This window comes from Saccoglossus kowalevskii, chromosome 14 (assembly GCF_978046115.1).
Source record: "Saccoglossus kowalevskii chromosome 14, keSacKowa6.1, whole genome shotgun sequence".
NCBI classification, from domain to species: Eukaryota; Metazoa; Hemichordata; class Enteropneusta; family Harrimaniidae; genus Saccoglossus; species Saccoglossus kowalevskii.
The window spans coordinates 8,088,399-8,618,686 of record NC_140654.1 but is presented as its reverse complement, the minus strand read 5'-3'; the positions used below and the strand labels follow the sequence as shown (position 1 = coordinate 8,618,686).

General features: G+C 35.0%; 13 protein-coding genes, 8 long non-coding RNA genes, 2 other non-coding genes and 1 pseudogene across 24 annotated transcripts; 8 read left to right on the top strand and 16 right to left on the bottom strand.

Moving 5' to 3' along the window:
• Positions 1-8,483: 8,483 nt before the first annotated feature.
• On the bottom strand, positions 8,484-8,556 carry Mir4822 (microRNA mir-4822). Its single transcript, NR_038779.1, has one exon. It is a non-coding gene; the product is annotated as a microRNA mir-4822 (primary transcript).
• A 5,761-nt stretch (positions 8,557-14,317) lies between these two features.
• On the bottom strand, positions 14,318-20,485 carry LOC146734438 (uncharacterized). Its single transcript, XR_014931598.1, has 2 exons — positions 20,373-20,485; positions 14,318-14,551 (listed from the first exon to the last, which is right to left on the bottom strand). It is a non-coding gene; the product is annotated as an uncharacterized LOC146734438 (long non-coding RNA).
• A 1,897-nt stretch (positions 20,486-22,382) lies between these two features.
• LOC144359166 (uncharacterized) lies at positions 22,383-25,363 on the top strand. Its single transcript, XR_013421951.2, has 2 exons — positions 22,383-22,737; positions 23,781-25,363. It is a non-coding gene; the product is annotated as an uncharacterized LOC144359166 (long non-coding RNA).
• A 12,793-nt stretch (positions 25,364-38,156) lies between these two features.
• LOC102802555 (uncharacterized) lies at positions 38,157-41,454 on the bottom strand. The gene is made up of 3 exons (XM_006820982.3): positions 41,339-41,454; positions 39,112-39,418; positions 38,157-38,508 (listed from the first exon to the last, which is right to left on the bottom strand). The coding sequence occupies exons 2-3, from the start codon at positions 39,403-39,405 to the stop codon at positions 38,212-38,214; spliced, it is 591 nt and encodes a 196-aa protein (XP_006821045.1). The 5' UTR covers positions 39,406-39,418; positions 41,339-41,454; the 3' UTR covers positions 38,157-38,211.
• Positions 41,455-116,011: 74,557 nt separating this feature from the next.
• Positions 116,012-127,187, bottom strand: LOC102802436 (uncharacterized). The gene is made up of 3 exons (XM_006820981.3): positions 127,008-127,187; positions 119,008-123,596; positions 116,012-116,731 (listed from the first exon to the last, which is right to left on the bottom strand). The coding sequence occupies exon 2, from the start codon at positions 123,548-123,550 to the stop codon at positions 119,009-119,011; it is 4,542 nt and encodes a 1,513-aa protein (XP_006821044.3). The 5' UTR covers positions 123,551-123,596; positions 127,008-127,187; the 3' UTR covers positions 116,012-116,731; position 119,008.
• Positions 127,188-131,695: 4,508 nt separating this feature from the next.
• Positions 131,696-133,619, bottom strand: LOC146734437 (uncharacterized). Its single transcript, XR_014931505.1, has 2 exons — positions 133,489-133,619; positions 131,696-131,744 (listed from the first exon to the last, which is right to left on the bottom strand). It is a non-coding gene; the product is annotated as an uncharacterized LOC146734437 (long non-coding RNA).
• A 1,110-nt stretch (positions 133,620-134,729) lies between these two features.
• TRNAL-CAA (transfer RNA leucine (anticodon CAA)) lies at positions 134,730-134,852 on the bottom strand. The gene is made up of 2 exons: positions 134,815-134,852; positions 134,730-134,775 (listed from the first exon to the last, which is right to left on the bottom strand). It is a non-coding gene; the product is annotated as a tRNA-Leu (tRNA).
• Positions 134,853-135,390: 538 nt separating this feature from the next.
• Positions 135,391-145,327, top strand: LOC100367537 (uncharacterized). The gene is made up of 3 exons (XM_006820980.3): positions 135,391-135,683; positions 140,424-144,493; positions 144,931-145,327. Exon 2 carries the CDS (start codon positions 140,500-140,502, stop codon positions 144,490-144,492), a length of 3,993 nt encoding a protein of 1,330 aa, XP_006821043.1. The 5' UTR covers positions 135,391-135,683; positions 140,424-140,499; the 3' UTR covers position 144,493; positions 144,931-145,327.
• Positions 145,328-150,740: 5,413 nt separating this feature from the next.
• LOC100367383 (sperm microtubule associated protein 2-like) lies at positions 150,741-178,360 on the bottom strand. Its single transcript, XM_002738375.4, has 6 exons — positions 178,282-178,360; positions 178,119-178,185; positions 171,051-171,103; positions 156,031-156,097; positions 155,072-155,628; positions 150,741-150,866 (listed from the first exon to the last, which is right to left on the bottom strand). The coding sequence occupies exons 1-6, from the start codon at positions 178,298-178,300 to the stop codon at positions 150,838-150,840; spliced, it is 792 nt and encodes a 263-aa protein (XP_002738421.2). The 5' UTR covers positions 178,301-178,360; the 3' UTR covers positions 150,741-150,837.
• Positions 178,361-180,490: 2,130 nt separating this feature from the next.
• Positions 180,491-188,218, top strand: LOC100367230 (uncharacterized). The gene is made up of 4 exons (XM_006820979.3): positions 180,491-180,561; positions 182,310-183,211; positions 184,104-184,231; positions 186,020-188,218. Exons 2-4 carry the CDS (start codon positions 182,466-182,468, stop codon positions 186,970-186,972), a joined length of 1,827 nt encoding a protein of 608 aa, XP_006821042.2. The 5' UTR covers positions 180,491-180,561; positions 182,310-182,465; the 3' UTR covers positions 186,973-188,218.
• Positions 188,219-188,962: 744 nt separating this feature from the next.
• On the bottom strand, positions 188,963-246,668 carry LOC100367082 (E3 ubiquitin-protein ligase UBR5-like). Its single transcript, XM_085507853.1, has 48 exons — positions 246,487-246,668; positions 245,266-245,310; positions 243,138-243,216; positions 239,252-239,325; positions 238,576-238,695; positions 238,201-238,447; positions 237,830-237,926; positions 235,191-235,334; positions 232,562-232,770; positions 230,048-230,167; positions 229,351-229,461; positions 228,997-229,154; positions 228,151-228,262; positions 227,160-227,430; positions 223,827-223,960; positions 223,297-223,413; positions 222,781-222,892; positions 222,266-222,420; positions 221,531-221,725; positions 220,398-220,479; positions 220,035-220,157; positions 218,178-218,391; positions 217,547-217,719; positions 216,569-216,773; positions 214,069-214,324; positions 211,424-211,515; positions 210,780-210,926; positions 209,992-210,101; positions 209,317-209,443; positions 208,967-209,066; positions 208,113-208,273; positions 206,121-206,295; positions 205,022-205,210; positions 204,645-204,792; positions 203,364-203,531; positions 202,210-202,449; positions 201,377-201,624; positions 199,614-201,088; positions 199,260-199,473; positions 197,058-197,304; positions 196,037-196,272; positions 195,576-195,706; positions 195,060-195,293; positions 194,212-194,296; positions 193,745-194,014; positions 192,661-192,805; positions 192,402-192,487; positions 188,963-191,445 (listed from the first exon to the last, which is right to left on the bottom strand). The coding sequence occupies exons 1-48, from the start codon at positions 246,546-246,548 to the stop codon at positions 191,233-191,235; spliced, it is 8,856 nt and encodes a 2,951-aa protein (XP_085363979.1). The 5' UTR covers positions 246,549-246,668; the 3' UTR covers positions 188,963-191,232.
• Positions 246,669-263,228: 16,560 nt separating this feature from the next.
• LOC146734436 (uncharacterized) lies at positions 263,229-264,462 on the bottom strand. The gene has a single exon (XM_085507633.1). It carries the CDS (start codon positions 264,404-264,406, stop codon positions 263,366-263,368), a length of 1,041 nt encoding a protein of 346 aa, XP_085363759.1. The 5' UTR covers positions 264,407-264,462; the 3' UTR covers positions 263,229-263,365.
• A 4,305-nt stretch (positions 264,463-268,767) lies between these two features.
• On the bottom strand, positions 268,768-272,409 carry LOC100368439 (small ribosomal subunit protein eS8-like). Its single transcript, XM_002738382.3, has 6 exons — positions 272,312-272,409; positions 271,837-271,943; positions 270,576-270,675; positions 270,003-270,178; positions 269,349-269,478; positions 268,768-268,936 (listed from the first exon to the last, which is right to left on the bottom strand). The coding sequence occupies exons 1-6, from the start codon at positions 272,313-272,315 to the stop codon at positions 268,827-268,829; spliced, it is 627 nt and encodes a 208-aa protein (XP_002738428.1). The 5' UTR covers positions 272,316-272,409; the 3' UTR covers positions 268,768-268,826.
• On the top strand, positions 272,352-330,239 carry LOC100366929 (gamma-tubulin complex component 5-like). Its single transcript, XM_002738373.4, has 21 exons — positions 272,352-272,512; positions 289,098-289,204; positions 291,058-291,169; positions 292,681-292,777; positions 294,003-294,079; positions 300,594-300,829; positions 302,861-302,950; positions 304,934-305,027; positions 305,523-305,733; positions 307,907-308,097; positions 317,564-317,679; positions 318,064-318,305; positions 318,834-319,035; positions 319,699-319,885; positions 320,336-320,490; positions 321,441-321,522; positions 321,831-321,951; positions 322,460-322,593; positions 325,887-326,101; positions 328,262-328,362; positions 329,753-330,239. Exons 1-21 carry the CDS (start codon positions 272,444-272,446, stop codon positions 329,815-329,817), a joined length of 2,904 nt encoding a protein of 967 aa, XP_002738419.1. The 5' UTR covers positions 272,352-272,443; the 3' UTR covers positions 329,818-330,239.
• LOC146734435 (uncharacterized) lies at positions 275,070-275,892 on the bottom strand. The gene is made up of 2 exons (XR_014931504.1): positions 275,658-275,892; positions 275,070-275,195 (listed from the first exon to the last, which is right to left on the bottom strand). It is a non-coding gene; the product is annotated as an uncharacterized LOC146734435 (long non-coding RNA).
• On the bottom strand, positions 278,725-279,547 carry LOC146734434 (uncharacterized). Its single transcript, XR_014931503.1, has 2 exons — positions 279,313-279,547; positions 278,725-278,850 (listed from the first exon to the last, which is right to left on the bottom strand). It is a non-coding gene; the product is annotated as an uncharacterized LOC146734434 (long non-coding RNA).
• Positions 282,380-283,202, bottom strand: LOC146734433 (uncharacterized). Its single transcript, XR_014931502.1, has 2 exons — positions 282,968-283,202; positions 282,380-282,505 (listed from the first exon to the last, which is right to left on the bottom strand). It is a non-coding gene; the product is annotated as an uncharacterized LOC146734433 (long non-coding RNA).
• Positions 286,035-286,857, bottom strand: LOC144361153 (uncharacterized). The gene is made up of 2 exons (XR_013422345.2): positions 286,623-286,857; positions 286,035-286,160 (listed from the first exon to the last, which is right to left on the bottom strand). It is a non-coding gene; the product is annotated as an uncharacterized LOC144361153 (long non-coding RNA).
• Positions 330,240-331,310: 1,071 nt separating the features above from the next.
• On the bottom strand, positions 331,311-339,136 carry LOC100367688 (dual specificity protein kinase CLK2-like). The gene is made up of 14 exons (XM_002738377.3): positions 339,014-339,136; positions 337,563-337,693; positions 337,142-337,364; positions 336,280-336,373; positions 335,376-335,442; positions 335,068-335,181; positions 334,591-334,681; positions 334,036-334,111; positions 333,828-333,922; positions 333,382-333,511; positions 332,943-333,025; positions 332,731-332,810; positions 332,136-332,226; positions 331,311-331,874 (listed from the first exon to the last, which is right to left on the bottom strand). Exons 2-14 carry the CDS (start codon positions 337,691-337,693, stop codon positions 331,707-331,709), a joined length of 1,443 nt encoding a protein of 480 aa, XP_002738423.1. The 5' UTR covers positions 339,014-339,136; the 3' UTR covers positions 331,311-331,706.
• A 723-nt stretch (positions 339,137-339,859) lies between these two features.
• On the top strand, positions 339,860-347,328 carry LOC100367842 (large ribosomal subunit protein mL53-like). Its single transcript, XM_002738378.3, has 3 exons — positions 339,860-340,019; positions 344,762-344,874; positions 346,649-347,328. The coding sequence occupies exons 1-3, from the start codon at positions 339,922-339,924 to the stop codon at positions 346,765-346,767; spliced, it is 330 nt and encodes a 109-aa protein (XP_002738424.1). The 5' UTR covers positions 339,860-339,921; the 3' UTR covers positions 346,768-347,328.
• Positions 347,329-358,063: 10,735 nt separating this feature from the next.
• On the top strand, positions 358,064-372,933 carry LOC102806539 (dipeptidase 1-like; annotated as a pseudogene).
• On the bottom strand, positions 371,882-372,747 carry LOC146734432 (uncharacterized). Its single transcript, XR_014931501.1, has 2 exons — positions 372,630-372,747; positions 371,882-371,984 (listed from the first exon to the last, which is right to left on the bottom strand). It is a non-coding gene; the product is annotated as an uncharacterized LOC146734432 (long non-coding RNA).
• Positions 372,934-384,173: 11,240 nt separating the features above from the next.
• LOC144362080 (uncharacterized) lies at positions 384,174-399,575 on the top strand. The gene is made up of 5 exons (XM_078013665.2): positions 384,174-384,381; positions 391,974-392,399; positions 397,188-397,325; positions 398,112-398,249; positions 399,127-399,575. Exons 1-5 carry the CDS (start codon positions 384,279-384,281, stop codon positions 399,309-399,311), a joined length of 990 nt encoding a protein of 329 aa, XP_077869791.1. The 5' UTR covers positions 384,174-384,278; the 3' UTR covers positions 399,312-399,575.
• A 28,437-nt stretch (positions 399,576-428,012) lies between these two features.
• LOC100369540 (uncharacterized) lies at positions 428,013-482,587 on the top strand. 2 transcript variants are annotated; one of them, XM_078013666.2, is made up of 6 exons: positions 428,013-428,410; positions 445,260-445,700; positions 453,190-453,333; positions 463,723-463,812; positions 474,629-474,751; positions 480,223-482,587. In XM_078013666.2, exons 1-6 carry the CDS (start codon positions 428,320-428,322, stop codon positions 480,486-480,488), a joined length of 1,155 nt encoding a protein of 384 aa, XP_077869792.1. In that variant the 5' UTR covers positions 428,013-428,319; the 3' UTR covers positions 480,489-482,587. The 2 variants fall into 2 exon arrangements, with proteins under 2 accessions (XP_077869792.1, XP_085363978.1); XM_085507852.1 differs by lacking the exon at positions 463,723-463,812.
• Positions 482,588-530,288: the final 47,701 nt, after the last annotated feature.

The following is a 530,288-nucleotide window of genomic DNA, read 5'->3' as shown; positions in this document are numbered from 1 at the left end:
ATTCCTTTGCCCATCCTTTCAATGGTGAGGCGACGGCCGAAGAAATGAACCTTGGCTGACGAATACGATATATTTATGGTAATTCGCAAACTCCCATGGGTTAATAAAATATGACAGTCATATCCAGAAGTAGATACGAATACGAAGCAGAAAACAGGATTGGAACACCAATACACACAGAGAGAGTAATCTTTGAGTTAACCTGGTGTAACAGTTTCGGAAACACGAATATTTAAATAATAATCAGTCACTTGATTTGTTTGACCTAACATGAATAAGTCATGTAGGTGAAACACAATCGAATTAGTTTTACAATGACTAGACAATGAACCACGAATCTCCGAAAGCTGAACTGGAAAGTTAAAATGATGACCCACTCCCAATAATATGTCATTACATTAATTATTATTCCTGTCAATCAGGTATTACTAACAAATCAATGCTAGTCAATTTTCGAGAAATGGGGGGGGGGGGGGTTTCAGTGTGACAAAATCTACTAAACAATCACGTGATGAATCACTTAATCATTAAATCAAGATGATGTATGAATCCCCAAAACCATAATTGATGGCCAGGAATCTAGAAAGCAGTGGAGCATCTCGCTCTAAATCAAGAAACACCAGAAAAATAATTAATATATTGCTTTGATCAGTTATGCAAGTACAGGGATTGTATTGAAACTCCAGCTAAACAGAATAGTTGGCACGCAGGTAACTTGTGGTTTGGTAGAATGATTTACAATGCAAATAATATAATCGTTTTCGCCAGTGTACATAGATCTTCATTATAATACCCACTTCACATTTACAATGTGTTCCATTGCAAATGACAATCTTGTTCTTCACAGGTCAACAATTGCAGTTACAATTGTTTCACACATTCTCACTAACAATATATAATATGGGAACCTGGATTAAATATTCTGCAACTCAAATCTGGTAGTACAAAACAGACAGTGGACAACATTTTCTCAATGAGTACAGTATTGAACGAATTAAAAGTTATTTTTCATGGTTATATTATGTAATCATGTAACCAAGGTTAATGCTGGTAAAGTAACAGACCCCCCCCCCCTCACTAGCATCAATGCATAGTCAGCTTTTTTTGTTTTGTTATTATGGCATTTGATACTTGCCCAACCTTGTTTGGCTAACTTGTAACACTCACTCCTTGTTTATTAGCAGGGTAGGCTAAGGTTTGCACTCACTGTTTGCTGCTCAATCTGGCCTTTGTTTTACAATCCTTGGCATTTCACACCTGCCCAACCTGGTCTGGCTAACTCCAAGCCACTAACATCACTTCACTATATAAGCAGGATATGCTAGGCTATCAACTCATTGTACCAACGCTGCTGCCTATGCCTGCTTCACCGTACACCTTTGTTATCACTATAGTTTCCAGCACAGACACTGGCCACAGTCAAAAAACCTTGCTTACTCAACAGCGCCAACCTCGCTCCAGGATACAACATCGATTTACTTCAAGCAAGCATAATTGCACCAATGTGACATCCACCAGACTGAGTTTCAATACCAATCATGGTACCCTTACGTAAATGAAACATTCGCAAACCAGCTTGCTTCACAGATGAAACTGCACTTACCGGCACTTACTTATCGGCAACATCAGTGGAAGAACAAAACTCCAACAGCCCAAACATATTCACGCTCAACATGAATGACCTCGAAGCTTTAATGCAATATATGCAGTGTGGCTGCAAACTATCAGTTACTGCAAGTCAATCCACCCCAGGGCCAAGACAGCATGGTTTGCGTCTTTCATGATTTGCTGCATCCACCAAACGTATATATATATATATACAGAAACACTGCCCCGTCAAAAGTAAAAAAATCACAGTGACACCAATATGTCCACCATTGATTTGGTTTCAGAACCAGCAAGCCCAATAACAAACCCCATCGCTGATGGCACAATCACTTCTGCTCTCATTTCATCCAGTAGACAACATGGCTGCGCCCTACATCACCACCATACAACAGCCAAATTCGACAAATCCACACATCACAAGGCATAGCATCACCCCTTTTATTCTGCCACCAAATGTACAGCTACCATACATCAACCAAGCAACATTGAATTCCCTTGCAGATTTAAGTAAGTTTGTCGATTTATCATATTTACACCCTGTTATGGTCTAGCAAAAAATATCTCTTGACCCCGAAAATCCATCAATTGCCACAGTCGATTCACAAACCAGTAGGAAATCATTCAACATCCTTGGTAGTTGGCTCTTAGCTTTCAGAACCTTTGCAGCCTATCACGCTTTCTACTTCCCACACGAGACAGTTCATCTATTTAACTGTATACGTTTCATTGATATGAAGTCTGATATGTACAAACCGAAGCATAGCTCACATATGACAACAGCTTTCGCCTAGATCAATCCTGGTTGCCTGATGTCGGATTTTGAAGCAGCCAAGACCCACGATACGACTACCAGTACTTTCAACGAAGCCTTCATATGCCACTTCCACTGTGCTAGAAATGCAACCAAGGTGGTTACACCAAATTCTTCAACATTCGACATGCCCTTACATCTCACAACACAATCGCAAAGAAGGTAGCTTCAAATCCTATCACCATGACTACATGAACCAACCAAATCTACATCACAGCAGTAACAATTAGAATCTCACGATATCCAAAAAACTTTAATTGTGGAATATGCCAGTCACCTTGCAACCACAATCGTGTTCACCTATGCAGCATCTGTCATAGCCAAGACCACCCAATGATTCAGCACAACAACAAGCCCTCAGCTACACCAACGCAGCTCTTTCTGAACAGAAGAAAGCAAATCAACAGCACGCCACACTCCTTTCCACTAAATGACCATACCGCCTGCATCAACTCCATCCATTTATCAACATTCACTCCATCTAGAAGAATTTGCAAAAGAACTCCATAACCATCTAGACAAACCATTTGTTGCTTCCATCCTGCACGATATATCATAGGGAGCAAACATTAGATTTTCTGGTAACCATTACACACGAAGCACACAAAGACTACACTGCAAAACCTTGAAGCTGTCAGCAAAGCAATACAGAAATAAATCAAAATTGGACACACTATTGGACACACCATAGGACGACCGACAAACTTTGGCACCAACCTCTTAGACCTTTGAGAACATATCAAACAGCATCAACGATCACATTCACAAAGAACAATACTCCCCTCACATATGCATGTATTGACGATGACATTGCTATGGCAACAAAATACGGTCCAAACACACTAATGGCCAAGACAACACGCCTTCCGGATATGCCCTGTCCGAAAAGCCAACTGGAGCCTGCCATTATTTCTTACATCGGGTACTTCCATTTGGCTTACAGTCTGTTTAACCATAAAGCTGAAACCATAGAATGGATAATCAAACAGCGTGCAAATATAGAATACCTAATTCACTATGTTGACAACTTGTTCACAGCTGGTCCACACAACACATCCCCCTGCCACAACAACATGCGAACAATGCTACAAACCTGTCATATTTTGGAGTACCAATTGGAGACAACAAATTGAAAGTCTATCTCTTGTCCTCATCTTTCTCAGTGTAGAACTAGACACAACCCAAATGGTCATTTGCCTCCCGAAGAACAAAATGGACCATCTCAACAAAGTACTATTATATGAATCCAGCCAACCGAATGCACTAAACAAGAACTACTATCCCACATCAGCACCTTAAGTTTTTCTTGCGAATGCATACCAGCAGGAATAATCTTTCTCAGACACATGATAGACCTAAGCACTACAACCCATCACATTAATGGTAGAATCACACTCACTAATGCCTTTCGACTGGATGTTGCTTGGTAGAATGAATTCCTTCCTACTTAGAATGGTACTGCATCCTTTATCCAACCAAAAAGAACCCCAGCATCAGCCATGAACCTGTACACAGACGCATCTACGCTTGGCTACGCAGCTTAGTACAATGGTCAGTGGTTATCATTCTCCTGGCCACTACCACACTCTAGCTCTCAGTTGATGGGAACTCTTTCCCATTTACGTAGCCTATTTAATTTGGAGAAAACATTATCACGGACAACACATCATGTCCCACTGTGATGACCAATCAACCGTAGACATATGGAAGCAAGGAACTTGCTGCCCAAATTAGTACCACAGGCTGCCGTCCACCCAGTCCCAGTAACAGATGTACTACAGCTCATTCCAGACAACGTCCACCACCATCTACATCGCTAAATCAACTGGAACAGCACAGCTGCATCCACAAGGAAGTAGGACAGACCAGGTACCTGGACTTCTGCCTTACTTACCAACTACCACCCGTGCCAGTCACAACTCACAACACCACAGTATTTGTCACACCTTGCTTTAGAGAAATTAGCCTACAAAACAATAAAGGTGTACCTAAACTCAGTGCTCCACCTCCATGCCGAAAATGGAACCTCTGAATTAACATTGACTTAATGCGCAAACTGAAAGCGGACTAAGGACCAAATCTAACATAGAGGCCCAAGATACTCTTATGCTCTGGGCTGCCTTCACACGAGCATTCTTTGGATTCCTGCACATCAGTGAATTTGCTTCACCAACTAGAACCACAATCAACAACAACCGCACTCTACTCTAGAATGATATCACATGCCAAGAACTACATATACTCACTGTCAGCATCAAAGGAGCCAAGAATGACCCGTACCGTCACGATCATACCTTAACCATTGCGCCATGAAAATCATCTGTCTGCGCAGTCAGTGCCTTCCAAAAAAATGCTAAAGCAACAACTGCCGCCAGAAACAGTCCTACAATCACCTTCAAGGACGATTCATACCTTATGCAACAAATGCTCACCAATACAATCCGTAGTCTCTTAAGCAATATAGGCAGGCAGCTACCTCTTGCACAGCTTCATATCCGGTACAGCCACCACAGCTGCAGCCACCACCACCACCAATGTCCCAGACTGACTGATTAAAACCATTGGCAGATGGCATAGCGATGCCTTCCAGGTTTACATGCAGACATCTACCAGCATTCTTCATTCAATACCAGCGCAACTGGCAATATCATAGAACATTATCAAACTCATTTACTTGCAGAGTTCAAGGCATGTTTGCTCAGAAAGTACCTAAGTGATTCATTCAAACTTTTTCCACAACCTATTTGTCTACATTTCCACTCGATCTAGTTTGCCTCTTGATCCAAGCATCAAGTCATTTCATTGTTCTATCGATTTGCCTTATCCGATTTCATGTACCATTCTGTCAGTCACAGGGTCCAGGCACCCTTCACTATAATTTGGGAGAATTGCCATGCAGAGCATGCATGATCTACTCAGGTACGACATGACCATCACCATGACCTGATTCAAGCCTGAATTGTCTCTCGCCATGGTGTGCATTGCCATAACAACCGCTTGTGGAAGAACTGTAGAGCAAGTACCACTCAGGCTACGCCTTCCATCTCATGATGCTACTCAAAGAAACAAGTTCGATCATTAGGTCGGACTGCGCCACAATGACCGCTTGTGGTATTTACTTTCCACACTTCACCCAATACCTTGCATCTGCGTCTTTACTTAGCATTAAAAACCCAGGTATACTATAAATACGCTTCTAAACAATAGGTAAACAGCTCCAGCCAAGCTCCGGTAAAGACACATTTTCTCGAACTTATGCCAAAAACGATGTATGTGACTATGAATATCACAGCAGTGATTATATATAGCATTTATGACAATAAATAGTGTACAAGTTCAGATTTTGTCGGATAAACATCAAAAATACGAAATGGAAAAGGGACGTGCTACTAACCTTGAATAATTAACTGCTGTCAATCAATGTCACATGATGTAGGGCAGCTAAAACAGGTTGGAGTCTAATTTCCAAAAAAACATTTACACACTTCCTAGTGCTTTTCTCATTATCACATAGCGGATTAAACCAAGGCAATGAAAATCGTGTTCGTAAATTTAAAAAAGTTGCCACAGAGAGCCAGAACTACCGGTACTCATAGTCAGATTTAAATGATATATTTTGTTACTTGGTGACAAAGAGCACATTCCGGAAATAGCACACCATATGACGGTAAAAAGAACAGGGATGAGACTCGGACCAGACAATCTTTAGAGTTGCCGATGACGTACCAATAATGTTACATGTGACTCAGTACGAATTAATTTACTGGCATCTTCTTGGCTTTTTTACAGTTGTACAGAAATTGGTAAATTCATGCTGTAATGTGTGCCCACACGCCGGCTCATAGATGATCATGACAATTTTTATTTTCCCTAAAATTAAATTTTTTAAAGTGACTGCTTAATCAAGCTTTTACAGTCACGCTAACAGTATGAGAACAAATGATTAAACATATGTATACATATATATATATTTATAAATAATTCTAAACATACGTGCATTGTGGTCATCGCAGTTCAACGATACAAGGGTGGCAAATAGATATATGTCATTCTGCATTTCAGATGAATGCCATTGTTGAAATAAATGTAATTCAAAGAAATGGTCAATGCCACATGACTTTGTAGCATGTTAGCTTGTCATTACAGAATGCCAATGCAGCTCAGGTCTGTGCTCTATGGAAGCAAGTAGACTGGCTATGCAAGTTATTAACAGGACTCATTAGCATAGCCACACCACCAATAAAATGAATTGGGCCATTTTAATATTGAATGTACTTGACGAATTAATTCCATCAACTTATACTCATTGTGTAGTAAAGTAGAAAAGTATGTTGTTTCTTGGAATGAAAAAGGTGATTATACCTTGAAGAAGAACAGTTTGCAATGCAAGCGTTATGTAGATTTATTTAATTTGAACACCAACCCGAACCTATATGATATGAATGCAGTATGAATTTGTATTAGAGGTTTTTAGCTATTTTAAATATCCTCTCATCTTTTCATACAATTTTCTGCACATAAAAGTTGAACAGGTACATGGAGAGAATGTATTCTTGACTCATTGGACAATATTTAATCATTGTTCAAATATCTATTTTGCATTGCCTTGAATGAAGTGAAAGAGGAGATGATGTATTTGAAATAATTATGTCCATGTTGTATTGATATCGCTGCTGTGGTTGCAAATAAGTGAAGACATTTTTATCCAACTACCTACTCATTCTAAAGTAAAATGTGCACTACTGTTCATTATAACTAGATGGAACACCACATTCCCCCAATCAAAACAAACTCTGAATGAAACCATGCGAAGAATATTAAAAATCTACTCTGCATGACATCTCTCCATCCTAACAACACACAAGCAAATGTAACAGTTACTGATAGGCATAGGGTGACATTCATAAATCCATAGACAAGGTGTGCTGGTACTAGTTTCATGGACTAATGCTAACCCATGCCTTGCTTATAAGCTCGGGGAGGCAAATACCAGAAGAGGATTTAGACAAGAAGGAGAGGTGCTAAGAGGTGCTGTTGGAGAGAGTGTAATATAGATTGGGACAGAAATCTGACGAGAAAGGTGGGGTTTGGGTCATAAGCCCAGTAGATAATGAGAAAATGGCTGGAAGGGACTCAGAGATGCTTCAGCAACTAGGAGGACAGATGATTGGGCAGGCAACTATCAGGAAAGGTATTGACTCATAAGCGAGAAAACAAGGTGGAGGTGCAGTGAGCAATAGGAAGTGACCAGGAGAGACCATAAGCCCAAGGGGAGCCATGTATACAAGAGAAAAGAGAGACCTTGGGGTTGATAAGTAAAACGAAGATGCTGCGAGGGGCTATAAGGATTATGAGTTTGCCATTAAACATCTGGGAAACCATCAGAAAAATTTAAAATTGTTGACAAGGATACTTGGTTAGTGAAAGGAAGAAGCCGGAAGAGATTGTAAGTGAGAGGTAAAGGCTGGTAGTAAATATAGGCAAGAGGAAAGGTCGCCATGGGCTGTAAACGAGGAAGAGAGGCAAGGAGGAGCTATAGACGATAATTTAATAATGTGGCTTTTTTACACAAATGTAAAGTTGGTGAACATAACATTCACATTACTACACCAGATGAACATCACTCAACACATTCAATTGCAATAAAAAATGGAGAACCTACCCTTGTAAACTCTTTTATGGTACCTTCTTGAATATAACTATAGATTATAAACAGAGTGCACAATGATAATCACACTGCTATATACGACGACACATACTGTATACTTGTACACATGAAATAAGATGAACAGTCATACAACTCACAACTGAAACTGGAAATGTTGCTTCATTGCTGTGAATAACAAGAAACCATTTCAGTGCAAACAATGTGAGAAATATCATTATTCACTTTCAATACGCAATGTTTACACTGATAAAGTTACTATAAAATGTTGGCCATCACTGTCATATTGTCATCTTCATTTTATATCATATCATATCATATCACTATGAGGGCTCTCTTCTCCCATTTCTCTATCCCTCATACCAGTATCTGTTTACTTGTTCTTCTCTGGTCTTAGTGAGAAAAACATACCATTGTCAGCAATGTGAGACTTATCAATTTACATTTTCACACTGAAAACAATGGTACAATCACTCACAATTATACACATTATATAGTAGTACCAATAGATCAGGGTGATGGATTCCACTCATTGTAGCAAGTTTTACAGAGCAGAGTTTTTTTCTAAACCGGGGAACAGGGGTGCAGCACCCTGATACTCTCTGCTGGCACCCTCTTACTGAATTGCCGATTGAACTTTCAAGTCATAAATATGTTTCTTGAGCCACACACGTCTGTGCTGCCGTACAACATAAAATCTTTCTCAAACATATTTTTCTCTGTGAAAACTTCCCAGCAACACCAACTGACAATGTGTCTGGACACCAAATACACAAAAATTACTTCAAAAATATTTCAATGGCGATAGATACACTCTTAAAGCGGCGCAGAAATCTTCCAATATAGCGTTTCCTGGTTGATTCGCCATGTTGTTTCTGTGCTACCTTGGTCGCTCCACTCCCTCGCCTGTGTGTGCTTCCTCTTGTTCATTCTTTGTAAAAAAAAACCTGTAGAGCTATATCAAACCTGGATATCTGCTGAGAAGTATGTGAACAATTTGGTAATGAGAGGAAATGGCTGGAAGGGACTCAGAAAGGCTTCAGCAACAAGGAAGAGAGATGATTGAGCAGGCAACTATCAGGCAAGATATTGACTCATAAGCGAGAAAACAAGGTGGATGGTGCAGTGAGCAATAGGAAGTGACCAGGAGAGACCATAAGCCCAAGGGGAGCCACGTATACAAGAGAAAAGAGAGGCAAGGAGTGAGGTAGATGAGAGTTGGGTGTCAAATTAGTAAACCATAGGGTAATTTCGAGAATTCGTTGTAACTGAGGGGGGTCGAGGGGGATGGTAATCAAAAAGAGAAGGTCAGGAATGGGTGTAGGCGAGAAGAATAGGCCAGGTGATGCTGTATTAGTAGGATGCCAAGTGTGGTGATAAATGATTGGGAAATGTCTGGATTTAGACGTAAGCGAGAGAGGAAGGCTAGAACGGGCTGTAGGCAAGAGGGAGATGTTGAGTGGGGCAGTAAATGACCAAGAAAGGTAATAAGGTGTAAGCAAGAGGGGTGGCCTGTAGAGGCACTAAGCAAGAATAAGAGACCAGGAGGGGCTGTAGGCGAGAAGGAGATGCAGGGCAGGGCAATATGTGCGAGTGGGATGTCGGTTGAGGTTATAAATTGTAATGAAAGTATGGATTGGGTTGCAGTAAGCCCTGTGTAGTAAGTGAAAAGAATGGCTGGGAAGGGCTGTGGTGAGAAGAGGAGATAAGGATGGGCTGTACAGGATATGAATATGTTGGGTGAAGCAGTAAATGATCGGGAAAGCTCAGGATTGGGTCAGGAAGATCTTAGGGTCGATAAGCAAAACGAAGATGCTGCGAGGGGCTATAAGGATTATGAGTTTGCCATTAAACATCTGGCAAACCATCAGAAAAATTTGAAATTGTGTTGTAGGCGAGAAAAGCTGACAAGGATACTTGGTTAGTGAAAGGAAGAAGCCGGAGGAGACTGTAAGTGAGAGGTAAAGGCTGGTAGTAAATATAGGCAAGAGGGAAGGTCGACATGGGCTGTAAGCGAAGAGGAGAGGCAAGGAGGAGTTATAGACGATAATTTAATAATGTGGTCTTTTTACACAAATGTAAAGTTGGTGAACATAATATTCACATTCCTACACCAGATGAACATCACGCAACACATTCAATTGCAATAAAAAATTGAGAACCTACCTTTGTAAACTCTTTTATGGTGCCTACTTAAATATAACTATAGAATATAAACAGAGTGCACAATGATAATCACACTGCTATATACGACGACACATACTGTATACTTGTACACATGAAATAAGATGAACAGTCATACAACTCCTAACTGAAACTGGAAATGTTGCTTCATTGCTGTGAATAACAAGAAACCATTTCAGTGCAAACAATGTGAGAAATATAATTATTCACTTTCAATACGCAATGTTCACACTGATACAGTTACTATAAAATGCTGGCCATCACTGTTATATTGTCATCTTCATTTTATATCATATCACAATGAGGGCTCCCTTCTCCCATTTCTCTATTCCTCATACCAGTATCTGTTTCCTTGTTCGTTCTCTGGTCTTAGTGAGAAAAACATACCATTGTGAGCAATGTGAGAATTATCAATTTACATGTTCACACTGAAAACAATGGTACAATCACTCACAATTACACATTATATAGTAGTACCAATAGATCAGGGTGATGGATTCCACTCATTGTAGCAAGTTTTATAGAGCAGAGTTTTTTTCTAAACTGGGGAACAGGGGTGCAGCACCCTGATACTCTCTGCTGGCGCCCTCTTACTGAATTGCTGATTGAACTTTCAAGTCATAAATACATTTCTTGAGCCATGCACTTCCGTACAACATGAAATCTTTCTCAAATATATTTTTTGGAAATGCCATATCGGAAGATTTCTGTGCTGCTTTAACGGTGTATCTATCGCCATTGAAATATTTTTGGAGTAATTTTAATGTATTTGGTGTCCAGACACATTGTCAGCTGGTGTTGCTGGGATGTTTTCACAGAGAAAAATATATATGAGGAAGATTTCATGTTGTACGGCAGCACAGAAGTGCGAAGCTCAAGAAATATATTTATGACTTGAAAGTTCAATCGTCAATTCAACAATAAGATGATCCAATTCAGAAAATTAGCACCACAGGCTGCCGTCCAACCAGTCCCAGTAACAGACGTACTACAGCTCATCCCAGACAACGTCCAGCATCATCTTCACCACTACATCAACTTGAACAGCAAGCTCACTTCTACCTACTCAACAGCACAGCGACATCCACAAGGAGAACCTATATCAGGTAGGACAGACAAAGTACCTGGACTTCTGCCTTACTTACCAACTACCTACCATGCCAATTACAACTTGCAACACCACCCTATTTGTCACACATGTTGCTTTAGAGAAATTAGCCTACAAAACTATCAAGGTGTTCCTCCATGTCTAAAATTGAACCTCTGAATTTACAGATGACCCCATATTATACAAAACCTTACAAGGAATCAAACAGGAAATTGGCAACCCCTACAAAACAACAACTTCCAATAACCATGGACAAACTGAAAAACGAACAAAGGACCAAACCTAACATAGAGGCCCAAGATACTCTTGTGCTCTGGGCTGCTTTCACACGAGCATTCTTTGGCTTCCTGCGCATCAGCGAATTTGCTTCACCAACTAGAACCACATTCAACAACAACCGCACCCTACTCTGGAACGATATTACATGCCAAGAACTCTCACTGCCCGCTTCAAAGGAGCCAAGAATGACCCCGACGTAACCATCGCGCCATCAGAATCATCTGTCTGCGCAGTCATTGTCTTCCACAAATGTGCTCAGGCAACAACAACTACCGCCAAAAACAGTCCTGCATTCACCTTCAATCCGTAGTCTACTGAGCAATACATGCATCCTACTAAACCTACCTTTGTAAACTCTTTTATGGTGCCTTCTTGAATATAAATATAGAATTTAAACAGAGAGCACAATGATAATCATACTGCTATATACGACGACACATATAGTATACTCGTACACATGAAAACAGTCATACAACTCGTAACTGAAACTGGAAATGTTGCTTCATTGCTGGGAATAACAAGAAACCATTTCAGTGCAAACAATGTGAGAAATATCATTATTCACTTTCAATACGCAATGTTCACACTGATAAAGTTACTATAAAATGCTGGCCATCACTGTTATATTGTCATCTTCAATTTATATCATATCACAATGAGGGCTCCCTTCTCCCATTTCTCTATTCCTCATACCAGTATCTGTTTACTTGTTCTCTGGTCTTAGTGAGAAAAAATACCATTGTCAGCAATGTGAGAATTATCAATTTACATGTTCACACTGAAAACAATGGTACAATCACTCACAATTATACACATTATATAGTAGTACCAATAGATCAGGGTGATGGATTCCACTCATTGTAGCAAGTTTTATAGAGCAGGTTTTTTATTCTAAACCGGGGAACAGGGGGTGCAGCACCCTGATACTCTCTGCTGGTGCCCTCTTACTGAATTGTCGGTTATACTTTCAAGTCATAAATACATTTCTTGAGCCACGCACTTCCGTGCTGCCGTACAACATGAAATCTTTTTCAAATATATTTTCTCTGTGAAAACTTCCCAGCAACACCAGCTGACAATGTGTCTGGACACCAAATACACTAAAATTACTCCAAAAATATTTCAATGGTGATAGATACACCGTTAAAACGGCGCAGAAACCTTCCGATATGATGTAAAGTGCTGTGGGGGATTTATAATTTTTGTTAGAAATTGCTATCAGAATAAATGAATTATTTAAATTTTGCTGCTTTTTTTTTAAATGAATGTACCTGTACACTGTCTTTTTTTCACCAGTAGATGTCCAGTTTTCATCTGGTCTGAATGAGAAATGATACCAAAGTGAGCAATGTGATATATATATAGAGGTTAAAGAGTCATAGTTGTCACGCCACGCATGCGTGAGATATATGGGTCTTGTATAAACAAAGATGAAGACTTTGACTGTTGCGCAGGTCAACAAGTACAAACTGAGACATTACAAAGCTTTATTTAGGTATTTTTTTATGTGATTGAAAGGTATCGAAGGAGTCACCAGAAGTAATTAGTGCAATTCGCACCCAGGTCAAACCTCATAATTGTGATTTCCATTAGAAGAGCGCATTGGATTGTGGGACAATCAAAGTTTATCAACACAAATGTCGCACATGCACAGCGCGACGACTGCCGTGCTTTAACTAATGAGTGAGCATTGATATCAGATTTATTTAACGAATTAATGTAATTAATGTAATAATGTAATAATTTCCATTATCGTCAAAATGCCAAAGACTTGGAACATATAAAAAGTATGACACAAGTTTAATAAATCTGATATCATCAGTCATGAATTTTGATATTCTATTTATACTATGTTTTCAATTCGCTATTACTAGTATTTCCCTCAATGGAAAGTAACATCACATTAACATTAGTTGTCTGTATGAGTCCTAATCTTATAAGCTCATCTGATCTCATTTGCATATCAGAGCGCCGCCACTTGAGCCCCATGCTTGAACACAGTTTTACCATCAATTTATTGTCTGCGATTAAAAAATAATTCATTTGTGGATTTGTTAATATATTTTTGGTTACAACAACATATATGGAAATTTTTAGTGAAATGTTGTGGTAATTCTATCAGTGGTATCACGCATTGCATGAGTGATTAGCAAATACTAGTAGTGCAGTCAGAGAAACAAATTATGTGTGTTCCCAGGAATGGGTTGAGAGAATAAGAAACCATAGAATAGGGGGGGGTTTGGTTTACAAATTTACAAATTTTACATCAAAGCATTAAGAGACTTCTGATGGCTGTCTGAAATTATCGGCTTATTGCAGAAACATTCAAAATTATTTAAAAACAGAATCCACTCATCTGAGCTCAATGTTCACAGGAAAAATCCAGAAACTTTAAAAATCGCCGATTGGATCACCTTTTATGATGCACCATTAGATTATAGCGTCCGTTATTTTATCTATTTAAAGTCAATATCATGATAGATGAAATAATCTTACTGAAAATACCAAAAAACAACTTAGCATTGCAGCACTGTACATAATAGGACAATGTTAGCAACAAACTCATCTGGCTAACTCAAAAATGTATTTATTTTGAACAATGTTTTTTTCCGCTGACACAAAGGTGTGATCACTTGGACAATATAGGCTCCATCAAGCAAAATATGTACATGACAAATTTATTTCATTTCTGTATTGCATACAATTTTTTTAAAACCAAGACATAAAACTTACACATCGTTTCACACTAAAATATTGAAGATTGGGTTATTTTGTTTTTCCTTTATATGGGAACACAAACGCACACACAACAGTGAAGGGTGAGCGCAATCATTCTTCGTCGGTGGTGGCGCTGTCAAATATTCATTACAACTCCAAGGTCCGCTGCTACAATGAACTGAAATTAAGGGTGGATAGTAATGAAATCAAAGTCAGTGTAAACAACAACCAAGGTCAAGATGGTGAACAAACTGATAGTGTTACACAGGCAATGGAATGTACTTGTGAAGGGGACAAGGTCACACAACAAACCATCACCAGCAGTGTGAATCAAGTAAGTGATGTGATCATGATGGATGGAGAAGGAGAGAATATACAACAAACTACAGACAAGCAAAATAAGACCACTAACAAAATAGGACAAGCCATTACAGAAAAACTTTATAATAACTTAGAGAAAAGACTACATGATACTGAAACATGCATTGAGGTCATTCAAGAGCAGTTTACAGAAATTATAAAAGGAAAGAATGTCATGACTGATCAGTTGAAGGAGATAGAAAATAACATTACCAGCATAAAACACAAATGTGATTGTAAGCAAGAAAACAGTGCTTTAAAATCAACCATAAATGCACTTGTTGAAAATAATGGAAAATTGAAGAGGGAAATGAAAGAAAAAATGGCAGCATTGGAAAATAAAGAGAAGACATTAATTACAGAGAGACAGGCTTGGGAGAAAAGATTAGATAAAGAAATCAAGTACAATGCTAGTCTGTTTGATAAAATGAGAGAAGAAAATACAAGTCTGAAAAATCTAGTGGAAAGTCTAACAGTGAAATGTGGTGCTCTAAGCACTCAATATGACCAATTATCATTAAATTTCAACAAGACATTGGAGTGTCAAATCAACAAACAACATCATTCAAATGAAACAAATCAACTGGACATGTACAAAGAAATGGAGTTGAGGAATGGGTATGAGGTACTAACATCACTCAATGATCAAGATGATACTGAGGAAATGGCTGATAAGATTCAGCAAGAACCAAATATAGAGAAGCAGACACCAATTCAAGATCAAGGTCTCCAGGAAGTTAATTATAATGCGTCAGTTACGCCAAAGATAGCTGCAAAACATATTTTGATTGGAGACTCAATCATAAAAGGTGTAAACATTGATAGGATGTATGGTCCAAATACATCAAATAAGTATATCACTTATACAGTAGATGAAGCATTGAATAAGTTGGAGGAAGTGTCAGCTGATGATACTCAGGTGATATCTGTGGTGTGTCATGTGGGCACCAATGATTTAGGCAATCATAATTGTGAATACATCATTTCACAAACCAAGAAAATAGTCAGCGCTGGAAAAAGAAGATTTCCCAAAGCAAGAATAGGAATATCAGCAATTCTACCAAGAAGAGGAAATGATGGTATCAATAATGATATCAAGCACATAAATGATGAAGTGAAAGATTACTGTCACAAAGAAGATTGTGTATTCATAGTCCATCATAAACTATCACTCAGCAAACATTTATTTGCTGACGATGGGATTCATATCAATACTGATGGTGTCAAACTATTAGTAGCAGATATGAAAAGGTCGATGAGGGGAAAGGATACCAAAAACAGATCACACTATCAACACAGAGACAGACATCCAGCCAGTCAGCCAGTCAGTCAGCTAATCTACAGAGGTAACAACATACACCATTATGTAAGAAACGAAAATACCACAAGAAAATATCAACCTGCAAACAAACAGCAAGAGAGAACCCAGCAGCCGCCAGTGTATAACAGTATACTCAATGACCCTAGACGGAGCAATGATGGACAGTTAGCGCATAAATTAATTGACTTTTTAAAGAGTTTTATATAATTGTGTAGAATGAGCTAAAAAATTGCCAATTACAAGTAGAGCTAAGCCAAATCTAAACACATAATGTGCATAACAAGCAATATTGCTAAAACTACAGAGAATGCATTGTCATTTATGACATGGAACATTCAAAGTATTAAACAAAAATTCCATCATAGTGATTTTCAGAACGCTATTAATCCCTATGATTTTGTAGCATTAGAAGAAACATGGTTAGATTCAGTAGACGATTTTTCTTTAGCAGAGTTTAGTTATATTCGTAGTGATAGAAATAGAAGTAAATTAGCGAGACGAAATTCAGGTGGTGTAGCACTGTTTTTCAAACATAAATATAAACAAGGTATAAATAAGTTAAAAACAACAATGAATGATGTGATATGGGTTAGGTTAGACAAAAATTATTTCCAATTTGAAAGGGATATTTTTATTTGTGTTGCGTATTTACCACCAGAAAACTCGTCTATATTCAGAGAAAAAACAAATAATACTTTTGAAGAATTGGAGAAAGAAATAATTTATCATTCACTAAATGGAGATGTGATTGTAATGGGAGATTTGAATGCACGAACAGGGAGACTAGATGACTATATTTCAGATGATTCTGTAGATCATATACCTCATCCTGATTACTATGAGGTTGATCATTTCAGGAAAAGACTAAATAGAGATGACAATATCAATTCATATGGTAAGAAATTGATTGACCTTTGTTTATCAACTGACTTGAAAATAGTCAATGGAAGAAAAATTGGTGACTTGTATGGAAATTTCACCTGCCATTCTTATAATGGTTCTAGTCTTGTTGACTACATATTGGTACAAACAAGACTCTTTGTAAAAATCCAATTTTTAAAAGTGCATTCAATATCCTACTTATCAGATCATTGTCCGCTAACATTTTCAATTAGTTTACAAAACAAAATTGAAAATGATAGCATAAATAAAGATTTGAATCAATTCCATATGAAATATTTGTGGGAGTCATCCTCAACTGAAAAGTATCAGGAAGCCATACAGAGTGCAGCAATGAGGTCCAAAATAACACAGTATTTGCATATGAGTTATGATACAGATGACGCTGTGAAAGGGTTGAATGATATTATACACAATGCTGCTGATATGTCCCTTAAAACTTGCTCAAATAGGTTAGTTAGTCATAAGCAAAGACCAAAGAAAAAAACAAATGAAAAATGGTTTGATAAACCTTGTTTTATAATGAAAAGAGAATTTCAGGGAATGAGTAAGTTGTTAGTTAAACACCCAAGGGACCCATATGTTAGAGCTAGGTATTTTCAGCTAAAAAAGGAGTATAAAAAATTAATTAAATTTAAAAGAAGATCATATAAAGAAGCACTTCTAAATGAGTTGAACCAGAGTGAAAAGAAAGATCCTGCAAAATTTTGGAAAACAATAACAGAATTAAAGACCTGTAGTTCATTACCAACTAACAATGGTATTAGTAATAGTATTAGTGTAGATGCATGGATCAAACATTTCTCAAATCTGAATAAGGAGTGTGAAAACGACTCATCTTTGGATGCAGATATAAGGAATCTAGAAAATATAGACATTAATGTAGAGTTAAATAAAGAAATTACATCAGATGAAATTACAAAGGCAATTAGACAGCTGAAAAAGAAAAAATCACCAGGCAAAGATAAAATATTAAATGAAATGATTATCTATGGACAAACAGTATTGAATACACCTATCAAAAAACTATTCAATATCATTTTAAATACAGGTAAATTTCCAGATAGTTGGCGAAGTAGCATAATCAAGCCAATCTACAAGTCAGGTGATAAGAATAATCCAAGTAATTATAGAGGAATAGCACTGTCAAGTTGTTTGTCAAAACTATTTACATCTGTGATTAATAGTAGACTTCATATACATGTTGAGCAAAATAACATTTTAAATCCATGTCAGGCTGGTTTCAGGCCAGGTTATAGAACAACAGATAACATGTTCATTCTTAAAACAATAATTGATAAATATATAAATAATAGGAGCAATACCAATCAAATAAACCAAACAAATGGTAAATTAAACAAAGTATTTGTTGGATTTGTGGATTTTAGAAAGGCTTTCGATAGCATATGGCGTAAAGGGCTCTATTACAAATTATTAAAAAATAAAATTAATGGAAAAATATATAATGTAATTAAAAACATGTATAATGATGTTAAGTATAGCATAAAATTAAACAATGGATTAACAAATGATTTCAAATCACTCAGAGGGGTGAGACAGGGATGTAACATCAGCCCAATGCTTTTTAACTTATTCTTAAATGATTTGCCAAGTGAGTTAGATGAGTCATGTAAACCTGTTAAGCTAAATGATATATCAATTGGTAGTTTATTATATGCAGATGACCTTGTGTTCATATCTGAAACAGATTCAGGTTTACAAAACTGTTTCAATAAATTATCTCAATACTGCAGTAAGTGGAACCTTGAGGTAAACACTACAAAAACAAAAATAATGGTATTCAATAAAAGTGGAAAATTATTGAACCATAAGTTTATCTTTCATTATAAAAATGAAGAATTAGATATAGTTAGAAATTATAAATATTTAGGCATAGAATTTAAACCTAGTGGAAATTTTGATTTAGCAAAAGAAAAATTATATAAAAAGGCATTGAAAACTTTTTTCTATATTAAGAAATTAATTACTACATCAACTAATATAAGTATACCAACTTGGATAAACATGTTTGACCATGTAATTCGACCCATTCTGACTTATGGATGTGAGATTTGGGGTTCAGAAAAATACACAGATAGAAGTTACCCAGAAATGCTCAACCTTAAAATGTCTAAAATGTTACTACAAGTTAATCAGGCGTCAACAAACTTAGCGGTGCGTGGTGAACTGGGCAGACAACCAATATCAGTCTTTATAAATAAAATGATGATTAGATATTGGCATAATATTTTCAATACCAAAAAACACATCCTAATAAATGATGCAATTACATGCAATATTAATAATCAGCTAAAATGGGCAAAATCAGTACAGGAAATAATAGGAAGTGAAATAAATGGATTTTGGAGTAGAGGTAACAAAAATATACAACAAATAAGTAGCCAAATAGAAAAGAATTATATTGAATTATGGAAAAAACAAATAACCTCAAAAAAATCATCATCAGGTGAAAATAATAAATTAAGAACTTATTGTAAATTCAAAAATGAATTCAAAATGGAACAGTATTTAACACAAATTAAAGACCCCCACTATAGAAAAAGTATCTGTAAATTCAGGATAAGTGACCATGGTCTAATGATAGAGAAGGGTAGGCATGTTAGACCAAAAATAAAGTTTGAAGAAAGGGTATGCAAAAAGTGTGATACGGATGCAGTGGAGGATGAATTCCATTTCCTGATTGATTGTCCAAGTCATAAAAATGCAAGATGTCAGCTGTTTGGAAAAATTGCTCATATACATCCATATTTTAATTTGATGAAACCAGATGACAAGTTCATATACATTATGAGCAATGTAGATAAGGAACTTGCGAACTATATTAGAAAATGTGGTGCATTTTAAATATATATATCAATATTTCATAATTTTAAATATGTATTTATTTAAACTACATATTAATTTCTTCCTTTTTTTTTTAATTTTAATTATTAGTTTAGCACTTGACTGTATGTTCTCTTCAAACAGAATGATGTCAATAAAGTAAAGTATATGCTAACGACAATTTTCTCTATTCAATACATGTCAAATCGGTGAAAAATATAGAGAAAATCTTTTGTTTGTATATTTATTACGTATATTATTCTAATAATTATTATTATTCTAATAATATCTAGCTACACGTGAAAAACCAGTGCGTGTAACTTATATATACATTTACATTAATATTTTTCCACAAATCTTTCGAAACAGATGGAATCACTAACCTGACACGTTTGCCTAACGCCCTTGCCCTACGAAGACGAAATTTGAACGTTTTTACAGCAGAGGGCGCAAGTTTTTAAAAACGATGGAACACGAGACTCCTTGGATATTAGAACTGGTCGATGCCACCGGCCCATATATAGCGAATTAGATATAATATAGTTGCAATTTGCAGGTACATAATCATACTTACAACAGAATTCCAGAAAGGGGTTTAAATCAGTGTGCTAGGATGTTAGTAGTAACGACACTAAGAATCGACACAGCAAACATGCAACAAAGGTTCGATTCTTTTTCAAGATGGCGGAAAATTGAAGTCGCAGCCGTAGATGGCGCTAAAACAAAATAACGGGTTCATTTGAAAAAACAACCTTCTCAGAAATGAAGCTTGATAAAAGAATACAAATGCAATAATGATTTAGAAGTGAGTTGGCCGGAATATTATTGAAACCGTGAAGTGATCAAAACCCCGAACTTTCTTGATAATCTGTTGTGGCATCGGATGGCAACAATATAGGTCACGTGATTTGCTGAATCGACACGTGGGTGCAAGATAGACACAATAGACGATATTTCAATGGATTCCAAGATGATTTTAGTATCTGTATATTCAAACGCGATTTTGTAATATATTATTTTTTATTTTTATGGTAGTTGCTTACGGACATATTGAACATTTCAACATTTTAAACCAATGAAAATAAACCAAACGTAACAGAAGTTTAGTGTTAAAAACACAACAAACGTTCAGACTTCAGTATATTGCTAAAACATAAAATCGTAAAGGACTTAATTCCATTATTTTTCCCAAACCCCCTCCCACTCCCACTGAAACTTAATTGACAAATATTGATCATGGCGCCAGACTACATTCACCATTAAATACAAATTGATAATCGGACAGTAGCAAGGCATAGCAGTTGGTTCTTGGCCTATGCCCTGAAATTGACCTCATTTGACGCACATATTTATACTCGGACCAAACCATTTTCTCGTTTTGGATGTGTGTTTTTTTTTTCATTTTTTGTTATTTTTGTCCATGATTGAATAAAAAAACGAACTACAAATACTCCATTTGTTTGACTTCATTGAGAAATAAAATCGATTTTGTAGGATGGAAACCCCCCACCCCCAAACTAAAGCAAAAAAGTTTTTTTATCCGACATCGATCTTTTGACTTCGTCCTTAAGCATAGTGAGGTTTATGAAGTTTTATCCTATCACTAGGGTAAACAAGGATTCTATTGTATCAGTAACTAGATGACAATACTTTGTAACAGTAATTTCACGACACGAACCACAAACCACGAACTTAGATCTTGTCTTTAAAATGGACATATACGTATCACAGTTTGCTTTATATAAAAATACCCAGCTTTTTGCAGTTATGATTTTAGCAGTAGCCATAAAAAGGAATAAATTAGTGTTATAAGTAGCAGTATTGCCCATTTAAATCAATCTGAATAAAATCTAATTACAATCTTTTTATTTTAAAATTGTATTTATCTTGTAATCTGTTTATGGGGTAAATAACAACAACACACTGTTCACTACTGCGCGATAACGGGACAAGGACGGGAAAGCGTGGAATAATAGACGCAGTCGAGCCCATTATATAGCATCCCAATTTTTAGCGACTTCAGTTTTTAGACAGTGACCATTTGATTTGAGTTGCCTCATAAACATATATGGCGGGTGTCACGTGGAGGCAGGGGCAGAATGACATCACTTCATGTAAAACCCGAGATCCACATTTTCTCTTATATTACTTATTTGGCTATGTTGTGTAATGTACTGGTCAGTTAATTGTTTTTGCTGGCAGACTTATTTTTAAACGATCTATGATTGGATGTTTGTTTTTTTTTGTACTTTTTAAATAGGCAGTTATGATTTTATGCAGTCATCATGGAAATATTTTTCTTATGACCCACAATAGTTTTTTTTTTTATTTTCACAAAATCATCCACTCTACCCAAAGTGTTCCTATATCGATACCTTAATACCACCAACATATACATTCGAGATCTGGTACACCTTGTTTTATTTAGATCGATATAAGAGATTAACGGCGTGAAATCAATGCTAGAGTACACACCCATTCACTAATGGTGTACTATTATTATCTATCTCTATGACTGCGACTATTCTTAGAATGGGAATTTCCGGTTATAACCACTGTTTTAGAAGTGACGCTATTTCAGGTCAGTTTCGATTGGACGGTGCAATAGCACAGAGTGGGTACAGTTAGTTAGTTATGCCTATCATCCCTCTTGGGACATAGACCACCAACAAGAATCCTCCAACCAGACCGGTCCCGTGCCAGTTTTTTCACTTCTTCCCAAGTATAGCTCAGCTACCGGACATCAGCCTCTAGGTCCCGTCGCCTGGTGCTTCTTGGACGGCCCTGTTTTCTTTTTCCCAGTGGGTTCCATTTCAGTGCTGCCCTTGTGATACTAGTCCAAAACATCACAAGGTGGGTACAGAATATACATATATTCGATGCTGAGTGTTACTGAAGAAAAGAGGAATACCTTAACATATAGAGATTGAAGGTGCTTGGTAAGTTTATTTGAATATTGAAGATAGCTGCATTGAATTCTCGTATAACCGCAGTGTATATTTCATTCAAAGTATTATTTGTAGTAGAATCCAAAGTAAACAGTAACAACTTCATGCGAGTTACCGAAAACGCAATGAGTCATGGCATTTGTTTTAATATTGGCGATCTCGTGGGATCGTTAGTTTTGAAGTTTAACATACACCGGCTCAGAGTTCTACTGGAGGACTGTCAGTATTTTGACCAAAACCAAAGATGGCTGCAACCTCCGTATCCCTAAAACTCGCATGTAAAAACGTTTCATGAATTGCCATAATTACTCTAATTAATTAATAAATAAATCTGACTCTTGAATAATTATGACCCTTTGAGAAAAGCCTTGTCGAATCTATAGACTGTACTAGATACTGGTACGGTGCCATGTAATCCCAACACAGGGGATGATCACATGACGTAATTTCGTTAACATAAGTGGTTCACATGCGGGACCCGACCATCGAGTATACATCTGGGTTAGAGGTCAAGTAAACATCAGTTATTCGCCTAGTTACAAACTGGGGTTGCAAACGTACTTTGCACCCGGGCTTCACGCGCATGCAGACGATAATGATGGCATACTGGGATGCAACTTCAATGATTTAATACATATGCAAATAAGCGCAGTAAAATTTGATCTGAACGACGCAAATATCGACAGAATTTCTGCCCATATGTTTTTTTGCACTAACATAGCTAACACTCTTAACAATTTTGTCTCACTTATGATATCAAGAAATTCATAACAATTTAAACCAGTTGGTTAATTATGCCCTGCAAAATCGTCTGAAACGTAACCATGACCTTTTGCTTTTTGTAATAAACGAACAAAATCCTGATTTAGACGGTGTATCACAAACAACGGAGCTATGCCAACCGAACGAGGTTGTTTGTTTATATGTCCATACCTCGGATTGAATACTGTAGATCAGATTGGTTTCAAAGTATGCATCATAAACAGTAAAGTGAGATCAGCATGATTGTTTACAATATGTTTTTCTTTCTGTAGAATTTTGACCAATGGCAGGGGCACCACAAGGCAATGCTGATGAGATCACCATTTGTCGCGAAGTACTAATTGAAATTTTTGATGATTTTGATGATGGGAACACCAAACGTATGTGCGCATACCTTGAAGGAATGGGTGTGAAAAAGAAACAGCTGAAAAACAACGACAGTGAAGATCTTGCCAATGTCTGTGTTCAAAATTTCCAACCACCATCGAAATGTAAAGAAATAGTCGCTTCTTTACTTGAGAAGATTAGAAGAAACGATCTTGTACAAAAACATAATACGTTCTTCGATAGCAGTACATAAGCAAACAGCCCATGACTGGCATAATTAAAGGGCGGTAGTCGTCGCGCCACGCATGCGCAAGATATAAGGGTCTCATATAAACAAAGATAGCGACTTTGACTTGCGCAGATCAACGAGTACAAACTGAGACGTTACCAAGCTTTAATTAGGTATTTTATTAGGTGTTTAGAAGGTATTGAAGGAATCACGATGGGTAATTAAAGCTAATTGCGTACAGCACGAACCTCATACTTGTGATTCCATTAGAAGAGCGCATTGGATTGTGGGTAAATCAATGTTTATCAGCAAAAATATCGCACATACGCACCGCGACGACTACTGCCTATTAATTTAAGTATAAATATGAAGTAACGATGTTGTCCTTGAGAAACATACATTTGTCATTAAACATATACTTGATTTATATACTGTATTTTACATTGAAATATTCCAGTTATCAGTTATGTTCAAGTTATCTGGGTACTGAAATCCGTTTATTACTCACACCAATTACACCAAATGGTCGTTTTATTTGAATAAATATGCATGGTTTGAATTAAATAATTGCAGAAAAATTCAACATTCCTTATTCGTAAATGTCCATCGAGATCTTGTAGGGAGCGAGACAACCACGTGACTTGTTGTTTCCCCAACGAGTTTTCCATTCTTCAATAATTTCATCGCGTTCAACGTCCCCATATAATAAGAGGAACATCGAAAACGTTTGAAATGATTTGTTGAGTGGCTATTTGTCAGGCAAGTGGTTTTGTAACAAAAGTGACATGTCCATCCACTAAAGAGGGGGAAGCGTCGGGAGGCAATGGAGTAATTACGTGTAACACGAACTTTAGTCAAGTGACTATTGACGTCACCACTAGGCATTTCACCTGCTTAAACCCCCTCCCCTCTATACATGATTGTCGTAGTGGAATGACACAGCAACCTATAAAAACAATATATGTGAATCCCACTGGGACAGAACGGGAGATATAGATACTAGTATATATATATAGACACAACAACTGAAACTAACAATCAATGTTGAATCTGCATGACCACCATTCTAGTACAGTGATTGAACCGGTAGTTGTATATTTGGAATAAGAAATGACCATATTCCGTTCATAATGGCATTTCCCCGAGTCAGCAAGGGAGGACGAATAAATCTCTCCAAATATTATGGCTTATCTATGGCATCAATGATCTTAACAGAGTAAGGTTATACCTATAAAACGTAGATGAACATGACCTGTGTGTATATTATAATGAATAAAATATATTTATTCATATTTAAAATTATTGTACGTCTTTATTCACTGTCATCACTACAGTATTTAATATACGCATAATGAAAGGTAGCTATGGCGATGCTGGTGTGAACTTCAGACAACACCCTCATAAATACAATAGTCCATGCTCTATGTTATATAGCCAACCAAATAAATCACAGCCATATAACTGTAGTGATAATCACAAAACACTGTAACTACTATGTAATATATTACATATTGTATACTCAAACTAGATATTAGTTTATCATTGATCTGCTTAGTCGTACTAAGGTCATTTGTAAACTTTGCACACCGTAAATAACTGTGATAAGGTGATATCAGACATTTGCCCCAGATTTCAACGAATTATAAATACAGAACTGAATAAAACATGCACTTAGATTCAAGATATAAAACAAAAAATTCAAATAGCTTTATGAAAGATTATTTATTAGGTTTGATGTACTGAGAAAATGAACACTAACTCCACATCCAATAAGGATGTAAACTTAGACCATAAAACTTATTTTATTTCATGGTTATTTTAAGTGAATATTCTTCTTTAGTAAAGACACAAAGCATGGGGTTTGTTGCCGCTTCATTGCGAACTTAGATGTTCTGACTTCCTGATCAACCTCAGAGATAACGTCCTTTAGAATTTCCATCACTGTCTGCTGTGTGTGATTTTTGTCAAGACGTTCCACTAACTTCTTTATGTAAATATTCTCTCTTGTCTCTGGGTGCCTCCATATCATCTGCCCACATGATGCAGCATACGAAAACAAGAAATCGGACCAGACATCAACATCTGGAGGAAATATTGGTGGAGATGATTCTGGGGTTGCTGTCAGGAAAAAAAGCTTTGGCTTACCATCTAACTGAGGACTCTTTGATGTCATTAAATATTCTGCCAACTCGGCGACAGTCAAAGGTTTTCCATCACACCCATATATTTTACCAGGTCCATAATGCGACAATACACAAACAATAATGCTGTCGTGATCAGAATGATCTTGATGACTAAGGTCCAGTAATACTTTATGTATTGCATCTGCGTTCAAATCAGTGTGAAGTTGAACCTTAAACTTCAACTTGACCAGTATACATCTCAAGTTTTCTGAAAAAAAAGTAGATATGTCACTTCATGACTTGAATTTATTTTGAAATCACTTCTGATTATGTGTTAGAATTAATTTGAAGATCAGGAACAATGTTGGGCACAAATCTGATGTCAGTATCTTCTAGAATGTATCACATTTACACTTTTGCTGAGTGAGGAATAACGATTGCGGCGGTGGCTCTGCTTTTAGAAAACATTAGACTGAAACTGTAACACGGACAGAAATTATCAAACAACTCCAAGAAATGAATCACTATATTGTATTCAATACCACACTTTCTAATGAGAAAATTATATCAGATTATTTGATTTAAAAGTTCAATTTAAACACACTCCACATGATATTTATATGTCATATAAAAGGTGATAATCAATACTCGTCACCTGCGCATGCCTCAGATGGCCATAGAGTGTCAATGTTTACCAACAAGTGTCTACCCACGAGCCTTTGCGTTTTTAGCGTGTGTTGTTATCATCGTTCGGGACTCGATTCCCGTGCGTGCACAGATGACGACCCTCCCGCTTTAAGTGTATGCTTATATTTTTTTTACGAATAAAAACAAGGTTACAAGACTCCGCCAATTGTAATATCTTCTGTTCTCTGCATGCACTCCCAGGGAAGTGTTTATAAAGTTCTGAACTTTTTACAATTTGACATTTGCCTATATTAACACATAAGGAATTCCGTACATTCCTGGCTTGTCTCAGTGTGGAGCATGTAGGTCATATGACAATTTTAGTTTACATAGCTTACTATCTTTAGAGCTAGATAAGCAAATTTACCCGAGAAACATATAATTACGAATACTGTAAATACATTAATTATTCACTGGGTTTTAATTTCACTATGAAATAAAATAAAAAATTCTCTAAATTCAATTTATGTGAGCAAAAAAATTTCATGTAAAACAATAAAACTCATTGTTTTGGTGGCTCGTTTATGAAATAAATTAAAATGCTCAAAAGGGTGAAATTAAATGCTAGTGAAAATAAATGTTTGTACACAGTATGACTTGTCTGTGAAGCAAATAATTGCAGCTCTATACAGAACACCTCTGAGGCATAGACCTCAGTTACCTGACATTTAATAAATTAGGAGACCAATCATGATGGATGTGACTAGCCGAGACGTCAGTGGTTCATGATGAGCAGTTCTCTAATTTTTTAACAGTGATCTGTCATGTGATCTTAGCACCCTTGTGTTGCTTTGTATGACATTAAACACTCCTAAAGCTACAAGGTGAAATATTGTATCTTATGACATCTAATTTGCATATTTAGGTGAGTACATGTTCATCAAATATCAGCCAGGTAAATTATTCACTAGATACAATGATTTGCAAACCCCTTGCAACTTTGTTCTCATTCAATCATTCATTGTTATACAAAAATGAAAATGTACATCACATCCCTCAGAATGAGATTATGTTAATCATGTATTGATGAATGATCTGAAGAGATGCGTGTTACCTAGCAACCCTGTAGTATGAAGCATCCCTGTTGCATGGGAATCATGTTGTGCAAAGTTACCCTTGGTATAAAGTGACTTGGAGGTATCTGCTATTCGTGGTAGTCAAGTAAGAACATGCCTATCAACATGTGATTTATCTCCTAAACTGTTTGAGTTCAGGAGTTTATAGCACAGCCATTAAAATCACCTGAAGATAAAGCTGTGCCAAAACACCAGTGATATTGTGACAAACTTATACAGAAGTAGTCATAACTTCCTAATAACAATATCTGAATCAACCTCACGAGCAATATCATAATGGGGCTTAACAAAAATATCAGAATAGGAGTTTGTAGCAATGTCTGAATGAGGCCTGATAGCAATATCTGAATGAACCTGGGGCCACTATATCCAAATTATTCTTGGTAGGAATATCTGAATGGACCTCAGTAGCAATACCTGAATCAACCTCGCAAGCAATATCAAAGGCTGTATGTACAAAGGATCCACCAACTTCAGAGCTTCTGAATCTTCCTTATGAAACTCGCGTACATGTTTATTGAGATACGCTCGTGTCGTACAAGGAATTTTACATAATGGGCAATTTAGCATGTTTGTGCAATCTATTTGCACAGTGTGTCTTCTTTGGATGCTTACGCCGACAGTGAAAATATAGAGCAACATTTGAAACAAGCTTTTCATCACAAACCTTGCAAACAAAATTTGTGTCGTTTCTGTTGGACATCATGTGTTGTTTCAATGTATGAATGCTATCAAAGGTTTCTTTCGAAACATTACATTAGTCAAACGCCCTAGTAGAGTTTTGTTTACTTCTATGTAATTTTCTTACATTTAATTTAAAGTCCAGTAAATTGTTGCATGGACACTTGCAAAATGGACAGTGGAACTCATTGACTCCATTATTTGCAACATCATTCAAATGATCCAACTCTTTCTCATCTAGTTCAGAAGATTACTAGCAAGCATAGCATTCACACTTGTACTATTTTCATCATCCAGGGCAGCTGAACTAGTTCCTGCCTCCTTATCTGTGACTGTGGTACTATTTTAATAATTCCTGTCACTTGAATGCTCTTCTTTTAAATAACCTTTCAGTTTACTCAGGTCAGCACAAGTTTCTTCACACAATGGGCAACTGAACATATCACTGAACTCTGAATCACTTTCTTCCTCACAATCATTGCTTGATTCTGACATTAGTTCATCATTACTGTATTCCAATGAATCTTCTTTTTGTCTTTCACACATTTTTTTTGGCTTCCTTGGTGGTTTGCTGATCATTTCAGGTTTCACTTCCCCATGTTTTGTCTGTCAGTGCCTATAGAGGTTTGAACTTGTACCGAATAACTGCCCAAATAGGTTACAAGAGTGCCGTTTTAGGCCAGTACCACTATACAGTGTTTTTAATTATTATTCTGTTTTGTTCTTCTGTGAGTGTACATGTAGTTGTATTTATCTTTACATCAAAATGTGTGTCTCATTTTTGACTTCTCGGGTGAGTCAATGTCATTCCTATTTAAAGATACATCACCATGATCATTTAAATGATTAACAACAGCACTGTATTGATTCAAAGCCTCAGAAAATGTTTCTTTTTGTGACTTTACAATTTCCTGGGAATCCTTTCCGTTTTTCTTAGAAGTCAGTTTTGCAGACACTATTTTCTGTGCGGTATTTTGAATTACCTCCAATGCAACAGTTTGTACAGACAAACTTCTAATTGAATCATTATCAATTTCTTTCTCATCAGATGTTATCATACTTCTACCAACCATTTCAGGGGTTGCTTTACCATGCTTACTGTGACAGTGTCTATAAAGGTTTGAACCAACAGTAAATTGGTCTCCACATACATTACATGTGAATGGTTTCTCATTAGTATGTATTCTCAAAAGACATGTGCTTTTTCAGACAGTCAGGAGAAAAACTTTTACTATTAAAGTTTTTTTGTCGTTTTACTGTTTGAGGAGACCAATCACAATCTTGACTATCATCACCATATGGTTTTCCATCTTTAACTTCACTGTCATCAGAATCCTTATTTATGTTAACTTCCTTTGCAGTTGAACACTTAGACTCAGATTCTGTGTTTCTTGTCTCAGTAGGACTAGACAGTTTGGTTACAGCAATTCCTTCATTGCCAATGGCTGAATCGCATCAACTCCACCTGCCTTCTTCAATACTTCCACAGTACATTTCTGTGGAGATGAAACCTTCTGTGAAGTATTTTCTGAGTTTGCTGCATTTGCAGGTACTTTTCTGGATCTCTTCATGAAAGTCATACATACAACACGCAGAGTTTCCACCTCAAACATTTCAGCAATGTTTACCAAATTATTGGCATTTTCATCATTTACTTTTATCGACCAGTATATACATACTCTACAAATTGTTCTAATGATTTAATAGCCATATTGTCAATTTGGAATGTACCTGCATTTGAGTTGGCCTCATCCATGTATAAAGTTCGCTTAGCAAATTCACTGACAGCAGTGAATACAACTCGATGACAGGAAACTTCTTGCTCCCCATTACTTAGTTGTAAATCAGTTCAAACATTGTTTTCCCTCATATAGTTCAGTTTGTCTAGAATGACGGAAAAATGATTAGAATTCTTCAAAACCTCAAAAGCTCTTCAGAACTCTTCACTGACAGTGCTTGTGACACTTATCATTATGTTCAATGGTAGAGTACAGACGACTCAAATCTGGAATGTAGGAGCAAATACAAATGTTCCATAAAAGCAAGCAAGTTTTATGCATCTTCTGGCCAGGTTCTACTGAACTGCAGTCGTGCAAAAGCCCTGACTACAAAAATATGCTCTATAAACAGTGTACACTGACAAAATATGTTTCCTATACATGTACACATAGAATGAATAATTAAAATACAACTAATACAGGATTTGTAAACCAGCCAGTGAGCACGTACCTCACTAAAACTAGTATGTTAGTTCTGATTGGTTTTTGATTCTACAAGACTTAAAAGGTGATTTGCGTAGCTTATAGGTAGTTGGTCAGATATGGTTAGTGGTGTGTACTCCAGGAGTTTGCCAGACATGAACTGAATGTGTTAATTAATTGCTAACTATTTGATCAATTTAAAACTAAAATAGGGACACACCCAGCAATATATTAGTACATTTATGTTGTATCTAATTAAATGGCAGACCATTATAAATTATGATAATTCAATAATTATATAAACTGCATCAGTCATTTAAATACACAAACATTTGAGAAAATAGTTATTAAGAAAAGCAAAACATGGAGGAAATGGTTAATTTATAAACAAATTAACTAATTAAAATTGTTATTATACAGCAAATAGGCTATCAAAGAAAGCTAAGAAAGAACTCCTTTGTGCTGAGAGTATTGGAGACACATTAAACGCGGTAGTCATTGCGCAGCGCGTGTTCGAATTTCATGTAAATAAACAATGTATTTTACACGCGTTGTATACATTGCTATGAGTCCAATATCGAACCGCCACTACCGCCCTTTAAATAATTGATTCAAAATTACTTGTACTTGAAATGTTGACGAAAAAGTTGAAAACTAATTGTGCAGATCAGTTAATATGAACAGATTTGAGTGTAAAAATAATTATAATATCTGTGCAATTCAACAGACCATCTATGTACCAATTTAACTGAAATGTGATTAGAACCATAATATCATGAATTATTATGCTAATTAGGGAAAAATATGAACAGGTTTTAACCCAAAACTAATCATGTTTTTACATTGTCCAAGAGCATCTATGTACCAAGTTTTATTGAAATGAAATAATTGGTACTTTAGATTTTTGAAAGCTTAAATTTGGTTTAATTATGCAAATTAGATTTTAACCAAAAATAATTAGGTCTGTCTATTCTCCTTGAGCATCTGTGTACCAAGTTTCATTGAAATGTGATGATTAGCACTTGAGATATCAGTGTGAAAGTTTAAAATTGGTTAATTATGCAAATTAGGTGATCAGTATTCATAAATATTTACCGAAAGCTAATTGGGTCTTTACATAGTCTTCGATTCATTGAAATGTGATGATTAGTATTTGATTAGGTGACTAATATGCCCGAATATTAGCTCAGGTCTGTGCTTGTCCTATGACATCTATGAAGCAAGTTTCATTGAAATGTGATAATTAGTACTTGAGAAAAGCCAGAAATTGAATAATCATTATGCAAATTAGGTGATTAATATTCATGGTTTTTACCCAAAAGTAATCAAATCTGCACATTAGTTCAGAGCATCTATGTACTAAGTTTCATCAAAATCCAATCAGTGATTCTTCAGATATCAGTGGAGCAGACGGACACATACACACACACATAAACATACATACAGACAGGCTAACTGCAATGACACCTATTGTGTGCTTGAGTCAAAAATAAATGGGGGATACAAACACTGTAATATGAACTCAAATAATATAATAGAATGATAGAATAGAATATAATAATTGGTACAGTAGCTCTCTTTTTGAAGTGTGTTTGGTTTGTGTTTCGCATAAATTTCACAGTCTTTCTGTTCTGTTATTACTCATGATGAATCCAATGTTGTAATACTGAAGTAATCCACATTTTTTTTATTGGAAGCCGGTAGCTGCTGAAACACCAAAGACACCATGGCAGAAATTGTGTTGCATACAATCAAAAGTATTCCACAACAAAAATAATGAATAATAAAGTGTGTCCTTGTCATTTTTTCACATACCCTAATAATTTTTACACCGTAAATTCGAATGGTATGTAAATAATATTGTAATAAAATGTGCATATTTTTTGTGAACATTTTTGTACATCGTAAAGTGAAAATCAATAACCACACATCTCATTTTGCAATTTAATTTTCCTTGAAAGACATAATATTCTCCCTAATCCGACATGTGCTAAACGAATATATTTTTGTTAGAGCAAAATGTGGTCCTTGAGTATACACACAACCTTTTACCTTCACCAGTTGTACATATTGAGGCCCCTGGGCTTATGACCAGGGATATATTGTTGTGGCCATATTTGAGAAAAACTCACAAAATTCTGCCAGACTTTAAAGAAGATTTAACAGAAATTCAAAACTTTGCAAAACATGATTTTGACACTGATATCTTCCTAATACGGAAGAAAAAATTAAACTGTATATTAAGTAAAAATATACTCAACAACAACATTTCTTTTATTTTGCCTTGGCTGTAAATCAGCAGACTAGACTATGATCTGGGTCCAAAGCCCATTACACTGTCTACACAATCTCGCTACTAAAATTGTATGATTTTGGAACAAAATAAATTCATTGATCCCAAAACATAGAAATTTTTATTTTTACGCCCAAAGAGGAGAAATAAAAATGAATGACGTGTTAATTTTATTGGAGGGTAAGTCTCATAATTTGTTTTTTCTAAATAAGCAGTGATAAAAGATTCAGAAAAATTTAATATAATAATTTTGTTAATGTACATAGGTCTTTTATTTGTACTATAAGGCCTAATATAATAATGAATGACAGACATTGTCATAAAAGGATGAGTTATTGGTTCTATGTGAGATAATATAATGTGTGCGTTGCAGGTATACACTATTAAACTTAGTGTGATATCGCCTGTTTTGACCCTTTTTTATGACTGGTGCAGTGACTGGCGTGTTGCCAGCAACATGAACCCAGGTATTGCCCAACCTTTGATAATGCACACAAAACAAAATTGAGAGAATAATAAAACACAGTTTAAAGTTAATACAGGCTTTATGTTTTTTTAAGTTTGCAATAATATGCTTTCATTTTTATGTCACAACACCTGACAATTTTTCATTACCGATTTTACCGTAGTGTCAAAATGTTATACAGTACTCAAATCTATCATGGCATGCACTAAAAGCTGTCCTCTGTTCTGCCCATAGTAAATTACACAAATATTTAATTTGAAAAAATGGCCTGCAAAATACAAAGTTGTATTTTTCGTGGGGTGGGCGCTTAGTAAGCACCTCCCATAAAAAATTGACAAAAGACAATTTTTGTTCACCACCATTTGTCTGATTAGTTGGAAAAGTATGTCATTGTTTGTGTAATTAAAATTGCAAAATAAGTTGCATTGTCATTTATTACAATATTAGTTATGTAACATCAGATTTTAAGGTGTGAAATTATTAGGGTCTGTGGGAAAATGAGCATTTATCTTTATTGAATACTTTTGATTATACTCAAAATCTCAAAGGAAAGCAATTTCTGTCAGGATGTTTCCTTGCATGATTTGACCCGCAACAATGCCCTTTGACCTAATGGGGGTTGTGTCTTTTATTAACCAATCAGAATGCAGTGTATCAACGCAATTCTACCAATCCAAAGGCATTATAGCAATGCATTGTGCAAGTGAAATATCGATGTCAAAGTACTATTTGTTAAAAGTGATTTCAGCAAAAAAACAGCACGATTTTTTTCTTAAAAAGTGATAATTAGCAATTTTTGTAAGATAAACTGAAAAACAGAGTACATATGTACCAAGATTCACTGAATTAGGATAAGTACTGTCACAGACCATCTGTATGTAAGAAGTTTCATCAAAATGTGATTAGAACCAAAAATTTATATGATACAATTTTAATCCAAAACTGAGCGGGTCTGTGCATTGTTCTGGAACATCAATGTGCCAGGTTTCATTGAAATGGGATAATTAGTACTTACGATATCAGTGTAAAAGCCAAAAACTAACTAATTATGCAAATTAGTTGATTAATACTTGATTTAATAGTTGATTTTTACTTAAAATTAATCAGGTCGTTGTCGTTGATTGTTCTAGAGCATCTATGTACCAAGTTTCATTGAAAAGTAATCATATAATAGTACTTGAAATATCAAAAGCTAAAAATTGATTAATTATACAAATTAGGTTATTAATATTTCACATATCTGTGCATCGTCCTATGTTTCTATGTAAGTTTTATTGAAATGTGATGATTACTACCTGAGAAATCAGTGGAAAAGCTGAAAATTGACTAATCATTATGCAAATTAGATTAATTATATGCATGAATTTTTACCCAAAACTAATCACATCTGTGCATTAGTCCATAGCATTGATGTACCAAGTTTCATCAAAATCTAATGAATGGCTCTTCAGATATCAGTGGAACAGTCAAGGAACAGGTAAAAATTAGCTAATTATCATGCAAATCAGGTAATTAATATGCATGGATTTCAACCAGAACCTAATCAATCTTATTGTACTTTATTACTAACATTTTATTGCTGTCAGCCACGGTAATAGAAACTATTTCTAAAAATGCAATAAATTCATTATTATTAATATGTATTAAATCGTTCAGTTTTCCAAACTAATTTGAATGATGGATGGCAGGAAGAGTATAATTACATCATATAATGATTTTTCATACACTAGTTAGGCCTGGGGGTCACTTAATGCAAATCATATTATGGGGATGTGTCGCCTTTTGGGGTCGAAATTTTTACCTGTATGGTCTAGAATGCGGTATATAGATTTGCTTGCCTTTAGGTCCAATATCAGGTTTTGCTGTCTAGGATGGGGCCGAGGGTAGGGTCTGTGTTTTTTAATTTCCATGTATTTATCCAAGGTTTAGTACTTTTATTGATGAATCCGTGTGATTTAAGAGATTCAACCTATAACTGAATAAATTCAGTGACAATTTGGTCTCTGATGGGATACATAAAATCACTATTTGGTCTATAATGGGGTATGGTTTTGGAGGTGAAAATGGTCTACGATGGGGTCTGGGGTTTTACTTCCCGGCTACACAGCACTACCAAACTGACAGGCCAGTGAGCCAGCCCAAGCCCCCCCCCCCCCCCGATTTCTCGGACATGACTTATTTCGGCCAGCTTAAATATTTAGGTTCGTGTTCACACATAAAATTTAGTCCGGTATATGAATATATTATCCTACATGTATCCCCCCGATAAAATGACTTGGATCAGAACGGATTCTCCCAAACCACATCAAGCCACATCGGCATGTAATGCTCATGATGGAATGAAGCCAGGGGACTGTGAATCAACCAAATTAGTGTCTATATTCATTGTATGAATACAGAGCTTCGACGTAGCAAACATACAAGTACTCGGCGTTAGTATAGCAATATCGTGTAATATGGTACACAGTTTCGGGCACAGTGACATGTGTACTTACATCTGAAACGTTCAGTCTTGATTACAATATTAGATTGGTTTGAAACTGATCTTGCTGCTGTTCTTCGACATATTCTGGTTATTACAGTTGATTGTTTAGATACTCACAACAACTGCAATAAGTGAAGAACCCAATCTGGCCGCCTTGTCGCTCGCTTGTGGGTCAAAGTTCACGAACAGGCGTTGAGAAGTGGAAACTAATTTAGGGATATCCAATTTGAAAACTGGGGCTGTAGAAATTTGAAGAAAAAGAAAGTTTTGAGCCAGAATTCTCCTTTGCTGTAATATAGGCTATCATCTAATGTGTATATTTTAGTAAGGTTTTTCTTATAATTTTGAAATTATTGAGATTTTTGAAATCCGGACACAGCCTAAACTGTTGATAATAGTATAGAGAAGATGTGGTTTGTGTAAATATATGTCTATTATGAGTAAACACTTTTAAATCCAAACAATTTTGATCTGAATTTATCATATATTGAGACAAAATAAAAAAAAATCCTGAAATATACGTACATTATAACTAAGGGGCGAACCATTTGATATCCTGCGGGCAAGGAAGATTTTGTGAAAAAACAATCTATATGCATGTAAAAATTAAAGACAAGGTCTGCTGAAAAAAAATCCATATCAGATAGGGGAAAAAAAGTAGTCTTCATTTCAAGCTTCCTGCCCCCCGGATACCAAATGGTCCGCAAAAATATACACTGTGTGTATATTCAAATACCATTCGTATAAAATACGAATCCGTGCGCTTGGGATTCGGTAATCATTAAAGCGCGGTGGTCGTCGCGCAGCGCGTGTTCGAATTTCATGTAAATCAAGAACGTATTTTCACTTAGGCGTCAACCATTTGAAAGAATAAAGACTTGAAATTAAAATTAAAATGATGCAGGCAAATGTCAGAAAAATAAAAATGCACAGTAAAACACCACGAAAAAAATTGCACACTCTCCCATCCATCCATGATCCCAAACGGTTGACCCCTAATGGTTGTAATTGATATGTACAACTTGTTAATGAAGGATGAAAGTTCATTCGATACTAATTTAATGCTCCTCTCCTGTATAGTTAAACATAGTCCCCGGTATACTTAAATATGTATGACATATATACAGATATATGTAAATAAAGGTATATATGTGTATTTTTTATTCATTTCCTGCATAATAAGAATTCTGAAAAATGACTAAATTGCACTTGACATAATTGGAGAATTATTTGTTTTATTCACAATTGAATAGATGAGTACATTGTTGTAACCATGGTACCTTCATGTTGTAACCATGGTACCTCTTTATATGTAATCAGTAAGAATAACCCTGAGGTTATTGGGTTAAAAATCACAATGATTAGAAACAATCATTAAACAAATAACATTTCTCTGTAATACTGTAATCAAGGAACACAAAATGCATATTTAGAGACACACTAAGACCATGAGCATGAATATAATCGTTACAACAAATATGACTAGAATAAGTGTTTATATGCCCAAATTGCAGTATATTTATCACGACCAAGAAATGAAAAAAACACGAAATAACCTACAGTAATCACTTTTTACTCTATCTTACTCTTTTGGGTTGAACGGGATTTATTTATTTATTAATATGTTTTAGAATAGGTTAAAAAGAAATATTGCTTAATTGCTGTGTTACTATGGGAACTATCAAGCATTTAAACGTAACATTTTTTTTACAATCTGTACGGAGTGTCGGATTCTCTGGTTGCGTAGCTACTATGTGCTTTAGAGGGAGGTCGTTCAATATGCAGTTTTATTTATTTTATATCTAGCAGCTTTAGTTTTGTACTGAACATATGAATTTTTTATTGTGGACATTGTGGACACGTTACAAATGTTTTAATTTTACAAATTACTCCTCAACATGGTTTCCGTTTCTAATTGGTGTCCGTGCGTACTTTTTATACGGTATCAGAGTTACAACATAGCTTGTTAAAGTTAGCAAATGGAAGATTTTAAAACCGACCCCTTCTGTAGCACACAGTAACGTGGCAAACCAGGGAACATTGCATTGAAACAAATATGGTTATTTTATGCTACTAGTAATTTGTTTACGCCGTTATTAAATGGGACACTCTTGGGTGTCTTGTTTATTAATGACTCATTCGAAATCAGCAAAAAAATCTTTGTTTCTTCCAACAATGTCGTTTCTTGGGATTTCCTGTAATATGCGCTTGAATTTCATTACACATTCCGATTCTGTCTTGAATGTCGCAAGCATTCGTTCAGCAAGGTCATCACTGTCAACGTTCTGTAGATTTTTCTTTTTAACGCCATGCTCCCCGAGCAGCGTCTTCAATCTTTTCGTGTCCCGGTCTTCTAGGTCGTCGAGCATATCGATCAACATTTTACGGACATTATAATTACTAGTATTTCCACCCGTCCCTTGTGTTGCCACCTAGCGAAAATAATACAGTGTTTTGTAAATATATTGACAGTGTCAACTGTGTCCAATGCAAGTGGGTTTTCTGGTCGTTTTCCCCCTTGATATTAACAGAGTTGACCATTCTAAAATGTGGAGGAGCAGAACATCTCTGTAAATTTGTATTATTCACCAGGAGGCGGAAAACGTGTAGGTCTTATGTGATAACGGAAATTAACGATAATGAGTATTTAAATATAAACATGAATATATGATATGCGAAAACAATTGAATAAATGATTATAAATATGAAGGCGGCCTTACTTTCGCCAATAACTGCTCCAACACATTGATGTTAGCAAATCTTTATCAAATCATTTAAATGTTTGCAATGTGGACGAGACACGTAATTGTCAGTATTGTTGTTTGATAATGTATATTGACAAATAGATTTTGTTATTAAAATATGATTTATCATAAACTGATCTAAGTATTCAACAATGAAACAATTAAATTGTCTGATACGCATTATTTTGAAACGTACATCCAACCATTATGATAAACCATAATCGAATTTGGTCTGCAGAATGGGGTATAGAATAGCAATATTAGCAAAGATATGCTTCTATCCATATTTACCTCTGACTTTACCTCTGGATTACCAAAGAAGTCTTTATATCTTTCTAGGAGATCTCTTCGTCCACTTCTCCCAAGTAAGTCTGCAACTCTCTCCTTGCATGTCTTGACAGGAGTGATTTTCTCTACCAAAATATTAGCCAGTCTGATTCTAGTAATGCCCTCAAGTTCACCTTTTCCTATATTCTCCTTGATACCACGCAACAACATACAGAATGTTTCCAGTTCGTTAATGTCCAAATCTTTGAACATGTCAAATAAAGTTTCACGACATTTATTGATCTCTTCATCAGCCATTCTTCAAAACGTCCTGAAAAATATCCACAGGCAATACAAAGGTTTTAAAGTGAACGAGTTTTCATTATTTTTCTCAGCTCATTGTGACAGGTGAATGAATATATAGTTGATCCATATCTTCTTTCCTCTATCTAGAATATTTTTCGTAGATCCTACCGTGCTGATTTTTTAACTAGCATTTTTTCAGGATCACCAAAGAAATGAAGTGTTTTCAATAAGAGATTTGTGGTACTTAAACACGGTAAATAACATTTTGATGGGATGGTGATTTATTGAGATGCCAATAAATACCTGAATGATAGATAACGTCTGACCTCTACAATATAACAGGTCAAGCTGTGGTAATTCATGGCTGACTTATTTTGGTTATTGTATTTAAATGAGACGTGTATCCGGTATCCGGTATACACGGACTGTAATTATACTTTATGATAGATATGAACTACAGTGAAAAACATGAAGCTGGGGACGTTATGAATGTTTTAGAGATCAAAATGGGTGACCAACCCAGAAATTGTATTGTAACATCACCGTTAGTTCAAATTAATAATTAATGAGTTAGTTCAAAATTATCCAATCAGCAAGCGCCTCATTTTGAATAAGTGGGCGGTCGCACTTGCTATTTCACAAGTGCGTGCATTATTCGCGTAGACAATTTCTTGATTTTTTACACATTTTTATAAGTACGTTTATTATACACAAGGGAACAGGTTTATGGCCTTTACTGTAGAGTATGGTAGATGTATTACATTAATATACCTATCTACGCTGTTACATGTAGCCTTGCTACATATATCGCGTTAAAAAGAACACAATCGTATAATTTGTGTATTTTGCAACAATAAAGTATTTGGTGAAATTGATAAATCAAACTGAAATTTCAGACAAAACAATTCAAAGCGAATACTGTTATATATAATGCCTTCTTGCTAACGAGTTGTGTTAATTACAGTTTAAGTTTTCTTTGAGACAGTTGGGAAACAAATTATTTGTAATATATATCTTTTATATTACTTTTATAATATTGAATATGGCTCGGTGAATGCATCATCTCAATTTACATGACATAAAAGTTATTATATTATATTATACTGAATTGATTAATGTAACATGCTAATAGTGTTGTTATTGCAGAGACTTGGTTGTGTCATGTATATTAGAACAGTTAAAAATAAAATAAAATAAAATAAAATAAAATAAAATAAAATAAAATAAAATAAAATAAAATAAAATAAAATAAAATAAAATAAAATAAAATAAAATGAAATGAAATGAAATGAAATGAAATAAAATAAAAATGCTTCGCAACATGACAAAATGTCCGCCATTATTGCATTTATAATAGCACAGTTTTCTCATAAAACAGTTTGTTGACCTGTGTCTCCCCGATAAGTTTGGCACACGGGGCGCAACATAATTAAAACAGGGCAAATTTTAGCGTATTTTTACTTTTGATAGAAGTCTTCATTTGCCCCAGTAAATATTACACACTTTAATGACGAAACCAAATGTTATATTTTTATACCATCGTCATAGTAACTAATAAAACTTTGATGAACGGACCTAGTACCACAATTATGCCATAATCGCCATTAAAATTTATCACACGATGGCCGTAGTAAAGTTCAATTTTCATATTAACTGTGTATAACAATTTCGTTGTTGTGTGTTGTACTCTGAATTCTCTTTATCATTTCACATTTTACTTGAATACGGTTTAGTTTATGTTGGAAAAGTGAAATATACCGAAAATGAAACTTTATTGTGCCATAGACTGCGACTCTAAGTGCCCGACAAATGCTTAAATTTGTAACACAAATGGCGTTGCACATTAAAAGGAAGATAAACGACATAGTTTTCCAGCCAATAAAATTTGATGAATCTCTAGAAAAAACGTGCCTTTCTATGTATGTATATTCTATGTAATACCTACTTGTTTGTTCGTAGAACTTTGATTACGTATGTTCTATAGCTGTAGATGTTCCGTCTTGTAGTTTCTCAGGTGGCTGCGTTGGCGTCTGCGAGTGGTGGAGTTGGCTGCAACGAGTGCTGAGACTTTGGTCTTTTTCGTGGAATTTGTAATCATAATTGTTACCCGGAAGAAACGTTTCAAACTTGAATACCTCAGCATTATTATACTATTTCAAGCCCTGACTTGTTCCACAAAATCATGTTTTGAACGTCTATTTATTTTGTCGTTAGGTTTAATTTTTAATAATTTGGCAAAACTTTTGAAAAGGGTGATAGCCAATTTTCAAAATGGCGCGCGTTCTGACCAAAAAAACAAATCAGTATGTTTGCACTAAAAAATAAATAATAAAACAATACGCTTAACTTTAGTTCTATTTCAAAAAATGTGATGAAATATATATTTACAGACAAACGTTAAGGAATACTATATAGAAATTAAACCACCGCCTCACGGCACTACAAATTACCCATACTTCATTACAATTTGTACTTGTACAGTGATTAGTATAGAATTTGGGGCCCTATTAAATTCTAAATAAATAGGCTAAAATAAATTTTCAGTACGTTTTGCAATATGTGGTATATTATGCGATAAATTAAAAATTTATTGAGATGCTTGTAATGCCGTATATTTTATCATTTGATTAATTCTCCACAGACAAAAAAACGATTTTTCACAGCAGCGCTCGATTACATAACAGTTTATTCATTTTATCTCCTGACTAAAATGTAACAGTGGACTCATAGACTACAAATGTATTTTATAATAGTCAGGTCTATTGAATACATTACAGCTCAATAGTTGGACAGAGTCGTAAATGGACAAGAGTCCTTATTACATAATATACCCATAGACATCAATGGATGGCAATTCAGGAATAAATAAATCTCCAATGGATAGGAGTCCTTATTACACAATATGCCCATATACATCAATGGATGGCAATTCAGGAATAAGTCAGTCTTTAATGGATAAGAGTTCTTATTACATAATATACCCATAGACATCAATGGATGGCAATTCAGGAATAAGTCAGTCTCTAATGGATAAGAGTTCTTATTACATAATAAACCTTACATAATTACATAATATACCCATAGACATCAAGGGATGGCAATTCAGGAATAAGTCAGTCTCTAATGGATAAGAGTCCTTATTACATAATATACCCATAGACATCAATGGATGGCAATTCAGGAATAAATAAATCTCCAATGGATAGGAGTCCTTATTACACAATATGCCCATATACATCAATGGATGGCAATTCAGGAATAAGTCAGTCTCTAATGGATAAGAGTTCTTATTACATAATATACCCATAGACATCAATGGATGGCAATTCAGGAATAAGTCAGTCTCTAATGGATAAGAGTTCTTATTACATAATATACCCATAGACATCAATGGATGGCAATTCAGGAATAAGTCAGTCTCTAATGGATAAGAGTTCTTATTACATAATATACCCATAGACATCAATGGATGGCAATTCAGGAATAAGTCAGTCTCTAATGGATAAGAGTTCTTATTACATAATATACCCATAACATCAAGCGATGGCAATTCAGGAATAAATGCAATCTCTAATGGATAGGAGTCCTTATTACATAATAAACCCATAGACATCAATGGATGGCAATTCAGGAATGAATAAATCTCCAATGGATAGGAGTCCTTATTACATAATAAACCCATAGACATCAATGGATGGCAATTCAGGGATAAGTCAGTCTCTAATGGATAAGAGTTCTTATTACATAATATACCCATAGACATCAATGGATGGCAATTCAGGAATAAGTCAGTCTCTAATGGATAAGAGTTCTTATTACATAATATACCCATAGACATCAATGGATGGCAATTCAGGAATAAGTCAGTCTCTAATGGATAAGAGCTCTTATTACATAATATACCCATAGACATCAATGGATGGCAATTCAGGAATAAGTCAGTCTCTAATGGATAAGAGTTCTTATTACATAATATACCCATAGACATCAATGGATGGCAATTCAGGGATAAGTCAGTCTCTAATGGATAAGAGTTCTTATTACATAATATACCCATAGACATCAATGGATGGCAATTCAGGAATAAGTCAGTCTCTAATGGATAAGAGTTCTTATTACATAATATACCCATAGACATCAATGGATGGCAATTCAGGAATAAGTCAGTCTCTAATGGATAAGAGCTCTTATTACATAATATACCCATAGACATCAATGGATGGCAATTCAGGAATAAGTCAGTCTCTAATGGATAAGAGTTCTTATTACATAATATACCCATATACATCAATGGATGGCAATTCAGGGATAAGTCAGTCTCTAATGGATAAGAGTTCTTATTACATAATATACCCATAGACATCACTGGATGGCAATTCAGGAATAAGTCAGTCTCTAATGGATAAGAGTTCTTATTACATAATATACCCATAGACATCAATGGATGGCAATTCAGGGATAAGTCAGTCTCTAATGGATAAGAGTTCTTATTACATAATATACCCATAACATCAAGCGATGGCAATTCAGGAATAAATGCAATCTCTAATGGATAGGAGTCCTTATTACATAATAAACCCATAGACATCAATGGATGGCAATTCAGGAATGAATAAATCTCCAATGGATAGGAGTCCTTATTACATAATAAACCCATAGACATCAATGGATGGCAATTCAGGAATAAATGCAATCTCTAATGGATAGGAGTTCTTATTACATAATAAACCCATAGACATCAATGGATGGCAATTCAGGAATAAATGCAATCTCTAATGGATAGGAGTTCTTATTACATAATAAACCCATAGACATCAATGGATGGCAATTCAGGAATAAATACAATCTCTAATGGATAGGAGTTCTTATTACATAATAAACCCATAGACATCAATGGATGGCAATTCAGGAATAAATGCAATCTCTAATGAATAGGAGTTCTTATTACATAATAAACCCTTATACATCAATGGATGGCAATTCAGGAATAAATGCAATCTCTAATGAATAGGAGTTCTTATTACATAATATACCTTACATAATTACATAATATACCCATAGACATCAATGGATGGCAATTCAGGGATATGTCAGTCTCTAATGGATAAGAGTTCTTATTACATAATATACCCATAGACATCAATGGATGGCAATTCAGGAATAAGTCAGTCTCTAATGGATAAGAGTTCTTATTACATAATATACCCATAGACATCAATGGATGGCAATTCAGGAATAAGTCAGTCTCTAATGGATAAGAGTTCTTATTACATAATATACCCATAGACATCAATGGATGGCAATTCAGGAATAAGTCAGTCTCTAATGGATAAGAGTTCTTATTACATAATATACCCATAGACATCAATGGATGGCAATTCAGGAATAAGTCAGTCTCTAATGGATAAGAGTTCTTATTACATAATATACCCATAGACATCAATGGATGGCAATTCAGGAATAAGTCAGTCTCTAATGGATAAGAGCTCTTATTACATAATATACCCATAGACATCAATGGATGGCAATTCAGGAATAAGTCAGTCTCTAATGGATAAGAGTTCTTATTACATAATATACCCATATACATCAATGGATGGCAATTCAGGGATAAGTCAGTCTCTAATGGATAAGAGTTCTTATTACATAATATACCCATAGACATCACTGGATGGCAATTCAGGAATAAGTCAGTCTCTAATGGATAAGAGTTCTTATTACATAATATACCCATAGACATCAATGGATGGCAATTCAGGGATAAGTCAGTCTCTAATGGATAAGAGTTCTTATTACATAATATACCCATAACATCAAGCGATGGCAATTCAGGAATAAATGCAATCTCTAATGGATAGGAGTCCTTATTACATAATAAACCCATAGACATCAATGGATGGCAATTCAGGAATGAATAAATCTCCAATGGATAGGAGTCCTTATTACATAATAAACCCATAGACATCAATGGATGGCAATTCAGGAATAAATGCAATCTCTAATGGATAGGAGTTCTTATTACATAATAAACCCATAGACATCAATGGATGGCAATTCAGGAATAAATGCAATCTCTAATGGATAGGAGTTCTTATTACATAATAAACCCATAGACATCAATGGATGGCAATTCAGGAATAAATGCAATCTCTAATGGATAGGAGTTCTTATTACATAATAAACCCTTATACATCAATGGATGGCAATTCAGGAATAAATGCAATCTCTAATGAATAGGAGTTCTTATTACATAATATACCTTACATAATTACATAATATACCCATAGACATCAATGGATGGCAATTCAGGGATAAGTCAGTCTCTAATGGATAAGAGTTCTTATTACATAATATACCCATAGACATCAATGGATGGCAATTCAGGAATAAGTCAGTCTCTAATGGATAAGAGTTCTTATTACATAATATACCCATAGACATCAATGGATGGCAATTCAGGAATAAGTCAGTCTCTAATGGATAAGAGTTCTTATTACATAATATACCCATAGACATCAATGGATGGCAATTCAGGAATAAGTCAGTCTCTAATGGATAAGAGTTCTTATTACATAATATACCCATAGACATCAATGGATGGCAATTCAGGAATAAGTCAGTCTCTAAAGGATAAGAGTTCTTATTACATAATATACCCATAGACATCAATGGATGGCAATTCAGGAATAAGTCAGTCTCTAATGGATAAGAGTTATTATTACATAATATACCCATAGACATCAATGGATGGCAATTCAGAAATAAGTCAGTCTCTAATGGATAAGAGTTCTTATTACATAATATACCCATAGACATCAATGGATGGCAATTCAAAAATAAGTCAGTCTCTAATGGATAAGAGTTCTTATTACATAATATACTCATAGACATCAATGGATGGCAATTCAGGAATAAGTCAGTCTCTAATGGATAAGAGTTCTTATTACATAAAATACCCATAGACATCAATGGATGGCAATTCAGGAATAAGTCAGTCTCTAATGGATAAGAGTTCTAATTACATAATATACCCATAGACATCAATGGATGGCAATTCAGGGATAAGTCAGTCTCTAATGGATAAGAGTTCTTATTACATAATATACCCATAGACATCAATGGATGGCAATTCAGGAATAAGTCAGTCTCTAATGGATAAGAGTTCTTATTACATAATATACCCATAGACATCAATGGATGGCAATTCAGGAATAAGTCAGTCTCTAATGGATAAGAGCTCTTATTACATAATATACCCATAGACATCAATGGATGGCAATTCAGGAATAAGTCAGTCTCTAATGGATAAGAGTTCTTATTACATAATATACCCATAGACATCAATGGATGGCAATTCAGGAATAAGTCAGTCTCTAATGGATAAGAGTTCTTATTACATAATATACCCATAGACATCAATGGATGGCAATTCAGTAATAAGTCAGTCTCTAATGGATAAGAGTTCTTATTACATAATATACCCATAAACATCAATGGATGGCAATTCAGGAATAAGTCAGTCTCTAATGGATAAGAGTTCTTATTACATAATATACCCATAGACATCAATGGATGGCACTTCAGGGATAAGTCAGTCTCTAATGGATAAGAGTTCTTATTACATAATATACCCATAGACATCAATGGATGGCAATTCAGGAATAAGTCAGTCTCTAATGGATAAGAGTTCTTATTACATAATATACCCATAGACATCAATGGATGGCAATTCAGGAATAAGTCAGTCTCTAATGGATAAGAGCTCTTATTACATAATATACCCATAGACATCAATGGATGGCAATTCAGGAATAAGTCAGTCTCTAATGGATAAGAGCTCTTATTACATAATATACCCATAGACATCAATGGATGGCAATTCAGGGATAAGTCAGTCTCTAATGGATAAGAGTTCTTATTACATAATATACCCATAGACATCACTGGATGGCAATTCAGGAATAAGTCAGTCTCTAATGGATAAGAGTTCTTATTACATAATATACCCATAGACATCAATGGATGGCAATTCAGGGATAAGTCAGTCTCTAATGGATAAGAGTTCTTATTACATAATATACCCATGGACATCAATGGATGGCAATTCAGGGATAAGTCAGTCTCTAATGGATAAGAGTTCTTATTACATAATATACCCATAGACATCAATGGATGGCAATTCAGGAATAAGCCAGTCTCTAATGGATAAGAGTTCTTATTACATAATATACCCATAGACATCAATGGATGGCAATTCAGGAATAAGTCAGTCTCTAATGGATAAGAGCTCTTATTACATAATATACCCATAGACATCAATGGATGGCAATTCAGGAATAAGTCAGTCTCTAATGGATAAGAGTTCTTATTACATAATATACTCATAGACATCAATGGATCGCAATTCAGGAATAAGTCAGTCTCTAATGGATAAGAGTTCTTATTACATAATATACCCATAGACATCAATGGATGGCAATTCAGGAATAAGTCAGTCTCTAATGGATAAGAGTTCTTATTACATAATATACCCATAACATCAAGCGATGGCAATTCAGGAATAAATGCAATCTCTAATGGATAGGAGTCCTTATTACATAATAAACCCATAGACATCAATGGATGGCAATTCAGGAATGAATAAATCTCCAATGGATAGGAGTCCTTATTACATAATAAACCCATAGACATCAATGGATGGCAATTCAGGGATAAGTCAGTCTCTAATGGATAAGAGTTCTTATTACATAATATACCCATAGACATCAATGGATGGCAATTCAGGAATAAGTCAGTCTCTAATGGATAAGAGTTCTTATTACATAATATACCCATAGACATCAATGGATGGCAATTCAGGAATAAGTCAGTCTCTAATGGATAAGAGCTCTTATTACATAATATACCCATAGACATCAATGGATGGCAATTCAGGAATAAGTCAGTCTCTAATGGATAAGAGTTCTTATTACATAATATACCCATAGACATCAATGGATGGCAATTCAGGGATAAGTCAGTCTCTAATGGATAAGAGTTCTTATTACATAATATACCCATAGACATCAATGGATGGCAATTCAGGAATAAGTCAGTCTCTAATGGATAAGAGTTCTTATTACATAATATACCCATAGACATCAATGGATGGCAATTCAGGAATAAGTCAGTCTCTAATGGATAAGAGCTCTTATTACATAATATACCCATAGACATCAATGGATGGCAATTCAGGAATAAGTCAGTCTCTAATGGATAAGAGTTCTTATTACATAATATACCCATATACATCAATGGATGGCAATTCAGGGATAAGTCAGTCTCTAATGGATAAGAGTTCTTATTACATAATATACCCATAGACATCACTGGATGGCAATTCAGGAATAAGTCAGTCTCTAATGGATAAGAGTTCTTATTACATAATATACCCATAGACATCAATGGATGGCAATTCAGGGATAAGTCAGTCTCTAATGGATAAGAGTTCTTATTACATAATATACCCATAACATCAAGCGATGGCAATTCAGGAATAAATGCAATCTCTAATGGATAGGAGTCCTTATTACATAATAAACCCATAGACATCAATGGATGGCAATTCAGGAATGAATAAATCTCCAATGGATAGGAGTCCTTATTACATAATAAACCCATAGACATCAATGGATGGCAATTCAGGAATAAATGCAATCTCTAATGGATAGGAGTTCTTATTACATAATAAACCCATAGACATCAATGGATGGCAATTCAGGAATAAATGCAATCTCTAATGGATAGGAGTTCTTATTACATAATAAACCCATAGACATCAATGGATGGCAATTCAGGAATAAATACAATCTCTAATGGATAGGAGTTCTTATTACATAATAAACCCATAGACATCAATGGATGGCAATTCAGGAATAAATGCAATCTCTAATGAATAGGAGTTCTTATTACATAATAAACCCTTATACATCAATGGATGGCAATTCAGGAATAAATGCAATCTCTAATGAATAGGAGTTCTTATTACATAATATACCTTACATAATTACATAATATACCCATAGACATCAATGGATGGCAATTCAGTGATAAGTCAGTCTCTAATGGATAAGAGTTCTTATTACATAATATACCCATAGACATCAATGGATGGCAATTCAGGAATAAGTCAGTCTCTAATGGATAAGAGTTCTTATTACATAATATACCCATAGACATCAATGGATGGCAATTCAGGAATAAGTCAGTCTCTAATGGATAAGAGTTCTTATTACATAATATACCCATAGACATCAATGGATGGCAATTCAGGAATAAGTCAGTCTCTAATGGATAAGAGTTCTTATTACATAATATACCCATAGACATCAATGGATGGCAATTCAGGAATAAGTCAGTCTCTAATGGATAAGAGTTCTTATTACATAATATACCCATATACATCAATGGATGGCAATTCAGGGATAAGTCAGTCTCTAATGGATAAGAGTTCTTATTACATAATATACCCATAGACATCACTGGATGGCAATTCAGGAATAAGTCAGTCTCTAATGGATAAGAGTTCTTATTACATAATATACCCATAGACATCAATGGATGGCAATTCAGGGATAAGTCAGTCTCTAATGGATAAGAGTTCTTATTACATAATATACCCATAACATCAAGCGATGGCAATTCAGGAATAAATGCAATCTCTAATGGATAGGAGTCCTTATTACATAATAAACCCATAGACATCAATGGATGGCAATTCAGGAATGAATAAATCTCCAATGGATAGGAGTCCTTATTACATAATAAACCCATAGACATCAATGGATGGCAATTCAGGAATAAATGCAATCTCTAATGGATAGGAGTTCTTATTACATAATAAACCCATAGACATCAATGGATGGCAATTCAGGAATAAATGCAATCTCTAATGGATAGGAGTTCTTATTACATAATAAACCCATAGACATCAATGGATGGCAATTCAGGAATAAATACAATGTCTAATGGATAGGAGTTCTTATTACATAATAAACCCATAGACATCAATGGATGGCAATTCAGGAATAAATGCAATCTCTAATGGATAGGAGTTCTTATTACATAATAAACCCTTATACATCAATGGATGGCAATTCAGGAATAAATGCAATCTCTAATGAATAGGAGTTCTTATTACATAATATACCTTACATAATTACATAATATACCCATAGACATCAATGGATGGCAATTCAGGGATAAGTCAGTCTCTAATGGAAAAGAGTTCTTATTACATAATATACCCATAGACATCAATGGATGGCAATTCAGGAATAAGTCAGTCTCTAATGGATAAGAGTTCTTATTACATAATATACCCATAGACATCAATGGATGGCAATTCAGGAATAAGTCAGTCTCTAATGGATAAGAGTTCTTATTACATAATATACCCATAGACATCAATGGATGGCAATTCAGGAATAAGTCAGTCTCTAATGGATAAGAGTTCTTATTACATAATATACCCATAGACATCAATGGATGGCAATTCAGGAATAAGTCAGTCTCTAATGGATAAGAGTTCTTATTACATAATATACCCATAGACATCAATGGATGGCAATTCAGGGATAAGTCAGTCTCTAATGGATAAGAGTTCTTATTACATAATATACCCATAGACATCAATGGATGGCAATTCAGGAATAAGTCAGTCTCTAATGGATAAGAGTTATTATTACATAATATACCCATAGACATCAATGGATGGCAATTCAGAAATAAGTCAGTCTCTAATGGATAAGAGTTCTTATTACATAATATACCCATAGACATCAATGGATGGCAATTCAAAAATAAGTCAGTCTCTAATGGATAAGAGTTCTTATTACATAATATACTCATAGACATCAATGGATGGCAATTCAGGAATAAGTCAGTCTCTAATGGATAAGAGTTCTTATTACATAAAATACCCATAGACATCAATGGATGGCAATTCAGGAATAAGTCAGTCTCTAATGGATAAGAGTTCTAATTACATAATATACCCATAGACATCAATGGATGGCAATTCAGGGATAAGTCAGTCTCTAATGGATAAGAGTTCTTATTACATAATATACCCATAGACATCAATGGATGGCAATTCAGGAATAAGTCAGTCTCTAATGGATAAGAGTTCTTATTACATAATATACCCATAGACATCAATGGATGGCAATTCAGGAATAAGTCAGTCTCTAATGGATAAGAGCTCTTATTACATAATATACCCATAGACATCAATGGATGGCAATTCAGGAATAAGTCAGTCTCTAATGGATAAGAGTTCTTATTACATAATATACCCATAGACATCAATGGATGGCAATTCAGGAATAAGTCAGTCTCTAATGGATAAGAGTTCTTATTACATAATATACCCATAGACATCAATGGATGGCAATTCAGTAATAAGTCAGTCTCTAATGGATAAGAGTTCTTATTACATAATATACCCATAAACATCAATGGATGGCAATTCAGGAATAAGTCAGTCTCTAATGGATAAGAGTTCTTATTACATAATATACCCATAGACATCAATGGATGGCACTTCAGGGATAAGTCAGTCTCTAATGGATAAGAGTTCTTATTACATAATATACCCATAGACATCAATGGATGGCAATTCAGGAATAAGTCAGTCTCTAATGGATAAGAGTTCTTATTACATAATATACCCATAGACATCAATGGATGGCAATTCAGGAATAAGTCAGTCTCTAATGGATATGAGCTCTTATTACATAATATACCCATAGACATCAATGGATGGCAATTCAGGAATAAGTCAGTCTCTAATGGATAAGAGCTCTTATTACATAATATACCCATAGACATCAATGGATGGCAATTCAGGGATAAGTCAGTCTCTAATGGATAAGAGTTCTTATTACATAATATACCCATAGACATCACTGGATGGCAATTCAGGAATAAGTCAGTCTCTAATGGATAAGAGTTCTTATTACATAATATACCCATAGACATCAATGGATGGCAATTCAGGGATAAGTCAGTCTCTAATGGATAAGAGTTCTTATTACATAATATACCCATGGACATCAATGGATGGCAATTCAGGGATAAGTCAGTCTCTAATGGATAAGAGTTCTTATTACATAATATACCCATAGACATCAATGGATGGCAATTCAGGAATAAGCCAGTCTCTAATGGATAAGAGTTCTTATTACATAATATACCCATAGACATCAATGGATGGCAATTCAGGAATAAGTCAGTCTCTAATGGATAAGAGCTCTTATTACATAATATACCCATAGACATCAATGGATGGCAATTCAGGAATAAGTCAGTCTCTAATGGATAAGAGTTCTTATTACATAATATACCCATAGACATCAATGGATGGCAATTCAGGGATAAGTCAGTCTCTAATGGATAAGAGTTCTTATTACATAATATACCCATAGACATCACTGGATGGCAATTCAGGAATAAGTCAGTCTCTAATGGATAAGAGTTCTTATTACATAATATACCCATAGACATCAATGGATGGCAATTCAGGGATAAGTCAGTCTCTAATGGATAAGAGTTCTTATTACATAATATACCCATAACATCAAGCGATGGCAATTCAGGAATAAATGCAATCTCTAATGGATAGGAGTCCTTATTACATAATAAACCCATAGACATCAATGGATGGCAATTCAGGAATGAATAAATCTCCAATGGATAGGAGTCCTTATTACATAATAAACCCATAGACATCAATGGATGGCAATTCAGGGATAAGTCAGTCTCTAATGGATAAGAGTTCTTATTACATAATATACCCATAGACATCAATGGATGGCAATTCCGGAATAAGTCAGTCTCTAATGGATAAGAGTTCTTATTACATAATATACCCATAGACATCAATGGATGGCAATTCAGGAATAAGTCAGTCTCTAATGGATAAGAGCTCTTATTACATAATATACCCATAGACATCAATGGATGGCAATTCAGGAATAAGTCAGTCTCTAATGGATAAGAGTTCTTATTACATAATATACCCATAGACATCAATGGATGGCAATTCAGGGATAAGTCAGTCTCTAATGGATAAGAGTTCTTATTACATAATATACCCATATACATCAATGGATGGCAATTCAGGAATAAGTCAGTCTCTAATGGATAAGAGTTCTTATTACATAATATACCCATAGACATCAATGGATGGCAATTCAGGAATAAGTCAGTCTCTAATGGATAAGAGCTCTTATTACATAATATACCCATAGACATCAATGGATGGCAATTCAGGAATAAGTCAGTCTCTAATGGATAAGAGTTCTTATTACATAATATACCCATAGACATCAATGGATGGCAATTCAGGAATAAGTCAGTCTCTAATGGATAAGAGTTCTTATTACATAATATACCCATAGACATCAATGGATGGCAATTCAGGAATAAGTCAGTCTCTAATGGATAAGAGCTCTTATTACATAATATACCCATAGACATCAATGGATGGCAATTCAGGGATAAGTCAGTCTCTAATGGATAAGAGTTCTTATTACATAATATACCCATGGACATCAATGGATGGCAATTCAGGGATAAGTCAGTCTCTAATGGATAAGAGTTCTTATTACATAATATACCCATAGACATCAATGGATGGCAATTCAGGAATGAATAAATCTCCAATGGATAGGAGTCCTTATTACATAATAAACCCATAGACATCAATGGATGGCAATTCAGGGATAAGTCAGTCTCTAATGGATAAGAGTTCTTATTACATAATATACCCATAGACATCAATGGATGGCAATTCCGGAATAAGTCAGTCTCTAATGGATAAGAGTTCTTATTACATAATATACCCATAGACATCAATGGATGGCAATTCAGGAATAAGTCAGTCTCTAATGGATAAGAGCTCTTATTACATAATATACCCATAGACATCAATGGATGGCAATTCAGGAATAAGTCAGTCTCTAATGGATAAGAGTTCTTATTACATAATATACCCATAGACATCAATGGATGGCAATTCAGGGATAAGTCAGTCTCTAATGGATAAGAGTTCTTATTACATAATATACCCATAGACATCAATGGATGGCAATTCAGGGATAAGTCAGTCTCTAATGGATAAGAGTTCTTATTACATAATATACCCATAACATCAAGCGATGGCAATTCAGGAATAAATGCAATCTCTAATGGATAGGAGTCCTTATTACATAATAAACCCATAGACATCAATGGATGGCAATTCAGGAATGAATAAATCTCCAATGGATAGGAGTCCTTATTACATAATAAACCCATAGACATCAATGGATGGCAATTCAGGGATAAGTCAGTCTCTAATGGATAAGAGTTCTTATTACATAATATACCCATAGACATCAATGGATGGCAATTCCGGAATAAGTCAGTCTCTAATGGATAAGAGTTCTTATTACATAATATACCCATAGACATCAATGGATGGCAATTCAGGAATAAGTCAGTCTCTAATGGATAAGAGCTCTTATTACATAATATACCCATAGACATCAATGGATGGCAATTCAGGAATAAGTCAGTCTCTAATGGATAAGAGTTCTTATTACATAATATACCCATAGACATCAATGGATGGCAATTCAAAAATAAGTCAGTCTCTAATGGATAAGAGTTCTTATTACATAATATACCCATAGACATCAATGGATGGCAATTCAGGAATAAGTCAGTCTCTAATGGATAAGAGCTCTTATTACATAATATACCCATAGACATCAATGGATGGCAATTCAGGAATAAGTCAGTCTCTAATGGATAAGAGTTCTTATTACATAATATACCCATAGACATCAATGGATGGCAATTCAGGGATAAGTCAGTCTCTAATGGATAAGAGTTCTTATTACATAATATACCCATAGACATCACTGGATGGCAATTCAGGAATAAGTCAGTCTCTAATGGATAAGAGTTCTTATTACATAATATACCCATAGACATCAATGGATGGCAATTCAGGAATAAATGCAATCTCTAATGGATAGGAGTCCTTATTACATAATAAACCCATAGACATCAATGGATGGCAATTCAGGAATGAATAAATCTCCAATGGATAGGAGTCCTTATTACATAATAAACCCATAGACATCAATGGATGGCAATTCAGGAATAAATGCAATCTCTAATGGATAGGAGTTCTTATTACATAATAAACCCATAGACATCAATGGATGGCAATTCAGGAATAAATGCAATCTCTAATGGATAGGAGTTCTTATTACATAATAAACCCATAGACATCAATGGATGGCAATTCAGGAATAAATACAATCTCTAATGGATAGGAGTTCTTATTACATAATAAACCCATAGACATCAATGGATGGCAATTCAGGAATAAATGCAATCTCTAATGAATAGGAGTTCTTATTACATAATAAACCCTTATACATCAATGGATGGCAATTCAGGAATAAATGCAATCTCTAATGAATAGGAGTTCTTATTACATAATATACCTTACATAATTACATAATATACCCATAGACATCAATGGATGGCAATTCAGGGATAAGTCAGTCTCTAATGGATAAGAGTTCTTATTACATAATATACCCATAGACATCAATGGATGGCAATTCAGGAATAAGTCAGTCTCTAATGGATAAGAGTTCTTATTACATAATATACCCATAGACATCAATGGATGGCAATTCAGGAATAAGTCAGTCTCTAATGGATAAGAGTTCTTATTACATAATATACCCATAGACATCAATGGATGGCAATTCAGGAATAAGTCAGTCTCTAATGGATAAGAGTTCTTATTACATAATATACCCATAGACATCAATGGATGGCAATTCAGGAATAAGTCAGTCTCTAATGGATAAGAGTTCTTATTACATAATATACCCATAGACATCAATGGATGGCAATTCAGGAATAAGTCAGTCTCTAATGGATAAGAGCTCTTATTACATAATATACCCATAGACATCAATGGATGGCAATTCAGGAATAAGTCAGTCTCTAATGGATAAGAGTTCTTATTACATAATATACCCATATACATCAATGGATGGCAATTCAGGGATAAGTCAGTCTCTAATGGATAAGAGTTCTTATTACATAATATACCCATAGACATCACTGGATGGCAATTCAGGAATAAGTCAGTCTCTAATGGATAAGAGTTCTTATTACATAATATACCCATAGACATCAATGGATGGCAATTCAGGGATAAGTCAGTCTCTAATGGATAAGAGTTCTTATTACATAATATACCCATAACATCAAGCGATGGCAATTCAGGAATAAATGCAATCTCTAATGGATAGGAGTCCTTATTACATAATAAACCCATAGACATCAATGGATGGCAATTCAGGAATGAATAAATCTCCAATGGATAGGAGTCCTTATTACATAATAAACCCATAGACATCAATGGATGGCAATTCAGGAATAAATGCAATCTCTAATGGATAGGAGTTCTTATTACATAATAAACCCATAGACATCAATGGATGGCAATTCAGGAATAAATGCAATCTCTAATGGATAGGAGTTCTTATTACATAATAAACCCATAGACATCAATGGATGGCAATTCAGGAATAAATGCAATCTCTAATGGATAGGAGTTCTTATTACATAATAAACCCTTATACATCAATGGATGGCAATTCAGGAATAAATGCAATCTCTAATGAATAGGAGTTCTTATTACATAATATACCTTACATAATTACATAATATACCCATAGACATCAATGGATGGCAATTCAGGGATAAGTCAGTCTCTAATGGATAAGAGTTCTTATTACATAATATACCCATAGACATCAATGGATGGCAATTCAGGAATAAGTCAGTCTCTAATGGATAAGAGTTCTTATTACATAATATACCCATAGACATCAATGGATGGCAATTCAGGAATAAGTCAGTCTCTAATGGATAAGAGTTCTTATTACATAATATACCCATAGACATCAATGGATGGCAATTCAGGAATAAGTCAGTCTCTAATGGATAAGAGTTCTTATTACATAATATGCCCATAGACATCAATGGATGGCAATTCAGGAATAAGTCAGTCTCTAATGGATAAGAGTTCTTATTACATAATATACCCATAGACATCAATGGATGGCAATTCAGGAATAAGTCAGTCTCTAAAGGATAAGAGTTCTTATTACATAATATACCCATAGACATCAATGGATGGCAATTCAGGAATAAGTCAGTCTCTAATGGATAAGAGTTATTATTACATAATATACCCATAGACATCAATGGATGGCAATTCAGAAATAAGTCAGTCTCTAATGGATAAGAGTTCTTATTACATAATATACCCATAGACATCAATGGATGGCAATTCAAAAATAAGTCAGTCTCTAATGGATAAGAGTTCTTATTACATAATATACTCATAGACATCAATGGATGGCAATTCAGGAATAAGTCAGTCTCTAATGGATAAGAGTTCTTATTACATAAAATACCCATAGACATCAATGGATGGCAATTCAGGAATAAGTCAGTCTCTAATGGATAAGAGTTCTAATTACATAATATACCCATAGACATCAATGGATGGCAATTCAGGGATAAGTCAGTCTCTAATGGATAAGAGTTCTTATTACATAATATACCCATAGACATCAATGGATGGCAATTCAGGAATAAGTCAGTCTCTAATGGATAAGAGTTCTTATTACATAATATACCCATAGACATCAATGGATGGCAATTCAGGAATAAGTCAGTCTCTAATGGATAAGAGCTCTTATTACATAATATACCCATAGACATCAATGGATGGCAATTCAGGAATAAGTCAGTCTCTAATGGATAAGAGTTCTTATTACATAATATACCCATAGACATCAATGGATGGCAATTCAGGAATAAGTCAGTCTCTAATGGATAAGAGTTCTTATTACATAATATACCCATAGACATCAATGGATGGCAATTCAGTAATAAGTCAGTCTCTAATGGATAAGAGTTCTTATTACATAATATACCCATAAACATCAATGGATGGCAATTCAGGAATAAGTCAGTCTCTAATGGATAAGAGTTCTTATTACATAATATACCCATAGACATCAATGGATGGCACTTCAGGGATAAGTCAGTCTCTAATGGATAAGAGTTCTTATTACATAATATACCCATAGACATCAATGGATGGCAATTCAGGAATAAGTCAGTCTCTAATGGATAAGAGTTCTTATTACATAATATACCCATAGACATCAATGGATGGCAATTCAGGAATAAGTCAGTCTCTAATGGATAAGAGCTCTTATTACATAATATACCCATAGACATCAATGGATGGCAATTCAGGAATAAGTCAGTCTCTAATGGATAAGAGCTCTTATTACATAATATACCCATAGACATCAATGGATGGCAATTCAGGGATAAGTCAGTCTCTAATGAATAAGAGTTCTTATTACATAATATACCCATAGACATCACTGGATGGCAATTCAGGAATAAGTCAGTCTCTAATGGATAAGAGTTCTTATTACATAATATACCCATAGACATCAATGGATGGCAATTCAGGGATAAGTCAGTCTCTAATGGATAAGAGTTCTTATTACATAATATACCCATGGACATCAATGGATGGCAATTCAGGGATAAGTCAGTCTCTAATGGATAAGAGTTCTTATTACATAATATACCCATAGACATCAATGGATGGCAATTCAGGAATAAGCCAGTCTCTAATGGATAAGAGTTCTTATTACATAATATACCCATAGACATCAATGGATGGCAATTCAGGAATAAGTCAGTCTCTAATGGATAAGAGCTCTTATTACATAATATACCCATAGACATCAATGGATGGCAATTCAGGAATAAGTCAGTCTCTAATGGATAAGAGTTCTTATTACATAATATACTCATAGACATCAATGGATCGCAATTCAGGAATAAGTCAGTCTCTAATGGATAAGAGTTCTTATTACATAATATACCCATAGACATCAATGGATGGCAATTCAGGTATAAGTCAGTCTCTAATGGATAAGAGTTCTTATTACATAATATACCCATAACATCAAGCGATGGCAATTCAGGAATAAATGCAATCTCTAATGGATAGGAGTCCTTATTACATAATAAACCCATAGACATCAATGGATGGCAATTCAGGAATGAATAAATCTCCAATGGATAGGAGTCCTTATTACATAATAAACCCATAGACATCAATGGATGGCAATTCAGGGATAAGTCAGTCTCTAATGGATAAGAGTTCTTATTACATAATATACCCATAGACATCAATGGATGGCAATTCAGGAATAAGTCAGTCTCTAATGGATAAGAGTTCTTATTACATAATATACCCATAGACATCAATGGATGGCAATTCAGGAATAAGTCAGTCTCTAATGGATAAGAGCTCTTATTACATAATATACCCATAGACATCAATGGATGGCAATTCAGGAATAAGTCAGTCTCTAATGGATAAGAGTTCTTATTACATAATATACCCATAGACATCAATGGATGGCAATTCAGGGATAAGTCAGTCTCTAATGGATAAGAGTTCTTATTACATAATATACCCATAGACATCAATGGATGGCAATTCAGGAATAAGTCAGTCTCTAATGGATAAGAGTTCTTATTACATAATATACCCATAGACATCAATGGATGGCAATTCAGGAATAAGTCAGTCTCTAATGGATAAGAGCTCTTATTACATAATATACCCATAGACATCAATGGATGGCAATTCAGGAATAAGTCAGTCTCTAATGGATAAGAGTTCTTATTACATAATATACCCATATACATCAATGGATGGCAATTCAGGGATAAGTCAGTCTCTAATGGATAAGAGTTCTTATTACATAATATACCCATAGACATCACTGGATGGCAATTCAGGAATAAGTCAGTCTCTAATGGATAAGAGTTCTTATTACATAATATACCCATAGACATCAATGGATGGCAATTCAGGGATAAGTCAGTCTCTAATGGATAAGAGTTCTTATTACATAATATACCCATAACATCAAGCGATGGCAATTCAGGAATAAATGCAATCTCTAATGGATAGGAGTCCTTATTACATAATAAACCCATAGACATCAATGGATGGCAATTCAGGAATGAATAAATCTCCAATGGATAGGAGTCCTTATTACATAATAAACCCATAGACATCAATGGATGGCAATTCAGGAATAAATGCAATCTCTAATGGATAGGAGTTCTTATTACATAATAAACCCATAGACATCAATGGATGGCAATTCAGGAATAAATGCAATCTCTAATGGATAAGAGTTCTTATTACATAATAAACCCATAGACATCAATGGATGGCAATTCAGGAATAAATACAATCTCTAATGGATAGGAGTTCTTATTACATAATAAACCCATAGACATCAATGGATGGCAATTCAGGAATAAATGCAATCTCTAATGAATAGGAGTTCTTATTACATAATAAACCCTTATACATCAATGGATGGCAATTCAGGAATAAATGCAATCTCTAATGAATAGGAGTTCTTATTACATAATATACCTTACATAATTACATAATATACCCATAGACATCAATGGATGGCAATTCAGGGATAAGTCAGTCTCTAATGGATAAGAGTTCTTATTACATAATATACCCATAGACATCAATGGATGGCAATTCAGGAATAAGTCAGTCTCTAATGGATAAGAGTTCTTATTACATAATATACCCATAGACATCAATGGATGGCAATTCAGGAATAAGTCAGTCTCTAATGGATAAGAGTTCTTATTACATAATATACCCATAGACATCAATGGATGGCAATTCAGGAATAAGTCAGTCTCTAATGGATAAGAGTTCTTATTACATAATATACCCATAGACATCAATGGATGGCAATTCAGGAATAAGTCAGTCTCTAATGGATAAGAGTTCTTATTACATAATATACCCATAGACATCAATGGATGGCAATTCAGGAATAAGTCAGTCTCTAATGGATAAGAGCTCTTATTACATAATATACCCATAGACATCAATGGATGGCAATTCAGGAATAAGTCAGTCTCTAATGGATAAGAGTTCTTATTACATAATATACCCATATACATCAATGGATGGCAATTCAGGGATAAGTCAGTCTCTAATGGATAAGAGTTCTTATTACATAATATACCCATAGACATCAATGGATGGCAATTCAGGAATAAGTCAGTCTCTAATGGATAAGAGCTCTTATTACATAATATACCCATAGACATCAATGGATGGCAATTCAGGAATAAGTCAGTCTCTAATGGATAAGAGTTCTTATTACATAATATACTCATAGACATCAATGGATCGCAATTCAGGAATAAGTCAGTCTCTAATGGATAAGAGTTCTTATTACATAATATACCCATAGACATCAATGGATGGCAATTCAGGAATAAGTCAGTCTCTAATGGATAAGAGTTCTTATTACATAATATACCCATAACATCAAGCGATGGCAATTCAGGAATAAATGCAATCTCTAATGGATAGGAGTCCTTATTACATAATAAACCCATAGACATCAATGGATGGCAATTCAGGAATGAATAAATCTCCAATGGATAGGAGTCCTTATTACATAATAAACCCATAGACATCAATGGATGGCAATTCAGGGATAAGTCAGTCTCTAATGGATAAGAGTTCTTATTACATAATATACCCATAGACATCAATGGATGGCAATTCAGGAATAAGTCAGTCTCTAATGGATAAGAGTTCTTATTACATAATATACCCATAGACATCAATGGATGGCAATTCAGGAATAAGTCAGTCTCTAATGGATAAGAGCTCTTATTACATAATATACCCATAGACATCAATGGATGGCAATTCAGGAATAAGTCAGTCTCTAATGGATAAGAGTTCTTATTACATAATATACCCATAGACATCAATGGATGGCAATTCAGGGATAAGTCAGTCTCTAATGGATAAGAGTTCTTATTACATAATATACCCATAGACATCAATGGATGGCAATTCAGGAATAAGTCAGTCTCTAATGGATAAGAGTTCTTATTACATAATATACCCATAGACATCAATGGATGGCAATTCAGGAATAAGTCAGTCTCTAATGGATAAGAGCTCTTATTACATAATATACCCATAGACATCAATGGATGGCAATTCAGGAATAAGTCAGTCTCTAATGGATAAGAGTTCTTATTACATAATATACCCATATACATCAATGGATGGCAATTCAGGGATAAGTCAGTCTCTAATGGATAAGAGTTCTTATTACATAATATACCCATAGACATCACTGGATGGCAATTCAGGAATAAGTCAGTCTCTAATGGATAAGAGTTCTTATTACATAATATACCCATAGACATCAATGGATGGCAATTCAGGGATAAGTCAGTCTCTAATGGATAAGAGTTCTTATTACATAATATACCCATAACATCAAGCGATGGCAATTCAGGAATAAATGCAATCTCTAATGGATAGGAGTCCTTATTACATAATAAACCCATAGACATCAATGGATGGCAATTCAGGAATGAATAAATCTCCAATGGATAGGAGTCCTTATTACATAATAAACCCATAGACATCAATGGATGGCAATTCAGGAATAAATGCAATCTCTAATGGATAGGAGTTCTTATTACATAATAAACCCATAGACATCAATGGATGGCAATTCAGGAATAAATGCAATCTCTAATGGATAGGAGTTCTTATTACATAATAAACCCATAGACATCAATGGATGGCAATTCAGGAATAAATACAATCTCTAATGGATAGGAGTTCTTATTACATAATAAACCCATAGACATCAATGGATGGCAATTCAGGAATAAATGCAATCTCTAATGAATAGGAGTTCTTATTACATAATAAACCCTTATACATCAATGGATGGCAATTCAGGAATAAATGCAATCTCTAATGAATAGGAGTTCTTATTACATAATATACCTTACATAATTACATAATATACCCATAGACATCAATGGATGGCAATTCAGGGATAAGTCAGTCTCTAATGGATAAGAGTTCTTATTACATAATATACCCATAGACATCAATGGATGGCAATTCAGGAATAAGTCAGTCTCTAATGGATAAGAGTTCTTATTACATAATATACCCATAGACATCAATGGATGGCAATTCAGGAATAAGTCAGTCTCTAATGGATAAGAGTTCTTATTACATAATATACCCATAGACATCAATGGATGGCAATTCAGGAATAAGTCAGTCTCTAATGGATAAGAGTTCTTATTACATAATATACCCATAGACATCAATGGATGGCAATTCAGGAATAAGTCAGTCTCTAATGGATAAGAGTTCTTATTACATAATATACCCATAGACATCAATGGATGGCAATTCAGGAATAAGTCAGTCTCTAATGGATAAGAGCTCTTATTACATAATATACCCATAGACATCAATGGATGGCAATTCAGGAATAAGTCAGTCTCTAATGGATAAGAGTTCTTATTACATAATATACCCATATACATCAATGGATGGCAATTCAGGGATAAGTCAGTCTCTAATGGATAAGAGTTCTTATTACATAATATACCCATAGACATCACTGGATGGCAATTCAGGAATAAGTCAGTCTCTAATGGATAAGAGTTCTTATTACATAATATACCCATAGACATCAATGGATGGCAATTCAGGGATAAGTCAGTCTCTAATGGATAAGAGTTCTTATTACATAATATACCCATAACATCAAGCGATGGCAATTCAGGAATAAATGCAATCTCTAATGGATAGGAGTCCTTATTACATAATAAACCCATAGACATCAATGGATGGCAATTCAGGAATGAATAAATCTCCAATGGATAGGAGTCCTTATTACATAATAAACCCATAGACATCAATGGATGGCAATTCAGGAATAAATGCAATCTCTAATGGATAGGAGTTCTTATTACATAATAAACCCATAGACATCAATGGATGGCAATTCAGGAATAAATGCAATCTCTAATGGATAGGAGTTCTTATTACATAATAAACCCATAGACATCAATGGATGGCAATTCAGGAATAAATACAATCTCTAATGGATAGGAGTTCTTATTACATAATAAACCCATAGACATCAATGGATGGCAATTCAGGAATAAATGCAATCTCTAATGGATAGGAGTTCTTATTACATAATAAACCCTTATACATCAATGGATGGCAATTCAGGAATAAATGCAATCTCTAATGAATAGGAGTTCTTATTACATAATATACCTTACATAATTACATAATATACCCATAGACATCAATGGATGGCAATTCAGGGATAAGTCAGTCTCTAATGGAAAAGAGTTCTTATTACATAATATACCCATAGACATCAATGGATGGCAATTCAGGAATAAGTCAGTCTCTAATGGATAAGAGTTCTTATTACATAATATACCCATAGACATCAATGGATGGCAATTCAGGAATAAGTCAGTCTCTAATGGATAAGAGTTCTTATTACATAATATACCCATAGACATCAATGGATGGCAATTCAGGAATAAGTCAGTCTCTAATGGATAAGAGTTCTTATTACATAATATACCCATAGACATCAATGGATGGCAATTCAGGAATAAGTCAGTCTCTAATGGATAAGAGTTCTTATTACATAATATACCCATAGACATCAATGGATGGCAATTCAGGGATAAGTCAGTCTCTAATGGATAAGAGTTCTTATTACATAATATACCCATAGACATCAATGGATGGCAATTCAGGAATAAGTCAGTCTCTAATGGATAAGAGTTATTATTACATAATATACCCATAGACATCAATGGATGGCAATTCAGGGATAAGTCAGTCTCTAATGGATAAGAGTTCTTATTACATAATATACCCATAGACATCACTGGATGGCAATTCAGGAATAAGTCAGTCTCTAATGGATAAGAGTTCTAATTACATAATATACCCATAGACATCAATGGATGGCAATTCAGGGATAAGTCAGTCTCTAATGGATAAGAGTTCTTATTACATAATATACCCATAGACATCAATGGATGGCAATTCAGGAATAAGTCAGTCTCTAATGGATAAGAGTTCTTATTACATAATATACCCATAGACATCAATGGATGGCAATTCAGGAATAAGTCAGTCTCTAATGGATAAGAGCTCTTATTACATAATATACCCATAGACATCAATGGATGGCAATTCAGGAATAAGTCAGTCTCTAATGGATAAGAGTTCTTATTACATAATATACCCATAGACATCAATGGATGGCAATTCAGGAATAAGTCAGTCTCTAATGGATAAGAGTTCTTATTACATAATATACCCATAGACATCAATGGATGGCAATTCAGTAATAAGTCAGTCTCTAATGGATAAGAGTTCTTATTACATAATATACCCATAAACATCAATGGATGGCAATTCAGGAATAAGTCAGTCTCTAATGGATAAGAGTTCTTATTACATAATATACCCATAGACATCAATGGATGGCACTTCAGGGATAAGTCAGTCTCTAATGGATAAGAGTTCTTATTACATAATATACCCATAGACATCAATGGATGGCAATTCAGGAATAAGTCAGTCTCTAATGGATAAGAGTTCTTATTACATAATATACCCATAGACATCAATGGATGGCAATTCAGGAATAAGTCAGTCTCTAATGGATAAGAGCTCTTATTACATAATATACCCATAGACATCAATGGATGGCAATTCAGGAATAAGTCAGTCTCTAATGGATAAGAGCTCTTATTACATAATATACCCATAGACATCAATGGATGGCAATTCAGGGATAAGTCAGTCTCTAATGGATAAGAGTTCTTATTACATAATATACCCATAGACATCACTGGATGGCAATTCAGGAATAAGTCAGTCTCTAATGGATAAGAGTTCTTATTACATAATATACCCATAGACATCAATGGATGGCAATTCAGGGATAAGTCAGTCTCTAATGGATAAGAGTTCTTATTACATAATATACCCATGGACATCAATGGATGGCAATTCAGGGATAAGTCAGTCTCTAATGGATAAGAGTTCTTATTACATAATATACCCATAGACATCAATGGATGGCAATTCAGGAATAAGCCAGTCTCTAATGGATAAGAGTTCTTATTACATAATATACCCATAGACATCACTGGATGGCAATTCAGGAATAAGTCAGTCTCTAATGGATAAGAGTTCTTATTACATAATATACCCATAGACATCAATGGATGGCAATTCAGGGATAAGTCAGTCTCTAATGGATAAGAGTTCTTATTACATAATATACCCATAACATCAAGCGATGGCAATTCAGGAATAAATGCAATCTCTAATGGATAGGAGTCCTTATTACATAATAAACCCATAGACATCAATGGATGGCAATTCAGGAATGAATAAATCTCCAATGGATAGGAGTCCTTATTACATAATAAACCCATAGACATCAATGGATGGCAATTCAGGGATAAGTCAGTCTCTAATGGATAAGAGTTCTTATTACATAATATACCCATAGACATCAATGGATGGCAATTCCGGAATAAGTCAGTCTCTAATGGATAAGAGTTCTTATTACATAATATACCCATAGACATCAATGGATGGCAATTCAGGAATAAGTCAGTCTCTAATGGATAAGAGCTCTTATTACATAATATACCCATAGACATCAATGGATGGCAATTCAGGAATAAGTCAGTCTCTAATGGATAAGAGTTCTTATTACATAATATACCCATAGACATCAATGGATGGCAATTCAGGGATAAGTCAGTCTCTAATGGATAAGAGTTCTTATTACATAATATACCCATAGACATCAATGGATGGCAATTCAGGAATAAGTCAGTCTCTAATGGATAAGAGTTCTTATTACATAATATACCCATAGACATCAATGGATGGCAATTCAGGAATAAGTCAGTCTCTAATGGATAAGAGCTCTTATTACATAATATACCCATAGACATCAATGGATGGCAATTCAGGAATAAGTCAGTCTCTAATGGATAAGAGTTCTTATTACATAATATACCCATAGACATCAATGGATGGCAATTCAGGAATAAGTCAGTCTCTAATGGATAAGAGTTCTTATTACATAATATACCCATAGACATCAATGGATGGCAATTCAGGAATAAGTCAGTCTCTAATGGATAAGAGCTCTTATTACATAATATACCCATAGACATCAATGGATGGCAATTCAGGGATAAGTCAGTCTCTAATGGATAAGAGTTCTTATTACATAATATACCCATGGACATCAATGGATGGCAATTCAGGGATAAGTCAGTCTCTAATGGATAAGAGTTCTTATTACATAATATACCCATAGACATCAATGGATGGCAATTCAGGAATGAATAAATCTCCAATGGATAGGAGTCCTTATTACATAATAAACCCATAGACATCAATGGATGGCAATTCAGGGATAAGTCAGTCTCTAATGGATAAGAGTTCTTATTACATAATATACCCATAGACATCAATGGATGGCAATTCCGGAATAAGTCAGTCTCTAATGGATAAGAGTTCTTATTACATAATATACCCATAGACATCAATGGATGGCAATTCAGGAATAAGTCAGTCTCTAATGGATAAGAGCTCTTATTACATAATATACCCATAGACATCAATGGATGGCAATTCAGGAATAAGTCAGTCTCTAATGGATAAGAGTTCTTATTACATAATATACCCATAGACATCAATGGATGGCAATTCAGGGATAAGTCAGTCTCTAATGGATAAGAGTTCTTATTACATAATATACCCATAGACATCAATGGATGGCAATTCAGGAATAAGTCAGTCTCTAATGGATAAGAGTTCTTATTACATAATATACCCATAGACATCAATGGATGGCAATTCAGGAATAAGTCAGTCTCTAATGGATAAGAGCTCTTATTACATAATATACCCATAGACATCAATGGATGGCAATTCAGGGATAAGTCAGTCTCTAATGGATAAGAGTTCTTATTACATAATATACCCATAGACATCACTGGATGGCAATTCAGGAATAAGTCAGTCTCTAATGGATAAGAGTTCTTATTACATAATATACCCATAGACATCAATGGATGGCAATTCAGGGATAAGTCAGTCTCTAATGGATAAGAGTTCTTATTACATAATATACCCATGGACATCAATGGATGGCAATTCAGGGATAAGTCAGTCTCTAATGGATAAGAGTTCTTATTACATAATATACCCATAGACATCAATGGATGGCAATTCAGGAATAAGCCAGTCTCTAATGGATAAGAGTTCTTATTACATAATATACCCATAGACATCAATGGATGGCAATTCAGGGATAAGTCAGTCTCTAATGGATAAGAGTTCTTATTACATAATATACCCATAGACATCACTGGATGGCAATTCAGGAATAAGTCAGTCTCTAATGGATAAGAGTTCTTATTACATAATATACCCATAGACATCAATGGATGGCAATTCAGGGATAAGTCAGTCTCTAATGGATAAGAGTTCTTATTACATAATATACCCATAACATCAAGCGATGGCAATTCAGGAATAAATGCAATCTCTAATGGATAGGAGTCCTTATTACATAATAAACCCATAGACATCAATGGATGGCAATTCAGGAATGAATAAATCTCCAATGGATAGGAGTCCTTATTACATAATAAACCCATAGACATCAATGGATGGCAATTCAGGGATAAGTCAGTCTCTAATGGATAAGAGTTCTTATTACATAATATACCCATAGACATCAATGGATGGCAATTCCGGAATAAGTCAGTCTCTAATGGATAAGAGTTCTTATTACATAATATACCCATAGACATCAATGGATGGCAATTCAGGAATAAGTCAGTCTCTAATGGATAAGAGCTCTTATTACATAATATACCCATAGACATCAATGGATGGCAATTCAGGAATAAGTCAGTCTCTAATGGATAAGAGTTCTTATTACATAATATACCCATAGACATCAATGGATGGCAATTCAAAAATAAGTCAGTCTCTAATGGATAAGAGTTCTTATTACATAATATACCCATAGACATCAATGGATGGCAATTCAGGAATAAGTCAGTCTCTAATGGATAAGAGCTCTTATTACATAATATACCCATAGACATCAATGGATGGCAATTCAGGAATAAGTCAGTCTCTAATGGATAAGAGTTCTTATTACATAATATACCCATAGACATCAATGGATGGCAATTCAGGGATAAGTCAGTCTCTAATGGATAAGAGTTCTTATTACATAATATACCCATAGACATCACTGGATGGCAATTCAGGAATAAGTCAGTCTCTAATGGATAAGAGTTCTTATTACATAATATACCCATAGACATCAATGGATGGCAATTCAGGGATAAGTCAGTCTCTAATGGATAAGAGTTCTTATTACATAATATACCCATAACATCAAGCGATGGCAATTCAGGAATAAATGCAATCTCTAATGGATAGGAGTCCTTATTACATAATAAACCCATAGACATCAATGGATGGCAATTCAGGAATGAATAAATCTCCAATGGATAGGAGTCCTTATTACATAATAAACCCATAGACATCAATGGATGGCAATTCAGGAATAAATGCAATCTCTAATGGATAGGAGTTCTTATTACATAATAAACCCATAGACATCAATGGATGGCAATTCAGGAATAAATGCAATCTCTAATGGATAGGAGTTCTTATTACATAATAAACCCATAGACATCAATGGATGGCAATTCAGGAATAAATACAATCTCTAATGGATAGGAGTTCTTATTACATAATAAACCCATAGACATCAATGGATGGCAATTCAGGAATAAATGCAATCTCTAATGGATAGGAGTTCTTATTACATAATAAACCCTTATACATCAATGGATGGCAATTCGGGAATAAATGCAATCTCTAATGAATAGGAGTTCTTATTACATAATATACCTTACATAATTACATAATATACCCATAGACATCAATGGATGGCAATTCAGGGATAAGTCAGTCTCTAATGGATAAGAGCTCTTATTACATAATATACCCATAGACATCAATGGATGGCAATTCAGGAATAAGTCAGTCTCTAATGGATAAGAGTTCTTATTACATAATATACCCATAGACATCAATGGATGGCAATTCAGGAATAAGTCAGTCTCTAATGGATAAGAGTTCTTATTACATAATATACCCATAGACATCAATGGATGGCAATTCAGGAATAAGTCAGTCTCTAATGGATAAGAGTTCTTATTACATAATATACCCATAGACATCAATGGATGGCAATTCAGGAATAAGTCAGTCTCTAATGGATAAGAGTTCTTATTACATAATATACCCATAGACATCAATGGATGGCAATTCAGGAATAAGTCAGTCTCTAATGGATAAGAGTTCTTATTACATAATATACCCATAGACATCAATGGATGGCAATTCAGGAATAAGTCAGTCTCTAATGGATAAGAGTTATTATTACATAATATACCCATAGACATCAATGGATGGCAATTCAGAAATAAGTCAGTCTCTAATGGATAAGAGTTCTTATTACATAATATACCCATAGACATCAATGGATGGCAATTCAAAAATAAGTCAGTCTCTAATGGATAAGAGTTCTTATTACATAATATACTCATAGACATCAATGGATGGCAATTCAGGAATAAGTCAGTCTCTAATGGATAAGAGTTCTTATTACATAAAATACCCATAGACATCAATGGATGGCAATTCAGGAATAAGTCAGTCTCTAATGGATAAGAGTTCTAATTACATAATATACCCATAGACATCAATGGATGGCAATTCAGGGATAAGTCAGTCTCTAATGGATAAGAGTTCTTATTACATAATATACCCATAGACATCAATGGATGGCAATTCAGGAATAAGTCAGTCTCTAATGGATAAGAGTTCTTATTACATAATATACCCATAGACATCAATGGATGGCAATTCAGGAATAAGTCAGTCTCTAATGGATAAGAGCTCTTATTACATAATATACCCATAGACATCAATGGATGGCAATTCAGGGATAAGTCAGTCTCTAATGGATAAGAGTTCTTATTACATAATATACCCATGGACATCAATGGATGGCAATTCAGGGATAAGTCAGTCTCTAATGGATAAGAGTTCTTATTACATAATATACCCATAGACATCAATGGATGGCAATTCAGGAATGAATAAATCTCCAATGGATAGGAGTCCTTATTACATAATAAACCCATAGACATCAATGGATGGCAATTCAGGGATAAGTCAGTCTCTAATGGATAAGAGTTCTTATTACATAATATACCCATAGACATCAATGGATGGCAATTCCGGAATAAGTCAGTCTCTAATGGATAAGAGTTCTTATTACATAATATACCCATAGACATCAATGGATGGCAATTCAGGAATAAGTCAGTCTCTAATGGATAAGAGCTCTTATTACATAATATACCCATAGACATCAATGGATGGCAATTCAGGAATAAGTCAGTCTCTAATGGATAAGAGTTCTTATTACATAATATACCCATAGACATCAATGGATGGCAATTCAGGGATAAGTCAGTCTCTAATGGATAAGAGTTCTTATTACATAATATACCCATAGACATCAATGGATGGCAATTCAGGAATAAGTCAGTCTCTAATGGATAAGAGTTCTTATTACATAATATACCCATAGACATCAATGGATGGCAATTCAGGAATAAGTCAGTCTCTAATGGATAAGAGCTCTTATTACATAATATACCCATAGACATCAATGGATGGCAATTCAGGGATAAGTCAGTCTCTAATGGATAAGAGTTCTTATTACATAATATACCCATAGACATCACTGGATGGCAATTCAGGAATAAGTCAGTCTCTAATGGATAAGAGTTCTTATTACATAATATACCCATAGACATCAATGGATGGCAATTCAGGGATAAGTCAGTCTCTAATGGATAAGAGTTCTTATTACATAATATACCCATGGACATCAATGGATGGCAATTCAGGGATAAGTCAGTCTCTAATGGATAAGAGTTCTTATTACATAATATACCCATAGACATCAATGGATGGCAATTCAGGAATAAGCCAGTCTCTAATGGATAAGAGTTCTTATTACATAATATACCCATAGACATCAATGGATGGCAATTCAGGGATAAGTCAGTCTCTAATGGATAAGAGTTCTTATTACATAATATACCCATAGACATCACTGGATGGCAATTCAGGAATAAGTCAGTCTCTAATGGATAAGAGTTCTTATTACATAATATACCCATAGACATCAATGGATGGCAATTCAGGGATAAGTCAGTCTCTAATGGATAAGAGTTCTTATTACATAATATACCCATAGACATCAATGGATGGCAATTCAGGAATGAATAAATCTCCAATGGATAGGAGTCCTTATTACATAATAAACCCATAGACATCAATGGATGGCAATTCAGGGATAAGTCAGTCTCTAATGGATAAGAGTTCTCTTTACATAATATACCCATAGACATCAATGGATGGCAATTCCGGAATAAGTCAGTCTCTAATGGATAAGAGTTCTTATTACATAATATACCCATAGACATCAATGGATGGCAATTCAGGAATAAGTCAGTCTCTAATGGATAAGAGCTCTTATTACATAATATACCCATAGACATCAATGGATGGCAATTCAGGAATAAGTCAGTCTCTAATGGATAAGAGTTCTTATTACATAATATACCCATAGACATCAATGGATGGCAATTCAGGGATAAGTCAGTCTCTAATGGATAAGAGTTCTTATTACATAATATACCCATAGACATCAATGGATGGCAATTCAGGAATAAGTCAGTCTCTAATGGATAAGAGTTCTTATTACATAATATACCCATAGACATCAATGGATGGCAATTCAGGAATAAGTCAGTCTCTAATGGATAAGAGCTCTTATTACATAATATACCCATAGACATCAATGGATGGCAATTCAGGGATAAGTCAGTCTCTAATGGATAAGAGTTCTTATTACATAATATACCCATAGACATCACTGGATGGCAATTCAGGAATAAGTCAGTCTCTAATGGATAAGAGTTCTTATTACATAATATACCCATAGACATCAATGGATGGCAATTCAGGGATAAGTCAGTCTCTAATGGATAAGAGTTCTTATTACATAATATACCCATGGACATCAATGGATGGCAATTCAGGGATAAGTCAGTCTCTAATGGATAAGAGTTCTTATTACATAATATACCCATAGACATCAATGGATGGCAATTCAGGAATAAGCCAGTCTCTAATGGATAGGAGTCCTTATTACATAATAAACCCATAGACATCAATGGATGGCAATTCAGGAATAAATGCAATCTCTAATGGATAGGAGTTCTTATTACATAATAAACCCATAGACATCAATGGATGGCAATTCAGGAATAAATGCAATCTCTAATGGATAGGAGTTCTTATTACATAATAAACCCATAGACATCAATGGATGGCAATTCAGGAATAAATACAATCTCTAATGGATAGGAGTTCTTATTACATAATAAACCCATAGACATCAATGGATGGCAATTCAGGAATAAATGCAATCTCTAATGGATAGGAGTTCTTATTACATAATAAACCCTTATACATCAATGGATGGCAATTCAGGAATAAATGCAATCTCTAATGAATAGGAGTTCTTATTACATAATATACCTTACATAATTACATAATATACCCATAGACATCAATGGATGGCAATTCAGGGATAAGTCAGTCTCTAATGGAAAAGAGTTCTTATTACATAATATACCCATAGACATCAATGGATGGCAATTCAGGAATAAGTCAGTCTCTAATGGATAAGAGTTCTTATTACATAATATACCCATAGACATCAATGGATGGCAATTCAGGAATAAGTCAGTCTCTAATGGATAAGAGTTCTTATTACATAATATACCCATAGACATCAATGGATGGCAATTCAGGAATAAGTCAGTCTCTAATGGATAAGAGTTCTTATTACATAATATACCCATAGACATCAATGGATGGCAATTCAGGAATAAGTCAGTCTCTAATGGATAAGAGTTCTTATTACATAATATACCCATAGACATCAATGGATGGCAATTCAGGGATAAGTCAGTCTCTAATGGATAAGAGTTCTTATTACATAATATACCCATAGACATCAATGGATGGCAATTCAGGAATAAGTCAGTCTCTAATGGATAAGAGTTATTATTACATAATATACCCATAGACATCAATGGATGGCAATTCAGAAATAAGTCAGTCTCTAATGGATAAGAGTTCTTATTACATAATATACCCATAGACATCAATGGATGGCAATTCAAAAATAAGTCAGTCTCTAATGGATAAGAGTTCTTATTACATAATATACTCATAGACATCAATGGATGGCAATTCAGGAATAAGTCAGTCTCTAATGGATAAGAGTTCTTATTACATAAAATACCCATAGACATCAATGGATGGCAATTCAGGAATAAGTCAGTCTCTAATGGATAAGAGTTCTAATTACATAATATACCCATAGACATCAATGGATGGCAATTCAGGGATAAGTCAGTCTCTAATGGATAAGAGTTCTTATTACATAATATACCCATAGACATCAATGGATGGCAATTCAGGAATAAGTCAGTCTCTAATGGATAAGAGTTCTTATTACATAATATACCCATAGACATCAATGGATGGCAATTCAGGAATAAGTCAGTCTCTAATGGATAAGAGCTCTTATTACATAATATACCCATAGACATCAATGGATGGCAATTCAGGAATAAGTCAGTCTCTAATGGATAAGAGTTCTTATTACATAATATACCCATAGACATCAATGGATGGCAATTCAGGAATAAGTCAGTCTCTAATGGATAAGAGTTCTTATTACATAATATACCCATAGACATCAATGGATGGCAATTCAGTAATAAGTCAGTCTCTAATGGATAAGAGTTCTTATTACATAATATACCCATAAACATCAATGGATGGCAATTCAGGAATAAGTCAGTCTCTAATGGATAAGAGTTCTTATTACATAATATACCCATAGACATCAATGGATGGCACTTCAGGGATAAGTCAGTCTCTAATGGATAAGAGTTCTTATTACATAATATACCCATAGACATCAATGGATGGCAATTCAGGAATAAGTCAGTCTCTAATGGATAAGAGTTCTTATTACATAATATACCCATAGACATCAATGGATGGCAATTCAGGAATAAGTCAGTCTCTAATGGATAAGAGCTCTTATTACATAATATACCCATAGACATCAATGGATGGCAATTCAGGAATAAGTCAGTCTCTAATGGATAAGAGCTCTTATTACATAATATACCCATAGACATCAATGGATGGCAATTCAGGGATAAGTCAGTCTCTAATGGATAAGAGTTCTTATTACATAATATACCCATAGACATCACTGGATGGCAATTCAGGAATAAGTCAGTCTCTAATGGATAAGAGTTCTTATTACATAATATACCCATAGACATCAATGGATGGCAATTCAGGGATAAGTCAGTCTCTAATGGATAAGAGTTCTTATTACATAATATACCCATGGACATCAATGGATGGCAATTCAGGGATAAGTCAGTCTCTAATGGATAAGAGTTCTTATTACATAATATACCCATAGACATCAATGGATGGCAATTCAGGAATAAGCCAGTCTCTAATGGATAAGAGTTCTTATTACATAATATACCCATAGACATCAATGGATGGCAATTCAGGAATAAGTCAGTCTCTAATGGATAAGAGCTCTTATTACATAATATACCCATAGACATCAATGGATGGCAATTCAGGAATAAGTCAGTCTCTAATGGATAAGAGTTCTTATTACATAATATACCCATAGACATCAATGGATGGCAATTCAGGGATAAGTCAGTCTCTAATGGATAAGAGTTCTTATTACATAATATACCCATAGACATCACTGGATGGCAATTCAGGAATAAGTCAGTCTCTAATGGATAAGAGTTCTTATTACATAATATACCCATAGACATCAATGGATGGCAATTCAGGGATAAGTCAGTCTCTAATGGATAAGAGTTCTTATTACATAATATACCCATAACATCAAGCGATGGCAATTCAGGAATAAATGCAATCTCTAATGGATAGGAGTCCTTATTACATAATAAACCCATAGACATCAATGGATGGCAATTCAGGAATGAATAAATCTCCAATGGATAGGAGTCCTTATTACATAATAAACCCATAGACATCAATGGATGGCAATTCAGGGATAAGTCAGTCTCTAATGGATAAGAGTTCTTATTACATAATATACCCATAGACATCAATGGATGGCAATTCCGGAATAAGTCAGTCTCTAATGGATAAGAGTTCTTATTACATAATATACCCATAGACATCAATGGATGGCAATTCAGGAATAAGTCAGTCTCTAATGGATAAGAGCTCTTATTACATAATATACCCATAGACATCAATGGATGGCAATTCAGGAATAAGTCAGTCTCTAATGGATAAGAGTTCTTATTACATAATATACCCATAGACATCAATGGATGGCAATTCAGGGATAAGTCAGTCTCTAATGGATAAGAGTTCTTATTACATAATATACCCATAGACATCAATGGATGGCAATTCAGGAATAAGTCAGTCTCTAATGGATAAGAGTTCTTATTACATAATATACCCATAGACATCAATGGATGGCAATTCAGGAATAAGTCAGTCTCTAATGGATAAGAGCTCTTATTACATAATATACCCATAGACATCAATGGATGGCAATTCAGGAATAAGTCAGTCTCTAATGGATAAGAGTTCTTATTACATAATATACCCATAGACATCAATGGATGGCAATTCAGGAATAAGTCAGTCTCTAATGGATAAGAGTTCTTATTACATAATATACCCATAGACATCAATGGATGGCAATTCAGGAATAAGTCAGTCTCTAATGGATAAGAGCTCTTATTACATAATATACCCATAGACATCAATGGATGGCAATTCAGGGATAAGTCAGTCTCTAATGGATAAGAGTTCTTATTACATAATATACCCATGGACATCAATGGATGGCAATTCAGGGATAAGTCAGTCTCTAATGGATAAGAGTTCTTATTACATAATATACCCATAGACATCAATGGATGGCAATTCAGGAATGAATAAATCTCCAATGGATAGGAGTCCTTATTACATAATAAACCCATAGACATCAATGGATGGCAATTCAGGGATAAGTCAGTCTCTAATGGATAAGAGTTCTTATTACATAATATACCCATAGACATCAATGGATGGCAATTCCGGAATAAGTCAGTCTCTAATGGATAAGAGTTCTTATTACATAATATACCCATAGACATCAATGGATGGCAATTCAGGAATAAGTCAGTCTCTAATGGATAAGAGCTCTTATTACATAATATACCCATAGACATCAATGGATGGCAATTCAGGAATAAGTCAGTCTCTAATGGATAAGAGTTCTTATTACATAATATACCCATAGACATCAATGGATGGCAATTCAGGGATAAGTCAGTCTCTAATGGATAAGAGTTCTTATTACATAATATACCCATAGACATCAATGGATGGCAATTCAGGAATAAGTCAGTCTCTAATGGATAAGAGTTCTTATTACATAATATACCCATAGACATCAATGGATGGCAATTCAGGAATAAGTCAGTCTCTAATGGATAAGAGCTCTTATTACATAATATACCCATAGACATCAATGGATGGCAATTCAGGGATAAGTCAGTCTCTAATGGATAAGAGTTCTTATTACATAATATACCCATAGACATCACTGGATGGCAATTCAGGAATAAGTCAGTCTCTAATGGATAAGAGTTCTTATTACATAATATACCCATAGACATCAATGGATGGCAATTCAGGGATAAGTCAGTCTCTAATGGATAAGAGTTCTTATTACATAATATACCCATGGACATCAATGGATGGCAATTCAGGGATAAGTCAGTCTCTAATGGATAAGAGTTCTTATTACATAATATACCCATAGACATCAATGGATGGCAATTCAGGAATAAGCCAGTCTCTAATGGATAAGAGTTCTTATTACATAATATACCCATAGACATCAATGGATGGCAATTCAGGGATAAGTCAGTCTCTAATGGATAAGAGTTCTTATTACATAATATACCCATAGACATCACTGGATGGCAATTCAGGAATAAGTCAGTCTCTAATGGATAAGAGTTCTTATTACATAATATACCCATAGACATCAATGGATGGCAATTCAGGGATAAGTCAGTCTCTAATGGATAAGAGTTCTTATTACATAATATACCCATAACATCAAGCGATGGCAATTCAGGAATAAATGCAGTCTCTAATGGATAAGAGTTCTTATTACATAATATACTCATAGACATCAATGGATGGCAATTCAGGAATAAGTCAGTCTCTAATGGATAAGAGTTCTTATTACATAAAATACCCATAGACATCAATGGATGGCAATTCAGGAATAAGTCAGTCTCTAATGGATAAGAGTTCTTATTACATAATATACCCATAGACATCAATGGATGGCAATTCAGGAATAAGTCAGTCTCTAATGGATAAGAGTTCTTATTACATAATATACCCATAGACATCAATGGATGGCAATTCAGGAATAAGTCAGTCTCTAATGGATAAGAGTTCTTATTACATAATATACCCATAGACATCAATGGATGGCAATTCAGGAATAAGTCAGTCTCTAATGGATAAGAGTTCTTATTACATAATATACCCATAGACATCAATGGATGGCAATTCAGGAATAAGTCAGTCTCTAATGGATAAGAGTTCTTATTACATAATATACCCATAGACATCAATGGATGGCAATTCAGGAATAAGTCAGTCTCTAATGGATAAGAGCTCTTATTACATAATATACCCATAGACATCAATGGATGGCAATTCAGGAATAAGTCAGTCTCTAATGGATAAGAGTTCTTATTACATAATATACCCATAGACATCAATGGATGGCAATTCAGGGATAAGTCAGTCTCTAATGGATAAGAGTTCTTATTACATAATATACCCATAGACATCACTGGATGGCAATTCAGGAATAAGTCAGTCTCTAATGGATAAGAGTTCTTATTACATAATATACCCATAGACATCAATGGATGGCAATTCAGGGATAAGTCAGTCTCTAATGGATAAGAGTTCTTATTACATAATATACCCATAACATCAAGCGATGGCAATTCAGGAATAAATGCAATCTCTAATGGATAGGAGTCCTTATTACATAATAAACCCATAGACATCAATGGATGGCAATTCAGGAATGAATAAATCTCCAATGGATAGGAGTCCTTATTACATAATAAACCCATAGACATCAATGGATGGCAATTCAGGAATAAATGCAATCTCTAATGGATAGGAGTTCTTATTACATAATAAACCCATAGACATCAATGGATGGCAATTCAGGAATAAATGCAATCTCTAATGGATAGGAGTTCTTATTACATAATAAACCCATAGACATCAATGGATGGCAAATCAGGAATAAATACAATCTCTAATGGATAGGAGTTCTTATTACATAATAAACCCATAGACATCAATGGATGGCAATTCAGGAATAAATGCAATCTCTAATGGATAGGAGTTCTTATTACATAATAAACCCTTATACATCAATGGATGGCAATTCGGGAATAAATGCAATCTCTAATGAATAGGAGTTCTTATTACATAATATACCTTACATAATTACATAATATACCCATAGACATCAATGGATGGCAATTCAGGGATAAGTCAGTCTCTAATGGATAAGAGCTCTTATTACATAATATACCCATAGACATCAATGGATGGCAATTCAGGAATAAGTCAGTCTCTAATGGATAAGAGTTCTTATTACATAATATACCCATAGACATCAATGGATGGCAATTCAGGAATAAGTCAGTCTCTAATGGATAAGAGTTCTTATTACATAATATACCCATAGACATCAATGGATGGCAATTCAGGAATAAGTCAGTCTCTAATGGATAAGAGTTCTTATTACATAATATACCCATAGACATCAATGGATGGCAATTCAGGAATAAGTCAGTCTCTAATGGATAAGAGTTCTTATTACATAATATACCCATAGACATCAATGGATGGCAATTCAGGAATAAGTCAGTCTCTAATGGATAAGAGTTCTTATTACATAATATACCCATAGACATCAATGGATGGCAATTCAGGAATAAGTCAGTCTCTAATGGATAAGAGTTATTATTACATAATATACCCATAGACATCAATGGATGGCAATTCAGAAATAAGTCAGTCTCTAATGGATAAGAGTTCTTATTACATAATATACCCATAGACATCAATGGATGGCAATTCAAAAATAAGTCAGTCTCTAATGGATAAGAGTTCTTATTACATAATATACTCATAGACATCAATGGATGGCAATTCAGGAATAAGTCAGTCTCTAATGGATAAGAGTTCTTATTACATAAAATACCCATAGACATCAATGGATGGCAATTCAGGAATAAGTCAGTCTCTAATGGATAAGAGTTCTAATTACATAATATACCCATAGACATCAATGGATGGCAATTCAGGGATAAGTCAGTCTCTAATGGATAAGAGTTCTTATTACATAATATACCCATAGACATCAATGGATGGCAATTCAGGAATAAGTCAGTCTCTAATGGATAAGAGTTCTTATTACATAATATACCCATAGACATCAATGGATGGTAATTCAGGAATAAGTCAGTCTCTAATGGATAAGAGCTCTTATTACATAATATACCCATAGACATCAATGGATGGCAATTCAGGGATAAGTCAGTCTCTAATGGATAAGAGTTCTTATTACATAATATACCCATGGACATCAATGGATGGCAATTCAGGGATAAGTCAGTCTCTAATGGATAAGAGTTCTTATTACATAATATACCCATAGACATCAATGGATGGCAATTCAGGAATGAATAAATCTCCAATGGATAGGAGTCCTTATTACATAATAAACCCATAGACATCAATGGATGGCAATTCAGGGATAAGTCAGTCTCTAATGGATAAGAGTTCTTATTACATAATATACCCATAGACATCAATGGATGGCAATTCCGGAATAAGTCAGTCTCTAATGGATAAGAGTTCTTATTACATAATATACCCATAGACATCAATGGATGGCAATTCAGGAATAAGTCAGTCTCTAATGGATAAGAGCTCTTATTACATAATATACCCATAGACATCAATGGATGGCAATTCAGGAATAAGTCAGTCTCTAATGGATAAGAGTTCTTATTACATAATATACCCATAGACATCAATGGATGGCAATTCAGGGATAAGTCAGTCTCTAATGGATAAGAGTTCTTATTACATAATATACCCATAGACATCAATGGATGGCAATTCAGGAATAAGTCAGTCTCTAATGGATAAGAGTTCTTATTACATAATATACCCATAGACATCAATGGATGGCAATTCAGGAATAAGTCAGTCTCTAATGGATAAGAGCTCTTATTACATAATATACCCATAGACATCAATGGATGGCAATTCAGGGATAAGTCAGTCTCTAATGGATAAGAGTTCTTATTACATAATATACCCATAGACATCACTGGATGGCAATTCAGGAATAAGTCAGTCTCTAATGGATAAGAGTTCTTATTACATAATATACCCATAGACATCAATGGATGGCAATTCAGGGATAAGTCAGTCTCTAATGGATAAGAGTTCTTATTACATAATATACCCATGGACATCAATGGATGGCAATTCAGGGATAAGTCAGTCTCTAATGGATAAGAGTTCTTATTACATAATATACCCATAGACATCAATGGATGGCAATTCAGGAATAAGCCAGTCTCTAATGGATAAGAGTTCTTATTACATAATATACCCATAGACATCAATGGATGGCAATTCAGGGATAAGTCAGTCTCTAATGGATAAGAGTTCTTATTACATAATATACCCATAGACATCACTGGATGGCAATTCAGGAATAAGTCAGTCTCTAATGGATAAGAGTTCTTATTACATAATATACCCATAGACATCAATGGATGGCAATTCAGGGATAAGTCAGTCTCTAATGGATAAGAGTTCTTATTACATAATATACCCATAACATCAAGCGATGGCAATTCAGGAATAAATGCAATCTCTAATGGATAGGAGTCCTTATTACATAATAAACCCATAGACATCAATGGATGGCAATTCAGGAATGAATAAATCTCCAATGGATAGGAGTCCTTATTACATAATAAACCCATAGACATCAATGGATGGCAATTCAGGGATAAGTCAGTCTCTAATGGATAAGAGTTCTTATTACATAATATACCCATAGACATCAATGGATGGCAATTCCGGAATAAGTCAGTCTCTAATGGATAAGAGTTCTTATTACATAATATACCCATAGACATCAATGGATGGCAATTCAGGAATAAGTCAGTCTCTAATGGATAAGAGCTCTTATTACATAATATACCCATAGACATCAATGGATGGCAATTCAGGAATAAGTCAGTCTCTAATGGATAAGAGTTCTTATTACATAATATACCCATAGACATCAATGGATGGCAATTCAAAAATAAGTCAGTCTCTAATGGATAAGAGTTCTTATTACATAATATACCCATAGACATCAATGGATGGCAATTCAGGAATAAGTCAGTCTCTAATGGATAAGAGCTCTTATTACATAATATACCCATAGACATCAATGGATGGCAATTCAGGAATAAGTCAGTCTCTAATGGATAAGAGTTCTTATTACATAATATACCCATAGACATCAATGGATGGCAATTCAGGGATAAGTCAGTCTCTAATGGATAAGAGTTCTTATTACATAATATACCCATAGACATCACTGGATGGCAATTCAGGAATAAGTCAGTCTCTAATGGATAAGAGTTCTTATTACATAATATACCCATAGACATCAATGGATGGCAATTCAGGGATAAGTCAGTCTCTAATGGATAAGAGTTCTTATTACATAATATACCCATAACATCAAGCGATGGCAATTCAGGAATAAATGCAATCTCTAATGGATAGGAGTCCTTATTACATAATAAACCCATAGACATCAATGGATGGCAATTCAGGAATGAATAAATCTCCAATGGATAGGAGTCCTTATTACATAATAAACCCATAGACATCAATGGATGGCAATTCAGGAATAAATGCAATCTCTAATGGATAGGAGTTCTTATTACATAATAAACCCATAGACATCAATGGATGGCAATTCAGGAATAAATGCAATCTCTAATGGATAGGAGTTCTTATTACATAATAAACCCATAGACATCAATGGATGGCAATTCAGGAATAAATACAATCTCTAATGGATAGGAGTTCTTATTACATAATAAACCCATAGACATCAATGGATGGCAATTCAGGAATAAATGCAATCTCTAATGGATAGGAGTTCTTATTACATAATAAACCCTTATACATCAATGGATGGCAATTCGGGAATAAATGCAATCTCTAATGAATAGGAGTTCTTATTACATAATATACCTTACATAATTACATAATATACCCATAGACATCAATGGATGGCAATTCAGGGATAAGTCAGTCTCTAATGGATAAGAGCTCTTATTACATAATATACCCATAGACATCAATGGATGGCAATTCAGGAATAAGTCAGTCTCTAATGGATAAGAGTTCTTATTACATAATATACCCATAGACATCAATGGATGGCAATTCAGGAATAAGTCAGTCTCTAATGGATAAGAGTTCTTATTACATAATATACCCATAGACATCAATGGATGGCAATTCAGGAATAAGTCAGTCTCTAATGGATAAGAGTTCTTATTACATAATATACCCATAGACATCAATGGATGGCAATTCAGGAATAAGTCAGTCTCTAATGGATAAGAGTTCTTATTACATAATATACCCATAGACATCAATGGATGGCAATTCAGGAATAAGTCAGTCTCTAATGGATAAGAGTTCTTATTACATAATATACCCATAGACATCAATGGATGGCAATTCAGGAATAAGTCAGTCTCTAATGGATAAGAGTTATTATTACATAATATACCCATAGACATCAATGGATGGCAATTCAGAAATAAGTCAGTCTCTAATGGATAAGAGTTCTTATTACATAATATACCCATAGACATCAATGGATGGCAATTCAAAAATAAGTCAGTCTCTAATGGATAAGAGTTCTTATTACATAATATACTCATAGACATCAATGGATGGCAATTCAGGAATAAGTCAGTCTCTAATGGATAAGAGTTCTTATTACATAAAATACCCATAGACATCAATGGATGGCAATTCAGGAATAAGTCAGTCTCTAATGGATAAGAGTTCTAATTACATAATATACCCATAGACATCAATGGATGGCAATTCAGGGATAAGTCAGTCTCTAATGGATAAGAGTTCTTATTACATAATATACCCATAGACATCAATGGATGGCAATTCAGGAATAAGTCAGTCTCTAATGGATAAGAGTTCTTATTACATAATATACCCATAGACATCAATGGATGGCAATTCAGGAATAAGTCAGTCTCTAATGGATAAGAGCTCTTATTACATAATATACCCATAGACATCAATGGATGGCAATTCAGGGATAAGTCAGTCTCTAATGGATAAGAGTTCTTATTACATAATATACCCATGGACATCAATGGATGGCAATTCAGGGATAAGTCAGTCTCTAATGGATAAGAGTTCTTATTACATAATATACCCATAGACATCAATGGATGGCAATTCAGGAATGAATAAATCTCCAATGGATAGGAGTCCTTATTACATAATAAACCCATAGACATCAATGGATGGCAATTCAGGGATAAGTCAGTCTCTAATGGATAAGAGTTCTTATTACATAATATACCCATAGACATCAATGGATGGCAATTCCGGAATAAGTCAGTCTCTAATGGATAAGAGTTCTTATTACATAATATACCCATAGACATCAATGGATGGCAATTCAGGAATAAGTCAGTCTCTAATGGATAAGAGCTCTTATTACATAATATACCCATAGACATCAATGGATGGCAATTCAGGAATAAGTCAGTCTCTAATGGATAAGAGTTCTTATTACATAATATACCCATAGACATCAATGGATGGCAATTCAGGGATAAGTCAGTCTCTAATGGATAAGAGTTCTTATTACATAATATACCCATAGACATCAATGGATGGCAATTCAGGAATAAGTCAGTCTCTAATGGATAAGAGTTCTTATTACATAATATACCCATAGACATCAATGGATGGCAATTCAGGAATAAGTCAGTCTCTAATGGATAAGAGCTCTTATTACATAATATACCCATAGACATCAATGGATGGCAATTCAGGGATAAGTCAGTCTCTAATGGATAAGAGTTCTTATTACATAATATACCCATAGACATCACTGGATGGCAATTCAGGAATAAGTCAGTCTCTAATGGATAAGAGTTCTTATTACATAATATACCCATAGACATCAATGGATGGCAATTCAGGGATAAGTCAGTCTCTAATGGATAAGAGTTCTTATTACATAATATACCCATGGACATCAATGGATGGCAATTCAGGGATAAGTCAGTCTCTAATGGATAAGAGTTCTTATTACATAATATACCCATAGACATCAATGGATGGCAATTCAGGAATAAGCCAGTCTCTAATGGATAAGAGTTCTTATTACATAATATACCCATAGACATCAATGGATGGCAATTCAGGGATAAGTCAGTCTCTAATGGATAAGAGTTCTTATTACATAATATACCCATAGACATCACTGGATGGCAATTCAGGAATAAGTCAGTCTCTAATGGATAAGAGTTCTTATTACATAATATACCCATAGACATCAATGGATGGCAATTCAGGGATAAGTCAGTCTCTAATGGATAAGAGTTCTTATTACATAATATACCCATAGACATCAATGGATGGCAATTCAGGAATGAATAAATCTCCAATGGATAGGAGTCCTTATTACATAATAAACCCATAGACATCAATGGATGGCAATTCAGGGATAAGTCAGTCTCTAATGGATAAGAGTTCTTATTACATAATATACCCATAGACATCAATGGATGGCAATTCCGGAATAAGTCAGTCTCTAATGGATAAGAGTTCTTATTACATAATATACCCATAGACATCAATGGATGGCAATTCAGGAATAAGTCAGTCTCTAATGGATAAGAGCTCTTATTACATAATATACCCATAGACATCAATGGATGGCAATTCAGGAATAAGTCAGTCTCTAATGGATAAGAGTTCTTATTACATAATATACCCATAGACATCAATGGATGGCAATTCAGGGATAAGTCAGTCTCTAATGGATAAGAGTTCTTATTACATAATATACCCATAGACATCAATGGATGGCAATTCAGGAATAAGTCAGTCTCTAATGGATAAGAGTTCTTATTACATAATATACCCATAGACATCAATGGATGGCAATTCAGGAATAAGTCAGTCTCTAATGGATAAGAGCTCTTATTACATAATATACCCATAGACATCAATGGATGGCAATTCAGGGATAAGTCAGTCTCTAATGGATAAGAGTTCTTATTACATAATATACCCATAGACATCACTGGATGGCAATTCAGGAATAAGTCAGTCTCTAATGGATAAGAGTTCTTATTACATAATATACCCATAGACATCAATGGATGGCAATTCAGGGATAAGTCAGTCTCTAATGGATAAGAGTTCTTATTACATAATATACCCATGGACATCAATGGATGGCAATTCAGGGATAAGTCAGTCTCTAATGGATAAGAGTTCTTATTACATAATATACCCATAGACATCAATGGATGGCAATTCAGGAATAAGCCAGTCTCTAATGGATAGGAGTCCTTATTACATAATAAACCCATAGACATCAATGGATGGCAATTCAGGAATAAATGCAATCTCTAATGGATAGGAGTTCTTATTACATAATAAACCCATAGACATCAATGGATGGCAATTCAGGAATAAATGCAATCTCTAATGGATAGGAGTTCTTATTACATAATAAACCCATAGACATCAATGGATGGCAATTCAGGAATAAATACAATCTCTAATGGATAGGAGTTCTTATTACATAATAAACCCATAGACATCAATGGATGGCAATTCAGGAATAAATGCAATCTCTAATGGATAGGAGTTCTTATTACATAATAAACCCTTATACATCAATGGATGGCAATTCAGGAATAAATGCAATCTCTAATGAATAGGAATTCTTATTACATAATATACCTTACATAATTACATAATATACCCATAGACATCAATGGATGGCAATTCAGGGATAAGTCAGTCTCTAATGGAAAAGAGTTCTTATTACATAATATACCCATAGACATCAATGGATGGCAATTCAGGAATAAGTCAGTCTCTAATGGATAAGAGTTCTTATTACATAATATACCCATAGACATCAATGGATGGCAATTCAGGAATAAGTCAGTCTCTAATGGATAAGAGTTCTTATTACATAATATACCCATAGACATCAATGGATGGCAATTCAGGAATAAGTCAGTCTCTAATGGATAAGAGTTCTTATTACATAATATACCCATAGACATCAATGGATGGCAATTCAGGAATAAGTCAGTCTCTAATGGATAAGAGTTCTTATTACATAATATACCCATAGACATCAATGGATGGCAATTCAGGGATAAGTCAGTCTCTAATGGATAAGAGTTCTTATTACATAATATACCCATAGACATCAATGGATGGCAATTCAGGAATAAGTCAGTCTCTAATGGATAAGAGTTATTATTACATAATATACCCATAGACATCAATGGATGGCAATTCAGAAATAAGTCAGTCTCTAATGGATAAGAGTTCTTATTACATAATATACCCATAGACATCAATGGATGGCAATTCAAAAATAAGTCAGTCTCTAATGGATAAGAGTTCTTATTACATAATATACTCATAGACATCAATGGATGGCAATTCAGGAATAAGTCAGTCTCTAATGGATAAGAGTTCTTATTACATAAAATACCCATAGACATCAATGGATGGCAATTCAGGAATAAGTCAGTCTCTAATGGATAAGAGTTCTAATTACATAATATACCCATAGACATCAATGGATGGCAATTCAGGGATAAGTCAGTCTCTAATGGATAAGAGTTCTTATTACATAATATACCCATAGACATCAATGGATGGCAATTCAGGAATAAGTCAGTCTCTAATGGATAAGAGTTCTTATTACATAATATACCCATAGACATCAATGGATGGCAATTCAGGAATAAGTCAGTCTCTAATGGATAAGAGCTCTTATTACATAATATACCCATAGACATCAATGGATGGCAATTCAGGAATAAGTCAGTCTCTAATGGATAAGAGTTCTTATTACATAATATACCCATAGACATCAATGGATGGCAATTCAGGAATAAGTCAGTCTCTAATGGATAAGAGTTCTTATTACATAATATACCCATAGACATCAATGGATGGCAATTCAGTAATAAGTCAGTCTCTAATGGATAAGAGTTCTTATTACATAATATACCCATAAACATCAATGGATGGCAATTCAGGAATAAGTCAGTCTCTAATGGATAAGAGTTCTTATTACATAATATACCCATAGACATCAATGGATGGCACTTCAGGGATAAGTCAGTCTCTAATGGATAAGAGTTCTTATTACATAATATACCCATAGACATCAATGGATGGCAATTCAGGAATAAGTCAGTCTCTAATGGATAAGAGTTCTTATTACATAATATACCCATAGACATCAATGGATGGCAATTCAGGAATAAGTCAGTCTCTAATGGATAAGAGCTCTTATTACATAATATACCCATAGACATCAATGGATGGCAATTCAGGAATAAGTCAGTCTCTAATGGATAAGAGCTCTTATTACATAATATACCCATAGACATCAATGGATGGCAATTCAGGGATAAGTCAGTCTCTAATGGATAAGAGTTCTTATTACATAATATACCCATAGACATCACTGGATGGCAATTCAGGAATAAGTCAGTCTCTAATGGATAAGAGTTCTTATTACATAATATACCCATAGACATCAATGGATGGCAATTCAGGGATAAGTCAGTCTCTAATGGATAAGAGTTCTTATTACATAATATACCCATGGACATCAATGGATGGCAATTCAGGGATAAGTCAGTCTCTAATGGATAAGAGTTCTTATTACATAATATACCCATAGACATCAATGGATGGCAATTCAGGAATAAGCCAGTCTCTAATGGATAAGAGTTCTTATTACATAATATACCCATAGACATCAATGGATGGCAATTCAGGAATAAGTCAGTCTCTAATGGATAAGAGCTCTTATTACATAATATACCCATAGACATCAATGGATGGCAATTCAGGAATAAGTCAGTCTCTAATGGATAAGAGTTCTTATTACATAATATACCCATAGACATCAATGGATGGCAATTCAGGGATAAGTCAGTCTCTAATGGATAAGAGTTCTTATTACATAATATACCCATAGACATCACTGGATGGCAATTCAGGAATAAGTCAGTCTCTAATGGATAAGAGTTCTTATTACATAATATACCCATAGACATCAATGGATGGCAATTCAGGGATAAGTCAGTCTCTAATGGATAAGAGTTCTTATTACATAATATACCCATAACATCAAGCGATGGCAATTCAGGAATAAATGCAATCTCTAATGGATAGGAGTCCTTATTACATAATAAACCCATAGACATCAATGGATGGCAATTCAGGAATGAATAAATCTCCAATGGATAGGAGTCCTTATTACATAATAAACCCATAGACATCAATGGATGGCAATTCAGGGATAAGTCAGTCTCTAATGGATAAGAGTTCTTATTACATAATATACCCATAGACATCAATGGATGGCAATTCCGGAATAAGTCAGTCTCTAATGGATAAGAGTTCTTATTACATAATATACCCATAGACATCAATGGATGGCAATTCAGGAATAAGTCAGTCTCTAATGGATAAGAGCTCTTATTACATAATATACCCATAGACATCAATGGATGGCAATTCAGGAATAAGTCAGTCTCTAATGGATAAGAGTTCTTATTACATAATATACCCATAGACATCAATGGATGGCAATTCAGGGATAAGTCAGTCTCTAATGGATAAGAGTTCTTATTACATAATATACCCATAGACATCAATGGATGGCAATTCAGGAATAAGTCAGTCTCTAATGGATAAGAGTTCTTATTACATAATATACCCATAGACATCAATGGATGGCAATTCAGGAATAAGTCAGTCTCTAATGGATAAGAGCTCTTATTACATAATATACCCATAGACATCAATGGATGGCAATTCAGGAATAAGTCAGTCTCTAATGGATAAGAGTTCTTATTACATAATATACCCATAGACATCAATGGATGGCAATTCAGGAATAAGTCAGTCTCTAATGGATAAGAGTTCTTATTACATAATATACCCATAGACATCAATGGATGGCAATTCAGGAATAAGTCAGTCTCTAATGGATAAGAGCTCTTATTACATAATATACCCATAGACATCAATGGATGGCAATTCAGGGATAAGTCAGTCTCTAATGGATAAGAGTTCTTATTACATAATATACCCATGGACATCAATGGATGGCAATTCAGGGATAAGTCAGTCTCTAATGGATAAGAGTTCTTATTACATAATATACCCATAGACATCAATGGATGGCAATTCAGGAATGAATAAATCTCCAATGGATAGGAGTCCTTATTACATAATAAACCCATAGACATCAATGGATGGCAATTCAGGGATAAGTCAGTCTCTAATGGATAAGAGTTCTTATTACATAATATACCCATAGACATCAATGGATGGCAATTCCGGAATAAGTCAGTCTCTAATGGATAAGAGTTCTTATTACATAATATACCCATAGACATCAATGGATGGCAATTCAGGAATAAGTCAGTCTCTAATGGATAAGAGCTCTTATTACATAATATACCCATAGACATCAATGGATGGCAATTCAGGAATAAGTCAGTCTCTAATGGATAAGAGTTCTTATTACATAATATACCCATAGACATCAATGGATGGCAATTCAGGGATAAGTCAGTCTCTAATGGATAAGAGTTCTTATTACATAATATACCCATAGACATCAATGGATGGCAATTCAGGAATAAGTCAGTCTCTAATGGATAAGAGTTCTTATTACATAATATACCCATAGACATCAATGGATGGCAATTCAGGAATAAGTCAGTCTCTAATGGATAAGAGCTCTTATTACATAATATACCCATAGACATCAATGGATGGCAATTCAGGGATAAGTCAGTCTCTAATGGATAAGAGTTCTTATTACATAATATACCCATAGACATCACTGGATGGCAATTCAGGAATAAGTCAGTCTCTAATGGATAAGAGTTCTTATTACATAATATACCCATAGACATCAATGGATGGCAATTCAGGGATAAGTCAGTCTCTAATGGATAAGAGTTCTTATTACATAATATACCCATGGACATCAATGGATGGCAATTCAGGGATAAGTCAGTCTCTAATGGATAAGAGTTCTTATTACATAATATACCCATAGACATCAATGGATGGCAATTCAGGAATAAGCCAGTCTCTAATGGATAAGAGTTCTTATTACATAATATACCCATAGACATCAATGGATGGCAATTCAGGGATAAGTCAGTCTCTAATGGATAAGAGTTCTTATTACATAATATACCCATAGACATCACTGGATGGCAATTCAGGAATAAGTCAGTCTCTAATGGATAAGAGTTCTTATTACATAATATACCCATAGACATCAATGGATGGCAATTCAGGGATAAGTCAGTCTCTAATGGATAAGAGTTCTTATTACATAATATACCCATAACATCAAGCGATGGCAATTCAGGAATAAATGCAATCTCTAATGGATAGGAGTCCTTATTACATAATAAACCCATAGACATCAATGGATGGCAATTCAGGAATGAATAAATCTCCAATGGATAGGAGTCCTTATTACATAATAAACCCATAGACATCAATGGATGGCAATTCAGGGATAAGTCAGTCTCTAATGGATAAGAGTTCTTATTACATAATATACCCATAGACATCAATGGATGGCAATTCCGGAATAAGTCAGTCTCTAATGGATAAGAGTTCTTATTACATAATATACCCATAGACATCAATGGATGGCAATTCAGGAATAAGTCAGTCTCTAATGGATAAGAGCTCTTATTACATAATATACCCATAGACATCAATGGATGGCAATTCAGGAATAAGTCAGTCTCTAATGGATAAGAGTTCTTATTACATAATATACCCATAGACATCAATGGATGGCAATTCAAAAATAAGTCAGTCTCTAATGGATAAGAGTTCTTATTACATAATATACCCATAGACATCAATGGATGGCAATTCAGGAATAAGTCAGTCTCTAATGGATAAGAGCTCTTATTACATAATATACCCATAGACATCAATGGATGGCAATTCAGGAATAAGTCAGTCTCTAATGGATAAGAGTTCTTATTACATAATATACCCATAGACATCAATGGATGGCAATTCAGGGATAAGTCAGTCTCTAATGGATAAGAGTTCTTATTACATAATATACCCATAGACATCACTGGATGGCAATTCAGGAATAAGTCAGTCTCTAATGGATAAGAGTTCTTATTACATAATATACCCATAGACATCAATGGATGGCAATTCAGGGATAAGTCAGTCTCTAATGGATAAGAGTTCTTATTACATAATATACCCATAACATCAAGCGATGGCAATTCAGGAATAAATGCAATCTCTAATGGATAGGAGTCCTTATTACATAATAAACCCATAGACATCAATGGATGGCAATTCAGGAATGAATAAATCTCCAATGGATAGGAGTCCTTATTACATAATAAACCCATAGACATCAATGGATGGCAATTCAGGAATAAATGCAATCTCTAATGGATAGGAGTTCTTATTACATAATAAACCCATAGACATCAATGGATGGCAATTCAGGAATAAATGCAATCTCTAATGGATAGGAGTTCTTATTACATAATAAACCCATAGACATCAATGGATGGCAAATCAGGAATAAATACAATCTCTAATGGATAGGAGTTCTTATTACATAATAAACCCATAGACATCAATGGATGGCAATTCAGGAATAAATGCAATCTCTAATGGATAGGAGTTCTTATTACATAATAAACCCTTATACATCAATGGATGGCAATTCGGGAATAAATGCAATCTCTAATGAATAGGAGTTCTTATTACATAATATACCTTACATAATTACATAATATACCCATAGACATCAATGGATGGCAATTCAGGGATAAGTCAGTCTCTAATGGATAAGAGCTCTTATTACATAATATACCCATAGACATCAATGGATGGCAATTCAGGAATAAGTCAGTCTCTAATGGATAAGAGTTCTTATTACATAATATACCCATAGACATCAATGGATGGCAATTCAGGAATAAGTCAGTCTCTAATGGATAAGAGTTCTTATTACATAATATACCCATAGACATCAATGGATGGCAATTCAGGAATAAGTCAGTCTCTAATGGATAAGAGTTCTTATTACATAATATACCCATAGACATCAATGGATGGCAATTCAGGAATAAGTCAGTCTCTAATGGATAAGAGTTCTTATTACATAATATACCCATAGACATCAATGGATGGCAATTCAGGAATAAGTCAGTCTCTAATGGATAAGAGTTCTTATTACATAATATACCCATAGACATCAATGGATGGCAATTCAGGAATAAGTCAGTCTCTAATGGATAAGAGTTATTATTACATAATATACCCATAGACATCAATGGATGGCAATTCAGAAATAAGTCAGTCTCTAATGGATAAGAGTTCTTATTACATAATATACCCATAGACATCAATGGATGGCAATTCAAAAATAAGTCAGTCTCTAATGGATAAGAGTTCTTATTACATAATATACTCATAGACATCAATGGATGGCAATTCAGGAATAAGTCAGTCTCTAATGGATAAGAGTTCTTATTACATAAAATACCCATAGACATCAATGGATGGCAATTCAGGAATAAGTCAGTCTCTAATGGATAAGAGTTCTAATTACATAATATACCCATAGACATCAATGGATGGCAATTCAGGGATAAGTCAGTCTCTAATGGATAAGAGTTCTTATTACATAATATACCCATAGACATCAATGGATGGCAATTCAGGAATAAGTCAGTCTCTAATGGATAAGAGTTCTTATTACATAATATACCCATAGACATCAATGGATGGCAATTCAGGAATAAGTCAGTCTCTAATGGATAAGAGCTCTTATTACATAATATACCCATAGACATCAATGGATGGCAATTCAGGGATAAGTCAGTCTCTAATGGATAAGAGTTCTTATTACATAATATACCCATGGACATCAATGGATGGCAATTCAGGGATAAGTCAGTCTCTAATGGATAAGAGTTCTTATTACATAATATACCCATAGACATCAATGGATGGCAATTCAGGAATGAATAAATCTCCAATGGATAGGAGTCCTTATTACATAATAAACCCATAGACATCAATGGATGGCAATTCAGGGATAAGTCAGTCTCTAATGGATAAGAGTTCTTATTACATAATATACCCATAGACATCAATGGATGGCAATTCCGGAATAAGTCAGTCTCTAATGGATAAGAGTTCTTATTACATAATATACCCATAGACATCAATGGATGGCAATTCAGGAATAAGTCAGTCTCTAATGGATAAGAGCTCTTATTACATAATATACCCATAGACATCAATGGATGGCAATTCAGGAATAAGTCAGTCTCTAATGGATAAGAGTTCTTATTACATAATATACCCATAGACATCAATGGATGGCAATTCAGGGATAAGTCAGTCTCTAATGGATAAGAGTTCTTATTACATAATATACCCATAGACATCAATGGATGGCAATTCAGGAATAAGTCAGTCTCTAATGGATAAGAGTTCTTATTACATAATATACCCATAGACATCAATGGATGGCAATTCAGGAATAAGTCAGTCTCTAATGGATAAGAGCTCTTATTACATAATATACCCATAGACATCAATGGATGGCAATTCAGGGATAAGTCAGTCTCTAATGGATAAGAGTTCTTATTACATAATATACCCATAGACATCACTGGATGGCAATTCAGGAATAAGTCAGTCTCTAATGGATAAGAGTTCTTATTACATAATATACCCATAGACATCAATGGATGGCAATTCAGGGATAAGTCAGTCTCTAATGGATAAGAGTTCTTATTACATAATATACCCATGGACATCAATGGATGGCAATTCAGGGATAAGTCAGTCTCTAATGGATAAGAGTTCTTATTACATAATATACCCATAGACATCAATGGATGGCAATTCAGGAATAAGCCAGTCTCTAATGGATAAGAGTTCTTATTACATAATATACCCATAGACATCAATGGATGGCAATTCAGGGATAAGTCAGTCTCTAATGGATAAGAGTTCTTATTACATAATATACCCATAGACATCACTGGATGGCAATTCAGGAATAAGTCAGTCTCTAATGGATAAGAGTTCTTATTACATAATATACCCATAGACATCAATGGATGGCAATTCAGGGATAAGTCAGTCTCTAATGGATAAGAGTTCTTATTACATAATATACCCATAACATCAAGCGATGGCAATTCAGGAATAAATGCAATCTCTAATGGATAGGAGTCCTTATTACATAATAAACCCATAGACATCAATGGATGGCAATTCAGGAATGAATAAATCTCCAATGGATAGGAGTCCTTATTACATAATAAACCCATAGACATCAATGGATGGCAATTCAGGGATAAGTCAGTCTCTAATGGATAAGAGTTCTTATTACATAATATACCCATAGACATCAATGGATGGCAATTCCGGAATAAGTCAGTCTCTAATGGATAAGAGTTCTTATTACATAATATACCCATAGACATCAATGGATGGCAATTCAGGAATAAGTCAGTCTCTAATGGATAAGAGCTCTTATTACATAATATACCCATAGACATCAATGGATGGCAATTCAGGAATAAGTCAGTCTCTAATGGATAAGAGTTCTTATTACATAATATACCCATAGACATCAATGGATGGCAATTCAAAAATAAGTCAGTCTCTAATGGATAAGAGTTCTTATTACATAATATACCCATAGACATCAATGGATGGCAATTCAGGAATAAGTCAGTCTCTAATGGATAAGAGCTCTTATTACATAATATACCCATAGACATCAATGGATGGCAATTCAGGAATAAGTCAGTCTCTAATGGATAAGAGTTCTTATTACATAATATACCCATAGACATCAATGGATGGCAATTCAGGGATAAGTCAGTCTCTAATGGATAAGAGTTCTTATTACATAATATACCCATAGACATCACTGGATGGCAATTCAGGAATAAGTCAGTCTCTAATGGATAAGAGTTCTTATTACATAATATACCCATAGACATCAATGGATGGCAATTCAGGGATAAGTCAGTCTCTAATGGATAAGAGTTCTTATTACATAATATACCCATAACATCAAGCGATGGCAATTCAGGAATAAATGCAATCTCTAATGGATAGGAGTCCTTATTACATAATAAACCCATAGACATCAATGGATGGCAATTCAGGAATGAATAAATCTCCAATGGATAGGAGTCCTTATTACATAATAAACCCATAGACATCAATGGATGGCAATTCAGGAATAAATGCAATCTCTAATGGATAGGAGTTCTTATTACATAATAAACCCATAGACATCAATGGATGGCAATTCAGGAATAAATGCAATCTCTAATGGATAGGAGTTCTTATTACATAATAAACCCATAGACATCAATGGATGGCAATTCAGGAATAAATACAATCTCTAATGGATAGGAGTTCTTATTACATAATAAACCCATAGACATCAATGGATGGCAATTCAGGAATAAATGCAATCTCTAATGGATAGGAGTTCTTATTACATAATAAACCCTTATACATCAATGGATGGCAATTCGGGAATAAATGCAATCTCTAATGAATAGGAGTTCTTATTACATAATATACCTTACATAATTACATAATATACCCATAGACATCAATGGATGGCAATTCAGGGATAAGTCAGTCTCTAATGGATAAGAGCTCTTATTACATAATATACCCATAGACATCAATGGATGGCAATTCAGGAATAAGTCAGTCTCTAATGGATAAGAGTTCTTATTACATAATATACCCATAGACATCAATGGATGGCAATTCAGGAATAAGTCAGTCTCTAATGGATAAGAGTTCTTATTACATAATATACCCATAGACATCAATGGATGGCAATTCAGGAATAAGTCAGTCTCTAATGGATAAGAGTTCTTATTACATAATATACCCATAGACATCAATGGATGGCAATTCAGGAATAAGTCAGTCTCTAATGGATAAGAGTTCTTATTACATAATATACCCATAGACATCAATGGATGGCAATTCAGGAATAAGTCAGTCTCTAATGGATAAGAGTTCTTATTACATAATATACCCATAGACATCAATGGATGGCAATTCAGGAATAAGTCAGTCTCTAATGGATAAGAGTTATTATTACATAATATACCCATAGACATCAATGGATGGCAATTCAGAAATAAGTCAGTCTCTAATGGATAAGAGTTCTTATTACATAATATACCCATAGACATCAATGGATGGCAATTCAAAAATAAGTCAGTCTCTAATGGATAAGAGTTCTTATTACATAATATACTCATAGACATCAATGGATGGCAATTCAGGAATAAGTCAGTCTCTAATGGATAAGAGTTCTTATTACATAAAATACCCATAGACATCAATGGATGGCAATTCAGGAATAAGTCAGTCTCTAATGGATAAGAGTTCTAATTACATAATATACCCATAGACATCAATGGATGGCAATTCAGGGATAAGTCAGTCTCTAATGGATAAGAGTTCTTATTACATAATATACCCATAGACATCAATGGATGGCAATTCAGGAATAAGTCAGTCTCTAATGGATAAGAGTTCTTATTACATAATATACCCATAGACATCAATGGATGGCAATTCAGGAATAAGTCAGTCTCTAATGGATAAGAGCTCTTATTACATAATATACCCATAGACATCAATGGATGGCAATTCAGGAATAAGTCAGTCTCTAATGGATAAGAGTTCTTATTACATAATATACCCATAGACATCAATGGATGGCAATTCAGGAATAAGTCAGTCTCTAATGGATAAGAGTTCTTATTACATAATATACCCATAGACATCAATGGATGGCAATTCAGTAATAAGTCAGTCTCTAATGGATAAGAGTTCTTATTACATAATATACCCATAAACATCAATGGATGGCAATTCAGGAATAAGTCAGTCTCTAATGGATAAGAGTTCTTATTACATAATATACCCATAGACATCAATGGATGGCACTTCAGGGATAAGTCAGTCTCTAATGGATAAGAGTTCTTATTACATAATATACCCATAGACATCAATGGATGGCAATTCAGGAATAAGTCAGTCTCTAATGGATAAGAGTTCTTATTACATAATATACCCATAGACATCAATGGATGGCAATTCAGGAATAAGTCAGTCTCTAATGGATAAGAGCTCTTATTACATAATATACCCATAGACATCAATGGATGGCAATTCAGGAATAAGTCAGTCTCTAATGGATAAGAGCTCTTATTACATAATATACCCATAGACATCAATGGATGGCAATTCAGGGATAAGTCAGTCTCTAATGGATAAGAGTTCTTATTACATAATATACCCATAGACATCACTGGATGGCAATTCAGGAATAAGTCAGTCTCTAATGGATAAGAGTTCTTATTACATAATATACCCATAGACATCAGTGGATGGCAATTCAGGGATAAGTCAGTCTCTAATGGATAAGAGTTCTTATTACATAATATACCCATGGACATCAATGGATGGCAATTCAGGGATAAGTCAGTCTCTAATGGATAAGAGTTCTTATTACATAATATACCCATAGACATCAATGGATGGCAATTCAGGAATAAGTCAGTCTCTAATGGATAAGAGCTCTTATTACATAATATACCCATAGACATCAATGGATGGCAATTCAGGAATAAGTCAGTCTCTAATGGATAAGAGTTCTTATTACATAATATACCCATATACATCAATGGATGGCAATTCAGGGATAAGTCAGTCTCTAATGGATAAGAGTTCTTATTACATAATATACCCATAGACATCACTGGATGGCAATTCAGGAATAAGTCAGTCTCTAATGGATAAGAGTTCTTATTACATAATATACCCATAGACATCAATGGATGGCAATTCAGGGATAAGTCAGTCTCTAATGGATAAGAGTTCTTATTACATAATATACCCATAACATCAAGCGATGGCAATTCAGGAATAAATGCAATCTCTAATGGATAGGAGTCCTTATTACATAATAAACCCATAGACATCAATGGATGGCAATTCAGGAATGAATAAATCTCCAATGGATAGGAGTCCTTATTACATAATAAACCCATAGACATCAATGGATGGCAATTCAGGAATAAATGCAATCTCTAATGGATAGGAGTTCTTATTACATAATAAACCCATAGACATCAATGGATGGCAATTCAGGAATAAATGCAATCTCTAATGGATAGGAGTTCTTATTACATAATAAACCCATAGACATCAATGGATGGCAATTCAGGAATAAATACAATCTCTAATGGATAGGAGTTCTTATTACATAATAAACCCATAGACATCAATGGATGGCAATTCAGGAATAAATGCAATCTCTAATGGATAGGAGTTCTTATTACATAATAAACCCTTATACATCAATGGATGGCAATTCAGGAATAAATGCAATCTCTAATGAATAGGAGTTCTTATTACATAATATACCTTACATAATTACATAATATACCCATAGACATCAATGGATGGCAATTCAGGGATAAGTCAGTCTCTAATGGATAAGAGTTCTTATTACATAATATACCCATAGACATCAATGGATGGCAATTCAGGAATAAGTCAGTCTCTAATGGATAAGAGTTCTTATTACATAATATACCCATAGACATCAATGGATGGCAATTCAGGAATAAGTCAGTCTCTAATGGATAAGAGTTCTTATTACATAATATACCCATAGACATCAATGGATGGCAATTCAGGAATAAGTCAGTCTCTAATGGATAAGAGTTCTTATTACATAATATACCCATAGACATCAATGGATGGCAATTCAGGAATAAGTCAGTCTCTAATGGATAAGAGTTCTTATTACATAATATACCCATAGACATCAATGGATGGCAATTCAGGAATAAGTCAGTCTCTAATGGATAAGAGCTCTTATTACATAATATACCCATAGACATCAATGGATGGCAATTCAGGAATAAGTCAGTCTCTAATGGATAAGAGTTCTTATTACATAATATACCCATATACATCAATGGATGGCAATTCAGGGATAAGTCAGTCTCTAATGGATAAGAGTTCTTATTACATAATATACCCATAGACATCACTGGATGGCAATTCAGGAATAAGTCAGTCTCTAATGGATAAGAGTTCTTATTACATAATATACCCATAGACATCAATGGATGGCAATTCAGGGATAAGTCAGTCTCTAATGGATAAGAGTTCTTATTACATAATATACCCATAACATCAAGCGATGGCAATTCAGGAATAAATGCAATCTCTAATGGATAGGAGTCCTTATTACATAATAAACCCATAGACATCAATGGATGGCAATTGAGGAATGAATAAATCTCCAATGGATAGGAGTCCTTATTACATAATAAACCCATAGACATCAATGGATGGCAATTCAGGAATAAATGCAATCTCTAATGGATAGGAGTTCTTATTACATAATAAACCCATAGACATCAATGGATGGCAATTCAGGAATAAATGCAATCTCTAATGTATAGGAGTTCTTATTACATAATAAACCCATAGACATCAATGGATGGCAATTCAGGAATAAATACAATCTCTAATGGATAGGAGTTCTTATTACATAATAAACCCATAGACATCAATGGATGGCAATTCAGGAATAAATGCAATCTCTAATGGATAGGAGTTCTTATTACATAATAAACCCTTATACATCAATGGATGGCAATTCAGGAATAAATGCAATCTCTAATGAATAGGAGTTCTTATTACATAATATACCTTACATAATTACATAATATACCCATAGACATCAATGGATGGCAATTCAGGGATAAGTCAGTCTCTAATGGATAAGAGTTCTTATTACATAATATACCCATAGACATCAATGGATGGCAATTCAGGAATAAGTCAGTCTCTAATGGATAAGAGTTCTTATTACATAATATACCCATAGACATCAATGGATGGCAATTCAGGAATAAGTCAGTCTCTAATGGATAAGAGTTCTTATTACATAATATACCCATAGACATCAATGGATGGCAATTCAGGAATAAGTCAGTCTCTAATGGATAAGAGTTCTTATTACATAATATACCCATAGACATCAATGGATGGCAATTCAGGAATAAGTCAGTCTCTAATGGATAAGAGTTCTTATTACATAATATACCCATAGACATCAATGGATGGCAATTCAGGAATAAGTCAGTCTCTAATGGATAAGAGTTCTTATTACATAATATACCCATAGACATCAATGGATGGCAATTCAGGAATAAGTCAGTCTCTAATGGATAAGAGTTATTATTACATAATATACCCATAGACATCAATGGATGGCAATTCAGAAATAAGTCAGTCTCTAATGGATAAGAGTTCTTATTACATAATATACCCATAGACATCAATGGATGGCAATTCAAAAATAAGTCAGTCTCTAATGGATAAGAGTTCTTATTACATAATATACTCATAGACATCAATGGATGGCAATTCAGGAATAAGTCAGTCTCTAATGGATAAGAGTTCTTATTACATAAAATACCCATAGACATCAATGGATGGCAATTCAGGAATAAGTCAGTCTCTAATGGATAAGAGTTCTAATTACATAATATACCCATAGACATCAATGGATGGCAATTCAGGGATAAGTCAGTCTCTAATGGATAAGAGTTCTTATTACATAATATACCCATAGACATCAATGGATGGCAATTCAGGAATAAGTCAGTCTCTAATGGATAAGAGTTCTTATTACATAATATACCCATAGACATCAATGGATGGCAATTCAGGAATAAGTCAGTCTCTAATGGATAAGAGCTCTTATTACATAATATACCCATAGACATCAATGGATGGCAATTCAGGAATAAGTCAGTCTCTAATGGATAAGAGTTCTTATTACATAATATACCCATAGACATCAATGGATGGCAATTCAGGAATAAGTCAGTCTCTAATGGATAAGAGTTCTTATTACATAATATACCCATAGACATCAATGGATGGCAATTCAGTAATAAGTCAGTCTCTAATGGATAAGAGTTCTTATTACATAATATACCCATAAACATCAATGGATGGCAATTCAGGAATAAGTCAGTCTCTAATGGATAAGAGTTCTTATTACATAATATACCCATAGACATCAATGGATGGCACTTCAGGGATAAGTCAGTCTCTAATGGATAAGAGTTCTTATTACATAATATACCCATAGACATCAATGGATGGCAATTCAGGAATAAGTCAGTCTCTAATGGATAAGAGTTCTTATTACATAATATACCCATAGACATCAATGGATGGCAATTCAGGAATAAGTCAGTCTCTAATGGATAAGAGCTCTTATTACATAATATACCCATAGACATCAATGGATGGCAATTCAGGAATAAGTCAGTCTCTAATGGATAAGAGCTCTTATTACATAATATACCCATAGACATCAATGGATGGCAATTCAGGGATAAGTCAGTCTCTAATGGATAAGAGTTCTTATTACATAATATACCCATAGACATCACTGGATGGCAATTCAGGAATAAGTCAGTCTCTAATGGATAAGAGTTCTTATTACATAATATACCCATAGACATCAATGGATGGCAATTCAGGGATAAGTCAGTCTCTAATGGATAAGAGTTCTTATTACATAATATACCCATGGACTTCAATGGATGGCAATTCAGGGATAAGTCAGTCTCTAATGGATAAGAGTTCTTATTACATAATATACCCATAGACATCAATGGATGGCAATTCAGGAATAAGCCAGTCTCTAATGAATAAGAGTTCTTATTACATAATATACCCATAGACATCAATGGATGGCAATTCAGGAATAAGTCAGTCTCTAATGGATAAGAGCTCTTATTACATAATATACCCATAGACATCAATGGATGGCAATTCAGGAATAAGTCAGTCTCTAATGGATAAGAGTTCTTATTACATAATATACCCATAGACATCAATGGATGGCAATTCAGGGATAAGTCAGTCTCTAATGGATAAGAGTTCTTATTACATAATATACCCATAGACATCACTGGATGGCAATTCAGGAATAAGTCAGTCTCTAATGGATAAGAGTTCTTATTACATAATATACCCATAGACATCAATGGATGGCAATTCAGGAATAAGTCAGTCTCTAATGGATAAGAGTTCTTATTACATAATATACCCATAGACATCAATGGATGGCAATTCAGGAATAAGTCAGTCTCTAATGGATAAGAGCTCTTATTACATAATATACCCATAGACATCAATGGATGGCAATTCAGGAATAAGTCAGTCTCTAATGGATAAGAGTTCTTATTACATAATATACCCATATACATCAATGGATGGCAATTCAGGGATAAGTCAGTCTCTAATGGATAAGAGTTCTTATTACATAATATACCCATAGACATCACTGGATGGCAATTCAGGAATAAGTCAGTCTCTAATGGATAAGAGTTCTTATTACATAATATACCCATAGACATCAATGGATGGCAATTCAGGGATAAGTCAGTCTCTAATGGATAAGAGTTCTTATTACATAATATACCCATAACATCAAGCGATGGCAATTCAGGAATAAATGCAATCTCTAATGGATAGGAGTCCTTATTACATAATAAACCCATAGACATCAATGGATGGCAATTGAGGAATGAATAAATCTCCAATGGATAGGAGTCCTTATTACATAATAAACCCATAGACATCAATGGATGGCAATTCAGGAATAAATGCAATCTCTAATGGATAGGAGTTCTTATTACATAATAAACCCATAGACATCAATGGATGGCAATTCAGGAATAAATGCAATCTCTAATGTATAGGAGTTCTTATTACATAATAAACCCATAGACATCAATGGATGGCAATTCAGGAATAAATACAATCTCTAATGGATAGGAGTTCTTATTACATAATAAACCCATAGACATCAATGGATGGCAATTCAGGAATAAATGCAATCTCTAATGGATAGGAGTTCTTATTACATAATAAACCCTTATACATCAATGGATGGCAATTCAGGAATAAATGCAATCTCTAATGAATAGGAGTTCTTATTACATAATATACCTTACATAATTACATAATATACCCATAGACATCAATGGATGGCAATTCAGGGATAAGTCAGTCTCTAATGGATAAGAGTTCTTATTACATAATATACCCATAGACATCAATGGATGGCAATTCAGGAATAAGTCAGTCTCTAATGGATAAGAGTTCTTATTACATAATATACCCATAGACATCAATGGATGGCAATTCAGGAATAAGTCAGTCTCTAATGGATAAGAGTTCTTATTACATAATATACCCATAGACATCAATGGATGGCAATTCAGGAATAAGTCAGTCTCTAATGGATAAGAGTTCTTATTACATAATATACCCATAGACATCAATGGATGGCAATTCAGGAATAAGTCAGTCTCTAATGGATAAGAGTTCTTATTACATAATATACCCATAGACATCAATGGATGGCAATTCAGGAATAAGTCAGTCTCTAATGGATAAGAGTTCTTATTACATAATATACCCATAGACATCAATGGATGGCAATTCAGGAATAAGTCAGTCTCTAATGGATAAGAGTTATTATTACATAATATACCCATAGACATCAATGGATGGCAATTCAGAAATAAGTCAGTCTCTAATGGATAAGAGTTCTTATTACATAATATACCCATAGACATCAATGGATGGCAATTCAAAAATAAGTCAGTCTCTAATGGATAAGAGTTCTTATTACATAATATACTCATAGACATCAATGGATGGCAATTCAGGAATAAGTCAGTCTCTAATGGATAAGAGTTCTTATTACATAAAATACCCATAGACATCAATGGATGGCAATTCAGGAATAAGTCAGTCTCTAATGGATAAGAGTTCTAATTACATAATATACCCATAGACATCAATGGATGGCAATTCAGGGATAAGTCAGTCTCTAATGGATAAGAGTTCTTATTACATAATATACCCATAGACATCAATGGATGGCAATTCAGGAATAAGTCAGTCTCTAATGGATAAGAGTTCTTATTACATAATATACCCATAGACATCAATGGATGGCAATTCAGGAATAAGTCAGTCTCTAATGGATAAGAGCTCTTATTACATAATATACCCATAGACATCAATGGATGGCAATTCAGGAATAAGTCAGTCTCTAATGGATAAGAGTTCTTATTACATAATATACCCATAGACATCAATGGATGGCAATTCAGGAATAAGTCAGTCTCTAATGGATAAGAGTTCTTATTACATAATATACCCATAGACATCAATGGATGGCAATTCAGTAATAAGTCAGTCTCTAATGGATAAGAGTTCTTATTACATAATATACCCATAAACATCAATGGATGGCAATTCAGGAATAAGTCAGTCTCTAATGGATAAGAGTTCTTATTACATAATATACCCATAGACATCAATGGATGGCACTTCAGGGATAAGTCAGTCTCTAATGGATAAGAGTTCTTATTACATAATATACCCATAGACATCAATGGATGGCAATTCAGGAATAAGTCAGTCTCTAATGGATAAGAGTTCTTATTACATAATATACCCATAGACATCAATGGATGGCAATTCAGGAATAAGTCAGTCTCTAATGGATAAGAGCTCTTATTACATAATATACCCATAGACATCAATGGATGGCAATTCAGGAATAAGTCAGTCTCTAATGGATAAGAGCTCTTATTACATAATATACCCATAGACATCAATGGATGGCAATTCAGGGATAAGTCAGTCTCTAATGGATAAGAGTTCTTATTACATAATATACCCATAGACATCACTGGATGGCAATTCAGGAATAAGTCAGTCTCTAATGGATAAGAGTTCTTATTACATAATATACCCATAGACATCAATGGATGGCAATTCAGGGATAAGTCAGTCTCTAATGGATAAGAGTTCTTATTACATAATATACCCATGGACTTCAATGGATGGCAATTCAGGGATAAGTCAGTCTCTAATGGATAAGAGTTCTTATTACATAATATACCCATAGACATCAATGGATGGCAATTCAGGAATAAGCCAGTCTCTAATGAATAAGAGTTCTTATTACATAATATACCCATAGACATCAATGGATGGCAATTCAGGAATAAGTCAGTCTCTAATGGATAAGAGCTCTTATTACATAATATACCCATAGACATCAATGGATGGCAATTCAGGAATAAGTCAGTCTCTAATGGATAAGAGTTCTTATTACATAATATACCCATAGACATCAATGGATGGCAATTCAGGGATAAGTCAGTCTCTAATGGATAAGAGTTCTTATTACATAATATACCCATAGACATCACTGGATGGCAATTCAGGAATAAGTCAGTCTCTAATGGATAAGAGTTCTTATTACATAATATACCCATAGACATCAATGGATGGCAATTCAGGGATAAGTCAGTCTCTAATGGATAAGAGTTCTTATTACATAATATACCCATAACATCAAGCGATGGCAATTCAGGAATAAATGCAATCTCTAATGGATAGGAGTCCTTATTACATAATAAACCCATAGACATCAATGGATGGCAATTCAGGAATGAATAAATCTCCAATGGATAGGGGTCCTTATTACATAATAAACCCATAGACATCAATGGATGGCAATTCAGGGATAAGTCAGTCTCTAATGGATAAGAGTTCTTATTACATAATATACCCATAGACATCAATGGATGGCAATTCAGGAATAAGTCAGTCTCTAATGGATAAGAGTTCTTATTACATAATATACCCATAGACATCAATGGATGGCAATTCAGGAATAAGTCAGTCTCTAATGGATAAGAGCTCTTATTACATAATATACCCATAGACATCAATGGATGGCAATTCAGGAATAAGTCAGTCTCTAATGGATAAGAGTTCTTATTACATAATATACCCATAGACATCAATGGATGGCAATTCAGGGATAAGTCAGTCTCTAATGGATAAGAGTTCTTATTACATAATATACCCATAGACATCAATGGATGGCAATTCAGGAATAAGTCAGTCTCTAATGGATAAGAGTTCTTATTACATAATATACCCATAGACATCAATGGATGGCAATTCAGGAATAAGTCAGTCTCTAATGGATAAGAGCTCTTATTACATAATATACCCATAGACATCAATGGATGGCAATTCAGGAATAAGTCAGTCTCTAATGGATAAGAGTTCTTATTACATAATATACCCATAGACATCAATGGATGGCAATTCAGGGATAAGTCAGTCTCTAATGGATAAGAGTTCTTATTACATAATATACCCATAGACATCACTGGATGGCAATTCAGGAATAAGTCAGTCTCTAATGGATAAGAGTTCTTATTACATAATATACCCATAGACATCAATGGATGGCAATTCAGGGATAAGTCAGTCTCTAATGGATAAGAGTTCTTATTACATAATATACCCATAACATCAAGCGATGGCAATTCAGGAATAAATGCAATCTCTAATGGATAGGAGTCCTTATTACATAATAAACCCATAGACATCAATGGATGGCAATTCAGGAATGAATAAATCTCCAATGGATAGGAGTCCTTATTACATAATAAACCCATAGACATCAATGGATGGCAATTCAGGAATAAATGCAATCTCTAATGGATAGGAGTTCTTATTACATAATAAACCCATAGACATCAATGGATGGCAATTCAGGAATAAATGCAATCTCTAATGGATAGGAGTTCTTATTACATAATAAACCCATAGACATCAATGGATGGCAATTCAGGAATAAATACAATCTCTAATGGATAGGAGTTCTTATTACATAATAAACCCATAGACATCAATGGATGGCAATTCAGGAATAAATGCAATCTCTAATGGATAGGAGTTCTTATTACATAATAAACCCTTATACATCAATGGATGGCAATTCAGGAATAAATGCAATCTCTAATGAATAGGAGTTCTTATTACATAATATACCTTACATAATTACATAATATACCCATAGACATCAATGGATGGCAATTCAGGGATAAGTCAGTCTCTAATGGATAAGAGTTCTTATTACATAATATACCCATAGACATCAATGGATGGCAATTCAGGAATAAGTCAGTCTCTAATGGATAAGAGTTCTTATTACATAATATACCCATAGACATCAATGGATGGCAATTCAGGAATAAGTCAGTCTCTAATGGATAAGAGTTCTTATTACATAATATACCCATAGACATCAATGGATGGCAATTCAGGAATAAGTCAGTCTCTAATGGATAAGAGTTCTTATTACATAATATACCCATAGACATCAATGGATGGCAATTCAGGAATAAGTCAGTCTCTAATGGATAAGAGTTCTTATTACATAATATACCCATAGACATCAATGGATGGCAATTCAGGAATAAGTCAGTCTCTAATGGATAAGAGTTCTTATTACATAATATACCCATAGACATCAATGGATGGCAATTCAGGAATAAGTCAGTCTCTAATGGATAAGAGTTATTATTACATAATATACCCATAGACATCAATGGATGGCAATTCAGAAATAAGTCAGTCTCTAATGGATAAGAGTTCTTATTACATAATATACCCATAGACATCAATGGATGGCAATTCAAAAATAAGTCAGTCTCTAATGGATAAGAGTTCTTATTACATAATATACTCATAGACATCAATGGATGGCAATTCAGGAATAAGTCAGTCTCTAATGGATAAGAGTTCTTATTACATAAAATACCCATAGACATCAATGGATGGCAATTCAGGAATAAGTCAGTCTCTAATGGATAAGAGTTCTAATTACATAATATACCCATAGACATCAATGGATGGCAATTCAGGGATAAGTCAGTCTCTAATGGATAAGAGTTCTTATTACATAATATACCCATAGACATCAATGGATGGCAATTCAGGAATAAGTCAGTCTCTAATGGATAAGAGTTCTTATTACATAATATACCCATAGACATCAATGGATGGCAATTCAGGAATAAGTCAGTCTCTAATGGATAAGAGCTCTTATTACATAATATACCCATAGACATCAATGGATGGCAATTCAGGAATAAGTCAGTCTCTAATGGATAAGAGTTCTTATTACATAATATACCCATAGACATCAATGGATGGCAATTCAGGAATAAGTCAGTCTCTAATGGATAAGAGTTCTTATTACATAATATACCCATAGACATCAATGGATGGCAATTCAGTAATAAGTCAGTCTCTAATGGATAAGAGTTCTTATTACATAATATACCCATAAACATCAATGGATGGCAATTCAGGAATAAGTCAGTCTCTAATGGATAAGAGTTCTTATTACATAATATACCCATAGACATCAATGGATGGCACTTCAGGGATAAGTCAGTCTCTAATGGATAAGAGTTCTTATTACATAATATACCCATAGACATCAATGGATGGCAATTCAGGAATAAGTCAGTCTCTAATGGATAAGAGTTCTTATTACATAATATACCCATAGACATCAATGGATGGCAATTCAGGAATAAGTCAGTCTCTAATGGATAAGAGCTCTTATTACATAATATACCCATAGACATCAATGGATGGCAATTCAGGAATAAGTCAGTCTCTAATGGATAAGAGCTCTTATTACATAATATACCCATAGACATCAATGGATGGCAATTCAGGGATAAGTCAGTCTCTAATGGATAAGAGTTCTTATTACATAATATACCCATAGACATCACTGGATGGCAATTCAGGAATAAGTCAGTCTCTAATGGATAAGAGTTCTTATTACATAATATACCCATAGATATCAATGGATGGCAATTCAGGGATAAGTCAGTCTCTAATGGATAAGAGTTCTTATTACATAATATACCCATGGACATCAATGGATGGCAATTCAGGGATAAGTCAGTCTCTAATGGATAAGAGTTCTTATTACATAATATACCCATAGACATCAATGGATGGCAATTCAGGAATAAGCCAGTCTCTAATGGATAAGAGTTCTTATTACATAATATACCCATAGACATCAATGGATGGCAATTCAGGAATAAGTCAGTCTCTAATGGATAAGAGCTCTTATTACATAATATACCCATAGACATCAATGGATGGCAATTCAGGAATAAGTCAGTCTCTAATGGATAAGAGTTCTTATTACATAATATACCCATAGACATCAATGGATGGCAATTCAGGGATAAGTCAGTCTCTAATGGATAAGAGTTCTTATTACATAATATACCCATAGACATCACTGGATGGCAATTCAGGAATAAGTCAGTCTCTAATGGATAAGAGTTCTTATTACATAATATACCCATAGACATCAATGGATGGCAATTCAGGGATAAGTCAGTCTCTAATGGATAAGAGTTCTTATTACATAATATACCCATAACATCAAGCGATGGCAATTCAGGAATAAATGCAATCTCTAATGGATAGGAGTCCTTATTACATAATAAACCCATAGACATCAATGGATGGCAATTCAGGAATGAATAAATCTCCAATGGATAGGAGTCCTTATTACATAATAAACCCATAGACATCAATGGATGGCAATTCAGGGATTAGTCAGTCTCTAATGGATAAGAGTTCTTATTACATAATATACCCATAGACATCAATGGATGGCAATTCAGGAATAAGTCAGTCTCTAATGGATAAGAGTTCTTATTACATAATATACCCATAGACATCAATGGATGGCAATTCAGGAATAAGTCAGTCTCTAATGGATAAGAGCTCTTATTACATAATATACCCATAGACATCAATGGATGGCAATTCAGGAATAAGTCAGTCTCTAATGGATAAGAGTTCTTATTACATAATATACCCATAGACATCAATGGATGGCAATTCAGGGATAAGTCAGTCTCTAATGGATAAGAGTTCTTATTACATAATATACCCATAGACATCAATGGATGGCAATTCAGGAATAAGTCAGTCTCTAATGGATAAGAGTTCTTATTACATAATATACCCATAGACATCAATGGATGGCAATTCAGGAATAAGTCAGTCTCTAATGGATAAGAGCTCTTATTACATAATATACCCATAGACATCAATGGATGGCAATTCAGGAATAAGTCAGTCTCTAATGGATAAGAGTTCTTATTACATAATATACCCATAGACATCAATGGATGGCAATTCAGGGATAAGTCAGTCTCTAATGGATAAGAGTTCTTATTACATAATATACCCATAGACATCACTGGATGGCAATTCAGGAATAAGTCAGTCTCTAATGGATAAGAGTTCTTATTACATAATATACCCATAGACATCAATGGATGGCAATTCAGGGATAAGTCAGTCTCTAATGGATAAGAGTTCTTATTACATAATATACCCATAACATCAAGCGATGGCAATTCAGGAATAAATGCAATCTCTAATGGATAGGAGTCCTTATTACATAATAAACCCATAGACATCAATGGATGGCAATTCAGGAATGAATGCAATCTCTAATGAATAGGAGTTCTTATTACATAATATACCTTACATAATTACATAATATACCCATAGACATCAATGGATGGCAATTCAGGGATAAGTCAGTCTCTAATGGATAAGAGTTCTTATTACATAATATACCCATAGACATCAATGGATGGCAATTCAGGAATAAGTCAGTCTCTAATGGATAAGAGTTCTTATTACATAATATACCCATAGACATCAATGGATGGCAATTCAGGAATAAGTCAGTCTCTAATGGATAAGAGTTCTTATTACATAATATACCCATAGACATCAATGGATGGCAATTCAGGAATAAGTCAGTCTCTAATGGATAAGAGTTCTTATTACATAATATACCCATAGACATCAATGGATGGCAATTCAGGAATAAGTCAGTCTCTAATGGATAAGAGTTATTATTACATAATATACCCATAGACATCAATGGATGGCAATTCAGAAATAAGTCAGTCTCTAATGGATAAGAGTTCTTATTACATAATATACCCATAGACATCAATGGATGGCAATTCAAAATAAGTCAGTCTCTAATGGATAAGAGTTCTTATTACATAATATACCCATAGACATCAATGGATGGCAATTCAGGGATAAGTCAGTCTCTAATGGATAAGAGTTCTTATTACATAATATACCCATAGACATCAAGGGATGGCAATTCAGGAATAAGTCAGTCTCTAATGGATAGGAGTCCTTATTACATAATAAACCCATAGACATCAATGGATGGCAATTCAGGAATGAATAAATCTCCAATGGATAGGAGACCTTATTACATAATACACCCATAGACATCAATGGATGGCAATTCAGGAATAAATGCAATCTCTAATGGATAGGAGTTCTTATTACATAATATACCCATAGACATCAATAGATGGCAATTCAGGAATAAATGCAATCTCTAATGGATAGGAGTTCTTATTACATAATAAACCCATAGACATCAATGGATGGCAATTCAGGAATAAATGCAATCTCTAATGGATAGGAGTCCTTATTACACAATATACCCATAGACATCAATGGATGGCAATTCAGGAATAAATGCAATCTCTAATGGATAGGAGTCGTTATTACATAATATATCCACAGACATCAATGGATGGCAATTCAGGAATAAATGCAATCTCTAATGGATAGTTCTTATTACATAATAAACCCATAGACATCAATGGATGGCAATTCAGAAATGGATAAATCTCTAATGGATAGGAGTCCTTATTACACAATATACCATAGACATCAATGGATGGCAATTCAGGAATAAATGCAATCTCTAATGGATAGGAGTCCATATTACATTATATACCCATAGACATCAATGGATGATAATTCAGGAACGAATACAATGATTAGGAGCCTTTATTACACAATTTTCCCATAGAAATCATTGTTGGGCTATTCTGAAATGAATGAGAAAAAATTGACATACTCTTTTGAGAAAAATTGATCCAGGCATGTCTGATAAATGAAGTTTGATAGAAGTCAAAACACGAGTTCCTGTTTAAAACTATGTCCAGAGAAGCCGAATTTATGCATGCTGTTTTGTTGCCATTTGATGATCAAATACACAGTAATTAGTTTAAATATGTTTCATTTAATTTAGTGTAATTATTAAATTTAAATTTTGTATTGATGTATTTATTTTTTTGTATCCTGCTCATTATTTAAAGTCAGAAAAATATTAATACTGTAAATAGCAAAAAATAAACATTTTCGTGATTCTCTCAAGGCGGCGAGAATTGGAAAATGTTGTGGCAGTGAAAATAATCCCTAGAGTCCTGGAGTGAGTCACAATGACATTTGTGAAATGTTTTCATCATGTCATTAACTCAACAAATTGAAAAAATTCCTAGGAGCGAAAAATAAATAGTTTATACAACGTACATCCACAACAAAAATATGCAAATTAAGAATTCCTGGTCAGAAAATTAATTTTGCCTACAACATTCCCAGGAACATTACAAGCTGTGTTTATGACTTTAATGAAAACTGTTGTAAAGTAATAATGTCAATGTAAATATGGAATAGACTTTACAAAATGATGATTACGTGACTAAGGACATAAAAGTATTTTTAATCAATTTTGTTGTAGTCTGCCAGTCAATCAAAAAAAACAGTGAAGCCCAACATTGTCTGAGAAGTAAAACAAGTCTTAGTTTGTATCCTCGGGCGGACATCGAGGCATTTTCACCTCCTGGCAACCATCACGTTGAAAACAAAGACCGTAAACTCCCAGAAAACTGTACTTTGGGCTAGTTGTTGAGACTCTTCTAAATAGTGTAACAAGATTACACTTATATGTGCAACATAGACATTTGGTTGCTCAGGATTACTTCATAGTTTGTGCTGTTTCCTCAACATTAGCTCGTGCAGTCCATAGAAATACATGGGACAGTGGTGTGCGCTTAGCAACCAAGAACGTTCTGTGACGTAGCTCTGCCCCGAGGATAGTCACAACATATCGCATGACAACCAAGGCAATAAGATGACCACCATTTTGGATTTGATAGACAAAAATGCATATGCAAGGATTTGATTGATTATGTGTGATGTTTGAATATGATCTGTTGAGGTATGTCAAAGATGCATTATTTTTTTAAAAAAATGTTGAATTTATGGTCCCATTATGTTCAACGTATGTACCAAGTTTGACAAATACCAGTTCTCGAATGGCATTTTAGGCATTAAAACTACTGCCATTCATCATTCTTGAATCCAATCATAAAACAAATGAATGTATACATGTCCAAAATAATTGTTTCAGGCATGTGCGAGATATGGCTGGATACGGACAGACTCATGCATGCATGACTTTGTGCACACTGAAGTCGGACAGCTAGGTCAATCATTCATCATCTAAGAATAAAAAGTATCAAAGTCAAAGCCAACAGCACTGGTATTTTTCAGTAGTTTGTGGCTGTCGACTTTATTTTAGATCCTGCTGTTAATTATACAGGTCTACCCATGATAAAGAACACCTGTTCAGACAGTTGATATAGGAAAGTGAAGGTGTAAGTTATTTTATAAACTCAGTATCACACACAGAATACCTGCGAATGTTACCCAGTGTCTTTTTGAAAACAAACTTTTTGTGAGGAATGACATGCATGCATTTCATACTGTTTTATTGAATGTAATACCAGAATAACAAAGCTTTTTTTTGTGACTGGAATCTTAGCAAAAGGCAAGCGATTTGAAAATGGTGGACTGTAACATTTGGAGGGAATACGTTCCCAATACTGCCAGTACCAGTGTGGTTGAATTTTCCTTATTTCCAGTACTTTCAACTCTAGTGATGAGTTGACTTTAAAATAGAAAAATCAATTCTTTTAATTTAGAAGTACAAACTCACTTGCTGTGAGAGTAAATAGCCCTGCTCCTGGCAGAGGTGAAAATAACATACAGTACAATTACCCATACTGAAAATCACTGTCAAAATAGATTACAAACATATGCACAGTGAAAAAATATTTGATATGCAACTAGAAAAAAATAAGTCTTATACATGTTATATGTAGTCTGTTGATAAACTTTTTTACAAACAATTTCAGATTTCAACTGCTAACGTTACAGTATTAATTATTTCTGTAGGTTAAAAGAAATTGGCTTAGTCAGCTCTGACATGTTCAAGTACTTTTTTTCCCCTTGCCTTTCTAATCACAATCACAGGAAATAATTTGACAACATTTCAAGAAATTCTTGCATCAAGAGAATTTCAGCATAATCCATTCTTAATGTTCTTCCTGCATGCAGCACCTCATGGTGTAAACTGGGAGGATAACTTCCTGCACAAGTACAACTCAGTTCTCTTGCCAGCACCTGTAAGAACTACAAATCAAATAATTCAATGTAAAAACAGGTGTATTTATGTGAATCTATATAATCTATATAATCACATAAACATTTTTAAAAATAATAGGTCATTGTTATTTAGAAGTTGTCGTTGAGAACAATTTGATTTAAAGGGCAGCAGTCGTCGCGCTGTGCATGTGCGACATTCCTGTTGATAAACATTGATTAATCCAATGCGCTCTTCTAATGGAAATCACAAGTATGAGGTTCCACCGAGGCGCGACTAATACTAATTACCGCTCATGACTCTTTCGATACCTTCTAAACACCTAATAAAATAAAAAGGTCTCAGTTTGTAGTCGTTGATCTGCGCAACAGTCAAAGTGGCCATCTTTGTTTATACGAGACCCATATATCTTGTGCATGCGTAGCGCGACGACTACCGCCCTTTGATTTTTGTTATTTTTAGTGCTGTATATTTACTTCTAATCTTTAATATATTCTTGAAATTCATTTCTTTAAAATTGAGGTATTTCTTATTTCACTTTTTTCCATGCATTTCCTATTTCCTATGCGGACATCGGAGTACCACACCAGCCTATCAGAAAGTAAGCCTGGCTTTGTGAGTACATAAGGAATGGTGCCTGCACTTAGTTGCTACAATTTACTGCTGTTTATATTTGCTTTTTTATGAAATAAAGAATTTCAGAGTGTTTTACGATACACCACTGATCATAGTCTTCTTTGGCTCAGAATATAGTCTCCAGGTCTTAACATCCAGTAATATTTTAGACCCAAGTGTGGAAAGCATATATCACTGATTCTCTCAGTATATAAATTCTCCCCACCCACGGAAGTATTTTAGTTAATTTTACATGCCGACAGATTTTCGTTATGCGATCTCCAAAACTTGAATAACCTAAAGTGACTGTCGTATAGCTTTGATTGGCAGAGTTATTAGTTCAATGATTATAACACGAATGAGAATTTCTATTTGTGCCAGTCGAAATTGTTGGGGTTCATGATCAGAAAAATGAAAAAAAAAAATGCTTTCTAAAATACAGCTTCCAGGAATGCCACAGAGTGAACTGTATTTAAATGCTATTGCATTGTCCCACAATGAGTTGTGTATTAGAGAATAATGCAGTAACTATACAGTATTTGTCAGACTAGAAGCGTGTATCCAAATAGCACATGTGAGCCCAAAATTGCAATTCATTACTAAATAAACCTTTATTTGACTATAAAACACCCATGACATTTATATAATCACATACGCTACTAACAGAGGAAATATGATATAAAATCTATGTTGTTGTAAACTCATAGAAGCTGTAACCTCCAGTTACAAATATAGTTTATAGGGCTGTAGTTTAGAAACCCTGCCCACTTCTACTAAACCATGCCTAAATTATAATTCGCTGGTCAGTTAACAGTTAAACAAGCAGCCTGATGGCTGAGATAGCTCTGCTGTTAGCAATGCACATTTCAATTAAAGAACTGAAGATATCATTAGAAAATGAACAATATGTATAGTATCAAAGCAATCGGACTCTCTGTTTTCAACAAAAATTTGAAAATATCATTTTTCACCAAAAATGACAAACATATCCACCAAAATTGGAGAATTGAAGATATCATCATGAAATGAACAAATCTGAGAGAGGTCCACATGTAGTACCTATATATGTAATATCAAAGCAATCAGACTTGCAGTTTTTAACAAGGAGTCGAAAACTTCACTATTTACCAAAAATAGAGAATTTGAGATTTTGACATGAAATGAACAAATCCGAGAAAGAACCATCCAAGGTACTTGCATATCAAATTTGAAAACATTCTGATTTGTGGTTTCGAAGAGGAAGTTGAAATTGTAAAGTTGACGACAACGGACAATCAGTAATATGAACAGCTCCGCTGTCGACAAAGTTCATGTTTAGATGGTAATCAACTAGCACATAAACATGTACTGTGTGTGCAACAGCACTAAACCAACCCGGTTATTACTTATTTTTTATAGGCGATGCATTCTCAGTGATCGAGTGAAAGATTCACCGTGACGTGTATAGCCAGTTAATTTGGTGTCGTATATCTACCTACATTCACTTTAACATAGTATATACGCTGCCACGCAAACAATTCACATTTAGTTATTTGCATATAATTATGACCTATCATATTACTCATCGTTGGCCAAACTAAGGTTATTGTTTCAGCAATTTGTTATTTTCATAGGGAATAGAAGTTTCCAAAAATGTAGCTTATGAAAATGGTTTAAAATGCCAGGTGATGTATCAACTTTACACAATTACCTTATAATGAAGTAGTCATCACTTCCTGAAGACTTGCCACTGCCTGAGCACAAATGTCAATACCCTCAGTAGCAATATCTGAATGAACCACAGTAGCAATACCTGGATGGTTCTCAGTAGTAATATCTGGATGGACCACAGTAGAAATACCTGAATGGGCCTCAGTAGCAATATCTGGATGGGCCTCAGTAGCAATATCTGGATGGACCACAGTAGCAATATCTGAATGGACCACAGTAGCAATATCTGAATGGACCACAGTAGCAATATCTGAATGGACCACAGTAGCAATATTTGAATGGGCCTCACTAGCAATATCTGGATGGGCCTCAGTAGCAATATCTGTCACTGGCTGAATGAATACCACTTGATGGACCTCTTCAGTAGCATTGTCTGCGTTGGGCAAAAATCTACAGAACTTTCGATGATTTTCAAGACTTTTCTTTCTATCAAAACTGTGATGACACTGGCTGCAAGCAAACCTTCGGGAATGGATCTTCAGATGAATGTGCAGGGAATCTTCTGTTTTGAAACCTTGTTTGCAATGGCCACAACGAAAAGGCAACTTGTGAGTAGCCTTGTGTTTTAGCAACTGATACTGTGCTTTGAAAGTCACTCTGCATATAGTACATACAAATGGTCTAGTTGTATTATGTGTTGATTCATGATTTCGCAGGTTTCTTTCAGTCTTGAACTTCTTACCGCAAGTAAGACATGTGTGAGGGCGATGATCTGAATGTGCAATCATGTGTTTTTTCATACACTTAACATTCAAAACGATTCCACAAGTTTCACAGGCAGCAGTAGGACCAGTTTTATGAACATGGTTTTGATGAGCAGTTAAGTTTCCTTTTTTTTTAAACAACTTCCCACAAAATTCGCATTCAAAGGGCTTTTCATCATTATGCAATTTTTTATGGGCATTCAAACTCTGAATGTAACCAAAAGATTTCCCACACAAATGACACAGGAATGGTTTCTCCTTTGTATGCGTCTTTAAATGATCTTTCAGTCCAGTTCTGAATGTCTTTCCACAAGTCGGACATGTGTGAGGACGATAATCAGAATGTGTAATCATGTGCTTCTTAAGGAAGTTGACATTCATAACTTTATTGCAGACTTGACATGCAGTGGTTGGACCAGCTCGATGAACACGTTTTTTATGATCAGTTAAGTTTCCTTTCGACTTGAACCCTTTACTACACAAATCACATTCATAGGGTTTCTCATAGCTGTGAATTTTTTTATGAGCATTAAAACTCTGTATGTATCTAAAGGATTTTCCACACAGATGACATAAGTATGATTTTTCTTTTGTATGCGACTTCATGTGATCTTTCAGTCCTGCCTCTCGGGCAAAGTCCTTACTGCACACAGTACATTTAAAGGGTCTCAGATTTTCATGAACAGTTTGGTTATGGAGCTTAAGAGTTTGTGGGTAGCCGAAAGACCTGCCACACTTCTCACAAACATATGGCCTTTCCCCTAAATGGACTGCACGCATGTGCAACTTAGCTTTATTTGCGGCTCTGAATTTTTTTCCACAAGAAGTACAAGCATATGACATTTTACCAGACTTTTTAATTTTATGCGAGAGACCTTCCAAAGGCTGCACATACAAAGGATCCACCAACTTCAGAGCTTCTGAATCTTCCATGTGGCACTCGCGTATATGTTTATCAAGTGCTACTCGTGTTGCATATGGAATTTTACATAATGGGCAATTTAATTGATTTGTGGAATTCATCTGCACAGACTTTCTTCTGAATTTTATCCCTGGATGTTTACTGCGACAGTGAAAATGCAGGGCAATATTTGAAACTAGCCTTTCATCACAAACCTTGCAAACAAAATTCTTGTCACTTCTGTGTGACATCATATGCTGTTTCAATGCATGAATACTATCTAATGTTTCGTTGCAGACATTACATTTATGAAGAGCCCTTGTAGTTTGTTGGTCAGAGTTTTGTGTACTTTGATGTAATTGTTTTACATGTAATTTGAAGTCAAGTAGGTTGTTGCATGGAAACTCACATAAAGGACAGTTGAATTCTGTACCTCCCTCTGTTGATTTTAATCCATCTTTTGTTACATCATCTGAATGATCCAACTCTTTCTCATCTTTCTCAGCACCCTGGGCAGCAATACTAGTTTCTGCCTCCTCATCTAGGACTGTGGTACTATTTTCATCATCCCCAGCCTCTTTATCTGTCATAGCAATACTATCATCATCCAGGGTAGCTGTACTAGTTCCAGTCTCCTTATCTACCTCAGTTGTGCTATGTTTATCATTAATTAGAACAGTGTTCCCTAAAGTATCATCATTTGTCAATCCCAGGTTGGATTCTTTTTCACAAGTCCCACCATATGTGACAATCATGTCATTGTTTTCATCAAAGGATAGCACTTTCTCTTGTTCTGCAGCTGCAACAATATTCATTGATGTCACTATGTCAGGATCAGGATCTACTGGAACCCCAATATCACGAACATCAGTTTCATCCTTTTGTGCAGTATCTTTAACAGAAATTGATATCCCATCCTTAGTTCTGTCATGCTCCTCTGCACCAAGATTATTATCCACAATAAATCTGCCAGGACTAATTTGTGTGATTGAGAGTCTTGTATCTTTCTGCTTATCCACAGGATTATTACTGCCATTTGAATGCTTTTCTTTCAAATGATTCTTCAGTTTACTCATGTCCCTACAAGTTTCATCACACAATGGGCAACTAAACATATCACCGAACTGTGAATCACCTTCTTCCTCACAATCATTACTTGATTCTGACATTAGTTCATCCTTACTGTGTTCCAATAAATCTTCTCCTTGCTTCCTTGGTGGTTTGCTGATCATTTCAGGATTCACTTCACCATGCTTTGTTCGACAGTGTTTATGCACATTGGAACTTGTAGTGAACTGACTCCCACAAACATTACAAGTGAAATACTTGTCTAAAGTAGCCGTTTTTTCGGAACATTTACCAATCATTTCCGGCTTTACTCCCCCATGTTTTGTCCGACAGTGCTTATAGAGATTTGAACTTGTAGTGAATAACTGGCCACAGAGGTTACACGAGTATGGTCGTTCACCAGTGTGTATTCGCATGTGTCTTTTCAGTCCAGTGCTACCATACAGTGTTTTATTACATATTTCACATTGTAGATTCTCATTCAGGTTTGTTCTGCTTCGGGTGTTTTTACTTGGACTTGAGAAACTGTTGGTGTTATTTACAGCACTACTCACACTATTGTTATTTTCAAATCGAGATGTGTGTCTCTTTTCTGACTTCTCGGGTGAGTCAATGTCATTCGTACTTAAAGATACATCACCAACATGATCATTTAAATTATTAACATCGGCACTATACTGATTTAAGGCTTCAGAAGTTGTTTCTTCTTGTGACATTACAAATTCCTGTAAATCCTCTCCTTTCCTCTCAAAAGTACGCTTTTCAGACCCTATTTTCTCTGCAATATTTTGACTTGTTTGTGAAGTTGAACTACTCATTGAATCTTCCTCAATTTCTTGCACAACAGATGTGTTCATATTTCTCCCAATCATTTCGGGGGTTGCTTTACCATGCTTACTGCGACAGTGTCTATAAAGGTTAGAACTAACAGTAAATTGGTCTCCACATACATTACAAATGTATGGCTTCTCACCAGTATGTATTCTCATGTGCTTTTTCAGGCGGTCAGCAGAAAAACTTTTATTGCAAAATGTGCATTGCTGATTCGGTACACTCAATGGTCTTCTGGGTTTTTTGGCAGATAGTTTATCGTGTCTTCGAGCACCAAAGCGTGAAGCCAAATTTGGAGTTTTTTTACATCTTCTAGACAAAGTTTCTTGTCGTTTTACTGTTTGAGGAGACCAATCACAATCTTGACTATCATCACCAGATGGTTTTCCATCTTCAACTTCACTGTCATCAGAATCCTTATTTATGTTAACTTCCTTTGCTGTTGAACAATTAGACTCAAATTCTTCTGTGTTTCTTGTCTCGGTAAGACTGACTTTTTTCTTTACTGATGACTGGACTGCATCACCTCCACCTGCCATCTTCAATACTTCTACAGTACATTTCTGAGGAGATGAAACCTTCTGTGAAGTATTTCCTGAATCTGCTGCATTTGCAGGTACTTTAGTGAATCTCTTCATGAAAGCGATACATTCAACACGCAGAGTTTCCACCTCAAACATTTCAGCAATGTTTACCAAATTATTGGCATTTTCATCATTTACTTTTATCTGACCAGTATATACATACTCTACAAATTGTTCTAATGATTTAATATCCATATTGTCAATTTGGAGTGTACCTGCATCAGAGTTGGGCTCATCTATGTATAAAGTTCTCTTAGCAAATTCACTGACAGCAGTGAATACAACTCGATGACAGGAAACTTCCTGCTCGCCATTACTTAGTCGTAAATCTGTCCCAATATTGTTTTCCCTCATAATGTTCAGTTTGTCTAAAATGATAGCAGAATGGTTGGAGCTCTTCAAAACCCACTCACTGGCAGTGTTTGAAGTGTTCATCTTGGAAAGTTCAATAACAGTGGAATATGTTACAAGGAATTTGAATCTGCAATATAAAAGAAAATGAAAATTATGCTACAGTATGTGTAAGAAACTACTGAACTACAGTGCTTCCATGTGATGCGAATTCAATATTCGTTGACCACTGTTGACTGCAAAATTAACGTACAACCATTTCTGTCTCAAGATTATGCAAGTTGATTTATAGGTTGATTCAAAACTAATGATACACTCAGATTTAATCCATTTGACCAAACTGTTGTTTGACGTTAAAGTTAAAGTTAGTAGTGACAGATTCAACTACACACACAGTATGAATGTGTAAAATTCAAAAGCATTTGAACAGTATACTATGACAATATATAATAAACAGACTGAGAAGCAAATTCATATGCAAATTAACTAATTAATATGCAAAAACAGGTATCAGATTTTCATCTGCACAAACAGCAAGCACATACAAAGTTTCATGTCATTGAAAGTTATGCAAATTAGCTAATTGAAATGCAGAGCAAAGGATTCTTGAGATATCAGGGGAACGGTCACACACATTCTTATCGTACCATCGTTGTGACAACACACATTGGATTAACTTTCAATATAGTCAAATAAACTATTATTGTTGCGATATGAACTAGATTAAAACGCATTCCTGTAGGATTGCGTTTTAATTGGAGTTTAATTAAACTCAATTACAATGCAATTCAACATAGAAATGCGTTTTAATTAAGTTTAATCAAATATAAGTTGAATATCCCGAGACTGAACATAGAAATGTTTGGGTAGCTTAGGTTTAGTAAAGAGGGTAGGTATGGTACAATTATATTAATATTAATATAAATTGAACCATACCTTCCCCCTTTACTAAATTAATTAATTAAATATTAATATAAATTATGAAAATAGTGAGGGTCGTCACAATGTAGGGCCTGTCATTACAAGTAAGTCATGTAAATTTAAATTGAAGTCATCACAACGTACCACACACACACATACACATACAGACATTTGCACATTGGAGTCCAAAATTGATTGTAAATCTATGGATTGTGGTCTGTAGAGTATCACAGATGACCTTTGTTCCAAGCTTCATTGAAGACCATTAGTATTAATTAAGTGGTTTTTAGTACATTAATTTATGCAAATTAAATAATTAATACCTACAACCCTAAAGTAATAAGATATGTTCATTATCTCAGAATATCTATGTACCAAGTTTCATTGAAATTTGATGAGTGATACTGGAGTGATCTATGGAACAATTAAAATTTGCTAATTTATGCAAATTAATTAGTACATACCAATTTAAACTCACAGGTAATAAAATAATGTTTGATATCAGTGAAAAAAGGTTAAATTAGTGCGATTATTATGCAAATTATGTAATTCAGATGCACACACACAAATTATCTAATATATATTTATTATATTTTTTTTATGAAATATACAAGAAATTGAAAACAAAATTATCATGACTATCATCTTGAATTGAAAAGCTCATGGTATGATATAGTTTACAGCATGCCATGTATATCATACTCATTTGACCAAGGGTACTTTTCTCAAAAGTCCTGTTTTTTAGGGGCAAGAGTTTAGTCAAGCACCCTACTCAAAAGCTGATCTAAAAGATAATTTTTGTTCACCAGGTGCCAAATTTGGGGAGTCTTTTGGGGGGGGGAAATGAAATTACAAATTGACTTGCGGCGTCATTGATTTTCACAACACATTTACAATGACAAAACAGAAATGATCACAAAAAATATGTACATTTAATTACAATATTATAGATCCCATACTTTTTTTCCTGTTTATTATTTCCTACATAATATGAGGTTATTACAAGGATACTACAAAGCATGAACGAAGAAAGTACAGCGGAAGCATCGACCGACGCGCAGCTGTGTGTACTGTCCGAGTGCATAACTTGTAGCATCCTCCCAATAACCCTATTATTATAATAATAATATTCTTTATTGAAGTCGTATCCTAAAAATGGACATAGATCAAAGTACAATAAAGCATGGTTGTCATTCCATGTCAAAAACAATCAGAAGAAAGAAAACATTTATTTTTATACCATCAGAACAATGCCCTCTGACGTAACAGGTCAAATTTGCAAAATATGTATTTTCTAGTGTCTTTGTTCAAATTAACCTCAAACAACATCCATGGCTAATCTGAAATGAAAATATGCCACGTTTAAAAAAAAATCTGGCATGTGTTAGTAACACATCAGATTTCAAAACAACAATTTCAATAATTGTGCCCATATCGACCCATGGGTAGAAAAGGTAGTGTATTCACATTAAAAGAATTGCAGTTCCCAAATGAGGCCATGGAACAAAGGTCCTGATGCAAACAAGCATGTCCACTGCGTGGTCAGAATGGGCGTTATTTATACTCATTGGGTGCTCACTCGCACCCTTATGAGTCCTGCTATAGAAAAATGAGATAGGCTTATCAAATTTATATGCACTGTTTTGGATCAACCACTGGGAGCCCAGGAACTATGAACAACTGTACACAGTCTCTATGAGCTGGGGGGGGGGGGGGTATCGGCTGGTATCTAGTGTAAGATATAGACAAGGGATGAAAGCTCCAGCCAGCTCACATTTTATAAACTCGAAAAATCAGTCAGAATGAAAAATGAAATCTATAAAAAATACTAGCTTGAACAATATTAGTTGAACAAAATGTTTAACCCTTAATGCATTAACACATCATTATTGTTATTACCTTTTTAACAATAGTTTATTCTACCTTTATTATTGCTGTTAGTGGGATTTACTACTATTCATGTTTTTATTTTTTATTTTTTTATTTTGATTATTACTATTTTTAATCATTACTTTATTCTTAATGTTTTGTATTATTAGTCTAGTTTTGTTTAGTGTAAATGTAACCATTTTAATTCCTCCTGGGGAATTTTACGTGTTTAATAAAGTATAAGTATAAGCACAGTCCCTGAGGGTGTTGAGGGACTGTGGTATAAGTATAAGTTTCTCTTTCAAACTGCATACAGTTGCTAATAGTTCCTGGGCTCCCTGTGGATCAACCAGATGAGCCAAACACAAACTAATAACTGTCAGAACTTATTATCTCAATTACACTGATTGAATTGAGTTTAAGATATTGCTCGTGGACATGCGCATTCAATGCATTGGATCCATGGCAGTGTTGAGCGGACAGCCAAATAAACGCCCACTCCGACAACGCCCTGATTTCAGCGCTCGTACACCTTTACACAAAGCTGAATAACGTCGTGTTTAGTGGTTTGATACGCCGCCCACGTAAACGACACTAACTGCGCCCGTGAAAGCCCATACCACTAAAACAGACTGGTCTTGAATAAAATCAAATATTCAGATGTCCTGAAATCGTTCATAGGAAACTGAATATGACCTCCAATTCAAAATGGCTGACAGAGGATTCGTGCAGCGCTGTAAAGTGCACTTACTTCTGAATAGTTTAGACCCGATTCATATTTACTAACAATTCTGGACTGGACTAGATTATACTTTCGTTTTTCGGTAGATCCTGGTTATGTTCTTCGCTGTGTATACTCGCCCATTTTTTAGATAATAACAACAGTTTTCGAATCTGGCCACGAGATCGACAGGTTAGAATGCTTAGCTCCTGATTCGTTTGCGGATTCGTATTCATTATCGGGCTTAGGTTTGAGTGATTAAAAAGTATTAATATACTTCATTGTATGTTTTTATAAATTCCATAAAATACGGATTTTAAAAGTAATACAAATCGGAAAAAAACACATAAATATCAACAACAACAAATCGAAACCACCATATCTGCAAATTTAAATGAATCGAATCCGAGGCCAACTTCAGCATCGTAACTGAAATTTATCACACTTTACATAGAGGGCGTTCGCTCCTAGCGTGCTTCACGCACAAGTATAATTTCATATGTTTGCACCATATTTTTTAGAAGCAATCCCAATGTGATACAACAGAGAGAAATGAAAAACAAATATTTGTCGTCATAGTTACAATACAAACAAATCAGAGAATGTCATTTTCAATTGGATAAACTCTCAAAAACAATGTACCGATACAGGGTTGATTACACACTTTTATTTTTAGCCCATGAATGGCTGCTCGTCACTAGTACATCACTCCTATCCTCGGGGGCGGACATCCGGGCATTTTCTACCGCCTGGCAACCCTGGCGGTGAAAACAAAGAGCAAAAACTCGCAGAAAACGGCACTTTGCGATTGTTGTTGAGAGTCCCCTGAACAGAGTAACAAGATTTGCCCTACGTGTGTAACATATATAAATTCGGTTGTTCAGGATTACTTCAAAGTTGAGTCATTGTGTTGTTTTCTCGAATTTTCACCGGCTCCACCGGCGTTCCACAGCAGCGCGCACAGAGCCCGTAGATATACGTTGTACGGTGGTGCGCGTCTTAGCAACGTAGAACCACGTCTGTGACGTAGCTTCGCCCCCGAGGATAGAACACACCCAAATGTAAGAATATTTACATACCTCGTGAGTACTAGTAACGTGACCCGTCATTAGATTTTGTAAGTTTGTTTATTTATATTTAATGTTGATGTCATTGCAAATGTTTCAAATTGTCAAACTTGTGTACTTTTGGGTCGATGACCTGTGGTGCAGTATCTTCCTATATCTCAAATATTATCGTGACTGGCATTACACTCTTTGTTATCCTATTTTCTCAGATTACCGTTGTTCCTAAGATACTGTTCTCAAAATACTATTTTTTGTATAATAATTTGCCAATTCCAACAACAAAAAAATGGAAAGTAGCACTATATCATGATGTCTGTCATGCATTTTTACCTGTTTTCGTCACGAGAATTAGTTTCATTAGTAACATTTTCCCTGAAAGAACTAATTTGGGAAATTTACCTTGATCAAGTGTTTTGTACATTCTATCCCAATTGGTGGGTTTGTAATGTATAAAAATATGTACTATAATGTCAGACTATATTCACTTGCTCCACTTCCACTCCAAGAATGATTGTTGATACTCTTCGTTTATTTACTCATTTGCATCACGTGATGAACTAATTGTCGGACCTTGTCATACACGGTGGTATTTCAGCTGATTTTTTTTTATATGTGTACAGTAAAGTATTTTCTAGCCCAGTAATTCACCACTCAACCATACCATCACATCTTTGGCGGACCAGTATTCCGTGACAAAGCGCATGGTATTTTAAATCCCAGACATATTCACATATATCATTGTCTCATGAATCATCGATGTAAATTCGAAACATGTGACACTAACTCGGTAGATTTTACGGGGAATAATGATGAATACTGAGAATAATGACACTCATTTTCAAAAGTTGAGAAACCACACAAAAAGTGTAGGAACTACTAACCCTGAATGATTTATTCAAACATTACAACAAAAGTACTTATAAAAGTTACAATTTATTGACCAGTGCTACTGCAGATCACAATAACCACACAGTCATTTCATACCAGAGGGTGCAAATTTGGGGAAAACCTTGTGCAGGGAACTTCGGCTCGCTTGGCTGATAACACCATGGAGCTATATCATCATAGTTCCACGCATTTAAACACGTAAGAGATACCACATTCGACCAAAAAAATATGCATTAGTTCATTGCAGATACTAGTAGTCCAGCTTTATTCATCAAAACGGCCAGTTCAGATTACGCCTCGCTTCTCGCTTTTTTTACGATATCTTACATAGTCCATGAAGCATACAGACTTGGCATAGAGGTGGATGGTAAAGGCATACTCAATTGGGTGTCTGGTATCAAAAATATTCTACACTATCTGGAAATCGATAAGTCATGGGAAAATAATGATCCAAATTATAACACCAATCTAATCAACACAATTTGCGTTAAACTTAAAAAACTATTCGAAAACAAGAGTCAAGAAAAAATGCATGATGATAAAAAAAAACAAAAGAATAAGCTGCGTACATATAGACTGCTAAAGAAGAATTGTCAGTATGAAAATTACCTAACAACAGTAACAAATGCAAAACATAGAGCAGCATTAATAAAATTGAGAATTAGCGCCCATAATTCAGAAACAGAGAAAGGACGATACAAACAAATTCCTTGATTGAAGACGAAATGCATTTCTTACTTGAATGCAAGCTGTATGAAAATGAGAGAACTGAAATGTTGAAGGAAATAAATTCAATACATTTCAACAACACAAATACTAATAAATTAATTACTATACTAACAAGCAATAATAGCCAAAAAAAAACAAAAAACAAAAAAAAACTAGCAAGCTACATCTATAATTGTTTCAGTGCCAGAGAAAATCATTTAAAAAAACTACCACATTATAACGAACCACCCCGACGATATACTACTAGCTCCTTAAAACTTACCACCCACCAGGTTCGGGGTACATTTATCTGTTAATCCCCACCATAGGTGTGAAAAAGGCGAGTTGGGTTGGGCAGTGAACAAATAATCACTGATAGCATTGTTCAGAGACAATCGTTAGACAAATATACCAAAATTAGCATATCAATAGGTAATTTACAAGGGGGTGCTATTTGACGAAAGGTGTTAAGATTTTTGGACCGAGTAGGATACCGTCGGCGAATAAGTAATAAACTGCCCCTAAATAAATAAACTGGTTTTTTTTTCTTTTCAATTTTAGCGCTTCCAATTTGTTACTTGTAAATGTAATCCAAATAAAGATACGATTATGCAATACAGATTCTTATTATTACTTTCCAATAAAACTCCAATACGTATCAGAGTAAACATTTATGTAAGAAAGATTTGTTTGTACAGATTTTCTCTAGTAATGATAAATTTATCTATACCAACTTAGCTAATTTTGTTTTTCAGATTATGAGATTATTTTAGTTTAGTTATTTAGTTAGTTGTTTTGTATTGTTATTTCTTTTTGTTTTGTTTTTTGGACTTTACTCAAGCTTTGTATTGTGTACGTTCCAAATAAAATATATTGTATCTTGTAAACAATGGCCGCAGCCGTTGGCACAATCACATGATTGCCAGGGATGTGTCCCAGAGGATGAAGCATTGCGAAATTGCCGCTATCACAAGTAGTAAACAACGTATTTATAACATTTTTTTGCATTAGGTGTTTATAATATGTATTTCGTTGATTAGTAATACTACATCGTCCCTATGATAACACAAGAGCCAATTACTGACTACTTACATATAAGCTAAAGTTTAAGGACATCTGATTAGACAATATATATAATGAAATATACACTTATCCAAAGGAAAAAAACATTATGCAAAAATATAGAAGTGTTCGTTTGTTCAATATTTCAAACACCGATTGACGTGTAGTATCCTAAGCAAATTCAGATTTTTTTTAATTAGCTATTGATTTATCTAACTTTAAAGCAGTGTTTTGAATTGTAAAATAAAATACTAGTATATTAAAAAAAAAAAATTCCCTTCTCGCTATTAAACGCCTCTGAATATCTTAAAGGGGCACTTCCAGTTAAGCCTAATCTCACAACAAATTTACTTTCTAGATTAAAATGACAATGGATAACAAAAGATAGATTAACTTTGTAAACAACATAAACTATAGTGTCCCATGATTCTTTGGTGCAATCCCTGGGCTTGGAAGTTACCCCTTTAAGTGAAGGATGTTTTTTTGGTGCTTTGCAGAAGACATTTGTTTATTGAATACTAAAGAAATCTTTGTTCTTTTCAACAATGTCCTTTCTTGGGATTCGCATTAACAAGCCTCTGAATATTTCCAAACATTTCGAAATGGGTTGGAATGTGCTGATTAGTATATCGGCTATGTCATCGCTATCCTTGCCCTGTAGAATTTTCTTCCCGATGTCGTGATCTCGTAGAAGCGTCGTCAGTCGTTTAGTCTCTTTGTCGTCCAGGTCGTCAAGCATATGGATCAACTTTCCACGGATATATTCAATCCCATTAAAAAAATATTCATTTTTTTTAATCAGATCTCGTCTGGGAATTTTTTCCAGTATTTCAATTGTTACCTCTTTACAATTCTCAAATGGCTGAAAATTAGCTATTAAGATATCAACCAAGTCGTCAGTGTCGTCAATTTGCAACCTTTTTTTACCAATACCATGATCTCGGAGGTACGTTTTAGCTCGTTTCGTCTCCTCATCATTCAGATCATCAAATATTTTTCTCAGTTGCTCGCGTCCTTCACTGTTAAATGCAGCCATTGTAACCTAGTGAAAATAATACAGGTTTTTGTTAAAAAGAAACAGTATCAACACACGATGAGTAAATGTATCGATAAATTCGTGAGAAATACAATGAGCTCACTGATATCTAGGGTATATAGGCCCGCCGATAAGCGCCGATTACAGCAGCATACTACAAAATGAATTATTGTGTATGTGATAGCGTACTATATCAGTGATTTATAAAGTTGGTGATACCATCAAATGGTATCTAAATAATTATAGCCGACTGACCCTACAAAGTGAAAGGTCAACTATATTATAAGATATTTTATCTCATAAAACTATTAATGTCTGGAATTGTATTAAAACTGTTATAAAACATTTTTTCCACATCACAAAAAAAAACATTGTTACCATGTCATAATGATCTGTTGAAATATGGGATTTAAAACAGAGATATTTAAATACTATTTTTCTAATATATAAAATAGACGAGTTTTGAAATCACACACTCTAGACGTCGGTGCCATCAGTTTGACGACAGATCGTTATAGGTACAATAATATATATCGGATGTATATTTGATAAGCTATCAATTAATAATTCGGTAAATCACCAAACAAAACAAAATTTTGCCCGCTGCTCATGCTGAATACTTTTACGACATACTCTATATGTCACCGTAACCATGGGGATATCATCACATGCATACTTGGGATATAGGAGGATGTCTACTGTGTGAATTGAAGTATCCAGAATTTATTCATTTTCTAATAAATTGTACCTACGATAATATAAGGATAAGTTGGGGTCACCACATTAATTTTCGAGTAAATGGTTGTTGTATTTTAGTTGAAAATGGTCATTTTGCCAGTATTATAGTGCTTTTACCATAGGTTCCCACAACAGAGACATTACGCCATATCTCAAATTGTAGGCTGGTGACATAGGCTGAAACAATTATATATTGTGAATGGTGGGATATTTTTACTGTATTGAACTGTGTTTTAAAATGTATCAAAAATGCAATTTTTCTTTAACATTGTGCTCTATGGAATTGTTCTAAAAAAAGCGATTTTTGAAAAATACTGGGACAAGTTTCCCAAAATACGTCACTGTAAAACACAAAATAATGCTGGTGTCATGAGACAATAGCTTCATGATTTCACATAATAAACCAATGAACATTAAAATGGTTCCAAAATTGTCAAAATGACCGCCACCTTTGTACATTCTTTTAAACACTAGTAGTTCCGCGATCCACAATGTCACGACAATAGAGTAACGAGTACATTTCGACAAATTCAGTGTTTCCCTTACCCTGTGAGTCGAACTTACTTTCGATCCAGAGTTATGCCTTTGTGGTTACAGACATGAAAAACAGTGTTATATCATCTTTACCCTAACTATTGATACTACCATAACGCCATATTTGTCAATATATGTACCACCTTATCCCTAGGTCTATGGTATCTCTTAATCAGAGTATTGAATATAAAGTACATTGTGTACGCTTTGTATAACAATGCCGCCTGTGTGAGCTTACTAGTATGTGTGAAATCCTCTCATCTTCTCGATGTATTGTTTAAATAAAAAGCAAATATAACCAAAAATGAAACATTTACACGTTCTTGAAGCGGAAATTGCAAGTCGCAGGAGTCACATTTAACAACTACTAAAACTCAGACAACCAACCCAAATTTTGGCTAGTCGTCTGAGTGTCATACAACTAACAGGAATAGCGTTGACGGCGATGAAGACGGGCGACGAAACTATGTATAAATACCTGTTTTGTTTTGTTCCTTCTTGATTCTTTCAGAGTACGTAAGCTGTTATAGTTCTAGTTGTCCCGTCTGGTGTTCTCTCTTAATGTCGTTTAATGCGATGGGTGGGGCTTGAGTGTTAATAATAATGCTGGACCTTATTCGTGGAATTTGTCGCTTCGCGGAAGCCAAAAGCCTAAATAAATTTAAATTGTTAAGTTGTTATGGATGGAAGACACGCTAAAGCTCACAGTGTATTGTGATTAAAACAATATTTATAGATTCTAACTATATCCAAAGTGAGAAGCTATTTTTTGACCTGCCGAAGCACAAAATGAGTGGAAATTTAAGACGAGTTAGCCGTCAGTACCACGACGTGTTTTTATTTGTTTATTTCTTTTCGCCCCAGCAAGCGGCAGGACGGTCTGCTTGAAGAACCGAGCAACACCTTAGTAACCGTTATTCCACAATAAAATCCTTTGTAATTTATATCACCCTTTTTATTGCGTTTACAAAAAAAATCATTATCAGCTATCGATAACATATTTTAAAACGTAGTGAAAGTCTTGTGGCTTCTCACAAAACAATCGGGGTTTGTAGTGGTACTTTCGCATTTAATTATATATAATTAAATCTAAGAGCAGAACAAGCTTGAACGTAATAAAATCACGCGTGAACTGATTGCTGAGTGAGAACATAATTTTTGGACCAGGTCAGCGAGCGTCAGTTCGAGTCACGCACGCTGTACATGTTTACTTTGATTTGCATATTATTTACCATGCCGTTTATTCGGTGTTATTTTGTTTGCAGGGTAAATGGGGATGTCGAAAATGATAGCAGAATGGCAATGAATTCTGAGAAGGTTGTCTGGCTGGAAGGGCACCTTTACAATGACGTCATTATCATGTTGCATTATGGGATATACGTGTATGAGTGACGAAAGTTTTAGTGGTGGGCGTCCCCAATCTCCCAGGCAGAGTTTTATTTCTACGATTTACTTTCGGTGATCTAACCGCAAGGAACTCTGGGAAAGAGAATGGGGGCCCCCTACTAAGTTCACCCATGTGTAAAAACATAATGTCGACAGAGCCGCATAGATGCGATGAAAAGTCAACGCAGGTGTACGGGTAACGACAAATTAATGTGGTATTTTTTGTTTAAATAATAAATAAGTGTATTTGTACGATGGCCAAACTAATAATATTCAACAGAAGCGGCAGTTTACAGTATACAACTATTATTCAACAAAAAAAAAAACAATTATTGTCAGAAGTGGGATTCGAACCCACGCCCACATACGTGGACCAGAATTCTCGGTGAACCCTGTAATCAGGGCAAGGTATCAAAGCCTTGAGTCTGGCGCCTTAGACCGCTCGGCCATCCTGACAGCTCATACCAATTCGCTCATCTATAGAATTGGAATAGTTGGTTAATATGTTTCCGTTTTTTCTGACCGCTATAATGTACTGAATGTAACAGTTTACAAAATGTAACTCATAATAATCAGTTCAGATTACACTAGGAAAGTAAAAACACACATATTTAATTTGTTTTTGCTTACACTTAGTTGTGGCTAATTTCATGGATCTCATGAGCTCGGTTGCAAGTGAACTCGGCACTAACACCGTAAAAAAGAAAATGAAAATATTCTACAAATATTCAGCACTAAAACAGTAAAAAAAATATTCTACAATATAATATTATTTTGAACAAACAAACAAATAGAATAAATATTTGATTCATGAAAGTGTTTCTAGCTACGAACAAACAACGTACTATGGGAATCATCGTAGGATTGTGATTCAGCGGAGTTCGTCTCTGCTAAAATAGAAGCCCTCGTATTTCGGGGACGCTTGAAACACAATGAACCAATCATCACACGTGTTACAAACCAACAGCGCAGAAAGGTTACCTCTGGTAGGCTGGTTTATTTCGTGTCTGCAGTTCACATTCAACGGAACTGTGAGGTTTAGCAGGATCCTGTGTAATCTTCTGTGGTCACATTGAATGCTTATTATCTATTTCCATCGAGACGTGTCACCGGAGTCTTACGAGAAGTAATCTCCGAGTGGAATCCGAAACTACAATTACAAAGCTGATTACGAATCCGAAGGTAGTTGAGATTGGTCGCCATTTTGAAGTTCTGTCTGCCAGTAGGTTTCGGACTGACACGCGTTTCCTTGGTAAAGCGCCAAGAACTGTTTAATTTTTGAACCCAGTAAGTGTGCTATCCTATGTAATGAAGCATATTTACCATATGTATATGTTTATTTAAAGAAAGTCATATATTCACGATTCTTGAAAACTAACCTAAATAAACATGTACATGTATGTACGACAATAGCAGTGCCATCAAATTTTCGGGAATGTGGTCTACCAATTTCATAAATTGAGATTTGTAAATTAAACATGCACACAGCTAATTCTCTGTTCAAACTAATCATTATCATCAACAATTATAAATGTTCCCACTGAATGCGTGTGTACCATATTCGTCTTTGATTGGTCGCGTGTTTAGTAATCGGGGGGGGGGGGGATTTAACTAGTACTACAATTGTTTTTCATTTTATGCCAATGGATATTCCCTCGTGGGAAAGTGCTCATTATACTACGAGTTTCATGAATCAATTAATGATAAGCCTCCAACGACTGCCTTGGATGTTATTAATACTATATGAGGTTATTACAAGTACTGCATATTATGCATTATCCTTATAATAACCTTATGAAACAATGTACATCTTTACTTCCAAGGATACATCATGGGATGCCGAAATACAAAAAGTTTAGAACAAATTGAGCAAACTTTCTTGTATGGGGTTTGGGTCAAACCCTGGGGGCTGCCATGTTTGTTTTTATTAGTAGGAGAAGCTTACGCACGTATAGCCCTGCGTACAGTGATGCATGCTGTGTGTACGGGGACGCGCTCGGTTGATAGATGTCCCCACCACAACCCTGCGTACCTCCATAGACAAAGTCCGCGACTTTGAAAAAAATAAATTTTTTAATGAAATAACATGCCCAGGTACCACAAATGATGATCCATCACCAGATATATCCAGAACTCCCAGTTCGGAGTCCGATTGTGGATGAAATTGTCTACTTTGCCCTAAAAACAAACACATTCTCTTGCGTGCATGAAATTAAAAATGGCGGCGTTTGGTGGATAATTCCTACGGTACCTACGCGTTTACATTTTGTCCGTCTTTACTAGTCGCTTTTTAAAGATATTTCAGTTTCTGATAACTTTGTAATGGTTGTTACGGATAACTATCATCATTTCAACCGATTTCGGCTGGGAAACTACTTATTTTCAACTTGCGCACCAATAGGTGATTTTCTGTACAATTGCAAGATCTCGCGAGATGCATGAAACACGCGCGTCGAACGTCTGCCGCAAAAATCGAACGATTTGATTTTGAACTAGAATTTCTTTATTTTGTAGCTTACATTGACCGGCCGATCTTCGACAGAGGAATATTGCTTCCGAATACCTTTACTTAATCGAAATTGCCTATCATCAAATGTGGACAGCACATTATTAAGCATGGAAATGTCCCTGAAATACTTTCGCGTTTGTCGAATCCCACGCGATGTTTGACGCGACTACGACGCTATGACCTTTGTTTGTCCTGTTTTTACGTTCGATTTCACGCATAACGCGTGATTCTGGCAGTGAACGGAAAATGGTCTATTACGGTGCACTCCCGGACTTTGTCTATGAAGGTACGCAGGACTGTGGTGGGGACATCTATCAACCGAACGCCGTACACACAGCACTGTATGCAGGGCTAACGCACGTACAGCCAAAACAAAGTCAGCTTGGACATTCAGTTGTGAGAAATAACAAAATAAACGGTGTCAGCGATAGATTTCGAGTATGAAAGAACAAAATAAGCGTAATCAAAGGCGCGATCATGCGCGTTAGAAATAAATAAAACGCGTTGCGACCAGAAACCTCATCTGCACTTTTCACTCACGCAAACGCACACAAGCATGCTATTTCTGTATATTGAATACGTTGACAACGAAAGGGACAAGTTTAAATCATCTTTGTATTAACACAACTTGAAAGCAACAGTCTCACACTGAATATATGTTTATAATTTATCAAACTAAACATTCAATGAAACGGACTGCGATGGTTAAGACGAAAAGATAAGGCTAAGACGAAAAACATTTGACAGTATGATTATGCTCGTCTACTACACGCCCGGGGACTACACGTTTTGTATCCAACTTCCCAATACAATACATGTTTAGTATCAGCAATAATTTCTTGTACTGGCTGGATAATTGCGTATTATTAGTTGACATCAGACATATCCCTGTACACGATTTTTTGAACAATGTCTCAAATTTCCGAAAGAGTATTCAAATAAGTTGGGATGAATATGAATTGAATGTCCATCTTTGGAAAAATCAGCTAAACAGTTCACCACCACGATTATGGTGAATTGGCGAGTTATCAACAAAGACGACCAGACGTCTCCGGTCATGAGCTGGCTGGTTCGAATTTATCCACTTTTATAGTGATGAACATTGCGTTCGAGTTGAGTAACTAGTAATTACAAGCCTGATTTACATTTTTCTTGTGGTGTTTTTCATCAATGTATTAAATATAAGTGCGTTGGGAAATAGCGTAATTATATTGCGTGAGTGAAAGAGGCTGGTGAGACTGTGTCACAACGTGTTCTATTTATTTCCTACGCGTAAAGTCGGTGCCTCTGATTGCATTTATTTTGTATTTTTTTTTTTTCAAAATGTATTACTAGCTGCGTTTTTTTTGTTATGTCTCACAACTGAACGTCGAAGCTGACCTTGTTTTGGCTGTAATCATTCCATATTTGGAATTCACATTTCCTAATATGGTAGTATGAAAATACGATTACCAACTACATTTACCAGGATATAAAATTGTGTTTCACCTGCAAAATTCCTTAGAAATAGTTTATGTAAATGTGAAAATGGATATGAAATTGTACCTCATCTGACAAATTCTTAGAAATAGTTTATGTAAATGTGAAAATGAATATGAAATTGTATCTCACCTGCAAAATTCCTTAGAAATAGTTCATGTAAATGTGAAAATGGATATGAAATTGTACCACACCTGACAAATTCTTAGAAATAGTTTATGTAAATGTGAAAATGAATATGAAATTGTATCTCACCTGCAAAATTCCTTAGAAATAGTTCATGTAAATGTGAAAATGGATATGAAATTGTACCACACCTGACAAATTCTTAGAAATAGTTTATGTAAATGTGAAAATGAATATGAAATTGTACCACACCTGACAAATTCTTAGAAATAGTTTATGTAAATGTGAAAATGAATATGAAATTGTACCACACCTGACAAATTCTTAGAAATAGTTTATGTAAATGTGAAAATGAATATGAAATTGTACCACACCTGACAAATTCTTAGAAATAGTTTATGTAAATGTGAAAATGAATATGAAATTGTACCACACCTGACAAATTCTTAGAAATAGTTTATGTAAATGTGAAAATGAATATGAAATTGTACCACACCTGACAAATTCTTAGAAATAGTTTATGTAAATGTGAAAAATGAATATGAAATTGTAACTAACTTGCCAAATGTGAAAATAGCAAGATCTGTTATTTTTATATTCATAATTGTTATTAGTGACATACTCGTACATGTCAGGTGAAATATCGGTGACCATTCTGGAAAATGCTGTTAAAGATACGATAGGACGAAAGCATACAATTATGCTTCAATATTGTTCATTACTCCATACTGTATACTAAATCAGATTATGATTTATCATAAATCAAAAATGTTGCGTTACAGGACACATTGTTATTGTACGTACCAAAAAAAACGCAGTGCATAATGACTTGCGTATTAGAGAATTTCATTGCTTCGTCAACAGAATACTCAACATTTTGGAGTAGCCTATGTAGCCCTGCATTAAAGAGTAGGGGTTCCCAACTGTTTAATTTTGGATAAACAATAAAACCAATTTAGCATTACAATGAATACAATATAATTCATTAACATATTCTATTATTATGCAAATTGTCCAATACTTTATGCAATGGGGGGAACCCTGGATAGATAGATCTTTATTTGAGTACTCAATAAATTCAGTAAGAAAAATCCATCATGGATGTTGAGCATATGTATATATATACCGGTACATGTGTATATATATATATATATATAAAACAGCTAATTAAAAAGCCACAAAATGAACATAATAGCAGAAACATCAACAAAAATAAAGAAACAACAGTAAAATATAAACACAAAACTGAAAGATTAATCAGTTGCTGATTTGAAGATTTAAAACAACAAATCTTTGCATATCTTTTTAAATGATAAAAGTATTGTACATGATTTAACTGGATTGTTAAACTCTTTTGTAAAAAATGGCTTGATGAACAGCAAGTGTTAAAGCAATGGCAGATGTAGGGGGGGGGGGGGTTCTTGGGGTCCCACCCCCACCCCCTGTTGAAAAATTTATTCAATTTGTTTTTGTATTATATAAAAAAATCAGTAACTTAGACTGGACCCCCCATAATTAAAATCCTGTATCCGCCCTTGTAAAGAATGTATATTTCAAATAATGGATTTCATAAAATGATTGGATTTATATATCAGAATAAGGCGATTGAGTTTAAAGTTAAGTGAGGGTAGAACATATGGTGTGAGTCGATGAGTCAGCATCAAGAATTAAATTCATCGCATTAATTGCCTCTGAAGACGTTCTAATGTCATAACAGAGCTTGTGAGTAATCGCTACAGATGGTTGAACAGTATGTTAAGTGTGTTAGGATAAAACAGTAGTACAGGCACATATAACAACAAATTCTGAGCCTCTCCTTGTCCTTTTGCCCAGTGTATTTAGTTGGCAGCATATTTTAACACATTGTGGTTACTGTGTGTATACTTATATTGTTCTTTGTTTTTCATTTTCAGATCCTCTGGTACACACACCACATAATAAAGTAATTCAGATTGATATTATCCTCTGCTATTATAATTGAATTCAACAATGAGTGAGACAACTGCTGCCAGTGAGTGGGTTTTGAAGAGCTCCAACCATTCTGCTATCATTTTAGACAAACTGAATATTATGAGGGAAAACAATATTGGGACGGATTTACGACTAAGTAATGGGGAGCAGGAAGTTTCCTGTCATCGAGTTGTATTCACTGCTGTCAGTGAATTTGCTAAGCGAACTTTATACATAGATGAGCCCAACTCTGATGCAGGTACACTCCAAATTGACAATATGGATATTAAATCATTAGAACAATTTGTAGAGTATGTATATACTGGTCAGATAAAAGTAAATGATGAAAATGCCAATAATTTGGTAAACATTGCTGAAATGTTTGAGGTGGAAACTCTGCGTGTTGGATGTATGGCTTTCATGAAGAGATCCAGAAAAGTACCTGCAAATGCAGCAGACTCAGAAAATACTTCACAGAAGGTTTCATCTCCTCAGAAATGTACTGTGGAAGTATTGAAGAAGGCAGGTGGAGGTGATGAGATTCAGCCATCGGCAATGAAAAAAATTGCTGTGACCAAACTATCTAGTCTTACTGAGACAAGAAACACAGATGAATCTAATTGTTCAACTGCAAAGGAAGATAACACAAATAAGGATTCTGATGACAGTGAAGTTGAAGATGGAATACCATATGGTGGCGATGAAGATGACGATGATGATGATTGGTCTCCTGGTAAAATGAAAAAAATTACAACAGGAAAGCGTAAACGATTTGGTAAGAGTTTAGTGGCAAACTTGACTTCAGGCCCAAGCAGAGGTACTCGAAGTAGCACTCAAGTTTCTGGGAAAAATAATATAAAAGAAACAAAGCAAGCAAGCGAACAGTGCACAATTTGTGAAAAGTATATTTCTACAGCTGATGGACTTGTACGTCACATGAGAGTACATACAGGTGAAAAACCATATTCTTGTAATGTTTGTGGACAGACGTTTACTGTTAGTTCAAACCTCTATAAGCACTGTCGAACAAAGCATGGGAAAGCAACTCCTGAAATGATTGGTAAAAGAGTACGTGATAAAAGAAAAGATGTACCAGCTTGCTCCTTGGCTTCAAATGATGTAATTGTAAGTAATGCTGATGACAGTGACCTATTTCCGAAGTCAGAAAAAATACATACCTCTCCAAATGAAGATGAAAATTATGCCAATGTTGCTGCTAGCAGGTCTTTGAGTCCCAATAAAAACACTCAAAGCAGAACAAAACAGAATGAGAGTCTACAGTGTGAAATTTGTGATAAAACACTGTATGGTAGCACTGGACTAAAACGACACATGCGAATACACACTGGTGAACGACCATACTCTTGTAACCTCTGTGGCCAGTTATTTACTACAAGTTCCAATGTCTATAAGCACTGTCGGACAAAACATGGGGAAGTAAAGCCAGAAATGATTGGTAAATGTTCTGGAAAATATGTCAAAAAAACTAAGTTGGAAAAGTATTTCACTTGTAATGTTTGTGGGAGTCAGTTCACTACAAGCTCCAATGTGCATAAACACTGTCGAACAAAACATGGTGAAGTTAAACCTGAAATGATTAGCAAACCACCAAGAAAGCCAAAGAAAATATGTGAGAGACAAGAAGACGATTCATTGGAATACAGTAATGATGAACTAATGTCAGAATCAAGCAATGATTGTGAGGAAGAAAGTGATTCAGAGTTCAGTGATATGTTTAGTTGCCCATTGTGTGAAGAAACTTGTGCCGACTTGAGTAAACTGAAAAATCATTTGAAAGAAGAGCATTCAAGCGAGAGTAATAACCCTATGGATAAGCAGAAAGATTTGAAACCCATAATCATACAAATTGGTTCTGGCAAATTTATTGTAGATGAAAAAAGTACCACGGTAACAGATGAGGCTGGAACTGGTACTGTTTCCCTTGATGATTGCAATAGCACCAAAGTCCCACATGAAGAAGCTGAAACTAGTATAGCTAACGTGGATAAAGAAAATAGTACCACAGACACGGGTAGGGCAGAAGGAACTCTTACATCTACCGTGGATAATGAAAATAATACTACAGTCCTAAATAAGGATGCAGCAACTTGTACAGCTGCCGTGGATGATGAAAATAATACCGCAGCCCCAGATATGGAGGCAGAAACTAGTATTGTTGTCCTTCATGATGAAAATAATACCGCAGTCCTAGATAAGGAGGCAGAAACTAGTATCACTGCCCTGGATGATGAAAATAATATTGCAGTCCCAGATAAGGAGGCAGAAACTAGTATTGCTGTCCTGGATGATGAAAATAATACCGCAGTCGCAGATAAGGAGGCAGAAACTAGTATCACTGCCCTGGATGATGAAAATAATACCGCAGCCCCAGATATGGAGGCAGAAACTAGTATTGCTGTCCTTCATGATGAAAATAATACCGCAGTCGCAGATAAGGAGGCAGAAACTAGTATCAACGCCCTGGATGATGAAAATAATACAAGCGTAAATGATAAGCTTACTGGTACTGATGTAACAAAAGATGGATTAAAATCAACAGAGGGAGGTACAGAGTTCAACTGTCCTTTATGCGAGTTTCCATGCAACAACTTACTTGACTTCAAATTACATGTAAAACAATTACATCAAAGTACACAAAACTCTGACCAACAAACTACAAGGGCTTTTCATAAATGTAATGTTTGCAACGAAGTATTTAAGACTAGACGTGCATTGAAACGGCACATGATGTCACACAGAAATGACAAGAAATTTATTTGCAAGGTTTGTGATGAAAGGCTTGTTTCAAATGTTGCTCTATATTTTCACTGTCGGCGTAAACATCCTAAGTTGAAAGTGAGAAGACAGACTGTACAAATAGATTGCACGAAGGTGCTGAATTGCCCATTATGCAAGATTCCATATACAACACGAGCAGGACTTAATAAACATGTACGCGAGTTTCATAAGGAAGATTCAGAAGCTCTGAAGTTGGTGGATTCTTTGTACATACAGCCTTTGGAAGGTCTCTCGCATAAAATTAAAAAGTCTGGTAAAATGTCATATGCTTGTTCATCTTGTGGGAAAGAATTCAGAGCTGCCAATACAGCTAAGTTGCATGTACGTGCAGTTCATTTGGGAGAGCGACCACATGTTTGTGGGAAGTGTGGCAAGTCCTTCGGCTACCCACAAACTCTTAAGCTCCATAACCAAACTGTTCATGAAAATCTGAGACCCTTCAAGTGTACTGTGTGCAGTAAAGCCTTTGTCCGGGAGACGGGACTGAAAGATCACATGAAGTCACATACAAAAGAAAAATCATACTTATGTCATCTGTGTGGAAAATCCTTTGGATACATACAGAGTTTTAATGCTCATAAAAAAATTCACAGTGATGAGAAACCCTACGAGTGTGATATGTGTGGTAAAAGGTTCAAATTGAAAGGAACTTTGACTGATCATCAAAACCATGTTCATAAAACTGGCCCCACCACCGAGTGTGAAGTCTGCAAAAAAGTTATGAATGTCAACTATCTGAAGAAGCACATGATCGCACATTCGGATTATCGTCCTCACGAATGTTTAACTTGCGGAAAGACCTTCAAGACTGAAAGAACCCTGCGAAATCACGAGTCAACACATAATACAACTAGACCATTTGTATGTACTATATGCAGAGTGACTTTCAAAGCACAGTATCAGTTGCTGAAACACAAGGCTACTCACAAGTTACCTTTTCGTTGTGGCCACTGTAAGCAAGGTTTTAAAACAGAAGAATCATTGCGTAAGCACCTGAAGACTCATGCCCGAAAGTTTTCTTGCAGCAAGTGTCAACGTACCTTTGATAGGCAACGAGGTCTCTTCAACCATCAAAAGTTTTGCAGATTTTTGCCAGATGCTGATGAAGTCCAGCCTGTTGTTGAAAATGCTACTGAAGTGGTGGATCAGATAATTTATATTCAGTCTGATATTGATCTTACTGCAGAGGCTGTGGCAAGTCTTCAAGAGGTGGTGACTACTACACACCCTTAAGGTAATATATTTGCTTCTTATTGCTTTTTGAAAGGGGTTTCAGTATATGTAGTTCTGTGTGTATGTTACCACCCTCCCCTCCCCTCCCCTACCCACCCATAATTATTTTCATGTGCTGACTAAAAATACTTTTGAAGTCTCCCAAGGAATTTTGTTATTTTTATTCAGATGATTAGTGTGTAATTGCTTATGGATAAGTATTAATTGTATCTACAGAATGATAAGCAGTTGAGTTTAATGTAATACATTCATCACTATGAGCAAAGGTTTAATCTGTAAATTGCAAAATTTTGTATTGACAATCAGATTCACTAAAATTGGCCTCCTCAGTTAAATTATCCAAATTATTAACAGCATTTTATTCTCTTGTCCATGTTGTTAACATATTATTTTTTTTAAATATCATCCTCACTAAATTTTGTTCTGAATGTCTTACAGGTGCTTGCAAAATTACCAGATTGCTGTGTTGTACTGGTGCAGCTTAACTCATGAAATTGAAAGAAGTTATTCAGTGTTCTGTAGAGTAGAACCAGTAAGAAACTCTATGCAAGTTAGACACATTTAAGTGTTACAGGATGGCTGACCCAAGTTTGACACATGACATGCATTGACATGTGTGATTGAATGTATGCACATTATTTGGACCATATTTACAGGATGGGACACTGGGAAAAATTTAATCTGAAATTTTCACTATTTTTGCTGAAGGAACCTTTTTTCACTATATTTTACATTCAACTTGCCAAAAATCAGTGAAAATAAATTCCACACAAAACGCTCAAAAAGTATTTTCAGCGCAAATTAATTCCAGCTAAAATAAAGTATTTTACAGTAAGTATTTTGTTTATTAAATTGAACTGTGCTTCTACTAAAGGTAAAATAGTTGCAGCCATGGTGGCTAATAAAAACAAAGGCAGAAAAAGAAGAAAAAAGTCTTCCAGCCTGCAGCATTACGCATGTCTCATTCCAATTAGAGGTCATCCAAGGTACTGAAAACAGCGTTTTCAATATTCGGAATAGTAAAAAAATGACAGTAGTAAAATTTCAGTCAGTTAATCCCGTAGGCAAACATTGGAATGGCATATGCACTACTGTATATGTGCTTATCTAGAAGGTATAGTTGCATCCATAGCAACTTCAAGAATTTATGATTCATAGATAAACTTTTAACTCGTTTTCCCCCCTGTTAAATATGACATGATAATCCCAGAATACTTTGTATTTAGTCATTGTTGTCATCATGACTATGTTTGATACATTCCTTGCATCCTAAATGGCAGCAAGAATATCAAAGTTGTCGCTGTTAACAGCTTGGCATTTATTTAACCACGTTGTGACATTAATGCAGTAATTTGTCGTTAGTTTTGCTTTTTATAGGCGTGGCGTGTTGTGTTGCAGTTGATATTTGAATTGGTTCCTAATATGGCATTGGTTGACTTAAGACTTAAGCTGCCCATGGACTTTGTTACATACATGTACCTATCTATCATGTAACAGTATGTTGAGTGTTTCAAGCTTTGTTTACAGTGCAGATGTATCACTGACTTAGTGTGTCCTGTGATTGAGTCATCTGTTTATTGAAGTCATCCAGTACCTGTTTTATTTGACAACTTGGGTTACCCGGTACATTGATTACAGAAAAAAAAATGAGAGAAATAAAGAAAATTGGGTATATGCCATTCTGTTTTCTTATCAACTAAGTCTTTGCCCTCAGTAAATAGAAATATTTCTGTTACCATAATAAGTGTAGATCTTGCATATAGAAGCCAATATATGGCTCATGTTGTCATGTTTCATAAGGTGAATACCCATAAATGAATAACAAATCTTGAGTTTTTTGTATTGTAGTTTAACACCTTGGTTGGTCATTGAAGCATTGTGAGTTTCTTTGTTTATTGTAATATAGACTATACGATTTATATTTTTGAGTGTGTCTGACCCTGTCTGAACCTTACAACCTAAGATAACTGTATGTGAGCAATCAATACACCTTTGCTATGAAGTGTGCCCTCTAGTGACACAAATGGGTGTAAGGGACACTGCTCATAATGCCAATATACAGTTTGTATATTAGTTGATCTGTCACTCTAGCTAGGTGCTAAATGATGGATGACTACACAACCGGAATGAGTTGTCCACTCGAACAAAATTGTTTATGCCCATCGACATCCTGTTGATGCTACAAGAGTGCTTCTTTGCTGGAAGGCATGGAAAATATATTATGGAGAAATTTGTTGTTGAACAATATTGAATCTCCCATATTGGATCAAGAGAAGGGTCTATGGCAAGATAATGAGCAAGTAGAAGCCTAACACATGTCTACACCCATGTCTGAATCATCCAATATGATGCTGTATGGGGGACACATTATTGTTATAAAACATCAAAATTAAAAAAAAAAAAAAATTCTAATAGTGGTTTTTAGTGCATGTGATGTTCCAATCACTTCTTGTGAACTTAATTGGTTCACAATGCACATTTTCAAAGGATTGCATATGCTCAGATTTGTACCAAGCATATTGTTTGGATTTTAGTGTACTACTGGTAGTATCATATTTAAGGAGGGTCAGGGTGAATTGAAGATTTTCTTCCTCCTTTCATTATTGTTGGTTAATGTCACTAGGATATCTTGAAACAAGAGTCTGAATTCCATGGAAAATGATCTAAATTTACATTTTTGTACTGGTTTCTATGGTGAAATTATTTTTTCACATTTCAAAATTGGGTTGAGAAAGTCGTAAATTAGACCAATTTCTACATAGAGCATTGGAAAGTAGGAGCCCAAAGTAGAACCTAATTTTGTATAAATAGAGCTAATTTAGCATAACAATGAATATATTTAATTTAGTGAGGTGTGGTAATATTTTTATGGAGTCCTACGAAACAGTGTGACCATAATGCCATATTGTCAAATCGCAGACAATTATGTTGGAATTTACTTTTCAGCATTTTATGGTGTCATCAAGTCACCAAATCATATGCAGGATTCTCTGAATATGAACTATATTTCGAAACCAATATTTGATGTGAAGCATTTTCTATTTCAATTAGTCTGTGATGCCTGTGATCCTATATCGACGATAATATCGTTATTAGGTCCCCTCTCTAATTTATTGGATGATTATTTGACATGTGTTAACATAACTTCCAAACAAACTTCAAATTGTGTAGCTGCAGCTGAATTCAAACAGCATTGCATAACAGAATTTGTAGTAGTGAAGACAATAAATAACTCAATAAATGGCACAATATGTCAGGTTTTGATCAGTATAAGTCGGAATTTTCTAATTTGATTTGATGTGATATGTATTTGGAAGCCTGAATTTGATGTCGACCAAAATAATATCTAACAAGTTTAATTTTGAGGCACAGCATGTATGGATTTACTAAACATTTTATGCAATAATTACTTCACACTTCAATAGTTTTTTTGGTTTTACTTATTTTGTAAATCGCATCTCTTAACCTTAAATTACGATATATAAAAAACTTGTTAGCAGCAAGTAAAAAAAAAAAAAAAAGTCATAATTAAACAAAAAAATATAGGTAAAAAAAAATAGGAGCCTATATACCAACATCGTTTTTTTTACTCAGATTGCCATATACCATAGGATCCATATGTTGCAAGGTGTGTGGCTGATAACATGGTGAAGAGTGTCTGGCTGTAGATGTGATATTATCAAGATGGTTTAAGTATTTCAATTTCTTATTTTAGTTTGTATTCTAATGTATAATACCATAACTATTCAAACAAGTACATGTGTACTGTGTTCTTGCATTGTTATAATAGTACAAATGTAGTTTATGAATTTATTATAACAGAATAAATTGTTTCTGTTTATTACTGATTACATGTTTCATATATAGCATTTGTGACTAAGCAACAATGTGAATGAACAAATTATACAGAGCTGTTGTTGTTGCGTAATGTAAAAATCATTTAACCAAACCCACAGCATAATTCTTTCCACATGTCTTTGCGAGGAGTCGTCACCTGTGCATGCGTCAGATGGCCATAGCGTGTCATTGTCTTTCCATAAGCCTGTGCGTTTTTAGCGCGTGTTGTCATCATCACTTGAGACTCAATTCTGATGTGTTCGCAGGTGACGACCCTCTTACTTTAAGATGAAATTTGGTCCAAGATTCACAAATAGATTATTGAATACATGTTTCTACACATTTACAAAATGTTGCTGAGAACAATTGGGCATTCAAAGCGTTTTAAACATTTCAGTTTATTCTGCCTTCTGGAAGTACTCTAGGTGGTTGACTTGGCAACATTGGTTATAGAGGACATTTCTTGTAACCATCTTTTAATAAACAACATACAACATTACCTCTTTGAACAGCTGATTTCATTTCCCTTGAAAAATGTATTTTATCGCCGTCAGAGGTTTGCTGGGACATTGAGGACTCTCAAGAAGGTAATGGAATAGTCGAGTATCAAAACTCGGAAAGCAAAAGTGGTTCCTTAGAAGGTCATAGTAACATCATTGATTTGATCAGGCTTCTTTCCAGCAAATGCAAGTAATTCTCAAATCTCCCAAAACATGATCAGTCTGGGGAAAATAATGCCATTGTTGTATTTATTTTTAAAACGGTTCAAAAGTTCTGTTTTCTTGATTATACTTGTAGAAGACATATCATATGAATGGTGGTAGCCTAGAATTTATGCCTACTGTTTTGTCGTGTACAGTTCTAGCCTTAAATTCCGGTAGGGGTAGCCTAGAATCTATGCCTACTGTTTTGTCGTGTACAGTTCTAGCCTTAAATGGGGGTAGCCTAGAATCTATACCTACTATTTTGTCGTGTACAGTTCTAGCCTTAAATTCCGGTAGGGGTAGCCTAGAATCTATACCTACTATTTTGTCGTGTACAGTTCTAGCCTTAAATACCGGTAGGGGTAGCCTAGAATCTATGCCTACTATTTTGTCGTGTACAGTTCTAGCCTTAAATACCGGTAGGGGTAGCCTAGAATCTATACCTACTATTTTGTCATGTACAGTTCTAGCCTTAAAATACCGGTAGGGGTAGCCTAGAATCTATGCCTACTGTTTTGTCATGTACAGTTCTAGCCTTAAATACCGGTAGGGGTAGCCTAGAATCTATGCCTACTGTTTTGTCATGTACAGTCCTAGACTTGAATTGTGGTGGCTTACAATGAATCTATGCCTGCTATGTTACCGTGTACAGTTCGAGCCTTGAATAGGGGTAGTCTAGAATCTATGTTGTCCTGTACAATTCTGGGCTTGGTAGCCTTGAACCTATGTCTGGTATGTTGTCATGTACTAGGCTTGAAGAGTGGTTGCCTAGAGTATACCAGTATGTATTTCCATTGTCTATCAGCTCAATTATAACTGCTTAGAATCGGGGCATGGTTTTCTTATCTAATTATTCACAAGGAAATATATATTCAAACAATCATAACAAAGGTAAGTATTTACACATTATACATTGAATCTGGGCTACAATATTGGAATGCATTCAAACACATGTTCAAATTGTGTTCAACTTGAGCATACTGCACATAGACGCATACTGCACATATACGCAATGCATTATGGGAGACTATTTCATTGTACATCATGTGAAAACTATTATACTGGAAACTCACAAAATTATATGACAATTCTTTTTAAATCTTTTTATGAAATTATGATTTATGTTATATTTTTATCTCATATCAATGAGCAAAATTGAGATATATCTCTCCATAGCAATTGTCTGGTGACCTTGATTTTTTTTTATTTATATTTTCACTATTATAGAATGAACCCATAACAATGTACCGGTAAGTACATTTATGATGAACTGGGCATATAACCTCAAATTCAGCTAAAACCTTGTTAATTTGTAATCAAACAATGCATTATAATTATTCACTGGATTACATTTTCACTTATTTCGCTGATACCTATTTGTGCTAAATTAAAACCAATAATCTTAAAATTGAACAAAAGAATGTTTCTTTCATGAACCCGTGAATTTAAAACTTGTATATGCAACCTTGTACATCCTTAAAAATAACATGCAGTGAATATTTGTTTTTCTGATGTAACTCTTTAATAGACCACCAAGCAAAATTACAGTATTTATATCCTGTTATCAAATTATATCTCGTGCAAAAATAGTAAGAATAACAACCTGTTAGGAAAGTGCGCCACCAAGTGTCAGAACAAGGCAAGAACCCAGTGATCATTTTATAAATTCAGGTATCACTTAGTAAACATCCAAAATGTAGAATTAATTTTGTTGCCACATTTCAAGAGTGAGTAAATTTATCGTCAAAATGTGTCCTAAATAGTTTGAATTGGGTTGAAGTTTTGAAAACCCAAGTTTTTCACTTTACTTGTACTTGAACCTCTGCATGCGTCCTGTAAGATAAAACAAATAAAATATTAATTCATCAAAAATTTACAAAATACATTTTTTTCATATTTTAATGAAAAAAAGGAAAAGGTGTCACAGGTCAAATGTACCAAGGTACAAGGAATATTGAAGTTAAATGCATGAATGAACTGATCATGATATAGCAGGTCAAAGGTTGTAGTCTGTCTGCATACCTTAATGTTGGATTTCTTCAAGGTGGGTTCCATGCATGCAGAGGTCAACGATTCTTGCACAAGTCACACTTCAATACTGGATTTGGGATGAAATTCCTTCAAGGCAAAGGTATAACCATGCATGGTTTGTTTTAGTCATAACAGATGTTCATGCTTCAGGTAGGACTCTGGATTTGTGGTGCAACATACTTGAAGTGTGTGCCAATGTATTAATGATGTTAACTTATGTGTAAATCTTACAATGGAATTTGATACTCCCCCCTAGACTAGGGTAATATGGAAAATGAAATAAATAAATATTGCGGTGAAAGACAATAGTTTATAATCACATCCTTGAAGTCAATTTTATGTTGAAATATTTCAAAATATTCGAAATCAGAAATAACATTGACATTTTACGTTAGTATTATATGTATTGTACTTTATTACTAACGTTTTATTGCTGTCAACCTATGGGAACTATTTCTAAGGATGCAATACATTCATTAATATTATGTTGATTATTTATTTCTTTTTTGGAAATGATATGAAATTTTCAATCAAAGGTGGATGGGTTTGATGAAATTTTGCCTTTCAAATGATTTTTATTTTACTAAATGTCTAAAATTACACATGCAGGCTACTGACTGAAAGTCCGTTCGAGACATAAGATGCACCATGGGTCCAGCACTTCCATGCTATAGGGTTTCATTAATAAATTAGCGATGGCTTGAATTCTACATAAAATATGTCATCTATTTACTTGCCACACTAACATGAGCTAACATCATTGAAATGATAACTTTTCCCTCAAGTTGACAATGCTGCTTAATAAATAGTCACACTATTAGTCACTTAATAAATTATTAGTCACTTAATAGTCACACAAATAGTCACATGCATCTCTCATTGGTGGAGAATGGGAATGGGTATAGGTACAGGGGTCAAGGGTCAAGAACACACAAGGAAAGATTTATGAAAAAAAAATACACTTCATTTATTTGACACTTGATACAGGTGGACCGTGTCGGTGTTTGGTGAATCATTACACAAATTCTGTCATCACTGATTGAAAAATATGACTAATCCTGAATATTTGTTTGAATTAGTTTTGAATTTTTGTGCCCTAAAATTATCACTAAATAACAGTGACTTATTAAAATGCATGAACGGCATATTAATAGTAAATATCATTTTTTTCAAAGCAATATTCAAGTTTAGTCATTTTATTACTCTGATTTTTATCCAGGTCGTATTCTTTGAAAACATGGCACTGGTGTAAAGTATGGGTCACATAAATCATCTCAATTTTAACAAAATTACAATCGGTGATTCATTCACAACAGTTTCTTGAGTAATTCAAAATGGCGTCCCAATAGTAAGGTAACTACCTCTATATCTTTATTCTACACCAATGCTGAATATGACCCAGAATGTATTTGCCAGAATTGGTGTGACAGGTGAGAAGTGTCCACACTTGTAATATGTAATTTATTTTTAGCTCATACACCCATATTGAAAACATAATACTGAAAACCACTTCTTAAAATTAAAAAAAACACAGTAATAACTAACACATTGTATTAGAAGAAAACAACTTGTGGCACAACAACACTTACAAATAAAAGAAGCCCACATTACCAATTATTTTCATTTTGAACATTGAACAAACTTGTTTTACATTGGAACTATTTTATTTTAATATTTATACAAGTTTTGTTCATCGGAAAGTAAACTCCAATTACCTGAAGACTTTGTACTATTATTACAACTGCCGATTGTAATATGATTACACATTATTTGATACAGTTACAGACTAGTGCAGGCTACAACTGCTAACGGATTCAGCTTGTAGTATAGGTACAAATACAATCTTTTATGTTTTCAAAATTGAAATACAAATTATTCATAAATTTTGAAATGATAATTTGGCGGGAACTATGAAGTAACTATCTGCAATTTATGCATGTCTATTTTTTTTGCATGTGATGACAAAAATGCCTGATATAATGTCTGGAAAGAATATGAAGGTTTGTGGAAAGTGGATTAATATATTGTAAAACCATTTATTTTCACTATTTTGTTTTGAGTGATTTCATCCGCTTTTAAAGTTTACAAACTTGAGTTCTATGGATTTAATTTAGCGAATTTCACTTAGGTTGTAGTATAGATGTATATCATTTCCTATTTCTGTGCAATGCAACATTCCACTTAAGAAATAAATTTTACTTTGATTTGATCAAAATAGTCTCAAATATCGATGACGGCCAAACACTAACGAATTGCCTTCTTTCAGGGGGGATTAATTTGCTTTTTGGTGACATTCCATGGAATATGAATTGTGAGTTGGGGACATTGTTTTTAAAGAGGTACGAACATTTCTTAAACATCTTTGTAAACACAGAAATGAAAGTAGTATAAATTCACCATGAGATCTATTGTCAATTTTACTTTATTTTTATTCAGTTTCAGATATGTATGTTTTTTTCGTTTCTTCTTCTATTTTGTTGCCGTTTTAAATATTTAAATATTATTATTATTATTAGAGGGCGCTCTTTATTGTAATATCAAAGTGAGGTTTGGGGTATAGAACTACCAAATTGCAGAGTTTGTCAAGAACCCTGGCTATTAGTTTTTCTATTATAATTCCGGTAATTTTGATTTTTTTCAGCAATGTATGATGTGTTGCAATTATGATGGGCAGTGTAAAATCTATCGGTGCATTAGTGGCAACTTGAACAAAACAACATAAAAAGCTTATCTTTCATATTTTTGTTTTTTGCTCAGTTTATACAATTCTATTTAAAGATTACGACCCTCAAAGCGTCATTTGACATATATGGACGGAAATCTTGCAGAAACAGATTCAAGTTTGTCAAGTTGACACCAAGGGTCACAAAGCTAATTTTGGCATAGTAATATTAGTTTTAATACCAGTAAATAAAAAACACTTTCAATTGGTAAATGTACACACAAATAAAACTGTTGGCTATTATATTATCTACTGTAAATAAATTTATTGAAACACCTTCTCAACTATGCACCAAAATGAAATATTTTTTTTATTTCAAAACTAAATCACATGATCCTTGACCCTTAAAATGTATGTTACTGATTGAGTAATTTGGCTTGTTTTCAACCTGTATTTGGCTAATACGGTTAACATTTTGGCACCGAAAGAAGTAAATTTTAGTATTTCAAAAGACTGAATAATACCAGTGTGTTACTATGTACTATAAAGGTAATCTATTACAACTGATTTTTATTTAGTATTAATAATTGTAATTGTAAACATATTCATTCATCAAGTTTCAAAGCAATATAAGTTTGTTTTGGACGGATATTTGATATTTTGAAGCAATATAAATGGAAGTATTTCCAACTAATGGAGAACATTTAAATTTTCAAAATCTGACCTAGGTAGTTACTTCCTGCATATTTTGATGCATATTCAAATTCTGGATGACGAAGAATGTTATAACATCTTGCTTTATAGACAGGTGCAATGCAGATGTGATTAAGTTTTAATTTGATAAATTAGTCTTTGCAGAGATAGTGATTAACATTTTAGCTTACCAAATATTTGTGTGTAATTATTTGAGAAAGTAATATCGATAAGCAAACTTATTTCATTGTTTTAAGGTTATAATTAATTTGGTGGAACGTTCCTTGGACGGAATATCTATTCAGCTTACAGCAAAAGTTTCTGGCACCTGTTGAATTATTAAATTAGGTGCCAAAATCTTTAATGGTAAATGCTGGTTTTGTTAATTTGACATAAAAACAAACAAAAATTAACACTTCACATCGCTGCTCACTCAAAAAACAATATTGCAAATACACAAACAGCGGTAATGGCATAAATATGTTCACTGGATGAAAATATACGTTACAGACTTGTTTATTGAACTTTGGCAGTTAATTTGTGAGTTATCACAACAAAGATAAAGTCCTCTGTAGTTTAGTTATGTTTAGCCATTAACCCCTCTGTGTATTCCAGTATAAGCTGTCATATACGTATTATGTTGCTGCCGGACCTGTTACAATTTTCTTTGTTCTTATTTTCCTTGGAATTGGGTTTGCTAATTCGGCAATTCTTGGAGTCGCTCTTGCGCTTCTGGCCGAGGGCGTAACCTTGTAGGGATCATAGTTGTCAACCTTTCCACGACTTTTAGGACGAGCTAGCTGCTGGAGTCGTAATGTTGCCAATGCCTTCATTGCATTCTCTGAGACTGGCCACTGTACGTACTTCTCTGGCTGGTACGACAAATGTGCATTCTTCGGCTCAGCGAGCTGTTCCACTCGCTCACTACATCGGGCATTTTTCGCACTGCTGCTTATTTCTGGGTCCCACTCAACATAGTCCCATTCACGACTGGCTCGTATTTTCAATTCTGCATACACTTTGGGTTCTGCTAATTTTTGTAATCTCCCAGATGCTTGTGCACTTTTTGCTGAATCGCTCACTCTGGTTTCTACCGCCCTCTCTGGTTTATAATCTGGATGCTTTTGTTTAGGGCTGGCCAGTGTTTCAACTCTTTCAGATGCTGACGCTTTCTGTGCAGATCTACTTACAGGCCAAATTGGAGTTGGCCTATTGGAAAAAAACAGAATAGTTTAATTATTATGTACATCTATTATGTATACAAATGCATGCAGTAATCACACATATGGCTCTCAGTCACAGCAGTGTGTATGGAATTTTATTGACGCAATCTGCTACTAGCATATGATAACAGTTACGTTCCAGACCAGATATTAGTCAAGGATTTTACTTTTCTTTGACAGATTTTGTAATAAAATATTGTGAGGAGCAAAGGAATAGTGTCTCTCCTCTTAATACATTGTACTCATTCCACACTCTACACACAACTTTTTGTACATGCTTCTGTGCCCTCAATGTGTGGTGTGTGACAAAATTGAAAAAAAAAAATGAATTAAGATTTAATTAAATTTTCATTGAAAAACATAAAATGTTGGCAGATTGCAAACTAACCTGTCTCCTTGCCATCCGTTATCAACATGTTTAGAATTGGCCAAGAACTGCTGCCTTGGGGTTAATGCTGAAAAGCAAGAAAAAAAATCAAGTTTGATCATAAATAAATACATAAATAAAACTGAATAGTTACTGGGTAACTTATAATATTTTACTTGTCAATTCACTACATTTTCAGTGTGTGACATAAATTCAGTGGACATTGGATTCTGTGATATCAGATTAATGAAGACTCTGTAGGCCAGACCAGATAATTTACTTGTATTTAGCACATGTACTCAGTTACTACTGTTCAACCAAGAACCAGTCCATTGCATCATATACTGATTTCTCTACATTATGTGTGACACGTTGCCATTTAATATCACAGAAAGTGATTTCAAACTGTTCCTATACACCTAGGAAGTAATATATCAATATGATTTGAGTTGTATATACAATTTTTTTTTATTAGATACAAGTATGTATTTACAATGTCCCTCATTATACTATTACACTGAAAGGTGTTGAGAAATTAGTTGTTAGAGTGCACCATGTTTCCAAATTGTTTGTGCTTGATATTTGCCTGTATCAATATACTGTGGAATACTTTATTTTCGCTGGAATTAATTTTCACTGAAAAGGTTTTTTGGGCGTTTTGTTTGGAATTTATTTTCACTGATTTTTGATAAGTGTAATGTGAAATATAGGAAAAAAAGTATATTCGCTGGATTTTATTTTCACCAAAACATCCCTTCAGCGAAAATAGGGAAAATAAATTCCAATCGAAAATAAAATATTCTACAGTATATCATTCATGAAATGTTCATCCTTGTGTACAAATCATAATTTTAAACCATTCTGTATTAGGATCAGAAAAACAGTTTTGAAGTGAAGACGAAAAAACATCTTTCTTTCCATATACATGTACTTTTAAATCAGGTCAAAATATAGATGATGCTATACTTAACTCTGAGGGTGCTAATTATATTATTTTTTATTTGAAAATATTTAAGGTCTCTAGTGGAATAATTATGGCCATATTTGAAATATACAAGTTGCTTTAACCAACTAAGAACTTTAACTCCTACAAATATTGAATAAGCTACTGATTTGACATGTCCAGGAAACATTTTTCACGAGTATCTTTCCAAAGATTTCCTATCCTATTCTATCTTTTAGACTGACATAGTAACTGAAAAATGGTTTAAATTTTGAAAAAACCAAATCAATTTCAACACTCATCCAGTAATAATTAAAATCTCTTGATTACAAGTTGATCCTCAATTAACAGTTCTGTTTTCTCATTGAATTTTAAGTTCTGAAAGTCTATTTCTTCCGTATTTAACCTGGGAAAATGCACATCTCTGTCGTTCGCATGAAAATAGATAACACGTTTGTGACTGTTTAAGCTCTCATTTTCTGGCTACTATTTACAGGGGCAACCATCTCCTACTAAAATAGCCAACCAATAGTTAGTGTTGCAGTGATTTTCGTACAAAGCTTCACTTTCAAATGTTCTCTTAACATAATAGTAGATATCAGACTGCAAAGGTTTAGAAAGAAAGCTATTGTTTAACCATTGAAAAGTGAAATAATAGACAGACAGTGGGGAAACTCAAAATGGGTTGGGTTTACATGTGCATTACTGTAAATAATCCAAAAATTGGTCACCTATCATTCCATATTGTTGTACACATGAAAAGCTTTACAAACAAGGTTACCACTGGTCATCTGACAATGGACTGAAGTTCCAAATTGATGTGTTGGTACACTTAGTTGGATGTGATCAAAAAGAGCATTGTGAATCATCAATGTCAAGTGGAATCTATTTGAGATGAGATTTTGTAAAGCCTTAATGACCTGGAATTATTGACAGTGATCATCTTGCAGCACGGCTTCATTTGTTTCTTTTTTTGTTTGCCTTTAGAAACTGACAAATGTTTTATTTAAAAAAAAAACTTTTCAACTAGTGCGTTTGAATACAAAATGAATAAAATTAAAAGGAATGCTTCTTAGAGTGCCTAATTTCATTGAGAAATCTGAGCATGTTACTGGGAAGATTTCATGAAAATAATTCACAAAAGGGGACATTAATAATTACCTTGGGTTCATGTTTGATCACCAAATAAAATTTATAAATGCTGTAATTGTGCATGCTTGACAGAGCAAAACTAAGGGGTTGGGCTTATAATAGAGCAAATATGGTATAGCTACCGTGAAAACTCTAAAATTTCAGCCACTTTTAAATAATTTTCTTTTGAAAATGAACAGGTTTTTAGAATACAAAATAACGATAAATTTTTCGACCAGTCAAATTTTTTAGAGTAAAAATTCAACAAATATAAAAGTTGGGTTATATACAGTTAAAGAAATAGAATAGTTATAGAAAGTCATGTCTCTAAACAAATTTGAGTAAAAATATGTGAGCAAAATTTTGGAGGTCAATAAATTACAAAAATTCAACAAATAATTAGGTGGTTGAATTTTTAGAGCAGGTGAAATTTTAGAGTTTTTGCGGTATTACTAAAATTTTGCATTTGATCCATGAGGTTATTTGTGTTGCTTACTTGATCCCAACAGTGCAAACATTTGTTCAAAGCAAGTGTACCACAGAAGTTTTTCTACAAATGAATTGTTTGAATACTGCTGTGTGTACAAGGCAAATAAAAATTTGGCAGTGTCACTCGGTATAGAACACAATAAAGTAAAAACTTTATTTCAGGCTGATCCTTAAAATTCAAATTTTGGCAGGAATTATTTCTAGTTTCATGTACAATATAAATGAACAGCGAAAAATCAACATTTTATCTGGACCAGGCAAAGGTTCTTAGCTTACATGCATCAAGTTACATGTAAAGAGCTTGGTGATGAAAACATTTCAGTTGTGAATGGCAATTTGTTATCCAAAACCACCAGGTGAAATGAATACTTTTTGTATCTTTTTAAATCGGCGGCAACCAAATGTTTGTTTTGATTTTCAAGTTCCATCTCAGCAGTCACAGGTGGCTTTCAACAACCACACTTCTCAATAGAAACATCTACCCTTTGAGACACCGGAGTAGAAATGTTGAGGAAGGAAGCTAAAAACACTCATAATTTTTATTAACAGACTTGTTGCTTAGCAACATGGTCATTGTTGACTTATACATTATTTAGGAAGTAAATGTATTTCTTTGAAATATAAAATCCAGAACAGTAAATGCATGATTATTATATTCGTCTTATAAATATTTTATAATTCACTACGTAATGTTTACAGTTAATGACTTTGCAACACCTCTCTATCTTTTATGTGTGGAAGCTGATAACCCAAATTGAATGATGATTTGAACTTGACAGTACTATCTGTAACAATGCAGCCAACTCAGGAGCCAATCAGCTATAGCCTTGTAGTTAAAATGGGGAGCCAATCAGCTATGACCTTACAATGACAATTTCAGTTTTAAATACCCCAAGAATGTTCCTTGTGTAATTAGGTGTTCATATGCAAGAGATTTTTCTACGCAAAAAATGACAAATTCTGTCAAAATTTGTTAGAGGTTGGCTCAATGTTGCCCAGACTAATCGTTTGGCTATGAAAGTTTAGTTTTTTTTCCTAATTTGTAGGAATCTGAAAAAACAATTCCTCAACCTGTCTCTTTAGTTTCATGCTATATTCAAGATGGTGGTCACCATATAATAGTAATAAATATTGGTAAATTAGTCACATTTATTTTATTATCACTTGTACGCCAGCTGACTGTGGGGTTGCAGATATGGAGACTAAATAAGAACTCTGTTCTCAGTGGAACAAGTCACTTCATTATCACTTTAAGCCGCGTTGAATGAAAGGTGGCCATTATAAGAGTCTCGGCAACCTATGAAATCGCAAAAGGTGGTTGTAATGTATGTTATTCAAATTATTATTTAGCACCATGCTAAAAACTGTAGCATATGTTACTAAAAGGTGTGTAACTATGACATCCAAATTTGTGGCCTGCTTAGAGCAATAATGGTATGCGACTGAGATGTACAAGATTCACTAATCATATTAGATATGTACACGCATTTATTTTAAATCCTACCTTTAACTGAACTCAGAAAGTTTATGAGCGAGTTAATCCCGCATACACAATAGTTCTGAACCACCGACTGAGATTTTCGATCAGTCACTTATAAATGCTACTTTGGGAAAACAGTAAGGTTGGCATGCAGTTGTGATTGTTGATGGGTGAGGTTGGTGCCGAGTCGCGCATTAATTTGCCATTATATACCTACACCACAATATACAGACGGGAACAATTCAGTGAACACTAACAATTAAACTGACAGTTGCCCTATGATTATCTGTTATGCATCTGATACTGATTAGTTTTTTACACAAACCTTGCTAGCTTGATGTTAATTGTATTCTCATTTCTCAGTACTTCGTATATCGTCAATAAAAGTTAATATTTATCTCACATACCTACTACAGTGTATAGACTATCACGGATGGCTTCCTGTCACCTGGACAGTCTAAGTAGTATGTATTAAATACTGGAGTGCTGCTATGGATACACTTGTTGTTGTTCAGACGCAAACTTTTACTAACTCCCACTTTAAGGAGGGGAGATATCATTGAGAATATTGTCAATGATACCGTGTAAACATTGTCAATGTGTGTGTTTTCACTGTGAGAAATTTTGATATGTGCCTTTCAAAGTATAAAATAATTTTATTGAATTTTAGTCACCAAAAACTTATTCCCGCCAAAAGAATCGTAATGCAATTTTTATTTTTACAAAATTCAAGGTTTTACTTGATTCATAAAAATTTTAATTAAATTTGAGATTAGATATAAACTCCATTTTAGATTTTCCTTAAATAATGGGAGTTAGAAAATGTTTGATACCAATCATCCATGCATTGTCAACATTTCCTGATGAACACACTGAAATTCTAATTCAATTCTTTCTTTCAAAAAAAAAAAAACAGTTTTGTGATGCATTTTTAAAGATGTACATGTACATTATTATTATATTTACATAAATAGACTACTGTGAAATACTTTATTTTAGCTGGAATTAATTTTCGCTGAAAAGGCATTTTGGGTGTTTTGTATGGAATTTATTTTCACTGATTTTTGACGAGTTGAATGTGAAATATAGGGAAAAAAAGTATATTCGCTGGATTTTATTTTCACGGAATCAACCTTTCAGCGAAAATAGCGGAAATAAATTCCAAGCGAAAATAAAGTATTCTACAGTATAGACTTGATTGTCAAGTTGTATTTATAGTTTGAGACCAGTAGCTGTTGCTCTTGATTGTTATCTAAACTTAGCTATCACAAAGTTTGATCCAAATATTGACAGTTGCTGTCAAAGCTGTATTTATTGATAAAACCCTGATAAGATTATCAACTTATAACAACAATGGCTCTAATAAAAACCTATATCAAACATATTATTAATGGCTGTCTAGTATATTGGACTCCCTGTTTTGGGGCGGAATTGAGAGAGGCTTAATTTTATTTTTGTTTGAAATACGATACATTTGTGTCAGGTGACAGTTTCCAACATTCAATGACTTTGTTGTCTCTTCTAGTTTTTTGTGTGTGCAATAATAACACAATAATCGAGTACAGTTAACCTTTGACCTTTTCACCACCAGTTCCTCTTTTTATCACAAGTTCACAATATAGTTCTGTTTAAAGTCTGCACTTTTTTTTCAGAAGATTGGGACAAAAATACGAACAGCCAAAGTTTTTGAGTAAAAAATGAAAATTTACAAAAATTTTGTCTGTTGGCTCCAAAAATTAGGGTTCATTTCTAGAAATATTGAAGAATATAAGAAAAAAAGTGCAGACAAATCTGGGCGAGAAAGTCTGGTGGTGAAAAGGATAAGCGCCAAAATCAAGTTTTATCACCATGATGCATTCACACAATGAAACCCACATAATTTATTTCAGAGGTGTTAAAATTTTATGAATAAAAAAACTGTAGCTAACAGAAAATGATGTTTATTTTTTCCAAAATTATAAAAAAAAATGATAAAAATAGGGAAAAATTTTGGCATGAAAAAATATGGCATATATGCTTGTTTGTGTTGTGGACAGCATTGTGTTAAAATTTACTCAACAAATACATGATAGCAAATGATACAAGTTTTGAGACCCCAGGGGGTTCCCTTTTAACCTAATATCATGAGTTGCAGAAGCTATTTATCAACTCAACAATACTGTGTTAATATCGGTAGTTGTTTGATTTTAGATTGAATGACCAGAAAGCGTAGTCAGCAACCACATCTAGAGGTCAATACCTAAGCCTACAGGTGGTTGTCTTGTCAATCATATATAACTATTGATTTAACTTAAAAAATGAACTTTGAAATGTAATACGCAGTTAAACCTGCATATAGTAACAACCCAAGGTAGTTAAAGAAATTGTGGTGGTCTTTATATGGACTTTGATTATTTAATTCATGATAAAATTATGATTATAATTTTTCAGATTAAGGGGTAATTTTTAAACAGATAATTGAAAATAAAAAATATTAAAATACATATATGCTTGTTAAATTTAAAATGTTAGTGTAGTGAAAAACGCTTATCATTCAATCGTTTACCCTAATTTTGACCTCTGTACACAGGTTTGACAAAACTGTTGCCAAAATGGTAGTCACTGGTCACATTAGACAAGCAATCTTTATAAACATATCACTTTACATGTAAATTGCATTGGGACTGCTCAAAGGTGGTCACTACACAGATCTGACTTCATATTATATTATTCTTTCCATTATTTGTACATTTACTCAACTTATTCATGTATCTAATAAATTATCTGAAACATTTTAGTTTGTTGTGCTGATTCAAAATACAGCAATGTAACAGCATTCTTTTCCTTCCACATTTAAGTTTCTCAAAATTAATTTTTTTGAAACCATCTACTGTGGGATACTTTATTTTCGCTGGAATTAATTTTCACTGAAAAAGCTTTTTGGCTGTTTTGTATGGAATTTGTTTTCACTGATTTTTGATGAGTTTAATGTGAAATATAAGAAAAAAAGTATATTCGCTGGATTTTATTTTCACGGAATCATCCCTTCAGTGAAAATAGCGAAAATAAATTCCAAGCGAAAATAAAGTACTGTAAAATCTGTATTAGAAGCCGCGGCTTCTATTAGAATGGTACAATGCAACAGAGGGGATGCGGCTTTTATTAGAGCACCTACACATATGAGAAATGATGAATTTTTGCCTCTCAATTGTTCAAAAAGAATGGGTGCGACTTCTATTAGGGATGCGGCTTCTAATACAGATTTTACGGTATTCTACAGTATTAGAAAGAATGATTTTAGGAGTAGAGATAATCCAGTGCAAATAAATCTGACTGAGGTACAAACAACAAAATCAAAAGTTGTTATGAATCCAACAAACACAGTGTACCCTGGTACAAACTGTTCCAATGGAGCTAGGTAAGTATGTCTGCCTTTATTAACTTTATAGTCACCGTGAATGGAGGTTGTGTGTTCATTATTTTGAACATCAATCACTTGATCTGTTAACCAACCATTGTAATACAATAATGAATATTGTAGGGTTTTAAAAATGCCCCTCCCTCTCTCATAGTTCTTTTTTTTATTTGTGGTGAGCCTTGTGTTTATATCTACTGCGTTTCTATCAGCTTTGTAACAATTTTTATTCCCTCTGGGAATCAGTAGTATATAATGAATATAAATCTTTCCCAAAGTGCAAGTATTATGAATGTTGTCATTCAGCTTTTACACAATTCCTTTTAAATTATCTTCACAGAAATGACATAAAGAAAAGATTTTGTTCTTATTATATTTATAATCATTAAGTACAGGAAAAATGAATGTAGATTGCCATAAACTGTTTCTGTGTTTGCAATGTATGGTTACTATAGTGACTGATGCAGGGGAACAGTATAATGGGTCGTGAGAGGAAATTGTATTTATTGAGTGTGCCACAGAAAAATCATCAACTGTAGTTGCATGGCTTACACAATACTACTCAGCAATTAGGATTAAATGAGTTGAACACATTCTCCTATCTATTGGTATAAACAACAAAGCTTACCACGTCATCAACATGGCTAGAGACATGTACACACAATCAGTAACAATATACTTCATAATGTGTGGATTAAGCGCAGACATCGTTTGAAGTCAAGTCAAGCAAAAGAGTTGGAGTTAATGTCCTCAGGGTACAGTTTTCATCCCAGTCACCTTGTGTTTAGACATGTTAAACCCGAGCTGGCACAAGACCAAGTATTAAAACACAAATACAACAATACAACTGTTTTTATTTTAAATCTAAGTTGAGTGAATCTGTAATTAAGTTTGTCAGTTTCTGAAAAGGTGAGGTTTCTTGTTAATCTTATCACGATTCTTTGTCACTTATCATAAACAGACTGAGCCAAAATATGTCAACTTGTTTTTTTGTGTGTGATATTTTCAAAATTTTAACATTCTGGTATGGAATGGAATCATTAGAACTAAGAATTTGCATCAAATTTAGAAAAACAGTTCTGATCATAAATGATTTCATCTACTGTAAAATACTTTATTTTTGCTTGTAATTAATTTTTGCTATTTTCGCTGAAGTGAAGGGGAGGGGGGTCAGTGAAAATAAAATCCAGCGAATATACCTCTTTTCAATATTTTACTTTCATCTCATCAAAAATCAGTGAAAGTAAATTCCACCTAAAATAAAGTATTTTACAGTAGTTAATGAAATATTAGGCTGAAAACAGAAATGGTACTGTGATGCACAATTTTTTTTTGCTGTTTGTTTTTTTAAATATAAAATACATGTTATTGTAGCCCTTGCAACACTCTATCCAAAAATGATGATAACACTGATCAACGTTAATTATATCATGTGACTGCTGAATAAACAAAATCTATTGTGTTGCTATTTGCTACTGCTACTAGAAAACGAAAACAGTTAGCCAACAATATTGTAAAATATAGTTTCTGAATATTTATACCAAAAAAATTAAAACAACGTTATTATTTTTTAATCTCATATAAAACAGGAAGCGAAACCTTTTCTTGTCATTACAGTCAATAGAAACTTTTCTCTCAATAATGCAATAATGCTTAAATTATAACCACAGTACGCCAATATTGACAAGGCTGTAAAAATCTCATGGAATATGTCTTGATATATGGGGTAAGTCTGTGCCTTGTATGCTGTGTAATTGTGACAGTCAAGTACTTAATGGCTAAATAATAAACACCACACCTTACTTCATTAACATATTTAAACAACTCAAACTTAACTGTTGCTAGGATAGCCCATTTTATTTGAGGAACTTAAACTTTGACATTGCATACAAGTAAGCAAATAACACCGAATAAACGGCATACAAGCCTGGCAGCACGAGTTAATGATATTACTGTTAATTTGATTGTTTACATAGTATGGGACCCACATCGAGGACATATTATGGGACCCACATCAAGGACATAGTATGGGACCCACATCAAGGACATAGTATGAGACTCACTCTGAGAACATACCATGGGACCCGCATCAAGGACATAGTATGGGACTCACATCAAGGACATAGTATGGGACCCACATCAAGGACTTATTATGGAACTCACAGAGGAAATAGTATGGAATTCAAATCAAGTACATATTATGGAACTCACATCGAGAACATAGTATGGAACTCACATTGAGAACATAGTATGGGACCCACATCAAGGACATAATATGGAACGCACATCGAGAACATAGTATTGGACCCACATCAAGGACATAGTATGGGACTCACATTGAGAACATAGCATGGGTCCAACAGCAAGGACATAGTATGGCACTCACATTGAAAACATAGCATGGTCCCACATCAAGGACATAGTATGGAACTCACATCGAGAACATATGGACCCACATCAAGGACATAGTATGGGACTCACATTGAGAACATAGCATGGAACTCAAATTGAGAACATAGTATGGAACCCACATCAAGGACATAGTATGAAACCAACACCAAGGACATAGTATGAGACTTATATTGAGAACATAGTATAGAGACCCACATCAAGGACATAGTATGAGACCCACATCAAAGAATAGTATATGAGACCCACATCAAGGACATAGTATGAGACCCACAGTGAGAACATATATGCATTAGAGAATACATTCAAATCTATTGCTGTATTCACCATGAATACAAACAAATATAGAGAATGTATTTTCTCTGTATAAATAGTGCATATACATGTCAATACAGTGTGTATTTTAGTATATTCACCATAAATACATGGCTGTATCTTCCTGAATGTTGTTGTATTTACAGCAAATACAAGCACAAATACAAGAGTATATAATCAGTATTCAACACTTTTCGCGCAGTGATAGTATGGTACCCACATCAAGGACATAGTATGAGACCCGCATCGAGGACATAGTATGAGACCCACAGTGAGAACATAGTATGAGACTCACATCAAGGGCATAGTATGGAACTCTAATTGAGAACATAGCATGGGTCCCACATCAATGACATAGTATGAGACCCACATCAATGACATAGTATGAGACCCACATCAATGACATAGTATGAGACCCACATCGAAGGTATTGTATGAGACTCACATCAAGGACATAGTATGAAACCCACAGTGAGAACATAGTATGAGACCCACAGTGAGAACATAGTATAAGACCCACATCAATGACATAGTATGAGACCCACATCAAGGGCATAGTATGAGACCCACATCAAGGGCATAGTATGAGACTCACATCAAGGACATAGTATGAGACTCACATCAAGGGCATAGTATGAGACCCACATCAAGGGCATAGTATGAGACTCACATCAAGGACATAGTATGAGACTCACATCAATGACATAGTATGAGACTCACATCAAGGGCATAGTATGAGACTCGCATCAAGGGCATAGTATGAGACTCACATCAAAGGCATAGTATGAGACCCACATCAATGACATAGTATGAGACTCACATCAAGGACATAGTATGAGACCCACATCAAGGGAATAGTATGAGACTCGCATCAAGGGCATAGTATGAGACTCACATCAAAGGCATAGTATGAGACCCACATCAATGACATAGTATGAGACTCACATCAAGGACATAGTATGAGACTCACATCAAGGGCATAGTATGAGACTCGCATCAAGGGCATAGTATGAGACTCACATCAAAGGCATAGTATGAGACCCACATCAATGACATAGTATGAGACTCACATCAAGGACATAGTATGAGACCCACATCAAGGGCATAGTATGAGACTCACATCAAGGGCATAGTATGAGACTCACATCAATGGCATAGTATGAGACCCACATCAAGGACATAGTATGAGACTCACATCAATGACATAGTATGAGACTCACATCAAGGGCATAGTATGAGACTCGCATCAAGGGCATAGTATGAGACTCACATCAAAGGCATAGTATGAGACCCACATCAATGACATAGTATGAGACTCACATCAATGACATAGTATGAGACCCACATCAAGGGCATAGTATGAGACCCACATCAAGGGCATAGTATGAGACCCACATCAAGGGCATAGTATGAGACCCACATCAATGACATAGTATGAGACCCACATCAAGGGAATAGTATGAGACCCACATCAAGGGCATAGTATGAGACTCACATCAATGGCATAGTATGAGACCCACATCAAGGGCATAGTATGAGACTCGCATCAAGGGCATAGTATGAGACTCACATCAAAGGCATAGTATGAGACCCACATCAATGACATAGTATGAGACTCACATCAATGACATAGTATGAGACCCACATCAAGGGCATAGTATGAGACTCACATCAATGGCATAGTATGAGACCCACATCAAGGGCATAGTATGAGACTCACATCAAGGACATAGTATGAGACCCACATCGAGGGCATAGTATGAGACTCACATCAAGGGAATAGTATGAGACCCACATCAAGGGCATAGTATGAGACTCACATCAATGGCATAGTATGAGACCCACATCAAGGGCATAGTATGAGACCCACATCAAGGGCATAGTATGAGACTCACATCAAGGGCATAGTATGAGACTCACATCAAGGGCATAGTATGAGACTCACATCAAGGGAATAGTATGAGACCCACATCAAGGGCATAGTATGAGACTCACATCAATGGCATAGTATGAGACTCACATCAAGGGAATAGTATGAGACCCACATCAAGGGCATAGTATGAGACCCACATCAAGGGCATAGTATGAGACTCACATCAAGGACATAGTATGAGACTCACATCAAGGGCATAGTATGAGACCCACATCAAGGGCATAGTATGAGACTCACATCAAGGGCATAGTATGAGACCCACATCAAGGGCATAGTATGAGACTCACATCAAGGGCATAGTATGAGACTCACATCAAGGGCATAGTATGAGACTCACATCAAGGGAATAGTATGAGACCCACATCAAGGGCATAGTATGAGACTCACATCAATGGCATAGTATGAGACTCACATCAAGGGAATAGTATGAGACCCACATCAAGGGCATAGTATGAGACCCACATCAAGGGCATAGTATGAGACTCACATCAAGGACATAGTATGAGACTCACATCAAGGGCATAGTATGAGACCCACATCAAGGGCATAGTATGAGACTCACATCAAGGACATAGTATGAGACTCACATCAAGGGCATAGTATGAGACTCACATCAAAGGCATAGTATAAGACTCACATCAAAGGCATAGTATGAGACTCACATCAAGGACATAGTATGAGACTCACATCAAGGGCATAGTATGAGACTCACATCAAAGGCATAGTATGAGACCCACATCAATGACATAGTATGAGACCCACATCAAGGGCATAGTATGAGACTCGCATCAAGGACATAGTATGAGACTCACATCAAGGGCATAGTATGAGACTCACATCAAAGGCATAGTATGAGACCCACATCAATGACATAGTATGAGACTCACATCAAGGACATAGTATAAGACTCACATCAAAGGCATAGTATGAGACTCACATCAAGGGCATAGTATGAGACTCACATCAAGGGCATAGTATATGAGACTCACATCAAGGACATAGTATGAGACTCGCATCAAGGACATAGTATGAGACTCACATCAAGGGCATAGTATGAGACTCACATCAAGGACATAGTATGAGACTCACATCAAGGGCATAGTATGAGACTCACATCAAGGACATAGTATGAGACTCACATCAAGGGCATAGTATGAGACCCACATCAAGGACATGGTATGAGACCCACAGTGAGAACATAGTAAAAGACCCACATCAAGGACATAGTATGAGACTCACATCAAGGACATAGTATGAGACCCACATCAAGGGCATAGTATAAGACCCACAGTGAGAACATAGTATAAGACCCACATCAAGGACATAGTATGAGACTCACATCAAGGACATAGTATGAGACCCACATCAAGGGCATAGTATGAGACTCACATCAAGAGCATAGTATATGAGACTCACATCAAGGGCATAGTATAAGACCCACAGTGAGAACATAGTATAAGACCCACATCAAGAACATAGTATGAGACTCACATCAAGAACATAGTATGAGACCCACATCAAGGGCATAGTATAAGACCCACATCAAGGACATAGTATGAGACCCACATCAAGGGCATAGTATAAGACCCACATCAAGGACATAGTATGAGACCCACATCAAGGACATAGTATGAGACCCACACCAAGGACATAGTATGAGACCCACAGTGAGAACATAGTATAAGACCCACATCAAGGACATAGTATGAGACTCACATCAAGGACATAGTATGAGACCCACATCAAGGACATAGTATGAGACCCACATCAAGGGCATAGTATAAGACCCACAGTGAGAACATACTGTAAAGGGGGTAATTATTCACTGGGTTTTAATTTAGCTTATTTCGCTGACTGGAAAAATGCGCTAAATTAAAACACAGTGAATATGTAAAATTTAGCATAGAACACATTATCTAAATGACGAAACCGTGAATTTAAAACCCACTGAATATGCCTGAAATGGTAAATCAGTGAAATTTAAACCCAGTGAATATTAGTCATTTTACAGTAGTATAAGACCCACATCAAGGACATAGTATGAGACTCACATCAAGGACATAGTATGAGACCCACATCAAGGGCATAGTATGAGACTCACATCAAGAGCATAGTATATGAGACTCACATCAAGGGCATAGTATAAAACCCACAGTGAGAACATAGTATAAGACCCACATCAAGAACATAGTATGAGACTCACATCAAGGACATAGTATGAGACCCACATCAAGGGCATAGTATAAGACCCACATCAAGGACATAGTATGAGACCCACATCAAGGGCATAGTATAAGACCCACATCAAGGACATAGTATGAGACCCACATCAAGGACATAGTATGAGACCCACACCAAGGACATAGTATGGGACTCACATTGAGAATGTTGTATGGGGTCCACAATATCAAATGTGGGAGACAATGATTATCATTCTTTTTGTATAATTTTTGGACTTAATGGACTGGAATATTATAGAAATATATATATATATATATCCGGTAGTATTGAACACAAATTTAAAATTATGAACAGGTAAATAGTACAGTAAGGGACGACGTCAAAAGATCAATGTAGGATAAAAAACTTAATTCCTAATGGCATAGCAGTTGGTTGTCGGGTGGGTGTAAAAAGACTTTACAAATGCACCTCATTTGACACACATATTTAAACTCGGACCAAACCATTTTCTCGTCTTGGATGTGTGTTTTTTTTCATTTTCTGTTATTTCTGTCCATGATTGGATAGAAAAAAAATGAACTACAAATACTCCAAGATTTTTTTGACTTCATTAAAAAATAAAATCGTTTTTGTAGGATGGAAACTTTTTGAGCTCAAAACCCATCACCCCCCCACCCCCAAACTGAAGCAAATAAGTTTTTTTATCCGACATCGACATCGATCTTTTGACATCGTCCCTAAGATAAACAGCATTGAATTAACTTACTTAATGAATTGCAGCTGTTACTTGCATGTCTGTCAAGCCAATATACTGAACGTCTGAAAAATAAAAAAGTAATTCTTTTATAGTTGAGCTGTATAAAATTGTATGATCTAAGTTTGTGTTGTTGCTATATACTGTATTCGCCCTTATTAGTAGTTTGACAGATATGTCTATATTGTGATTACCCAGCATGCATTAGTTCATATGTGCTTCTAATAGAGAAAATGCGGTATGCAAAAGTTTATGTGTACACATTGGATCTTTGTAAATATAATGAGGGCAATTCAAATTTCTCTCTACTTTCATCATGTACATCACCTGAATTGCATGGCTCAAAAGTTGTATAAAATATTGTTAGAAGTATTTTCTGTGTTTAGTTTTATCAATTTTGATGTTGCAGAGATTATTTTGTTAAAATTTAATAATCTCTGGGATTTATATTAACACATTTACCCATCAGCAAAATATGCAAAAATAAAACCCAGCGAATAATTAATCTTTTTCCAGTAAATAGATCTCATTGCTTGAAAAGATCCATGAATGAGTGCAATATTTTGGCTACTACGGTATAACTGCAGATGTTTGACTACAGCCCCAACACATACAAATAAATGTAAATATATATGTAGAATACATGTTATTTGAAAACGCACTGGAATGACTGGCATTTTATTTGGGTAATGGACTACACAAATAATGACCTCTATGGTGTAACAATGTTGAAGACCTTATGGTGAAGTTTGACCCCCAAGCTGGACTCCATTATAACAACTGCCATGTAAGGATTGTTAAAGGGCGGCAGTCGTCACGCCGTGTCCTGTTCGATATGGGACTCATAGCGACGTATACAACGCGTGTAAAATACATTGTTTATTTACATGAAATTCGAACACGCGCCGCGCAACGACCACCACGCTTTAACATTGCTTAGTATTTGATGAACAAGATTTTTTAGTGTTGCTTTATGGCAAAATTTTCAACATTTAAATAATTAAAACAATTATTCACATTATAAAAAAAAATGTCTTGTTTGTATAGCTTTTAAATACGAGAACCATTTTGATGTACACTTGTTTATTTCAACCTCTGTTATTAGGTTTGCTAACTAAGTTATTCAAGTACGAAATCATACACTGTTGATCAATTTTATTAACCAAATTATTCACTCTCGGAATAGTAAGAAAGTAGACATATTGTTTGCAGTTGTCAAGGAAACGCATGTTGATTGAGTAATTAAATCCATACATGAGACAAATGAAAGGAAATAGAATAGAATGACCACAGGTAATATATTACTTGTAACAGAGAGGTCATTAAAATTTAATGCAATGAACATAAAACGGTTATAATGAAAATGGCTAGAGGTCAACCAATGGGAATATTCAGGGGTCAACCAGTTGAAAAGTTTGGTTTTGCAGGGGAGGTTAAAAAAATAATAGAAAAATGAACATGCATGCTGAAAACAGTTTTCACTTGTTTCATATTTTTAACAACTAATAAACTTGAATCAAGGTTGGATTGAATAGTTGTATCTGATCTCCCTAGCTTTAATAAACTCGTATCTTGGTTATTATCTTGTGTCTTTCACGCAACAGTTACTTATCCATAGATAATTCAAACACTGCAAGAAGCAATTTTCTAAATTGGATGCTGATCATCTAGCAATGACTTATGAGTAACCAGGGAACACTAAATTTAATTTAATAGTCTAATGTGAAGAAAAATTAGGTCTATGACCTCACATATCTTTTTTTTTTCTTTCTTCATTATATTTCTGCTATACAAAATATAAATGTATAACCTTTGAGGCATTATTACACAATTTATTTCCTATGATGTAGAGTTATTCAGGTAGTCTAAATGTGCATTTTACTGAAAATTGAAATGATTGCTGTAGGTGACTGGTTTTTAAAAATAAACAGTTTATTTACATGTAGGAAATAGCTTCCTTTTAAAAAATAGATTAGGGTACTGTGTTTATTAGTCCCTGTTCGGACGCAGTCCGAAAACGGGGACTTATGTTTTGCCCTGTGTGCGTCCGTGCGTCCGTGCGTCCGTGATCACCTGTATCTCGAACATGCATGGACCGATTAAGTTCAAACTTCACTCATACATCACACATTATATGGGACATATGCACATGCATTTTTTTCATGATCCGATTAACGATAGCCGAATAGCGGCCATTTTAAGGCCGAAAATGCATCAAAATCGCACATTTTCACCATTCCGGACCCAGATCTCAGTTATGCATGGACGGATTTTGTTCAAATTTGGTACATACATTAAACATAATAGGACCTTGATGCACGTCATTTTTTTTTTTGGATCGGGTTCGAAATGGCCGACTGGCGGCCATTTTGTTTTAAAGAATTCAGTTCTGGATCCGTATCTGAGACATGCTTGGATTGATCGAGTTCAAACTTCACACACACAAGGTACATCATGTCACAAATATGTATGTGCATTTGTTTCATGATCTCATTAACGATAGCCAAATGGCGGCCACTTTAAGGCCGAAAATGCATTGAAATCGCACATTTTCACGATTCCGGACCCGGATTTCAGTTATGCATGGACGGATTTCATTCAAATGTGGTACATACATTAAACATAATAGGACCTTGATGCACGTCATTTTTTTTTTCGGATCAAGTTCGAAATAGCCGACTGGCGGCCATTTTGTTTTAAAGAATTCAGTTCTGGATCCGTATCCGAGACATGTCTGGATTGATCAAGTTCAAACTTCACACACACAAGGTACATCATGTCACAAATATGTATGTGCATTTGTTTCATGATCTCATTAACGATAGCCAAATGGGGGCCGCTTTAAGGCCGAAAATGCATTGAAATCGCACATTTTCACCATTCCGGACCCGTATCTCAGTTATGCATGGATGGATTTTGTTCAAATTTGGTACATACATTAAACATAATAGGACCTTGATGCACGTCTTTTTTTTTCGGATCAAGTTCGAAATGGCCGACTGGCGGCCATTTTGTTAAAGAATTCAGTTCTGGATCCGTATCCAAGACATGTCTGGATTGATCAAGTTCAAACTTCACACACACATGGTACATCATGTCACAAATAGATATGTGCATTTGTTTCATGATCTGCTTAACAATAGCGGAATGATGGCCATTTTAAGGCCGAAAATGCATCAAAATCACGTATTTTCACAATTCCAGAACCGGATCTCAGTCATGCATGGATGGATTTTGTTCAGATTTAGCACAATGTGTTGTACATATGCAGGTGCATTTCGGTCATGATCTGCTTTGAATGTATATGTCACTCAAATATGAACGGAACGGGGACGTGTCATTGACAATGACTTGTTTCATATGTTCCAGCTATACATTCATAAATACATGCGTAGTTTGAAGCAATTGTTTAGAGGTTTCATTTTAAAAATGAATTTAAAAGAATTTTGTGGGGAAAGAATCTCTATGAATAAAATAAAAATAAAAATTTGCATGACCGTCGTAAGACGTAAAAGAGTTCAATACAAACAAATTGGCGTCTGTCATAACTTAAATTTGTTTATTAAAAAGAAAACGCTTAAAATTCCCCTGGGGATATTAAAATGGTTACAGTTAGCATAAAGATAAATACAGAACGAAATACAAGCACATCATTAAAAAAAAACTATTGCTACAGTATGGTGAAATACAACATTACAGAAATGCAAATAAAAATTGAAATTCTGTTTGCGGTATTTGACCAATGCAATTACTTATTGCAATGTTTTTATTACTCGAACCCATTGTCAAATTTGTGAAATCATTCATTTTTTTTGTGGCTTTTTTATATACCTAATTCACGATCATTACTTGCCAAAATTTTAACTCTGTCTGGCGCCTAATTGGGATGTAAATACAACGTTTTCCTGGCACTGGCGTTTAGTTGAAGGTGGCGCTTCACTGAAGACAGATACTGTAAAATTTTTCTCTGATCGCTGTAAAGGGCATAAGGAAATGAAATATTCACAAAATAATATCCCTTCCCCAATTTAAAATAAATGACCCCCTGTATCAAAATAACCCCCAACAAAATAGTGGCATTTTATCTTTGCTTCTTTTTTATTTTTAATCTGTTTTGTGACTTGCATGTGAAAAACCATGATCCATGTACCTACGATTTCACTGGAAATTGATTTTAGTTATTTACATTGCAATTCTATAACATAAAAAAGCTGGATTCCCCACAAAATATATTCTACATTGATGACCGCACTGGAAATAAACCACTTGGTATAATAGAATACAAATTTGTGTGTGTGTATAAGAGTGTACCATTTCAAATGGCAGGGGCGAAATGTTTAGCATAATGTCAGTAGTTATTACGCATTAAAAAAGAAAACAAACTACCTATCACTATAACATTGTAGTGTACTTTCATTGTAACTATTTTTTTAGGGAGGGGCAACTTTTTCCTGGCTAACACCCATATTTCAAATTAACTACCAACCCTTTACTAATACTAAGCGATGCTAATGGTTTTAGCCAATTCACCACCATTTTTGTATGCCAATTTTGGATTCTATTATATTAATCAAATCATGAGTGAACACTGTGATGGTAAAATTGTTTAGGTAAGCCATATGTTTACATCTTTACATGTAAATTTAAATATCGCACAGATTTAAGTCAATATTAGAAATTAATATTATTACTGTAAAATATTTGCGCTTGGAATTAATTTTCGCTATTTTCGCTGAAGGAATGATTCAGTGAAAATTAAAATCCAGTGAAGATACTTTTTTCCTATATTTTACATTCAACCTGTCAAAAATCAGTGAAAATAAATTCTATACAAAACACCCAAAAACTCTAAAATAAAGTATTTTACAGTACCGGTATTAGAACTCAATTTGTACAGATTTACATACCAATTTCCTGTATTTACAAAAAATCACAAGGGGGGGGGGGGTTCAGTGACCGCAATTATCATATCACTTTATTCTGTTTTTATCACTTTTTTTAAAACGGAGGTAAACATGACCATGCAAGTATGATCACATAGAAGTGTAAAATATCTAGACTAAACTGTCTGGGAGTATTGACATGATTCCTGCAAAGGCCTTTTCTTTTTTTTTTTTTACAAATTGTCAATAGAAGCTCACATAAACCAAAAATTACATTTATTTTAAGCTGAATTATTAAATATATGATAAATTGTGTGCATATGGACGAATAATACGTATCAATAGCAAAGGAAATAAATTAATTAACCTGGTGATTTCTACTAAATGTAAACACAGAGAAAATTGTAATTTCATTGCAATACTCAGAGAGTGTGGATAATCCCTGTATTGTGCGCAATACAAATTGAATAAAAGATTTTAACAAGATTACTTATTGTACAGACGGATTAATCTATTTCCAATTTGTAATTTTGTAAAGAAACCCAGCAAGACATTTATTTGGATATTTTAAATGCACTTAGTTGGTGCATGGAAGGTATCGGTAATATTGATAGAATTAACTTCATTTTGTTTTCATATTGATGTTATTTTAACCTATAAGTAAGTAGATAATTTGCTTGTTATGATGTTAATAATTCAGCATGACACTAAAAGCAATTTCACCAATTAATAATAACCGACAGTATCGGAATAAAATACGTTGTTGTATTTTGTTACACACGGATGATAAGCTATTAATATAAATCATCTAAATTTGTATAATTATTAATATATAACTTGCAAAAAAGATCATCTACCAATACTGTAAAAGCATTTATTTTCAGTAGCATTTTATTTCATTATTTTGATGCTTTGTGCAGTGTTTTAAGTTCTTGAGTTCTATCGTTGTTTTACATGTCCACATAGAATTAATTTAGCGGATTTTACTTATGAACTAAAATAGTGAAATTAAAAATCAGCGAATAATTAATGGTTTTACAGTATTTATTTCTTGCACCTCCCTAAATTCTGTTTAGAATTGTTAACATATTTTTTGGAACATTTTTAAGATAAAACATTTGGAAAATATAGTGATATTTTCAATCCAGTTTAATAATGTAATGTACTTGTTAACAGTTGAGTAATTTTTCTTGGTGGAAAGATAAACTAGAAAATATAAAATCCACTGGATATTCCTATACTTTAGACAAAAAATGTATCAATGATTTACAGATGCTATACCAAGTTATTTTTTCTGACAAAATTAAATTCTTTATAAAATAAGGTATTCTACAGTAACTAAGAAACGTGCACACATACACTCACTAGAGAGCAGGTGCATCCTTGTCTGTTTCCGATGCTCAGACAATTGCTACGTCAACAACAATGCATTATGTATATCTATGCTCGCAGCAAGTCTTATTTATTCCATAATGTTGTAATCGTCAGTTATTAAAAACTGGATTAACTCAAAAGAGATGGCAGATTTTAAAAACAGCATGTCTTTAAATAAAGAAAAAAAAGTACTCCATTTTATGTAATAATGGAATCTATTTTAGTTTTAAATGGCATGACATCTTTGTTATGGATTTACGGAAAAATGTCTTTTAAGGTCTATGGTTTATTTAGTCTTAGAGTCCATTAAAACGTCAATACATAGCTTTCACAAACAAATAGAGGGGTGGGTGCTTCCTGTCAGTAGGTAGTAAATTTTTTTTTTCTCAAAAAATTTAGTAAAAGTTTTATGATGAATCTATGGATGAATTACGTTACGAAGTTGATAGAGAAAATGGCTTCCATTTCTCGTTATTCATTCTCAGTTTTCATAGGGTAATAAAAATGGATCTTTTGAAATATAATTGCTGCTCGATATTCAATACGTTGTTGTAAATTATTGTGACTAGTGGGATATTTTCTGCAGAATTGTTTCGCAGGCTACTAGCATTTTATTTATGTATGTATATATTGAAAAAAAAGCGCGAATTTTTGTCAACTTCTAATTCAAGCATTGCTTTTCGATCTGCGTTTTATATTTGGATTTTACGATTAGTAGCGCTTGAAGACGGACACGCTATCATGACCGCGTGTTTGTTTGGGACCAGCATACCCTACCGGTGCACACAGTGTCAATACACGAAACATGTATTTGAAAACTTACCGGTCTTCGCGGAAAGTAGGTGGAAGCTGTTTCGGTCTGGCAAGAACGTCGATCCGTTTCACGTTGGCTGTGAACGACAAGAAAATGGTAGATAATTAGAAAATATATAGTATATCCCTTGAAATAAAGTAACTATGAGTTATGTCGACACGTAAAGACTTACACTGTGTAGCGGCGGCCATGGCGGAATAAAGTACTAATTCATTATCGAACCGCTTTTGTTTGACTTCGACTTTGTTGCCAAGGAGGTTGCTACGTACTAACAAAAATTCGCTTCCGCATTCCATTGTGAACCTCATGAATATTCATAAGCTTACGTGTAAAGCGCGTAATTTGTATTTGTTGTTCTTTATGTTTCTTGGTTTTTTTTACATTTCATCTTCTGTTAATGTCGACTTTTAGACCTGTACGATTATAGAATGTAGTACATTTTCAGTAAACTGGGACTTGTCACATGATTACTCAAACAAGTGTTTGTATAGGACGCTGTCGGCGCCGTCCTAACTTCTTCACCAATCAAAACGTCTGATCCTAAATTTGGTAGCCATGCTAAACGTTAACGCGTGGGGGCGGCACGCATGTTACCTGCATTCCTTCGCATTCCCTAGAACTTCACAACTTGCGATTCTAATCCGGTTTCTATGATCTTGTTTCATTCATGTTTCATTAGCATTGTGCTAATGTTTCATTATCATTGTGTCGGTAAGTTAAACAAGTTCAAAGTCTTGTGTTTTTGCTACACCATCATTGGCAATGTAAAATGTAGCAACACGCTTTTGGTGTACCTTATGTCCCCGGGCAATCCGGAAGTCAGGTCGTCGGTGAGCTTCAGCTGTGGTAGATTTTACAGATTGAGGGTTGTTCCAAGGAACAACCTCCGCTTATCAATTATTGTTCCTAGATTAACTTCGTCAACAACCAATCAGCGCACCCCTTCCAATATTAAAATATCTCTTGATACACGTATTATAAAATCGTACCACAAACAACGTGTTTTGAAGTTGTCCCATGAACAACATGTATCAGAAAGCTGTCCAAGGAACATCATATATTATAAAGTTGTCCGAGGAACAACATTGTATTAGTAAGTATAGAGATGCTGAATTGTTCGAATTACGGACATCAAGTTACGAAAACATCAAATTACAAAAGTTACCGTAATTTAGAAACCACGCCCAAATTCTATTTTATATAGACTCCATGTTCAGTTAATAATGAACCGAACTACGAACAAAAAAGTTATGCTTATTTTATTTAATCCAAAATAGCTAAAATCATTACTACTAAATTTGTTCAATGTCTTTATATTTTGTACAGTGACAAAATCGCACATTTTCACACTCATTGTAAACTTGTGCCCAATTAGAGCCGGGGGGGGGGGGGGCTACTTCCATAGAAGTGCAATACGGGTATGTGCCGCCCGACTGGGGTGTCATTTCACGTTATTTTGTTTAGAAGTGGGTAGCCATTTATCAATGGTTTGGTTTAGAAATGTGTAGCATTGATTTACTTTTTCACAGATTCTTATATTCAAAGCCAAATACTGGAAAGGCTGAATAAAATGCATTGCCCGGATGCGCTCACTGGTTGCGAAAGTTGTGAGCTGGGTGTTTTTTTTTTCGCTGAAAACACTTGTGTTTAGAAGTGGGTATATAAATAGAAAAAAAAAATGGTTTAGAAGTGAGTATGGTTTTCGAGAGGTGGGCTTCACACCCTTACCCACTTAATGTGGAAGTTACCCCCCCCCCCTCCCCGGGAATTAGAGTTGGTGTTAGCACATTGCAATGGACATAAAACAAGCAGGTAATTGCTGAACCGGAGCAGCTAGGATATAGTGGTGAAGCAATGATGTAATTTCGGGTATTGAAAATGTCCCTCTTGATTATGCTACATTTGAACACAGTCCCTCTATAGAGGGACTGTGATTTGAATTAAGGACCAATATTCACCCCCAATATTTAATGGTTTATGCTTTACGTACGATCAGGTGTTTTCCATACTTTATAATAACCTCTTGGCATATGATACTGTAAAACCATCTCTCGTTGACGATCACGATTTCTGGATCTCAAGTACGCTGACCAACGCATCATAGCTCTGCTAGAGTATCAAAAAAAGACGAGATTATAATATGATAACAATTTTGAATGAAAAACTATATGTCATATAATTTCCAGATAAATGAAAAACACATGCTGTAATATATCAACATGTGTAATATTTGTCTCCACAAAAACCATTATATTGTCATGCATGATTGATGTTGTGTTTTGCATTTTGATTTGTGGCTGGCACCAGCTGACATGCCAGCGTATTTAGGTTTGTTTAAAAATATTTGTTTATTTTAACAGACTGTTAAATTGAAAATAAGGTTCTGGAGGTATGGTTAATCTTGTTCCATGTGGTCATGTTTTGGGTGCGGTGCGATCAGTCAAATATTTAGGTATGAATATTTATTCTTTGTGTGTTACCATATTATTTTGTCAGCCTGAGTGTGAATCAATATTTAAAGTCTGTGTAGATGGAAATTTAAAATAGACTATCATACTCATCTTTTTATTACTTTCAGCCCAAAATGAATTTGCAATTTCATTATGGTATAATGAAACTTTTTAAAAAAAATATTTTTGTGCCAGGCGACAGTTTTGGACATTGAGTGCCACTGTTGTCTCTCCTGACTTTTTTTTTGTAAGTGCAAATTGCAATGAAACTTTATTATTATTGTCATTATTACAATAAGTCAGTAGAATTTGCAGAAACAAATATTAAGTGTATACTTTTAGGAAAATTCAACTAATGACCCAACTAAGCTGCCACTTGAAATGTACATTAACCTTTTCACCACCAGGTCCCTCTTTTCATCATAAATCCACAAAATAGTTCTGTTTATAGTCTGCATTTTCTTTTGGAAGATTGGAACAAAAATAACCAAACTTTTTTCAGTTAAATCTGAAAATTAACTCAAATTTTGTTCTGTTGGCTAAAAAATTGGGGTTCAATTCCAGAAATATTGAAGAATGTAAGCAAAAAGTGACAACAAATTTGTGAGAAAAAGTCTGGTGGTGAAAAGGTTAAATTGTGCCATGATATATCATCATTTCAAACTGAATGCATCTTGGGAATTTGTTTTAAAGAGGAGAATACTTGATAAATCTGTACTTACCTCCCAATGGCAGATACCACTGAATTACTTAGAAATAAATAAACTGAAAAGTCTTGAGAAACTTTATATAGAAGAACGCACTGATTGCAAACTGGCATTGACTCATTTTAGTAGAATAAACCAAGCACTTGTAAACATTGTTGTCATGGTAACATCAAGAGAGATGATGAGACACACCTGTAAAGTTTACTGTTTCTTCATCCTCCAGTTGAAGTCAATTAGGAATATTCCATTTGTTTGTAGGGGTTGAGGGTCAGATGGGAAAGATTTAAATTGACTGTATACATAAATCAACAGGTGGCTTTAGCTAGTTTTGTTATTACTACGACAAATGACAATCTACCCGACAGATTTGAACCAATTTAGCATTGCATCTTAACATGTATAAAAAAGGCATAATCTCTGTTCATTTCTATACAATTTCACATGTTGACATTTCTGTTTTCATGGTACAAAAGTAATTTGTTACTACCAGTATACTGCACTGACCTCATTCCACCATTGATATTGATAAATTGTTTATTGTTATTATATAAAAATGTCTATTCTTATTAATGAATGTATAATATATGCAATATTATAAATTATGTTGTCAGAAAAACAGCCAAACCAAATGATTTTTGTTTTTTCACGAGGTATCACATTTAAAATAATCTTACATTGCAGACATTTCATTTCAGCATTTTGTTCTTTCCTAAAAAAATTGTGTTCCAAGATTTAATTTAATTTAATTTAATATCCTTTTTCTCCCTAACAGGAGTAATATAACTGAAAACCAGTTATAGCTCTGATTGCGAGGAATGCAGTTGTTTTGTAATTTCATCTTGAGCAAAAACAAAACAGTCTCTTACATACCAGCTCCTTGAATGGAATTTTTTTTAGTAAAATTGAAAATAATAATAGTATTTATTTGTTCCATACCTGTGAAATAAGTGAACATTATGTACATGCGAAGAGTGTTTAAATGAATCTGATAATATACTCTTATGAATACCTCTTTTATTCCCTGATTCATATTTTCTTTACAGATTAATCATCAGAATGTTTGCCTACCAGCTGTGTTGAAATAATACAGCAGCTTTAGTGAATCTGTTACACCGATGAAAACAATAATTGGAATAGACAGATGATACACAACGGTACACTGTGACAGAATACGGCAAAGCAGAAATATCTTCAGTAGGATGGAGGAGTCCAACAGTGTTCACAATTCAGTGGTAAAGCAGTTCCAGGACTGGGCCAAGCAACAGGATTCTAGTGATCTAATTTCAGAAAATTCTGCGTTACCTACGGTTGACGACGCGGGTAACATGCTTGCCCATGGATATCGCGAGCCTACCGTTGCCCAGTTAGCACTCTGTCTCGTATGGTTGTCGGCTATATTTATTTGGTTCCTGAGAAAAGTTTACCAGAGGAAATTTAAACCGTATGATGTTGATAATGATTTGGAATCAATACCAAATGGTTATTTGAATAATTCAATTAATGATTCTACGGAAAACGCTGAAACTCAAAAATTCAAAGCTTTGGATGCCCATGTTCTGGATAAAATTGAAAAAGCTATTGATGATGCCGGGAAAGACCAAAATCTGAATGAGGAATTGGATTCAAATGAGCCGAAAGAACCTCTACTGAAAAATGATAAAACAAATGATCAAATCAAGGTGGAAAACACTGAAAAAAATGGTAAAAATGGAGAGAAATCAAGTTTCTCCAAAATTAAACCACCTCCAAGCTTTGATGACTTTTTGTTTTATGTAATTGTCTTTGGAGGTATTATGTTATACTTCTATCTGTGTGACTATCAACATATTTTCAAATCAGGAGAGCGGACCTATTCCAGGGATCTCTTCATGTTCTTAGTTCTTCTTCTGTTTTTGGTAACTGCGAGTTTCACGATTCGAAAAACACCGGATAGGCTTATTAATAGGTAGGAGATCAACCATAATCTACTATGAATTACTTTATATTATCGTTAGATGTAATTTAATTTCACTGATTTGGCAAAAAAGTGATGTAAGCCATATTAAAAAATGATTTGGGACAAAGTCCAAAATGAGGACTTGTGGTTTAACCGTTGGTCTGTATCTGCATCTCGTACATGTCTGAACGGATTCTATTCAAATTTTACGCACATAGCTAGAACCTTATGTTGCATATGTGTAAAGTGCATCGATTTCGTGGTCTGATCTAAGATTGTCGCCTGCCAGACATCTTTTATCTAAAAATGCACTAATATTTTTAATATTTATTCGTTATACAGTACATTATGTGGAATAACGTGTGGTTCAAAGGTCAAATATAGTATATTATTATACATCTCTCACCGCAATGCCATAAGTTACAGCGTGCCGTAATTTTGCGGTAATGCACTGGGTATTTTCATCCTACCATATTAGGAAATGCAAATTCCAAATATGGAACGACTCCATGCATGAGCGTCCTTAAATATGGCAGCCTCAGAGTTTGACCAGACCCCATACAAATAAGTTAGCTAAATTTGTTTTAAACTTTTTGTATTTCGGCATTCCCATGATGTATCCTTGTGAGGAAAAGATGTATAATAGTAAGATTATTACAAGGATACCGAAAAGTATGCACTCAGACAGTACATGGTCGCATCAACCTTTGTTGCGCGTCAGTTGTTACTGCCACTGTACTGTCTCTTTGGATACTTTTCCGTATCCTCGTAATAATCACATAATATATATTCCTGTGACCAATAATGAAAAAGAAACAAACTTTGTGATTTAAAATTTGCTCGCAAGCATTTATATCAGTGTTTTTATTGATAATTTACCAAATCTTTGTGGTTTCTATAGAGACCAGACAGAAGAATGGCGTGGCTGGATGCAAGTGATGTTTGTTTGGTATCACTATTTTGCTGCCAAGGAAACCTATAATTATATACGCATATTTATAGCTTGTTATGTTTGGATGACAGGATTTGGTAAGTGTTTACTCCAGTAATAGTTAAAAAATAACACACGTATATGTGAGGGCAATATCATGATTTGTTGCTTGTTCACAAAAGATAGTATTCATAACTATAATATTGATGATGCCAAAGCCGAAAGTAGGGACATCATTATTATTATGGTCATGACTAACAGCCCAAGGGCAGAAAACAAATCGTGATATTGCTCAAATGACCATGTGTTATTAATTTAATCACATCAAACAGGTATTCACCATGCAACTACATTTCATCTCTCACACATGCTCTCCAACAAAATAAAAACACTTATATTTTATTTCATGTATTATACTAAGTGACACATGATTAAATAACGTGTTTTTGTGCATACACTGTTTGCTGACAAAAAAAAAATTTGAAATGTACATTAAATGTTACTTTCAGAAGTGTGAATCATTAATTGGTATATCAATTTATCAAATATCGCATAAAATTATTGGAGTGAATTGAGAACATTTAAATGAAAGTTATTTTGCCACTCGACAGATGAAAATGTTAGCAATACCAGGGTTGTTTTACTCCAGTATTATAGTCTCCTTTTTACTCCTTGTTATCAAATCCAGCAATGCTAAGTTGGGAAAAAAAAATAGGCTTTTGACCACAATCCGTGCATCTTTATTCAACTGAGAATATGTTGAACATTACTAAACACTATTATGTTCACTTATAATGTGTAATATCTTCTCGATTTCATAATCTGGACATTTAGTGAATTTTGTTGCTGATACTTCCAATTCAAAAAAACCATACTGTCAATATGATGACATAAATAAAGTCGTGACAGCTGTACCATTATGGTGACTAAGCCGATGATAAATGTACGTTAATATGAATGTAATCGTAACAGCTGTAACCTAGTACATATCTAGTATTCATTATAACCACCGATAAAATGACCATCAGCTGGTGGTGTCAAAGGTCATTGTTTCTGTATTGTACGTGGACATACTATGTATGGTGTGACAAACATGCACCAAGCAATCTGTCAGAACAGTTCTGATTGGTTCCTCATTCCAGTCTCTATAATCCTGACTGATTGGTCAACGAAACCAAACTAAAAATAAATTCTGTATCTCCATTCTAATTGGTAGAAATTCTCTTGAAAACCTTACATAGGATTTACTAGCACCACATGACGTTTTCAAACACCAATTAGCATTAAAATTTGCGAGTCAGTCAGCAATGTTACCTTTAGACAAGCATTTGCTACTTTGTGGCTCATACTGACAAAGTTGGGTACAAAGTAACTTTTATAATGGACCAATCCATTCTATTCCATTATCTATTCAAATATCATGAATTATTGGTTACAACCAAATGACGAAAATAAACATCCTAAGCATTTTGATATATTTTAAATAGCCAATCTCTCACAAAATTGTCTGTCTCCTGGCTCACTGTTGTAGCTCATGGACCAGGTTTTGATTCATATATAATTCACATGACACTTTGGTGTAATCTCACAATCCACAACAGAAGCATAATTTGCTTATCTGCTTCCACACCCAGTTAATCTCCAATTTGACCTTATTTTTTTTTAATTAATTCCTGCATATGTTATTAACTGTGTTCATGATAAAGTAACCATACATACCAACATTATTCACACAATGAAATGTTTTGTATTATTAAGACCTGCGGTGGTTATTTAGTGTAAATGGCATTTAATTTTTGGAATAATTTCCCATCGGAATATAAATATACATATACAGTGGGTATTTTAAAATGACTCAATACATTTAATCTGTTCTTTCGTTTTAGGTAATTTTTCCTTTTTCTGGATCCGTAAAGACTTCACATTTTGGAGAATGCTAAAGATGCAATGGAGACTAAATTTCTTGGTCACAGTAGTGTGCATTGTAACTGATAATGATTACATGTTGTATTACATATGTGCCATGCATACTTACTGGTTTCTCACAGTCTGGATTTTTATGAGAGTCCTCAATTCATGGAATACCGATCGCAAGAAAATGGCTGCTAAATTTTTTGCTTATTTTGTATTTAATGCTATTATTTTTGATATACCAGGTGTTGGAAATGTGGTGTTTCAACCGTTTTATTATATTTTACGATATCAAGACTCCATGCACGAGTGGTTGTTCAGGAGCGGCCTGGATCACTACGCTACATTCTTAGGCATGCTGTGTGCATACAATTATCCACATTACGAAAAATTTTTGAAATACTTGGAACGAAAAGACGACCTCAACCACTATAAATTGGGAATTGTTATAAAAGCTATTATCGGGATAGTAATTGGAATTATTATTTTGATTTGGCATAGTACTATAATGTATCGAGATAAATACGAATATAATCTCTATCATCCATACACCTCATTCATCCCAATATTGGCTTTTATTTATTTCCGAAACCTTTTCCCAATTTTGCGTTCACACTATCTTCATCTCTTTGCCTGGCTGGGTAAAATCACCTTGGAGACGTACATTTCACAGTTACACGTTTATATGCAGGCTCAAGCCAAAGAATTGATTGTTTACTTTCCTGGTTATCCGTTAATTACCTTTGCCATGGCAACCGCCGTGTATTTGTTTATAGCATATTGGTTGTTTCAGTTGACAACGGAATTCAGTGCCTATTTATTGCCAGCAGACATGAAAAAAGTTGGCATTAACTTTGTTGTAGCTGTGATTGTATGCAGTGCATATGCCGGGCTAGCATTTACTTTAAAAAACACTGGAATAATTTGATTACTGGGTTTTTTAAACGGAATTAGTGTAGGAAACACCACAAGACAGCAAAGTGTTATGAGGGTGTGATGCATTTATATTCTTGATCACATGCACTTCTAATAGAGACTACTATATAGTTTATATAGATTTTAAGAGTGCATGACCACTTTTGCGATCAAGATTCACATGAGCTATGACAAGAAAAGAACAATTAATTTCGCTAGATTTTATTTCCACTGAGTCGTCCCTACAGCGATTATAAATTCCAAGTTCCTTAATAATCATGTCATGGCTCAAAAAATCTGTGACCATAATATACAGAGGTCTGTATTATCTTTGTCGTTGACACTGACAACTTTGGCTGGTTCCAAGCTAACATTTGATTATATATATTCACATATATCAAGTTTGTAACTCATGCACAGTACTATTTTATGTGCAATTTACAGTAAATATTTGTATTTGAAAGATAGTGGTTTTCACTTGTAGGGATGAATGCAATTTCCATGTTAATACTGTAATTAACTCTAAACAATTAATAGGTCTATTGTTTTCAAATATCTAGCAGGCATTCACATTTCACAAAATTCAATCAAGACGTATAGCTACCAGGCTAATAAAAATGTCCATAATTACGATTTAGTACAAAAATATGTTGGAACAAATAGATAGCATTGAAAGGGTTAAAAATAACTTTTATTTGAGACATTTGAATTTATTTTATTTGCAACAATATGTGAATAAAAAATACTCACAATAGGTTTTTATAACAAGCAGCCTCTTGGCTGAGATGGCTCCGCTGTTGATGGCTGCACTACATTTCAAGTAAAGAACGAACAAATCTGAGAGTTGTACATGTATAGTATTAAAGCAATCAGACTTGTGGTTTTCAACAAGAAGTCGAAAATATCATTTTACCAAAAATGACAAAAATATTCTTCAAAATTAGGAAATTAAAGATATCACCACGAAATGAACAAATCTAAAAGTGGTCTGCCCAAGATACAAAGTATCAAAGCAATACGAATTGTAGTTTTCAAGAAGTCGAAAAAGTAAACAGTTGACACGGATGTCGTCGGACAATTACTCATAAGCTCTGACGATGAAAAACAAATCATCTTTATTCTTTACCGGTATTAAATCTGATATATTTATAAACCACTTAATATATTCTGCTCACTAATTTTATGAATATTACTGTAATATATTTTAGTGATGGTGTGTGGCTTTGTATAAGAAATAAATATTTTTGAAAAGTATACAAGTTTTAACTCAATTTATTTCTAATATGAATTAAGTTTCACTAGAATATGCAGAAATGTAAAATGGTGCATATCACTGCCCCCCCCCCCCCCGGAATACTTTCCAGCTTGTCCTTATTTGGTTACCATGGCAACTGATTCAATAAATTGTGTCCCTCTCAACAGATTGACCTCGATTATAACCATTGGAGTGCTCTGCAGCTGCTCTAACATTTTAGACAGGGGTCATGAGGCAAGCGCCCTTGACTAGCATAACATTACAAATTATTTTAAAACTACTTGTGGATACGTGAACATATGGCATTGCAGTGTACAAGTTAAATAGGCTGATTATGTGCACTTCTGAAAGCATAGTTTGAAGTACATAAAGGCCACCAGATCTGATTACCTTACATTTACAGCATATACTATGACACCATTTATTTTCACTATTTTAATGTTTTGAGCAATTTCACTGTTTTAATTTCACGAATTTGTCAAGTAAAAAAATGAGCTTATTTTACATATTCACATACATTTAATTGACTTACCAGCAAAATTAAAACCCAGTGAAAAACTAATACATTCACAGACCTGCCAAACCCATTTATACATGCACTACTAATCAAGTAAATACAGCAGTCGAAGACTTTTTTTTTACTACAACATTGGGTAATTTAAGCCTATGTGAATTTAGTATTGCTCCCGTCCAGCGTAGAATATATTAGTAATTCAATCTTTGCTATTTATCAATAGAAAAGAAACCATTTTTGTTTTTGCAAATTGTATTTTATTTCCAAAGAATACAAGAGAGCACAAGCCATAGCTTATCTTGGCAAAAATTGCACATTTGTATGAAAAAAAAAAAGTACTTTGCTTCTTGAAGGATACAAGTTAACTACACTTGGCGTGAATGTAGTATTCTCTTTCGGCATTCAATATTGTGCTTCTTTTTTAATGCATTCCACAAAGTAAGTTTTGAATTAAATAAAATACTGACTGGCCACCCTAAGTACCACAGTTTTTCAAAAAGCAATACAAACATATCGCAGATAGCCACCAGATTAGAAAATATACATCATAATAAAACATCAGAATAAAAAAAAAAATTCCAATCAAAGTTCATTTCTGTGGTGCAACACTCTCCCTTTGCCAACGATAATTGGATACTTTTATTTGTAGACTAGCCTGCTCACCCAATATTTAAAGCGAGAGAGTCGTCACCTGTGCATGCGTCAGATGACCATAGCGTGTCATTGTTTATAAACAAGTGTTTACCCATGAAACTTTGCGTTTTTAGCATGTGTTGTTATCGTCGCTTGGGACGCAATTCTCGCGTGTGCGCAGGTGACGACCCTCCCGCTTTAACCCTACACTGCACTTTGTTACTTTCCACAAAATTTGCTCTTTGACATGAAGATCTATAAGGATACAAACTATCATATTTTGTTCTCAGAATCCTCAAGTACAAAAATTCTGGTGGGTAAAACAACCCGATACAGTAGAATTTACATACAAAATGAGTTAAATTAAATAGGGGTAGTCCTTGCATCACTCCTGAATGCATGTAAGGACTCTGAGGAGTCAGACGGTATTTAATGCATATTGCTGTTTATCAACACAAATCTTGCATATAAATGATGTGATTTAAGTGTGTGCACTTCCCATATTTTATGGCCAATCATGCAATTTTCTTATCAACAATGTAAAAAAAAATCTCACTAATTTCACTACAACTGCATCTCGCCCTAAAAATTACTAGGTACCATGGAGACTGGTATATAGCAAGTATAACAGCATGCAGATTCAAGGCTACTCACAGCATAACCAAGAAAATCGTTCTGCTGAGAGTTGGTTTTATAGAGGTAAGGTGATGAATGGACCTTCAACAACATCGAATTAGTAAGACTTGTGACCATATACAGAGATTTTCTGTCTGTTAATTGGAATGTTATGAAACATTTCAATGAGAATTCGGGAATGATACTATAAGTACACTATGCTCAAACATAGATTAGTTGAGAAAAAGCAAGGGGATAGTAACATAAGCTGTATAAAGAGATTAAAATAATTTTGTGATCAGTAAGCTCAAACGAATAAATAATTGAGAATTCTTAAACAAATTCCCACTATAAAGGATCATAAAAGAATTACTGGGCCATTGCCAAAAATAACAAATCACTGATGATCAATTCAGCATAACTAGCTGAAGAATACAGATATCACACAGACCTGAAGTGCATATATAAAAATCAAATGCGGCCGACGATGTCACAATCAATACCAAAGAGCAAAACGATGTTTTCAATGTCAGTAAAGAACAATGTTGGTTAGTGCTTGTTTTTTTTTTAGACTAGTGATATGCACAAAATACAACAGATGTGAAGAGTTATCGTTAAAACCAAGTATCTAAAATCTAAATAATGCTGTCTTTGCTCGTCCCAGATCCCATGGCTGTAATCTCATTGAATCTTGCATAATTTGCTCAGTGTTGACAATTTTAACTTGACTCATCTGTAAATATGGCAGGGTAGAGTATAAACTGATCAGATTTGAGGGTTTGAACAAATTCCAATAATTGCGTACACATTGACCCATGGCTGACGGAGAACATACTTCAAACCATGTAATCAAGCACCAGTTGCATACCTGATAGAGAGAGCAAGGTGCATTGACAATCAACACGAATATTTTTTTTTCAATTTGGTGACACACCTGATAAATGAACCAACAAAGAGATTGAAATGTGAGCTTGCACACAATTTCAATAGTTGATTTTATCGGCATAACTCATTTTACTCTCTCCTATTTTGCTTCATTTTACCCCCTCCACCTAACCCAACACACTGTGAAATGACACAGAATGTTCCCTTGGAGGAGAGGGTGACAGCATTTAAAATAATAGTTGCTTGAAATAAAAAATATCAAATTAGAAATGTAAAGAATCATCACTTCTTCACAGACCTCTTGTATCCTTCATTAAATATGTTGCTCACTCTTCCTGATGACTGAAACAAACCCAAATTGTCTCAGTGTTTTAAACAAACCCAAATGTTTTAGTTTTGATGGCAGTGGTCAGCTTAGTCTTGAGTATCACCTTAGATGAGTATAGTGGGATATAGAGTCTAGAAATGCAAGTATTGGCCGTGGGTAGATGGTCATCATCTGCTGGTCTCACTGTGATTGTTGGCATGGGTTGGAAACCTTCCTCACTGGCAGGTACATTGGGACTTGATGTCCAGAAATATACCTGAAAAAAATTGCACAATGTGTTTATTGACAATTGGTCAGTCATTTTACATCATGATCATGTACAGAGAGATTGGGCCTTTTCAGCATAGTAACAGTAAAATCTTCAGTTTGCTATAATTTGATTTATAGAGGTCTTGTTTAAGGTGAAACCTATCCTAAAAAATATGTTTGGTTTTGACTGGTTTCCACAAGGATGACTGGCACAGGTTTGAGTTTATTATTCCTGTGTTTTACAAAAAAATACCTGCAAGCTGAATACTAAAAACCAAATATACAACTTGTGGTTATATGACCCATTATACCAGTCGTACAGTTATTCTTGTAAATCGACACATCTTCGTCTTTATGCCAATTGTAAACAACTACAGTTGTATTCATATGCAGAGTGTGAATTGCTACAGTAAACTGTGCATAACTTGTAAATCATCCTTAACACCTTAGTCAAAGTGTAACGTTTAACAAGGAGATACAGAGTTCTCCAATAACTATAGAAAAAGTTGGCCAAGGTTGGAGGTTCGAACCTTTAACATCAAGAAGAACAGCAGGAAGAGCTGTCAAAACTAAGTTATTGTAAATTATAATGGAGATTCTTGGCAAATACAGGCATTGGAATGGTCATTTCAATGTCACATGTTATTCTTTGAATTATTCATGAGCAAATGACTAAGCCAACAATAGATCTCTGGTATTCACGTAAGTTAACCTCTGTTCAGTGCTGTGCACAGGGGCAATTCAACCACTAGCAGAGTATTCCAGTTTTATCATTTTCATTGTGAAATCATTGTAGTCATTGGTTTACAGGATAAACTTTGCTTATTGGGTTAGAATCTTGTAAATAAAACTCAACTTTGTAATATATAATAGATTGCAAAAACTGGAAAACAGCTTCCAACTCAGTTTAAACCTGATATACATGTAAAAGATTTTGATTTTAAAGAACATTCGTCAACTTACCAGATCTTGTCTTTCTTGGTTGTTCATTTTTTCAACAATGGACCAAAACCAACGTTTGAACTTTTGTAATTTCTCAGATGAATCACCTGCAATAAAGAATAAAGCATATATTCAAATCAGATTTCAAAAACTGCATACATACACCCATACCATAAGCAGTCCCAACAACACAATAGATGAAGTCTACTGATTGGCTAAGAAGTAGCTGTATAATACATTTGAGGGTTTATAAACCAATCAGGGCATTTTATACACTCACCACTCTCATCATTGAATGCAGTATAACTTATCAGCTGTTGCAGGTTTACTTGTCCCACACCGTTTAATAAGAGTCTGAAATCCTCAGCAGTTAAACCATCTACAGCATTACGTGGTAACACATCAAATACTCCACTACGCAGAGACTGCAAACAAAAATATACAATGTCATCAGTTTACGAAGGATACAAATTACAGATTCAGAAGTGTATTTCTACAATTGACTACTAGTTTGTTCACCTTAAAGGATCTCGGCAAGTGCGGAGATTTTTAATCTTTATGTTTGGATTACAACAGTTGGGCTCACGTTTATCGGGACCCACATCAGGATCCACTTGTGTCAATCCCAACTCTCTATTGGGACCAAGATAGTTTGTCGGCATGTGCCAAATCAGTCTTGACCGCTCACTGACCGTTCACACACACGTTTTGCCATGTGCCTACTCTGTTCTGACTCGGCATGTTCCAAGATCTGTAACGTGAACGCCATTTACATTTTCCCATTTCATGTATACACAATATTTCATTAACGTCTTGAACAATAGGTGATTACTGAGGATCTAATAGCCACTCAGTGTCAACCAGGAAACACATGAGCAAATACCATAATGTACATTCATGAGAACAAACATCTAGATTACTAATCTAATCAGATCTGAAGCGGAAAAAAAATTCACAGCTAATTTCTGTGTTTCTCTGTTGATAGATACTCCTGTGCAACTTCAAACACACTAAAGATGTAATCAAACCACATATCATGGTCACCAGACACAAACAAATTGCAGTATATAGAACATTTTCAGCTTACTGTGAGATCCCAACGTAAAAACTGGACAAATGTAGTGAGATTTGACAAACATAAAAATATTTCCAGGTATTTCCATACTTTATAATCATTTGATGATGGTGAATTTTGATAAAGTAAGGGTATCCTAATGCATTATTTTAATATTCAAAGATCACCATTGAGCTATAAAAAATTCAAATGATTCAAGTTTTGCTGCAGGTGTTTGGTCCACGCCTTTCACACAATGCACAAGATCCGTCAGTGAACAGGAAATCATTAATTACATGATTACACTCACCTGAATAACTTTCTCTGCTACTTTCATCATCCTATATTCAGCATACTTTCTGACGTAATCAAAAACATTAGTTGCATTGACTGGTGCAAAAGCTCCTCCTGGTATAAGATCCACGGTGCACCCACCTTCTTCTTTACTTAGTTCTATACTATAATTTAAGTCTAAGGCAGAGAAGACGCTATCGGTTCCGTCTTTCTGAGAATCAACTATCAATTGGCGTAAACTTTCATACATGATTGGGTCAAAAAATGCCAAGTCATGCCAAGCAACCTAGAATAGAGAACATAATAATAAGACTTGGTTGTCTACATCATACTACAGTACAGTGTTTGTTGAATAGTTTGTGTACGGTAGTGTTCGAAGATTTTTCACTAAGCATATTGAAAAACTGATTTATTTTATTAAAATCATGAATTAATATTAACAATAAAGGTTATCATACAATTGAATGATAAAATAGTACTTACCTTTTTACCTAATATTTGTTTTATAACATGTCTGTTCAATTGTAATGGACACAATTCATTTTGCAATAAACACAAGCCAATTATTCTGTGAATAAAAAAGAATATCTCGTCATGAATTGTTTCTAGAGAGGTGTTTTATGGTTTTACTATGACAGATACAATTAAATGAAATATTACATGAAAAGTTGTTATGTTGAGGGTATTCGGTGTTGGTAGAGTGTGCAATTCATAGACATATAATGAGCATTAGACTGGCCCAGCCATGGCAAATATATATATTTTTTCCCCTTAAATTATGGTCCAACGTGAAATTACCACGACTTGCCTATTCTGAGGCGCATTCATTGCTATTAATTATTCATGATATGCAGTGAAGTTTTAGAACCCAAAAGTAGAACAGTTCCAAAAGAGGAAAGTAGAAGAGATTCTAAACATCAGGTCATGTGTGCGTTACAGTCAGATCAAAAGCTTTCTTTCTTATTGGTTGGCAGCTTACAATTCATGCTACTCAATAGCATATTTATCACCTCAAAAACATGGTGACAACCATAGAGGGCGAGGCAGATCAGACTAGTCATGGAATTCGCATCAACACGAGAGATTCTACAAACTCAATCTTTGAGGAATTATAATATAAAATAATAAAATTGGGGCAGTCTAAATGAGCATGTCAAAACAAAGATACATGTTTATTATAATTCAAAGTTATCTACATTGATTTTTATATAAAATATAGAAATCTGTCTATAAACATCTTAGAACCAAAAAACAATTCAGAATGTGTTAAACGATGCAATCAAAACCAGACACGTTTATTTTCAAGGAACAATAAGCTAAGTTAATCTTACCTGCCAACATTTCTGAAAACGTTTAATCTCTCTGATGTGTTTTTTCCAGGGATTGGAGAATAAAATCCTCTTTTGCCGGGCTGATAGAACAATGGCACATTGTCATCAGTGTCATCTTCACTGTCCCCATCCAACTGATGAGGTTCTGTTTTTTTCAATGTTTTTTCAGGTTTATCTAAACTTCTATCAATCGAAAATATATCTGCATCTAGGATACTGTCGGCATTCACTTCCCTGTTAACATAAATATACAAGTATAACATATTTCAATATTAGAAGCAGACATGCTTAGATTTCAAAACCAGTGTGTTGGATACAAAGTTGGATGCAAGGGACTTCCACTTTTGGTAATGAGACCCATTGTTCTGGATACAATTAATTCCTGTAAATCCACACATGTCTAATATGCTAATTGGAAATCAGCCATACTTCTGGATTATCTTTGAAAGCTATCGCTAAATATCACAGTTTGTAGTATTAAAAACAAACCACTAAATATTACTTGATTGTACATACCTCCCATGTGACAGGATAATATCTGCGGCTTCATCAACTTTAGCTCTCAATGAATCTTCACTGGCCAACAAAAATAACAGTTGTGCTGGTGATAGTTCTAGTAACATACCAGTAATCTTACTTGCAAGAGACTGTAAAACAAACTTGATTATAATTTGCATAAACTACCTGATTGGTCAAGCAAATTAACCAATCAGCAAGAATCTTATAAATAATGGCCCAATAGTATTAAGTAAAGCACATATTCATTGTCATTTCTAGCCCAAGTTATTTTGGGTCAGATTTGTTCTGACCAAAAATGTTAGTGAAAAGTTTTATGATTTTTGTGTGGGTGAATTTGACAAAATTAAACACTGGTAATTCACAATAAAATTTAAAATGCAGCATCTTTAGAACTGGATTACTTTTCAAGGTGAAAGTGATAAAAATCAGCAATTACACAAAACAATAAATTTACTTACAGGCTGAAGTGCTTGTACCCGGGGAAACAATCTTTCACCAAAAGACTGTTTCTGTGGCGATAATGGCTCAAAGTCTCTATCTTCACTAGGGCGTTCAGAACTATGTACACTATAGAAAGGTCTAGCATCGTACGATAACTGACGCGATTCGCGACTTAGGCGGCGACCACGACGCTCCGCTTGACGTTGAAGTCTCTCACGTTCCCTCTCTCTGTTTCGAAGACGTTGTATGAGACCTAAGGATAAACAATAACTGTTGTAGTTGGGTTGTTTTATTCGTATTTGACAAGTTCACAAAAAATTTGCATTCGTGGAACTTCACCTTATGTGTAGTTTTAATAACAATATTTTGTCTAAGCTAGCACTGAAATAAAAAGTCAAGAGAAGGATTTTCTTATAACAATTTGGTGCAGCCTTATGACAATTTCAGTTTTCATTGAAAATTGTAATGAAAGTTCAAATTTAGAATAAAAATAAAAAGCAGCCCATGGCTCAATTTTAGATAAACAAACTTACCAGAAACATTTTTCTTTTTTTCTTTGGACGTAATATTACATTGTATATTTAGAGGTTGTTACAGGTCAATTATTTTACAGTTTGATCAAAGCTACTGCACATTCTAGGCATGACACTGTACTACATGTACTTTTTTAAAAACAAAATGTTTGAGCGATTTTAAAAGCCACTGTTCTCTCCCCACAAAATGAAAGAGTTGAATGTACATGCAGTGAATTTTATCACAGAAACCATATTTCAGAATTTTCGGATCACATGTCAGGCCTGTGTGCCATAATCTTTATGTGATACTGTAAAATGACTAATTTTCAATTTCAGACATATTCAGTGGGTTTTAAATTCACGGTTTTATCATTTAGGTAATGTGTTCTATGCTAAATTTTACATATTCACTGGGTTTTAATTTAGCGCATTTTCCAGTCAGCGAAATAAGCAAAATTAAAACCCAGTGAATAATTAACCCCTTTACAGTACCTCAGTATCAAAAAGTAAACATTAAACTTACTGTACTGCAATCCTTTGCCAGCTCCCTGTAGATCCTCTAAGTTTGGCAGCTTATCTGGAGACATCAAAGCCTCTGCAATGGCGGTATAAAAGCTTCTTGCCACACCACTGCCTTCCCCAGGTTCGTCTTTGAAGGTCACCTTGACACGATGTACTGCCATAGGTTGCATAGCTGCACTTCTCCTTCCAAAATGAGAGTTTAGTTGACGTAGTGTCTGTTGGATCAATGCAGTTCTCTCTCTTTCAACCTAGTATTTAAAAAAATAGAATGATACACCAAAAATTAAAGATGATACCAAAGATTTATGAGATGAGATTATGCAAATGATGTGATATACCGAACTTGTCCGACTGAGCGTCCATGCTCTGCTAATCGCCACTCCCTCCCACTTTTGAGACATTTTGATTTTCGGGTTCCTGTTCGACTATGCACACACACCCCTCTAAAATGCTCCAAATTTAAATGTCCAAGTCATAAAACCTGGTCTTTGATCATTGTTTGACTTTTCCAAACACCGGTAATCAAATATATATAATACAGCGTGGATATCAACTGCCATGAATATGTTGTGAATGCTTACACCATGGTAACCATGAGTGAACTACGCTTCACCAATGACCTGTGAAACGCAGTAAAGTAAATGAGTTTATAAAAGAAATTCATGCTGTTTTTTTGCCAAAATCAATTCCAACAGACCATACTTTGATATTGATAATTCACTTCCGCATTGCGTTACCAGAATGTCTTTGAGAATTCTCGAAGAATTGCATTGGTACAACATAGCATTCGGATTGGTTAATAACAAACTTGACCTATATGCTCAAAGAACGTTTTTATAGGTCAAATCATGCAAGAAAAAATAACATGGTCGAAAATACTTTGCATCAACAATGTTGAAGATTTTGACTTTGACTGTGTTACAACAGCCTAATAATTTTAACCTTGTAAATTCTGGTGTTATGTAATTAATATTGTAATGAAATCTGCTAATTTTTTGTGACTATTTATGTTTTTTCATTGTAAAAGTGTTGAAATCAATGATGATGCAACTAAATTTCCCATTTTATTTCCCCCAAAAGAGTTAATAATATATTATCCTCAATCTCTCACAAATTGTCATTTGAACACTTTTTCGAGGGGGATGCTCAGGTAAGCATACTCCCCACTAAACCATACGATTTTTGGAGTTGAATACCCTAGGCAGACAAGTACGATATATTTGATGAAGATCTCAAGTAAACTGATGAAGAATAATGCAAATAGCAAGATAATCACACAATAAATATGTATTTCTCAAAACCCAAATGGGCGAGTCAGTGAAAAACTGGTTATTGTTCCGCTAGTGTCCTCACTTATTCGCAAAGTGTGCATCAATTTATGCATAATCATTTATGTTGAACCTTTCCAAGTAACTACTATGTTCTTTCATGCTATTAATTAATGCATTCAAGTGAAACAGAATTATTGAGAATTATTCTATTTTTGTAGAAGGGTGCTTAACTCGTACTACATCTGGAAAAAGTAAGAAATAAACCAGGTCTAGTAAGTTTCACAACGTGATACATGTTGAATATTGCCAATTGAGCACAGCGAAATTGTACAGCGCCCTCAAGCATGATTAGTCACCAAATTGGTTTTATATATAAAATACCAGAACATACAAAGTAGGTTTTGAAACTTTAAACAAGCAGCCTCTCGGCTGAGATAGCTCCGCTGTTAGCAATGCACATTTCAATTAAAGAACAGAATTCAAAAATATCATTTTTTACCATAAATGATTGTGGTTTTTAACAAGAAAATATCACTTTTACCAAAAATGACAAAAATATTCACCAAAATTAGATAATTAAAGATATCATTAGAAAATGAACAAATCTGAGAGAGGTCCACATGTAGTACCTATATATGTAATATCAAAGCAATTGGACTTGCATTTTTCAACAAGAAGTCGAAAATATCACTTTTTACCAAAAATGACAAAAATATTCACCAAAATTAGAGAATTGAAGATATGATCATGAAATGAACAAATCTGAGAGAGGTCTACCCAAGGTACATATACACCAAGTATCAAAGCATTCAGGCTTGTAGTTTTCAAGAAGAAGTCGAAAAAGTAAAACATTGACTCGGACGACGACGGACAATCACTCATATGATAAGCTCCGCTCGACAAAGTCGACAGCGGAGCTAAAAACAACTTACATCTAAGGAGAGATCTCTGTTTTGGTTGTTTCTTAATTTTTCCATCTCTCGTCTAAATCTTGCTTCTTTTACTTCAAATCCACCAAGTTCACTAAGTACGGATGAAGGTTCAGCACCAACATCTTCCAGAAAGACTCGACCAAATAACTCTAAACACAGACGCCATCTACCTAGCAGTACATCATGAGGAACTAGAGGTCCCATTAAGCCTTGCCTGTCAAAATGAAAAAAACATTCAGTATTAAAAGAGTTGTATAGCATTGAAGTAAGATCTTAATTTTACAATGTAAGAATCGTACTTTATAATCAGAAGATGTTACAGACTTGGCCTCACACAAATTGTATCAGACTCACCTGGCAAATGGATAAGCAGGTCCTAAAGGTTGTATATTAGCAGAATCCATAGCAACTGTAGGATGGTTAGTATTTGCAGATGTAGTTACATCAATAGATGCTGGACCTTCAGCAGAAACAGGTGGTAAAGCTTCATCAGCTACGGAGGGTGTTACAACGGCGGCGGGTGCCGAGACATCACTCATTGGCTGTAATATCTCACTTTTAAGAGTATCACTCTCTTTGTCTTTGTCAGCTGCTTGCTCTTGAGTGGATTTCGTTTCAGCAGCACCAGTTGATCGGATGACAGAAACACTTTGACTAGGAGTCACCTGTTCCTTAATTGGACCTGCACTGTCTGGTATGACAGGCACCATTACAATATCGTTGTCAGAGGTGGGAGTATGTGCAGCATCAGTCGTTTGTGACTGCCTCTGGGTAGACAAATCGCTTGCATGAGCCGATATGTTACTCCCATTCAACAAGCTTGCTTGGAATTGAACAGTCGAAGCACTGGCAAAGTTTAAACTGCTATTATCACTTGGAATCTGAGATGACGTGGCATCTAAAGAAAGAGGTGGCACAATCTGCTCGGCTGGTCCAAAAGCTGGTAAGACTGGAGGTTGTACAGTGGGTTGTCTCGGAGATAAACCCATGCGAGTTGGGATAACTTCTAAGTAGCTATGATCAACTGTGATATCCTGGGGTTGGATGGGTGTAAAAACTTGATCAGATTTTGAGGGAATAACTGGCTGATGCGGATTACCAAACAATTCCTCTCGTCGTGCATTAGGTTGCAGAAGATGCGGCTGTTCAGCCAAAGGCAGTGATTCGGCTAGTGAAGTTTCAAACGGATCAGGCGGGGCACAACCGAGGAAAGTTGTGGAGTCTGATCTTTGGAAAAATGGATGCTTTCTCCCACTATTGGTGGAAGGTAGACTATGATCATCATCAATGCTGTCGGTATCCATAGCAACAGATTGATTGACATCATCATCGGCATGGTCATCAGCCTCGTTGTCATCATCAGGGTCCCAGACTAAGGAATCATGGATGTTCTCTGCACTATCAGGAGGCTCCTGCTCACCACCACTTCGCATGTAGTAGATTAACGCATCTAAAACATACGCAACATGTTTTAATGCAGATACGTCAATCATTGGTAATGAATCAGAGTGTTCGTCATTATGCGATCTCATCAAGGATAAGATGTAACTTAAGAAGTCATGACGTGCCGAGTTAGCAGGATCCACGCTTGGTACAAGACGACCTCGTCGCTCTAAGGTACGCAAAATATTAAACTCATCATGTGAGGATGCCATTTCCCGGGCTCTTTCACGCAAGTTGCGCATATGAGCCGAATGCATTGGATGGGATGGATGTGATGGATCAGTTGTTGAACTTAACGCTTGTCCAAATCTCAGCTGAGCTTCTGTGCTGTCCATAATGGCAACTAACCAATCACGGGTTGGTTTTAAATGATATTCCATGTACATCTAAGACAAATAAAAAAGTGCTAAAATATCAGGCAGATTGTATTTACACACATCAACTTATTAACAAAAACATACAGACAGGGTAACTGCAAAGATTTCCATTGTGTGCTTTCCACGCAGGAGAAAAATTTAACAAATTAAACTAATCAGAAACAAACAAGCAATCAATGATCACACTTTTTTTAACCAATAAGAATCACCTTCACAGCTGAATCAATTATAGTCAGGTGAAAACAAATATTGTGAGATTTGTTTATTTCAATAACAGACCATTGATGTAAGACATACCTGTAAATCTATGGCTGCCTGGTATGAGATATCCAGTGAGAGTGGCAATGGAGCAACAGCTGGGTAATCTGGCAGTACAGCCAGAAGATCTGACACTTGACGAACAACTATAGCATATGCACGGGCTAACTGACTGGCAGTTGTAGACATGGCATTGCCTTGGTGATCAGGTGTGGCAGCAGCACCACTGGGTACACCAGGTGCACTGCGACGTAAAGTTGATGGGTCAATGTAAATTAAACCAGTACCTGAGGAATGAAATTTTGTTTAAAAATATTTAAGATTTACCAATACACAATGCAGGATGCCAACAAGGAATGGCATAAGAAATCTGTCATCTGGCATTGCTCTACCCCCTTAAAATAATTCAAATTTTGCATTACTGAACATGTTATTGACCATATATGCTATGCATTATGGGAGATAATCTCCTATTGTATATGATTGAAAACTAGTATCACTCTGGAAACCAAATTGTATGTCTATTTTTGAAATTATTTCACAATGTTAAATTATCACCGGGCAAAATTTTGAGTTATGAATAACTGATCTCACAATAGGAATCAGTGTAAAAATTACAATTTGGACCATTTTCCATGATAATTTGGATGCTAGTATCTCGAAAAATCATCCATTTTTTTTTTCATTTTCAGTATTTTGATGGTATGAACTCATAGTGAAAGTATGACTATATATCTATCTATATATAGATATATAATCTATTATAAGACATATAATCTTCAATTCGGCTCAAGTTTTTTTGCATCTGCTGACATTTTCGAATTTATAAATATAACTAAGATGCGGCAAAGCATCTGACAAGTAACACTTACTGGTTGTGGCTGTGGTCGTTGTTGGATTTGGAGCTCGAGAATTTCTCATCGCCCACTGAAGCGAATGAGGAGCTTGAGTGGTTCTGTTACCATGGCTAATGTTGCTAGGGCGCTCCAGCTGTTCATCAATGAACTCAGTTTCATCATTATCATCGTCTTCATCCATTTCCTCTAACTCACTCTCTCCTTGGTTTGAAGAGGAATCTTCTTCTGAAAAGAACGCTGTCACAGATCCTGCACCTATAATGGACATAGCAAAGTTTTACACTTTGGGTTTTGATGCAAACTGCACAAAATAAATACTGGATGATTCTGAAAATATGTTGCAACTGATCTAAATACTGTAAATGATAATGTAAATGAATTGTGTTCAATAAGGTGCTTCATTCTATCGTAAAATAAGAGTTCTTGCTATTCATTATAAATGTACAAAGTATATTACCATGTTCAGATGTCACATACAAAATGATTTTATTGTATACAAGATATATTATTTATATTTTTAACTTTCAAAAAAAATATATAGATACAATGCTTGACAAAGAAATAACTCGTTATGGTGATGATGCAGTTATGACTGATAATTTATATAAAGATTAACTTTATATAACTACAAAGATCTATTCTATGAATGGTAAAATGGCGGGTTTGACATCTATGCAGACCATAAGAGTCAATACTAGTAATTTACAGACAGATGCCTTGGTAAGCATCATTGGTATTCTAGATAGCTGTATCCAGTAACATTTCTACAATTGGTGACAATTGTATTTTAATGTGAATATATCACTGTATTTATTGTAAACCACTTTTCACAAGAACTGGTTTTCAAAAACTTTGCAAGTCAAAGGAAATCACAAAATATTACAGCAGGTACCATTTCATTAGGGTTTTTAACACAAGGAACTTTCACAACTGTCCTTATACTATCAAATTGTCAGTGGTTTACTGTCTTCACGATAGACAAGTAGAATAACGCACTATGTGAAAATCACAAGATCAGTGACATTTTCTGAGAAAAGCGATTCTTCACTGGTAAAACAGGTTACAAGTTCATGGCAGATGTCAAACCCAGAATCACACATTACAAAAACAAACCATGTCTTAGGGGTCTTAGTTTGGAATGGTAATGTTGTGAGTCAAGAGAAACACACCTGCTTCGGATCCTGCAGTTGCCGCAGTAACAGCACTACGACGACCACTGGCATTATCTTGACTAACGTTATCATGATCTTGGTCATGATCTTGATTGCTATGGTTACTTTCGCTGTCACTTTCACTCTCTGCTAATAAATCTAAGTCCATGTCACTGTCATTGCCACCTACAAAGACCAGTCAACAATTTCAGTATTCATTCTGCTACATGTGGCATTAAAATGTCACACCTGTACAAACACTACAATACTTGTACTACATACATATTACAGTAGCAGCTATTTATTGTACTACTACGTTATCATTGGAATTAAAGCAATATTGTCGCTGCGCACCACCCATTCAAAATTTGTGCATTATAAACAAACAATCCATTTTATGACATGAGAATACGACTGCGGTAAAGTGAAATAGGTGAAAGTTGCTTGGACTGATAAATATAATACAGTGACCTAAGACACAATTTCGGTGGGTAGTTGGATGGCTCCCAAAAATTCTATTCAATCACGAGGCCCCTTGGTAAGATCCCGATAAGTCACGGTTTTTGCTTGGACCGGACTTCCGCAACATAGCAAGGGGCCACTGTATAATAAAAGTTGTAGTTGGTAAATGTAGTCCTTTGTAATTATTCAAAATAACCAGACGTTTTGGGCAAATCACCTATTTAGGACCATTTAGGTTTCTTTCAATAACTGAAAAAGATCACGATAAATAACTACCACATAAATCACAATAGTGATACTGTAATACTATATTGTATGTACTAATGATGCTATCACTACTCAGACAGGGTCAAAGGTCAGCAATACATGACATAACTACTTTAAAGTAACACAGTTTCAGTTTTATAAATATCATACTTTCTGGTTAGCACAAAGTGTGTTTAATTATAAGAATCTCAAAGACAAAACGTCAGTTCTATTTGGCAGTAATCACATAACTTTTAAACTCTTGGAGTTGACACATTTGGTGTTCTGTTATCTGTACTGCTTCTTGTTTTGATGGAAAGGGTTCAGAAAGAAGATTAACCATAGTACAAGCAGAGTTATGTCCATGATTGTGTATTTGCTCTATTAGAAGCGCATCTTAAATATAGAAGCTCACACATGCCAAAAATTGCTTTTATTTATTGAATCATTACAATTTCTGACTTATTTTGACGATAGACTCTTGTCCGTTAATTACATAAGCTAATACAGCAAATACTGTATTGTGTTTCAACTAATGAAATATAGCACGAGTATTTCCACAAGTTATATTAAAAACACAAATTTAATTACCTTCTTCATGTTCCTGTTCATCATGGTGACTTTCACGATCTTGGTCATCACCCTGGCCATCACTATGACGATCATGATCATCTTGGTTGTCATGGTCACCCTCATCATGTTGTTCCATTTCACCAACAACTCCCTCAACTACTTCAACCTAGAGGAGACAACAAAACGAATATAATAATGCTGGCCAAATCGATGTTTGATGTGATTTTTTTAAAGACGAGACACAACTACGTGATATTGTAATCAATAACCCAATGATCTATGTATCAATCTCAACTGCATTCAAAAACCAATTTTATCAACAATTATTCCCCAACCAAAAGACTGACTAAAATCTACAGTTCATTCAATTTAAATTATTATTTAAATCTGGTTACCTCTTCAACATCAGCAGACACTATATCATCTTCATCTCTGTCTCTCCTATCAACCACATTAACACTATGTCTATTCTGTGAAGGACCAGCAGCTGAATGTGGTAGGTAGTGACGGTTGCTACGTGTCACCTGCACTGATCCAGATTCTCGAAGTGGTAAAGGCTCGGCAGAAAATAATTCTTCGCTTCCCTATCGATGAAATACAAACAAATGATTCACGTCAGTATTATCCACACCTTTCGAGGTACTGTAAAATACATTATTTTAGCTGGAATTAATTTTTGCTGAAAAGGCATTTTTAGTGCTTTGTATGGAATTTATTTTCACTGATTTTTGACAAGTTCAATGTAAAATATAGGAAAAAAGGTATATTCGCTAAATTTTATTTTCACTGAATAATTCTTTCAGCGAACATAACGAAAATTAATTCCAAGTGAAAATAAAGTATTCTACAGTACATAACAATATGATGAGATTATTGCAAGAATTAGCATATAATGCATTAAAATTTGTTGGTAATTAAATAAACCCATCCTCCCTTATTAGGATTGGCAAATACCAAATAAGGAATGATTAACAATATTTTCAAGATGGCGGTAAATTTAAATTTAATTTAAATTAGTAGTGAGAAAATAAGCTGACTGATCGCAAAAATGAAACTTCCTACTGCAAACTGTCAGCCAACATGTGCACCAACACAACTGATTTTAATTGGTTGATGCCCTGCAGGCGAAGTACAGCACAATGATTTTCATCACAATGTCTAGACCTGGGCTTCACACACTAAATGGTTAGATTGGGAAGATGTATCGTAAGAATGTTACAAGGATGTACCATGCATGTTCACACTAAATTTTTCAGTAACACTGACCTCTGTTATGCACCAATCAATGCTCCCATGGCACAGTTTGAGGTATATTCATAATAACCTCCTAGCATGCTGAGGTGACCATGGCATTATTATCTGATAGCATACTTAGCAGTTTTCTCGTAGAAATATTATACATTTTCAGTCAAAATTCTCAAGACATGAAGTGTCAGAGCAATTGAAATTTGTTGTGGGTTGCGACATGTACAGAGATTACTGGTTAATACTTACATGAACAGCATCTACATGAGAATTGACTAGTGAGAAAGGTGCTGTGGGTCTAGCCACACCCATTCTAACTGGCAATATCATTGAGTCGGCTATTTCACACAATTCTTCCACAGCTAAGTTGATAAGTGCTTGGAAAACTCTCTTACATCTGACCAATGGTTGAGAAATACTAGTACTGTAAAACAAATAATTATCATTTCAATTCACTGTTTCTAGTATATTTGATAATACATGATTTACAGATTTTAACAAATGAGCATTTAATTGTTAGTATTGCGTAAATGTTACGTTGATAGTCAAAAGTGGGAGGCGTTCTACATATAATACAAAGTAACAGTGTTCTCCCCAGGATGTAAACAGCGTGGCGGTCCCGCCACAGTGCTTCGATTTGCCACCACACCGGTCTCACACCGCTGCGGTGATTAGCAAGACCGCCAAAGTGCTTTTTTCATTGGGTATCTCATCACGCTGGTCGGCTCGACCAGCACTCAAAATTAGCAACCACCACGGAAACGCTGCGTGTCGTAGATAATAATTTGTAAACAATAGACATAGTCGCACGATGTGGTAGCGCCTTATAAACAATACAAGTCAATTTTGTAAAATTAGTACCGCTTTGTTAGTAAGTAAACACTTTCAAGATCGACGCAGTATTTAGATTGAAAGCTAAAATTCTTTCAAAATTAATTCCACTCCGATGTAACATGGGCAAAACAGAGTTCACGATCAGTTTACGCTACTCAAGTAAAAATGTGTTTATTGCGTGATTGGGCAAAATACATTTGAACTGTTATCATCGTGAATCATGTAAAAACTCTGCTTTCAAGACTTCTTTTACCTGTTAAAAATTGCTAATCACCTCTTTCGAAAACCTTCATGCAGTTTTAATCTGAAATCCATACCAACACATCGTGCAACAACATCGCTTTACTTCCGCAATGCAATTTTTATGATCACTACCATTTGGAAAACTTCGGGTTCTACCGGCATTACCATGGAGCATTCTTATTGGTTAATGGCGTTTTTGATAGTCACAACTATCATGGCGGGTCTGTGTTTTCACCGCAGTGATCAAAAATAATTGCTCCCGATAAAACTAATTCAAATTTTACGTTTTTTTTCATAAAAAAAAAAAAGTCAAATTTTTTGCATGGCATCATGACTGATTAAGAGGAATTATTGGTATTACCGGTGTATAACATCGCGAAGTAAGTTATGTCACGTCGTAACTTTGATGATCGCTTGGAAGTGTTATTTGTTCGTTCATTACTGTAAATGTAAACGGTGTAGAAGCTGATGGTCGGAATAATAACCAGCAATCCGCAAAATAATTACGTGGACGATTTTTTGAAGGAGAATTTTGTAGTAAATAAGATCATGAAAGTTATGAACATAGTCCTGGCTGAAATGTTTCAGATGAGTTTCATTTAACCTTTTCAATTTTTTTTTAGTCTGCAGCATTTGCATTTCGAGAATGTTTCATTTTTAAATTCAAACTCTTCTAAATTGTGAAACATAATATTTTGACTCCAATAAAAAAATATTTGCACCGTGACCGAGCTCATTAATACAAATGTATTACAAAAGTGCCCAAAATAAAAGTGTTTATAACACTGTGTGAAGCAAATAAATATCTGCCACTTTGTTTTTGAAAATATATGTTGTTCATTGTGGGGGTGTGTAGGCAGTAACTCAAATTCATTGAATATGAGTTTATCACCTCATATCACTTGTTTGAAGAGCTAATTGATTTAAGTGACGTCATGGGCTAGTACATTATCCCTGAACCAATGGTGAGTGGATAATACAGCCCATGTCGACATGAGTACCAAGCAGTTCCACCAACAAGTGATATCAGGGGATAACTGTTTTATCACATCTGACTCAAAGTGTTGAAAAGACAGACAAATCTTAATTTAATGGAACTGCGCTTACGAATCAAATGCTAATTTGGTTTGTGAATAATACTAGCAGACTTCATTCAGTACTTACATTTTTTTCTTGCCTGGTGTCATTTCAATACTAAGCACCACAAATACTCTGGCAACAGAACGTATAAATCTCCTACTAACAATAATAGCTTCTGCCTTCCTACCAACTACAGTGGTGTTTTGAATCTCATGAATAAGAGTAGTCAGCAATGTGTCCAACATCTGTGAATCATAGTCAGCGTGTTAGTTACATGCAAGAATACTGTGGTATGGTATTTGTTGTATTTTAGTTTAACTCCAATAAAAAGCAAACATAATTACATTATTAATGATTATAACCATCATCAATTATTGGCTTTTCAAGAACTCTATGCTGAGAAGTTTTAGGAGCATGAGATACTGTAGAATTCTTTATTTTCGCTGGAATTGATTTTCACTGGGTATTTTGTATGGAATTTATTTACACTGATTTTTGACTAGTTCAAAATAAAATGTAGGAAAAACAGTATATTCGCTGGATTTTATTTTCACTGAATTATTCCTTCAGTGAAAATAGCAAAAATTAATTCCAAGCAAAAATAAAGTATTTGACAGTAGAGGAAAGACTAGTCAAAACAAGAAGCATGTCTGCTATTCCAGCTTTGCACTTTGAGATGCACAATGTGAATGCACAGTATTGACTATAAAGTATTCAAGACCATCTGTCTGAAATCTGTTGAGCACTTCTTGAGATATTAGTAGAAAAAATGAAAACTGGATAATTAATGTTCAAATTAAGTAATTAATATGCAAGAATTTCAACCAAGAGCACATAGTAGTCAAAATTATGCGCAACTATTTCAACCTCACCCATGGTATGATTAGCTATTAAAACACAGTAAAATATCTCGTATAGATGGTAATAGATATACTAACCTCAATGTTACATTTGACAATCATACAGTGTGTAAAGCAGTCCAATCTAGATGTACCACTTTGTTGATGTAAATAAGCAAACTCTTCCTGTCCAGCAACTCTGAAAACACAAAAATATCACAATATTGAAATATACAATGATTTTTAAATGTTACTGATTACCCGGTAAGTTAGCACAGCAACTCTGTGGTTGGACTGAATTTTTATCATCCATTAGTGTTTCTGGATTCTCTTTATATTAGTACACGTTGTGTACATGTTTTTTTTTTTTTTTTTGTGTGAGCAATTGACTATGTTGTCAGTTTAGCAGCTACATACACACAAGAATACAATTTGACAGCTGACATTACCTGGTATCAGTTGCTTTGAAACCGCTATTGATCATAGCTTTCACAGCCTTCCAGTCTTGTAAAACCCTTTCTAATGCCCTTCTAGAGAAACGTGGTGGTTCTAAATTATGCTCTGGCATCTCTTGTTCTAGGCAACAAAATAAAACACTATTTATGTACAACATGTATAACATGCATGCAGATTATACCACCTATGTATCAAGTTTTATTAGTGATTCTTGAAATATCCTGAGATATCAGTTGAAAAGCAGCGCATTTCCACAGCAATTATGAACCAACTTTCACTCAAAACAGAGGAGTGATTTTTCCTATGCACAATACTGCAGTGTTTTCCCCGAGGATTTTCGTGCAGGATTGCGGCTAATTTGCATATAATTTACATAATATTCATGATATTTGTACATACTGTGAATTAATTATTTTGCTGGTTTTTAATTTTGTAGATAAGTGAAATTTGATAAATCCATGTAAACTTATTAAAACACAGTGAAATTGCTCAAAGCACCAATATAGTGAAGTTAAATACCAGTGGAAATAAATGCTTTTACAGTATTAAACGACAGCTCCTTATGTAACAATGCTCAGAGGACATCACCCAATGGGGTAGTAGCTGTAGTGATTGTCCCAAGGACAATATCTGATGATATAGTAGTTTTTAATCTTGCAAACACTAACCTGCATCAGCTGTTTTCCTAGGACCTCTATTCCTGGTAGGATGATACTGTCGTTGTTCTACCATCTGTCTAGCAACTGTCTGTACTAAAAACAGCAGAATGTTTTCTCCCCTGTAAACAGATTGTAAATCTAGTGTAAACAATACATTGACATGTATAATGACAGAAGACCAAATGAGGTCCGAGTACTGTGGAATAGTTTATTTTCGCTGGAATTAATTTTCGCTGAAAAGGCATTTTTAGCGTTTTGTATTGAATTTATTTTCACTGACTTTTGATGAGTTTAATGTGAAATATATGAAAAAAAGTATATTCGCTGCATTTTATTTTCACAGAAACCTCCCATCAGCGAAAATAAATTCCAAGCGAAAATAAAGTATTCTACAGTATTTTGCTGAAGCTTTCCTTTCAAGTGAAAGAACAAGAAAGTCATCAGAGATGACAGATGCACTGGTTTCACTCCTAATTCATGAGGAGTGGTAGAGGTCATCACAGATGTAAAACCATCATGCATTCAAACATTCAAGACTATGAGTGTTGAATTTAAATTCAAAGAAGAGAAGTTTTCACTTCATTCTAATATATGCAAATATCTAAATAAGCAAGCAATTCACATCTTGTTTCCAGCACAAATGTATGACCATTACACACCCTGAGTTTGAGTATGATGAGTTTTGAATTTCTGAAGTTATGACTGTGTATGGACGTTATACATATACAGACATACACTGGTAACCGTTGTATCCCCCACATGCACTGCATGGCAGAGGATAATGAATATTCGCGTACCTGCTGTTTGGTAACGTCACAAGATGAGTTTCAGATATTAATTTATTAAGTAATTCATATCGTGTTGTCTGATTGCCAGCAATCAATGCCTTGCAATCACATTTCTCCCAACAATCACAATACGCTGTAGGGGATGTCTTCTTTAACCTGCAAATAAAATACACATATAAATAAACAATATGAAAATGAATTCACGAGAAAAATAAGAATTGAAAAAATATGCTTGGAAAATCAAGAACCAAATCTTTCGCAGTGAACGATTCAAAATATGGTTACATTTAATAGATCAGCTTTGTTGATATACCCTGCTTTATTCATATACTGTAAAAGGATTAATTATTCACTGGGTTTTAATTCAGCTTATTTCACTGACTGGAAAATGCGCTAAATTAAAACCCAGTGAATATGTAAAATTTAGTATAGAACACATTATCTAAATGATAAAACCGTGAATTTAAAACCACTGAATATCCCTGAAATGGTAAATCAGCAAAATTTAAACCCAGTGAATATTAGTCATTTTACAGTATGCTAAAACAATTTTATCTACTTTGTTGTTGAAACTGGGTGTCCTCTCAACTCAGAAATACAATTTTAACTGGCCTGGTTATCAAGTGTCATACATAAATAGACTGTCAACTTACTTGCAGTCATGTCCTTTATGACATACTCTAGCACATTCAGTACAACAGCATAGAGTACCAATCAATCCACATGTACGGCATTCAAAGATATCCTGCAAGACATAATGTTTTTTTCATTCACAGTCAATTATTCTATAACTTGAAAAGCACAGTAGTTGCAACTTCTGTTAAAGTTGTACAATTAGATTTATTGGTGTTTCGGGACTAGTGTTATGTAAATTTTGTACAAGTTTAATAGACATCCAAGGCAGTTGTCTTTCAGAGTTGTCTCTCATTGTACATACAAATACCAAAATGTCACAAACTATTTTTGAAATAGCACATGCCATATTTGCTCCATTTCAAATGCATCTCCAATGGAAGGAAACACGGGCGTAAAATTACATGTATCATTACAACACAGTGCATGTACTCACTTGATTGATATGCTCAGTTCCTGTCCAAGTAAAACTACATGTATCATTACAACACAGTGCATGTACTCACTTGATTGATATGCTCAGTTCCTGTCCAAGTAAAACTACATGTATCATTACAACACAGTGCATGTACTCACTTGATTGATATGCTCAGTTCCTGTCCAAGTAAAACTACATGTATCATTACAACACAGTGCATGTACTCACTTGATTGATATGCTCAGTTCCTGTCCAAGTAAAACTACATGTATCATTACAACCAGTGTTCTCCCCACATAGAACAAAGCATGGCGGCACCGCCATGCTTGGCGACCCGGCCGCCACGCTTGGGCTCGGACCGCCATGCTTACAACTTCACCGCCATGCTAATAGGATGCATTGTTTACGTCTATTTGACCCGCTCACACGTAGCACTGCATAAATTATCACCGTCTACGCCACGGCGGTTTGAACTTGCCGGGACAAATTAAACAGTCCCATTGTTAAACACGTGTGAAGTACAGACGCTGTCAATGGGGAACAAATTGTCACTCAAGTTGCAAACACCGAGATGCTATATGACAAAACATGTAAAGGAAAAAAAGGTGATGTCGCCCGGCTAAAACGTACAATCACCGCTACCACAGCACAGAAACGGAAGCGTGTAGAAACACAGAAACGACGTGAGGCTGGTTTTGATGAGTCGTGGAAAAAGACATTTCCCTGGTTAAGGTCAATTGTTCAGGTAAGATTTCGTAATTTTAGAAATAAAATGCCAGTGTGTGTATGTTTTGCCGATCGTAAGAACACCAAACATGGTAGTTCTACACCGATTTCAATCAACATCTTAGACACGAGGCTGGTATAGACACGACATAAAAAAAAAACATCACTCGTTACTGTCAACTTTTTTTAGATTATTTATGGATATCTTCATAGATTAATGGGTACGCGTATGTTATAATTTGTCCAAGCAAAAAAAAAAATCGAATTTTGTAATCTTCCGGTCACATGTTGATCTGTGTAAGTATTTCCAAGATGGCAACCTGTCAACGTCTTGCGAACAACAGCTGCTATCATCACGCGCTATGATCGATGGAATCCCGATTTGTATACATAATTCTATCGTTACGTTTTAATTTTAATTGAATAGTGACCTCATGTTTTTTTTCCTCGAAATTCCCGAGTCTCCTTGTCGTTGACCTGACAAAACCAACATGTAAACATGTTTTGCAGACGAAATGCTATCCATACGGCACTGGGTTCCCGATCGTGGCACAATTCAATCGTTATGTTTACATTTATTTGAACCTCAATCCTCATTGTTTTTTTTTTATTATTTTTCATTTTCTCCCACTAGGAATGTTGTGCAGTTAATGCTCAAATCACAACATGATTGCAAAGAGTGGATCTTCTTTATGGAACAAAGTCCCGTGCAAGTCTATGACGAGTTTAACTACAGTAAGGCAGCCAATGTTTGGAGCACAACAAAGTCAGAAGGATTAGTTTAGACTAAGTTTTATGGAACAGTTCACATTAAATGACGATCTTGTCAAAATATGGTATATTATGTAAAGTATTATATAATTTAAATAAAGTCTCTCATACATTTTAATACTGTCTTGTATGTTTGTTTTTGTGAGAGTGAATCCTGAAAAATATGCAAATTAGTATGCAAATTAGCATGCAAATTAGACCGCCATGCTTGCCTCTGAGCCTGGGGAGAACACTGATTACAACACAGTGCATGTACTCACTTGATTGATATGTTCAGTTCCTGTCCAAGTAAAACTACATGTATCATTACAACACAGTGCATGTACTCACTTGATTGATATGCTCAGTTCCTGTCCAAGTATAATTACATGTATCATTACAACACAGTGCATGTACTCACTTGATTGATATGCTCAGTTCCTGTCCAAGTAAAACTACATGTATCATTACAACACAGTGCATGTACTCACTTGATTGATATGCTCAGTTCCTGTCCAAGTAAAACTACATGTATCATTACAACACAGTGCATGTACTCACTTGATTGATATGCTCAGTTCCTGTCCAAGTAAAACTACATGTATCATTACAACACAGTGCATGTACTCACTTGATTGATATGCTCAGTTCCAGTCCAAGTAAAACTACATGTATCATTACAACACAGTGCATGTACTCACTTGATTGATATGCTCAGTTCCTGTCCAAGTAAAACTACATGTATCATTACAACACAGTGCATGTACTCACTTGATTGATATGCTCAGTTCCTGTCCAAGTAAAACTACATGTATCATTACAACACAGTACATGTAACGGTGAATTATTCCAATTACTTCCTGCAGGGTATACCATTCTCATCTTAATTTCACTCTCTACTTCACTGTCTTTGCCATCACACTTTGTGTTCTTGGCTACTTGTTGTATAGTTTCCAGTAGAACCATAGCAGCTGCATAGGCCCTACCATTGACAGCAGCCATGAATGGTGTATTACCTTCGGCATCTCTGAGAAAGAAAGAAATTTGCAAATAGATGAGTAATTGAAATGGACGTGGGTTTACATATCATAAACTTGACTTGTATTACCAGTAATATGTGTTTTTGCGAGTTGAACCGAATTGAACCTGCGTGGTGAGTTACAGTTCAACCCCACAACATAATGATGCTGTTGTGGAGACCACTCGGCAGCAGTGGCGTGAAAGGCTGAGATAATGATGATGTGTTTTTGATTGTGGCACTGTGATTGATATTCAATTCAAATCAATTTGTAAGGTTCAGTCAGCTCAATTTAATTAAATTTTGAGAGACAATGCAGCTGTTTGACTTCCATGTGCGAAGCACAAAATGGGAGTCTTTGCAGTTAGTGTGTCTGTATGTGTATGTGTGTGTGTGCGTGTGTGTGTGTGTGTGTGTGTGTGTATGTGTGTATGTGTGTCCGACTGTTCCACTGCTATCTCAAGAACCATACATCGGTTTTTGATGAAACTTGGTGCATAGATGCTCTGGGCCAATGCGCAAATTTGATTAGGTTTTGGTAAAAATCCATGCTCGTTAATTACCTAATTTGCATGATAATTAGCTAATTTTTAGCTGTTCCATGACTGTTCCACTGATATCTAAACAACCACTCATTGGATTTTGATGAAACTTGGTACATAGATGCTCTGAACTAATGCTAGGTTTTTTATTAGTTTTTGGTAATAATCCGTGGATACTAATTACCTAATTTGCATAATGATTAGTCAATTTTCGGTTTTTCCAGTGATATCTCAAGTACTAATCATCACATTTCAATGAAACTTGGTACATAGATGTCATATGACACTGCACAGACCTGATAGTTTTTATGGTAATATCAGTACATATAATTACCTAATTTGCATAATTAATTAATTTTCAGCTTTTGATATAAGTAGTGAGCATTACATTTCAATGAAACTTGGTACTTACATACTCAAGGACTATGCAGAGATTGATTGTTTCGAAAAAATATTTGTGCATATTAATCACCTAATTTGCATAATTAGTTAATTTTCAGCTTTTCCACGGGTATCTCTAGTACTAATCATCGCATTTCAATGAAACTTGGTACATAGATCCTTTAGGACTATGCAGAGACCTGATTAGTTTCAGGGTAAATAATTGTGCATATTAATTACCTAATTTGCATAATTAATTTTCAGCTTTTCTACTGATATCTAAAGTACTAATCATCACATTTCAATGAATCTAGAATTATGCAGAGACCCAATTAGTTTTTGGTAAATATTTGTGCATATTAATCACCTAATTTGCATAATTAACCAATTTTCAACTTTCACACTGATATCTCAGGTACTAATCATCACATATCAATGAATGTTTATACATGGATGCTGTAGGACAATAGACAGATCTGGATAATTGTGGGTTAAAATCTGTACATATTAATTACCCAATTTGCATAATTAACCAATTTTAAGCTTTCACACTGATATCTAAAGTACTAATTTCCATTTTAATGAAACTTAGTACAAAGATGCTCTAGGAAAGCGTACAAACCTAATTAGTTTGGGGTAAAACTCTGTTCATATTATTTCCCTAATAAGCATAATAATTCATAATTTTTTGGTTCTAATCACATTTCAATTAAACTTGGTACATAGAGTTTGTGTTACATTGCGCAGACCTCATTAGTTTTACAATCAATTCTGTTCATGTTAATTTTCTGATTTGCATAATTAGTTTTCAGCTAAGTAATTTCAAATTATATTTAATGTGTCTCTAATACTCTCAGCACATGGGAGTTCTTTCTAAGCTTTCTTTGATTTTAATTTCATTCACTGGTGACATGGCCTCTAACTACATCTGACGAACTATCTATGCGAGTCCTGTTCAGATTTTGCATTAACAGCAACCAATCAAAACTCTTGTAAAGTCGCCTTTCTAGTGAGACATGCTTTCATTGTTTGTGTTCGAATGTGATGTCAATAATAATGTGATGTCCCAAATAAGTGACAAATGCTGATAACACTTTTTACAGAACAGCAAATTCTATCATTTTTGATGCCACATTTAGATGTATATATAGGGTATATATATAAAGGGTATTTCTATCATCACTTTGTTTTACATGTATTTTCACTTTCATGAAATGATATATTCACTGTTTCCTGTGTTAGACATATAAAAAAACACATTTCACATTTCATAAATCAATGACTCAACTGAACAATGTGCAAATATACCACTATAATATTGTTGACTTACTTTGATGACAGTAATTCCAGTAGATGTGGTTGTAAAACTGAAGATTCTGAGAGAAACTTCAGAATGAGGAAAGCATTGGCTTTTCTGTCCTCTACGGTGAGATTAATAGGCGCTGTCTGACCTACAAATGAACCAGGCGATGAGAAAGAGCTGGCAGACCCTGCCGTCGCTGCAGTTGTCAAACTCATACTATCTTCCTCATGATCTGAATAAAAACGTGAATGCAATTCTTTAATATCATGCAGTCTTTAAAAGTTATGTTCTATTAGTTGTGGATGCACACATGTAAATGAAGGTTCCGGTATGTCAATAGTCAAAATACTGTTAAATACTTAATTTTAGCTGGAATTAATATTCAATGAAAATACTTTTTGGTTGTTTTGCATCAATTTTATTTTTACTGATTTTTGAAAAATTAAATGTAAAATATAGGAAAAAAGGTGTATTCGCTGTATTTTGTTTTCACTGAATCAATCCTTCTGTGAAATTAGCGAAAATTAATTCCAAGCGAAAATAAAGTATTTTACAATAAGTTGTTATTTGAATACGGTTTATATGCACTTCTGTTAGAGATGAGCTTCTAATAGAGCAAATACAGTACTACCTTCTAGATTACCATTTATTTAGACAATATGACAATGAATGAAAATTATTCTTTGTTTCATTGTTATTTTACAATTTTTCACTTTTTCTGCGAATGCAACTTGATGTCAAAAGTACATGGCTAACAACATTGTTACTTAATTTGTTGAATTAAATTTAGTAAAACAAGGTGTTTACTGCGGGCATCAATATCAGGTATTCAGAGATGTTGTGTCAATACACAATATATAAGGACTGACATCACACACCAAAGAATACAACTGCACTGCTAGTATCTATACTTCAACCTCAATAAATATATAATTATATGCAATGACATGTATTTTATTTTCACCATGAATAATTATAACATTCAGGAGGAGTATGTATACCTACCAGAGTACAATGGTGGATCTGGTGGCCAATTAAGTGTTGGTAATGGGGGAGGTGGCGGATCTTGTGAGCCAGGATCTCTGCTTTCTTCCTGACCAATACCAAGACCACTACTACCACTAGCACCGGATCTACCAGCTGCAGTTGCTCTTCTCATCATCTCGCGCAGACTTATACTAGACCAATATATACAAAATACGCAGATTAACACATGTTTCAAGACATTGAACTTAAATTTTTTCGTTATTTTGAAACCAAATGAACGTACTCTCCCAATACCGACAGGGATTCTACTTTAAAAAAAAATAATTTTGTAAAAGTTGACTATAAAAATCGGATTTTGGTATGAGCAGTGACGTGTTAAACGCTGTGGACATATGTTACCTCTCATAAGAGACAATTTTAACATTCCAAAAGTGAGCGCAAATATTGTTTAAATACACCGTTTTAGTGCCAAATGTATAACGAAGTACATTTCCTTAAAAAACCTAAAGGCACATTTGGCAAATTTATATCAGCATTTTTGAAAATAGATATTACAGGGCAACCTCTTCCACATACAGGAAGAGATAAACTCCAGCTGACCAACAAACCAAGCCCAAGATATAAACTCATCATGATCATTGATACTCACCTTCTAGATGAACTTGACCCACTACCACTGGCATTATTAGCAGCTATTACATTAGCTATTGCATCCATGGCATTAGTGACAGCACTGATGTGACTACTAACATGGTCCAAAGCTGAACTAAGACTACTAATACCACTACTAGAACTACTACCAGCGGCTGCAGCAGATGCAGTAGTGGTAGATGTAGTAACAGGTGTCACATTCGATGAATTATCTGTTAACAGAAAACATAACAAATATGTTATTGCAATAAAATATGCAAAGTATTTCCTTTTAATGGTGTCAGTATTGGTGGTGGGATAACACATAGCTACACATGTGTGAATATTTACCTTTAATGGTGTCAGTATTGGTGGTGGGATAACACATAGCGACACATGTGTGAATATTTACCTTTAATGGTGTCAGTATTGGTGGTGGGATAACACATAGCTACACATGTGTGAATATTTACCTTTAATGGTGTCAGTATTGGTGGTGGGATAACACACAGCTACACATGTGTGAATATTTACCTTTAATGGTGTCAGTATTGGTGGTGGGATAACACATAGCGACACATGTGTGAATATTTACCTTTAATGGTGTCAGTATTGGTGGTGGGATAACACATAGCGACACATGTGTGAATATTTACCTTTAATGGTGTCAGTATTGGTGGTGGGATAACACATAGCTACACATGTGTGAATATTTACCTTTAATGGTGTCAGTATTGGTGGTGGGATAACACATAGCGACACATGTGTGAATATTTACCTTTAATGGTGTCAGTATTGGTGGTGGGATAACACATAGCTACACATGTGTGAATATTTACCTTTAATGGTGTCAGTATTGGTGGTGGGATAACACATAGCGACACATGTGTGAATATTTACCTTTAATGGTGTCAGTATTGGTGGTGGGATAACACACAGCTACACATGTGTGAATATTTACCTTTAATGGTGTCAGTATTGGTGGTGGGATAACACATAGCGACACATGTGTGAATATTTACCTTTAATGGTGTCAGTATTGGTGGTGGGATAACACACAGCTACACATGTGTGAATATTTACCTTTAATGGTGTCAGTATTGGTGGTGGGATAACACATAGCTACACATGTGTGAATATTTACCTTTAATGGTGTCAGTATTGGTGGTGGGATAACACATAGCGACACATGTGTGAATATTTACCTTTAATGGTGTCAGTATTGGTGGTGGGATAACACATAGCGACACATGTGTGAATATTTACCTTTAATGGTGTCAGTATTGGTGGTGGGATAACACATAGCTACACATGTGTGAATATTTACCTTTAATGGTGTCAGTATTGGTGGTGGGATAACACATAGCTACACATGTGTGAATATTTACCTTTAATGGTGTCAGTATTGGTGGTGGGATAACACATAGCTACACATGTGTGAATATTTACCTTTAATGGTGTCAGTATTGGTGGTGGGATAACACATAGCTACACATGTGTGAATATTTACCTTTAATGGTGTCAGTATTGGTGGTGGGATAACACATAGCTACACATGTGTGAATATTTACCTTTAATGGTGTCAGTATTGGTGGTGGGATAACACATAGCGACACATGTGTGAATATTTACCTTTAATGGTGTCAGTATTGGTGGTGGGATAACACATAGCGACACATGTGTGAATATTTACCTTTAATGGTGTCAGTATTGGTGGTGGGATAACACATAGCGACACATGTGTGAATATTTACCTTTAATGGTGTCAGTATTGGTGGTGGGATAACACATAGCGACACATGTGTGAATATTTACCTTTAATGGTGTCAGTATTGGTGGTGGGATAACACATAGCGACACATGTGTGAATATTTACCTTTAATGGTGTCAGTATTGGTGGTGGGATAACACATAGCGACACATGTGTGAATAATATTTCTATTTCCATCCGAGCATTCTTTTATTAATTGTTGTATTTTGGTTTCCTTGGATGCAGGATCTGAAATATAAACATAAATAATGTAACACTAAGTCGGATGACATGACTAGCTTTGTAGTTAACATTGTACCGCAAAAAATCTATAAGATGATTACTTTACATTGTTGCATATACAGAAACCATGTGATTGGTTGTCAGGGCAAACATTGTTTAATGCGTTAAACTTGTAGAGCAGTATCCCTAACAGCAGATTAGTGATTGGAAGATTGACAGTTAGATTTGAGATGATATTTAACTTACTTATCTCTTGATCTAAAGTTTGTAAATATAACCTAACAGCCTCGTAATCACACTTCAGAATGAAAGGAATCAACGATTGGATCTAGAGGAGAAAGCAGAAACATTTTGTACATTTATAACAATGTAATGTAGTCTACCCGATAAGACGACTTATCAAGAAGTTGGCAAAGCAAAAGTAGAAATATGCACATTTGCTTATGTTACAAGCTTTACATTTATTTAATAGTGCTTGGTTAAGACAGGTTTTACTGCTAAGGAATGGCCAAATGATGGCATTGTAAGGTTTCACTGGAAAAGATGTAGATGTGCAAGGGATTCAGAAAGCTGGTCAGTATTTATAAAAAAAAACACGATTCAATATACAAAGAGAAAATAATGGATTGTGTTTAAATGTTGGGAGAGTATTCAGCGTGGTAACATGCTTATACCCACTGATCAAAGACAACTTTCTTGAACAAAATCAGTCAAGGCATGTCTGAAAAATAGTAACAAGTCATGTGTATACTATTATTTTTGTCTTTGTCTCAAATTTTAAAAGATTTGGTTGAAGACACTGGTGAGGTTGAGACCACATGGTCAAAATAGCTCTGCTTGTATTTTAGAGCGCCTTTTCTCTGAGACCAGCATACCAAGTGTCAAAGCAATCAAGATGGTAATTTTCAAGAAGACAATAATAATGTTATTTTTTTTACCCAAAATGACAATTATAATGCCTAAAAATTGAAAATGTCATGAAATAAACAAGTTTGACAAAGGCCTACAAATTGGTACCTACATACGAAATATTAAAGCAATTGAGCTAGTAGTTTTCAAGAAGAAGTCAAAAATAACAAGAAAAAAACAACAATCATCCTGTGAAAAATTCACAACTGTTTGTAGATACCTTTATTTTGTAATCAAACACAGGAATAATATTGTTATAATTCCATCTGCCACAATTCTCTCAAATTTAATTATATCACATGTTTGATGGTCTATATTCATACTAAGCGAGTAGTCAGCTTAGGAAATAACTCCCACAACTCGATTGATGATGGGTAGATACAATAACCACTTGTACTATACCAGGCTAAGAGTGCACATAATAGATATAGAAGATGAAAATTAAATTGTGAAAAAAGTCTCAATTTTACCTGTAATGCCATAACAATAATGGCAGCTCTATTTTTGAGTATTCCACTAATGGTGTTAATCATATGGTAAGTACCAACTCCCATACACTGTACTGGTGGCATATCTAACCATATTGGATCACGTACACCACCTACGGCATCCTTAGCTAGCGGATATATAGCACCGTTACCGTCTTGTAATACACTACATGTGTCCTGTGAATAGAAAACACCAGTAATCAGAGTAGCCAGACAACATTTGAGAATATAAGCTAGAAATATCGTAAGTATTTGTTATGCAACATGCATAGACCTGAAATTCAAAAGAGCTCATATATAGAAATGCATTTAAATTCGAAAATTGTGATATTAGTTATTGTATTAGACACACATACCTGCATATACACATTTTCTATTAATCAAGCTCTCTCGTGACAAAGCACTTCTATGATGTTAATGTCTGATACAAAACCATTCAAAATGTCAATATCGTTTTGAACTGTATTTAGTTCATCAATAAAGACTATGATTGATTTTAATATATCGTAGATGAATAGCGACCACACAATCGCAGAGTGGTCAATTTAATTTACATTGCCTTCACTCGTGTACATCATTTTGAAGGTACAGAGGTGCATATGCCAGTAGAAGACTCCATTTATAGGAATGGTATACTCAACTGAGATCTGATTTTTCAAAAATTTAAATTATGAGAGAATAAGCATTTGAAGACAAAGAAATATTGGACTATCTCACCTGACCAGCTGTGTGGAGAGATACATTTTTGTCATTCTGTCCAAGAAATCCATTTATCTCGGTCGGAAATAAACTTTCACTTTCTATCTTGCCAGAACCAACTTCGCACACTACCAGCTTGAGGCTTGAACCCACTTTTAACACCACATGTACTCCTGAAAACAAGATGTATTCATTGAGATTAGCATGTCAACCTCACATAAGATTACAATGATTGCACTCCAGTCCAACAGTATGCAAATATGACATGGTACTCATGAGAAGAGCTGCTTGTCAAGATTGTGTTACATGTATTTACTTTTTGATGCTGCGGAATCCTACTTCAAATCTGAACAAAATGAAAAATAGAAGCAAAAAGGCCGAACTTGTTGAGGATTTTGCTCCATTAGCAGTGCATTTTCAATAGTAATTCACCAAAAATGCTGTATTCTGTAAATCATAAGATATTACTTATTTTGAGCATCTCAGATATTACACATTGAAATGAACTGAAATTACACACAGTCACTACTAACCCCTTGCATCAACAGCTACAGCTAGGATATGGGCATTCTCTGGTAATATTATCTTTTTTGGTGTACGCTGGAAACACTCTGGTATCTTGGGAGAAGTGCCTGATTTTACAACCTGGGTAAAAGAACAATAGATATTATAGTGAAATGTGAACCTGTACATGTGATAATGATAATTACAGTCAATAATCATATGATATTGTCATCGTAGTTTAAAGCTGGTAGTGTTATAAATTACTAAAATATTTCTACAAATATCCATGAGATTATGTAAATGGTTTAATTGTGTGCTAACATGGTTGGCTATAGTGTTCAATCACAAGTAAACAAGACATGAGCAGATACAGTATGTGCCAGATTAGTACAAAGGACAGAACCGTGAGAGTAGATAGGAATACTTTGATGGTTGAATGATACAGTACTGTAGTAAGTGATAGAGTAAACCAGTAACATAAAAATCAAGGTCAAGCTAATGTGTGTTGCTCTATCAAGGTTTACTTTAGAGATGGTTAATATTACCTGTAGTTGGTCTAATCTTAATAATCTACAATCTTGTAATAACGATAATGGATCTTCAGAGCCGCTAGCTTGACTATCTCGGGTTGGAAAACGAACAGCTGCGTATTCACCATCAACCTACAATAAGAAAATGTGACATATTAAATATATTTTAAAGGAAGTGCTTGGTGCATAAAATTGTAATCATGATTCAAAGCACTATAAGGTACTACATGCTTAGATTGGAGAAACAAGACAATGCAGGTCTTGAAAAACTTTGAGTCAAACGTAATATAGGTACAGTTTGGTACTAGCAAGGAGTGCAAAGCAAAGCAATACTAGTTACTCACAGCAAAGCAGATGGTCATGGTTGAAAGTGTGGTGTGTACATAATAGATACTGTCATTAGCTTAAACCAGTCTACATATTAAAAGCATAGGTAGTCCTACAACTGAAGTGAACACCAAGTTCTACACTGAATTAATCATCTCACGGCTATTTCACTACAGAAAGATTGCAGGGTAGTCATAGATGCAAGATGACATGTTTACCTTCAGAACTTTTCCAACGGGTGCATTTTTCACATCTTCAACAAAAACCACATCTTTCAATGGCCAGTTTTCTTCATCTGACTTGTCATTGACTTCTTTAATTGGTGACGGTGCAGATCTCTTACTACCCCTTCCTGGAAACACAATTGAAAGTTGTTAGGTAACAGAAAAACTTATCTAAACTTAATCCTGTTTATTTAAGAAATATGTCTAAACTGTTTACCATCCCTTCTATATGAACTTATATGCTTTTAAGGTAGCGGAATAGTTTTTTGGGCACTTTTCACATTTTTTTTTGAAAATCACAAGCATAGCTCCATAAGGCATGCCACATACATTAGTGTATTTATTTTATTGAAAAAATAATATCTTGTACAAGTAAACTGGTTTTTTCCTTGTGTGCAAACAAATACCCAAGTTTTTTGTTTATCCAGTGTACACCCCATGAGTGCTTCTCATTAATATTCATGGTTAACAAACATAACTGAACTGGGGCTAAGCTATTTACAAACAACTGATAAGATATCTGTTCGTAGTTTACACACAGCTGATAAGATGTGTGCACTGCTTCGTTTCAAGAGGAGGAAGCTGTACAGCAAAAACAAAAACAAAAAACACTTTCGAAACACAACAAATTTTGTATAAACAAAATAGTACATGAGTGTATCACATGTTACCGGATTTTGCCATAAATTCGCCCGGGCCGTTTAACGGCAGTTTGGTATTTTTTAAGATTTTTTTAAAAATATTTTGGGAAGACAAATTTATGTTCTAAATGTTATTTTAATAAATCTGTTGTCAAAATAAAAGTACAATGTCACAGTTGGAGATTTTTTTTTTTTTTTTATTTCTGTTTGATACATTATATGCTTTTTAGGATCAGATCGGGGGGCCTTGACCCTTACCGAGTTCCGTGTTGATTGACATTCAACGAGATCCGAATTTTTAATTTGATGGCTGGTTTGAATATATCCACTTTTACAGTGATCAATATAAGCGTTTGGAAATAGCATAATTATATTGCGTGAGTGAAAGAAGCCAGTGAAACAGCGTGTTCTATTTATTTCTAACGCGCGTGGTCGGCGTCTTTGATTGCGATTGTTTTGTATTTTTGTCTTCGAAATGTATCACTCGCTGCGTTTTTTTTTTTGGGTCACGTCTCGCAACTGAAAGTCCAAGCTGACTTTGTTTTGGCTGTAAAACTAAAAGCCCCCAACGTCGGATTCGTCAGCGTCATTCACAAATACTTGAAGGGCATCTGTGATATCTTCACCTTCAATCTGTCTTCGTCTAAAAAGTCAAATTCGTCATCTTCTTCTCCACAGTTAGCTTCCCCAGCTAACACCTCTTGAAGTTTGCTGTTCAGTAATTTACTTTCATTGACTCCACCGTCAGTCACAGCAGTTTTCGTTTCCTCAACGTCGGTACTCACAATGGTAAAGGATGTTTTCCAAGATAGTACGACGTATTCAATGCGTAAGTGTGAATTATAAACAGACCAGAAAAGTCCGGTTAAAGCAACAAAAAGACGACAAAAAGACACTTTGAAGCCCCGTCATAGCCATAACAAGAAACCACGTGGGGTTGTTTAGTGTCTGTCAATATTTTAGAACACTGCATTTTCATTGGTCGAATTACGTTGAAAGAGTCGTCAATTGAAACAAATATTACAGTCTGTTGACAGTGATTGATCACTGTTATCATCATGAGAAAAAAGAGTTATCCGCAATATACTTGCTGTTGGGGAGCCACACTACGGTAGCTTCCTTTGCCGAGATCGCCAGAATCTTCACGATAAAGTGGCAAGTTTAAAACTTGATGCAGCACAATTATTTGCGAACATAATGGACTTGAATTTAGCTGATGGTGGTTGTTACTATCTTAAAATAAAATAAAACCAAAGTCCGACGTACCTGCAAAAAGAGTGCATGTAAATGTGCTGTAAGACGAACACTTTGGTAAGGAGGGGCAGTGTTTCCTTCGAATTTGTCTGAAAATCGCTTTAGGCTTATTCAGGTAAAATGAAAACTCAACTTGTACGAACACTACAAAAGGTCCCTCCCGAAAATAACAAGTCCAACAAAAACGGCCTCGTCGGATGATGATTTACAATATTTTCGTGTTTAAATTTACTCTGCATTTCTTCCAATTCCACACATAAAAAAACTTACCCCACAGCCGTCATTCCATTTTCTTATTCTACCGTAATCTGCGCAATTTGCTCGCGGGAGTCTGATAATTATTGTCGGAAAGTGTTCTTGTGTCTCTAAAAGACTTTGAAACTTGTGGAATACTCAAGAAAATAAGTTTGCAAATAAAACGACCCAAACATAAATACGCTATGTTGACAAACACTTCAACTGCCCAGTGTAGTATTTGTGTTGTTTGCTACCTGCAAACAGAACCGCCCACTTTGCATAATCCCAGCTGTAATGAATGACGTCACCGTTCGTTATCAGCACAGACAGTGTCAAAACTCCATAGCGTGAAAGAAAACGGTAAAAATACAGTTTTTTCACAGACATAAATGTCGAATCATGATTTTTTCTGAAAACAACCTTCAAGGTAATTTATTTACTGCCAATCTATATAATTGTTGCTGCTAAAACGGGAGTTAACCTTGATTGAAGTTTAAAATCATAAAAGTGCCGATTTCTCGGTGTTCGATTTCTGGCAATTGCCGTTGACCTAATTTTAAATGGCGTTTCAATGAGTAGCGCTACGATGTCGCCGTTTGGCTTTCCGTACTCTCGAATATGTTGGCTTCGTATCCGTATTTACATTTTTGCGAAATTCTATCGCGTATTTTCACAAACCTCGCGCAAACCACCGGTATACACTAACTTCAACACCAAAAAACGTGCTTGAAATTTTCCATTTTCGGAGAGGAAAAAAAAACTTAATTTAAAAAATAGAAATACGGATTTAAACTTCATGACCTTTGCTTCAAAACAGTGTAAAGTTTTTGGCCGCATGCATGACCGTAGAGCTGACATTTAAAAATGTATTCACGTTAGTTAATTATCAGCCGCGCCGATTTTCAGAATCACGTGACGCTAAAACAAACACAGTGTTCACAAAATATTAATAATAGAAAAGTACAAGTCAAGGGCTTTCCAAACATATATAGATTGTATAGGTTCTTGTAAAATTTACTCCGATTATAGATGTTTACATTTTCCATGCCAAAAAACTATCTCGCTACCTTAAAACAATTCTTTAAGTCCTCTCTTCTGTAGATTTCAAAGCACTATGAAAGTAGGTAGACTATATGAAAAAGAATTCACACTACATGTCATAGTTTCTAATGATTAATATGACCCTTGTACTTACTAAGAGATGATGCACTGGATACAATTGATACATCACTACAAGTAGAAGCCGGGGAAGGAGGTGGTCCCATTTCAGTTTTAATCTCATTTTTATTCTCCGGTTTACTTTCAGTCTTCTTCTCCTCTGGCTTATCATTAAACCTGATTTTGAATCGACAAATTTCAGACAGGTTCCAAGCGGATTCCTGGAGCTCCCCAACTTTAGGCATGCCACCAACGACTGTGAAAGCCAGTGCACCAGAATGAAATAAAGGCTTACTGATGAGGCAAACCTGAAAAAAGAATTGTTATTACTGTGAAAAGAGATTGCAGTGATGATATAGGAAATATTTGGGGAGGGTATAGTACTAAGGACATATCCCCTTCATAATTGTAAAGATTGCCATATGATGCAACTTTTCAGATTTATTTTACGAGCAGAAGTAACATTTCTGAACTGAAATATCAAAGTAACTTTGCAGACATACTTCTTAAACATGTTATTTCTACGACAGAGCAAGTAAATCAAACACTAAAGCAAATCGAAGGATTATAATCATGATATCTCAATAATCAGTAATTGTTAGTTGCTACAGTATTCTCCTCAGCTAACAGCCAAAGAAAAGTATTCAGCAAGTATGTTATTTTTGTGGCCAAGCATGGTAAAACAGCCAAGCTTAAAAGAATTGGGAAGAAAACTGTGTTACACTTATAACTTGATAGTAACATTATGCTAGAGTAAACTATTTTTTTTTTAAAACAGCAGTCTAAAGTTTCCAGTGCCAAAGTCAACATTAGACACTATCCACAAAACAGTTTTCTTTATATCGGTAGTCTCATTTTTTGACCAAATACTAGAAGTACCGGTAATGTCACATTTTGTTTCTTTGGTCCAAAATTAAGATAGAATTAAGTGAAAATCACAGAAAATGTGAACAAATCTAACCCATTATGAGCAAAAAAAATTTGGTGTTCAAGGGGTCAGTTAAAGTGATCTACTTGATGGCACTTACCTGAGTTCCTACTACTATGTTTGATTTACTACTGCTACTGACTCGTGGTTTCTTGGACTTGGTACGAGTTTTCTCTAAAATTTTCTTCCTCTGAGTGAACGGTAGTACCCCCCTAAAAAAATAACTAAACATAATTAATGCAAAGTCTTGCCAATATATTAAGTGAAAAGGATTACTGAACCACAGTCAGGAACCTAACAAATCACACATATTTGCATTATCCCTCACTCTAAAAAAATAGGTATCACATTTTGGCATGTATTTGCCATCTCTTACTCAGCTCATCAATGAGACTTGGATTCTAAAACAGAACACAACTATGGCTGTGTCACAGTTTCCTCCAAATAAATACAAATGCAAGGTGATATTTTAGCTACAACAGTTAATGTATTGACATGAGACTAGCCCACAGACCAACAACCAAATGTTTTAGTATTGATGGTACAGCTATCATGGCTGGGCCTAAATTATATGATTTTACTGGCATAATTGCTGGTGAAAACACTTCTGACACAGGAAGTTATTCACTTAGATTCTTGAAAGTAAAAAAAAAAAATAATAACCAAACTAATTTTTGTCCAGAGTTGTACATATAGGTATTTGATTTATTTTCTAATCAAAAAGATCATCAGAGTTGGGCTTAACGCTATGGGAAAATTACCAAGGTCACTATTTCATAGAAACAGTTTTGGATTTTTATTTATTTTTTTATTTAGCAAATTATTGAAAAATTTCTAGTGCTTTTAAAGTTTTTTGAATTTTTACCTAGTAAGTCATGATTGAATGCAGAGTCATTTCTATGATATGCACATACAGATTTTATTAATCCATAGAGATGCTACTCACCACCAATATAAAGTGCCTGACTCTGTCTTAGCACACGTATACAAAGAACAGTTATACAAAGCTACTACTTTATCAGACTGGAACTCTGTGAATAGCTGAGCTGGTTGTTCTAACTTGGAGGCTATTGGAGATAAAGATTCATCTACCCAGGTAGCAAGCTGTGCAGGAAATAAAACGCAGGTTAATATTACAGCCTTTTCAAATTGAACAACACATATTACGATGCACTCCATTACAATTCGCTTGAAAAAGAATGATCATGGTTTTTATGGAGAATTTTGGTAAAACAACAAACTTTTATATAAAACAGTTAGCTTTTCCTCTTTTTCAGTGTCAAGATCAAGATCAACTTACCTTGCCAGATTCGGTCCATACAGTGGCTCTGACATTACATGATGATATCAATGTTATTTTCTCATTCATAAGATTTAAAGCAACAGTTTTTGGGTGGTGCAGATTACAGTTCTAGAAATCAAAAAAATTGGCAATATTAGATACATTGCATCTAAGAAAGAACGAAAGTTCAATAACAAATGCATGTCAGTCAAGTAAAAATACAGTCAAAAAATACAGATGAAAATAACAGCCATGCAACAAGAAGGTTTGTCAGTGTACTACAACCTGAAACAAATCTATTTATTTACGATTATTTGGTGCATGTTTCGCCACTTTCCATGTTACTGGTGATTACGAGCAAACCAAGCAATATGACAATTACCGTAAAATCTGTATTAGAAGCTGCATCCCTAATAGAAGCCGCACCCATTCTTTTTGAACAATTGAGACCTAAAAAATCACGGTTTCTCATATGTGTAGATGCTCTAATAGAAGCCGCATCCCCTCTGTTGCATTGTACCATTTTATTAGAAGCCGCAGCTTTTAATACAGATTTTACAGTACTTAGATTGCCTAAAAAAATATAAGTTTCATTGTTCCAGCAATGCAGCTTTGTTCATACTGATTGGGTTCAGGGATAACTGTCACAGTTATGTGTCACAAGCAACAATGCTGAACAGAATCAACTCTCTGTATCTATTAAAAGCATCTATACCTCATTGTTTTTGTAGACTTCTTGTTCGTTCCATTTCCATTGATATAGATGACCGCCTACCGTCACTGCAGCAAGCTCACTATGTAGAGATGCTATTTGCGTAAAACGTAAATTTTCACCCTGTTGGAAAAAATAGTTACAAATTGTAATATTATGGTCAGAGGTAAGGGTTACTGCAGCATCCAGACAGATTCAAACATATAAACAAAGGATTCCACTTCATTCCTTTGGGCGTACCACCTTTTACATGGGTACCGTAAAAACTCAATCAATTCGGCCATGTAAAAATAAATATTTTTGGGTGTGGGCCAATTGATTGAATAAATATAGAAAATATGTTTCCGAAGTGGTCGATTTGTTTGAATAATTTTTCAACGTTTTAAAACTGGGTTCGAAGTATGTATCACCGATAACTCAATAAATATATCGTTTTCCCGAGATTGGAGTAAAGGTGTAGTACTAGTCTGAGACTTGACCCAATTTTAAAACAAACTACGAGCGCGTTCAAGAAATCTGACGCAACCAGGCCACCTGCTGTTTTGTTGCCGTGGAGACGACAGTTTTATGTCACGCTCCCCGTAAATGTAAACAAACATGGTAACGTGAAAAACTGAATAAATATATCTTTTGCGGGATTGGAGTAAAAGTGTAAAGGTGTTGTCCGGTACATAGAAGCAGGTACAGCTGGGACCTCAGCAGTTGCCTTAGTAAAAAATGAATCGATTCGAGACATGGCTAGCGAGCGACAAAATAAGTACTAATAGCTTGTGGGAAAACTAAAAGTGAGTGTCTTTCCCCAGAGAAATCGCCACTTTTATAGCATGATACTCTGACCAGCCACAACATTATCGCATATTCTTTTGAAATTACCGTAAAGGATGTACATCAGTCAGTACTCAGTCTGACGTACAATGTCGAAATGATAGGCCCAGGATTCACACCTCACGTCGTCTCGTCTGCCACTTTACCGCACCGCTACTGAAACCGCTTCTATGAGAGCGCAGTTTTCACTTCACGGTCATGTTTTTTTACCCACAGTTAAAACAAAACAAAAAAATCCACCCGACTTTTAAACGAACAACGTTGCAAGAGGAAGTTTAGAACATAACTGGGACGACTGTGTCGAAACAATCCAGCCGGTGATTTTATTTGGGTCAACCAAAAAAAAAGAAGATATTTTGACGCGCTGCGTGACTGTGTAAACAAAACCATGTCCAATAAAAATGACGCTTTCACGCAACACGTTGGCGACTTTGTATCGACTTACTGGAAATGCCGAAGACAATACAATTTGCAAGTCGGCATTAATTAATTTTTTACCCCGTTAATATTAATAATCTACTTGACTTTTAAACAAACAACTCTGCAGGACAATGTTTCGAACATTACTGAAACGACTGTGCTGAAACAATCCAGCAGATAATTTTATTTGGGTCAACCGAAAAAAAGAAGATATTTTGACGTGCTGCGTGACTGTGTAAACAAAACTACGTCCAATAATAATGACGCTTTCATGTAACACATTTGCGACTTTGTATGACTTGCTTGAAATTCCAAAGACGTGAGTCAAGTGTCGGCCTGAATTTTGTTGTCCCTAAACCATGGAGCTTCGTTTCGTCAGTGATTGCTAGCAATGACTTAAAGTATTTGTTCGTTGTCGATATTTTTGGCGTCGTGATGAGAATTTTCTTAGCGATTATTTACAACTGATGTACTGGGTAATTTGTAATGACAATCAACAGAGTATATTTCACCATGGACGTACTAGAGATTTCACACGTCTTTTGTACAACCACGGTTGACACCATGACTGCACATCTGGCGGATATCCAGATTGCTTATACCATGGATGTAAATGCTTATACATGTACATTGTATTTACGTGATAGATGTGTGAAAATATACCTTTGTTGAGAGAGTGACGTAAAAATCGGGCGGTGTCATCACCGGGCGAACTAATTGAATACAAACAATAGACTGACTGGACAGATGACCGAACTAAACGGATACATTTTAAAATTAACCATGACGCAAAAATTAGGTGGCCGAACTATTTGAGTGGCCGAATTGATTGAGCTTTTACGGTAGTTGCTATTACACTAGTTAGATTCAAGGTCACATGTCAAAACAGTCCTTCTAGCTATGATATATACTGTAGAATACTTTATTTTCACTTGGAATTAATTTTCGCTGAAGGAATGTTTCAATGAAAATAAAATTCAGCGAATATACCTTTTTTCCTATAATTTACATTCAACTTGTCAAAAACCAGTGAAAATAAATTTCATACAAAACACCAAAAATGTCTTTTCAGCGAAAATTAATTCCAGCTGAAATAAAGTATTTTACAGTACTACTCTGCATCCAAATGAGCTGACCTACTACTGGTAAGTCCTCTAAGCAATCACAGCGGTATTTGCATATGACCTCCTGACTTGGTTTAAGCATGGTTCACAATTAGTTGTGACCTTGTGATATTTACGACTGATCATCACAGCATGCATAAAACTGTACCTTATCTGGCCACCACTCAACATCTTCCCCAAGCTGTAATGGATTTGGTGTTGGTTGATGAGGTTTCTTTGCATCTGAAGGTGGTAAATCAGATGTTGGTAATTTGCTTCCACCTGCTGCACTATCTCGCAATCCTGTATCCAACCACCGCCTGTCTCGAACACGAAATACTGGATCACGTTCCCGGTCACTGCCATCTCGATCTCTCTCTGTCGACAAAAGCAGAATTGGCACTGCTGAAGAGCAGTTCCATGATTTCATGAGAAGGAATTTGCAATAAAGCCCAACACATCAAAGGCTTTCTTTAAAGTGACCAACATTTCCATTTGTTTATTTGATATATTCATAAACAAACAAAAATGTTTTTTACATACTTACTCATATTAGAAGAAAGCCATGAGACATGGCAAATCCCTCGTCATCTTTTTTATGATTGATTCAAGCAGTTTGCGTCAATGGATGGGAGGAGCGTGCATGGTATTGAAAGTGGGTTATAGTAGTGAAATGCAGAATCAGGAATATAGTGACAACATTTTGGGGTTTTAAGTTTCTTTAGTTATGACTATGCACAATTGTATAAAATATATCATGGCAGAAATTACTAAATAAAGTTATGCACTAGCACTATATTCCATTAGTGTTCCAGATATGCTATTTATGCATTCTTAATGAGGTGACATGAATTGTTCTCAATAAAGCACTGAATGAATGTCTATCTGCAATAGTGCTCCAGATATAATAGTTCTGCATTTTTAATGAGGTCATATGACCATATACGGTCATTAAATATGTTGATTAGATCCTGTGCCAATGTCTTCAATAAAGCACTGGACAAATGTCTACCACACCTGATAGCCTTGATAGTGGCGGTGGAGATGAAAACCCTTGATGGAAGTCATAGAGGCAAATGCCTAGAATGCCCACCTGGATGCCTTAATACCTTTCAAAATAGTAAAATATTTCCTTCATAACATAAATAGGTCTAAACATTTTTATAAATTATGCTGTTGATATTTGATGCCTCTAAAAGTTCAAGCAAATAATTACCTTCAAATATTTGGCTGTTCTGGGCAGTCTCGAAGAACAGTCAGGATGACTTTACCGAAACCATCGGCTTTCAAGACCTGTTTACCTGATGCTTTGAGCTTAGCAGACAGAAAACATGGCGAGAACTATAGTGATAATTATATTGACCGACAATTTGATGATAAAATCACTAATTTTTGCTGAGTTTTAATTTCATTGTTTTAAATTTCCCAATCTGCCAGTGAAACAATGAGATCTATCATAATTTTGCATGGTCAGATGCATGGTTAGAAGTGCACATAAAACAAGTCATTGAAAATGACACAGTCCCTGTTAAATTTTTGAAAGTTCTCGTTGTGCTCGTCATATTAAAGCGGAGGGGTTGTCGCGAGCGTGTCCTTGAAACTTGAGTTCCAAGTGGCGTATACAACAGATTGTTTATTTACATCAAAACACGTGTTCCATGTAGTAGTAATATGGCCAAAAATAAAAACAGCCGTTATTCGGCCATCTTTGATCTGATTATGAAACACACTGATATGTATGATGTATGTGCCAAATTTGAATGAAAACTGACAGAGCATGTCCAAGATACCGCATAAAAAAACAAAAACAAGATGCCTGGCAGTCGACCATCTTTGATCCAATTGCGAAATAAATTGTCATGGACATGTACCCTGACATGTATAATCTATGTACCAAGTTTGAATGACAACAAAGCATGTCCAAAATACAACATTTTCAAAAAACAAGATGGCTGCCAATTGGCAATTCTGAATCAAATCGCTAAACCACTGCATGTGCATATGTCCCACATAAGGTGATAAGCACATGCAAAGAATGAACGGAATCAGTCCACAGAATTTTGAAATATGACTCTGGACATACTGACGCACAGACGAACAGACTCAGGAACTCACGAACGGTTGGGGACATGTATCCTAACATGTATGATCTATGTACTAAATTTGAATGAAAACTGACAAAGCATGTCCAAAATACGACATTTTCAAAAAACAAGATGGCTGCCAGTTGGCCATTTTGAATCGAATCGCTAAACCACTGCATGTGCATATGTCCCACATAAAGTACTAGGCACATGCAAAGAATGAACAGAATTGGTCCAAGGGATTCTGAGATACGACTCCGGACGGACGCACGGATGGAGACCGAATTATAAGTCCGTGTTTTCGGATTTCGTCCGAACGGGGACTGAAAAGAATTGCAATCCCTGTATGCTGTATTATTAAAATATTACTCATTATTATACATCTGTCACCATAATGCCATAAGTTACAGCGTGCCGTAATTTTGCGGTATTTTACGGGGTATTTTCATCCTACCATATTAGAAAATGCAAATTCCAAATATAGAATGATTACGCGCTTAAGCGTCCTCTAATGATAAAAACAAACATGGCTGCCACCATGGTCTGACCGAACTCCACACAAAGAAGTTCACTGATTCTGTTCTTAACATTTTGGATTTCGGCATTCCAATGATGTATCCTTGGAAGGAAAATATGTATAATAATAAGGTTATTACGAGAATACCTAAAAATATGCACTCAGACAGTACGTATTAGTAATAATATGCATCTCACCAGATCGTCCCAAGGAACCCCGGCTACTTGGTCTACCTCTGGATCCATACACAAACATATCTTCTGAAAACATAGCATCCGGATCAATAATAACGCTAGGATGGTCACTATGAATACCAGCATCCAATAAAGACATTAGATCATCTGCAGAGAAAGTAATGTACATTAACAGATCAAATATATTATGTGTTACTGGTACAATATGTAACTCCTCCTAACATATAAATATCATTTAACTCGCCTCCTCCTGACATGTAACTATCATTTGACCTGATCCCTCTGACATGTAAATATCATTCAACTCACCTTCTCCTGACATGTAACTATCATTTAACTCACCTCCTCTGACATATAACTATCATTTAACTCGCCTCCTTCTGACATGCAACTATCATTTGACCTGATCCCTCTGACATGTAAATATCATTTAACTCGCTTCCTCCTGACATGCAACTATCATTTGACCTGATCCCTCTGACACGTAAATATCATTTAACTCACCTCCTTCTGACATGTAACTATCATTTAACTCGCCTCCTCCTGACATGTAACTATCATTTGACCTGATCCCTCTGACATGTAACTATCATTTAACTCGCCTCCTCCTGACATGCAACTATCATTTGACCTGATCCCTCTGACATGTAAATATCATTTAACTCACCTCCTCTGACATATAACTATCATTTAACTCACCTCCTCCTGACATGCAACTATCATTTGACCTGATCCCTCTGACATGTAAATATCATTCAACTCACCTTCTCCTGACATGCAACTATCATTTAAATCACCTCCTTCTGACATGTAAACTATAAGTTATAACTCACCTCCTCCTGACATGTAACTATCATTTAACTCACCTCCTCCTGACATGTAACAATCATTTAACTCACCTCCTCCTGACATGTAACTATAAGTTATAACTCACCTCCTCCTGACATGTAACTATCATTTAACTCACCTCCTTCTGACATGTAACTATCATTTAACTCACCTCCTCCTGACATGTAACTATCATTTAACTCACCTCCTCCTGACATGCAATTATCATTTGACCTGATCACTCTGACATGTAAATATCATTTAACTCGCCTCCTCCTGACATGCAACTATCATTTGACCTGATCCCTCTCACATGCAACTATCATTTGACCTGATCCCTCTGACATGCAACTATCATTTAACTCACCTCCTTCTGACATGCAACTATCATTTGACCTGATCCCTCTGACATGTAAATATCATTTAACTCACCACCTCCTGACATGTAACTATCATTTAACTCACCTCCTGCTGACATGTAACTATCATTTAACTCACCTCCTCCTGACATGTAACTATAAGTTATAACTCACCTCCTTCTGACATGTAACTATCTAACTCACCTCCTCCTGACATGTAACTATCATTTAACTCACCTCCTGCTGACACGTAACTATCATTTAACTCACCTCCTCCTGACATGTAACTATCATTTAACTCACCTCCTGCTGACATGTAACTATCATTTAACTCACCTCCTCTTGACATGTAACTATCATTTAACTCATCTCCTCCTGACATGTAACTATCATTTAACTCACCTCCTCTGACATATAACTATCATTTAACTCACCTCCTCTGACATATAACTATCATTTAACTCACCTCCTCCTGACATGCAACTATCATTTGACCTGATCCCTCTGACATGTAAATATCATTTAACTCACCTCCTCCTGACATGTAACTATCATTTAACTCACCTTCTCCTGATATGTAACTATCATTTAACTCACCTCCTCTAGACATGTAACTATCATTTAACTCACCTCCTCCTGACATGCAACTATCATTTGACCTGATCCCTCTGACATGTAAATATCATTTAACTCGCCTCCTCCTGACATGCAACTATCATTTGACCTGATCCCTCTGACATGTAAATATCATTTTACTTGCCTCCTCCTGACATGTAACTATCATTTAAATCACCTCCTCCTGACATGTAACTATAAGTTATAACTCACCTCCTGCTGACATGTAACTATCATTTAACTCACCTCCTGCTGACATGTAACTATCATTTAACTCATCTCCTCCTGACATGTAACTATCATTTAACTCACCTCCTCCTGACATGTAACTATCATTTAACTCACCTCCTCCTGACATGTAACTATCATTTAACTCACCTTCTCCTGATATGTAACTATCATTTAACTCACCTCCTCTAGACATGTAACTATCATTTAACTCACCTCCTCCTGACATGCAACTATCATTTGACCTGATCCCACTGACATGTAAATATCATTTAACTCGCCTCCTCCTGACATGCAACTATCATTTGACCTGATCCCTCTGACATGTAAATATCATTCAACTCACCTTCTCCTGACATGCAACTATCATTTAAATCACCTCCTTCTGACATGTAACTATAAGTTATAACTCACCTCCTCCTGACATGTAACTATCATTTAACTCATCTCCTCCTGATATGTAACTATCATTTAACTCACCTCCTCCTGACATGTAACTATCATTTAACTCACCTCCTCCTGACATGTAACTATCATTTAACTCACCTCCTCCTGACACGTAACTATCATTTAACTCACCTCCTCCTGACATGCAACTATCATTTAACTCACCTCCTCCTGACATGTAACTATCATTTTCATCGTCATTTTCACCATCTTCATCATCACGATTCAATAAATTATTCACTGCCATGTTTACATCCAAATTCTGTAAAATTATACATTCATATCAAAATAGCACAGCACGTACTCCTAATATATGAAACCACTGTTCATTGTTGGTGTGACCATCTATATTCAGTGATGCAATTCCATGTAACTTTCCAGTTTTAACAGATTCAAAGAGATTAAAATTATATTAGCAATGAGTGACATCAATACAAGATGACAGAAAACATGACCAATAGAATAACATGTTCTGCTGACATATGGTTCAGTTAGACATGTTTTCCTACAATGTATATTATTCTAAATATACTTACAGTCCTTTGTAATTCTCTGATGATAGCAGCTCTACTTTTACCCTGTAAAACACTTTGTGCTTGAGCTACCAACTCCTCAGGTACAACAGAGGCAGGTACTACAGGCCGGGACCCAACAATCACTCCCTGTGCACCTCGTCCTCTTGTCTGCACGGCACGTACCACACGTCCTCTGTTGCGTGCTGGTGCTCTTGAGCTACTGACATTGGTGCGTGACGTGCAAGCACCGCTTCCAGAACCCCAGCGACTAAAATACAAATTAGGATTCTTATGTTGCTTCCTTTTGTAACGTCTGATTGTTATTTTAAGAGCATAAACACTATGGTAGTAATCTTGACAAAAGTTATGGAATGTGCTAATGAAAAGAAAACTTACCCCAGAGAAGCGCCAACTCCACCACTTCCTTCAGAACCAAGAAGTAACCATGGACTGTCCCCACTGCGTGAACTTGACCTCCATAACACACGTCCGGTTGTACTTGTCTTTGCTTTAGAACTACAATTATAAAAATTGTGAATAGTTAATAGTCTATTTAATTTTTCACAATAAGTTCTGAAATATTAAAACACAGGTCATTAATGACATAGTCCGTGTTTGTATTATATGACCTCATATGTAATGTATGTGTGTTCAAACTTGACTAGTTTAGACATGTCGGCCATTTTAGATTTGATGGTGGCAAAAAAGCATGTGCATTGTCCAATATATCTGATGAATGTGTGAAATCTGATTGGTCTAGGCATGCCCTTTCATAGACAAAATATCCGGACATATGTTCACAAACAAGACCAGTCCCCATCCAGTTTTCAGCAACTGTCAACATTAGTGTTGAATAATTATTTACACTTGTGACAGACAACCAGTATATTTGTGCCTATGATATTCATAATACATTTCTCGCAGGCAAATGATGAACAGCCATCTTGAATCAAACTCTGAAGCGACAGACAATCATTCATACGATAAGCTCTGCAAAGTCGACAGCGGAGCTAATAAAACAGAATTGAATAGTATAGTAGTTAAAGACAATAGAAAAGTATTAATATTTTACCTTCTGCTGACATCTTTTGTTAAGTCTAGTTTATCTATATTAATAGCATAGCTGACTCTACATACACGACCATCCTGAAATAAACAATACAACTTGTCAGCACTCAGTGGTGCACTTTCACCCACAATTCAACACATTTCACATGCTGCTTGCATATTTCATTATCCACATATTTCTTTTTGATGAATTTGCAACAGTATGATCGGATTGAAAGCTAACAATCAGCAGTGTTCCAAAATAGCTGGTAGGCAGCCTAATTTGCATGCATTTGCATATTAATTTGGATATCATTTGCGTACAATATTTTGTCATTTATGTACAGTTTTTCACAGTTCTTATTTTTTTTAATTGAAACATGTTTACCAATTACAATCTTTAGAAATAAAAACAAATGAATATAATAATTTGCAGTTGTTGAAATCAAATCCATATTTTACGCAATGCTCAGTTTAAAGTTGGTGATTTTATATGTTCTCAAAATAAACTGCGGCATGAAATGCAATGTGTTCGATTCACAAAGTCAAGTACAAATAATATTTGCATTATATTGTAGAAAATATACAAGGTCAGCTATGATATGTTGCATGGAATAAAAAAAAATAATAGCAATATGTCTCACTGTTTAGGGATGACGTCAAACGATCGATGTCGGATAAAAAACTTATTTGCTTTAGTTTGGGGATGGGGGGGTGATGGGTTTTGAGCTCAAAAAGTTTCCATCCTACAAAAACAATTTTATTTTTTAATGAAGTCAAAACAATCTTGGAGTATTTGTAGTTCGTTTTTTTTCTATCCAATCATGGACAGAAATAACCGAAAGGGAAAAAAAAACAAAACATCCAAGACGAGAAAATGGTTTTGTTCGAGAGTAAATATGTGCGTCAAATGCATTTGTAAAGTTGTTTTACACCCACCCGACAACCAACTGCTACGCAATACTACTGTCCGATTATCAATTTGTATTTAATGGTGAATGTAGTCTGACGCCATGACCAATATTTATCAATTAAGTTGCAGTGGGGGTGTGTGGAAAAAAACTAAAGGAATTAAGTTTTTTATCCGACATCGATCTTTTGACGTCGTCCCTTACTTTTTGACTATTGCCATGAATATACTTGATAACAACTTGCAGATTTCCAGTGGTCATTGTTTATATCTTGACTCAAAAGCAATACTTGAAACAATAGCAAGGTTTGGCCACTACTCTTTGCTATGGTTTAAAAACAATTCCACCTGATGTACGTTGGTGAGCAAGTGCTGACAGTAACTATGCGGTCACTTTATAAGCGAGCATTACTTGGAGAGCACTGATCAATGTTCTGAGATGGGAGGAAATTGAAAGAAAAAGTCAAGCCGAACAACACAATGACCCCTCAAGAAAAAGCTCCACAAATGTAGGAGAATGCAATTTACAGTTTTTCGCTTTTCATTCTCTAGATATTCAACTTTTTATCAGTATTAAGTAGTCGGCCATCTTGATTCTCAAGCAAGGAATTATGGGTACATAAATTGATGAAAAGCTGAATTTCTAAAGAATGAAAAGTGATATAAAAAAACTGTAAATTGCATGTTCTTACATTTGCCCAGCTCTTTTATCTGGGAGTATTGTGTTCTTAGCCTTGACTTTTTCTTTAAAGTCATTGGTCTTGCGTGTTTTAGTGGGTAAAATACAACAAAGGTGTTTTGTATATATTGCAGGGAACATCTCAACAAAGCTGTCAAAACTGATTTAGAAACATTGAATAAGTATCTGAATATTGATTAATTCTTTACAGTTTAATTAATATGTCTTTGTAAAACATAATAAATTCCAGCCACCAAGATTTCAAACTTAGTAGCCAATGGATAAAGACAAGACATAAATGTTATAGTCCTTGTCTATACTGTATTTGAAAGTTGAGAAGAGATACCTATGACCCTTTGTTTTTGAGCATACTTAATTCATTTTATCATGCAGCGGCCATTGCTGGCTAATTTGCATTCCAAGCCCCGCTTTTAACCTCACTGCAAGACTTGCTATCAATAAGTTCTGTAATTGTCAAACCAAGGCTTGAATGCAAATAGACAGCAATGGCCATGGCATGATAAAATCTAATTTAATTAAAATTACCATTTAAAAAAAAAAAAAAATTAAAAATAATAATTTCGTTGCTTATTTTAGTTTTTAGATGCTTTAAAAAAACAGGAACAATGGCATTTTGCTGCATTAATAAATTAATTTCCAGTGTTCTCCCCAGACTCCATGCCAAGCGTTGCAGGTAATTTGCATAACAATGCATCTAATTTGCATAATTCATTTGCATAATAATTTGTTTATCCAACAAACATTGTGATACATTAACTACAATAAAGAAGAGATATTTGTTATAGCTCATATATTTTATATCATTTTATATCACTTCATTGTATTTTGTGTGTGCATCAAGTCAAAAGTTTGAAATAGAATAGCAAAAAATGTATTGTCATGAATATATTGTTATCCATGGAGGTAACTGGTTCATCATTATTTTGTGTACAACAAGTACAGTCAGTTTTAATGCCCATGTCACTGTCAGTTCATATGACGCGGGGAAAAACATTTTTTGGTTAAATTTGTAAAGTCTGCCAGATTGCGGGTTATCGAAGTGTGACTTAGAAATTAATAAATCAATAATGAAATTTATTTTCTACAACGGCATTTCAAAACTCATGTCAGCGATTTTCCATTCATCTATCTATACCACGGTTACTAACCATGATCTATACCTTATGCGTAACACTACGATCACCATGGGTATTTTCTGCTGCTGTTGCGATCATCTGTCCCTGACTTTTTGGTTTAAAAATACACAAATTTAGAATGTTTTGTTAATTAAAACAATTCATTGACGATTATCTTAGAAATTACATCAAAATCGCCAACGAGATGTTGTTTTTAAACATCGTGGAAAAACATGCACTTAGCGCCGCCATCTTTGTTACCTCGATCGGAATCCCCTTTGTAACCCAGCATGCATTGGTCTCGGTGTCACACCATGCGTTACGTCGCTTCAGTGGCGTTCCTAGGTAATGAGGCACTCGATGAATGAGGTATTTCTAGAGGTCAGGGTTCGTTTTTTCTTTGGCCCTCTCGTCTGCAGTTGAATAATTTTTGCTTCCATTTATTTACGATTTTTTCCCAATTCGACTTAATTTTACTTTTTTTTTTTTTAATTCTTGGTAATTTTGTCATCGGCGATGGAGTAGTAAAAACCGCAATTATCTGCAGTGCAGCAAATCGGGGTAGATCTTCCCGACGCAATGGGCAAATTACTACTTTGCAGGCCCTGATCCCCTTGACATACTTCCTGTAGACTTCCGTTTTATCACTGTTTTTGTAAGGCTAACAAAGGCAGGATTACCCTTCGATCAATACATGTTATTGTTTTAAAGATGTGCAAGACGAGGCTGACACTTGTAAACAATACAACAACTTAAGCATCGCGAAAAGGATTTCAAGAATCGCGGGCGAAACGAAAGCGACGCGACTATTTGTGTAAGTGACGCGGGCCCGCGGTGCTTGAAAGGCCTGGGGAGAACACTGAATTTCTCATTTAATATGGGCAATAACACCTTACATCCAATTTACATATTTTGGATTTAGTTTCAGAAAAAAAAAAAATCAATACAAGACACATCCCCTCTTTGTGGTATGAAATAAATGATAGAATTTCCCTTTTTTTAATTAGGCAGCGGCCTTAATTAGACATTTTATGGTATTCTTATCAACATGTCGAGTTTCACTGATACCTACTGCAGACATCTGCATTTCTGACAAACATCAGGAAGGATGAAGGGCAAAATAGTACTTCCATGCAGCCTGAACTGAGACTAAAAGACCAGTGCAATAAAGGTGCTAAATACTCACCTCTAATAAAAAAGCAACATGGTTAGGTCCAAGTGCTATGTCTCTGATCACTTGATTTTTCAATGCTGGAATAGTTGAACTACAAAAACAGAACAGTCAGGAAATTAGATTTCAATTCTGCTTAGTTTCTAACACTGGAATACATTAACACATTAACACATCATCTGCTTACGCCATTCTTTCCCATGCAATTTTACTGCTTTCCATGGAAGCTTTCAGCAGGCGGTTTGATAATGTTCTGCTAATCAACACATTGTCATACATAAATAATGTAAATGTATACAACGCAATTGCTCCCAGGGATCTCGCCACACTGGTCAGCGGCGGTCGACCCCGACCGGCACTCGGAATTAGCGACCACCGCGGAAACGCTTCCGACCAGGACTATTGTCCGATTGTTATTATAACTAGTACTTGCGAACCGACACACATCCTGCCAGTCATGAACTATAATTTGTAAACAATAGACCTAGTTGTATGATGTGATAGCGGCTAGTCAATTTTGTGAAATTAGCACCTCTTTGTTTGTAAGTGAATACTTTCTGACGATAGACGCTGTCTTTAAATTGAAAGCTTCAAAATCAATTGAAGTGACATTTGGCATCACTACGGAGTAGAAGAATTATTGGTATAACCGCTGTATAACATCGCACAAGTAAGTTATGTCACGTCGTAACTTTGATAATCATTTGCAAGTTTTATGTGTTCGTCCATTACTGTGAATGAAAATGTTGAGAAGTTGATGGTATGAATAATAAATTAGAACAATACGCCACATAATTACATGGTCGATTTTTTGAAGGAGAATGTTTTTGGAGTAAATAAAATCATGAAAGTCGTGAACATATTCCTGTCTGAAACTTTTCAAATGCGTTTCATTCAACCTATTACAATAGACATTAATATTGCAACAATAATTTATTTGTTTCTGTTTTTAGTTTGCAGCATTTGCATTTCGAATACATTTCATTTTTAAATTCAAACTCTTCTAAATTGTGAAACATATTGTTTTAACTCCAATAAAAAAAAATATTCGCACTGTGACCGAGCTCATTAATATTCATATACTCATTGATATTCATGACCAACCGGCACTCCCGTTTCAAAAAATAAACCACCATAATTTAATTTTCTCTACACTTTTTCAAAAATGTTGAGCAAGATCTGTAACCAAAGGTAATTTATGCCAAGTGGTCCAATATTAACAAAGAAATTAAAGAAAAATACATGAAATATGCAAAATTTAGCAGGCAAAATTAAAACATTTAATTTCAGGGGAAGTTTTATGAATTGGGCTAGTTAAAAACAATTGTCAAATTTAGATTAGTAAACTTTTCACTGTGGTTCATCAAAGACGTCACAATGACTTTACAGATGCCTTCAAATTATTATCAACTTTCAAAGAGCAACAAAATATCATTACATAGATAATTTTTTGGTTCACTGCGAGAACTTGCATAGTTGCGTGAAAGGCCAAGACCGAATGTCTGTCACAAATAATGAATGATTTGATTTCGAACTTGAATTTCTTATTTTATAAGATGTGGAACTTTCAGAGGCGAGTATGGTATTCAGATATACACAGTATATAGCACATTCGTAAGTGCGAAAATACACGAAAACTACTTTCACGTTCGTCGAATAATACATGATGGTTTGACGCTATGACCTTTGTTTGTCCTGATTTTTATGTTCGATTTTACACGTGCCGCTGGGAAAATGGTCTATTGTCACAATAACTGTTAGAGCAAAAATAGTAGCCCAGTAACTGTGCAGTGTTCCACCATTCCTATAAGACAGGCAAGGCAGTCCTACTTGCACATTGTAGTCATTTCTCATTACTATTCACATTTATGTAAATGTCATACAGTATGAAATATCCTTAGGATCTATATTCACAGAGTACCATAGTTTAAATGCTATGTGCAACATTTTAATCATCTCAAATGTTTATGTCAACACCAGTTTCATTGATCCATGATCATACCATGAATCAACGAATCAAACCTGTGATTAACACAGTAACGTATTATGAGTTCTGACAGTGGCATATAGCAAGTGGAATACAGAACATTCCTGGCTACAAAAATAAGATAACTGTACAAAAATTGCAAAATATCTGGACTACCTTGTTGATCCCTGTCTATTGATCTTCTCTGCCACCTCTCTCAATCTGAAAATAAAAACATCAACATAGTTTGAATTTCATTGTGTCACCTCTTAGTTTAAGAAGTAATTAATTCATTTAATTCTTGATGCCAGTTATAAACAGCATGATGACATCAGGCTTTATTATACTAGTGTCATGTGATTACCGGTAATAATATAGGTACATGTACAAACTTATCTCAATATCCTTGCGTAATATATTCATTAGTTAAAATAAAATACAAGTTTTGGACATTTTGCAAAACATTACTATTCATCTGGGCAGCTCATATAAAAATTAAATTTAAAATCTATTTTATAGGTTTTCATTAAACATTTAACTTTAAATCTTTCATCCACTGACTAAAGTGAGACATTTCTTGGGTCACATCCAACACAGAAACGAAACAGACTGAACAGTCTCTAATGTGTTTTCCCCTTCCTGGAAGCAAATGGCCTTGTTATAAAATATATTAAGTCAGAACAAGATGATGCCTAATTGAATGTCACTTTCAACTTTACAATCGCAAATTTAGGATCACAAACTTTACATTTTAAAATTCAGTCTTTATTTTAGACATGGTAATGCAAAACTTCACATTGCAACTAGTAATTAATTAATTTTATAGTAAACACGAATACAAAAACGTAGTCGTACCGTGTATATATAAATTCACAATCTACATTCATCCAAGCACTAACTAACTATTAGAAAGTCACGCGACCAAACATGTCTACTGCCTATGACGGCACGTGTATTGATTTCTAAAACACCCGAATATATTACAGGAAGAAGACATTTTAAGTATTTGACCTATTTTGTACTGAATATAGTGGCTTAGCAGTGTTTAAGGAAAGCAGTTTTGATTCAAATTGTTCTCTTGATAGCGTGGTATCGACATCAAATCAAATACTTTACCGGCGAATATAAATATATATTACAACAATGAAAGTCGCCATGTTGGGAAAACAAACGAAAATTCGGATTGCACTGGGAAAAACGCATATTCGGTCAAAAGAAGGGCACTATTTCCAACCAAACTCAATAAACACTGATCATCTGGGTTTCAGGGTAAAATATATGCGTGAATCTCGAATATTCGAAGCTCCCAAGACCTGGTGAGTAAATATTACGACAAACGGTTTTGGTGAACAGCTGATCCACCAGCAAAACTCGGTTCTGTAACGACACGAAACGTACCTGTCATTTAGTTGGTCTTCTGTTCCAGGAAGTGGGTGCACGACAAAGTGAACGGACGTCATAATGAACTGAGAATGTAAAATATATATTTTCAACACGGAGTGAGAATACCATAGATCGAAATACCGGTTAAAATCAAAGAGATTTCATAGCAAGCTTGACGGTGACGCCATTTTGGATTCCCCTCATGGTGATATACAACGAACCCACTGATTGGTTCAAGGGACAACTGCTAACTATCATTACTCAACTTGACCATTATTGGTCAAGAGTTATGAAGTTGAACTACACGAAATAAGCCGAAGTGCCTTACTTGTGTAATATTATCGATTAATCTCCAAATAACAGATTACTTCATTCATTTATGATATCCAATTTTATTTGTCACTGCTGACACTATTACAAGTACATTTCAAAATTAATATGCAAACGCAACTGCGTTTCTGTGTTTACATATTAAATGGTGTTTACATTTCACTTAATTAAGTGACCACCACCCTTAGTCAAAAGATAGGGACCAATCAATAAAAACTAGGGGTGGTAGATTATGAGAAAAAAAAATACTTTGCACAGAGGAAATGTTGGAAACATATTGAACATGGAAAATTAGAAAACAAAATAAACTACTAGTATATTTTAATTGTTGAAACATACAAATTATACACAAAGAAAGAAAAAAACATTTTCTCTTCCAGATTTTCTAATGATCAACCTCCTGACCCGTGAAGTGATCACTAGTGTACAATTGGTCATTTTGCCAGACTTCTTTCCGACGGTACAACATTACGTATAAAATCTAAAAATAATAATAATTATACACTCTTTAATACGAAAGAGGTTTGACGGTGTGTTATTCCCAGCGACATATTGTCACTGCGTGTCAATTTCAATATCATCGCCCTGTATCATAAGTATAAATACATTCTGTGGAGACACAGACATCGTATGTAGTAATTATATCAATTTCACAAACTTATAAATAGGTAATACGCTGTTAACAAAAATTAGCTTAGAAGACGCACATACAGCCATGACAACTTTTCCTGCAAATAAAACACCTGGTAATGATGGACTTCATCATTAAAATCATCTTGAAAAAGGTAACTGCCAAAAAAAGGAGTTATAACTCTTTCAAAAAAGAAAAGGAAAGTCCGCCAGTTAATTACAAAAATATCACATATGAAGGCCCGATTAGCGTCTGGCTAGAAGAAAAGAATGAATGCTGCCCGACATAATTCACTAGAACCAATCGTTATTTGTCGCGAATAGATTCACTGGCGATGTAGTGGGATTAGTATACAACATATTCTGGAATAATCATAGGAACCAAATATTCCGGTCAAACATTTGACTATTGGTTTTAAAAGAGCTTTCGAATCAGTAGAATGGCTTTATACTTGCAAGACGTATACTTTCCGTCTCAATTATAAACAGTGGATGAAAGTTATTTACCAAGTATGAAATTCATGCTGACCATGGTCTCGCTGATACACTAATTGGAGCAATGAGATCGTGGTCAGTCAGACTTTCATGAACTTGATAACAAATAATTCCGAAAGTTGAAGTGTTATTATATATGCACTCATGATATGTATATTTTTGAATTTGGAAAATTTGTTTAGCGCGAAATTTCACGGAGCCCATAGATGTACGTGTTGCACAGTTGGGTGGGACGGGCGAGTCACTAAATGTACTATATATTACCGCTACTACCTCAACAGCCACGTGTATCGTCTCGCCTCTGTGGTTTGTACAGTGTATCACCTTGCAGTATATTTCAAACAATGACATTTCAGAGAAATGTAAACTTGGAATGTTAGCTTCGAATGTAAGCTTCTCTAATAAAACTCCAATTAATAAATACATAACAATTAGGTCTTACACGATCAACAGTTTCCAATCAGTTGCAAGCAATACAGTGAAAAAAATAATGTCACATAAAACGATTTATTTTCATTTTATTTTATTTAATATGAAGACAAAATCAGACTACATTCTGCGACAATTAGCTATCAACTCTTTAGTATTCAACGTTGTAGTTGACGCGACCAATATTGATTGCACCCCTTGCCAAAGTCAGATCACAAAAAGAATCATACTATACACACTGCCAAAATAGCTAACCCAATCAAACCTTCTAAACTTAAAGGGTGGTAGTCGTTGTGCCACGCATGCGCGAGATATATGGGTCTCGTGTAAACAAAAATGGCGACTTTGACTGTTGCGCAGATCAACGAGTACAAACTGAGACGTTACCAAGTTTTAATGGGGTGTTTTTAGGTGATTGGAGTTATCGAAAGAGTCAACGGCGGTGCAGGTCGCGCCCAGGTCAAACCTCATACTTTTCATTAAAAGAGCGCATTGGATTGTGGAAAAATCAATGTTTATCAACACAAATGTCGCACATGCGCAGCGCGACGACCACCTCCCTTTAAGTATCAATCGGAATTTAATTTGTTTTTGGGCCACATCATGCTCGTTTACGAGGCGTGTTTAAAATTTAAAAAAACATTTACTTTTAACATTCCCACAGCAGCAACAGGAGGAATACGTGCTATTGAAATTATTTCTCAAGTGTTAAAGTTAAAACTGAAACCGAAAGTATGATTTATGTAATTATAAATCCAAAATAACATTCAAAATCAGTAGTTAATTTTTGACATCAATGAGGCTAAAAACTAAAAAAAAAAAAAAAGGAAGTCATCTACATATATTAGATTGGTACTGACCAACAAAAATATACCTCACTGAGAAAATATCGAACTGACCACAAGAGTAAAATCATTCAACGGCCATACTAGGTGCTTCGCAATGTATGGCTATCATGGTCACGTGATATTCGTGTTTTTTCCATATTTTAATGCTATAAACATTGAGGGTTTAAGTGGACATTTACATTACATAATTTGTACATTCTCATATTATAATAATTCACACATAATAACACTAATTTGTGACACTAGTTGCGTCCGCGCTCAGCTCCTTTGCACTGGCTAAAACGTAGGGGTAACCCCATGCTACGAAAACGTGAGAGAACGGTTAGCACGGGCCAAGAAACGCTGAATACGGGTTGAATCTGATCCGTTTTTAAGACACGGCCCAAATCCTTAGCACGGGCTAACGAAGAGTGCATGAACGCTGAGCTCGGGCTAAGCGCCCAAAACGCCATTGTACTATGTATGTTTATTTGGAAGATTTACTATTATATTCGTAACTATTTGGTATTCAAATAAATAGAACTAACATGTATACCTTCTATAGTTGAAAAGATTGTATATTTGATTGGGCATTTGTTGGCCTGTGATAACCGCCCTCCCCCGTGGGTGAACGCAATTGGATATAGCCGATATGCAAACAAATGAGAATATTAACCCATACTTGGTGTAGCCTGAACACGACTACTGTACTGTATATATAGTTATGTAAATCACACTATAAACCAATCAGATTGAAACAATATCATTACATTATAATTAATAGACAATAATTATATTTATTTATTTATTTATTTATTTATTTTTAGAAGTTTTTTATGTCTGACTACTGCTCCCAACGAACGACCCCAAACAAAAATCTTAAGCTATATTACAGTAGTATAAAGCACAGTTGTATAAAGCACACTGTAAGATAGTGTACAGTTGTGTAATGCATACTGTAATGTACTGTACAGTAGTATAACACACAGTGTTGTTGCGCACATTGAAACGTACTGTACAGTAGTATAAAGCACACTGTGATGTACTAGTATTGTACAGTTGTGTAAAGCACAATTGTAGAATGCATACCGTAAAGCATTGTACAGTATTATAAAGCATAGTGTTGTTGAGCACATTATAACGTACTCCAGGGTAGTATAAAGCACAGTTGTGTAAAGCACACTGTGATGTATTGTACAGTTGTGTAAAGCACAATTGTTTAATCAATACAGTAATTATTGTACAGTAATGTAAAGCACAGCTGTGTAAAGCACACTGTAATGTATTGTACAGTAATGCAATTCACAGTTGTGTAAAGCACAGTTGTGTAATGCATACTGTAATGTATTGTACAGTAGTATAAATCACAGTTGTGTAATGCATACTGTAACGTATTGTACAATAGTATAAAGCACAGTTGTGTAATGCATACTGTAATGTACTGTACAGTTGTGTAAAGCACAGTTATGTAATACGTACTGTAATGTACTGTACAGTTGTGTAAAGCACAGTTATGTAATGCGTACTGTAATGTACTGTACAGTTGTGTAAAGCACAGTTATGTAATGCGTACTGTAATGTACTGTACAGTTGTGTAAAGCACAGTTATGTAATGCGTACTGTAATGTACTGTACAGTTGTGTAAAGCACAGTTATGTAATGCGTACTGTAATGTACTGTACAGTTGTGTAAAGCACAGTTATGTAATGCATACTGTAATGTATTGTACAGTTGTGTAAAACACAGTTGTGTAATGCACACTGTAATGTATTGTACAATAGTATAAAGCACAATTATGTAATGCGTACTGTAATGTACTGTACAGTTGTGTAAAACACAGTTATGTAATGCATACTGTAATGTATTGTACAGTCGTATAAAGCACAGTTCTGTTTAGCATACTGTATTGTATTGTACAATAGTATAAAGCACAGTTATGTAATGCGTACTGTAATGTACTGTACAGTTGTGTAAAGCACAGTTATGTAATGCGTACTGTAATGTACTGTACAGTTGTGTAAAGCACAGTTATGTAATGCATACTGTAATGTATTGTACAGTTGTGTAAAACACAGTTGTGTAATGCACACTGTAATGTATTGTACAATAGTATAAAGCACAATTATGTAATGCGTACTGTAATGTACTGTACAGTTGTGTAAAACACAGTTATGTAATGCATACTGTAATGTATTGTACAGTAGCATAAAGCAGAGTTATATAATGCATACTGTAATGTATTGTACAGTAGTATAAGGGACAGTGCTGTTTAGCATACTGTAATGTATTGTACAGTAGTATAAAGCACAGTTGTGTAATGCATACTGTAATGTATTGTACAGTAGTATAAGCACAGTTGTGTAATGCGTACTATAATGTGTTGTACAGTTGTGTAAAGCACAGTTGTGTAATGCATACTGTATTGTGTTGTACAGTAGTATAAAGCACAGTTATGTAATGCATACTGTAATGTATTGTACAGTAGTATAAAGCACAGTTCTGTTTAGCATACTGTAATGTATTGTACAGTAGTATAAAGCACAGTTGTGTAATGCATACTGTAATGTATTGTACAGTAGTATAAAGCACAGTTATGTAATGCATACTGTGACGTACTGTACAGTAGTATAAAGTACAGTTATGTAATGCATACTGTAATGTATTGTACAGTAGTATAAAGCACAGTTATGTAATGCATACCGTAACGTACTGTACAGTAGTATAAAGCACAGTTATGTAATGCATAGTGTAACATACTGTACAGTAGTGTAAAGCACAGTTATGTAATGCATAATGTAACATACTGTACAGTAGTGTAAAGCACAGTTATGTAATGCATAGTGTAACATGCTGTACAGTAGTGTAAAGCACAGTTATGTAATGCATAGTGTAACATACTGTACAGTAGTGTAAAGCACAGTTATGTAATGCATAGTGTAACGCACTGTACAGTAGTATAAAGCACAGTTATGTAATGCATAGTGTAACGTACTGTACAGTAGTGTAAAGCACAGTTATGTAATGCATAATGCAACGTACTGTACAGTAGTGTAAAGCACACTTGTGTGAATATACTGTAACGCACTGTACAGTAGTATAAAGCACAGTTATGTAATGCATAGTGTAACGTACTGTACAGTAGTGTAAAGCACAGTTATGTAATGCATAGTGTAACGTACTGTACAGTAGTATAAAGCACAGTTATGTAATGCATACTGTAACGTGATGTACAGTAGTATAAAGCACAGTTATGTAATGCATAGTGTAATGTACTGTACAGCAGTATAAAGCACAGTTATGTAATGCATACTGTAACGCACTGTACAGTAGTGTAAAGCACAGTTATGTAATGCATAGTGTAACATACTGTACAGTAGTATAAATCACAGTTACGTAATGCATACTGTAACGTGCTGTACAGTAGTGTAAAGCACAGTTATGTAATGCATAGTGTAACGTACTGTACAGTAGTGTAAAGCACAGTTATGTAATGCATAGTGTAACGTACTGTACAGTAGTATAAAGCACAGTTATGTAATGCATAGTGTAATATACTGTACAGTAGTGTAAAGCACAGTTATGTAATGCATAGTGTAATGTACTGTACAGTAGTATAAAGCACAGTTATGTAATGCATACTGTAACGCACTATACAGTAGTGTAAAGCACAGTTATGTAATGCATAGTGTAATGTATTGTACAGTAGTGTAAAGCACAGTTATGTAATGCATAGTGTAACATACTGTACAGTAGTATAAATCACAGTTACGTAATGCATACTGTAACGTGCTGTACAGTAGTGTAAAGCACAGTTATGTAATGCATAGTGTAACGTACTGTACAGTAGTGTAAAGCACAGTTATGTAATGCATAGTGTAACGTACTGTACAGTAGTATAAAGCACAGTTATGTAATGCATAGTGTAATATACTGTACAGTAGTGTAAAGCACAGTTATGTAATGCATAGTGTAACGTACTGTACAGTAGTGTAAAGCACAGTTATGTAATGCATAGTGTAACGTACTGTACAGTAGTATAAAGCACAGTTATGTAATGCATACTGTAACGTGATGTACAGTAGTATAAAGCACAGTTATGTAATGCATAGTGTAATGTACTGTACAGCAGTATAAAGCACAGTTATGTAATGCATACTGTAACGCACTGTACAGTAGTGTAAAGCACAGTTATGTAATGCATAGTGTAACATACTGTACAGTAGTATAAATCACAGTTACGTAATGCATACTGTAACGTGCTGTACAGTAGTGTAAAGCACAGTTATGTAATGCATAGTGTAACGTACTGTACAGTAGTGTAAAGCACAGTTATGTAATGCATAGTGTAACGTACTGTACAGTAGTATAAAGCACAGTTATGTAATGCATAGTGTAATATACTGTACAGTAGTGTAAAGCACAGTTATGTAATGCATAGTGTAATGTACTGTACAGTAGTATAAAGCACAGTTATGTAATGCATACTGTAACGCACTATACAGTAGTGTAAAGCACAGTTATGTAATGCATAGTGTAATGTATTGTACAGTAGTGTAAAGCACAGTTATGTAATGCATAGTGTAACATACTGTACAGTAGTATAAATCACAGTTACGTAATGCATACTGTAACGTGCTGTACAGTAGTGTAAAGCACAGTTATGTAATGCATAGTGTAACGTACTGTACAGTAGTGTAAAGCACAGTTATGTAATGCATAGTGTAACGTACTGTACAGTAGTATAAAGCACAGTTATGTAATGCATAGTGTAATATACTGTACAGTAGTGTAAAGCACAGTTATGTAATGCATAGTGTAATGTACTGTACAGTAGTATAAAGCACAGTTATGTAATGCATACTGTAACGCACTATACAGTAGTGTAAAGCACAGTTATGTAATGCATAGTGTAACGTACTGTACAGTAGTATAAAGCACGGTTATGTAATGCATAGTGTAACGTGCTGTACAGTAGTGTAAAGCACAGTTATGTAATGCATAGTGTAACGTACTGCACAGTAGTATAAAGCACAGTTATGTAATGCATAGTGTAACGTACTGTACAGTAGTGTAAAGCACAGTTATGTAATGCATAGTGTAACGTACTGTACAGTAGTATAAAGCACAGTTATGTAATGCATAGTGTAATATACTGTACAGTAGTGTAAAGCACAGTTATGTAATGCATAGTGTAATGTACTGTACAGTAGTATAAAGCACAGTTATGTAATGCATACTGTAACGCACTATACAGTAGTGTAAAGCACAGTTATGTAATGCATAGTGTAACGTACTGTACAGTAGTATAAAGCACAGTTATGTAATACATAGTGTAACGTGCTGTACAGTAGTGTAAAGCACAGTTATGTAATGCATAGTGTAACGTACTGCACAGTAGTATAAAGCACAGTTATGTAATGCATGGTGTAACGTACTGTACAGTAGTATAAAGCACAGTTATGTAATGCATAGTGTAACATACTGTACAGTAGTGTAAAGCACAGTTATGTAATGCATAGTGTAACATACTGTACAGTAGTGTAAAGCACAGTTATATAATGCATAGTGTAACGTACTGTACAGTAGTGTAAAGCACAGTTATGTAATGCATACTGTAACGTACTGTACAGTAGTGTAAAGCACAGTTATGTAATGCATAGTGTAACGTACTGTACAGTAGTGTAAAGCACAGTTGTGTAATGCATAGTGTAACGTACTGTACAGTAGTGTAAAGCACAGTTATGTAATGCATAGTGTAACATACTGTACAGTAGTGTAAAGCACAGTTATGTAATGCATAGTGTAACGTAACGTAAAGTACATCATATACAAAGTATTGTGACCTGTGACCTACATTTGCTGATGTATTATAGTGATACAACGTTTGCTAATATTTGGGTCTGAAAATTTGAAAATATGTGTGGAATGTGATTTATAAATGGATCGTTATGTGGAGGACCCAAAAATGCAATTACTTCTCAGGTCAAAACCAAATTTCCTTGTAGGATAAGTGTTTATTATTGTAGTTTTTAATTGACCAAAAGTAGGTGAAAGTTCAGAATTGGAAATTATCATATTTCGAGAACTGCATTGTACTTTTAGTTGATATTTGTTGATCGTATTTTCCCTAAAATAAGCAAATCGGTTTGGACTGTAAACCAAAAACCGATTGATCTGCTTTTGGTAAATGTGTTTGTGGTGATGAATGGCATTTTGTAACTTAAATTATGACATCATCATAAAGTGTGGTGTGATTATTTGACCCAGAAATTTTGGAAAGATGCTGAAAATGCACTAATAACTCGACATTCTTGTGGACAACTACTAGCCTGAATGATTCGATACTTGATATGTTGATACCTATATCAGATTTCCATTTATTTTTTTATTTTCTGCAATTCTCACATCTTCTTCAATAACGGCCTAAAATCATTTTCCGTATATTAAAATAATTTGGGGTCATTTTTTCTTCTTAATTTAAGGGGTCTTTAAAAAACACCATAACCTTTTATCTAAATGACAGATTTTGTTCATATTTGCTGTGTCCTATTATTTTGTCTTATTCGTTTATTTGGGAATTAGGGGATGGTCACATGACCTCATTAGTATGCATACAAGCTAGAAAACCGGTCAATTTTAGAAACAGGTAAGCTACCAGATGTCTAAGGTCAGCATCACAGGAACGAGGTGAGCGTGACCCTAGCAACTAAGCCATCGCTCATAGCAACCAAATTAGCATTTTGATGAACATAAACATCTAGTTCAAATTAATATGTATAGTTAATCGCATGGGGTAAATGAGCTATTCTGTAATATGACAAAAACTGTGACTGATTACAAATGTACATAGAGAAAGATCAAGCGTGCAGTTAGAGAAACGAACACATGGCCAGAACAATTTTGTCACATGACCAAGGGTGGTATTACATTTAAAGGTTTGTTGGTAGGTATGTTCTTAGCAGCCGCTGACATATTCGTGGTAACGTCGATTCAATAGCTTATTGGCAAAAGCCGATCATTGTTGCTTGTAGCTTTATGTATTTTTGAATTTGAAACAAATTAACGTTATTTGCCACTGATCTGTCAAAGAAGACAAAAGTTGACTTTGGCGTTTAAATGTGTCTGAATGCCTTACATACTAGTTCACACGAAATGCATTTATTATACACAGGCGTATCAGGTGTACGTAACTGGAAATTCCGATCATTCAATTATGTGATTGCTTTACCAGTTTCATTCTGCGTTCAACATCGTGTTATTTCTCTAGCCTAGTCGAAACAGACGAGGAACGGTGCAAGTATATGTCATCTGTTGCTGCCTTTGATGCAGTGTTGAACTTGTCATTTTAGAAAAAAAAAATCTTCTTATAAGATTCTTGTAATAATCTTAATAGATTTCTATAAATTTATAAGAATTTCGCATGGTTTCTTAGGATAATCACAGTCACATGTTGAGGAACTGTGGCTTAATCAAACAAGCACGTCCAAAAAAGATCTCATGACCGCATTTTCATATAGCAAATCTGATTCTTAGCGGAATGTATACGAATTTGATAGTTAGATTTCTATGTATATTTGGCAAAAAGTATTAAAGTTAAAAGGTGGCAATAAAGGATTAGATAGCACCCTCTGAATTTTGGAAGCATGCTTCTAATAGGTGATTTTCCGTACAATTGCGAGATCTCGCGAGATGCATGAAAGACGCGCGTCGAACGTCTGCCGCAAAAATCGAACGATTTGATTTTGAACTCGAATTTCTTTATTTCGTAGCTCACATCGACCGGCCGATCTTCGACAGAGGAATATTGCTTCCGAATACCCTTACTTAATCGAAATTGCCTATCATCAAATGTGGACAGCACATTATTAAGCATGGAAATGTCCCCAAAATACTTTCGCGTTTGGCGAATCCCACGCGATGTTTGACGCCACTACGACGCTATGACCTTTGTTTGTCCTGTTTTTACGTTCGATTTCACGCATAACGCGTGATTCTCGCAGTGTACGGAAAATGGTCTATTTAGTTCACGACATGTTATGTATTCTTTATTATAACAAAGTCTTTGAGCTCGGGATTTTTCCGGAAGAGTGTTGCACACGTATTAATCCGGTTTTTAAGAAAGAAGATGTTGATAATCCGGCCATTTATCGCGGCATTATGCTGTTTAACGCAATAACAAAATTTATACTAATATTTTAGTTGACCGTCTTAGCTGGTTCAATCAATACAATAGTATTGTTAACAAAGTGGGTTCTAAAAAAAGAATAGGCATCTGATTGGGTGCAGCAATTTACGTTATTTTATATTTTATCAAAAACCGGGGTACGGGGTGAACTGTTCAACTTAACTTTATCAGCATGTGAAAGCAGCCACGGAAACACAAACTGGGGTAACTAAATTCTTCAATTGGTTTACACCGAGTTCTGTAATCTTTCCACTTCTGTTTGCTTCTATATCAATGACCCCAAAACAGCATTAAACAGGGCCAGGCACCAGTAATATATGTTTGTATATTAAGGCCATTTCATTTAATGTATGCAGGTGATTCTATGATCAGTAACCTAATTGATCTGCAAAAAAAAAATACTTTAACAAGTGAAGACTTAAAGTGAACCTGAACAAAAATAACATTATTGTGTTCTATAAAGCGGGTCGCCTGAAAAATCGTGACAAATGGTTTTGCAATGATAAACAAATAGAAATTGTATCTATATTCAATTATCTTTGTGTAGATTTTTCATCTTCTGGTAATGCGCGTTCTTAAGTCCTGTCTTCTAAATATACATTTTTTACTATTTTCTTCTATCGATAAAGAGCCACTGCTCAAAACGTTTAGCTAATTTAAATAGACAGTGATTACAATGTAACGTGCAGATAGACACACATAGAGACACGCATGTATGTCATTCACTGCGTTCTTTTATTCCAAGTTCATACTATGGTTAAGATAACATAAAACAAAAACAAAACAAAACAAAAAAAGAAACCCTGACTAGAACAACTTTAAATTGAGTGAGATACAGTGCTCTCCTCAGCTTCAGGTTGCCATTCACACAGCTCGAGCTCAGAAAATCATGAAATGGTTTTCAAACTTCTAGAGACTGATAAAGATTGAAACTGGGTGAAATTGCAGACAGCAAACGAAAAGTGTTTGCAAACAGAAGTTTACAAGATGGAGTCTGTCATGTCACATGACCTCGGCAAAAGAAGTGTTTTCTCAAAATTACAAAATACATTGAAATAATACATTACATATCCTCTACAGAAATTAATAATAAAAATAAAGAATTTACAATACATCTCAAAGGTAGAAATATGAATATTTAAAGAAAATATAAATAACACTCAAGGATGAACAGCGCCCTCACACACTCAAGAAGGGTAAACAGCACTCTCACACACTTCCCTGCTTGAAGGTTGGTGCCCTCAACAACCAAACAATGAATAGAAATTACAGAACAGAAGTTTTGTAATAATCAAAAAGATTCATGATGACATCATGACCAGTTAACAACTAAACCAACATGAACTGGAACCACAAAGACGCGCTAAGAATACGACGCGCATCAAATAGAACAAATACAGTGGCTCCAAATGCAGGTTGCGTTACGCTGTTGTGAAAGGGTCATTATCATATTAACACTTAAACGTGTTCATTGAACACAAAGAAGAAATTACAAAGTACAAAGTTCAAATAGCAAATAACCCAATACAAATTACATTTGCGTTACATTACTGTGAAAGTTAAACATGGTTTATCCCAGATAACATCTGCATCATCAGCATATTGGACTGGGCCAAATTAGCATGGCTTTGAACCATATTTGCTAACATTTTAGGATCATATTTTATACACACAGAAGTTTCTTCGATGACTGATTTTGGTAAATTATGTGGGTTGGAATGTTGTCCAGCTGTAACACGAGTTGATCTTCGAGGTTCACTTATTACGTTTTCTGAACTAGTCAACTTTTCCGCTGATCTATCATGAGGAGTTTTATTAGCAATGGTTTCTGTTTTAAGGCAAATACTTGGTTGTTCAACCACTTTATCAGGAGGTATTAGAGGCTTTGTAGGTATGCTTGGATTAGACCTTTCATTGTTATCCACATTAACTTCAGCAGAAGGAGGAATAGTACGCAATTCACACCTGGTCTCACTATCAATACGAAAGTCACACTCTTCATCTTCAGAGTCACTGTCAGATATTTTTTCAGACTTAACATCTTCTTCTGTGGCACTGCCAACTTCCATGTCTTTGACAAGACTTCTGGAATCTAGCAGCTCAGTTCGATGTACAGTCTTGCGCGGTAGCCCACCAGTGACAGGTTCCACTACATAAGTATTTCCACCAGTGTCAAGTCTTTCAATGACCATATATGGTTCAGGATTCCATTTATCTTGGATCTTATTGCGCCCTATCACTCTATTCTTTAAGAACACACGAGCACCAAGCTCCAAATCAGTTTTGTCAGCTTTACTATCATTCCTGACTCTTCTTCTTAGAGCTTCTTTCTCAGTCTTCCGTGAGGAAATTTCAAATGCATTTGTTAATCTTCTGTGATGATCGGCTATCCATCCATCTACCGAGCAATCATCCTTGCACACATCAATGCCAAGTAGATGATCGACAGGAAGTACAGGTTCTCTGCCAAAAAACAAATAGTGAGGAGAGTAGCCAGTAGATGAGTGTGGAGTACAGTTGTATGCATACACTAGCTCGGGTAAGTGCTCAGACCACTTTGATTTCTTCTTCGGAGGGAGTGTGCGCAATCGATCATGGAGAGTGCGATTAAATCGCTCACACTGTCCGTTGCCCTCTGGATGGTATGGAGTTGTGCGACTCTTTGTGATATTGTAGATGTTACAAAGTTCTCGAATAATTTTGCTTTCAAAATTACGGCCTTGATCGCTATGAATTCTACGAGGTACTCCAAATCGAACAAACCAGTCACGAACTAAGACACGAGCTACTGTTGTCGCTTTCTGATCTCTGGTTGGTATTGCTTGAGTGAACTTGGTGAACACATCTGTGAGCACAAGAACATTCTCAACACCATTCGAGCTGGGTTCTAGTACAGTGTAGTCCATAGCAAGTATCTCCAATGGCTTTGAAGCAGTCAGGGATCCCATGGTGGGATGGAGCCTCTTCCCTGCTTTGGCCAAAGTACAACGTTGACATCTATTACAGTACTCGGCAATCTCTCCAACCATTCCTGGCCAGTAACATCTTTCTCTCACCAATGCTGTTGTCTTCTCAGCTGCCTGATGCCCAACCTGATCATGCACTGCATTCAACACTTGGTTCTTGATCTGTTCTGGGAGCACTAGTTGTTTCACTTCTCTACCAGTGTCATGGACAATTCGATACAGCACACCTTCATCTTCCATGATCCGTTTCCAACACCGGAGCAACTTACGTGCTTGTTTGGTTTCCCTCATTAGCTGACGCTTAGTAGGAGGGTGCCTAGTTTTCCAGTAGAACCAAAGTCTGCTGATATTTTCATCTAGCATCTGCATACGTGATAAGTCGGTCTTAGAGATAGACGGCAAAGTAGAAATTGTCTTTGGCTCTGTGTTTTGAGTTCTAACGCGAACTTCTCTAAGCAACACTTCAGTAGACATCCTTTCAGAACATGCACGAATGGAGTCTTCAAGAACAGTGGAAACAGGAGTATCAAGAGCGTTTTCAGCAAAATGTTCACTTCTGATTTCCTCCAATGTAACAGATAAACAATCATCCCCATGACTAGTTTTTCTACTAAGAGCATCTGCATTTCCATTGCTCTTGCCGGACCTATATTTTACTGTGAAATTGAACTGTGCAAGGTCAGCTGCCCATCTAGTTTCGGTGGCACCTAGTTTCGCTGTTGTCAGGAAATAGCTTAATGGATTGTTATCAGTATAGACTACAAATTCAGCTCCAATAAGAAGATCTCTGTATTTTTCAGTGATTGCCCACTTTAATGCAAGCAACTCTAATTTCATACTGGAGTAGTTCTGCATATTGCGTTCATTAGGTTTTAAACTTCTACTAGAATACCCAAGTACAACAGTTTTATCACCTTGTTTCTGTGACAAAACAGCGCCCAACCCTAAAAAACTAGCATCAGTTTCTAAGATAAAGGGCTGTTTGAAATTAGGATAGCCCAAGACTGGAGGGGATGTCAGTGCATTTTTCAGTGCCATAAATGATTCTTCACAAGACTGGTTCCAACATTCATTGACATCACATGACCACCCCTTATTGGTAGTAACTCTTTTCTTCCTCCCTTTCGTTGACTTCCCTATGACATCATCAGGCTTCTTTAGTAAGCTGTGGAGTGGGGCAGCCACTTTAGCATATTCTGGAATAAACCTCCTGTAATACCCAGACAATCCAAGAAACCCACGTAGTTCACGTTCTGATTTTGGCCGAGGCCACTCTTGAACTGCACGCACTTTCTCCGGATCTGGGGAAACACCATTACCAGACACCACATGACCCAGATAGCGTACTTTAGTGTGAAATAAATGACACTTTTCAGGCTTTACCTTGAGATTGAGCTTAGTCAAACGAGAAAGTACTATATCGAGTCTCGATAGAGTTTCTTCAAAAGTAGAACCAAAAACTAAAATGTCATCAAGATACACAAGAAGAGTCTGAAAATTGATATCACCAAATACTTTGTCCATCAACCTCATAAAGGTGGCAGGAGCATTACATAGACCAAATGGCATTTTGGTATACTCAAAAAGACCTCCTGTACCTGTACGGAATGCAGTCTTCTCAATGTCCTCCTCAGCAACCGGAAGTTGATTAAAACCATGTGCCAAATCCAGGCTACAGAAATATTTGGCGCCTCCAAGTACTTCTAAAGCTTCCTCTATCCTAGGTAAAGGATATGCATCTTTGTGAGTCTTCATATTCAAGGAGCGATAATCCACGCATAACCTCAGCTTACCATCCTTCTTTTTTACTAAAACTATTGGTGATGCATAAGGGCTAGACGACTCTCTAATAACACCTCTCTCTAAAGATTTCTGTAAGTACTCCCTCACCTCATCCCAGTGATGTGGTGGGACTCTACGATGTGGTACTTTAACAGGCTTATCATCAGTGGTAATTATTCGATGCTGTACTAAATCACAAAATCCAATATCATCCTCATCCTTACTAAATGTGTTCTGATATTTATCAATCAGCATATTTAACTTGTTCTTCTGGACTTGACTAACATCACCAACATTCATTCTTGAGATAAGGTCTTGTACTTCAGGAGCTGTGACATCACTGCCTGGTGCTTCTGTCACTTGTACTTCATTTACATTCACAGCATGAAACCTAATAGTTGGCTCTAAAGAAACAGACTTAGCCACTCCCACTGGGGTGCGAGGGGTTAAATAAACATCACGATCACTGAAATTTACAATTTGCATAGGCACCCTACCAGTATCAGTCACAGTCACATATGTTGCACCAATGGCCACTCCACTCTGCAACTCTGCAACATGAACTTCATTTCGCTCCAACAACACATTGTATGTCTGTCCAATGGGAGCAGGTCTGAGAGATCCATCAATTACACGTATAGAACGAGCAGGAATCAATACAGGTTTCTTCCCAGCAATTCTCACAGGTCTGTTCTCCACTGAAATTGCAAACACTTCTTCATTGTTTACAAACGTTGGCTTGTAAGCTTCTAGTATATAAAGAAAGTTAATCTCATTCACACTAAGCCCAGTTTGTATTTTCTCTCTAAAGTTATCACCATACTGCCCTACCAATTCATTTCTTATATCCCTAAAAACATTGGACCCTATAACACCAGGTACTCTTTTCTTTCGTGACTCAACAGGAGTATTGGTTGGGTCACGCACAACTAAGAAACCCAAATTATTAAATGTATGATTACAAATAGTAATAGACAGCTCCACATAACCAAGGTAGGGTATATCAAGGCCCTGAGAACCAGTTAACTTAATAAATGATGCAACATCTATTAACTCTGCTTTAACAAGATATTCTCTAAAAAACTGCTCCGTTACTGTTGAGACCTGGGCACCGGTGTCAAGTACACACACACCATCTGTACCTCCCAACTTTAGAACAGCTTCTGGACAATCTCCCACCACGCTATGTATAAATGAGCCTCCATCAATCCTAGTCTCACCTACCACACGGCTCTCTGCAGCAGGCTGGTTTAGTTTAAATCTTGGGGTTTAGGCTTTGGTTTGGACTTTCTCTTAGGGCAGTCTCGGTTTAGATGATCTGGTGAGTTACATGTCCAACATCGAGGTTTATTGTCAGTTGACACAGGTGAACGATTCTCAGGTTTCACAAATTTCTGTACCATTGATGTGAGGGTATCAACTTGTTTTGAAAGCATAGACACCTGTTGAGCCAGTGCTGCAACTTCTCCATCACTTTTAGATTGGTCGCTTAATACCTCACGAACAGCAGCTTCACGTTTTGCTTTCAAAGATTTGCCCCTTTGACCCATCAATTTGATAACCTGGTCACGAGCATCGAAAAAACTAAGTTCTGGCTGATCTGCATTCAGTCTTCGTAACTCCATTCGCAAACTGTCATCTCGAACAGCTTCAGCTAAACGACTTTTTAACTGACTTTCTCTACCTGGTTTGAATGACGAATCTAGTTGTACGATTCTGTCATACAAACAAACTAACTGCAAGGAACATGCAATGATGTCTTCTTCATCAGACTGTGTATACGCAAAGAACTGTTGCTGTAGCTGGGGTAAACTATCACCGTCACCAAACACTCTTATAAGTATTGCAAATATCTTACTTGGATCACTTTTGACGGCATCTCCACGACCAAGTATCTCACGTCTGGCCTTACCAACAAGATGTTCAATGAGAAATGCAGCCTGTTCACTCACATCTAGTCTTCTGGAGGATATAACTGCTTGAGCATCTTCAATCCAGTCCTCTACTGACAGATCACTGGCTTTTTCAGGCTTGTCATGAAACCTGTCAAGTTTCCTACTCGGAGACATGTACACCACCTTTCCCATACCAGTACCAGAGTCTGCACTGACCTTAGATGTCTCTCGTTCCAAAGCAATCAGACGCTTTACCTCCATACTAGATGCTTCAGCATCTGCCCATGCTGCAGCCACTTCCTCATCTTTTTGTGTAACAGCCAACTCCAATGCTTTAATTCTCTGCAACATCCCTTGGACATCAGCCTCAGTAGCAGCTTGCTCTGTATCAGACATGATAGTAGGATATACAGCAAAAAGAAATTGTGAACCAGCAGTACACAAATAGCATTAAACTAAAATAATCTACACTCAAGTACTAAATACATACAGTGTGACCTTAATAACAGATTATCACACAGTAAGGGATCCTATACTACTACATTCACACAATAACAGCTTCAAGTAAAATTTTACAGTGCACCACGTGTAAAAACATACACTGCAGCGATCTACTAAAAACAAACACTGTGAAAATTCTGTGAAATACACAAGTACAAAATAAACATTCAAACAATTATTGTCAAACAAACTTCAATAAAAGAGTCTATTTGAAAGAGTTAACACAAACTTGTCTTTTCATCCTTGATGATGTGTCATCAGCCCAGGTTGAACATCAGTGTCTTCTATGAGAACACAGTAGCACAGTTCAGGTGAAATGTAGCACACCACCCAGGAAACACACTTTCAACTTGGCCTTAATTCTCTCTTCAAGTCAGGGTTTAAACCATGTAGAAGTCGCACTTGGATCCTGCCGACTACGCCAAAATGTAACGTGCAGATAGACACACATAGAGACACGCATGTATGTCATTCACTGCGTTCTTTTATTCCAAGTTCATACTATGGTTAAGATAACATAAAACAAAAACAAAACAAAACAAAAAAAGAAACCCTGACTAGAACAACTTTAAATTGAGTGAGATACAGTGCTCTCCTCAGCTTCAGGTTGCCATTCACACAGCTCGAGCTCAGAAAATCATGAAATGGTTTTCAAACTTCTAGAGACTGATAAAGATTGAAACTGGGTGAAATTGCAGACAGCAAACGAAAAGTGTTTGCAAACAGAAGTTTACAAGATGGAGTCTGTCATGTCACATGACCTCGGCAAAAGAAGTGTTTTCTCAAAATTACAAAATACATTGAAATAATACATTACATATCCTCTACAGAAATTAATAATAAAAATAAAGAATTTACAATACATCTCAAAGGTAGAAATATGAATATTTAAAGAAAATATAAATAACACTCAAGGATGAACAGCGCCCTCACACACTCAAGAAGGGTAAACAGCACTCTCACAACAAAATATTATCTACTATATATCATAGTTATGGGTTCGAACAGTGTTTATTTATTTTCTACTGCAACCAGATATTTCTATACGCATTTATGATGGGAAAATCCTTCATGACAGTGCAGTTTGGGTTGTTACTGGTAACATAACTGATGTGAAGGGTGTGGGTTTCACAGCTGTCGTTGTTGTTAGGGGGAACTGGGACGATTTGCTTTAAGGATATATATTAACAGCGGAAATTTTGGCTGAAATTAATTCTAGATAAAAACCCGACCATTTTGCTCGAATATTTACAAGTATTAATTTGAGTTGGCAGAAAAAGGCAATGATTGTTGGAGGCTATTTGTAAATAATTTACTACTAAGATATAGTTTTGGTCATGTCTGGGTTGCACAACTGTCAATATCAAAAGGGATTTTCTCGTAATGTTTAAACAAAGGTGAAAAATATTTTCCATGCAAGACTGATAAGATACATAATAGTGGCAAACTTGAAATTTTAAAACAAGATTTAGTTTTTGAACACTATCAAAAATTGTAATTTTGTTATGAGTGTGTTTTGTATTGCTTCACCAGGACTGATAATATTATCAGGGGGAAATTCTTCTCCTATGGGGTCTCCACACGTGTCAGGGGGGAATCTCGTCTCTGTCTCTATATCTCGTCCCCTTGAGGTACGGGGTCGGGAAAGTCGCTTAAGCTTTACAGTCAAATAGACGCACACAACAAAATACGTTTCAGCTTTCGTCTTTAGTCGGTCAGTCGAGTACTCTATAAGACACAGCGCCCTGGGGAAAAGTCTCCAAGACTATCGCAAGGCTGGCCCAAGACTAGACTCTAGACTGCGTCTCTCCTCGTGTACTCGCCAAGACCAACTAAAACTCTCTTTATTCACTTTCAAAACCTTAACCAATTACAAAGCAGTATAAAGACTCTAGGGCGTAACCTTCAACCATACAGCCAATCACACTAAGTACTGAACACGTCATATCTTTTGATTAATTGTTCACTATATTAATAATTGCGAATACCAACTGTCAAAAATAGTAGTCCGAATAGCGACGGTTACTTGTATATCATAATTAGTTCCAAATCACTGAACCAAGTTCCGTCCAGAACCTCGCATGGGCCTAAACGATGACAGATATAACACAGCCATTCGCTAGTAATCAGCTAATCACGGTTACTAAATCTGTTTTAGTAACCGTGAGCTAATTAAGTCGATTAACAGATACGTGCAAATAATAATCATCATCATAATATACCCATCAGCCCATGTTTGGAAAGGGTAGATCCACAGGACTGTGATAGATAGAATGACATCAGGTGAGACGAGAGAGTATGCAAATTATGTTCTATGTTTTGAACTGTCCAGAGTATTGGGTTTTGAGATCAACCATTATATGAATACTGCTATACTCTGCCTACTAACAGATAAAATTATTCTGACTTACCCCAGTCTCAAGCAACACACGAGTTCGGGCTTTCTTAATATTTCCCGTTATATACACTTATTAATCCAACAAACTAGAAATAATCTCACAAGATTTTTATAAATTGTTATCTCTAATTTTTTTCTTATAAATTTCTAAAATGGTTATATTTCTTATAAAATGTCTATAAACAATTTGTTATCTTACGAGTACAGTTGAGCACGGCCATTTTATTGCAATGAACATAACAAAATGCAAACAAATAATACAGGGATAAGACTATACACATTAGTGATTCTTTAGTTTCCAATATATTAATTTCCGCAACAAACATATTCTGGCAAAATACAACACAGCTACAGGAGTTGATTGGCAGCGGGAATTTGTATTTTCATAATGAGAGCTGATGAAAGCAAATGACCAATCAGAACAAGGGCACTGATCATCTGCTTCTACAAGTAGATTGATTGGTTCCCTGCAATGGAAGTACAGCATGCTGATTGGTGCTTTTTTAAAGCTATTGTGTACTATAATGTAGGAGTATTTTACCACAGCTTGCTTGTAGTAATTTGGATGGTATAAAACAAACACACATTAGTATTCAGTCATATACATATCAAGTTTTAACCTGTCTTTATGTGGGAAGCAGGAGTGTGAAAGTCAAAAACGAAAAAAGTTTATCCAGTTCAGTGAACACATTGCCAAAACAAACTCAATCAACAGGCAAAATGCAATCGATACAAGTGATCTATTTGAACACGTTTGTCCTTTATAGGTATAAATAGAATTAATTTTGTAACATGTATTATAACTCGTTGCTCAGATTTTTCCATCTTATCCAACATCACCATAACCTTGTCGAAAAGTCAATGTGCTCCAGCATACACAAAGCTCACACCACCAAAATAAAGTAACCACATTATACCAGTAAATTGTAGCCATTCAGTCAAAAATCAACACTGCACAGGTGATAAGTCCCCTTAAATACATGTAATACTTACATTCAAAAGTTTGATGGTAGTAAAACAATGCTTGCAATTACTAATTCAGAATTTGTTTGTATTGACTTGCACACAGACCCATCAAAATGAGCTGTCCTTTAATTCTGCACAGTGTGTGAATAGTCAATGATAACACTGTAGTGAAGGATTGTTTTCAGGATAACTGAACAGGCGCAATTCATTTAGTAATACAAGCAGGTTTGACATTCGGATTAGTAAACTCTTTCAGAATTGGCCATGCTTTAGATTTCTGCGGGAGTTTCACCCCTTTTAAAAAAAATTTGGTATGCAGGTTGAATGACAAGACGATACCCATAACACCTACAAATAAGATGGAGAACTTTACATGTTTTAGTACCCTTTTGGCATATTCAAAATGTCATCACAGTAGCAAGAGTTCTACGATTGTTTAATCCCAACCAAGACCTAGTCTGTACAGTAACAAGTTGAATTTCCACAATATAGTGTAGTGTAGTAAGCTCATAGACCACTGCTTTTTAATTCTTAGCTTTCTTCTTTTAACATTCTCAAGCCCTTGCACACCAGGTCAGTAAATGCTTGTATTAGAACACCCGTTTTCCTCAAAAGTTTCATATCAAATTGGCCAGAGTAGACTAATTAAAAATGAAACCAAAGGCCAGCTTGGGCTTACTGTGGCCATGAATTTCTTTTGTAAACCTAACCAGTGATATTCTAGTAGTTTATCAATTGGCTGACAGTACAGCTGTCTTACACGCAATGTTGCCCCCAAATCTGCCAACATCTACTTGCTAGTGTTGCTAGTGACATAATGGAGGTTTTCAAGAATTTTTTTCCACAGCTACCCAGTATTCCAATGAGCAACAAATCACAAGAGACGAATACATTTCAGTCAGATCACTTTAATACAATAAGCTCTATATTTGAAAGTGAAAAAACCAAGATTTATTTGCCCTTCTTTGCTTTGATCTTCCTTAAATAGAACTCCAATTCTTTGCCTTCAAGTATGTACCCATCAGCACGGCCACACTGACCCGGCCTTGATGAAATGCATGCTGTAGAGAGAAAACAAGTTTACTTTCACTTTGACAATATATAAAGTTTGCAATTGCCTAGTTTAGAGCAAGACATTGCACAGACAGCTACCATTCTAAAGGCATTATTCAGACAGGGAAAAAAACTGACAAAAATAGGATGAAAACAATCACTGAATGTGTAAGTAATGGGCAGTCAGTGTAACTATGACTAAGTACGTCTTCCTTGGTAAAGCATTATGCCAGAACGGCAACAGCAATATACCTAAAGAGTGAAATCAAACAAGTTTTCATCATACTGCCCAAAGTTGGATGAAGTGTCCATGCATCTTTCCAGCATATTAAACTACATACTGCTGGTTCATCTTACTTGACTACTTTTGCCTATCATTGTTGCATGAGAAAGTTGAACAAGTTTAAAGTTATTACTCACCCAATAAACGTCCAGTAGCAAACTGATCTGTCAGTATCTGGCTAACAGCACTATTCTTTTTTCTTTCATCATATTTTTTCTGAGTTTTCTTAGAATGTTTTTTGTGGAGAACTTCTTCCTCTTGTTCAGTCTGTTAAATAAAACGTATGCTAATTTGATTGTTTGCCAGCAAAAGCAAGTTCCAGAGGGAGCGCAGACACAAGTTAATGTGCCGTAGCTAAGTGACAATGGTTTTAAACTAATTGATTTACTACTAATCAGATGTTATTGACAAAATTTTCAAATTATAGAATATATATACCAGGTATCTAGTTTTATTTAAATATCATCTAAACTAATTTTCTTGTGATAGCTATAAAACGTAGGCTTCCACTAAAGTAGCAATGTTTTTCTTAGCCAATTTCAAATTCGCAAATGGGGAGGAATAAAGAATCATAAATTTGTCAGATGTTTTCCTTACGTTTAATTTACATTTCTGTGCATAATGACTCTTTTAAATAACAATTTTATTTTTGTGTGTGGCAGAAGTGACAATCTAAATGAAATTTGTCATTGGCACTGATGAAGGGTTAGCAGAAACCCAGCATGTAGAGCTTCCCAACAGACTAGAACAGTAATGCACAATTTCCGATCACACAGACATGTAGATCTTACCAGTTTGGCTCCCTTTTTCCTTGCCAAGGGTGTAGTATAATGGGCTTCATACCACTGTCTGAAGGGTGTGGAATCTATTTGTACAATACAATTTTTAACAACTGTCTTGGTTCTCACTAACTCATTGTTACTGGCGTTGTACACAACATCAATAATACGCGTCTTGCGGGTCGTTGCTAAGAAAAAGGAAAATATCATATTTAATTAATTTCAGGCACCGAAACAGCAACATTACCAGCTAAGTTGCCGATTGGTTTGCTATGTGCATCTTAAGATTGATGCAAGATTAAAACTGATTAGATCAAACACTAAGGGTACTCTCAGATGGTTGCCCTACAATTTATACAATTGGATAAAATTAATTGAAAGAGAATTGCAATCTTTTATTGATATTCAACATGTCCCTCAGTATTAGATCAACCACAGTTTGAATGCATCGCACACTGACCACCGACTTAACACGAAAGAGGAGGTCATTAATGGCGAAGGAACTAAAAATAAGTACTTTTTTTCAACACATTTTAGACGTACGGCAAACAAATTCAAAAATTAATAAATTCGTGAGCAACTTACATTCTGATCCCCATGAAAAGTTGCCTTGATCCACACGCAGAGCTCGATATTTCATGTTGCCACCGCGGGCTCTCACCAAATGTATACGCCTAGGACCAAGCTAGGGGTTAAAATAACGACGTTATTACATCTTCATACAATGCATGTTAGACAGTTTACAGAGAACTGATAGAAACTGATGGGCAGTCAGTGTAACTATGACCAAGTACGTCTTCCTTGGTAAAGCATTATGCCAGAACGGCAATAGCAATATACCTAAAGAGTCAAATCAAATAAGTTTTCATCATACTGCCCAAATTCATAATTTTTGTGCATGAAAATGAGAATGTTGTGTGGTTAATTCTTGGTGGCAACACATGTTGAGCAGGTCCAACGAAAAACAAATAGACAATCCAGTAATACTAAATAAAACAAAATACAGTGAAGTTAACAAAGCCATGTACGAGGGGGGGGGGGGAAGGGGGTAGCTGGTACAGTTTTACGGGAAATAAAAATTTACAATTTAAGAGGGAAAAAAAGACATTTTTTTTTTACAGTGAAAATTGAATTTTGCAGTGAATTGTTTTACAGTTTTGAAAATATAATTTCCCAGGATTATTCTTTACGACTTTTTATTTGGATGTAAATTCTTGTACGTACCGAGAAAAACGACACATTTTTACTGTGCACGAAAAAAATATTTGATTGATTACGTTGTACATCTAACCTGTGATTATAGAATTACGCAATTTATTTTTTCAATTTACGTTGCACGAACAAAAAAATATTGCAATTACGTTGAACGAAAATAACCCTTGCCCCCCCTCATGTACGTATTTCAGTATGAATATGGGTGTATTGACGCCACTGTATCCTGCATATTTTCTAAAAATGAGCAGAATTCAGGCAATCTCAAGTTTACAAGTCAGTCTCCTGAAATGTGCCAACTAGCCACAGACTTCTGTAACACTTGTTAAAGCCTTTACACCCTTCAAAATATAGTGGAACTTTTAATTTGCATGTTTCCAATGGAGGAATGCAAAGTCATAACAAACGCCCCCATAAACGCTCTAAAAGGAAGAGATAGCAGTTTTCATGATCAGTTTATTTCGTTTAAACTTTTGCACATATGGAATTTGCTGTATGACTGAGCAGCACATCTCCAATATAGAAACAAACTATAAACAAATTACATTATTGTAGGCTGAACGATAATAGAGCAAATACGGTATACACTCGTACATCATGGCATAACATTTAGTTTTTTGGTAGAAAATGTTACCTTGGTGTTTGCTGCTGGTCGTCCAAGTTCAAACTTTCTCTTCTTTCTGATGGCCTTCTGCTTGCCACCAGTTTTTCTTCGCTTATGCCAGTGATCACGTGAAATACCTGCATAGAAAACAATCTATCAGTGGAATCAAATTGCGTACATGATCATCAAAAAATACAAAGAACAGTGAATTACGTTTGTGCCTGCACGTGTCGTGCGACGAAGAAGTAAATGCACAAGAGTTAACAACTACACAGATCCCCACGAAACCAAAAACACACAAATCACAAGTACAGACAACATGAACATGTCTTATCAAAAGCGACGAAGTTTTTATCTTTTTCTTGAATATTATGAGAAAAATCTTATTCGAAGCGATACACAATGTATTCAACAATTGTTTAATAAAGATCTAAGAGAGTGATGGTAATAATATCTAGTAGATTGAGACGGATATTTTATTTCATTACTACACAACCCAACTCACCCATGATGGCGGTGACGGGAAAGAGAGCGATGAACTGCCTTGTGGGTAGAAGTGGAGTAAATGTATTCCAAACACATGAATGAGGATATGGGAGTTTGCGGGTCAAAGGTTAAAATATAAAATAGAAACAAAATGGCCTATTTTGACAAGAGAGCTGAAAAAGATTTGAAGAAGTTGATCAAATGCTTGACTGGATTTCAGGTACAGTTCTTGATCATTAAATTTATGCAGTTCAATTTCTTATTTTCACTTTCAAAAACGAGGTATGTGATATTGTCATCGTTCATGTTAGTTCACGTTAGTCGCGGCGGGAAGTTTCAAAGTTTGTATTTTACTATTTTGCTCCACTTTATTCTCTAACCCAACTGCTCAATTTTGTTGACATTGACGACACCCAAAATATGTAATTTGAATTTTCTGCTTCAACATATTCGAATGAAATAAATGGTGTGTTTATAATTCTGTTTATTATGGTAAGGGTTGGACCATTTGATTTTTGAGGGGGGGGGGTCAGAAACAAAAAAAAACAAAATTGCAAAGTGAAGGGTTCTTCAAAAAAAAAAAAAAAAAATTTCTGCTTCACCAGTGTAAAAAAAAATATTTGTCACTATATGACTTCGGGAAAAAAATGTTTCCATCAGCTGTTGTCGTGTCATCTCTAAACACGGTAGATTCACTTAAATTACTGCGTCATAAAAATATGGCAATTCTTCCTGCCAAGATAAGGGGGCACATAGTACAAGAAGAAACTAGGTCATATATAAATGGATGTCAATAATTCTGGTTTGTGGATTAAATAATAGCAGAGGGAAAATTAACATCTGCATTTCAATATTAATTTCAAAAACAATTTCACTCTGGTTGCATTTAGATTGTATACCATACATGCTCTATTAGAAGAGCATCTCCAATAGAAGCACATGTACGGCAATAATTGCATTGATTGTATACTGATTTATTAAAATATGATGTATTTTGACCATAGAAACTAATAGAGCAAATGCGGTATTGCATGCAACATCTCTGACAATTTAGCTGTTTTAGTTTAAATACATTTACAGACTAAAACAGAAACATTGTTAGAAAAGTTGCTTGCAATATTGCTGACTACTGTAAAATACTTTATTTTCTCAGGAATTTATTTTCGCTGAAAACAGCTTTCTGGCATTGTGTGGATCTAATTTTCACTATGTTGTATTAAGACTCAATGCAACGTTTAGAGAAAGCTGCATTTTCACTGGAATTTATTTTGCAGGAAATTGACTACAGGCAAAACAGGGAAAATAAAATGCCAGTGCAAATAAAGCATTTCACAGTATATTATGTGACCACAATAATAGACAAGATACATTCATGATTGCATGGAACCATGTCATATTAAACAAGTACAAATAAAATAAATATCAAAGGAAGCTTAGAAAGAACTCTTGGGTGCTGAGAGTATTGGAGACGCATTAAAATTAATTCAAAATTTAAGATTTGCTTTTCAAACAAGAAACTTGGCAACTAATTTTTGTCTGCTATTTGAGATGCATATCATGAAAAAATGTGATTCAAATTATCACAATTTATAATACATACAGAAAATACATTTGATTTTTCATCCATGGTTTTTATTCTAATTAGTTCCAGAGCACTTCTGCGATGAATTCAATTTAAATCTGATTTTTGTTTAATATCAGAAATGGGCTAATCATAGGTAATCAATATGCATTAAACTAATCATGTCTGTGGATTACCTCAATGAACCAAATGAATTATTATACAAATTGAGAAATTATTATGTATAGATTTAGGTCTGTATATTGTTCCAGGGTGCACATGTACAAAGTTTCATTATAATGTGATGTTTAATCATAACTAAATTAATTGAAAGCTGAAAAGTAAATTATTATAAATTTATATTATTTTGGATATTATATAATTATTGTAGATGTATATAAACCTAAAACTAACTTGATCATCACATTGTGTTAGAGTATATATGTACCCAGATTCATTAAATTAAGATAAGTACTGTCACAGACCATCTATGTACAAAGTTTCATTGAAATGTGATTATAATCAAAAATTATGATTTATTATGCAAATTAAGTAATTAATATGATCTTAAACCAAAACTAATCAGGTCTATGTATTGTCCTAGAACATCTATGTACCAAGATTCATTGAAAAGAAATGAAGTCATAGTACTTGAAATATCAAAAGCTAAAAATTGAGTAATTACGCAAATTAGGTAATTAGTATATTTGTCTGTGCATCGTCCTATGTATCTATGCAAGTTTCATTGAAATGTGATGATTAGTACCTGAGATATCAGTGGAAAAGCGAAAATTGACTAATGAAAACCTAATCAAATCTGCGTATTAGCCCAGAGCATCTATTCACCCAATCTGATTAAAATCTGATGTAGTGTACGGGCTTTAATTATTTTGGCTATAAACTTATTTTAATTTTATTTTTTATTATATTTGTTATTGATGCCCTTTTATTTTATTATTTTACTTTGATTATGAGATTTTTTTTTTTTAATTCCGCCCTACCTACATCTGATCCGACGCCTATGTAAGTCCCGTTCAAATCTTGCGTAAGTAACAGCCAATCACAGCCCCCCTTTTATACAGGCTGTTGGTTGCTTACTTTTCAGTGTATACCGGCAATCTTTCTGTACATTATATTTTGCCCACTTGAATAAACCATTAATAGAAAATTGTTAGTATATTTTTATTTGCAAAAGAAATTCCACAGCATTTTACAATTTTTGTCATTACATTGAATATTTTTTTCACTTCCAACAAATGTGTACACTTCCAGATACATCTTCGCCAGCCAAGATTCGTTCATTCAGTCATCGCTACAATTTTACATCACTGAGCATAATTATCTAGAATGGAAGCAAAAAAATAAGTAAATCGTAATGATTAGAACACTGTAAACAGCTATAGTAAACAATGCAAACTGATTTTAAATTGTATAACGGTCACCGGCTCACAGCATCGACGCAGAAAATTGGAGCAAACAAATATTTCCTGATCAATTGCAATGTGTTCCAAATAAAAAATATTTTATTCCAGTCCAAATCAGCTCAATTATTTTAATAAAGAGTTATTGTATAATGTACAAAATGTTGATACAATTTGATGAATATTTACAGCTTCGTCAACAAAACATCACCCGTCTCCAGGGCAGGCGACTGGAAAAAGACACTGGTGTTTGGTCAAACCGGTGGAAACAAAATCAACACTCCCAGAATAACTATGTGGAATAACGATCTAAAGTCGAACCATTCGAGTCACAATATTAACATAAAAATGACTTTCGTTGCATTTGACAATGATAAACTTACCGAAAAGCCGTGTTATTCACGGTCGCTAACGTCGGTATAATCCGCCATTTTATTTGAGTGTGTTTGCCACCCGGTGACGTCATCATGTGCGCTATAGAAGGAGGTATGTGATTCGTTGACTAAAATCGTCGATAGTGGGTCTCGTTGAAATCTCGTTACATAGGCGTCGGATCAGATGTAGGTAGGGCGGAATTAAAAAAAATCACAAAATCAAAATCAAAGTAAAATAATGAGATAAAAGGGCATTAATAACAAAAGTAATACAAAATAAAATTAAAATAAGTTTATAGCCAAAATAATTAAAGCCCGTATACTACATCAGATTTTAATCAGATTGCTATTCACCAAGTTTCATTAAAAACCAACAAACTGTTCTTGAGATATCAGATCACACATACAGACAGAGTAACTGCAAAGACTCCCAAATTTGTGTGCTTCGCACACGGGAGTCAAAAATAAATAAAATGTAATAAAATAAATATTAAAATAAATGGGAAAATTTTTTGTCAGCAAATGTTTTACATCAGACTCTTACAAAGCAATCTCGTTCTGACCTACAATCCGACTCTCATCACCCATCTTATTCTCACCACCCACCTCACTTTCACCACTCACCTCACTCACACCTACTATCTCATTCTCACCACCCAACCCACATTCACCAACCATTCCACTCTCACCACCCTCCTCACTTTCACCAACCATTCCACAATCACCACCCACCTCACTCACACCTACCATCTCATTCTCACCACCCACCTCACTCATACCTATCATCTCATTCCCACCACCCAACCCACATTCACCAACCATTCCACTCTCACCACCCACCTCACTTGCAGCAACCATTCCACTCTCACCACCCACCTCACTTGCACCAACCATTCCACCGTCATAAGCCACTTTAGTACATGTAGCAGTCACCTGCATTTTAGCCCTTTTGGTTACAATGTCAGTGATCTTTTGTTGCTTTGTAACAGGATGTGGGGACGATGCACACTTTCTCTTCTTATTTTTCGGACTACCGATGAACCTTTTTAGTCCCAGTTCGGACGAAGTCCGAAAACGGTTCTGTCCGTCCTTCTGGATCCATTTATCAGACAGCCTTTGACCGATCTCGTTCAAACTTGGTATACAGACAATCTATAATGACCTACATATGCCAATTTTCGTTACGATTCAATTAAATATGGCTGACTGGCAGCCATTTTGTCCCTCAAATTTGCTAAATTCCGATATTTAAACGTGAACAGGGCGATTTCAATCAAACTTTGTATGGTGATCATGCATATTGGGTTATTGGTGCACGTCACTTTTTTTTCAAGATTCGGTCCAAAATGGCCGACTCACAGCCATTTCATTTATTTTTTATTTTTGTGCTGATTCCTCTGAAAGATATCGCCTGATTTACTTGAATGTTTGTACATAGGTACTATACTTCAAGACAATACAACACCATGTTTTGTTTTTGGATTTGATCAAATTTGTCGAAATGGCGGCCATTTTATTTAATATCATAAATTCACAGTCTGTAACGTGTCTGGAACTGTTTCCCGAAGCTGAATAGGGTGATTTCAATCAAACTTTATATGATGATCATGTATATTGGGTTACACGTACATATTTTTTTTCAAAATTTGGACCAAAATGGCCGACTGTTTTGTCTTGAGATTTGATCAAATTTGTCGAAATGGAGGCCACTTTGTCAAAAAAATGTAAAATAGCAGTAAAATAGCAAGTCTTTTCTACCACCGTTGAAGATAATGAAAAAAAAATGTTGGATATGATGAACTCCTGAAAAAAAAATTTGCAAGCAAACCTACGTCTGCTATTTGAGATGCATATCATGAAAAAATGTGATTCAAATTATCACAATTTATAATACATACAGAAAATACATTTGATTTTTCATCCATGGTTTTTATTCTAATTAGTTCCAGAGCACTTCTGCGATGAATTCAATTTAAATCTGATTTTTGTTTAATATCAGAAATGGGCTAATCATAGGTAATCAATATGCATTAAACTAATCATGTCTGTGGATTACCTCAATGAACCAAATGAATTATTATACAAATTGAGAAATTATTATGTATAGATTTAGGTCTGTATATTGTTCCAGGGTGCACATGTACAAAGTTTCATTATAATGTGATGTTTAATCATAACTAAATTAATTGAAAGCTGAAAAGTAAATTATTATAAATTTATATTATTTTGGATATTATATAATTATTGTAGATGTATATAAACCTAAAACTAACTTGATCATCACATTGTGTTAGAGTATATATGTACCCAGATTCATTAAATTAAGATAAGTACTGTCACAGACCATCTATGTACAAAGTTTCATTGAAATGTGATTATAATCAAAAATTATGATTTATTATGCAAATTAAGTAATTAATATGATCTTAAACCAAAACTAATCAGGTCTATGTATTGTCCTAGAACATCTATGTACCAAGATTCATTGAAAAGAAATGAAGTCATAGTACTTGAAATATCAAAAGCTAAAAATTGAGTAATTACGCAAATTAGGTAATTAGTATATTTGTCTGTGCATCGTCCTATGTATCTATGCAAGTTTCATTGAAATGTGATGATTAGTACCTGAGATATCAGTGGAAAAGCGAAAATTGACTAATGAAAACCTAATCAAATCTGCGTATTAGCCCAGAGCATCTATTCACCCAATCTGATTAAAATCTGATGTAGTGTACGGGCTTTAATTATTTTGGCTATAAACTTATTTTAATTTTATTTTTTATTATATTTGTTATTGATGCCCTTTTATTTTATTATTTTACTTTGATTATGAGATTTTTTTTTTTTTAATTCCGCCCTACCTACATCTGATCCGACGCCTATGTAAGTCCCGTTCAAATCTTGCGTAAGTAACAGCCAATCACAGCCCCCCTTTTATACAGGCTGTTGGTTGCTTACTTTTCAGTGTATACCGGCAATCTTTCTGTACATTATATTTTGCCCACTTGAATAAACCATTAATAGAAAATTGTTAGTATATTTTTATTTGCAAAAGAAATTCCACAGCATTTTACAATTTTTGTCATTACATTGAATATTTTTTTCACTTCCAACAAATGTGTACACTTCCAGATACATCTTCGCCAGCCAAGATTCGTTCATTCAGTCATCGCTACAATTTTACATCACTGAGCATAATTATCTAGAATGGAAGCAAAAAAATAAGTAAATCGTAATGATTAGAACACTGTAAACAGCTATAGTAAACAATGCAAACTGATTTTAAATTGTATAACGGTCACCGGCTCACAGCATCGACGCAGAAAATTGGAGCAAACAAATATTTCCTGATCAATTGCAATGTGTTCCAAATAAAAAATATTTTATTCCAGTCCAAATCAGCTCAATTATTTTAATAAAGAGTTATTGTATAATGTACAAAATGTTGATACAATTTGATGAATATTTACAGCTTCGTCAACAAAACATCACCCGTCTCCAGGGCAGGCGACTGGAAAAAGACACTGGTGTTTGGTCAAACCGGTGGAAACAAAATCAACACTCCCAGAATAACTATGTGGAATAACGATCTAAAGTCGAACCATTCGAGTCACAATATTAACATAAAAATGACTTTCGTTGCATTTGACAATGATAAACTTACCGAAAAGCCGTGTTATTCACGGTCGCTAACGTCGGTATAATCCGCCATTTTATTTGAGTGTGTTTGCCACCCGGTGACGTCATCATGTGCGCTATAGAAGGAGGTATGTGATTCGTTGACTAAAATCGTCGATAGTGGGTCTCGTTGAAATCTCGTTACATAGGCGTCGGATCAGATGTAGGTAGGGCGGAATTAAAAAAAATCACAAAATCAAAATCAAAGTAAAATAATGAGATAAAAGGGCATTAATAACAAAAGTAATACAAAATAAAATTAAAATAAGTTTATAGCCAAAATAATTAAAGCCCGTATACTACATCAGATTTTAATCAGATTGCTATTCACCAAGTTTCATTAAAAACCAACAAACTGTTCTTGAGATATCAGATCACACATACAGACAGAGTAACTGCAAAGACTCCCAAATTTGTGTGCTTCGCACACGGGAGTCAAAAATAAATAAAATGTAATAAAATAAATATTAAAATAAATGGGAAAATTTTTTGTCAGCAAATGTTTTACATCAGACTCTTACAAAGCAATCTCGTTCTGACCTACAATCCGACTCTCATCACCCATCTTATTCTCACCACCCACCTCACTTTCACCACTCACCTCACTCACACCTACTATCTCATTCTCACCACCCAACCCACATTCACCAACCATTCCACTCTCACCACCCTCCTCACTTTCACCAACCATTCCACAATCACCACCCACCTCACTCACACCTACCATCTCATTCTCACCACCCACCTCACTCATACCTATCATCTCATTCTCACCACCCAACCCACATTCACCAACCATTCCACTCTCACCACCCACCTCACTTGCAGCAACCATTCCACTCTCACCACCCACCTCACTTGCACCAACCATTCCACCGTCATAAGCCACTTTAGTACATGTAGCAGTCACCTGCATTTTAGCCCTTTTGGTTACAATGTCAGTGATCTTTTGTTGCTTTGTAACAGGATGTGGGGACGATGCACACTTTCTCTTCTTATTTTTCGGACTACCGATGAACCTTTTTAGTCCCAGTTCGGACGAAGTCCGAAAACGGTTCTGTCCGTCCTTCTGGATCCATTTATCAGACAGCCTTTGACCGATCTCGTTCAAACTTGGTATACAGACAATCTATAATGACCTACATATGCCAATTTTCGTTACGATTCAATTAAATATGGCTGACTGGCAGCCATTTTGTCCCTCAAATTTGCTAAATTCCGATATTTAAACGTGAACAGGGCGATTTCAATCAAACTTTGTATGGTGATCATGCATATTGGGTTATTGGTGCACGTCACTTTTTTTTCAAGATTCGGTCCAAAATGGCCGACTCACAGCCATTTCATTTATTTTTTATTTTTGTGCTGATTCCTCTGAAAGATATCGCCTGATTTACTTGAATGTTTGTACATAGGTACTATACTTCAAGACAATACAACACCATGTTTTGTTTTTGGATTTGATCAAATTTGTCGAAATGGCGGCCATTTTATTTAATATCATAAATTCACAGTCTGTAACGTGTCTGGAACTGTTTCCCGAAGCTGAATAGGGTGATTTCAATCAAACTTTATATGATGATCATGTATATTGGGTTACACGTACATATTTTTTTTCAAAATTTGGACCAAAATGGCCGACTGTTTTGTCTTGAGATTTGATCAAATTTGTCGAAATGGAGGCCACTTTGTCAAAAAAATGTAAAATAGCAGTAAAATAGCAAGTCTTTTCTACCACCGTTGAAGATAATGAAAAAAAAATGTTGGATATGATGAACTCCTGAAAAAAAAATTTGCAAGCAAACCTACGTCTGCTATTTGAGATGCATATCATGAAAAAATGTGATTCAAATTATCACAATTTATAATACATACAGAAAATACATTTGATTTTTCATCCATGGTTTTTATTCTAATTAGTTCCAGAGCACTTCTGCGATGAATTCAATTTAAATCTGATTTTTGTTTAATATCAGAAATGGGCTAATCATAGGTAATCAATATGCATTAAACTAATCATGTCTGTGGATTACCTCAATGAACCAAATGAATTATTATACAAATTGAGAAATTATTATGTATAGATTTAGGTCTGTATATTGTTCCAGGGTGCACATGTACAAAGTTTCATTATAATGTGATGTTTAATCATAACTAAATTAATTGAAAGCTGAAAAGTAAATTATTATAAATTTATATTATTTTGGATATTATATAATTATTGTAGATGTATATAAACCTAAAACTAACTTGATCATCACATTGTGTTAGAGTATATATGTACCCAGATTCATTAAATTAAGATAAGTACTGTCACAGACCATCTATGTACAAAGTTTCATTGAAATGTGATTATAATCAAAAATTATGATTTATTATGCAAATTAAGTAATTAATATGATCTTAAACCAAAACTAATCAGGTCTATGTATTGTCCTAGAACATCTATGTACCAAGATTCATTGAAAAGAAATGAAGTCATAGTACTTGAAATATCAAAAGCTAAAAATTGAGTAATTACGCAAATTAGGTAATTAGTATATTTGTCTGTGCATCGTCCTATGTATCTATGCAAGTTTCATTGAAATGTGATGATTAGTACCTGAGATATCAGTGGAAAAGCGAAAATTGACTAATGAAAACCTAATCAAATCTGCGTATTAGCCCAGAGCATCTATTCACCCAATCTGATTAAAATCTGATGTAGTGTACGGGCTTTAATTATTTTGGCTATAAACTTATTTTAATTTTATTTTTTATTATATTTGTTATTGATGCCCTTTTATTTTATTATTTTACTTTGATTATGAGATTTTTTTTTTTTTAATTCCGCCCTACCTACATCTGATCCGACGCCTATGTAAGTCCCGTTCAAATCTTGCGTAAGTAACAGCCAATCACAGCCCCCCTTTTATACAGGCTGTTGGTTGCTTACTTTTCAGTGTATACCGGCAATCTTTCTGTACATTATATTTTGCCCACTTGAATAAACCATTAATAGAAAATTGTTAGTATATTTTTATTTGCAAAAGAAATTCCACAGCATTTTACAATTTTTGTCATTACATTGAATATTTTTTTCACTTCCAACAAATGTGTACACTTCCAGATACATCTTCGCCAGCCAAGATTCGTTCATTCAGTCATCGCTACAATTTTACATCACTGAGCATAATTATCTAGAATGGAAGCAAAAAAATAAGTAAATCGTAATGATTAGAACACTGTAAACAGCTATAGTAAACAATGCAAACTGATTTTAAATTGTATAACGGTCACCGGCTCACAGCATCGACGCAGAAAATTGGAGCAAACAAATATTTCCTGATCAATTGCAATGTGTTCCAAATAAAAAATATTTTATTCCAGTCCAAATCAGCTCAATTATTTTAATAAAGAGTTATTGTATAATGTACAAAATGTTGATACAATTTGATGAATATTTACAGCTTCGTCAACAAAACATCACCCGTCTCCAGGGCAGGCGACTGGAAAAAGACACTGGTGTTTGGTCAAACCGGTGGAAACAAAATCAACACTCCCAGAATAACTATGTGGAATAACGATCTAAAGTCGAACCATTCGAGTCACAATATTAACATAAAAATGACTTTCGTTGCATTTGACAATGATAAACTTACCGAAAAGCCGTGTTATTCACGGTCGCTAACGTCGGTATAATCCGCCATTTTATTTGAGTGTGTTTGCCACCCGGTGACGTCATCATGTGCGCTATAGAAGGAGGTATGTGATTCGTTGACTAAAATCGTCGATAGTGGGTCTCGTTGAAATCTCGTTACATAGGCGTCGGATCAGATGTAGGTAGGGCGGAATTAAAAAAAATCACAAAATCAAAATCAAAGTAAAATAATGAGATAAAAGGGCATTAATAACAAAAGTAATACAAAATAAAATTAAAATAAGTTTATAGCCAAAATAATTAAAGCCCGTATACTACATCAGATTTTAATCAGATTGCTATTCACCAAGTTTCATTAAAAACCAACAAACTGTTCTTGAGATATCAGATCACACATACAGACAGAGTAACTGCAAAGACTCCCAAATTTGTGTGCTTCGCACACGGGAGTCAAAAATAAATAAAATGTAATAAAATAAATATTAAAATAAATGGGAAAATTTTTTGTCAGCAAATGTTTTACATCAGACTCTTACAAAGCAATCTCGTTCTGACCTACAATCCGACTCTCATCACCCATCTTATTCTCACCACCCACCTCACTTTCACCACTCACCTCACTCACACCTACTATCTCATTCTCACCACCCAACCCACATTCACCAACCATTCCACTCTCACCACCCTCCTCACTTTCACCAACCATTCCACAATCACCACCCACCTCACTCACACCTACCATCTCATTCTCACCACCCACCTCACTCATACCTATCATCTCATTCTCACCACCCAACCCACATTCACCAACCATTCCACTCTCACCACCCACCTCACTTGCAGCAACCATTCCACTCTCACCACCCACCTCACTTGCACCAACCATTCCACCGTCATAAGCCACTTTAGTACATGTAGCAGTCACCTGCATTTTAGCCCTTTTGGTTACAATGTCAGTGATCTTTTGTTGCTTTGTAACAGGATGTGGGGACGATGCACACTTTCTCTTCTTATTTTTCGGACTACCGATGAACCTTTTTAGTCCCAGTTCGGACGAAGTCCGAAAACGGTTCTGTCCGTCCTTCTGGATCCATTTATCAGACAGCCTTTGACCGATCTCGTTCAAACTTGGTATACAGACAATCTATAATGACCTACATATGCCAATTTTCGTTACGATTCAATTAAATATGGCTGACTGGCAGCCATTTTGTCCCTCAAATTTGCTAAATTCCGATATTTAAACGTGAACAGGGCGATTTCAATCAAACTTTGTATGGTGATCATGCATATTGGGTTATTGGTGCACGTCACTTTTTTTTCAAGATTCGGTCCAAAATGGCCGACTCACAGCCATTTCATTTATTTTTTATTTTTGTGCTGATTCCTCTGAAAGATATCGCCTGATTTACTTGAATGTTTGTACATAGGTACTATACTTCAAGACAATACAACACCATGTTTTGTTTTTGGATTTGATCAAATTTGTCGAAATGGCGGCCATTTTATTTAATATCATAAATTCACAGTCTGTAACGTGTCTGGAACTGTTTCCCGAAGCTGAATAGGGTGATTTCAATCAAACTTTATATGATGATCATGTATATTGGGTTACACGTACATATTTTTTTTCAAAATTTGGACCAAAATGGCCGACTGTTTTGTCTTGAGATTTGATCAAATTTGTCGAAATGGAGGCCACTTTGTCAAAAAAATGTAAAATAGCAGTAAAATAGCAAGTCTTTTCTACCACCGTTGAAGATAATGAAAAAAAAATGTTGGATATGATGAACTCCTGAAAAAAAAATTTGCAAGCAAACCTACGTCTGCTATTTGAGATGCATATCATGAAAAAATGTGATTCAAATTATCACAATTTATAATACATACAGAAAATACATTTGATTTTTCATCCATGGTTTTTATTCTAATTAGTTCCAGAGCACTTCTGCGATGAATTCAATTTAAATCTGATTTTTGTTTAATATCAGAAATGGGCTAATCATAGGTAATCAATATGCATTAAACTAATCATGTCTGTGGATTACCTCAATGAACCAAATGAATTATTATACAAATTGAGAAATTATTATGTATAGATTTAGGTCTGTATATTGTTCCAGGGTGCACATGTACAAAGTTTCATTATAATGTGATGTTTAATCATAACTAAATTAATTGAAAGCTGAAAAGTAAATTATTATAAATTTATATTATTTTGGATATTATATAATTATTGTAGATGTATATAAACCTAAAACTAACTTGATCATCACATTGTGTTAGAGTATATATGTACCCAGATTCATTAAATTAAGATAAGTACTGTCACAGACCATCTATGTACAAAGTTTCATTGAAATGTGATTATAATCAAAAATTATGATTTATTATGCAAATTAAGTAATTAATATGATCTTAAACCAAAACTAATCAGGTCTATGTATTGTCCTAGAACATCTATGTACCAAGATTCATTGAAAAGAAATGAAGTCATAGTACTTGAAATATCAAAAGCTAAAAATTGAGTAATTACGCAAATTAGGTAATTAGTATATTTGTCTGTGCATCGTCCTATGTATCTATGCAAGTTTCATTGAAATGTGATGATTAGTACCTGAGATATCAGTGGAAAAGCGAAAATTGACTAATGAAAACCTAATCAAATCTGCGTATTAGCCCAGAGCATCTATTCACCCAATCTGATTAAAATCTGATGTAGTGTACGGGCTTTAATTATTTTGGCTATAAACTTATTTTAATTTTATTTTTTATTATATTTGTTATTGATGCCCTTTTATTTTATTATTTTACTTTGATTATGAGATTTTTTTTTTTTTAATTCCGCCCTACCTACATCTGATCCGACGCCTATGTAAGTCCCGTTCAAATCTTGCGTAAGTAACAGCCAATCACAGCCCCCCTTTTATACAGGCTGTTGGTTGCTTACTTTTCAGTGTATACCGGCAATCTTTCTGTACATTATATTTTGCCCACTTGAATAAACCATTAATAGAAAATTGTTAGTATATTTTTATTTGCAAAAGAAATTCCACAGCATTTTACAATTTTTGTCATTACATTGAATATTTTTTTCACTTCCAACAAATGTGTACACTTCCAGATACATCTTCGCCAGCCAAGATTCGTTCATTCAGTCATCGCTACAATTTTACATCACTGAGCATAATTATCTAGAATGGAAGCAAAAAAATAAGTAAATCGTAATGATTAGAACACTGTAAACAGCTATAGTAAACAATGCAAACTGATTTTAAATTGTATAACGGTCACCGGCTCACAGCATCGACGCAGAAAATTGGAGCAAACAAATATTTCCTGATCAATTGCAATGTGTTCCAAATAAAAAATATTTTATTCCAGTCCAAATCAGCTCAATTATTTTAATAAAGAGTTATTGTATAATGTACAAAATGTTGATACAATTTGATGAATATTTACAGCTTCGTCAACAAAACATCACCCGTCTCCAGGGCAGGCGACTGGAAAAAGACACTGGTGTTTGGTCAAACCGGTGGAAACAAAATCAACACTCCCAGAATAACTATGTGGAATAACGATCTAAAGTCGAACCATTCGAGTCACAATATTAACATAAAAATGACTTTCGTTGCATTTGACAATGATAAACTTACCGAAAAGCCGTGTTATTCACGGTCGCTAACGTCGGTATAATCCGCCATTTTATTTGAGTGTGTTTGCCACCCGGTGACGTCATCATGTGCGCTATAGAAGGAGGTATGTGATTCGTTGACTAAAATCGTCGATAGTGGGTCTCGTTGAAATCTCGTTACATAGGCGTCGGATCAGATGTAGGTAGGGCGGAATTAAAAAAAATCACAAAATCAAAATCAAAGTAAAATAATGAGATAAAAGGGCATTAATAACAAAAGTAATACAAAATAAAATTAAAATAAGTTTATAGCCAAAATAATTAAAGCCCGTATACTACATCAGATTTTAATCAGATTGCTATTCACCAAGTTTCATTAAAAACCAACAAACTGTTCTTGAGATATCAGATCACACATACAGACAGAGTAACTGCAAAGACTCCCAAATTTGTGTGCTTCGCACACGGGAGTCAAAAATAAATAAAATGTAATAAAATAAATATTAAAATAAATGGGAAAATTTTTTGTCAGCAAATGTTTTACATCAGACTCTTACAAAGCAATCTCGTTCTGACCTACAATCCGACTCTCATCACCCATCTTATTCTCACCACCCACCTCACTTTCACCACTCACCTCACTCACACCTACTATCTCATTCTCACCACCCAACCCACATTCACCAACCATTCCACTCTCACCACCCTCCTCACTTTCACCAACCATTCCACAATCACCACCCACCTCACTCACACCTACCATCTCATTCTCACCACCCACCTCACTCATACCTATCATCTCATTCTCACCACCCAACCCACATTCACCAACCATTCCACTCTCACCACCCACCTCACTTGCAGCAACCATTCCACTCTCACCACCCACCTCACTTGCACCAACCATTCCACCGTCATAAGCCACTTTAGTACATGTAGCAGTCACCTGCATTTTAGCCCTTTTGGTTACAATGTCAGTGATCTTTTGTTGCTTTGTAACAGGATGTGGGGACGATGCACACTTTCTCTTCTTATTTTTCGGACTACCGATGAACCTTTTTAGTCCCAGTTCGGACGAAGTCCGAAAACGGTTCTGTCCGTCCTTCTGGATCCATTTATCAGACAGCCTTTGACCGATCTCGTTCAAACTTGGTATACAGACAATCTATAATGACCTACATATGCCAATTTTCGTTACGATTCAATTAAATATGGCTGACTGGCAGCCATTTTGTCCCTCAAATTTGCTAAATTCCGATATTTAAACGTGAACAGGGCGATTTCAATCAAACTTTGTATGGTGATCATGCATATTGGGTTATTGGTGCACGTCACTTTTTTTTCAAGATTCGGTCCAAAATGGCCGACTCACAGCCATTTCATTTATTTTTTATTTTTGTGCTGATTCCTCTGAAAGATATCGCCTGATTTACTTGAATGTTTGTACATAGGTACTATACTTCAAGACAATACAACACCATGTTTTGTTTTTGGATTTGATCAAATTTGTCGAAATGGCGGCCATTTTATTTAATATCATAAATTCACAGTCTGTAACGTGTCTGGAACTGTTTCCCGAAGCTGAATAGGGTGATTTCAATCAAACTTTATATGATGATCATGTATATTGGGTTACACGTACATATTTTTTTTCAAAATTTGGACCAAAATGGCCGACTGTTTTGTCTTGAGATTTGATCAAATTTGTCGAAATGGAGGCCACTTTGTCAAAAAAATGTAAAATAGCAGTAAAATAGCAAGTCTTTTCTACCACCGTTGAAGATAATGAAAAAAAAATGTTGGATATGATGAACTCCTGAAAAAAAAATTTGCAAGCAAACCTACGGATAAAAAAAAAATTTCCAAACACATAAAAAAAAAAAAAAATTTGCTTTTCACTGAGCCGACACCCCCCCAAAAATCAAATGGTCCAACTCTAACTTCACAGGGAGTCCAGGAACTATAATCAACTGTAGTACGCAGTCTCTATGAGCGGGGGGAGGGGGGGCATCGGCAGGTATCAAGTGTAAAAAATAGACAAGGGATGAAGGCTCCAGCCAGCTCAAATTTTTTAAACTCGAAAAAACAGACGAAAAGAATGAAAAATAAAATCTAAAAAAAATACCAGGTTGATGAATATTAGTTGCTCTTTCACATTTCGCCAAAGCCTAACCTACATTTTACCGATATCTGGGCTCCCTGTGGTAACATTGAAAACAAAAATAGGCAACACAAATTTCATGGAAAAACCAATTTCCTCCAGCCTCAATTTTTCTATCAGATAACCCCTAACTAACTGGCTTGAATGTGATACAGTATAAATTTAATACACGCTATTTTTTTTTTTTTTACTTTTTTTTCGGAGTCTCTCCAGTATTGGTACACTCACAGGTCAACATCATTGTGACACTGTCTTCCTCTTTCAACATTTACTGGTATCATACTGTTTTTAAAGTATGCTCACCAACTAAGACGCTTTTTTTTTTATACTTTACAGGAGGGAAGTGATAACTTCACTTTATCTCATGAATTTGCATTATCTAATTTTCGATTTCATCGATACCTTGCAGTTGATAGTCATAAAGTCACAAGACAGTTACATGGGTAAGTTGTTTACCTTGTCTCTCTCATCGTAAATGAAGGGAAAGATATATGACAGGAAAAGGTCTGTTTTTGTTGACAATCTTGCTGTTAAATAACTCACACAGTTTTTTTCTAATCTCTTTAAAATTTGGATATTTTATTAGCTAGTGTTGGATCTTGGCCAAGATCAATTTTGGTATGTGTTCTATGTAAATTTTACTTAGAATTGTTTTCTTCTTGTGGTTACAATTCTCAAAGACGAACTGGAGCAGGAAGTCAGTAGAAGACAAAGGACTTTTTCGTTAGCGTGGAGGAAAGTTAGTTAGTTAGTGTGGGTGTGGGGGAAAACTAATCTGAAAATTCATTGTCTATTCTTGTTTGTGATTGGTGCTGGCAATGTTTGTGAGATCGTGACGTAGCTCCGTTTTTGAGAATACCTCAAACAACTTTTATCTGATCATTTTCAAACTTTGAAATCGAATTTCACAATAAAATGTCAACCAAGTTCAATCTTGTAGGCCTTGAAAATGGTTGGTGAGTGAAAAGTAGCTCCCCTTAAAATCACAGAGCTATAGGTGTGATTTCAATGCGTTGAGAAATAATGTAAGATTAAAAAAAGTTCTGGATTAATTAAACTAGTGCACAGAATGAAGACATTTGTACTGCTGATAATAAAAAACAAATGTCATGTATTATGCACTCTAAGATCTGTCGATTAGGTAGTGTAGTAACTCGATATGTTATTTTCATTATGTACCGTAAAATCTGTATTAGAAGCTGCATCCCCAATAAAAGTTGCACCCATTCTTTCTGAACAATTGAGAACCAAAAATTCACCATTACTCATATGTGTAGATGCTCTAATAGAAGCCACATCCTCTCTGTTGATTGTACTATTTTAATAGAAGCCGCAGCTTCTCTGTTGATTGTACTATTTTAATAGAAGCCGCGGTTTCTAATACAGATTTTACAGTAGTACTTTTCCTGCCTGTATTCTTGTCAAATTATGCTTAGATATATTTTTTTTTTCATAACTAACTTGTTAATCTTACTTGTTTTGGATCAAAATTGTTCCCAGAAAAATTATAGCCATTAGTTTCTGTGCAAAATTTAGTTTATATTATTGCATTGTTTTAAGCCTTTAATTCTCACTTTTGCCATGCAAAGAAAAGATGTTACCAGCTATATGGTATATTTATGGTATTCATTCTAGTCTGTATGTAGGAATATTATCACTACATTTTGACAGTCTACATCTATATAGTATCTTGCATTGAAATTGACATACAGATGATGCATGGAGTTATTCGGTAGATGTGTATCTACATGTGACTTGTACTGAACATTCAGACTAACTGACAATAGCAGAGCCTGTATCACACATTACCGGTATACATGTATTTCCAGTTTTAATAGTTGTGTTTAGCACACACCCTAAGCAGGATTTTATACAGCAATGCATGCCATAATTGTAGTGAAGACAACAACATGTTCTGTTTAGAATCAGAATAACTCACCAGTGCCAAAACTTTCAGATTTAATTTGAAAAATCTCTTCAAAATAGTGTTAATTGGAAGAGTGTTGATTTTTGAGTCTTGATTTGGATGAGTGCTAAGCGAGTCTGGAGAGTAGCCGTTGTTGCACCTGCAAGTGGTTGATAAAAGTATGTGTATTGTTGATAGGAACTAAATTCATGCAGCAAGGTATTGAAGAATAAATTTCTATAACTAGCTAATAAAGTATTACTCTACTGATATTTCCAAAGTGAATATTCTTAGGATATACCATGTCTTTTCACACATAACAATCATAGCTGTATGCAGTAAGGTGTCAATACAATTGTTTATGTTCAAATGTTATTGTTTTTATTTCAGAGTTTGTGAGAAGTTTGCTATCCATTCTCAGCCACATAAACATGAGGTGTTCAAGAGATTGACAGATAAGTTTCTAAACTCACCATTGTTGATTGATCAGGATTTAATGAAGGTATGTGTGATATATGTATTTGAACTTGATATCTTGATGTATATACCCTATAGAATCTATGGATGTTGTCGTAATCTTAGACATCTGCTCACTCCTTGTAATGCTGCTATAAATAAATAAATAAACAAACAAACAAACAAACAAATAAATAAATAAATAAAGCAATTTTAAAAAGTACATGTAGTGTGAATAAACGTTTTTCTTGTTCTTGTCTCTAGATAGATTGCATATACATAAATTCATTAAAAATCAGTACTGTAAAATACTTTATTTGAGCTGGAATTAATTTCTGCTGAAAAGACTTTTTTGGTGTTTTGTATGGAGTTTATTTTCACTGATTTTTGATGAGTTGAATGAAAAATATAGAAAAAAAGTATATTCACTGGATTTTATTTTCACTGAACCATTCCTTCAACAAAAATAATGAAAATAAATTCAGATCAAAAATAAAATATTTTATAGTGAACAAACAAATCTACCTTTGTCTAACACTAGTTTTACTTTTTTAGTCCCCGTTCGAACGCAGTCCGAAAATGGGGACTTATGTTGGTCGTGCGTGCGTCTGTGCGTCCGAACCTGTATCTTAGACATTCCTGGATCAATCACAATCAAACTTCACACATACAACATACATGATATTATACATATGCACATCAATTTGTTTCACGATCTGATTCAAGATGGCCGAATGGCGACCATTTTTGTACTAAAAAATCATTAAAATCAAGCATTTCTCTGCTGTTTACAGATGGGTTTTGTTCAAACTTGGTATATACATTGAATGTTATAGGATCTTGATGTACATCATTTTCTTTTCAGATAATATTCAAAATGGCCGACTGGCGGCCATTTAGTTTTAATGAATGTGTTTCTAATGTCATATTATCTCTGACTTGCTTTGACTGATTATGTTCAAATTTTAAATATTTATTATACATCATGTCATAGATATACAGATATATTGGTTTGACGATTCTATTGAAAATGGCCAAATGGTGGCCATTTTTGTGCTAAAAAATCATCAAATATCAAGCATTTCTGGAAGGATTTTGTTCAACCTTGGTACATACATTAGACATTACAGGTTCCTGATGCACGTTATTTTATTTTTCAGATCGGATTTAAAATGACTGACTGGCGGCCATTTTGTTTTAATGAATGGGTTTCTAGAGCCATATCTCTTACATGCTTTGACTGATTATGTTCAAATTTTGTATATTCCTTATAGTACATAATGTTATAGATATATACATGTATGCAAAATGGCTGATTTTGTTTTAATTAAATATCTCTCAATATGGACAAGTACTTGTTTGATGATCAGATACAAATGTCAATCATTTAAATGTTAAACAATCATCATATTCCTGACATGTTTATATTCCAACTATATTACTATAAACAAAACTATATATCTTAAATTCGATAACTAACTGGGACTGTGCCATGCATGGCTTGTAATTCATGTTTTTCTGTTTATTATTTCTCCTCCTGTAATAACTTCTTATCAGTCTGATGCTCATTATGGAATATTATCAATATTGATGTTATTATCTGAGTCTCCAGTCAGTCACCACTATAAGGAACAAGTATCAAAACCTAAAACAGGTAGGAGTCATACAAGTACTGTACACATATTGATTCTTGCCTTAGTGTTATTCTCCAACTATTATGTCTCCTTGGTTGCCTTAAAATACACATCAAAATCTCTATGTTGTCTGTTTTCGTATTTTTTTGGAATGTTATTGTGAGGTATAAAAATATAAATTACCAGTAATAGCGATAAAACTGAATGATGTAAAAACATTGAGAGTTACCACAGTATGTTGATTTCAGCTAATGTAATCAGTAAGTAAGGGTCAACAAGTTATCTAAAAAAATGCAGACTTGACATGATGACGGTCGCCAAGATGAAGCATTGATTGTTGCATTGACTGACCATGTTGTCAGAATCACTAATTTGTTCTTATTATTGGGATTGAAATTTAAACAACAAATTTGATGGTGAGCTGAAACCTTTAGGCATGTGGTCCAAGGTTCTGGAAACAGTAAAAAAAAAAACGAAAAAAAAACCTAATATATTTCATCTATGTCCATTGTAATAATTCCATAATTAGCCATTACCTTTCAATACCGGTATCACCCGGTCATGGTTACTTGCAGTGGGGAATTTTTCAAAAGACCTGCATTACTCATCATACAAAAAGTTCAAAATATTGGAGTACATGTAGCCACTAAATACTGGGACGGTGGTCAAACAGTTAAATGATATGAACACACTACTGCAGTCTCTTGAAAAAGGAAGATAAATCAGCCAATGCCCCATGGACTTGATGAACAGCCATTAGTGTTTGTAAAAGTTCTGAAAATACAGACCCAATCAGTAACTATACTTGAAATAAAATAAAGGTTGAGATGTTAGCGACTGTTAGCACATCCATAACATAGTTTAATACCATCCTGTTATTTCATACAGTCATAATAATCCATACTGAGACCTGGTACAATGGGTGCCCATCCTCTTCCAATGGAATACTCTCGAACGATTCTGATTTTTAAACGTTACACAATAACTACAAAATAGATTTGATTTTAGATTTTCTTTTTAAATGAATGAATTGCATTTAGTTTAAATTGGTTACAGGTGCACATTCTGTGAAGTGAAAATGAATGCAATTATGACAAACACTACCATATGGCACATGTTAGTTTAAAAATGCAATAGGCCAGAAAATATTATTTCAGAGTATTAGTTTGGCCCATCAGTGAGTTTTTATTATGGTAATATTCAAATAAGACCCTGACATAATATTTTTACCATATTCATTTTCAGAGGAAAAGGACAATTTTGATTGGACATCATATCTTTTGGAAGGAATTGAGATTCCAAGTTTTCTTTCATCAGATGAGGTATGTGTGTGTCCATAAAATGCATCATACAAGTTGAAATCTGAACAATCACCTCTCCACATGAATAGCCACCACTACACGAAAACTTACCACCCCACATGAACATTTACCAGTTATTTCTTCATATGAACAGTCACCTCTCCATAAGAAGTCTCCCCTCCACATGAACAGTCTCCACCCCACATGAACAGTCTCTTCTCCACATGAGTAGTCGCCTCTCCATATGAACAGTCACTTCCCCATATGAAAAGTCACTTCCCCACATGAACAGTCACCACTCCACATGAACAGTCACTTCCCCATATGAACAGTCACTTCCCATATGAACAGTCACTTCCCCATATAAACAGTCACCACTCCGTATGAACAATCACTTTCCCATATGAACAGTCACTTCCCCATGTGAACAGTCACTTCCCCGTATGAACAGTCACCACCCCATATGAACAGTCACCACCCCATATGAATAGTCACCATGCCATATGAACAGTCACCACCCTGTATGAACAGTCACCACCCCACATGAACAGTCACCACCCCATATGAACAGTCACCACTCCATATGAACAGTCACTTCCCCATATGAACAGTCTCCACCCCATATGAACAGTCTCCACCCTATATGAACAGTCACCACCCCATATGAACAGTCACCACCCCATATGAACAGTCACCACCCCATATGAACAGTCACCACCCCATATGAACAGTCACTTCCCCATATGAACAGTCACCACCCCATATGAACAGTTACTTCCCCATATGAACAGTCACCACCCCATATGAACAGTCACTTCCCCATATACCGTATTTATCCGGGTATAAGCCCAGGATCCTGAACATGGAAAATTGCCAAAAAGAAGGGGTGGGCGTTTGCCAGGAGATCCCCGGCAAAAAAAACAAAAATTCGCGAAAATTGACAACACGCAGATCGAACTGCAGCAGGGAATAGAACGGCAAATGAAAACATGCAACGGAAATAAATGAACAATATGCAACACTAGAAGTAAAACAAAAATAATGTATTGTTTATAATGTGACAAATAAACCAGAAATAATAAAAATCGACAGTGAGGAATCATTTGAATTAGGATTTTCCCGCCGACAAACACGCCCAATACGCGTGAACTCAAAATGAATTAAAATGTCAGGGGTTAAACTGCGTAAAATGATTTCCGGTCTCGACAAATTAAGAATCAACCGTCATACGAGATCAATAATAACTTACAAATTTACACAGTAAAAATTATAAAAATTCGTAGCTGTTTGAAAAAAGTTCTCAGATCTTTATTTGTACGTTCATTGCCATCTTCGTCAAACTCAAAACCCTCAAATGTCCAAGTCGGCGTCACTGTAGCCGTCGAACAAAATCCCTACAACTTATTCCTGGAGTTCGTCTATATCGTCCCACACAATTTGGACTTTTAATCCACGGATTTCGCAGTCTGTCAGCTTGGCACATTTCATTCATGATGATGTCTAATCATATTAAAGAGACAAGAAAAATGGGGTCGCTCTGCTGCGATGGCACAGGATGCTTTTGTTTACAGTCTAGCAATCATCTTTGACCTTTATGCATCTGCTTTACTGATTGGCTTAGAACGACATCACTACTAGTATTTCATCATAAAGGTCAAATCGTGACATTGCTTTCTTATCAGACTCGACGCTTATTAATCACGGTGAAAGTTATCATTCAGCAAGTTTCAGCGGTTGGAATGTCTCACTATAAGGATATCGCGGTGGACTTGAAACAGGAAGTTTTTTTTTTATCCAACGACAGAAGAATAGTTTTCATGACAGAAATGCAATAGCGGTGATAAAAGATGGTAAAAAAGTTGGCAGTCTTCGGCGTGACATTGCAAAATTGCTGGCCCCAGTTATGGATTCGCAAGCTGCTACAAAATATTTATAAAGCCAAAATAACGTGATTTCAACCATTCTCCCAGGTATGATTTGCTACAATATTGCAACATTGTTTTCATTGTCGACGACGCTAAAGCCGAACTAGTGTGACACTCGGGCTTGCTTAGCGGCTCTCCTTATACGATTTGCTTGAATCGTTTCTAAGGAAGCACAAACCAAACGGCCGGCCCATTTTAGGGCCACGACATATTCAAAAAGAGAACTACCGTTTGTGCTTTAATATTTATTACCAAACGCTTCAGCGTGGTATTAAGAGTTTGTTTTCAGGGGTGGGTGATACCAAGGTGGAAAATGGATGCACATAAGGGGTTAATTCCTTGAATTGCAATATAGAGGGTTCAGGCTGAAATACAATATATAGTGTTTTCATGTTTCGTCTGATATTTCTGTGGTATTCTGCTGCTGTAAGTAATGCACGATTTGTTCCGAAATTCAGTATATTGTGTGTATTCCAGGGTTATTCGTTTTTTGCTGAAAACACCCCTACTTTTTAGTGGCAGAGTTTGAATAGTCTCACTCCCACTGGGAAATCTGCATTGTTGCTTGAATGTGAGTTAATTAAACACATTTTCCAGACCGGCGAAAGAGTATGCAACAGCCAATTTTAACAGCCTGTCACGTGATTTTAGTCTGAATGTCAACAGGAAAAGAGGCTAGTCCATTTTACGCAGGAGTAATTGGGAGTAGAATATGTGAGGGATAGTATCAACAGAGATGTGTATAGTGAAAAGTAATATCTATCCTTCATTTACATCTCTGAGCATTTCTGTTTTAGTATATTGGTTTGAAAATGTTGAACTTGCATGATTTGCAATGTGTTTTTTTAATGGGACTCCCCTATTGATCGAATCCCGGGTTTGAACGACACGGCACATCACGTGATTCGTTTGAATACAATGCTGATGGCAAACATGCCGTGTTACTGCGGTACTCCACTGACGGGATGACTTACTAGTACTGCATGCTACAACTTCGCTTGTGATGTTGCTTGTTAGCCATGGATTACATGAATCTTGATTACCAGTCAAATGTTGCTCATTTGACGTTGGTAATCTTTATTTGGAACTGAGTAACTTCCTGGTACTTCGTACTATGATAAAACTCAGTCAACATACACCAAGTTCTCTCAATCGTAGTATTCCATGTGATGTACACCTAATATGCCAAAAATTTTGCTGAACGATTTGAACTGAATAAAAATAGCAGACGAAAATTTGTTTACAAAATAAAAATACTTCGGTTGCCAATGAAAACCGGTAAAAAACAAGCAATATGTTTTCGGCTGTTATCATGGAAGGGACATGAACGTGAAGCTAACGTCTGTTTATAACTAAAACCGGGCACCTTATACGAGGTTTGCAAAATAACATGGCAGTCATTAGAAGTCACTTTATTTTATTGTTAGGACGTATTCAGCCGTTAAATGTATTATTTCCAATCGTTTTGCGATAGTATTTTCTAGATTGGAAGCAGCATTTACATTTTATTCAAAGTTCAAAGCTGCGTTGGGATTCCGTTGACAGTGGTAACAATGTCGGCGCCGGTGATCTCTTACCAGTGCGCAACGTAGCCAAAATAAAAGGCATGATCATTTGGGCACTGCTATTACAAGACTTTGGCTGTTGCCATGGTAGCGGTGGGTCAGGATTGTTTTTCCAATTAGTGATGGTACGACCTGCCTGTCAAGTATGAACCGTGACAAAATCAGCCAAGCCAAAAAAAATCACAGAAGAGTTAAAAAGCCATTCCTGCTGAACAGTTACTCTAACTTCGGGGTCAACTTTCTCATTAATGAAAAAAGATATCAAAAATTCAAATAGTAACTTTTTGCCCACACTCCAGCCGAGTACAATGAGCTATGTCTGAGGTGTTGTATCACAGGGAGTTGGACAAACTATGTATTTTAATAAATTATTGAATAATAAAATGTTATATAACTTTTCTTTTACCCCCCTCCCCTTCCTGGTATCTATTTCAAGTATTTTTGTCAGGTTCAAATCGTTCACCAGCATTTTTGGCATGTTAGATGTACATCACATAGAATACTAGGATTGGGAGAACTTAATGTTTGTTGACCACCTGGAATCTGAGTTTTATAAATCTTGAAGGGCTCTCGGAAGATCCACCCGCTGCCTGGACCCGCAGTAAAATCTCCGATTAATATGGAGCCGCAACCATCAACATCGATATACCACGAGGTTTCTGCTGGCGACGTTGCGGCGTTACTCAGTTCCAAATAAAGATTACCAACGCCAAATTAGCAAAATTTAACCGGTAACCAAGACTCAGTCTATCCACGACAAGCAAGCAACATCACAAACGAGGTTGTAGTGTGCAGCTCACGAGTCAGCGACGACCGATTTCAAAGAAAGTCATTCCGTCAGTGGAGTACCGCAGTTGCACGGCATGTTTGCCAATGCACAGATCTGTGGAGGAACTTTTAACTTCAACATCAACCGTGTATCGTAGTCGCCCAGTTTAAGTTCTGGTTCTGTCGTGGTCCCAACTAAAGGGCGACAGTCGTCGTGTCGCGTCCTGTTCGATATGGGACTCATAGCGACGTATACAACGCGTGTAAAATACATTGTTTATTTACATGAAATTCGAACACGCGCTGTGCTACGACCACCGCGCTTAAACATCCACGAGTTATTTATTCGGACAAAGACTTAAATTAGACGTCTGATTATTTTATTTTCACACGTACAGCGACACGCGTTCTACACTGACAAGCGTTGCTAGGTCGCAGCACTGTCTTGGAGCATATTAATGGGCAATTGGTTCCCCGATCTAAATTTCTATCCCGGTTTGTTGCACGTTCTTTTTTTAATATGAAATAATCAAATATGGGACATGTGTATAATAACAGAACCCCACACCCTCCCCGTGGCTTCGCTCGTGAAAGTACGGCAGCAGGATACACCGCATCACTCGTGAAAATAACTTCCATACGCAATGAAAGCCACGGGGAGGGTATCTGTCATAATACTTCATTATCACTGAAAACATTTTTCCCCTGAAATAAATTCCAATGAATATGTCATTTCCCTCATACTATATTGAGACACAGCGCAGTGAAAATTAGATTCACATGTAATGCTTGAAAACATGTCAGCAAAAATAAATTAAGTGAAATTCTACTGACTTCATAATAGTTGGAAATGAACACATTACACCCGACCCTACCACTCCATATACAATGTAAACTACACCCCAAAACATCCTTTCACCCACAGTTACTACCGTGTTTCACCAGTGTATTCTATTTGACGTCAGGAGAAATTGAAATAAACAAAGTAATTATAATTTCAGCCTCTAGTTGACCACTGATTAAATAAACTACCTCGTCTTTATATCAACTTGCAGTTATTCGTTGCCTACATCAGTGACTTCAAAATATATGTTTCAATCCCAGGAATTTCACTCGCTGTTAATTGCATGGGAGTGGCAGTCTTTAATGAATTTCTATTGTCATGTCAACTTCTTGCGATTACTCGAACATTAAGCTGTAACCACATACCGCCTAGGTGCTGTAATTAAATCCTGGTGTAAGCACCATATGAACTATGAACAATGCATGTGAAGCCAGCTGTGGGGTATATTCAATCCTATAGATTTCTCATTGTTTGGTAACTATTTGCTGCAAATGCAACAAAAATCAATATAAAAAATATTACTCACACAGTATTCTACAGGTTACTTGTTCTTATAGACTTGCTGACTGTTATGATTCTGAAAATAATCAGCGGTGAATGAGCTGCCCTGAAGGCAGAAAGCTGTCACAGCTATTTTGCGTTCACCCCTTGTTTTACGCAATTAACAATTTTCATAAGTATCACGACAGACTTCAAGAAAGTCAACTGTTAATACAACCACAGTCAACGAATAGAAAATAGTTTTTTTTGTTTTGTGTAGAAAAAGACCCCCTGGGCGTGTGCCCGGATATGACCTCAACTTCTTTATTGTGTCAAAAGTGGGGGCTGGGCGTTTGTCCAGGCATGGGCTCTTACCCGGATAAGTACGGTAATCAGTCACCACTCCATATGAACAGTCACTTCCCCATAGAAAGTCACCACACAACATGAAGAGTCACTTCCCCACTTGAACAGTCACCACCCCGAACGAACAGTCACTCCCCCACACGAACACTCTTCCTCACATGTACAGTCACCACTCCACACAAACAATCACATCTCCACAGGAACATACTCCTCTCCACATGATTAGTCTCCAATCATAGTTGCCCATATGTATGTGAAATGTTAACATAGCAACTAAGTTAAAAGAAGAGAGCCCCTAAAAGTACATTTAAAGGGAAATCAAATTGGTCCAACAAATTATTATGTGTACCGGGTAGTTTATCATACATTTAATTAAAGGCTTTTTATAAAAATAATTTCTTAGATGCAGCCATAGTATGTACTCACCACTTGCTGCTACGTAGTACATGTACAGAAAAATGTGCACAGTTTTGTTGACAGTGTCCCTTTAACCATTCGAATGTCACAATTTTTCTTGTCAAAATTTTGGTGGTGCAAATTTTAGTGAACATAAACTATTGTTACAAAGTGTGTACGTTTTGTTTCAGGAGTGGTCCAATGATGAGGCAGCCTCGGAGCCAGAAGATGAAGTACAGGACTCTGGTATCCATGTCAACGAAAGTGATGATACTCTTGTAACAACAACCCTAGAACATAGCGAACATGTTGAACAGCATGCTGGGAAGGATTGGATATCTAATAATGTGGTGGTACAATATTGGCATGGTGATGTGGAAAAACATGTGTTTGGTGGTCATCCCACAAGTTCACTCGCTAAACAGTGGTATGTTGATTATAAAGTTTATAGGGATTGGCTAACTTAGAATCTTGTCAGATGATTTAGTTGATACACTGCATTACGCAATTTAATTCTAAATCATCAAACTAAAATTTTGTAAATTTTCTATTGACATATTATCATATGCTGCATTTCATACGTTTGCAGAAAGACTTACCAAACTATCTAGCATGTGTAGTAACGGATGCGAGGCAATTAGGTGTCGTACACGAGTGCCGGTTCGAGTCACGCATGCAGTACGTGTTTACTTTGATTTGACGTTGTATTTACCTTGCTGTTTATTCGGTGGCATTTGCTTACTTTACTTTCTATGTCTACAGCAACTATGAGTTTACAATTATTTCTCAGTACTTATCTAGCACCACCTACGTACTGTCAGAGCTTTTGTTGTCAAACCACAAAATGTTGTCAAATAATATACTGTATTAAAAAGTATTTTTAATATTTTCGCTTGTATTTTATTTTTGCTATTTTCGCTGAAGGAATGATTCAGTGAGAATAAAATCCAGCGAATATATCTTTTTCCCTGTATTTCCCAAATACATACAACATAATCAGACTAACATCTCGGAAGCATAAATTTGTGTTTAATGCTACCCTGATAAAAGACAATTGTGATTAAAAGTACAATTTCTACAACTCAACATCATATGCACCTTTAATTATCCATTTTGATAGGGAAATTTTGTAGACCATTTACTAAAAATATTTCTTTCAGATCTGGTTATATTTTGGCGAAATTGTTTTGTTCAGTGATATAATATAATAAAACATTATCTACTTTTATTTGTATATTTCTGATATCTAATTTTATATATGTTTTGTCCAAAGAAGAGAGCTGACATTCTTCCTTATTAGTCCCCGTCGGTCTTCGTCCGTGCGTCCGTCCATGCGTCCGTCGGTCTGCAGTCATATTTCAGAATCCTTTGGACTGATTCCGTTCATTCTTTGCATGTTCCTAGTATGTGGGACATATGCACATGCAGTGGTTTAGCGTTTCGATTCAAAATGGCCGACTGGCAGCCATCTTGTTTTTTGAAAATGTTGTATTTTGGACATGTCAGTTTTCATTCAAATTTGGTACATAGATTATACATGTTAAGATACATGTCCTCTGACTGTCTGTGCATCCGTCTGTCCAGCCGCGCGTCGTTCGTCTGCGCGTCCGTCCGTCGTTCGTCTGCGCATCCGTCCGTCTGTCCGTCCGGAGTCATTATTCTGAATCCTTTCACCCGATTCTGTTCATTCTTTGCATGTGTCTAGTACTTTATGTTAGACATATGCACATGCAGTGGTTTAGCGATTCGATTCAAAATGACCGACTGGCAGCCATCTTGTTTTTTGAAAATGTTGTATTTTAGACATGCTTTGTCAGTTTTCATTCAAATTTGGTACATAGATTATACATGTTAGAATACATGTCCGCTGACCGTCTGTGCATCCGTCCGTCTGTCTGCGCATCCGTTTTTTTTTTAAATGTGGTATCTTGGACATGCTTTGTCAGTTTTCATTCAAATTTGACATGTCCACGACAATTTGTTTCAAAATCGGATCAAGGATGGCCAATTGACAGCCATCTGACTTTTTGGCCTTACTACTATATTTCCAAGATATATGTACACATCATACATGTCACTTTGTTTCATAATCAGATCAAAGATGGCCAAATGTTTTTATCTCTGTCACCCATGTATCATTTTCATTGATATTTAGCATGTCATAAATGGATACATGTACATGTCGTTTCAATTTGCAATTTGATCAAATATTGTTTGTTTAAAATGTGAAAACTTGGATATGCTTTCACTTCTGATCTATGTTTTTCTTTGCTATGTCTTAAACCGGAGGAGTTGTCACACAACACATGTTTGAACTTGATGTAAATAAACAATCTGTTGTATACACTCGCGACAACTCTTCCACTTTAATATGACAAGCACAAAGAGAACTTTCAAAAATTTAACAGGGACTGTTTCATTTTCAATGACTTGTTTTTTCTTATATTTCTTTTTAAAGGGATTTGTATCTTTATGAAAAGCAGCCATTTCATCAGTTTGGAAGTAAATTTACAATGACGGAAACACAGGTTGTGAGAGAGACGATATGGTAAGTAGAATAGAATAGAATAGAAATGCATATACCGTTCTATTAGTAGTGCATATGCTTACGTAAATACAGTGGTGTTTCTATAATCAAAATAAGTAATCAATTGTTGGTTTATATGCCCTTCTATTAGAGATGTGTTTCTACCGTACTTATCCGGGTAAGAGCCCATGCCTGGACAAACGCCCACCCCCCACTTTTGACACAATAAAGAAGTTGAGGTCATATCCGGGCACACGCCCAGGGGGTCTTTTTCTACACAAAACAAAAAACTATTTTCCATTTGTTGACTGTGGTTGTATTAACAGTTGACTTTCTTGAAGTCTGTCTTGATACTTATAAAAAAAATTAATTGCGTAAAACAAGGGTTGAACGCAAAATAGCTGTGACAGCTTTCTGCCTTCAGGGCAGTGCGTTCACCACTGATTTTTTTCAGAATCATAACAGTCAGCAAGTCTATAAAAATAAATATTAAAGCAGAAACAGTAGTTCTCTTTTTGAAATATGTCGTGGCCCTAAAAAGGGCCGGTCGTTTGGTTTGTGCTTCCTTGGAAACGATTCAAGCAAATCGTATAAGGAGAGCCGCTAAGCAAGTGTCGCACTCGTTCGGCTTTAGCGTCGTCGACAATGAAAACAAACTTGCAATATTGTAGCAACCCGTACCTGGGAGAATGGTTGAAATTACGTTATTTTGGCTTTATAAATATTTTGTAGCAGCTTGCGAATCCATAACTGGGGCCAGCAATTTTGCAATGTCACGCCGAAGACTGCCAACTTTTTTACCATTTTTTATCACCGCTATTGCATTTCGGTCATGAAAACTATTCTTCTGTCGTTGGATAAAAAAAAAACTTCCTATTTCAAGTCCACCGCGATATCCATATAGTGAGACATTCCAACCGCCGGAACTTGCTGAATGATAACTTTCACCGTGATTAATAAGCGTCGAGTCTGATATGAAAGCAATGTCACGATTTGATTGGTAATCAGTAAAGCAGATGCATAAAGGTCAAAGATGATTGCTAGACTAAACAAAAGCATCGTGTGCCATCGCAGCAGAGCGACCCTATTTTTCTCGTCTCTTTATTATGATTAGACATGAATGAAAAGTGCCAAGCTGACAGACTGCGAAATCCGTGGATTAAAAGTGCCAAGTCCAAATTGTGTGGGACGATATCGACGAACTTCAGGAATAAGTTGTAGGGATTTTGTTCGACGGCTACAGTGACGCCGACTTGGACATTTGAGGGTTTTGAGTTTGACGAAGATGGCAATGAACGTACAAATAAAGATCTGAGAAGTTTTTTTCAAACAGCTACGAATTTTTATAATTTTTACTGTGTAAATTTGTAAATTATTATTGATCTTGTATGACAGTTGATTCGTAATTTGTCGAGACCGGAAATCATTTTACGCAGTTTAACCCCTGATATTTTAATTCATATTGAGTTCACGCGTATTGGGCGTGTTTGTCGGCGGGAAAATCCTAATTCAAATGATTCCTCACTGTCGATTTTTATTATTTCTGGTTTATTTGTCACATTATAAGCAATACATTATTTTTGTTTTACTTCTAGTGTTACACGTTTTCATTTGCCGTTCTATTCCCTGCCGCAGTTCGATCTGCCTGTTGTCAATTTTCGCGAATTTTCGTTTTTTTTGCCGGGGATCTCCTGGCAAACGCCCACCCCTTCTTTTTGGCAATTTTCCATGTTCAAGACCCTGGGCTTATACCCAGATAAATACGGTAATAGAGCAATAAGGTAATTGAACAGAATATAATATCACAGAATAGAATTGTATTCATAATAGCATATAATAAAATAGAATAAGATAGAATAGATTTGAATTGATAATAATATCTTATAATTGAATGGGATAGAATAAAATAGCTTATGCTTATAATTTAATAGCATAGAATATATCTAATAGAATAGAATCATTTTCCAACTTGTTTTACATGTTTGTATATTGTATATTTTACAGGTTATTATTTGGTATGTCTGATATGTTTGTATATAAGTATACTGACAACAAATGTACATGTAATGCAGATATTCAAGTCTCACATCTCACACCGGTAAGTCTCTTTATTATAAACTTGCATTACATGTGACCAAAGCTAAGCCTTGATTACATGTACATAAAATGGATACAGATATTGGAGTGGTTGCTAATGTCACTTGTGTTTTTCAATGTGATGGAAATAAACATAATCATGTGTTTTAAAATTTGAGCGTTGAACAAGGTGATGATTTAATGTACCTTGCTTCATTCTTAGGTTGACAGAGAGATTTGCAACACAGCTTGATTAAACAATCAAGTATTGCCACCATTCTATAGCACTGATAGAATTTTATAAGCCATCACTCCTCTTGCATGCCTGACAGATCTGATGTCAGTTGATTGTTCAAGTATCTGTCATTCTCTGTCATTTCTGTTCTGTTTAAAAATATTTACATGATATTTCATCTGCCGTCCACATACTCACAACATCATCTGTAACAAACTTTGAAAGATTGTTTTACTTTTATCTATATTATGCTAATTGGTGTATTTCATGGTATATTTTCAGAATGCACTGTATAGTTTGCTGTATTATTTTGCAAGATATGGTCAGATGGTATACCATTTACATCAGTTTATTGAAGAGATTATTACCCATAGTGGAAATATTGATTACAAAGTATCACAAACATTCCAGGCATTCGCGTCATCACTCTCCTGTTTTCTACAACAATTTAAATCAGAACTTTGTATTATAGAAAAGGATATAATGAAGCAAGGTAGGGTGGTACATGTAGTTACTATATATATCGTACACTAAATAAAAAAATGTTACATTATGATATTTGCAAAATGATTGATAGTGAATTTGTACCATCAGAAAGTACCAGGATGTGTGACCTTTTAACCTTTTCAACATCAGATTTCTCGCCAAAATTTGTCAGCACTTTTTTTCTTATATTCTTCAATATTTCTGGAAATGAAACCGAATTTTGGAGCCAGCAGACAAAATTTGAGTCATTGAGGGAAACTGGTTGGTGAAAAGGTTATAGCATTACAGTTGAGCCAAACTAAAAGTTGTCAGAATTGAATGTTTTTATCAATATCACCTCAAATAAGCACCATACTTGATAACTGTGGAATAGGAAATATTTACTGGGTTTGATTTTAGAACATTTGATGTTGCAGAGAACTGGGTTTCAAATTGGTTTGTGAAAGAAACAAAACATGTTATCGTTAAATTGGAATATATCCTGGGTTTTAATTTAGTGCATCTAGCTGCCAGCAAAATAAGTGAAAATAAAACTCTATAAATAAATAAGCCCTGTACAGTAGTGTAACAAAGTGGTTCATATATTGTATTTAATACATGTATAGTATAAAGTTTGATACACTATAATATTCATCACTTTTATTAGCTCTGCTGTCATTGCAGATGACCCAGCGGAGCTGTTGGTATGGGGGTCTCTCCGGCGGCGTCCAGTGTCCAGCGTAAAGTTTTCCTTTAAATGACTTCTTCTTCAAAAGTACCAATTACATTCATATTTGTACCAAAGATACTTGGGGTGGTCCTCTGTCAGATTTGTTAAATTCGTCTCAAAATATGGAAATTTGGATTTTTAGTGAATATTTTTGGTAAAAAATGTTATTTTCGACAACTAGTCCTGAACCGTAAGTCTAATTGCTTTCATATTTGTAGCTAGGATACCTGGGGTGGTCCTCTGTCAGATTTGTTAAATTCGTCTCAAAATATGCAAATTTGGCTTTCAGTGAATATTTTTGTCATTTTTGGTAAAACATGTTATTTTCGACAACTAGTCTGAAACCATAAGTCCAAATGCTTTCATATTTCCAGCAATGATACTTGGGATGGTTCTCTGTCAGATTTGTTAAATTGGTGTCAAAATATTCAAATTTGGATTTTTAGTGAACAATTTTTTCATGTCTTATGTAAAACTGGAGTAATTGACTCTCTTATATCTGATCATAAGATTATTACTGCACAGATTTATTGAACAATTACGTATATGTATAATGTTATTAGGAAGGATAACATTTCAAAAAATTGACCACAATTTTCAAACAAAACATTTTTTTTTTAATTTTCTCGACTATTTCTCAGGTTTTTGCACACACACGATTTCTTAAGTTTAGCCTCAATGATGTTTGTCCAATGAAATGCACTATCCTTATGAACACTATAAAAGTTCATAATTGTATTAACTCAAGTGCAATGTTCTCTAAATGACTGACTATGAATATTACCACTACAATGCCACTTTACTGATTCTTGTTCCATGATAATGAAGACAGCAGAGCTATTTCAACCGTCAGGTCGCTTGTTAAATATGATTCCAGAATAATTTAGTTTCAAGAGTGGAATTTGAGTAAAAACAATTGGTTTTCAAATGGCCTATCAACATTTTTAAATTTGGGGTACAGGACTCATTGGCTGTATTTACAAAATTGTCCTGATTTGTAGTGGTTTATACAAACCCAATGAACCCTCTGTATCGATCTCTGGACAGCCACCTACTATCACTGAAAATATCTTTTTTTTTGTGTCTTTGATTTTTTTTTGGACAAACAATGAAATAAATTTCCTATTCCAGTCTGATTTATAGTTTTCATTAAAAATATCTTGCTGTCAACAACAACAGTATTTTGTTACAAGTTGTTTCTGATACAGCCGCTCTATACTTCTTCACAATAATGTTGATGATTTTCTTGGTACCGTAAAATCTGTATTAGAAGCCGCATCCCTAATAGAAGTCGCACCCATTCCTTTTGAATAATTGAGAACCAAAAATTCATCATTTCTCATATGTGTAGATGCTCTATTAGAAGCCGCATCCCCTCTGTTGCATTGTACCATTTTAATAGAAGCCGCGGTTTCTAATACAGATTTTACAGTATTACATGTCTTTGATATCTTGTCTTTTATCACTATAGATAAGAATGTAAGTTTGAGTGAACTGAAGGAAAGAATTCAACCACAGTTAGAAGTTGTGGCTACGTTATATGATATATACAATATTGGAGTTAATAACAGTAATGGCAATAGTGCTGTATTATTAACGGCATTCTATAACACACTGTTAGAGTTACAAAGCAATACAGTGGAAAATACAGATAGACTTAAGGTATGTTCATATGTCTTTATGTACTTCAAAGTTGTATTACTGAATGCTGCCGTAAATTCGCCCTTGGCCATTAAACGGCAGTTTGGGCGATTTTTCTGCAGTTTTTAAAAGTTGTTTTTTAAATATTTTGGCATAATTTTTCGGACATTTCAACCTTTCCTGATGCCTAATAGAGTCTATTTAAGTTTTTATTCAAGAGTATGTTTATTGTGACTACTCAGACTGGCGTGAATGGGTAAGCTTCATTTCAACAATCAGCTGTTAACACTGTAAACAATGTTAAATTATTCATCTAATGCTCAGTTTATCTTTTGACAAATTTTATGATTTGAAAAAAAAATCATGCCGTTTTTCCATCAAAATCCAAGCCAAAAGATCGTACTACAACATCAGCGAATCTATTCCGCGTTGCGTTCAATAACATTAACATATTTAAATGAGCTATGGTAATTTGAACACGTTGGCATCATCCAGCATTTTGATTGGTTAATTAGCAATTTGACCTACTAGTATTAGGCCAACTCATGCAAGAGAAAGAACATGCAGATACCCAACATCATCAAGCGTTTATATGTGACTGGAATCATTTGCTTACGATGAAACTAAGTTGAACTTTAGTTGCATTTCAGAACAATTCAACAAATTTACTTTTTGTATGTTATTATAATCATTACTGAGTAATAATCAACAATTGTGAAACGCAGCATTGCAGAATTGCGCAACCGTGATCATTTCCTGCTATGCAATGTTCGTTTTTATTTGAAACTTTGTTTAGAATATACTTTCGTTACCATTAAAATAAAAAAAAAATGTATTTGACGTACCATGTTCGTTAATGTGATTTTTTGGAGAAAAATGACACTGGGTGACATCGTAATGTAATTTTAGGCGGTCTACTTTTTAATTCAGCAAGAAAAAAATGTATCAAATTTTAGATTAGCTTCTTCAATAGTGTCTTTCGTCTTGGGTGGCCCAACTGTCCGCGTAGTTGGATTTTTTAATGAAAATAGAAGTCCCCAAACAATATTTGATGATCTTTTTTTGAAATTTTGAACCTTGAATAAGCGCCCACCAGTCGTGAAATCGCCCAGGACAATTTTTCGGATGGGTGAATTTACAGCAGAATCTAGTACCTTGCATAGTTTGTTGAGCCCTTAAACATATGATGTATTTAACAGAGCATACATGTGTTTATGTAGATAATTGAGTTATGTCCTTGGTTGAAATAAGTCATATTCTAATGATTCGTCATGTACAAAATGCAATTTTTGGTCCACATGTGCTTCTAATTGAGCAAATAGAGTATATACGAGATTCTACATTTATACGTTCTCGCATAAAATTTTTTGCACTTTTCTATTATATTCTTCAATATTTATGGAAATGAACCCTAATTTTGGTGTCAACAGACAAAATTTGAGTCAATTTTCAGTTTTTACTCAAAAAAATTGGCTATCTTGTTGCAATCTTCTGATGGAAAGTGCAGACTATAAACAGGACTATTTTGTGAATTTGTGATGAAAAGAGGGAAATAGTGGTAAAGGTTAATAAAATCAAATAGTGAGGTGCCTAATGCTGTACAAGAAAGAGATCAAAATCAAAATGGGAAATGCTTGACTCTGAAGTTTGTTTTTGTATTAAGGTCATTTTCAGAATTGACACTTATTGACATCCTAGAATGCTGAGAACAAAAATTAGGAGAAACAAGGAGAACAGGAGCGCATCACCCTCATACCATGGTCATGCACCCCCTTACTTTCTGGCAACCATAAAATTCTGATTGACCAGGGATCCCATGTTGCCACAGTCTTCAACTGTGACCTGTCTGATAGTAATTTTGGCCCCAAGCAAACCATAGAATGCTCCATTTTAACTTTAGAATTATCAAAAACTCCACACCCTGATAGGGAGAACCCTATCTCCCCCACTTGGTGGCGCCGCTGAATTGCAGTGCTCCCTCTTGCAGTTCTTTTCTAGAAAAACCCCTGCCGAAAATATGATCACAAAAGTATCTGCAGAATTTTTAGTATGCCGATGAAAATGTATTGTTTTTCTTGGTTCTAAACATTCCAGTACTATTACTATTATTTGTACTGGTACTACAGTCAAAAGCTATTTTCGCTGAGATTCCTTGAAAATAAAATCCAGCGAATATATTTTTTTCCCTATATTTCACATTAAACTCATCAAAAATCAGTGAAAATAAATTTAATACACAACACCTAAAAAGCCTTTTCAGCGAAAATTAATTCCAGCGAAAATAAAGTATTCCACAGTACCTTTATATAAAGACCACTTCCCCATAGTGTGACCACCTTTGAGCTGACCCAATGCAATTTACATGTAAAGTCACCTGTACTTTAAAGACTACCGGTACCTATATAATGTAACAAGTGACCAATCTTTTGTACCAGTTTGGTCTAATGAACCTCACATGAAGTGTTCCGTTTTTGCTCCTAGTAATTGGTCATTTTACTTTCACTATGAGATCTTGCATAATGTGTGAAAGACGTGAATCAAACGTCAGCTGCAAAAATTAAATGATTTGATTTTGAACTTGAGATTTTTTTTTCATAGTTCAATGTTTAAAATCTTTCAGAGGTGGAGTATGGCATTGACATATCCTTACTCATGAAAATTGTTTCGTGTTTGTCAAATCCCATATGATTTTTAAGTGCAATTTCACGCATAATGTGTGATCTGACAGTGGATGAAAAATTGTCTATAGTTACCTAATGGCATTCATAAAAACAAAAGTTACTGTGACCTACTCAGTGTCCCTTTAAAATAACATTTTCACTGCTACGAAATTTCATGATTGTCCTTGACTCATGAATTTTTTAAAAATTTCCTCCCGCTGAATTTGATTGGTTTACATACAGTATGTACATGCCAAAGATGCTATTCTCTACATTGATATTTTTAATTTAATCAAAGCAAACATAATTCTTAACAAATTGCCTCTTAATCTGAGAAATTATAGTCATATTTTATACATGAAATAATCAACATTCTTAGAAGGACTATCTGTCTATATATTATAATTTCTTTTATTGAAGTATTTTGGGTGGTCATTATAGATTAAACTGTATTTAAATTTCATTACAACTGTTATCAGTAGCATCATATGAAACCTTTGACAGCTAATCAGATCAGGTGTGCAAGGTCTATTAATTCAGGTCCTGATGAAGTCTAGCATTCTGGGGACACCCAATTTCAATACCAACATTTCTTAAAACGGCTGAAATTGTGAAATAAATGTTTGTCTATTTTGCATAAGGACATTCAGGTGGGGCATCCAGGCCCTCGCCTTCAGGGCCTCTATGAATGTAAGAAGAGATTGACAAACTGCTGTTTCACAGCATAACTTAAAGCAGGGGAGTCGTCACCTGCACATGCTTAGATGATCATAGCTTGTCATTGTTTACAAGCAAGCATCTACCCATGAGCCTTTGCGTTTTAAGCATGTGTCGATTGGGACTCAATTTCTGCGTGTACGCATGTGACAACCCTACTACTTTAAAACAAATATTAAAAGTCATATAGCCAAAAGGATTATGGCAATGAGTGGAATATACTGGGGGAAGTGTGCCCTCTAAGCTACTATGATGTACTATTGTGGCAAAGAGATTTGCTGAGATGGAAATTCACTGGTACATCATGAACGCAACAGAAAAATGTACATTGATAAAGTGATCTTGAAAAACACTTTACCAGTACTACCAGTTTCACTGGTACTATAGTTACAGAATTTGTATATTTCTGAAATGAAATTATTTTTTTGAAACAGCATAAGTGTCAAAACGAAGTAAAAACCAGGGCCACAACAATTTTTTGTTTATGTCCCAAATCATACCTACATTCATATAAATTTTGTTGTTGTTTTTGAAAATCTCTTTCCCCAGCAGTATATAAAACAAGCTGTCTAAATTTTATTTTGGGAGATTGATATTGCCCCAACTTTGATCTGCAGAAGTACTCTATGGCAAACAGTAGTTACACAAACCACACTGTTGTATTTGTCTATGGAGACAGTGGAGTTTCTATACCTACTGGCCTCTCTTTCAGTTCTTCTGAAACAGGAAGTGTTTGAGGGCGCTCGACTTATAAAAGGCGTCTATAAAATATAACAGTGTATCACAATCCCAGGTCTGGAAATGGCTATTGTCTAAGGTGTGAATTACCCGCTGTGCTTAGACTGCGCTGGGTATGGCTTTCCGCGAAGCATAGTCTCTTGATATCAGAGCATTCTATTGAAACGAACAATTCATTGTTCCCTTCATGTTCTAGTTTTTACAACCGAAAAAAACATATATTTTGATAATTTATATAGATTTAGAAGCTCAACACAAGTCTTTAGCTGGCAAGTCTTTCTATAGTGGCATATTGACATTATTATTCGTGAATATCGCATTTAAATTTCAGGGACTCAGTCAGGGATCGGGAACTTGGAACATGTCTAACAACCTTGACCGGGTGGGCCCTTCTATTCGTCATGTGTTTTAGAAAGATCAATGTTTTTTAGTTTATTGGATAGTTTAAACCCAGTGTAGTTGTTGGATCGGTTCATTGTGCTAGTTTTATTATATTATACTGTAGAATACTTTATTTTCGCTTGGAATTTATTTTCGCTATTTTCGCTGAAGGGATGATTCCGTGAAAATAAAATCCAACGAATATACTTTTTTTCCTATATTCCACATTAATCTCATCAAAAATCAGTGAAAATAAATTCCAAGCAAAACGCCGAAAAAGCCTTTTCAGCGAAAATAAATTCCAGCGAAAATAAAGTATTCAACAGTATACAGTATACGTATCATATTTAGGCATCACTTTTTCCGTTCAAAATAAAGATGGCCTCTCGCCGATTCATTGCCATTCGAATTTTCGTGTCATTATTTTTGTTTCCAAGCATATATTTGGAATGTAGTTTACAATGCTGGTGACATCATGTCTCTAAGAATAACATCCTGCAGTATCAATTCTTTAGCACTGCCAGAAATTGAGTAGGCAGACCTTTTTTTTCGCCCTAATGAGAATTTATTTACGAGCGTCATTTTGTTTTTAATTTACTAACTTGCTCGACGCGAGTCAGCGGGTTGGCCCATTTTATAGTATGAAAACTATGTTCAACCATAATATTTTTTTTCAATGTGAATAAGATATTATTTAGGTCAACTTGAATATGAAAGGTATGAATCACTGCTTGACATTTATAAGGATTATGTCGAATGTAAATCAGGCTATACAACTGGAATAATAGGTGAAGATTACAAGAGCTTTGTAATTTGAACTATTTTTTGTCTACTGGCAGAAATACAATGCCATGTCATTTCCCAGACTTAAGTCTTATCCTGCCAGCACCATGTTTGTTCGCATTGGTTGTTACATTGATTTCAATGGAAAACAAAAGAGAAATCCAGTCAAGTGATCACAACACTGATAATATAAATTACCTCAGACCGTTATCTCAGTTATAAGCCTAATCATATATCTGAGAATAAGAAAGTCTCTGGTATGACTCTGGTAACAGATGCCTCCCCCCAAGGTTGGGGAGCGCATCTATTGGACGAACAAGCCCAAGGATATGGCCCCCGCATTAGTTTCGGGACTACCATATCAACCGGCTCAAACTGAAAGCAGTGTACTTAGCACTACCATGCTTTCTACTCGTAGTTCGAGACCACAGAGTCCTGCTCCGCACAGGCAGCGCAGCGGTGGTCACCTTCAAGGAGGGAGGGGGGGCGTTCCCCATCGTTGTCAGTCCTAGCGGAGCGAATCCTCCTTTGGTGCCTGGAATACAATGTGGAGCTAACCGCACACCACCTTCCAGGGGTGAGGAACAGTCTGGCAGACGCCCTTTCAGGGCGGCTCTGTCTCCAGAACACTGAGTGGCTGATACCCCAGTGGGTACCCTCCAGGCTATTTCGGCTGTGGGATGGTCCAAGGTTAGACCAGTTTGCGGCACCCCGTACGTAACACTCCTGCCGACTCCAGGAGCCTGGGCCAGGGTCGCTTTGCTAATCCTGTGGACCCACTTAGTTGTGTACGCCTTTCCTCCCTTCCCACTAGTTCACCAGGCACCGGAGAAAACTTCGACAGGTGCACACCTGCATATTATCATTGGTCGCACCCAATTGGCCAAGCAAGGCCTAGTTTCCACTTCTGTCGGAAATGCTAGTCGAAACACCAGTAGTGCTTTCGGACTTACCGGACCTGCCGTCCCAACCAGACGGCGCACTACCAACAAGCCCAGCGGGTATCACTTACACGCATAGAGGCTCTCAGACCCGCACATACGAAAGCCTTATCTGAGCAGGCTGCCAATGTCCTGGCCAGGGCGAACAGGGATTCCACCAACGTGGCCTACATTTCTAGGCTGTGAGCATACACTGATCGGTGTAGCAGAAGGGAGATTGATCCATACCATCCCTCTATTGGCCAGGTAGCAGGCTCCTTCGTCCACCTGTTTGACGAAGTGGGTTTGCCCCACGCAGCGATCGTTGGCTACAGGTCGGCCTTGTCCCCGCCATTGAGAACGTACAGGAACAAGACTAGCCGATTGTCCTATTATTAGGAGACTATTTACTGCTTTCCTGACGTGAGACCCCATACAAGGGAACCGCCCAACTGGGACTTGTCAGCTGTGTTGTCTGCTCTAAGCAGACCACCCTTTGAGCCTCTCCGATCAACACCACTCAAATTTTTGACGTGGAAAATAGTCTTCCTACTGGCCCTCACCTCAGGTAGGCATCGGCCAGAGCTGGAATCGGGTTTCTCAGCAAGAACCAAATCCCAGGACACGATCCTCACCCGATCGTCATCCCCCGGCTGTCAAATTTTGTCGGCCCGGAGGGTAAGGAGGAATTGCCTCTCCACCCGGTTTGAGCATGGAGTTGCTACCAAACCGTACTAAGGATTCAGGACGGGTGCCAGGCACATGTCTTTGTGTTACGGCCCAGGCAGACAGGATAGGCCGGCCTCCCCAACTTCCATAACCAGGTGGTTTACTGCGACTGTATTAGAGGTCTATAATACTTCAACTGCCTCGACACAGAGCTTGCAGAGACACCAAGTATGAGCAGATGAGGTCTGTGCAATTGCTTTAAACTCACTAGCATCAGCCCCCCCTCCACACACACGAAGGGCAGGCTTCTGTAGAACGCAGAAAGTCTTTATCAACTACCACCTAAAAGACACTGAATCTATTGAGGAAGGTCTCTTTAGGTTGGGTCCCGTCAAAGCGGGTCAGTCTTGCTTTGCTGACCCAGCCCGAACGACCACAAGGGTCCCTGCGCATAGGCAATAAGTCAGTCTCGACATTTTTTGCGTACAGATTTCTCTACCATCAGCACTCCCCTGGAAGTTCCCAGGTCCCGTTTTGCGGCCTATGCCCTCATGCAGAACTGTTTCGATCTTTACTTCGAAAGCTTACTACCCCCAGAATTGGGTTGGGGTAAAAGTAGGGGTAGGTTGGTAGAAGCATTTTGGCTTCTTGCTCCAGGGACAGCACAGGCAAGGTAAGACACCACCCTTTTTGGGTCTTAACTAAGGTGTTGAGTGATTACTGTAGAGTGTTTCATCCCGGACTGGGAAAAGACTTTCATCATTTTCTGTTTGCTCTGAAAACCCGCCACCTATCGGCGTCTGACTCTGCCTACAGTTCAAAATTGTCATTTTGACTGACCGGAGTCTATGGTGGGTAATTGAATGTAGTGAATTTAGGCAGAGGGTTCTCCGAACCCATCTATTCACATAGTTCATACCCACCATAGACTCCGGGTCCCCCCAACGACCCCACTTTTTCCGTAGCGTTGGTCTAAGTCCTCGAGGTGGAGAGAAATGCACGCTGTCCAATAAGGTCAAATCTTGGTTTACAGACAATGGTGTTCTAGCACATCAAGGAAGGTTAAACAAAATCATCAATTTTCATTGTTTTTGCTTCTTTCTGCTTATATCTGAAATGCATGCTGTCCAATTAGGTCAAAACTTGGTTTACAGACAATTGTGTTTTAGCATGTCAACAACAGTTGATTTGTGTCATGATACAATTCAAGTTGGTTGACTGGAAGCCATAGACTATATCACAATTCAAAATCATGTATTTCGGGATTGTTATGACCGAATCAAACACAACTCCACCAATCATAAAACATGTCTGCTCCTGCAATTTGACTTAACTATCCCACATTGCACTATAATTAGTTTTACATTTTGCCAACATAGACATTGGAGACTTAAACATGTTAAATTTTCTGGCATATCAATCATCAAGAAAGGAGTACATATTGTTGAGATTTCATTTGTGACGTTTCTCAATGTCTTCAATAGTTTACATTTTACCCACTTTTTAGACCAAACAAAAACAGTTAGGAGACACATAACACGCACTGAAATGACTTCAGCATAGTACCGATCTACTCTTAATAGTGGTTCGTGATCAGATATGCTAGATACATATCTCATTTCTCAGTTGAAACCTGTCTGAAGGGATTTTATCAAGTAACTATAGAAGATACAGGAAAAGGTTTTATTCTAAATTTAGTAATAAAAACAGGTCAAGGTATTTATAGGTATTTATTTATAGGTAGCTCTGGCTCTCTACTGTTATATTTTTAGCTATGCTGTCGACTTTGTCGACCGGAACTTATCATATGAGTGATTGTCCGCCGTCGTCCGTGTAAACTTTTTACTTTTTCGACTTCTTCTTGAAAAGTACAATTCTTATTGCTTTGATACTTGGTGTATATATACTTTGGGCAGACCTTTCTCAGATTTGTTCATTTTGTGATGATATCTTTAATTCTCTAATTATGGTGAATATTTTTGTAATTTTTGGTAAAAAGTGATATTTTTGACTTCTTGTTAAAATTAACAGTCAATATTACAGAAACAACAATAATTGTTAAAGAAATTTGAAATATAAGTTTTTTATGGCAATTCCATTGAAATCATCCCATAACTTCTGGTACTTGGGATTATCCTGGTTCCAATGCAAGAAACAATACCAAACCAAGATAAAAACTAGTAAGTGTAATTAGCATCAGATTTGTGAAACTTCATTTAAAAAAATCTGTCATGGATAACAAATTTCGTCTACCATTTTAAATCGTGCAATGCAAAACTATTGTCTGTACCTTGTGGCTATAGATAGAGTGGGTGAAACCAGTAGTCGGCGCTAGTAAATTAGAAAAGTAAACTGCTTTATAGTCAAAACAATCTGTCTGCTTGATGCCCCAATACTTTCAACTTTTGCTGTATTAGTAAATCATTTTATGAGATACAATTTATATAACTATGTATTTGAGCACATGTTAAGGACAACAACATTCCTTGTCTACCTTTCATGGATTGATAATTTGTTTTACGTTCTAAACTTAAAATTTTTTCACACACATTTATTTCCTGGTAAGAACAATGTTTAAATCTAACATGTTCTAAAAAATGTTATATTTTGTGTATGTAGGTGTGTACTGTATTATCAATATGGTTAACATCCACCCAGCCCTTTATAAATATCATAGATGAGTGGATCAGTAATGGTAAATTAGTAGATCCAGCTAAAGAATTTATTATATCAAGGTAAATATCATTGGAACACTTACACTAGTCACAAAAATATATGCATCTACTTGCTTACTCTACTCTACTAATGCCTAGCTATGATGCTAGTAATATCTCATTACACATTCAAATTTATGCAAATGTCAGACTATAGGGTGAAATACTCATTGGCCACTTTATATTCAGTTTTCTTCACAGCACAGTACATTAAGAATGTATTAAATATGGGACTGTTAGCCACCCCACCTCACACACTCACCTCACAGGTACTCTGCATCCACACTTGAAATGCAATAATCCCACACTGACTTTAATTGGTCATATTGTTGGAAAATACTAGTACTATGAGTATTTGATTGCCAACCAAACTCGACTTCATACAGCTTATTTCACTGTATTTAGAAATGAAGAAATCCAGACTAATAGTAATGAATATTGGGAGAAGGGCTACACCATATATGGCGTCTCAGCACAGCAATCTAAACTACAGCAACAGCAGTTCACTAAAGATACACCATCAGAATCAGTTGGAATTCCAGGATTTTTAGAACCAATCTTATACAGTGTTATATCTGCTGGAAAATCCATGGATCTAGTGGCAAGTCTTGGTAGACTAACAGAGAAGAAATTAAATTTGTCAGAGGGTAAGTATCTTGTCAAATTTAATAGATAAATAATTTATTAATATGTTTCTGTATTTCACTTTGTAATGAACCAATTGAATGGAAAAGTTGACTTTTGTAACCAATCGCTAGTGGGAAACTATGTACCTTTGGTTCAAAATAATATGTTCAGGTAAATTAAAGCATGTGAACCACAATATTTGATAGCTGATCAAATAAAAAAAAAATCAGATTTAGTTGAACGCTGACGTGTGGTTAGTATGATCGGACATAATCTGATTGCAAAATCTGATCTGATATTTGAAACTTCAGATATGTTTATTTTCACCAGATTAATAAATCTGATCCTATAAACACATATTTTTCAATCAGATGTGTTTTGTACAATAATCATTCGTATAAACATCTGTTTTTCCATCAGATAAATCAGATGCAGTTTGGTTCAATAATCAATTGTTTAAACACCTATTTTTCCATCAGATAAATCAGATCCAGTTTTGCCTGATAAATCTGATCATATGAATTGGAATGCATTTCATTTTTTCTCAGGTGACAGGATTTCCCTTTTTGAGAGTTTTACCAAATCTCTGTACGGTGTATGGGATATAGATGAGAGTGAAGACATTGATGAGTCAAGTGATAGTGATGATGTTGTCATTGATATCTCACAGCAACAGTTAACAGAAGTGAATCTCTTGTTACAACATGATGCCAAACTGCAGAGTAAACAATACACTCTTAGCTCAAAGAAGTAAGTGTTCACCTTTGTTGACCTCTACTATTTTATAACCTCCTTCCATATTAGTTTATAGTTTAACTTTTCCACTAATTAAACCATCAACAAATAATTTTTGTTGAAGCCTGCTGAAATAGTAAGAACAAATATTTTTTATTAACTAGTTTTGAGTGATTTTATTATTAGTCCCTGTTTGAATGAAGTTTGAAACAGGGACCTATAATTCGGTCTCGGCCCGCCCAGAGTCATATTTCAAAACCCTGTCTGTTCATTCTTTGCATGTGCCTAGTACTTTATCTTGGACATATGCACACGCAGTGGTTTTATACTGATTCAATCCAAGATGGCTGACTGGCAGCCATTTTGTTTTTTGAAAATGTAATATCTTATGCATGCTCTGTCAGTTTTTGTTCAAATTAGGTACATACATTGTACATGTTAGGATATATGTCTAACCCATGAATGCCACACTTGTTCCCATCAAAATGTTGGTGCATTATTTTATTGTATTTTTCTATAATTTCTTTGTTAATTTTTGACCATATGGACATAATTTTGCGTAAATCAAATTTTCAGAAAGTTGAATTATGCCATGTTTTGTCACATGACATCATAGTGCTTGCTTTGTTAATCAATATGTGTATCTGTGTCACTGACTTTTGCATTTTCTATTTTTAGATCATTCTCAAGTGGTTTACCTCATGAACTAATGGATGTGTTTACAGATAGACCACTGGACATCCAGTTAGTGATGCATCGATGTCTATATCCGCATATCATTAAGAAGTGTAACAGAGCATCCAGTCACTTAGTAAAGTTGTTAAAAACTGAATATCATTTGTTAGATTACCTTGCAGCCATGAGAGTAAGTATCTCCTCTGTTCACCTCTGCATGGTTGGTGCCTGGATAGCACAATTAAGATAGTAGTTATACATTCCTGTCATGTATTCCTTAACATGGATTCTGTGCCAAATTGTTCTGTATGAACCTTCTAATCTTTCTAAATTATGCCACTATATTATATTCTTCTCAATCAAATAACTGTCTAAAAATACTGTAAAATACTTTATTTTAGCTAGATTTAATTTTTGCTGAAAAGACTTTTTGTTTGTTTTTCATGGAATTTAATTTCACTGATTTTTGACGAGTTGGATGTAAAATATAGGAAAGCAGGTATATTCGCTGGATTTTATTTTCACTGAACCACTCCTTCAGCGAAAATAGCCAAAATTAATTCCAAGCGAAAGTAAAGCACTCTACAGTAGTACTGAATTGTGTATTAAAGGTAATGATCCTTGTGTTTGTTTATCTCAGTATTTCTACCTAATGGAAGCTGGTGATGCCATGTATGATTTTTATACGGATGTATTTGAGAGGTTAAGACTACAAGAATATTGGCAAGATGTGACTTATCTAACTAATGCACTCCAAGAGGCTGTACACATGCATCATTCTAAACATATGAGCAGGTATGGCAATATTTACTTAATATTGCAGATGTCATTAAGTATTGCTCTCACTAAGTATGAAAAATGCCTAACTTCAATGTGTTTAGTACTGTTATAAGTACTTAAAAATGTGCGAAATGAAGGGTTGAATGCTAATACATGTATTGTTCTATTAACACTTTGAATCAATCATTTTTTCCATCAAATGTTGGAGCAGCTTTTTGCTCTCTCTAGATATTTTGTAATTTCATTAATTTTAGATCAAATGACATAATTTCTCAATAGTTACAGTCTTTTACAAAATGTTTGAAAAAAAATATATTCATGCAGGTTTATTTTGTGCAAGGTAACAAAATTTGGTATTAAAAAGAGTTGCACCACTTTGCTTCCATTAAAACAGATGACCTTAACTTGAAAGTATTGCACACAGAAGTGGCTGAAACATTCATGAAAATGGTAAATTCTGAGTATGTATTATTGGCTTCTTTATAATAAAACACCTGGAGTGCATTCATGAAGCTGCCTCGGGGTGTCCCAAGTGACGTGGCAGTAGTGACCTGTGGCAACGAAAAGGTTCCCTGAGGAAGAAGTTTACACAAATGTAATCCAGGGGAAGTGATCGTATTGCCCCGTTGCTATACAAGCGAAACTTGTGTAAAAAGTATACAATTTATTTTAAAATCACGCCCAGTTGCATTGATTTCGTCATTCGCTATCTTTTTTCCCAAACTTCCCCGGCTCTGCAAGCAACGGCCGTAAAAACTGCCTTGAGTCGCCCTAGCTGTGATGTCACATAGCAGCCGAATGAAAACAGGGCACATGAGGCTCACCACGTCACCCGAGGCGACGACGCGAACGCACTCCTGCTGACATTGGTTTTCCAATTCATTTTGGCTATCTAAGAAAGCTTTCAGCTGGCGATAAGTATTGTCTTTATGGTCAACAATCAGTGGATTTGTTTTATTGTATAGGCTAACAGTTAGTGTGGAACCAGTATCCAAAACGAAACGTCTTCCCATCAATGCTTTGGACGTGTTAACACTGCACTACAAGGTAAGAACAGCTCAAATGACAACAATAATGGTTAGAACGCCACCAGGTGCAAACAAATACTTAAGTGTGCGAACACTTGCTTTGATGTGCTCCCACTGAGCCATCGATGTAGAACAATATTGAAATTTGTTTCATTTCAAACTGTGTATGCTGTTACTTCTTCTTACAAATAAATGAGAGAATGAATGTGAGAATGAATTTTCAGCACTAAAAAATAACTCTAATGGTACAAACTGAAATTTACTTTAATCATATTTATAATAACAATATATTTATTATTATTGAAATTGTGCCTTGCTTTATTTCAGGTACCATGGCCAGTAAATGTTGTCCTCAATCCAGAATGTCAGCAGATATACAATGCTGTGTTCCGTTTGTTATTACAAATCAAGAGAGCTAAATACTGTTTAGAACAACTCAGATTCAGTGGTAAGATCTAGATAGAAATAAACATGCAACAACTCTTTTAAAGCCCTGCTTGAACACATTCTGAGGACAGGGATCTGTGTGTTCATGTATGTGTCGACCCATATCCATGCTTGGACTAATCTAGTTCAAACTTCACACATACATCAGACATTATATTGATCATATGCACATGCATTTGTTTCATGATCAAATTCAAGATGGCCGAATGGCAGCCATTTTAACCTTTTCACCACCAGACTTTCTCACCCAAATTTTTCTAAAATTTTTCCTCATATTCTTCATTATTTCTGGAAAAAAATTTGGCCATTTTTGTCTCAAACTTCTGAAGGAAAGTGCAGACAATAAAAGGGACTATTTTGTGAATTTGTGATGAAGGAGAACTGGTAATGAAAAGGTTAAGACCACAAATACATAAAAATGACACATTTTCACCATTGAGATTTTGTTATACTGTCTCGGCATGCTTTAGTTGTGTTTATGTTTTTTAATTATTGCTTCCTCTTTACAGATCTTACAAATGTGGTATCCCCAAGTCCAAAGAATTGTGAGAGTGAAAACCAACATTTAGTGCATCGTATTTATCTCATAAGAGTCCAGTTGTTACATTTCGTGGATTGTTTACATAATTATATAATGACACGGGTAAGACTGACTTGGGCAAAGCTGGCACTTGCACAAGTTTTGGCAACGATTTTGGGGCACAAACTGGGAGATTCTCGCACTGTTCACGAACTGGCACGACGAGTTCACGCATAGTTTGGCGCACACTGCCACACACTGGCACGCATCCTCCTGCATCGTCCCAACGAGTTCACGACCAGGTCGCTAAATTTTGTCGTGACCAAAATTTATAACATTCAAAATTCTCGTCCCGACATGGCACGCAGTCACGACAGGTTTACGCACACTTCACCCAAGTTTACGACTAGTTTGCGCACTGGCATGACTCGTGCTAGTGTCAGCCTTGCTTTATGCTTTTTGACTCCCGTGTGCGAAGCACAAAAAGGGAGTCTTTGCAGTTAGTGTGTCTGTATGTGTGTATGTGTATGTGTGTGTGTGTGTGTGTGTGTATGTGTGTCCGTCTGTTCCACTGATATCTCAAGAACCATACATCAGTTTTTGATGAAACTTGGTGCATAGATGCTCTGGGCCAATGCGCAGATTTGATTAGGTTTTGGTAACAATCCATGCATATTAATTACCTAATTTGCATGATAATCAGCTGATTTTTAGCTGTTCCATGACTGTTCCACTGATATCTAGAGAACCACTCATTGGATTTTGATGAAACTTGGCACACAGATGCTCCAAACTAATGTGCAGATTTGATTAGTTTTGGGTAAAAATCTGTGCAATATTAATTACCTAATTTGCATAATGATTAATCAATTTTCGGCTTTTCCACTGATATCTCAAGTACTAATCACTAGTACTAATATTCAGCTTTTGATATTTCAAGTAGTAATCATCACATTTCAATGACACTTGGTACATAGATGTCATAGGACACTGCACAGACCTGATAGTTTTTTGGGGAATACGAGTACATATTAATTACCTAATTAGCATAATTAATTAATTTTCAGCTTTTAATATTTCAAGTAGTAATCATCACATTTCAATGAAATTTGGTACATAGATGTTATAGGACACTGCACAGACCTGATAGTTTTTACGGTAATATCAGTATATATTAATTAGCTAATTTGCATAATTAATTAATTTTCAACTTTTGATATTTCAAGTAGTAATCATCACATTTCAATGACACTTGGTACATAGATGTCATAGAACACTGCACAGACCTGATAGTTTTTAGGGTAATATGAGTACATATTAATTACCTAATTTGCATAATTAATTAATTTTCAGCTTTTGATATTTCAAGTAGTAATCATTACATTTCAATGAAATTTGGTACATAGATGTCATAGGACACTGCACAGACCTGATAGTTTTTAGGGTAATATCAGTATATATTAATTAGCTAATTTGCATAATTAATTAATTTTCAACTGTTGGTATTTCAAGTAGTAATCATCACATTTCAATGACACTTGGTACATAGATGTCATAGGACACTGCACAGACCTGATAGTTTTTTGGGTAATACGAGTACATATTAATTACCTAATTAGCATAATTAATTAATTTTCAGCTTTTGATATTTCAAGTAGTAATCATCACATTTCAATGAAATTTGGTACATAGATGTTATAGGACACTGCACAGACCTGATAGTTTTTACGGTAATATCAGTATATATTAATTAGCTAATTTGCATAATTAATTAATTTTCAACTTTTGATATTTCAAGTAGTAATCATCACATTTCAATGACACTTGGTACATAGATGTCATAGAACACTGCACAGACCTGATAGTTTTTAGGGTAATATGAGTACATATTAATTACCTAATTTGCATAATTAATTAATTTTCAGCTTTTGATATTTCAAGTAGTAATCATTACATTTCAATGAAATTTGGTACATAGATGTCATAGGACACTGCACAGACCTGATAGTTTTTAGGGTAATATCAGTATATATTAATTAGCTAATTTGCATAATTAATTAATTTTCAGCCTTTGATATTTCAAGTAGTAATCATCACATTTCAATGACACTTGGTACATAGATGTCATAGGACACTGCACAGACCTGATAGTTTTTAGGGTAATATGAGTACATATTAATTACCTAATTTGCATAATTAATTAATTTTCAACTTTTGATATATCAAGTAGTAATCATCATATGAGACTTGCTACATAGATCTTCTAGGATTATGCAGAGACCTGATTAATTTTAATTGGATATTAATTACCTAATTTGAATAATGTTCCACTGATATATAAACCACCACAAATTGGATTTTAATGAAACTTTTAAAGAGAACTATGCAGAAACCCAATTAGTTTTTGGTAAATATTTATACTTATTAATCTCCTAATTAACATAATTAATTAACACTGATATCTCAATTACTGATCATCACATTTGAATAAAATTTGGTACATAAATGCTCTAGAACAATAGACAGGTCTGATTAATTTTGGGTTAAAATTTGTTCATATTAATTCTCTAATTGGCATAATAATTAATAATTTTTTTGTTCTGTTCTGTTCATATTAGTTACCTGATTTACATAATTAGTTTTCAGCTTTTCCATCAATATCTCATGTACAAGTAATTTTGAATTAATTTTTAATGTGTCTTCAATACTCTCAGCACACGGGAGTTCTTTCTAAGTTTTCTTTGATTTTGCATTTTATGCTGCTGTTCACAAAACTCAGATAAAAAACTGAATTACTGTTCTTGTAAAAACAATAAACCATTGCATTTGTCCAATTATTATTAAATTTTAGTCACTATTTAAAAGGTATAATGCTTGTGAATGACTTCAATAATCTATTCCATGTGATGCAGACATGGTATTTATGTCAACTGTGAATCATTATAACATACTATCATGTTTTTATCTGAAATTCAACATTGGACAATTTTAAGATGTGTACAGTACTGTGGAATACTTTATTTTCGCTGGAATTAATTTTCGCTGAAAAGGCTTTTTGGGCGTTTTGCTTGGAATTTATTTTCACTGATTTTTCATGAGTTTAATGTGAAATATAGGGAAAAAAGTATATTCGCTGGATTTTATTTTCACGGAATCATCCCTTCAGCGAAAATAGCGAAAATAAATTCCAAGCGAAAATAAAGTATTCTACAGTACTTCTATGCCATGGTCTGTTGAAATCCTTGTATCTCGCATTTAAATAAAACAGTCTGTCATTACTGTCATTTCCATTTTGTCACGAACATGATACATAAGTTGTTGACTGATTTGCTATGCATGTCTTGCAATTTGAATGTACGAAGATGACTGCATCAACTGTCGCTAATGTAAACTGTATATTTTTTAATTATTTTTAGATTCTCCACACTACTGGATGGGAATTCCAACAACAATTGGATACAGCAGTTGATTTGAATCAGCTCTTAGATGTCCATACCCATTATGTTAAGACTATTTATGAACGGTGCCTGCTCAACAAAAAGATGGGTTATGTACGGGAAGCTATCATCAAAGTATTAAATCTGGCACTGAACTTCCAGAAACGCTGGGATGGCGGTTTACATACTATTACGTAAGTAAAATAAGTTCTGAATTTTGTTTTGAAATATTTTGTATGGAATTTTTTTTTATCTAATTTCCATATAATGTATTTGCTCTGTTAGAAGCACATGTAAACCAACAGTTGCATTTATTGTATACGAACATTCAAAATTTGTGGTACAGGTTACAAGAAATAAAAAAATATCATTTTACGTTTTTACAGATAAAGCAAATTCCTAATTACATTTTTATTATATTTTTGATAATTTGTGTTTGAGAATCAAAATTGGAAATTGAAAATGCTTTATAATGCTTACAAAAAATAAGATTGTTGTATAAATCACGGACAAATAAAATAGCTGATTACATTTTTTAATTTGCCCAAGTCTACGAATTTTTATTTATTTAAATTACATTACTATGAAAATAAAACCAATTGATTACAGCTTACGAAAATACCCCTTGCTGACCCTCATAGATTTTTAGTCCCCGTTCGGACGGAGTCCGAAAACGGGGACTTATGTTTTGCCCTGTGTGCGTCCGTCCGTGCGTCCGTGCGTCCGTGCGTCCGTGATCACCTGTATCTCGAACATGCATGGACCGATTATGTTCAAACTTCACTCATACATCACACATTATATGGGACATATGCACATGCATTTTTTTCATGATCCAATTAACGATAGCCGAATAGCGGCCATTTTAAGGCCGAAAATGCATCAAAATGGCACATTTTCACCATTCCGGACCCGGATCTCAGTTATGCATGGACGGATTTCGTTCAAATTTGGTACATACATTAAACATAATAGGACCTTGATGCACGTCATTTTTTTTTTCGGATCAAGTTCGAAATGGCCGACTGGCGGCCATTTTGTTTTAAAGAATTCAGTTCTGGATCCGTATCCAAGACATGTCTGGATTGATCAAGTTCAAACTTCACACACACAAGGTACATCATGTCACAAATATGTATGTGCATTTGTTTCATGATCCCATTAACGATAGCCAAATGGCGGCCGCTTTAAGGCCGAAAATGCATTGAAATCGCACATTTTCACCATTCCGGACCCAGATCTCAGTTATGCATGGACGGATTTCATTCAAATTTGGTACATACATTAAACATAATAGGACCTTGATGCACGTCATTTTTTTTTTCAGATCAAGTTCGAAATGGCCGACTGGCGGCCATTTTGTTTTAAAGAATTCAGTTCTGGATCCGTATCCGAGACATGTCTGGATTGATCAAGTTCAAACTTCACACATACAAGGTACATCATGTCACAAATATGTATGTGCATTTGTTTCGTGATCCCATTAACGATAGCCAAATGGCGGCCGCTTTAAGGCCGAAAATGCATTGAAATCGCACATTTTCACCATTCTGAACCCGGATCTCAGTTATGCATGGACATATTTTGTTGAAATTCGGTACTTACATTAAACATAATAGGACCTTGATGCACGTCATTTTTTTTTCGGATCAAGTTCGAAATGGCCGACTGGCGGCCATTTTCTTAAAGAATTCAGTTCTGGATCCGTATCCAAGACATGTCTGGATTGATCAAGTTCAAACTTCACACACACATGGTGCATCATGTCACAAATAGATATGTGCATTTGTTTCATGATCCGCTTAACAATAGCTGAATGATGGCCATTTTAAGACCGAAAATGCATTAAAATCACGTATTTTCACAATTCCGGAACCAGATCTCAGTCATGCATGGATGGATTTTGTTCAGATTTAGTACAATGTGTTGTACATATGCAGGTGCATTTCGGTCATGATCTGCTTTGAATGTATATGTCACTCAAATATGAACGGAACGGGGACGTGTCATTGACAATGACTTGTCTTTTCATGGATTTGTTGTAAATTATAAGTGGAACACAAACAAAATTCTACAAAAAATAAATACAAGCATTTTGTCAATAATATAAGATATACAGAACAAATCTTGTATGAATGTCTTGGTTGTCAGTAAGATATGTTTAAAATACACCATAGAATAAAATAATACTAATTCTCCATTATCGCCTTGTCCCATGGCATTTAATGATTACTATAAGAAAGTTTGGAGTAAAGTGAAAAATATACTGCACATCATCTGTTGTCATACCAACCACAGTGATGAAGTAAATTTTAATGATGGGTATTTATGATGTACAAATATTTTGATTTCAGTGAGCCAATATTAGATAAAATGGAGGAAGAATTTAAAAAATGTCATTACTTCTTGTCCAAGTTGTTTGCGAATACAGTTAAACGAGGTGTATTTCCACACTGTAAGTACACACTTTTCATGATGATTATCATACCGTGGCTACTTGTATTCTATAAGTAGACATTAAAACATGTGCACAGGAAGTGTAATCTCTTTTAAGGTGCGGTGGTGGTTGAGGGTGTTGGTTAGAGGATGATAAAAAATGCAATGTTGTGTTTGTTACATTTATTTTGCAATTTACAATAGAATATGCATGAGTTCATATAATATATGATAAAGTCACATCATCATAATATTTTTCAATAGTATGTTTCATGTAATCAGCGAACTATAGTCAGTCACAGTGGTAACTGTTACATTGTTGCCATGGCAGCGCTACAGCACTGCTGGCCTAATATATTTTATATGTGATCACTCTCCCCTTGCTGACATGTCTTGTTACATGTACCCAGCAGTGTATACATAGCACAGCATCTAATCCCTCAAGTATATTTTCTCGTGATCGAACAACCCTCACTAAAGTGTTCTTGACAAGAACTTAGTGATGTTTTCATGGTAACATGAGGAAACTGATACATCATAGTAAAAAGCCGTGCTCACATCATTGCTCTCAACCCTGCTTTTATATACAATTACGAAATAATAAGTAACGGTACATACTGTTCTGTTGTTATATTCCTCACAACAAACATCCCTGTTATTAGGATCTCAGATAAGCATGTTGAAAGTGTCACACATCCTTCGGGTTTCGGGTATTTTTCCAGTCAGTGCATGTCTTCCCTTCATTCTATGTATGCCAAATCAGTGACATGTTCCAAGTGGATTCCATTTCAATCTGTTTATATTTATTCATGTCGCAAGCAAGTCAACTGTACATGGTTTCCCCCTTGTAATTAATGCCCGGAATTTCAAAAGACCTGTTCTTTTTCGCTTAGTACATTGTTAACAGTCGCCCAATTAATAAATGCGTTTAACATGGCTTTGTTCAATTAAGGGTAAAATTACAGCTCTATGCCCACAAGAGATGATTAATTCACCACCTTGAAATATTTATTGTGAGATGCAAATTTATTCCTGTATTCCCAACTTCGTGTTTTTGTGAGAAATTGCATCTCTCTTGATATGAACATTAGCATTTCTCAAGAAAAAAAACTCACATACACTGGCAATCCTTGAAGACCTTCAACTTGAACCGATTCACAAAATGGTATCAGACTGATGTGTTAAGAGTGACATGTCTTTTCTAACAATTTGCCATCATGAGGACTTTTTAAAATATTTCTGCAAATTTGTGTTTAGTACCAAATTTATTTTATCATTAAACTCAGTTGCAAAAACAGTACATTTAATATGGCATTAGTATAGTTACTAAATGTTATTCACACTATTAAGATTAATGGTTATGTGCAAAGATGTACACTGTGATATATGCTATCTTTCTTTCATTTCAGTGGAACTCCTTGCCCAGTCTCTGCAAACTTCTTACATGAATGCAACAGCTCACACCAAGAAGTAACTTAAAAATTTACTGACCTATCGTATGCATGTACATCTATTAGTGTACACAACATTTGGGTATAAATTTGATTGAAAGTGCATTGTCAATCATCTTGGGGCATCACATGACTATGGAATTACCTGCATGCTGGCCAATGAGTATCTTACTTCCCATGGTTCAGATTTGACCAGCTTATACCAGGTGTCATTTGAATCCATTTGTTTAGCTTATAAACCAAACTGACTGATCATCCATTTTTATTGTGGTAGTCACTATTTTGACTAACTTCACAAACTCAGGAGTATGTATCAATATTTTAATAAATGTATATACATAATGATTTGTTAGTGATAATTTATTTTACAATGAGTGAATACATTTGTTCTATGTTTTCCTGCTTCAATAAATGATACTTTTGGATTATGTGCAATGAGTAAAAATGTTATATTAGTGATTGTTCGTTGATTTGTTCTAGTACTTTTTTATGCTACATCATTGAAGAAATTCTGAGGAAGTTTAGCTGCACTATGGCTGGGTTCAAACTCAAAACTCACGACCATTTTATGTTTAGAGTTAGATCATGAATATTCATTATGCTGCTAGTGACTTAAAAATACAAAATTTTTGTGAAGTTTAGAACACAAATAGCCCTTTTCACATCGCTGCAATATTAAGGTCATGTGTGATCCTGATAATTGAAATTATAATTTCGCTATAAATGAAACAAAAGTTCTATGCATTTAATCCCAATTTCAATAAATGTTGGCATCCTATAGTTTGAATTGCATTCTTGCTATTTAAGAATTTTCAACTCTGTGCAATTTTAAGCACAATTGGTAATAAAATAAGCAGCCTTTCTGCTGTTAGCAATGCACATTTCAATTAGAGAATTGAAGATATCACAAAATAAACAAATCTGTGAAAGGCCGACATTTAGAAACATACTTGGTATCAAAGCAATGAGACTCAATTTTCGAGAAGTCAAAAAAGTTTATACAAACACAATCACTTGTATAAGCTCTCTACAAAATCAATAGAGATAAAAAGTGGCCTAGTTTGATAACAGTTTACACCATTATAGTTGCTGAGGCCATGGGGTCCAATAGAACAACCAAACTGTCAACTTTTTAGAGCAGTGAGCTAAAGACTATGAACAAGCAGCCTGTCGGCTGAGATAGCAATGCACATTTCAATCAAAGAACTGAAGATATTGGAAAATGAATATGTATAGTATCAAAGCAATCAGACTTGCTGTTTTTATTTTAACAAGAATTCGAATATATCACTTTTTACAAAAAAAGAAGAGAATTTAAAATTAGAGAATTGAAGATATCACGAAATGAACAAATCTATGAGAGGTCTACCCAAGGTACATATACACCAATATCAAAGCTTTCAGTTTTCAAGAAGAAGTCGAAAAAGTAAGAGGTTGACACAGATAGACAATCACTCATATGATAAGCTCTGCTTGACAAAGTCAACAGAGGAGCTAAAAAAGGCAATATAGACAATTTCAATAAAACCATACATTTATTGCAACTGACAAGATAGTTTATAATGAACACTTAATCTTTTGAGGACAGTGGCAGTCTTTGACTACACAGAAACAACATCTCTATACAACATAAATTCTTTATATCTACAGGCAATTACAGTCACTATGTTTTTTGAGTGAAGTCAGAAATTATGCTGCTGGATTGTCAGTTATTCGGATAAAATTTTGTAGTGATGGAATCTACACCACTTTGAATAGGCTCACAAAGTCAATTAATATACACGAAATTTACAGTTCCGTCAACTAAGGATCCCTTCATACATTATATCATACTGAAATTGGCGACAGACGTACTATAAATAATGTATCAACATAAAAGGTAGATTTAAGCTGACTACGATTTTAGTTAGCATCATCTACTAGTGCTTTCCCTCATGTCTCTTTTACAGTGTAGTTTGTCAAAGAATGGGTGAGTCACTGCATCTTTAAGTGAAATACGTCTGTCAGGCTCATACTGCAGCATAGATTGTATTAGATCAAACATAAGAACATGGTCTTCATCATTTGATGTCATATATTTCTGAAAAACAAGAACATTAAAAGTCATAAGTAGTTCTGGTAAAAATCACAAATTTGATATGCACGAGACAGTATGTTGAATTACTGCAAAAGTGGTTGGTAAGTTGATCTATTCATCACTGCACATTTTTAAAGCCTGAAATTACTGCATCATCATATTTTGAATTTGTTAAATCATATTCTGTATATTCAAATTAAAACATTACATTGGATCCATGCAAGTTGGATAGAAATGAGGTAAGGAAAAATGCACATCACTCACCTTCAATGATTTACAATTTTCTCTGACATAACGACCAGCAGAACTTTTCTCATCCCAGTCTAATTTACCATGATAAAAATATTTAGTCTTCCTAGAATTACAAACCAAAGCGCAGAAAATTAAAATGCATTGCCTGTATGATATTGAAACTGCTCCTGCTACATTGTTATGCAGTGAAACCAAAGGAAGAAAGAAGTGTATGTGTGAGGTGTGATGAGGTGAGGGTCCTTTTATATATTGGTTGACAGAAAAGCAGAATTTGAAATTAATGTAATCTATGTTGGTTACTTTATCAGAGTATGAAGAATTACTTTTTAATAGAAACCTTCAACAGGTATTGTATTTTATTGTACTGTACTCATGTGACAAACTGTCTCTTCATATGCTTATTACAAATAAATTATTAAACCAGTCTAACAATTGCATTTCTTTGAAGATTAATGAATTGATCACACATTTCTGCTTTACAAGAAACAGACCGTAATTGTGGAAGTCTGAAACACTATGCCTACTTGTGCATTTTACTACATGTATATATATGGCACATTGTATTTTTATTGGTATCACATAAATAATGCTAAATAAATGAACTTACCTAGATTTTCTAATAAGTTTTGAGGGTATTGGTCCTAGAATAGTTTCCATCATGGCAAGATGTTCCCTGTTGTCATGAGTCTAATAAAAAGGAAAAATATCAATTGGCAGATTAGTTCCATACAGTGAAAAGCATTCAGCAGATACTGATTATTAACCATTCTAGTGTCAATTTATAAAACAAAGTACTAAAGTAAGCTATAACTACTTTACCTGAAAGAGTGTAATGCCTAAATAAAGTTCAAACATAATGCAGCCAATGCTCCATATGTCACACCTTTGATTCCATCCTAGTTCTGAAATGAAAAATATTAATGGCTTTAGACAGATTATAAGTAACAAATTACGAAACAATCATGTACATTAGTATTTCACTATGACCGATGTCAAAAAGTTTTAATGAAATCGATCAAGACATTCTGAAAAATGGTCAGCAGTCAATCAAAAACAAATGGATGCATTCTGTCATGACTTGTCTTTGTATCAACTTTTAACAAACTCCAACTACATCCAAAGTGCAAACAGATCAGATGACATCTTACAGGACTAAAAAGATTGGTTTCAACCAGAATAATACAAGATTGATATCCTGACATAAATTTTTAACTGAAAAGAACACCTTAGGACGAGATACAGTGGGTACACAACTTACCAAGGATCACTTCTGGAGCTCTGTAATGCCTTGTTGATACTATTGTACTATGGTGTTCCCAATCAAAAGTTGCTGAACCAAAGTCAATCAACCTCACGTCTGTACACTTAATTGTCCTTTCATCTTGTCTCTGAAAACATATCAACAATGTTAGACTATAAATATAATTTCAATTTGCAAGGACTAGTCGTTTTGGAATGTGACAAAGGTAGTGTTAGCGTTTATAGACACAAGTCATACATTTTAAGAATGTTGTATACTTGCATGGGATCCACATTGTGTTTTAACAACTGACTAAGGTTAAACATTTATAACACTTGATACTATAACAAAATGAACTAAGTTTCACATCCTGCAATCAAGAATCTGATAGTTTTTCATTTTCTTAAGTAGAGAACCATATGAAATAAACATCTCACTATGAATGCTACAAAAGTTGTACTTACTTTTTCTGGGTTGTATTTGATACTATAATCAGAATTTACAAATAAAACATTTTCTGGTTTTAAATCTGTGTGTGTCAACTTCTGGTCATGTAGAACTGGAAAAAATTAGAGAAAATTGCCATAAATAATGGTTGAATATTGTGGAGCAAAATGAACTGCATTACAAATTTACATAAATTGTACACTGGAATAATAATTGAATACTTACAAAGTACAGAATCACACATTTGATATGCCATATGCCTGACTTCATCTAGACTATATGGGATGTAATTGTTCTCTTTCTGTGAATAAAATAGAAATATTTACTAAATACAACTAGAATCAAGTGAGATACTTTAACTCTTGCTGATAACGAACTATATAAGTATGCATATTATAACATTGCACACTTGAAAATATATACTATGGTAGAAATTTCTGCTGTTGATATGCAAATGAGCAAAAAAACAACAACCCAGTATGGTTAGTATTCCTTCATATGCACGTTTAAAATGCATTTATTAAGAATATTTTATCAAAAAAAAAAAATTGATTTTAGAAAAGTGAATCTAAGTTATCTATTTGTGACGTTATTGTTCAGCATTTTTTATCGCAAACATCGAGCGTGTGCGCATCTGTAAATATTTGTATATTATTGAAATAGAATATTAGGTTAACCAATCACTTCACTTATGAAAATATGGATGCAGGATACACTGCATCATTTGTGAAAACAACTTTCATACCCCACACATCAAGGGTTCTGTTTAGTATTACTTACAAGAAAGTCGAAGACACTAAGGCCCAATATTTCAAAAGAAACGCACATATGTCCATGGTAGTCAAACCAATCAAACATCTTTACACACAAACTGCAAGTTAAAAAAAAGATGCACTTATATGAGCTGTATTAAGGACAGGACAGGATTAGACAAACCACAGTATTATTTCATAGTTGACTCAAACTATAAGCCATCACAGTGTTCTATCATTTGTTTTACATGTTTGCCAACAAGCATGCAAATATCTGATAACTTAAACAAAATTAGCTCACGATCAGCTGTGACAAGGTTTATTTAAAACAGGAGCAGCGAACATCTACATTATTTTATCTTGGGTGCAAACAACCGCTTCTTGCCAACCAGTCACAGTGCACATGCACAAACCGTAAACATGTGCAGGCACTATAAGCTGCATTTAACGCATTTACATATAAAAAAAGTAACCACAAAATCATTTCAATGATCATCATACTTACTGTTCTCCACTTGGATCCCTTTCATTAATCTTTCGAAGAACATTTATTTCTAATTTGGCAGCTTCTCTATATTTTTCTTTGTTTTTTATTATCTTCAATGCAACACTTTGACCTCTATAAAGGGAAAACCACATATTCTCTGAGTGCTGATGTTTCACACCCAATTGTGCTATTAATAAACATGAATTGCCTTAGCTAATTTGGTTACAGCCATGTTAATAAAAGCCCAAACCTGCACATTGAAAGTTTTCTCTCGACAACATTTCTTTTGTCAAAAAACACATATGATTGATTCAAGTTCATCTTACGTTTGATGGTCTTTACACTTGACTACTTTTCCAAAGGTGCCTTCACCAAGAGTGCCTACTACTTCATCTGAAATTAAAGGTATAAAAGTATAAGTGGGAGAGCAGCAACATGTTTCACTAACATGCATACCACTTTTAAAGCTGCAAGACAAAGAGAAAAACTTATCCAACATACAATATCAACACATTCTTACGGTAAAGTTAATTCAATATCAGAGCTCATACAAGAACAAAACTATACGATTTGGTTTTAATTTGATGCTTTAATAATGGGTTTTCCTTAGTCTAAACAATACAACCCTAATTTTGTTGAACTTGTGTATAACTTGATATCTAAAGTTCATGGCAAAATAGAAATTTATATCAGGTGTTATGAGCTCTCAGATGAATTTATTCCATTCACCAACCAATTTCCTGTTTGAATTATTCAAAAACACATTTGATCACAGATCCTATCAACAAATGTGTTATTTATACATGTATATTAAATTGAGTCATTGACAAACATTCTGAAACTGCCAAATATTACTCAGACTATCTTCAAGAATGACAGACCCAACTTTCATAGAAATAAACAGGAACTTGGTTCAATTCAATATTAACACATTGAATCCCATAAGAGTCGAATGCTTCCCGTAATGTATGAAGTAAAATATGTGAGGCGATCAATGTGTTAAACACTCAAATCAATCAAGCGACTCTCGTATTTGATGTGATGTGATCTACTATGATTTGACACGAAACTCCCCAAAAACCAAAATGGAAGAACTTGAAAGAAAAAATCAAATCAATATCCTTGTGCAACGGGAGCAATTATACTAAAACGTAGAAATGTTTGCATTTGAAAACATTCACTCCTACTAATTTCAGTGAACTTAACACAAAAGTTACAAAAATTGTGTACATCTAGCTTGCAGCCAATCGCCTTGGTGATAGATGAGATGTCCGTCTTCGTCATCTTCCACACTTGGAGAACGTTGTTGATCTTTGTTACTCCTCTGTTTTCATCAAGCCACATTCACAAACCAGCCAGTCAGTACAGACAACAACATCAATAATAGCACCATTAGTTTCATTGATGTGGGTGGTGGTAGTCATGGTGGTGGTAGGTAGTGGAAAGTTGATTGTTGAATTGATTGATGAATTTGACAGACCGGTATCATAAATCGAATTGACGTGTGTGCAGCATATTCAGATTCGCATATCAACGTGCACATCATTTCATTGCCACGGCATATTTCAGGTCATCAGGATCGCACACATATAAGAGTAACAAGATAGGGGAATGCAAGTTGCACATCAAAAACAGAACTCATTTCAATATAACATTCTAATAATATGTTAATGAAAAGAAACCAAAAATACATTACCCCAAATAAGAGAATAATGATATGTTTTGATTTTTTTTAAAATTTTTCATGTTTGTGGGATGCTAAAGTACTAGTGGAAGGAGGACATACACATGTAAATGTTACTTACTCAAATGCAGTAATAGTTCACACCACCAACCCACTCATTTATATTCTTCCACAAAAATAAATTTGGTTCAAATACCCTCATAGAATAACCACTGTACAATGAAGGGTAGTCCATGACCGGGAAGAGACTTTTTTTATTCTAATGATTCTGTTTATAAACTCAATCCAACAATATAGGGACAACTAGCCACACTACTTACCCAGCTAAATTCCACCAGTAGGTTTCTGCATCAAATTGACACTACAAAGCATTATTACAAAATAATAAAATACACAAAATACACTTACCGTTGAACTACAGCTATGTGAGTGGTGCTTACGTCGTTTGTGTTTATGTTTCCGATAACTACTCTGATAATTTTCATCTTTTGACTTGTATTTGTCCTTTTCTTCATGATAATAATGTCTGCTATAATTCTCATAGTATCCACTCTCACTTCTATCATTGTAATGATTGTCTCTAAAAATTTGTCTTTCTGGGGAAAGGGACCTCTCTCTTCTATAGTCACTTCTGAATAGGATGAATCCATGTACAAGAAAATTACAAAGTAATTCATTTGCTTGTTACCAGCACATGCAACTTGAACAAGTTGGGGAAAGTTGAGTCAGGCAATAAACCCAATCATACAAATTACAATAGTTAATGTAAACAAAGCATAATTTTAAGTCATTATTTTGGCAATTATTAAAAAAATATTTTGTCGCCTACCCTGGTGATTCATAATATTTATCTTCATAACGGCGACCAGAACTGGAAGACCTTCGTCGCCTCTTGTGTCTGTGATGGCTAGAACGCAGTGATCGACTCCTCGACTTGTATCTGTGATATGAACGCGGCATCTGGAAAAATAAAACAAATATAATGACTGAATATACCAAAGGTTCTAAGAACACGAATTCTATAGTATAGCATGACAACAGGAATCTAAAGACACTGACATGACCCATCTCAATGCCCCCACCTGAATGCCTTTAATGTCCTTCAATTTAGATAAACCAGTGTAAGGAATTTATAGAAATTTTTGTCTTGAAGCCTGAGGGCAATGCATGTTGATTTAAGGCCAGTTTCATTGCTATCACAAAAATATGCAAGTGAAACATTAGACATTATCAAAACTGTCAAAAAATTAATTTGGATATATAATTGCATCATAGAGACTATGAAATTGAAGTGGATTCAAATTTCATAGTGAAATTAGAAGCAAGAAAATTCTGCTTCAACACTGGAATTATCGATAGATGTATTATTTTGATATGATTGCATACACTTGTGGTTCTCAAAATTATGTGTGTGGAAGCAGACTGCCAACAGATTGCTGTGGCTCCCAACTGACACACTGACTTGACTTGGCTCTCACTAATTTGATGTTTTCCTGGTCACATTTTGTATATACCAGTCAAAGTAAAGTAACCAAACAGACCGGGACATAGTCAACATAGGATGCCAGAATCCTAAGTCTGCCCTGAAGGTAGAATTCACATGTGATATAAACAAAATTACCTACAGTGATTTTGGATTAGTTAAAAATGATCCCGAATGGTGTGGCACTATACCTAATTGGGGATGGGAAATGGAAAACTAGTTATAAAACTAAAAGGTCAATAAACCAAATATTTTTGCGAATACAACTGATGTATCTGCTTGCAAAATAAAAGACTGTAGTGAAAAAGAAACCTAATTTTACATACAACAGCAATTAGAACAAGTATGCCAACATTACAACTCGATCGATTTGGTAAAAACTGCTGCCTTCAGCCAAGAAAAGGACAAAATGTGGATAAGTGGAACTTAGGTACGTGCGTCATACGTCAGTAATATTCGCACCATACGGCAGAAAACAATCATCATCGCAGGAAATCGCTGCTGATTAACAATAAAAATGTCACACAGGTCGAACAACAAAGTGACGTGATCATGTTGGTACTTTTCCATACCGTATGGTAGGATCAAGGTTCTTAAAATAACTACAATCAGATTAAAAAAAAATACTACGCGGCAGTCATTTTTTTATTTAACGAAAATGGAGATACGATACAAATAACGACCTTGTCGTTTAGCGCGTGAAAGAAACCATGAATTGATTTTCCAAAAAAAACTGTCTATTAGTGCTGAAGTAATCAAGTCATGAAATGTATAATCCAGAAGTCAAGAATACTTACACTGCCGTTGAAAAATTCAAAGAGTTTGTAAGCAAAATACTCCGTCTTGGCCCTTTTTCGGTGAGAAAAAGAACAATAGCATACAACGTTGTGAAATGGAAAATTCTAGCTTGTTGGCCAGTGGACGATGAAGAAAAATGTAGTGAAGCATTTTGATCACAGTTTCGAATACATTGCTTTTTTGTTTATGACCTATTAAAATGTATAGTTTGTAATAATTATTAACTAAATCGGTACTCTTGGCTTTGCTCTGTTTTTTAATGAATATTTCCCCAAATAACTGACTTAATTTAATGTATTTGACGTTACTATATTTAACGAAACAGGGTCTACAAATAATTTCAGCACATTGTACTGTCTTTGGACTTATAAAATACAATCAATCTGATTGGTCAGTTTTGTTCCACTTATCTGGGGAAAGCTGCGATACATTCTGAAATATGCATTGTTTATTTCAAAACTGTTAGAAACAGATATACAAGTTGTATCATCTGTACACATTTACCATTTATTTATTTTACCCATAATAACTCCATTGCGCTGTGCTGTTAAAAAAATACGTGAAAGTGAAAGAAAGTGCTTCAAAGTACCAGCCAATCACCAAGCACGGTACACTCTATTCAGTGATGGGCTGTTTAATATGATGGATAACTTATATTCAAAGAGGGATTAGAAGAAACTAACTGTACTTGAAGTCCATTTTAAAAAAAACACTGTATTTCGCATTGTTATAGTATATTAAAAATACACTCGCACGTTAAGTTTTATACATGCAATCAAAATAGCGACGACAATACATAACTGGAATTTACATTTGTAACGGGAGAAATGACATATACCAGAACAGCGTAAAGACACGCTCCCTCCAGCTGATCGGTCTTGCTCCTCTTCACCAATATTGAAACATCATGCCACGAGTTGCTGTAATTCGGGGAGTGACATTAAAAGTCGTCTCAGCAATAAACGTACAGTTCTGTCCATTCGAAGAAAGGGTTAGAGGAACAAGGTTTGTGATTATTGTCGTGTGATTGATAAAACATCGGTAAGACCCCCCCCCCCTCCTAACCTACAACCACAGGGAGCCCAGGAACTATAATTTCTTACACAAGATACCAAGATGTTTTATTTCATCTGAACAGTAAAAAGTGTTAAGATATAAAAAAGTTTAAAAAGAAAATAGTCAGAAGCTCATTAGCTCACTCTATTTTAATAGAAACATTGTTATACATTTGTATAAATATTCTCCAATTTGTCTACCCATGTTGTGTTCAGTTGTACTCATTTGGTAAATAGATTTCTGCTTTTTTTTATTTTTTTTACTTTTTGGAAATTCAACACTTGTATCTGTTTCAGTGTTTGCTATTTTCATTGTAGAAGTTTGACCTCCAGATTCCAATATATGTTATTTTACAGCAAGTCCCAGAAGTATTGGGGCAGCCAATTTGCAAACTCGCTAGCGAATTGGCTAACTGCTTGGGTTTTGACTAAACGGTTGGCTTTCGAATCTCGCTGGCGCCGTCTTGTGGTCACGCCCACTTAAGACGAATCTATGCAACAGTAGGGGACGATCCTCATACTTTATGAGCTAATCAGCGATGGTCTTTACAGTTGGATGGCGATTTCGCTTTGAAATATACCAGGGAAGGTCTTCTATGCTCTTCGTGACCACACAAAAACGACGAATGAGGTCGATTTTTTCAGCGGTTGGCTTAATGTTACCCCAACGGATCGTTCGAGTGTGAAAGATTGTTATTTTATCCTTGATTTATAGGAAACTGTTTCTCAACTTGTCTATTTAGTGTCAAGCAGTGTTCAAGAAGGTTAACCTCATGTAATAAATATCGATAGATTAATTGCATTTATAATATTATCACGCCAGCTGACTGTGGCCATTTTCGGACTCAAATCATTCAGGGGAATCCAGACATGTACCAGCCTGAGGATGCGTAAAAACATTCTATGTCCCCGAATACAATATAGACTCGCCAAGAGTGGACGCGATCACAAACCGGCACCAGCGAGATTCGAAAGCCAACGGTTTATGTAAATGGTCAACCCTTGAACAAATGGACTCATCTTTTGGAATGTGAGTGTACTGCAATTCAGTAGGTTATTTACTAACAGGTAAATTACGAAGTGCCAAACTCAAATTTCGGGGTGGGGTGGGAGTTGAACAAGGTCAAAGCAAAAACTACATTATAATGACTTGCTGGAATGTATATGATCAAATGTTTCTTTGCTGCGCGAAACAGTCTCCATTAAGCTTCATTATGAAAACTGCAAAGGAACGGTCATGAAAGTGTTCTATGTTCTTCGTGTAGTCAAATTTTATTAGTGGTTGGCTTAATGTTACCATGTTACCCCAATGGATTATAAAAAAAATGGAGAAAGCAGACTTTTTTGTAAATTATTCGTACTTGGCTACCAATTTGGTAAATGTTACAGTCGTTCTGAGAATTATTCGGACAGTCAGTTAGCAAAATGACTTGCAACTTTGCAAAACACTTTGGTCTTTGCCCAATCTAGACTTGTCGGCGCCACTTGAGTGACGACGCATGGTTTGGGGTTGTCGGCTTGGTGAATTGCAAGTATTATCTAGCGTGCGTTTACAGCAACCATTCTTTATTTTTTATAATTATATTGTAATTTGGGTGTTGCTTAAATTTTTCGAAAAATGTCAACCCCTCGCTCAGTTTAGTCAGTTGTATCTGTTACAAAAATGGACTAGACATAATAACGGTCGTTATACCCCGTCATTTTCAAACTTCAGTTGAAAAGGGGATTCGCTCAAGGGAAGGCACTTTTGAATTGACAGAGTAACCCTGACATACTCTCCCACCTTGGTATAAAATCTAAATTTGATACATAATGCACCAGTAATGTAAAAACAACTTTTCGTTTGGCCCAAAACTGTCGCGAAACTTCAGCGCGTCCCGCTAGGAAACTTTACTTTGAACCTTTCCGCCAACACTCAGGAGTCGTTTTGTAAATTGCGCTATGTCAGGTGGACTCAGATGGTTATAACCATTTAAAATACACTTTGAATGCATATACAACATATAACCTGTTAATATATGGTAACCAACGTGTGTCGTTTTGAAAACAGCGTTTTACCCGCATCTTGCAAGATAATGAAATGATTCCAATCGTGGGCATGCCAATACAACGGCGCCATCAAGTCTAGATTGGAAAAGACTTAAGTGTTTTGCAAAGTTCCAAGATATATTGCTAACTGATTGTCCGAATAATTCTCAGAACGGCTGTAACTACTTTTACATTATCACGTCTCGCATAATACAGCAAATCACCTTTGAAATGGGGAATCCCAGACATGTGCCAGGCTACGTAAAAGCATTATACGTCCCCTACTGCAATATGGACTCACCTGGAGTGGACGCGTCCACAAGTCGAGGTCAGCAAGCTTCAAAAACTAACTGTTCAGTCAAATTCCAAGCAGTTAGCCAATTTGCTGGCAAGTTTTTAAAATTGGCTGCCCCAATACTTCTAGAACTTGCTGGAATAATGTGAGTGATAAATTTTAAATCTGTATCAAAAGAATTCATTGAAAAATGTGGAACATTTTCTCTAATCATTTTTTCACTCATGATAAATTGAAATCATTTTGTTCATAAAATGCCCGTTTTTGTGTTCTGGAAGTTTTTTTATAGCCGAAACCAATATTTTCACAAGAATTTCTTTAATATGTGCCAGTAATGGGTATTTGTCAAGTTCTGATCGAGTGAAATTTTCTTTACCTCTGTGGTAACCAAGTCTTCGCCTAACCACTACTGTAATGATCTACACAGGAAAACGCTAATATACATTTTGTACATGTTAAACTCAGGTTTGCAGTTCCAAGGTTTATTTGTGGAACTGCATAACTACAGCTTGGCAAGCATTGTCGCCATTACAAACTTAAACCAGGTCATGTGACCACTAACAAAAGAACATCAAGCATACTAAATATAGATACCAAGTTATCACAACCTCTGATAATTTTTTACATGAAAACATTTAATATGTAATTAGTCAACTGGTGTTTTATCCCATTTCATGTTGTCCATATTATCAACACCCCATATTGAATAGATGTAGATATATCTTGCCGTCTGTTTCTTTGGGTAACGCTGTTTGTAGGTCAAACCAAAGACACTAGTGTCTTTGGTCAAACATACTCCTGGCAGGTTTATTTGCTAGAAAAGTTCTATCCTCATTGAATTTACCAGTATCGTTTACTTGTAAAACTACACCAAGATAATAGTATATATTGACACAATTAAATGTCGAGTTTGGTAATACAGGGATTGAAATAGAATTTTTTCCCTGCATGCATAGTGTGCATGTTGAATTTGAAATTTACCTGCACAAACTTGTTGTGAAATGCACTACTTTTAAAGCTTAAATAAAATTTATGGGTTCACGATTGATGCGATCACGAAAAAATTGTTTTTTTTTTTTTTTTAGTTGTTTCACAATGTTGGTTGAACTTAATTTAGGCTTAGTGAATATAATGAGAAAATGTTGTTTCTACATGCACAGCGTGCACATTATATTTTGAGTTTACTTGCACTAGCTAATAATCTATGTGCATAGTGCAGTGTGCACCAGGGTATTTCAACCCCTGTAATAACATTGATGTCTTGTTTACATATACCCCGGTACCCCTTAGATTTACCTCAAGCTTCCATTTATGGCAGTATTCCTGTAATTAGTTTATTGAAATCAAGATGGTGTTTCAGAAGCCAGTAGCAAATCATCTGCATATAATAATGAACTAATTTTAGTATTATTTAACAATATAAGATCAAAATTACTACTTTCTAATGTATTGTGCAAGTCATTTAGATATAGATTAAATAGCATTGAGCTGATCACACAACCCTGTCTTTGTTGTATTAAATATTAATTGTTTAATTTTGTTTTCAAAGTGTATTGATGATTTTGTATACATTTCTATTTCTGTTTTGCAAATCGGATTTAAAATGGCCGACTGGTGGCCATTTTGTTTTAATGAATGTGGTTCTAGTGCCATATCTGATACTCCAGTTTTATATTTTATATACAGATGTATTGGTTTGATGATCCCATTAAAAATGGCCAATAAATGCTGTTCAGAGCAATTATACTTTCTCATCAGACAACAAAATCAATGACAATGAATTCAATTATTCATAAATCGGCTTCTAAAATTAGCAAATCTAGAAAATATTGAACTTGATACAAATGAATTTCAAAGAAAATTGGAACAAAGCTACAGCTTGATTCATGGTTCTATTTAAATCAGAAAATAACAAGTGGAGATTGTATAACCAAATTAAATCAACATTTAATTTTGAACCATACCTAGAACTAGTTATAGAACAGCAGCCTATGCATTGCCCATTGATACTTTGTATACTATGTCACAACCAGGGTGTTGGCACTGAAACACATTCTTACATTGTAAAGAAAATACCAGGGCACTGGTAAAATTATTTCAAGAAATTACAGTTTACAATGACACTGCACTGTTGGTTGTTTCATTGCCAATAGTTAGGAAAGTTCATTCATAAAATTACACTATAATTGAACTACTGTTGTATAAAAAAAATTACAAAGAAAAACTAATTTTTAGTACAATGTTTGTTATACATTGATGTTTTGTGAGTTTCTTGAATACCTGCGAGTCATATGTCATATGTAGCCCTACCTCGATGATACCATTTTCATCAATAAGTGATGGGCTTACTGTTTTTTTTTGCATTTCAGGCAATTTCTAAGTTACATGGGAAATGAGAATATGAGAGCTACAAACCCCAAATGCAAGATGACAACAACAATTAAAAATGATCGTTCTGATCCAATTATTGATGTCACTTTTAGTAAGTAAAAAGATTTACCGAACTGTACATTGAACAATCAAGCCCATATCTTAGTTTTTACAAATTTTAAGAGAGTTGTTCCAATAAGGATTGGCTTATAAAAGTCCTTTATTGGAACAGAACTTGTTCTACATTCACCAAAAAAACAATGTTTCTAGGCACACAACAAACTCCAAAAAAAAATTGTCTGATGTGAACTACCTGCATCCTTGAAAATAAAAACTTATCACCCTTACGTTTCAGAGCGAAGAAAACGTTGAGACCAAAAGCAACAGTTTTTCGCCCAATTTTCTATGAATTTTTGATAATATCATTAATTGGGTCTAGCGGTTAGTTAGATTATTTGTTAGAGATATCCGGGTAACCACAATTTGGGTTGTAAATCACTTCAGCGATAAAAAATCTGCGATTACAGCCAAGGGGTTGAGGGACTGCATTTTTAAAAACATTGTGTATACAGTATATATTACAAGTTATTGTCATTGCACCATGCAAGATATTGTAGTTATCCATTCAGAAATTGTCATAGTGTCGTGATAAATATGGTACCATCACATGATTAGGGATCCAAGCTTTTATCATTGTGATTTTCTACATCTTCCGCCTTTCTTTGCACATGACTTTCAGAATTTTGATTGGTCAATTAGTTTGGCAGCCATACTGGATTGAAATTAAACAGGAAGTGGCTATTTGACAACTTTCTGAGGGTCTAGGCGATCATATTTTTTTATGGCATGGCATGTGTAACAGATATCAGCAATAAAGATTTTAGCGGTCATATGACTTCTTCCGGCATGTGGAAAATCGGGGAAAAAACTCTTGAAAATCTTCTTCTTTAGGACCACCAAATACATTGATTCCAAAAATGGTTTTCAGCATCTATGTGAAGCACATCTAATTTTGAATATTTGTTATGGCTGGTCACATGGTTTGACCGCCATTTTGGATTCTTCTTAATAGAAAGTTTTATATTTATGCCACAGTTATGTGACTATATTCACATTTGGTACGTTGCATCTCTATATTGAACTCTTTCGAACAGCTGAAAAGAATTCAGATCACATGGTCTGGTCATTTTTGACAAAAGTGACCAAAATTGTGGCCACTTGTTTCTCATGAATGCTTCAACCAATCAACTTGATATTTGTATATAACATGTATATGGCCATAGCTTCTTACGAGGGAAATAATATAATTTTGATCAGTCATATGGTTTGGTTGCCATCTTGGATTTCTGGCAAAAATGCCAACATGTTGAGGCATTTTTTCCTTATTAATGCTTCAACTGATCAAATCGAAATGTTGCATGTATCTTAGTATGCCAAGGCTGGGAAAAATGGTTTCACATATTGGTTTCACCATTTTGGAATTTCAGCAGAAATTCCTAAAATGTATAGTGTTTGCTTAAATTTAACAACTTTTACAATAACTGCATGCAATGATGGCTTACGGATGGCACTGCACAGCAGATAACTACCTGTCACTAGACATCAAATGCATACCATCTACACAGACCTAATCAGGTCCTACAATAACTCACTTGTACCTCATTGATGTTGCTTGTGGTTTTCATTTGTTTTATATTCTCATACTGTGCAACCACACACAGACCAATGACCTTTATCATGAATATCACCACATTTTAATGTTAAATATCAGTTTGATATACTTCATGCTAAACGTCACTACTGTATGCATGTGATATTATATCTGATTATACTACATATTGCTAGTAGTGCAAGGAATATATTGTGTGTTTTCTTTCTACTCACAGGTGATGGTAGTCAACTGGTTTTTAAAAGCAAGAATCTCACTAACTCAGAAATACTGAACAGATTTTCCAAACATATCAAAGAAAAATTTCCAGAAGATTACAAAGAAGCTCTTCTTTGATGAACTTTTTCATACTGTGACAAAGGAAACACTGTCATTATTGATGTGCAGTGCTACATTCATAGGAGCCTATAGTCACAGTTCTTGTCTCGCACGTTTTTTACCTTTTGTATATTCAACAGAACAAACAGTTATTGTTCTATTTGAAGCGAATATTTAACCCTTATCTGGTCAAGGGTTCATGGAAGCATGCATAAACACAGAATTGCATTCATTCTATACTGGATTATTAAACTTATTTTTATCATTTGTACTGTGACTACCATACATAATTCTTGTTGCCACCCACAAACACTGAAACTTATTGTAACCATTGTTCAATATTGTTTGCAGACATTTTTTTAAAATTTACACAAGTACTATCAACACATACGAGTTGTTATTGTTGATTTATCGTAAAGCTTTTTCTTAAGGTTAGACCAGCGTTTTTGAAGCCCTTGGTGCTCAGATTTTGACAGGTGAGGAGGAGAGAAAATCAAAAAAAAATTGTCTGATTTGTGATTCTCAAATAAAATGGGAATGACAAAGGAAGAAATAAAAATAATTATTTATTTGAAAAAATGTATTTCTTGTCTTTATTCCAAAAAAATACAAAACAGACCCGACTACAAAAATGATCAAAACAAAAGCAGATACTGAAGGGCTAGAAAAATAGACTATTATTCTGTCCTTGTTATTCTGTTGTATTATTCGTTTGAAAAACTGTTTTACGAGTTGAACTTTTATCGGTACTTTTAAGGGCCACCAAATCCTCCAAACGTGAATGCTGGATATTTGACATGCACGATGAGTTATTGATACACAAGATTTTTTTTTTTTAATTCTTGGCAAGACGATTTATTTATTTTTTGTTTGCATGCATCACTGTGTCCATTATTCTTGCACTGTCTTGGCACTTTTACATACTATGCATATAAATAGTACCACACTGTACTGTCAACATTTGAATAGTTTCTTATGGAGAACACAATGATTATGATGGCAAATGTAGGTGGTCCTTGAATCGTCAATATCAGTGCATGATGGGAATTCCCATCCAGTCATTCCTCCAAGGTTTTTGACTCCCATGTGCGAAGCACAAAATGGGAGTCTTTGCAGTTAGTGTGTGTGTGTGTGTGTGTGTGTGTGTGTGTATGTGTGTGTATGTGTGTGTATGTGTCAGACTGTTCCACTGCTATCTCAAGAACCATACATCGGTTTTTGATGAAACTTGGTGCATAGATGCTCTGGGCCAATGCGCAGATTTGATTAGGTTTTGGTAAAAATCCATGCTTGTTAATTACCTAATTTGCATGATAATTAGCTAACTTTTAGCTGTTCCATGACTGTTCCACTGATATCTAAACAACCACTCATTGGATTTTGATGAAACTTGGTACATAGATGCTCTGAACTAATGCTAGGTTTTGATTAGTTTTTGGTAATAATCCGTGGATACTAATTACCTAATTTGCATAATGATTAGTCAATTTTCGGTTTTTCCACTGATATCTCAAGTACTAATCATCACATTTCAATGGTACATAGATGTCATATGACACTGCACAGACCTGATAGTTTTTATGGTAATATCTGTACATATAATTACCTAATTTGCATAATTAATTAATTTTCAGCTTTTGATATAAGTAGTGAGCATTACATTTCAATGAAACTTGGTACTTACATACTCAAGGACTATGCAGAGATTGATTGTTTCGGATAAATATTTGTGCATATTAATCACCTAATTTGCATAATTAGTTAATTTTCAGCTTTTCCACGGGTATCTCAAGTATTAATCATCGCATTTCAATGAAACTTGGTACATAGACCCTTTAGGACTATGCAGAGACCTGATTAATTTCAGGGTAAATAATTGTGCATATTAATTACCTAATTTGCATAATTAATTTTCATCTTTACTACTGATATCTAAAGTACTAATCATCACATTTCAATGAATCTAGAATTATGCAAAGACCCAATTTGTTTTCGGTAAATATTTGTGCATATTAATCACCTAATTTGCATAATTAACCAATTTCCAACTTTCACACTGATATCTCGGATACTAATTATCACATATCAATGAATGTTTGTACATGGAAGCTGTAGGACAATAGACAGACCTGGATAATTGTGGGTTAAAATCTGTACATATTAATTACCTAATTTGCATAATTAACCAATTTTAAGCTTTCACACTGATATCTAAAGTACTAATTATTCCATTTCAATGGTACAAAGATGCTCTAGAACAATGTACAAACCTAATTAGTTTGGGGTAAAAATCAGTTCATATTAATTCCCTAATTAGCATAATAATTCATATTTTTTTGGTTCTAATCACATTTCAATTAAACTTGGTACATAGATTATTTGTTACATTGCGCAGACCTCATTAGTTTTACACTCAAATCTGTTCATAATAATTTTCTGATTTGCATAATTAGTTTTCAGCTAAGTAATTTAAAATTATATTTAATGTGTCTCCAATACTCTCAGCACATGGGAGTTCTTTCTAAGCTTTCTTTGATTTCTATCAGTGGATCTATGCAATACTGTCTAAAAAAGCTGGCCGTACAATAACTACAACAGTTTTTGACTCCTGTGTGCGAAGCACACAATGGGAGTCTTTGCAGTTACCCTGTCTGTCTGTCTGTCTGTTTGTCTGTATGTATGTATGTGTGTGTCTGTGTCTGTCTGTGCGTGTGTGTCTGTCCGTTCCACTGATATCTCAAGAACCGTATGTTGGTTTTTAATGAAACTTTGTGTATAGATGATCTGGGCCAATGCGCAGATTTCATTGAGTTTTGATTGAAATCCATGCATATTAATTACCTGATTTGCATGATACTTAGCTAATGTTTAGCTGTTACTTGACTGTTCCAATGATATCTAAAGAGCCATTCATTAGATTCTGATGAAACTTGGTACATAGATGCTCTGGACTAATGCACAGATGTGACTAGTTTTGGGTAAAAATACATGCATATAATTACCTAATCATCACATTTCAATGAAATTTGCATAGATACATATGATGATGTAGAGACAAATAATAATTACCTAATTTGCATAATTAATCAATTTTCAGCTTTTGATATTTCAAGTACTATTACATGATTATTTTTCAATGAAACTTGGTACATAGATGCTCGAGAACAAACCAAAGACCTGATCAAGTTTAAGTAAAATGTGTGCATATTAATCAACTAATTTGCATAATTAGTTAGTTTTTGGCTTTTACTCTGGTATTGCAAGTACTAATTATTCCATTTCAATGAATCTTGGTACATAGATGATCTAGGATAATGCACAGATCTGATTTGTTTTGGGTTAAAATCAGTGCATATTAATTAACTAATTTGCACAATTAGCCAATTTTCTGCTTTTACGCTGATATCACATGTACTAATTATTCCATTTCAATGAAACTTGGTACATTGATCAAAAAACAATTCACAGGCCCACTCAGTTTTGAATTAAAATCAGATCATATTAATTACCTAATTTGCGTAATAAATCATAATTTTTGGTTTTAAACAAATTTGAAACTTTGTACATAGATGGTCTGTGACAGTACTTGGTATATCTAGGTACATATGTACTCTAACACAATGTGATGATCAAATTAGTTTTAGGTTTATATACATCTATAATAATTACCTAATTTGCATAATAATTTACTTTTCAGCTTTCAACTAATTTAGTTAGTATTAATCATCACATTATAATGAAAATTTGCACTCTGAAACAATATACAGACCTATGCATAATAATTTCTTAATTTGTATAATAATTCATTTGGTTCATTGTGGTAATCCACAGACATGTTGATAAACTTGCATATTGATTATGTATTATTAGCTCGTTCCTGATATCTAAAAATGAAAAATCAAATGTATTTTCTGTATGTATTATAAATTTTGATAATGTGAATCACATTTTTTTCATGTTATGCATCTCAAATAGCAGACAAAAATTAGTTGCCAAGCTTTTCGTTTGAGAGACAAATTCTAATTAATTTTAATGTGTCTCAAATATTCTCAGCACACAGGAGTTCTTTCTAAGCTTTTTTGGATTACCGTATTTCTGTCAAACTTTGATATTACATTAACCAGTTTGGGATCTTGACCAAGTTAGATTTTGTTATGTGTTTTATGCATGTTTTTCAAGATATTGGTTAACTTCAATTGTCTTATTCTTGAGATCACATTAAAATCTGATATCTGATCATCGGCGAATGTGGACCAATCTTACCAATCACTAGGAAATGTCAAAAACATTCAATTTCAAGGATATGAGATAAACTCAATGAGCTTACCTTCTGAGTTGAGCCTTGGTTTGAAAAATTAGCACAGGTGCTGATAAACTTGGTCACATATGGAGCACTGTGTCTCCTATCTCCAGTTCTATTTTCTATGGTGAGCAAGCTAGCTAGAAATTAGAGCCATCTGAAATAGTACCTTTTAGGAGTTTCTGAATTCATGATGTCAAAGACCAGAATGCTTCCCATCCACCACAGATAAAATCATATTTTTCTTCTGATCATAATTTTGCTGGAAAGTAGTTATCTCGAAAGTTTGATATTACTACACTTTGAGCAGTAGTTGTTAATAATAAACCATTGATAATTTTATACCATCTTTACCATTTTGTGAAGGCTGTTTTATGTTGAACACCATACAGGTCATTGACCTGGTCACCTACTAGTTTAGAATACAGAGAAAATTATGAGCGACAAATGGATTTCAAGTCACAGCATCGATTGGCTGCTCAAACTGGTTCCAACTGAGTCTGTTACACTGCACATATAGAACAACTACTACTGTATTACTGAAAATAAACCAGAAGGTGGTTTCCTTGAACTATATGACATGTTGTTTCTAACTGGCAGGCCACATGCCATAAAACAATTAAAGAATTTGCCAATCGTCAGGTGCCTTTTTTCACAGCCCTCGTTTCTTGAAAGCCAATTTAATGCAGAACGTTATAGATCAGTGCACCACTTTCGTTTTGCCAAAGCAGGATGTGTTATTAAGAGCTGTATCCATGGGAAGAGGACGTTCACTGAACAAGAACATACTAACCTGAGATCTTGTGATTGGATGGGAACAAGTTTGTGAACCACTTCTACCAAAGTACCGAGGCAGCAGTCAACCATTATGTTCGCCAGAATTAGGGATACCAGGCACATGAGAGCCAGTACAATGTTCTAAATATGGTAACTTGAAGGCAGCCTGACATGTAGGTGTGAGTAGGCCCTCACCGGCCGTACGGCATCAGACCTCACTAACGGCCGACAAAATAATGTATGTCTCGTTTGCAAGATCAATACTGCGAATTTGCAAAGATTACGTCATTTTGCAATGAGTTCAATGAAAATTGTTGGTACCAACAAAAAATCGTCGGGGGGAAGTGAAAAACTACACTACACTGTCAGGTGTTGGGTTTGGAGCACCGCGGAGGGTGCAACTCACGTGACCTCGTCAGACTAACCTGAAGGCTGCTAGATATGAACCACAGTCATCACCATCACGGAGTCTGGGTGACCAGCATCAACAATCTGGTTGATCTTATTAACCACAGGCATGGACATGACCATGAATGTGGATGTGCCCCCTGCATCGGGTGATGATACATCATCTAAAAAATTTCGGGAGGCGTTGATACACCAATATGGGTAGTTCCCTGCACCTCACTTTCTGTTGCAGCACGTCCCTTGGCATTCCTTTGCAATTGGTCAATTATCACTAGCCGAGCAAGGATACAAGATCAAGTTTGCCAGAGAGCTGCCCTTGACTAAATTACCAGTTTCAGTGGTTCTGCTTAAAAATCCTGTAAGGATAGGTGTTAATACTTCAGGAAGTGAAAGACTTGTTGGTGAATGGCACGGTCATAGTGGTGTCTGACATCCTTTGTGTGATGTTTTTGATGATGAGATATGCCAGATCATAGACTTAAACCAGCTGTATAAGTACATACAGATTCCTGTGTACATCAAAAGAATTACGTACAGTAGCTTCACTTGATCTGAAGGATGCATATCAGCACGTACCAATTCACCCCCAAAAGCAGTTGATACCTCCGCTTCTCAAGGAATAATATATGGTTCAATGGTTGCCCCTTTGGGATAAATGTAGAACCACACATTCTCACAATAATACTGGCCAGTTAGATAAACGTGTATCCATATCAAGATAACTAGTTGATAATAGATCAGCTGGAGAAGGTGATTTTTAGCACCTGTTCACCAAACAATCAAGATTTAACATTTTTTGGTTTCAGTCCTAAGAAGTTGTTTTAATCCCTTCCCAGAAATTAGTGTTTGTGGGATGGACATGCCCATGCCTAGTCAAGCCAGGGCAAGAGCTGTGTTTCAAGATTAGAGAACTGACTGGAACTACGCTCCAGCCCATCCACATGGCCCAGAAAGTGGATGAGCTTTGTGGAAATGACTTCATCCATGCAAGGCATTGTGTCTCAAGCGGCTCTCACATTATGCCCAATTAAGTTGTTAGTACTCCAAGCCAGAGATGCAGATTCCTGCTGTGGTCACAATTAACATGAAACCTGCAGAGTGTGACTGCGTACGAGTGGGTGGGACCAACATAAGATGGTAGACAGCAATGCTCCTCAGAAACATATTGGAGATGTTGTACTAGCTTGCCTTCTGGAAATTGTGCAGAACAATAAAGTAATTCCATTGCGACATGTAAACTATGGTGGCTTCCAGCTGGTGGAGACAATATTTCTGTGGTACAATGAGAAGGAAATAGAGCTAGAAGCCTGTCATCTGTTTGGGAGTGAGAAAAAGTGCAGCTGACTCGTTGTACAGCAGATGTGCACACTCTACCAGATCACACTCGCAGATGCGTATACTCTAGCAGTTCAAACTTATTGCTCTATGGGGAATGACACTGATCGAATTTTTTGCCTCAGCCAGAAGTTTCACACTCAAGCAGTATTTGTCACGCCGATTCTTTCTAATATGGTAGGAAACGCTCATTCCACCATAGGCGAATGTGGACGTTTATGCGTTTCCACAATTCCCGTTGTACTGGAATGAGTACTGTCGCGCTATTCGTTACTCCTAATCCAAAACCACATGAGACTTTCTCCGATAATTGACATCTAAGAGAGCATTTTTGGTATTTTCTACTAAAATCAGCAATGCGCAGCCATTTTACATTTGTTCCCATGTCGTAGATGGAGCAAGATTGCTGCCCTACTGTTTTTCAAAGGCAGGATTTGATGCGACTCCCATCATTATCCCCCCAGTTTCGTGGTAGAGAGGACCATGAGTAATTACTGCTTTGTGCAGTCAGAGCCCTGGTTGTGTGCAAATAGAAGAGGCACTAAACAGATGTTTATCTGTTTGTGGCCAACGCTCATGACTGTCATTATTATTCCCCAGCTTACCCTAGTTACTCTCAGTTGAAGTGTTAGAAATCTGTTTCTAATTTTTATTACATTACTGTAACTGGGAAAGTCAACAAGTCTAGGTCAACAAGTGAATTTCATTTCTTTCATGGCTTTTCGGGGTTAGCAAGTTTAGTTAAATATGGGGGGTTGCGCCCATTCCCATATTTACTTTGGGGTTTCAGAACAGCCACTTTAAAATGTACATAGTGAGGTCTTATTTTTAGTACCCCACCTGTCTCCAATCAGTACAATCTCCCGTAAATTCATCAGTGGTGAATACATAGAACTTAGTGGGTGCTGGGCCCCTCAGGTGATGTATAATTTAAACTGATAGGCATTACCAACCAATAGAAGAAAGCCCCCCTCCAGGGTAATGAATTTTGGATTATGAGTTCCACACACTGACCTCTTTCAACAAGGACAGCCAAGAAATAGCCAAGAAGTGTCGACCTAAATAAGTTTATTGCTGATACCTGTACACCATTCAAATTGTAAAATAGACTACCCCTATTAGCCAATATTGAAGACAATTGTTTTGAACAATTTTGTCGATTTCTGCATACCAATAATTTACATGGCTTTGTGTGCGCCCTAGGACGATACTAAGTTGGAAATCAACGCCCAAAGAGCCGTGGTGTTGTAATTGTTGCCAATAAGCTTGTTGAAAGAACGACTACTACAAGATATCTGTGCCAAGTATAAGAAAAGGTTTAACTCTACATTAGATTTATTTTCAACTCGCTTGGTAAATGACATAACCGTACGTTCTTCAAGGGGACACATGCACCGACCCATTAACTTGTTGATTAAAGCCATGTTAGGTGTTGTATCAAATATGTTCACACTAACTGTGATCTAAACCATACAAATGCTGCTAATGTTTTTAGGAACCATCATGTTTATCTAAGTAACATTCACTCTTTAAAACAATAACATCTTTTGTAAAGAACAAACAATGGTAGTGGTGCTCTTCTTGTTCCATGGCTGTCATGAATTCTTTCACTTTAGAATTCTGTTGTTATACAGCAAATGACAAGATTTAAATTCACATACCATACTATATACTGCAGCTAAAACACCAGCCAATTTACAATAATCATGTTACAAATTAGATAAATCATGATTACATGATGTTAACAGCATACGCCCACTCGCTTCAACTCTATATATTTGGCGCGAAGGTATTTAAAAAAAACAGTTTTTTGGCTGTTGTCATGGAAATGATGGGCCAAAATTTCAGATTTTCAGATTCTACAATCTAACTAGAGTGAAGGTGCGACTTGCCTGCCAAGTTTGAACCAAATCGGCCCAGCCACAAAATCACAGAAGAGTTAAAAAGCCATTCCTGGTGAACAGTTACCCCAACTTTGGGGTAAAATTTCTCGGTAATGAAAAAAAGATCAAATAGTAACTATGTGCCCACACTCAAGGTGAGTAAAATGGACTATGGCTGAGGTGTTGTATCCTATCCTATGGCAACGGTGGAACAAAATGTTTTTCCAGATTTTTCCTAATAACTAAGGTGATGGTGTGACCTACCTGCCAAGTTTGAGCGAAATCGCCCAAGCCAAAAAAATCACAGAAGAATTAATACGTGAAAACACTGGAAATCACACACAGACACACAACTGATTTTAAGGGCAATCCTAGCGGAGCGGATCGCCAACAAAAGTGATTATAAGGGCAATCCTAGCGGAGCGGATCGCCAACAAAAGTGATTATAAGGGCAATCTTAGCGGAGCGGATCGCCAACAAAAGTGATTATAAGGGCAATCCTAGAGGAGCGGATCGCCAACAAACACATAAAATTGATTTTAAGGGCTATCCTAGTGGAGCGGATCGCCAATAAAACGTAGCTTTAAGTTTGTACATATAAGTTTGCAGTTGCGGCACACCATTTAAAACTCATTGCTAAAAAGGTGATTGCAATACACGTACCAACATCAAAATGTAAAGTATGACTTATGGTGCACTCATATTGATTATATACATGGTTCAAAATGTCAATACTTTGGCATGGGTCAGATCTATACATATTTTGAATATTTGAATCAGATGTAGCACAAATAATTGATGTACCTGCATATACATGCTACGGGTAAATAAATCAGAAACTACCAACCTTTGAAGAGAAAGATAGGATAACTTGATGGCACATAGATACCGTGAACACAGATACCACAGTGGCGGCGGCACCGGGGGAGGGCAGGGGGCGCCCCTGAAAAAATGTTGGGAAGGGGACGTCCTCCCCTAATCAAGCTGAAACACTCCTCAAAATGCAGGATTTTTTTCCGCGGAATATACATAACACTGTTTTATTGTTTATATACTTGTATATGTTATAATATTACAAAACCGTTTTTGTCTAACCGAGCACCCATGCTCGGCTAAGCGCAACTCCTACTATTCTTGGAGTTAAGTTCGGCTTAGCAACCACCCTCTCCAAAATGCCCAAACGTAACTCTCAAACTATATAACATGGTTATTGGACATCGTTTCACTTTTTCGAATAATCAAAATACAGCATCCATTGTAGCTATTCCGCAACGAACCGCTGCGAAAGATGCTAAATATTTCTTCACACTCCATTCGCCTTAAGTTTCAAAAATTGATATTCACCATTAAAAACAAATCAAGGCGTTCCTGTTCGCCAAAATTAATGCCAACAGATGGGACTTCAACATTGGTAGTTTGTCGAACACCAGTTTGCTAGTTACTTAGCAAATTATGTGCACATATTTTCAATTTAGAGAACGACTTTTTGTTGTGTTGTATGTAAGCCCCATTCCCCCAACCTCGACCGTTAATGATATTATTTTTAATAATTTTTGTAAAAGTTAGGGTATTAGTGATGTTAATGGCCGCACAGCAAATGACGCTGATTAATGGAAATATGACGATTTTCAACTGAGGATTCTGACCCTGATTAAAAAAAATATTTGGACTATGTTGACAAACGTGATAGTCAACTTCTTTCTCTCTGCAAAACAGCCGGTTTACAAATTCTTAACGTACTAACTAATGGATATTTTAGTCGTTGTGCTTGTTATAGTAACTGATGTACTAGCTTATACGGATATTTTAAATCACACTGAATTTCGTTCATGTACCCGATCCTTTCAGTACATTATACTGGATTTATAAGACACTCTATATTGAGAACAATTTATCTGCATGTATAACTATATTCGTATGGTCAGCAGATGATGACGGAAGATAAACTTGTACATTACAAAGCAAACTAATAGTATTACTAACTAATTGATGACGTTCAGTCAGTGAACTGTCACTCTGATGTAGTTGATTGTATAATAGATTTCATCAATGATACTGCACATGTAGCAGGTATCAAATATTCAAATTCTCATAGTAATTATTTTAGAGAAAAAGAAGTTCCCCTATTAAAAAGACATTTATTGGTTTGATAATGATCGCGAAATTCATTTACCACAAAGTGTCTTGTCAAATAAATAAAAACATATAAATTCATGTTGCGTTGTGGCACGTGACCATTTAATACAAAGATTGTTATTCCTAAGTATTCGATTTACCTGATACACATGCGCATTTTAGTCTATATAACGCTAGGAAGTAACCATTACGGGTATAACGGACAGCATATTATACACAACCATACTTCCGAACGTGTGCGTGCAGCGACGCAAGGGCAATGTAAAGGGGGTGGTGTCTAGTCAAATCCAAGTTCACAGTTACCTGGTAACGATGTATGCTTGTAAAAATGTCATCTTTTTTTTATATTTGAGTTGTTTACTTGATTGCCATCCATATAATTCTTTACTTATCTGTCAGTTGTAAACCTTGTTTTATCTTGTCTTGTGACAAACGAATTGCATTACCGAGGTCATCATTATCTACACGTGACGTGATACGGGAACCAAGATGGGAAAGACGTATTTCACTAAACAGACTCGAAATATCCTCCTGGTGGTAATAGGAGTTGTCATATCAGTAATACTAGTTGCCGTAGTGATAGCCGTGTCACTTTCTTCCAGAAGAAAGCAAAATTGAAGATACGTTGGAATATGCCAAGGAGATTATGAGAAGAGTTCCGCTTGTTGATGGGTAAGTTGGCAATTTCAACGAAATGAAGGTCAGGGTGGAGGAACAGTACAGTTGGGAGTTTGTTTGTTTGTTTGTTTGACCATAATTAATCAGGATTTTTTATTCATTTCATTTTCCATAAAGCCGAAGGTAAGTTTCAGACATGTCACTGTAGTCCGCTACTCGTTGTGACACAGATGTTGTAATATCTTTTACGACATCGTGCACTGATGACAGAAACACATGGGACCGACAGTTATTACGTCATATCCGACTAGACGCCTTATTTGATTTGGTTGAATATTTAGACGTGCAGATTTTTTCCTGCTAATGATCCCTGCAGGATTTTTCCCAAGATGCATGCCGGCCGGCCCCGTTAAAATTTCAATTCTGCCATGGCCCCTAGATGTTGTAGTGGTCAACGGCTAATTGAGTTAAATAGACGGATTTTTTACGGATTATCCAAATTTTCAAGAGGAATTCTTTGATGACCTGCTCCTAGATCCACTACTATTTCGATGAACCCTTTCACATCAACAAATATATATAGAATGTAGCTCAGTTATGAGTCATTTAATATAATGTGCAAACACTTCGAGAGTCTGCAATGAGTTTTGTATAGTATAGTATGATATGGAAAGTTTTGCGGCTCTATATAAACGTATGTGTATCGAGCGTCAGCCGCTTTCTGGTAGATGTAGCATTAGAAGTACTCGTACTTCATTCTTATGCTGGGTTATAGGTATAATGGCGGATTTTATAACACCTCCGAATTGAATCGCTGACAAATACTGGTTGTTTATCTCTATTATTTGTCGTTGCTATCCAAAATTCATCATGATGAATTGATAAAAGAATGGACATAGTTATTTTTTTATTACCGAGAGTTGGTGATAATAGCGTTTATGGCACATAGACACACTTGTTGTCGGGTTACGAAGTTTGATGCGCGCGGTCAGGTTGGTAATAAAATATGTTATCTTCAGATAGTACTGTTTTACTATTACGATGTCGGTATGTTGTTTGCGATGCTATTGGTATGATGACAAGGGTCAGTCAACGATAGTTCATCATCACACACTCATCCTGATAACACAAAGAAGCCGTTTTACGATTGTAATGTCTTATAACTATTTATCAATGACAGATTTACAAGGGGTGCAAGGCGCCCATAACATTGTCCTATCCACAGATAAACACACAATTTGTGTATACCCGTTCTATTCAGCTCTGTTACATTATGCAGTAAGCGGGGAAATTTGCTTTGTTTTCTTTTCATCAACAACAATTTGTTACCCAAAATCCAGTAGCGAATTCAGAAGGACAACCCCCTAAAACATCGTTACTCATACACGTACATCCCATAATGCACTGTGACAATGACGTCATTGTAAGTGCGCGTTACGTCATGCATCAATTACACATAGATATTTGGTTAACATGAAATTGACAAAATCGTCTTTTTCTCTAAATTGCGAATAATTAAATAATAATAATATAACATTTAACAAACAGTGATGTAGTGGTGTGTCGTTTGCCATACGTCAAATAGATGGACCGGAACTCCCTAAACGTATAGTTATCTACATACGTTCAAGTAATTACCATACTTTATATATTTATTTTCTACTTACATTTATATCACCTTGAATTTAGACATAACGATTTACCACTTCAAATTCGATCTCATTGGAGGAACCAGTTTACCGACTTCAGCTTGTATGATGACCTTCCCACACATACCGATATACCTAGACTTTTGGAAGGATTGGTAGGTGGACAGGTAAGACACCTCACTTCAAACTTTCTGACAATGTTTTATATATCTATAATAACACCACACATTGTACTGGATATAAGTTGGTAGATTATTTGCAGTTAATCGCATTTGATAAGCGATTGGAATTCTACAGTTGTATTTACTATTCCTCATTAATTCGACTGAACCCTTAGTAGGTTTCTGATTTACGCATACTCGGTCCGGCTACGCCATCTAATTTAGGCTCGTCCTAAGTTGGTTCATGACACGTAAGGTCAACGTCTTGTGCATACAAATGATCCAAACAAATTCAGCTTTTCCGAGGAGTACTCGTTGATTTAAATTAACCATGCAGTGGTTAGATAAATGCACATTCGAAGAACGATGTAAGGCACTATTGCGAGAGGAAAAAATATTTGGCGTACTGGGACAGTAGCACAATATGGTTCAGTTTTTTTTTCAAACCAGGCTCGGTTTTATAGCTAGTTGACTTATTACTGTATAACGTTCAATGTTGTTAATATCAAAATGAATATTGTAATTGTTGCGCATGCGTTCTTAGTTATCAGTGTTTTGTGTAACACAATATGTTCGAGAACATGCACGTTTTATACTTGATTTGATGAATGCATAATATTCGCATTTATCAATAAAAATGTTGCATTGCACACAAAATAGTATCCATTTTATAAAGAATCAAAAACTTTAACGTACATGCGTGCCGATGTCAAACCTATCGGCGTAATCCATAATGCATTTTTAAAACAATTACTCACTCACAAACAATAATAGTACTTCATTATATCAATTTTCTATATTGTAAAATGTCAGAATTAATTTTTGTCGGGCCGATTGCGAATATATTGTTTATTTGGAAGTAACAACATTACAAACGATATCTCAAAATGAAATTTTCATCAGTGAAATCAGTAATGGAAAGAGAAAGAGCATGCGCACATCCTGCTTCACATGTGACACCCGCCATATATCATTCTGAGTTATAATTAAATAGTTTCTGCTAGAAACGCAATGACTGCACCAGACAAGTTACATCAGAGGCGGCAGCACGATATTTTTTATGGGGGTGCGGGGGCATGCTCCCCCTTAACAATTTTGAAATCTAGACCCACTGAAACGTTATTTCCTGCATTTTGAGGGACAAATTTTGCATACACAAAGGGGTTTAGCTTGATTTTGGAGGGGCGACGACCTCCCAACATTTTGTTTCGAGGGGCGACAGCCCCCTTTGCCCCCTGTGCTTGTGTGTCATTTAACATCATCTGTGTAGCAGTGCTATCGTATTTCAACAACATTTACATCTAGTTTAATAGCTTGAAGGAAATAAGACAACTTCTTTCTAAAAATCTGAAATATATGTTATCATCGTTCATATTTCTGTAGTTCTGGTCGGCATATGTTCCATGTGGTGCCCAGTATAATGACGCTGTACGACAAACACAAGATCAAATTGACGTCATTAGAAGATTTTCTAAACACTACCCCGAGTTTGAATTTGTCACTACAGCACAAGGTTTGTAACTTATGCTTTTGACCAATTTGTATATTGTATATGAGTTGTGTCACCTAGAATCTGTAGAATGTCAGCAATGTGACTTAGATGATTGTCACTGTGACTTAGATGATCGTTACTGTGACCTAGACAGTCAGCAATGTGACCTAGAAAGTCAGCAATGTGACTTAGATGATTGTCACTGTGACTTAGATGATCGTCACTGTGACCTAGAAAGTCAACAATTTTACGTACCGAAAAAACAATAATGTGACCTGGATGGTCATTAGTGTGTCTTAGAAGGAGATATATGCTGTCTATATGCAACTATGTTGCCTAGTTGGATATTTATGTTGCCTGTTTATTTCCTAGACAGACACATATGTTACCTAATACGATCATATATGTAACTAAAATGATAATATATTGACTATATTGACTTTTATATTGTCTAGATGGATATATATGTTACCTAGATGCACATATATGTTGCCTAGATTATATACATATAATTATATATATTACACAGAGAGACACATGTGTTGCCCGGATGGTCATATATATTGCTTATATTTACGTATGTTGTCTATAGATGCACATATATATATTGCCTAGATGCATTTATATATTGCCAAGAGAGAGAGATATGTTGCCTATATCGTCATATATGTTGCGCATCTTTACATATCTTGACTAGATGGAGATATATGTTGCCTAGATCGGAATATATTTTACATATATGTACATATGAATATTCATGTGGTTAAATAAATATATATGTTACATGTAGTCTGTATATTTTATCCTAAAATGACTTATTTCTGAATGGAAACAACAAATATATAATTGAATGTATTACTAATTGCAGGTATTCTGGATGCTCACTCTGCTGGTAAGATTGGAAGTATGATAGGAATGGAAGGAGGTCATAGCATTGACAGTAGTTTAGCATCTCTAAGATTGATGTATGACGCTGGGGCTCGATACATGACTTTGACACATAGTTGTAACACACCATGGTGGGTTAGATGCATATCGCATCATATTCACATTATGACGTGTATGAATAGGAGATTTTAAGTTTTTGATGAGCAATTACTGGCAGATCTTTCATATCAATAGAGAATATTTAGCGTCTTTTTAACTTCCTGTTATATTTCGAACTGTTTCGAACGTGCATAACTTCGTGTGCTAAGACACGTTTTATTTATTAGTAATTAAACCTGTACAGTATCTGCAAGAGTATCATACCGTAATCAAATAATGACATTAAAATAACAAGAAAAAATTGCAGTCGTGGCTTATCATTTGTAACTTAATATTATTGCTGAAAGGTTTATCACTTAGCGATAAATTTATTACTTTATAGAACGACCATTAACACAACGATTTACCGAATCTTGCGACAACTGCGCATGGTGCTGAAATTGTCTTTTGAATAATGCCTGTGGATCATATGATTAATTTTATTATTCTAATATATCCTTTCCATAATGTTTCATTTCGGATGAAGAATAGAACGTTTTAATTTACGGATATTTATTCTCATTTTGTGACGTAATTTGAAATTGTTATATATTATATTTGTATACTAATTATCATTTTAAATGGGCATTCTAGGGCTGATAATAGTGGTAATTCTGGTGACTCATTGGAGTTTGATGGTCTAACTGAATGGGGCAAGGTTAGTTACCATGTTTGATTTAAAGTTGAATTGTGTTCAATGAACTAGTATGTATGGCTGTCATGTTTGATTTAAAGTTGAATTGTGTTCAATGAACTAGTATGTATGGCTGCCATGTTTGATTTAAAGTTGAATTGTGTTCAATGAACTAGTATGTATGGCTGCCATGTTTGATTTAAAGTTGAATTGTGTTCAATGAACTAGTATGTATGGCTGCCATGTTTGATTTCAAGTTGAACTGTGTTCAATGAACTAGTATGTATGGCTGCCATGTTTGATTTAAAGTTGAATTGTGTTCAATGAACTAGTATGTATGGCTGCCATGTTTGATTTAAAGTTGAATTGTGTTCAATGAACTAGTATGTATGGCTGCCATGTTTGATTTAAAGTTGAATTGTGTTCAATGAACTAGTATGTATGGCTGCCATGTTTGATTTAAAGTTGAATTGTGTTCAATGAACTAGTATGTATGGCTGCCATGTTTGATTTCAAGTTGAACTGTGTTCAATGAACTAGTATGTATGGCTGCCATGTTTGATTTAAAGTTGAATTGTGTTCAATGAACTAGTTTATATGGCTGCCATGTTTGATTTAAAGTTGAATTGTGTTCAATGAACTAGTATGTATGGCTGCCATGTTTGATTTAAAGTTGAATTGTGTTCAATGAACTAGTATGTATGGCTACCATGTTTGATTTAAAGTTGAATTGTGTTCAATGAACTAGTTTATATGGCTGCCATGTTTGATTTAAAGTTGAATTATGTTCAATGAACTAGTATGTATGGCTGCCATATTTGATTTAAAGTTAAATTGTGTTTAATGAACTAGTATGTATGGCTGCCATGTTTGATTTAAAGTTGAATTGTGTTCAATGAACTAGTATGTATGGCTGCCATGTTTGATTTAAAGTTGAATTGTGTTCAATGAACTAGTTTATATGGCTGCCATGTTTGATTTAAAGTAGAATTGTGTTCAATGAACTAGTATGTATGGCTGTCATGTTTGATTTAAAGTTGAATTGTGTTCAATGAACTAGTATATATGGCTGCCATGTTTGAATTAAAGTTGAATTGTGTTCAATGAACTAGTATGTATGGCTGCCATGTTTGATTAAAAGTTGAATTGTGTTAAATGAACTAGTATGTATGGCTGCCATGTTTGATTTAAAGTTGAATTGTGTTCAATGAACTAGTATGTATGGCTGCCATGTTTGATTTAAAGTTGAATTGTGTTCAATGAACTAGTATGTATGGCTGCCATGTTTGATTTAAAGTTGAATTGTGTTCAATGAACTAGTATGTATGGCTGCCATGTTTGATTTAAAGTTGAATTGTGTTTAATGAACTAGTATGTATGGCTGCCATGTTTGATTTAAAGTTGAATTGTGTTTAATGAACTAGTATGTATGGCTGCCATGTTTGATTTAAAGTTGAATTGTGTTCAATGAACTAGTATGTATGGCTGCCATGTTTGATTTAAAGTTGAATTGTGTTCAATGAACTAGTATGTATGGCTGCCATGTTTGATTTAAAGTTGAATTGTGTTTAATGAACTAGTATGTATGGCTGCCATGTTTGATTTAAAGTTGAATTGTGTTTAATGAACTAGTATGTATGGCTGCCATGTTTGATTTAAAGTTGAATTGTGTTTAATGAACTAGTATGTATGGCTGCCATGTTTGATTTAAAGTTGAATTGTGTTTAATGAACTAGTATGTATGGCTGCCATATTTGATTTAAAGTTGAATTGTGTTTAATGAACTAGTATGTATGGCTGCCATGTTTGATTTAAAGTTGAATTGTGTTCAATGAACTAGTATGTATGGCTGCCATGTTTGATTTAAAGTTGAATTGCGTTCAATGAACTAGTTTATATGGCTGCCATGTTTGATTTAAAGTTGAATTGCGTTCAATGAACTAGTTTATATGGCTGCCATGTTTGATTTAAAGTTGAATTGTGTTCAATGAACTAGTTTATATGGCTGCCATATTTGATTTAGAGTTGAATTGTGTTCAATGAACTAGTATGTATGGCTGCTATGTTTGATTTAAAGTTGAATTGTGTTCAATGAACTAGTATGTATGGCTACCATGTTTGATTTAAAGTTGAATTGTGTTCAATGAACTAGTTTATATGGCTGCCATGTTTGATTTAAAGTTGAATTGTGTTCAATGAACTAGTATGTATGGCTGCCATATTTGATTTAAAGTTGAATTGTGTTTAATGAACTAGTATGTATGGCTGCCATGTTTGATTTAAAGTTGAATTGTGTTCAATGAACTAGTATGTATGGCTGCCATGTTTGATTTAAAGTTGAATTGTGTTCAATGAACTAGTTTATATGGCTGCCATGTTTGATTTAAAGTTGAATTGTGTTCAATGAACTAGTTTATATGGCTGCCATGTTTGATTTAAAGTTGAATTGTGTTTAATGAACTAGTATGTATGGCTACCATGTTTGATTTAAAGTTGAATTGTGTTCAATGAACTAGTTTATATGGCTGCCATGTTTGATTTAAAGTTGAATTGTGTTTAATGAACTAGTATGTATGGCTGCCATGTTTGATTTAAAGTTGAATTGTGTTCAATGAACTAGTATGTATGGCTGCCATGTTTGATTTAAAGTTGAATTGTGTTTAATGAACTAGTATGTATGGCTGCCATGTTTGATTTAAAGTTGAATTGTGTTTAATGAACTAGTATGTATGGCTGCCATATTTGATTTAAAGTTGAATTGTGTTTAATGAACTAGTATGTATGGCTGCCATGTTTGATTTAAAGTTGAATTGTGTTCAATGAACTAGTATGTATGGCTGCCATGTTTGATTTAAAGTTGAATTGCGTTCAATGAACTAGTTTATATGGCTGCCATGTTTGATTTAAAGTTGAATTGCGTTCAATGAACTAGTTTATATGGCTGCCATGTTTGATTTAAAGTTGAATTGTGTTCAATGAACTAGTTTATATGGCTGCCATATTTGATTTAGAGTTGAATTGTGTTCAATGAACTAGTATGTATGGCTGCTATGTTTGATTTAAAGTTGAATGAATTGTGTTCAATGAACTAGTATGTATGGCTACCATGTTTGATTTAAAGTTGAATTGTGTTCAATGAACTAGTTTATATGGCTGCCATGTTTGATTTAAAGTTGAATTGTGTTCAATGAACTAGTATGTATGGCTGCCATATTTGATTTAAAGTTGAATTGTGTTTAATGAACTAGTATGTATGGCTGCCATGTTTGATTTAAAGTTGAATTGTGTTCAATGAACTTGTATGTATGGCTGCCATGTTTGATTTAAAGTTGAATTGTGTTCAATGAACTAGTTTATATGGCTGCCATGTTTGATTTAAAGTTGAATTGTGTTCAATGAACTAGTTTATATGGCTGCCATGTTTGATTTAAAGTTGAATTGTGTTTAATGAACTAGTATGTATGGCTACCATGTTTGATTTAAAGTTGAATTGTGTTCAATGAACTAGTTTATATGGCTGCCATGTTTGATTTAAAGTTGAATTGTGTTTAATGAACTAGTATGTATGGCTGCCATGTTTGATTTAAAGTTGAATTGTGTTCAATGAACTAGTATGTATGGCTACCATGTTTGATTTAAAGTTGAATTGTGTTCAATGAACTAGTTTATATGGCTGCCATGTTTGATTTAAAGTTGAATTGTGTTTAATGAACTAGTATGTATGGCTGCCATATTTGATTTAAAGTTGAATTGTGTTTAATGAACTAGTATGTATGGCTGCCATGTTTGATTTAAAGTTGAATTGTGTTCAATGAACTAGTATGTATGGCTGCCATGTTTGATTTAAAGTTGAATTGTGTTCAATGAACTAGTATGTATGGCTGCCATGTTTGATTTAAAGTTGAATTGTGTTTAATGAACTAGTATGTATGGCTGCCATGTTTGATTTAAAGTTGAATTGTGTTTAATGAACTAGTATGTATGGCTGCCATGTTTGATTTAAAGTTGAATTGTGTTCAATGAACTAGTATGTATGGCTGCCATGTTTGATTTAAAGTTGAATTGTGTTTAATGAACTAGTATGTATGGCTGCCATGTTTGATTTAAAGTTGAATTGTGTTCAATGAACTAGTATGTATGGCTGCCATGTTTGATTTAAAGTTGAATTGTGTTCAATGAACTAGTTTATATGGCTGCCATGTTTGATTTAAAGTTGAATTGCGTTCAATGAACTAGTTTATATGGCTGCCATGTTTGATTTAAAGTTGAATTGTGTTCAATGAACTAGTTTATATGCCTGCCATATTTGATTTAGAGTTGAATTGTGTTCAATGAACTAGTATGTATGGCTGCCATGTTTGATTTAAAGTTGAATTGTGTTCAATGAACTAGTATGTATGGCTGCTATGTTTGATTTAAAGTTGAATTGTGTTCAATGAACTAGTATGTATGGCTACCATGTTTGATTTAAAGTTGAATTGTGTTCAATGAACTAGTTTATATGGCTGCCATGTTTGATTTAAAGTTGAATTGTGTTCAATGAACTAGTATGTATGGCTGCCATATTTGATTTAAAGTTGAATTGTGTTCAATGAACTAGTATGTATGGCTACCATGTTTGATTTAAAGTTGAATTGTGTTCAATGAACTAGTTTATATGGCTGCCATGTTTGATTTAAAGTTGAATTGTGTTTAATGAACTAGTATGTATGGCTGCCATGTTTGATTTAAAGTTGAATTGTGTTCAATGAACTAGTATGTATGGCTGCCATGTTTGATTTAAAGTTGAATTGTGTTCAATGAACTAGTTTATATGGCTGCCATGTTTGATTTAAAGTTGAATTGTGTTCAATGAACTAGTTTATATGGCTGCCATGTTTGATTTAAAGTTGAATTGCGTTCAATGAACTAGTTTATATGGCTGCCATGTTTGATTTAAAGTTGAATTGTGTTTAATGAACTAGTATGTATGGCTGCCATGTTTGATTTAAAGTTGAATTGTGTTCAATGAACTAGTATGTATGGCTGCCATGTTTGATTTAAAGTTGAATTGTGTTCAATGAACTAGTTTATATGGCTGCCATGTTTGATTTAAAGTTGAATTGTGTTCAATGAACTAGTTTATATGGCTGCCATGTTTGATTTAAAGTTGAATTGCGTTCAATGAACTAGTTTATATGGCTGCCATGTTTGATTTAAAGTTGAATTGTGTTCAATGAACTAGTTTATATGGCTGCCATATTTGATTTAAAGTTGAATTGTGTTCAATGAACTGGTTTATTATGCAGCCATGTTTGATTTAAAGTTGAATTGTGTTCAGTCAACTAGTATGTATGGCTGCCATGTTAGATTCATAGTTGAAATGAGTTCAATGAACTCGTATATATGGCTGCCAATGGATGCAGTTGTCAATTTCTTGCATTAATGAGAAACAAGAGATGGTGTTACTGACCGTAAATCCCCGCTGAAAACTTTTAAGCACATGTTCCCGATATGATTTACAAGACCTGGTCGCATAGAGACAGAAGGTCAAAGGTCACCGTGAAAGCTTGTGTGTAGCTAATTTTTTTCAGTAGACTTTTAGTGGGAATAGCAAATTATGTTTTGTAAATATATGAAACCCGTATGGTTCACAAGATCAGGTTAGATTTTGAGGACAAAAGAGTACGCAACCACGGACGCAACCATGGGACCCAAATTATGATCTGAGGGTCACTATGGAGATAGATGAAATCAGTCGCAATATGCATCTCCTTCGGGTGCTATCTAGTTTAAAATATTTGTAAAACTTTTGTTATAATATAATAAATGGAGAATTGATATTTTTTGTTGCAGGATTTGGTTCGTGAAATGAACCGCCTTGGAATGTTGGTAGACCTGTCTCATGTGAGTGATGCAACCATGCACGATGCATTGGATGTATCACAAGCACCTGTAATCTTCAGTCATTCTGCTGCGAGGGCACTGTGTAATCACTCCAGAAATGTCCCGGATGATATTCTTCTACGAGTGGTGAGTTAACAAACAAACAAACAGTGTTGTGTATCATGTATCTCGTGCATCCAAAAGTATTATTAGCTTTCCAATTACTGTATGATTTTTAAGAGATTTGACAAAACGTATTTATCGTTCTCAATATCTGTAAAAGAGCATATATGAATGCAAGTCTTAGAGAGGCAATGGTTAAGAATGACGACTTTTTGATCAATGCTTATCGACATCTAATAAATGTTTAACGTTTTTGTATTTGTGTGAAAACATACTTGTTTGTCAAAATTCGTATAATGTTAAACGACAAACACATAAACATGAAACACCATATTCAACACTCACATCTCAGCAAATGCATCTTGACACAATAAGCACACGCCACGTCGTATTGCCTCCGCAAAACGACAGCTTGATGTAGTGTGTAGTGAATGCACTTTTACGATGACTAGTTATACGTGCGCAATTCGACTCTTGGATGTCACAAACAACGTGTGTGTATAGTTGTACATTTTACCTTTTAGCTAATTTCCAGGCATTCAGCTACATGTCACAAACAGACCAGTTTCGGTATTTTTTTATAATATATAAAACTCATTCCGTCGAACATGAAATGACCAATGACGCCGTACATTATTGTAAGTTTTCAATTGCCTAAGTCACTTGGAAATGTATGTGAATCAAGGACATATCACAACAGGGCAAATACTTTGTTAAACATATTAAATAAATACTACGTGATTTTTACCTAATCAATAAGGAATGAGGAATGTCTTAAACACAGCTTACTACTTTACTAGACATTAACAAATGAGATATGCCAATTTTTGCACAAGGAGAGTGATTATGCAAATAAGTCTGTTTATCTTTGAAATTCGAAATAGCTTCAATACCCCATGTCTGACCGTTTGTCAAATACACGTCACTTTTTTGTTTCTTTGCTGACATTTTCTGGCTAATTTATGATTTTGACTAAAAATATAGTTTTAGGCAAAATAAAGCCCATTTGACGATTCAAAAAAAGCGACCATATTTTTGATAAGCTGCGATATCTGGCTATCTGAATAGATACAACGTGACATGTCTTAAATGTCATCTTCATTATCTATTATCTCATTTAAAACATATAAACTGAGCTTATTAAGCAAGTAAACCATACAATCCTGTTATGCTGGCCCAATCCATACAGCCAGGCAACTGAAATAAAACGCAATGCTATTGGTTGACACATAAAGGTCACGCACCTAAATTGACCTTCCATACATATGTTATTGCATAATTAATTAAATGCCAGCAATGAAACATACAACATATTTCTGACTTCTGGTGATTCACTATAAAATCGATGCTCAAAGATGTTAATTTCACCTTCAAATCAGATTGGCCAGTTATGAACAGACTAACTGATGACCAATGACCAATGACAAAATTTCAACTTCATCCCTCTGTGTATTTTGACCGGCAAAGAAAAAATAAAAGTTATTGCAACCCCGGAAATGCAGAGAACATTGACCCTACATTCGCCCAGTGCTTTATTAAAACGCGTAAGGACACATAATTATTATCAGGCGTGACATCTGTATTATCAATCATAATTCGATAAATCAACTCGTGTATTTTACTCAGAACACCTTTAGTGACACACAAGTTTCCTTAAACATTTCGGGAGGAGTATGCAATTTGCTTATATTTAGTTAGACAATGTCAGTTTAAAACCTCGTCCTGTTATTGTTCCGGGTAGGAATTTTTCTAGGGCTTTTCCTTCCTATTTGTTCCCAGTTCAGCCAACTCCCGGGATCTAATGGTCGACCTCCTACACTATTTTCAACGATTATGTGTACCAGTGACGTGCGCCACATACGGCGGAATGTTTGTTTTCTGTTGTAGATCCAAAATCAAATTCAATGCATGTGAATATTGAACTTCGAACATTACTCTTGTTGTTGTGATCCCATTGTTTTGTTTTGGTTTTATAAATATTTATTTTTATTCCTGTAAGGCTGAGAATAGAGGAATTGTAATGGTTGTGTTCTCTCCTACATATCTTAACTGTGAACCTGACAAACGTGATGTATGCGACATCCGTCAAGTTGCTGGTAGGTAACAATGATGACGGACTTCATTCTAAGTATGTATATGAATTTGATCTACCGGAAATTAAATACTGTAGATGAAAATCAACAATACGAATATCACTGTTATTGTAACCATGACTACCATATCTCTCGTAATATGACAACTCAAAACTATCGATATAATGAGAATTTTTTGGAGGGAATAAATTTGTATGAATGAAAAAATAAACGTACCGTCCAGTATATACGAAAGTATTAATGTCGAATAGTTAGATAACCTTACCACTGTGCCTATGAAGACTTACCATCAATTCTGAATGTTCATTTATATCGTCAGATCATATTGACCACCTCGCTGCAGTATGTGGACACGATTGCGTTGGAATAGGATCCGATTTTGATGGTCTTGTAATGTAATGTCTATTTCTTTTTCTGCTTTGTTCTGCTCTGCTCTGCTCTGCTCTGCTCTGTTCTGTTCTGTTCTGTTCTGTTCTGTTCTGTTCTGCTCTGCTCTGCTCTGCTCTGCTCTGCTCTGCTCTGCTCTGCTCTGCTCTGTTCTGTTCTGTTCTGCTCTGCTCTGCTCTGCTCTGCTCTGTTCTGTTCTGTTCTGTTCTGTTCTGTTCTGTTCTGTTCTGTTCTGTTCTGTTCTGTCTGTTCTGTTCTGTTCTGTTCTGTTCTGTTCTGTTCTGTTCTGTTCTGTTCTGTTCTGTTCTGTTCTGTTCTGTTCTGTTCTGATCTGTTCTTACAAATAACCTATAAAACATTGATGAACACTGTCATTTCTTCAATTTATTTTCTAAAACCAAAGTTAAAAAATCATATACAGTTGAGCACTAAATACAAATTAAAATGTACCCCATTGCTTCATAATGTATTATAAAAACATGTTAAGTTTCATTTTCGTTTGACAGGACATTACTTATTTGTTATTTCCAGGTTGCCAGTAGGTCTAGAAGACGTTTCCAAGTATCCGTATCTAGTTGAAGAAATGGTGAAGCGAGGCTGGAGTGATAAGAATATTGAAAAATTAATTGGATTGAATTTAGTGAGAGTATTTCAAGAAATAGAAGAGGTAAAGTTTTCGTTTTAAAGGGCGGTGGTCGACACGTCGCGTCCTGTTCGATATGGGGCTCATAGCGACGTACACAACGCGTGTAAAATACATTGTTTATTTACATGAAAATTCGAACACGCTGTGAGACGACCACCGCCCTTTAAATTCCAATATTAAGATGACGGGAGAGAATGGAATATATCTCGTGCACGTGGTACCCACGCTTTCAACAGGGTCTCCGTGACCACATACTGCTAAGGTATATTGAAAACTAAAAACGACGGTACATTCCTTTCAGGTTCGTGACTCAATGAAAGACATACTACCCTATGAAGAATGGCTACCTGAAGACGACAGCGAATCCGAGGCAAATAATGAATGCAGGACCAGTAGTCCGTTTTGGCCCTCTTATCCACCTGAAACCGAGACAGAAACGGATGATATTCATTCCAAAATGGCTGATTTCAACTGTTAAATTTCGATGAAATTACACTACACGTTGATGAACAATTACACTGTACATATTTAATTTGCATTTAATTATATATCGCTAGTCTGGGCAATATCCTGCTTAGAACACTTAAGGTAGCGAGAAGGTTTTGTGACGTTTTTAAATAAAACATTCTCTGTCTGTTGTCTCGTTCAGAACAGTAATTTAGGTTATATATATCAAAAGACTAAGTATAGAGGTGCAAGTTCGAACAAACTGGACAGTCATTTTTTACATAATTATCATGTGACATCAAAAATCGCAAATGAGTTATATTACAACACTATTGTTTTAAAGTAAAACATTTATATATATATATATATATATATATATATATATATATATATATATATATATATATATATATATATATATATATATATATATATATATATATATATATATATATATATATATATAGCATTTCTATCACAAAAATGGATAAAATACTAGAGGGAAATACAATATCTATTTGCTCACATTCACAGAATCTTTTGACGTACGATTAAAAACTCTTATTTTTCTGTCAGATATATATTATTAGATAGAGATGTACTGGAGGATACAACATAAAAGCCATCGATATAATATTGTTGTGGTATGTGATGCATCAAATACAGATAATCTAAATCTAATTTTTATAATTGGTCTAAAACTCACAAATGAAACTGACCACAATCTTCTTGTATCTTTTTCTGGACTAAAGGATTTGAACGAGCTTCCATCTAAAATACATATGCTTCTTACCTTGTAAGCCTACTTCCCGTTACAGAGTCTTACTTATTTGGCCTACCACATGAACAGCATAACGATGCGATATGTTGCAAATTGATCGCATTCTGTAAATAAGGGTGGCCGGATAGGCAGTTACTATCAGGCAGGGTTGTGACCAGTAGTATTATATATAGACATTCAAATGAAGAGATTGAATGGCAGCTCTTTAAAGGATCGCCACCTGGCAGTAATTTCGTATTGGCCAACCACAATAATAAGCTACATTGAACTATGACAGGTCACATCGTGTTAGGAATATGCCTGAAATTAAACCAGAAGCAAGAGTTCTGGTTGAGCACATGTACTTTCATAGTAGTGTACGAAATACATCGAGATACATGAAATATCTATGCCCACAGGAAGATTTGTGGAAGTATTTACCTCCATGTGGTCATGTGTAAATGAAAAATATGAATGAAATGAAAACATGTGTTCAAGGTTCACCACTTACCATGTTGACAAACACATATACCCCAGCTTAATATCTACTGCACAAGAATATAACTTCTAATCTAATCTCCGGGTAATGGACTAGATCAGTCAGAGTGGTTAAACCTCTTCTGAGATTGGCTTTGTATTTCCTTTGTCTTGCAATTACTGTATACCATTGAGTTGTCAATCTATGTATGTTTGCATCATTTGTGCATATGTATGTACTTTATTGGAAGTTTGACTCGTAAGGGAAGATGTTAGCTTAGTGTTAGCTATTTATAGCCTCGGGTTGCTTCGGCTTATCTCGGGCGCGCTAAGATGTTCTACTTGTATGATGGTGTAACGTTGCTTGTAGGCAGATGTTAAAATCGGGGTTACTTGATAACACTACATTTATGATCTAGCAAGAATATAACTGTCAGCTTCAGAGCAAAAAAGATATATTATATGGGACATGTTGATAGTTGAAGCAATTCCCTCTCACTTTCGACACCTTTGATCATTGTATTTTTAATTGAATTCACGCAGGGTCGGTGGCATTTAGTGGTTGTATGTATGGGTTTGGGTTAGATGCAATTGTGTGGTGCAGGGATTACACTTAATCATCAATATTACACGAGAAATGTTGGTATAAACAAAAGCTGCATTAAAATACGCATGTTCATGCCGTCGGCTAAGAAAAGGCATGTGACGTCATAGGCTCAGCCTTAACTCAAGCAGTGATCAACTGCTCATTTTCGCTGGTTCCCGGCGTCCCTTGCGAATGGCAATTAGAACGCAGGTAACTCGTAATAGCCTTATTGTTCCACTGGGCCTGGATTCCGACTTGAAAGCACGTGACTAAGTGACGCAATTTGAAAACATTCTAATATTCACTTTCCGTAAACAAGTCTTTATTTCTGTAATAACGCCATGCCCATACAGTCTGCCTGCTTAGACTTAATATTTGAGATGGATTTGGCATTTCTCGCTGTTTTTGTGCAAATTGGTAACATAAGAAACAGTTTTTTATTCGCCCAACTGCTAGATAAATTTTAATCATCTGCATATAATAAATGAAATAGCCTTACTAAATATTATATCAATATATATACAACTGGTGCCTGGCCTTGTAAAAATGTAGTTGTTTAAAGAAACATACAGAAATATGCTGCATGCCATCTGACATTGGTGCTTTATTACTTTTTAACTTTAATACGTTTTGGCAAATATAAATCTGATTATCAAATTCTTACCAATGAAGCTCAGAATCAGACTTAACATACGGTCATTCGTGAACTGAGTCAAAGAATGTTTCTTATACATTTCTTGCTCATTTGCATACAATATTCTTATACAATTTGTTTATTAGATTCTTATAAGAATAGTTCGTAAGGACGCAACCTCTAATTTAAAATGTTCTGGAATCACAGACAGCCATTCTCATTACACAATAGATGTTTTAAACACTGGTTATTTTGGTCGGTATTTTTTTTAGAGATGTAGTCTTTGTCATTTGTTTTGAGAATGACATGTTCAGCATTTCATCAAATGTATTGACAGCATCAGACGAGATATACTTGCATCATTCCTTATCTGCTGGTCTAGAGAAATACTAGTTTATACACTGTATCCACCTGGATACATAGACACTCACTGCGAATCGTGTACAGTTTAACAATTTCAGTTAAAACTGAATAGTCGGCCAATTTTAACGAGCAATTGACTTTGTTGGGTTGTCAAAAATTGGAACTCTCTTATTTTTATATACTAGTATTATTATCGGTTCTGTATTTCACTTTTTTGTGAAATTTATTTGTTTTTCCATTTTTTTTCTTTCTCATTCTATACGTATCGTCACCCACCCACAGAAATAGTGACTCACCCCTTATACTTTGTTTCTAGGTATGTGACTCTATGGCAGGAACGTCACCATATAAAGAATGGTTGCTAAAGCCGACAGTGATGTCGACTCGAGAAATGAGTTCCGAACAAGTCGTTCAGGATGTCCACCCTATTCCAGTAGTTTTCTACAACGCAGCTGGATTTAATCTAGACTGTTAAAGTTTTTCTTAGTCGCTGTTATCACGATTTTCAAATCAATTATTTTAATAATTTACATTTTTGTTCTACAGATACATTCCATGTATAAATATAATGGAATATAACACGTAGACAGACAAGAAGTTAATTCAATTATATCTGACATATTACTATTACTTTTGTAAATCGGAACCACAAAAGACATTTTGGCTCATTATTATATTGAGTAAATATTAGTAAAAATTGTCAAAAACACAGCATGATATATTTATGAAATATCCTTTCCATGTAAAGACTCTTTGATTGACCATTTCTTATCAGTGTGGTAACCTTACATATTTGTAATGCCACAACTATTATTTCATTACAGAGTTATATAAATTACTTCTGTAATTTAAACGAAACATTTTAAAAAATATACCGGAAGCGATGTCATACCCGTACCAACAAGAAACACGATCAGGTCAATTTTGAAATAAATACTGTAAAACATGTCTTTTTAGCTAGCATGTTATTTTAGCTAATTTAGCTAATTTCGCCAAATTAAGATGTCGCTAATTAGAATAGAGTACATTCTCACAGTAAGATTATTGGTACTTTAGCTAAATTAAGATTCAGTTAATTCATGCATTGAGTCAAATTCGCTAAAATGGCATGTAGCTATTTCAAAGTGTTTTTCCAGTAGTTCATTCTAGATTTAACGACTTTCTTGTGATAATGTTTACCACATTTATCTGTGGTGAAAATGACGTACTGTTAACAAATAACGTAAATGTATTTTAAAGAAGCTCGTCGCGCAAGTCATTATACTAAAGAAATTCGCGCTCACTGATTGAATACAAAACGAAATGGATGAATTAATCATATAGAGGGCGCGCTGACAGATGCATATGAGCGATGTACTAGTATGTGATTTTAAAAAAACTGGTATCATTGCATTATCATTTCATAAAACGAGTTGCTATCTTGGCTATTTTGAAAAAAATCCTTTGTCTCTTGGGCAATCTACATCGTATTATTAACTGGAATATAAGCTCTACTTAAAGTAGCTGACATGGTATATTTTTTATAATTTTGAACACGAAGTTACTTGATTTTATTCGCTTACAAATAATTTTTCATCTAGCTGGCTTATGTTTGTCATCCATTGGCAAACAACGAAACAGACAAATATGATTTTAGAAGGTTGTTCCTTTCGTGACTGCAGTAAACCTATTGGTAACATACAGGGACGCCCCAAGTGTTTGTCGAAATCAACATTAACATTATAGCCAGTGTGCCTTTAGTGAGGTATCCGTCAACCTGGGCAGATTCAACCTTACAATGCTTCCAAGAACAGTAATGAACCCTATATCATGTGCATTCCATCTCATAGTCCTTATTGTTATATATAACCATGGTATCAACACAGTAGACGCACTGAAGTGAGATAATGTAGCACTATTTGAGAGCAAAACCAAGTCTCGTGAAATTCTCGCGCTCAACGAGATCTTGTCGGCCTTTTGCATCTAAGGTCTATTATTCAATGTACAGGAATCTGCGTTAAAGTATTGCCCGTGATTCCGAGCCACGCCAGGCCTCACCACACACACACGCACACCAATTCATAGAGTGATTGAATTCTTCTTGCTAGAGCTGTAGCCATATACTTTTTCGAGTAGCATTTCTCTTGATTTGATAAAAAACTTCGAGATGCGAAATAACAACAAAACAACGAGCTACAATCTAGGGTAATGTACACGTCAAACACTCAGTGCTAATTCTGCACCTGAATAAAATATGGTCACAAAACTGAATTCATATATCGCAAATAAATAAGATCGGCACATTCACTAACCGCTCGTTTCGAGCAACTTGAACTCGAATCGAAATCTGAGCGCAACGGAGCTCAAATGTGAGGTGAAATGTACGCAATCACACAGAATCTAGACGACATTATAGGACCTGCTAGCCGAAAACAAAGCGGTAAATTCTAAGTTTAACAAGTTCGAACTTTGGCAAGAACACTACGAACGCAACAGTCTGATATAATTCCATAATATAAGACACGATTCCAAAGAAACATGAAAGCAATATAAATCAAATCAATGCGCATTTGTATCTATAGAACTTAACATTGACGGGATTTAATATCTAACTTAAAAATCTCGAACGCCTTTGACCCAAAATTTACGAAATATAACGAGGAAGACGTGTCGTTGGTGTAGGAAAAACATTGAAAGATATGGATAATGATATATCTGAAGATATCTCGATGTTGGGTGCGTAGAAAAAGAAAACTTTTGAAGTTGAAATAAGGTAAAATGGTTTTACTTCGATATGATAAGCTGATAGTCGGGATTTCAAATATATATGAGGAAGTATCAGAAAATATGAAATAATACAGATTGAATATTGCGATGAACCATAGCAAACACACCTTAATTTTATAATATATACCACACATTCAATTTATGTAACGTAAACACTGTACCAAGTTTGTGTATTAGAGTATCTCAAGATCCAGACTCATGAGAATTCAGCATTGTTAAAGGAAGGCCATTAATGATTTCCGTGAAGCAGGTCACTCTGAATAAGCTCATCGCCTTAAAATTACATTTACAACCGCAGTTTAGAACTAAATCCAAATTTTCACGTCTAGATTATTACAAAATTATGTTTACAAGTTATAAATGAAAAGAAAGTTGTGAAGATAAATTTCTGTAATTTAATTATACATTGCGATTCAAAAATATTTTCGTCAATGTTAAAATCAGTAAAATCTGGTGACACGAGTAATATTTCTGAAGAAAAAATGGTTTGTTAAATTTTCAAAGTTATTTATTGATGAAGGAGGCATTGTTAACACGTAGTTAATGGTTGGTTTAGTGAATGGGCGATACACTATGATCGGATTACGATAAGCTGGCATTATTAAATAAATTAGTAGGGAAGACACAGTCATGTTTAGTTTACCTGATACAGGACGACGGATATTGATCGGATCTCCCAAATAATCTTAGAGCTTTAATTGTCCCGTATAATTCTATTCCAGAAAAGGGCAAAAAAAAGTGTGAACAATTATATAGGAATTACTATTTCCCGATTCATTAATATAATGTTTTGTGACATAATATGTCATAGGTTAAAATAATTAGCCCAATAGTTGAAGAACAAGCTGTATTTTGTATAAAGTATTCTACTATTGATAATGTCGTCATAATAGAAAAACTGTCATAACACGATACGTTTGAAAGGGAACCTCCTATCAAATATGTGTTCTCTTTGACACAACCAATCACTATGTCACCTCAGCAATATAGAGGTACAACAGGGTAGTATGTTCTCATATGATTATTCACACATTTGTTAAATGAATTGGATCAGTGTATTGAACATTAGCATGCTGTGTTTATATAACAACTTTTAAAATTGCATTTCTTGTTATTTGCCGATGGCGTAATTCTTTCAATACCCCAGTGATTGGTCTACAAAACATTTTCAAAAAGATAATGTTATATGCTAAGCGCCAAGTTTCTTATAATATTTCCATTGTCCGGCGAAATACTGTTGGTTACCAATATGCCTAGATGCAACTGTACTGGGTTGCCATGAGTGGAGCAGTAGCCATCTTATAGTCAATGAGTGAGCAGGCTGTACCGGAAGTACTGTGCCGGAACTATAATGAAAATATTTGAATTGTGTGTCGTTTATAGAGCTACGCGTTTAGTGTTCTTAAAACGGGGAGTCGTCACCTGCGCATGCGTCAGATGGCCATAGCGTGTCATTGTTTACAAACAAGCGTCTACCCATGAGCCTTTGCGTAATAAAAGGGAAGATTGGTCAATATTTTACCGACCAGGTCCTGCAAAAACTAGATTTTTCGATAATTTGCACTAAGAATACAATGTAAAGTGGCATGTGATTTTGTAAACAAGGAAAGATCAAATTTGCCTGTAAAGTGAACGATTTGATAAAACTGGAATTCAAAGATGAGTTCTTGCCAAACTTGGCCTTTCTTTGGGTAACATTCAATGTGATCGGCCAACCCAAAGGTTGACAGATTCGACCAGTAAACGAAACTTTGAGTTTCTCCTAGCGGCCTTTGACACTGTGTTGACACACATTATATTTAATAAGTATGTTGCTTGCTGTTCTTGACGAAAATGCCTTTCCCCTATGCGGCAAACACACACTAGTTAATATCGAGAATCCAAGGACCACGAGAGAGTCGTTTTAGAAAACCGGACTCGTTATACTCCTAGAAGGCAATATCCACAGCAGAATTGAATTGCCTTACATGTGTGTTGTCGCTCGCTTGTTTCTTGGTTTGAAATACATCACCCGCTGAGTAGAACAGCAATTTGCAGCCTCAGGTCTAAACCGCTAAAACTATATAACCTGGACATAATTGCTGCCGATATCTCGTTGAAAGTTAGTGAGCCCCACGACTTGTTTGTACTCCTCAAATAATGCCCCAATTTCTGCCATCATTGCTGTTTTTTAAAATTTTGATTCATTGATTTATTTTCAGTTCAGTGAGTAAATATATTAAGTTCAAAGTTGAATTTATTGAGGCACACATTTTATTCCATTGCAAAAAATATAGCATGTACAAATTAAAATGCATCAATTTAGATTTAACAAAGTGTACACTGATTCAACTTTGATTCACTTGAATGCATAAACATCATGTAAGAATTCGAATCAATAAATTTCAATTCAGTGTGTGAAAATATAGTACAATTTTGAATTCATCTATTGACGCACACATTTTATTCTATTGCACAACAAATAATCTTACTAAAATAAGTCACGTAGATTACGATTTCAAACACTATGCAAGTAGACTTGTAGAGTAACAACATACCCGAATGATATGCACATGCATACATTGTGACCTGCTCTTCAAACCGTATCACATTGAGAATATATAAGATAAAATAAGATTTTGGGTTTGAATTTTTAATTTGTTATAAATAATAACTAGAAAGTTAGCACTACACTTAAGCAATTCTGTGATGTAATAACGGACTTCCGTTAGAAAAGATTGAAGCGTACCATGTAATAAGTAAATTGTCGGCAATACAATTCACACATTGCTTGCTTTAAGTGGTTGGAAACCATTAATTTTAAAGGGAACCTCAATCCATACAACATAATGACCCTAAAGAAAAAGCTCCACAAATGTAGGAGAATGCAATTTACAGTTTTGTTGTATCACTTTTCATTCTCTAGATATTCCACTTTTCATCAGTATTACGTAGTCAGCCATCTTGATTTTCAAGCAAAGGATTTTGGGTAAAGTATGACATCACAGAATCTGTTGTCAGAAGTTGAGAAAATGATTTCATCTATAACTTCAAAAGTTGAACTTCAAATTGGCTGAAAGTTTAGTAATTGGTAGCATACATGTACTGGTGCCATCCATGCTTATAAAATAGTTGTCATGGAAACAGAACTGAAGATATTTATTTTTAGGTTTTTCTACCAAATGCTAAAATTTCCTTATATTGTATACAATTTACCAATGCAAGTAGGTTATATAGGTGATATATCACATGTTGAGCACAAAAATGGAACCAAAAAGTGACATTCTATATTTCACAACTAAAATATTGATTTAACGTTTTTAACGTTTTTAACATAATCTTCACTTTATGTGTATTTGTAAATCTCCAATTTCCATTACTATAATTATATACATGAGTAATATGCACAACGAAAATTTGAACTAATTCGCATCAGTATTTCTCATGTTATAGATGAAATAATTTTCTCAATTTCTGACAACAGATTCTATGATGTCATACTTTACCAATAATCCTTTGCTCGAGAATCAAGATGGCTGACTACATAATACCGATGAAAAGTTGAATATCTAGAGAATGAAAACTGATATAAAAAAGTGTAAATTGCATTCTCCTACATTTGTGGAGCTTTTTCTTTAGGGGTCATTATGTTGTTTGGATTGAGGTTCCCTTTAATTTCAAAATAAGTAGTGCCAGTTTATAATTCATTATATTGTATGTTTGAAAAAATTCCATTGCGAACAGTTATGAAAATATATTTTATACTATTTCAATTGTACTTAAAGCTCTATTGCGACAGGTTATATCAGGTAACAGATCCAGGTTCCTATCGTATTAATAGAGAGTGTATAGTAAGTAGAATGGTCGTTCATGGTGGTGAAGCAATTTTGTTTGTATCCTTAAAGGGCGTCGTCGTGCCGCGTCCTGTTCGACATGGGACTCATAGCGACGTATACAACGCGTGTAAAATACATTGTTTATTTACATGAAATTCGAACACGCGCTGCGCGACGAACGCCGCGCTTTAAAAATCTACTGCCCAAAAGATATTTATTGAAAATGGCATGGCCTCTTTAAGTTTGTGTATTTAAAAATACACCCCCGTTTTCACCGACGCCCCCAGATAGAAGAAAATGATCAGTACCTAATAGGCTATGTGGGTAATACTATGCCCTACGTCTAGTTATACAATAAATAAAAGGTCGCCGAATATCCCGGGATGGGTCAATCTCGAATAAAATTAAATTAAAAAGTCCAGGATCTATAAATATTAAACCCATTAACCCACGATATATCTGGTATATTTTGTCCCCCATTGTACTTTTATGTCAAAGGTTGAATCGATAGAGAGATTCTCTGAGAGGACAGGCATCTTTGGCGGTTATATTCTTCTCAACATATGTTATCTATGTCCGGGGGGGGGGGGGGGTTGAACCTCTGTCGCGTTTCCGATACAAACACTTTTTATTTCAGATAGCTTAAGAGTGCAGACGAACTGTCAACCATTTAGATCATTGAGCATAGAACATGTCATGCATGATGGATGGATTGTATGGTTAAAATAAATAAATAAATGAAATCATAATACACACAAAGAGAAATGCGTATTCTCAATTACGTGTGTGTATGGGGTTACCATGTTTACAAAGGTTTTAACCCAGCTCCCATCACGGCTATATTGACCCACCCTATAATACCAATTGTACATCCCTAGTGTGATATTGACATGTATCCATCAGGGCGTGATGGGATGAAGGACATGCTCTGTGGAGAATTCGAAATGCAAACGTCAGGTGTGTGCGATTACCCTTGGATTGACATGATGATCTGAATCCCGTATAAATCACGGCAGTACGCGCTGTGCTCAGGGGACTCATGCAGTCAGAGGCTTTGAGAAGTGCTAATAAAAGTATTCTGTGTACACACCACAGATACGGTTTTTATTTCACGTGCACTGTTCAAACTTAAGTGAAAGTAGGGCACAGAAATCTATTTTCAAATAGGTGGGAATATTCGATGTTTAGGATTAGCATCTATTCGAGAAAGGTTACATCCCTGGAAAAGGGTGATAGGGGATGTGCTGTTAGCTTTTCTGAAATCCACCGTATTCAAGACAGTTTGAAACATATTTACATCATTTCCGGCGTTTTTTATGTCCTCGTGATTTGACAAAAAATCGGAATTTTGAAATATTCTGAAATATAGTCTCGGCCAGCTGCGGATCTGAAGAAACGTCCTCGACATGAAAGCAGACGATGCGTAGAATTGACAGGTTGGTGTATGACGTCAGCGCGCCCAATTGTCATGCGAAGACAGTACGCAGAAGGTCATACCGATTACTCCACGCAGTCCACGAGGAGTACGCAAAACCAATACTGCATTTCAACGGTCCCCGTCTGCTTTTCGTAACTTTCTAAAATTATACTGTCAATATTAGTATTGAGAATATAAGCAGATGAACTCGAAATATAAATCACTCGCGTAGGTTTGTTTTTATTTGGAACAGTGTGTGTTCTCTTATGCGTTATTTAGCTTTAACCCACCTACTGTGCGCAGCGTAACAATTCTAAAATGCGTAATAACAGAGATTGTGTATTCGTATTTTAATGTTGATATAAATTATATATAAATGCAAGGTGTTTGTGAAACTGCGCGGACAACATGTAATTATTAGATTAAATATGAACGGATTGGCTCTCCGTAATTAATTTAATTTAATCATTTAACATTTCATTCTAAAAAAGAAATGTTGAACAATGTTGATAATTCAATCGATCTTCACAAACTGCCTGACAACGTAAAACGGCGAGTTCTACCGAGGCGGTATGATTGCAGTGCATGATGGGATAGCTACGGTTCAATTATCCATGTTCGCGGGCCCGACAAGCAGGGAAATCTGAAACACCGTTTTAACGACGTCCGTTGTACACGAACTGAGGTAACCATTTCGCTTCGATTTCTTATCAGTGTAATACCGCTAAAAGATGTATGGGAACAGCCTAATCATAGTGGGCCTTTACTGCGTGGTGTCTACGTTGGCGTATAAAAAGCCGCATCCCCTGAAAATAGAAAAGCTATACACCGAAGGTAAGTTTAAGACTTATTTTTCATTCGAAAAACCAGTGAAGGTAATTAGATACGTCACATTCTGAACGTCACGTTCATTCAGAAACTTGGAAATCGAAGTATTTAGTTAGACAGAGATATTTAGAGAAGTCGGTGAGGTTGAGATTTTTCGATCTACGGTATGTCAATACCTGATCTGATATAATTTCCCCTGTTGGTTCATCGCATTATGCTTCACAATTAGATTCGAACTGATTATTTCATTGTTTCGATAAAAAAAATGGTCCTAATAAAAAAAAATTTAAGCTTGATTATTCACCGAAATTGTGATCTGGAGGAATAACATACAGTAATGGAGACCGTTTGTAGAAAACTGGAGCAGTGACAGAAAAAAAGCGCTATAAGAGACAGTTGTTTGAAGGGTACGGTAGAGAACATTTAGAGTGAAAGTCACTAAGGGATTCCAATGAAGCCATTTCTCTAGAGATGTTGCGTACATCCAAGATAATCCCGCCACAGTTCATTACGATGTAAGGTAATTTGAAGTAAACATTTTAACATGATGGATTTGTCTGATACAAATCCACCCGTCAGGTTTTAGCACTCGCAGACATATGCCGTTTTAATTCCGAGCAAGGAATGACGGTATCGCATTATTTGGAGAAAATTATATTGCCATTGGTGTCTTGAGAAACATCGGTCAATGTATCTTAAGTTAACGCAGATATGATAATAAAATATAGAAATTGAGTGATTTTATTCTCCAGGTGTGTGTGTAAAATAGTAAAAACTCCCTCTTTTAATAATTTTGCAGAATTGATGATATGATATGTTTGCGTTCAAGGTCATGTTGAATGTCGACTTCTCTTTTTGTGAATTTGACGTGATTTTACCTAACATTTTCATCAAAACGTTAACTTCCACACTTGTCGAATTAAACCCCCATTTTGGTAAAATGTAGAACTTTCATTAAAAACCACCAGAGAGCTTACCCATACATTTTTATACCCCCCGCCCCATCCGTCTACCAGGAACAAAACATTGTAGTAGGTTGCCGTCGTCACATTCGCTTGTAGCATGTCCAGTATTGTACATTTTTAAAATGATAAATCAGTGTTTTCAATTTATTGGTCATTCTTTGGTTGCCAGCCTTTCATTTATAATCACTGGTGTCCAAAATGGAATTAGCAGCCTCTGTGTGCGAATACTATAATTGTTCAATTTGTCGCAAGTTCACTGATAACTAAGTTAGTGTAAACTGAGCAAAACAAACAGATTTACCTATCCCATAATTCAACAGCGACATTTACTTTTCTTACATACATGTATATTAGTGTCAACACGAAAACTGTCTAAAGAATGTGCTTAGTAATACTTTCGAATTTACAGTGACAATTTTACAACCCATCGAAATTAAGTATGTGTACTTTTTTCGAATCTTAATTTGAATACTTAAAGGGCGGTAGTCGTCGCGCCGCGCATGTGCGATATTTGTGTTGATAAACATTGACGTTCCCACAATCCAATGCGCTCTTCTAATGGAAATCACAAGTATAAGATTTGACCTGGGCGCGACTTTCACTAATTACCGCCAGTCACTCCTTCGATACCTTCTAAACATCTAATAAATACCTAATTAAAGCTTCGTAACGTCTCAGTTTGTACTCATTGATCTGCGCAACAGCCAAAGTCGCCATCTTCGTTTATATAAATATACCCATATATCTCGCCCATGCGTGGTGCGACGACTACCGCCCTTTAATACAATTTACTAAAATCATGATAAGAAGAAATAATTATGCAAATGTGCCGAACTTAGTCACGTTTCTTACTAAAAAACGCCAATAACATAACAGTCGAATATGGCTTCTAAATATAGAAAAATTGATCTTGTGACTTACATCCCCGGGCATATCGACCCAAAAAAGAGTGTTCGTCTGCATTTTTATGCAGCTTATGATACTATTGGGTATAACGTACGTGTGAGTGTCAGTTATCTGCAGTGGTTACAAACTGCGTCTTAATGTAGTGGCATATACTCCGACAGATCAAATAAACGCAAATCTGTACTATATAATAGCAGATGGGATCACTCAGCAAAGCAAATAAACCGACATGATATTCGTCTTTTATAAACAGCAAACTATTTATAAATAGTTTACTCACAAAGTTTACATAGTAACACACATAAGATCAGAATGTTCACAGAGTTAGTATGTTTACGACCATTTTTCTGTAGTAGTTGATACACCAATGAAATCAGGCAATCGTTGTTAGTTTCAATCTTTCCGACATATTACCAGAAATCCTAAAGTTTAATAAAATGATTTTACATGATAGTCAGAGCGTCTTCCGGGACATCGTGGGGGCAATACGTGGCGTGATATTAAAACAAAATATGACATGTTTTTTTCGAACTCGGTCACAGAGGTTATTAAATAAATGACAATAACCAATTAAAAACAAGTATTAAAATATATCTCAAAAATAATAGTAGGTGGATAAATATGTTAATGAGTTTAACGAATATAATCGATATTGTAAAATGTTTAATCAAAACTAACAAATTAAATTATCTGGCGACCATAGCCAGGCATTATCAGTAATAAAGCACTTTGCATAGAACCCCGCTTGAGATATTTAAGACATTCCAATGTATTGTGTTCACGTGTGTTATTTTATCTTGTCATAATGTAGCAAATGATGCGATGGCGTGCAAATAATTGACAGATGAGTCATCAACAGCCAATCAAGTCTCACTGATGATGTTCAAAACTACACTTATACACTCTATAATTGATTCATACATTTCCCTAAATCACATTCGACTTATCGAGGTGGGAAACATTGGAGATTTTTTCCCCTATGAGACAAAATGGACAAAATTAACACATCAGTAAAATGGAAAGTATGTACATTGAGATTTAACGTACGACAGTGAATCTACGCTTCGTTGGACAATGTCGTCTTTATGACGTCATGCTTACTCTTTTCAGTCATAATTATTCATTTAAAGCAAGAAATATAATTTTTAAGAAAAACAACTTGATAATACATATATTTTTAATATATACAAATACTGGAATCAATTGGAATATTACGTAAATATCAGACAGGGCAGACAGCTGGCGGACTTTGAGGGAAAGGGGATTTCTTATTTTTAGATACAGATTGTTTAGATTCATTTTCTATATTTGAGCATTACATCCGTACATTTTACTATGCAATTCATGTTTACCATGTAATTTTTGAATATAGCGGTAACATATGTGTTTCGTGTTATAAATAAATAAATTAAATAAATAAATAAATAAATAAATAAATAAATAAATAAATAAATAAATAAATAAATAAATAAATAAATAAATAAATAAATAAATAAATAAATAAATAAATAAATAAATAAATAAATAAATAAATAAATAAATAAATAAATAAATAAATAAATAAATAAATAAATAAACTTTGCTTTCAAAAACAACATTGTCAGCAATATCAACGACAATAATTACCCAACGTGGCCTTCATTTTCCAAGGATATGCACACTCAGGTATTACACATCTATTTAATACAGAAATCATTCAAAATTCATGACTTTTCGTTTTATTTTTACTTCAACGACTTCGGAAACGATTCTGTTTAACAGTTTGTTGTATGTGATTTGTAACGCATGAACGGAGATGACCAAATGCACCTGTCCAGTCAGTGAGTCAGTTACCAATCTGACAACGTTTAAAATATAGATGTGCGAATTTATTTCAAAATGGCCTCCAATGTGTGCATTATTACGTAACTTGTAGATATACTAGTAGTTCATTATCGTTTATTTCACTGATATTATTTATTTATGTTATTAATTTGACATACCTATATATAATCTCATTCACGCATTGTATACATTTTGTTTTCATGTAATTGTTGGTATACATTTGTATGTGTAATTTAACACATAAATGAAACAAATATTAAATAAAGTACAATAACAGAAAAAAATGACGTAATAACAAACGATACGGTGCAAAACGTCTATCCATTAATGTTAGATAACAAAAAGAATTATTTCATTTTCAGGTAAGGACTTTTTTTTCGTGCAAAGGAAGATAATTCAGCTGCAGTGCTTTGGTTAATTATTGTAAAGGGACGTGGTAATTTGCAAAACAACACACATTGGGACTAAACTAACCATCATATAATTAGATATGTAATCCTTGTTACGGTTATGTTGATATCATTCTATATGACAATACGAGGTTGCATGTGTACATGCGAATCGAACCATTCAGACAATAATAGGTATCTTTGGCTAGAATCGAAGTTGTTTCAGCTGTTCCCACTTGTGCTTATGAGTATCTAGTTCGAAACCGCGTTTTTAGATTCGGACTGAAGCCTAGTGTGGTTTCGAATCTGGATTAACTAATCTGGATTAACGAACGTGGTATGCTGTTTTAATGGGGACAGCAAGATGAATTCTACCCGAATGGAATCCAATACGACCCCGGGACTTCATTACGCCGTGCTCTGCGCGCGGGGGAGTATTATGCGTTCGCATTAGTGCTTCGGTGCGTATATTGAACGTCAAGCTATGGGCTATATACGACGTTAACTTCACAAACGCTGTGACTCTGTTATCAGCTTCATCGTGACAGACACGGATTTAAAGTGGTCGGGGGGGGGGGTGAAACACTGTAATTAATAATAGAGATATAAACCGATGAAAATGCGTAGATTGAATTAGATAGAATCCACAAAGCAAAACCTCACTTGCAAGTCTGGAAGATGGTAATTTGGGGGAAGATAATCTACGCATGGGATAATGTTGGAAACGAATTACAGAATTGAATATAATTATACAACATTAGATAGCAGAAACACATATTGACAGATGATAACCATATGTACAGGAACCGCAACATGCAAGGTTTGATGCCATCTCTCCGTCCATAGTTTGTAATGGTCCTCCCCGGGGTCAACCCCTTTTTGTCGGATGGCAAAGAAAGAATTATCTTTTAGCAGTGCAATGATTAGGTACATACAAATAAAAGTATATACAGTTGTAATGTTTTGCCATACTGTTTACTTGGCGGTTTAAAGCGCGGTGGTCGTCGCGCAGCGCGTGTTCGAATTTCTACGTAAATAAACAATGTATTTTACACGCGTTGTATACGTCGCTATGAGTCCCACATCGAACAGGACGCGGCACGACGACCACCGCCCTTTAAGAATTTAGTATTTAGTAGTAGAGTACAACGGTTCATTGCTTTTGCATAGGAAATTTCAGAAAATATCTAAGCAACGAATTGAGGTCCCGGGGAATTTTTCTCAATTTTAAGTTAAAAGGTGCAAAAACGTGCTCTTCTGATTTTAGTGATTCATTCGTTTTTGCATTTTTTGCTGTTCTACAAAGACAGAAGCATTTCGAGCGCAGTGTGATAGTTCATGGTCACATCAACGATCAACTTTATTCCAAGTTGATACGATGAAGTGTTCAAGGTTTCTTCAAACAAACAGTGCTATGAAATATATCCATCAATTTTTTCCTGATTAAAAAAAATCACGTGATATTTGTGTCCGAGTACGTCATACAAGGCCGTCCTCCATGTATCACGTGATTGCATCATAGCACGTAAATGTTGTATTTGAAACACTACTGACATGCAGTTTGTTGGCGTACTGGGATAGAAAATGGTTATTAAAGATCTAGATTTACTTTGTCAAACAAATACATATAATTCCGTTTATTTTATAATGTGGTACAATATATAATAAAAAAAACATTAGTGTCTCAAAATATCATTTAATAATTCTACAAAATATGGAAACGTAAGTAATTTTTACTGAATACACGGACTATATTTAAGTAACCTTGACATTTGAAATAGATACAATGTCATATATATATTGTGACTATACGAGTTATACACGTTCTAGTATTCTGTGCATAAACCGCTTTACAAATCTTACCACCAAGCGCCAGCCATTAAAAATGAATGATGTCCTTACGGTTGAGTTAGGGCTCAGCCATCAAAGTCCTGCTAGTTTCCTGATTAGAATTGAAAAGCACTTCAGTAGTTATCAAAACAGACGGCGTGCCGTGCGGGACAGTGAAAAAAAGCATCGGTGTGGAAATCCGTGATTCAATATCGATTTCTGAACTATTAGAATTTAATTATTAAAAACTATTCTTAAAGTGGTGGTTTGTAATTAATTGTTAGGATGTTACAAGCAAATCATTTGGCTGGGTGTGCATGGCTTAGAGACATACATTACGTCATTACTATGTGTTATTAGTCCAATATATGGCATTATTAATGGAATTGGTCCTGGCGAATGTGGAATAATAATAGGGATAAAATAATGATCTTAATGATCTTTTTCTAACACATTGTAATAATGTAAAAACAACATTATATCTACTTATCTTACTTATTGCCGCTGTTTCCGCAAATAATTGAAATTCGTAACACTTTGCTTTGTTTTACACGCTTCGATGTTACCATGCCAACAACTGAAAACTACATCTTTGTACGTAGTTCGGGTGTTATTTGTGCATGCTGAAGCGTGTACATAAAACAGTAATGAACCTTGCGGTGTTAAGAAGAAGGTCACATAGTTCCTTTGCTAAACCGCACAAAGTGATTGAATATTTCTGTGTCTATACGGGGTACAGGAATAATGTATACGAAATATATGTCACTTTATCATCCACGCTCGGAGTAATCTCGCGTTTGGTTATACAGAGCCATATTTGGAATCACATATGATTACGGACCAATTTTTTGTTAATAATTATTTTCTTATTAACGAAAATAATTAAACACAGGACGCCATCTATATAGTGTGCCATTTTCAAACCAAATGAACAAAAGTCTCGGAGCGTTTAATGTTTTATACTTTCTCACCAACTGAAGAAACAAAAAGGAGACCCACTCATGTTTAAAACATAAACACCAAACATACCTAGACAAAATACACCAACGTGGCCTATGTTTAAAAACAGTAATTTAAATAGGTATAAGCACATCACGAAAGCAAATACTCAACCCGAACTTCTGAATATTATGAGGTTATTACGACGATACATCAAAGTATGCACGAAGACAGTAAAGCTACAGTATCGACCGACGCGATGCGACGGCGTACTGTCTGAGTGCATACTTTGAGGTATCCTCGTAATAACCCTATTATTATACATCTTTCCCTTCCAAGGATACATCATGGGAACAGAACAGAACAGAATCAGCTAACTTGTGTGGAGTTCAGTCAAACCCTGGTGGCAGCCATGTTTGTTTTTATTATTTGGAATTCGCATTTCCTAATATGGTAGGATGAAAATACCCCGTAAAATACCGCAAAATGACGACACGTTGTAACTTATGGCGTTACGGTGACAGATTTATAATAATACGTATTCTATACGCAGCTTTCATACGGTAAACTTTAGGTGCCACAAAAAGACCGGGGTTTTACGATGATGAGCGTTCCATGGCTAAAAGTCAAAGTCGCATCTACACAAGAAGTCATTCTTGAAATCAACAAAGAAAAAATAATATCTTAGTAAATATAAACTATAATTATACTAATTAATGTCATTAATGTGTCATTTTTCTTACAGTAAACGTAACGGAATGTAGACCCGAATCATTCAAAGAGATGGAAACTATCGCCCTCACAGGATCACTCATGTTCTACATCGACAGATATGATATAATTAACAAAGCCGACTGCACGTTCAGGATCACATTGCCGAAAGGAAACAGGGTGGCATTGTGGGTAGAGGAGTTACAACTTCCAGTACAAAATGAAGACATCTCATGCAGTAAAGGTGAGGTTATGATCGTCGATAGCCTCAGTGGAACCATATTAAATCCATCAACACGACTTTGTGGTTCGATAGAAGAAGAGGTTAGTACCGCCTACTTGACAGATGGAAGGTCGGCTGACGTCAATATTGTTATCCCCTACGCGAGTAATCTATTGGGAGATATCGCCATCGAAGTGAATTTTGTGGCTTTCAAGACCGTTACAAACACATCTAAAGGTAACTATCTTTCCTACTGTTCTCACTCACACACCAGGTCATTTTTTTATTGGGGGGGGGGCATAGGAGAGGACTTTATAAGTTAATGGTTTTGTTTTGATGTCAGAATGGGCAGGACGAAATTCCCCGACATTTAATTTATACATATACTATGTTTGGATTCGTGCAATTTTAGCCTAGTCTGTTTAGAGCATAACACTTTTAATAAGGGTGCGGTAAGCAACAAATAAACCGTGAGAAAATATATACAACCACAGATCGAATGTCTCAAAGCGCTAAGAGCACTGGTGAAACTCACGGCAAGCTCGACTAAAAATTACGTGAAAACGGTACAAAATCCTAGTTTCTCGTCAATAAGATTGTGGAATAGTGAGAGCAAGCATGACAAACTGTCTGTTTCATGAATTATTTATTGCCTTGTTGTCGTGTTCTCCTGACAAGTTATTGTGACGTAAATGTAATGCGCGAATCTGATTGGCTGTCATGATCATGAGGTACGATAAATGATTTATTCATTCCATGTTTGTTGTACAACGCCATTCGGATTATTGCCTTTTATACAGAAAAAAATGTTTCATTCGAACCTAACGTCCCCAGACGTACGCGTTGAATGGTCTCGTCTAATTATGCATACACACGCATTTCACTGTACTGCACGGATTCGCTTATTATGATGTTGTCTTGTTTTAATACGAATTTTAAAAGTCGCAAAAAATCAATACTATACAAGCCTTCACGGCGACGACCAGCTTTTGCTATAATCTCTGTGTCGATATATTACAAATAATGACACCCATATAATTTTTCATCATCAAACTGAAGATCTTTATTGAATTACGAGCCAGTCTTGACCAAGGTCTTTGTTAATAATTACCATACAAAGCATAAATGTACGTACAACATAAGTGAACAAACATCGGAGTCCGTGATGAGACCATCGCCTAGCAACACCGCCTCATCGCGACGTCATTTAGAGTAGTATTGGCCGAGAAAGATGATTTGACGAAATTAATTCCCTTTCTTACTAATATTTTAACGCGTAGATTTGGAACGAGCACTGGCTTAGGTGGCACTGTGGGTATGGGTGTTTGGGGAGAAATTTCTGCAAAATAGGTAGTGTGTTTGAATACAATTTTAGGTATTGCTTTATCCCCGTGTGTTCAACACATGTAGAGATGCTTACATTGAAACGTTATTATAACGTTGTGAATTCAATCAAAATAGTACGTGTCCCGAGGATCGTGTCTTCAAACACAGCTCATTCTGCTGTTTATATATATATGTTCAATAACACTTACAAAAGGAATGTTACGAAGAATATTTATTTATATAACCATGCTGTATTAGGAGTTGCGCAGGGAGATGGCAGACATACGAGGCGCGGAATGTAAATTTATTATTTTGTGTATACTAGAAAACGTACGTACTAATAATTCAAAATTACGTACGTATTGGAGGTCGTGGCGTGTGTGTTTTAAAATGATGTGTGCATTTTAAAAACGGCGTGACTGTGCGTTTTAATGGTGTATTTCAAAATGACTGATGTGTGTATATGTTCATTAAATGTAAGTGCATTAAAAAATGATGTGTGTATTTTAAATGGCGTGTGTATTAAAGTGACGTGTGTATTTAAAAAAATATGTGTGTTTAAAAAATGACGTTTTAAAAATTATGTATGTTTAAAAAATGACGTGTGTGTATTAAAAACGATGTGTGATTTTATCACGTGTGTTTAAAAACGACGTGTGTGTTTTAAAAATTATATGTACATTAAAATGACGTGTGTGTATTAAAAACGATGTGTGTATTAAAATGATGTGTTTAAAACGACGTGTGTGTTTCAAAATGAAGTGTGTGTTTTAAAAATTATGTGTATATTAAAATGACGCGTGTGTTTTAAAAATTATATGTATATTAAAATGACGTGTGTTTTAAAATAATGTGTGTTTAGAACTGACGTGTGTTTTTTTTAAAAATGACGTGTTTGAGGTTGAATGAAAATTTGTGTGTGTAAAAAGAAAAAAAACGCGTGCATTAACTTTTTTACGCCTGTAGGAGGCGTTATTTTCGAATGATTATTTTTTCGTGTGTGTGACAAAAAAAAAAAACGCGTGCATTAACCTTTTACGCCTGTGGAGGGCGCTATCTTTGAATGATTTTTTTCATGTGTGTGTGTTAAAAATCGCGTGCATTAACCTATTCACGCCTGTGGAGGCGTCGTCTAAAGTGGTAGTCGTTTTCGTTTGTGTATTTCTATAACGTCAATTAGTTATGTACAAAGGAACTTGTCCAGCACGAACGTTTTATTTATTCGGCCCTATAAATTGACCAACATTGTCAGAGACCTGTCGATGTATTCGTGTGAATGGTTGCAGAAGACAATACGTGGACGTCTAGACCCATGGGGCCGAATACTGGTCTATCCGTAATAAATCGACAGGCCTCTGACAGTGTCGGTAAATTTATAAGGCCGAATGAATGAATAACATGTTCGCGCTGGACACGTTTCTTCCTACGTACCTCATTGATGTTATAGAAATCTACAAACGAAAATTTCTACCACTTGAGACGACGCCTCCACAGGCGTGAATAGGTTAATGCACACGATTTTTTTTTTACACACGCACGAAAAAAAATCGATGAAATCATTCAAAGATAGCGCCCTCAACAGGCGTAAAAAGGTTAATGTACGCGTTTTTTTGCACACACACGAAAAAAAATCATTCAAAAATAGCGCCCCCTACAGGCGTAAAAATGTTAATGCACGCGTTTTTTTTTACACACGAAATTTCTATTCGACCTCACACACGTCATTTTAAAAACACACACGTCATTTTAAACACACACGCCATTTTAATATACACATCATTTAAAACACACACGTCATTTTTAAACACACACGTCGTTTTTAAACACACGTCATTTTTAAAACATACACGTCATTTTGTAAACACACATTATTTTTAAATGCACATGTCATTTTTAAACACACACATCATTTTTAATACACACACGTCGTTTTTAAAAACACATAATTTTTAATACACACGCGTCTTTTTAAAACTAACACGTCATTTTAAACACACACGTCGTTTTTAAACACACGTCATTTTTAAAACATACACGTCATTTTTTAAACACACGTCATTTTTAAAACATACACGTCATTTTGTAAACCCACATTATTTTTAAATGCACATGTCATTTTTAAACACACACATCATTTTTAATACACACACGTCGTTTTTAAAAACACATGATTTTTAATACACACGCGTCTTTTTATAACTAACACGTCATTTTTAAACACACACGTCGTTTTTAAACACACGTCATTTTTAAAACACATACATCGTTTTTAAACACACACATTATTTTAATACATACATCATTTTTAATACACACACGTCATTTTTTAAACACACATAATTTTTAAAGCACACACGCTATTTAAAATACACACATCATTTTTTAATACAATACATTTAATGCACATACCATTAAAAAGCACAATCACACCGTTTTTAAAATGCATACACCAATTTAAATCACACACGCCACGGCCTCCAATACGCACGTAATTTAGAATTATTAGTCAGTTTTATTCTAGTATACACAAAATAATAAATTTACATTCTGCGCCTCGTACAGACAACATGTGCAAAATAGTGTCTCCTCTGTTCATTATACGTTTTTGGGCTTTATTTAGTCTTTTTGTGTTACCATGTAAGACCATGTCATTTTTTTATATGTGCATTTATATGTATGTTTTTTTCAAATCTGACATTTTCTCTCAGTGTTCTCTTATTTGTTTATAATTTCTCTAGTATGTCAAATATACAAAAAACGTATAGTATAACTTTTTTTTATAAAATGACAAAATGATCATTTATAATATTAGGGTTATAGTACCTACATGCTGCCGTGTTCATATACCAATCATGCGTATTGCAGAGAGATAATTTTGAGAATTCACCCCAGACACAATAGTGAAATAACATATAAAAACGTAATGGTGTATAGATTCGATGTTCAGTCTCTCGTGCGTATCCTGATTTGCCATTCCTGTTTGTTATACTGCCCTCAACAGTATGTGTTTGTTATACGTCGAGCGCCCTCGGCTGTGTCACAGTAGTACAGCGGCGAGAGACTGAAACCACAGTCACTCTCCTAGTAGAGTGACTATGCTGGAACCGAGTCTACGTAAGTGCTGTAGCGATACAAGATAATAGCTATACTCAATTATTAATGTTGTTATATTGAAAATAATGATAACATTATGTTTTACCGGGGTACATAACATAACTTACAAAGTATTTACAGACAATGTGTGGTATATTTACAGACAATGCGTGTTATATTTACAGACAATGCGTGGTATATTTACAGACAATGCGTGGTATATTTACAGACAATGCGTGGTATATTTACAGACAACAGACAATGTGTGTTATATTTACGAACAATGTTATATATATACATATACAAACAATGCGTGGTATATTTACAGACAATGCGTGGTATATTCACAGACAACAGACAATGTGTGGTATATTTACAAACAATGCGTGTTATATTTACTGTCAATGCTTGTTATATTTACAGACAATGCGTGGCATATTCACAGACAACAGACATTATATGGTATATTTACATACATTGCGTGTTATATTTACATACAGTGCGTGGTATATTTACATACAGTGCGTGGTATATTTACAGACAAGTCGTGGTATATTTACATACAGTGCGTGTTATATTTACATACAGTGCGTGGTATATTTACAGACAAATCGTGTTATATTTGCCGAAAGAAGAATGGAAATCAGGAAAATTTGTTATGTATCGACAATCGATTGAAATGCGATAGTGTACAGAACTGTGTCGGGGAGTATGAGAACGAGGAAGACTTTGCTGTGACGCGAGGTAAGACCATTTTAATCTTATTGTGATCCAATAAAAATATTGGCACAGTATTGTCGAGATAAAAACAATACCATATTTTCTTTCTGAATTATTTTCTCTTCTAACCATTTTTTTATATTTCAAACAACAGGGCTTAGCATATAACCGCGGATGTTTTAGTAAAGTGATAGGTCGTCTAAATGTTTCATTCAGTATGACAGCATTTGTTTTCAGCAATTTACGTTCACTATCGTTTAAAAATTATTTTGAGCAGGACAGTTATTTACAGTGTTTAGCATAGACTTGCTTGCAGTTTGTTGCGATTCCGATGAAAAATTCTTGAAAAATAAATCTAAATTGCGTGAACGATGGCTGAACGCGAAAGTCGTGTGACAGCGAAATCCCATTGGGATTGCCCTCCCCTCATTTGACTAGGTTTAAACCCTGCAAATAAACCCTTAAGGTGGTTCTTACCAAAACGAAGATTGCGTCATATGCATACCATGGCAGTGACGTAACCAAGTTCCATGTTTCATGTTTCACAAATAAAATAGTGTTTCAGACAGCGGTGTGTGCCACACGTGGAGCAGAATGTACTCATCCTTTTCGGAACACCTGACATCGCACCTTTGAATGTACATGCAATTAGGTTATAACTTATTTTCATGTATTTTTTTCTTATGCGACTTTAATTTAATAATTTACGATTTCTTTTTTACGTTTTTTTTTCATAATTTTAATCACATCACACACATATAAACATAATACCAGTTCGTGTACGTAAAACAGTTTTGCTTTCTTCTCCAGATGAAACATGTACATTCGTATGTAATTCAACTGACCCTGTTAACAACGATACCGTAATCCTAGATGGCGTCGACGTGTGTAATGTGTTTGAAGACTGTCCGAACGGAGAAGATGAAGACGCCGTTTTATGTGCAAGAGGTAAGTAGGAATTTCAGCGCTCATTGCCACGTGTTGGAACCAATCTATTCAAAATCTAATGCCGGCATGCGCAAGACTCCGCTCGATTCAATTAAGATCAAAGGAATACATCATCACTAACCCACATGTGAATTACATTGTGTTCGGGCGTGCTTCGTAAAGCGATCGGTGAAGATATCGCCGCGGACGCCAATTCAGGATTTCTGGCAGCGTTTTTACTACCCAAGGACTTTTGTCACCGTTGTCATCTACACCATGGAGATAAAACGAAATCTAATTTTAACTCTTTGGCGACACCGACTCCAGTTTGGTGGCTAAGAAACTGTTTTTAGTTCAATAAATAGATTAAATATGACGTTGTTGTTATTATATAACCACGTTCATTTTAACCACTTTTCAAATTTGCACATAACACCACACCTGTAATCGAATCGAGTAATTGTTTGAGATTAAAGTGGTCAGAGGCATTTCAACCACAGGAAGCAAAAATGTATTATTAAATAAATAAATATTATTAAAATGTTTTTATCTATTCCCTCCTGTATAATGGGCTGTTCGTCTTGTCATTTGTATTCACTGCTTATTGAATGAAACAGAATGGAATGCCCCGCTTGTCAATGACCTTTTTTTGATAATGATATTTTTTTTATACTATATTTTTCCTACTCCCTGTGATTAGACCATACAAAGCAGGATAGTTTTTACATATAACAAATGGAAGACAAAACAACTAAGAATGAATTACAATATTCGACAGAGTATTCGAACCATCGCACGGCAAGATGCATTTTGCTGTTTGCTATTAAATTATATTATTTGTTGTGTTACTGATACTATTTTTGGCGAATAGATATACATTTGAGTTTTTTTTTCACAGATGAGATATTTGGACCCTTTGGTCTTGCTGGTGGCATTATAATTATTCTCTGCATCATCTTGCTTGTCGTGGTTATTACGCTTGGATTGTACAGTCGCAGAAAAGTGTTGACGAAAAAAACGAAAAGGAAAGACGTCACGAAATATTCGAAAGGAGAGTCGCCCTCTCGCGGCGACGCAGTGTAGCATGTCAACGTCACGTAAACAGTTTAGCTGTACCCAAATATGGTTCGAATGACCTTGGTTGGGTGCTACTATATGAGCTGTACAGTGAAATTATTTCCAACAATTTTCCTGTTTTGAGGACATTTGTATTATTTTATTCCATGATGAGCTGGCATAGTAAATTGAAATCAACATTCAACAACAAAATAACCAGCGATCATCTATTTTATTGTATTATATGATTGAATGGATTGAAAGTGCAACTAGCCAGGCAGCGACCACATTGCAGCTGTTAATTTTTGCATTAATGACAAACAAGCCATTTTGTGTTACTCGGACCATAATTCTCCACTGCAAACTTTAAATGCAGCTGGCTAGAAAGTTTCAGTGTATTAGTAGCTAATATCAAGGGATGCCGGGAAGTTGCTTCAGGCTAGGCTTCGCAACACCGATCTTTCCCGTGGTGTTTCCTACACTTAACGTTTTAACTTAAAGTGATATTCAAATGATATGCATCATTTGCATATACGTAGCATTCTGGCTGTAATACAGCAGAAAGATGTATATTTGAATATTTAAAGCGGGAGGGTCGTCACCTGCGCACGCGCGGGAATTGAGTCCCAAGCGACGATAACAACACACGCTAGAAACGCAAAGGTTCGTGGGTTTGTAAACAATGACACGCTATGGCCATCTGACGCATGCGCAGGTGACGACCCCCCGCTTTAAATTGAAATGAAATTATTGTAATTTTAATAATATTGTTGTGTTCATGGATATACACACACCCAGTGATAGTTGAGAATCACGGTGTGGCTTAGTTGTAAAAATGTTTATAGAAAATATGACGAAATTCTTTCCCTGTGTTTTTATTGGTTGAGAACACAATCTGTGCCGTGTAGTTAAATGTTAATAGAACTTTGTTTGGTATTAACACACAATTATTCAACACATTTAAAACAAAAGAACAAAGAGAAAACATAAAAATAAACTTTATTACTCGATCAATGCGTGTATATGTATAAAGATTTTTAACAGGAAGGTGTATTTGTTGACATTTGACTAAATAATGTATGTTATGATTTTCTTCTTAGTCACTTATAATAGCGTGTATCTTTGACATGCGTTCATTATTGCATGTAATGTAGCCATCATTGTAAATACAGGAAGTGTAATTATCAACGTAAATAACATTTTACTGAATCTACGTGGTAGTCCACTTGACGTACCCATTCCAATACAGCCTAGATACGGTCTTCTTGTTATCTCATTACAACCCACATTTAAACAAACGTCAAACGCATATACCATAATATACTATTTTAAAATGTTGCGCACAGTGAATTCCCCATAAACACGTGTTCCCTATTGTTTATCCTGACGGCATTATTTCGACCACTCAAATCTACGGTTAAAAGGCGGCGGTAGTCGCGCCACGCATGCGCGAGGTATGGGTCTCATATGAACAAAGATGGCGACATTGGCTGTTACGCAGGCCAACGAGTACAAACCGTTACGTTTCTAAACTTTAACTATGTATTGTTTTTGTGATTAGAAGAAGATCCCAGCGGTAATTAGTGCACGTTTCGCCTAGGTGAAAACTCATACTCGTGATTTCCATTGATGTGTTGGGAAAATTAATGTTTATCAACACAAATGTCACACATGCGCGGCGCGACGACCACTGCCCTTTAACAGCTGACCACATTGGCAAATTACAGGGAACGTAGCTAGGCATGGAGTGGAGTATATCAAGTCTAGATTGTTTAATGATATGCATTTAATTGCCTTTTTGCCCATTACTGGGTTCACTTATGTAAGGACGCTCTCAGCGAGATGGCCAAGTCTTACTTTCAAACTTCTCTAGGGGTTGTTACGATAGAAGAGTTAACGTATCTTGTGCACTTAAATTGTTATATGCTGTCCGAGACTGACACTGTTTTTTCAGAATGTCATGACAAATGTATTAAAGTATATATTGTCTGAATTTGTGATTTGAAGATGTAGCAACTACAAGGCGTGTCCGTGTGTCCGTTACCATGTACGTTGGATATTTGCTTCTGAATTGTTATGTGTGAAAACATCTCGTAATTTTATAAAAAAAAAACCCACACAATTCGCCAAGTAAGCGAACTTGAGTTTGTATATTCTGCCTTCCAGTTTATTGCATGCTGCTTTAACGTCATTTTATGGAACGTACAAAAGACGCCCGTTCGAATTCCATGTGAATGTAGATTCAATCATGCAATACGCGTACCGCCACCTGCACATTTGTCTATGGGGCAACTCAGTACTTCTCTCGCAGTAGATAGATTAGAACAAATTACGAATACACAAATAGGTAAGAAGCCTACGGATTTTTTTTTTAGAAATTGTGTTTTTCAAATCAATTGCATGGCAATGTTTTTTTTTTAATTATTGTGTACTTGGTATTATAAAACTGCATTATTATGTTTGTTATAGTGTCATATTTTGCGAAAAATTTGCAACATTTTCAAAGCTGCTATTTTTAGAACGCTGCGACTGAAATCCGTGTTTCTAGGCAAATGGCAATAAATTTGTATATGTATTGTATCCATATTTATCAGTGTTTTTTTATTCTTCAGCCAATATAACCATGGCGACCTGAATGTAATTATCTATAGGTAGGATTCGCCTACAATCTTGCGGAAGTTGAAAGGACCTTGTGTGAGTGCGCCCCCAGTAACTGATATTTTTTTTTTCACGCGCGCGGTACACCATTCGCGGAATCGTATAGGCTCCATGTAGAACACGGCGCGCCTCGGCTACCCTGCCCATAGCAAAATTCTCATCTCCGGCTTCTCCTCTCAATAAAACTTGCTGAAACACTTTCTGATGAACATTTCTACTGACTGAACCTGAATCAAACAAACATTCATTCGTTTATTGCTGCCAGACAATACTAATATTACAAGGATGTGAGTGCGCCCTCTACCATTGTAACAGATATATGTTCACTCAGTGACTGAGCGCAGTATCCTACAGAGAAATAATTTTAAACTCATAGTTGTTGTCGACATAGGAAGTAAAGTAAGCAAATAACACCGGATAAACGGCAAGGTAAATACTACGTCTAATTATAATAAACACGTACTGCGTGCGTGATAGCGCCGGTTCGAGTCACGCACGCAGTACGTGTTTATTATAATTAGACGTAGTATTTACCTTGCCGTTTATTCGGTGTTATTTGCTTACTTATCCTACAGAGAAGGCTTGAACTGCAACATTTAAAGTACGACCGAAATGACTATCACAGCAGCTGCAAGCAAAATAGCAATCAAACTCTGAGAGTCGTCATGGAATATTGTAGTTTTCCTCCACCACCTCCCCACAGGAAAGAATTGGGATGAACATCACGAACTGTAGAAACGTTCATATTTATATCGACAATAAACCACTATCGTGCTATTGTATTTTAAGAGCGCCATAAACGTTATGTACTAGTAATTCACCTGTTGTATAAGTCACGCCCTCAGGCGACGAAAGGAGGCCATTCACAGTGTCGCCAGTGCTTTGATATGTTATCGTTCGTTAATAAAAAAAGTTAATTTAAAGCGGGGAAGTCGCCACCTGCGCATGCGTTAGATAGCCATGGCGTGTCACTGTTTAGAAACGAGCGTCTACCCATGAGCCTTTGCGTTTTTAGCGTGTATTTGTTATCGTCGCTTGCGTCTCAATTCCCGCGCGTGCGCAGGTGATAACCCTACCGCTTTAAAAGGCTTGCTATTAGTAATATTCTGACTAACAACAAGTATCATCCTTTTCTAAAGCCTGGGTAGCTCGATTCTCCAATAAAAGAGGGCAACCTCTTTTGAGTACTAGTCATTTTGCTTTCAAAACGCGTAACTCCTGGCAGAGGGCGTAGTAAACGGCGATGCATCAAGACGATTACATATAACATATGGTACGCTAATTACACCATGTTTACAGCGACTAGGTGTCATGGACATCAAATGTAATGAAATAACAACATTTGCTCCTCCAGACACGAATGTAATCACATCATGTCGGCCAAACATGACGAGGATAATACAGTTAGTATGACTTTGTCACCCTTTCCCTCTTAACTGGTTCACTCTTTAATCCAAAACGTATCTGATGTTACTTTCCCGGGATAAGAGACTGTATGGCGATGACGTATACGAATCATGAAACTAATTTGAAATACACAACCAACGTGTGTAATATCCATGAGTGAAATTCCAAGTACCCTGGCCAGAGTGAGTATGTCCTTCTCGCTGTGGTTTTAATGGAATATTAATGCAACACATCGGCACTTAAGTTAATTTTAGAACATAGTTTGCGTTCGTGCATAAAATAAAAAGAAAATAGTCATAGGACGTGTTGTCAAAATGTACTTACACAAGAACCGCACCATTATTGCTGCAGGGGTGGATGGGTTGGTGTGTGGTGTTTAGGATAATATTTGAGACAAATTGCTTTTACTTTTACTGGGCAAGATATACCATTTTTTTTATACAAATGCTCTCTTTATGAAACTGTCTCTCGAATATCGTTCTTTCATTTCCCATTACCCAGTGTCACGTCACTAAAATAAATGGGCTCTCCATAAAGCCTCTTAGGACTGTTTTGATGGATTATTCACAAAGTAATTCTGATGATTCTGTCGTATAATCCTTTTATTTGGATAGCACCGTTCAGCTCTGCTCCACTAAAGTCAATAAAAGTACGTGTTATTTTATGTCAGTACATTGTGCATAATCTGACTGTGAACTGTATTAATCAACATAACTGTCTCGTTGGATGTAAACAAAATATAATTTTGTCACGCATGACACACTGATAAACGATACACAGTAACTAATTTCCGCACTCATCAGAACAAATAATCATGAAAAATTGATCTCCGGAACAAGTGATTTTTTCAATATTCAAATTTGAATTATATGTATTTAACTTCATCATCACGGATATGAAAATACTTTTTGGACGCCATTTTGTTTCCCGCCAAAATGTTGCTGCAAGATTTTGCACGCTTTATGTATTTTTTTTCTATAATTTATTCGGTAATTCTGTACTAAATGGGCATCATTTTCTCATGGCTACAGGACTTGGTAAACATTTCTGAGATTATTATGAGGCGCAGTAATCTTCGAAAAGCCGCGCGCGCTCGGATGACACTTTAACACGTCCCCGGAACACGTCGCATGATTATATACGCAAAAGGTCATTTTATTTACGGTTTTTGAAGCTATATATCCGTTCACGGACCTACCATGTGGATAGGCTCTCACGAAGATAGTCATAATTACCTCATGGAACATTTTACTCTCACTGAAAATAGTTCATTGACAGACGATCTAGACAGTTTTGTAACACGGTTGACAGGAGTAACCTAATTGATATCAAACTTACATAGTGTTTAAATGAAGTTGTGTCTCTGCTGACATTGATTGAATGTAGAGGAACACCCTCGAGGATTAACTGCACAACCTTCCTTTCTTCCCATAATGATGTAGCTGGAAATGATGTCCCGGGGAACGATATAGTATTAGAAAATTGCTACAGCTCGGTAGTTCACATTTATTTTACAGTATATTGTTTTGATCTATGTATTTGGATAACTGTAAATAGTTGGAAGAGAACTCTGTAATTAGCACGACATTATCAATGGCACCTGATCGTGGTGCATTGCATTGCATTTAAATGACACATTGTATTTCTGAGGACATCACATTCTCCATCTTATCCTCGTTCGCAGCTAATTACTTAAATGTCCTTTAAATATATATCTAGTATCGCATCACGACTTGGCAGGTAAATTGCTGATTCGACTGCCGTAAACTCCGGGCAAATGTTAGTGTATTACTCGCTAACCAATCTACTGGTTCAGTGCTTGATGACGCAATCAAACACAATATCACGCGCACCAACAACCCGTAGATTGTTTATTGAGGTGTGCATATTATATTTTCACACCGAAATTAAAACCGTTGTTTATTTCATTGCAAGACTCATTAGTGCACTTGAGTTTTATTACAGTGGGTGATTAGTTTCAGTTTTGAATTGACGTCACCATGGCGACAATTATTGCATTGAAAGACGTCACATCTAGAAGTGAGAATATTTCTTTTCATTATTTTGAAACGAATAAGCAAACTTGACACCCGATATCACACGTCCCACGGCATACTGCAATGTTGCTGTTTCAAGTCTGGGTCTGCACTCATTTGTTTAAACCTCACTTGTGTTTAATCACGCGTCAACATAATTTCAAAACATGCTGTAGAGACAGTACACTCATTGACATGCGTCATCATATGTATTGACCTCTTAGTTCGAAGGCACAAACGGAAGCTTTGAGCTGACTTTGCTTGTTTTTTGTTTGAAATATCCGTGCATAAAAATTATAAAATATGTAATAATTGCTCATATTTAGCTATTCTGAGATTTCCTCACGAATATCTCAAGAACCTTTGGTCGGATTTTGATAACACTCGATTCATACGTGCTGTTGCGCGCAAGCTTCATTGGACATAATTAGTATCATACTTTGTGTATGGGCTGGAGGCTTTGAAATACAAAACAAAAAATATTAGTTTACTTTTTTCTGATATTTCAAGACCCATCCAACGAGTCTCACCTTTGCATATACGTTATATGCGTGAACCTTTGCAGAATAATTCCTAATTCGTTTAATACGTAACGACTGTATATGTTATTATGTTGCATAATAATTAGAAAATTGACGGGAGTTAAAAATATATTAAAATAAATTATACCAGATTTAATTGGTGGCTCAAAATATATTTTGCCAACATTTTCTTGTTAGGCATAAATTCAATTTTTAATTATGACTTATTATTAACTTAGGGTAACTCAACATTTACCCTTCTCAACAATGTACATCTCATTATGGGGATGGGTGTGAGCTCTTTAATGTGCATTAACACGATTATGAAGAAACTAGTACAGATACAACAGTGCGACAAACTAGATACAGATGGCAAAAGATAAGTTGCACATTTGGAATGGAATGTTGGTGGTGGGCATGGGGAAGGGTGGAAGTCAAGACACCTGCTTCAGGAAGAATTACGTTGCAAACCACGCCCTCTTTTTGGCACTTGATGCACAACTAGGTTTCATTGTCGTAAATCGCACAAAAGGTGAAAATGCACGAAATACAAGTAAATTTATTTCAAACGCATTAAGACATCCGTGATCAGGTCAAAACGGTTACATAATATACATTATTTCAATTGAAAAATATAATTATATTTAATCTCTTATGAAGTTTAAATTTCATTACTAACATGGCGGATGGCTATTAATTTTCAAACGACAGGTTCCAGACTCGTGTATACATTCGGCGAGTTTTATATATACATTCGACGTACTATCATTGCATACATCTGTATCTCACAAAGTGACTTATTTTCACGAATTAAAAATATCTGAAAATAAACACAATAATTTGTTGACGCCAGCGCATATTATGTTACACATAACACTTGTACTTATGCACATCTACACATTTTTAAATGTCCAAAAATGCTTACAAATGTGAACACGTATGTTACAGTTTCTCACAACGTAAAGCCTGTAAGAACACGGTACGATGGGAATTTGTTAGACAGCCAGTAATTAATTCATTAAAACGTGCTTATCTGCCACAAGAAGATGTGACAATTTAAAAATAGAAAGATTTGGGGATTTAGATTTCAATCAGTTTCTGCATAAAATAATTCATCGCATGGAACAGAGTGATGAAAAACAAATCATGCATTTGAATGCCAATGTAACACATTATTATACAGTCGCTTTAAATCTTAATTAAATTTAGTGTAAAAATTGTGCAAATGCAGTGTACTAAAGCGGGCGAGTCGTCGCCTACGCATGCGCCAGGTGGCCATAGCGTGTCATTGTTTACAAACAAGCGTTTACCAATGAGCCTTTGCGTTCTTAGCGTGTGTTGTTATCGTCGCATGAGACTCAATTTCCGCGCGTGCGCAGACGACGACCCTCCCGCTTTAAAATATTATAAATTTAATTAACTATAAACACTGGTATGTATTTATCGATAAATAGTTATTATTTTTGTAACCTGCCTTAAATATTAAAAATCACCCAATATAGTGGGAATTTGATGAATGCATCGATAATAATAATTTCGTCACAGTTTCTCATTGTGGTGAGCTATATAGCATATTCTTGTTTTGCATAGAATGTCAAGACGATTACAATGTCTCCCATGGCAATAATGACTTGTGTGCGTCGACGTCGCTGGGCGTCTATGCTACAGGTTACCACTGCCTGTCTTGATGCCGGTTCAGTAGCGTTTCTAACTGAGATACGATATTTTATTGAGAGATTTTTTTATGATATACCATACGGAAACAACAAACGACACAATCAATCACTTACTCATTATTAATTCGTAACATTTCGTAAATGTAACCCAGAACTGGATCGATAACAGTAGTACAGAACGACCTTCGGCACTTAAGATGTTTAGAAATGCAATTTGAATTGGGTTGAGTGGATGTGTACGTGGTCAATTGAAAGGTCAACTTATAATCTAATAGAGCTATTAACATGTAAGGCGATATGAATATTTCCAATACCGAGATATCCAATACCGAGACAGTATTTACGTCATCGAGAAATTCAGCCCTACGACGTCCAAGCAACCAACAATTAACCAACCAGCCAACCAACTCTCTCACCGAACCACTAACCGACCCACCAGCCAACCAACCCTAACGCTCTCAGGGGGAGGGGCAATATATAGAACTTGCCTAATGGGGACGTGCCCCTGAAATGGGTCTCGTTTTTTGGATTTTAGGTATAAGTATCGGTCTTATTTCTGGTCAACATTAGTATAAATATCGGTAACATTTTTCCAATTTGGTACTGTTGTTTCTCATTTAATAACCTAAATAACCTGAACATTTTGTTAATAATATGCTCTTATAATAATATTTTAATAAATCAATATATACAATGTAACTGTTGGCTTACATGTACTTCTTTTGGAGATGCTCTTCTAATGGAGAAAATACGATAACTGTTTTATTTGGAATAAACAGTGAAGACAGGAATGGTACTTTGGTATAAATATGGGTATAGATTTTGCCTCACTTTTGAGCACTCAGGGGCACCTCCCTACCCAGCTATGTATCAACTGCCCCCCCCCCCCGGACTAACCCACCAACCAACCAACCAGCCAGCCAAGAAACAGATCACCATGCTGAGAAGTGTGGTTGACATAATTTATGTTGGAATAAAAATGGATCCTAAATTAATTAAATTTTCTGGATTAAAACAGAAATATAAACCGCCTATGGCAATAATTTTAATAACCTGAATATTAACTTTATAAAAATAATGATGGGGTGGCAGTCACATGACGATACTATAAATGCAAATTAGTCTAAATATAGACACAATGTTACACAACTGCTGTTTTATCGCAGTTTACCAGAACTCAATTAACCTTGTACGTAAACACTACTAAATTGTGGTCAGTTATGAATCATCAAATTAAGCGGACAACGTAAAATATGAACATTCAATTATGATAATGGTTAAATGTTAATTTATTTTAATATAGTATTAATGAGCCAAAATTACATTTGGGATTAATATGTAAATAAGCACAGGATAATATGGAACGTAACGAAGCAGATATTTACTGTGACGACATGCAGACAGAGGCACATAACATTGATTTTCCCCACCAAATTAAAAGTCCTTTATAATCTTATTTTACAAATGTAGATTGTGCTAAAAGATGTGACCCATTGTTACGTGTATTGAAACATACACGAAATGTTTGTAACACGCAACAAAATACCCTTTCCTCTATTCAATGTAGATATCAAAGAAGTTTACACGCCATATATTGTGATATGATAATATCAATGATGATATACATAGCTATATTGACACATAATGTGATATATAGGATAGTGTGCCTTTGTTAATTATAATTTTTCTATCCATCGTGTTGATATTATCTCAAGACACTCATTATCGGGCGACAAGTTTTAACTATTTGTTGTTGTAGAGCACGTTTGTGAAAGGCAATGCAATTCACCTAATCCTATGAACAAATTGATTTTTTAAACGTCCTGATAATTTTCATTTGGCTATAATGGTAATTGAAAGACTGCGAAATCATTGCGACTAATATTTATATTTTATGTCGATAACCACGAATACCCTCATATGCCACACACTTACTTATTCACAGCTGTGACACAAACACTCTAGTTTCTAGGTATTACCACAAAAACATAAAATATTTATGTATGTTTTAGCTAACTCATAGCTATAGCATGAATTCTTGGAAATTGTTTATTTGCAATGTGTTATTATCAGTTATCAATAAATCATTCTCAATACGATTTTACGCACCAACCAATCATAAAACCTGCTTGTACGCACCAGAACAAGAGTCGGGACATAGTCGTTGTATGTTTGTTTGTTGATTAGTAGAATGTTTAACTCGACATTGTTCTCGTAACTGCGCATGCTCATATAATGCGATTGTGTTTATACTCGATTTATTAAGAGCTAATAAAGCCCCCAAGCGCAGTTACAGGAAAGCTAGCAGTAAATGCATTTAGGGTTTCACCATAGTTCAAGGTTTGTTTTTATGACGGTTAGTATTAGTTACGACCATGAGCTGCTGTTCTTATTTACTGCAATATTACATATGAATGAACTGGGTCTTTCGAGTAGTGTGCATGATGTAAGGAAAGACCAATCATAGGTAAATAACATGGAGGGAACAGATTGAACAGGGTATAGCGAGTGATGCGCGCATTGTAGGTAAATACCGAATAGGGAACAGATTGAACAGGGTATAGCGAGTATTGCGCGCATTGTAGGTAAATACTAAATAGGAAACAGATTGAACAGGATTTAGCGAGTAATGCACGCATTGTAGGTGAATACCAAATAGGGAACAGATTGAACAGAGTATAGCGAGTAATGTGCGCATTGTAGGTAAATACAAAATAGGGAACAGATTGAACAGGGTATATCGAGTAATGCGCGCATTGTAGGTAAATACAAAATAGGGAACAGATTGAACAGGGTATAGCGAGTAATGCGCGCGTTGTAGGTAAATACAAAATAGGGAACAGATTGAACAGGGTATATCGAGTAATGCGCGCATTGTAGGTAAATACAAAATAGGGAACAGATTGAACAGGGTATATCGAGTAATGCGCGCATTGTAGGTAAATACAAAATAGGGAACAGATTGAACAGGGTATAGCGAGTAATGCGCGCATTGTAGGTAAATACCAAATAGGGAACAGATTGAACAGGGTATATCGAGTAATGCGCGCATTGTAGGTAAATACAAAATAGGAAACAGATTGAACAGGGTATATCGAGTAATATGCGCGCATTGTAGGTAAATACCAAATAGGGAACAGATTGAACAGGGTATATCGAGTAATTCGCGCATTGTAGGTAAATACCAAATAGGGAACAGATTGAACAGGGTATATCGAGTAATGCGCGCATTGTAGGTAAATACCAAATATGAAACAGATTGAACAGGGTATAGCGAGTAATGCGCGCCTTGTAGGTAAATACCAAATAGGGAACAGATTGAACAGGGTATAGCGAGTAATGCGCGCATTGTAGGTAAGTACCAAATAGGGAACAGATTGAACAGGGTATATCGAGTAATGCGCGCATTGTAGGTAAATACAAAATAGGGAACAGATTGAACAGGGTATATCGAGTAATGCGCGCATTGTAGGTAAATACCAAATAGGGAACAGATTGAACAGGGTATAGCGAGTAATGCGCGCCTTGTAGATAAATACCAAATAGGGAACAGATTGAACAGAGTATAGCGAGTAATGCGCGCCTTGTAGGTAAATACCAAATAGGGAACAGATTGAACAGGGTATAGCGAGTAATGCGCGCCTTGTAGGTAAATACTAAATAGGGAACAGATTGAACAGGGTACAGCGAGTAATGCGCGCCTTGTAGGTAAATACTAAATAGGGAACAGATTGAACAGGGTATAGCGAGTAGTGCGCGCCTTGTAGGTAAATACCAAATATGGAACAGATTGAACAGGGTGTAGCGAGTAATGCGCGCCTTGTAGGTAAATACTAAATAGGGAACAGATTAAACAGGGTATAGCAAGTAATGCGCGCATTGTAGGTAAATACAAAATAGGGAACAGATTGAACAGGGTATATCGAGTAATGCGCGCATTGTAGGTAAATACTAAATAGGAAACAGATTGAACAGGGTATATCGAGTAATGCGCGCATTGTAGGTAAATACTAAATAGGGAACAGATTGAACAGGGTATAGCGAGTAATGCGCGCGTTGTAGGTGAATACAGAATAGGAAACAGATTGAACAGGATTTAGCGAGTAATGCACGCCTTGTAGGTAAATACCAAATAGGAAACGTGACAGATTGAACAGGGTATAGCGAGTAATGCACGCCTTGTAGGTAAATACCAAATAGGGAACAGATTGAACAGGGTATAGCGAGTAATGCGCGCCTTGTAGGTAAATACCAAATATGGAACGGATTGAACAGGGTATATCGAGTAATGCGCGCGTTGTAGGTAAATACAGAATATGGAACAGATTGAACAGGGTATAGCGAGTAATGCACACCTTGTAGGTAAATACCAAATAGGAACCAGATTGAACAGGGTACAGCGAGTAATGCGCGCATTGTAGGTAAATACCAAATAGGGAACAGATTGAACAGGGTATATCGAGTAATGCGCGCATTGTAGGTAAATACAAAATAGGGAACAGATTGAACAGGGTATATCGAGTAATGCGCGCATTGTAGGTAAATACCAAATAGGGAACAGATTGAACAGGGTATAGCGAGTAATGCGCGCCTTGTAGGTAAATACCAAATAGGGAACAGATTGAACAGAGTATAGCGAGTAATGCGCGCCTTGTAGGTAAATACCAAATAGGGAACAGATTGAACAGGGTATAGCGAGTAATGCGCGCCTTGTAGGTAAATACTAAATAGGGAACAGATTGAACAGGGTACAGCGAGTAATGCGCGCCTTGTAGGTAAATACTAAATAGGGAACAGATTGAACAGGGTATAGCGAGTAGTGCGCGCCTTGTAGGTAAATACCAAATATGGAACAGATTGAACAGGGTGTAGCGAGTAATGCGCGCCTTGTAGGTAAATACTAAATAGGGAACAGATTGAACAGGGTATAGCAAGTAATGCGCGCATTGTAGGTAAATACAAAATAGGGAACAGATTGAACAGGGTATATCGAGTAATGCGCGCATTGTAGGTAAATACTAAATAGGAAACAGATTGAACAGGGTATATCGAGTAATGCGCGCATTGTAGGTAAATACTAAATAGGGAACAGATTGAACAGGGTATAGCGAGTAATGCGCGCGTTGTAGGTGAATACAGAATAGGAAACAGATTGAACAGGATTTAGCGAGTAATGCACGCCTTGTAGGTAAATACCAAATAGGAAACGTGACAGATTGAACAGGGTATAGCGAGTAATGCACGCCTTGTAGGTAAATACCAAATAGGGAACAGATTGAACAGGGTATAGCGAGTAATGCGCGCCTTGTAGGTAAATACCAAATATGGAACGGATTGAACAGGGTATATCGAGTAATGCGCGCGTTGTAGGTAAATACAGAATATGGAACAGATTGAACAGGGTATAGCGAGTAATGCACACCTTGTAGGTAAATACCAAATAGGAACCAGATTGAACAGGGTACAGCGAGTAATGCGCGCCTTGTAGGTAAATACCAAATATGGAACGGATTGAACAGGGTGTAGCGAGTAATACGCGCCTTGTAGGTAAATACCAAATAGGAAACAGATTGAACAGGGTATAACGAGTAATGCTCGCCATGTAGGTAAATACCAAATAGGAAACAGATTGAACAGGGTATAACGAGTAATGCTCGCCTTGTAGGTAAATACCAAATAGGGAACATATTGAACAGGGTATATCGAGTAATGCGCGCCTTGTAGGTAAATACTAAATAGGGAACATATTGAACAGGGTATAGCGAGTAGTGCGCGCCTTGTAGGTAAATACCAAATAGGGAACAGATTGAACAGGGTGTAGCGAGTAATGCGCGCCTTGTAGGTAAATACTAAATAGGGAACAGATTGAACAGGGTATAGAAAGTAATGCGCGCATTGTAGGTAAATACAAAATAGGGAACATATTGAACAGGGTATATCGAGTAATGCGCGCATTGTAGGTAAATACTAAATAGGAAACAGATTGAACAGGGTATATCGAGTAATGCGCGCATTGTAGGTAAATACTAAATAGGGAACAGATTGAATAGGGTATAGCGAGTAATGCGCGCGTTGTAGGTGAATACCAAATAGGAAACAGATTGAACAGGGTATAGCGAGTAATGCGCGCATTGTAGGTAAATACCAAATAGGGAACAGATTGAACAGGGTATAGCGAGTAATGCGCGCCTTGTAGGTAAATACCAAATAGGGAACAGATTGAACAGGGTATAGCGAGTAATGCGCGCATTGTAGGTAAATACCAAATAGGGAACAGATTGAACAGGGTATATCGAGTAATGCGCGCATTGTAGGTAAATACAAAATAGGGAACAGATTGAACAGGGTATATCGAGTAATGCGCGCATTGTAGGTAAATACCAAATAGGGAACAGATTGAACAGGGTATAGCGAGTAATGCGCGCCTTGTAGGTAAATACCAAATAGGGAACAGATTGAACAGAGTATAGCTAGTAATGCGCGCCTTGTAGGTAAATACCAAATAGGGAACAGATTGAACAGGGTATAGCGAGTAATGCGCGCCTTGTAGGTAAATACTAAATAGGGAACAGATTGAACAGGGTACAGCGAGTAATGCGCGCCTTGTAGGTAAATACTAAATAGGGAACAGATTGAACAGGGTATAGCGAGTAGTGCGCGCCTTGTAGGTAAATACCAAATATGGAACAGATTGAACAGGGTGTAGCGAGTAATGCGCGCCTTGTAGGTAAATACTAAATAGGGAACAGATTGAACAGGGTATAGCAAGTAATGCGCGCATTGTAGGTAAATACAAAATAGGGAACAGATTGAACAGGGTATATCGAGTAATGCGCGCATTGTAGGTAAATACTAAATAGGAAACAGATTGAACAGGGTATATCGAGCAATGCGCGCATTGTAGGAAAATACTAAATAGGGAACAGATTGAACAGGGTATAGCGAGTAATGCGCGCGTTGTAGGTGAATACAGAATAGGAAACAGATTGAACAGGATTTAGCGAGTAATGCACGCCTTGTACGTAAATACCAAATAGGAAACGTGACAGATTGAACAGGGTATAGCGAGTAATGCACGCCTTGTAGGTAAATACCAAATAGGGACCAGATTGAACAGGGTATAGCGAGTAATGCGCGCCTTGTAGGTAAATACCAAATATGGAACGGATTGAACAGGGTATATCGAGTAATGCGCGCGTTGTAGGTAAATACAGAATATGGAACAGATTGAACAGGGTATAGCGAGTAATGCACACCTTGTAGGTAAATACCAAATAGGAACCAGATTGAACAGGGTACAGCGAGTAATGCGCGCCTTGTAGGTAAATACCAAATATGGAACGGATTGAACAGGGTGTAGCGAGTAATACGCGCCTTGTAGGTAAATACCAAATAGGAAACAGATTGAACAGGGTATAACGAGTAATGCTCGCCTTGTAGGTAAATACCAAATAGGAAACAGATTGAACAGGGTATAACGAGTAATGCTCGCCTTGTAGGTAAATACCAAATAGGGAACATATTGAACAGGGTATATCGAGTAATGCGCGCCTTGTAGGTAAATACTAAATAGGGAACATATTGAACAGGGTATAGCGAGTAGTGCGCGCCTTGTAGGTAAATACCAAATAGGGAACAGATTGAACAGGGTGTAGCGAGTAATGCGCGCCTTGTAGGTAAATACTAAATAGGGAACAGATTGAACAGGGTATAGAAAGTAATGCGCGCATTGTAGGTAAATACAAAATAGGGAACAGATTGAACAGGGTATAACGAGTAATGCGCGCATTGTAGGTAAATACTAAATAGGAAACAGATTGAACAGGGTATATCGAGTAATGCGCGCATTGTAGGTAAATACTAAATAGGGAACAGATTGAACAGGGTATAGCGAGTAATGCGCGCGTTGTAGGTGAATACAGAATAAGAAACAGATTGAACAGGATTTAGCGAGTAATGCACGCCTTGTAGGTAAATACCAAATAGGAAACAGATTGAACAGGGTATAGCGAGTAATGCGCGCCTTGTAGGTAAATACCAAATATGGAACGGATTGAACAGGGTATATCGAGTAATGCGCGCATTGTAGGTAAATACTAAATAGGGAACAGATTGAATAGGGTATAGCGAGTAATGCGCGCGTTGTAGGTGAATACAGAATAGGAAACAGATTGAACAGGGTATAGCGAGTAATGCACGCCTTGTAGGTAAATACCAAATAGGGAACAGATTGAACAGGGTATAGCGAGTAATGCGCGCCTTGTAGGTAAATACCAAATATGGAACGGATTGAACAGGGTATATCGAGTAATGCGCGCGTTGTAGGTAAATACAGAATATGGAACAGATTGAACAGGGTATGGCGAGTAATGCACGCCTTGTAGGTAAATACCAAATAGGAAACAGATTGAACAGGGTACAGCGAGTAATGCGCGCCTTGTAGGTAAATACCAAATATGGAACGGATTGAACAGGGTGTAGCGAGTAATACGCGCCTTGTAGGTAAATACCAAATAGGAAACAGATTGAACAGGGTATAACGAGTAATGGTCGCCTTGTAGGTAAATACCAAATAGGAAACAGATTGAACAGGAGAAAGTGTTATAACGTGCAGGTAGAACATAGAAACGTAAGAACGCGCATGAACTATAAGTTAGAATCACAACAAATTCCACAATAGAACAAATAACGCGCCTTAGGTAGTGAGCTCAACCAATCTCTTTCCCAGATGCCTTTGCTCTTTACGCAATAATGCCTCTGCCACAGGCAGCCTTCAATTTTGTGGTCAATCACCTCACTACGCACGGCCATTTTTCCGCGGGTGTTTCATTCGAAACCGAACTACAAAAAGTGGGAAAAAACGTATGTGACATCCGAACTATTTATTAATGTCAGACTTCAGTAAAAACGTAAATACGAACCATTTTATCACGGACTATGTTTTGCAAGGTAATGTTATTGTAGTGAAATGGCGCGCGTGATAAACTAAAACTAGGGAAAACAGCGTTCTGTTTATGTACATAAGATGGGCAAAGAACTATTAAACACTAATTATACTCGATGGGATTTCTTAACAACCCCGTTCGTTTTGTTTTCTGGTGAATATTTCAATACTATTTCTAGCTTGAACGGATTCGATTCTCCGCGTCTAACAGTTATAGAACACACAGGTTCTAATAAGTTTATACAGTTAGTAATTCATTGTATAATCTCATGTCTTGATAACTTTGAAAGGACTGCATTTTCCAAGCGTAAAACATGTATGTTTTAATTTAATTTACCGAACAGTTCTTTCAGATTTAGGACGTAAACCGTTTTATTAAAGTGATTGAAGTAACACGGTGGCTTAAGCGTAACTGTGTTAACCGACGGGGTCTTGTAGTTCGAACACATTCGAATATGCAAATGAGTTCTATGCAAAGCTGCCTTGTGCAGTGATGATAAGTAACGCGTATCGAACTGTGCGGAGTTCGGAGCTCAACAAATGAGTTGAACTGTTTGTTAATACCATGGGGTTCTTTAGTTCCAAGGCGGAATATAGTTTCCTCCTCCACACGCCTGAGCTGATTTTCGTTGCCATTGACAACACATACACCAGAAATAGACATATCTGTAATATTATGTCCACTAGAATTAAAATGAAGTGAAACCGGATAATAACGATTTTTCTGTCTAGTTTGCCGTGGATGCTCAGCAAACCGATCACCCAGTCGACGAACTGTAGAACCAATGTAAAGTTTCCCGCATTTAATACATGAAATGATTGCATACAACATTCAGAGTGATACAACTGAACGGATATTTGACCGCAACATCTCCCTTGGGACCAAATATACGATTAGAGTCTGTAATAAAAGGACAAGTATTACACCTAGGACGATTACACGGGACAGAACCATATTTCTCAGGGTCTCCCCTTTCACCCGTATGCACCAATAACCTCCTTAAATTAGTGTCACGGCTCCAGGCAGTAGTAGGCATTAGTGGAAACGTAAAACTTGTCTCCTCGCTGGTCTGTAAAATGTGAAAATGTTTGTACATAATGTTTCTAATCCTGACATTTAAAGGATGGTACGTAAGTGCAAAAATTACACGATCCTGATTGTCACGGGAAACCGTAGATCCAATACAATCCGTTCAAGTTGACACAACCTTGGCCAATGCTTTCCCAGTGACATTACGAGGATAACCCCGTTTTCTGAAATAATTAATAAATTCCTCGCCTGGTTACAGAAATCAGTATCATCGCTGCAAATACGACGTACCCGGAGTAACTGTGAGTAAGGTATGGAGTCCTTCATTCTAGTAGGATGTGATGATTCATACTGTAAATAACAATGTGAATCAGTAGGTTTTGTGTAAATTGATGTAGAAATCCGATCACCATCTACCTTAGTAGAAATATCGAGAAATGGTAGTGTTATTTCTGATATCTCATGTGTGTATTGTATGGCGGGATTAAAGTTGTTAACAAAGTCAATGAACTGTAATAACTCATCCCGACTGCTTGACATGGCACCAAAGCCATCATCAATGTACCTGACATAAAATTCAGGTTTAGTGCCTTGAAAGGACGAAAAAATTAACTCCTCTTGATATGACATGAATAAACATGCATAGCTCGGACCAATGATAATATCAATGGTGATTTACCTAGCTATATTGACACATACCAAATAGAAAACAGATTAATATATATCATATTTGTCTCTCCGAGCAGCGTTTACTTATGAACAAATATTGAACTGAGTATTGCGAGTAATGTCTGCGATGGTGATAACGACCAGCCTAAAAGTGGTTATAGTGTGTAGTTGGTGACACGGCGACAAGTCTCATTCTGCAAACACTGCTTGTATGGAGTTATTCACAGTGCTAATTACAGTGGTTATAACTTAATTATGTGGCAATCCCATTTATTGGTGCATTGCACAACCTATAGATAATGTTCAATACAGAAATTGTATTTTACAATACAAGGACAATCAATTTAAGATTATTTAAAATCTTAGACTGTTTCATGCTCCAATGAAATCGCATAAGTCAAGGATCATTTCGAGTATTTTTTTAAATTTATGGCTTTGTTTCCGACTAAGATGTGAAAGGAGACACCACACCATCTATCGATAAAATATAATATTTGGTTTTACTAGCGAGCATTATTAACGTCCAAATGAAAGAATAATATGCAGTTACATTAACAGAATAATTATTCTTCTAATTATTCGAATGCGCATGTGAATAACCTTTAACAAACTTATGTCAGAAATAAATCATGAGTGAAGTAATATGAAGCATGGAGTTTATAGCAACCTGGTATTTTGTTATCTTAACGTTTTCACTTATCATTAAATGTGACAATTACGAGGGTGACATCATACGATATTAATTATATAAAGGTAAGTGAAAGAGAGCCGACCTGGTGTGTTTCCCCTGGTAGATGATGATACGGGATCTAGTATATGGCATGTTTAGTTATGGACGTGTTATTATCTCTGCTGCCCTCTTACATTCAGTAATTGATTGTGATGCTGCGGAAGATAATAATAGTAATATAAGTATTAAGAGAGACTCACATGAGAAAGGGAAGTACAACATATTTGACCGGAGATCCCTGACATGCGTTTTTTTACCTGCCGTTTTTAGACTAAATCGAAACCGTACAAGATAATAGGATTCCTTGTAAGTTATCTATTGAAAGCATGCGAAACGTAAAACGATTTACTATTGACTACAAACCATGTCGTTTATAAAATAAAAACGCATCAAGATTCATCATATATGTTTTATACGAATTCACTTCATTTCTGATTGCGGTCATCACCTCTAACAAAATCATAACGCCGACGACAACGAAAATACAGAGAACAAAAGAGAAACTAAAAGAGATACAGAACTGAAGGTAATTAAAAGAGATTGTCGGCCAGACACAGAATGTTAATTGATGATGTCTAATTCATTGCATCATAACACAGGTATATGATTGATGTTTTTCATTATTTTTTATATTTAGTTCATTCTTTCAACCACCATATTTCATTTTAGTGGCGTTTTATGTACTTCACTTTCAGTTACTGCAACGATATATCATGGTGGCATTTGATGTGTACACAAATTTAAAATGACGTGAAGAAATATACATATAATCCTGTTATAAATCCATTACATCACATCGCACACAAACTCAAAGAAAGGGGCGATGGCAGTCCTTTCAGTGAAATCAAAGATGGCCGCCGGCAAATACAATGTAGTTCATTTTATTGACCTAAACACATTTCCAAAAATCAAAGTAAATTAACCTGACCTGGATTTTACTCATCCAGGAAATAAAGTAGAAGACGTTCGTTTTTTTGTGTATTTTTGGATATTTTTAGCGTAAATGAAACCGGGTAGTGATATTGTTTAGGTATCATACATGTATTCTACTGCAACGTGAATCCAATAATTGGATGATGCTAAATGTAAACATTAGATTGGAATACGATTATGTTGTAACTTATATGGTGGTAATACGTGGTTGTATTAAATATAGCACTAGTTCTTAGCGTATTCAACAAAACACCGTTCCATATCACATCAATATCCCATCGACATTCCCGCTGCTATAATTGAGAAGTAACGCATGCGCAAAGATACAAACTCAACATATATCACGCAGAATCCATTATCATCCCAGTGTATCTTACATACATCTATTATGGTGAGCTAAATCGTCAAAAAGTAACTGACATTACGATAAATACCTTTGGTGGAGTCGTTAGTTTATCGTTAAGTTGCGGGAATCGCAAATTCAAACTATTATGTATCCAAACGAGGCCATTAAGAACGTTTACTTATAATGATGAAGAAATAGTTTGTGCATTTGTGCAATTATCTCAGTGTATATATCATTTGAATCCTCGGGATATTCAGTAAAAAAAGTAATTATCATCATTACCAGTATACCTTTACTTGTAATATTATGTGTAGAGTTTGGTGACTTATATGTGATTACAGTAACGATTGTGCGCATGTTTTAGGCTTTTCATTGCCTGTCCGTTTTAATAATTCTCGCAACTGAAATAAAACATTCGCCAATTGTTCACCCGCACATATTCAAAGGTCAATTAAGAAAAACTGAAAGAATATATACTTTTCATGAAACATCACACAGTTAAAAAAAATTGTCAGAGAAAATAAAAAACGTCACCCGCGTGCGTCGATTTTACCAGAAACATTTCCGTTTTTGCTTGGCCTAGCATGAGTGAAATAGCCGTGCTACAAGGAAGGAATATAATAACGATACAGAAAACAACTCAAAGAGTCTGATGATAACTGAAGATGCTAAAAACTCAATCACAATTATGGTATAATCATACCAGTATTGATCATGTGACCCATTTGTCCGAAATTGTCTTAGCTACGTATCTGTAACTCAGACAACTAATAAATTAAAGCGGGGGAGTCGTCACCTGCGCATGCGTCAAATGGACATAGCGTGTCACAAACAAGCGTCTACTCATAGAGCCTGGGACTCTATTTCCGCGCGTGCGTAGGTGACGACCCTCCCGCTTTAATTGAATGTCTGGGCTGTAACATATTTTGTAAACTGCTATTGTAAATAAAACATTGTATGCCCGTGAAACTTTAGTGTAACATCATTCTGGAGTTGGGAGAGTTCTTCCTCAACTATTCAAAAAGGTGGCCTAGAAAGGTGCTCGAACCTGAAACATCAATACATACATACTCTGCAGGGAAAGACGTTCGCCACTACAAACAGCGGAAAAGATGAAAACAAAATATTTCTTTGTAAACCTAATCCAAATAACGCTACAGTATAATTTAATAATGCCGCAATACTTGCAGAAGAAATACGTGCCCTTGCAAGTAAATCATACTAGTGTTCACTTTGATTACATAGTACCTTTACACATACATATAAACAATTAGAGATGACACACACTTTTTCTCTTCTTGGTGTATATATGTATACGCAATTCAACCAAATACATCCTGTACAATACGCATAAACGATTTACCAACATCTAAAGACCGCTCAGCGCTATTTCAACCTTGTTTCCATGGCAAGCTACCCACATCATCCGTTTCCATGGTGCTATTATTGATAACAGAACAGCAAGTGGAAACTATATTGACGCTTCATATGCTACTGGAAATAAAACATCAACACATCTTTTGAAATTGTGTATTCCGAATCATCCTTGGCAGTGAAGTGCTACTCGTATTCTCTCTGGGTAGCTCTTTGAGTTGTAGATTTCGAATATTTTAAATTGATAGTATACTCTTCTTTGACTATCACGACATTTTCTTTCGATGCGATGTACAATAATTCTAGATCCTGCATCATTATATTCTTACCAGCGGACATGTAACTACGGTGGATACATGTAACCACGTGGAGTCATTGGTTATATGACAATCAAGCGATTCAAGAAAAAGAAAATTATAAAATACATACACGAACAAAGACTTTGCGTATGTATCGAAGATAATTAGATAAATATCGTGAATAATCCGGAACACAGGATTTGTATAGTTTACAAACATTGCTACAAGGAAGGATGAAAGGTCACTATGGATACATGTATTTTAATACAAATAGGATAAATATGAAATAATGTAGATAGTTGTATCATTGTGTTGGCTTGCTGTCAGTTTTGTGAAAGTAAATACATGTGAGACGTCGACGAACATAGACCAAGTACGAGCATGTATAGACAAACAGCAGAACATAGATGATGAACACATTTATTTTTTTTTAGCAAAACATGAGTACACCAACGAAACAATGAGTTTGAAAACCAAGGCCTGCTCAACATATAGTGAATTAATAACCCATTGAAGTATTCTATTTATACCTGATCTTTTACCTCTTGGGTCAAAATTTTGTCATCCTGGCATTTCGGTGTTACATTGTGCACATTTGTGTATATTTAACAGCCAAATGAGGAAAATATATAGTTTCTGGTGTCCACGATTCATCTAGATACAAGGTCGTGACTCTTGTTGTCAATCTTGGAGATCGTCACTGTCTTTCAACCTATATATAATTTCAGAAAATACACATTATTGAAGTGCGACTCTCGTTTCGTTCAATGTCTGGACGATTTCATTTACACATGGTTGGCTAATCCACGGACAAAAAATAACGATCGACAAACAAAGGTTTTATTATATCCAGCTGGTACTGACAAACAGAGAAACAAATTACTGATCTGAAAAAACCCAGCCGTTCCACACAAACCTGTTACTGTTTGCCATGCAGATGCATTGGCCCATTGCTAAAAAAACTAGCAGTGTTAACCGTCTACTGATTTTGTTCTCACAGATTCAATACACGTGTCTGGTTGGTGATCAGGCCAATGTGTATTATAGTATATACTGTCGGCTGAATAGAACTGGGGATCGAACTGACATACTTGTAGGTACGGGGCGGCCATACGATGTAGGTTACTGACATGTATTCATTCATTCACCAACACGTAAACTCAATACAATTAATTATCGACTCTGGCAATGTACATGAAACATGTCTGCGCAATAATGATTGGTATAATAATTGCGAAGTCACACATATGACGTCAGTAGATGTAGTTTATTTTATGTGCTATGATATTAATTTCGGATACCCAAACTGGAAATATACGGAGATAGTCACCCAATTTGTGATAAGTTCCATTGCATACTCTATATTTTAGAATAGATCCATCACACCGATATTTTACAGAACATAACAATGGCAGGAGGCGCGCATGTCATTGTTTGTATTGATCCATTGCACGTGGTCAATGTGTCAGGTTTTCTGACCAGATTCATCGAACGCGGTAAAAAAAATGGCAGGTTTACTGACCAGATTCATTGCACATGGTCAGTATGTAAGGGATTTCAGAACTGAGCAATTACACATGGCGAGGATGTCAAAGTTGAAACCGTGACTTTCAAAATTATCATCAATCAGCAAAAGAACACGTTTCATAAAACACGTCACGCAAATGGCTATCGGGTTTGACCCTGGAAAAACGTTATAATATCTAATCAATGAACATGATAGTTAAATGGCAGTAGTCGTCTCGTCGCGCATGTGCGAAATTTGTGTTGATAAACATTGATTTCCTACAATCCAATGCGCTCGTCTAATGGAAACCATAAGGTTTGACCTAGGCGCGAACTGCATTAATTACCGCCGGTGAATCCTTCATACCTTCCAATCATCTAAAAAAATACCTAATTAAATCTTGGTATCGTCTCAGTTTGTACTCGTAGATCTTCGCAACAGTCAAAGTCGCCGTCTTTTTTTATATGAGACGCATATATCTCGCGCATACGTGGCGGGACGACTCTCGCCATTTAACGCAGTTTGGAATATATAAACCTGATGGGTTCAAATGCAGTCCGATAACTATGAATTACGCAAAAATGGTTCATATTTGTTAAACTCACATGATTATCTCAGAATAATTATGCAGCGTTCAAAAAAGCTGATGAATTAGAGCGACAATCACGAAATCGCCACACAGGGCGTTTGTGTGATATCGAACACCGCCACGTCAACAAAAATAACATATTAGGCGCGCGCAATAACATAATTGTATTCAGTATTGTTACAGCAGTAAGTAGTTTTTATTCAGGGTAGTGTCAACTCTTGATTCAGCACTCGTTTCTGCTGACGTAAACCTAGAAAAAACACTATGATACCGTTGAATTATATTTAATTATTAATTCCCATGGCGCACTGGTTTATTTATCTACCACGGTTCAGTCTTTACCGTTTGTAAATTATAAATGGTTAAAATTAAAGATTGAACGAATTAGTCATAGTCATAATAACTATCATAATGGCTTGATATAATTATCACTATATTATTATATTTTCATTACATGAATTATTATGTAACATCAACACATTGTGTATATCGCATTGTGACTCGTGAATAACCATAGATACAGAACTTTTTGCATTGTTCAAAAACATCGTCGTTTTGCATATTTTATAAGTAACAAACAGATGAAAGAAAAACAAATCGAATTTTAAATGGATTTGCTTTCTCGTATTGCCTTGACCCAGGTGACTGTGCAATATTGGTACATACATATTAAGGTGGAATCTCCCATAAATTCTTATCATAACATTGAAAATAACCTTTGATCATTTTACCTGCACCTACAACGATAATTTGAAAGTAGTCTCATCAGTATCACTCACACGCACAATCTTGTACATGTGTTGTACTGATTAAAGCGCGGTGGTCGTCGTGCAGCGCGTTGTCGAATTTCATGTAAACAAACAATGTATTTTACACGCGTTGTATACGTCGCTATGAGTCCCATATCGAACAGGACGCGGCACGACGACTGCCGCCCTTTAACGTGTGCGATACGAAACACAGACCAACACATATAGAACGATTTACAACATCCCTTGTCTATTTCACAATACTACTCTCAACGCAACAAGGGTAGTCTCTTCATTTTTTATATCTTCCAATGGCAATTTAATCCAATAACGACGTTCCAGTGTAATTCAATCACCCTATATAAATTAATTGTTTCTGTCTCAATTGTGAAATTTATAAATAATGTTAAACATGAAAAAAGTGCTTTTTTTTTGAACTGACAGATATATCGACAAAAAACACAATTCCCTTGGTTTTTATAAATATTTATAAATTCAAACTAAAAACTAGAGATTTCTGTTGATCAATGGTATAACATTAGGAAATTTTAATTATTGTGAATTGCACTCCTTGATTGAATGACTGGAATCAGCTACCATTGCAATTTATTGAGATATTTATAAAAATAAAGAGAACATGTTGGTTGTGTCAATAGTATTTCAAGTGAACGGATATAAATACTTAATATATTGGAGTGATATATATATATATATATTATATGGAGGTCATCATTGTGAAAGTACATCCTCGTTCCAGCAAACTAATTTGATTTGCGGAACAGTGTTAAAGAACAGGTGTCGTCGCACGGTGCGTGTTCGAATTTGTATTTTACACGCGTTATATACGTCGCTGTGGGTCCAATTACGAATACGACGCGACGCGAAGACCAGCATACGTTATATTGATAATGTTGAAATTGGCTTCATATACTGTTGAGGGTTCATTGGTTCAATTTCACGTAATTGCTTCAGGCACTCTCTTCATCAGTTTTAGTGGTTGTCGGTAGAGCTTAAATGAACCTACTGATCAGATCCAATAATACACATGTAGCTGAAGTTTCAATTACACTATACTATCAGCCCGACGCAAATTTGTAATTTCAACTCGTTACATAATCACATAACGACGACATTGTATGCAATTATTTCAACAACGCACGACACTATGACACCCTTCAAAACAGTTCTCAATGAAAAGACTTTTCATCTCATGTGTACATTGTTATCACCGCCTTTGGACATTTTCTGTTTAGAGTGTACAAACATATGAAATGTGATTCATATATAGATGAAATGTTTGTTGACTATAAGATACTGAAAAAGAACATACAGACAGACGAGCAAACAATGACATATTTGTCAACGCTGATAAAATAAGCGCCGTATAGTCTGGGTAGTTACTTGAACGTACTGAAACAAATTATGGGACACTAAACTTGGTTGTAGTATGTAACATATACGAATAACTCTATAATTGTCAAAACGGAAGAATTTTGTACTAAAGAATTAATATTTAAAATAAAACGAGCTCTTAATAGACCACCTGGGCGATGATTCGGCGATGTTGCAATGTTGCAATACGGTGTTCTTGCTAATTGGAGTAAATAATTGATTATGCCAGACTTAACCTCGTGTAATTCACATCAATATTTAATTGTGAAATGTAGACTTGTACTCCAACATTAGCATTAGCATTTTAATGGCATTACTAATATTGTCACATGTGAGCCAGTGTTCGCCTTGCATCCGTCCAATCCACAGGTCCACTACAACACCGAGGTGTGACATACAAAACATAAGTTTCCAAATTGTGTCTATTATATTTGGAGTTTCCAGTCTTACTCGGATTTAATATCATTATCGATGTTCGTTGCCATGGTAATTTGAGGAATCATTTACACTCGAATGTTTGACATTTTAATAAGAATACAAGCACAGAGAGGTTAACTACTTCAAAATTCCTACCGTCATTGTATTAATCTTAATTGACGGTGTACGGCTTTCTCTACTCCCGAGACCACGACCGCAAGCTAGCACGATTACACAGTACGACCCCGGGCAATATCACATAAACATAGACGTTATTCAGTTGCATCTGTTTTATACATTCGTTTTTAAAAGAACAATGTATATCGTGTTTGACTCGCACACATGTAGATGACATACACCAGTTTAGGTTTAAATTGGGTGCTTACTAATGACCTAATCTGCATGAATTAACCAATTCATATCAGAGATATCTTGAGTACTACTCGTCAAATTTTAATAAAACCAGGTAGGTACATAGGCGCTTTTACATAATCCACAAATCTGATTACTTTAGGATTGAAATCCATGTATATTAATTACCCACCTTGTATAAATTGGTGTCATTTGACCTCATTATTATGCATAAAGGTAATATCTCAAGCAATGTAGCAAACAAAGATATACAACTAAGTTCAATAATGGAGGACTGTGACAAGATATATGACTAAGATATCAAATGACCATATGTAATATGCATAACTGTAATGTATTAAGTACTGTTACGGATAGGGACACGCAATCGGTGCTATAATGCTTGCAGTTATATTTGTATATACTGTATTTGCTTTATTAGAAGCACACGTGCTTACTGAAATATAAAGTATAAAGACAAGTCTATGGTCAAAACAAGACATAATTTTAATCAATGATTTTGCATGCCATACAGTATTCCTAGATTCATATTTCATGCCCCCAATACCTTCAACACAAGAAAGTTCTTTGATTTTTGATTGGATATAGATAGAACGTAAAAATACGATCAATCAATCAATCAATCAATCAATCAATCAATCAATACGTAGGTATGGCAATCACTAAATCCATTACACTGTGACACTGTGTCAAATATGACTAACATCATGCATTACCCTTGCTGTTAATGTATACTGCTATTCTTGCCATGTATCTTGCTACACATCGCTTGTATTTTTCATTTCCATGTATATGCAGTCTCGACTTAGCTATTTGAGCGCCAAAATAAATCTTTGTCACAAGTTACACAACTATAAATGTTTGGTTTAAAATAAAAAAAAAATACGTATCAATTTGCAAAATATTGCTCTTAAAATTGTGGCAAGACTAATGATGACGCAAACATTTCACTGCAAGCATATCGAAATGCAATGTTCTGTATACAGCGCCACACAGCATGATTGAGACTCATAAAGCTGTATGCATAAAGCCAGCCGTATTGCATTTTTAATCTGGCTAGGGAGCATATGATGTTTATCGCCTCGGTCTATGTGACGTATGTGTAGTGTGCTACACGCTGTTTGTATTTGATGTCGCCTGCTTGGTTTGGCAGCATAGTTTTCGTCGCAACACTCGATTTACAACACGCATAATGTACGGAGCGTTGTCACTGCCCGAATACTTGACACAGACATTTTTTCATGCTAATAGTTGATTTATATCATATGTTTTCTGCGTGGCTGTAACCGGTAGGAGAAACTCTCGAAGGCTGTCACGGGAACCGAACCGGCGCGGGAAATGTACACGAGGATTTAGTCGTTTTTACTTGGAACAACGCTTCTCAAAATGCATTGGTGTCGATGTTTGTCCACTTACCAACTATCGATAGTGTGCCTGTACTTCTTCAATGTGGTGGGTGCTCAGTTGTACAAAAACGGTAAGATGCGTGCTTTAGTTTGATATCCAAACGTAGCCGAGTTAATTATTAACCGTTTTAATAAGTATCAAACTGTAATACAAAAAACACTTGAACTATAATTTGCATTGAGGATTCTAAATATAGTATTGCAAGAGCGTAATCAATGTTGAATATGCGTTCAATCAATTGTCAGAATCACAGCTTGTCTCGTGCTCGGCCAAATGTTTAACACATACGCATCGTCTTTAACCCGGCTAACGAATCAAATACTTCATACACAGATCATATTTGATACCTCTAGCTGTATTTAAGAAAACATATTGTTAATTTATTATACCATATGACAAGTGCATTAACACCGAAACTTACAACAACTTAGAGCACAATTTTACCCAAATTTATTTTTTAATCAAGCTAATACATCAAGTTCGTTACTTTCAATAAACCGCGTTCTTGAACTTGATGACCTTTTCTGAATGAAACGTCACGCTGATACACTTAAAACCCTTTCTCTGTGAGAATACACACCTAGTGTCTTTATAACTGCACACTTGAATTAAATTTATAAATAAAACTGAGATGTGTTATTTGATATATAAACTCCCGAAAGAGTGTTATTTACACAGACTATGCAATGAACGACAGACAATTTCATTATTATTTCTGTGGATTGAAACAAGCCTTTTCCTTGATTTGAATTATTGAATGTTGTACTCTGAATAAGGTCTCCCTATTCAAACCAGTGAACCACGTGACATTAATTGGTTTCTTTATTCAATATTTGAAAACATGCTATTTATGTTCACTTATTATTGTATTGTCAATTATCAACATTTAACACGACAAAAAGAACCCCATTGAATCAGCACTTCATAAACTCTGTTGAAGGGACAACTCAAAGTTTCACCCAAATCGACTACTGTACTTTGCTGTTTTCAACGGGATGTTGCGATCCTAGTTTTGTGAATTTATCGTCAAATAATTAAGAAGGCAATTGAAATATATGTTGACACGCTATTAAAATGTCAATCTCGATCAGACAAAATGACGCCGCCCACTGTTCCTCGGAAGCGTGGTATGGCTACATTCACAGACTCAGCACGAAAGCAGTATCGAACGTTGACATTTTTTTGAAAACTTGGCCTGGCCTGCGAGCGAAGCCGAGCAGTTATTTTTCTAAAAATAGAACTGACGTAACCAAAGAACGTCGAAGCGGAAATCGAGTTATTAGTTCACGCACGAGTTTGGTGGGTCTCAAGATGGCGCCACGAACGATTCGGTGTTTCGTCGCTGATCAAAATGACTTGACACATTATTTAAAGTAACTATGTTCTGTCCGTTGTCAGAAAACGACTACATGCTCAACACTCGGAAGATGTTTTTGCATCAATGAGCAATTTTTGTTCAGCATAATTTGTGAACAACAAACAAAACGGCGCTGCACATTGACCGGAAGCGCACAATTTTCAAACTCTTAGAGAATATAAATTTCTTCCATTCTCCCCTCTAGCTGCGCTCGATGCAAGCAAATACCTGTATTTGTTTTAGTACTTCTATGCTTTATGCCACACCCCATGTAAAATGTCATATTTATCATGCAAAATACTAAGATCACGCGAGATCCACTGATGACCGCGTTTTTGTGGTCTGGATCACATGATATTTCGTTAAAATTAAAATGACGACAGTTAATTTTTTTCGGTCATTGCTCTCCTCGGGATTACATTGTGTACACTTCGCTATGCAAGAATACATTTCTGTTTATATTTGACTTAATCACTATTTTTGTATGTGAAACGATTTTGAGACAGCTATTGCATATTTAGCCGTGATTCTATTATGATTTAAATCATGGTTGGAATAACCAAAAAGAGTGAAATAAACTAAACAGTATGCTTTAATTAATGTGCGACGTAGGGCAAGGTGAACTGTTTTTGATATTTTAACGGTACCCAATCGAACTGTTACTTTGGGTGGACTATATTGAAGTACAAACAAAGAATATTATTAGTACGATATTGTACTTTATAATCTTGTTACTAACTGAAGCATGGTATCTGATATTATAACAATTTATTATTTCAGGGTAGTTACATATCACTAGAATTAATCTATGTTAATTACTTAACAAGCGAAATATTATCATGAAGACATATAATTAATCGAGTATATGTCTTGGGCCAATGGGAGTCTATCAAAATATGTTTATTAAAACAGTGTATACGAAAATATAAATTGTTGAATAGTGACAAAGCCCTATTATATGAACGTTAGTAGAAACAATTACTTCAAAAGTAGGGATGACAGCTTTTCAAACGGGGGTAATGTGTATTGTATTGTACTTCGAAGACATTAGCTCAATCCGAAGCATGTCTAACGGTTTAAGAAAAATAAAGCAGTTGACAAATTATAACCACAGTCAGCTAGTGTGCGAGTGCAATCAAGTACTTGCGATTAATTTACCTATATCTGCCGCATGCGAGATGCCATCTTGAATACGACTCGAATTTATGAAAAAGATACAAGTTGAGGAAGCTTTTTTTTAGATAATTACAAAATAGGGAAAAAACATTCGCAGCCAAACGATCCGTTGTGGCTAACATTAAGCCAACTGCTAACAAAATGTGAAAACAAAATTAACATTCAATGTATTGACCTAATCAGCGACAGCATTACTTTAAATCTGAGGCTGTTTTTTGTAAATAAAATAACCTTGTTATTTTTTTTTGGAAATGTTGCAGTGTAGTGTTGATATAGGCGGATGAATTGAAAAAAATCATATCTACTTTCGCTATATTAAACATATGACGTTGATCCAAAGTCAGTTATCAATTTACTATTCGCGCTAACCAAATGTATAAGTAGAAGCGCGGTGAATAGGAAGCTATAATATTGAAAATTAGCTGGCTTGAAATATTTCCCCCTTTGACATAAAATACTGTTGTTTATCAAAATAGAATTATCAGAAAAATATCTTTATTTAATTATGTGTATACACATCTTAGGATGTTGTCGTCGCATGAAAATGTCCGATTTGAAAATGATGAATATATCTTGGCGTTAATTACATAATTATCCTATCTGTTAGTTTGTGCATTCCGTAATTACGAAATGTTTAACGTATGTATGTATGCCATATTGTAGGTTAGACGATAATCCCAGCAGGTCGCATTTGAATTTCATTTTAGGGGAATACAACAAGAACGAAAATGACATACAGACATAGCCACAGGCACCTTTTGCATTGTTAAACTTCATGCATATAGCCAGTAGATGATGTTAATGTGAAGCTGCACTTGTTGAATTCTACGCTGGCGAGATATATTGACATATTAGATGCACAGCCAATGCTAATATTTGTATCACCTTTACATTTTTCTCCCTTTTGTGTGTATATTGAACTATGGTATCTCAAGTGTTATATACCCCACCTAGTATAAAAAACAGTCTGACTACGATGAATATATGGCTTTACGGACTAATGTTGGTGATCCTTACCCAATTTCAATACATTTTAAGTGCATTGAACACAAACGGGTATGAAGATTAAAAATTCAATAAAATGCAGCTCTTATGTCAGTTATCTAAAAATGATATATGATTCCAGTTAAAACTAGCAATGTAATACCTAATTTATACATTTGGTACATTCTACCAATGTTAATATTCAATGCATTTGGCAAATAATTTTCATATTTATTCTACGCAAAATATTAGACGTTACTAATAACATGAATCCCATTCTTATGAATATATGATACATCTTATGGTGTATTCATTCTGCATTTCGTTATGAAATAATTATACACGGTGGTACGACACAGTGTCTTATTAGGAAATACACCTGCGCATGCGTCAGATGGCCATAGCGTGTCATTGTTTACACAACAAGCGTCTACCCATGAGACTTTGCGGTTTTAGCGTGTGTTGTTATCGTTGCCAGGGACTCAATTCCCGCGCGTGCGCAGTTGATGACCTCCCGCTTTAAGTATGATAATCAAATGTGTTTTATCACCATGCACTATCAAACTACATTCTCACCGAGAATTGCGTCTTTAAATATCTAAATATTGCACCGATTTTGTTTGATTAAAGTATGCAAATTCAAATGAAATTTGTAATTTTGTTATTAAAATAATGTTTTGACTGCGTTTGCGGAAGAACTATAGTAACGGCTGATACAGTATTGTTGGGATGCTGGGCGACTAATAAACTATACAAGTAACCTGTAGAATGCTGTGTGGGTAATATTTTTATATTGATTTTTGTTGCATTTGCAGCAAATAGTTACCAAACAATGAGAAATCTATAGGATTGGATATACCTCTCAGCTGGCTTCACATGCATAGTTCAAGACTGCCTAACCGGTGCTTATACCAGGATTTAGTTGCAGCACTGTGGTCTGTGGTTACAGCTTCATTTTCCGAGTAATCACAAGAAATTGACATTACAATAGAAAATAAAAGACTGGCACTCCCATACAATTAATAGCAAGTGAAATTCCTGGAATTGAAACATAGATTTTGAAGTCACTGGTGTAGGCATTGAATAACTTCAAGTTGGCATAAAGACAAGGTAGTTTATTTAATCAGTGCTGAACTAGAGGTTGAAATTATAATTAAGTTCGTTGTCATATAATTTCTCCTGAATTCAAATAGAATACACTGGTGAAAGGATGTTTTTGAGGTGTGGTTACATTGTGTATGGAGTGGTAGGGTTGGGTGTCATATAATTTTTTTCATTTTCAACTCTCATGAAATCACACAGAATTTCACTTAATTTATTTTCGATGAAAAGTTTTCAAGCATACGGTGTGAATCAAATTTTCACTGTGCTGTGTCAAGTCTCAATAGAGTATGAGGGAAATGGCATTTTCACTGGAATTTATTTTAGCGGAAAAATGTTCACAGTAAAAGGAAGTATTCCACATTATTACATATACACTGCGGTTTATTTTGATTCGTCCCTGAAATCAAAATCGGTACTTCCACACCCCATATGCAAATGAGGTCTGAGAGCGAATAAAGTAGTCCGTTCAAGAGTAGCGTTTTTCGAAACATAGCAGAAATAAACAATATTTAGAAGTACGATACTTTACGTTTGGGTACATGAATATATTTGCCGAGTGAAATGAAATTTGAACAACAGTAATGGTACTTCTAAGCAGTAACTTATTTTGACTAAAACTAATTTGCATATCACCCATGCAATGATGTTTTTGGTATTTTCACGGTCAATATGCAAATGAACATGGTATTGGCGATTCGCTCCACTTGGATTGCCCTTAAAATCACTTTAATTTTGTGTATCTGTGTGTGTGTGTGTGATTTCTAGTGTTTTCACGTATTAATTCTTCTGTGATTTGTTTGGCTTGGCCGATTTCGCTCAAACTTAGCAGGTAGGTCACACCTTCACCCTAGTTATCAGGAAATGTATCTCCTACAAATTGTGGATACAACACCTCAGACATAGCTCATTTTGCTCAGCTTGAGTGTGGGCACAAAGTTACTATTGGTAAAATCTGAAAACAAATTCTGACCACCGTTTCCATGGAAACAGCCAACAACTGAATGTTTTAATACCTTCACGTCAAATGTATCACACCCTACATTTCTATGATTAAAAAGCATGGACGTAGCTCATTCTAATCCGCTTGAGTGTGGGCAACAATTTACTGAGATTTTTTTTGGCTTGGCTAATTTTGTTTATAATTGACAGGCAGGTCGTACCGTCACTAATTGGCAAAACAATCCCGGTCCACAGCTACCATGGCACAGCCAAAAACTGTTTTTTGAATACTTTCGACCCCAAATTTATTACCTCCCACTAGTCTTGTATTCATGCCTTTTATTTTGGCTACGTTGCACACCGGTAAGAGATCACCGACGCCGACATTGTTACACTGTATCAACGTAATCCCGACGCAACTTTGAACTTTGAATGAACTGTAAATGCTGCCTGCAATCTAAAAAATACTATTGGTTGGAAATAATAAATTTAAGGGATTGTTCAGTTACTCTGGCCTGGGGGGGGGGGGTCGGCAGATTCCATTTTGTCAGCTGTAAATCTCAGTTGACCCACCCCTATCAACAACAAAAAGTGGGCGACCCCCTAACATTATATTTTAAAACATGCTGACCCCCCCGAAAAACAAAGAAACATTAACAGTTTTGGCTCTGACATGATTACAAAATGTATGATGTGCATTGAAAATATCGTGGTTTGCCGTAATTTTTAGTGTTTGCATTTAATAGACCAGTCACCTTAGGAGGGGAGGGGAAGCATAAAGCCAAAAAACGACTACAGAAAAGGCTGCAGGAAGTAGGGAAATCTATGCTAAAGATAGTAAATAAAAACAAAGCTGTGGAGTACTCACTTGATAAACGCCCTTATAAGATAGGAAAAGAGGATTTGAATCTAGGCGGTTTGAAAACTAATTTGGATTTAATATATCTTTCATATCTTATAGACCAGGAAAGCTTTACACCTGAAGCACAGTCTGTGCTTATGAAAACAATTTGATTTTTGTATAAATTTGTGTTGGATTTTGGTATTTTACAGAGCAAACTATGCATATTTAAAAGTTAAAAAAACAAAAAAAAAACTATTTATTCATATACATGAATCCATTTAACTTTTTTGATTTGCTGAACAAAAACTGTCACTGCTCTTTGTACTAATTGCTGTGTTTTTCCGTCTCCAGCTACAATTGGATAAATCCAGTAAATATCTTATACAATGGTGACTTCAGACTTTAAATAAAATAATCTGATATCACATGGACTTGGGATGTGTTCAAAACTTAACTGTATAATTGCATGGGGCTCTGTCGCATTGCATAATCTGTTAGTTATTTGTCAACTTCAACCCCAAAATATTTAGCCTATAACATTTTTTGCATCAACAAATTTATAGGCAATATGGGTAATAGTTATTATCAAGAACACATTTGTACGATTAACTTTTTAATCTATTGTTCTGAAATAAAATTTTAAAAAATATATGCATAAGCGCGTGTGTGAATTGTGAAAAACAGGGTGACCCCCCCCCCCCATTCGCAAAATCAAAATCAGGGTAACCCCCCTACTGATCCACCCCCAGGCCGAAGTAACTGACCAATCCCTAACAACAGCATACGTCCTAGCAATAAAATAAAATGACTTCTAAGGACTGAATGTTTTTTTGCGAACTTTGTATACGGTGCCCGGTTTTAGTTATAAACCGACGTTAGCTTCACGTTCATGTCCTACCATGGCAACAGCCGAAAACATATTGCTAGTTTTTTTTTAGTGGAGTGGATCGCCAACCGGCTTGTTTTCATTGGCAAAATCGTTCAGCAACATGTTTGGCATATTAGCTGTACATCACATGGACTACTACGATTGAGAGAACTTTATGTATGTTGAATGAGTTTTATAAACCCCGAAGGGCTCTTGGAAGATCCACCCGCAGTAAAATTAGCAATTGCCATGGAGGCGCAACCATCAACATCAAAATCGCAGGAGGTTTCTGCTGGCGACGTTACCCAGTTCCAAATAAAGATCACCAACGCCAAATAAGCAACATTTCAACCGGTAATCAAGATTAATTCAATCCACGGCTAACAAGCAACATCACAAGTGAAGTTGTAGCGTGAAGCTCAGCGACTACTGCTGACAACGTAAGTCATGCTTGCATGCCTTCACCATTGTATTCAAACGAATCACGTGGTGTGCCGTTCTCTTTCAAACCCGGGATTCGATCAATAGGGGAGTTTCAGTAAAAAAACACATTGCAAATCATGCAAATTCAACATTTTCAAACCAGTATACTAAAACAGAAATGCTCAGCGATGCAAAAGAAGGATAGATGTTACTTTTCATTATACACATCTCTGTTGATACAATCCCTCACATATTCTATTCCCAGTTATACCTGCGTAAATGGATTAGCCTCTTTTGATGTTGACAATCAGACTAAAATCACGTGACAGGCTGTTAACATTGGCTGTTGCATACACTTTCGCCGGTCTGGAAAATGTGTTTAGTTAGCTCTCATTCAAGTAACAATGCAGATTTCCCAGTGGGAGTGAAACTATTCGACTCTCCCATTAAAAAATAGGGGTGTTTTGAGCAAAAAAACGAATAACCCTGGAGTGCACACAACACACTGAATTTCGGAACAAATCTTGCATTATTTACAGCAGCAGAATACCACAGAAATATCAGACGAAACATGGAAACACTATATATATGTATTTCGGCCTGAACCCTCTCTATTGCAATTCCAGGAATTACCCCCCATATGTGCAACCATTTTCCACCTTGGTACCACCCAATCCTGAAAACAAAATCTTAATACCACGCTGAAGCGTTTGGTAATAAGTATTTCACCGTAAAGTATGTGTGTGAATAGAAATGTTTACAAATCGACCAATTTAATGGGTTGCTAAAATACCCATTGCTCGTTTAACAAGCAAATATATAAACTTGACCAATCCAAACTTTATTTTAAGAATGCTATGAATATAACATACACGACAAGATCGTTTATTACTCTAGTGAGTGGAACGAAAGTAATAGAAATTGAAGAACATAAATAGAACAAAGAACGTATATCGTATGTGATTGTAACCTTTTAACATTGGAATTAGTTTAACATTTAAATAATCTTGACAAGATGGTCATTCAAAGCACAATAGATGTGAATGTACATACTACGTGGTGATAACCCGGGGCCGCGGATCATTGTCAACAACCAAAGCGTAATTGGATGGTTGTGACATATCCTCGTACGGGGAATGACCAATTTGTAGTTATCGTAACGGCATGTCTGGAGGCATTGTCGGATGTAGGATTTATTCACTTAGTTGAACTGACGCCGTTAAATATCATTTTTCTTTGGGTAGAACGAGCTAACATTTTTTTCGTAGAGCTGGTTGTATTTGTGGCTGTATAATCTTCACCTTCGGTCACCAACTTTACATATCCAACTATCAACAGATTAATGATTATTTCACGAATCATGAAGAATTAATGTTAATTAGGCATGACGTTATATAAACCACTGATTGTTTTTGATAATCGGCATAAATGGTTTCACTGTGATAACTCTAGTGTCGTACGATTTGTTTTTCTACGCATACTGTTCGAGAACACGCATGAAATTGTGACGTTTAACGTGAATATGTGACGTTCACGTACAATATCAGCTAGTGATATTGTACGCTAAACGTCACAACTATGAATGCTATGCACCATAATCATGCCATTATTTCTATTATGTTTGTTGTGTTTTCCACTGAAATTTAAAACATTTTTGTGATACGTATTGGCATATAGGTGTGACAATGATGGCAATGACCACAAAGTGAATGTTGAGCTGTGTTGTAAATATTTACCGATTTACTAAAACACACGTCACTAACATAAATATTCCAAAGTAATGACCGAAAAAACAAATCCCACTCATGTAAAAAAATAAAATAGGGCGGAATATATTAACTATAAAATTATTGACAATTTGAATGTTTTTTTTTTCATTTTTTATTACATACACACTCGAATATGATCCAGTCTTTTCAACTATGTTCGTTCGATGAAATATTGAACTTCGTTTGTAAATGAGCTTGCATCTGAAATCAATAACACGAACATGCAAAGCGCATGCGCATTTACGTTTATTATTTTTAAAACTGTATGTAAAACAGCATGATGCAACTCTTGTTAAATTGTGAAACTGTCAAAACAGAACGATATATCGAAGGTCAAAGTTTATCAGTAGCGAAATTCGTAGAGGTTATTTCGATTCCTACCGTCTATATGAGCAAAGAAAACACAGAGACCAGCCGACTTTTATAATTTGCAGAATTGTTGAACATAACAAGTGTTACAAAAATGATAGAACACGACCTACGTTTTGTATTATTGTATTGATCTTGTCCGTAATGGTAACTAAGTGGCGAAGTATAATGGTAATAATGTCTGCTTTTTTCATCATCGTCGTTAACAATTCTCGAGGCACGGATGAGTAATGTTTGTTCAAAATATCACCAACCAATGTATGATTTCAGTGTCAAGTTTGGTCTAGCTGGTTCGTATATTTGTGGAGATATTGATGAAAACTGGGAAAGGAGTTTGTAAAAGATGTCAGTCTCTTAGTGGAAACATGAACGCAACACAATTTGAATCAAATAATAAAAAAAATATATACTAAAAATGTAAGCAATAGGCACCTTGATTTTCATTTTTTAAGGTTTATGAGGGGGGTATGTCTGTCCCTCATCTCGCTATCTCGCTGTTGTTGTGTTATTTTAAAATCTGTGTTTATTGTAGTTGCAATAACTCAATTTCAGTGACTATCCGCTCTCCACACGATCTGTTACTTCGATAGCATAATAACCAGATATTTTTTTCCCTTATGCAGTGTCAATCATTTTTGGCGCCAAAAGTAGACAACTATAATTTTCCTACCAATATCATAGGTTGCATATTTTCCCGTCAAAGTGTGCCTGTATATATCTTCATGCGACTGGCTCGACCGTGTTCATATTTCATACATACATCACACAGAGTTTCACATGTATGTACATTTATTTGATGATCCAATTCAAAATTGTTCGATTGGTGGCCATTTTATTTTCAAAATTTATAACCTCCACAAAACAGTTTTACTGATTTGACAGTAATCCCCCATAATGCACCGTGTTTTAAGGTTTATTGGAGTGCATGCAGTTATTTAGTTTATGAGGGGGCTACTCTAAATCATGAACTGCTCTACAATTGGGTATGATTTCAACCTTTCGGCCCACATTTGCTACTAATCTAAAAGTCCAGTGAATCCCCCGACTCATAATTATACAAAATGTTTGTAATAATTTAACAATTATTTAATTAAACTATGACATACATTTATATCACAGCATAGTTCACAAATCATGGGCAATGTGATCATTAGTTTCACTGTGTTGTGTGTTTAATCCATGTAGAATTGAACAAAATTACATTTGTGGCGAAAATTTAATAAACACTACCTAGTATGTTATGTAGTATTGTCTATACTTAAAATAATAACATACTATGAATTAATTCAGTACTACAAAAATAATTTGGGAATGAATTACAATTTAGCGTGCAACAATAATAATATTGAATTAGTTTTATGCCTAAACAACAAACACCAAATTAACACTTCATACACATCGAACACCCGCTAGCGCACGCGCTCTGCACTGCGACTTGGGCGCATTGACGACCGTGTCACAATAAAAGATGAATCGAGTCATAAACACATAATACACAATTTACTCAATCCCAGGCGTAAATGTTTTTGAATACCATAAACTACACTGGAAATGATAGATAATAAAACTCCCAGACTATTATTACTATATTCGATTACCATAACAGTTTTAATGACCGTTCAATCACACCTACGTTGAAATGGATAAAAGGTGCATTTATAAAGTGATTTCACAATGTATTAAGCGTTCCATTATTTTTGTTGTCGACCGCTCAATAACAATCATGTGAGTGTACATGTAGTACCTAGAAGCGTAACTGATAACATTACGTATGTGCTATGTCTGGCGCCCCATACTAATAACTTAATCTAGATCACTAACGTGCAATCAAGAATGGGATGATATATTTCCATATTTCAATATGTCTTTTATGCAATTTATTATATGTAGTATGTAAATGAAATTACGTAACCGCCAGTTGTGTGGTGTAATAGATAGATAGAAATTTACATCAAGTGTTAGGACAAAAGTAATGCATACTTTACTGTAGTTGTTAGACAATCAAGACTTCGTTATTGTGACGTAATTTTCAGCTTAACATACACATACTACTTCTTTCAATTTTATCTCAGCGTTGGGCTCACAATGTAGGACAATAATGATAACTTCCGCCCTCCTCTAATTCTATGAACGAAAATCAAGTGTTACAACCGCTGTTTGAACTGTTATTTAACAAACTAAATAACTCACATAATATTTTCTCTATTTTTCAAATATGTTGATCAGGACCTGTCGAATCACACCATTACCATTCATTATAATGCATTTTTCAAAGTCTCTAACTAAAGAATATGAATAATATATTATATATATAAAGCCAAATCAATATTTTAAAGTATCCATTTAGTCACTGTCGCGATTGAATCATTTTATATTTGTTAAAGCATATATTTATATACTCCTTCAACGTGTTGTTATTCTATACGCTACTGTTTTACGTCTATGAATCTTTAAATATCCAATATCTTCTGGTACTTATTGTCGGTCTGTTATTGTATCTCACGGCGATGAAGATTTTAGCGTTTTTGATTGTAAACTGATCAAATATCCTTCGGCGTTTTATTTGCGTTATTACCATTTCAATTGCAGGCAAAAATCAGACTATTCTGTGAATTGCGTACGTATCACAGTCTCTGATTCACATCAAACGAGCCTCTGAACAAATTTGAGTACGAATTGTGGTAAATGATTGCTTCTTTGAAATTGAAACATTCCGTGTAGGTCCAATTACCGGAGTAAAACCATTTTAATGGTACTGTACGATTATAGAAACACGGCAATAATGGCCTAGTTGTGGAGCAAATACAAAAATCATAAATTATACCTTTTAAAATACAGACCAGGAAATAAACAATGTATATTCAATCAGAACTCTTAAATTGAATTGAACAATAATTCTTATATTTAGGCTGGCAGTGGCCGTTGATCAGGTCAAATCGCTTGATACGTGATTTATTCAAATTATATGAAAATGTAGCATACATGGTATAAGTTCAGATAAAGTATAACTTTGCAATTTTAGTTACACGCGGTTTGTATGCATTATAATCCCTTATCCGACCCTATACTGTGCAATGTACTTTCTCGCACGTGTTAATAAAATGACCTCTGGATTATGACACAGTTGTCGACTATTCTTTACATGTGCGTGAACATAATGCAATAATTAATACAATTATATTCAGAACCAAATGACAATATTGAACGCATATCATTAACTGTTATATTCCATATGTCAACAATGTGTCGTTTTCATCACATGATACACCAACACGTGTTGGTCATATATTATTACATTACAATTGGAATTGTAATAATCTTCCAATAAACGGGAATTAGTCACTAGGTTTCGTGTTTTATCGTAATAAATCTAGATAACAGCACAATAATAACAACATAAAGTTAATTGCCCAACACTCACAGCTGTTCTCCTCTTAATGAGCCAGCGGTTTCTTGGCACCACATTTGCATAAATTTTACGAGACGTTGCCTAGTGACGCTCCTTGTAAGTAATACATTTATTATTTATTATAAGAGATGCAATTAACAGAACGGTTTTGACGTCGTATTTTTATCATTAATGCTAGAACCTGACATAGTATGATTGAAAACATAATTTATAGTTTTTGATCGCATGAGTAATTTTACTAGCGAGCCCGAAACGAGTTCTGTAAATATGAAGGACAAGTGAATAATATAATTTTGATGGAGTTTTATTTAAAAACATAATTCATTTCATTTACTCTCCACATTGTTTCAGCATATGTTATGCTACCTTTGTAAACTATTTTTTATGGTGAAAGAAACTTATAATGCTTTGTTACTGTTTAATGTGCAGTTAGGTCAAACATTGTCTGAAGACAAAATCGTTCACACTGCTAAACAAAACGCTACACACAGTTTAGTGATTTACGACATGTTATTACAAATGAAATATATTGAAAACATATTAGTTTTCTCACTGGTACTTGTATATGTTCCACTAAAGATGTCATTTCTGCGTTTAAAACAATTCGTAAGGAATATTATAGTACATCTAGAAATGCAACTAACGACGTCATTCAACATATTTGCATATGTACGCGCAGGGGCAATGAGCGACTCTACATTCTGTTCAGTGATTGGATAACTCGGCATTTCATTCCAATGATATAAAAAATATTGGCAGACGCGCGCTCGCTCAGCAACATTAGTGACGAAAATGTCGTCCCTGAGAACTGAACAGAATTCAAGAGCTTTTCAGAAAAAAGGAGAATAATACATTATACTTCACGGTCATTGCACACACTTATATATTTCCTGTCTATTTTCATAAAGACTGTGAACATTATGTAATAAAGGAGTCTTGAAGCTATTTTCACTCGTGATGATGGATTCTAATTTCACAAGCAAAGCTGTGAAAATACGGTGACGGGATACACCGCATCACTCGCGGAAATAGCTGCCACATAACATTCAGGGTTAGGCAATGGGGTTAAAAAAATAAAATAAAAAGTGGAGTCACCTCTATATGTATAACTATAGTCATATTAGCAAGTTTTCTCCGTCTAGCAGGGATATAGCACAAATTTCAAAACTCTGCCTGTGACATGTATATTGCAAAAAAATCTTCTATGGCCAGAATTGTTAAAAAACCGATCTGGGAACTACAACATCAAACAACAGATTAACAGTGAACAAACAAACTACACATAATTATAGACAGATTTTGAAACGAACTATTCAGAAATGAATAAATTCATTTATACACTGAAATAAATGGTCTGTCACGTAACCATTCTATAATTACGAGTATTTCATCTCCCTCGTTGACTGGTCGCAATTACTTGGTCATACGTGTTTATCAAAACCTGAATAGGTTCGGTTTCAGTCATCGGGATGCAATACGGACCCACGAATCACACAGAATTAAAATCATGTAATATATACTCTTCTCGATCTAATTGCCATGCCATTTAGAGAGTGTTTTATTTCATCCAATTAATTTAAGTTCGACTAAATCAGCTCATACTGTTTTTGTGACAACCCTCTACTCATCCAATCAGTGATAAATTCGCTACACCGATTACACAATACAACAACACGTACACAGGTCTGACAGAACTACTTTAGAATAAAATGCCCGACAAAACCACGCTAGAATACCACGAAACTGCTGTTTTTTGCCTTAAAATAATGCTTCATTCTCTTCCATCATTACGTTGACTTGTAACCATAATATTTGGAAAATAATCCCATCTTACTCTCAATGAGGTCTATACGTTCGTTTGCGCCTTACTGTCTATTGCGGTGATAATGTAGGACTGTGTTATGTACTCTCAATATCGCTCACTCAAGCGTTTATACCACATGCGACGGTCAGTAGCACATCATGTCAATGTCTTTCTACATATTTTCAGACGTTGAATTCTGTAAATATGCGCCTCCCACAGATACATCCAACCGTATGTGTACACTATGATAACAAATTAGAGAGATTGATAAGTGGATTTTCCGTATTCAAACAAAAAGTGATACCAGGTGTTTCTAAAAGGTTAACCCCTTTGAACGCCAAAGTAAACGTTTGTCATCTTTCCCAAATCAAAGCTATACATTTTTGTTATAAATTTTAATGTAGAAAATACATAAAATGGCAAATTAATGCACCGAAATATTGAAAATGATGGTGCTTAATAATTTGAATAAGTTTTTGGGGGAAGGATTTCCTTCAAGTTTCTTATTTTTGGCAATTACGATCATAATCATCTCATGCTTCTCCGTTTCCACTTGTCTGGCATGCGTCATGACTTCCTGACGGGAACTGCTTGGTTATCATTTAGGTCGTTATGTAACACGTGTCGCATAGTATATGTAGAGTATTGTAGTGATTAGGCATGTTTTCGGGTTACACACCGAACATTAATGTCACACACATACGTGATCGATTATTATACTGAGCTATCGGGGTTACTATACCTTATGCAACCTGTAATACGCAATACAACATTCTATGGTATTGAGACGGAAATCACGAAAATGTTTTCAATCTTCAATACATCATTCAGCACTCTAAATACACTGTCAACATACTCATCTTTGAATCCATGTACACGGTTGTGACTGGTGCTACTAAAACATGCAATAGTCAGGGAGAACCAAAACAATCAAATAATATGCAAAAACAAATTGTGTCGTATATAATTAAGCAGAATAAGCAATTCTTGGTTTTCAAACCATCAAATTCTTAGTTGGAAAAACAGATTATTCACACAAATTAAAATAAAATATGCCAACCTTGCAAAACAAACCTCGCTTATGATTCACAGGAAACGATTTCTTTTTCCAATAATGACTATACTATTTTGCAGTATTATCATATATAATGATATATGGACCAAAAATTCCAAACATTCTTTGATCAATTGAATTCGTATCTATCACACGAATGATCATGGTAGAACATCTGCACAGAACTATAAATCAGTAACGATATTATAGAATCCAAATATCTCGAAGTAGTTTCTTTATTCAAGGGCATCGAGTTGGAAATAAAAATTAGTTACCTCCAGACTCGAGATAAACACTTTTTACACGTAATCAGAAGATTGAATATCGATCTTGTTCCTGTAATTCAGTGTACTTGAGCATGATGAATGCTATATTATCAGCTTGCCGATTTCGTTTTACTGTCAGATCAATACAGTATCTGCAGAGTAAAGTAGCTGACCGGCGATAAAATAAAACCAGGCCATTCCTGGTTAAACTAACTTCACAGAATTCGCTGTTTGTATATGCGAACACCGCAGAGAAGTAGAGACACATCAGAATTCAAAATATCTTCCAACGTGTTTATGATTATATTCACGTATCACGTGTACCATGACCTAAATTAAGCCAATAGCATTCTAATTTACTCTGAGACATAGCTTTAAAATACACATAAACTTACTGTATGAGTTTATAACCATTGAAGAAATGGACGGGCTAGGACTGGAGGTATACCTGCAGAAATAAATGGCAGATCGTCTCTCATAATAATAAATGTGATTAAATATATTCCGTATCAATGTATAATTAATAACCCCAGATAATTCTTTTCTTTTTCAGTTTTCGTGAGGAATTGTGCCTCAGAACACACCAATAATGTGACGTCTTTAAAATCAGCGGGTGTCGTTATTTTCAATCTAACGCATACAAACCCCAATTCGCCATACAACTGCTCCCTAAGACTCAGTGTTTCCGAGGGGAGGCGAATGGCTCTCACATTTCAAGGGGAACTTTCTTTTCCCGTCGAGCATACAGCAATGGTGGACGGCGATGACATCATATACAATTGTTCTGGAGGATATGTTGCGTTAACTGACCCAATATCAAGCAGAAGTTTGACTCAACCAAGAAGCATGTGTGGGACTCAGTCGACTAATGAATGGACCTCATTTCTCACTGACAGCAACGAGGTCACTATAAGCGTCATAGTACAAAATGAAGATTTCAATGGAAGTATCCTCTTTGATTTGAAATATGTGGCTTTCTTAGACGATACAAAAAGTAAGTACAGTATTGTTTTAGTACCGCAATACCGACTCTAACACATGTACGTGTTGAAGGGAGGTCGGTATAAAACTATTTGCGGAGGTCATATTCTAGTTCATTAAGCTTTTATAGTTCCGTATTATAGATAGTAATCACTGTACTAAGAGAGAATGTGGTTTCCATGGCTCCCCGTTGTGTTGACTGGGAGATACAGCTGACGGCTACCATGGAAATAACACGACATACGTCATCAAAAGTAAAATCTTGCATTATGTGCTATTTAAACAGTGCGTTGTCATAATGTAGCTAAACTGCAGCTTTTAATATTTAGTCGAATGTCTGGATTTAGAGTTGCATCTTGAAAGCTTGTTCAATAACATTGTGTGTGTGTGTGTGTATGTGTGTGTGTGTGTGTGTGTGTGTGTGTGTGTGTGTGTGTGTGTGTGTGTGTACTTGGATTGCTATATGTTGCGAGGACAAAAATACAGATATATAGCTACTTACGAGGACATACACACCTTCCGAGGACCTTTTTCATAGTCCTCGGAAAACATAATTTATATTAATAGCTAATTCGATTATTAATACGTTTTGCGTAGCTTAGGTTTAGTATCGGGGGAAGGTATGGTTCACGTTATATTAATATTAATATAATTATACCATACCTTACCCCGATACTAAACCTAAGCTTCGCAAACATTTCTATGTTCAGTCACGGGATATTCAACTCTTGTTTAATTAAACTTAATTAAAATGCAATTCTCCATTGTATTGCATTGTAATTGAGTTTAATTAAACTCCAATTAAAACGCAACCCTATATAGGAACGCGTTTTAATCGAGTTCATATCGCAACTATACTAAAAGTTAATTCAACTATATTAAAAGTTAATCCAATGAAGTCCTCGGAACATATAGCAATACAAGTATGTGTGTACTACCATGTCAGAACCAAACTGCAGATCGCTTTGAATTATTCCGATTAAAATGGTACCACAGGAATTCCACACAAACTATTAATAACAATTTTATGGTTATTATTACATTGTATTATTCGTAAAAATAAAAAAAAAACGTTGAATTACGTATGAATGTTGTTATGTAATTAAAGTGGTAAGGCCAAACAATGTGGCAATTCGTTTTATCTTAAAATAAATAAAGAACATACAAAAACAGAATGGTGATACACGAATAATGATCCTTTTCATTAAACTATGTAAGAACAATCTCTGATAGTGATATGCCAAATTTTAAGACTGGAACCTAAATGGTATAATAATTTATTTTATTATAAAACTGTATAGAACATTATATATATAGAACATTAATGTAAGCTCTGGTCAGAATCAAGAGATCCAATCTGTCGATGGCTACTTGAGCCTTATATTATTATGTAAACATGCAGCTGTTTTGAAAGGAAGCGCACCATTGGATCAAATACACCCACAATTCAATGATATATATATATACACACAATAGAGCCACCGTCACTCTCCCGCAGAAATACATATGTATTTATTGTTACTAGTAGTTTTCTCAATTTTTCAAAGAAGTATATATGGAATATTTGAGTTATTTGCCAGCGTATATATAGGAGCCTCCATCGAACACATTTTACCCTTTTTATCTCACATAAACCTTTAATGAGCATACATGCAAGTAAAACTATGTCTACTTCACGATCTCAAACTAAACCAAGATGGAGTCTCGAACACAATATACTTATACGTTATTGGCCATTGTATATCATCAATTATACTGGAGGGACCGCCATGTATCGATTGTTGTATAATGTAACGTTCACATTCTATTATACGAACTAATCGATAAATCGGGGTACGAGTGCATTTATTCTAGTGTTTCATCATTTTGTAAGTACTGGACACTTGTTGCCATTAATAAGGATGTCTAAGTACACTAATCACTTTAGGAAAAACTCTATGTGAGGAAAATCCATTAACGGAATTTGTCAGAAAGTGAATGTAGCTGAGTACCCGGAAAGGTAAAGTTAGAAAAAAGAGTGAATGAACAAACAACGATTATTTGATATGAGTACATCTTCTATCATTGTTGAATTCGAAACAAAAATAGTTTTGATTTCAACAGTATATAGTAATCGTGTCTCTTCTTTCCTTCACACAATTCTCCTTCTGTTGTTAATATATTTATTGTTGAAACCGAACGTAATCGGGAGATTCTCTGGCTGAAAAGTCCTGTTCTGTCGACGGAATATTCATGGTACTCATAAGTTTCGTTTTCTGAGCTCTCACATATCAATCCGCACTGTGAGTTATTCAGAAATAAAAAAAATCAATATAATAACATTTATTCAAGTTATACATTAAACCTGTTTTGATTATATACGGCTTTTGTTGTCTTTGACCATATGGTTAATGCACCGTCGATCTCCACAGCTATCTATCATATCAATTGTCTGCAAATGGAATTAATACTTTAATACTTGATGGAGTGAGTAATTGATGAACTGTCTGACTGACTAGTTGATGGATTGTTCAATTGACTGCTGTATTGACTGATTTTATTTATTTATATGTTTTGTGTGCTACCCCACCAGTCATGTTATGTGATATATATGTTTTCGGATCAAACCGTCTAACACGAATGTAACACGCACACATTCTCATCAATGACGAATGTTTATGTTTCCTACATTTTGCTTTTTGATGTGAATTAAAATCTGTTTCTAAATGTACTAGTACAGACTGCATGGGTCCTCGTGAGATAATCTAGCTATAGGAAGGCGTTCACTTCATTATATTTGACATTTATGTTATTTACTAGGTCGACCTATTTGCCGATGCCACGAAGTATCTCAATGTGCAAATAATTACATACCACGAACGTTACGGTCAAGTTTTGAACCGACTCGGGCGTATTTTAATTCGTGTCTGGAATTAATTACACAAGAGATTCATTTACCCATTTATTTATTATAACGAATTACGTGTTGTTATTTATGTGATATTTTACATTTATATGAAGAGTATTGAATGTTCTCTGTTAATCTTGTCGCATTTTTACCGCCTTACTTTGGTGTGTGTAGTGCATGTTTTCACCTTCGCCCCTAGCTACTAACCAAGTATCCGTGTTGGTGCGTGGTGTAGATCGTGTTTAGCATTGGAGACAAGCATGGAAGATAGAAAGACTTCTTCTACCTTCCATGAGACAAGTAATCATACCAATAACATTTTTGTTGTACCCAATAAAAACGGTTTCACGTAGTTCATATTCATAGTGGCGTTGTAATTGTATGAAGTGCATCCTTTTTTCTATTCATATATACATATAATTTATATATAATTGTATGCCTGCAAAGAGTTCCAAAATTGATATTTCTGCCAGACGTACATGAACAGGGTGTTGTAGGGTGTGTCAATCGTTTTTTCATTGTGGGAGTAGTACGAACCTACGAAAGTATAATGACCTTCAAAACGGTTCAATGCCATACCTGAGTATAGTATTATAGTTCTCTCTCATTTCATTAAACATTAATGTCTACTTTAACATGATTCCGGCGTAAGAGCCAGTAAACCCCTTGACACAAATCTCTGTTAATCCTGTGTAGGATTACAAGGACAACTTAATAAATTGAATTAATAAATTGAAATATACAAGTACGTGTGAAATGTTATAATCAATCAAGTGAGAAAAATATTTTTGTGTGTGACTGAGTTGTTTTAAACACACACTAACTGTGTTATTATTCTATGTGCGAATTTATAACAGCTTTTTCATACTGTATCTGATTTTTAGGGTATTGGGGCCGCAATCAGCGCCCGACATATGAATATACAATGAACCATTAGAAAAAATCTTGACAAATATGCATAAAATATTAAGTATAATACAATACAAAAATACCATTTTTACAAGATACAACACAGAATGGGTGTACATCATTTACGCCGCAAAATGAGTTGACCAAGTACTGTAGCAAAATGCATATTATTTTTTTACATATCAGTTACCTGATAAATTAAAGCGGGAGGGTCGTCCCCTGCGCACGCGCGGGAATTGAGTCCCAAGCGATGATAACAACAGACGATAAAAACGGAAAGGCTTATGAGCAGACGCTTGTTTGTAAACAATGATACGCTATGGTCATCTGGCGCATGCGCAGGTGAAGACTCCCCCGCTTTAACTGGAAGGCAATACACAATACACAGGTGGATAATGTAATTTACTATATAAAATTCAACATAGCACAAACAGTGACTGTAATTAAATACGCATCTAGAAAGTTAATATTTTTGTTTAGCCCCAAGTCCCAGCATAGCACGGAATCAGGTGCAATTACGAATAGAAGACACACTACAGTACAATACGATTTCTTCCAAAGGCATGTCACGCACGCCAATATACGATACATGGTGGTACAATTGGCTCAGTGCACACTGTCAGCTCACTCTTCAAAACCGCACACTTAACTACCCAATAAATTACAGTGCATGCAACTTCGATCACATACACACAATTATCGGTATGACGTCACAAGTATATCTGACACTGATACAAAACAAACTGGGTAGGCTTTTATAGACCATCTCCCGTTCACTGCGAGATCTCGTTCTATGCGTGAAATCTAAAGTAAAACAGGACAAAAAATCATAGTGTCGTAGTGACGTCAACACTTCGCATGCGATTCGACAAACGGGGAAAGTATTTTTTGGGTATTTCCACACTTATTATTGTTTCTATACACATTTGATTGTGGTCAATTTGCTGAAGTAATCCTATCATAATGCCATGATCCTCTTGGGAAATTCGGTATTGTGACATTGAAATATAATAACAGAAATACGATTTTTGCAGCAGAGGTTCGGTTCCACGTCTTTTAGGTATTATGCAAGATCTCGCAGTAAACGATAAATTCAAGACCTTGAACACAATCCGGCATTTTTTTAGATTATTAAAGCTAAGTTGTCAAGGTAACATCGCCGTATAATACTCATTTGTAGATGTATGGATAGATGGATTGTAAACAAATATTTCCGGACTTTCAAAAGACAAATATGACAATTTTCTTCATATGCATTAGTAACATAAATTTCCACCGGCATATAAACCAGTCAGCGCTGTAAATAAACCAAATGTTGCGATCATAACTCGCGCATATATGATGGTTAACAGCGACGACTCCATTGTTCTGTGTCGTTGCTAGAGCTGTCCATTAATTTATAATCTGCTGAGCGAGAGGGAGTAGCGTTTTTTTTTAATTAATGACAGCGAGATTCACCAGACTGAATGCTGATTACATATACTTTTACTGAATACCTAGATAATTGCTTAATACTGTTTATTTACCTGATGATGTGAAGTTTTCATACGCCAACGAATACAGTTATAACAACACGCACCAGGTACATGTATTTGACAACTCCACGTATGGTTCCAGTGGTACATGCATGTGTGTTTATATCACCTGTCGCAGATACGACCAGTAACAACTCTAGAAATGCTATTCTGTGTCCGTGTATCGCATACTACTGTTACATTGGTAGAAAAGGAAACACTGTGTTCTGGGTTGTTTACCTTCAGCATACCTACACCGAACTAATCACACGTTTACGAGAATACCGCATGAATAATGTATAATGATCGTATTGACCGACGCATATACTAAATACATATATTTAGTCATAATCTAGAGCGAGATAACAATCCTAATTACCAACAAATGTTGTTTCACAAGATCTTTGCTTCCACGATACGCCTGTGTAAGCAAATATGCTGGGCTATGACGTCATGCGTAGAGACGTTCTTAATACATTCAGATATAATGGACTTCGAAAATATATATTGCGACAAACAATATACCTTAGACCAAAATGGCCGCCGAAATCTCGTTGGGAACGAGAGACCCACGAGATTTGATTTTTGTCATAGTGTCTATTGCCCCGCTGATCTCTGTAACATTCGGAACCGTCAGTGGATGCGGTCTAATTATGAGAAATAGAATACTAGTATAAATCGCCCTTATTCCCAAGGAATTCAATCAACCTGCAGTTACACTTCAATACGAATTGTCAACACCAAGGAACTGGAGCTAGGGTGCTACGCAATCATGCGCGGTACAATTATTTCACGGGTTGAAATTAACATACCATAAATTGAACAATAATGTTGATTTATCAGTATGAACATTTAGTTCAAAATAACGTTGTACTTGCAAAAAGCAACATACATACCGGTAACAGTGCGTGGTTCGTAGTTGTTGACCTTATAACCTTTCTTGTTGCAATCTGACTGTTTACAGTTCAATAAATGCGGCTAGTAGTTGCATCCGTGGTGCATGTGCAGTAGTGCTGTTTTCTCATGAGAGTTATGGTAATAAATTGAATGATTGATTGTCGATTGTCAAAAGGCGAGACAGGGCCTCGCCATACTAGTCATGTTAAATTAATCCTGTCGAGATGGGATACGTGAATCTCAAGTGTGCTTTCATAGGCAAACCTAATACAACAATCGGGCACAACCAAAATATGTTATGTGGTCTATCATAGTTCAACACATATTAACGCACGATATACGAATATTCGTATATAGCATGATTGGGAAAAATAATCAAAACCAGTAATGGAGTTATGTTGAACGTTTCGCTTAATTGCGTATATGTTACCATATAAACCAAATACGAGTGTAGTGCTAACAGTTAGACTTCACACTTACACTTACTCGCATAACTGAATAAAGGTGCAATATGGTGCAAAAAGTATTTTTTTGTTTGATACTGCATGTTGAGCAACACATTTGATTATAATTTATCATCAAAATAAAAATATTGATTATGAAATTATGATTATGAATTGAGAATGAAAAACACCAATTAGCAGTAAGTATTACAGCACCCATTATAACAATCAGTGCACATGTGCATAAGAAACTTATATTGTTGCATCAATCAAATGCTTCGTTACGCGTTGCTCGACCAATATTTAAGATCACAATCAGATGTATTTATCAACGTACACATATATTAACATAAAATAAATTACATATTCTCGCATATAATGCATTGGTAATAGTTTCTTTCTATATATAACCTTGTTCGGGTGGTCCGAACAAATAACAAACAAGTATAAAAACGCAAAAAGCTATAATTATGAATAATTAGAACGCACGTCATATTGCATTATTTGATCATAACAAAACACCAGCCTGTAACATGTATGCCCATCAATCATTATTGCAACAGATGTATGTCTGATACTTAATGGAGTGGAGCTAGTTTGTAAAATATGTTGTTGTTTTTTCTGTTATGTGATAGAAAGAAATACGCAATATTCTACAACAGATTGTAATTTTATTATTTTATTAATTAATTAATTTATTATTATTATTATTATTATTATTATTATTATTATTATTATTATTATTATTATTATTATTATTATTATTGTTATTATTGTAGTAACTCACTGTTTCTGTAACTAATCCTGATATTCTAATCGCTAATAAATGAAATAAATTAATTTTGTTTTCAGATATTGATGTCGGTGTGTGTCACCTCTGCAAATATATATTACAGAGTACTAACGCCACTACAGTGTGCATTGATGAAGAGTTGAAGTGCGATGGAGTAATCAACTGTCCCCATGGATATGCGGCTGAAGAGGACTCAAAGGGAAGTAAGTAGCCCATTGTGAACATTACACCTCTATTTTAGTATTCTTCGAACTACTTCAAATCATGACTTGCATTACTCCAATCTCTTAAAATGTTTCTCTCAGTGAATTGTCGACTAACGGTGGTAAATGTTAACGCTACTACTTTAATGTACTTGTAAACGTCGAGGCACGCCGTTTATTACATGTAAAATCACTCAAATGCGGCTCAATGTGTTTCTCATGTATGTCAATATATTTGGTAAATTATGTGTCAAGAAAATCTTGTAAACATTGTAAAATATGCCTTTTAAAATATGTATAGAGCGTCTTTAAGCGAGCAAGCGATTCAATAAACAGCAACTGTTTTGTATAATGGTCTTCATTAAACTATTATAAATATTAATTGGGTATTAATTATTTAATTATTTAATTAATTAATATTTATGTTTTTGTTAATTACAAAAATAATATTTTTTTAATATTAAATATATTTATGTATTTGCGTGGATTTACACAAATATCTCATCCATGTATTGTGAAACAAGAACCATATTCGTATAAGAATAGTGAAAAAGACAGATAAATTGTTGCGTTTAGCCTCACTTCATTTTACACCATGGGGTTAATACATATTTCTTGAACTGATTTGACTATGTTGTGTAGCGTATCATGCAGATTGTTTTGTCGATTGTTGTCAGTCGTCTGTTTAGTGTACTTGAACTTTTGCATTTTCCTATACGACAAATGGAATCTACATTAATTGCAACCGTAGCTATGGGCATTCATATATCATTAAAACAAATATCTTTATGAAACACACTTACATTCCAGTCACACGACTGAAGGCACGCTGACCCGTATACAGCCAGCCACAAGATTAGAATAAATCACCCAATTATAGGTACGCTGACCCGAATAAACCTAGTCACATTGTCAGAATAAATCACCCACTATAGATACGCTGACTTGCATAAAACACATTCACATGTGATGGGGAAAAACAGATCTCAATACTCTGACTTATTAATCAAAAGTCTTGAGTTCAATGCGTTGGATAGAGATATGCAGATGCATGATATGAGTGATTTTGAATCAATAATATATGTAATTAATAACTCTAAAAACATTTGTATTCCAAGTGGACCCATTTACAACAGTCTATCGTAAACATGTCATGTGATGTCCGAATACTAGTATATAATAAAATGAAATCTCTGAAAAATGATAATGCAATGTTTTTCTTTTAAGTATATAGTATTTGATTTGCCAAAGATTTACATTAAACAGATTTTGACGATTCAAGGTAATTTAATTAGATTTGTTAAACACTGTCTTGTCTTGCCGATCTTCAAAATTAGTTCTTTACTATTGTGAGTTAAAGTACTACTCACTTCTATAAATCATTTATAGCTTCCACAATACTAAAAATGTGTTTTCGTATATTTTATAGGGCAGTACATTGTGACATCATTTAGTTACATTTTTGCCATGTAGCATGTACTAACATTCACGGACTGCCGCTGTTGTATTAACCAGATAACACACACGTATAACAACAGCATCACGCACACGCGTGCAAAATTTGAACAAGTCGTCTTCTTATATCAATATAATATATGATAAGATGAGAATAAGGATGTATTCAGCAACTGGTATTCATCATGGTAACACACTCTGAACTCCAAGTAAATATAAAAATCAATATGAAATATGAGAAACTGCAGTCTTCGCCGTGCACATTGGAAATTAATTAATTTTAATGTAAGAAAAAATGATTTGAAAAATGTACAGTTTCATATGAGATTGCCCGCTATAATTTTTTAATATAATCTGCTGTATTTGTTGTGGTATAATCAAATATACTAGTTGCGTAAAACTGTGTCGTATTATCTTACTCTTCCCATGCATGCTATAAGTATAGTGCAGTTATATATCGGCATTACATGGATGTATATGGTTGCCAACTTGCATAGTGTACACCGTACAGATCGTGATATATTATCTAGACATCGATCTAGCTCATAGGCAAATGCCATCAATAACACCATTCGTCTTCCTACAATGCATTGTGTACTTATCGTCTCGCCATTTCCCTCTGTAAACACATTGTATACATACATCGTTTGTTTAACATTTGAATCATTGTAGTATATTAGTATAACTATTGTATAGTTATGGTTTGATTATTATATTCATACTAAGGCTATATTATTTGTATTCATATTTCAGAATTTTAATTATTATTAAATACTGATGACAATTGCGTCCACAATGCCATGCCATGTTAAAAAATTCAGGTCACGTGGGTATTCAAATCTCACAGGAACTTTTAAATTTATTTTCACTTTTGTATGCAGATGATGTGACCATTTTTAGTGATTCTCCTATTGGCTTACAGAGACTTCTGTCGATTTTGGAAAAAAATTGTACACTTTGCAAAATGTCGGTAAACTTAAGTAAAACAGAAATTATAGTTTTTAGACGCGGGGGCATTGTTAAGAAAAGTGAAAACTGGGCTTTTGGAGGAACACGGATTAATACAGTGAGTTACTACAAATACCTTGGTTTATTGATCTCTAGTAGACATTCATGGTCAATGGCTGTAAATACATTAGCAAGACAAGCACAAAAAGCGATGGGGGCAATTTTTCGCATGATACATAATACTGGGAGTCTTCCATATAATGATTATTTTAAATTATTTGATGGTATGATTTTACCAATTTTGAGTTACGGATCAGAGATATGGGGACATAATAGGTATCAGGTAGTAGAAAGAGCCCAGTTAAAATATTGCAAAGCTTTTTTAGGAGTTAAGTCATCCACATCCGACGTTGCAGTACTCGGAGAGTGTGGTAGATACCCCTATATAATTATACAGTCAAAAAGTGTATGAAATACTGGCTAAGACTATTAACCATGCACCCAAGTAGAGTTTCTAAGCAAGCTTATAATCTTGATAAAAATGACAGAATGTCATAGGCAACACACATAAAATCTATTCTTTTTGAGTTTGGTTTTGGTGAAGTGTGGTTTTGGCAGGGTCCTGGTGACCCTGAAGCCTTTCTCTGTCAATTCATGTCAAGGGCAAATGATATTTTTAGACAAAATTGGAGAGCGGAGGTGTGTACAAAAGACAAACTACGTACATATTGTAATTTCAAAGTCCTATTCCAGAGGGAAGATTATTTATTATTTATTAGTAATGTTAAATTGAGAAGAACATTATCATGCTTTAGATGTTCCAGTCATGTATTGGCAATAGAGGGCGACAGGGTCATGGGGCTTGACATTGATTATAGACTTTGTCAAGTCTGTGACATGATGGAAGTAGAGGACGAATATCATTTCATTATGATATGTCCTCTGTACGAGATGCTTAGAAAGCGGTTCATTCCCATTTGGTCTTATACAAATCCGTCTGTAAATAAGTTTTATTCTTTAATATCATGTAATTCATTTGAAATTATTAGTAACTTAGCTGTTTTTATTCAAAATGCATTTAAGTTGAGACAAGATGTACTTGACCTATGACCAAAGATTTGTTGCATCAGTATTGTAATAAGCAAAAGGGGCCAGTGAGTGGCCTATAAGAGCAAATACAATATATATGTTTTTTTTTGACAATGCCATGCGATCGCTCTGAGCATGGGAAGTGGCGTGCCATCATGGTTGACTAATTCATTAAGCTTGTTTTCGCAGAGAACCTTTGCAAATACACGAACAAATATATTTTATATTTTAGATTCCAATCTCGCCAGAGAGAACAATATGTTAGTTGACAGCCACAGTGTGAACAACCCCCACTTCTCGATAATATCGATCTATACTTAGATTTTAACGATTTTTTCCGCGCCATCTGGTGCACTCGTCTGAGCCTGTAATGTATCGCACAACATCTATTAATTATGAATCGCTTAATCCGTCAGTAGAACCTCCACATGTGTACAATGTTCAGACGATGCTGGGTACAACAATCGAATCATCGCCCAGTCAACATATGTGCATACAGTCATTATATGTTCACTAGTTATACTCAAATACACATGCGTGTTAGAATTACTTGGTTGGCTGTTTGATAAAATAATGCAATTTCTATTGAATACATAATATGAATGTCCTACAGACTCAAAATAAACATAGTGTTATTGCAATACAGTTTCATCTCTTCGAGTATTGAATAGGGCGAGATGATATTATTCAATGATTATGCATAGAAAACGTATATTCGTTATATTGTTGGCAGTATCCAATATATCAAGAGAGAATGGTACTTTATTTCCGCGAGAAAGCAGTTCTTTCTCATAATTATACATTATTCAGTCAGTACCGCTGCCTGAAGTATTATATATGATTATAATCAATTACTCTTTGAATATGAATCATGTTGATTGGTTAATTATAAGTGGGATTTGTTTTACTGTTATTCTATACTGGGAATTGGACTGAACAGCGGATGTTCAAGTAAAGCATTCATTGGCAATGATAATGATTAAACATTTTTCTGATCTTAATGTTATGACATCGAGTTCAAAGCGTAACCGTTAATGAATAATACGACAGCTACTGGTTGTCTGTGCAATGCAGAATATAATTATGAGACTCGCATATGTTTTTTTTACTGAAGATCATCCACAATTGTGGTTGTGAGACTGTGCATGTAATTGCATTTTGTACTCGTCTGAGTGCACGTAGACATCTTTGCCAGACTCACAAGCGATGTGTCTTAGTCAGGGCATCTTCACAGCAAAACGTTGCTTTACATCTGTACCACTTTATCACGGTTCAAATGATAATCAATACATCTACTGGCTTAAGTTGTAATCATTTGAAATATCACACTGATTGGATTTATTTAGTTTTAAATCTTTCGCTTAGAATTCAAGATTCAAATAATAACAAACGTCATTCTCCGAGGTCGTGTTGTGGTGCACGTTCCATATTTCGCCAGTAATTAATTTGAAAGATGCTTCGATATTATCCGCAGTATACGTTGAATAGTAAGGCGATTATCAACGCCATAGTGGAATCCTGCAACACTGGCAATTTGCCAGCGATAGAATGAAAAACTTCAAAAGTACCCATAAAACTTTTATATTTATAAGGGGATACAACCTTTATTGATTAACTTACTAGAGGACAAGTCTGCAATTGATAAAATATAGTGATGTTATCACCACGCTTAGTGAGAACATCCCCTTATTAAACTGCAGTATCTATGCATAAACCTTGTTAATATCCTTTCACTGTATAGTGATGGTATCGAACACAACGATGGAATTACTCTCGTAAATTGTTAGTAACCTAACATCAGCCACCTGCAGTCTCTGTAAGGTATATGATGTGAAGCAATAACTTCTCATTTCAGTTTATGTCCACAGCCTATTTAATATAACTGCGCATCTTTAAGCATGTGGAACACATACAAATGTTTTGGACCTGAACACGATTACCAGTGGCCTACACTGATTACCCGGGTTTATTCATTTATCTATCTGTTTTTTGACATACCCAATATTGTCGCATTATTTATTGTTCTTGATGTAATTGACAACTATTAAAACTTATTGCTAGATTTTACCAAAAGGCTTTGCTTTATGCGATTGCTAAAAGTGGTGAGTGATTTTGAGCCATTTAACACTGGCTTCTGTGGTTGAACGGTTTCATCATCTAAACATCTACGTACGTATTGTGAAACAAAATAATATGTAGTTATAAGATAATCATAAAATTATATATAATTATTGGGAGTCCTTTTTATTTAATGGAACAACGTTTTAACAACAATTTCTATAACAAGAGTTCTAAAGTGCTTAATTGTGTATCTCTTTGTAAAATTGTTCTACCTGTCGTAGTTATATACTGTACATGTTATCATTGATGGACGCATACAGTCATAGTGTTCTCCAGTGAGAACAAAAAATTGTGTGAATAAAGTAGCGGCTTTCTCAAATTTTCTCTAAATTTGCAACATATTATTTTTAATGAAATGACATCGACGTTGAGTTGATTACACAGTGACGTTTGAAGGAGCTCTTACGCAAAGACCATTAGCGGGGATGATTAGATGCACTTGATTATTATAAGTAACTGCAATATTACATAATTGTATTCATAATTTTAATAGAAATTGTAGCTTTTAACAATGTACGTAACAAAACACATATTTCGGGGTCCTAGAATGACTGTAAAATAGGAGAAAGCTGTATAATTACCGAATAAATATGGCAATGCATGCACGCTGCTTAGAGATAGTTGAATTATTGCACTTTGTAATGCGTGAAGCTTTATCTCACATTCAACACTACTGAGAATGACGCATGAAAACAAGGTAAAGAATTTAACATTCTGACGACTTTTAAAAAAATAGAAACACTCGACTCAAGCTTGACGTACACCAGTCGATTTGGTACATTTATTTCACATAGTCTTTAAATAATATTTTCTAGCTAATTGTAATTGCCCATCCAGAGTAAATGACTTCTGACTAGAAAGCAGTAAACCAATTTCTGTTTAGTTAGAAACCAACCCATAATTGAAATGTTCAGAATGTATATATCTTGCTGCATTAATGTGTACTACGGACTAATATAAGGATATGCTTATTTGTGGTATAATTGTGTTATTTGTTACCATGGAACTGTGATTGTACATACAAGACAAATGAACACTGTCATGCGAGCTATGAACAATTTTCTGTGAGTACACTCTCGACCTTAACAAAAATGTCAAAACATCAGCATCATCAACAGGAAGAGTTATATACATATCAGACACGTACATCAATTCATGGAGTTTTTATACTCGTAAAATCAAGAAAAGCTTAAAATTAATCCAGGCATCAGGTGTAAAATTAAAGAGAGGCTTATTTCTCTCTTGTCCCGGGTGTTTAACTTATATAAGATTTTCACATAATTGCAACGTATAATCTAACACAACACACACGGTGGTCTTATCTTTGGCAGTGTCTGCTTTTTTCATATTGACATGTCAGTCTCAAGAAATGCAATATCATTTTTCCAGACTCATCTTCCAATATTTTAGTAAATTTGACTTCAGTTTTTGTGATAAGTTTGAAGGGGCACTATCTCTCAAATTAGCTATTATTAAATATCATTCATTCATTCATTCATTCATTCATTCATTCATTCATTCATTCATTCATTCATTCATTCATTCATTCATTCATTCATTCATTCATTCATTCATTCATTCATTCATTCATTCAATTATTTATTCATTCATTCATTCATTCATATGGTTATCACGCATATTCTTTGGTTTTCCCTGCCTCGGTAGCGTATCTAATGATTTTAATTTCTGCTTTCTAAATTTGTGAATTAGAATTTTACTTTCAGCCAAATTTGTAGAGCAAATAATTAATATTTGTTTTAAGGGAGGAACTCAGAGTGCAAATATCATCGAACTCTTCATTTTGCCGTAATTGATTAGATGATGTAGCCTTCAACTTCCGACTGGCATTGGCGTAAACAAATAACAATGTTCGTTGTGTGACGTAGAACAGTGTGAATACAATAATCGACATAGTTATTGTTTTTCATTGTCAGCGGTGATTAGAGCACTATATGTTTGTTGTAATGTGCATTATTAACATATTTAGCATGTGACGTTTCAAACCATCATCCATCGTTTTCGTCGAATACTATTGCCTATATCGCATTCATGTGCCAGCTTTGGAAAAGACACGTTTCCATTGGTTTAACAACACCGGGCGGAACTGTGCTCGTTGACAATGCATCTCGCCTGGGTGAACCGATGTAAGCAAGTTTATTTCATTCACCAATATTTAATGTTTTGCTACATTTTACCACTCTAAAAACAAACCAGATAATTCAATGAAATATGGCCATAACATTTTGCCTGGATTGTCATCCATGAACTTGATTTCGATTGTTGTACACTAAACAAAACATCCGATGCCTTTTGTTCATAATCATACCACTGCGAACGTATATTGAATATGGCAACACTTGAATGAAGGGGTTCGTACTGCCCACTATAGGACGAGTGATATGCGCAAATAGTGGATGTGAAACCGTTTTTTATTGCCTAAATAATTAATAAGTGGGCAAACTATTGAGTGTACAGTCGGCAATGATATGTTAACCATGATCCCCATAGTTAATAAATACTGGGAAGGAAGTATTTTGACAGGAAAGACGATTTGCGATTTTTTATTATTCAAAAACAACATAGTATCATTTTTTCCGTTTGCGAACGTCGAGGCTGAATGAAATATTCAATCACTAACCATTGTCAAATTTCTTCATGAATTAAGAGAGAGTGTTGCCAATCTTACCAAGCGATCAATACACACCTTGATTGCAATCTTATCACACATTTGGATCTGTATACATATTTTTTGTGCAATAACAATCATTATATTTTGATGTCTCCGGAACCCATACGATTGTCAACCTGATAACACTATATTCTATAAATCAAAGTGTGGTACAAACATTTTCAAAAGTGTATTACAAAGCCAAATCTTGTACTTTTCGCATCTAAATCAGGTCTCTCATGTACAATTTTTCAATCACAATACGAATTTACCTAACTATGAAGGTTGGTAATCATATTCCACGTAATATTGGTTTATTGGCCAATGTGTAGTGAGGTATCAGATGATCAGAACTCTGCTGCACCAGAACCGATAAATAACATCTAAGATTTTGTTGTTTTGTGGTCCTAAAAATATTTTTGGTAAAATGGACAATGTTTTTTTTGAAAGTCAACTGTTTTTATTGGAATGGGTGGAATCCAGGACGGATTCAATTATTCAAAACGCTTGTAATTTTACTTGAATGGTAATTTAGTGGCGGCCATTTTTAGTACTACTAGCATTAGACCTACTTGAGAAAAAAATGTTTATATAAATAATTTAATTGAATGTAAATGGTAACACACCAAGCACTATAATTATATCTCCCAGTTCGTTTAACACATCTGTAATAGTGATATTGAACCTAACGTTATCACACTCATTGTCGCCTTTGGGAATTCTACTAATAGTTTCGTGTCATTTACACAGACAGCGTAACCCTCATTCTCATTGGTAACAGTCTACTGTTGATGCACACATGTGATAATTGTTGGCATGTACATTTTAACTATCCATGCTATCTGTTTTAGTCTTAAAACAAGTGTGACCGACGGCAGGTGCGAAGGGGTTAAGTTACTCTATTCTGTACTTAAATCCATTTCTATAGACGACTCAAGTTTCGCGAACTGTTTGTAATGATCTGTCAGTCATACACCAGTCTTTTGTCAGACAGATCAAACCCTGCTTGTAACGTCAATAGAAAACGAAAGACGATTCCCACGTGTGTACAATACATATAATGTTGTCCTACAACATTACAATGTAATTGACAGCATCGCCTTGGGCTTTATCCCAGAGCTTCAAACGTCGTTAATAATTTCTAATGTTGCAAATATTTCTTACAATTCTTATTTATCAGCTTTCGCTATGCGCACGACATTTATACGTCTTTACGAAACGCGCTGTTTAGAATGACTAACACAATTGGAACTATTTCGGAATAATTGGATTCGCTTAAAATGTGCTGCTGTAGGGTAGTATTGTTCTTAATTTCCTCAGTTCTGATATCAATACAAGAAATTATCAGAAAAAATCTAAAACGAACAAATAAAATATTTGTGTGAAAACAAACCATTACAGTAGCACACTTTAAGCGAATCCAATTATCCCGAAATAGTTCCAATTGTGTTGACTGTATTCAATACCTGTAAACTCAGCGTTCAATTGACAATTGGCAAGCCCTATAATATATATGTATCCCAGAACGTAAAAGATGTCAACAATCTTTGGCCACCATCATCAGTACAATGGTTTTCAGAAGTCACGTTTCCTTGTAACACTTGATACAATCCTCTCATCTTGAGGGTGGACTAGCCCCTGATTGTATTAAATCATGTCCTTCAGCTTCGGACAAGATTTTTCTTATCCTGTATTAACCTTTTTCATGCCCTACTCTATAATATAGTATTCCATATAGGGAGCTAGTTGGTATAAAGCTGCATTAACACAGCCACGCAGAGCAAGCGATTTACCGGCATTACTCACGTTGACACACACGTATATGTATTTATTTCTTAATCTGAATCACGATGGCTGACTGACAGCCATGTAAGTTGTAACATCGCAAGGCAAACGACTACTCAACAACCAATAGTATCGTACGGACTTTAGACGCAACGACACAAACGGTGGGTTAAGATTCGCAGTGTGTACAGGGTTGTTCTTTTTATTCTTAATTGCACTTTCACATTATAGCTAGTATGCGCAGACATTCTTTCCTGTGCTGTGTATTTCCGTTTGCTGATCCGGAACGTCATAAGTCAACCTACTATAATTATTTATTTCAGAGAGCGGAAAGGCAGGCGCTTGTAGTTCGAAAACACAGCCTAATCGACCACACACTAATAAGATTGGCTGGCTTTGTGACTATTCGAAAGGTGCGTTATGTTTACTCCATACATATCTCGATGTCTATTCGTTTAAACGTGTGGTTAAACTTATCGCGAGTGTTCGTTAATGTGATTGGGTCATCCTGGTGTTGCATGTTGGGTACACAATATAACGTAACAATGTAACGTACGTACGTAAAATTAATATGCACAAGTTATATCATCTTGCATGCTTTAGTTGTAACTATTAAATAATAAGCACTGACTTATGCTAATTTATGTATGTATGTGGTAAATTAATGCAAAAATATGGTATAATTTATTATAGCTGTTTTATAACATATGCTGGTATGTGATGAGACATTCAAATTTTATATGGAACAACTTAATGTTAATTTACCATTTAGGTGATTACATTTTCAAAATCTTAGTTGTGTTCATTTATTTTTGTTCGCATCTGGTAGTGTTATAGTCATTAGCGTTTCCTCGAAAGTCGAATCTGTAATTCCTTGACATTGCCGGTAAATGTTTGAATCGTCATACCGTCATATATTGCGCAATGTACAGTCACGTTGTGCGTATTTGGCGAGCTAGTGGTTTGCGTTGTGAAACCCTCCACGATCGTAATTGACGTAATTGGACACCATAAAACTACATATATTACAGTCGAGTACGAGTAACCCACACATTTGTCATAAATTCTCAGTATTTCAGATCAAATATACTCAAGCAGACGCAGATATGCATATGATGTAGAGAATCACTCATCAATCTTTCAACATATATAACTCATATGGGATAAATCATGAGCGAAAAAAAATGAAAACTACACGAGTTTATTAAATCTAATATTGTAGGGTCAAGGATTTGATATTCTGTTTGTTACAATTTCGCAGCCGTATTGGAAATGTCGTAAAACGTTTCGAGGATGTATTGGTAATATAATTATTAATTCGGGATTCAATTTAAATTTTAACCGTTTGACAATCCATGAAAGTTAAATAAATTGTTCTAATTTTTAATAATAATCCAAGAAATAGTGTGTAAAACCACAGTCAGCTAGCGCACACGTGATAATAAAATAAATGCGATATTTACTATATGGGTCCGCCATCTTGAATGCGGCATAAAACTGAATACGAGACAATTTGTGAAACGCGTATTTCAGCTTCCTACAAATCAGGACAAGAATGTCAATCTTTCGGCCAAAATTGTCATCTAACTATAAGGCCGTCGCTGATTGGCTGCTGAGCTGAAATCAAAATATTTGGTTTCAAATACCCCGGGAAAGTGTTCTATGTTCTTCGTGTAATTAGGTGTTTGTATTTTAGGGATTTGTCCACACAAAAACGACGAATTCGGCCGAATTTGGTTATCGGTTGGCTTAATATTACACTAACGGATCGTAATTCTGTGAAAGACTTTCATTTTATGCCGCATTCAAGATGGCGGCCACTATATAGTGATTATCCATTTATTTTATTGTCACGTGTGCGCAGCTGACTGTGTGTAAATCCACCAATGTCTTGAGACATTGGCGTATTTTGTGATACTCAGAAATGATGTTAACAATTCAATCTGCTTGCATTGACCAATTAAATTACTTTTTTTGTTTATTCTATAACATGAAGATAATTATTACACTGAACTGTCATGATTATATAGGGTAAATATAAAGACACTACATGTAAGCTGCCACCTTCCATTCAACATATTATATGTGGAATTATTGCAATATTTTCAAATAGTAATACAAACTCTGAACTGTAAAAACATTAACACTAAAACTAACAATATTACTGACAGTAACAACAATAATATTAAAAACATTAACAACAACACTAAAATTAACAACATCACTGACATAAAACAACAACAATAATAAACACATTAACAACACTAAAACTAACAACAGCACTGACAGTAACAACAACACTAATAAAAAAAATGATAAATGTGGTTACTTCATTGAATTTCACACTGCATACTGCGAAACTTTTCTGAAAAGTATGGCATGTAAGCATTTACTTATAACTACCAATGATAACGCATACAAAAGCTTGCACTACGTAGTTGAAAAAGGTCAAGGGTTGCTATATACAAATAGTCGAATTAGCAAATGCATACAATAAAGGCAATTGAACTGAGTATTCGGGTTAATTGCATAACCGTCACCCTGTGACCCGTGTTTCAATCCTGTCACTACCGTAACTCCATTGTGTAGACTCAGCTGTCTTGGTGTAAAATATAAAAGGCTTTGAAAGTCGGTGAATTATGAAATTCTTCAAGATTGGGGTCACGATGTGTCTCTCATTAATGTCTTGCCAGCGATCACATGTATTTTAGTGGCGTCATGTCTCAGTAGCTGACAGGTATCTCACCAGGAAACATATATTATGTCATAGCAGAATGCCTTCTATTAGTAATGTAATTTGTATATTTTCCGATGCCGTGTCTATCAAACTCCATGAGTGTGCGGTAATAGAAATACACGGCTATGTGTTTTATCGGAATATATAAGGGCGCTTGGGTTAAAGGCTTGGGTTAAAGGACGATGTTCTTTGCGCCTCATCGATATAGCTTTCATGCGACGTATGCATCGTTAGTATCTACATAATATATTGTTTGTTTACATAAGATTCGAACGCGAGCTGCATATCGACCACCAGTTAATGATAAACAAAATCTACAGGCAATATATGAATATACGAAGATATATTTGTCTCGCTCTACGCTAAAGTCAATGTAGTATATGAGTTCATGTTGAATAATTCATCGTGTTGTGTATTATAATATTCGCTAAATTCCATATATGGATACGATTTGCATATTCATTTGCATACTCGTATGTAGTTAGAGGCGATGTACAACTGTGACAGTAATTACAATCAACTGAAGCTTCTACGTACATTTGATTCCAATCAGATTATATTTGTAACGTACCTCGTAGTCATTTGTAGCTAGACATTTAATTACAAAGAATTGATATGAAATTGTTATTGTCTGGGGTTTATAACGGTCGAGTTCAAAATTACAGACCCTGCTACCCGTTTGATGAGAACAACTTTTTTGTATGAACATATGCAAGAGAGATTGGAACTCAAGTTACATCGTGTTTATTTATTTAGAGGGGGATAAAACATTCATCGTGTGGGAAGAGGTCGAAGTCAGTAAATAATTTTTACGTTAGCATAAAATCACAATTTTTTCTCAATCTCAGTCTGATAAACTGTGCTTTTAGAAAATGTCATTGTTATACTTTTATGCGTCGTTTACATTGATAACATCAAAAAATACAACAGATGATGCACGCAAATAGTCTTTTCGTTCACTGCAATTGACATGATAAATAGGAATACTTTCAACAGACACTGCTAGTGATTTATTTTATGCTATTACGAAAGGTTATCATTGTAACAATGTATATTTCAAGGCTTTCAATTTTAATTATTCAATACTTATAATGAATTAGGCTTTACGTAAATTCACAGCCGTTGTTTGGTTGGTTTCTATGGTAACATATGTAATTGTGCATGACGGCAGAGGCTAATAAACCATATATAACTGACATTTTCAGAAATTTATTATAACTGGAAAGTTTTATTACCGGTACTTCAATTAGAAAAAATAATCAATATTACATATATATGATTTGCTTTCAAATTTACTGAATAAATATTTTATATAATTTATTAATAAGTCTGTTTTGCAGTCAGGTATATAAGGTGGTTGTCGTAAACCAGAAATGTTTGTCTACTACTACAAACTACTAATACTAACGCTTCTGCCTATGTTCATTAGAAAACAATTACTAAAAAGTTTGTAAATATGTAAAATCCCACTTATATATTTGATTTCAAATATAGACCTAATGGCCATGTGACCTGAATACCCCAGCATATATATATATAATGTGCTCTAACAGTTTTGTAAATTTATCTAAGAAGTAGCAATCAATTCAACCACATGTGACCCGGGTCAATAATAATTACATAATCAACACTTCAAAACACATTTTACTTTTCTATACTGACACATGACATCTATAATCGCACTCTATGTCAATGTCTACGATATAAGTATTGGTGTATTCTCTGTAAAACTGTAGCCCAGATTTTCCCCAACCTTTTTATCAGTTGTCAAAACGAGCAGACATTTTTGGGGATTATCATTGCAAATAACGACAATGAAATAATAATCAAGTATTATTTTATTTAATAGCTGTAACCCTGAACCGCTTAGGCTTCGGTTATTGTATTTTCCAGGAGCAATATAGACGAATTCAAATTGTTTTAGTCATATGTCTAAAGCATTTAAGTGATTCGCACACTCGAGCATTAACTCAAATGGCAAAACTGTTTTTCAATCAGTTCGGTATATTCTTCTATCTGAATATAAGTATGTGTTTGGTTTGGGCGCTTATGATTTTCAGTTGACAACTTGTTGTCTCGCGTACAGTTAACGACATAATCGGACAAAAACCAATAGTTTAAATAAAATGTGTTTTTCAAATAATATTGATGTTCAATAACTCTTTCTGTTCGAGTGTAGAAATGTGTTCCTGTAAATGTGCTTCAGTCACAGTTACACAGTCATCTAAAAATGTCTTTATCTCGACACAACAATTACAATAACATTTACATTATTCGTAATAAGAAGCTGGCATTGAGTTAATGGTGTGTACACCACTGCATATTTCAACACGTTCGACCGTTTCCACATAATAGCACACACATTATACGAGTAGTGCTTTTGATTTAACGGTTCCTTAAAAGGTATTTAGCTGTTCACATGGCTTGTTAACACCCCCGGCACATTTCAACTAGTAGCTATGGCAACCGCGGAAGTCATAGAATTGAACAGAGTGGAAGTACTAGCCGGTTACAAAGTGAAAGAATCAACAGAGTGTATTCTGAATACCATACATGATATAGTCACATACACCAGTAGTCGTCCAAACTTTTACAAATATATCGTAGTCGTTAGCATACAGAAATCACGTTCATGCTCGGGGGATTTTGTTTGCTGATTGCATTGATGTCAGTACTGATTTTGTTTCATGTATCATTGATGGGAATGTCTCAAATTAACGATTCAATTATTTTGTTCTACCTCAGTGTTATATATTTCAAATTAAACTTGAATATTTAATGCATTGTGTTGTCACTGTTTCACAATAATAAAATAATATAGTTCTCATGTAATTATTGGTTTCTCATTGAGATTCACAAAAAAGTATAATAAAAATAATAAGTTAACCTACGTAAGGCGTAGATGCAGACTCGTGAGTGCAATGTATTGTTTTTCTATATTTGGACAGTGTTGGCTACACACAGATCGAAACACTAAGGTATAAATGATTGTTTTTGTTTCAACATAGACATTATCTACGTTTTGGTTCTTCAGTTGGCGATAGCGTTTCAAACTTAATCGCTCCAGGAGATTTTGTCCATTGGATTTGATGTCTACTAGGTGATGTGTTTTCCAACAAAAAAAAACGTACAGATTGTGTTAAAATATGTTTTGTTCCCAGATATAGTGATACCACAAGTGTGTCATATTTGGGTATAGTTAAGTACGTGACTAGCACGCGGCACATTGCTTCAAGAGAACAAAACACAAGCAACAATCCTAGAGGCCGCTTAAACTAGACATCAACATAGTGTGAAATTTCACAAGAGATGAAGGGGAAACTCTATGAGCAATGAAGGTTCGAAATTCCGCCAAGTCAAAAGGAAACAGGTTATCTACCTTTAAACTATTTATATTGCAACTATAACTGTATGTACAAGTCAAAAGAAGACAGATTATCTACCATTACAGTATTTATATTGCAACTATAACTGTAGGTACAAGTCAAAAGAAGACAGGTTATCTACCTTTACAGTATTTATATTGCAACTATAACTGTAGGTACAAGTCAAATGAAGACATGTTATCTACCTTTACAGTATTTATATTGCAACTATAACTGTAGGTACAAGTCAAAAGAAGACAGGTTATCTACCTTTACAGTATTTATATTGCAACTATAACTGTAGGTACAAGTCAAATGAAGACAGGTTATCTACCTTTACAGTATTTATATTGCAACTATAACTGTAGGTACAAGTCAAAAGAAGACAGGTTATCTACCTTTACAGTATTTATATTGCAACTATAACTTTAGGTACAAGTCAAATGAAGACAGGTTATCTACCTTTACAGTATTTATATTGCAACTATAACTGTAGGTACAAGTCAAAAGAAGACAGGTTATCTACCTTTACAGTATTTATATTGCAACTATAACTGTAGATACAAGTCAAATGAAGACAGGTTATCTACCTTTACAGTATTTATATTGCAACTATAACTGTAGGTACAAGTCAAAAGAAGACAGGTTATCTACCTTTACAGTATTTATATTGCAACTATAACTGTAGGTACAAGTCAAATGAAGACAGGTTATCTACCTTTACAGTATTTATATTGCAACTATAACTGTAGGTACAAGTCAAAAGAAGGCAGGTTATCTACCTCTACAGTATTTATATTGCAACTATAACTGTAGGTACAAGTCAAAAGAAGACAGGTTATCTACCATTACAGTATTTATATTGCAACTATAACTGTAGGTACAAGTCAAAAGAAGACAGATTATCTACCTTTACAGTATTTATATTGCAACTATAACTGTAGGTACAAGTCTAAAGAAGATAGGTAATCTACCATTACAGTATTTATATTGCAACTATAACTGTAGGTACAAGTCAAAATAAGACAGGTTATCTACCATTACAGTATTTATATTGCAACTATAACTGTAGGTACAAGTCAAAAGAAGACAGATTATCTACCTTTACAGTATTTATATTGCAACTATAACTGTAGGTACAAGTCTAAAGAAGATAGGTAATCTACCATTACAGTATTTATATTACAACTATAACTGTAGGTACAAGTCAAAAGAAGACAGGTTATCTACCTTTACAGTATTTATATTGCAACTATAACTGTAGGTACAAGTCAAAAGAAGACAGGTTATCTACCTTTACAATATTTATATTGCAACTATAACTGTAGGTACAAGTCGAAAGAAGACAGGTTATCTACCTTTACAGTATTTATATTGCAACTATAACTGTAGGTACAAGTCAAAAGAAGACAGGTTATCTATCTTTACAGTATTTATATTGCAACTATAACTGTAGGTACAAGTCAAAAGAAGACAGGTAATCTACCTTTACAGTATTTATATTGCAACTATAACTGTATGTACAAGTCAAAAGAAGACAGGTTATCTATCTTTACAGTATTTATATTGCAACTATAACTGTATGTACAAGTCAAAAGAAGACAGGTAATCTACCTTTACAGTATTTATATTGCAACTATAACTGTATGTACAAGTCAAAAGAAGACAGGTAATCTACCTTTACAGTATTTATATGGCAACTATAACTGTAGGTACAAGTCAAAAGAAGACAGATTATCTACCATTACAGTATTTATATTGCAACTATAACTGTAGGTACAAGTCAAAAGAAGACATGTTATCTACCTTTACAGTATTTATATTGCAACTATAACTGTAGGTACAAGTCTAAAGAAGACAGGTTATCTACCATTACAGTATTTATATTGCAACTATAACTGTAGGTACAAGTCAAAAGAAGACAGATTATCTACCTTTACAGTATTTATATTGCAACTATAACTGTAGGTACAAGTCAAAAGAAGACAGGTTATCTACCATTACAGTATTTATATTGCAACTATAACTGTAGGTACAAGTCAAAAGAAGACAGATTATCTACCTTTACAGTATTTATATTGCAACTATAACTGTAGGTACAAGTCTAAAGAAGATAGGTAATCTACCATTACAGTATTTATATTGCAACTATAACTGTAGGTACAAGTCAAAAGAAGACAGGTTATCTACCTTTACAGTATTTATATTGCAACTATAACTGTAGGTACAAGTCAAAAGAAGACAGGTTATCTACCTTTACAGTATTTATATTGCAACTATAACTGTAGGTACAAGTCAAAAGAAGACAGATTATCTACCTTTACAGTATTTATATTGCAACTATATCTGTAGGTACAAGTCTAAAGAAGATAGGTAATCTACCATTACAGTATTTATATTGCAACTATAACTGTAGGTACAAGTCAAAAGAAGACAGGTTATCTACCATTACAGTATTTATATTGCAACTATAACTGTAGGTACAAGTCAAAAGAAGACAGGTTATCTACCATTACAGTATTTATATTGCAACTATAACTGTAGGTACAAGTCAAAAGAAGACAGATTATCTACCTTTACAGTATTTATATTGCAACTATAACTGTAGGTACAAGTCAAAAGAAGACAGGTTATCTACCTTTACAGTATTTATATTGCAACTATAACTGTAGGTACAAGTCAAAAGAAGACAGGTTATCTACCATTACAGTATTTATATTGCAACTATAACTGTAGGTACAAGTCAAAAGAAGACAGATTATCTACCTTTACAGTATTTATATTGCAACCATAACTGTAGGTACAAGTCTAAAGAAGATAGGTAATCTACCATTACTGTATTTATATTGCAACTATAACTGTAGGTACAAGTCAAAAGAAGACAGGTTATCTACCTTTACAGTATTTATATTGCAACTATAACTGTAGGTACAAGTCAAAAGAAGACAGGTTATCTACCTTTACAATATTTATATTGCAACTATAACTGTAGGTACAAGTCAAAAGAAGACAGGTTATCTACCATTACAGTATTTATATTGCAACTATAACTGTAGGTACAAGTCAAAAGAAGACAGGTTAGCTACCTTTACAGTATTTATATTGCAACTATAACTGTATGTACAAGTCAAAAGAAGATAGGTTATCTACCATTACAGTATTTATATTGCAACTATAACTGTAGGTACAAGTCAAAAGAAGACAGGTTATCCACCTTTACAATATTTGCAACTATAACTGTAGGTACAAGTCAAAAGAAGACAGGTTATCCACCTTTACAATATTTGCAACTATAACTGTAGGTACAAGTCAAAAGAAGACAGGTTATCTACCTTTACAATATTTATATTGCAACTATAACTGTAGGTACAAGTCAAAAGAAGACAGGTTATCTACCATTACAGTATTTATATTGCAACTATAACTGTAGGTACAAGTCAAAAGAAGACAGGTTAGCTACCTTTACAGTATTTATATTGCAACTATAACTGTATGTACAAGTCAAAAGAAGATAGGTTATCTACCATTACAGTATTTATATTGCAACTATAACTGTAGGTACAAGTCAAAAGAAGACAGGTTATCCACCTTTACAATATTTGCAACTATAACTGTAGGTACAAGTCAAAAGAAGACAGGTTATCCACCTTTACAATATTTGCAACTATAACTGTAGGTACAAGTCAAAAGAAGACAGGTTATCTACCTTTACAATATTTGCAACTGTAACTGTATGTACAAGTCAAAAGAAGACAGGTTATCTACCTTTACAATATTTACAACTATAACTGTAGGTACAAGTCAAAAGAAGACAGGTTATCTACCTTTACAATATTTGCAACTATAATTGTAAAACTTCTAATAATATATATAAATTGTAGTAGGTAATTATAGTCTTTCGTAATTATTCATTATAACCTGACTCGTCAGTCAGTGAGTGGACAGGTTTCTATCCTCACAGTACTTGTCTGTGTATGTTATCAATTCATGTTAGAATCCCAAAAATTAAACCGACATGTAATGACGTCACCTAGGACAAGCCATTCAATAAATGATGTGAATCAGTAATTATTGGAGGGTGATGGTTAGGTATCAACGCATAGCAGCAAATCCCTCATTAAACCATCACAATCTCAGCACACACTGTGTGCACCAGTTCTACTCATAAATAGGACGCTTGTTGCGCGACTGCTTCACTGCCTTTAGATTTATGTTGCTGTGTTTGAAATTATAAAATATTAACCGTCTAAATCACCGTATACCGGTTATTTTCAATTACTGGAACTACATTTCTAATTGCTAGTGATTCAATTTATTCATGGCCTGAATCAGTTCCTCAAAATGTAGAACATATTTATGCGATGAATGTGAATGCGAAGTATGTGATTGTCATATTGCAATTGATCCAGCATTCAATAAGCTTACGCATGCGTAGACAAAGAGCACGCGGTACTCAATCTTATTGCACACTTATACTGATTTACCACACGTACCATGCAGTTACTCGACATACAGCCATGTAGTATTTTTCCATATCACACCTCCTGAGCGGCAAATCTGATCGACGCGCAGGAAAACAGAAAATGAGTTGTTTCAATTGTTGCATTTTCAGACACATATTCTGCATGTGTATTATTTAGATGAAAACGCAGCCTCTTTAATTTATCACAATTATCAAGTACCCCATCGTTTCATTTAGGATTGACAGAGATGGTGTGAATTATTTCTTAATTTCTATATATTCAGTTGATATGTTCAGTTGAATACTGAAAATCTGTTTCTTTTAATTATCAACCGTGAATGTACAATTATAGACAACACGGTAAAAACAGCATTGACGATAATTCAGCTGCTGGCGTCAAAATGCGTCAGAACAAAACACATACAGCACTACACACAACACTCGCATATATATTGATTTATATCATACTAGTATCAATACGCGCTAAGTGAAAGTCACCATAAAATATGCATTCTTACTTATTTAGGTGTCGTTGTCATTGCTGATGTTTGCCTGTAGTCTTAATGTATCGTAATTTTGTACGAAATACGTTATGTGTTCAATATTTCTATGATTATGCTGGATGTGATACTTCTAAATATATTTCTTTTGTTTGACTGTTCCAGGGCCAACGTGCAAATTCCGATGCAGTCCGTATGACGATACTATCATCGACGGATTTTCAGTATGTGATGGGTCCGTGGACTGTCCTAACGGAATCGACGAAAACGCTGATCTATGTAGTAAACGTATGTATTATTATCAACAACACACAGATAGTACATGGTAGGCACGCGTGTAGCCGCAGGAGACATAGGCCATTTTTTCCGCGGCGGATGCACATCTCAAAGCGAGATTGGCCGGAAATGGGGTACAGGCAAGACGTCTGCTTTTGTCATGGCGGCAAATACAAACTTGTTGGTATTTGGTAAAAAGTGGATTTATTTATGTCACGTCGATTGGTACACCCACAAACACGACATTACGTCGTGTGTATGTTCTCATTGCACTCCAAATCCGGCATACGCCAGATTTTTGACTTCCGGGAAATTGGTCTATTGCAAGTACTCCGCTTCAATCCTCTACTAGGTGACATTGTTATTTAGGATCACATGACAAAAATACGCGTTTTTCTAACTCGTGCTTTACTACTGACATTTAATTCAGTGATAATGTAGCATGCTTGGTTTACCATTTAATTAATTATCAAGGACAGCAGAATCAACTATATCACGTTCAATATGACCATACCCGTCTTATATTCCATTACAAACTGTTGACCTAGATAATACACCCTGCTGTTAGAATTGCTAGTGCCAGTGGCATATGGCAGTTATAAATAAAACATCTAACCATCTAACAGACACTAATTAAATTTACATGTAGATGATATTTGAACTGTTAAAAACATACTGAGTCCGACCTTATCTGAACTTAATATTCTCTTAGTGGGAAGTATTAAGTCGTGTGAGGTTGACAACAAAAGAAGGACACCCTTGATTGTTTTTTATTCAATCATAAATAATTTAATTCTACACGCATTACACATTACACTGATGATTTAGAATTACAAAATATAACCCATATTATCGTTATACTTTTTAAAAATTTTAATGGTTAGTCAATACCCCCTGGAGCCTGGGAAAAAGGTGTCTAATTAAACACATGATTAGACACGTTTTTAAATAGACTTATTTATCAAGAGTTGTCACTCCATGACGGAGTGACGTTCTTGCCTCTGCCCGGGAGATGAATTATCTATTGTACATATGATATAGTCCACTCTATGAGGACGGTGAAAGCTCGTCTACTCATTTTTGTTTTCCATATACGTTATCTACGTGAAATAATCAGTGCCATAAATGTCAGGCGAAAATTACCGATAATGTATTGATTGATTAATTGATTGATTGATAATTGATAAAATATACGTGATGGATCCATTTACGTAGCGAAATTGTAGCAAAATATAAACTGTGCATCCCAATACGCATTTAATAATTTAATGGCCATGTTTTTGTAACATCCAATAGCGATAACAAATATAATGCAATTCATTAAACTATGTTGGATAACTTATGTCTGATAAATCGACTGTTTACTGACGATTGTGCGCCTGTGGTGTTTACCATTCAAATATCCACACACGCAGAATCAGTGCATGCCGGAAAGTAGTTATTTTTAATTCGAATATTGAAAAACAAACAAACACACGCACGCACTCGTGATGATCTAATGCTCAATGGAAGTGGTATGGTTACAATGTAAATATTGTTTATATTCAAGTTATTGTGAATAGCGTTGACATATCGATTACTTGACGTGGAATCGCTTAGTACATATAGAGTTCATCTACGGTTATAATGAAGTGCCGGAGTTGTGGCTGTCAGTATTTCGGAGTCTTATGTCTGTTGATATCGCCAATTATGCATTAACGAATCGTTCCATTATGTTAGTGTCAGCGCACACACTGTGAATACAGAGTGACTTTGACCATATGAAGATCAGGTCAAATAACCAATTTGTTCCTCATCATAGCGTGGTTTAATATTTTAATTACATTCTCCATCACTGTTGTAGTGGTTGAAGTGGTATTTTACCCCATCTGCAGCCAACTGATTTGCCAGGCACCGCCGTCAATATCGCAATTGAGATATGGCATTGAAAACACAAGACGTGAACTGTCTTGAATAATTTGAGCATAATATGAAAACACTGTGATGAAGAAAAAAACACACAAACAAAAACCGATGATACTAAAAATACAGAATACCCACCAGCAAAATCAAATTTTCAAATCCACAGCTAGATCTATGCAACGACTAATCCATCATACGAATTAAATAATGATTATGTGCGCCATGTAGTTTAAACCCTTACTGTACATAAATGACGAATACATTGTAACTACTCGTATACAATGATATGAAAATATGAACACAAGTCACGCGTAAGTGTGGTGTACATATTTAGATGTTATTCGTATATTATTGGTATACTTGCTACATTTCTTGACTCCCGTGGACTTAGTTTAAATTATGATAAACGAACTGAGACTTATTACCATAAAAACGTTTTTATAAAAATGCATTTTCGTGACTTCCTCTCAACATATCTTGATTGACTTTACCGTGCAACTAACCCCTGAGATGTGTAACATCAATCACGAAGATGGAGTATATGTAGAGGGCGCTGTTATCGAATAGCAACTGTAAGAGGCTGTTTTGATTCGGTTTGTCCCACACTAGAATAATTTTATTTTCTCTCATTGCACCAGTCGCAACATTTCATCACATCCTATAAGTATTTCAAATTCGTCAACGCACGATATAGTATGTGTCAATGTATGCATCATACTCATAAACAGACAAACACAATTGTTCTGGTCCTACGTCGCATTTTCCCAGGCATTGTTGTCGGGTATTACTATTTGTTCGTGTTATTGACGTCTAATAGTCTGTTCAGTTCTAAGTTACAATCAGTTAGTGTACACGTGATAGTATAATTAATGAAACGAATTTATCGATATTTACTCTGTATACAGTAAAAACACTGAATGCGCTCCTTGTTGTACATACACTTCCGGTTATCGATGTATCATGCGTGTGAAAAAAAGACATTTAACCCATTTATTGATAGTCAGTTTGTTTGACGTATGAGTAGACGCGCTCGCCTGAATCACACGAAGCCATTCATGCAATTGATCTAAGTCAATTTGCCTTGTTGCTGAATGAAGTGTCGATAATTCAATACCGTGTGTATATTGTCTTCCATAACCACATGTAGACATAAGTGTACTAGCATTCACCGGTTTCTAATGTTGTGTGGTCGGTAACGGAGGGAGGGGGTAATTCCATCTTTGAACAATTCATATGTGTCTAGGTATGTTAATTTATTTGCTCACAGTAAACGTCAGGGTACAAAACAAAATCAGGCATACTTATCCAGTTTCATAGACGCTACATTCCTAGCCCATTATTCGCATAAGTGTAATCGCATTTCACACCTCATATCGCTGTCGAATACAGAGCATATATCGTATATATATGTACTCGCCAAGCTCGTGCAACAAATACAAATGTTGGGTATTATATGTATACGATACATAGATGATATGCGACGTTATATTATATTCTTCATATGAGTCTCAATAGAATAATATAATTTTGATTTTTTCCGATTCCTTGATGTGGAATACCTACAAAATATATTAGGGTATTGTATTAAGCTTATCTATTGAACATATATCCACTTGCAATTCAAGATAGAAGAATCGCTATGCAAACGAATTGACAGATGTTGGCAATTTCGTGCCACGAGATGGTAATACACATGATGTATTGGGTTCAGCATTGAAATATACGCGCAGTCAAAATTACTTTTCAATTTCATATAACTCCACTATAATTTAGCATATTTTACATTTCATAACACATAAATACACAAATATATGCCAGACACAGTACACAGTTTTATAAATATTAGTACTCAATAGTGCACAATGCAACTTAAACAAAATTTAATAATATTAATAAGAAATACACATAGAAGTAATATGTATGGCATTTTAATGGTGGCGTACGTGGTCATTAGAAGGAAGCCACTTAATCTTTAAAAATGTCAACTTTATTTCCTATGTGGTCAGTGAAGTCCCTTTACTTACAAGCACCATGCTTTTAAGAACAAACAAGAGGCTTATACCTGGCATTCAGTCTAAGTACTTCAGTCTCTAAAATGACGTATATTGCATATAGTTTATGCATATAGTTTATGCATTGAAGACGTATGCACAATCAGATAACGTAATACCTGCATACGATGTCTGCATGATGAACCGAATATTTACAATGACACCGTGGCTCATATGACGGAACAACCACTAAGCTACAATTCGAAAGAAACGCGTAGGTTTATTAACACATTTGTTTTCATTGATGTTCAGTTAGTTTTGTTTTTCTTTTCCATGCATTTTATTTATATTTCCAGAAGCATTCAAATGTTTAAAATATGCCAGAGGTAATTTTTGCGATGCATACCTTATTCATTCATTCATTTATTTATTCGTCCATACATGAATGCACACTGTGCACAAAACGACATTAGCTAATTGTTTAAACTGTCGCCTGAAGTGGTTAGACGACGTCCATTTAAACCACTAAAATATTTGCGTGAGTATTGGGGCGTGATAAAATAGGTCGCACTACGCACACCTCGGTGCATGCTGATAAAACCGTCGATATTATGAGTATTTGCTTTACAAACGTGTTCACACACCTACTTGAAAATATGATTTAACATCTATCTGCTCACCATCAGACATAATGGGCATTGCGTCATGCTCTAATTGCGGTCAGATTAGGAATGTCAAACTTAATAAAAAAATCACCATGCACATATTACACTTTGTCAATTTATCGAACTCGGTATATTTATGAATAGCTAGTGTAATTTACTCACATCAAATTCATATATTTATAATTAAAAGACAAAATGTTGCCATGACAGCACCGTGCGATGATATCCCATGTGTCTGGACTGTTATGGCTCTTGTAAAATCTTACATTAAATTGCAACAACTTGAGTACAGCTACGTGCTAGTATTCGAGTCAGCATGTGACCATTCAACCGTGTCTATCAATATCACTTCAATTTGAGTGGTGATATTTCACACACACACACCCTCGTGCTACTCACAAAATGAAAGCTATTTCAAGCAATTTGTATTTACTACATTTCATTGTGGATTATTATTATAAGTTGTTACAGCGCTAATACACATCCCGTGTTAATTAGCGTAGATTCAACGGGTGACCTGGTAACAACCTGACACAAAAACACGCACAGAAATGCTTCCTGAATTTGATGTGATTTTCGACACCATTGTCTATAATATTTGTTCACAGTGTTTCCGAAATAACAGTGACTAGTACGCATGTCCGCTAGTTGGTTTGATAATATAATAACAATTAATGTACATCCGTATTGGATTTGTCATTTTTTTCCATCGAGCTAATTCTATAAAGTGTGCTGAAAATCCGACATTTTTAATTTTCTATAAGTCGTAATCCAATTTGGTCTTCAAAATGCTGAATCAAACAACAACGATACTAAAAGTACTGCTAAAATAAGAGCCTTGTTCATTTCCCCATATCAGAAGACATATTTCGGCGATCAATCATATGTACAACAATATCACAACTACTTATTGTTTTCATTACAGATACCCAGATCAATGGACCTTTTTCACCTCTCAGCATGGTTGATGGCATTGTCACTATAGTTTGTGGATTTATACTAGTTATTCTTATCTCAATATGTCTATACTGTTGTTGCTGTCCACCGCCGCCCACATACGTGACAAAAGGTCACTACTCATCGAACGTTAATATCAATTTTCACGATGGTGTCACATCGACCAACTTAGAAGGACGAACATCGCATAATGATACAAGGGATAATAATGAAGTGCGTATTTCCAGTCTTTAGTTTGTGAACCCGAAATGCCTAGAAGTCCTACGCTATCACTTTGGGAAAAAAATGAACCACCGCTGGTGGCGTCTTGATATAGTAATCTGCGACGCGTTTAACGAGATTTATTCATGTCATGTACTTGGAGATTTACAAAATGTTGTCAACGCACGTAGAGAACCGATATTTTGACCGGAGTATTGTCACTTTCTCCGGGACAAACTATAATTGTGGTGTCAATTAAGATGCCCCAGTCGTCGCACCGCGTCGTGTTCGATGTGGATTCAATGCGACGTTTACAACGTATGAAAAATACATTGGTTATTCAGACGAAATTGTAACTACTAACGGACCCATTTTTACTCGGTACCTTAAGTATTCGAACACGTAAATGACAGTACACAAGGCTGAAGAAGTACGTTGAAGTGGACCAGGTTAAGGATATATACTAGCATGTGTAATTTTACAGTGATAATTAATTTAGCTTTTATATAAATATTATGAGTCATATATCATTTTAGTAATGGGAAATGCTAATTAATGTGAATGTTAATAGCCAGATTCAATAGAAAAAAGTCAATTTAACATTAAGTCGTTGTATACAAACGCAATACACGTCATTATTACTCAGTCTATTTAGGTGTTAAGACACGTAGCGCATGTCCAATAATGATGTTTTATTAGTGTTTTTATGTTAGTACTATAACATAGACCCTTTTCATCAGTCTAGCGCCCTCAAACAAACACAGTGGATTTATCTTTCATCTTAGCACTGGGTCAAAATAAAAATAAACTCAAAAATTCACAGCGTTCCTTGCCTTTAAAACAATACTTCCTGGATAGCTGTCGTGTCTGTCTTTGCAGACAGTGGAGTTTCTACACCTACCGGCCTCTCTTTCAGGTCTTCTGAAACAGGAAGTGTTTGAGGGCGCTCGACTTATAAAAGGGGTCTATGGAGTTATCATTGTCCACGTACAGGGTAATAATTATTTTTTTATTCAATTTACACTCTTGGCGATTAACATTTTGACGTGTGGTTTTACGAAAAAGTTATTGGCATTTGATAAATTCAAGACATACATACTATAATGAGGTTACAGATTAAATAATACATTACGTATAGGAATTTTAACAATTCAATGGACTCGATGACATATACTACATACGCCTAGTTGTCATGAGCAACTGGCAGTAATACTTATAGATATTTGCAGTAGATATTTGTAGTGCGTATGGAGGAAATGACAATTTCAACACAATACTTATTGCTAACCAGCTATTGGCTGATAAAAGACGCATGTGGGACTATAGAGGGCGTACATAAAGATGTATTTACTGATATAAAGAGGAGATAACGTTGCTAAGTATATCGTCCTCATGGCTAACTTCAAAGTTTATAAATGACTAATTATGTATAGGGTAGGCTGGTTTGATTTTGAGTGCATTGTGTTTTTAAGAGTGTTGCTAACATTATGCGAGCTGTGAACCGCTGTGCCTTTCCAGTTCTCGTTTATCTTTGTGGTATATATTTAAGCATTGCTGTGCTATTCCTTGATTGGGTGAAGTGTATATTCTGATTTAATATCAGCAGTTATTTGATTTTTGTGATTTTCACACCATGGATAAATATAGGACAAATTATGTGCCCATGAAAGGTGGCTTAGTTATATGTGTATGTTTGATCTTTATCTAGTTACATCTCTAGGAACGGGAACATAATAATAAATGCTCTATGTAAGTATAAATACCACCGAAAGTTATAGAACGTTAAATCAAATTTCCCCAGAGTTACGCTCTTTATCGTTAAAGCGCGTGTGTCAGGATGAAAGTAGCCTGCTTGTTATCATTACGAGGTTGTTGCTAGAGGGCGTAACACAATATATAATCAAATTAGAGACAATTGTATACAATTTTCATTTGACCACAAAAGAGATAACTATAACGTAGTAAATTGTATTATTCAATAAAAATAAATGTTCCTACATTGGCATCGTCATTTCTTCTATTCTTAATTAATTTATTCAAGTTCTTACACGAATTCATTAATAGTGATATTTAGTTACTATTTTCTGAAGTGTACGTACATACGTATTTAAATAAATAATAAATAAAGTGAAGTGTAATATTGTTCTTGATTTTATACAATTCATAGCTGATATCTGAGTGACTATGGGACGCCAATGATGTCTTATATATTTGTGTATTACTAACACAACCCAGTATATGGCTATTAATATCGTTAAATTATATATCAACTTCATTATATGGTTGTGTAGTATCATATTATATGCAAACACCATTGGTGTTAATATCATTATATGGTGACAGTGCCATATTATATCATATTGTGACGTTAAATGCGGGGGGCTTTTATGGGGCTACACCGTAATCAGGATCGGGGAGGTTGTCTTTAATACCGGTCTAATAGTCATTGTCTTTGGTAGCGTGCTTATCTTATAAGTCTCCTCCCTCTCAGCTCGTCCGCTGTCACAGGGTGGGGATCGTTTTGTGAATGTATATCACCACAACTGAGACTGTGCAGAGAAAGAAATATACCAGTAACGATTATCACAAATCAACACAACACAATATATACGGTTTCCTGTACTTTAATAAACAAATAACAGCAGGGGTGGGGGTATACAGTACACAAATAAAATTAAAAAGACTTGATCAATGCTGCAGGGAACACTCCACTCTCCGGTGAACAGCAATGTACCTGGTTGCGTTCCTTCCTATCTGGCACACTGTCACAGCAGCTGCACTACAATTTAAACTCGTGCTCTGTGTCCAGGGAGTATCGGCAACTGCACTGCTATCTGTTGCTACTGGTAGCATTGGTACAACGGGAGTAGTTCAGGCAGTGAGCTTCAGTGGTTCCTGTTGATCAGCAGGGATGACTGCACATCACGTCTGCATATGTACCACAGTATCGGGTACAGCTCACTGGAGTCAGGAATCAGCGTCTCAGGATGTTACGGGATCAAGTCAGGTTACCTTCCTGACTAAAGATTTTCCCTTATGTCTCAACTTAAATACTCTAGCTAATTTATGGCCATGCAAATAATAAAATGTATACTAGTATAACGAAATGATTGGTTATCTCGAAATCGCCAAATCAGTGTACAAAGGATGCCAATTTTGGTAGTGGAATAAACCACTCTTAATCCAAGTTCTACCAATTTAAAGTAGGAGACTTGGGTCAATGATGTCATATTTATTTTCATTGCCAACAAGGCTGGTCTCAGCACATTCCAAAGTATTTCATAATCACCACACCACTATCTGGGACATACCATTATACCAAAAGGGAAACAGGACGTATGTATATCAAATTTTGCTGACACCCCAATCCAGCTACTGTATCAACATCTAAAAATAAACATATGCACTGGGTTGTCGCAAAGTATCCAAACATGTGTGCTTTCCACCCACACATCCAGGGTTCTGTTCCCCTTTTTTCAAGTACTTTCCAGTTACAATTTACGTCACAATATGCTTACATCATATTATATGCGGAATTTGTATATAAAAACAACTTAAGTCGAAGGTGGCGCAGTTTTTATTAATTCCGCTATCTGGCGAAAGTAGTAGATTACTGTTATATACGTCCGCCAGTTGACTTTATCATATCAATTATTTACTAATTTGTATTATTTATCTAGAATTATATGTTTATATTAAACTACTGATCCATGCACAAATGTGTATGGATTACACATTAAACCACTAAAATCTGAAGCTTGAATTGACACTCATTAATGGAGTGTACATATTACTGACTGACTGACACATACAAGTTCATCTTTGTTAGCAAACTTGGCTCCTAGATAAACTAAATATTGCCACGTGAACTGATCTTTCCCCATGTACCATATCTCTTTTTACATGGCTTAGCATAGCTTCAACTTTGCTCTGACTGAATGCATATATTTTAGATATGGATATCTGCATTATGACATCTAATTACCTGCAAACAGTACAGCAAAGCCCTTAAAATGATGTATTATAAACTATTCTGAGACTTCTACTTCTCAGCAAAAGGGAAAAAAACGTCAGCATAAATTTCTTTTTATATTCGTATTTTCAAGTTTCCTTTTCAAGACTCCCCCACCATGCAGCTTCTCTTCTATCATGTTGCCACCTACTTCTTGTCTGCTCAAAATCTTCTTGCATGGTCTGTGCTGACTTTGGTGTATCTGGGTATCCTGTGTGCCCAATGGTAGTAGGGCAGAAAACATCCCTTGCATAGATTGATGCTACACTCCTGACATCTGAACACAGTAAATACAGGGCAACCTCCCCTTGTTCTGCTTTCTAACTGAATGCCTCATCTGCACGATATACCATGAAAGCTGATTATATATATGATATCACATTCCATGATATTGTTCTAACAAACGCTTTTCGTACATTTGCTTAAATGTGTGGAAAGATTTACAATTTTTCAGATTATTATCAATACTGTTCCAAATGTTGACGCCAGCACAAGATAAACACATAGCTTTTACCCTAGCCCTTCTGTAAATAGTACCAACATTCTGACATTGTCTTGTATTGTACTCATGGATATTACATATTTTAACAAAATACTGTTGAACACTCAAAGGTAATTGATTTGTATTTGCTTTATAAAGAACTATTACTGTTCTTAATTTAATAATGTCATATATATTTAAGGTTTTAAACTTATAAAAATAGGTTTTGTATGACTACTATACTCTGCTTTTGTCACCACTCTTATAGCTGTTTTTTGAAACAAATATAAGCTTTTCAATGTTGATTTGTACGTGTTGCCCCACACTTCACAGCAATATGTGATATATGGGATTATTAATGATTGATATAAAGTATATAAAACAGAGCTATCAAGCAAGTATTTCATTTTATACAGTATACACATATTTTAGTCTGTATTATTCTAGCATGTTCCTTCCATCCTAGTTTACAATCAATTATCACCCCAAGAAATTTGGTTGAATAAACACGCTGAATTACTCTGTTATTGATTTTTAAAGACACATCATCTCTTACCTCTTTGCAAGAAAATGTGATGTAATTTAACAAATTTAAAGACAACTTATTTACTACAAACCATATCTGCACATGTTCAAGCTCTTGAGATACAGTTGCACATAATTGTCTCAAGTTTTTACCTGAACAGAAGATATTGGTATCATCTGCGTATAAAATAAAATTTAACATTTAGAAACATTACAAATATTTACATTTAGGATAAAAAGTAAAGAACCTAGGATTGAACCCTGGAGCAAGCCACAACATATATTTTCTAAAGAAGAATCAGCGCCCTCTATTGATACCAACTGCTTTCTATTACTTAAGTAATTACAAATCCAATCTGACGTAATTCCCCTTATCCCATACCATTTCAGTTTCTTAACAAGTATTTTATGATCTATTGTATCAAACGCCTTTTTCACGTCTATAAAGACCCCAACCGTATATAAGCATCCATTGCATTTGTAATGTCTTTTGTCAAATGTTTTATGACATACGTGGCCGGGTATTACTTGCATTGTGTAGCATTCTTTAAACTGTTGTTCTTTGTTAAATTGCATCTTGTTATAATGTAATTAAAAGCTGGATATAATACTTTTTTCATGAAGCACTCGATCAGTGACAACAATGTATGTCGCCCTCTCTGTCAAGATCATGGCTAGGGACTTTTTCCACTTGACCTTTGAAACAGCACCTACTTCTGAATACTGTATTTACAATAGGTAAGCCATGCCATTCTAATCGTTTTATTTTTATTAGTTATTCAATCCATCCCCATTTGAGCCTAGACCTATTGGTCTATGGAGTGCTTGAGGTCATGTATGATGTAATATTTTTGTAATTTGTTGATTCATAACGGATCTTTTGCGAGATTTTTAGGTGATGTCAGTTTTATTTATACTCTACATGTGGTATAAACATTGAAGTATTTCTGATCTTGGTTTTTACTTGACCTTTGACACATCACCTTCTTCTGTATTATGTATTTATAATAGGCACCGGAATAAAGTTATCCTCCAGCGAACCATTTGTATTATTTTTATTTCCACGCTCCACCCGCCATACTTTACGGGACAACGAGGGCCGTGCTGCAGTGAGAGTACTCTACGGTCCGCCACACATGCATAACAGCACCAAAAAATCCTAATATCAATTAGTCAAACGATTAGTCAGTGGTGTATAGAGTACAGGTCTGCCAAATTGTTCTTTAGCCTGATGATATTCCTAAGACTTTGGAGTTTTCCATTCTGGTGAGGGAGATGGGCAAGGCGCCAGCACATATAAACTGTAAGTTCCTTTCAAATGAGATTTAACGCATTTTTGCAAAATATCGGAATGAAATGGCGCCATGTTCTACAATGGGAACGTTTAAAAAAAACGTTTTCGTATATGAATAGTTTCATGATATGTAAATTAAAGCTGTTTTTATTGCAATTATTATTTCTACAATATTCAAATTATACAGGAACTGTTATAAATGCATAATCACAACTCAATTTAGAGAAATTTAGGCAGGGATGGGGAAATACAAGTTAGACTGGGGTGTACACAGACAATATTATCATGATGTTAATGCATATGGTTGCTCATTGTGTTTTTAGTGAATGTTAATGTCAAGACTTGTCAATTATACGTTGCGCAATACAATTATATATGAAAGTCAAAGTGTGAAATTAATAAATATATGGTTGTATCACAATCTTATAACACAACATACAAATCATTACTTTTTAGTAGTACTCCTAAACACAGTGAAACACATTTGAAGCTAAATAAAACACTATTTAAATAAAAAAAAAATAGTTGGAACTGAATGACAAATAATAAATTTTGTTTTGATGACAAGGTATGTGCCTCCTTATTTGTTTGGTTTGTGAGCTGAAAATGCACGCTTAGGGGAAATACATTTAATGTATATCATTCAACATATTTAAATCAATTAGAACAAAAAATACAATGCATACAGTAATACATGTTTACATTATCTAGATCATCTTGTTAATGATACTCCTTATTTATTAGTTTGTGTATTTGGAATATTTTTAAAAAACATATCTACATATATACGAAATGCACTTGTTAGGATATGTCGTTAACTAAAATAAAACCTATTTAAACGGAACTGAATAGAAGCTGTTAACAGCAACTAAACCTAAAGAAACCTTCCAGGGTAGTATAACCCTGTACATGGTAATTTGATAAGTATATCACTACATACATCATGTAATCAAAATGTAGTTTTTGTATACACATATTTATCCTCTTACAACTTGGGAGGGCCCGATCCAATTGTGCAACTTGGTCCAAAATGGTTGTTGCTTTCTTTGAAGACCAAGCCTTGACAACAAGGCATTTACATTTTCACCTCCTCCATTCCATTCAATGCAATGGTTTAATTCCAGTAACATGGGAACTGCGCATTCTTTATACTTAATAACTAATAAAGAATCCTTTTCGGCCTCACTGGAGAACTGCAGATTCACTGCCAAAAATAACTCATACCGAAGACAATATATGTCCTTCAGGAAATCGGGTGAAAATACGGCTATAAACTTGTGACTTCCCATAATTCCATCATTTGATCGCTTTAGTCTCAATCCCCCAACTTTTGAGTCACGAATGTCCAAGAAAACCTTTAGACCCCACTCTGTCTCCATTTTACGAACTAGAGTATCAACAACGAACTCTTCATCTTGTTCACAGTATGATACGTAAACATTATAGAGAAGATCCTCTGATTTGTCTAGGAAGTCTAAGAACAAACAAAACAGTAGTTAACGATGAAATGCACTTTTTAATTGTGTTTATTAATAAGCTATATGATAATGATATTAAATGCTGACAAAGGGCGCCCTATCAGAGCTGGTTGCTCAAGAAACGGAACAGATTTTAGTCATGGGAATATGTTTAATTGTGCGTTTTGTTTTTAGCGCGAATGATGCTCCATATTAATGAGGTTTTTGGTTGACTAATATTCTAAGGCATAAGCCCAAATTGACAACGGCCTTGAGTGGGAACTGTCACAATGTTGGGGCCGAACATATATTTTTTTAATAAAAAATTCTCGTGATCGTGAACGGGTACCCAATCTTCTTTTCTCATTGCCACCTACATCCCAACATCACTTAATTTGTTATCGGATCTAGAGAAATTTCCGATGTTTAAATACTTCTATACTGAGTAGTATGTCACGGTTGCACGACTTCTGTTACTGTTATAATGACTACTTACTACGATTCTCAGCAGGTTCCAATTCTATTATTTCCTTTAACGTTGCTAGTTTATTCTGTCGGAGTTTTTTCCTTAGCCAACTGCAGAACACCATCTTGGTATCCTCGGGGGCGGAGCTACGTCACGGACGTTCTACGTTAAGACGCGCACCACTGTACCACGTATTTCTATGGGCTTTGTGCGCGCTGCTGTGGAACGCCGGTGGAGCCGGTGAAAACTCGAGAAAACAACACAAACTCAACTTTGAAGTAATCCTGAACAACCAAATGCATATATGTTACACTCGTAGGGCTAATCTCGTTACATTGTTCAGGGGACTCTCAACAACCATCGCAAAGTACCGTTTTCTGCGAGTTTTTGGTCTTTGTTTTCACCGCGAGGGTTGCCAGGCGGTAGAAAATGCCCGGATGTCCGCCCCCGAGGATACACAATAACACTAACAACAACCACAATGACTAGTGTTATCTTATATAACATCAGTGACATCATGTAACCTGTACAGGAAGATACGAAGCCAATAAAGCGAACAGAATGACAAAAAAGATCAGCTTTTAGTTTGACAATGGCATTTTGATATGATTGTCGTTGTTGCCTGGTAACAAATGGAAACCGTTTTTACAATCTAGTTTCTTCTTATACACTTATTCAACGTGGATGTGAACATTTTCCTAAAATATATATGTATATGGCGAGAGTGTAGACAGTTGTCGATTTATTTTTTTATGTTTTCATTTTGTGAAATGATATGAAAATCAACGTCTCACGTTGCATCTTCACGTACCTCGTTTTTCAAAAGCAATGGGTTCTATTGGCCATACTGGTCCGAATAAACGCCCATCATACATACATGTGTAGTCTCTATAATCCTTGGCACTAAATATATCAGCTGCAAATTTAAAGACACCCATTTTGTCAAATTTCTCTCTAGTCAAATTAAATTCTTCAATGTCCAATCGATGGATGTTATTGCCATTTGCCTATGATGAACAAATACACATCCTTATTAGTAGTAGATATTAGGCCACACTGATTTAATTTTATGGATGACATCCTCTGGAGACCCCAAAACTAATGCGAGAGGGCGAAAAAAAAAATCCTGCCAAAAAAAAAAAAAATCCTGCTAAGACCACAGGACTACGGAGCTGCTATTACAAATTGGACCACAGAACACAATGTACCAAAAAACAACAAGAAGTCTTTATTTGTAGGAGGCACATGTTGATATACACATCTCGTACTGTATTACTGTCACAGGTATAACCATTTCAGACAAGCTCTGGTACATGTAGTCATGATGAAGTACCTTCAGTCAAAAACACTGCATGCAAGGTACAACATGGACATCATTTTCAGTACAAGTCAATGCGGAATGTACATATCACTACTTTATGACAATAACTAACAAAACATTGCAATGATACAGAAATGTCCTTGCCAATCTCTCGTATAGCTGTGTAAACGTCATATCTCCCTGGCCGACGTCAATTGCGTACCAGTCTACAACAATCCCTCAGTTTTTCCTCTGAACTGTTATGCTCACGCATTCCCGGCAACGCAATACGCATGTGCAGAAGATCATTTACGACAAAATTGGCACGTTTTTAGATAGTCCAAAAAGAGTTTTACGACAAGCCGGCGCTTTGCGACAATATGAGTCGGCATGTTCCGGACAGAAAACCGATCTGTAGAGACTCGTCGTCGGAGATTTTTTTTTTTTTTTTTTTGAGAAAAGGCGAAAACTAATGCGCGCGTGGATGTCATCCATACAATTAAGTCGGTGTGGCCTTAGGGTAAAAAAAGAGAGAGGCAAAATGCCAAATACTGTGACAGGTTAGCGGTTATACAAACATATGTTAAGTACGTAAATATTTTAAAGACTTCTTATATGCTAATTGTATCATTACTACTAAAACTATAGGTTTGCCGGTTATCAAACAAGCAACATGTGAAACAGCATTTAATTTATGAATCTTTATCAGTATAGTATAGTATATATATGCGTGAACATAGTCATTAGCATACATTCGTCCCATCCTTATTATGTATGGTAAAAGGGATGTTCTCATCCCATCCACGCAAAGCATTTATTCATTTCACAAATTTCGTCCACGAAGGCTATTAGTAATAATACAGCTGGAAGAATTGAAAAACCTGGGTTTTTGACAACCTTTATCAACCATGACACTACTCCAAAAAAAATCCAATTTTTAAATCTGTGGATTTTTTTATCACGATTAATCATCTCAAAGAACTTGTCTGATAATGTAAATTCATCATCAGCGATCAAAACGAGAGCTATTCGTTGTTGAATGAATGATGCGAAGTGGATACTTTGAACGTCGTTTACACATATAGCAGTGGATAGCCTTCGTTTTGTCATAGTATCACGTAAAACGATACAAGAGTAATTTGTCCCCGTTACATAGGTGACATTACTGTGATGAATTTGTTTTGCTTATCTGTTGATCGACTTATTTAGCTGATTACTAGCGAATGGCTGTGTTATATCTGTCATCGTTTAGGCCCATGCGAGGTTCTGGACGGAACTTGGTTCAGTGATTTGGAACTAATTACGATATAACCGTCGCTATCAGGACTACTATTTCTGACAGTTGGTATTTGCAGTTATTGATATAGTGAACGATTAATCAAAAGATATGACATGTCCAGAACTTGGTGTGATTGGCTGTATGATTGACGGTTACGCCCTAGATTCTTTAAACCGCTTTGTAATTGGTTAAGGTTTTGAAAATGAATAAAGTTGTTTTAATTGGTCTTGGCGAGAACACCACGAGAGACGCAGTCTTGGGGCGAGTCTTGAGATGCAGTCTAGGTTGAGTCTTGGGTCAGCCTTGCGATAGTCTTGGGGACTTTTCCCCAGGGCGATGTGTCTTATAGAGTACTCGACTGACTGGCTGAAGACGAAAGTTGAAACCTATTTTGTTGTGTGCGTCTATTTGACTGTAAACGTTTAAGTGACTTTCCCGATCCCGCACCTCAAGGGGACGTGATAGAGAGACGAGATGAGATATTCCCCCCTGACACGTGTGGAGAACCCAGAGGAGAAGATTTCCCCCCTCATATTACACAATATCGCACTTTATCAACGTCTAAACTATGATATTTCAAAATGGTACTATCTAAATGCTTTGATTTTTCACAATTAATCATCTCAGCGAATAATAAATAATCCTTATCTAATCTACCTCATTTTACCTTGGGGTCGTAAGAACAGCTCACGTATATATTGTCACAATATACGGGCTTGGCAAACAAGGAAACGACTTCTATCTCAATCCAAAAGCCATCTTCGTAGGGGTTTCTTAGTACGCCGAATGACTCAGTTATGCAATCTTGAATATCACACATGTACGTGTAGAGGTAGTATCAACACAATGTAGAGAATCTTCAATGAAAACAGAGTGAGAAATTTTTTTTTTCATGCATTCAGCTCGAAATAAAATATACGGGTCAACAAAATGCTCCCTTGTGAAAAAAAAACTTGTTGAAAACCACAAGTTCGTTTGCTTCGATATTATACATATAAGTACTACAGGTGGACCTCTCACAGATTTCATGCTGATATGTTCAATTCCCTCATTTAGATGATTATTTTTTGGTCAAAGGTGATTCTTCTTGCTAAAAACTGCAAGCCAGATTGCTTCGATATTATACATATAAGTACCTCAGGTGGACCAGACCAGATTTTTTCATTTTCTAATGATATTCTCTAATTAAAATGTGCATTGCTAACAGCGGAGCTATCACGACCGAAGGGCTGCTTGTTTATATCACTTTTTATTCTTCAGATATTCATTAGTATTATGTAGTCCACCAGTTAAATTTTCTAGCAAAATATTGTGAGTGAAGTATGACATCAATGCCGTACTAGAAAATATAAATGGCATAACTGCACTGATGAATATCTAAAGAATGAAAAGTGATATAAAAAATACATTTGTGAAGCTCTTTATCTGGGATTATCATTATGTTGGTTGTCTTAACTATTTTCTTTTAACTCACCGGATGCATTTCGACTTGGATAACTGGATGTACAAAGTTGCGTACTTAACCGATTGCAGTATGAGGAATGCAAGACACTGTCTGGCTGTCTGGCTGGCTTCCTGGCTGGCAACCGTCGGGAACTGAGACTGAGCGGGAAAGAACCACGGACGCAAAATATACATCTAGATGGATTAAACTATTTTACACTTAGGTAGAAAACAGTAATAAACATATGCAAATGTACGGTTTGTACAGACCACAACCACCCAAGCGAATAAATGGTTTAATCTCAATATGTTGCAATTATTTGTTAAATTGTAATGATTAACAATAAAATTGCTGCACGGTTTCCATACAATGTAGCAATATATCGATAGTTTTTTTTTCCGGTAAACAAGGTTCAACTCAGGATGTCACTATCCGATCATTGACCGACCTCGATTACTGTCGGACGCAACACATTTTCAAACTGAATGCGTGCTCGGATACAGCTGGAACGGAGAGCCGGGCGTTTTGACCGTTATTGCGCGCGAGTAATAGGTTTGACTAGCGCCACCAACGGCGCGAAATTATGTTTTTATATAAATGCGGAAGTGATGCGGTATTTTCTTTTTGTGTTTTTTTATAATCTTGGGCAAAAATCATAATTTAAAGTGATGAACTGATATGCAGGTCTCAAATGCAACGAAGTCATATTGGCTTAAGATCAAAAATTAAACGATTACAATTTACAGTGACCTTCGTGTTCACCTTTCAAAATCAAAACATCAAATTTGGCGTTTTTGTAAGTGTCACATTTTTTTTTTATAAAAACACTTTTTCATTTTCTGTTTTGACTCGGACAAAAAATTTTTGAATTAAAAATTACAATTTTGACCTTTGCACTAGCGAGCATGACAAACCACTATATATCCACTGACCGTGACGGCGTTGCCCGGCATGACGTGCTTTTCGAGCGGTCTCAGAATCTCTCAGTGTTTGGCTGTCTTCTCGCCGAGAGAAATCAGTATTGCTCACCAAACGTATTGTGGTATTTTGGGTCACGTTGAGGGTTTCAGTGTATTTTGCTTTATTCGTCCTCAACTCTGGGTCAACGTACATGGTGATGTGTACATGGTACACGTTTATTTTCCTGGGCCGGAATTTCTTAATCTGGAGTTGATTCCTAAATCAAGTAAAAAACTATATCGCAATTTTACAATGCCACATCTTCCTGGGTTAATATTAGAAAATTTACATTTTGTTGGGGTTCGGTCTGTCTCTTAAAGTGTTCACACTAAAATGTTGTTAGGATGAAAGAGTCGCAAATGTGAACGTAATTAAAGCAGGAGGGTCGTCACCTGCGCACGCGCGTGAATTGGGTCTCAAACGATGATAACACACACACAAACGCAAAGGCTCATGGGTAGACGCTTGTTTGTAAACATTGAAACGCTATGGCCATCTGACGCATGCGCAGGTGGCGACTCCCCGCTTTAATTTTTGTTCCGTCCTAATAAGTGATAACTTGTGTACACAAATTAGAATTAATTTTCTAAATGATATTTATCCTTATCCTTGTAAACTAGAGGATGATTTGAACCACATTTACATTCGTTCTATTATCAATTGCGTATCTGTCTATTACTAACGTTTATTCCAATCATATTACTGTTCGTAATATTATTTGACCTGTGTAATAATCATGGCCTGCTACATAATCTTAACACTAATCTCATGGAAGCATCCAGGAAAAATGTAGTTGCTAGTGTTAAAATTGTGTAATCATTTAGCACTTGCATAATAGCTCAGTTATAACAGCCAACTTATTCCTGTAAATTCAGTTATACTTTAATTTCAGATACCTTTAACATTATTATGTTTACATACATGTCTTGGCAGAAACGATTGAGGAATGGGCATCTTCTTTAGCACTCTGGCTCTGAATATTCTCTTTGCCAGGTGTTTTCAATTAGTCTAACATTCTTGTGGCGTGGTCCATGCCATCTGTTCATCCACTGATGATACATTTTGACTCCTACTCCCTTAGTGAATCATCAGTCCCCCATACTCAAGAGCTCCCTTCTTGGCAGCGCTATTCTTTCTTCATAGCATTTCAAATTATTAAATTAAAGTTCAGAGTCACTGAAATACATGGCAAGTCTACATTCTCCTCATGTAGATAGTCCAAACACTTCAATGATTCTTGCCATTTCTCCTTTATGGCACGGGGTTTTATTTCATCACCAAATTATAACTAGTAGTATCTATTAGTACCCTTGCATGAAATGTTCGGGATAATTCCTGTGCCAGTATGTCTTTGCTTGTACTGGAATTGGAAATGCCTCTTCTTTTATCTCGTACCCTTCGTGCAGTACTGCACCAATCCAGTGTTTATTTCAAAAAAATGGATCGGAAATAGGATAGGAAATAAGACTAATTTAATTTTTAGGGTTGTAAAAATGATTTTATGGCTGGGACCCCAATTTAGGTGATTATGCTCTTTCTAAGATTCTTCTTTGTCTGAGGTGCTGCTATGAAAGTGAGGAATGAAGCGCCGGCGTATGGTGAAAGACAAAAACAGCTCATCAAATGTATCATTCGCATTACCATCATCTGACTCTGTGTCTAGGAGAGCAACAGACAACTATTTCACCTCCTCTTTCTTCGACGACTTCTTTCTGACTAACATAAAACTTTAGCAGGTTAACATGGAATGATTTTCTTACTATTATGAATTGGAAATAATAAGATTACCAAATCCTCAGCCTCGAAATATCGCTTACCGCATGTCATAGTAATGTTTTTGCTTCACCGTGGCTCTTCCAAGACTTTTCTGTGCAAGTTTGCATGTGTCAATGACATACTGATATATTGTATGCATCCTCTTATTTGATTTTTAATTAATGGCATTGGTTCTCTCCTGCGAAGCACCAACATGGCTGTACATATTCACAAGTGCCTCTGCTACAATACAGGTTACAATATTCTTCAGGTGGCATAATCAACCAAAGTCAAAATGTAACCATTACCTCCTTCAGTTGATGGAAATATTGACCCAACCCATCTACCGCCACTCAATGGCATTTTGTTCAAGGATATTTAAGGTAGAGATGATTACCTGACAGGTATTTTAATTAGTTAATTAGGCAACCAAGATGACCTCCCTTGTCCACAAAACTATATATTTTCGGAAAGCTTATTGTATGATTTTTTTAAATTTTGTAAGTATTTTTTTGTATGGACACTGTAGTTTGAAATATGCACAAAAAAGTGTTTTTTTGGTCAAAAGTGATTTTAAAAAAATAGCTTCTAAGCCATGCCACTGTTTCCTGTCAAAATTGGTTTACGGGTACATCTGTTTACTATGAAGAAAGTGCCGTCTTGAACAAATTTCTACAAGTTGTCAATTTTGCTGGGCAGCAGCTTAAATTTCACTAATTCAAGTTAATGCATAAATTAACACCCAAGCTATTTGTTTGTCCGATTGTTGTAACACTGCTCAACCAAAAACAATGCCCCGACGGTGTTTTGAAGATAAACACATTGTCAATCATTTGTGAACATTTCAATAGAAAAGGTCAAAGCGTCTAGGAGATATTTTTTTAAAGTTCTGGAATGTGCACTAAAAAGAAGCTGAGATAATTGCTAATTTGCATATTTTATAGTTAATATATGCTGATTTACATCGCCATTGGATTTAACAGAGTTCCACTAATTATTTTAACTTCAAATTTCCACAGAATACAGATGTTCATACAGTGCCATAAAATATAAAAAAAAGTTAAATTTGTCAAAATAAACTGCATCTCAACCTTAAGGGATTTACTTGTGTGGAATGTTTTATAACATCCATAACAGAACCAGAAAAAAAACAATATCAATTAGTCAGTGGTGTATAGAGTAGAGGTCTGTCAAATTGTTCTTGCAGCCTGATGATATTCCTGAGACTTTAAAGTTTTCAATCCTGGTGAGGGAGATGGGCAAGGCGCCAGCACATGTAAACTGTAAATTTCAAATGGTTTGAGGTTTAACACATTTTTGCAAAATATCAGAAAGAAATGGCGCCATGTTCTACAAAGGAAACGTTTAAAACAACGTTATAGTATTGCTTATTCGTAATCAGCACCCAAATAACTCCAGTAATGAAAATGTCCATGATATGTAGATTAAAGCTTTTTTTATTATTTCTACATTATTCAAATTATATAGGACTCGATTTAGAGAAATGTAGGCAGAAACGGGAAAATAGTTAGACTGGGATGTTATTATTGTGAGCAATTAATTTTGTGTTTATTAAACCCTCAAGTCAGGTACCAGTGATCGGGGGATTTGCCACCTTTTCACTGCACAAAGACACACAGAGACTTGAATCGTTTCAACCTCTCATCTCAGCGCCATGTCGGAAATGTCTGAGACTGCCTCAAGACTGCGTCAAGACGACTTGCCTGAGATCAACTTTATTCAACTCCTAGCCAATTACAAAGGAGTCTAAGAGCTTAAGGCGTAGCCTCCATACATTCAATTCACATATGGCCAATCACACAAAGTATTTAACACGCCATAATATCTGATTAATTGCCCCCTATGTCGGGACATAACTCTGATACTTATAGGCGCCACGTTGTCTTAACTAACTTCCATAGTCGACAATTATGTCCGCCAGTTGTCCCCCGATCCCTAATCTCAGTAATATAAGGAATGAACCTGATCATGACAAGTTATGAGCAGGTGTGGATTATCCAGGGGTCGTTATTGAAAGTCGCTATAACTGCAAAAAGCGGCCTCACCTAAACACATAATATAAATCATAAAACATTATCATGATTTTAATGCATGATTGCTCATTGTGTTTTAGTGAATGTCATGCACAAAACATTGTGCACTGCAAGATTTGTCAATTATACGTTGTGCAATACAATTATATATGAAAGTCAAAGTGTGATATTTAAAAAGAAAGTATATGGTTATATCACAGTCTTATAACACAAAATAACATTGCATTAGTATTAGTAGTACTATTAGTAGTAGTTATCACATACATAAACACAATGAAACACATTTGAAGCTAAATGAAACACTATTTAAATAAAACAATATTTGAACTGAATGACAAATAAAGAATTTTGGTACGATGACAAGGTATGTGCCTCCTTATTTGTTTGGTTTGTGCGCCGACAATGCACGCTTAGGAGACATTATTATACATTTAATGTATATCATTCAACATATTTAAATCAATTAGAAAAAAAATACAATGCATATAGCAATACATCTTTACATTATCTAGATCATCTTCTTAATGATACTCCTTATTTATTATTTTGTGTATTTGGAATATTTTAAAAACCATATCTACATATATACGAAATGCACTTGTTAGGATATGTCGTTAACTAAAATAAAACCTATTTAACCGGAATTGAATAGAAGCTGTTAACAACAACAACTAGGCTTAAAGAAACCTTCCAGGGTAGTATAACCCTGCACTTGATAATTTGTACATCATGTAATCATACATCATGTAATCAAAATGTGGTTTTAGTATACACATATTCATTCTCTTACAACTTGGGAGGGCCCGACCCAATTGTGCAACTTGGTCCAAAATGGTTGTTGCTTTCTTTGAAGACCAAGCCTTGACAACAAGGCATTTACATTTTCACCTCCTCCATTCCATTCAATGCAATGGTTTAATTCCAGTAACATGGGAACTGCGCATTCTTTATACTTAATAACTAATAAAGAATCCTTTTCGGCCTCACTGGAGAGCAGCAGATTCACTGCCAAAAATAACTCATACCGAAGACAATATATGTCCTTCAGGAAATCGGGTGAAAATACGGCTATAAACTTGTGACTTCCCATAATTCCATCATTTGATCGCTTTAGTCTCAATCCCCCAACTTTTGAGTCACGAATGTCCAAGAAAACCTTTAGACCCCACTCTGTCTCCATTTTAAGAACTAGAGTATCAACAACGAACTCTTCATCTCGTTCACAGTATGAAACGTAAACATCATAGAGAAGATCTGCTGGTTTGTCTAAGAACAAATAAAAAGTAGTTAAGAATGCGACTTTTTAATTGTGCTTATTATATGAGCTATATGATAATGATATTAAATGCTGACAAAGGGAGCTTTATCAGAGCGAGCTGGTTGCTCAAGAACAGATTTTAGTCATAGGACAATGTTTAGTTGTGAGTTTGTTCTTGGAGCCAATGATGCTCCACATTAATGAGATCTTTGGTTGAAAATATTCTGGAGCATAAGCCCAAATACATCACAACATTGACAACGGCCTTGAGTTTAAACTGTCAAAATGTTTTTTTTTTAATAAAATTGTAAACATTAATTACTAGCCCAAGCAGCCTAAGCCTCGTGATCTTGAACTGGCACCCTATCTTCTTTTCCCATTGCCATCCACATTCCAACATCATTTAATTTTGAGAAATTTCGAATGTTTCAGTAATTCTAAACTGCGTAGTAAGGGTTGCTCGACTTCTGTTAGTATTATGAAGACTACTTACTACGATTCTCAGCAGGTTCCATTTCGATTATTTCCTTTAATGTTGCTAGTCTTTTCCGTCGGCGATTTCTTCTGTACCACCTGCAGAACGCCATTTTGGTAAATACAATAACACCAATGCCTATTATTATCGTACAAAACTTCTGCGACACCATGTAACCTGTACAAGAGGATACGAAGTCAAATAAGCGAATATAATGACAAAAAAGATCAGCTTTTAATTTGAAAATGACATTCTGATATGATTGTCGTTGTCGCCTGGTAATAAATGGAATCCGTTTTTACAATCTAGTTTCTTCTTATGTACTAATTCAACGCAAATGTGAAAGTTTTCCCTAAAAGATTATACGTTATAGTCTCAGTTAATGAGAACAGATTTGCGAGACCGCAAGAACAATGCAACCACGATATGTATACAACATAAAACAATGTAGACGGACAATCAGTAATACGAACAGTTCGTTTTTTACCTGCGAGAGTCCTCGTTAAATCAACACTATGATGAAAAAAATTCTCAGCTGAAAACAAATATTTCAAACTGATTATTTGGGTCATGCGTGACCATAAAGTTATTATGCAATTCACAGAGAGACACACGTGTGACATGTACATTAGGTTCAATAAAACTGAATTAAAACAATACCACATTGCTGAAGGTTGGTTTTTCACAAGATGTTAAGTAATTCACAACATATGTTTATGGCGAGAGTGTAGACAGTTGTCGATTTATTTTTTCATGTTTTCATTTTGTGTGTGTGTGTGTGTGGGGGGGGGGTTACTGTCTCAATGTTATCTATCATTTTCACGTGAAAGAACAGAATGCATCCTTTGATAGGATTCAGTATACCTACATGTAATCTATCTTTATGTAATCTATCTATGGCACGAATTTAAATCATTGATTTGATATACAGTATACTTTTAATTAATACCTATTGTACAGGTACTCTTAGATAGTTTCCATATATATTCAAGTATTTAAGATTAAAATAATATGAAAATCAACAACTCACGTTGCATCTTTACCTACCCTGAGTTCCAAAATCAATGGGTTCTATTGGCCATACTGGTCCGAATAAATGTCCATCATACATACATGTGTAGTCTCCATAATCCTTGACACTTAGTATATCAGCTGCAAATTTGAAGACAACAATTTTGTCCAATTTCTCTCCAGTCAAATTAGATTCTTCAATGTCCAATCGATGGATGTTATTGCCAGTTGCCTATGATGAACAAATACACATCTATATCAGTTGTAGATATTAGGGTAATATAAAGAGAGAGGCAAAATGCCAAATACTGTGACACAATTAGGTTAGCGGTTATACAAACATATGTTATTAAGTACGTAAATATTTTAAAAACTTCTTATATCCTAATTGTATCACTACTACTAAAACTATAGGTAATGCTGGTTATCAAAAAAGCAACATGTGAAACAGCATTTAATTTATGAATCAGTCTAGTCGATCATCTATGTTTGGAGATAGTCATTCGTCCTGTATGGCGAAGGCGATGAACTTTTATCTAATCCACACAAAACATGTTGTTTCATTTCGCAATTCGCGCAACAACTCTAAACATGATCGATTAAACATTCAGACAATATGAGCATTGCTGTGTAAGGATAAATGTAATAAATGATAAATCTTAAAATATCCTATTGTTACATGACTGATGTAATCTAATGTCAAATAACAACTTTTAACTTGACTTTAAAGGCGTTCAGAATTGCAGGACATGTAACCAGGCAGTGCATCTACTCTACACAACAACAGAATGTAACATGTGAATGATACGCATTAATTACGTCATTTTACACCGTATGAGATAATATAGATGCTTTAGTGGTTTACGTTCACCAGCTTATGTCGGCCATCTAAATTAATAAGTATTCTGTACAAATGTACTCCAATACCATACGAAGAGATGGTATAACATGACAGCATCAAATGTTGAATACACATTTTCACTAACCAATTTAAAGGCTCACCTCACGATAATCCTTTGCTAGTTTGACCTCAACTTTGCAAGGTTCTCGCACATAGGTTCCACATGTGAATACAACTCTTGGCCCAAGAAATATAGGTTGTGATACAACTAATTGAGCTGCATGAAACAAAGATTGTTCGGTAGGTTAGTTAGTTACCTAGATGTAACATCTTTGCTAACATACACAAAATGATATGAACATTTAAAAATAAAAATCGCATGCTTTCACAACTTGATCTTGGCATCTAAACGCTTGAATACTAATCTTGTAATCTTTCATTACTAATATTTCTCATAAATAAATAAAGAAACTAAATCAGGCGTCAGGGTCAGATGAAAAAGTATACAACCACTTATCTAGATTTATTAAGTATGGTCAAATGAAAAAATATACAGCCACTCATCTAGATTTAATAAGTAGGGCGTCAGATGAAAAAGTATACAACCACTTATCTAGATTTAATAAGTAGGGAGTCAGATGAAAAAGTAGACAACCACTTATCTAGATTTAATAAGTAGGGCGTCAGATGAAAAAGTAGACAACCACTTATCTAGATTTAATAAGTAGGGCGTCAGATGAAGAAGTATACAACCACTTATCTAGATTTAATAAGTAGGGAGTCAGATGAAAAAGTATACAACCACTTATCTAGATTTAATAAGTAGGGCGTCAGATGAAGAAGTATACAACCACTTATCTAGATTTAATAAGTAGGGAGTCAGATGAAAAAGTATACAACCACTTATCTAGATTTAATAAGTAAGGCGTCAGATGAAAAAGTATACAACCACTTATCTAGATTTAATAAGTAGGGCGTCAGATGAAAAAGTAGACAACCACTTATCTAGATTTAATAAGTAGGGCGTCAGATGAAAAAGTATACAAACACTTATCTAGATTTAATAAGTAGGGCGTCAGATGAAAAAGTATACAACCACTTATCTAGATTTAATAAGTAGAGCGTCAGATGAAAAAGTAGACAACCACTTATCTAGATTTAATAAGTAGGGCGTCAGATGAAAAAGTATACAACCACTTATCTAGATTTAATAAGTAGGGCGTCAGATGAAAAAGTATACAACCACTTATCCAGATTTAATAAGTAAGGCGTCAGATGAAAAAGTATACAACCACTTATCTAGATTTAATAAGTAGAGCGTCAGATGAAAAAGTATACAACCACTTATCTAGATTTAATAAGTAGGGCGTCAGATGAAAAAGTATACACCCACTTATCTAGATTTAATAAGTAAGGCGTCAGATGAAAAAGTATACAACCACTTATCTAGATTTAATAAGTAGAGCGTCAGATGAAAACATTTACAACCACTTATCTAGATTTAATACGTAGGGAGTCAGATGAAAACATATACAACCACTTATCTAGATTTAATAAGTATGGCGTCAGATGAAAAAGTAGACAACCACTTATCTAGATTTAATAAGTAGGGCGTCAGATGAAAAAGTAGACAACCACTTATCTAGATTTAATAATTAGGGCGTCAGATGAAAAAGTATACAAACACTTATCTAGATTTAATAAGTAGGGCGTCAGATGAAAAAGTAGACAACCACTTATCTAGATTTAATAAGTAGGGCGTCAGATGAAAAAGTATACAACCACTTATCTAGATTTAATAAGTAGGGAGTCAGATGAAAAAGTATACAAACACTTATCTAGATTTAATACGTAGGGCGTCAGATGAAAAAGTAGACAACCACTTATCTAGATTTAATAAGTATGGCGTCAGATGAAAAAGTAGACAACCACTTATCTAGATTTAATAAGTAGGGCGTCAGATGAAAAAGTAGACAACCACTTATCTAGATTTAATAAGTAGGGCGTCAGATGAAAAAGTATACAAACACTTATCTAGATTTAATAAGTAGGGCGTCAGATGAAAAAGTAGACAACCACTTATCTAGATTTAATAAGTAGGGCGTCAGATGAAAAAGTATACAACCACTTATCTAGATTTAATAAGTAGGGAGTCAGATGAAAAAGTATACAAACACTTATCTAGATTTAATAAGTAGGGCGTCAGATGAAAAAGTAGACAACCACTTATCTAGATTTAATAAGTAGGGCGTCAGATGAAAAAGTAGACAACCACTTATCTAGATTTAATAAGTAGGGCGTCAGATGAAAAAGTATACAAACACTTATCTAGATTTAATAAGTAGGGCGTCAGATGAAAAAGTATACAACCACTTATCTAGATTTAATAAGTAGAGCGTCAGATGAAAAAGTAGACAACCACTTATCTAGATTTAATAAGTAGGGCGTCAGATGAAAAAGTAGACAACCACTTATCTAGATTTAATAAGTAGGGCGTCAGATGAAAAAGCATACAACCACTTATCTAGATTTAATAAGTAGGGAGTCAGATGAAAAAGTAGACAACCACTTATCTAGATTTAATAAGTAAGGCGTCAGATGAAAACATTTACAACCACTTATCTAGATTTAATAAGTAGAGCGTCAGATGAAAACATTTACAACCACTTATCTAGATTTAATACGTAGGGAGTCAGATGAAAACATATACAACCACTTATCTAGATTTAATAAGTAGGGCGTCAGATGAAAAAGTAGACAACCACTTATCTAGATTTAATAAGTTGGGCGTCAGATGAAAAAGTAGACAACCACTTATCTAGATTTAATAAGTAGGGCGTCAGATGAAAAAGTATACAACCACTTATCTAGATTTAATAAGTGGGGAGTCAGATGAAAAAGTATACAAACACTTATCTAGATTTAATAAGTAGGGCGTCAGAGGAAAAAGTATACAACCACTTATCTAGATTTAATAAGTAGGGCGTCAGATGAAAAAGTATACAACCACTGATCCAGATTTAATAAGTAGGGCGTCAGATAAAAAAGTATACAACCACTTATCTAGATTTAATAAGTAGGGCGTCAGATGAAAAAGTATACAAACACTTAACTAGATTTAATAAGTAGGGTGTCAGATGAAAAAGTATACAACTACTTATCTAGATTTAATAAGTAGGGCGTCAGATGAAGAAGTATACAACCACTTATCTAGATTTAATAAGTAGGGAGTCAGATGAAAAAGTATACAACTACTTGTCTAGATTTAATAAGTAGGGCGTCAGATGAAAAAGTATACAATCACTTATCTAGATTTAATAAGTAGGGCGTCAGCTGAAAAAGTAGACAACCACTTATCTAGATTTAATAAGTAGGGAGTCAGATGAAAAAGTAGACAACCACTTATCTAGATTTAATAAGTAGGGCGTCAGATGAAAAAGTAGACAACCACTTATCTAGATTTAATAAGTAGGGCGTCAGATGAAGAAGTATACAACCACTTATCTAGATTTAATAAGTAGGGAGTCAGATGAAAAAGTATACAACCACTTATCTAGATTTAATAAGTAGGGCGTCAGATGAAGAAGTATACAACCACTTATCTAGATTTAATAAGTAGGGAGTCAGATGAAAAAGTATACAACCACTTATCTAGATTTAATAAGTAAGGCGTCAGATGAAAAAGTATACAACCACTTATCTAGATTTAATAAGTAGGGCGTCAGATGAAAAAGTAGACAACCACTTATCTAGATTTAATAAGTAGGGCGTCAGATGAAAAAGTATACAAACACTTATCTAGATTTAATAAGTAGGGCGTCAGATGAAAAAGTATACAACCACTTATCTAGATTTAATAAGTAGAGCGTCAGATGAAAAAGTAGACAACCACTTATCTAGATTTAATAAGTAGGGCGTCAGATGAAAAAGTATACAACCACTTATCTAGATTTAATAAGTAGGGCGTCAGATGAAAAAGTATACAACCACTTATCCAGATTTAATAAGTAAGGCGTCAGATGAAAAAGTATACAACCACTTATCTAGATTTAATAAGTAGAGCGTCAGATGAAAAAGTATACAACCACTTATCTAGATTTAATAAGTAGGGCGTCAGATGAAAAAGTATACACCCACTTATCTAGATTTAATAAGTAAGGCGTCAGATGAAAAAGTATACAACCACTTATCTAGATTTAATAAGTAGAGCGTCAGATGAAAACATTTACAACCACTTATCTAGATTTAATACGTAGGGAGTCAGATGAAAACATATACAACCACTTATCTAGATTTAATAAGTATGGCGTCAGATGAAAAAGTAGACAACCACTTATCTAGATTTAATAAGTAGGGCGTCAGATGAAAAAGTAGACAACCACTTATCTAGATTTAATAATTAGGGCGTCAGATGAAAAAGTATACAAACACTTATCTAGATTTAATAAGTAGGGCGTCAGATGAAAAAGTAGACAACCACTTATCTAGATTTAATAAGTAGGGCGTCAGATGAAAAAGTATACAACCACTTATCTAGATTTAATAAGTAGGGAGTCAGATGAAAAAGTATACAAACACTTATCTAGATTTAATACGTAGGGCGTCAGATGAAAAAGTAGACAACCACTTATCTAGATTTAATAAGTATGGCGTCAGATGAAAAAGTAGACAACCACTTATCTAGATTTAATAAGTAGGGCGTCAGATGAAAAAGTAGACAACCACTTATCTAGATTTAATAAGTAGGGCGTCAGATGAAAAAGTATACAAACACTTATCTAGATTTAATAAGTAGGGCGTCAGATGAAAAAGTAGACAACCACTTATCTAGATTTAATAAGTAGGGCGTCAGATGAAAAAGTATACAACCACTTATCTAGATTTAATAAGTAGGGAGTCAGATGAAAAAGTATACAAACACTTATCTAGATTTAATAAGTAGGGCGTCAGATGAAAAAGTAGACAACCACTTATCTAGATTTAATAAGTAGGGCGTCAGATGAAAAAGTATACAACCACTTATCTAGATTTAATAAGTAGGGAGTCAGATGAAAAAGTATACAAACACTTATCTAGATTTAATAAGTAGGGCGTCAGATGAAAAAGTAGACAACCACTTATCTAGATTTAATAAGTAGGGCGTCAGATGAAAAAGTATACAAACACTTATCTAGATTTAATAAGTAGGGCGTCAGATGAAAAAGTATACAACCACTTATCTAGATTTAATAAGTAGAGCGTCAGATGAAAAAGTAGACAACCACTTATCTAGATTTAATAAGTAGGGCGTCAGATGAAAAAGTAGACAACCACTTATCTAGATTTAATAAGTAGGGCGTCAGATGAAAAAGCATACAACCACTTATCTAGATTTAATAAGTAGGGAGTCAGATGAAAAAGTAGACAACCACTTATCTAGATTTAATAAGTAAGGCGTCAGATGAAAACATTTACAACCACTTATCTAGATTTAATAAGTAGAGCGTCAGATGAAAACATTTACAACCACTTATCTAGATTTAATACGTAGGGAGTCAGATGAAAACATATACAACCACTTATCTAGATTTAATAAGTAGGGCGTCAGATGAAAAAGTAGACAACCACTTATCTAGATTTAATAAGTTGGGCGTCAGATGAAAAAGTAGACAACCACTTATCTAGATTTAATAAGTAGGGCGTCAGATGAAAAAGTATACAACCACTTATCTAGATTTAATAAGTGGGGAGTCAGATGAAAAAGTATACAAACACTTATCTAGATTTAATAAGTAGGGCGTCAGAGGAAAAAGTATACAACCACTTATCTAGATTTAATAAGTAGGGCGTCAGATGAAAAAGTATACAACCACTGATCCAGATTTAATAAGTAGGGCGTCAGATAAAAAAGTATACAACCACTTATCTAGATTTAATAAGTAGGGCGTCAGATGAAAAAGTATACAAACACTTAACTAGATTTAATAAGTAGGGTGTCAGATGAAAAAGTATACAACTACTTATCTAGATTTAATAAGTAGGGCGTCAGATGAAGAAGTATACAACCACTTATCTAGATTTAATAAGTAGGGAGTCAGATGAAAAAGTATACAACTACTTGTCTAGATTTAATAAGTAGGGCGTCAGATGAAAAAGTATACAATCACTTATCTAGATTTAATAAGTAGGGCGTCAGCTGAAAAAGTAGACAACCACTTATCTAGATTTAATAAGTAGGGCGTCAGATGAAAAAGTATACAACCACTTATCTAGATTTAATAAGTAGGGCGTCAGATGAAAAAGTATACAACCACTTATCTAGATTTAATAAGTAGGGCGTCAGATGAAAAAGTATACAACCACTTATCTAGATTTAATAAGTAGGGAGTCAGATGAAAAAGTATACAACCACTTATCTAGATTTAATAACTAGGGCGTCAGATGAAAAAGTATACAACCACTTATCTAGATTTAATAAGTAGAGCGTCAGATGAAAAAGTATACAACCACTTATCTAGATTTAATAAGTAGGGCGTCAGATGAAAAAGTATAGAACCACTTATCTAGATTTAATAAGTAAGGCGTCAGATGAAAAAGTATACAACCACTTATCTAGATTTAATAAGTAGAGCGTCAGATGAAAACATTTACAACCACTTATCTAGATTTAATACGTAGGGAGTCAGATGAAAACATATACATCCACTTATCTAGATTTAATAAGTATGGCGTCAGATGAAAAAGTAGACAACCACTTATCTAGATTTAATAAGTAGGGCGTCAGATGAAAAAGTAGACAACCACTTATCTAGATTTAATAAGTAGGGCGTCAGATGAAAAAGTATACAAACACTTATCTAGATTTAATAAGTAGGGCGTCAGATGAAAAAGTAGACAACCACTTATCTAGATTTAATAAGTAGGGCGTCAGATGAAAAAGTATACAACCACTTATCTAGATTTAATAAGTAGGGCGTCAGATGAAAAAGTAGACAACCACTTATCTAGATTTAATAAGTAGGGCGTCAGATGAAAAAGTATACAAACACTTATCTAGATTTAATAAGTAGGGCGTCAGATGAAAAAGTAGACAACCACTTATCTAGATTTAATAAGTAGGGCGTCAGATGAAAAAGTATACAACCACTTATCTAGATTTAATAAGTAGGGAGTCAGATGAAAAAGTATACAAACACTTATCTAGATTTAATAAGTAGGGCGTCAGATGAAAAAGTAGACAACCACTTATCTAGATTTAATAAGTAAGGCGTCAGATGAAAAAGTAGACAACCACTTATCTAGATTTAATAAGTAGAGCGTCAGATGAAAACATTTACAACCACTTATCTAGATTTAATACGTAGGGAGTCAGATGAAAACATATACAACCACTTATCTAGATTTAATAAGTAGGGCGTCAGATGAAAAAGTAGACAACCACTTATCTAGATTTAATAAGTAGGGCGTCAGATGAAAAAGTAGACAACCACTTATCTAGATTTAATAAGTAGGGCGTCAGATGAAAAAGCATACAACCACTTATCTAGATTTAATAAGTAGGGAGTCAGATGAAAAAGTAGACAACCACTTATCTAGATTTAATAAGTAAGGCGTCAGATGAAAACATTTACAACCACTTATCTAGATTTAATAAGTAGAGCGTCAGATGAAAACATTTACAACCACTTATCTAGATTTAATACGTAGGGAGTCAGATGAAAACATATACAACCACTTATCTAGATTTAATAAGTAGGGCGTCAGATGAAAAAGTAGACAACCACTTATCTAGATTTAATAAGTTGGGCGTCAGATGAAAAAGTAGACAACCACTTATCTAGATTTAATAAGTAGGGCGTCAGATGAAAAAGTATACAACCACTTATCTAGATTTAATAAGTGGGGAGTCAGATGAAAAAGTATACAACCACTTATCTAGATTTAATAAGTAGGGCGTCAGAGGAAAAAGTATACAACCACTTATCTAGATTTAATAAGTAGGGCGTCAGATGAAAAAGTATACAACCACTGATCCAGATTTAATAAGTAGGGCGTCAGATAAAAAAGTATACAACCACTTATCTAGATTTAATAAGTAGGGCGTCAGATGAAAAAGTATACAAACACTTAACTAGATTTAATAAGTAGGGTGTCAGATGAAAAAGTATACAACTACTTATCTAGATTTAATAAGTAGGGCGTCAGATGAAGAAGTATACAACCACTTATCTAGATTTAATAAGTAGGGAGTCAGATGAAAAAGTATACAACTACTTGTCTAGATTTAATAAGTAGGGCGTCAGATGAAAAAGTATACAATCACTTATCTAGATTTAATAAGTAAGGCGTCAGCTGAAAAAGTAGACAACCACTTATCTAGATTTAATAAGTAGGGCGTCAGATGAAAAAGTATACAACCACTTATCTAGATTTAATAAGTAGGGCGTCAGATGAAAAAGTATACAACCACTTATCTAGATTTAATAAGTAGGGCGTCAGATGAAAAAGTATACAACCACTTATCTAGATTTAATAAGTAGGGAGTCAGATGAAAACATATACAACCACTTATCTAGATTTAATAAGTATGGCGTCAGATGAAAAAGTAGACAACCACTTATCTAGATTTAATAAGTAGGGCGTCAGATGAAAAAGTAGACAACCACTTATCTAGATTTAATAAGTAGGGCGTCAGATGAAAAAGTATACAAACACTTATCTAGATTTAATAAGTAGGGCGTCAGATGAAAAAGTAGACAACCACTTATCTAGATTTAATAAGTAGGGCGTCAGATGAAAAAGTATACAACCACTTATCTAGATTTAATAAGTAGGGAGTCAGATGAAAAAGTATACAAACACTTATCTAGATTTAATACGTAGGGCGTCAGATGAAAAAGTAGACAACCACTTATCTAGATTTAATAAGTATGGCGTCAGATGAAAAAGTAGACAACCACTTATCTAGATTTAATAAGTAGGGTGTCAGATGAAAAAGTATACAAACACTTATCTAGATTTAATAAGTAGGGCGTCAGATGAAAAAGTATACAACCACTTATCTAGATTTAATAAGTAGGGAGTCAGATGAAAAAGTGTACAACCACTTATCTAGATTTAATAACTAGGGCGTCAGATGAAAAAGTATACAACCACTTATCTAGATTTAATAAGTAGAGCGTCAGATGAAAAAGTATACAACCACTTATCTAGATTTAATAAGTAGGGCGTCAGATGAAAAAGTATACAACCACTTATCTAGATTTAATAAGTAAGGCGTCAGATGAAAAAGTATACAACCACTTATCTAGATTTAATAAGTAGGGCGTCAGATGAAAAAGTAGACAACCACTTATCTAGATTTAATAAGTAGGGCGTCAGATGAAAAAGTATACAAACACTTATCTAGATTTAATAAGTAGGGCGTCAGATGAAAAAGTAGACAACCACTTATCTAGATTTAATAAGTAGGGCGTCAGATGAAAAAGTATACAACCACTTATCTAGATTTAATAAGTAGGGAGTCAGATGAAAAAGTATACAAACACTTATCTAGATTTAATACGTAGGGCGTCAGATGAAAAAGTAGACAACCACTTATCTAGATTTAATAAGTATGGCGTCAGATGAAAAAGTAGACAACCACTTATCTAGATTTAATAAGTAGGGCGTCAGATGAAAAAGTAGACAACCACTTATCTAGATTTAATAAGTAGGGCGTCAGATGAAAAAGTATACAAACACTTATCTAGATTTAATAAGTAGGGCGTCAGATGAAAAAGTAGACAACCACTTATCTAGATTTAATAAGTAGGGCGTCAGATGAAAAAGTATACAACCACTTATCTAGATTTAATAAGTAGGGAGTCAGATGAAAAAGTATACAAACACTTATCTAGATTTAATAAGTAGGGCGTCAGATGAAAAAGTAGACAACCACTTATCTAGATTTAATAAGTAGGGCGTCAGATGAAAAAGTATACAACCACTTATCTAGATTTAATAAGTAGGGAGTCAGATGAAAAAGTATACAAACACTTATCTAGATTTAATAAGTAGGGCGTCAGATGAAAAAGTAGACAACCACTTATCTAGATTTAATAAGTAAGGCGTCAGATGAAAAAGTAGACAACCACTTATCTAGATTTAATAAGTAGAGCGTCAGATGAAAACATTTACAACCACTTATCTAGATTTAATACGTAGGGAGTCAGATGAAAACATATACAACCACTTATCTAGATTTAATAAGTAGGGCGTCAGATGAAAAAGTAGACAACCACTTATCTAGATTTAATAAGTAGGGCGTCAGATGAAAAAGTAGACAACCACTTATCTAGATTTAATAAGTAGGGCGTCAGATGAAAAAGCATACAACCACTTATCTAGATTTAATAAGTAGGGAGTCAGATGAAAAAGTAGACAACCACTTATCTAGATTTAATAAGTAAGGCGTCAGATGAAAACATTTACAACCACTTATCTAGATTTAATAAGTAGAGCGTCAGATGAAAACATTTACAACCACTTATCTAGATTTAATACGTAGGGAGTCAGATGAAAACATATACAACCACTTATCTAGATTTAATAAGTAGGGCGTCAGATGAAAAAGTAGACAACCACTTATCTAGATTTAATAAGTTGGGCGTCAGATGAAAAAGTAGACAACCACTTATCTAGATTTAATAAGTAGGGCGTCAGATGAAAAAGTATACAACCACTTATCTAGATTTAATAAGTGGGGAGTCAGATGAAAAAGTATACAACCACTTATCTAGATTTAATAAGTAGGGCGTCAGAGGAAAAAGTATACAACCACTTATCTAGATTTAATAAGTAGGGCGTCAGATGAAAAAGTATACAACCACTGATCCAGATTTAATAAGTAGGGCGTCAGATAAAAAAGTATACAACCACTTATCTAGATTTAATAAGTAGGGCGTCAGATGAAAAAGTATACAAACACTTAACTAGATTTAATAAGTAGGGTGTCAGATGAAAAAGTATACAACTACTTATCTAGATTTAATAAGTAGGGCGTCAGATGAAGAAGTATACAACCACTTATCTAGATTTAATAAGTAGGGAGTCAGATGAAAAAGTATACAACTACTTGTCTAGATTTAATAAGTAGGGCGTCAGATGAAAAAGTATACAATCACTTATCTAGATTTAATAAGTAGGGCGTCAGCTGAAAAAGTAGACAACCACTTATCTAGATTTAATAAGTAGGGCGTCAGATGAAAAAGTATACAACCACTTATCTAGATTTAATAAGTAGGGCGTCAGATGAAAAAGTATACAACCACTTATCTAGATTTAATAAGTAGGGCGTCAGATGAAAAAGTATACAACCACTTATCTAGATTTAATAAGTAGGGAGTCAGATGAAAAAGTATACAACCACTTATCTAGATTTAATAACTAGGGCGTCAGATGAAAAAGTATACAACCACTTATCTAGATTTAATAAGTAGAGCGTCAGATGAAAAAGTATACAACCACTTATCTAGATTTAATAAGTAGGGCGTCAGATGAAAAAGTATAGAACCACTTATCTAGATTTAATAAGTAAGGCGTCAGATGAAAAAGTATACAACCACTTATCTAGATTTAATAAGTAGAGCGTCAGATGAAAACATTTACAACCACTTATCTAGATTTAATACGTAGGGAGTCAGATGAAAACATATACATCCACTTATCTAGATTTAATAAGTATGGCGTCAGATGAAAAAGTAGACAACCACTTATCTAGATTTAATAAGTAGGGCGTCAGATGAAAAAGTAGACAACCACTTATCTAGATTTAATAAGTAGGGCGTCAGATGAAAAAGTATACAAACACTTATCTAGATTTAATAAGTAGGGCGTCAGATGAAAAAGTAGACAACCACTTATCTAGATTTAATAAGTAGGGCGTCAGATGAAAAAGTATACAACCACTTATCTAGATTTAATAAGTAGGGAGTCAGATGAAAAAGTATACAAACACTTATCTAGATTTAATACGTAGGGCGTCAGATGAAAAAGTAGACAACCACTTATCTAGATTTAATAAGTATGGCGTCAGATGAAAAAGTAGACAACCACTTATCTAGATTTAATAAGTAGGGCGTCAGATGAAAAAGTAGACAACCACTTATCTAGATTTAATAAGTAGGGCGTCAGATGAAAAAGTATACAAACACTTATCTAGATTTAATAAGTAGGGCGTCAGATGAAAAAGTAGACAACCACTTATCTAGATTTAATAAGTAGGGCGTAAGATGAAAAAGTATACAACCACTTATCTAGATTTAATAAGTAGGGAGTCAGATGAAAAAGTATACAAACACTTATCTAGATTTAATAAGTAGGGCGTCAGATGAAAAAGTAGACAACCACTTATCTAGATTTAATAAGTAAGGCGTCAGATGAAAAAGTAGACAACCACTTATCTAGATTTAATAAGTAGAGCGTCAGATGAAAACATTTACAACCACTTATCTAGATTTAATACGTAGGGAGTCAGATGAAAACATATACAACCACTTATCTAGATTTAATAAGTAGGGCGTCAGATGAAAAAGTAGACAACCACTTATCTAGATTTAATAAGTATGGCGTCAGATGAAAAAGTAGACAACCACTTATCTAGATTTAATAAGTAGGGCGTCAGATGAAAAAGTAGACAACCACTTATCTAGATTTAATAAGTAGGGCGTCAGATGAAAAAGTATACAAACACTTATCTAGATTTAATAAGTAGGGCGTCAGATGAAAAAGTAGACAACCACTTATCTAGATTTAATAAGTAGGGCGTCAGATGAAAAAGTATACAACCACTTATCTAGATTTAATAAGTAGGGAGTCAGATGAAAAAGTATACAAACACTTATCTAGATTTAATAAGTAGGGCGTCAGATGAAAAAGTAGACAACCACTTATCTAGATTTAATAAGTAGGGCGTCAGATGAAAAAGTATACAACCACTTATCTAGATTTAATAAGTAGGGAGTCAGATGAAAAAGTATACAAACACTTATCTAGATTTAATAAGTAGGGCGTCAGATGAAAAAGTAGACAACCACTTATCTAGATTTAATAAGTAGGGCGTCAGATGAAAAAGTATACAAACACTTATCTAGATTTAATAAGTAGGGCGTCAGATGAAAAAGTATACAACCACTTATCTAGATTTAATAAGTAGAGCGTCAGATGAAAAAGTAGACAACCACTTATCTAGATTTAATAAGTAGGGCGTCAGATGAAAAAGTAGACAACCACTTATCTAGATTTAATAAGTAGGGCGTCAGATGAAAAAGCATACAACCACTTATCTAGATTTAATAAGTAGGGAGTCAGATGAAAAAGTAGACAACCACTTATCTAGATTTAATAAGTAAGGCGTCAGATGAAAACATTTACAACCACTTATCTAGATTTAATAAGTAGAGCGTCAGATGAAAACATTTACAACCACTTATCTAGATTTAATACGTAGGGAGTCAGATGAAAACATATACAACCACTTATCTAGATTTAATAAGTAGGGCGTCAGATGAAAAAGTAGACAACCACTTATCTAGATTTAATAAGTTGGGCGTCAGATGAAAAAGTAGACAACCACTTATCTAGATTTAATAAGTAGGGCGTCAGATGAAAAAGTATACAACCACTTATCTAGATTTAATAAGTGGGGAGTCAGATGAAAAAGTATACAAACACTTATCTAGATTTAATAAGTAGGGCGTCAGAGGAAAAAGTATACAACCACTTATCTAGATTTAATAAGTAGGGCGTCAGATGAAAAAGTATACAACCACTGATCCAGATTTAATAAGTAGGGCGTCAGATAAAAAAGTATACAACCACTTATCTAGATTTAATAAGTAGGGCGTCAGATGAAAAAGTATACAAACACTTAACTAGATTTAATAAGTAGGGTGTCAGATGAAAAAGTATACAACTACTTATCTAGATTTAATAAGTAGGGCGTCAGATGAAGAAGTATACAACCACTTATCTAGATTTAATAAGTAGGGAGTCAGATGAAAAAGTATACAACTACTTGTCTAGATTTAATAAGTAGGGCGTCAGATGAAAAAGTATACAATCACTTATCTAGATTTAATAAGTAGGGCGTCAGCTGAAAAAGTAGACAACCACTTATCCAGATTTAATAAGTAGGGCGTCAGATGAAAAAGTATACAACCACTTATCTAGATTTAATAAGTAGGGCGTCAGATGAAAAAGTATACAACCACTTATCTAGATTTAATAAGTAGGGCGTCAGATGAAAAAGTATACAACCACTTATCTAGATTTAATAAGTAGGGAGTCAGATGAAAAAGTATACAACCACTTATCTAGATTTAATAACTAGGGCGTCAGATGAAAAAGTATACAACCACTTATCTAGATTTAATAAGTAGAGCGTCAGATGAAAAAGTATACAACCACTTATCTAGATTTAATAAGTAGGGCGTCAGATGAAAAAGTATAGAACCACTTATCTAGATTTAATAAGTAAGGCGTCAGATGAAAAAGTATACAACCACTTATCTAGATTTAATAAGTAGAGCGTCAGATGAAAACATTTACAACCACTTATCTAGATTTAATACGTAGGGAGTCAGATGAAAACATATACATCCACTTATCTAGATTTAATAAGTATGGCGTCAGATGAAAAAGTAGACAACCACTTATCTAGATTTAATAAGTAGGGCGTCAGATGAAAAAGTAGACAACCACTTATCTAGATTTAATAAGTAGGGCGTCAGATGAAAAAGTATACAAACACTTATCTAGATTTAATAAGTAGGGCGTCAGATGAAAAAGTAGACAACCACTTATCTAGATTTAATAAGTAGGGCGTCAGATGAAAAAGTATACAACCACTTATCTAGATTTAATAAGTAGGGAGTCAGATGAAAAAGTATACAAACACTTATCTAGATTTAATACGTAGGGCGTCAGATGAAAAAGTAGACAACCACTTATCTAGATTTAATAAGTATGGCGTCAGATGAAAAAGTAAACAACCACTTATCTAGATTTAATAAGTAGGGCGTCAGATGAAAAAGTAGACAACCACTTATCTAGATTTAATAAGTAGGGCGTCAGATGAAAAAGTATACAAACACTTATCTAGATTTAATAAGTAGGGCGTCAGATGAAAAAGTAGACAACCATTTATCTAGATTTAATAAGTAGGGCGTCAGATGAAAAAGTATACAACCACTTATCTAGATTTAATAAGTAGGGAGTCAGATGAAAAAGTATACAAACACTTATCTAGATTTAATAAGTAGGGCGTCAGATGAAAAAGTAGACAACCACTTATCTAGATTTAATAAGTAAGGCGTCAGATGAAAAAGTAGACAACCACTTATCTAGATTTAATAAGTAGAGCGTCAGATGAAAACATTTACAACCACTTATCTAGATTTAATACGTAGGGAGTCAGATGAAAACATTTACAACCACTTATCTAGATTTAATAAGTAGGGCGTCAGATGAAAAAGTAGACAACCACTTATCTAGATTTAATAAGTAGGGCGTCAGATGAAAAAGTAGACAACCACTTATCTAGATTTAATAAGTAGGGCGTCAGATGAAAAAGCATACAACCACTTATCTAGATTTAATAAGTAGGGAGTCAGATGAAAAAGTAGACAACCACTTATCTAGATTTAATAAGTAAGGCGTCAGATGAAAACATTTACAACCACTTATCTAGATTTAATAAGTAGAGCGTCAGATGAAAACATTTACAACCACTTATCTAGATTTAATACGTAGGGAGTCAGATGAAAACATATACAACCACTTATCTAGATTTAATAAGTAGGGCGTCAGATGAAAAAGTAGACAACCACTTATCTAGATTTAATAAGTTGGGCGTCAGATGAAAAAGTAGACAACCACTTATCTAGATTTAATAAGTAGGGCGTCAGATGAAAAAGTATACAACCACTTATCTAGATTTAATAAGTGGGGAGTCAGATGAAAAAGTATACAACCACTTATCTAGATTTAATAAGTAGGGCGTCAGAGGAAAAAGTATACAACCACTTATCTAGATTTAATAAGTAGGGCGTCAGATGAAAAAGTATACAACCACTGATCCAGATTTAATAAGTAGGGCGTCAGATAAAAAAGTATACAACCACTTATCTAGATTTAATAAGTAGGGCGTCAGATGAAAAAGTATACAAACACTTAACTAGATTTAATAAGTAGGGTGTCAGATGAAAAAGTATACAACTACTTATCTAGATTTAATAAGTAGGGCGTCAGATGAAGAAGTATACAACCACTTATCTAGATTTAATAAGTAGGGAGTCAGATGAAAAAGTATACAACTACTTGTCTAGATTTAATAAGTAGGGCGTCAGATGAAAAAGTATACAATCACTTATCTAGATTTAATAAGTAAGGCGTCAGCTGAAAAAGTAGACAACCACTTATCTAGATTTAATAAGTAGGGCGTCAGATGAAAAAGTATACAACCACTTATCTAGATTTAATAAGTAGGGCGTCAGATGAAAAAGTATACAACCACTTATCTAGATTTAATAAGTAGGGCGTCAGATGAAAAAGTATACAACCACTTATCTAGATTTAATAAGTAGGGAGTCAGATGAAAACATATACAACCACTTATCTAGATTTAATAAGTATGGCGTCAGATGAAAAAGTAGACAACCACTTATCTAGATTTAATAAGTAGGGCGTCAGATGAAAAAGTAGACAACCACTTATCTAGATTTAATAAGTAGGGCGTCAGATGAAAAAGTATACAAACACTTATCTAGATTTAATAAGTAGGGCGTCAGATGAAAAAGTAGACAACCACTTATCTAGATTTAATAAGTAGGGCGTCAGATGAAAAAGTATACAACCACTTATCTAGATTTAATAAGTAGGGAGTCAGATGAAAAAGTATACAAACACTTATCTAGATTTAATACGTAGGGCGTCAGATGAAAAAGTAGACAACCACTTATCTAGATTTAATAAGTATGGCGTCAGATGAAAAAGTAGACAACCACTTATCTAGATTTAATAAGTAGGGTGTCAGATGAAAAAGTATACAAACACTTATCTAGATTTAATAAGTAGGGCGTCAGATGAAAAAGTATACAACCACTTATCTAGATTTAATAAGTAGGGAGTCAGATGAAAAAGTGTACAACCACTTATCTAGATTTAATAACTAGGGCGTCAGATGAAAAAGTATACAACCACTTATCTAGATTTAATAAGTAGAGCGTCAGATGAAAAAGTATACAACCACTTATCTAGATTTAATAAGTAGGGCGTCAGATGAAAAAGTATACAACCACTTATCTAGATTTAATAAGTAAGGCGTCAGATGAAAAAGTATACAACCACTTATCTAGATTTAATAAGTAGGGCGTCAGATGAAAAAGTAGACAACCACTTATCTAGATTTAATAAGTAGGGCGTCAGATGAAAAAGTATACAAACACTTATCTAGATTTAATAAGTAGGGCGTCAGATGAAAAAGTAGACAACCACTTATCTAGATTTAATAAGTAGGGCGTCAGATGAAAAAGTATACAACCACTTATCTAGATTTAATAAGTAGGGAGTCAGATGAAAAAGTATACAAACACTTATCTAGATTTAATACGTAGGGCGTCAGATGAAAAAGTAGACAACCACTTATCTAGATTTAATAAGTATGGCGTCAGATGAAAAAGTAGACAACCACTTATCTAGATTTAATAAGTAGGGCGTCAGATGAAAAAGTAGACAACCACTTATCTAGATTTAATAAGCAGGGCGTCAGATGAAAAAGTATACAAACACTTATCTAGATTTAATAAGTAGGGCGTCAGATGAAAAAGTAGACAACCACTTATCTAGATTTAATAAGTAGGGCGTCAGATGAAAAAGTATACAACCACTTATCTAGATTTAATAAGTAGGGAGTCAGATGAAAAAGTATACAAACACTTATCTAGATTTAATAAGTAGGGCGTCAGATGAAAAAGTAGACAACCACTTATCTAGATTTAATAAGTAGGGCGTCAGATGAAAAAGTATACAACCACTTATCTAGATTTAATAAGTAGGGAGTCAGATGAAAAAGTATACAAACACTTATCTAGATTTAATAAGTAGGGCGTCAGATGAAAAAGTAGACAACCACTTATCTAGATTTAATAAGTAAGGCGTCAGATGAAAAAGTAGACAACCACTTATCTAGATTTAATAAGTAGAGCGTCAGATGAAAACATTTACAACCACTTATCTAGATTTAATACGTAGGGAGTCAGATGAAAACATATACAACCACTTATCTAGATTTAATAAGTAGGGCGTCAGATGAAAAAGTAGACAACCACTTATCTAGATTTAATAAGTAGGGCGTCAGATGAAAAAGTAGACAACCACTTATCTAGATTTAATAAGTAGGGCGTCAGATGAAAAAGCATACAACCACTTATCTAGATTTAATAAGTAGGGAGTCAGATGAAAAAGTAGACAACCACTTATCTAGATTTAATAAGTAAGGCGTCAGATGAAAACATTTACAACCACTTATCTAGATTTAATAAGTAGAGCGTCAGATGAAAACATTTACAACCACTTATCTAGATTTAATACGTAGGGAGTCAGATGAAAACATATACAACCACTTATCTAGATTTAATAAGTAGGGCGTCAGATGAAAAAGTAGACAACCACTTATCTAGATTTAATAAGTTGGGCGTCAGATGAAAAAGTAGACAACCACTTATCTAGATTTAATAAGTAGGGCGTCAGATGAAAAAGTATACAACCACTTATCTAGATTTAATAAGTGGGGAGTCAGATGAAAAAGTATACAACCACTTATCTAGATTTAATAAGTAGGGCGTCAGAGGAAAAAGTATACAACCACTTATCTAGATTTAATAAGTAGGGCGTCAGATGAAAAAGTATACAACCACTGATCCAGATTTAATAAGTAGGGCGTCAGATAAAAAAGTATACAACCACTTATCTAGATTTAATAAGTAGGGCGTCAGATGAAAAAGTATACAAACACTTAACTAGATTTAATAAGTAGGGTGTCAGATGAAAAAGTATACAACTACTTATCTAGATTTAATAAGTAGGGCGTCAGATGAAGAAGTATACAACCACTTATCTAGATTTAATAAGTAGGGAGTCAGATGAAAAAGTATACAACTACTTGTCTAGATTTAATAAGTAGGGCGTCAGATGAAAAAGTATACAATCACTTATCTAGATTTAATAAGTAGGGCGTCAGCTGAAAAAGTAGACAACCACTTATCTAGATTTAATAAGTAGGGCGTCAGATGAAAAAGTATACAACCACTTATCTAGATTTAATAAGTAGGGCGTCAGATGAAAAAGTATACAACCACTTATCTAGATTTAATAAGTAGGGCGTCAGATGAAAAAGTATACAACCACTTATCTAGATTTAATAAGTAGGGAGTCAGATGAAAAAGTATACAACCACTTATCTAGATTTAATAACTAGGGCGTCAGATGAAAAAGTATACAACCACTTATCTAGATTTAATAAGTAGAGCGTCAGATGAAAAAGTATACAACCACTTATCTAGATTTAATAAGTAGGGCGTCAGATGAAAAAGTATAGAACCACTTATCTAGATTTAATAAGTAAGGCGTCAGATGAAAAAGTATACAACCACTTATCTAGATTTAATAAGTAGAGCGTCAGATGAAAACATTTACAACCACTTATCTAGATTTAATACGTAGGGAGTCAGATGAAAACATATACATCCACTTATCTAGATTTAATAAGTATGGCGTCAGATGAAAAAGTAGACAACCACTTATCTAGATTTAATAAGTAGGGCGTCAGATGAAAAAGTAGACAACCACTTATCTAGATTTAATAAGTAGGGCGTCAGATGAAAAAGTATACAAACACTTATCTAGATTTAATAAGTAGGGCGTCAGATGAAAAAGTAGACAACCACTTATCTAGATTTAATAAGTAGGGCGTCAGATGAAAAAGTATACAACCACTTATCTAGATTTAATAAGTAGGGAGTCAGATGAAAAAGTATACAAACACTTATCTAGATTTAATACGTAGGGCGTCAGATGAAAAAGTAGACAACCACTTATCTAGATTTAATAAGTATGGCGTCAGATGAAAAAGTAGACAACCACTTATCTAGATTTAATAAGTAGGGCGTCAGATGAAAAAGTAGACAACCACTTATCTAGATTTAATAAGTAGGGCGTCAGATGAAAAAGTATACAAACACTTATCTAGATTTAATAAGTAGGGCGTCAGATGAAAAAGTAGACAACCACTTATCTAGATTTAATAAGTAGGGCGTCAGATGAAAAAGTATACAACCACTTATCTAGATTTAATAAGTAGGGAGTCAGATGAAAAAGTATACAAACACTTATCTAGATTTAATAAGTAGGGCGTCAGATGAAAAAGTAGACAACCACTTATCTAGATTTAATAAGTAAGGCGTCAGATGAAAAAGTAGACAACCACTTATCTAGATTTAATAAGTAGAGCGTCAGATGAAAACATTTACAACCACTTATCTAGATTTAATACGTAGGGAGTCAGATGAAAACATATACAACCACTTATCTAGATTTAATAAGTAGGGCGTCAGATGAAAAAGTAGACAACCACTTATCTAGATTTAATAAGTAGGGCGTCAGATGAAAAAGTAGACAACCACTTATCTAGATTTAATAAGTAGGGCGTCAGATGAAAAAGCATACAACCACTTATCTAGATTTAATAAGTAGGGAGTCAGATGAAAAAGTAGACAACCACTTATCTAGATTTAATAAGTAAGGCGTCAGATGAAAACATTTACAACCACTTATCTAGATTTAATAAGTAGAGCGTCAGATGAAAACATTTACAACCACTTATCTAGATTTAATACGTAGGGAGTCAGATGAAAACATATACAACCACTTATCTAGATTTAATAAGTAGGGCGTCAGATGAAAAAGTAGACAACCACTTATCTAGATTTAATAAGTTGGGCGTCAGATGAAAAAGTAGACAACCACTTATCTAGATTTAATAAGTAGGGCGTCAGATGAAAAAGTATACAACCACTTATCTAGATTTAATAAGTGGGGAGTCAGATGAAAAAGTATACAACCACTTATCTAGATTTAATAAGTAGGGCGTCAGAGGAAAAAGTATACAACCACTTATCTAGATTTAATAAGTAGGGCGTCAGATGAAAAAGTATACAACCACTGATCCAGATTTAATAAGTAGGGCGTCAGATAAAAAAGTATACAACCACTTATCTAGATTTAATAAGTAGGGCGTCAGATGAAAAAGTATACAAACACTTAACTAGATTTAATAAGTAGGGTGTCAGATGAAAAAGTATACAACTACTTATCTAGATTTAATAAGTAGGGCGTCAGATGAAGAAGTATACAACCACTTATCTAGATTTAATAAGTAGGGAGTCAGATGAAAAAGTATACAACTACTTGTCTAGATTTAATAAGTAGGGCGTCAGATGAAAAAGTATACAATCACTTATCTAGATTTAATAAGTAAGGCGTCAGCTGAAAAAGTAGACAACCACTTATCTAGATTTAATAAGTAGGGCGTCAGATGAAAAAGTATACAACCACTTATCTAGATTTAATAAGTAGGGCGTCAGATGAAAAAGTATACAACCACTTATCTAGATTTAATAAGTAGGGCGTCAGATGAAAAAGTATACAACCACTTATCTAGATTTAATAAGTAGGGAGTCAGATGAAAACATATACAACCACTTATCTAGATTTAATAAGTATGGCGTCAGATGAAAAAGTAGACAACCACTTATCTAGATTTAATAAGTAGGGCGTCAGATGAAAAAGTAGACAACCACTTATCTAGATTTAATAAGTAGGGCGTCAGATGAAAAAGTATACAAACACTTATCTAGATTTAATAAGTAGGGCGTCAGATGAAAAAGTAGACAACCACTTATCTAGATTTAATAAGTAGGGCGTCAGATGAAAAAGTATACAACCACTTATCTAGATTTAATAAGTAGGGAGTCAGATGAAAAAGTATACAAACACTTATCTAGATTTAATACGTAGGGCGTCAGATGAAAAAGTAGACAACCACTTATCTAGATTTAATAAGTATGGCGTCAGATGAAAAAGTAGACAACCACTTATCTAGATTTAATAAGTAGGGTGTCAGATGAAAAAGTATACAAACACTTATCTAGATTTAATAAGTAGGGCGTCAGATGAAAAAGTATACAACCACTTATCTAGATTTAATAAGTAGGGAGTCAGATGAAAAAGTGTACAACCACTTATCTAGATTTAATAACTAGGGCGTCAGATGAAAAAGTATACAACCACTTATCTAGATTTAATAAGTAGAGCGTCAGATGAAAAAGTATACAACCACTTATCTAGATTTAATAAGTAGGGCGTCAGATGAAAAAGTATACAACCACTTATCTAGATTTAATAAGTAAGGCGTCAGATGAAAAAGTATACAACCACTTATCTAGATTTAATAAGTAGGGCGTCAGATGAAAAAGTAGACAACCACTTATCTAGATTTAATAAGTAGGGCGTCAGATGAAAAAGTATACAAACACTTATCTAGATTTAATAAGTAGGGCGTCAGATGAAAAAGTAGACAACCACTTATCTAGATTTAATAAGTAGGGCGTCAGATGAAAAAGTATACAACCACTTATCTAGATTTAATAAGTAGGGAGTCAGATGAAAAAGTATACAAACACTTATCTAGATTTAATACGTAGGGCGTCAGATGAAAAAGTAGACAACCACTTATCTAGATTTAATAAGTATGGCGTCAGATGAAAAAGTAGACAACCACTTATCTAGATTTAATAAGTAGGGCGTCAGATGAAAAAGTAGACAACCACTTATCTAGATTTAATAAGTAGGGCGTCAGATGAAAAAGTATACAAACACTTATCTAGATTTAATAAGTAGGGCGTCAGATGAAAAAGTAGACAACCACTTATCTAGATTTAATAAGTAGGGCGTCAGATGAAAAAGTATACAACCACTTATCTAGATTTAATAAGTAGGGAGTCAGATGAAAAAGTATACAAACACTTATCTAGATTTAATAAGTAGGGCGTCAGATGAAAAAGTAGACAACCACTTATCTAGATTTAATAAGTAGGGCGTCAGATGAAAAAGTATACAACCACTTATCTAGATTTAATAAGTAGGGAGTCAGATGAAAAAGTATACAAACACTTATCTAGATTTAATAAGTAGGGCGTCAGATGAAAAAGTAGACAACCACTTATCTAGATTTAATAAGTAAGGCGTCAGATGAAAAAGTAGACAACCACTTATCTAGATTTAATAAGTAGAGCGTCAGATGAAAACATTTACAACCACTTATCTAGATTTAATACGTAGGGAGTCAGATGAAAACATATACAACCACTTATCTAGATTTAATAAGTAGGGCGTCAGATGAAAAAGTAGACAACCACTTATCTAGATTTAATAAGTAGGGCGTCAGATGAAAAAGTAGACAACCACTTATCTAGATTTAATAAGTAGGGCGTCAGATGAAAAAGCATACAACCACTTATCTAGATTTAATAAGTAGGGAGTCAGATGAAAAAGTAGACAACCACTTATCTAGATTTAATAAGTAAGGCGTCAGATGAAAACATTTACAACCACTTATCTAGATTTAATAAGTAGAGCGTCAGATGAAAACATTTACAACCACTTATCTAGATTTAATACGTAGGGAGTCAGATGAAAACATATACAACCACTTATCTAGATTTAATAAGTAGGGCGTCAGATGAAAAAGTAGACAACCACTTATCTAGATTTAATAAGTTGGGCGTCAGATGAAAAAGTAGACAACCACTTATCTAGATTTAATAAGTAGGGCGTCAGATGAAAAAGTATACAACCACTTATCTAGATTTAATAAGTGGGGAGTCAGATGAAAAAGTATACAACCACTTATCTAGATTTAATAAGTAGGGCGTCAGAGGAAAAAGTATACAACCACTTATCTAGATTTAATAAGTAGGGCGTCAGATGAAAAAGTATACAACCACTGATCCAGATTTAATAAGTAGGGCGTCAGATAAAAAAGTATACAACCACTTATCTAGATTTAATAAGTAGGGCGTCAGATGAAAAAGTATACAAACACTTAACTAGATTTAATAAGTAGGGTGTCAGATGAAAAAGTATACAACTACTTATCTAGATTTAATAAGTAGGGCGTCAGATGAAGAAGTATACAACCACTTATCTAGATTTAATAAGTAGGGAGTCAGATGAAAAAGTATACAACTACTTGTCTAGATTTAATAAGTAGGGCGTCAGATGAAAAAGTATACAATCACTTATCTAGATTTAATAAGTAGGGCGTCAGCTGAAAAAGTAGACAACCACTTATCTAGATTTAATAAGTAGGGCGTCAGATGAAAAAGTATACAACCACTTATCTAGATTTAATAACTAGGGCGTCAGATGAAAAAGTATACAACCACTTATCTAGATTTAATAAGTAGAGCGTCAGATGAAAAAGTATACAACCACTTATCTAGATTTAATAAGTAGGGCGTCAGATGAAAAAGTATACAACCACTTATCTAGATTTAATAAGTAAGGCGTCAGATGAAAAAGTATACAACCACTTATCTAGATTTAATAAGTAGAGCGTCAGATGAAAACATTTACAACCACTTATCTAGATTTAATACGTAGGGAGTCAGATGAAAACATATACATCCACTTATCTAGATTTAATAAGTATGGCGTCAGATGAAAAAGTAGACAACCACTTATCTAGATTTAATAAGTAGGGCGTCAGATGAAAAAGTAGACAACCACTTATCTAGATTTAATAAGTAGGGCGTCAGATGAAAAAGTATACAAACACTTATCTAGATTTAATAAGTAGGGCGTCAGATGAAAAAGTAGACAACCACTTATCTAGATTTAATAAGTAGGGCGTCAGATGAAAAAGTATACAACCACTTATCTAGATTTAATAAGTAGGGAGTCAGATGAAAAAGTATACAAACACTTATCTAGATTTAATACGTAGGGCGTCAGATGAAAAAGTAGACAACCACTTATCTAGATTTAATAAGTATGGCGTCAGATGAAAAAGTAGACAACCACTTATCTAGATTTAATAAGTAGGGCGTCAGATGAAAAAGTAGACAACCACTTATCTAGATTTAATAAGTAGGGCGTCAGATGAAAAAGTATACAAACACTTATCTAGATTTAATAAGTAGGGCGTCAGATGAAAAAGTAGACAACCACTTATCTAGATTTAATAAGTAGGGCGTCATATGAAAAAGTATACAACCACTTATCTAGATTTAATAAGTAGGGAGTCAGATGAAAAAGTATACAAACACTTATCTAGATTTAATAAGTAGGGCGTCAGATGAAAAAGTAGACAACCACTTATCTAGATTTAATAAGTAAGGCGTCAGATGAAAAAGTAGACAACCACTTATCTAGATTTAATAAGTAGAGCGTCAGATGAAAACATTTACAACCACTTATCTAGATTTAATACGTAGGGAGTCAGATGAAAACATATACAACCACTTATCTAGATTTAATAAGTAGGGCGTCAGATGAAAAAGTAGACAACCACTTATCTAGATTTAATAAGTAGGGCGTCAGATGAAAAAGTAGACAACCACTTATCTAGATTTAATAAGTAGGGCGTCAGATGAAAAAGCATACAACCACTTATCTAGATTTAATAAGTAGGGAGTCAGATGAAAAAGTAGACAACCACTTATCTAGATTTAATAAGTAAGGCGTCAGATGAAAACATTTACAACCACTTATCTAGATTTAATAAGTAGAGCGTCAGATGAAAACATTTACAACCACTTATCTAGATTTAATACGTAGGGAGTCAGATGAAAACATATACAACCACTTATCTAGATTTAATAAGTAGGGCGTCAGATGAAAAAGTAGACAACCACTTATCTAGATTTAATAAGTTGGGCGTCAGATGAAAAAGTAGACAACCACTTATCTAGATTTAATAAGTAGGGCGTCAGATGAAAAAGTATACAACCACTTATCTAGATTTAATAAGTGGGGAGTCAGATGAAAAAGTATACAACCACTTATCTAGATTTAATAAGTAGGGCGTCAGAGGAAAAAGTATACAACCACTTATCTAGATTTAATAAGTAGGGCGTCAGATGAAAAAGTATACAACCACTGATCCAGATTTAATAAGTAGGGCGTCAGATAAAAAAGTATACAAACACTTATCTAGATTTAATAAGTAGGGCGTCAGATGAAAAAGTAGACAACCACTTATCTAGATTTAATAAGTAGGGCGTCAGATGAAAAAGTATACAACCACTTATCTAGATTTAATAAGTAGGGAGTCAGATGAAAAAGTAGACAACCACTTATCTAGATTTAATAAGTTGGGCGTCAGATGAAAAAGTAGACAACCACTTATCTAGATTTAATAAGTAGGGCGTCAGATGAAAAAGTATACAACCACTTATCTAGATTTAATAAGTGGGGAGTCAGATGAAAAAGTATACAACCACTTATCTAGATTTAATAAGTAGGGCGTCAGAGGAAAAAGTATACAACCACTTATCTAGAATGAATACGTAGGGCGTCAGATGAAAAAGTATACAACCACTGATCCAGATTTAATAAGTAGGGCGTCAGATAAAAAAGTATACAACCACTTATCTAGATTTAATAAGTAGGGCGTCAGATGAAAAAGTATACAAACACTTAACTAGATTTAATAAGTAGGGTGTCAGATGAAAAAGTATACAACTACTTATCTAGATTTAATAAGTAGGGCGTCAGATGAAGAAGTATACAACCACTTATCTAGATTTAATAAGTAGGGAGTCAGATGAAAAAGTATACAACTACTTGTCTAGATTTAATAAGTAGGGCGTCAGATGAAAAAGTATACAATCACTTATCTAGATTTAATAAGTAGGGCGTCAGCTGAAAAAGTAGACAACCACTTATCTAGATTTAATAAGTAGGGCGTCAGATGAAAAAGTATACAACCACTTATCTAGATTTAATAAGTAGGGCGTCAGATGAAAAAGCATACAACCACTTATCTAGATTTAATAAGTAGGGCGTCAGATGAAAAAGTATACAACCACTTATCTAGATTTAATAAGTAGGGAGTCAGATGAAAAAGTATACAACCACTTATCTAGATTTAATAACTAGGGCGTCAGATGAAAAAGTAGACAGCCACTTATCTAGATTTAATAAGTAGGGCGTCAGATGAAAAAGTATACAACCACTTATCTAGATTTAATAAGTAGGGAGTCAGATGAAAAAGTATACAACCACTTATCTAGATTTAATAACTAGGGCGTCAGATGAAAAAGTAGACAACCACTTATCTAGATTTAATAAGTAGGGAGTCAGATGAAAAAGTATACAACCACTTATCTAGATTTAATTACTAGGGCGTCAGGTGAAAAAGTATAGAATTGCTTACGTAGATGTAATAGGTTATATATCAGGTCAAAAATTGTAACCTCGATTTATTAAGTCAGGCGTCAGATGAAAATTATGCTAACACGTATCATAATTTACTGAGACAGGCATCGGATATAAATGTATACACCCACTTACCTAGATTTACTAAGGTTGATCTGTAATTATGTAGAACACATTGATAATAACCAAAATCATATTCATTTGGGGTAAGTGTGACTCTAAGTCCTACAACATACAAGGATTCGATCCTATGTCGAAATCTGGCAACCCGCAATTTTGTCCCGTTCTTCTTTAGTCTCATGGAAGCTTTAGATTTGTAAGACTGTGAGAGGAAAAAGAGATTCGGTAATTAAATCTGTATACAAATGTCATTTGGTTCCTACAAGAAATCAACATTGAACGTGGAATGCTGAACGAGACTTTGAGATCAAAACAGAAAGCATTGTCATCTACCATAGTTTTAAAAAAGACACCAATAAAACAGAATATGTTGTTCTCATATAGAATATGTAGTTATTTAAAATGTGCATACAATAGACGTATTGCTATCAATTGTGAAGAATGGCTTATTGGTACTACTATAATTATTATAACCATGAAACCATCGAAACCATTTACATGCCTTGTAAACGTGTAACTTTATATGCGATATGCAAATGAATGAATTAAATAATTGAATGAATGAATGAAACGATTGAATGTTCTCATATTTACAGAACATAATAATATTTTAACTTAACCTGACCTATATCTTTTCGTGGAGAACCAGATAAAGACAGTGTTTTTCTTGTTGACTCCCATGTGCAAAGCACAAAATGGGAGTCTTTGCGGTTAGTGTGTCTGTATGTGTGTGTGTGTGTGTGTGGGTGTGTGTGTGTGTGTGTGTGTGTGTGTGTGTGTGTGTGTGTGTGTGTGTGTGTGTGTGTGTGTGTGTGTGTGTGTGTGTATGTGTGTCCGTCTGTTCCACTGATATCTCAAGAACCGTACATCAGTTTTTGATGAAACTTGGTGCATAGATGCTCTGGGCTAATGCGCAGATTTGATTAGGTTTTGGTAAAATTTCATGCATATTAATTACCTAATTTGCATGATAATAAGCTAATTTTTAGCTGTTCCATTGATATCTAAAGAACCACTTATTGGATTTTGATGAAACTTGGTACATGGATGCTCTGAACTAATGCTTGGTTTTGATTAGTTTTTGGTAAAAATTACCTAATTACTAATTACCTAATTTGCATAATGATTAGTCAATTTTCGATTTTTCCACTGATATCTCAAGTACTAATCATCACATTTCAATGAAACTTGGTACATAGATGTCATATGACACTGCAAAGACCTGGTAGTTTTTAAGGTAATGTCAGTGCATATTAATTATCTAATTTGCATAATTAATTAATTTTCGGCTTTTGATGTTTCAAGTAGTAAGCATTACATTTCAATGAAACTTGGTACATAGATACTCAAGGACTATGCAGAGATTGATTGTTTTGGGATAAATATTTGTGCATATTAATTACCTAATTTGCATAATTAGTTAATTTTCAGCTTTTCCACAGATATCTCAAGTACTAATTATCACATTGCAATGAAACTTGGTACATAGATTCTTTAGGACTATCAAGAGACCTGATTAGTTTTAGGGTAAATAATTGTGTATATTAATTACGTAATTTGCATAATTAATTAATTTTCACACTGA

Excerpts from the sequence above, each read along its gene's own strand:
- LOC102802555 (XM_006820982.3), bottom strand. The coding sequence starts at position 39,405 with ATGGCTGATGAAGAGATCAATAAATGTCGTGAAACTTTATTTGACATG. Across the intron at positions 38,509-39,111 it reads ATCCAGAGGTAAAGTCAGAG|GTGGCAACACAAGGGACGGG; the intron begins GTAAATATGGAT and ends TATTTTCGCTAG.
- LOC102802436 (XM_006820981.3), bottom strand. The coding sequence starts at position 123,550 with ATGAACACTTCAAACACTGCCAGTGAGTGGGTTTTGAAGAGCTCCAAC.
- LOC100367537 (XM_006820980.3), top strand. The coding sequence starts at position 140,500 with ATGAGTGAGACAACTGCTGCCAGTGAGTGGGTTTTGAAGAGCTCCAAC.
- LOC100367383 (XM_002738375.4), bottom strand. Across the intron at positions 171,104-178,118 it reads CCTACTTTCCGCGAAGACCG|ACGTTCAGTATATTGGCTTG; the intron begins GTAAGTTTTCAA and ends TTTATTTTTCAG. Across the intron at positions 150,867-155,071 it reads AACAAAGAAAATTGTAACAG|GACGCATGCAGAGGTTCAAG; the intron begins GTCCGGCAGCAA and ends TTTATCTTACAG.
- LOC100367230 (XM_006820979.3), top strand. The coding sequence starts at position 182,466 with ATGGAGGAGTCCAACAGTGTTCACAATTCAGTGGTAAAGCAGTTCCAG. Across the intron at positions 183,212-184,103 it reads CCGGATAGGCTTATTAATAG|AGACCAGACAGAAGAATGGC; the intron begins GTAGGAGATCAA and ends TGGTTTCTATAG. Across the intron at positions 184,232-186,019 it reads TGTTTGGATGACAGGATTTG|GTAATTTTTCCTTTTTCTGG; the intron begins GTAAGTGTTTAC and ends CTTTCGTTTTAG.
- LOC100367082 (XM_085507853.1), bottom strand. The coding sequence starts at position 246,548 with ATGACGTCCGTTCACTTTGTCGTGCACCCACTTCCTGGAACAGAAGAC. Across the intron at positions 196,273-197,057 it reads TGGCAAAGGATTGCAGTACA|GTCTCATACAACGTCTTCGA; the intron begins GTAAGTTTAATG and ends GTTTATCCTTAG. Across the intron at positions 194,015-194,211 it reads AACAAATATTAGGTAAAAAG|GTTGCTTGGCATGACTTGGC; the intron begins GTAAGTACTATT and ends TCTCTATTCTAG.
- LOC146734436 (XM_085507633.1), bottom strand. The coding sequence starts at position 264,406 with ATGTCTGATACAGAGCAAGCTGCTACTGAGGCTGATGTCCAAGGGATG.
- LOC100368439 (XM_002738382.3), bottom strand. Across the intron at positions 269,479-270,002 it reads GGAAAAAGGGAGCCAAACTG|ACTGAACAAGAGGAAGAAGT; the intron begins GTAAGATCTACA and ends TTTATTTAACAG. Across the intron at positions 268,937-269,348 it reads TGCTACTGGACGTTTATTGG|CATGCATTTCATCAAGGCCG; the intron begins GTGAGTAATAAC and ends TTCTCTCTACAG.
- LOC100366929 (XM_002738373.4), top strand. The coding sequence starts at position 272,444 with ATGGCCTATTTTGACAAGAGAGCTGAAAAAGATTTGAAGAAGTTGATC. Across the intron at positions 319,886-320,335 it reads ATTACCTTGCAGCCATGAGA|TATTTCTACCTAATGGAAGC; the intron begins GTAAGTATCTCC and ends TGTTTATCTCAG. Across the intron at positions 326,102-328,261 it reads GGCGGTTTACATACTATTAC|TGAGCCAATATTAGATAAAA; the intron begins GTAAGTAAAATA and ends TTTTGATTTCAG.
- LOC100367688 (XM_002738377.3), bottom strand. The coding sequence starts at position 337,693 with ATGCCGCGTTCATATCACAGATACAAGTCGAGGAGTCGATCACTGCGT. Across the intron at positions 336,374-337,141 it reads CACATAGCTGTAGTTCAACG|AGGAGTAACAAAGATCAACA; the intron begins GTAAGTGTATTT and ends TGATGAAAACAG. Across the intron at positions 333,923-334,035 it reads AATGTGTGATTCTGTACTTT|TTCTACATGACCAGAAGTTG; the intron begins GTAAGTATTCAA and ends AATTTTTTCCAG.
- LOC100367842 (XM_002738378.3), top strand. The coding sequence starts at position 339,922 with ATGCCACGAGTTGCTGTAATTCGGGGAGTGACATTAAAAGTCGTCTCA. Across the intron at positions 340,020-344,761 it reads GAAAGGGTTAGAGGAACAAG|GCAATTTCTAAGTTACATGG; the intron begins GTTTGTGATTAT and ends TTTGCATTTCAG. Across the intron at positions 344,875-346,648 it reads AATTATTGATGTCACTTTTA|GTGATGGTAGTCAACTGGTT; the intron begins GTAAGTAAAAAG and ends TTCTACTCACAG.
- LOC144362080 (XM_078013665.2), top strand. The coding sequence starts at position 384,279 with ATGTATGGGAACAGCCTAATCATAGTGGGCCTTTACTGCGTGGTGTCT. Across the intron at positions 384,382-391,973 it reads AGAAAAGCTATACACCGAAG|TAAACGTAACGGAATGTAGA; the intron begins GTAAGTTTAAGA and ends TTTTTCTTACAG. Across the intron at positions 397,326-398,111 it reads AGACTTTGCTGTGACGCGAG|ATGAAACATGTACATTCGTA; the intron begins GTAAGACCATTT and ends TTTCTTCTCCAG.
- LOC100369540 (XM_078013666.2), top strand. The coding sequence starts at position 428,320 with ATGCATTGGTGTCGATGTTTGTCCACTTACCAACTATCGATAGTGTGC. Across the intron at positions 428,411-445,259 it reads TGCTCAGTTGTACAAAAACG|TTTTCGTGAGGAATTGTGCC; the intron begins GTAAGATGCGTG and ends TTTCTTTTTCAG. Across the intron at positions 463,813-474,628 it reads GCTTTGTGACTATTCGAAAG|GGCCAACGTGCAAATTCCGA; the intron begins GTGCGTTATGTT and ends TGACTGTTCCAG.